Source organism: Hemitrygon akajei, chromosome 16 (genome assembly GCF_048418815.1).
Source record: "Hemitrygon akajei chromosome 16, sHemAka1.3, whole genome shotgun sequence".
NCBI classification, from domain to species: domain Eukaryota; kingdom Metazoa; phylum Chordata; class Chondrichthyes; order Myliobatiformes; family Dasyatidae; genus Hemitrygon; species Hemitrygon akajei.
Window position 1 is genome coordinate 38,545,734 of NC_133139.1, and position 576,716 is coordinate 39,122,449.

The 576,716-nt window shown below is 41.5% G+C and overlaps 3 protein-coding genes and 1 pseudogene across 5 annotated transcripts; 2 read left to right on the forward strand and 2 right to left on the reverse strand.

Moving 5' to 3' along the window:
* The first annotated feature begins 6,998 nt into the window (after positions 1–6,998).
* LOC140739644 (uncharacterized) lies at positions 6,999–56,355 on the forward strand. The gene is made up of 4 exons (XM_073068024.1): positions 6,999–7,047; positions 35,117–35,470; positions 54,064–54,165; positions 56,195–56,355. The coding sequence occupies exons 1-4, from the start codon at positions 6,999–7,001 to the stop codon at positions 56,353–56,355; spliced, it is 666 nt and encodes a 221-aa protein (XP_072924125.1).
* A 13,218-nt stretch (positions 56,356–69,573) lies between these two features.
* LOC140739992 (SH2 domain-containing adapter protein F-like) lies at positions 69,574–410,732 on the reverse strand. Of its 3 annotated transcripts, XM_073068741.1 has the most exons (8): positions 410,011–410,716; positions 409,413–409,734; positions 297,064–297,193; positions 222,569–222,784; positions 176,200–176,277; positions 171,609–171,786; positions 131,898–132,017; positions 69,574–72,663 (listed from the first exon to the last, which is right to left on the reverse strand). In XM_073068741.1, exons 1-8 carry the CDS (start codon positions 410,049–410,051, stop codon positions 72,477–72,479), a joined length of 1,272 nt encoding a protein of 423 aa, XP_072924842.1. In that variant the 5' UTR covers positions 410,052–410,716; the 3' UTR covers positions 69,574–72,476. The 3 variants fall into 3 exon arrangements, with proteins under 3 accessions (XP_072924842.1, XP_072924845.1, XP_072924843.1); XM_073068744.1 differs by lacking the exon at positions 131,898–132,017 and having other exon boundaries at positions 410,011–410,732; XM_073068742.1 differs by lacking the exon at positions 176,200–176,277 and having other exon boundaries at positions 410,011–410,711.
* A 29,876-nt stretch (positions 410,733–440,608) lies between these two features.
* Positions 440,609–475,099, reverse strand: yju2 (YJU2 splicing factor homolog). Its single transcript, XM_073068745.1, has 8 exons — positions 474,958–475,099; positions 472,968–473,068; positions 463,430–463,574; positions 455,275–455,409; positions 453,821–454,002; positions 452,084–452,207; positions 443,821–443,998; positions 440,609–441,809 (listed from the first exon to the last, which is right to left on the reverse strand). Exons 1-8 carry the CDS (start codon positions 474,979–474,981, stop codon positions 441,655–441,657), a joined length of 1,044 nt encoding a protein of 347 aa, XP_072924846.1. The 5' UTR covers positions 474,982–475,099; the 3' UTR covers positions 440,609–441,654.
* Positions 475,100–497,151: 22,052 nt separating this feature from the next.
* LOC140740368 (cathepsin K-like) lies at positions 497,152–506,003 on the forward strand (annotated as a pseudogene).
* Positions 506,004–576,716: the final 70,713 nt, after the last annotated feature.

A 576,716-nucleotide genomic window follows, 5' to 3' on the forward strand; every position in this document is an offset into this window, starting at 1 on the left:
TCACTTTGCAAATTATATCTCTTAGCAGCCAACTCCTGCCATGGGCCTATATCCTGTGGTCTTTCAGAGAGTACCGTTGATTTGCAAAGCTGTCCTTGTAACTGCAAGCTGATTTCTGATTGCAATATACATTATGAACTGAAGACTGGATCTCATTTGAATTAAATCTGATATTGTGGCGACCCACTTTCTGCTCAGGTGAACCGGCTCACAAATAGCCAGTGCGCGGGGGGAGATTTTGGTAATGCACCTCCGACGTCAGTTCCGCCCGGAGAGGGTGGGTGCTAGGGACTTAAATGCCAGCACCGCGAAGTTTGAATAAACTAGTCTCGAAATGACTTACCGACTGCATGTTGTTATTTCAGCGCTGTGTGTAGTACATCGCTACATTGGTGACCCCGACGGTCCAAACGGGATTTGGACCAAAGATGACTGACTCTTCATCTGTTCATGCAGTTTCGCTAAAACTGCTGACTTTCTGGACGCTGCGACCATGCGTGTGGTTTAGCCAAGCAGAAGCCCAGTTTCAGATTCGGCAGATATCCTCTGATTCCACAGGTTACTACCACGTGGTGAGCCCCTTGACCAGGAGACGACCGCCCAGGTTGCGGATTTCATACAGTCGCCCCCGGAAGAAGGCAAATATGAAGCATTCAAGGCGCTGCTCATTGGGACCTTTGGCCTCTCACGGCGTGAGTGGGGTGCCCGCCTGCTTCACCTGGACGGTTTGGGAGATAGACTGCCGTCAGCATTGATGAACGAGATGCTGTCCCTGGCTGACGGACACAAGCCCTGCCTCATGTTCGAGCAAGCGTTCCCGGAGCAACTGCCTGAGGACATACATCTGCTGCTGGTTGACTCAGATTTCAGCAACCCCCGGAAGGTGGCGGCCCGGGCAGACGTGCTGTGTAAAACCAAGAGGGAGAGTGTGGCGTCTGTCAGTCAGATTACCAGGACACGTGCCCAACAGCAGACCAGACCAGGCCCGGCAAGGGAGCGCACACAACACAGAGGCAGGAGTGAGGAGGCCAGTGAACAGTGGTGTTTCTACCACCAGTGGTGGGGCAAAAAAGCCCGCCGTTGTTGCCCGCCCTGCAAGGGCCAGCTGCCGCTAATGACTAAGGTGGCTGGCCACCAGGACAGCCTCTTGTACGTCTGGGACAAACAGTCCGGACGCCGCTTCTTGGTCGACACTGGAGTGGAGATCAGTGTCTTGCCCCTGACGGGGTACGACACCCGCAACAGGAAGCCAGGACCCACCCTGAGGGCCGCAAACAGCAGCACGATATGGACCTACGGCACCCGCACAGTGCAGCTGCAGTTTGGCGCCAGCCGGTTCACGTGGGACTTTACACTGGCCGCCGTGGCCCAACCACTCCTGGGGGCAGACTTTTTGCGAGCTCACAGCCTGCTGATCGACTTGCAAGGGAAAAGACTGGTACATGCCGAGACTTTCCAGACGTTCTCCCTGGGTGAAGCCAAGTTGCCGGCCCCACACCTGGACTCCATCACGCTGTCGGACAACGAATTCACCAGAATCCTGGCGGATTTTCCATTGTTTCTGGCACTGCAGTTCACAGCAGCCATGCCCAGACATGGGGTACAGCACCACATTCCGACCCAGGGACCACCCCTCTATGCCCGCGCACGAAGGCTCCCCCCGGAAAAGCTCTGCTTGGCGAAGGAGGAGTTCAAGAGGATGGAGGAATTGGGGATCGTACGGAGGTCCGACAGCCCATGGGCCTCCCCCCTGCAAATGGTGCCCAAAGCAGCCGGGGGTTGGAGACCATGCAGCGACTACCGCAGACTGAATGAGGCTATCACTCCAGACCGCTACCCCGTGCCGCACATACAGGACTTTGCAGCAAACCTGCATGGGGCAAGAATATTTTCCAAAGTAGACCTCGTCCAGGGATACCATCAAATCCCGGTGCACCCTGAAGACATCCCCAAAACGGCACTTATCACCCCGTTCGGCCTGTTCGAGTTCCTCCGAATGCTGTTCGGCCTGAAGAATGCCACACAGATGTTCCAGCGGCTAATGGATGTGGTGGGATGCAACCTGGACTTTGCGTTCATCTATTTGGACGACATCCTTATAGCCAGCAGTTGTCGTCAGGAGCATCTGTCCCACTTCCGCCAGTTCTACTCCCGCCTGAGTGATTTCGGCCTCATGATCAACCCGGCCAAGTGCCAGTTCGGTCTCAATACCATCGACTTCCTGGGCCACAGGATTACCGAAGACGGGGCAACACCTCTGCCCGCCAAGGTAGACGCGATCCGCCACTTTGCCCGGCCCAACACGGTCAAAGGCCTGCAGGAGTTCGTTGGTTTGTTGAACTTCTACCACCGTTTCCTCCCCTCAGCAGCCCGTATCATGTGCCCTTTGTACACCCTGATGTCGGGTAAAGGCAAGGACATTACTTGGGACGAGGAGGCCGCGGCCGCTTTTGTTAAAGCCAAGGAAGCCTTGGCAGATGCCGCGATGCTGGTGCACTCCAGAACGGACATTCCGACCGCCCTCACGGTGGACGCATCCGACACAGCAGTCGGTGGGGTGCTGGAGCAACTCATCGAGGGGCGCTGGCAACCCCTGGCATTCTTCAGCAAGCACCTACGACCACCCAAACTCAAGTACAGTGCTTTTGACCAGGAGCTGTTGGCACTGTATCTGGCAATCCGGCATTTCAGGTACTTCTTAGAAGGCAGGCCGTTCGCCGCGTTCACGGACCACAAACCATTGACCTTTGAGTTCATGAAGGTGTCTGATCCCTGGTCGGCTCGCCAGCAGCGACATCTGTCCTACATCTCCGAGTACACGGCAGACATCCAGCATGTCTCAGGGAAGGACAACATCATGGCGGACACACTCTCCAGACCAGCTGTCCAGGCCCTGTCCCTGGGGGTGGACTATGCAGCACTGGCGGAGGCGTAGCAGGCAGACGACGAGATGTCCAGCTACAGGACTGCAGTCTCGGGTTTGCAGTAGCAGGACTTTCTCGTAGGCCCAGGTGATAGGACCCTCCTGTGCGACGTCGCTACTGGCCAACCTCGCCCCATCGTCCCGGCAGCCTGGAGGCGGCGAGTTTTCGACTCTATACACGGTTTGGCGCACCCATCTATCAGGACAACCGTCCGGCTGGTCTCCAGCAAGTTTGCGTGGCACGGACTTCGCAAGCAGGTCAGTGAATGGGCCAGAACGTGCGCGCAGTGCCAAACAGCCAAGGTGCAGCGGCACACTAAAGCCCCGCTGCAACAGTTCGAACCCACCCACCGGAGGTTCGACCACATTCATGTGGATATCGTGGGCCCCCTACCAGTGTCCCGAGGAGCGCGGTACCTCCTAACTATGGTAGACCGGTTCACGAGGTGGCCAGAGGCGGTCCCGCTCACCGACACATCTGCCGATTCCTGCGCCCGAGCACTGATTGCAATCTGGGTAGCATGCTTCGGGGTACCGGCCCACATTACCTCCGACAGAGGCGCCCAGTTCACCTCCAGCCTGTGGTCGGCTGTGGCCAGCCTGTTGGGAACGCAGCTACACCACACAACTGCCTACCACCCACAGTCGAACGGACTAGTGGAACGCTTCCACCGTCACTTGAAGTCAGCTCTCATGGCCCGCCTGAGAGGACCTAACTGGGTGGACGAGCTTCCCTGGGTCCTGCTTGGAATTAAAACAGCACCCAAAGAGGATCTGCACGCCTCGTCGGCCGAGTTGGTGTACGACGCACCCCTGGCCATCCCGGGAGAGTTCATACCAGCCCCAAGGGGGCAAGAGGAAGAACCCGTAGCAGTCCTGGACAGGCTACGCGAAAGGCTCGGCAACCTGGCCCCCGTACCAACTTCACGGCACGGACGGACCCCGACCCATGTACCCAAAGACCTGCAAAACTGTAAGTTTGTGTTTGTATGAAGGGGCAGACACCGGGCACCGCTACAGCGGCCGTACGAGGGGCCGTTCAAGGTGATCAACAACAACGGGTCCACGCACGTTCTGGACATTGGGGGGAAAGAGGAGGTTTTCACGGTGGACCGACTCAAACCAGCCCATATGGACTTGACGCAGCCGGTTGAGGTTCAGGCAGAGGCAGACCTCCCAAACAGAGGCTGATCCAGACTGTGGACATTGGGGGGTGTATCGATGGTTCTGGGGGGGCGGGGGGTTATGTGGCGACCCACTTTCTGTGCAGGCGAACCAGTTCACAAATAGCCAGCACGTGGGGGGAGACTTTGGTAATGCACCTCTGACATCATTTCCACCCGGAGAGGGCGGGTGCTAGGGATTAAATGCCAGCGCCGCGAAGTTTGAATAAACTAGTCTCGAAACGACTTACCGACTGCGTGTCGTTATTTCAGCACTGTGTGTAGCACATCACTACAATATATTCACATAATTCCATAATTCTTCAATAATACTTAACTAGGAACTCTATTTCCTCAATGGATTTTAGTATAGTACAAAAAGCACAAGTAGTGCGTGTGAAGATTTGTGTCCTGACATTAAACATCAGTTTTTCATTCTGTGGCAGTCCTCCATAACCATCTGCATTTATCTACCATGGCTAATTACTGCAACTATACCCGACCTGAGCTTCGAACCTGTTCTCCCTTCTTTTCCCTTTGCTCCTGTGCCCCCACCCTTCTCCACTGCCCAATAGGAGCAGGAGTAGCACATACTTCCTCTGTCATTCAGTTCGTTGGTGGGCATTCTAATCTTTGGCTTCAGCCTCATATTCCCCCCCTCCCCTCCACAAACCCTGATTCCTACAATCTGTCTATCTCAGCATCGAAGTCGCTCAGTGATTCAGCGTCTATAACACCTTTAGGACCCAAATGCTGTGGAATTTTGCAGCGATGGTCTTTGAAAGGAAACTTGTTGGTCTGTTGGTTTGCTGCACGTTGCCAGCGTGAGCACCAATGCTGACCACTTAGAAGTGACTCGCATCAACAGTATGAGTCATAGAATCATGCAGCACAGAAAAAGGCCTTTTGGCCCACGTTGTCGATGCCAGCCATCAAGTACACCAATCCCATTTGCCAGTGCTTAGTTAGTAGCCTTTAGTGACTTGGTAGTTCGAATGCTTGCTCAGATGAGGGACCCTTATACTGTATCACTGTAAGAAACCAGGAGGGTGGAAATGGAGTCTAGGATCACTTGATAATCATGGACACTTGCAATCTAATTGCCAGTGCATGTCAAATATATTTCACTGGAGTTTGTCTTCTGGAGTGCATTACTTCGCTGCTTTACTGGGGTTCCATTAATTTGTCTCATGTTTCCTCAGAGTTTTGATGATTCAAAGTCTTTCATTTTGTTTCAAGTGCTTGCCTTAGCTTTTTGTCATTTGTTTGTATCTGTTGATTCCTGTGTAGACATTTTTGAAGATATCCAAACAGCAGTAAAACTTTAAAACAGCCGTGTATATGCCGAAAACATCGTTCCATTTGAGTTTTAACCTTCTTTAGTCACTTTTTCTAAGAGACAAGTACTGATCTGCAACTAAGGTGCTGTTCATTCTCATATACCATATAGTTTATCGGTTTCAATATCTAAAAAAATTCCACTGCCAGGGTTTAAGACTGACCAAACTCCACACTAATGTCATTTTGTAGTTTGCTATAGGTAATTTAACTTTAAATTGGAAAATATTCCTCTGTGCAACCTACTTTCACAAATGACTTTCCGACAGTCAGAACTGTGTGAGTTCAACCCCTGTAGATTAACACTAAGTGATGAACTCTAATATAGATGTTTTATTGTCCACAACAGCAGCAAAACTGCATGGATTGTCTCACCGTAACAACCAATGAAAAACTTACTCCTCGCTCTGAATTGTGCTTCTATCTGTCTCTGCATTCACATTGGCAGGGTAATACTATGTGCTCCTTCTTCAGACATGCATAGAACTTTTTAAAGCAGGGTGGATAATGGGGGTAGCAGTTTCCCAGAATTTGGAGAGTTCAATATTCATGTCATTGGGTTATGGCCTACCCAGGCAGAATATGAAATGCTGTTCCTCTTAGTATTTAGAGTCATCCTGGCTGTGGAGGAGGCTGAGGACAGACATATTGACATGGGAATGGGGAGGGGAATTAAAATGGCTGTCAATTGAGACTCTAGAGACCCATGGTAGACAGAACGCTGCTGTTCAGCAAAGCAGTTGCCCAGTGGTCTGCTTTTCAGATGCTTTTTATGCTGAATATCTTAGACCAGATTTTATTGTTCCTTAAACCATATGCAAACCTATCTCGTGGTGTGAAATTACGATAATATCTTCAAATATGCAGTACTTAGTATGTACTTCAGTGTGATGATATAATAAGCCACCGTTTCTATTTTCATATACATAGATGTACAACAATTTGAGTTTTGGAAAATGAGAAATGATTAATTTCTGGGAAGAATTAAGATGATACATGCAGATGTAGTGGCTCATACTCATTCAGTTCGAGTTTAGGCTGAGGAGAAACTATTAGTCAGTGTTATAAATCTTTGGAATTCTGTATAACATACAGCTACAGTTGCTCATGCACTCAAAATCATTTGAGGCTGAGGTCTAAAGTAAACTTGTACGCAAAGGGAACAAGAGAAGGGTGATTTAGGGTTAGCCATTGTCTTATGTAATAGAAGATCAATCTTGAAGGACCTAAGGTGTTTCACTTTCTTACCTCAGTCAGCTTGAACCTTGCTTTGTTTCATTTGCTACAGCGGGACACAGCAGACTGAACATTTGCAATAAAGTACATGCATTCGAAGTGATGAACCTCAGCTGCAAACAATTAACTTTACGTGTGAATGCTGCCAGATATTTCAGTAGAACATTGTGGTAGGAAAAGGAAACTGTGATACATCCAACGTGTCAGAAAAGGGTAACTTCTTTCAGAAGCTGATGTTGTCTGATGGAATGCAGTATAATAAACTCAGGCAATGATAAAGAAAACAACTTTTGAATTTATTTTTGGGGAGGGTTATTAACAAAAAGAAAACAACCTCGATGGATTTATTCAGCAAGATATTCACCTTACAGATTTTGCTGGTTGCAGGTAAGTCCATCAATAAATGTAAGGCATCAAGCAATTTACTTGGAGTAGGCAGGATGACCAATAGATCTCTAGATAATCTTTCATATGTGATTGCATTTCGTTCAATTGCTCCAACTGTTTATATTATCATGCAAATATAGGTGGATGAAAATATCTTGTTGAACAAGAATCACAGAATCCTGAAATTAAAATGATACAGATAAATACTGTGAAGTTCCACTTAATTATGAGTAGATTGTTATTATAGTTTGTTCTACTAACAGTCCATATCAGGAGGTTTAGAGTTCATTTTTAATAAAGCCTAGTTCTCAGAATGACTGTAAGCAGTTACTAAAACTGCTGTTGATTATACATTAATTTTTCATGGAGTTAAATAATTTCTGCTTTACACAAACACCAGACCTTCAGGTTAATCCAAAATGACTCTGAAACAAGACAAACAGAGGCATTTGTATCACTTAGTTTGTACGTTAAATGGCAATCAATCCAGTAGATGATATGCTTAGTTTTAAAAAGAGCTTTAGGATATTAGGTCAACTGGACACTTTTGAAGGTTACCTTATCTTAAATGCTTAAAGATCTAGAATTTTGTGTAACTTAAGTAATTAGATTTCTAGTTTTGAAAGAAGGATAGGTACAAGCAAGTAATCCAGAAAGACTAGTAAACAGGTTCCTTCACAAGTCTTGGACTGATAAATGCAATGTTAATACATTGTCAAACTATTGATTTGTTTTACTAATCATGACCTTTCCTTTAAACATTACCATTTTAGCACCATTATAGGGATTGACACAAGTGTGTAAGTCCTCACATAGAGACCTCTTTTGGCTCTGATTATAAACTTGCCGAATACAAACGGTTGCCACCAGGTCACCATAACTCAGTGATAGAAATGTTAGATCTTCTATTAAGTATGTTTAAAGACATTTTTGAGGTATTTGAGTCCTGAATACCTTACTACATTATGCATTTGTGGACATGGAAACATAAAAAGTGTTTACGACTTGATTCTGCTCTGTCTTTCAACACAAGAATGGCTAAACCTCTTTCTCAATGCCATTTTCAATCTCTTTTCCCATATTCATTGAAACTCTAACCACGTTCTTAAATGCACTCAGAATTAACTTCTAGTTCCATTACTAGCACAAACAAATTGGCTCTATCATGTGCAATAAGTCAAAGCTGAAGTTTAATCCAAAATGACACCACACTAAGACTCACCTCAGCACTGAACCGATTCTGCAGCTGTGGCCTGGAACCATTGGAACTCCGTGGCTGTGGATTCACTTTGGGGACTCTATGGTTCATGTTCTGTGTGTTATTTGTTTACTTTTAATTGTTTGCATGATTTGTTCTTTTTTTTTGCACATTGGGTGTTTGACGGTCGTTGTTGGGTGGTGTTTTTTAATGGCTCCTATTGTGTTCCTTTGTTTTGCGGCTGTCTGCGAGAAGACAAATCTCAAGTTTGTAAATAGTATACGTACTTCGGTGATAAACGTACTTTGAACTTTGACAAAGTGAGTATGCAACAAATCTGGCTTTAAACAATGCTTAGAAGATTTATTAAGTCAACCGGGCACCTCTGAAGGTTACTGCTTGATCCTGTGAAAATGTACAACCTGAGATATTCACACAAAGCTTACCAAGATTCATATATTAACTGTTCATGGCAACGTTTGAATACAAATTATATGTAATATTTTCAACTTCTTACTCTCCATGAAGTCTGCAGAAAATTAGTCACCTACATTTAATTGTCCAGTTTACCAGATTTACCTGGCTGAATTGCTTCAACATACTCTCTGCCCCTTGCAGTATCTACTATTCTCTCTCTTTTGTTCCTGTCTCTCCCACTTGCATTATGTAGACACATTTTCTCTGCTTCCCATGCATTCCCTCTCACTTCTTCTTACATATGCTTTTCTCAGTGCTCGTCCACTGTACACACAGATCCTTCTTGTAATACAACACCATTGCCTTTCTTTAGAGGCACTTGGGCCGATCGCCACAAATAGGAGGATATGAAAGTTGCCTCTAGGCAGACAGTGCCTCCTCTGTTGCGAAATAAAGATGAATTAAGGCAATTAATATACAAAGGGTGTCAGAGTGGAAAGATTATAATTGTATGTGATATGAAGAGAGGATAGATAATAGAAGTAACAGATGACTGGAAAGTGATAATCATGTCTGTAGAAAGCATTATCTTGAATGGTTACTCAGATGGGTATCAATAATGTACTTCATTGCAAGATTTTTCAAAATAACTTTTGTCCTGGTCATTAGTACTTTATTATTCAAATAAAAATATGCTTACCATAGTAGATTCTTCTGATTAAATGGATGTAAAAATATTGTAAAATTAAATAATTCTTAGTTCTGGTAATATCGGTAAGAATAGTGAACTACCTATCAGTTACATTGATATATATTGCAGCATGTGTTTTGACCACTGTTAACCTGATCAGTGATCAAAACACATGCTGGAATATATTACCGATGAAGGATTTCATAAGAGACAGATGGAAATAATAGTATGACCAGACTCCTTCTGTACAGTTTTGAAGGAAAATTTATGTTGGACAAATATATGTGTTTTTTTGAAGATTTAACTATCAAGGTAGATGATGGGAAGACTGGTGATATGTTGGAAGGATCAATAATTCACTGAGCTTGGAGAATAAAATGGGATTAACGTGGATTATGTAGATTTTAGGTGGGGAGAGTTTGATGGTCAGCATATACATGATGGGCCAAAGCACCTGTCTCCATGATACATGACATTCTGACTCTTTATGATTTTTGATCTTTGGTAATGATTCACATTGGAGGGACCAGGTGTACAATGTTCGGACCCGAAATTAAAAACAAATGCTGTGGGAACCAGAAAATGAAATAAGTCTATAATGGGACAAAGACAATTAAAAAATGGACAAGAAGGAAGTGATTGGTGTATAAATTGAGAAGTTGTTATTTGTTTTGGTAAGAAAAATAATAAAATAATTTTAAATAGTGAGAAACTGTGAAGTGTTAAACTTCAGAGGAATTATGGATATCATCTTACAGAAGACACAAAGTTAGCGCTGATACAGAAAGCATTTAAAAAGGCAAGTGGGTTGGAGTACATTGGGAGGGATTTTTAATGTGATTATATAGCCTTTTATTCTTCATATTCAAGAAAGTATTAACTGTGATATTATTGAATAGTTAGTTGAAAAGCTAAAATGAAAATATACAATATTCCTGCTTTGGTTTCCTCTCTGGAATCTCAGCATTAGGACTGAGTACCTAATCATGATTGACTTCATCGCAGTACTGAAAAGTCATGATTACTTAGTTTTAAAGAAAATGTTAAATGGATGCCATTACTCAGTCTGGATTCATACGAAGGTTTTATGTTATTTATCAGAGAAATGTAGAAAGCTTTCCTAATTTATAATTTTGAAAGAAAGGCCATTACCAACCTTTACATTCCCTGTTTCTTATAAATTTACTAGTGCCTTTGAACGTTGCTGGTGTAGCAATCATCTCTAGAATAATTGATGGTTTCTTAATGTAATTCTCCTCAATTATATTATGCATCAACCTTTTTTCAATAACTTGCACTTCTTAAAAAATCATAAAATACTGCACCTACATTTGCGTATCTTATGCTGAGCTCAAGTGGTCTACAAGAAAATTCTTTGAAGAATTTTCCTACAAAGAAGTGTACCTACAAATTTTCACTGGCATCTCTCTCACCACTAACCAGCTTGGTGGTCACAGCAACAGACACAATTTTTAATGCAAACTGAATCTTTTCCTCTCACTGTGCTGTGAAGCTTATGAAAATATAAAATCTGAAATATAAAGTGGGAAATCTGAAATATCATGAGAAAATGCTGGAAACAATCAGCAGCGCAGGCAGCAACAGTGAAAAGAGTCACAGAGTTTATTTTCCGTTTTGAAGATGCTTCATAAGGACTTGGAAAGAGACATGAAAGTTAGTAGTAAGTTGCAGTGAAGTTGGGGGTAGGGTGGTTGAACAGGACAAATAGAATAACCCCGATAGGGTGAGACCAAGAACACCATTGTGACAAACTGTTGATGATGTTTTCTGGTTGATAGCTTAATGAGAAAAATTTAAAATAAGATATACACAAACAAAAGAATGTAAAAGCTTTGAAATGTGTTGAAACAGATTAACTCCTGCCTGAGATGTGACTTGCAGCCTCTCCAATTTACTCACCATCACAACAGGTCAACAGTAGATGTTATTTCATTGGGTCTTCACTCAGTCGTGAAACAACTGGACAGCGAAGATGCATATATCAGGATGCTCTTCATTGTCTATAGCTCGGCATTCAATACTATCACCCCTTAAAAACTACTCAATAAGCTTCAAGATCTGGACCCCAATATCTCCTTGTGCAACTGGATCCTTGATTTCCTCACTTGTAGACTCCAGTCAGTTTGGATTGGCAAGAACATCTCCTCCACAATCTCCATCAGCCCTGATGCACCATAAGGCTGTGTGCTTAGCCCCCTGCTCTAATCACTTTATCATTATGACTGTGAGGCTAAGCACGGGTCCAATGCCACATTTAACTCTGCTGGTGACACCACTGTTGTTGGTGGTGATGAATCAGCATATAGGAGGGAGATTTGAAAATATGGCAGAATGGTGCCACAGTAACACCAATTTCTCACTGAATGTCAGCAGCACCAAGGAGGAACATCACTGACCTCAGGAGGAGGAAAGTGGAGGTCTATGAGCCAGTCCCTATTGGGAGATTAGAAGTGGAGATGGTCAGCAACTTTAAATTCTTCAGTGTTATCATTTCAGAGGATCTGTCCTGGGTCCAGCATGTAAATGCCATTGCAAAGAAAGCATGGCAACTCCTCTACTTTCTTAGAAGTTTCTGAAGATTTGACATGCCATTTAAAATGTTGTTAAACTTCTATAGATGTGTGGTGGACAGTATATTGACTGGTTACATCATGGCCTGGTATGCAAACACCAATGACCTTGATGGAGAAGCCAATAAACAGTAGTGAATATGGCTCAGTCTATCATGGGTAAAGACCCCCCCCCCCACCATTAAGAACATCTACATGAAGTGCTGTCACAGAAAAGCGGCATCTATTATTAAAGCCTCCCAGCATCCAGGACATGCTCACTTCTCATTGCTACCATCAGGAAGAAGGTACAGGAACTTCAGGACCTGCACCACCAGGTTCAGGAACAGTTATTACTCCTGAACCATCAGACTCTTGAACCAGAGGGGAGAACTTCACTCAACTTCACTCGCTCCATCACGGAATTGTTCCCATAAACTTTGGACTAATTTTCAAGGACTCTTAATCTTATGTTCTTGGTATTTATTGCTTATTTATTTATCTATCTACCTTTCTATTTATTTATTTACTTATTTGTTATTATCATTTCATCCCCCCCCCCCAGCTTTTTGTACTGTTTGTTATTTTTTTGCACATTGGCCGTTTGTCCATGCGGTTGGGTGAGGTCTTCCATTGATTCTATTGTGTTTCTTGTATTTACTGTGATTTCCCACAAGAAAATGGATCTCAGATTTGTACATGGTGACATACTGTATATGTACTTTAATAATAAATTTACTTTGAACCTTGAAATACAGAACTGTAGGAAATACCAAACAGGTCGGGCAGTGCTTGAGGAGAGAAAAATATGGAGCCAGTTTTCTAGACAGATGAACTGCAGCAGAAATTACCAGTTCTAATACAAAGAGAAGAATGATTATGTCTGAAAGTTCACTCAGGTACGTTTGTGATGAGAGCATGTGTTGAGACAGGGGTTTAGGCATTATCATATTGAATACTGGAACAAGCTTAGTGGGCCAAATAAAAATTATTTTCTGTGTTTTCTGTGATGGAAAGGTTTTAAGTTCTCATTGAAATTTGTGCTTGAATTATTTATTCACCTGCACTCAGTCAAAATCTTGGAACTCCCTAATAGCATTGTTGATTAATTAATGGACATCATTAGTCCACACCTCGAGGATTACAAAAGTTTAAGAAGGTAGCCCACCAACTTCTTCTCAAGAGCAACTAGGGATAGGCAATTAAATGCTGACTCAGCCTAAAAAACTCACATACCTTGAATGTATAGTACATTTTATTTGACATGCTTGAGGTAGCTTTTCCTGGTAACAGGTCTTTTGAGCCAATGGTGCTCCATTGTGGGCTTGATGTTGGACTTTCCACCAATACCCATGCTATTTGTCTGTACACCACACTGACAGCTGCTCCATCACACTAATACTAACTATTAGTAATCACTAAAACGCTTTTCCATTTCTGGAAGCACCCTCCATCAATGGAACTACTTTACATACTCAATCAAATGTTTTATCTTAAGTATAGTGTATAATAATGAAGATTGGATAAACTCGTTAGTTCATTCACATGATTTATCTAATAGCACGTGGTCTGGGAATACACCAAAATCACAGTGCCAAACGATTTCTGTAGAACAGCAATATAACACTGAGTGCCTCCCCAGACCAAATGTTACAGGTCCAAACTCATAGCTTTCTGGTCTGCAATGACATTGGGTTGAAATAGTTTTGTAATTTATTCGTTACTTCATCTGTTATGACATTGATTGCTTTATGAGGCACAAGCAAGTCTGCAAACATTGCACGTTTCTACCAAAAGAATGAGACATTATTTATAGAGTTTGTCTTCATATTGGTTGTTTGTCCATCTGTGAATTCCCACGCTACAATGGGCAGTTTCAGTGAGAACTTGAGCTCAACTTGAGCTTGAACTTCAATGGGCCTGCGGTTAATCGCTGCTTGACATCCTCTTATGGATCTGACTTGCTGGTGGTGTTGAAAAATCCAGGGATTGTGATGGAAGTGTTAACCGAAAGGTATGGTGTCAGGTCAGAGTGTTCCTTGATTAGTCCGTGGGAAGCTTTTCTAGCTTTGGCAAAAGTGCCCCAAAGACAGTGAGAGGATTTTGCAAAGTTTAATGGATTACATCTTGTTTTTACCTAACCTGGTGCATAGGTCAATCTTTGCTGGAACCACCACTGTTCCTTATTTTCATGAACATTTTGGATGCAATACTGCAGTAAATTTGTTTCCAAGTGCTCTTGATACCAAACTACCTACAATAGTTTTATTGCTAATCAAGTCAAGCCATTGCTTGATAGTTTACATCTGGTTTAGATGAGGATAATTGGAGATACACGGTGGCATAGATGCAGTTTTGCTGTCTCACAGCTCAAGTTCAATCCTGACCTGCAGATTTTCTTTCTGCTTGGAGTTTGCATGTTCTCCCCATGGCCTGTGCAGTGTTTCATCTGGGTGCTCTTGTTTGCTCCTACATGTCCAAGGCATGCTAATGGGTAAGTTAACTGGACACTACAAATTGTCATCGATATGAAAGTGCATGGTAGAAACTGAAATGGATTTAACGTAAATGGACATTCGATGGTTGGCATTGTTAGAAGATTTTGTTTCAGTGCTGTATGACTTTCTAACTGACAGCCCAGCAGTTAGAGACTGAGTAAGTGAGCAGAATAAACATAAAAAAATATTGCTAACCTGTATAATCCAGCATATCAAAAGATGAACTGGCTGATATGCTTATTCTGTGACACTACTGAATTAGCTAATGATTAAGCTGGAAGAGATCCGGGGCCTCATACAGTATTAACATATTTAGAATGAGATGAAGACAAAGGTGAGATCTTTAAAGTCAGTGTTTTGATTAAACAGAAGATCACTAAACACAGGGGTGATGGTTGAACAGAACATGGTGCATTTTAGAAATGGGTGGCAAACATTTGGGTAACTTCAAATTTACAGGCAATAGAACAAGAGTCTAGCTAGGAGTACAATGGTTCAGAATTAATGAAATAGGTTGAGTTAGGGGTAGAGTTGGGTGAGATTGCTAAGGAAATAGGTGGCCTTCGTAACTGCCTGATGTGATTCTGTGCTCAACTTGGGGGTCAAAAATGACACCAACTTGGCAAAGAGCCAAGTCAGTTGATACCAAGGAGAGAAAGTGCCTATGAAACGGAATTTGTGAAAATGATAGCGAAAACTCCCTCTGAGTAGGGAATGAGAAATCCCTTTCTGATTTGTTGTAGAAAGTAACTTCAATGAAACTCTACTTCTGAAACAGAGAACATTGCTTAGTTATTTCATGGTTAGTAAGAGCATTGCAGATGGATTTGTTTCCACTAATGTTCTACCTAATACCAAAAATGTGCAGTGAATGGTAACTAATGATATTATTTCTGCGAAAAATAATTGCCTTGAAATTGGACGGTGCAGCATCTGTTTTCCTTGCAAACCATTGAGAGAGAAGTGTCACGCAAGGCTTGTATTGTGCATCTTTTTGATTGTTCTTCCAATCCCAATCAAGGTCTGACATGTATGCCAATGAAGAATCTTTCTTGAGGTTTGTGGTAATGATGTTGTGGCCATGTTTCTCAGGCAGAAGGCTATTAAACTTCCAGCAAGGGCATTGTTGGTGGCTTCTATAGAATGTGATAATTGACATTTTTTTAAACTTTCCTGTATGTGGAGTTAGAAAGAGCCTCTGCCATCAATAGCTTAACACTCTGTCTTCACTTTGTTGCTGCGGTTCTAATTTTACTGATGTGAACCGTGGTTTAAACAAAATGAGCTGTACAGCAACTGGTATGTGACCTCCAGTAATAACTGCAGATGTGTGGGTGGAAAGTATACGAGACTTTTGATATGGGCTTAAACAATGAAAATCCCCTCCACCAAAAAGTCTGAGCACCCTCGTGAACCGGGGGGGGGGGGGGGGGACGCAGCGAGATGACAATGATCCGTTTCAGTTACCTGCACCTTATCATTAAGATCACAGTTACATATTTCGGTAATGCAAATACTCAAGTGTGTTCTGGTAACCTGTATGCACAGTACTTACCTTCCAGTGCTTTCTGTTGTTGAATAGCTATTCAGTCAGGTGATCGAAGTTCTGATTGCTTATATAAAAATAATATATAATTGAGAATACCAGGAACCTGTCACAATAATGAAAATGAAACATCTCAGATAATTAAAAAACACTGCAACAATTTATTTGATCTGAAGGCTTGCTAAGTATCTGGAAAAACTGGAGTCATATCTCTCCATTGATCCAAGTTAGAGATCTTAATAAGTTTTATTACAATTAGTGAAGTGGATGACAAGTGCTGTTCATCTGCGTGCAACCACCTAAAGGTCCCTTCCATTTGAAATCCATAGACACTTTTCTCCTTCTGACCCACATCCCTGCTTCAGCTCCCTCCTTGCTGGTTGCAGTTGAACAAGATAGCACAAGGTAGACAAAGACAACAGATTGTGTAACTTAAAATACTACACCTCCCCAAAACCTCAGAATAAATTATAGCCACTTATCAATATAGAACATAACACTTACCCATTTCTGCGCCGAAGCAGTCTCTTCAAGTTCAGAACCAGTTCGGGAGATTTTTCTGCACACTAATGAAAATTTTCCCCAACCAACAAAATACAATCATGAATGTCCACTTTAGATGTCAAGTTTCTCTGGTGCTTTCCATTGCTGCAGAAGGTATCTTCAGTTCAGGGCTAACAGAAGCCAGTGAGGCAGTATCATGTTAAGTCTTTTGTGCAAGAGCCGAGTTTCTGTGGCATTGGAACTCATGAGGGTAAGAGATGGCCCACATGAGCAAATAGATCTCTCACTTATTGTGCATGGGCTAAAGGTCCCGTTTACTTGACAACCTCACTAGAAATCCATAGGAACTTGGGATGTCTGGAATCCCAGGCCAACAACCACTCCCTGGGACAGAACATCTGGAGTTTAGAAAAGTGGAGGACATATGATTCCTCAACAGGGACAACCTGATGTTCACATTTAAGAAAAAAGTCACCTGGTGTTCTTTTGGTTACAGAATAAAAATTCTGTCAACTTTTGGGAAGGAGCAGACAAGGACTTTTTTTCCCCCTTTTTTTATCTGAAGATTTGTACAGCCACTCAGCTTCACCATCAATTTGAAGGTGAAATTATGGGGATAAAATATTTATTTATTTTAATGTAGAGATACAATGTAGAAAAGGTCCTTCTGGCCCAACGAGCCACACCACCCAACAAACCACCTATTTAACACTAGCCAAATTACAGGACAATTTACCCCCACCAATTAACCTACTAACTGGTAATTCTTTGTACTGTGGGAGGAAACTGGATAACCAGGAGGAAACCTTTGCACTTTTGGGAAGGACATACAAAGTGCTTACAGGGGGCACTAGAGTTGAACTCCAAACTTTGGAACGCCCCCCAGTTATAATAATTTTGCGCTAACTGTTACGTTACCATGGAGCCTCATGGTATGTTGTGGAGTCTATTTCATTCAAGAAAGATCTCAAATTCATGTGCAACAAACTGAGAAAGCATGCTCTCTTGATAAACCAGTTGTGGTCATTTGTGTGAAAAGTGGTTGTAGAGTTATAGAACTACTGTCATCCTGTCCAAATCTTTTATCTGTGGTAGTCCCATTTGCCTGCATCTGGACTATATTGCTGTAAACCTTTCTAACCATGCATCAGTTTTAACATCTTTTAAGCATTGCAATTGTATCTGTCACTACAGAGTCCTCCGGCAATGTCCAATCGTCTTGATTGGATGTCAATCACAACCACCAATTGTTGCCTATTTCAGAGAGAGTCTCTTTGGTAGGTTACAGGGAGTCATGGCTAAGACTGAAGTTACAGCACAGGGAAGTCTGATTTTGAGCAGACTCACTGACTCACAGAATTTGTGTCTTGATTCAGTGTTGGCCACTAGAGGTCAGCCTCAGTCCAAGGTCTTCATGCAAGAAACACCAGGGGGACAAATTTAAGCCCCTCAGCAGCCACTCCCTGAACAGTGGAGATATAATGAGTTTGGAACCCTAAAAAATGCAGCCTTTGTCTGTGAATGCCTAGTCCCTTTTATTAAAGAATGGACACAGTTATTATCTCTCTCAGGAAATTGGGCCAAACCATTAGGTTTAAGTCAAAGACATTTGAAAGCAAATGAGCTCAACATGTTTTGTTTGCAATATTGCTTGATGACATAGATAAGTCCTCAATAAGTGATACTTGAAATATAGCCCAATTGTTATCACTTCCTGTGGGCTTTTTGCATATTAGTTGCACCTAATAATGTCTGTACTCTATTTCACAAATTGTTGACCAAAAAGATAAAGATCAAGCTACGTGTTCCCACAGATTCAAGGACTATTATTGGTGACCTTGGTTGAAGCATAGTCGAGAGAGGTTTGTGACCTGTCAGCAAGCTGAATTTTTAACTAGACTAATATTTGTGAAGTTTCTTGACTGAAGACTTCTTCAATGTCTGTGTAACTTTATTGGGATTTTATCGAAATACTGGAACTAAAAGCCAGCTTGTGACTCATCAGATAATTGCACTGACTCCATAGGGAGAGGCATCACAAACAGACTTTAGAGGGTTCTCTGCAAATTTCTACAGACGTACAGAGGAGAGCGTCCAGACTGGTTATATTTCTGCCCGGTATGGAGGCTCCAGGTTGCAAGACTGGAAGAGGCTGCAGAGGGTTGTAGACTCAGCCATCTCCAACACAGGCACAACCCTCCCCACCATCAAGGGCACCTTCACAAGGCAATGCCTCCGGAAGATGGCATCCATCATTCAGGGCCCCCTCTCTATTTGGGGCATGTCATCTTATCATTATGACCATTGGGGAGAAGGTACAAGAGTCTGAAGATCCTCACATGGCATTTTAGCTACAGCTTCTTCCACTCCACCAGAGATTTCTGAATGGACCATGAACACATCTTCACCACCACCAGTTCAGAATCACTGGAGGGGGTTGGATTATCAGTGTATGAGTATAACAGAAGATGCTCATGTGCTCTAATACTCAGTGGCCATATTTTAGGTACCTCCTATATCTAATAAAGTGGCCACCAAGTGTGTGTTTGTGGTGTTCTGCTATCGTAGCCTATCCACTTCAAGGATCGACATGTTGTGTGTCCGGAGATGCTCTTCTGCACACCATTGTTGTGATGCGTGGTTATTTGAATTACTGTCACCTTCCTGACATGGCATATGACCAAGGAATGAATGATTACCTTCCTGTCATCTTGAACCAGTCTGGCCATTTTCCTCTGACCTCTTTCATTAACAAGGTGTTTTCATCCACACAACTGCTGCTCACTGGACTTTTTTTTTCATGCTATTCTCTGTAAACTGTAGGCTGTTGTGCATGAAAATCCCAGGAATCAGCAGTTTCTGAAATACTCAAACCACCCTGTCTGGCACCAACAATTGTTTCATGTTCCAAGTCACTTAGATCAACATTGCTTCCCTATTCTGATGTTTGGTCTGAACAACAACTGTCTGTATGCTTTTTTCCATACTTTTTTCCATAGATGCTGCCTGGCCTGCTGAGTTCCTCCAGCATTTTGTGTGTGTTGCTTGGATTCCCAGCATCTGCAGACTTTCTCTTGTTTGTGTCTGTATGCTTTTATGCATTGAGTTGCTGCCACATGATTGGCTGATTAGATATTTGCAGGTGTACCTAATAAAATGGACACTGGGTTTTTTATGTCCAACGGGAAATATTGGAAAGATATTGGAAAAATATATATTTATTTGTATTTGGCATTGTCTGTCTTTCTAACTTTGCTACGATGCTGTGTTCTCTTCCTGTGTGAGCAATTCAGTTTTTCTGTGGCTTGGATGTTACACTCTCAGATGTTATCTCAAAACATCCTTCCTCTGTTAGCTGCACCTGCAGTCCAGCTGAGAGAAGGTTTGAGTTATGGTTGATATGTAGGTGAACAGCTCTCGAAATGTGCTATCCACAAATCACTAAACTTCATGAACAAACTACTCGAGCTCCAACTCCCAGAGTTGAGTTCCTGCAGCTGATGACACTTCCTGTACTAGCAACTCTCCAACAGAAACTGGACCAAAAGGTCATGACCCACAGCCCACAAAATTAAATTATGATAAAATGACGGCTACATTACATTGAAAATAGTGAATTTAGGTATGGCAACAAGCATCCTTCCCCTGAATATTGCTTTCATTTTAAGAATACAATTTAAAATCAGAACCTAACAGATGTCAATGCTAATTGGTGTCTGCAGAGTCTAAAGCTTCTGTGAACTGGGAGTCATAGCTCACAGACCCTCTGATCTGTGGACACAGTGATGCTGTTGATTAAGTGGAGTCTCCTTTGGAGATGCTGTTGTTGATTAAGGGGAGTCACCTTGGGAGACCCCCTCCCAGCTCATTTCCCACAAGTGAGACCCTCTCCCGAACCAATAAGAAAATAGAGCATAGAACAGTGCATTGAAGGAACAGATCCTTTTCCCCAAGATACGGTGTATGTATCGGCCAAGTTGAACTGATCCCTTCTACCTGCACATGATCCATATCCCTCCATGTTCACATGCCTGTCTAAACCCCTCTTAAATGTGTCTACCACGCCTACTTCCAGCACTTCCAAGTGCCTGTGTAAACAAAACTTTATCTCCTTTAAACTTTCTTCACCTCACCTTAAAGTTATGTCCTCTAGTATTTGATATTTCTAGCCTAGGAAAAAAGACTATCCATCTTATCTATGCTTCTCATAATTTTATAGTATATCCTCCTCTCAGGTTTTCCCTCATTCCCCAGTCTTTTCCTTTTATCCAGGAAGCATTCTGATAAACTTCTGCACTCTCACCAAAGCTTTCACATCCTTCCTGTAATGGGGAGGCCAGAACTACAAGCAATACCCCAAATGCGGCCTAACCAAAAATAGTTATAGTTACAAAACAGCTTCATAACTTTTATACTCTGGTCCCCATCTGATAAATAAGTATGCCATATACCTAATCTACCTGTGTTGTCACTTTCAGGGAACAATGGACTTGGATCCCAAGATCCCTCTGTATGTCAGATTAGGTTGTTCTATTAACTGTGTATATTCCCCTTACATTTTAACCCTCAGAGTACTGTACACACTCAATCCTGTTCAGATTAAACTTGATCTCCACCTATTCTCTCTCATCATCAACCCACAGACTGCCATATCTTTAAAAGCAAAGGTTGGTTTTCGAGAGTTGTGGCTGCTGTTTCTGTAAAATGTGCAGGTTGGGGTTTAGATGTCATAAAGTGGAGTAGAGCAAACTTTATTATCTTGATGAAAGATTGTTGATAAAGAACAGTTTCAGCCTGAAACATTGACTGTTCATCTCCTTCCATAGATGCTGCCTGACCTGCTGATTTCCTCCCACAGTTTTTTGCATGTTGTATTAATCTTTTAAAGCAATTTTTCACTTATTTCTGGAGAGTCCTGATTTGGCAACAGTGCCAAATGTAACACATACTTCGAACTCTGAAAATGCCCAAAGCACAATTTCTGAGTCATAGTCTGTTAACTTTCCAGGACAGTGCAAATTGTCAGTCTTCAATTAAAAAGAAAGCTTGCAATTATAGAATAGCTTTCATGACCTATGGGAGTCCTAATGAGATTTACATTTAGTAATTCCTTAATTCATTGTTGGTGCCATGACAACCAGTTGGCACTCAGCTTTCTGGGTTAAGTCATTTGGCAGTAGCTGACCTCAGAGACCCTTGAAACTAACTTGCTTTTATTAATCCAGCAAAGATAAATTATAACCTCTATGTAAGTAGTAACCTGGGAGTTAACTAACGACAACTGGACAAGTCCTACTTTTGGAGTGTGATTCAGTCACAGAATGGAGTTACTGATTTGTAGAAAGCAATTATGCAGCCTGTAGCGGATTATTCAGATTATCATTTCATTTGCTCTACTCTCTATTTTATTTCCTGGAGATTTTCAATTGTTTTCACTTCACATACTTATCCAACTGCCTTTAGGAAATTGCTTCTGAATTTACTGTGATCACCCTTTCAGGCAATGTAACGCAGCTTGCAACAACTGTAAGAAACCCTTGCGTCAACTGTGTTTCTACTGTCTATTATATTAAATCCACTTCCTTTGCATAACATCATTGAGAAAAGCTCTCAATTTTTAAAGCCATGAGGTAATAAATACTTCAAATTTAAAATTTTCCTAAAACTTGTGGTTAATTTCTAACAGAGATAGTCACTAATGTTGTCTGGTAATGAACTGTAAATGTCAAGCAATGATCATCTCCAACAAGAACAAATCTCCCGCGATCAATGACGATTTGCTTCCATTAAAGAAAAGAGTGAAAGTTAACCATGTACATACAGTACATAGAGTGGCTGCATATCTGTATGTAGCAGGACTTGACAGGGCAAGGTTAAAATCAAAGTTCCCCTCATGGATCTTAACATGCAAGTGGTGCACACAAACACTCCTACTAACATTGAAAGCACAGATGCATCCTAACCACACAAAACCAGAGGCAAACTCCTATTCTAACCATACACATGCACACGCGAGCACAGGGACACAAATCCAGACACTCATTACTCCTCCTCAATGGATCCCACCCTCTCCATCCACGCTCTCTTGCTCTTCTTTTATACCACTTCAAATTCCCAAAATTCCTCTCCCACCATTCACCTTTCTCCCTCACTTCACACCCCCCACCTCACTACTCTCCACTAAGATCTTCCCTCTGATGATTTTTAGAAATTAAAGCTGTATTTCTTGGTCACATGTGCACAGAAAAGGAACTCGGAGAGCAAGAAAGTGCGCTAAGCTTAGTTCTAAGCCAGGACCGAGTTCAGAGAACAGAACACAGGGAACCTCACCTGATTGAGACACAAGTTAGAGGATCATTGAGATTATGTTTATGTTTAAAGGTTTCTTTTTGTTCAGATACATTCTGCATGTGGCATCTTGTGGAGGTTTTGAATTTTTGACAGAGGTTGAAAGATTGAAAGGGGAAAGGTAAACAGAAAATCCATGCTGCTGAGAAAAAAAGTTGTGTTTGACCAATTAATAATTGTCACAGCACTTTGAAAATACTGGCAGAAATAGAACAAAATTACCCAGTATCAGGGTCGCCCTGACTGGTTAAAATAAAGTAGGGTAAACTCTGCTGAAGATTAAGATGTTATTATTGAATAAACATAACTCCTAAGTTCTTACTATGTAGAAGGAGGCATTTGCCAACACAGATGCCTTGTGCAGGAAGGCACAGAGTTGACTGTACTTCCTAAGAAGGTTGGCGTCATTCAATGTCTGTAGTGAGATGCTGAAGATGTTCTATAGGTCAGTTGTGGAGAGCGCCCTCTTCTTTGTGGTGGCGTGTTGGGGAGGCAGCATTAAGAAGAGGGACGCCTCACGTCTTAATAAGCTGGTAAGGAAGGCGGGCTCTGTCGTGGGCAAAGTACTGGAGGGTTTAACATCGGTAGCTGAGCGAAGGGCGCTGAGTAGGCTACGGTCAATTATGGATAACTCTGAACATCCTCTACATAGCACCATCCAGAGACAGAGAAGCAGTTTCAGCGACAGGTTACTATCGATGCAATGCTCCTCAGACAGGATGAAGAGGTCAATACTCCCCAATGCCATTAGGCTTTACAATTCTACCGCCAGGACTTAAGAACTTTTTAAAAGCTATTATTAATGCTTTTTGAGATAGTGATTTAGATGCATATCATATTTTTTTTACTGAGTTAAGTATTGTATGTAATTAGTTTTGCTACAACAAGTGTATGGGACATTGGAAAAAAAGTTGAATTTCCCCATGGGGATGAATAAAGTATCTATCTATCTATCTATCTATCTATCTATTTGGCTTACCAAGTCTTTGTTGGCAATCTCAATCCTACATTAATTTTTCTCTGTGACCTATTCTTCTCAATAGGAGAATAGGTTACAGGGAGAATTCTGTAGGTGAACGTGCTGCTTGACTTATCACTGGTAGTGGTGAACAGTAGGTGGTCTGTAACAATCTTCATCTCAAGGGAGTGAGTCTCCCTTTGCTTACTTTTCTCAGAAGCAGATGTCTTTCTGTAAGTCGGCTGCACATTACATTTTTGGGAGTGTCAGGTGGAGAAACAGAACCACTTCAGAGGGCTGCTTATACACAGTTTTTGTAGATACCAAAAACTTAAAAACATACACATGCATGACTAGACTTGAGGACAGCTTCTATCCACTGTTATAAAACTCTTATCAGACCTTCTGTACATTGGAGACAGACTCAGCCTTCCAATCTACCTTGTCATGGCTATTGCACCTTCTTCTCTACCTACATTGCATTTCCTCCATCAATGAAATTGTATTCTTCATTTCATTACTGTTTTTCCCTTGTGCTACCACAAGGTTCCTGTATTTTTGACATGACTTGTATGGATTATTCACAATACTAAGTTTACTCCCTATCTCGGTACATGTGACCATAATAAACTAATACTGTCAATTTAATAAGATACCAATATATTAAGGTTCAAATTGAAAGCTACAAGAATAAACAAAGCACTGGACAAGCGGGAATCAGGAGTAAAAATCAGATGAAGGGTCTAGACCCGAAACAGTTACTTAATTTCTCTCCATAAACACTGCTCAAGTTCCTTCAGCAAGTTTTTATCATATAAAGCTATAACTACAGGAGTTTTTGAAGTATCTTTGTTTCTGTTCAAATTGCTAGCAAACAATATCAAGTTATCGATCAATGTTTTCCTTATTTAAGAAGCAGGGAATAAGGACATGTGGTTTTACACACGTGATAACATTAGTAATATGAGATTATTTTTGACCTTTATCATTTCACAGTAGCATAGTGGTCAACACAGTACTTTACAGTACCAGTGACCTGGGTTCATTTCCCGCCGCTGTCAGTAAGGAGTTTGTGACTCTGTGGGTTTCCTCTGGATCCTCCAGTTTCCTTCTACAGTCCAAACACATACTGGCTGATAGCTTAATTGGTCATTGTCAATTGTCCTGTGGTTAGGACAGGGCTAACTCGGGTGGCACGGCTGGAAGGGCCCACTCTGCGCTGTATCTCAATAAATAAATAAACAAATAAGTAAGTAATTTTCTAGCAGTGTAGCATAAATCCACAACAGATGTACAATGGTGCAGATAGAAGAGGAGCTGCTTTGCAATGCCAGTGAGCTGAATTCTGTGCTGACCACCAGAGATTTCTGTGTGGAGTTTGCAGCTTCTCTCTGTGATCCGGGTGATACAGTTACTCCACATCCCTAACATGTGTGGGTCGATAGGTTAGTTGGACACTGTAGATTGCCCCTAATGTATAGTGAGTGGTAGAATCTGGGAGCAGTTGATGGCAAAGTTGGGAGAATAATATACAATTTACGCTTTCTGAATGTGGGCAATTGAATTTAGAAGAAGGTTGATTAAAAAAAGGTTTGAGACCATTGAATTTGCACAAAGATATTGCTAGATTAACTGACTAACATCAAGTGCTCTAGTTTCTAATAAACCTTCAGGTTCAAAATGATTGGGGATCTTTGATAACAATTTAAACAGGAAACAGCATAAATTATACTCCTGGATTCACTATTGGACTCAAATAGAAGAATTCTCCTTGCCTTTGTAACTCTCTCTCTCCACCCCACGGAATGTCCAACAACAGCATCATTACCATGTCCAGTGCTGTACAACAGAGGGCCTTCAAAACCCTCCCAGGGACCCAGTATAATTGTCCAAATTGGGAAGAAGATCTGCAGGGAACTTTTGTCAATGCTATTTTTCATTCTTTAGTTCTCTCCACGTGTACAATTTCCCATTGGCTCATCCATCAACTGAGGCTTCAACCAATGGCAGTGCCCAGTGAATGGTGCTCCAATTCTTTTCGCCTTGACAGATAGTTTAAGGGACCTTATTCAGAGCTCCATGCACCAATGTGAGTGCTGGCTAGTCCTACAATACTATATTTTATGCTGGAAAAATGTACTTTTAAAGCAAATGGGAATTTATCAGCATGTAGATGTTACATGATCACCAAAAGGTATAAAACAGAAAAGCCTGTTCACTCACTGAGGTTCACACAAGCAAGGAATTTCTTTGCACCATGGAATAAATGACAATAAACTAATCAGAATCTAAGACTGAATCTGATCTTACTGATGTCACTTCTGATATCGCAAGCTGACTTTTATCACAATTAGTTTATTGTAAGGTGTGCTGAACTCTTATGTGGTATAAGGCTGCTAAATTTCATAAACAAAATGTTACCTTTTTTAGGCATGTTTGTCATCAACTGTAAAGGAGACAACCTTTGGAACTTACTCATTATCTGTCCCTTTCTGCTCAGAGAACGATATCATGGACAAAATATGTACGCTATGCACCATTGCTCTGGGTATTTCTACTAGAGTGTATACCAATTATATAAGAACTTTATTAGTATCAATCAGTATTGCAGTGGAGTAAAGGAACTTACAGAGGCATAAGAAAGGAGTTGGCCAGAATTGATTGGAAAAGAACACTGGCAGGGATGAGGGCAGAGCAGCAATGGCTGGAATTTCTGGAAACAATTTGGAAGGCACAGGATATATATATCCCAAAGAGGAAGAAGAATTCTAAAGGCAAGATGACATAACCATGGTTAACAAGGGAAGTCAAAGCCAACATAAAAGCCAAAGAGAGGGCATATGATTGAGCAAAAATTAGTAGGAAGTTGGGGGATTGGGAAGCTTTTAAATACCAACAGAAAGCAAAGAGGATACCAAAAGTTCCTTCAGCTACATAAAATGTAAGGGAGAGGCGAAAGTAGATATTGGACCAATGGAAAATGATGCTGGAGAAGTAGCAATGGGGGCAAGGAAATAGCGGATGAACTGAATAAATATTTTGTATCAGTCTTCGCTGTGGAATACACTGGTAGTATGGTGGAAGTTCCGGGTGTCAGAGGTCATGAAATGCGTGAAGTTACCTTTACTAGAGAGAAGGTTCTCGGGAAAGAGAAAGGTCTGAAGGTCAGTAAGTCACCTGGATCAGATGATGTACACCCCAAGTTTCTGAAACAGGAAGTTGAAGAGATTGTGGAGGTACTAGTAATGATATTTCAAGAATCATTAAATTCTTGAACGATTCCAGAAGGCTGGAAAATTGCAAATGTCACTCCACTCTTCAAGAAGGGAGAGAGGCTGAAGAAAGGAAGCTATAGGCCAGTTAGTCTGACTTCAGTTGTTGGGAAGATGTTGGAGTCAATTATTACAGATAAGTTCTCAGGGTACCTGGAGGCACATGACAAAATAAGCCATAGACATCATGATTTCCTCAAGGGAAAATCTTTCCTGACAAACCTGTTGGAATTCTTTGAAGAAATAACACGCAGGATAAACAATGGAGGATCAGTTGATGTTGTGCACTTGGATTTTCAGAAGGCCTTTGACAAGATGCCATACATAAGGCTGACTAACAAGCTATGAGCCCATGGTATTAAAGGAAAGATTCTTGCATGAATAAAGCAGTGGATGATTGGCAGGAGGCAAAGAGTGGGAATAAAGGGAGCCTTTTCTGGTTGACTGTTGGTAGCTAGTGGTGTTCCACAAGCATCTGTCAACGATTTGAATGGCGGAATTAATGGCTTTGTTGCAAAGTTTGCAGATGATATGAAGGTGGGTGGAGGGGCAGGTAGTTTTGAGGAAATAGAGAAGCTACAGATGGACTTACACAGATTAGGAGAATGAGAAAAGAACTGGTAGATGGAATATAGTGTTGGGAAGTGTATGATCCAGAACTTTGGTAGAAGAAATGAAAGTGTTGACTATTTTTCAAGTGAGGAAAAAAGTACAAAAATCAGACGTGCAAGGGGATTTAGGAGTCCTTGTGCAGGATGCCCTAAAGGCTGATTTGCAGGTTGAGTCTGTGTTGAGGGAGGCAAATGTGATATCAACATTTATTTCAAGAGGATTAGAATGTAAAAGCAAGGATGTAATATTGAGACTTTATAAAGCACTGGTGAAGCCTCACTTGCAGTATTGTGAGCAAGTTTGGGCCCCTTATCTTAGAAAGGATGTGCTGAAGCTGGAGAGGGTTGAAAGGAAGTTCACAAAAATGATCCTAGGATTAAGCGGCTTGTCGTGTGAAGAACATTTAATGGGTTTGGGCCTGTATTCACTGGAATTTAGAAGAACGAGGGGTGACATAATTGAAACTTATTAAATGGTGAAAGGCCTTAATAGAGTGGATGTGAAAAGCATGTTCCCTATGGTGTGAGTGTCTAAGACTAGAAGCCACAGCATCAAAAGAGAGTGGCGTACTTTTAGAATGGAGTCGAGGAAGAATTTCTTTAGCCGGGGGAGGGTGAATCTGTGGAATTCATTGCCACAGACGGATGTGTAAGTCAAGTTTTTATGTTTATTTAAGTCAGAGGTTGATAGATTCTTGATTGGTCAGGGCATGAAGAGATATAGAGAAAAGGAAGGAGATTGGGGCTGAGAGGCAAAATGGATCAGCCATGATGAAATAGTGGAGGATACTCATTTGTTCAAATGTCCTAATTCTGCTCCTATATCATATGGTCTTATGATCTTTATTTGTCAACTATAGAGTTGCATTCTATGACAGCCATTGAGCATTAGAGGGATCAAATTGAAAACAGTGGTTACAGTAAATCTGTGAAAACAGGGGGAAACTATCAGAAAATATGGAGGCATTTTCTTCTTCTTAAAAAAAGAGAAGGTTGAGGAAATCACAAGAAATCGAAGAGTTGTAAAGGTTTGGCATACATTAGACTATTATATCTGTGGGTGCGACTGAAAGTACTTAATCCAAGTACATCCATCAGGAAATTCAGGGGAAACTGTAGCAGAGAGGAGTTGGAATGTTGAAGCTGTCATCACATGTAGTTACTGAACTGGATATGATAAATGCATTTTAAAATTAGTGAGATAGACATGGAGAATAGGAAAGAAAAAAGCATAATGTTATTAGAGTTAAGAGAAATAAGGAGGGTAAAGGAGGGTATGAAAGACCAGATGGGCTGATTGTCTTGATTATGCTGGAAATTCATTTTGCCTAGAAATTGAATGTTACCCATTGTTTATGCACTAAATTGGGGCATTAATGTAGACTGTTGAAACTGGCCACAAGGACACCAATGACAGTTGTACAAGAGTTAAAAGAGGACCTGTGTGGTTCTTGACTGGGTCAGGTTCAATAGGACACAGCTTCCAGGAAATTGTTTTGCACTGATATGCGAAAGATCATGTCAGGTTGTGTGCGCCCTAACACCCAGTGTCACTGGATGCTGAGGTTCTATATCTGTTGCATACAATCATTCTGGCCAGACTACCACAGAACATTCCTTTTGTTTGGACTGTGCAGTGTGGTGTCCCTCCTGGAACAAATTGTGCATAAGAATATCTTTCTGTACAGAATGCAAAATGCCCCCCAAACCTGACAGGAGAAAGCGATGAGCGGGTGATTTGTATGTCTAAATTACACGGCAGCAAATGTTACCAGCAGAACTTAGAAACAAATAATAAAATCTTGCTTGCCTGGAAGTGGAAAAGGCCATCCCCGTCAGATCCTTCAGGCAGACCCGTGGTGTCAGTGTTCGAGATGGTCGTGGTTGAGACTGTCATCCCTTTCCTTCCAGAGTGTACTTCGGTTAAGAAGGTCTGAAAAGTGATGCCGTGGACTTTGTTAAGGTTCATCCTGAGCAGTCACATAAAACAGGGCCCTGTGCTGTATGGGCTGTTCCCAGGGGTGCACACAGAGGCAAGCTGTTGGTGGAAGACGAACAGCTTGGTGGAGGTTGCCTTGTGGTCTGCCTGCAGTTCACTGCTCTTCCTGCACAGGGAGCTGTCTGTGACAAAATGCTGCAGATGGCTGCATCCCAAGGTCGAGGACTGACTGCAGAACAACGCACTGAAGTGCAGTGCAGCTAATGAAAAGACTCTGTAAGGACAGGCCTTCTCATTACTGCATAGTGAGGGGCTTGGAGCCCTTATAAATAAAACCTTTGACTGTTTGCTTTTTGAAATGATGTAAAGAAAACATTGCTGGTATAATGTGGTTAGCAACATGCTGTGACATATGGTGTTATCTTGTGGAAATTTTTATGAATGAAGTATATTTTAGGTAAAAATAAATCATTCCTTAAAGGCACCCTTTAAGGGTGGTCAGACTATGACCGCTAAGGAGAAGAGAAACAAAAGATTCTACAGATGCTGGAAATCTTGAGCAACACACACACAAATGCTGAAGGAACTCGATAACGATGGGGATGAATAAACATTTGACATTTCAGGTCTGATGAAGGGTCTTGGCTTGAAACATAGACTGTTCAATTCATTCCACATTTTCTCCAAAAGTTATGGGACCCCCAGCCTGAAGGGACATCCTGAGCACCAAGGTATCTGGAGACCACTCACAGATGCTGGAAAGTGAACATAGCAGGAGATGTTTCCTCAGGTCTGAGTGAATTCCCAGTCTTACAGATTGTGCTACCTCCACTGGATACAAGTCAGTGGGAAGCCATTTCAGCGACTGATCAATGAATATGGTCTTTCAAAAAAAAAAAGGGGTGTGTGTGTGTGTGTGTGTGTGTGTGTGTGTGTGTGTGTGTGTGTGTGTGTGTGTGTGTGTGTGTGTGTGTGTGTGTGTGTGTGTGTGTGTGTGTGTGTGTGTGTGTGTGTGTACGCGCACGTCCTTTGGGTCACTAGTAGTGAAAGTTGCTGGTGTTAATGTTTGGAGTGTACAGAGCATCATTTTGTCAGGATTGGTAACAATGACAATGGTTTAGAAGGCTCCTTATGAAAGATATCAGCCTATCAGTGTATGTCTTTTTTGCCTGTGGAGTTAAAGCTCTATATTAACATAAAATGAGGCTGATAGGGTTCTGGTGGAATGCACCCCACTGCAGATGCCTGCTCCCTTCCTTCTGTTCCTCTTGCTCCTGCAGTTTCACATCCTTCATCTCATGACCCCTAACTTCTCTTCCTCTGACAAGTCACTGTCTTTGGATTGTGGAGTGTTGTGTACTTAATATTTCAGAAATACTTAAGTAATATTGTAAATATATTGTTTGATTAAACACCCTTATCTGTTTAATACTTCATTATGGGTTATTTGTAAAAGCATGTGAATGGCATGTGCAGTTACACCATCATGTCATATGTGCACATCTTGCTTAAAGTAAAAACGAAGTACACATGTTTATCTCCTGGCTCCTTGCTTTTTTTGGCAGTTAGTTTTTATGCTTTGCAGTTACAAAACATAACTGTGGTGACACGGTATTTTCTAAAATGAAAAAACCTGTTGAAGTGCAGCGAGACATTTGAGTCAACCAAGACATGGTTGCATTAAAAAAAAAAGCGCTGTACATTTTAATTCTTCTGAAAAGCATGCGTTCTTCCGAAGGGAAGATATGATTAAGTTTAAAAAAGGCAGAAATTGGAAGAATTCACAGGTTCATAAACGGTGAGTACTGGGTGATAATAATGATTAAAAAGAGATCAGAAATGACTGGCTACATTGAAAAGATTTGAATGTTTGATTACACAATGGATAACTGGGTTTTGTATAGTGAAAGGATTGTGCAGTATTCTAAAGCGAGTGAAGCAAGTACCAATTTTGCTGTCCATTAGGTTGGCATACAGTTTGCTTTGGAGTTTGACTGCTCCAAACAAGCTAGCTGAAATTAGCTGATATTATGAAAGTAATACATTTGAACTAAAACCATTGCTGGTTGCCGAATGCTTTAGATTTCATAAGCAGAATTAAAAGGAAGCGGAGTCCATTTTAGAGTATGTGGCTAAATTGAAGAGATTGCCTGAGCATTGTCAGTACAATGATGGGCTCAAGGATGCACTGAGGGATGGTTTAGTTTGTGGTAATTTGCAAGGAAGCATTCAACAATATCTCCAAACTGAAGCACAGCTTACATTGAAAAGAACAGTTGAAATTGCTGTATCAATGGAAACCACAATTAGAGACACAAACAAATGGCAGTCAGGAATGAAAGTGAACGTGAACAAAATTGCAACATCTAAACAGACACTGGCCTGGCCAAACAAATTGTGTTACTGTTGTGACAGGGACTCATATACACCAGACAAATGTAGGTTTAAAGGTGAAACTTGCCAAAAATGCAATGAAGTAGGTCATATACGAAGAGCATGTCATGTAGCCAAAAATAAATGGGCTGCAAATGAAAGAGATAAAGATAAAAGGCCAAGCTGCAGCTTTCAAAAACATCACTAATCTGCATGCCATTGATGAAAAATCTGATAATGATGAATGTGATACAGATGTGGCTAGCCTTGAGATTTATAATGTGAAAACTAACAACATACGAGCAATATGGCTTACATCAGAAGTGAACAGCAAATTAATTAAAATGGATTTGAACACTGTTTTGGCTGTTTCAGTCATTCCACAAATATATTAAACTGAAGCCTGCAGATATCCAACTAAGACATTTCACTGGAGAAAAGGTAACTCCTGTGGGAATGACATCCATAACAGTGAAATACAAGAACCAGCAAGCCACACTGTGGTAAAACCGGAGGGCTAGCGTTGTGGGGTTGTAAGTGGCTAAGACAGCTACAACTTGAATGGAGATCCATTCACAATTTGCATGCTACATCCCCTGAAATAGAGACAACTGAAAGTGAATTAAGAAAGGTACTGGATGATGCCAAAACGGTCTCAGTACAGAGGGCAACCTCTGTGCCTCTGGTTGGAAAGCATATTGGTCCAAGGAAGGACCATGCTGCTCAGAGGAATCATGGAAATGACAAAAGCAGTGATCTGACGACTACAGGTTTTGTAAGTAACATATCTAAGAAAGCCTTTGATATGATTGAGTTAAATTCTTCTCTGATCTTGGCAATCATGATCTCCTTGTATAGTGATGAAACATTTGCAAATGGATTGCCAAGATTGGAGATCAACTCAAACCAAATATCAACCTCCCGAGCTACACATTTTCCGAGTTATTTCTAAGCGTCTGATATGTTAATCAGACAGTTACTTACAGAATGTGGCTTGGTTTTAAGCTGGAAGAGAATTCAAGGAGCTTCAGAAAAGTTGCAAACATTCAGATTTTGCAAGTATAAAGAACCAGAATCCACTCTGTGTGCATTAAGGTTATTGCATGAACTTCAAGTGGGAGACAAAAAGCTGCTTCTAAAATAGATGCAAAGACCAAAGCCCAGCTGATGAATGCAAGGGCAAAAAGAAAGAAATCAACGGAGATATGAAAACAGGATTCGTCAAATGATGTTGTGGATGAGGAAACCAAGAGGAGAGATCAGATTATAAAGGGAGCAATAGAAGGATTAATAAGAGAATACTCCAGTGAGCTAAATGGACCTTCCCAAGATCAGTATGCACAAAATAGAAGAAGAAAAAGGAAGGGGAAGAAAGGTGCTAAGAACTGTCAGAACCACTTCCTGTAGTCTCAGAGTCAACTCCTACAACCTGGAGGAGGCCCTGGAACCTGAGATTGCTTTCACAGCCACAAGTCTCATCTGCCACGCAGAGTGACCTCTGTTGACAGGAAGGATGTTACCCCACAAGAGTAATGAATCTTCCACAGCGATTAAATCTTGAGGACCGATTGGGACAATTTAAAATCTACTATGCTATTGATGTCCGTACAGTATTTGTATTATGTAGTATATGTTGTGCATATAAGTCGGGATTCATTCTTTATTAAGTTGGAATTTATAACATAGCAGGGAGGAGTGTTGTGTAATATTGTACATGTATTGTTTGTTCATTCTTGTTTATTTAAATACTTCATTACGTGCTATATTTAAAAGCACAGGAATGGTATACGTCATTACACCACCACGTTATACGTGCGCTCCTTGCCCAAAATAAAAGCGAAGTACACATGTTTAATTCCCAGCTGCTTTTTTTTCTTGCAATTTTTAAAAATGTTTTGGAGTTACGAAACATAACAGTGGAGCAGTACACTAGATGAAGTCTCTGTATCTGCTGAGTGAGTTGTAGGGTAATTCCCTGACTGATACAAGTATATGACTTTTTTTCAGAGAACCAGTGAGTTCCCCATTATATTTCTGGCACCTGGCAGCAGATTGGGGTCAGAAGCTAGCGAAGTAGAAGTGGAGGGTATTTTTGTGTATCTGAGGATTCATCCTTCTGGAAAGTGCTAACTGCAAAAGCATGTAACAGTTGTGACTGTTGGAGGATGAAGGTATCAAGTGCCCTTCCAGGATACGCAGCACTGACCAATTGTGTTGTCTGAACATCAGGGGGCATTGAGGCACAGCAGGTAGAACCACTGCCTCACCATGCCAATGACCTGGGTTCAATCCTGACCTTTAGTGCTGTGTAAAGTTTGTATATTTGGCCTGTGAGTACATGGGAGACCTTCAGTGTTCCAGTTTCCTCCCATGTTCCAAAGAAATGCAGGTTTGTGGGTTAATTACCCACTGATAATTGGCCATATTGTGTATATGGTGGCATGACATTCACCTCTGGGCCCAAAAGCATGTATTAAGGTATTTCTGCTGCAATTCATGTATCTCAGTGATGACAGCATTGGAAAACTTGAAGCTGTTCATCAAAAGAGGTCCACAGGGCTATGATCTCTCCAGTTCATTTCCTTCTTATCTTAAAATTCTCAATCTATCTTGAGGGCCTGTTACTTTCATAAATGAAGTACCTTCATGGGAGAGTTGCCAGTGGGGGTCTGTTGAACGTATGTGCTAGCACCATAGGCAGCAGCACACTCTGTGGACCCTGGAAGGCTAGCACTGGTCTAGATCTAGTCCTTAAGTTGCCCAGTGAAGTGTTTGCTGGGTGTCTCTTTATGTAATGCTGAAAGAAGTATACAGTAAAACTCTGACAACTGACCATCAGAATTGGCTTTACTGCCATTGACATGTCATGAAATTTGTTGCTTTCTGGCAGTAGTACAGTGTGGGCATAACAAATCACTATCGGCTAATAAATAAATAGATACATAAATAAACAAACAATTGAATAAATAACTAGTGCGACAGAGAAATACTGAGGTAATTTTCATGGGTTCAGAGACCGTTTAGGTTGAGGGGAAGATGTTGGATGAATCATCAAAACAATGAGGTGTCGGGACTGCAGCCCAACAAACTGTTCGATGACATAAGTGGGAAAATTTTTAACTTATGCACATTTATTCCTTTCAGCTGGAAATGAGTGGAACCTGACAGTAACACAATCTCCATCACACCTCAATGCAGTGGAAGGAGACACAGTTACCCTCATGTGTCATATTGTGAGCAGCGGCTTAGACACAAGAATAGAATGGTATAAAATATGGCAGAAGGCAAAGACATCACTGCTCACCTCCAAATGGAATGTGACCAACTATTACTCTTTAGCTGAAAGAATGGAACATACTTTCAATGAAACATCGAGTTTACTGACTATCTTTAATGTGACACTAAATGATACTGGGCAATATATCTGTGAAGCAAGCATTGAGGTTCCACCACCTGTGTTTACAAAATCTGGCAATGGGTCTTATCTGCAAGTACAAGGTATGTATTCATGAATAAATAAATTTATTTCAGCTGAATACCATTCAATCAATTTGACTGTATGCAAACATTGAATTGGAAAGACCAATTGGTGCTTGAGAGTCCATATTAGATGCAGTACTGTGTTCAAGACACAGGCACCTTGTACTTTAATGTAACCCCCTGGGAGAGATGCATAACATACAGTCAGAATCAAGTTTAGTATCACTGGCATATGTTGTGAAATTTGTTGTTTCGCAGCAGCAGTACTTTGCTATATATTATATAAAAACTATAAATTCAAATAAGAAATATTTTGTAAAAATTAAATTAAATAGGTAAAAGGAGAGCAAAAATAAATAGTGAGGCAGTGTACGTGGGTTCATTGTCCATTCAGAAATCTAATGGTGGAGGGAAAGAAGCTGTCACTGAAACATTGAATGTGTGTCTTCAGGCTCTTGTACCTCCTCCTTGATGATATGAATGAGAAGAGGCTTGTCCTGAGAGTCCTTTATGATGGATACAGCCTTACTGAGGCATCACTTTTTGAAGGGTCCATGATGCTGGGGAGGACAGTGGCCAAGATGGAGCTGGTTAAGTTTACAGCTTTCTCCAACTTTTTTCAATCCTGTGCAGTGGCCCATCTATACCAGGCAAACATTTAAAATGCTCGCCCTGTTACATCTGTAGAAATTTATAGGAGTCTTTGGTGTTGTACCAGGTCTCCTCAAAGTCCTAATGATGTACAGCCACAGTCGGCTTTCTTTGTAATTGCATCAATATGTTGGGCCTAGGATTGATCTTTAGAGATGTTGACATTCAGGAACTTGAAACTGCTCACCCTTTCTACTTCTATTTCTCAATGAGGTCGTGTATGTTCCCTAGACTTCCCCTCCCTGAAGTCCACTATCAATTCTTTAGTCTTACTGATGTTGAGTACAAGGTTGTTGCTGTGACAGCACTCAACCAATTGATCTGTCTCACTGAGCTGTGGCTCTTTGTCACCATCTCAAGTTCTGCCACCAGTATTTGTGTTATTGGAAAATGCACAGATGGAGTTGCCTAACCACACAGTCGTTGGTTTAGAATGAGCAGAAAAGTGGGCTAAGCGTGCATTCTTGAGGTGCGCCAGTGTTGATTGTCAGCAAGGAGCAGTTGTTATTTCTGATCCAATTGCAGAGGAAGCTACAGAGACCCAGGTTTTATACCTTGTTGATTAGAACTGAGGGTATGATTGTGTTGAATGCTGAGCTGTAGTCAATAAACAGCAGCCTAACCTAGGTATTGCTATTGTCCAGGTTATCCAAGGCTGAGTGGAAAGCCAATGAAATTGAATCTATTGTGGTGATAGGCAAGCTGCACCAGGTCCAGGTCCTTGCTTAGGCAGAAGTTGATTTTGGTCATGACCAACCTCTGAAAGCACTCATCACAGTAGGTGTGATCGTTGATCAATTGGTGATCATAGTTGAAGCAGATCACCCTGCTCTTCCTGGCCACTGGTATGATTATCACACTTTTAAAGCAGATGGGAACCCCTGACTACAGCAGTGAGAGATTGAGGATGTCCTTGAATATTCCTGCCAATTGGTTGGCACAGATTTTCAGTGCCCTACCAGATACACCATCAAGGCCTGAAGCTCTGCGAGGGTTCACTTTCTTGAAAGATGTTCTGATGTTGGCATCCAAGCCAGAGATCACAGGGTCACCAAATAGCACAGGGATATGCACAGATGCAGCTTTATTCTCCCTTTCAAAGTGTGCATAAAGGGCAATGAGCTTATCTGGGAGTGAAGCATCACAACCATTCATGGTGTCAGGTTTTGCCTTGTGGGAAGTAATGGCCTCCAGACCCTGCCAGAGCTAATGTCCATCCAATTCTGCCTCTAACTTCAATCAGACTAGTTTTTTAGTCCTTAAAATAGCCTTCTGTAGGTCTCACCTGGACTTCTTGTATAGTCCTCGATCACCAGTCTTGAATGCCACAGAATAGCCCTCAGCAGACTATGAGCTTCCTGGTTCATCCATGGGTTTTGGTTTGGGTATTTCCAGTATGTTCCTGAAAGGACACACCCACCCACATAAGTCTCAATGAATTTGGTGACAACTGTGGCATATTCATTCAGACTTGATGATGAATTCCTGAATATTGTCCAGTTCCCCAGATCAAAGCCTCCTGTGACCATAACATCTTGGTCCTCACCACCAGTGCTGCGGGTTTTCGCCTCTGCCTGTATCCTGGGAGTAGAAGTACAGCTAGGTAATCGGACTTTCCAAAATGTGGGTGTGGGATTCCATGATAAGCATTCTTAATGCTGGTATAACAGTGGTCAAGTGTGTTGGCTCCTCTGGCTCCACAGGTGATGTTGTTGGTAGTTGTTTAGAGGTTTCTCCAAGTTGGCCTGGTTGAAGTCCCCTGCAATGATAGGGAAAGCATCTGGGTATCACGTTCTATAACAGACACAAGAATTAGGATCATCATCAGCTTATACTCACTGGAATTTAGAAGACTGAGGGGGGATCTTATTGAAAAGTATAAAATTCTAAAGGGATTGGACAGGCTAGATGCAAGAAGATTGTTCCCGATGTTGGGGAAGTCCAGAACGAGGGGTCACAGTTTAAGGATAAAGGGGAAGCCTTTTAGGACCGAGATGAGGAGAAACTTCTTCTCACAGAGAGTGGTGAATCTGTGGAATTCTCTGCCACAGGAAACAGTTGAGGCCAATTCATTGGCTATATTTTTAGAGGGAGTTAGATATGGCCCTTGTGGCTAAAGGGATCAGGCGGTATGGAGAGAAAGCAGGTATAGGGTTCTGAGTTGGATGATCAGCCATGATCATACTGAATGGTGGTGCAGGCTCGAAGGGCTGAATGGCCTACTCCTATTTTCTGTGTTTCTATGTTTCTATCACTCAACCCATCCTCCATATCAGATGTTAACCTTAATTCTACATTCCTGTCAGCGCTTGGCAAGCTTTCACTCCTTCCTTATGAAATATCTTCTTACTTCCATCTTAAAAATATCCAAATAGCCATCTTCTACTGCCCCTTGAGAATATGTGGTTCTCAGAGGGGGAAAATATTGCCTCTTTACTGTCTTGAATGGATGATCTCTTATTTTTTAATTAGTGATCTCTAGTTCTAGATTCACGCTAACAGGGAACATCCTCTCCACATTTGCATAAGCAGAATCACTTTGGATCTTTCAATCAAGTTCCCCCTCACTCTCCTAAACATGAGTGAACACACGCCTAGCCTGTCAACCCGTTCAGTTCAAGTGTGTTTAGTAAGCCATTAAACTGTTTCTGACATTTACATCCTTCTCCTAATAAGGAAGCTAATAATGAACATTGTTCTCCAGATGAGGTCTCACTAATGCCCTACATAACCTCCTTACTTCTGCGCTCAATTCCCCTTGCAATAAAAAACAACTATCAGTTAGTTTTTCTGATTGCTTGCTACATCACACCTGCATACCAGGTTTATATGAATCCTGCGCTCATACACATCTTAAAGTTCTGCAAGCTCTCACTATCAGACGTTTTAATATTGTATTTTTTCCAGTTAAGTTCAATTTTACATTTTCCCATATTAAATTCCAAAGGCCAGATCTTGACCTATTTATATATATATATATATATATATATATATATTTGTATCCTCTTTATAGCATTTTAAAATTTTACTTTCCTTCTTCGCTTTGTGTCAAATTTAGACACAGTGGCACAGTAGTAGTTAGCTAAATGCTATTACAGCTCAGGTCATCAGAGCTGGGCGTTCAATCCCAGTGTCCTCAGTGTCTACCTTCTCTCCATGGAAGGCATGAGCTTCCTCTGGCTGCTCTGGTTTCGTCCCACAGTCCAAAATCATACCAGCTAGTAGGTTAATTGGTCATTGTAAATTGTCCTGTGATTAGCTGCTGGCTGGTGCAGCTCAAAGGGCTGGAAGGGCTTATTCTGCACTATATCTCTAAATAAATAAATATATTTATCTCACCACATATTTAATTTGTAAAACTGAAGGGGGAACGCATTTAGAAAATTCCAATCCCATCCTGTTGGGGATTGAAACTAATGCAGTAGATCACTTTGATCCTTGCTTATGATATTATAGGCAACATGGACCTTTCAGGACCAGTGAGCTGCTATACTCTCACGTGAAAGAAGGTGTCAATGTTGTTAGTAGAAACTAAGAACAGTTCCATTATTCTCTCCTGAAAGAACTTACTCTTTTTAATGTACTTTTCCACTGAAATTTGTTACATTGGAAAAGTCTTTCTTGAATATTTAAAGTTTAATTAATTACTAATAAATATAATTACTAATAAATTTTTATTATTCCAGATACCTCAGAGGATTCAGAATCAAATGGTATGTATCTTTTCCTGGGACATTTATCCTGTAACTTGAACACTTCTAATTGTGTGAGGATTCATTCCATATTGTATAGAATCGATACACAAATAAGCCTGTTGTGATTGAGGTCAGAAAGAACTAGTCAGAAGTAATCAAATTTTTTGAAAAGCGATTTAAGAGGACAACTTCACAGCTGGCACAGTAGTGGCACAATAATGTAGTGGGTTAGCGCAATGCTATGCAGTAAAAGCGACCAGGGTTCAATTGCCACCACTGTCTGTTAAGTATTTTGTACATTCTTGATTGAAGCACAGTGATGACATTGCTCTTTGCTTACCTTAGTCCACATTCTAAGAAAGAAGATAGATGCTGTTAAAAAAGTGGTATTAATTTAGTTCTAGGTTACTACTTTGATACCACAGTTTTTAGATTGTTTGAGAATTTTTAGTTCACAGCCCTATTGGCCAAGCATTTATTATTTTTCTTTGTTCTGAACAGTTCTTAATAAAATTCAGTGAATTCCCTGTCAGTGTCTCTCCCTCTGCACTGAACTCCTGTCGGCAAGACTTGACCACCAAAATGGACCCAGCAGAGAGTGAACAGTTGAAATTGGCCCTGAATTTTGTTTGTCAGGTGGGGGGAAAGTAGGTTGACAGTAATGGCTCCAGTAGTGCGACAACTACTCTCAGAGAGGCAAGACCAGTCCGAGCTGGAAGAACAGGTGTCACCACTCACAACAGTTCAGCAATTCACAATGGATAGCCTGAATCAGGTGGCAGCCATTATTGCTCTCACTGCCACTATTCAGCAGCTCTCTGCCTGGATAGCCCCACTTCCAGCACTGGCACCTCTCCAAACCTCCTTTATTGCAGTTTCATCAACCTCGGTCCCTAATGCCCCAATTCCCTTGGCTACTTCCAGGCCTGAACCGAGCATTCCTCCACCAGACAGATACTCTGGTGAATCTGATGGCTGCAGAAACTTTATTACCCCATGTTAGCTGAATTTCCAAGCCCAGGCAGTCTGGTTCATTGATGATGTACATTTACTGGCTTACAGGGTGAATCTCTTAGACGCCCCCTCCCACTCTTCCTGTTCAACATCCTACAAGAACAGAAATGATAATGATATCAGAAATGATCTGGAAAGTGTGGATTGGGACAGGCTGTTTTCTGGCAAAGGTGTAAATGGAGGAGGCCTTCAAAAGTCATATTTTAAGAATAAAAACTTTGTATGCGCCTGTCAGAGTAAGTGTAAGGAACCTTGGTTTTCGAGATATTGAGGCCTTGGTTAAGAAAAAAAAGGAGATGCACAGCAGGTATAGGCAGGTAGGAACAAATGGGGTGCTTATGGAGTACAAGAAATGCAAGAGAACAATTAAGAAAGAAATCAGGAGGGATAAAGGAAGGCATGAAGTTGTCCTAGCAGACAAGATGAAGGAGAATTCCAAAGGGATTCTATGCTAAGAGCAAAAGGATTGCAAGGGACAAAACTGGTCCTCTGGAAGATCAGAATGGTAATCCATGCGTGGAGTCAAAAGACATGGGAGAGATCACCTGTGAATGTGTTGGGGTCATCTACTATGTCTGGTGCTCCCAGTGTGGCCTACTTACATCGGTGAGATCCGAAGTAGATTGGGAGATCTCTTCGCCAAACACCTACGCTCAGTCCACCAGACTGAGGATTGTCAGTCCACCAGGGATTGTCTACTGAGTCTCTGTGGGTGGAAGTTAGAATCAGGAAGGGGTCAATAACTCTACTGAGTGTTCTTTATAGACCACCCAATAGTAACAGGGACATCGAGGAGTCGATAGGGATACAGATTCTGGAATGGTATAATAATAACAGAATTGTTATGATGGGGGATTTTAATTTCCCCAATATTGATTGGCATCTCCCTAGAACAAGGGGTTTAGATGGGGTGGAGTTTGTTAGGTGTGTTCAGGAAGGTTTCCTGACACAATACGTAGATAAGCCTACAAGAGGAGAGGAGATTTGGTATTGGGAAATGAACCTGGTCAGGTGTCAGGTCTCTCAGTGGGAGAGCATTTTGGGGATACAGGCAGTCCCCTGGTTACGGACGTCTGACTTACGGACAACTCGTATTTACGAACGGACTGTCATAAAGTCTATTATATTAAAAATTTGAAAACATCGCATGGCTTCAGCGGTTTGTCGGCTCCAGGAGGGAGAACACCGTTCGCCATTTTAAGTCAGATCACGTTGCCGTTAACACTGTGTTGAGTGTGTAACTTTGTATTTGGCTTAAAATTTTCTCTTATTTACCCTTGTAACCATGCCTCCAAAGCGTAAATCCGATGCAAGTGCTGGTGATGCATCAAAGAAAAGGAAAATGGTCACGAGTGGAAATAATAAAGCGATCTGAAAGAGGTGAAACACCATCGGTCATTGGAAAAGCATCAGGCTACAGTTGGTCAACGATTGGAACAATTTTAATGGAGCATGTGAAAGGCCCTGCCCTGATGAAAGCTACAATTATTACTAAGCAATGCAGTGGTTTAATTATTGAAATGGAAAGGCTATTGATAACTTGGTTAGACGATCAAAATCAGTGTAATATGCCTATTAGCTTTACTTTAGTGCAAGAAAAGGCTCAAAGCCTTTTCAATGATTTAAAAGCTGCACGTGCAGCAAGTGAAGGTGATTGTGATGAAGAATTTGTTGCAAGTAAGGGTTGGTTCAATTGTTTCAAAGTGAGGGCAAATTTACAAAATATTAAAGTGCAAGGTGAAGCAGGGAGTGCCAATGTAAGTATTGCGAGTGATTTTCCTGAAATGTTGAAAAAATTATTGAGGAGGGAGGTTATTTGCCAGACCAAATATTTAATGTAGACGAGACTGGCTTACTTTGGAAAAAATGCCTGGAAGGACCTACATTTCAAAAGTGGAAAAAAGTGCACCAGGGCATAAGGCATCGAAGGATAGGCTAACATTATTGCTTGGGGGTAACGCATCCGGGGATTTCAAGCTCAAGCCTTTGCTTGTGTATTGCTCCCTAAATCCGAGGGTACTTCGCTGTATCATTAAGGCATCTGTTCCCGTTATTTGGAACATTTGACTAACTGATGCTAAATAAGAACTGTATGTACCTGTTCTGACTTACCTACAAATTCGACTTAATGACAGACTTGGGAACGGATCTCATTCATAACCCAGGGACTGCCTGTAGTGATCACAATTCTATCTCCTTTACCATAGCATTGGAGAGGGATAGGAACAGACAAGCTGGGAAAGTGTTTAATTGGAGTAAGGGGAAATATGAAGATATCAGGCAGGAACTTGGAAGCATAAATTGGGAACAGATCGTCTCAGGGAAATGTACCGAAGAAATGTGGCAAATATTCAGGGGATATTTGCATGGCGTTCTGCACAGTTACGTTCCAATGAGACAATGAAAGGATGGTAGAGTACAGGAGCCATGGTGTACAAAGGCAGTTGAAAATCTAGTCAAAAATAAAAGAAAAGCTTATGAAAGGTTCAAAAATCTAGGTAATGATAGAGATCTAGAAAATTATAAGGTTAGCAGGAAGAAGCTTAAGAATGAAATTAGGAGAGTCAGAAGGGGCCATGAGAAGGCCTTGGCGAGCAGGATTAAGGAAAACCCCAAGGCATTCTACAAGTATGTGAAGAGCAAGAGGATAAGATGTGAGAGAATAGGACCAATCAAGTGTGACAGTGGAAAGAGTGTATGGAACCAGAAGAGGTAGCGGAGGTACCTAATGAATACTTTGCTTCAGTATTCATTACGGAAAAGGATCTTAGCGATTGTAGGGATGACTTGCAGTGGACTGAAAAGCTTGAGCTTGTGGATATTAAGGAAGAGAATGTCCTGGAGCTTTTGGAAAGCATCAAGTTGGATAAGTCACTGGGACCGGAGGAGATATACCCCAGGCTACTGTGGGAAGTGAGGGAGGAGTTTGCTGAGCCTCTAGCAATGACCTTTGCATCATCATTGGGGATGGGAGAGGTTCCGGAGGATTGGAGGGTTGCAAATGTTGTTCCCTCATTCAAAAAAGGGAGTAGAGATAGTCTAGGAAATTACCATATACCAGTGAGTCTTACTTCAGTGGTTGGTAAGTTGATGGAGAAGATCCTGAGAGGCAGGATTTCTGAACATTTGGAGAGGTATGATATGATTAGGAATAGTCAGCATGGCTTTTTCAAAGGCAGATCATGCCTTTTGAGCCTGATTCAATTTTTTGAGGATGTGACTAAACACATTGATGAAGGTAGAGCTGTAGATGTAGTGTATATGGATTTCAGCAAGGCATTTGATAAGATACCCCATGGAAGGCTTATTGAGAAAGTAAGGAGGCATGGGATCCAAGGAGAGCTTGCTTTGTGGATCCGGAATTGGCTTGCTCACAGAAGTCAAAGAATGGCTGTAGACAGGTCATATTCTGCATGGAGGTCAGTTACCAGTGGTGTGCCTCAGGGATCTGTTCTGGGACCCCCTTCTCTTTGTGATTTTTATAAACGAGGAAGTGGGAGGATGGGTTAATAAATTTGCTGATGACACAAAGGTTGGGGATGTTGTGGATAGTGTGGAGGGCTGTCAGAGGTTACAGTAGGTCATTGATAGGATGCAAAACTGGGCTGTGAAGTGGCAGATGGAGTTCAACCCAGATAAGTGTGAGGTCGTTCATTTTGGTAGGTCAAGTATGATGGTAGAATATAGTATTAATAGTAAGACTCATGGCAGTGTGGAGGATCAGAGGGATCTTGAGTCCATAGGACACTCAAAGCTGCTGCACAGGTTGACTGTGTGGATAAGAAGGCATATGGTGTATTGGCCTTCATCAACCGTGGGATTGATTTCAAGAGCTGAGAGGTAATGTTACAGCTATATTGGACAATGGTCGGACCCCACGGAGTACTGTACTCAATTCAGCTCAGCTCACTACAGGAAGGATGTGGAAACCATAGAAAGAGTTCAGAGGAGATTTACAAGGAGGTTGCCTGGATTGGCAAGCTTGTCTTATGAAAATAGGTTGAGTGAACTCGGCCTTTTCTCCTTGGAGTGGTGGAGGAAGAGAGGGGACCTGATAGAGGTATATAAGGTGATGAGAAGCATTGATTGTGTAGATAGTCAGAGGCTTTTTCCCAGGGCTGAAATGACTAACATGAGAGGACACAGTTTTAAGGTGTTTGGAAGTAGGTACAGAAGAGGTGTCAGGGGTAAGTTTTTTTACGTAGAGAGTACTGAGTGCGTAGAATGGGCAGCCGGCAACGGTGATGGAAGCAGATACAGTAGTGTCTTTTAAGAGACTCCTGGATTGGTACATGGAGCTTTGAAAAATAGTGGGCCATGGGCAGACTGTGGTAGTTTCTAAAGTAAGTACATGTTCGGCACAGCATTGTGGGCAAAGAGCCTGTATTGTGTTGTAGGTTTTTCCTGTGTTTCTAACGCTTTATATTCCATCTGGGTAGCCTCCAATCTGATTGCATGGACATCAATTTCTTGAACTTCTGGTAATGGCCACCCCACTCTCCTTCACCATTCCCCATCCCCTTTCCCTCCCTCACCTTATCTCATTACCTGCCCACCACCTCCCTCTGGTGCTCCTCCCCCTTTTCCTTCTTCTATGGCCTTCTGTTCTCTTCTGTTAGATATTCCCTTCTCCAGCCCTAATCACCAATCAACTTCCCGGCTCCTTACTTCAGCCCTCTCGCTTCAGGTTTCACCTTTCACCTTGTGTTTCTTTCTCCCCTCCCCCCACCTTTAAAATCTACTCCTCAGCTATTTTTTCTCCAGTCCTGCTGAAGAGTCTCGGCCCGAAATGTTGGATGTACTCCTTTCCATAGAAGCTGCCTGGCCTGCTGAGTTCCTCCAGCATTTTGTTTTTGTTGCTTGTGTAATACCCTGGGAAAGGTTTCACTGTTAACGTAATGGTCTTTCTACAGAAACAGTGTTTGGGTGATGGTTAGAGATAAAGGGTGCTTTGGAATGTGAGCCATCCAATGAGGGGCATGTGTTTTTGTGTTGTGTGCCTGACACTGGTGTGAGCTGCAGATTTTCACTAGTTTGAGATCTTAAAATTTTTTTGCATTCATATTTACTCAGGAGATGGACACAGAGTCTATGAAAGTGAGGCAAAGTGGCATCAACTTAACTGAACCTAATACAGATTACAGAGGAGGAGGGTTTTTGTTGTCCTGAGGCAAATCAGAGTGGATAAATCCCCAGGGCATAACAAGGTAGTCCCTTGGATCCTACGGGAGGCAAGTGCAGAAATTGCTGGGACCCTAGCAGAGATACTTAAATCATCCATAGCGCCAAAAGAGGTACCAAAGGATTGGACGATAGCCAGTGTTGTTCTGCTGTTGTGGGAAAGTTATTGGAAGGTATTCTAAGAGACTGGATATATAATTATTTGGATAGACATGGATTGCTTAAGGATAGTCAGCATGACAGATCATATCTAACCAAATTTATAGAGTTTTTTGAAGAAGTTACTTGGAAAGTTGATGAAGGCAAAGCAGTGGATGTTGTCTACATAGACTTTGGTAATGCATTTGACAAGGTCCCACATGGGAGGTTTGTCAAGAAGCTTCAGTACTTTGCATTCAAGATGGGGTATTAAATTGGATTAGACATCGGTTTTGTGGGAGAAGCCAGAGGGTGGTAGTAGATGGTTGCCTTTTTGTCTGGAAGCCTGTGACTAGTGGAATGCTGTAGGAATCTGTGCAGGGTCCATTGGGTCCATTATGTTGTTTGTCAACTTAATCAACAATCTAGATGATGATGTGGTTAACTGGATCAGCCAATTTGCAGATGACACCAAGACTCGGGGTATGGTAGACTGCGAGGAAGGCTATCATGGCTTGCAGAAGGATCTGACAAAATAGGCTGAAAAATGGTAGCCGGAATTTAATGCAGACAATTGTGGGTATTGCTCATCGGTAGGACCAGCCAAGGTAGGTCTTACACAGTGAATTGTACTCACTGAGGAGTGTGGTAGAACAAAGAGATTTGGCAATAGAGCTTTTGGCACATTGGCCTTCATAAATGAGAGTCTTGAGTATAGGAGTTGGGATGTTATGTAGAAGTTATATAAGTTGTTGTGTAAGAGACCTAATTTGGTGTATTGTGTGTAGTTTTGATCACCTACCTACAGGAATGATGTAAATAAGGTTGAAGGAGTACAGAGAAAATTTACAAGACTGCCGCTGGATCTGGAGGACCTGAGTTAAAAGGAATTGAATAGGATAGAACTTGATTCCTCAGAACATAGAAGATTGAGAGAGATTTGGTAGAGGTATACAAAATTATGAGTGGTATATATAGGGTAAATGCAAGCTGGCTTTTCCACTGAGGTTAAGTGTGATGACAACTAGAGGTCATGGGTTAAGGGTGAAAGGTGAAAAGTTTAAGTGGAACATGAGGGGAAACGTTTTCACTCAGAGGGTCATGGGAGTGTGGAATGAGCTGTTGGAGAAGTGGTGCACGCAAGCTCCATTTCAATATTTATCTTCTTCGGCTGTCCAACGATTTTGATGTTGACTGAGGCCTGGGCAAGGTTGTATGGAATACCGGCAGTTGCCCAGGCTGCAAGTCTCCCCAAGTCTCCACCGATGTTGACCAAGGGAAGGGCCTAGGCCAATACAGCTTGGCACTGGTGCCGTCACAGAGCAATGTGTGGTTAAGTGCCTTGGTCAAGAACACAACACGCTGCCTCAGCTGAGGCTGGAACTAGCAACCTTCAGATCACTAGACCAACGCCTTAGCCACTTGGCCACGTGCCAACACAATGTTTAACATTTCAATGTTTAAGAGAAGTTTAGGTAGGTACATGGATGGTAGGAGTATGGAGGGCTATGGTCCTGGTGCAGGTCGATGGGAGTAGGCATCGTCCAGATGGGCCGAAGGGCCTATTTCTGTACTGTTCTCTTCTAAGATTCTATGACTCTATAACAAGGTCCTCTTGCAGCTCAGCCTTTTCGGCAATTTGTTGTTGAGTTCAAGAGAGTGTTTGACCTTCCAGTGCAGGGTCAGGAGACTCCCTGCTGCCTCCTGGACCTGCACCAAGTGAGGGGGTCAGTGAGAGACTATGCAGTAAAAGTCCAAACTCTTGCAGTTAATACAGGGTGGAACAAGAGATTTGTCATCGCTGCTTTCCAGTGTGGGCTGAGCACAGAGGTCCAGCATGAGATTGCAGTACATAATGAACAGGACAGCCTAGAAGACCTGATAAATCTGGCTATTTGAATAGACAACCTGGCAGCTGAATGGCAGAGGTAGAGAAAGCCCTGAACCTCTGTGACTCATCAGATCACCACTTGTCTTCTTCTTTCTCTCATCACCCAGTACACATTCCTCAGAGGAGCCCATGCAGGTGGGAGGTCTGCACCTATCTCAGGAAGAGTGAGATTGGTGCAGAAGAACAGGTTGCAGCCTCTACTGTGGCTCTCTGGGGCACCCAGTAAGTGAACAGAGCTGTCAGTAAGAAGGGGAGTTCTGACAGGTCGATTCTCCCCGCAAGCACCTTCCACTAGTTAGGTAATGCTCCCTGCTTCCCAGTTGTGGTGGTCCCAAACCCCGAACATCTGTCATTTATTGACTCCAAGGCAGCCAGGAACCTCATGGATATCTCTCAGACTCAAAGATGGAGAGTTCCCTCTCAACAATTGAGAGAGAATATTGACATTCAGGTTCTGGATGGTTGGCCTATCGGCATTGGCAAGATCCATCTTCCCACAGTGCCCATTCCAACTTGTGCTGAAGGGCAACCACAGGGAACAGCTTTCCTTCTATTTTGTTGATTTGCCTGAACTAACTCTGGTGCTTGGCCTTCCCTGGCTATCTTGACACAACCCACTGTTCAATTGGTCTCTAAAGGGGCTCCAAGAGTGGGGGCTGGCATGCCTGTCTACTTATCTGGTACAGCTCAGTCTTTTGTCCACATATTCCTTCCTGAGCCAACTGCTAAGCAAAAAAAAAAATCCAGTGAGCAGCTATTCCCAGGTTGTTGGGCAACTTTCACTTCTGGCCCACAAGTGGGACTGGACAACCAATCACTTGACAAATCATGGTAATGATGGAAATGTTCAAGTCTTGCTTGGACCATTTCAGTCTGTCATTTCCCTTGCCTGGTTCTGAACATTGACTCAGGAATGCATCAGTAGATATTGTCCTGGAAGTTTACCTAAACACGATCCCATTACAACAACTGTTCCAGCAAATGCAAAACTCCACAAAACACTCTTACTTTCTTCTAGCATTGGGTGAAAGATGCCTCAGTTTCAGAGTTTCTGCAGCTGATACAAGCTCTATATTGCAAACCCCTCCAGTGAGAACTGGACTGAAAGTCTGCCTATGCTAACTTCACTCCATCTGTGTTCATCCTAAATATTTCTCAAAAACTGTTGCTTTTCTGTAATTGATGGCACAGTTTCAGGGCTTTATTTGAACTGTACTCCATGGTTTTACACTAATGAACTCTTCAGATAAATAATAAAGGATCCATTGTAACAGTTAGCCTCAAGTTAATCTCATTTACCTTGGAAGAAAGGTTTTCCCTGAAGCTTCTGCTATTTCATGAAAGTTAAATTATTTGCTGAAACTTCCTCTTAATCTTATGAATAACTGTTCTGCCATGAGCAAACCAGCTAACCTATTAGGAAGGTGTCAATCTTTAGATTATGATCTGGGCCTGCACTGTCTCAAACACCAGTTTGAAGCATTGTCTATTCTTAGATTGCTTTCAGACTCCATAGGGGAACTCAAAACTGATTCTCCATTGATTCAATCTCTGATCCAATGCAGAATGGCTTGAAATCTCAATGTGTACCTGGTTTCGCTGAACTCTAAGCTTTTACAGATCTGTGAAATGTCGGTTGTAAAAATGCTGCTTTGTCAAAAGAATAGCAAGTTAATTAATGCAAGATGAGTTATTGAAATGTACTTCTAAGGGACTGGATGTTTAAGTATTTCGACTGATTAGGGAAAGTAAACATGGTTTTGTGTGTTGTAGGTCATGTTCAACCAATCTAATAGAGTTTTTAGAAGATGTTACCAGGAAAGTTGATGAAGGCAAGACTGTGGATGTTGTCTACATGGACTTAGCAAGGTCTTTGACAAGGTCCCATTTGGGAGGTTTGTCAAGAAGGTTCAGTCACGTGGCATTCAGGATGAGGTAGTAACTTGGGTTGGGCATTGGCTTTGCAGCAGAAGCCAAAGATTAGTAGTAGGTGGTTGCCTCACTGACTGGAGGCCTGTAACTAGTAGTGTGCCACAGGGATCTGTTCTGGAACCCCTTTTCTTCATGATTTTTATGAATGACCTGGATGGAGAAGTGGAAGGATGGGTTAGTAAATTTGCTGATGACACAAGGGTTGGGGATGTTGTGGATAGTGTGGAGGGATGTCAGAGGTGACAGCGGGACATCAATAAGATGCAAAACTGGGCTGAGAAGTGGCATATGATCTGGGCCTGCACTGTCTCAAACACCAATTTGAAGCATTGTCTATTCTTAGATCACTTTCAGACCCCTTAGGGGAACTGAAAACTGATTCAACCAAGATAAGTGTGAGGTAGGTCAAGTATGATGGCAGAATATAGTATTAATGCTAAGACTCTTGGCAGTGTGGAGGATCAGAGGGATCTTGGAGTCCGAGTCCACAGGACCCTCAAAGCTGCTGTGCAGATTGACTGTGTGGTTAAGAAGGCATACAATGTATTGGCCTTCATCAACCGTGGAAATGAGTTCAAGAGCCGAGAGGTAATGTTACTATATAGGATCCTGGTAAGACCCCACTTGGAGTACTGTCCTCAGTTCTGGTCGCCTCACTACAGGAAGGATGTGGAAACCATAGAAAGGATGCAGAGGAGATTTACAAGGATCTTGCCTGGATTGGGGAGCATGCCTTATGAGAATAGGTTGAGTGAATTTGGCCTTTTCTCCTTGGAGTGCTGGAGGATGAGAGGTGACCTGATAGAGGTGTATAAGATGATGAGAGGCATTGATTGTGTGGAAAGTCAGAGGCTTTTTCCCTGGGCTGAAATGACTAACATGAGAGGACACAGTTTTAGGGTGCTTGGAAGTAGGTACGGAGGAGATGTCAGGGGTAATTATTTTACGCAGAGAGTGGTGAGTGTGTGGAATGGGCTGCTGGCAATGGTGGTAGAGGAAACTATGATAGGGTCTTTTAAAAGACTCTTGGATAGGTACATGGAGCTTAGAAAAATATAGAGGGCTATGGGTAACCCATGGTAGTTTCTAAAGTAAGTACATGTTCAGCAGAGCCTGAATCGTGTTGTAGGTTTTTCTATGTTTCTAACACTCTACTATCTGGGTAGCCTCCAACCTGATATCATGGACATCAATTTCTTGAAAATGCATGTCAAAAGGGCAATGTTATGATAGTCATGAGGGTAGACAGGGAATATCAGATTGGTGCTTATTTTGGATCCCAAGAACAAAAATTTGTAGAATACTTACAAGATGGCTTTTTAGAGCAGTTTGTGATTGAGCCCGCCGGGAGATCAGCTCTTCTGGATTGGGTGTTGTGCAATGAAACAGAATTGATTAGTCAGCTTAAGGTAAAGGAATCCTTAGAAGGCAGTAATCAGGTAGAATTCATTTTGCCATTTGAGAGGGAGAAACTAAAGTCAAATGTATCAGTATTACAGTGGAGTAGAGGAAACAACAGAGGCATGAGAGAGGACTTGGCCAAAGTTGATTGGAAGGGACACCAACAGGGATGACAGCAAGCAGCAAGGACTGGAGTTTTTGGAGCAAATTCAGAAGGTACAGGATAGATACATCCTGAAGAAGAAGTATTCTAAAGGCAGGGTGACACAACTGTGAGCGACAAGGGGAGTCAAAGCCAACATAAAAGACAAAGAGAGGGCATATAATAGAGCAAACATTACGGGGAAGTTAGAGGATTGGGAAGCTTTTAAAAACCAGCAGAGGCAACTAAAAGAGCCATTAGGATGGAAGAAATGAAATATGAAGGTAAGCCAGCCAATAATATCAAACAGGATACCAGAATTTTTTTTTCAGATATATGAAGGATAAAAGAGAGGCAAGAGTAGATATCAGAAAATGATGCTGGAGTGGTAGTAGGGAACAAGGAAATGGCAGATGAACTGAATAAGTATTTTGCATCAGTTTCCACTGTAGAAGACACAGTATGCTGGAAATTCGAGAGTTCAAGGGGCAGATGTTGCTATTACTAAGGAGAAGGTGCTTGACAGATGAAAAAGTCTGAAGGAAGACACTATAAGCCACTTGTACCAGATGGACTATGCCCCAGGGTTCTGAAAGAGGTAGCTGAAGAGATTGTGGAGGCATTAACAATGATCTTTAAAGAATCACTAGATTCTGGTATGGTTCTGGAGGACTGGAAATTTGAAAATGATACTCTACTCTTCAAGAAGGTGGGGGGAGGCAGAAGAAAGGATATTATAGACCAGTTAGCCTGACTTCAGTGGTTAGGAAGTTGCTAGAGTCAATTGTTCAGGATGATGTTTCAGGGTACTTGGAGGCACATGATAAAATAGGCCAAAGTCTGCATGGTTTCTTTAAGGAAAAATCTTGCCTGAAAAAATCTGTTGGAATTCTTTGACAAGATTAGAAGCAGGATAGACAAAGGAGAAGCGGTGGATGTGGTGTACTTGGATTTTCAGAAGGCCTTTTACAAGATGCTGAAAATGAGCCTGCTTAGTAAGATAAGAGCTCATGGTATTACAGGAAAGATACTAGCATGTGTAGTGCACTGGCTGAGTGTTAGGAGGCAAAGAGTGGGGATAAATGGAGCTTTCTCTGATTGGCTGCCAGTTATAGTAGGTGTTCCGCAGGGGTCTGTGTTGTGACCACTTTTTTATGTTGTACGTCAATTATTTGGATGATATGATTGACGGCTTTGTGGCTAAGTATGTGGACAATACGAAGATAGGTGAAGGGGCAAGTAGTATTGAGGAAGCAGGGAGAATGCAGAAGGACTTAGACAGATTAGGAGAATGGGCAAAATAAGTGGCAAATGGAATACAGTGTCGGGAAGTGTTTGGTCATGTACATTGTTGGAAGGAATAAAAGTGTAGACTGTTTTCTAAATGGAGAGAAGATTCAAAAATGCAAGGTGAAAAGAGACTTGGGAGTCCTTGTGCAGCATTTCTTAAAGATTAACTTGCAATTTGAGTCATTGGTGAAGAAGTCAAATGTTGTGTTAGCATTCATTTTGAGAAGGCTAGAATATAAAAACAATTGTGAGCAGTTTTGGGCCCCTTATCTAATGGATATGAAGATGATTCCTGGAATGAAAGGCTTATCATATGAGGAGCACTTGTTGGCTTTGTACTCACTGGAATTTAGAGAAATAGTGGGGTGGGGGGGGGGGGGGGGACAGAATCTCATTGAATCCTATTGAACATTGAAAGTCTCAGAGAGAGGGGATGTAGAGTGGATGTTTCCTATAGTGGGTGAGTCTACGACCAGAGATCTAATTAGAACAGGGGTGAGAAGTAATATCTTCAGCCAAAGGGTTGTGAATTTGTGGAATTCATTGCCACAAGTGACTGTGGAGACCAGGTCATTGGCTGTATTTAAGGTTGATAGATTCTAGATGTGTTAGAGCATGAAAGGCTATGGGGAGAAGGCAGGAGAGCGGGGTTGAGAAGGAAATAGATCAGGCAGAATCAAGTAGCGGAGCAGACTTGTGGATCAAATGGCCTGATTTTGCTCCTATGTCTTATGGTCTGATGGTCTATATCTTCCGTAAATGTTTCCTTTATGCATCTTTAACCATGAAGGACAAAATTATTCATTGTCCAATTTCCCTTCTGCTCAGAATTCAGCACGGACACAGCAGCTGCATTCTTTGATAATCAGGATTATATCAGGAATCCTAATCAAGATGTCTTAATAATTTTGGTATGTTTAGGTCTCATGATTAACGAAGTCTGAATTTTTTTCATAACCAACAACTAAATAATGGAAGTAGATATTGTGGTTCCGTTTCATTGATTTTGACTTGATTGTTGGAAAGTAGAACTAGGAGCCAATGCTTTAGCACCTGAATAAAGATGCTGAAAAACAACCAATTTCTTTCCAATGTGGTCCAGGCTCATGCTGAACAATGACAGGTGTACCCCTGCAGTAATATATATCGATATGAGTTTGTGGCCTGGGATAAATCTGTGTTTCTTACAATTTATTATCATGTAACTGTCTGTAAGGACACTAATAACTTCAGTGCCAATGGTGGCATAGAATAATACCTCTGTTCTTTTAAGCAGGTGTCGCAATGTGGATCTTGAGTGGCTTGTTATCAATTATTGGATTGCTGATGGCAGTTTACAGTCTGTTTTTGATCAAAAGATTCATGTGTCGCAAAAAAGGTAAGGAATTCCTGGGGTAAGTTAAAACAGAAGTACTCCAAACATACTGATGATTGGAATAAAATGTCAGTACTGAAGTGTTGAGGTGGAGATGGTTGAGAGCTTCGAGTTCCTCGGTATAAATATCACCAGTAGCTTATCCTGATCTGATCATGCAGATATTATGGCCAGCAAAACACAGCAGCATCTATACTTTCTCACAGGTCCCTGTTGACATTCACCAATGTATCAATAGAAAGCATCCTATTCTGATGAAATGTCTTAGCCCCAAACATCCACTGTTTATTCCTCTCCATAGATGCTGCCTGACCTGCTGAGTTCCTCCAGCATTTTGTGTGTGTATTCAGCATCTGCATGATCTCTTAAATTTAAGAAAAATGCAGAGATGTGCAGACACAGCTCAGTCCAACATGAAAATCAGATACCTCTACATTGACTCATCCGCACATACTGTCGTCTCAGGAAAGCAGCCAACTTAATCAAAGACCCCTCCCTTTCTGGTCATTCTCCCTCCTCCCCCTTTCCATCAGGCAGAAGATACAAAAGCTCCAGGCTCTAAGGAAGCTTCTAAACTGCTGTTACAAGATTCTTGAACAGACCGCTTGTCCGATAATCCCTTTATCTCTCTTCTACCTCATTATGGTCCTTGCACCTTATTTATCTACGTTGACTGCACTTCCTCTGTAACTCACACTATCTTCTGCATTCTGTTATTGCTTTCCTCTTCGCACAATGTTTGAAATGATCTGTATAGATATCACACAAAAGCAACATTTTTCATGGTACTTTGGTATATGTGATAATATTAAAGCAATTACTTAGTAATTTGACAGGGAAAGGTGGTATCAGTGCTGACAGAAAGCAGAGAGAAGATTTGTTTGCTGCTGATAATCCTTGTAAGGGTGTTACAGGGAAAAGGGAAATACAGTTAGGTTGGGAGTGGGACGATACGATATCCGTAATCAAAAAGGGAACAAAGTAGATATGGGTAATTGCAGAATCATTTCTCCCAATTTTATTCTGAATGACTTCAAAGAGATCATTCAAGAATCATTATGATACAATCAGAGAGACCACTCAGCCATTATGCTTTGCCTATTAAGTAACTCTCCTATTAACCTTATACCTTACTGAATCTGCTTACTTGAAATTTTCACTTAATTTATTCACCCAATTCCATTTAAAAGTAATTATCGAATCTGCTTCCATCACCTCTTTACAGCCATTGCACTCATCAGCAAAACTATCTCGAATGTATTTAGGAAACAATTAGCTGCTACAATATGAGGACCACAGAATATTTATGATGGAAGAATTATTCTGATCTAAATTGTCTTCCTCATTTTAATTATTTTGAGATCTAGTGATTACCATAAAAAGTGAAGTTACTGATTCGTACTATAAAAGTGACTCACATTTTCGAAGGTGCAACATGAGCAGCTAAAGGGGAACTTTGAGAGGCTCTTCTACAGGCCAGTGTAGGTTAGAGAAATGTTCATTACATATAACCGTGGGTTTTCCAGGCTGCACTATCCACAGTGAGACTTTGTACCTGAGGTAAAAATTTCACACCTACTGCCCTATAAAAAGTGACTTAAAGATGTTGAGTGACTGCTCCATCATTAGAGATGTTGGTACTCAGATCAAGCATTGGGTGGTTATTCCATCAAACCGTTCAAATGGCTGTAAACAGCCCATTGGAGATGCTTCTGGTCAGTATAAATGAATTGATAATCCTTCCTTGCCTTTGGATTTCACATCCAGTTTTGAATTCTGGCAGTTCTCATTTGTCCCTCTGAACTCCTTTCCCTCATTCTCTTTCCCTGTCCTTTTGTTCCCTATGTATTGGAATTATATCATAAATACATCACTTCTCAACTTACTGTATTTTCTGATAAAACTGTGGAAACCCTTTGACCTGAAATGATAAATCTGTTGCCCTCTCCACAGATGCTGAAATGCCTGCATGTCTTTCTGTTTTTCTCTTCTGTTGGGATCAGAATTATCTGCATCTTTCTTTTTTTGACAGAGGATCCTATGTACGTCAATGTGCAATTTAGAAATAAAGCAGGGAAAAACAGCTGGCTCACAGAACAACCAAACACAAGATATGTAGCCTCAGGCAGATGTGGATATCCTAAAACCACTACATCTAAGTCGCTGCACAGACTGGAAAGAGACCTGAAATGAAATAAGTCTGAATGTCCATAGATAACGTAATCTGAGATACACAAAATACTGGGAAACAGCATCTTTTGATGCAGTGGATGACAACTTGAACACCCATCTGGAGTCACAAGAGATGGCAGATACTGGAAAGTGGAGCAACACACAAGACCCCAGAGGGATTCCCTGGATCACGTAGCCTCTTTGGAGAAAAATGGACAGTTGATACTTCAGATCCAGACCCTTCATCTGTACTGCCTGATGTGTGAATAATGTGGTGTTGTGTGCCTATGGTGAGGTCTGTGATATAGGGTTAGAGCTGTGGGCAGAGATGAAGACTCTTCTCGTGCCACTGAGAGAGATAGAGAAGGTACGGTGATGTTTACCCTATGCCTGCGTTCTTCTGTGATTACTGTCAAGATTGTAATCATCAGGTTTCCTGTTCCTTATTGTGATTGTTTATCTGAGAACCATTGTATCTTTTGTTTCAAACTGCCTGTAAAGGAGCTGTTCTTTGGGAGGTACATCCTCCATTCTGTACTCGAAAATTATATCAAATAATGTAATTAATGTGAACTCGCTCAAGAAGCTGTTGGATTCTGTCCAGCCAGCCTGGGCTGCCTTTGATTGCTGCCTAATACCTCCTGAAGGAGAGAGCTTGTGAATTCATACCAGGATTGGGCTCAGTTGTGATATTTATTGAGATAGAGCACAGAATATTTCCTTTTTGCTCTTCAAGCTGTACCACCCTGCATCCCTCGACTTAACCATAGCCTAATCACAGGACAGCTTACCTTGACTGTGGGAGGAAACTGGAGCACCTGAAGAAAACACACGCATTCCATGGGGAGAACGTACTGACTCCTTCCAGATGATGTCAGAATTGAACTCTGAACTCCGACATCCTGAGCAATAGTAGTGTTGCTCCAATCGTTATGTCATTATGGTGCCCACAGTCAAATATCCCAAGGAGTATAGTTGATGTAATATTTCTCTACCATCTTCAGCAGTCAATGAGATTGAGTCTGATCCTTGTCCTTTGGATCTATTTCCCTCGCCCACCAAATGGCCTGATTTACTTGTTGTCAAAGCCACTGTCTCGACTCTCATCTTGCTGTTGTCCAAATCCACGAGGATTGTGGAGACCTGGACAGAATCTGTAGTTGAAATAATCCTTTAAGGTACTCCTGTTTTGCCCAATTTAAAGTGGCCAATTAGCCCACTATCATGTATGTCTTTGTGATGTGGAAAGAGACAAGAGCACTTGGAGGAAACCCCTGTGGACACATGGAGAACGTGCCAACTCCACACAGACAGCACTGGATGTCAGGACTGGTCCCAGGGCGCTGGGGCTGTGAGGTACCAGATTCCCAATCTGCGTCACCATCTCTGTCAATGTTCTTATAATTATTGTGAAAATAACTTATTATGACATCACTGAGCAAAAGGTTCAAGTTAAAGGTGCTTTCACAGAAGGATATAGATCTGACATTTTTATCAGCTCCACCTAACCTTTGTTGAACAAATGTCAGTATTATCGGATAATATGCAAAAAATTTCTATTGGTGTTCCAGTCAATAAGTTGCTTCAAAATGCAACACAGAGTGTTCTGTGATCCTGCTCCATGCACTGGCTATTACATCTGCCTTCTAGTAATACAATACCCTTCTAAAGTAATACAGTAGATGTGAATGTAAGGAGATGAAGTAATACAGTAGATGTGAATGTAAAGATATGAGCAATTTTTTTCTACTGTTATTAATGAGATTTAACTTTTCATATGTGTGTATTGAATGCTCGCAGGAGTTGAACTGCCATCTGCCAGCAGCAGGGGGTGCTAAGGTGCCATACAAAACAAGATTACTTGTCCATCAACAGAGGCAAGGAGATTCTGCAAATACTAACAAACTTGAGCAACACATATAAAATGAGAGGAACACAGCAGATCAGGCTGCATCAATGGAGAGGCGTAAACATTTGACATTTCAGGCTGAGTCCACCTCAAGTTCCTCCAGCATTTTATTTGTGTCATTTGTCCTGCTGGAAAAGATAAAGAAAGACATCTATTTCCCTCAATTTCATAGCATTAGGACAGACGGTGTGCTCATTACTGTGGCGCAGGAAACAAGTAGGCAAAATGATTAGATATATCAATTAGATATATCAATTGAGGATAAACATTATACAGACATTGGATAGGTACATCGATGGTAGGGGTATGGAGGACTATGGTCCTGGTGCAGGTCAATAGGAATAGGCAGGTTAAATGGTTTGGCAAGACTAGATGGGCTGAAGGGCCTGTTTTTGTGCAGTACTTTTCAATGAATCTATGACATCATGGTTACAAGCCATGTAAAAACAGTTCAGATTGACTTAATAATTTAAAAAAAATTATTTTAAAGAAGTATATTTATGTAAATACATTTAACTGATAATTAATCACAATATATGGGAAAAATGCTTACCTCAGCCCTCTTTTCATCCATGCCTTAGCTGGCATGGTGATGGGCCAGATATGAAGTCCATCCAACTCTTCACTCAACCATGACTGACCTCCCCTTTGGTGGCGGTGCGGTGGCAGGTCAGGTGCCCTGGCACATCTTACCCTCCAGTCCATTCTAGATTTCCATGATGTGATGTGTTGGCATGGAAGTCAGAAATATGCTGACCTGTGAGTGCTCTCTCTGCGATAATTAGCTGAAGAGGCAAAGAAGCGTGATGCCTCCACAATTGACACAACATCAGTGCAATGTGTATCAATGAAAAGACTTATTGCAGGAAGATACTCAAAGGCTCTTTGATAACACTTCCCAAACTCATGGTCCCTAACTGATAGAAGAGCAAGTTACAGGAACTGGTAAATCTAAATCATGCATATTCCCCAACTTGAAGCATATTTACATTTCCATAAGATATAGGAGCAGAATTAGGCCATTTGACCCATTGAGTCTGCTCCTCTCTTTCACCATGGCAAGAATTTTCCTCTTGGCGCCAATCACCTGCCTTCTTCCCATATTCCTTCAAGCTCTGACCAATCAAGAATTGGCACTTGAAAATCTGGAAAATCCTATCTAAAGTGATGATACTTCACTACAGAAAACAAGTGGCTCAAGGAAGTTTCTCATGACCAGTCAGAATAGGCCATTCCTATAACCAATGATATGGTAAAAAAACAATAGTGTATTTTGAGAGTGGAACATCACCACCCAAAGGCACCACTCACTCCATGTGACACACTATCCTGACTTGGAATTACATGCTGGTTCTCAATTCTGTAAAGTTTGATCTAATAGCATCATGAGGACACCTTAAGTAGAAGAACTGCTGTGATTCAAGCACCTTGCCAGCTTCTCAGGCGCTTTGGGCATGGACTGTATATACTGGTCCTGTTGGCTATATGCAAATCTTGAAAAAAAACTCTATAAATAAATTGTTAGAGAGCTCTGGAGAAGTGAGCAGTGAAAAGATCAGCATTCGGTGATGGGCGAAGTGAACAAGTGGTGGCATGTTCTCAGATATTTGGGAGCAGGCATGGTGCTTGATATGAAATACAAGAAAATGCATCCAGTTGTGTCTTCACTACTTTGGGTCAGCCAAGGAATGACTGGGCATTTGGAGGGCAATATCAAAGAAGGGAATGCAATGAGCAAAATAAAAAGATAGCTGTGTACTTATATAGTGCCTTTTAAAATAATCTGGACTCCCCAAAGGGAAATATCTGACACTATACAGAATAAATCAGATCAGGTTAAAAAAAAGATTTTGTGGACTTGGCTGTATAGGTTTTTATAATGAGACGTCATTGAATCCAGATTCATTCTTCATGTTATGTGATTGCAGAGCTGCAAGTGGACTTTGTTTTAAACCAAACATTCATCCTGAGACTGAAGTTTAATTCCTGCAGGAATAGAGAGAGCCTAATTGCACACAGCAGTTTTCATCCAAGGAGGGGGTGGGTTTCACTAATGACTGGGAGAGTTGGAGAATGCTAATCTCAGTCTGATTACCTCTCCCTGTGACTCAACCAACATGGCAGAGACGAAATAGATCCCAAAGCACACATTTACATTTGTGTACTTGTATCAAAAGTAAGGAGTTCTCTGATCTTATTTTGAATGAGGTCAGCAAAACAGTGGAGAGATAATTAGAACATCTAACAGAAAGAAAGGGAATGCTTGTAATCATGCAGCATTTTAATGTCCCAAAGCACTTTGCAGGTACTTCAATTAATTATTTTTGAAGTGGAGCGATAGTGTTCAAGCGAAGAAAGAAAACGACGGGCCAATATGACACAAACATCAATGAGATAACTCACCAGCTAATCCGACTGTAGTTGTTTTAGCTAAGGGATAAAGATTATTCATGGACTCTCGGGAGATCTTTATTTTTCTACTTTGAAGTAATGCACTAGGATCTTATGCATCCAGCTGACAAATGGCAGTCATGACATACACCATTGACAATTAGGACTCCTCCATTGCAGAGAAGTACCAGCACAGGTCAAAGGTCAAGGTGCTGTGCCCATTTTGGGGAGATTTCCTTTCTCTGCAACATTACTGCCAACACTCTCATTCTCCCCCATTTCCCATTTCTGCACTCACAAACTATAAACTTTGAGTAGGACTACAGTATGGCATGGATCTCTGCTCCTGAGAGCGTTGGAGGACACACAATTTGTTTCTTTCAATGTAGAGGAGGTGAAATATCTGTGAGCTTGAGGAATTGAGGGTTATGTGTAACTGGAGAAGAGTAATGGAGGCCTGGGGGAGATCAACTATGATCACATAGGGCAGGCATGAGAGGCCCGGTGGCCTACTCCTGCTCCTGTTTTCCTGTGTTCTTGGGCTTATGATTGTTAAATACACAGTATTATGTTCCGCTAGCTTGGAAACATTTGGGTTGCTGAACCTCAGACTGGAAGTGAGGGCTGCTGCTGAGAATAGATCACATGCACTGCAACCTCTGGGCTCAGGGTGACATTCTGATATGAAAAAGCATTGAGTTAATATGTAAATGAGCCGGGACCGTTTGAAGTTCCCAAGTTTGATGACCCAGTCAGTGCTGAATTCAACCACTGGCCGTGTTGTGTGTCAGCTACAGAATCCACTTACTGACAAGAAACATGAACCGCAGACAGAGGGAAATGCCGTCACCTGGAGGCTCGCTCGCCTCTGAGTCATCAGGTGTCCCAGTGAGTAAAGCCATTGCCTGAGAAATGCCAGAGAACATGGTTCAATCATGACTTTGGGTGCATGTGTGGAGTCTGCACATGCTCAGTGTGGGTGTCCCAAAGAAATGTGGATTGGTAGGTTAATTGGCCACTGCAAATTGCCTAGAGTGGGGAAATTAATGAAATGATAATTTGAATCTGGATAATAAAGGAATTAATGTAATTGGGTAGCTAATAGTCAGCAAAGACTTGTTGGCTGAAGGGCTGGTTTCTATGCTGTATCTGTGCTGTACTGTTCTATGTTCTATGTTTAGTGATCCATTTAATTGCTAATTTAATTAGTTTGGCACAACAATGTGAGCTGAAGAGCCTGTTCCTGTGCTGTACTGTTCTATGTTCTATCTGCTGATGAGCCTCTGACTCTATCTTGATGTAGAATTATATTACAATTCCTTCTTCGTCACTGGGTGGAGCACCATCACTTGGAGGACTGCAGCAGTTCAAGAAGACTGTTCAGCAGTGCCTTCACAAGAGAATTACAATCAAAGCTGTCCATGCCAATCACCCCCACAAGCCCTTGAAAAAATGCTACGTTACTGATCTAGCATTGACAAAAGATGGAATTAACCAAGGCTTCCGCTCCCAGTCATAGCTCACTAATCGGTTGTATAATGTGCTGGCTTGCACTCTGGAATGGCTGAGCAAGCTGCTCAGGCACATTATTACCGCTGCATTGAAGCAGATGGAGAATAAAACTGGATGCACGGTTTGTTTGGCACTGACTTTAGCACTAAATTCAGACATGGACCAATGAGTTGAATTCTAGTAGCATGATGAGAGGATTGTCTTTCACATCAAAGTTTATGTACTTGAATGTGGAATCAAGGAGTCCTAGTAAAACTGAAGTCAATGGAGATCGATGGAAAATGCCCCAGTGGTTGGAGTCATATCTTGCACAATGGAAGATGGTTCTGTCTGTTATGATCCAGGATATCAATGCAGGACTTCATAGATAATACTTCTGGCCATTTGGAACAGGTGCCAACCAGGACAAGCTAGGTACACCCAATGATTGGGCCAGTGAATTCAATGTGTAGTCAACTCCAAGGTTTGGTAGCCTGAAGCCAAGGTTGTCGATTGTCTCTATTTGGATTCTTTGCTGACATTAGAGTTTTCATATGGATGTGATATCTTTATCTACGACCAGTCAGTACACAAAGCTTCTTGCCGGGGTTTTCATTCAATTGATGCCTGGGTGCCCACAGTGGAATTGCTTCAGTACTTTTGGTTGAAGTGTTTGTGGAATCACTATTCTATCTCCAAACATTAGGCAGGAGTCCACACTTGAGAATGATATACGACATCAGTAAACTGGTAGAAGATCTTCCTCAACCGTGACTGGCCATCTATCACCGAGATAACTGGAGAATCACTTGAAGTAGTAGATCTACAACTGTTTCTGCTCTGATCTTGTCAACTGTGATCAGAAAACCTTCCACAGCATCCCTTACATCCCGGCGGACGTTGGAATCCACTGCATGTTTGTTTTCAGAAACCTGCTGATTCATAAGTCTGGAGAGGACATCTGCCTGACCAAGTTCCTGGTTGTTTTGTACTTGATTTCAAAATCATAGGCCAATACCATTGTTGCCCACCCTTATAAATGGTTAGCTGTATACATTAGGATGTTGTCCAAAGATGGACAACAGTGGCTTGTGATCAGTAGGGAGAGTGAAACATCTGCTATAAAGCATCTTGCAGAATTTTTTCGCAGCAAAGATGATTTCCAAGACTTCCTTTTCGATTTGTCAATTGTTCCTTTCTGCCACTGTCAGTGATCTAGCTGCATGCATGACAGCTTTTTTTGGAACCATTAAAGAAGATACGGGATATGACAGCTCCTATCTCATAGTTGGATGCATCTTCCACGGCAACAATTGGCAACTCAGGATTGAAGTGCATTAAGAGAAGGTCAGATGACAGCAAATTCTTTACCTGATCTAAACCCCCTCGATATCGTTTGGACGATTTCCACGTAGCATCCTTGTTGAGCAGAGCATTGAATGGCTCCCTCAGCCGCTGCATTGCTGGGGGAAATGTTGAATAATGACTAATCATGTTAAAAAATAATCATAAAGTGCTGACTTCCGATGGTGGGGGCAACTTTTAGACAGCAGTGATGCTTTTGAAATTTGATGATGACCGTGCTCATCTATGATGTATCTCAGATTCTTGATTGCATTTTTCTGCCTGAAGCTGCAATCCAAAGTCTTGTAGTCTGTTCAAAACCTGGTCGAAGTAAGCGGTACCACCATCATGGATGGTGCCCATAAGCAACTGGAAAATTGAAGGAGTTGCCTTTACACTGAAAGGCAGACAGAGGAAGGAAAATGTGTTGTAATGGTGAGAAGCTCCAGTGAATTTTCCACCACTTCTGCTTGGAGGTAGGCTTCAGTCAAGTCCAACTTTGCAAAGTAGCAATCACTGTTCAATGTTACAAAAAGATCTGCTGGTACCGGTAATGGGTACTTGTGTGTCTCCAGAGCTGCAATGAGGCCAATTGAAAACTCTGCACACAGCCTCACTGTATCATTGGCTTTCTTGATAATGATTATTGGAGCTGCTTGTTGTAGGCAATCTAGCTCTGGCTCCATGATTTGTAAGGCAGCAAACGGTACCAATCTTTGGCACAGAACTCTGTTTTTGTCTCTGGATGGAGTTGGAGTTCTGCTTGCAGTTTGGTGCAGTAACCTAACCCTTCTTGAAACACTGCTGCATAACGCTGTTGCAGGAGCTGTTGTATGGCCTCACATACTGATGGTGGTATGGAGTCGACTGACATGATCTGAACAGCCAATGTCATCATACAGATCTCATCCAGAGAAATGTTCCAGAGATCAAGCTTGCTCAGACTGTCAATGCCAAGGATGTTCAGATCTAGCTGGTCTGTTAGGTAATACACACTGTTCAGCTTCACTATGCAGTGCAGTTCACCAGTCACCTGGAGGGTTCCACCCAATGCACTGCAGGTGGAGTAATGGCTAGATATGACTGGAGGGGGCCCCAAGTGTCCACCATGTGTGTTTGCAAGTAATGGTGATGTCTGACGCAGTATCAAGTTATAGCTTCACCAACTGATTGCTGACAAATATGTTGACGTACCTTCTCCTGGGGGTGAAGTCAACTGTAAATGTTACATTTAAATTCCTTGTAGACTTTGAGGGATTTGGAAACTTCTTGTTCTTCTGTTTCACTGGCCTAGAATACAGTGAAGGATGGAAAACCCTTCTTTGTGACCACGGTGTTGGCATTTGTTTCAAAGGTGCTTCTTGTATTGGCAGTTTCTTGTATGATTTCATGTACCACAGTTCCAGAAAGCTGTGCTTGGCTGCTTGGAGACCTGCTAAGTGTTGACGTCAGGGCATTGGAAATCCATTGACATGGTTCTGTTCCACTAGGTTGGAATCGTGTTTCAAGTTGATCAAACACTGACTTCCTTGGGTGACAGCTTGTAAAGCCATATCAGGGTCTTGCTCCAGTCTGGCTAGGAGCCATTTGCAAATGTCTACCTCACTAAGTGCCTGAAGTCAGCAAATAAAATTCAGATATTTGCACTGTGATTCAGTCATGTTACCCAGCTTGAATTTTTCACATTCATGACTGACGACACTGGCATATGTGATGAAGTCACTGGTGTCATGTTTAATGGGTTTTAGGCAATGGCAGTGAACACTGAAGAGAGATGACTGTTCTCCAAAAATACCTGTTAGCTGTCAGACTGTTTCCCCAAATGCAGGTCACGCGGGTTGTTAGGCAGAATTAAGTTGAAATAACCAAAAGATCATAAGACATAGGAGCAGAATGAGGCCATTTGGCCCATCAAGTCTGTTCCGCCATTTCATCACGGCTGATCCATTTCCCTCTCAGCCCAAATCTCCTGCCTTCTCATTGTACCCTTCACACCTTACTATCAACCTCCATCTTAAATACACCCAATTATCTGGCCACCTGTGCCAACAAATTCCACTGATTAACTGCCCTCTGGCTAAAAAAGTTCCTTTGAATCTAAATGGATGTCCTCTGGTCCTAGACTCCCCCACCATAGAAAACATCTTCTCCACATCTCCTCTATCTAGGCCTTTCAACATTTGATAGGTTTTAATGAGATCCCCCATTCTTCTAAATTCCAGTGTGTAAAGGCCCAGAGCTATCAATCGCTCTTCATATGATAAGACTTTCATTTCCAGAATCATTCTTGTGAACGTCCCCTGAACCTTCTCCAACATCAGCGCATCGTTTCTTAATTAAGGGGCCCAAAACTGCTCATAACACCCCAAGCAAGACCTCACCAGTGCCTTACAAAGCCTCAGCATTACATCCTTGCTTTTATAGTCCTACTGAAAAGAATGCTAACATTGCATTTGCCTTCCTCGCCACAAACTCAACCTGCAAATTAACGTTTATGGAATCCTGCCTAAGGACTCCCAAGTTCCTTCTCCCCTTAGGTTTTTGAATTTTCTCCCCATTTAGAAAATAGTCTGTGCTTTTAGCCTTTCTATCAAAGTGAATGACCATATACTTCCTAACACTGTATTCCATTTGTGTTTTCATTGCCCATTCTCCTAATATGTCTAAGTCCTTCCGCAGCCTCCCTGCTTCCTCAATACTACCTGTCCCTCCACCTACCTTCATATTGTCTGCATACTTAGCAACAAAGCCATCGATTACATCATCCAAATCATTGACATACAACATTAAAAAAGTGGTTCCAACACAGATCCCTGTGGACCACCATCAGTCACTGGCAGCCAATCAGAAAAGGCTCCCTTTATTCCCACTCTTTGCCACCTGACAACCAGCCAATGCTCTATACATGCTAGTATCTTTCCTGTAGTATCATTCCAGAATCTAGTGGTTCTTGAAAGGTCGTTACTAATGCCTCCACAAGCTCTTCAGTTACCTCTTTGAGAACCCTGGTGTGTAGGCCATCTGGTCCATGTGATTTATCTATCATTGAACCCTTCTGTTCCTCAACTACTAATAGCAACAGCACTCAGTTCGGCCCCTGACACTCTTGAACCTCCAGCATACCACTAGTATCTTCTAGAGTGAAGATTGATGTAAAATACTCATTCAGTTCATCTGACATTTCCTTTCTCCCCATTACTACCTCTCCAGCATCATTTTCCAGTGGTCCAGTATCTATTCTCATCTCTCTTTTACTCTTCATATATCTGAAAAAGTGTGGTATGCTGTTTTTTTATTGTTGGCTAGCTTACCTTCATACTTCATCTCCCCCCCCCCCCCCCCATGGCTTTTATTAGTTGCTTTCAGTTGTTCTTTAAATTTTCCTAACCTTTTAACTTTACACTAATTTTTGCTCTATTATCTGCCCTATCTTTTGCTGTTATGCTGGATTTGACTTCCCTTGTCAGCCATGGTTGCATCATCCTGCCTTAGCAATACTTCTCTTGCTTTGGAATGCATCCATTTTGCACCTTCTGAATTGCCCCTGGAATCTCCAGCCATTGCTGTTCTGCCATCATCCCTACTAGTGTCCTCGTCCAATCAACTTTGGCCAGCTCCTCTTTCATGCATCTGATTTCATTTACTCCTCTGTAATACTGTTATATCTGACTTTAGCTTCTCCCTCTCAAATTTCGAGGTTATTCTATCATATTATGATCACAAACTCCTAAAGTTTCCTTTACCTTAAGCTCCCTAATCAAATCCGGTTCATTACTCAACACTCAATCTGGAATAGTGGGCTCAAACACAAGGAGCTCGAAAGAGCCATCTTGTAGGCATTCTACAAATTTTCTTTCTTGGAATCCAGCACCAAAATGATTTTCCTAATTTAAATGCATATTGAAATCCCCCTTAACTAATGTAACATCCTTTTCACGTGCCTTTTCTAACTCCCATTGTAATTTGTAGTCCACATCCTCGTGACTGTTTGGAGGTCTGTACATAACTCCCATCAGTTTTTTACCTTAGCAGTTTCTTACCTCTATCAGCATGAGTCTACATCTTCTGATCCTATGACACTTCTTTCTCAGGATTTGATTTCATTTCTTATCAACAAAGCATTGCCACCCTCTCTCCCTACCTGCCTGTCTTTTCAATACAGCATGTACCCTTGGATGTTAAATTTCCAGCTATAATTTTCTTTTAGCCTTGATTCAGTGATGCCCAGGACATAACTGTGGTGCAATATCATCTCTTTTATTCCATATACTGCATGCATTCAAATATAACAGCCTCAGTCCTTTATCTGTAACCCTTATTGATCTTGTCCCCCTTTTACACTGCAACTCATCCTATTGACTGCAATTTTGCCCTATGATCTGGCTGTCCTTCCTAGCAGTCTCACTATGCACTGCCTCTGCTTGTAAACCAACAGCCCTATCCCCAGCTCTATCACTCTGGTTCCCATCCCACTGTCAACTTAATTTGAACCATCCCCAACAATTCTAGCAAACCTGCCTGTGGGATATTGGTCCCCCTTGGGGTCAGGTGTAACCCATTCCTTTTGCACAGGTTATACCTTCCCCAGAAGAGATCCCAATGATCCAGAAACCCGAAACCCTGCTCCCTAACACCAGTTTTGTAGTCACACATTCATCTGCCAAATCATCCTATTCTTATTCTCACTAGTGCACAGCACAGGCAGCAATCCAGAGATTACTACCCTGCAGGTCGTACGTTTCAGCTTTCTATCTAGCTCCCTAAATTCCCCCTTCAGGGCCTCCCCACCTTTCCCACCTATGTCATTGGTGCCAATCTGTACTAAGAATTCCGGCTGCTCACCCTCCCTTTAAGAATGTTGTGCACCTGATCTGAGATGTCTCTGACCCTGGCACCTGGGAGGCAATATCCAGGTGACTCTACTGCATCCACAGAATCTCATGTCTTCTCCTCCAACTGTGGAATCCCCTACCACTACTGCAGTCCTTTTCTCCTTTCTTCTTTTCTGAGCCATAGTGCCAGAAACTTGGTTGCTGTGGCTCCCCCCACCCCAGTAAGTCGCCCCCCTCAACAGTATCTAAAACGGTATACTTGCTACTTTCTACTGGCTGCCCATTTCCCTCCCTTCTCCCGACAGTCATCCATTTTCCTGCCTTCTGCAACTTAGGGGTGACTACCTCCCTTTAGCTCCTATCTGTCATCTCCTCAGTTTCCCGTATGAGCCAAAGGTCATCGAGCTGCAGCTCCACTACCGTAACATATTTCTGAGGAGCTGTAGCTTGGTGCACTTGGTGCAAATGTGGTTATCTGGGAGGCTGGAAGTCTCCCAGAATTCCCACATCTTGGACAAAAAACACAACACAGCCCATGGAGCCATTCTCACTGCTCTATGTACTGACAGACAAAGAATGAAGACAAAAATAACTGACCAGCTATGTACTTTGCCCAAGCCTGATGAGCCAAAGCCTCTCCACTCTAACACTGGTCCACTCACACAATGGCCACTCTACTTGTCCGGGCTTTATTTTTATTTGCCCTTGCTAATGTGTGAGGCACCCTGCTCTGATTCACTGTGACTGCACTACTGAAGAAAGCTGAATTTCTGGGAAAGCTCCCTTATTTAAATCTCTCGCTGCCCGACTGGCGTGAGGCCTCCTGCACCGATTTAGCTGTGATTGTCCTGGTGGAGAAAGCACATGTTCAGCAGTACCCGATTTTCAGAGCAAAGTGCACGTCTTCTATGAGTCGCCTTTACTGGCAAACTCAACCGGGAATGTATCTTCCTAGCATTTAAACCATGATTCATATGTAATTCCCAAAGCAGCATCAAACTGGAAATCGGTAATTGATGCGACAATTGACTCACATGAGTTCTGTTCAGTGCTTGGCATCAATGTCGCTGGGCTCAGTGATAACCTGCTGGTCAGTGTTTCAGTTAACTTCAATTGGGCTGCCTCAAATTGAGCTTGCTGTTGTAGAATTGCATGCAAGTCTTCTGCTGAAATTGGTATGTTGATATAATATAGCACCTCGTCGCCAAGTTATTGTGTTCAGTCACCTATAACTATTGATTAGACTGGAAGCCAGCAGATAGGACAAAGCTGGAACTCAAAATACTCCTTTATTCAGTAAAACCACGCAACTACAATTATCAAAACTCAACTGTACATGCCAAATCATGACTATTTACCCAAGAACATTCAAGGTGTTGTTCAGAACAATGACCAGTTAGTGAAATTCAGCCTAGGATTGGTTGTTTTGGCTTGCCGTAACATTGATAACTACCAATTAACATTCACGCTAACAAAAAAAAACACAAAGACCATTTCCAAAACAGGAGTGTCTATTCACCAACCCTTGACATTCAACAATATCATTATTGCCAGTCCCCTACCATCAATATTCTGGGGTGACCCCTGACCGAAATATCATTTCTTTCACCCACATAAATGCTATGGATCCAAGCACAGGTGAAAGGCTGGGTACCCAGCATGCACCCTGACACCCGACAGCCTTTACTCAAATCAGAGCTGTGATGGAAAACTTTTCTGGACAGTTTCGGCTTTAACCACCCTCAAGAAAATCAATACCATTCAGCCTACTTGATTAGCAGCCCAATTGTCACCCTAAACACCCATTCCTTCTATCAGCTACATACAGTGACCACGCCTCAATGTGCTCAGCATTTGATCATCTGAGACCCTCCAACAGCACTTCCCAAAGCTATAATCAGGAGCATTATCAGAAGGGAACACCACAAGCAGCTGGGTCCTCTCCAGTTAGCATACTGTGCTGATTTGGAAATACACTGAGTTCCTTTATTTTTGTTGGATCTGTATTGCTGACCTCCTCCTGCCCCTGTGGCCAGTGGCACACAGGCAACACATGCACCAGAAGGATTGCTCATGGCCACGGTCTCTAGGGAAAATAGGGATGGGCAATGAATGCTGGCCTTGCCAGTGATGTAGATCCCGAGAAATAAATAGCAAGCAATGAAGGAGAATAGTCCCAGGGTCAGCAGCAGTGTGAGACCTGTCTGCTTTGGCAATTGAGGTGTGACATCCTGGTGAGGTAGTAGCAGATAAGTAGTGGCCTTGGAACCAAAAGCCTGAAAAGGTGCAATTCTGATATGAGAATCTGAAAATACATATAATTACATTGCCAACGTTTGTTCTTTCATGGCAATATTGTGTACAAAGCCCAGACAAATAATTGTGTAATTATTCTGTTGTGACACCAGTACCGCCAAGTCATGCTTATTGCAATTACAAGTTGCTCATTTATCACTGCACTGTCAGTGACAGTTTTCTGCTTTATGGCTGTGTTGAAATGAGATGGCGACCATAATGATGAAAATATCAAAACAGGAAGGGAAGAATGAGAAAAGGGAGAAGAGGAGGGGGAAGGAGGACATGAGAAGGAAGGCAGGGCAGGAGAGGAGAAGGGAGGTGCATGGGGAAAGGTTCTGGGTAAGAGTAGCGAGGTGTTTGAGGGAAAGAAAGGAGAGGGAATGGAACAGGGAGAAGGGAGAGAGGAGAGAGAAGGGAGGAGAAGTGGGGTAGAGAGAGTATGTAAAATTAATGGGTGTGGAGAGTGGACTATGTTCAGTGCAGGGAAGGAGAATGAGAGAGGACAGAGAAGGAGGAGGGGAGAGTGAGAAGGGAGTGGGGGAGACGAAAGGGAATACAGTGAGAGGCAGGTCGACCTAGAAGTCGGGGACACTGATTGATCCTCACCACGTGAAAAGATTTGGGATGTTTCACGTCAGATGTTGGAAGGAATAAAATCCCAGGCAGAGTGAAACAAAGGATGCAGGAAGAAGGGAGGTAGCAATAGGATCTGAGGGGAATAGAAACATTCAGAAATGGATATGACAGTCAATCGAGGAAGAAATATAGTTGAGCAGATGAGAAGGAGAGAAGAGGCCTGAAGAAGACATGCAGATCGAGATCAAGATCAATTGCAAAGGAGAGAAAAAAATACAGGAAATACTTTGGATTTCCAGCACCTGTTTAGGAAATATCATTATTTCATGTCCCTTATGACTGGGGATAGGCTAAATTGATGATGTTGCTAACAAGGTATCTTAATTCACAACCTCAGCACCCACTTCTCTTGGTAACTGAGAACAGTCTCACTACTCATTCTCCCTCTGGGTCTTTGCTCCAACTTCTCATTGGTGAATTATGCAATCAGACATTTCTTCCAAGCATATTTTATAAAAATTTTAGATATTTACAGAAAATATTATTGAAAATAGAAAACGCACATTACAGGGAACTTCCTGAAGACATTCCATGCCATTGCACCTCCCCCTCACAGTAGCAGATGGTAACAAAGCTGCATGGTGTAGAACTGGTCACACAGACCCAGCATAAGCTACTTTAGATCCACAGTCACTCCGAACATTGGCATGAGGTGGGGGAAGGACACAATGATTGACTAATGGCCAGGAGTGTGATGGGAGGAATGTTGATCATGGATACCCCGCTCCACATTGCTAGCTACGGATTCCCACCTCCAGTGCCAAGTGCTTGTGCACTGGATGCTGAGTGAAGTCATAATTGGGCTTTTGCTGGTCCCCGGTGATGAAACAACCAGCCAACAATGACTTGGCCTCTTGTGTGAAGTCGTGGAGGATGGCTGGGGCAGCCAGTAGCATTATATTCAGGAAGGGGAAGAAGCAGGGTTACCACAGGAGAAATAAAAGACATTACTTAAATTCCCAGTAAATGAGTGACTGAATCCTTACAAGTGAGTTCAGCAACATTCAAGATCCAATTCACCACAATCTTTGAAACAAATGGTAGGGAAATGAGATGTTCAATACTCTTGACCTGCAATTATTTCACAGGCTGGAAATGAAGCTCTAGAGTCTTGCATTCAGAGGAGCTACAACCTTTGTAACATAACCCGTCAAGATGAAATTCTTGCTGTATGTCCATCTCTTTTCCCGCGGAATGCTTTGCACTTTACTGCTGTCTTTGGACAGCTGCCTGGGCTCCACTCACAGCGTTTGCACAGTCACAGGAAAGAGCAGGGAGAGGTGCTCAGCCCCTTTAATTGGCAGCTTGTGGCTTGTGTAGTGGTTTATGACCTCTGGAACACTGTCAAATGGTGGACTGTTCTGGCCGAGAATGTACTTGGAGTCTTTTGTTCTGCTGAACTTCATGTGCATGTATCCTTGGCTGCTTCTGCATGCAGAAAGAAAGAGAACAAATAAGAGGGGCTGAAATTCACTCGACCTGGGAGAGATTTTGTGCTTTACAAGCTGAACTTCAATCTAAGGGGTGTTAAGCAGAGATATTACTGATATTAATTCACGTTCATTAAAGTGCTCTTTGAATCCTGACTAATTTCACCTGGGTATATTACAGAATAGAATTTTCTTGTATATGAACAGCCAGCATGTTTGACCAGAAATGTTTTTGGTCATTTGAATCAGTGAGGGAAGCTGTTCAGCATGGAATGGACACACTCAAAAACCAAATCAATGGATCAAGGTAGCCAGGTAAACTTCACGTCTCAGGTACAGATTCTCTGGCCTCTACTTACTAAGGTTGCTTCCAACAAGCCGTGTCTACTTGCAGAGCCAGCTCACTACATTTAATAGTTTAACCCCTTCATTATCAGAGCTAAGCTAGCAGACCAGAAATAGCAGAGACCTAACCCTGCTCAACGTCAAATGTTAATTCTGATCCCCCCTCCACAGGTACTGTCCGACCTGCTGAGCATTTCCAATAATTTCTGTTCTTATTTCAGATTTTCAGCAACTGCAGGATTTTGTTTTTTGAGTTCTTAACCCCACCCGTTGCCTCCAAAGTGTTTCTGTTGACATCCAAGCAGGTAGCTCGCGAGGAGACCTGCAGTGTTTCAATGAACAGCAGACTATTCCATTTAACTTCCAGCCAGGTAAAGGAGAAATAAAACTCATCCACTGCGTACCAGTTTCAGGTTGTTCACCAGCAACATAGGAATGTTCTGTAAATTCTTCCAGAACTAGGGCTGTTTTTAATACGATGCAGGTGTTTTCTCTCTTTTGCATCTGATGTCTCCCTGTTGTAAACATGGCTTTGTTCAGTAATTGCTTTGCAGCTCTGTTTCACTAAATAGAAACTAATCCGAAATATCTCTGAAATCCCCATGAGTGCAAAAATATCATTTAGGTAGCAGAGCAATTATCATTGCTGCCTCGCAACCCTGGGGATTTGGGTTCATTCCTGACCCTGGTGTTGTCTACGTGGAGTTTCCGTCTTCTCCCTGAGTCATGCATTTCCGATAGATGCTCTGGTTTTCTCACACATTTGAAAGATATTCTAACACATTGTTTAGCTACTGTAAATGATCAATTAGTGCAGGTCCTTGGCCATCTCAGATCGCAAGACTCTGCGGCGGATAGTGAGGCCAGCTGAGAAGATCATCGCAGTCTCCCTTCCAGCCATTACATGACACGCTGCACCCGCAAAGCCAACAGCATTATGAAGGGCCCCACGCACCCCTCATACAAACTCTTCTCCCTCTTGCCATCTGGCAAAAGGTACCGAAGCATTCGGGCTCTCACGACCAGACTATGCAACAGTGTCTTCCCCCAAGCCATCAGATTCCTCAATATCCAGAGTCTAGATTGACATCTACATCATTTATTATTATATTGAAATTTGTCCTCTACTGTGCCCATTGTTTATTAATCATTAATTAATTAATTAATTAATTAATTATTGTACTGCCCTGCACTGTTTTGTGCATTTTATGTAGTCCTGTGTAGGTCTGTAGTCTAGTGTAATTTTGTGTTGCTTCATGTAGCACCAGGGTCCTGGAGGAACGTTGTTTCATTTTTACTGTGTACTGTACCAGCAGTTTATGATCGATATGACAATAAAATGCGACTTGACTTGACTTGAAATACCATTCATATATGTGTGAGAGACAGTCAGCTGTAGGGCTACAAGGAAATAAGAGTAGGGAATGGGACTGATGAAATTACTGCACTGGAAACTGAATTTGATGGGATAAATGATATTCCAACTATTGAGATGTATGTTGACTGGGAATCAAAGAGATACTGGGAGAGGCATGAATAGATGATAGTAGATGTCCACATCACCTCCTGCTTATCATCACTACTTTAAGATTCATCTAAGCTTTCTCATTCTGTCTTGTGAAGCATGATGGCAGAGCAACAGTGGATCTGGGCTTCAGTGCTTCCCAAACAAAACGTCTGCAGTGCTATGGAATTTTGTTTTCCTTTGAAAACGAAACACCCCACAGCCCCTCAATGAAAGAGGGCTATAATTGACCAGTTTCAGGGTATCAAGCATGAGAGAAAACTAGGCAATGTCTCATTACTGGGTAGTGCCATGACCTTTACTCAAAGGGCGGCACAAGGCTGAAAGTAAGGACTGGACACTGGCACATAATGCTCCGTCATCAAATTGATATTGATTTTGGTTATTTAGGCTCATGTTTCCGCAATGCCAACTTGAATAAGCTACCAGTGAGGATATATCAGCTCTAGGATGTGTTGGGGGGAGAATGGGTGGGATTCGTGCATAAGGTATTTTGGAAAAGAGGGACAAAAAGTGATAGCAATGAACAAAGCATAATTAGAAAGATAATACTTTAGGAATGGACTGGATAGAACATAGAACACAGAATAGCATACTTATAGAATTTATAATTAAATATCAAAATCAATGTCAAATTAAATTATTAATCTTTTGTAGATGGCTCAGAAGAACAGCTGAGTAGCAATCAGGGATTTGCAAGCAAATTCTAAACAAACATCCTTGACTCAATCAGCACACGGGTCACATTGCGGAAGTAGATTATGCATCTGAACAAAGACTTAATGGTTGAAAAAATAACCCTTAACATCCAAAAACTTCCAACTCTTCAAGCCCTTTGGTTTCATCTGAGTTTACTCCAAATTATCAGCTGAAATACATCTGCAACCTATTTGAGACGAGGAGAACTAAAATAAACATTTGATGGGGTTAGTCTGGGGTCATGGGGGAGGTGGGATGGTCAGCGGTGACATGAATGGGGCAGAAGTCACCATCTAATTAAAGTTACAGCAGAGATAGTATGGTTTACAAAACTTAATACATATTTTAAAGGAAAGGGGAATAAATATATGAAATATAACAATCTATGGGCATTCTTCCTTCAGAGGGTAGGTCATGGAACATAGACAGTAGACCATAATAGGACTCTGCCCCACAACGATCTGCTCTCCTTTTCAACTATTTCTCGACCAATCTAAACCTTCCCTCCTATACAGCTAGACCCTTGCACTTTTCTTTCATCCATTTATCTACCTAAAAGTCTCTTAAATGTCCCTAGTATATCAACTACCACCAGGTTTAATTATATCTACTGTATGTTCCAATAGACCACTGTGTACTGGATGGATAATTGTGGATACAAACAGATTATGGAGCAATAAAGCATGGCTGTTGTGATGCGTCTAGTGTGGTAGTGTAGTGGGTCGTGCTTGTCGCTTCCACTTTCAGCTTCCACCGCCGGCTAGCAGTCGTGTGAAAAGGAGAGCTGAATGTGTAAGTCTCTCCCCGCCAATACACAGCCTCTTCAAAAGCAAGTCTCATGTAGTGCCTCCCTGTTGGTGAGACACAGAAACTGAACTCCTTTTGGACTCAGGCTGAACTACAGACGATGGTGAGGAGGTCTGGTCCCTGCACACGTAGCATGCAGGCCCACCAGTCTGTGAACACGCCCAGGTGCTCGTGAACAAGATCCCCAGCTATGGGTGAATAGGCAGAATCATCAGCCTCAGGAAAGACAAAAGGCTATGGGAGTAAAGCCAGACAGCAAATCGGGAGTGGAGCCTCTAAGGTGGCTGGACATCATTGACCATCCTTCTGGCAGCTCCTACAGCCAAGTTGGAGCCAAACGCATTGCTTCATAAGCTTTACTTTGGGCTACACTGGTGAGGCTGAGAGAGGGATCTTAACGACTGGGGCATCTCAGGATCTCTGTACCTTCCACGCAGGCTTGTGATATCTCCTTCGAGATAGAGGGATGGCAACAACCAGAGTGTTACAACTGAAAACAGACTGTTTGCCCAATGAATCTACCATATGGCATCTAACTAGTACTCATTTGCTCTAAGTTTACACCAATTCTATTTTCATTCTCCACACATTCTCACCAACTTCCTGTGCTTGGGATGTGGGAGGAAACCCATACAGTCACAGGGAGAATGTGGAGATTCTGTGTGGGCTATGAGTGAGGTGAGGATTGAACTTGGTTGACTGGAGCTGTGAGACACCAGTTCCATTAGCTGTACCACTTTATTAGGATGGTTGGCAGATTTGGGATCCAAACCAGGAATGGAAATCATTTGATGTGATTCTTCATAGACTAATTATATATTTGATTTCCAACTTAAAATTGTCAAAAAAAATTTGGAAATTAAAATTAATATGTTTAATTGTCCAGAAACCTTCATTGGGTGTGGTTGATTTTGCTTCCTTTGTTTGTACCGAGTTGGCTGTTTCAAATTGAGGGAATTGTTGGGAACTTTATAAGCAGTTAATTTTCCAAGGGTCTTGATAGTTCTGTATCAGGCCCTGCTTAAAAGGGCAGAAATGGTTAGAGAAGCATCATTTGACAAGTCTCTACACAAAGAAATGGCCACAGATTTATTTCTGAGCTAAACAGAGAATAAATTAAATTCTCTCCTTAGTTATTTACATTCTCCTGGAATTTCAAGCTGCCAGCTAGAAACTGAATCAGTTGAACGAGTAAGTGGACGGTGGACCGTTAAAATTGAACAAAATGAAGGCACTCCAAGCTGTTCTGAGTCACTCAACTGTAACGTTCAAGGATCATACTCTTGGTATCAGTTTTCCTCAGCCAGTTTTTTTCCTAAATTGGTTTGCTATGGTTTCCAAAAAGCTATTACTCAACTGATGTGTAGCTCTATTGCTATAACAGCTTAATCATGAATTTGCTGCTTATCTAACACTTGTTAACTGTGGTCTAATAAGGGCCTTGCCAGAAGTTCTTTCAAAAGGCTACTGCGCACTGATTGAACAAAAGGGGTTCTTTCAGTCTGTTTATTTTCTATTTATAGGATATGTTAACAAGGCCAGCCTTTAATACCAGTACCTAAATACTCTTAAAGAATGCAGTAATGAACCACCTTCTTGAATCACTTCCAATTGAGGGTCCTTCAGAGGGTTTGGACCACTGATGAAGGCCATAAGACCATAAGATATAGAAGCAGAATTAGGCCTTTGGCCTATTGGGTCTGTTCCACCATTTCATAATGGCTGTTCCATTTTCCCTCTCAACCCTATTCTCCTGCCTTCTTCCTGTAACCTTTGACACTTTTAATAATCAGGAACCTATCAACCTCTGCTTTAAATATACCCAACCTCCATAGTTGTCTGTGACAATGAATTCCACAGATTCATTACCCTCTGGTGAAAGAAACTGCTCTTCATCTCTGTTCCAAAGGGACATCTCTTATCCTGAGGCTGTGCCCTCTGGACCTAGACTCTCCCACTATTAGAAACCATCCTTTCCACATCCTTAGATAGGTCTAAGATCATGAAAAACCAATTTATATTATTCCTACTTAAACCCAAGTTGTTCTCCCCACATTCCCATTAACTGCTCCACAGATTCTACCTCACACCTACACACTAGGAGCAGTTTACAGTGGCTAAGTAACCTATTAACCCAAACACTTTTAGGATGTGGGAGGAAGGAGAATGTGAACAATCCATGTAAGAAGACTAGAAATCAGGAGTTTCCAGATCATTGGTGCAGAGAGGTTTTATTAGTTGCTCCATTAGCCTGCCCCTCAGGATGATTGTTTTGTATTCAATAAAAGTAATGCCATCGAACATGAATGGCAATTATCTTAAATCTCTTTTTGTAGTCATTAATTGATTGGCACTTATATGGCACAAATGTTACTTGCTACCTCTTAGAGCATACTTGTAAATTGTCGGCAGTTTGCTGCATGCAGACACATTTTCATCTGTGGATCTGTGAGTGGTCATAGCCACTGGTTTCAAGTGGAAAGGTTATCATACGTGCCAGCAATCTATGTCTGACATAAACAGTCAGTGATCTTCTGGGCCCTGTCGCCATTTATTGAACACAATTATCGTGGGAGAAGCAGAAAGAAGAGAATTCAGGCATGTGAAAAGAATACCCATATATAGCAGAAAATAAATCAATTCTTGTATTTCTTTAACTTTTCACGTACTTACTGTGAAGGCATATTGGGGATCCTAACAGATCCACAGTTTATTTAAGAGTCCTGTGGCTCACTGCACTTTCAGTGTGATTATTTTACACATCATAGACTTTTATCCAAGGACTTGTTTTGACCTTTTATCACTTTTGTGTCTATTGCTCAGTTTTTGCTAGCTTTAGGATGTTCTGTTGTTCAAGAGAAACATCAAAGAAAACGCCTGTCTCTTCTTTCAGGTGAGTGGAAAAGATCCCATGGTTCTATTTGGAAGAGCAGAGAGCACTCAGAGTCCTGGTAAAACTTACACCCTTTAGTCACTGTCTTCTACAGATTATCTGGTCAGTAAGAGGCTAAAGTTTGTGGGTTCCTGCTGTACACATGTTGGATGCTTTTTCCTAGAGTCATAGAAAAATTTAGTGTGGAGACAGACCCTTCAGTCCATCCAGTCCAAGGACTATCAATTACCGATATTTCAATCCTTCCGTATTCTCTGTAGATTCTAAAACTCATCTACATACTAGGAGCAACTTAAAATAGCTAATAAACCTACCGACCCACATGACTTTGGACTGTGGGCGGAAACCAGAGGAGGAAACCCACGCATCACAGGGAGAGCATACAAACTGTGCAGACACAGCACCAAAGGTCAAGATTGAACTAGGGTCTCTGGTGCTCTAAGGCAGCACTACTGTGGCACCATTGCCTTAAAACAGAGACTGCAGTTAAAAAAAGACCCTCAATGAATGTACAGTGTTTTGAAATGTCCTTAAGTCACGACAGGTGCTAAATAAATTAAAATATTTCACCCAAAGTTAATGAGTATACCTAAAGACCAGAAAAACTCCAGTTTAATCATTGGCAATGCTAAACACAGATGGTTCTGTTAGGAGCATAATAAAGCTACTACTATTGCTCTTGGCAAGCTCACAGTGAACCACTGGTGCACATAGATCTCTTTTGACAATGGCAATCACTAAAATGATTGAAAGTGTGTTTCTACAGCGACCTGACTAATGACTGCCTTGTGGCAAGCAGAACTTCAAATCCACCTACAAAGGAAAGTTGTCTCGAACAGAAAGAATAGTTGTTTGGGTGTGGGACTTCAGGATTGCCAACAGCCGAGGCATCTACATTCCTGAGAAGAATAATGGTTGGGGCAGTGGCAAGTTTGATTGCAGAGTGCTAAGTCGCTTATGGAACAAAAGTAGCCTTAAAGTAGAATTATCAACTACAAATGAGCTGCAGGGAAAATTAGAAGGCTGATTCAGTTTATTGCATGTGAGTCTATTATTGAGGTTAAAATGCTTGGGTGATCCTGAGCAAGATATAGACTGTATCGGTACACACAGGCAGTCAGGCAGAATTAACAGCAAACTCTGTCACAAAGCTGACTCACTCTGCACCATAATTCAGCATGTAATTAGATTCTACACAGTTCCCTTGTGTACACTTTTAATCATTTATCCTTCAATAAAAGTAAACAAAACATCAACACCCTCCCTACTTACTTCCCTGCCTGCACTCACATCCTGATTAGATTCATGAAGTAAAGCCCATAGGGTTATTGTTTCCCCTGAGAGGTGTAGAGTTGGAAGAGGGATTTAGGATAAGGCAAGAAGTAATTGATCTGTCTAAAGTAGATGGGTTTATGGGTTGATCTGCTTTCCTCTCCTGTTTTAGCTACACCGTGTCTTCAGATTTTATAAAACCAAAAGGAGCATAGGTACCAGGGTGAATGCACACAGCCTTTTTTCCCCCAGGAGAAGAAAATCAAAAACTAGAGGGCATATGTTTGAGGTAAAGAGGTAAAGATTTATAAGGGACCTGAGGGACAACTTCTTTATGCAGAGGATGGTGTGTATATGAAACAAGCTGCCAGAGGCTGTGTGGCATGTAATTAGATAATATTTCAAATGATAACATTTCAAAGTCTCTTGGACCGGGACATGGATAGGAAAGGTTTAGAGTGATATCAGCCACACATGGGCAAGCAGACATCTGGGTTGGTGTGGATGAGTGGACTGAAGGGCTTATTTCCACGTTGTAATACTTGATTTAAGATGGAACTTTCTCGAAATTATAAATAGTATATATAATACAGGTTGGAAGCCAAGCTGGGTTAACAGAGAACTATGAAGAGCAGGGACTTTGACTCGTTTAGTTCAATTTCCTAGACTTGGTTGCTCCAAATTCCAGCATCTGCTGTCTCTTGTGTCTCCACTTTCTAAACCATTGGTTAGGTCGCAGCTGGAAAAATGTGTGCAGTTCTGGTCATCACATTATATGAAGGATGTGACTGCACCGGAGAGGCTGCAGAGGAGATTCAGCTGATGTCACCTGGGATGGCATACATCAGTTAGGAGAAGAGACTGGATAGGCTGGGCTTGTTTTCCTTGGAGCAGAGGAAGCTGAGGGAATACCTTTGGAGGTATATAAAGTTATGAGAGGCATAAATGGGGGAGTTAGTAAGGAATATTTCTCCATGGCAGAGCATATAGATTTAAAGAAAGATTATGATATTTAGACTAAGCATTTTTTCACCCAAAGGCTGTTTGCAATGTGGAACACTGCATGAGAAGGTGCTGAAGGCAGGTACTTTCACAGCACTTAGTATCTGAATGGGTACTTGAACCATTAACTCACAGTATGCTACAGACAAGGTAATGGTAGATGAGATTAGTTTAGATGGTTAGTATAGAAACTGTTGGCTGAAAGGCCTGTTTTTATGCTGTTTCATTCTATGATATACTGGAGTGCCATACATAAAGGGCAGATGGACACAGGAGGTTAATTAATGAAACCATTGATGCCAGGGCCAAGAAAGCACACCAACAGTTCCACTTCCTCAGAAGGCTAAGATAATTTTACATCCCCATTAGCTATTATTGATTTTTACAAATACATCATCGAATACATCCTATCAAGATGCCCAAGGATGCAAGAAATTGCAGAGTTGTGAATACTAACCTTTTCAACACACAAACTAGTCTCCACTCCATTAACTCTGCTGATACCTCCCGCTGCCTTGGGAAAACAGCCAACGTAATCAAGGTCCCTTCTTACTTCAGTTATTCTCTCTTATCTTCTGTCCCATCAGGCAGAAGACACAAAGGTTTGAGAAGACATACCATCAGACTATAGGACAGATTCTTTTGTGTTGTTATCCAGACCCTTGGATGCATCTGACTTACAATGAAGATGAACTCTTAATCTCCCAATCTTCCCATTCATTCACCTTGAGCTTTATTTGTCAACTTGTACTGCACTTTCTCGGTAAATACAAATCTAAATTGGTAAATTCATATGTTGTTTATTGTTCGCCCCTGCACCGAAGTACAGTGAAAAGCTTTGCTCTGCATGCCTTCCCTACAGATCACATCACCACTTCTACACTGAGGCAGTACAAGGGAAAACAATAACATTTATTGCAGAATAAAGTGTTACAGTTACGAAGCAAGTTCGGTGCAAACAGACAGTAATGTGCAAAACCATAGTGAGGTAGATTGTAGATAGATAGATAGATAGATAGATAGATAGATAGATAGATAGATAGATACTTTATTCATCCCCATGCGGAAATTCAACTTTTTTTCCAATGTCCCATACACTTGTTGTAGCAGAACTAATTACATACAATACTTAACTCAGTAAAAAAAAATATGATATGCATCTAAATCACCATCTCAAAAAGCATTAATAATAGCTTTTAAAAAGTTCTTAAGTCCTGGTGGTAGAATTGTAAAGCCTAATGGCATTGGGGAGTATTGACCTCTTCATCCTGTCTGAGGAGCATTGCATCGATAGTAACCTGTCGCTGAAACTGCTTCTCTGTCTCTGGATGGTGCTATGTAGAGGATGTTCAGAGTTATCCATAATTGACCGTAGCCTACTCAGCGCCCTTCGCTCAGCTACCGATGTTAAACTCTCCAGTACTTTGCCCACGACAGAGCCCGCCTTCCTTACCAGCTTATTAAGATGTGAGGCGTCCCTCTTCTTAATGCTTCCTCCGCAACACGCCACCACAAAGAAGAGGGCGCTCTCCACAACTGACCTATAGAACATCTTCAGCATCTCACTACAGACATTGAATGACGCCAACCTTCTTAGGAAGTACAGTCGACTCTGTGCCTTCCTGCACAAGGCATCTGTGTTGGCAGTCCAGTCTAGCTTCTCGTCTAACTGTACTCCCAGATACTTGTAGGTCTTAACCTGCTCCACACATTCTCCATTAATGATCACTGGCTCCATATGAGGCCTAGATCTCCTAAAGTCCACCACCATCTCCTTGGTCTTGGTGATATTGAGACGCAGGTAGTTTGAGTTGCACCATATCACAAAGTCCTGTATCAGTTTCCTATACTCCTCCTCCTGTCCATTCCTGACACACCCCACTATGGCCGTGTCATCAGCGAACTTCTGCACATGGCAGGACTCCGAGTTATATTGGAAGTCTGATGTGTACAGGGTGAACAGGACCGGAGAGAGTACGGTTCCCTGCGGCGCTCCTGTGCTGCTGACCACCGTGTCAGACCTACAGTCTCCCAACCGCACATACTGAGGTCTATCTGTCAAGTAGTCCACTATCCAATCCACCATGTGAGAGTCTACTCCCATCTCCGTTAGTTTGTGCCTTAAGATCTTGGGCTGGATGGTGTTAAAGGCACTAGAGAAGTCAAGGAATGTAATCCTCACAGCACAACTGACCCCCTCTAGGTGAGAGAGTGATTTGTGCAGCAAATACATGATAGCATCCTCCACTCCCACCTTCTCCTTATACGCAAACTGAAGAGGATCCTGGGCGTGCCTGGTTTGTGGCCTCAGATTCTGTATTATCAGCCGCTCCATGGTCTTCATCACGTGCGACGTCAAGGCAACAGGTCTGAAGTCATTCAACTCCTTTGGTTGTGGTTTCTTCGGTACCGGGACAATACAGGATGTTTTCCACTGTCTGGGTACTCTTCTCTGCTCCAGGCTCATGTTGAAGATGCGCTGTAGTGGTTCTCCCAGCTCAGTCGCACAGGCCCTCAGTAATCGTGGGGAAACTCCATCTGGTCCAGCCGCCTTGCTGGTACAGATCTTTCTCAGTTGACCTTCCACCTGTGCAGCCGTAATCCTGGGCGTGGGCAAGGTCTCCTGTGAGTGGCTATTTTCCTGTGAGGGAAGTAAGCCTGGTGTGGATTTCTGCGGTGAGGATGAGATTGAGCTGTCGAACCTGTTGAAGAAGTTGTTCAGCTGGTTCGCTTTCTCCACATCTCCACTTATGTTCGCCCTCCGCTTTGCACCGCATCCGGTGATGATCTTCATCCCATCCCACACCTCCTTCATGCTTTTTTTCTGCAGCTTGTTTTGTAAGGTCAAGTGTCCATTTTATCATATTAGAGAACTATTCAATAGGCTGGGACAGAAGCTGTCCTTGAATGTGGTGGGAGGCACACACAGGCTTTTGTATCTTCTGCCCAATGGGAGGTGCAGAAGAGACAATATCTAGTATGGGAGGGGTCTTTGATTATGTGGACTGCTACGTATAGACAGATTTCATGGACTAGTGGCTGGTTTGTGTAATGTGGTGCTGTATCCACAACTCTCCTGGGTTCCCTTACCAAGTAGTGAAGGTTCTGGGCAGGATGCTTTCTATGAAGTGTCAATGAGAAATTAGTGAGGGTCAAAGGGAACATGCTAAATTTCTTCAAATGTTCATTTTATTATCAAAGTATGCAGAATACAACTCTAAAATTTGTCTTCTCCAGATACCCATAAAATACAGAAAACCATAGAAGCAGTTGAAAGAAAGACATCAATCCCTCCACCCGCATGAAAAGAAAAAGAAACAAAGACTTGCAAATCCCAAACCCCACCAACTCCTTCCTCACACAAAAACTAACAGATCACCCACATGCAGAAACAACAACAGGAACACCAAATCCCAAACCCCAGCCTGCCAATCGGCAACAGGAAAGAATAGGTGAGAACACAAAATAAAACAGAACTGAAAGAGGCCAATATGGACTATGGTTAGATTGAACTACAGTCCAATCCATAAATCTCAGAATTTCAATAACATCTCTGAGAGCATCGGGACCCTACAGCCTCTCCAAGTGCAGTGTCTTGAACCAGTGGCCCTTCCGAAGGCAGCAACTCAAACTAGCGGCCCCTCCATGGGCAGCAACTCGAACCAGCAGCCTTTCTGAGAACTGCCTGCTCTCTTCCGCATTTGCCTTGATGTTTCAATCCTCCTCAATGCTTTAATTGGTGATCATGGCTCCTCGTCTCATCTCTGAGCATCTCCTCATGGTAGATCATGCTCACATTTCCCTCCTGGAGTTTTCTTGGGTCAGCAGAGTGCTAGCTCACTCGATTGAACTACAGGCTGTAAGTCACGGGCTCCAACAGTTTCAAAAACAACATTAAGATTAAAAGAATAAGTAGAAGACATAGAAAAACTGATATGATTGACTATTAGGAAGGAACTTCTTGTTCGATGGCGCCATCTTGACTAGAAGTACAAGCGTTGGTGAGTTTTCTTTGCCATGGTCTCAATGTGATTGGGCCAGGAGAGGATATTAGTGTTGTTCATTCCTAGGAACTTGAAGCTTTCAACTCTCTCTACCTCCGCACTGTCGATGTAAACACGAGCGTGTACAATGCCACCATTCAAAGGTCAAAGTTGAAAGTTCAAAGGAAATTTATTATCAAAATATATAAGGATTTGGTATAGAAGGGAGGGAGTCGGAGTCTCAAGATGGCGCTCATGGAGTAAACCGCATCTAGGCTTTGCTCCAAACCTTTTACGTTTTTTTTAACCTACAAACACCCCTTAAACTTATTTTAAAGGGGTCTAAACATATAGAATTTTTTTAAAAACTATTTGAATTACTCTCAACCCGCTGAAATGTCTAGAGCAAAAGAACCGAAACAGACGAAAGAACCGTTAACTTTAGAAGTTGTTGTGAAGTTTATAGACGCTAGATTTGATGAATTGGAGAAAAAATTACTTGGAAGATTTGCACAGTATGACAATCGTTTGAGATCACTCGAAGAAAAGTTCCTGACCTTTTCACGGGAATCAAATGAACAACAAGCAAGCATTTTGGCTCTTGAAGAAGCTGCTCGTAAGAAGGATCGTATAATCGAAAAAATGCAAGAAGAGCAAACTTCGACGACCCAACAGATGGAACGCTATAAAGCTAAAATTACTGATTTGGAAAATCGTTCTCGAAGACAAAATCTTCGGTTAATTGGAATCCCGGAAAAATTTGAAAGCGGTGATCTGACCGTTTTCTTCTCCAAATTTCTAGTGGATGTCCTGGGCGAAGATGTCCTGGATAACCCCCCATTAATCGATCGGGCTCACAGAGTCTCTAGATATCGGGCAGATTCAAATCTGAAACCACGGCACATAATTCTCAGGATCCATTATCCTCACATCAAAGAACGACTGATTCGTGCGGCTCGTAAAAAAGGTATGATAACCTATCAAAATTTTAATTTTCGCATTCTGGAGGACTATAGCCCCGAAGTACTACGGGCTAGGCTGGCTTTCAGATCGGTTATGTCGAATTTTCACCAGAAAGGCTACAAGCAAGCGTTGCTGTTTCCAGCACACCTGAGAGTCACCCTTCAAGATGGATCTTTTCGGCTGTTTAAATCGCCAGCGGATGCTCAAGGTTTCCTGGAACAATGACATTTGATCGGGCTGATCAATGTAATCTAGCCTATAGATTTGGATCTGGTATAGATTGACGTTTGGGTTCTTTTTTGATACGGTTCATATATATTTCTTATATATGATTAAAGCTCTCTTTTTTCTACCGGGTTTATTCCGATTTCATATTTTTATATATTACTAACCGATTAATGTTGAAGATGACCTATTAGGGTTATTTTTTTTTCTTTTTTTAATCGATATACGCTCTTTTTTTATATTTTTAGCATTTGAATATTAAGATTTGGAAGAATAAAATGGCGTTTCTTCTTCCCGACAGACTCCAGTGTCTGTAGCGTCATAACTGTTTTGATTTGTTCGAAAGTGTTAAACCTTCATTTATTATTTTAATTTTTTTAACCCTTTTGATAATATACATTTATAACACTAATTTTATATTTTAATTTTTCCTATATCAACCCTTTTTTTATAATGTGGGTTGTTTGTATTTTTTTTAACTTTGTTATGTCTGAGTTGCCGTCTTGAGACAAGGGGGTAATTTTAGTATTAGATCGCTCGCTTGCCTCTGTTTGGCTTTTTTCCTGGGGTTTTGAGGGTGGTGGGAGGGAGATTTTTCTTTTTTTTCTTTTTTTTGCTTGCTTTTTGCTTAGTTTTACTTCATGGGCTTATATGAAACTACTAAAATGGCTGCGGTGCTGTGACTTCCGGCTTCCCTTTGAACTTACTTTCCCCTTCCGAGTTCATGAGTTCACTTTTCTTTTAAACCTATATGTTAACTGTAATATATATTGTCAATATGGATAAGACTATTAACTTTGTTTCTTGGAATACTAATGGTTTAAATCATCCGATTAAACGGAAAAAAGTATTCAAAGTATTCCATAGAATGAATGCGAATGTTATTTTTGTACAAGAGACTCATGTTAGGAAGGTGGATAGTCAGAGGTTGTTTAGGTTTTGGAAGGGCCAACAGTATCACTCAAATTCGCAAGCCAAAGTGAGAGGTGTTTCTATTTTTATAGACTCATCAACTGCTTTTATACATCATGAAACAATTTCAGACCCGCAAGGTAGATTTTTGCTTATTACTGGGTTGCTTTTTAATCAAAAAGTTGTTTTAGTTAATGTTTATGCTCCAAATACTGACTGTCCTGAATTTTTTAAATGTTTATTTACATCCTTTCCTAATTTGAATCAATACAGATTGATAATGGGCGGGGATTTCAATTGTTGTTTAAACCCTTTGATGGATAGATCCAAACCCATTCAAACTCTTCCGAACAAATCGGCTTCTCTTATTAATTCTTTCATGATTGATTCAGCTATCTGTGAAATCTGGCGTTTTCTACACCCTAATGATAAAGAGTTCTCATACTTTTCCCATGTGCATCATAATTATTCAAGGATTGACTACTTTTTCATTGATCAGCACTTCCTTACAGATGTCATGGATTGCAAATACGACTCTATTGTTATATCTGATCATGCACCTTTGAAGTTATCTATTAAGGTGACGGATTCACATATTAGTACTAAAAGTTGGAGGTTTAATTCTGTTTTACTGCAGGACTCTGACTTTATTAACTTTATTAAACAGCAAATTGATTTGTTTTTCTCAATAAATTCCACAGTAGACATCTCTAGTGGAACTCTCTGGGATACTTTTAAGGCATATATTCGTGGACAGATTATTTCATATTCTGCCGGAGTTAGGAAACGAACTAACTCTAAAATATCAACATTAGTTGATAAAATTAAGGCAATTGATAAGATTTATGCATTGACCCCTAGTAAAGAACTTTATAAAGAAAGGGTGGAACTTCAAATGGAGCATAGTTTATTGTTAACCTCTTCGATTGAAAGTCAGTTAATTAAATCGAAAGCTCAATTTTATACATATGGAGATAAGTCTGGTAAATTACTAGCTAACCAATTGAAAATTGTTTCGGATAAGCGACAAATTACTAAGATTCGTAAACAAGATGGTACTCTGACGATTGATCACAAAGAGATAAATACAGCCTTTCAAGATTTTTATAATTCTTTATATCAATCAGAATGTACTAAAGACTCTTCTATAATGAGTGAATTTTTAAGGAAATTGAATATTCCAAAAGTAACTGCTGAGGATAGTGTAATTTTGGATACACCTATTACGGAGTCTGAAATAGAAAAGGCCATTTTTTTAATGAACTCGGGTAAAGCTTCGGGCCCAGATGGTTTTTCTGCAGAATTTTTTAAATCCTTTTCTTCTATACTTTCTCCTTGGCTTTGTAAAATTTTTAAAGATGCATTAAGTATAGGTAAACTACCACAATCTTTTTATGAAGCTTCTATTTCTTTAATTCTTAAAAAAGATAAAGATCCCACTGAATGTGCATCTTATCGGCCTATATCTTTGCTGAATATGGACTTTAAGATTTTTAGTAAAATCCTGGCTGTTAGATTAGAAAATATATTGCCTCGGATTATTTCTGAGGATCAGACTGGATTTATTAAAAATCGTTATTCATCTTTTAATATTAGAAAATTAATTAATATTGCTTATACTTCTTCATCTAAAATCCCAGAATGTGTCATCTCCTTAGATGCCGAAAAAGCATTTGATAGAGTCGAATGGTCATATTTATTTAATACTTTGCAACATTTTAATTTTAGTTCAAAATTTATATCATGGATTAAATTAATATATCAGAAACCTTTAGCTTCGGTTTTCACTAATAATCAAAGATCCCCTTTTTTTCAACTATTTCGGGGTACAAGGCAAGGTTGTCCTTTAAGCCCTTTATTATTTGACATTGCTTTGGAACCCTTGGCTATAGCTATTCGTGAATCACCCAATATTTTAGGTATTACCCGCGGGGAGACGATGTATAAGGTATCATTATATGCAGATGATTTGTTATTATATATATCTGATCCTGAAAGATCTATTCCTGCTATTTCTTCTTTGCTTGCTCAATTTAGTAACTTCTCTGGGTATAAATTGAATTTTAATAAGAGTGAACTTTTTCCATTAAATATGCATACTCCAATTTATAATCGGGTACCATATAGAATTGTTACAGACTATTTTACTTATTTAGGTATTAAAATTACTAAAAAACATAAAGATTTATTTAAAACTAATTTTTTGCCTTTAATAGATCAAATTAAGCAACTTGCTAATAGGTGGTCCCCACTATCTATGTCTTTGGTAGGTAGAATTAATGCCATTAAGATGATGATACTACCTAAATTTTTATACCTATTTCAAGCATTACCAATTTTTATTCCTAAATCTTTTTTTGATACAGTTGATTCTAAAATATCGTCGTATTTGTGGCAGAACAAAAATCCTAGGTTAGCTAAAAAATATTTACAGAAGCCTAAGAAGGAGGGCGGTTTGGCTCTACCAAACTTAAGATTTTACTATTGGGCAGTTAATATACGGTATTTGATATTTTGGACACAAGAATCGACTACAGTTGCTGGCCCACAATGGGTAAATTTGGAATGTAAATCTGTGCAAGATTTCTCATTGATTTCAATCTTAGGATCTTCACTTCCCTTTTCGTTATTTAAAATGAATAAACAGATAACTAATCCTATAGTCAAGTATACATTACGAATCTGGTTTCAATTTCGTAAATTTTTTGGTTTGAATAAGTTTATACTGTCAAGCCCTATAACAGCTAATTACTTTTTTCGACCATCTTCCATAGATCAAGCCTTTTATTTATGGAAAACAAAAGGTATAACATGTTTTCGTGATCTGTTTTTGGATGATAACATTATGTCCTTCGAACAATTATCTAATAAATATAATTTATCTAAAACCCATTTTTTTAGATATCTACAAATTAGAAATTTTTTATATAATGAACTAAAGTCTTTTTCGAAAGAATGTCCATTGGACATTACAGAAAGAATTTTAGCTCTTAATCCTTGTCAAAAGGGTCTTGTTGCTATCATTTATAATATGATTATGAATCTACAACCAGATATATCTGAAAAAATTAAGAAGGAATGGCAGGAAGAACTGCATTGCCCTATTTCTACTGAGCAATGGGAAAAAATTTTATTATTGGTAAACTCATCCTCTATATGTGCTAAACATACTCTAATACAATTTAAGGTCGTACACAGAGCTCATATGTCTAAAGATAAACTTGCTCGATTTTACTCGTATGTTAATTCAACCTGTGATAGATGTCATTCTGATATAGCTTCATTGACTCATATGTTTTGGTCCTGTCCTTGCTTACATAACTATTGGAAAGATATTTTTAATATTATTTCAAGAGTTTTAAATATTAATCTCCAACCACACCCTTTTACTGCAATTTTTGGCCTACCAATGATGGATAATAAGTGTTTATCCGCTTCATTCCAACGAATGATTGCATTTATTACACTAATGGCTAGAAGATCCATTTTACTGAATTGGAAAGAAGCCAATCCTCCAACAGTATCTCAGTGGTTTTCCCAAACTATTTCCTGTTTAAGTTTAGAAAAAATTAGAAGTGTGGTTTTCGATCCTTCAGTTAAATTTGAGGAAACTTGGAGACCATTTATCCAGCATTTTCATATGAATTATACGGTCTGATCCTGAACCTTATTGTCACTATCCTGAATTGTGTGGATGGAGGTTGGGAGTCATAGGCACTACTGTATATATATAACATTATGCGATTGCCCATGTTGGTTAGTTTTCTTTTTCTATTTAGTTGTTGTTTTTTTTTTTGTTTTGGGGGGGGTTTTTCTTAATCATTTATATTATTATATGAGTTTGAGAGATTCTATGTATGGATCAATATATATTTGAATGTTTATCAATCTATTATGTACTCTCAAATGTCTTGTAACAATATTTTTCTTCTGTTTTTTTTCAAAAAACTAATAAAAAGATTTGAAAAGAAAGAAGGGAGGGAGTCAGATTTATGGAGATTGGGCTCTCTTCCAAGGGAGGTGGAATCTGTACAGAAGAGACTGCACCTGAAGTGAAGGTGGACTAAAGTCTTAGCAGGAAGGTTTGCTGGTGCTGCACCGAGGTAGGGTGGGATGAAGGGGTGTTGCAGGGGGATGGGAACCAGAGTACCAGAATAATGTCAGGAATCAAAAGGTTGAGCCTAGTGGGTCTAATGTTCTGAGCTGTGTATATTTCAATACAGTAAGTATTTTAGGAAAGGCAGATGGGTTCAGAGCATGAATCAACACATGGAATTATGATATTGTAGTCATCAGTACGATGTAGATGCAAGAGGGGCAGAACTGGCAGCTCAATATTCCAGGCAGGGGTCCATTGTCTTAGACATGACAGAGTGGGAGGGATTAAAGGGGTAATTAAAGTCTGGATGAACTGGAGAACATGTCTAATATGGCTTTATGGGTGGAATGGAGAAATAAGAATGGTATGATCATGTTAATGGGGATATATTATAGACCCTCAACAGTCCATGGGATTTATAGGAACAGATTTGTAGCAAGATTGCAGGCTGTTGCAGGAACATAAGGTTGTTATAGTAAATAATTTTAACACTCCACATATTAACTGGGACTCCCACACCGTAAAAGGACTTTATGGGATAGAGCTAGTCAAAAGTGTTCAGGGAAGTTTCCTTAATTAGTACATAAAAGTCCCAAGGAGAGAGTGTGCAAAACTTGATCTGCTACTAGGGAATGAGACAGGGCAGGTGACAGAAGTTTGTGTAGTGGGACCCATTGCATCTAGTGATCATACTGCCATTATTTTTAAAGTAAATTGGAAAAAATAAGGCTCGTCCCAGGGTTGAGATTCTAAATTAGAGGACGGCCAATTTTGATGATATCAGATGGATCTGGCAAGTGTGGATTGGGGTAGGCTGCTTTCTGGCAAGGGTGTACTTGGTGAGAGGGAGGCCTTCAAAAGTGAAATTCTGAAAGTACAAAGTTTGTATGTGCCTGTCAGAATAAAAGGTAAAGATAACAGTTTATGGAACCTGGATTTTCAAAAGATATTGAGGATGTGGTTAAGAGATAAAAGGTGGTGCATAGCAGGTACAGACAGGTAGGAACAAATGAGGTGCTTATGAAATGCAAGAGAACACTTAAGAAAGATATCTGGATGGCTAGAAGGAAGCACAAGGTTGCCCTAGCAGAGAAGGTGATGGAGAATCCAAAGGGATTCTACAGATATGTAAAAGCAAAAGGATTGCAAGGGACAAAATTGGCCTTCTGGAAGATCAGAATGGTAATCTATACATGGAGACAAAAGAGACTGGGGAGAACTTAACTGGATTTTTTACATCTGTATGAACTCAGGAGACAGACACAGAGCCTATGGAACTGTGGCAAAGCAGCAGCAACGTCACAGACTCTACACAGTTTACAGAGGAGTAGGTGTTTGCCGTCTTGGGGCAAATTAGGTGGATAAATCCCCAGGGACTGATAAGGTGTTTAATCAGACTTTGTAGAAGACAAGTGCAGAAATTGCAGGGGCCCTTAGTGACAGAGGGGTATGGGATGATTGGAGGATAGCTAATGTAGTTCTGCAGTTCAAGAAAGGCTCTAAAAATAAACCTGGAAATTATAGGTTGGTGAGCTTGACATCAGTAGTGGTAAAGTTATTGGAAGGTATTCTAAGGGTCTGGAAGGTATTCTGTAGATATAAACTGATTAGGGATAGTCAGCATGGCTTTGTATGTGGTAGGTCCTGTATAACCAATCTTACAGAGTCTTTGAGCAAGTTATCAGGAAAGTTGATGAGCAAGGCAGTGGATGCTGTCTACATGGACTTTAGTAAGGCATGTGGCAAGGTCCCATGTGGGAAGTTGATCAAGAAGGGTCAGTCGTTCAGCATTCAGGAGAGCTAGTAGACATTGGCTTTGTGGGAGAAGCCAGAGAGCAGTAGAAGATGGTTGCCTCTCTGGCAAAAGGCCTGTGTCTTGTGGAGTGCCACAGGGATCGGGGCTGTGTCCGTTGATGTTTGGCATCTGTATCAATGATCTAGATGACAACGTGATCAACTAGATCAGCAAATTTTCAGATGACACCAAGATTGGGGGTGTAGTAGACAGCAAGGAAGGCTATCATGGCTTGCAGCAGGATCTGAACCAGCCGGAAAACTGGGCTGATAAATGGCGGATGGAATTTAATGCAGACAAGTGCAAGGTGTTGCACTTTGGTAGAACCATCCAAAGAAGGTCTTACACAGTGAAGAGTAGAACACTGAGGAATGCCGTAAAACAAAGGGATCTGTGAATACAGGTCCAAATTCATTGAAAGTGGCACCAGAAGTAGATAGGGTTGTAAAAAAGCTTCTGGCATATTGGCCTTCATAAATCAAAGTATGGAGTACAGGAGATGGGATGTTATGTTGAATTTGTATAAGGCGTCGGTGAAGAGTATTGCATGCAGCTGTGGTCACCGACCTACAGGAAAGATGTCGGTACAGAGAAAATTTACAAGGATATTGTTGGGACTGGAGGACCTGAGTTATAAGGGAAGATTGAATAAGTGAGGACTTTATTCCTTGGAACATAAATGATTGAGGTGAGATTTGATAGAGTTATACAAAATTGTGAAGGGTATAGATAGGGTAAATGCAAGCAGACTTTTTCCACTGAGATTGGGTGGGGCTATAGCTAGAGGTCATGCATTAAGGGTGAAAGATGGGAAGTTTAAGGTGAACATGAAGGGAAACTTCTTCACTCAGAGGGTAGTGAGAGTGTGGAATGAGCTGCCGACAAAAGTGGTGTACGTGAGCTCAATTTCAACATTTAAAGGAAGTTTGGATAGGTACGTGGATGGTAGGGGTATGGAGGGCTATGGTTTGAGCGCAGGTCAGTGGGAGTGGGCAGTTTAAATGGCTTGGCATGGACTGGATGGGCCAAAGGGTCTGATTCTATGCTGTTCTTTTCTATGCCTCTATGACTCTGCACTACCTTGTAGAAAGTTACAGATAAAATAAAGGCACACAATAGAATCTACAAAAACATATATAAATAAAGACTGACAGACAACCAAGGTGCAAAAGAAGACAAACTGTGCAAATAAAAAAAATATACTGAGAACATGAGTTGTACAAAAGTCCTTGAAAGTGAGTTGGTAGATTGTAGAAGTGCTCCGAGTTGAGGTGATTGAATTTATCCACACTGGTTCCGGAGCCTGACGGTTGTAGGATAATAACCATTCCTGAACCTGGTGGTGTGTGACACAAGGCTTCTGTAGCTTCTGGTAGTAGTGAGAAGAGAGCTTGATCTGGATGGTGTGGATCTTTGATGATGGCCGCTGCTTTCCGAGTAAATATATTTAATTGTGGGAGAGCTTTGCCTATGATGGACTGGGCTGTATCCAACAATTTCTGTAGTCTTTTCTGTTCCTAAGCATTGGTGTTTCCGTACTAGGCTGTGATGCAACCAGATTGGACACTCTCCACTGTACATCTATAGAAGTTTGTCAGAGTTTTCGCGATAATTCTATGTATTTTGTTTTACTACTTTGATGTACTTATGCATGGAATCATCTGCCTGGATAACTTGCAAACAGAAGTCTTTCACTCTACATCAGTACATGTGGTAATAAGAAACCAATGACCTATATCATGGTCCCTAGTAATATGTTCAACCAGACTTGGCAACCTGACTTGGAAAACCATTCTACTTGGTATTCCTTAACAATATGTTGGGAATGAAGAGTCAAAGCCCCAGCTACATTGGGAAAGCTGTCCGCAGAAGTGCCGGGTGGAAGAATGCCTATTTGGCTGGGATTGGGGATTGAGATTCTGAAAGCTTGCAGAAACTCCAATCCAAATTTACTGCTAGATCCTTCCCACCATTACTTCTGCTGTGTTCTAATGACACCGTCTGCTGCTTTCCTGAGGTGAGGCTGTTATTACAGTGCTGTTAAAGGATCAGAGAACAAATGACCATTTACTCTACTAGTTGTGGAATAGAGATGGTTGGACAAGGCACTTGAGTCACTGAAGCCCACTGCACAGCCATTCCATTCTGAGTCAAGGCAACAGGCAGATCGGCACATATGTGCGTGTTTGTATACACTTGTGTTTATGGTGTGCATGTATGCGCATGAGTGAGAGGGGTGGGAAGGGGTGAAGAATGATTAATTTAGGATCACCGGAAGGATTTAGTGTACATTATTTTAATGTGAACTGTAATCTACTTTAAAAATTCCCTTCAGGAAGGCCTGGAATTTAGATCAGCAGCAGACAGATAGAAGCTGATTAAGAGACAAGCGCTATTAGCAGCTTAATGTAATATTCATGAGCTCAGGTTTCAGAATGCTTTAATCTGTGCAACAGCAAGGGAACAGGATGCCTCCAACATTACTGCAGTACATGTGGAGGATGGTACTATAAACCTTTGTCAAAGCTTCCAATCTAATCTAAATTGAATTGATTTTCCTATAGAATATAATAGAGTATAGAGACAGATTATTTCTGTCCATTGTTTCTTCTGTATATGCATATTTCGTCACAATGCATCAGAGGCCATTTTAGACTCCTAAGACTATTGCCAGCTCACAGAACAATCCCACTACCACTAATTTTCCCCGTAATCTATTCTCCACAAATCCTACCAATCACCTACACCCCAGGTGCAACCTGTGGTTGCTACCAAGCTGCACGTCTTTGCGGCGTTGGAGAAAACTACAGCACCCGAAGGAGGCACACAGAAAGTGTGCAGACTCCACACAGACAGCATAGATGTTGATCAAACCTGGAGGCAGCAGCTCTGCTAACTGTATCGCTATGCCGCCCCGAAGGAGACATACAATCATAACTTATTTCTTTTCAGCCTACGCACAATACTGTAGATAAGACTCAAGAAAGTGCCCAGGTAACGTATTATTATATCCTTAAATTTACTCAGTGTGCTCTATAATTAATTACTTTTGAGAAGCAGCCACTTATGTAAGCAAAGGAAGCCTGACAAGTGTGATTAAATGATAATAATATCTGTTTTGACATTATGTTTTCTGGAAGGTTACAGGAGAAAGTTATTCACTCAGTGTGAAAGGAAACATGGAAACTGTGTTTTTAAGCTCTGTCGTTTATTCCATGGTATTTGGTTCTATTTTTAATACTGCTCCACAGTTTTCTCCTTTTCTTCCTGACTCCTGCTGGGGTTTCATTCTGCAGCTGGCATTCATCCTCAGCATAGGCCCGCCCCTCGTGCCTCAGCTGAAGATTGAGACCCAAGAGCAGGCTGGGTAACGTACTCCTGTGCTCATGTTCCCATAGCAGCCACATCAATATAGGTAAAAGACTGAAAAGAATGCTGCCCCTTCTCAGATGTGAAAGAAATGGAGTTCCAAAACTAGGGGAGTCTTAACCAAGACTGTCAATCCTATAGCACTGATCAACTAATAGTTTCATTTGCAAAAAAATCTTCACTTCCTTTTCTTTCATTCTTACCTTTAATAAATGTTATAATTGGGAAAAGTCTGTTTGATTGAAACATGCAGATAGCACAGTCTATGGTGGGTGACTAAGAGGATGAGTGGCATGATTGGCAGCTGGGTGACACCCTTTTCAGAAATGTATCCCCCCATTCCTGGTTTAGGAGTAGCAGATTCTATCAGTACCCCAGCCAGAGACCTGATTCTACATGTGTTACAAGGTTGAAATCTGTTCAACTTAGTTATAAATAATTGTTCAAATAATTTTTAAAAAGAGTTAAAGTAATTTATTTTTTGTGAATATCATTTCACGTTGAGAAAAGAAAAGGGATATTACTTGAAAATCATGCAAATGAGTTGAAAATTCTGAGAGTCTATTGAGCACTGAATCTGCCATCGACTTGTAAGGGCTTGCATTCAATCTTCAGCATGCAATTAATTGCTCATGCCTGCCAGAATGCCTGGGGTGGGGCAGCATATGCCGTACTCGTTCCATAAAGTGACTGATCCGTGAATATTATGTGTCTATGTTTCATTTACCATATCCCTTTTTCAGGGGTACTACACATGCAACCTCTTACCACATCCGCCCCAATCCTGGTCTCTCACCTGCTAACTACATGAAGAAAAAGAAGGAATAGAAATACCCAATACCTCATATGGCAGGCATGCATGTTTTATTACATCTTGGCTACAATAAGTAGTAAGCATTTTCATCTACTATGATCAATGTAGCCTCCACTAATCCACAGAAATATGAACTAGTGATGGATGAAGCTATTTTCTGACTGGCCATTGAAGAGTGGCAAATCTAGGTATTAGAGAGATACATGGAAGAGATGTAGAAAACATACTGATATTCATAAACATGAGGAAGTCAGCAAGCGCCGGAAGTTCAAAGCAACACACACAAAATGATGTAGGAACTCAGCAGGTCAGTCAGCGTCTATGGAAATGAATAAACGGTTGACGTTTCGGGCCGAGGCCATTCTTCAGGACTGAAAAGGAAGGAGGAGGATGCCAGATTAAAAAGGTGGGGAGAGGGGAAGGAGGATAGCTAAAAGGTGATAGGTGAGGTTGGAAAGATAAAGGGCTAGAGAAGAAAGAATCTGACCAGAGAGGAGAGTGGACCACAGGAGAAAGGGAAGGAGGATAGGACCCAAGGAGAGGTGATAGGCAGGTGAGGAAAGGTAAGAGGCCAGAGTACGGAATAAAAGAAGAGGGCAGTGAGTAGGATATTTTTAATAGAAGGAGAAATCGATATTCATGCCATCAGGTTGGAGGCTACCCAGAAGGAACATAAGGTGTTCACAACCATGTTGAGGGTGGCCTTATCTTGGCACAAGAGGAGGCCATGGACAAATATGTCAGAATGGGAATGGGAATCGGAATTAAAATGTTTGGCCACTGGTAAGTTCCACTTTTGGTGGATGGAGCAGAGGTGTTCGATGAAGCGGTCTCCCAATTTATGATGGGCCTCACCAATGAGGTGGAGGCTGCAATGCCACCAGACACAATAGGCGCAATAGCAGATTCACAGATGAAGTCTTGCCTGAACAGGAAGGGCTGTTTGGGGCCCTGAATGGAGGCGAGGGAGGAGGTGAATGGGCAGGAGCAACACTTTGGCTGCTTGTAGGGAAGGAGGACGATTAGTGGGGAGGGATGAACGGCAAGGGAATCACAGATGGAGCAATCCCTGCGGAAAGCAGAGAGAAGAGGGGAGATAAAGAATGTTTAGCACTAGAATCCCTTTGGAGATGGCGGAAAATGTGTTGGATGTGAAGGGTCACGGGGTGGTTAGGTAAGGACAAGAGGAACTATCACTGTTAAGGTGATGGGAAGATGGGGTGAGCATGGATGCTCGGGGAATGTAGGAGATGCGGGTGAAGGCAGTGTTAATAGTGGAGGAAGGGCAACCCCATTCTGTGATGAAGGAGGACATTTCTGATGTTCTGGAACGGAAAGCCACATCCTGGGAACAGATGCAGTGGAGTTGCATTTTTACAGGAGATAGGGTGGGAAGAAGTAGAGTCAAGATAATTGGTAGGTTTATAAAAGATGTCAGCTGATAGTTTGCCTCCAGAGATAGAGACAAAGAGATTGAGAAAGGGGAGGGAGGTGTCAGAAATGGAACAAGTGAATTTAAGGGCAAGATGTAAGTGGGAAGCAAAGTTGATGCAATTGACGAGCTCAGCATGGGTGCATGAAGCAGCACCAATGCCGTTGTCAATGTGGTGGAGGAAGAGTTGGGGTGCATTACCGGGAAAGGCTTGGAACATGGACTGTTCTACATAGCTGATGATGGAGCAGGCATATCTGGACATGAATATTACTTACACTCCTGGCCACTCTATTTGGTAGCTTCTGTACCTAATAAAGAGGCTACTGAGTGTATGTTTGTAGTCTTCTGCTGCTGTAGCCTATACACTTCATGGTTTGACATGTTGTGCATTCAGAGATGATCTTATGCACACCACTGTTGTAACATATTCAGATTCAGATTCAGTTTATTGTCATTTAGAAACCACAAATGCAATGCAGTTAAAAAATGAGACAACGTTCCTCCAGAATGATATCACAAAAGCACCTGACAAAACAGACTACACCAGAAAATCCACATAACGTTTGGCAATCCCCAATCCAGAGTCCGGAGAGGCTGCTGCGTATTAATAGCGTGCTACCATCTTAGCGTGTTCCCCAGAAAGGAGCTCCAATTCCACCAGACAAAACAAGACCAAAAACTAAAGCTACAAGACCTGCACAAAACCAATATACAGTAGTTATTAGAGTTTCTGACACCTTCCTGTCAGCTTGAACCATTTTGGCTGTTCTACTTTGACCTCACTCGTTAACAGGCCATTTTTGCCCACAGGACTACCAATTACTAGAATTTTTTTTTTGTTTCTCGTGTCTTTCTCTGCAAGCTCTTTAGTTTTGTGAGAAAAGGGCAGGAGATCAGCAACTTTTGAGCTGAGATACTCAAACCATCCCTTCTGGCACCAACAATCACTTGATGGTCAAAGTCACTTAGATCGCATTTCTTCCCCATTCTGGTGTTCGTTCTGAACAACAACTGAACCTCTTGACCATGCCTGCATGCTTTTAGGCATTGAGCTACTGCTACATGATTGGCTGATTAGATATTTGCATTAATTGGCAGGTGTATAGGTCTATATAATAAAGCGACTACCAAACGTGTACTATAAGGGTTAACGAATTGTGGAAAAGATCTGATGTTAAATGTCAAAACAATTAATAAGTTATGAGTTGTGCTATTGTAATTGCCCCTAATAAAATGGCAATGATTAGCATTATTTGCATGATTTAGGACAATGCCCAAGAAGAGCATAAATGGTGTACCAGGGAGAATTTATTCAAATACCCTTCAACTATACCTTCTCTACAGGAAAAGGCATGTCTGCAAGTAATCATTGTAAATATATTGTGTTTAATTATCTTTGATTTATACTTTTCATACTTTGGGGGAATTCATTTAACTCCTTTACTTTAGGACTTTCAGTAAATTCCCCCAGAATTGCACGATCCTGTACATAAAGGGGTTAAGGGTTAGAGGGAAAAGGCAGAAGAAAGTGGTTGAAAAACACATCAGCAGTGATTGAATAGCGGAGTAGCCCCAATGGACTGAATGTCATCATTCTGTTCTTATCCTATATCTTATCGTCTTATTCACTTACATCTCCTCATTTGTCTTTAAAGATGTGCTTTGATACACACAGGACACCTGAAAATAGTTGCAAGCCTGTGTCCCAAATAGATAGTTCCCCAGTAGCAAATGCTGAACATTGAATTTACCCTTGGAGGTACTGCTGTAAAGGGAGAGACATAGACGGTGGTGAACCCACATGCAGAGTAGAGTCTGGAATTAACTCAAGACTCAAATTCAAAATACGGAAGATGACACCAGTGAAATCCAAAGGCAAAATCACAAACCGTAGTACTAGAAATGTAACTCTTATGATTGAGCACTGAGTGCTCAGCATGAGGCCTTTAAGTACAGACACTCCATGAAGGAATGTGGCAGGCAATAATTGACAGCCTGTGTCTTAAAGGGACAGCAGCAGCTAACCATACCACAGGGAACTGGAGCACCAAAACTTGCTTGCCTGCCGCTGTTCATCGGGACCAAGGAAGTTGCTGAATCTTTGGCACCAATGGACCTTACTACCAGTCATGGTTCCATGGATTACAGTGAAATTGCCCGAAGCCTCAGTGCCACACCTAGCACAGTGCTGCCTCACAGCACCAGAGAGATGATTTGCTGCTGACCTCAGATGCCGTCTATGGGAAATTGACATCTTCTCTGCTTGACTGCATTGGATTCCTCTGGGTGTTCTGGCTTTCTTCGGCATCCTAAAGACATGTTGGTGGGTAGGTTAATTAGCTGCTGCAAATTGTTTCTAGTGTGTAGGTGGGTGGTAGAATTAGAGTTGTGGGTGGAAGGAGAATGATCAGGTGTGGAGAGTAACAACTGGGATTAATGTAGGATTAGTGTATCTGGTGGCTGCTGGCTAGCATGGCCTCAGAGGGCCAAAATGCCTGTCTCTGTATGTCAGTGTAGCTCTGCAACTTCTTACAGGAGCATAAAGACGTCTATGTGTGAAATTCCAGAGGTTGGGGCTCAGCAGCTGAAAACGTGGCTGTCTATGATGTTGTAGTAAAGATCATGGAACCTTACGAGGCCAGATTTGGATTACCGCTGAGATCTAAAAGGGGATTAGGATTAAATTGCACAGGTGAGGCAAATGAGGCCTGTAGCAATGCACAGTTGGGAGGTTGATTCCTCCCCTTGGTTACGACGTGTGCAGAACCTTTCGGAGCCAGTACGAAGCAGCAGGTGCAATAACCAGTGATATTGGTTGCTGCCCAGAGTCTTTCAGCATTTGTAAAACATTTGCTTAACAGTCCAACAGAGACTCCGGTACTAGAAAAATAATTTAAACATAATGATAATTTCAAAATGAAAGCGACTGCTTTACTCTGGTCATAGGGGAGCCGTTCTCAGCAGTGGCCTGGATTCGTGTCAGGTTCCCCAAGAATAAGGCTCTTCATTTCCACGCCGTGTGCCCACATGACTGAATGGGATAGCTGTGAATTCACTGCCACATTTGAAATAAGGCAACATCAGAACTTCCATACACAGTAAAACAACCTCTGTTCCTTATTCCAAGGAGATTTTAACTGCAGTACATGTTCATTCCCCTCCCCCATGAAAATCTATATCTCGCCACCTCTCCTGACACCACACGAAGATGCCAAATGTTCCCACTCTAAATGTGAGTCTATGCAGCAAATGGGCAATTTGACTGTGTGGAGAAGCCTAGTCACTATTTCTGTTTGCTTTACTTCATTGCCTTTTACATAGTGTGGTTTCTGGTGAAAATCACATAAAATAAATTCCTATTGTTCCTCTTGTAGCCACCTGCCAACATCAGCAATTGCAAAGTAAGCAAGAGTTTCGCTTCAAAGAACTCGGCCCTTATTAATGTTTTCTTTTACAGCTCCTGTCCCTTGGCTGCTTCTCCTTTCAGGTAGTAAAAACCATTGACTCTACACCCCCAGGGACATAATGTGCAATGTTGTAGTTTCAGGCCCACACTGAGCAGCCATGGGCACAGAGAAAACAAAACAGATTAAAGCTACCCCATGGATGTATTGTAAACTGAGTGTTATTCTGACTTTCTTGCACCCATGTTCAGTTTCTGGACCTATATCTAATTTCTGCCTAATCTAGACAGTAAATTAAATAGGCTTCCCTACCCCACCCAATGTTCTAAATTAAGGTGAATATTCTGCATGAATTTGTATCCCCAATCGAGTGATTTACATAACACCTTCAGGTACTTTTACTTTTCAGACTCTCAGTGCATTGCACCAACCCCTCACCAATCCCCTCTGACTAACGCAAGACCCCAAATTAATACCCGCTGCCTAATGATTTACATCTGATCCATGCTAAACTCTGTCACCATCCAGATCATCAGCTCTGCTGCCCTTCACCCCTCCCACCACTCCCCATCTCCTTCCATTTCTGATCTCACTCCACCACCATCCATGGCTGTTATCTGCTCCTAGCCAATGCTCCGTCCAATCAATTAATAGGCCAATTGCTGGAAAATGGGAGCGGTCAACATAGGCATTTTTGGTTGGGATGGATGTGTTGGTCTGAAGGGCCTGTTTTTATGCTGTACTGTCGGCCCTCCTTATCCGCGGATTCCGCATGCGCGGAGTCAACCAACCGCGGATCGGGAAAACCCGGAAGTTCTCTCTCCAGCACCCATTGTTTGAGCATGTACAGACTATTTTTTCTTGTCATTATTCCCTAAACAATACAGTATTTCAACTATTTACATAGCATTTACATTGTATTAGGTATTATAAGTAATCTAGAAATGACTTAAAAGTACAGGCAGTCCCCAGGTTATGAATGAGTTCCATTCCTGAGTTTGTCTTTAAGTCGGATTTGAGGTTGGAGCAGGTACATCCGGTATTATTTAGCGTCAGTTAGTCAAATGTTTTTCTTAGTATATAGTACATATTTTACCTATCTATGCATATAAAACACTTAAGAAACATACTTATTTCAATAATTAAACCACTGCGTTCCTTAGTAATAATTGTAAATTTCATCAGGGCGGGGCCTTCCAAATGCTCCATTAAAATTGATCCGATCGTTGACCGACTGTAGCCTAATGCTTTTCCGATGACTGATGGCGTTTCACCTCTTTCTGATCGCTTTATTACTTCCACCTTATTTTCAATCGCGATTGTGATTATTTTTGTGAACAGAAACACCGCAGATTCAGAGCTACGCTGGGTCCTAATGTCCACTGCTCTGAACATGTTAAATAAAGTCCGGGGTACCGCAGCGTCCTAGAGACTACCGCACTGATTCAGGTTAAATAAGGGACTTGAGCATCCACGATTTTTGGTACCCACGGGGGGTCTCGGAACCAATCCCCCGCGGATAAGGAGGAACGACTGTACAGCCCTATATCTGTGGGTGGCTCTTATGGCTGCCAAGCTTCAATGTATCCTCCACATTCACCTCCCTATCACATGGCAACATCACAGGTTCAGCAAGTCAGTCTAAATTTAACATCTGGTGGTACAGTTAGCTGACTAAAGTAAGTAACTGAAGTCTGTAGTGGAAGGGCCAACAACACTCTATTTGTGTTAGCTACAATGACCACCAGGTTTACCCCTATAAGCTGTTCTGTTGGCCTTGCTCACTCTTTAATATTCTGAGATTTAACAATTTTTATTAACATCGCATCATAATAAAAAAAAACAGATAATGTTAGCACTACGGAGTCTGAAAACAAGTGGAAATGAATTGGGAATAACAGGTTGCCCAGTAACTACTTGTCAGAAGGAGAACAATTCCAATTGGACCTATTCAGTACACTTCATCACATGACCACTAGTCCCTGAAATGGCCATCACTGATTCCCCAGAAAGTTTTCTCTCATACATCTGAACCCCCAACAATTGGCATGCGAGTTCTTTGTTTTCATGACTATGAAAATCCACCTATTACTTCTATTTTGTAATTTATAACCAAAAGTCCTTCAAGAAGATACAGAGCTCTGATTTAATCAGTTCTGAGCTACATCTCCAGAAATATTCCCACAATATCCTAGCAACTGAACTACAATAAGGTGGAATTCCACTCTAGGGCAATGCAGACAGTTGGTAACTGCACAACTAACGCACAACACTGCTTTGCAAATAATCCATTGTCAGTGCTGTGGCAAAATTTTAGATGCTTCTAAAACTGGCAGCAGAAGCATAAATGAAGAGCAAATGAACTAAAGATGAAAGACTCCACACACAGGTAACCCTTGGAATGAATGACTCGGGCCCAAGTATTCTTGGTTGTGAAGAATTTATAAAAGTGCAAGCTGGACATGAAAAAGATCATCAAATCTTGATCCAAAAGAGGATGGGATATAAACGAAGCCCCCAGCAACAAAATAAATAAGCAGACAACAACAAATGAAAATGAGTATGTATTGATGCTGAAACCATAAAGTAAAATGGGAGGTGTTCAAAACCAAAAATATGGTTGCAATAATGGCAGAGACCTCATCTTTAATGTAGGATCTCATTCCTCTACCTGCCACAAACACCACCATTTCTTTCATGTCATACAATTCCTAAGCTGCTTTCCTCTATTTCTGAACTCATCTTGCTCAGAATTATTGGTTTCAGACATGGGAAAGGCTGATGGCCCTGAAGGCATCCTCTTCCAAAGATCAAAACAGTAAGCATGCACAAAATAGCACTTTTGATTAAAATTGTTCCTGAAACACAAGATCCGCTTCATCAATTGCTGTCTCTTCGGGACCAGTGATCATAATATGATAGAATGTATCAGTGGAGTAGAGGGAATTACAGAGACATCAGAGTGGAGCTGGCCAAAACTGATTGGAAAGAAACACCAGCAGGGATAACAGCAGAGCAATTCAGATGGTGCAGGATAGATACTTCAGAAGAAGTATTCTAAAGGCAAGATGACACAACCTTGGCCGACAAGCAAAGACAAAGTCAACATAAAAGCCAAAGAGAGGGAAAAATAGTGGGAATATAGAGGATTAGAAGGCTTTTAAAAACAAACAGAAGGCAACTAAAAAAGTCATAAAGAAGGAAAGGATGGATTACAAAGGTAAACGAGCCAATAATATTAAAGAGGGTACAAAAAGATTCTTCAGATGTAAAATGTATATATCTGTGTATAAAGTGTGAAAAAGAGGTGAGAGTAGACATTAAACCACTGGAAAATTATGTTGCAGAGGTATCAATGGGGGATAAGGAAATGGTGACGAACTGAATGAGTACCTAGTCTTGGTCTTCACTGTGAAAGACTCTAGCAGTATGCTGGAAGTTCGAGTGTCGGGAGCAGAAGTGTGTCCAGTTGCCATTACGAGAGAGAAGGTGCTTGGTAAACTGAAAGGTCCGAAGGCAGATGTCCCATGGACCAGATAGTCTATGTCGCAGGGTTCTGAAAGAGGTGGCTGAAGAGACTGTGGAGGCATTAGTAATGATCTTTCAAGAATCAATGGATTCTGACATAGTTCCAGAGAACTGGAAAATTGCAAACATCACTCCACTCTTCAAGAAGAGAGAGAGAGGAAGAAGAAAGGAAATGATAGGCCAGTCAGCCTTACCTCAGTGATTGGCAAGATGTTGGAGTAGATTGTTAAGGATGTGATTTTGGGGTACTTGGAGGCACATGACAAAATAGGTTGTAGTCAGCATGGTTTCCTTAGGGGAAATTCTTGTCTCATAAATCTGTTTAAATGCTTTGAAGAAATAACAAACAAAATAGACAAAGGAGAATATGTGGATGTTCAGAAGGCCTTGACAAGGTGCCACCACATGAGGCTCCCTAACAAGTTAAGAGCCCATGCTCTTACAGGAAAGCTGCTAGCATGGAGAAAGCATTGGCTGATTGGCAGAAGGCTAAAAATGGGAATAAAGGTAAGTTTTATCTGTTTGGTTGCTGGTGACAAGTGGTATTCAACAGGTGTCTATGTTGGGACCACTTTATTTTACGCTATATGTTGATGATTTGGATGACAGAATTGATAGCTTTGTGGCTACATTTGCAGACAATATGTAGATAGGTGGAGGGGCAGGTAGTTTTGAGGAAGCAAAGAAGACTTAGGGAGATTCAGAAAATGGGCAAAGAATTAGCAGATGGAATACAGTGCCAGGAAGTGTATGGTCATGCACTTTGGTAGAGAAATAAAAGCCAAGACTATTTTCTAAATGGAATGAAAATTCAAAAATCTGAGATACAATGGGACTTAGGGGTTCTTATGCGAGATTCCCTAAAGGTTAATTTGCAGGTTGAGTTAGTGATCAGGAAGGCAAATGCACTGTTAGCACTGGAATATAAAAGCAAGGATGTAATGTTGAGGCTTTATAAAGCACTGGTGAAGCCTCACTCGGAGTATTGCGAGCAGTTTTGAATCCCTCACCTAAGAAAAGCTGTGCTGACACTGGAGAGGGTTCAAAGAAGGCTCACAAAAATGATTCTGGGATTTAAAGGCTTATCATATGAAGTATATTTGATGGCTTTAGGACCATGCTTACTGGAATTCAGAGGAATGAGGGAGGATCTCATTGAGACTTATTGAAAAAAGATGAGGAGTAGATTTAAAAGCCTCCCCCACCTTTTAAACCTACTCCTCATCCTTTTTTCTCCAGTCCTGCTGAAGGGTTTTGGCCCAAAATGTCAGCTGTACTTTTTCCCATAGATGCTGCCTGGCTGCTGAATTCTTCCAGTGTTCCATGTGTGTTGTCTGAATACTTGAGTGTGGGTCCCCTCCCCTATGGTAGTAAAGAGGTTTATAGGGGAACCATACGGCTACTGAGAGTGTTCTAGCCTAACAGTGTAATATTCCTTAGATACCCTCTTGGACAGGGGTCACCAACCTTTTTTGCACTGTGGACCGGTTTAATATTGACAATATTCTTGTGGACCAGCCGACGGAGTGGTGGGGGGGGGGGGGGGGGTGGGTGGTGTGAATCACGACTGGAATACAGTGATATTCGAAGGGGGTCCCTTATGTCCAGCCTATTCCGCAATTTAGTTTTCGTGGTTATCAGCACTTGCTTCTGTCCCACTTGCTCAAGTCTTTTCTGCTCAAAAAACTCTGTGGGTTTGTCTTTAAGTGCGGGGTGCTTGGACTCAAGGTACCGAAGCAGTTTTGAGGGCTTCATTGCCTGCCCGCTGCCCTGGCCAGGTGCGGCTGGTCATGGGTGGGGTGAGAGGACAAGGGCCGGAGGCGCGGTGGTTGCAGTCTGGAGTCCGCAGTCCAACCGAGCGAGGAGTGCGACAGGGCGCGCACCCGCCCGCCTTGTAAGTAGGTCAAATCTATCGGCTGAGGGATGACTTTCAATAGATCACAGCGAGGTAGCTGCTCTGCTACTTACGAAACCCTGAGCCCGAATTAGGTCGTCTGCGAATATTTTAGCACCGGGTTCTCCACGAACATTTGGTGTGCTAGACAGGTTTAGAAGCGGTGCCCATCTGTCCGCGCTCCAGGCTGTGTGAGGCGGCCGGTTACCCGAGGCCAACCAGTGATCCCTGGCGTGAGGGTATCACCGCGTGGGTTCAAGTTCAACAGTGTGCGTGACAGGGAATGAAGAAAGGTGCAGCTGACTCATATCGTTTCATATCCCCAAATCATATCGTTTCCTCGTGGCCCGGTAGCACATGCTTTGCGGCCTGGTGGTTGAGGACCAATGCTCTTGTACAGATGCCTGTGGAATCAAAGCCTAAGACGGGGGTGGGGGGGAGGGGAGAAAGCTAATAGAGGAATGAGAAGTTTCAAATAGATCCCCATTTCTTAGCAGACAAAGAGAGTGATGCAACCTCTTGCAAACACCTTCTAAGCAAGAGCTCCATTTCTATTCATCTCTGAGACAATTAGAGCCCTAGCTTGAGGTCGCTGTACAATGATCTAATTACTAATTATTATATCTATACTATGAATTAATCCTGCAATGCGTAGCAGATGGATGCTAAATGCTTCAGAATGCACATAGTTCATTCTGCCTCAAGGCAATGCTGATGAACCAGCCTATGGGATGTGCTGAAAGTGCATGCTGCCTACCAATTAATGTAACAAGGCTTGGAAATTGTATGTTAATAGATGCAGCTCGATCTTCTTGAGTGGGGAAATCGTCATATGGTCTATATTACGAACTTGAATATCAATTAAAAGTCATTGTTGTATCTCCTTATACAGTGCAAAGGGGATTGCCATCTGGTGTTCCTGCAGAAATATGGAAATGTTCAGGCAAATTCACTTCTTTTTAAATGAAAAAGAAGCATTTGCAGATGCATAATAACTGTCTGAATTGGACAGATTCTCCCTGATGGAGCAAAATATGCTCATGATTGGAATTAGGAAGTGGCCGTCAGTGTTTTAACCTCCAGCTACTCAATGCCTTACGTGATAAATTAGTGGAGTTGTCAATGTTAAACTTGACATGAGGCTGCTAAACGAGATATGGCCCCATGATATTACTGGATAGATATTAGAATGGACAGAAGATTGGCTGACTGGCAAAAGGAAAAGAGTAGGAATTAAAGGGGGCCTTTTCTGGTTAAAACTGGCATAAGCACCGGCCTGATGAGTCTAAAGGCTCGGGACAGACTTTAACTTTTCTGGTTGGCTGCCAGTGACTAATGGTGTTCCACAGGGGTCGGGTGCTGGGTTTGCTACTTTTCATGTTATATGTTAATTTCTGGATGATGGAATCGGTGCCATTGTGGCCAGGTTTACAGATGATACTAAGATAAGTGGAGGGGTAGCTAGTGTTGAGGAAGCACAGAGTCTGCAGAAGGATTTGGACAGATTAGGAGAATGGGCAAAGTGGCAGATGGAATAAATGGTCAGCATCTTGGTAGAAGGAATAAAAATGTAGACTATTTTCTACATGGTAAGAATATTCAGATAGCAGGGGTGCAAAGGGACTTGGGAGTCCTCGTTCAAGATTGTCTAAAGGTTAACTTGCTAGTTGAGTTGGTAGCATGGAAGGAAAATGCAAAATTGCTTTAATTGAGAGAGGACTAGACTATAAATACAAGGATGAAATACTGAGATTTTCTAAGGCTTTGGTCAGACAATGTTTGGAGTATTATGAACAGCTTTGGGTCCCAAATCTAAGAAAGGATATGCTGGCAATGAAGTGGGGGGAGGAAGGGTGGAATCTCAGTGAAACTTACCGAATACTGTAAGGCTTAAATAGAGTAGACATGGAGAGGATGTTTACTATAGTAAGGGAATCTAAGACCACGGGGCACAGCCTCGGAATACAAGAACAACCTTTTAGGATAGAGATGAGGAGGAGCATCTTTACCAGAGGGTGGTGAATCTGTGGAATTCATTGCCACAGATGGCTGTGAAGGCAAAGTCCTTGGGTACATTGAAAGCGGTGGTTGATAAGTTCTTGATTAGTAAGAGTGTCAAAAGTTACAGGAAGAAGCAGGAGAATGGGGTCGAGCAGGAAAATAAATCAGCCATGATCGAATGACAGAGCAGAATCGATGGGCTAAAAGGTCTAATTCTGCTCCTAAGTTATATAGTCTCATGTGAAGCAACTACATATCAATATGACTTGTAGCTCAATGGACAAAAAAAAACACTCTGACTTCTACTCAGGAAGAGGATCAGGAAGAATTACATCCCATAATAATAGCTTGCATTTATGAAGCCATTCCAACACCTTGAAGCATCCCAAGATGATTATTTAGGTGTGATCCAATAAAGATTGATATCATCGTCAACACACTCAAAATGCTGAAGGAACTCAACAACAATGGGGGGAGGGCAATAAATGATGTTCATTTCAGATAAATGTGAATTACTGCATTTGGGAATTTAAGCTAGTGGAGGATTTCACAGTGAATTGCCCTGGGGCATAACCTAGAGCAGAGGAACTAAGAGTACAAGTACGTGATTTCCCTGAATGTATTGCCATAGGTAGACAGGGGAGGTAGTCGATGAGGATGAGAGTGGAGGATGGGTGGGTGTTCAATGCCATCTTCCTGTGTTTGATTGGTCTTCCTCTCCCTCTCGCTTGCTGCTGTTGGAGTCTTGGGACCCGTGTTGTAAGGATTGATCAGCGAGGCTGTGGACTTGGTTTGGGGGACTTTGAGGTTCACGTTGCATGTGTTCCTGGATTCTCGTTACTCTTTTATTTTGCTGTTGTTGAGCACTTTGATCATAAGACCATAAGATATAGGAGCAGATTTAGGCCATTTGGCCCATCACTTCTGCTCTGTCATTTCATCATGGCTGATCCAATTTTCCTCTCAGCCCGAATCTCCTGCCTGCTCCCTGTATCCCTTCATGCCCCGACCAATCAAGAATTGATCAGGGTGGACTGGGCTGCTTTGGCAAAGAATGGCCCTGCAGCCTGCAGTGGGCTACCAGCGCAACACCAAACTAAACTGAACTAAATACTACTGGAATCCTGGTTTGATTATCGATATTTGATTGTTGACCACTCACTTTTTGCTGTTTGGCATTTGATGGTTTCTTGAACAGGTTCCATGGTGTTTCTTTGTTTCATGGTGCCTGTGGGAGGACTCATCCCTAGTTGTATTCTGTACAATAATGAATGTATTTTGAACTTTGATCTGGCATGCTGGCCTTCATCAAATAGGGCATGAGTATAGGACTTGGGACATTAGGCTGCAGATATACAAGATGTTAGTGAGGCCATACTTTAAATATTATATATAATTTTGGTTATGTTGTTACAGGAAAGACAACATTAAGCTGGAAAGAAGATTTAAGAGATTCTTGCCAGGGCTTAAAGGCCTGAATTATAAGGAGACTTTATTCCACAGGAAGGCTAAGCTTTAGAAGGCATACAAATCAGAGGACTAGGCATGCATAAGGTGAGTGCACATAGTCTTTTTCAGAGGAATGAGGAATCAAAAACTAGACGGCATAGGATTAAAGTGAGAGAAGTAAGATTTAAAAGGGGCCTGATGGGCAAGTTCTTTACACAAAGGGTAATTGCAAATGTCACTCCACTTTTTAAGAAGGGAGGGAGTCAGAAGAAAGGAAATTATAGGCCATTTAGCCTGGGCTTCAGTGTTAGGGAAGATTTATTTGTTTTTTATTTGTGGAAATACAGCATGAGAAGGCCCTTCTGGCCCTTTGAGCTGCTCCACCCAGTAAGCTGGCTTTAACTCTAGCCTAATCACCGGACAATTTACAATGACCAATTAACCTACCAGTCTCTTTGAACTGTGGGAGGAAATCAGAGCAGCCAGAGGGCACCCATGTGATCACAGGAGAACTTACAATCTTCTTACAAGCAGTAGTGGGAATGGAACTGATGCACCATCAATTACACTTGGAGACGTTAGTCAAGGTAGGCTTTTATTAGCTGGAAGAAAGCAGCGTCAGCAGCAAGAGTCCACCACACAACATCCTGGAGACTGAGGGAGGAGCAGTGCCTCCAGTTGCCTTTATACCAGGGTCTGTGGGAGGAGCCACAGGAGCAGTCAGCGGGGGGGGGGGGGGGGGCGGGCGTGTCCAGACAGGTATATGTAGTTCACCAGAGGAACCCAGGTCGCTGGGACAGTAAAGCTGCGCTGCCCCGAAATGTTGGAACCTATTAGTAAAGATAAGGTTTCAGGTTTCTTGTAGACTAAGTATGCCAAAGTCAGCATGGTTTTCGGTTTCCTTGAGGGGAAACCTTGCCTGACAAATCTGTTGGAACTCTTTAAAGAAATAACAGGTATGATGGACAAAGAAGTCAGTGGATGTTGTTTACTTGGGCTTACAGAAAGCCTTTGACAAGGTACTGCACATGAAGCTGCTTAACAAGATTAGAGCCCATGGTATTTCATGAAATATACTAACATGGGTAGAAAACTGGCTGACTGGCAGGAGACAAAGTGTGGAAATAAAGGGGGCCTATTCTGGTTGGCTGCTAATGGCAAGTGGCATTCCGCAGAGTTTGGTATTGGGGACCGCTTATTTTCACATTATACGTTAATGGTTTGGATGACAGAATTGATGGATTTGTGGCCAAGTTTGTAGATGACACAAAGATAGGCGGAGGGGCAGGTAGTGTTGAAGCATGGAGTCAGCTGAGGACTTGGACAGACTGGGGGAATGGGCAAAGAAGTGGTAATGAAATATAGTGTCGGGAAGAGTATGGTCAATCATTTTGGTAGAAGGAGTAAAGGTGTAGACTATTTTCTAAACAAGGAGAAAATTTAAACATTGGAGTTTCAAGGAGACTTGGGAGTCCTTGTGCTGGTTTCGCTGAAATTTAACTTGCAGGTTGAGTTGGTGGTAAGGAAGGCAAATGCATGTTAAAGCACCAGGTTGGAGGAACTCAGCAGGTGAGGCAGCATCCATGGAAAGGAGAACAGTCAACGGTTTGGGCCGAGACCCTTTATCAGGACTGGAGAAAAAAAAAGTCGAGGAGTCAGAGTTAGAAGGTGGGGGAGGGGAGGAAGTAACACAAGGTGATGGCTGAAACCAGGAGCGGGGTGGGGTGGGGGGGATGGAGGGAGGGTGAAGTAAAGAGCTGTGAAGTTGATTGGTGAAAGAGATAGCAGGCTGGAGAAGGGGGAATCTAATAAGAGAGTGGAAGAAAGAAAAGGGGTAAGAGCACCAGAGGGAGGTGATGGGTAGGTAAGGAGATAAGGTGAGAGGGAATAGGGAATGGTGAAATACATTTTGAGATGACTAGAATATAAGAGTAACGAAGTGATGTGGAAGCTTGGTAAGGCATTGGTCAAACTGCATTCGGAGTATTGTGAGTAGTTTTAGGCCACTTATTTAAGAAGAGATGTGCTGGCATTGGAGTAAGTCCAGAGGGGGTTCACAAGAATGATTTTAGGGATGAAAGGATTAACATATGAGGAGTGTTTGATGGCTCTGGGTCTGTTCTCTGGAATTTAGAAGAATGGGTGGGGGGGGGGTGGAATCTCATTGAAATCTATCAAATATTGAAATACCAAGATAAGAGTGGTTATGGAGAGGATGTTTCTTATTGTGATTGAGTCTAGGACCAGAGGGTACATCCTCAGAATAGAGGGATGTCCACTTAGAATAGAGATGAGGAGGAATTTCTTTGGCCAGAGGATTTTGAATCTGTTGAAGTCAGTGCCACGAATGGCTGTGGAGGCTAAGTCATTGAGTATATTTAAAGTGAAGGTTGATAGGTTCTCGATTAGTAAGGGTGTCAGTCGTTATAGGGAGCAGGCAAAAGAATGAGGTTGAAAGGGACGATAAATTAGCCATGATGGAATGGAGCACTTCAAAGAGCTGAATGGCCTAATTCTGCTCCCTTGGCCTTTGGTCTTATGGTCATGTATTTCAAAGATCCTTCAATCACCTTTGTTCATTCTTCTAAGCTACTGATATGGATTGGAAATACTGAAGCATTAATACTGATGTTAATAGTTCTCCAGTAGTTATACCCTACCACCACAAATAGTTTATTCAGACTTATTACTTCCTGCCTAATAACTAATTCTCTACTAACATATCACCTGCAAATGCATGATCCTTGATATATCAAATACAAACACACAATGTTCACTGTTTCCTTTGCTTACCCTCCTGTGCACTACTAGCTACAATCTCAAAATAATATATTTGACAATAAGTATTTCCCTTTCATCACTCAATGTTGAAACATGTTATGATTTTCTAAGTGCCACTTCACCTCATCTGTATTAATAGATTCTAGCATTTCATATCGTCAATGATAGACTATCCAATTTAGAGTTATATTTTCTCCCTTACTGCTTTCTTGAACCTTTGCTACCTTCTGATCCATGGAACCTACCTTAAAATTAAGGAATTTTGGAAGATCAGAAACAATGCATCCACTATCTCAGAATTTGCTCTTTTAAACTCCAAGGTGTAGATCCTAGAAATTTTATTATCTTGCATTGCCATTATTTTTTCCAGCTGTGATTCATTAATAAAGTTATATTTTCAATACAATGAAAAGTCACTAAACTGAAATGTTAGCTCTGTCTTTTGGTCCGCAGATGCTGATGTTTTTTTGTCACTTTCTGTTTTTATTTCATAGCTCTAGTGACCGTAGTGTTCTTTTGTTTTTACTTCGTTTTAAGTTCTTTATCATCAGAAGACACTTGGTTCCCAACTTTGCCTGAAAAAGTTTTGCATCTTTCATAGTAATGTCAGGTACTATGATGAATATTCACTTTCCAGGCCACAGGAGAGTTACTGCTAACTTACACTTTCTGGCACAGCTGCACGACCTTTCCAAAGGATCAGTGTTGTTGGTGATAAAGTTAAACTCTAATAAAGATTCTTTATTTTTCCTTAGCTTTTTTTTAAACAAGTACCAGTCATCAGTTCTTAATATAAATTGTAAGTAGCAGTCGGTTGAAGTTGGAGGCACTGCTCTGCAAAGTAAAATGACAAGGAGACTTGTCTCCATTAGTCAAATGCAAGATAAAGGGGTTGTGTCAGTTAGTACATCAAATATGGTTGCAAGCTGGGTTGTTTGTGTATTTAGGTGGTCAACCCTCACAGCGTTAATTGTGGATATTTGTGATCTTTGTTGCCAGAAGCTTTTAAGATCATTGGTGTGAGTTACTTTGTCCCAGCAAATGTATCTAAAAAACATCACACACAGATGATGTCACCTATTCGAAATTTGTATAAATATCAGAAAGACGGGGAATTTGTTAGGAATGACAAGGAGAACAACAGAAAGATGGAGTCATAGAGTGAAGAACTAAACCATTGCTTAACCTTCAGCTTCTGCAACAGATGACTCATTTGTCTGCAACTTATTGATATGTTCTTCTTGCACTTGTGCTTGGAAATCCTTTGTAGTTAGTAAATCTTTTGTAATTTGGAACATTTTTATATATTAGAAATCCTCTTTGAGTGTTAGATAATTATCTGTCTGAATTTAAATGTGTATCATTAAAAATAAAATAACTGCCCTTAAACTACTTCATTACCTGGAAGTACCTCTTCCTTGTTAGGGAGGGAGGAGGTCCATTACTCAAGACAGGGAAGTAATCTAGTCTTTGAAGAGTAGGTGAATAATGTATAATCACACTATAGTGATTGTACCCATAGATATATATTTCAGGTAGGGCTTAAGATCTTCTTTTGAGTTTAGTGCTTAGTGGACAATGAACACAAAACCACCACAGTACAAATTATTAATTTAATCTCGTTGGTATTTTCCTATTTACCATTATCGATTTTGTTGTTTCTACTTGTAAGAAGCCATGTTGAGCTCCAATGGGCAGATGTGTTCTTAGCTTTATGGAATTGTCTACACTTATAATTGGCACTGGTATATGGGCAAACAATCTTGAGAGCTGGGGTCACTGCATAGTGATTAAAGTTTTGTTTTTATTTTGTGCTTTGTGTCATTTTGTAGTAATGTTCTAAAGGGCTACCCATATAACAAGCCTGTCCACAGAGAGTGACCTTGTAATGGGCTAGAAGCAGAAGACTGGCCTCATTTTGTACTCTACCTCCCTAATGTAAGGTTACTATGATGTGGCTCTTACCACCCTGGCTAACCCAGTCCAAAACTAATACTACTAGAGACCAATTGTGGAAAGCATGTTGAACCTGGGTTTCTTTTCTATCAGACATTTACACATGGAGGTGATGGGCTGCTTTCTGTGCCAAGATGCCTAGGTGGCTCCCTATCACTCTGGCTAACAATTTACCAGGGTCATTCCCTTACTTTTTACATTGGCTGGTTTTCATGAATTAATACAAATAGCCCCATTCTGCAAATTTATAATTTACAATTGTAAAAATAAAAAATCATGCCAACAATAATTGAATTAAGTAAGTAATTAAAATAAGGTGAATGATCACAGTCTCTTTCCAGGGTAGGGGAATTTAGAGGACATGGATTTAAGGGGAAAAGGGGAAGATTTACAAATCGCTTGAGGGGCAACTTCTTCACACAGAGGGTGGTAGGTATGTATGATGTATGAATGATGAGCTGCCTGAGGAGGCTGTGGAAATAGGTACAGCCTTATTTTAAAATAAGTTTAAAAGACATTTGAACAGGTACTTGGATAGAGAAAGCCTAGAGGGATAGTGACCAAATACTAGCAAATGGACCTAGTTCAGGCAGACATTTTGTTAGTATGGACGTTGGACTGAAGTGCTTGTTTCAGTACTATACATTTCCAGATCTCATAAACTATAAAGTTGGATCTTATTTAATATTTTAATCAAGCTTAGAAATTTTGAGAGCCCACATGGTCTATTAACTCAAATCACAGGCTATCTTTCAATCCTTTTCACCTATATAAACATCCCCATTGTCATCTCTATCCCTCTATTGAGATTATAATTTACATATGACATCAAAATAAAAAGTTACTGAAGACTGGCTGACTGGCAGGAGGCAAAGAGAGGGAATAAATGGGCCTACTGGCCTTCTAGTTGGCTGCTGGTGACTACTGGTGTTGTGCAAGGGATGGAATTGGGACTATTTCTTTTCATGGTGTATGCCAACAATTTGGAGCAAGGATGTGATGTTGAGGCTTGACAAAGCGTTGGTCAGACGGTGCTTAGAGAATTTGAGCAGTTTTGGACGCCATACTTAAGAAAAGATGTGCTGGCATTGGAGAGGGTCCAGAGGAGGTTCACGAGAATGATTGTGGGAATGAAAGAGTTCATGTATGAGGAGCATTTGATGGCTCTGGACCTGTACTCACTGGAGTTTAGGAGAACGGAGGGGGTGGGGGGGCATGTCTCATTGGAATCTATCAAATATTGGAAAGCCTAGATAGTGGATGTAGAGATGGATGTAGAGAGGATGTAGTGGATGAACCTAGGACCAGAGGGTAATATCTCAGAATAGAGGAATGTCCATTTAGAACAGAGATGAGAAAGAATCGCTTTAGCCAGAGGGTGGTGAATCTGGGCGATACATTGCCAAGACATGGAGTATATTTAAAGCAGAGGTTCATAGGTTCTCACTAAGTCAGGGTGTCAAAGGTTATGGGGAGAAGGCAGAAGAATGGAGTAGAAAGGGATAATGAATCAGCCACGGTGGAATGGCATTGCAGACTCGATGGGCTGAGTGGCCTAATTCTGCTCCTATGTCTTATGGTCTCATGGTTATTTTGCACTCAAGAGCTTGTAAACACACCAATATTTGATTTGACTCCATCCCTCAGTTGCTTTGGGATTTAGACGGCATATTTGTACCAATTCTGCCAGTGATCCCAAGTATCGAATTTACTAGGCAACAAAGGGAGGATGAAAGGAATTAGAAGCGGTAAATGTTGTAGATACTGAGCACATTGGGTAGCATCTCTGGGGAAAGAAATAGCACCAATGTTTTAGTTTGATGATCTTTCACTAGAACAGAGAGAAAATTGAAATTAACCTTGTTTGAAGTTGCAGAGAAATGTGTGTATGTGGGATGGTGGGGTGGTGGAGCTGTGACAGGATGAAGACATTGTGACAGTATTAGGTTTGCTCTCCATGATGTTCTGAACTCAGACAAAGGTCTTAGTCCCTATTCAATATAGATAGCTATCGGTACCCTCACGAAAGGCATGTTGTACTGTAGCCGTCTACACCCCAACGGCTACAGTGGTGCTATAAAGTTTGTGAACCCTGAAGAACTGTCTCTATTTCTGCATAAATATGATCTAAAATGTGATCAAATCTTCATGTAAGTCCTAAAACTAGATAAAGAGAGCCCAATCAAATAAATAACAGAACAAACATTATACTTGTTCATTTATTTATTGAGAAAAATGATCGAATATTACATGCATTTGTTGGAAAATATGTGAACCTTTGCTTTCTCACTTGTACAGCAATAACTTCAACCAAACATTTCCAGTTCTGCACATCAGCTGGAGAAAGTTTAGACCATTCCTCCTTACAAAACTGCTTCAATTCTGCAATGTTGGTGGGCTTCCTTGCATGAACTGCTTTGTTCAGGTCCTTCCACAATATTTCTACAGGATTAAGGTTAGGGTTTTGACTCAACCATTCCAAAACACAAATTTTCTTCTTTTTAAACCATTCTGTTGTTGAATTACTCTTGTCTTTTGGATCATTGTCTTGTTTCATTATTCAACTTCCATTATGCTTTGGGTGACGGACTGCTACCCTGACATTCTCCTGTAAAATGTCTTGATACAATTTTGATTTCATTACTCCCTCAATGATTGCAAGCTGTCCAGGCCCTGAGGCAGCAAAGCAGCCCCAAACCACGATACTCCTTCCACCGTGCTTCACAGTTGGGATGAGGTTTTGGTGTTGGTGTGCAGTGCCTTTTTCACTCCAAACATAGCAATGTGCATTTCTGCCAAAAAGTCAACTTTTGTCTCCTCTGTCCACAGAACATTGTGGAACATCCAGGTGTTCTTTTGCAAACTTGAAATGTGCAGCAAATGTTTTTTTTGGAGAGCAGTGGTTTCCTACATGGTGTCCTTCCATGAACACCATTCTTGTTCAGTGTTTTTCTTATAGTGGAGACATGAACAGAGACTTTAGCAAATTCTGGAGACTTCTGCAGATCTTTTGCTGTTACCCTTGGGTTCTTTTTCACCTCCTTCAGCATTGCACATTGTGCTCTTTGCAGGGCACCCACTCCTAGGGAGAGTAGTAACAGTACTGAGTTTTCTCCATTTGTAGACAATTTCTCTTTCTGTGGACACTCCAGTCTTTAGAAATATTTTTGTAGCCTTTTCCAGCTTCATGCATCTCCACAATTCTTCTTCTAACGTCCTCTGAAAGTTGTTTTGATCGAGGTATAGTGCTCATAAACAGACATTTTTGTGAAGAGCAGGCTCTGGCAGTAATTTGACTTTGTGTGTCTTTTTTATAGGGCAGGGCACCTCTACATCCCACACCTCCAATCTCATCTCATTGATTGGAACACATGGCTCCAAATAGCTTTTGTCGAAGGCATTACCCCAGAGGTTCACATACTTTTTCCCACAAATACATGTAATATTGGATAAGTTTTCTCAATAAATAAATGAACTAGTATAATGCTTTTTGTGTTACTTTACTAAGTGGTTTCTAGCACCACTGTATATATCCCTGTTTACTCTCCACAGTGAGTTTAGTTGCCAATACCCACTCTTTGAGTGGTGGGTCCCCTTTCACTATCAAGGAGGGGATACTTCCAGGTAGCAAAGCAGTTTAAACACATTTCATTTAATTTTAGTGATACATGTTTAAATTTAGATAAAATTCTTAAAACACATTTAGTATGTGTGTTTGTGTGTGATGCTTTAATACTCACAGAGAATTTCATTCTTATAAAAGATTTCCAAAGTACAAAGCATTTCTGAAACACAAAAGCTTTTCAAATCATAGGTACAATTCCTAAAAGCTATAAAGCTATCAAAGAATTGCAGATGAATGAGTTGGTCTGTTGCCAAAATCGAAGAAAAAGACTGGATTCTAGTTACCCTGTCTTTCTGTCATTCTTGTTATCATTCCTTGACCATCCCTAACAGGATTGACAGCTCTCTAACATTTATACTGCTTTATTCTCCACTACTTGGTGACTTCATTCATACATGTGATATTTTTCAGATACTTCTGCTGGGAAATTCACACAGATGGTCAAAAAGCTTCTTGCGACAGAGTTCCCAGACACCCAAAATTAATGCTGTGTGGGCTGACTCTCTGAGTACACAAATCTCTGAACTATTGATAGCGAAAACAGTTCAATCTCAGTTTGATACTGTTAATCAAAATCGGCTAGTTCTAATACAAGCTGGAAAGTTGAAAATATTGAATTCATTGCTACATTCTGAAGGTTACAACATGCCCAGGTGGAAGATGACATGCTGTTTCTTGGGCTTACTTTGGGCCTCACTGGAACAGGCCAAAGCGCCAGGGGTCAGTGCGGGAGGGAGATAGAGAATCAAAAAGGGGAAAACTGGATGCTTCATTTTGTCATCAAATAACCTTGGGACAGCTCAAGATTTTTTACAGTCACCTAATTAAACTGCAGACAGAAAAGGATGAGGCTGAATTATACAGGTTGTAAACAAATGGAACCATCAACATTTAGTCATTTAAACTATGAATCTAAGACTTACTGACAGATTTGACAGATCAAATCTGTCAGTTAGTTTCACTGCTAATGATGGAGTCCAGTGTTTGCTGGGCCTACCCAGCTTTACACTCGGGAATTGACACTTGGATCATAAGAAACCTCATGAATTTTAATGGCGATTGGATTCAGTAAGAATAGGAAGCAAAGAAGAAAATTACTATTTTTTAAAATTTATGTGGCTTCATTTGAATGGCTGTGTCATAAAGGTCTATGTCCAATAGACATAAGAGCCTGTAGGTGGGGGAATCTGGAGCAACAAACAATTCACTCAAGGAATTTGGTGGGTGGAGCAGCAACTGGGGGGGGGGGGAGGGAAGAATTGTTGATGTTTCAGGTCAAAAATCTGCGGGAGGATTGGCACCGTGTTTTGACCAGAAAAGCTGACAATACCTTGAGATTGTAGGTAGAAGGTTATGCACTGTGTAGCAGGGAAGGGTTCGATTAATTTTGGAATAGGTTAAAAGGTCGGCACAACACCACGGGCCAAAAGGCCTGTATTGTGCTGTACAGTTCTATGTTCTCAGATTGTTTGTTGTTTAACATTTACTGTGTTTTAGATGAATAACAGGAATCTTAAATAAATCAATTAAATTAGAATCATAATATCATATAGCACAGAAACAGGTTCTTCCATCTACTGTGTCTACAGCAGCGATAATATATCTATCTATTCTAATACCATTACCAGGCATTTGGCATTCAAAATCTTGGCATTTCATCTTCACCCTTTTTAAGTGTACTTGTCTCTACCACAACTTCAGGCAATATATTCCTCTCCAGAAGAAAAATTTTCTTCCCAAGCAACCTTCAAATCTCTGACTGCTTACCTTAAATCAATGCCCCGATCACAAACTCTAAAGAACTAGACAGATGAAGCAACATAGCGGATGTTCCCAAAGGCTGGTGAGCCCAGAATCAGCAGTCACAGCCACAGAACCATGAGAAATTCCTTTTAGAACCAAAATCAGGGGAAATTTCTTAATTGAGAAGGTAGTGAAGGCTGTGGAGGTCTCCATTTCGGAAAGCAATGGAGGCCAAGTAATTAAGCAAGTCATTAAGTGTTCAGGGAAGAGGTAGATATATTTTTGATGACTTCTCTGTTTTTGGCCTCTGACATTGTTCCATTAATGCTGAGGGGATCAAGGTGTATGTGTAGAAGACAGGAACAGAGCACTGAGGTTAATCATCAACCATCAAGTGCTGAGTAGTGATACACACCCAAAAGGCTAAATGGCCTGCATCTATTTTCTATGATTTTAAATACTACTGTCTTCTTAATTATTTTAAAAAGTACTAATATTTGGATTTTAATGGTTTTTTAAATATTTCTGAATGTCAGAGACTTTTAAAAGGTGGTAAGTCAGTGACTGCTTTGAGACCGATCAAAGTGGTTGGGGGTTGTTTCAGGGATGAAGCTCTGAATTATGGCCAATGGAGGCCTTGTGGTTGTAGGGAAGTCACTGCTGGACCTAGGACACAGCAGGCCAGTGAGCTCGGTCCTCTGCAACCTGCCACATTAGACGCAGCCATGAAGGAATCACAGGTGACAGTTCCGGTGTAGCACAGCCACACCCATTGCATAGAGGATGGATAAGGGATGACAAAAATATCTGAACATCCTTGGTGGCTGCTGAACCGAATAATGATTACCTCATATGGTTCCCTGGAACTGGTTCAAGGTAAGGCTGGGTATTCCACAGTTCTAACCATTCAATACCTTTAAATGTCTAGCTCCAGTGTATGTCTCAGGCTGAGAATTTGTTCAAACCTAATAGCTATCTTCACCCACAGTAAACATACAGAACCCATATAAACTCTGGCAAGCAGAGCCTTCCCACAGAACCACAAGGATATTAAAATGTATCAGAACAAGGATCTGAAGGAGTAGTGATTCCCGTGGCCTCCTTTAATACAGGGTTACCTAATCCTTTCAGCAGTGTACCTGTCTGTGTGTCTCAGCGCACAGTCTTTTCTCTACATTCGATAATCCCATTACTTCAGCTTGTTTTTTTTTCTGTGAATGCTCTCATTAGGACTGCAAGAGCATTGAAAGCAAATGTTAGAATGTCGTTAGACACCAAGAAGGGCAAACGGAATAGCTCCCCAAGGCTGGAGGATAAAGTCAGATTGCTTTAGGTTCCCGGATCACACGGGAGTGAAAACACTAAAATAATGAGTAACTATTTCACATGGGTTCCCTCAGAGTTAAATTAAGCTGAGCACGCATATTCCACAGCACTGTGCATTTGGAAGTTCTTGGATTTGGATATCTGGGTGATGACTTTAAAACATTGGCAATACAGAGGAAAAGACTCTTGGACCAGAAGTTGTCCAAAATGAAAAACAAAAATCAATTCAACTTTTAATTGCTGAGGACAAAAGGATGGGCAAGTTCTACAACCATTGACTGGGGGTCTGGGATGAGGAGATTGTAACCAGGAGGACGAAACCTCTTGAAGAATGTGCAGCCAGAACTGGCAGTCAGGTTACGTGCCAGCACTCACTGACTGGACTCGATCGTAAAAGTTTCTCCCACTGGAGACCACTTGTGGTGAGGTTAGTATCCAGAGAAGAGAATGAGAAAAACATAGAAGCTCCCAGGATAGTGATTGAACCAGGAATTTTGGTCTGGATACCAAATGAATGATATCATTCAATGGGGCAATTATGTTCTTTTCTGTCTTCCAAGATAATTATGAGTTTGGTTTAACATCGCCAATGAAAGAGAGAACCCCCAACAATGCTACCAAAGAGCGGTGGATCTGCGGAATTCTCTGCCCAATGAAGCAGTGGAGGCTACCTCAGTAAATATATTATCAGACAAGATTGGATAAATTTTTGCATAGTAGGGGAATTAAAGACTATGGGGAAAAGGCAGGTAGGTGGAGATGAATCCGTAGTTAGATCAGGCATGATCTTGTTGAAAGGCGGAGCACGCTCGAAGGGCCGGATGGCTGAGTCCTGCCCCTATTTCTTATATTCTGCTGCCCCCTCCAGAAATCCGAACTCCTGAATATGATGCAGAACAGCAATTTGAACCGATTTATCTGTAGTCTGTAGTCATGCTTTTATGTAACTGGACAATAGCCTTCTTTTACCCTTATCACTCATTGCAACACCTAAAGATTGTAAAACAGGAAATGCGATTTCTTTACTTATTATGGATTATGGCAAAGCTTGTGCACTGGATTCCTGTTCATAAATACAGCCCCTCTACTGAAATGACTGGACACTTGATCCGCATAGACAGATACCAAAAATCCCTTTAGCGACCTTGCCTACACAGTCCTTTACTCACATATAAACTTAGACAATGAAACTTCCATCTGAGTTTGAATCGGTGATATTACACATTTGCACATCTTGCGGGGGTCACTAGATGGTGATCAGGAGCAGCAATCCTGGCAGATTAAGCCAAATATACTCAGACCAAAGGTAGTATAGATATCAATTAACGTAGAAAAGAATGGGAATCAATGCTTACATCAGCATAGTCAAATGTACATAAGGTATGAGAAGTCATAATAATGAGAGACTGAAATATTTTTGAAAAGGTTAATGATTAAAACTGACTTGGTAGATATAACACAATGATTTGTCTTTTTGTTCTTTTGTGACCTCTAAAATTCTTTTCAAAATTGGCCCACAGGAGAGGCGTGGCTAATGTGGAAACAGTAAGCCCAGTGACACATTAAAAACATGAATCTGAATAATTTAGAATTCGTCCTTAACTGAAACAAGAGCTTCAGTGCTGATGGATACCTTAATAGCTGTGTTTGGAAATGAGTTTGACATTCTCCGGAGAGGCCACAGAACAAAACAGAAGAGCAGAACGACGGAACCATGCATTTAAAACCATGCACCAGAGCCCCGTTACAGATAAAACCAATTACTTTAGAGGGGGCTTTGTGCTTAGAAGCAGACAATCTTGCCAATTGTGCAGTTTACTCATGTTAAATAAATGCAATGGCAGAAAGACGCCACTGTCGTGCATGGAAGGCTGCTGCAGTATAGTTCTTGGATAATCTACTCTAATTAGTCAGGATTAGGAGATTCATTTTCAAATGAGTACAAACTGTAATTGTGCACTGAGGTATAGTCAGGAAGCTGGATAAGACCAGGACGCTGTGATGTAATGAACCTGAGATCCAGTTTATGTCACTCCTGCTATACATTTTTCACTTTAATTGGAAATGCAGAGTGTTTTTAAGAGGTTCAAAACCTCATCAGCAATGATTCTCCAGTACGGTGGTGGGGAAGCATTAATGCTTGCATCTTTCAGATCGCATATTAAAATGGAGTTTTATCAGCCTGTCCAAGCAGTTTACTGGACTTTTAAATATCTCATGATACTTGTGAATGCCTTGAAGCACTTAGAGTTGATTGATCTTGCATGGATGTATATTTGTCCTTCTTTACAGCTTCCCTGTTTTTATTTCTGGCATGTGCAGATATTTTCTTTGTGGGGACAGTAACTGTACCTCTGATTTCATTGGGAACTAGGCCCTGAAATCTTGCGGGGCACTTACAGTTCTTCATGCCTATTGATGTGCCAGAGTAACGATTCTGGAGAATCCCACAGATTGTGCAGCAGAAGGGAGTGAGAGGAGAGCTGCACAAGGGCTTCATATGACTGTCAGCTTGGCTCAGTTCACACTCCTCCTGTCTCAGAGTTAGAGGCTGTGAGTTCAAGACCCTCCCTAGAAATCGGAACAACTGGTGAGGATGGCCCTTCCAGAACAATTGAAGTCTTATATTTTGATAAAACGTCTAAACAAAGCGACTGCTCTCTCTGTTCAGGATAACGGTGGTCATTTTGCTCCACTTGAAGGTGTGGTCCATGTGGTGTGCTCCAAATCAATATTCTTCTTACACTTGGAATCTTCTGTGTTTGGCTGAAATTCTTCAACCTACGGGGTCCATTCTGGCACGAGTGGTGCCAGTGGCAACAGTAGGCTATGGGAGGAAAGTGGGGGAGGTAGTGGTGAACCGCGTAGTGCAATATACATCGTAGATTCTGACAGGACAAAACAAGCCCCTTGATCCACCTATTTACATCAGCCCTACATTAATTCTATTTTATTCTGCCCACTTGCCCATCAATTTCTCACAGATTCTACCACTCACTAACAGTGAAATTTAGCGATCGATTAACCTAGCAACTTGCATGTCTTTGGGATGTGGGAGGAAGCCTGAACTCTCAGAGGAAGCTCATGCAGGCACAGGGAGAGCATGCAAATTCCACACATTCAGCACCATGCTTTGGGCTGGCTAGGATGAACGGGATGGCCAATTAACATTGAGATGCGGTGCTCTCGGTCACACAGCGGACGCTGCTGATTGCAGACGACCGCTGGGATCTGCGATGGCTGCTTCGAGTCTGGCTCGACTGGCTTGGATCCTATGGTCTCTCTTGTCACCCCCCGGAGCTGCTGCCTCCCTTCTCTTTGTTTGGCTCCATGGCTCACTGTAGCACTGAGGCAAGATCCACGGCTGGTCACCAGCTTTGGAACTTGTGACCACAGAGCAATCTCTTGGCTGGGGGAGAGCGGTGCATGGTTAAAAGTGTAGGGAGAGAGCAGCTTACATTGCATCAAACATCATGTGATGAGAGAGACTCTAGGATTCAATGGTCTGTTTTTAATTTCCAGAATATTTTTTATTCTTAATAGTATACACAGGAAACACAATACAATCAGTACATGTCTTCCTTAATAATCATATCGGCAAACCAGTACATACACTTACAAAGTACCAGTTCCACCAATGTTTCTTTTTATCCAACACACTCAGAAGTGTTTGAGAGATCACTACACAAGACCCAGTCCCTCAGTGTCTATTGGCCAGCAGGACCATAGACTGTGGCTCTTCCCCATCTGCCAACAAATGGTGCAAATACTTTCAGTTCTCAGCAGTGAGCCTGCACTGACCACGCTGGCCAGGGTGTTGCTCTCAACCCTGCATCTCAGTACTGGGTGACAGCAGTGCATCCCACAGTCTGTCCAAGCCAGCCCTCACAGGAAGCCTCTTGCCGTCGCTTTTGTGGGTCATCTAAGTTGAACCACACACCGCAAGATCACGCCAGCTGCTCCATTGTTGAGGGAGCACCCGCAGAGGACTGAGCTCTCAATCACTTTCTCAGCACGGGGGGCAGGAGCACCCTCAGCAACTCATCCCTCCACGCAGGCTGTTATAATGACTCCTACTAGCACAGACTCCAATACCACTCTTGTTCCTGAGAACACACCCTGAGCCCTAAGCAAGGTACCAGTGGAATTTAAATCAACATGGCACAGAGAGCAGATAGCAAGCTGGAATTAACGGAAATCTCTCCCAGTAAGGTGGACTAATGCAGAATTGTGGTGGACGAGGTCAGGGTTTGAAATGAGGGCATGGAGCAAAAGATTCTGTGAGAGGTAACGCAAACACGAGGAAATCTGCAGATGCTGGAAATTCAAGTAACGCTCACAAAAAGTACAGTACTTCTTCCTATAGATGCTGCCTGGCCTGCTGCGTTCCACCACCTTTTTGTCTATGAGGGATAAGTTTATTTTCCCACAGGGAGTGTTTGGCACCTGGGACATGCTGCTGGAGGAGGTGGTGGTATCAGATACCACTACTATGTGTAAGAGGTGCTTAGATGCTTAAAATAGGCAAGGAATAGAAGGATGTGGAACTAAATGGGATTAATGCCAATGCATTAAAGAAAAAAGTCATCATGGACATTGTGGGCTGAAGGGTCTAGCTATGTGCTGTACAACTCTAAAACTCTGGACGTAATATCTTCATCTGCAAAGCTCCCCTCCCGGGTTACTGGGACACTGGGGCACGTGAGCATTGTCAACTTTAAGGGAAATCTAGAAGACTCTTAATGCTCCGGAGGGGGCTGAACTATCAGCCTTCTACTATCACAGGAAAGTCTGTATGTCAAATGACAGATTGTTCAAACGCACCCCTCCCCACTGCCACCCCAGCTCGGAAATTTTGTTTGTAGGTAATGGTGATCGCAAAGCGGTGAATGGGCCTGTTGTTCGGGCGCACTTCAGCAACCTGACAGACAGTTAAATGCCATGTTTGCAGAGTTACTTATAAACTGGCCCTCAGGACATGGAAAGTTGGATTTTTTCCATGTGCTGAATCTGAATGACAGAGTCCAGAAGGCTGTCTAAAGTGAACTCTGTAAATACAGCAATCTCTGGCATTTAGCCAATATTATTTCTAGATGTCCTGGTCTGTTGGATTCACCCATAGAAATACTAAATAAGCCAGTCCAAACTATTTCTCAGCCTCAGTACAAGCACAATGCACACCTACAGTGAATGTTTCTTTTCCAAATGGCAAGATAATGACTCAATTGAATATATTTACTCTGTACAAAATAAGATGTGAGAATATTTTGATTTTTAGATGCCGAGAATTTCATCCCTGGCAAGGAAAGCTAAACACACACAGCACACTGACAGCACTTTCTACTCTGCTTCTGAAATTCAAATGCAACTGAGTTTCTGAGGCAGAGTAGAATGCTTTTTATTGCTGTGTAGAATATTGTGCGCTACCAGACTGGTTTGAGGCACAAGCCTTTCCATTTCATTTTGCTGACATTTAATCACCCTTATTTGCCATCTCTTCTTCTCTCTGCCGCTGCTATTTTTACCTGAATGTGTTTCTCATTATAATCTGTTCATCCTTCATATCTGCTGTTTCTGACAATAGGTCATCAACCTGAAACTGTAACCCTACTTCCTCTCTGCACAGATTCAACATCGCCCGCTGAGTGTCTCCAGCATAGTCAGTTTTATGGGGCTGGTTCTGATTCTTTCTGAGCCTCAGCCAGCTGAAGCTCACCTTGGGAAATTCGAACAATACTCCATTTTACGGCTATTGATTGAAGCTATTTACATTACAGCCGGTGTAGACAGGTACTAATGCTTCAGGAGAAATATATCTAAAAATTTACATGCATCCAGAAATCTAAAGCATTAAATATTTTAAACCTTTCACAGTGATATGTTAAACTCTAGAAAGACAAACTGGAAAAAAATAACGATGGATCTTTTGTGTTTTAGGATAGGCTGCCAATTGTTACTGATCTCCATGTTGCTGTGAGTGCTGGTCAGAGTTTTTAGAAAATTCGTGTTTAAGTATTTTGGCATTAAGGATGAGGCCAAACTTTAGTAATCCTTCTCTGAACTAAGCACACCGCTAGGCTATTCATAAGACCGGATGGTTTGCAGGCAGCCTCAGTCAAGAGATGCAGGGTAAGTATTTGAACTTGATTCAGAATAAAAAAACACCCTGATTGAGTTTTCACCAACTGCTTTGTGAGACACCTGACTGGTCCTGATTCTCTCTGCCGGTCTGCTTTAGTGCAAAAATAAAACAGGAACAAAATTGCTTTAGTACATTGTATACAGGAACCCTTCAATAATTGTTTGCCTGTTCATAAAATTGCTAACGTATAAATGACATATTTGCATTTTTTGTGAAGAAGCTGTTCTAGATTTCTTCCAGCTAGTGTCCACAGCCTGAGCAGCTTGTGCCCAGATCACCTAATGTGGCTCTCACACCTGAACTGCCTTATCCCCTTGTCTGCATTTTCCCCGAAGCATTCAGGTGCAAGGGTGGCAACACGTCAATATATTCCCAATAACTAGCAGCATGTGCCAAATTCATCAGCAAACTGCTGATACACAGAGGGCTTTGACAATTGTTGCAGACATGTTTTGCTGGCAGAAGGAGTTGCCCACATTGATGGTCCCTCATTATTCTTGTGCCGCAAAACTACCCTGTCACATTAAGTCAAAAAGATGGATGGTTTTGGCCCTGATGTATTGACAGGGAGTCCTACTTCTGCTGGCACTGTGCACTGCTGCTAGTCTTCCAGAATGAAGCATAAATCTCTCTGACACCGTCTGTGTTGAGCCCAGAAGTGAAACTTGTGTTTCCCATATGCAGATTACACCTGTGATCTGTTCACACAGTATCCTGCTTGTGGCAACTTCTCATCGAACAGCTGTTTCTGAAAACAGAAAACAACCAAACTTCTTGGAATACCTTCAACCAGTTTCCAGTGCTGGCTGCCAAGGCATTCAAAGTCAGTGCTCCTTGACAACCAGCCGTCACCTGGCCTCACCTGGCAACCACACACTCTCCTTTCTCTATCTGACATTTGAAATAAATGAATTAAACAACAGAATGACGTTAGTTCTGATTTTACAGAAATTACAAAAATGTAAGTAGAAAGCAGGAGGTACAGGTACCTACACTATAAGCATTGCAGCAAGAAAAAGATGTTGCTTATATGTTGTCAAATTTATGAGCAGGCAGGCAAGTGTTAAAGGGGCTCCGTAAGTGTGTTAAAGCAGATCCCAGTCACTTTTTTTGGTTCACTATGGAGGAGCTGTCGACTGCAACAGGGCTCAATCAGGTGAACTGAAACAAGTTTAGTGAAAACCTAATTAAGTATCACGAGGGTAGTTTTTATTCTGAATTAGGTCCAAATCCTGCCCTGCATCTCTGGACTGAGGCTGCCTGCAGAGTGCGCAGCTGCTGCAGTGTCGGTGTGTTGGCCATTGGGAGGTGATGCAGAAGTTAAAGAATTCTCTCTAAGGTAGTGATAGCACAAGATACCGCTGAGATAAGGAAAACCGGAAGGTGGGGGGTGGGGGGGGGGTGGGGCTGCAGAAGGAAAAGTGGTCTTCTTTGTGTCTGGGCAAATTATACTGGTCCAATTGACCCCAACGCTGTGCCTGTCATAAAGCCTCTGGGTCTCTGAAAGGTCTGGGCTTATCAAGGTGCTAGGGAATGCAACATCCCGCACAGTACAGAGATTCTGTGATTTCTGATGGTGAACTTGTGAATAAAAGCAGAGCTCAGAGAAAACGAATCGGGCAGAAGCTGTGAGCAAGACAGTTAATGTCCCTGTGGGGACCGTTCAGCTCCTTATTTAAACGGGAGCGAGAAATGTAGGTTGCAGATCGCTACTTTGAACAGCAATTTTCTGGCCTCTGCAGACCAGATGACTTTAGATACAAGTCTGATACCGGACGGGCTTCGGCGGTGTTAAGGTGAACTGTGCCTGAGCCAATTTCTCAATGGCTGCTAATCACACTGGAAATAATCATCTGCACAACCTGAAGTGCAAAGCAGGCCTTATGTGCATTAAAAAATGCACGTAAATCAGTCCAATTTCCAAGCATGGGAACCCAATTCAATCCACTGAATCATATTTGGTGGCTGCTATTGACAGTTAGAGCAATTACTGATTCAGATTGCCATTTTATCACTATTCAGGGTCTATTGAGCCTCTCTTAATTTGCCAATAACACCCACTTTAATGGGATGGGGACATGCTGATTACACTGCTGCTATGAGCAACTACGTTGATCTCCTTATCAGATGATAACATGCACTACATGTCAGAAAGGGCATCCGTTTTGTTAACAGTTTCCACAGCAACGCGGATGGCAGGGATCCTTATGGTTCAAAGACGGACTGTCATGTGTGGCAGAATATCAGGCTGAGCTCATCAGGGAGATGACAGGTTTGCAACCAGTGAAGCAGAAGCATAAAAGAAAGAGATGGGGTCACCGAGGGAATCCATAATAGAAACCTTGCCTTCACTTGGAACGGTGCCAATAAAGACGCCCAGCAGTCCCGGACAGACCGACCTGCTGCCATCGTGCAGGCTCACAGTTAAATCTGCCTTTAAGCTGAACACATTTTTTTCCCATTCATTCATGGGACATGGATGTGACCAGAGTGTCCAGCAATTTTGCCTGTTCTTAATTACCCTTGGACAGGAGAGTTTGCTAGGCCACTTCTGGAGGCAACCACATTACTGTGGGACTGGAGTCGCAGTTTGCTAAGGATACTAGGCTTGCTCTTTAGGCTCTTTAAGCCACTATGAATTGCATGATCTCTTTATTCCTGATTTATTTAACTGAGCTAAGTTCCACGTCTCCCATTCAGGGAATTGAATAATGAAGGTAGCCCCGGTGTTGTTGGTACAGTAACATTTAATCCTTAAATAATGCAGAGGGTTCTATGAATATGATCAGGTAACAAAGGATTACGTTATATCAGAAGCAGTGGAACCAGCACCTAGACGGAATGGAACTGAGGAGGAGTAGAGCTCAGAGGAAACAGTAAGGAGAACAGAGAAAATAGGTGGAGGCAACTGGGGGGGGGGGGGGGTAAGAGGAGGATGGAGAGAATAGGACAAGGACAGAGTAAAATGAGAGGGGGAGAAGAAGTAATGGTAGGGGAGTAGGGTGTGAAAGAGGACAAGAAGAGAACAAAAGAAGCTGTTAGAAAGAGAGAAGTGGGAGAGGGCTTGGAGTTAGGTAAAGGAGGAGTACTGGGAACGTGGGGATGGGAAGGGGAAGGGTAAAAGCTCTCGTCATGGAGTGAGTTACTCAACTTGATTACTTCTTCGCGCGGATATGCAAACAGCAGTCCTGAGAAGATGCATTTAGGAAAGTCCCTGCCCCAAACGGCAGGAGCCCAGGGCTCACCTGAGTGACAGGGAGTAGTCATTCCGGCTGGTCTCGCTATTCCGCACCAAGTAACTACACTCCTTACACCGCATCAGCAAGTTCTCTGCGTCCGCCCGGCTGATGGCACCATGGTACCACCTGATAGAGAAAGGGAAAAATAGACAGTGAGACTGAGGGCGCGAGCGAGAGAGGGGCAATTCGAAGTGAGAAAGAACAAGAAGCTGACTGTGAGACGCAACAGGAGCAGGGTGCGAGTGACACTGAACACACGCGAGCGAGCAACAGCGCTGCAGAAGGTGAGAGGCACAGTGAGTTTCATACAGTGAATATAATTTTCCTCCTTGCCTTTACAGTCAAGAAGCCCAGGACAAACAGTTCTTGCCATCCATCTGTCGTGGTTGTGAAAAATTGTGCGGAAACTATTTCTGCATCCAGATTAAGGTTTATCCCACAACCAACAGCAGTAAATTCAAATAAACTGATCATATATCTTACTTTAATTTTCTGTGTGAAATTTGGCTGCGGCGTTACACACATCAACCCCCCTTACAACTGGGTTGGAAGATATACAGCAGCTACATGGGGTGTTGGGATGGGGGAGGGGTAATTTCTGTGGTAGTTTTGTGCAGAAAGCCTTGTGTGATAGAACAGGTTTTATACACCTCACAAAGATGGGTGGGACTGCATACCACCAAACCACTTAATGGGAAACCTAGATGGAGGGCAATGAATGAATGGAACTACTCAGCACCAGATCTGTCGGTAGGTTAATCTGACACTGTAAACTGCCCCGAATGTAACGAAGCAGTAGAATCCAGAGGGTAATTGTTAGGAATGTGGAAAAAATAACATGAGGTTAGTGTAACTGAACGCTTGTTGGTCAGTGCTGACAGACTGAACTGGTGGACATTTTCTGTGCTGGCTGGGTCTCTCTGAGATTGGATAAAGTTGGGTCTCCTTTCATTAACTTCAAAGTAATCCTTGGTTCTCTGCACAAGGTTGTGGTTGGGTGGTGGTGTGTGGGTCATGGGGGTTGGTTGGGGTTGTGGTGTGTGGGTCATGGGGGTTGGTTGGGTGGTGGTGTGTGGGACATGGGGGTTGGTTGGGGTTGTGGTGTGTGGGTCATGGGGGTTGGTTGGGGGGGTGGTGTGTGGGTCATGGGGGTTGGTTGGGGGGGTGGTGTGTGGGTCATGGGGGTTGGTTGGCGGGGTGCTTAGTGTGACAGAGTTAAGAATACCAGTGCAGGAATGAGTAAGAAAGTTAAGAGACTTGCTTTGAGGTGCTTCTGTTTTTCTGTTTCAGAAATCCCGCATCTGCTGCCTTTTGTTTTTCAATAGTTTCAATCAGGAAAATAAATCTTTTAATCACACATTGTAGAGAAAAAAAACATGGATTCATAGAGTTATACAGCACAGAAACAGGCCCTTCGTCCGAACTCATCCATGTTCCATTTGTCTGAGTTTGGCCCATATCCAACCATTCCCTATTCATGCACCTGTCACATTGTTTTAAAGTGCTACAGTTGCACCAGCCTCAACCAGCTCCTCTGGCCGTTAGTTAATATATACTCCATCCTCTGTGTGAAAACTTGTCCCTCAGATCCCCTTTAAACCTTTCCCCTCTCACCTAAAGAATGCCATCTAGTTTTAGACTCTCTCCTAAGAAAAAGACTATTAACTTTATTTATGCCCCTTATTATTTTAGAAACCCTTACAATGTCACCGCAGAGTCTCCCTCTCTTCAGGGAAAAACACGTCCCACCTTATCCAATCTTTCCTTTTAACTCAAGCCCTCAAGTCCTGGCAACAACCCTGCTGATTTTTCAGCACCTTCTGTAACTTAATCACATCCTTCTTGTAAGTGGTGACCAGAGTTGTACACAATAGTCCAAGTGCGGTCTAACCAACACATTGTAGCTCAAACAGCTGATTGAATTTCTAGGTAAATACACGTTCTTATTTTCTCTTATCTCTTTATATCACAGGAGGCAATATGGGCAATCAAGTCTATTCCAGCTCTCAGTAAAATCTCAATAGTCTCTCTTATTTCTCTCTAACTCACTCACTTTCTTACAGCCCATCATCTCCACCCTAATTCCTCCCACCAGCCTCTGAAGGGTAGTGAAACATAACTAATTAATCTACTAGCTTCCATGGGTTTGGGATGTAGGAGGAAACTGGAACAACCAGAGGAAATCCATATGTTCACAGGGAGAATCGGCAAACTTTCCACAACTCCGGAGGTTAGGATGGAACTGGAGTTGCTGAAGCTCTGAAGCAGCAGCATTACCTGATTGCAAGTTGGTTCCTGACACAGAGACATCTTCAAAGAAAATTATTTTTAAAAACCTTTTTTAATGATACAATAGGGGTTCAATTCTATTGGATATTGTTCAACTCCAGGTCGAGGATACACCCAAACAATGCTCTTTCATTGCAATCCTGCAGGCAAATTATAATTATTATTGAACCACTATTAATCTAACCGTCTTTAAGAGCTCTTACTTAATGAGGTGAAGCATTCCATAGTGCTTCACCATAGTGTCATGAGCCAGTGGACGTTTGGAGAGACGTGCGCCAACTTTCTTTGGTACCATCCTGGAGGGTTTCACTATATAATGTATTGCATCAGATGTCCTTCTGCCACAGGTGAGGTTCCAGAACACTTAAGGATGTTCCTTTATTTACAAGGGGCAGCCGGGATAAGCCAGGTAATCACAGGCCAGTGAGCCTTAGTGTCAGTGGTGGTGAAATTATTGTGCAAAATTTTAAGTACAGGATTTATGTTTGTTTGGAAGGCAGAAACTGATTAGGGATAGACAAGATGACTTTTATGGGGGTTGTTCTTATTAATTTGATTGAGGCTTTTGACAAGGTAGCAAAGAAGATTGGTGAAGTCAGGGCAGTAGGTGCTGCCTGTAAAGACTTTAGCAAGCCTCTTAACAAAGTCTTGCATGGTAGGGTGTTCTGAAGGTTAACACACGAGGCAAGAAGGCAATTGGATGATAGGAGGCTTGGTGATAGGAGGCACATTTTCCGGATTGGAAATCTGTGATTAGTGCTGTACCACAGATATTGATGCAGGAACGATTGTTGTTTGTGATATACACATACAGTGGCCAGTTTATTAGGTACCTTCTGTATCTAATAAAGTGGCCACTGAGAGTACGGTCATGGTCTTCTGCTGCTGTAGCCTGTCCACTTCAAGGCTCGATGTATTGTGCACTCGGAGATATTCTTCTGCACACCACTGTTGTAACGTGTAGTTATTTGAATTACAGTCGCCTTCCTGTCAGCCTGAATCAGTCTGATCATTCTCCTCTGACCTTTCTCATTAACAAGGTACTTCTGCCCATGGAACTGCCGTCCGCCAGATGTGTTTTTATTTCTCGCAAAATTCTCTGTAAATCCTAGAGACTGCTGTGCATGAAAATCCCAGATGATCAACAGTTTCTAAGATACTCAAACCGTCCTGTCAGGCACCAACAATCATTCCATGGTCAACTGAACCTCTTGACCATTTTTGCATTTTTTTTTGGGTTGAGCTGGCTGATTAGATATTTGCTTGACGAATCAGGTATGCAGGTGTACCTAATAAAGCGGCCATTAAGTGTATATCAATCCCATCTGCCTGCACTATGACAGTATCATTCTCTGCCTTGCATTTATAAATGTCTGTCTAAATGCTTCTGAACCAAAGCAATTGTATCTGATTCCTCTGTTCATCTCCTCTGGCAGCATGTATTAGATGCTAGACACTCTGTGTGAGAACCTTACATTTTAGATCCTATTTTTAACTCCTACCTTTCACCTCAATGTAGCAACTAAAACTGCACATGGTACTACCAGGGCAGCTTAACTGTGTTTGTAAAATTTCAATAATGCATCCCAATTCTTATACCCTCAGATCCAACCTATGACGGCAAGTGTGCCTTATGTCTCTTCACCTTCCTGTCAACCTGTTTTGCCACCTTCAGTGAACAATGGATTTGAATCCCAAGCTCCCTCTGTTCATCAATATTCCTTGGGGCTTATCACTTACTGTATATGCCTGATCCCTAACTGACTTCCCAGAATCCGGAGGCCCTCATGTCTCCTGTTTGCACAGGCCTCTAATTCTGAGACCCACCAAACTTGTGGGGAATCACTAATCTGGTGGAGTCACCAGCCCTCGCCCTCACTGGTCTTCATCCACTGCTCTCGCCAACCCAACAGCCGTCCTTGGGGATCACTGGCCTTCGACTGTGGAGCACGGAATGAAGGCCTAGCCACCAGACTGATCACTAACTGCCCCTCATCCCTGTGCACTGCTCCCTCTAAGCTGCGCAGTTGTCTATAGCCTTTGTGTCGCTCAGCTGAAATAAAAACAGACAAGACAAAGTTTACGAAACGTGAAAGATTTTCTTTGTTGTACTGTATTTCACTATACCCTTCAATTGATAAATAAAATCAAGTGATTCTTCTCAATTTTATTCTAAATATTCATAGTATGCTTATTACAAAAAAAAACTTTTAAAGTGCCGCACAGTTTTCAGGCCATGTAAAAATTACCTTTTCAGAGCAATGGTTGGTCTGTGTGGCTGTAAAAAAATCAAGGGAATGTTGTACCAGTCCCTTATCTCCCCACCCTGTCCCTAAAACTGTTTGTACAAACCTAAAAAACAGCTAAGTTTGAGCTACAACCTTGATGAATATTGCTGCTCATGCCATCCAGATGGAAGGATACATTCAGTGGCCACTTTATTAGTTACACCTGTACGCCTGCATGTGGCAGCAACTCAATAAATTAAAGCATGAAGACAACAGAATCAGAATCAGGTTTATTATCACCGGCATGTGATATGAAATTTGTTAATTTAGCAGTAGCAGTTCAATGCAATACATAATCTAGCAGAGAAAAGAAATAAATAAAATAAAAATAATAATAATAATAAATAAGTACATCAATTACGCTATACGTACATTGAATAGATTTTTTTTAAATGTGCAAAAACAGAAATACTGTATATTTAAAAAAAGTGAGGTAGTGTCCAAAGATTCAATGTCCATTTAACAATTGGATGACAGAGGGGAAAAAGCTGTTCCTGAATTGCTGAGTGTGTGCCTTCAGGCTTCTGTACCTCCTACCTGATGGTAACGGTGAGAAAAGGGCGTGCCCTGGGTGCTGGAAGTCCTTAATAATTGAAGCTGCCTTTCTGAGACACCACTCCTTGAAGCTTTCCTGGGCACTTTGTAGGCTAGTGCACAAGATGGAGCTGACTAGATTTACAACCTTCTGCAGCTTCTTTCGGTCCTGTGCAGTAGCCCCTCCAAACCAGACAGTGATGCAGCCTGTCAGAATGCTCTCCATGGTACATCTACAGAAGTTTTTGAGTGTACTTGTTGACATACCAAATCTCTTCAAACTCCTAATAAAGTCTTGACTTCTTTATAACTACATCGATATGTTGGGATCCTCAGAGATCTTGACAGCCAGGAACTTGAAACTGCTCACTCTCTCCACTTCTGATCCCTCTATGAGGGTTGGTATGTGTTCCTTCGTCTTACCATTCCTAAAGTCCACAATCAGCTCTTTCATCTTACTGACGTTGACTGCCAAGTTTGTGCTGCGGCACCACTCCACTAGTTGGCATATCTCACTCCTGTACGCCCTCTTGTCACCACCTGAGATTCTACCAACAATGGTTGCATTGTCAGCAAATTTATAGATGGCATTTGAGCTGTGTTAACTTAGTGGCTGTACAATGCAATACATAAGTATAGAAAAAAAATCAATTACAGTAAATAATACAGTGCTTATAAATAGTATTCACCTCCTTTGGAAATTTTCCTGTTTTATTGTTTTACAACATTGAATCACAGTGGATTTTATTTGGCTTTTTTGACATTGATCAACAAAAAAATACTCTTTCGTGACCTAAATTAATTACAAATATAAAAACCAAAATAATTGACTGCATCAGTATTTATCCCCTTTAATATGATGCACCAAATCATCGCTGGCGCAGCTAATTGGTTTTGGAAGTCACATAATTAGTTAAATGGGGATCAGGAGGCCTGTGTGCAGTCAAGGTGTTTCAATTAGATTGATGTAAAAATACACTTGTATCTGGAAGGTCCATCTGCTGGAAGGTCAGTATCCTGGCAAAAACTACACCCTGAAGACAAAAAGCACCCCATGCAACTTTGCAAAATAAGGTTATTGAAAAGCACAAGTCAGGAGATGGATATAAGAACATTTCCAAGTCGCTGAATATCCTTTGGAGTATAGTTAAGTTAATCATAAAGAAATGGAAAGAATATGGCACAGCTGTAAATCTGCCTAGATGTCCTCAAAAACTGAGTGGTTGTGCAAGGGGGACTTGTGACTGAGGCCGCCAAGAAATCTCAGCTAGAGTTTGCCAGAAGGCATGTGGGAGACACTGAGCTCAGCTGGAAGAAGGTTCGATGGTCTGATGAATCCAAAATTGAGCTTTTTGACATTAAGACTAAACACTATGTTTGGTGTAAACCAAACACTGCACATGATCAAAAACACTCCATTCCTACCGTGGCTGCATCATGCTTCACTGCAGCAGGCCCTGGAAGGCTTATGAAGGTACAGGGGAAAATGAATGCAGCAAAATACAAGGAAATCCTGCAGGAAAACCTGATGCAGTCTGGAAGAAAACTGCGACTTGGAAGAAGATTTGTTTTCCAGCAAGACAATTAACCCCCAAGCATAAAGCCAAAACTACACAGTAGTGATTTAAAAACAACAAACTTAATGTCCTGGAGTGGCCAAGTCAGAGTCCAGACCTCAATTCAATTGAGAATTTGTGGCTGGACTTGAAATGGCTGTTTACTCACGATCCCCGTGCAATCTGACAGAGCTTGAGCAGTTCTGCAAAAAAAGAATGGGGAAAAATTGCAGTGTCCGGATGTGCAAAGCTGATAGAGACCTATTCACACAGACACAAAGCTGCAATTGCTGCCAAAGATGCATCTACTAAAGACTGATTTGAAGGAGGTGAATACTTATGCAATCAATTATTTTGTGTTTTATGTTTGTAATTAAATTAGATCACTTAGTAGAGATCTGTTTTCACTTTGATACAAAAGAGTCCTTTTCTGTTGATCAGTGCCGAAAAAGCCAAATTAAATCCACTGTGATTTGATGTTGTAAGACAATAAAACATGGAAACTTCCTAGGGAGGTGAATACTTTTGATAGGCACTGAGTATGTATATTAAATAGATAAATCAAAAATAGTGCAAAAACAGAAAGAAAAAGTGAGGTAACGTTCATGGGTTCAATGTCCATTTAGGAATCGGATGGCAGAGGGGAAGAAGCTGTTCCTGAATCACTGAGTATGTGCCTTCAGGCTTCTGTACCTCCTTCCTGATGGTATCAATGAGAACAGGGCATGACCTGGGTGATGAGGGTCCTTTATAATGGACACTGCCTTTCTGAGACACCGCTTGAAGATAACTTGAATACTAGAGGTTATACCCAAGACGGAACTCACTAATTTTTTCAAATTTCTGTAGCTTCTTATGAATCTGTACAGTATCTCACCTCCCTATACCACCACCCCCATACCAGACAGTATTGCAGCCTGTCAGACTGCTGTCCACGGTATATCTGGAGAAGGTTTCGAGTGTTTTAGGTGACAAACCAAATTTCCTCAAACTTCTAATGAAACATAGCCACTATATTGTATTTATTATTGCTGCATCAATATACTAGGACCAGGTTAGATCCTCAGAGATACTGACACCCAGGAACTTGAAACTGCTCACTCGCTCCACTTCTGATCCATCTATGAGGATTGGTTCATGTTCCCTCGACTTGACATGGTCAAGAGTTTCAGTTGTTGTTCAGGTTGGGAAAGCAATGTGATCTAAGTGACTTTGACTGTGGAATCATTGTTGGTGCCAGTTATGGTGATTTGAGTATCTCAGAAACTGCTGATCTCCTTGGATTTTCACACACAACATTCTCAAGAGTTTATAGAGAATGGCATGAGAAAAAAAACATCCAGTGAATGGCGGTTCTGTGGGCTAAAACACATTATTAATGAGGGATTTCAGAGGAGAATGGGCAGATTGGTTCATGCTGGCAGGAAGGAGACAGTAACTCAAAGAAGCATGTGTTACAACAATGTGTGCAGAAGAGCATCTCTGAATGCACATCACATTTGAACCTTGAAATGTATGGGGTTTAGCAGCAGAAGGCCACAAACATGCACTCTGTGGCCACTTACTGGTTACAGGATGTATCTAATAAAGTGACCCCTGAATGTACAGTACCTATAAAAAATACTCCCCCCCACCCTACCCCATGGGAAGTTTTCATGTTTTATTGTTTTACAACCATGAATCACAGTGGAAAAAATTGGCTTTTATAATACTGATCAACAGAAAAGGACTCTTTTGTGTCAAAGTGAAAACCCATCACTACAAAGTGATCTAAATTAATTACAAATACAAAACACAAAATAAATGATTGCATAAGTATTCACCCCTACAAGTCAGTATTTAGTTGATGCACCTTTGGCAGCAATTGCAGCCTTGAGCCTGTGTGGATAGGTCTCTATCAGCTTTGCACATCTGCACACTGCAGTTTGTCCCCATTCTTTTTCACAAAACCGCTCAAGCTCTGTCTGATTGCATGGGGATCGTAAGTGAACAGCCCTTTTCAAGTCCAGCCACAAATTCTCAATTGGATTGAGGTCTGGACTCTGACTTGGCCACTCCAGGACATTAATTTTGTTGTTTTTTAAGCCATTCCTGTGCAGCTTTGGCTTTATGTTTGGGGTCATTGTCTTGCTGGAAAACAAATCTTCTCCCAAGTCACAGTTCTCTTGCAGACTGCATCGGGTTTTCTTCCAGGATTTCCCTGTATTTTGCTGCATTCAGTTTACCTTCTACCTTCACAAGCCTTCCAGGGCCTGCTACAGTGAATCATCATCCCCACAGCATGACACAGCCACCACCATGCTTCATAGTGGGGATGATGTGTTTTCGCTGCTGTGTGGTGTTTGGCTTACGTCAAATGTAGCATTTGATCTGATGGTCAAAAAGCTCATTTTTGGTTTCATCAGACCATGGAAACTGTTTTCAGCTGACTTCAGCGTCTTCCACGTGCCCGCAGGCAACCTCTAGCCGAGATTCCATGTGAGTGTTTTTCAACAGTGGCTTTCTCTTTGCCACTCTCCCATAAAGCTGTGTCTGGAGGAGCACACGGGCTATGTATGCGCAGTCTCTCCCATCTCAGTCACTGAAGCTTGTAACTCTTCCAGAGCTGTCGCAGATCTCTTGGTGGCCTCCCTCACTAGTCTCTTCTTGCACGGTCACTCAGTTATTTGTAACGGCCTGCTCTAGGCAGATTTACAGCTGTGCAGTATTCTTTCATTTCTTGATGATTGACTTAACTGTACTCCAAGAGATATTCAGTGTCTTGAAAATTTTCATACATCCATCTCCTGACTTCTGCTTTTCAACAACATTTTCGTGGAGCTGCTTTAAATGTTCTTTTGTCTTCATGGTGTAGTTTCTGCCAGGATACTGACTCACCAGCAGCTGGGCCTTCCAGATAAAACACAAAATATTGTATTTTTACTATAATAAATTGAAACATCTTGACTGCTCACAGGTGATCTCCATTGAACTAATTATGTCAATGGAGAGTGAGTTTGTAAAGCTAGTGGGAGCAAAGCATGTTGGGAATGGCGAGGGTGGTGCACTGTGGGAGGCGGTAGAGAAGGAATGCCATTGGTGGGAGTGGCATGGTTGTAGACACACCCAGCCCTGAGTCAACAGGCAAGGTCATTTGATTCCAAACAATTGCCTTATTGATCATTACAGAATGTCTCTCTGGTACTTCCTGCTCCTTCTGCTCTCTCCTTCTCCCTTTCCCAACCATGGTTCAGAGTTCACAATAGAGACCCATATCAGCATCAGGTTTATCATCACTCACAAACTATGTCACAAAATTTATTTTTGCGGCAGCAGTACAGTGCAATGCATAAAATTGCGACAGTACTGTGCAAACATCTATATATATGTGCCTAAGACCTTTGCACAGTACTAAATATCCCTCCATAGATGCCGCCTGATCTGCTGAGATCCCCCAGCATATTGTGTGCGTGTTGCTGAAAATTTCCAGCATTGGCAGAATCTGTATCAGCATGTACTGTATAGTTGAGTATGTTTTTGTGCCAACATTTACCCTTAAAAATGCAGTCTATCTACTTATCAATACGGTAGTACAGCTTTCAAAAGATGGGATCTAATACGTCTGTTAGCAGGTTCCAAATATATTCCACATGCAAGATCGCTTTAATTAGCAAATCAGTCAGAAGCAGCTAACAGTGATTAATGAACCTGTCTGTACTTCTGGGTTGTCAGCACGATACAGAGAACTAAATTAATTAACCAACATTTTCATAGAATGAAGAGATGGTGCCTGGGCTCAATGTAGTCTAAAGTCCTGACCTTGATTTCAAATTCCAGTGGCCCAATTGTGAGTGCAGGCTTCAAGTCCATAATCCAGCCTCTTGGGACAAAAAACATACTGGATTTTGGATTTAAAAAAAAAGATTTTGTATAATACATTGCAGAATTTTTAAAAAACAGAATTTTTTGTACTTACCAATTCAACAACCCTCTAAGCTTCCATTCTGTAGGCTATTTATGGGGGAGCCTGCCAGCTAATTGGACATAATTGCCAGATCAAAAGTGAGGACATTACAGAGGTGACAGAGGCCAAGAGGCTTAAGCCAGGCCTGGTGGTGTCAAGGGTGGTTTAGGTAGACAAAGTATGGAAACAATGCAGCACTGGGAAACAAGGTGCCAAAGCCTTTTCCAAAGTCAGGAATAAATCCTAGCACAACTGTCCTGGTATTTGGAGAATAAACCTGAATTTCATCAGAAAATTGAAAATGTAAACATTTTAATTAAAATCCAGTTTTTGTCCATATACACACACACGCACACACTATCTGTATTCTATACTGACCTATCACCCTAATCCTAAAACGTTTAAACCAATGACTACATTGAAACTGGGGAGGGGGGGGGGGGGAGAAAAAAGGATTTGCCAGAAAGTGAGCTACCCAGTCCCACCAAAAGACAGCTGCCTATCTTAGAGAGACAGGAAGAGTTTCAGTGTGGCCCACATTCAAATGTGCAAGTCAGGCCATTTAGCTGAGAAAGGTATTTTTCTATGAGGAATGTTGAAAGACTAATGGGAAACATTAAACATGTTAAGGATTAGCTTTATTTGTCACATATACATCGAAACATACAGTGAAATACATCACTTCTATCAAATCGAATCAATGAGGATTATGCTGGGGCCGTGTTTCCGGCACCAGCATAGCTTGCTCACTGCTGACTAACCCGAGCCATATGTCTTTGGAATGTGGGAGGAAACCAGAGTACCCAGAGGAAACATATGTGGTCGCAGGGATGACGTACAAACACCTTACAGACAGCAGGGGTGTGGGGTGGGGAGCGTTGAAATCAGATCTTACAGCAGGTGCTGCAACAGAGTTATGCTGCCCTATGATTGAAAGTGTTAACACCAGTTTTCACCAGTTCAGAGACATGAAGCCAGAGGCACAGAAAGCTGAGAGTCTCTGAAAGTTGAATATTGCAATTGGACATATTTTAAAATGTCGCCTTAAAACCTTGTTCACTTTATGCTTGCATTTGGTATCAGAAAGGGAAAATGGCAAAATGTTAATTTATTTCCCAATACTCTAAATTCCAGATCAAAATTCCCACCTGTTCATTTCTTTCCATAGATGCTGGCTGACCCACTGAATTCCTCCAGCATTTTGCCTGTTGCTCTAAAAACCCATGCTTTTCTTCCTTATTCTTTTTATGCTCTTACATTCCTGAGTTTTCTATGTCACATATTGAGAGTGAACACTTATTGTTAAGTTCTGTAACCCCAAAATATAAACTAATTGAAAGCAAAAGGCAGGAGTCTGAAATGTGAGTCTAACTTTATTTTTTACTTTACGTGAGGTGTGCACATATCACATGGTGGTGCGATGACGTATGCCATTTACGTACTTTTATATAAAACCCGCAATGCATTATTTAAACAAACTAGAATTTGAACTAGAATATATCCAATGATATATTTACTGAAATATTACATACGCAACACCCCTCCCTGCTTAGATATAAACTCAAAGCAATATAGAATGAATCTCATACAAATAGCATAACTTTTCTAGTTTGTGTGCCTTGAACTTGGGAAGGTGCATTTAATTCACTGATGTATTCTCCTATTAATCCTTCTTTGTTTCCCGTATGATCTGATCTCCCCTCTTGGTTTCCTCATCCCCAACATCATCTGTTGAACCCTCTGTTTTCATGCCTCCATTGACTTCTTTCTTTTTGACCATCTATTCATCCAGCTGGGCTTTGGTCTTTACGCCTATTTTACAAGCAGCTTTTTGTCTCCCACTTGAAGTTCATGTAATAACCTTAATGCTCGCAGAGTAGCTTCTGGTTCTTTATACTCTCTAAAGCCAGATGCTTGAAACTTGCATGAAGCTCTATGAACTCTCTTCCAGTTTAAAACCTAGGCACATTTCACAAGTAACTGCCTGATTAACGTATCAGAAGCTTTCTCAGAAATGTTGCCTACAAAAACAGCTGTAATCAGATCACTGTTTTAGTCATTTTCACGATTCCTCGGAGCAGCATGGCACTTCCTTGGTCCAATATGCCTTCCAACCAGAGGCGTGGAGGTTGCCACCAACACCTGTTTGCCCTCTTTTGGGCAATGGTTCATGGTGTATGGCATGGAGACAGTTTTGGCATAATCTAGTATCTTTTTAAATTCGCTTTTAATTGACTCTATTAAAGGGCATGCAAATAGTGGATGGATCTCCAATCAAGTTGTAGATGTCTCAGCCACCTCACATCCCCACCATGCTGGCCCTCCTACTTTTAACCACAAATATGCCCAATATGACTTTCTTACTGGTATAAATGTCATTCCCCCAGTATCTGCAGGTTTTAGTTCAGTATATTTGAAATGCCATTCAGACTCATTTTGTGGAATGACTGGAACAGCCAAGCCAGTGTCCAATTCTATTTTAATTAATTTGGTGTTCTCCTCCATTGTAAGCATATTGCTTGTCTATTGTTAGTTTTCACATTTTAAATCTCAAGGCTACCAGGTCCTGTGTCACTCTCCCCATTATCAAATTTTTCGCCAATAGCAGGCAGATTTTTTGAAACTTGACTTTTTAGCATTTTAGCTTTTTCACTTCTCTGTACAGTCCATTTATTTTTTGTCTACCTAACATGGTCTTTGTATGTGTCCTACCATGTTGCATTTTCTGCAAGTTTCCCCTTTAAACCTGCATTGGTGTGGTGAATGTGAGCCCCTGCCACAATGGTAATGCAATTGTTTGGGTAGGCCTGTTTCTGTTTAGATATTACAACTTTTTTCATTCCTGACTGCAACTCAGTTGTACCTCTGCCTGCAGTTTCCATTGTAACAGTGACTTCAGCTGCACTTTGAAATATAAGTCCTGCCTCAGTTAGGAGCTGTTTTTGAATGCTTTCTTGTAGGAGTCCACAAACTAAATGATCTCTCAGTTCATCATTAAGCCCATTACTGATCCGACAATGCCCAGACAATCTCTTCAATTCAGCCACGTATGCTGCGATGGAATCCCCTCTCGTTTGATTCCACTTCCGTAATCATCAACAATGGTTTCACTTCTAAGTGTTCCTGCATCACTTTCATCATCTCACCAAAGCTCGTTATGGCTGATTTGATTGGAGCAGTCAAATTTCAAAGCCAACTGCATGCTTCTCCACCCAAATGCACTCAGCAAGATTGGCACTCATTTCTCATTGGTTATTTCATTTGCTTCAAAATACTGATCAATTAGCTCAGTATAATTGAGTCAATTAGCTGCTGAGCAATCAAATGTGTCAATCTTTCTGATGTAGCTAGCCATTTCTGATCTTCTTGAATGACTGCTATCAGCCAATACTAACTGCTGATGAACCTGTGAATGCTTCCACTTTCTGTTGCTTTTATAACGTAATCGTGTCTTTCCTTCTGAAGAGCATGTGCTGTGCTGCTCTTTTTGACGCAACCATTTCTTTCTTTTTACATGAACGTCTTGCTGCATTTACCAGGTAGGTAGTTGTCTTGTGTTCATTTACAACTCCCTTGTCACCACTGTTAAGCTTTGTAATTCCAAAACATTAAACTAATTGAAAGGAAAAGATGGGAGTCCGAAATGTGAATCAAACTTCATCTTCTACTTTAAGTGCAGCGTGCACGTATCATGGGCGCCTTGATGAAGTATGCCATTTCCGTTCTTTTTACATATGACCCACAATGCATTATTTAAACAAACAAGAATGCTTAATCAATGGTAATATTACACAAATATTACTGAAATATTAAATACACAACACTTATTACTAACATCAGCAAGCAGAGTGTTCTCAGACTCATTTGCAGTGGTTGCCATATACCAACTCATAATTACCACAAACCCTTCATCATTCTCATACCAACATGGATCCTTTTTCTATTGCCTTGTTGGAAAGCAGCACTCAACAAGTACCAGTGACCGCGTGCAGCAGAGGACATAGCAAGCAAAAAAACATTTTTGTGCACAGTAAGGAGACAGCTTTACAGATTACATGGCTGGAGGCAGATGAAAGAAAGGGAGCAGGGAAGGGGGAGGGGAGCAGCTCAGGGCTTGCAATGTACTTTATTCTTTTATTTGTCGCTTATTCACTCGCTCACTTATTCATCCATTGAACCACAGGCATACAATGACCTGCAGCAGCACAAAACACAATACAAGCTGTGTTTGAATTGATCTTCCACTGGGAGCATTGTGACATTGTGTTCTTCTCATCCCATAAGTCTCCATTAAAAGGTAACACCAGAAGGCAAAGCATGATCTGCGTTACATCAGGCCAATTGCTCTTAAAATGGCAAGCCACCCACTCCTCATGATCTGTGGGAGGAAGCACAGTGTACCAGCAACTACAAGGGGTTTAGGAGTTGCAACCTTTTGAAATTAATCAGAACCAGATTTATTACCCTCTCATATCACTCTCAATACATTGTTTTGTGACAGCAGTACAGTGCAGAAGCATAAAAATCTATAAGTTACAAAAATACATGAATAGTGCAAAAATAATGAGGTGTTGGTCATGGGTTTACGGACCATTCAGTAATCTAATGTTTGATAGAAAGAAGCCATTCCTAAGTTACCTAGTGTGGGTCTTTAGGTTCCTGTATCTCTTCCCTAATGGAGGTAACAAGAAGAGGGCATGTCCCAGATGGGGGATGCCACTTTCCTGAAGGATCACCCTTTGAATATTTTGTCCCCATAATGGAGCTGGCTGAGTTTGTAACCCTCTGCAGCCTCTTGTGATCTTGGGTGTTGGAGGCTCCATACTGGTCTGTGATGCTCTCTACCGTACATCTATATTAATTTATAAGAGCGTTTGGTGACATATCAAGTCTCCTCAAACTCTTAAACAAGTAGGCATGCCTCCAACCCGTTCAAAGTGTTGGGATACAGAGCTAGCAAAGTCCATCTAAAAGTACAGTTTGCTTCTTCAGTTTCAGCAGTAGAATAGAGTGAGCAAAGCAGTTGGTGACCGCAGTACCACGACACACAAGTGTAAGTATTGAATGATTATCTGTCCAATGGCAAACTGCATTGGAGAGTTTAGTCATTTTGCCATAGGACAGCATTAAATTGAACTCCACGTTTACACAGGATCACACATTGTCTACAGACACGAACTCCAAACCCCTCTTCACTCTACATCAATACCAACATCAACCAAATACCTTTCAGGGCATTGCCAGAACTATTTCGCTTCACTTAAACACCCACAAAAACTCAAAATACCAGATGGGCCTGGGGGGTCATTTACAACCAATATTGAGTTAGAGGAGGAATGCTTCTAACCTTGGACATACACATTTGGTAGTCATTTAACAGTTTTTTCCCCTATTTATTTCAGCTTTAGGTTTTGGCAGCTTGCCGTGTACAAATTACTGTTGCCTTTCTTACATTATAACAGCAGTTGTCTTCGGAACACTGAGAAAAGAAACCCAGAACCATGTCTGTAGTTTCATTTCCAGGGTACCAGGATCTGTCCTGCCTCTTCACTTTTCTGAGGCACATTAGCATAAATGGAGAGCACTGTACCTTTTGGGAATACTGAGTTGGCAACTCTGGAGAACTGTTGCACTTCCTAACTGCTAACATTGATGTGAGAAAGGCTATACAATGAGGAAAAGGTTCCTGCTTGTGGGATCTTGATATGGAGATAATAATCGCTATGTTTATCTTATTTATCTGTAGTCCATTAACTTTCTTTAGTGTAAACTCACCTAGATACTAATCCTCCTGTCAAGCAATACCTGTACTAACAATTCAGTGACACTATTCTCCCACTGTAGCCAACATTTCTTCCTCAAACATGCTCACAAATAAATGAGCTAGCCATTAATTACATTGACATTGGTGGAGTTTAGCCACGTTCAAAATGACTGAAATATTTGCTGAGAATGTCAAAGATAACTCAGCAGACATAAAATTTCTTCTCAGACGAACAACATTTACATTGCTCCCACTTGAAATGTAACCCCTTTGCAAGAATATAATTTTAAAGAAAGTCCTAAAATTCCATATCCCCACCGATAAGTGTAACCTCGTTGTAATTACAGAAGCATTCTCTGATCACCTGGAATGTATTCAAAATTGTGACATTGTGAGGTAAAACTTAACAGCTGAAATTCTGTTTGCTCAGGCCAGATGAAGGAGGGCTGCACATGTGAAACTTATCGGTGGATCAAAGTGGAATTAACGGGGTCATACCTTAAATGTAAGAGCTGTCAGCCATGAGTTAGGAAAAGACAATCTGATTAATCACAATAATTATGTCTCATTGAATTATCACCAGATTGATCCTGGGTAATCATGAGTACATGTAGGGTTCAGTCCATAGCAAAGAGAGGAAGTGAAAAAGGGGAGTGTATCAGTTATTGCACAGTCATCCATCAACCTTTACTAAAGGCATTCCTTCACAGAATAAGGAGTTCTGGCCATTTGGTAATAAACCTTGTCAGGTTCCAGTCAAGTAGTCCTGGTCAAGATGGCACCTGTGTAAAACGCTCCTTCGGTCGTCATCTTCTGGATAGATCATGAAACTATACGTTTCATTTCTTTTATCTCTTTTACGTTTGTTTTTCACCTTGGTTGTCATTCTGGAACTGTTGGAGCCTGTAAATTGTCGTTTGAGATCGTTTGGGTGTTCGTGCCCTGTAGTTTTCAAGAGGATTCTGGGGGGCAGAGGCAGCATGCGGGAACCTCATGGTGGGCAGGCTGGGGAATGGGGCGATGTTTGACTCTATTTTGCTGATTAAAGCAACCAGGGAGATTGAAACAGGGAGGTGAATGCAGAATTTTGGAGATCATTTGGGTGCTTCAGTGCCCTGCAGTTTCTGAGAGGATTCTGGAAGACAGAGGCATGTGCACGAACCCCTGGTGGGTAGGCTGCGGGACAGAGTGATGTTTGACTCCAATTTGCTGGTTAAAGCTTCTATTCTGTGCTGATCAAAGTGACAAGGGAGATTGAAACATTGAGCGACTGCAGAGGTTGAGTGCCGGCTGCTTGCCTTTTGACCGCTGAGGATTACTCTGCTGTGCTACTGGAGATGGGGAGAGCCTGCCACTGTGCCCAGGGAGCGTTGCCCAGGTTTTCTGTGTTTTGGATGTGGACTTGGCCTATAGACTTTTGTTCAGTCTTACGGAGTTTCAAATTCTGTGTTTTTTTACTCGATCTTTCTAATTTTTTGTGCAGTGAGGGGGAATTTGGGGGTTGATGGTTGTGTTGCCTTTCATTTCTTTCTTGGTTTCATGGCTACCCAGAGAAGAAGAATTTCAAAGTTGTATACTTTAATAATAAATGAACCTTTGAAGCTTTGATTTCTGCATACAAGATGAAAACTCAATTACTGATGTGTTGTGAACACGGGAACCCACCAGTCCTCTAGTGACTAACACTGGAAGGATTATTTCACTGATTCTGCAAAGAATAATTGGAACGAAGGTCTCTCATATGCTGAATTCCATCACTAGACCAGCTCCAAAGCCATTGTACACCTGTTAACCCTAGGAAAGTTCTGCAGGGCTAGGATGCTGAGCCACTTGCTTTGTGGCTGCTGGAAGGGGAAGTCAAAATAAGCCTGTGGAAGTGGTGGTTAGCATCAGACACCATATTGTCTGTGCTAATACTGCCAACTTCTGGGTGGATAGCAGAGGTCTATCTTGGCTTTTGGGAGATACTTATAAATATAAGGTGTTGCTTAAGCGCATATCCTTTATTAAGAGAACAAAAGGAAAATATTTCTATACCACTTCAAAACTAGAAACTTGTGGTACATAGACTTGCTAGTGTCAATCACTTGTGAGAAAAGTGTCCTCATGCAGAGAGGATGGTCAGAAGAGGAAATGTTTAGTAAATAGGCATCATTGCATTTGTTGGCTGAGGATTCTGATTTCTCTGTTTGTTACAAAACTGCATGAACAAGGAATAAATTGGCAATTGTCAACATTAACTAGAGGCTTCAAAAGGTTATCTAGATTCTCAGCAGTGCCCAGTGTTAGATGTCTTTTACTCTGGCAGGTAAAGGTTGCGACAATATACAGGCAGACTTTGTATTTTACTTGAACGGGCTGGTTTTACAACACATGCAGGTTTCACTTACGTAGATTACATAGAAGTGGCTCCACTCATGAGAAGAGGAGCATCGGCACAGACAGTGAACCTGAACAGTGAACACTGAGTACCAGACTTACAAACCTGGAATACTTCACTTTCAACAACAGCCGAAGAGCAGCAGGTGAGAATGTCATCGTCACTCAGAGGGTAGCACTTACGTTTAACAAGACCATAAGAAATAGGAGCAGGACTAGGCCATCTAGCCCATTGTGGCTGATCTGGCCATGGACTCCATGCTGCCTACTTGCTTCTTCCCCATAGCACATTATTCCTTTGCTATGGAAACATTTATCCATATCTTAAATATATTTAATGAGTTGGTCTCTCCTGCTTCCCTGGGCAGAAAATTCCACAAGTTCACTGGGAAAAGCAGTTTCTCTTCACCTCTGTCCTAAATATATTCGCCTGAACCTTAAGGTTATGTCCCCTAGTTCTAATCTCACTTACCAGTGTAAACAACTTTCCTGCCTTTATCTTATCTATCCCTTTCATAACTGTATAAGTTTCTATAAAATCCCCTCTCAGTCTTCTGAATTCCAGCTAGTATAGTCTCGGGTGACTCAATCTTTCGTCACAGGCGAACAGTCTCTCCTAACAGGAATCAACCTGATGAACCTTCTCTGCCCTGTCTCCAGTCGGAAAGCGACAGACTGAATCTCCATTTCTGAGAGATAATCATTGCCTCTGAGATGTTGCATATATTAATCATCCGCTTTAGCTTATGTAGAAGATTACATGGTACTAGTTGAAAGGGACTCTCCTCGCTAATATTGTTCTTTCAACTAAATTTACTGTGGCCATTCATTTCATTTGAAAAGCATTAAGTTCGATAAGTCACAGGACCAGATGAGATATACCCCAGGCTGAGCCTCTGGCAATAATCTTTGTGTTATCAATAGGGATGAGAGAAGTACTGAAGGATTGGAGGGTTGCAAATGTTGTTCCCTTGTTCAAGAAAGGAAGTAGAGATAACCCAGGAAATTATAGACCAGTGAGTCTGACATCAGTGGCGGGCAAGTCCTGAGAGGTAGGTTTTATGAGCATTTGGAGAAACGTAATCTGATTAGTGATAGTCAGCGTGGCTTTGTCAAGGGCAGGTCGTGCCTTATGAGCCTGATTGAATTCTTTGAAGATGTAACAAAACACATTGATGAAGGCAGAGCAGTGGATGTAGTGTATATGGATTTTAATAAGGCGTTTGATAAGGCTCCCCATGCAAGACTCCTTCAGAAAGTAAGGAACCATGGGATCAAAGGAGACCTTGCTTAGTGGATCCAGAACTGGCTTGCCGACAGAAGGCAAAGGGTGGCTGTCGATGGTTTGTATTCTGCATGGAGGTTGGTGACCAGTGGTGTTCTGCAGGGATCTGTTCTGGGACCCCTCCTCTTTGTGATTTACAAATGACCTGGATGAAGAAGTAGAAGGGTGGGTTAGTAAGTCTGGAGGGTTGTCAGAGGTAACAGTGGGACATTGATAGGATGCAGAATTGGGCTGAGAAGTGGCAGATGGACTTCAACCCAGGTAAGTGTGAAGTGGTTCATTTTGGTAGGTCCAATTTGAAGACAGAATATAATATAATAGTAAGACTCTTGGCAGTGTGGAGGATCTGAGAGATCTTGGGGTCCGTCTCGGCACACAAAGCTGCTGCGCAGGTTGACAGTGTTGTTAAGAAGGTGTATCGTGTGTTAGCATTCATCAGTTTTGGGATTGAGTTGAAGAGCCGTCAGGTAATGTTATATAAGACCTGGTCTGACCCCACTTGGAGTACTGTGTTCAGATCTGGTCACCTCACCACAGGAAGGATATGGACACAATAGAGAGAGTGCAGAGGAGATATACAAGTATGTTGCCTGGACTGGAGGGCACATCTTATGAGAATAGGTTGAATGTACTTGGCTTTTTATCCTTGGAGGGACGGAAGATAAGAGGTGACCTGATCGAGGTGCATAAGGGGCCTTGATCTTGTGGATAGCCAGAGGCTTTTCCCAGGGCTGAAATGGCTAACACGAGGGAGCGTAGTTTTAAGGAGCTTGGAAATAGGTACCGAGAGGATGTCAGGGAATGGTAGGTGCATTCCTGCCAGTGACGGTGGTGGAAGTGGACACAATAGGGTCTTTTAAGAACCTCTTAAATAGGTACATGGAGCTTAGAAAAAATAGAGGGCTATACACTAGGGAAATTCTAGGCAAGCTCTAGAGTAGGTTACATGGTCAGCACAATATTGTGGGCTGAAGGGCCTGTAATGTGCTGTAGATTTCTATGTTCTATGTTTTATGTTCATTGCTTCTCGTACAAAGCAGCCATTGATCTTCTCCTGTGAAGCAGACATTGTGAGGTGCCACTCAAAAGGCCGATGAGGTGCTGCATTAATCAAATCCCATTTTATCTTTTCAAAGGATAAGCCCTTTCCACTCTCTTAGTCCAGCCAATTAGGGCTGAACTTGCTCATCGCAGAGGTTCCGGTCTAACTCGGAACTGATCGGCACCTTCAAGGCAGCACTAGAGCTATCACTGGTAACTGTGGGTCAGTATAGCTGTCAACGGAGGCTTAGTAAGGTCCCATAAACATAGTTTAAATAAGCAGCCAATTAATTGGCTTTGGATGGCATCAAAGAGTTGGTAGAGAGTTGCAGACTCAGTCATTTCCACGACAAGCTGAAGCTTCCTCTCCATTGAGGACATCCTCCAAAGGAGGAGCCTGAAGAACACAGCATCCATCGTTAAGGAGCCTCACCATAGAGGACCTGCCTCTCCTTATCACTACCAGCAGGCAGGAGGTGCAGAAGCCTGAGGACCCACACTAATCATTTTAGGAACAGCTTCTTATTCCTCCACCATCAGATTTCCAAACGGTCCATGAACCCACGAACACTACCTCAATATTCATCTTATGCACTACTTAATCACTAATTATTACAATTTACAGCAATTTTATGTTTTGCACTGTACTGCTGTCACACACATAAAAAAAACAACTTTCATGACAAACACTCAATGGCCTCTTTATTAATCTCCTATACCTAATAAAGTGGCCACTGAGTGTATTTTCCTGGTCATCTGCTGCTGTAGCCCATTCACCTCAAGGCTGTTCTGCATTCAGGGATGCTCATTTGTACACCACTGTGGTAAAACATGTTTATTTAAGTTACTGTCACCTTCCTGTCACTGTTGACCAGTCTGGCCACTCTCCTCCGACCTCTCTCATTAACAAGATATTTTTGACCAGTGGATTTTTCTTTTTGTTTTTCACACCATTCTCTTTGAACTCTGGAGACTGTTGTGCATGAAAATCCCAGAAGATCAGTAGTTTCAAAAACACTCAAACCACCACATCTGTCTCTAACAAACATTTCATGGTTAAAGTCACTTAGATCATATTTCTTCCCCATTCTGATATTTGGTTTGAGCAACAGAGCCTTTCGATCATGTCTGCATGTTTTTATGCATTGAGTTGCGGCCACATGAATGGTTGATTAAGTATTCGCTTGAATGAGCAGGTAAGCAGGTGTACCTAATAAATTAGCCACTGTGTATATCAGTGGCAATAAACTTGATTCTGATTTAATTGTGGAACAAAGGAGCTAAAAGAGGAGCGGCCTCATCTTGGCCTTGGGAGTTCTTCTGCCTGTGATCCATTGAACTATTACATTAGGCCTGAAAGTTGAACAAAGGATGCAGGAAGAAGGTAATCATGGAATAATGCTGGCCAGGATTTCAGTACCACATTCAAATCAAATAAAATCAAGTTTAATTATCATAATCATACATGGATACAGTTGAACGAGACAGCATTCCTCTGGGACCTAGGTGTATAACATACATACAAAATAGTGAGAGAGAGAGAAAAAACTCACATATTGTTATGCAAGGCAACACATGTACAGTGCAGGTCCCTGAGGGACGTGAAAATTGATAGTACAGTTCCTGGCAAACCAGCCTGTTATTCCACTGACGAACATTGGAGGACAGCAATGACAGGAGAGGCCAACTCCCAAATGAGCATGGGCTCCACGCTACCCCACCTCCAGCATCTTCTCACCTGGACTGCAGCAGCAGGCAAGCCCATGGCTTGAGGCCTGGTCCTTTCTACAACTGAGGCCATGGTGCTGCCTCATCACCTCTCTTTCCACTGAAGAAGAGAAACAGGCCTGCAGCATCTTATATTATCAATGGTCTTGTGATTGCAAGAGAAATGCCCAAGACAATCACTCACAGTTACGTTGTATGTTGCTTTTGTGCACCAACTCTGACACCATATTGGAAGTGCAGTTAAATGCCACATCAGAAAAGAAGAGTTTAGAAAAACATGGGAACCAAATAGCTCAGTAAATTTTACAGTGTGATGAGCTGGCTGACCTTAAACAGGAAATCATGACTGTTACTAATTGATACGTATTGGGGAAGGGGTTAATAATAAATCAGCTGGGTCGCTGCTATTTATTGTCATGTTATCATACAGTATCTGAATGGATCTGGATGGATAAAGATGAGCGAATAAAGAAATTGTGTTAAGAGTTAAGCCTACGTAGTTAAATCCAGTGACAAAATGGGAAGCTGCAAGAAGAATTTTATTTAGTGAGCTACAGCATGGAATAGTCCATTCTAGCCCAATTAGCCTAACAAACAGTGCATCTTTGGACTGTGGGAGGAAACCCATGCGGTCACGTGGAGAATATACTAACTCCTTACAAGCAGTGGCAGGAATGGGATCCAGGTCACCTGTGCTGTAAAGCGTGCTAACCATGACGCCAGCATGCAGGTCAATTAGAGATGGCAGGAAAATTGGGCATCAAATGGGTCAGGAAAAAAAATGACATGGAACATCAGGAAACAAATTACCCCTGCCCTTTATACATAAGGAACAGCCCCTTTAAAAAGTACAAATGCAATGTCCTTTTGTATATAACTGAAACATATTTATTCTGCATGTGTAGTTACACTTTTAATATAAAACTTTATGTCACTCACTAAAATTAATACTTTACAACATAAATCCTTTTCCCTCACAAGAAACCACGTAGTCCCATTCCACAGACTTTTTAGGTCAAAAAGGAAGAAAAAAAGTAAGTTTTACATTCCTGTCTTGGACAGATTCCATTTTATCAATGACCATGAACTCAGATCGTGGCCATGAAAATTCAGCAACTAACAGTTGTTATTTTTTGGGCTTTATCTAATCTGCCTTCCTGAAATTATCTTCAAAATACATTTTCCTAAAAACCTCAAAAAGATGCAGAAAAGTAGATAAAAGGAGCCATTATTTTCTCTGATTTGAGGTGAGGTGGAAGCAGATAGAATCTGAATGAGACAAATGGGCCCATAAACTTGAGAGTTGGGCCACTGAAGAGAGAAATAAAACCACTTCTTACAAAAGCTAAAAGCAATTTAGAACTGCTTCCCCAAAAGCCCAAGTATTCTCATCAATCAAAGGTTTCAGTATCACCATCATTATGATCCCAGTATGTAAATGTATTAATGGATTGGGGATTTAGGTAGGTAAATTAAAAAGGGATACAGATCAGTGATAGACTAATTAAATACAGGAACAGTCTTGAGGGGCTGAATTCTACTGATTCTATATTCCTATACTTCATTATTGCACTCTTTTAAAACTTGTCTAAAAGCAGATCACTTTCATTATTCCCTACACCTCCCCCAATATATTTTGCATTTCCTTTCTTAGCATTCACCTCAATCTTCTCAAAATTTCTCCATAGTATTTACATGTGTGGGTGATGCTGGAAAATACTGGGGAAGCAGTGTTTCAGGAGATGCAGGCACTATGGGGAATACCTTCCCTGTACTTGGTGCTTTTAGTAATCTCAGACTTTTAAGGTGGCTCTTATTGTCCAGTAAGAAGCTGGCACGTTTACATCGAACAACTAGTACTTACTCTTTAACCTGTGTGTAAGTTTTAACACCTAGAAAGGGTGTGTACAAATGCACAAGTCACAAACTAATGCACAGTTGAGTGGAGCCCATAAGGCCACGGTGTGGCCGAGGGGTAAGCACAGGCAATTTATAAAGAGACAAGATAAAGATTAGTTTTATTCATCACACGTGCATTGAAACATCGACACATACAGTGAAATGCATTGTTTGCGTCGATGACCAACACAGTTCGAAAATGTTCTGGAGGCAGCCTTCAAGAGTTGTCATGCTTCCGATGCCCACAATTTACTAACACTAATCTATGTATCTTTGGAATGGAAACCCATGTGGTCACGGGGAGAACGTACACACTCCCTACAGACAGCAGGAGGAATTGAACCTCAATTGCAGGTGCTATAAAGCGTTAAGCTATCATGCCACATCAAATATATTTTGATTTAATCAAATTGCTTTAAATATATCTGTTTTCAGTTTCATTATATATTTTATTAAAACTTGATGAATTTCAGAACTATGTAACAGCATGATGAATTTTCAATAGTTTTGAATTCTGATTGTCACAAACATTTAATGGCTTCAGCAGTTTTGACAAGTGGAAGAGTGGCTTAGCCAAATATCAAAGCAACTCGATGGGTGGAGACTTGCTACCTATGATCAGAAATCTCAGACTTGCCAGTGGTTGCAGCACGTTTCCTGCAGTTACCCTGTCCACAAATAGTGGGTTCACTGAAAAGGCAACTGATGAGCCCCACTGCAGTGGTTATGGTACAATTCTGGCAGCATGATTAAAGGCAAAGGCAGCAGTGTTCTGGTGTGCACGCTCCTTCAAGAGTCTGCCAAGAAGTCTTTGTTTCTGCATTATTTACAGCTAGTGAGAAACCGAAGCAAGAAACGGAACAGAAAGCAGTCTCCAAAGATATTGCTTACATTTGAACCAGGCATCGTAAAGCAGTTTAGCATTAACTTATGCTTCTGCTAGATGAACACAACTGTTAATATTGTAATCATCTTAAACATTTCATTCTTGTATTCTATATTCTGTCACTGATAGCGTCATCATTCAATATACTCCAGTGACAAGGTTCTCGGATTCCTTAAATTCATGAACTTTTCTCCAATCATCAAAATGCAATGAACAATAGCATGGCCTTGGGATTGTGACAACAATCTTACATTCTATGTTGTTTGATCTTACCACCTTGTATGAGCCTCTGATGCACAGCTAAAGTCTTTCAGAGTACAGATAGGTAGGCATTCTAAATGAAGCCCATCACAAACCAAAAGCCTTGCATATGCTACACAAAGCACAGAACTAAACATTTTGGCCTTGGAATGTGTATGTGTGGCACTTTTTTTAACCACACTGTGCAGATGGAAACCTCCTTCTGGAGTGGAAAACAACAGAGAATGCTTTCCAGACTCAGTTTTTGAAAACTCACCTGTGCACCTCAGGTCATCAATCATGATTGTGTTGATGATTGTAATTTCCACCTTAGACTTTCATGGAACAAGATAGTCATCTGTGCAATGTTCCTCCAGAGCACTGTTTGGACTATTAGGTCATGTTGTTCTCAGGTGTGCCTATTGTTAGGTGGTCTTACACCAAACATAGTTTTACAGGGCTGAGATCCGAGTAGGATTGTCACAACCTCTTTCAGATGGATTCCATTATTTTGCCCCTCTTCTACTCTTTACATTCCATTCCATGGTACTTACTTTTCCTGATGTTCTATTCAACATCAATGTTGACACCAAACCTCAACTCTGTGTCTTCAGTACTATAATTCCAAGCAAATTCAACACCAAACTTCAGTCCCTGGGAATAAAAACCTCCTTCTGCAACAAGATCCTTGATTTCATGATCAACAGACCACAATCAGTAGGAATGGGCCAGGATTATTCTCAACACTGATGTCCCACCAAGGTTGTCCCTACTCCCTGTATACTGATGACTGTGTGCTGATGTTCTAGTCTAACACTATCTACAAGTTTGTAGGTGATACCACTCTAATAAGCCATATCTCAAGTAACGATGAGTCAGAGTACAGGAAGGAGATAGAGTTTAGTAACATGGTGTCACGATAATGACCTTTTCCTCAATGTCAGCAAACAAAAGAACTAGACATTGAGTTCAAAAGCACATACTCCTGTCTACATCTACGGTCTGGAGGTTGAAAGGATTTAGATTTTGAATGCCTAGGAGTGAACATTAACAATAGCCTGTTCTAGTCTAACAGCATTGACACCATAGCCAATACAGTTTGCCAATGCCTCACCTTCCTCGAGGCAAATAAATTTGGCATATCGCTGTCAATTCTTACCAATTTTCATCAATTACCATAGTAAGCATCCCATCTAAATGCATAATGGCCTGATATTGCACCTACTCCACTAGTTATCTATGAATTACAAAAATCCGGAGCTGGAGTCCCTACATTGAGTTCCTGTGGCTCTGCTGGTGCCAAACTGTATCGGTCTCTGCCATTCCTTTGGGTTCGTCAGATGTGTGGAGAGGGGGAGCTTGCTGCATGGGCAACAGCTTGCTCTCCATATCGTACTGCCCTGGCTTGCTAATCTACACAGCTAGGACGCAACATCCATGGTTGACCACGTCTGACGATTCTTGGTAAAGAAAAAGCAGATGATCTTCCAAGGAGGATGTCTGCTATCTGCATCTACACACAAAACACTGGAGGAACTCAGCATGTCCAGATTCCAGCATCTACCATCTCGAGGGTGCCGGTCCTGCTGATTTCCTCCACTGTTCTGTGGATTGCTCCAGGTTCCAGATTGTTTGTGATATGCAGTCCCTTACTGCCTAACTTGCTTTGTTCTTCCATAACTTTTGTGTGTTGCTTCACATTCCAGCATCTGCAGACTCTTGTGTTACCATCTTTACCGAGTCTGATCTATATCTGATTCCAGACCCACAATAGCATTTTTAACTCCGAAATGCACTCCAATATGACCTAGCAGGTCATGCAGTTCTAATATGACCGGCAGACTAAAATTGAAGGTCTGCAGTGATTCAAGAAAGCCACTCAACAACATTTTCTCAAGGGTATATTAAATTAGATTTATTAATCATATGTGCATTGAAGCATAGTGTGAGATCTGTCATTTGCCTTAACTACCAACACAATTTGAGGATGTGCTGGGGGCAGCCCACAAGTGTTACCACATACTTCAGCAGCAACCTAGCACCAAACATACAATAAGGAACAACAGCAAAGCAAACCCCTTCCGCACACCACTCACACATACAGAAAAGGATCCGACTGCAGGGTAAGCCTGTGACCTTCAGACTGTGTCTCTGGGTTCACAGACATCAGGTCTCCAACCTGTGGAGGATCTTCAGCCTTCGGACTTCAACCTCAGCACTTGCCAACCTCAGGCTCTCACCTCCAAGCTTTCATCTCTGGATTCAGCAACCTCTGGGCTTTACCCCGCCAAACATGGGCCTCTGATCTAAAGAACTGCCGACCCTGGCTTCCAACCCTGGACCTCGCTGATCTCAGATTTTCGACTTCAGGGATCACCAGCCCTTGTTCTCAGGACCTTGGACCTCCATCACTGAGGATCTCTGGCCTTGACAGATGCTCCAACCTGAACTCTGACCTCCTTTTCATAATTCTTCATTTACTGTCCTCAAACTGCCCCTGCCCCTAATCTGACCCATATCTTCTCACATTGTCTCCAAAAAAGCATTCTTATGAAAATAATTCCTAAGTGATGAAATTGGAGAGGGTTCAAAGGAGGTTCAGGAAAATGATTCCTAGATTAAATGGCTTGTCATATGAAAAGCACTTGATGGCTCTGGGCCTGTATTCACTGGAATTTAGAAGAATGAGGGGTGACCTAATTGAAACCTATCGAATCATGAAAGGCCTTGACAAAGTGGATGGGGAGAGGATATTTCCTATGGAGGAAGTGTCTAAGACCAGAAGACACAGCCTGAAAATAGAGGGGTGTACTTTTAGAACAGAGATGAGAGGTTTCATTAGCCAGAGAGTGGTGAATCTGTGGAATTATTTGCCACAGGGAGTTGTGGAGGCCAAGTCTTTATGTATATTTAGGGCAGTGGTTGATAGATTTTTGATTGGTCATGAAGGGATATTGGGGTGAAGGCAGGAGATTGGGGCTGAGAGGAAAAATGGATCAGCCATGATGAAATAGCAGAGCAGACTTGATGGGCCAAATGGCCTAATTCTGCTCCTATATTTTATGGTCTACAACTAAATCTGAGCCACAAACCCAACTGGCATTGCAGTTTCGCATCATCTTGATTTACTGTAGAGCAATAAGGCATTTATATAGCAAGACAACAATAAGAGCAATAGCCATAAATTGCTGGCCTTAGCATCAGAGCTTACATCTTGGAACATGAAATAAGAAGAAAACTTTTAACCCACACTATTGTTTAGAAATTTGAAGTTACATTTCCTATTGCATGGAAACATTATAAAATGGGTTCCCCTGAAAACATTACAAAATTGTTCCCAAATGTGAGTCACAATAGTTCCTACCAAACATGGACCTGATGGATCCTGACATGTATGGTTCTTCATGGAAACAATCATAATTTATTACAGCTACTTTTCATCAGGCATGCGTCAGTTCTCCCAGGCACATTACCCCTGGCAGCCTGACTTCAGCTCCACATGTTACGGTCAACATGAGGGAGAAGGAGACAGGGAGGGATGTGGAGAAAGCACCCACTGGAGTGATCCTGAACGTGACGTTTGCTTGGAAAAGAATCCATGCACATCAAACAACAACCTTCATGACATATAGAGGTGACCTCTGTGAACTCTAAATACAGCCTTGTGATATTCACATGCATATTTGCTCAGACAAGTATACTTTAAGATGCAAACATGAACGTGTACAAATAAAGACACATGTGATATGAGTGTATAATACAACAATTATTTTCTTTGTATCCTCCAATGAGGCATTAAATGGTAGGAAAAGAAGGAAACCATGAGACGAGAGGGATAGTTCTCAAAAAAGACACCTTATCAGGAGATTGGTATCCTCCTTATGGGTGGATGGACCATTGCAGGATCCATTCATTGAATCTGTCTGCAAACACTATCACCAAAAAGTACTTCTCTGCTGGTTTGAGTGAGGTCTGTGCAGTTTGAGGAGTTTACAAGCCATCTCCAGTGAATTTGGCAGCGTTCAGTTTTAAGATGAAAAAATTGCCTCACTGTCTAATGATGCATGGGGCCTTTTGAGACTGCCAAAGGACTTATGTTTTCAGGACCCTGAGGGTCAAGTTTGGAAGGATTGAGTTGTGCATGGCACAAAAAATGAGAAGCTTGAGAGGGCATATGATGATGGGAAATGTATGCAAAAGTATGGATTCCAACCAGAAGCATCCAATTTTATGATAGACATCATTTCACCCAAATGATTCCTAATGTGATTTATACCTGTTGTATAAGTTTTGGATCAATATGACTGACAAAAATTTGCGCAGTGCAGTTTAGTTTCTGGACAATGCACAGTTGAATCAATGCAACCAAGGATAAGCAGTAACCTTCTCTACATTCACAAGAATAAAGCTGCTTAAAAATAATTAGGCTGCTTTGGCCTTTTTTCAAACTGTTGATTTCAAACAATTATTAAGACAGATCATTAAGACACTGCTTTCTAACTAGTCAATAGAAAGCACTCTTAAACCCAGATACAAACACTTTATATCTTGTAGGTGAAAGGTTAATAGTTGATCATTTGATAGGGCATGAGAAAAGTAGCAAGTGAAATCTAAGAAATTCAAGATTTTTTAATGAAGGTTTTAAATATTAAGACCAGATTAAGGAGAGAATAATGCCTCTTTTTAGAACATGTACTTGAAGGCAGAAGACATGGGTAAGGTTCTTAATTAATACTTTTGGGTGGTTTCATAAAACAGAATGTTTTGTCAATATTGTAGTTACAGAGGCAGCTTGTAAAATATTGGAAGGAATACACACAAAATAAAAATATTGGGAGATGTTGCATCTTTGAAGTGGATAAATTGCCAAGTCTGGATTAATGTATCTCTGGCTGCTTGTTAACAGAAGCAAGAAAGCAAACTGCAGAGTCTCTGAGTGATTAGGCCCTACTCAATGGCCTGTAAATACATAAGCTGCCCCGTTGCAAAGGGTGCAAAGGAGATGATTAAGTAAATCCAGAGCTGGGCTCAGTCAGGGTGTTTGCTGGGATCAAATCAGGGCACTGGTCAGTTTGAATTGAATTGACTTTATTTCTTACATCCTTCACATACGTGCAGAGTAAAAATCTTCGTTATATCTCCGTCTAAACGTGCAATCATAGTAATTTATAATAATTTACAATAAATAGAATAGTCAATGTAACACAGAAATACACTCAAATCAATGTGAGTTAATCAGTCTGATTAACCAGGCTGTAAGAGTTGCATTGGAGCCATGGTTGTGGTTGGATTGGGGTCTTTGACAGAGATTGAGGGTTAGATTTGGGAATCAGTTGAGATGTCACGTGAACAAAGTTAGGGAATACTGGATAAAATGGGGGCCATCGAGGTGTAAGTAAGCTTTTGGGAAGATGGTAGGGGGTGGGTTGTGCGTAGTCAGACGGAGACTGGCTAACTCAGTAGGTGGTCAGTGAGTGAATAAGGAGTTGTTGAGTCAGAATCTAGAATTAGAATTAGTTCATTATTGTCAAGATACAGTGAAAAACGTGACTTGCATACTGTTCATACAAATCATTACACACATTGTTATTGAGGTCGAACAAGGTAAAACAATAACAATGCAGAATAAAGTGCAACAGCTATAGTGAAACTGTACCATAGGTTAACAATAAAGTGCAAGATCATAACAAGGTAGATTGTGAAGTGAAAAGTTCAGCTTATAATACTAGGAAACCGTTCAATAGCCTTATTACAGTGGTGTAAAAGCTGTCCTTGAGCCTGATGGTTTTTGTATCTTCAGAAGAGAGAATGACTGGGGTAAGTGGGGTCTTTGATTATGTAGGTTGCTTCACTGAGGCAGTGTCATGTATACGCAGCCCTGGAAAAGTATCAGCAACAACAGAACACACCTGGAGTCTGGTTTTGCTGTTAACAAAACACTATTTCATTAGTAACTACGTCATATAGTAACTTAAACCAGGTAAATCAAAAGTTAACGGTGTTACGCATATATAGGTGTAAATATATAAATCCCCAAACTTCTTCAAGCTCAGGTGGTAAGTGATACAGTCTTACGATGGTGTGTCAGAAAAGCTCAGTTCAAATGCACAGGTTAATTAATGCGAGATGTTTGTAATCCAAAGGTGAATGTTGTGAGAAGGCAATTACATTGATTTTCCACAGAGTCCATGACAGCAATACAAAATAACAATAGCAGCAGGTTTTATCACCGAAGTTGTTCCACTCCACACATATCAACGAATATCCTTTCAACACAAGTGGTACCACACCCAAATTCAGCTACGGGACATCTCAATGTGGTGGCCACAGGATGCTCAAACAGAATCCACGTATGGATTATCACCAACAGTAGCTTATCACAAAGGGGACCATCTTCAAGGGAATCACCACCAGGCAAGGGTCGACACACCGGTAGATTCCACAAGGTTACCCGAATCACACACAATGTAATATCCACTTATAACCATATAACAACTACAGCATGGAAACAGGCCATCTCGGCCCATCTAGTCCGTGCCGAATGCTTACTCTCATCTAGTCCCACTGACCCGCACTCAGCCCATAACCCTCCATTCCTTTCCTGTCCATATACCTATCCAATTTTACTTTAAATGACAATACTGAACCTGCCTCTACCACTTCTACTGGAAGCTCGTTCCACACAGCTACCACTCTCTGAGTAAAGAAATTCCCCCTCATGTTACCCTTGAACTTTTGCCCCCTAACTCTCAACACATGTCCTCTTGTTTGAATCTCCCCTACTCTCAATGGAAAAAGCCTATCCATGTCAACTCTATCTATCCCCCTCATAATTTTAAATACCTCTATCAAGTCCCCCCTCAACCTTCTACGCTCCAAAGAATAAAGACCCAGCTTGTTCAATCTTTCCCTGTAACTTAGGTGCTGAAACCCAGGTAACATTCTAGTAAATCTTCTCTGTACTCTCTCTATTTTGTTGACATCTTTCCTATAATTCGGTGACCAGAACTGTACACAATACTCCAAATTCGGCCTTACCAATACCTTGTACAATTTTAACATTACATCCCAACTCCTATGCTCAATGCTCTGATTTACAAATGTTTGTACAAAGGCCAACATACCAAAAGTTTTCTTCACCACCCTATCCACATGAGATTCGATCTTCAGGGAAATATGCACTATTATTCCTAGATCATTCTGCAATGCCCTACCATTTACCATGTATGTCCTATTTGGATTATTCCTACCAAAATGTAGCACCTCACACTTATCAGCATTAAACTCCATCTGCCGTCGTTCAGCCCACTCTTCTAACTGGCCTAAATCTCTCTGCAAACTTTGAAAACCTACTTCATTATCCACAAGGCCACCTACCTTAGTATCATCCAGTTCCACAACATACAAAATAACTCCAACAGTGATCTGCCACATGCGTGCCTTTCTTCAGTGAACTACTACACCCAGACAAAGGGTAAACACACACGTGGTATTCACAAAGGTTTTCCCCTCACCAGAGAACCCACTCCTGTGGATTAGCTAAGCGACAATCACACTTTTGTATTCAAATGGAAACAAACTCACCCTCATGGGCTAATTAGAGACAGAATCCAAACAGTGATCTCTTTGTCACTAGGTTTCTTCTGTTTCAAACCTTTCTCTCCTCTCTTCTCTCTGCAAACTTCTTCTAGTTGCAAAACCTTGTGAGAGTCATTTATCAATACTCTGGATCGATCTCAACTCACCCCTTTTGGGCTACTGAAAGTTCAAACCAGGGACCGACTCACTGGTGTCTTTCATTGACCAAAAGCATCTGGACTCTAAGCTGTGTGTGTCTGTATGTCCTTGTATATTCAAAACAAGCCACAAGAAACCATAAACATTCATTGTCCATCAAGTAACTCCACCTCTCTCTCTCTCAGGAGCAGCTGAAACAGTGTTCAAAAGTCAGTCTCATTCTCCTGGTGTTTTAAAGTGACAGTGCACAGAAAAAATGAACCCTAGGCAGCAAGATAGAGTCTATAGAGGGGAGGCTGGTTTCCATGATGTTCAGAGCTGTGTCTATGAGTCTCTGCAGTTTCATGGATATATAACTATACAACTCATATATAAGTCGTAGGAGCAATATATATATATATATATACACTGTATATATACACACACAACTCGTAAGCTGTTTCTAGCACATCCCAAGGTTGTGCTGGTTGTTAATGCAAATGATGCATTTCAGTGTATGTGTTGATATCCATGTGATTAGTGAATGAATCTGAACTTAACCACCAGGCCACCAATTCTCCTTCTGCATGATGCAAGTGATGGATTTGGAATTTTACACCAACTTGTCAGTTTATGGTATGATTTTTCCCTCACATAATCTTTGATCTATTACATTACTATCTGTAAGTTGTTGTGGCAAATTTGAACCAATAATTTCTGCTTGTAAACTCACTGAAAGGTTGAGTGTCTTTTACAGTTGAGGAGAAGCTGAAGAATTAGCCTCTAAACCTCTCAATTTTCAGATCTTTGTGCAATGATTGAGTCAGTGCAGAACAATAGATCAGAAACCTCTGCTTTTATGGTGCTTATATGTTCTGTTGAACCAGCATAACTCAAAATGTGGTTGGTAACGAAGGCATTCTTTGATTACTTCCAATACTATTATTGAACTACATTGTCCATGGAGTTTTCAAGAAACAGAATTTGATTTGCTACTTTGTCTTTATTAACATTGCAGATAACATATACATATTATGCAAAGTTCGCTTTAACTTAATATCATTACCTCAGTTTAAATTAATTTGCAATTTCACCAAGATTAAATAAAATTTCTCATAATATGATACTGCACTTCACCTTTATTATTTTCTCAAAAGATAATTGATCTTGCACATTTTTAAGGAAGCAAATTAACTCTGAAGATTTTATTATATATCACCACTATCCTGTCATAATTTTCTTATTGTAACCTTGCTCAGACCCTGTCAATTTTGATCCACTATTCTCTAATCCTGGGCTCCCTGCTCCAAGTTAATAATATGCTTACTACTCCTTTATCTGCACCTTTTGTATTATGTTACACTGCAGTCACAGTGAAGCAGTGCATCAGTGTGAAATTTTGCTTCTCAAATCACCCTAATAGGGGGTTAGTGTATCTGGAGGCTCATTTAACAAAGATGTGCTTTTAAAAAAAAACCTCTTCAAGTCAATTGTTGTGAAGTGCATATGCATGGTAATGGCTTCATCCTGCTCACACATCAATTCCAATCAACCAGAGTGACCAAATTGCCTCAAATTTAAAGCATCAATCTTTATTTTCTCTACGTGTGTCAACTGCTGTTCTCAAAACCTATTTCTTCAGATTCCTAACTCTTTCACAAAGTTGCTTTTATTTATCATCATGGACTCTACAGTGAAATGGATTACATACATGGAAGTATGCTTTTATAATCCTCTGGAAGGGTGAATCAAATCAAAACGGATTCGATCAGATTTTCTGTTTATCTTGTCAGGGTGCAGTACTTACTCTACTGGAATAACAATCCAGGGGTCCTGGGATGAAATTTCACTAAAACAGGTTATGAACTTGAGCTTGGCTTGTAGCTCATCCACTCTAAACATTCATTCGCTCCCCCATTAGTGTTTTGAGGTACATTGATGTAATCTAGGAGACATAACAGGCTTCTCTGACAGCACTTTCCAATCTCTAGTTATTCCAAGCACAGGAACACCACTACCTGTCGGTGTTCCTTAAGGGACAGCTAACTAGAGCAAATACAACCCTTCATTCATTCATGCTTGGCCTAAATATTGAAACAATCAATAGCAATCATAGACCGGTAATAATTGTGTGATAATCAATACTGCAAATGGACAGAAGGATTTGTGTACTATCACCAGAATGACCATGATAGTTGTGGGCTTCAATTTCTTCACTGTTCCCTTACAGAAAAGGTTACAAGCCATCACTATCTGATGAGCTGCCCACTGTACTTGATCAGAAATGAATGCTTTCAGGTCTGATATGGCAAATCGAATGTGCAGAAATGTGAGAAGATGCAGAGAGTTGTGGATTCACCCCAATAAATCATGGGTACTCTGGTCGTATCTACAGGAGGTGCTGTCTCAAGAAGGCAACAAAATCAAAAATCCCCACCATCCAGGCCATGCCATCTTCTTACACTTCCAATGGGCAGAAGGCACAGAAGTCTGAAGTCCTACACCACTAGGTTCAAGAACAGCTACTTCCCTTCAACCATTCAATTCATGGACCAACTCTACTCACTACCTCTATATAGTAACTGTTTTGATCACCCTATAAAATGGGCATTTTTTTTTGCTCTAATTGTGTTCCTTCTTGTCAAGATAGCATATTATTAATGTTCAATTTATGTTTTTCTTGTGAATACTGCTTACCCGGTGCTATGTGGCTGTGATGCTGCTGTATGTAAATTTATCATTGTGCCTGGGCATTTGGTAATAAACTCCACTTTGAATTTTGAACTATGTAACATATTCTCCTCATAATTTTGTGGACAATTATGAATCCCTTTGCGCCCCCCCCCCCAGATTCTAACACTCACCAGGGCAATTAATAACAGACCACTAACTTACTGACCCACATATCATTGGGTTGTCAGAAGGAACTGCAGCATGGACTGCAGACTTACGCGGTTATTAGGGCAAATGTGCATACAGGAAGTCAGAACTGAACTCGTGTCACTGGTGCTGTGAGCAGCAGCCCTACTATCTGCATCCAACCCTTTCCACTTCAATTGTCATCAATTAAATTTTTATGAGCAGGAAAATTCAACCAAGCGACACAAGGAACAAAGTGTTGTGAATCCTGGATATGCTTTGCTGCTTTGTCTAGACCGAGAACTATGCAGGCTAGGAAAGTTTCACCGTGCAAACCGTGCTGATGGAGGAGATTGCTGCGGAGTTTCACTCATGTGTGCATGTGTGTTGTGTATGCGCATGGCAGGAGGCTGCCCCACTAAGCTTTAAAACTGTTCAAAGAAATGTTACTATGTGATCACTAATACTAAAAGGGGATTATCTTCCTTTCCACAGGCAAAGAAGATTAAAGTAGAATGCAGCAAGGATTTGCTTTGACATTTTCATTGCTATTGGAGCCACATTCTCATTAAAAGCTACAGCCTAGAAATTCTATCGTGCAGTCTGAAATATCTCTGCACTGAAAAATGGATTTTTTTTGTAAAAAAATATTCTGATAGCTCCTTTCCAGATTTTTTTCACCAAATCCCCCGTGTCAGTGATCTGTGGAGTCTGCTGGGCATATGCCTTGATGTCAAGATTTGTGCAACACTTATTCTCATGGCACTTGCATCAGACTGTACCACACAAAGAAGCCCTTGGACAGTGAGGTAGGTCTGAATTTGAAGTGTAGGGTTCAGGAGCTTCACATACAGTTCTGTCCCTACCCCAGAGGCACCCACTATCTTCCCAGTTTATTCCTCCTATAGTGCATTTAATCATGTGCAATCCCTCTTCTCCCTCACCCCCACAATCATCACATATGCCTCATCAGGCACTCATGTCAATTGACAGGATCCCAACAGGTTCCCGGACCATCTCACAGCGACTCTTTCATCAGCAGATTCAAACCACCCTGACTGAATGCTACCCAAACTCTATCCAAACTGTCATCCTGCTACACCCTGGATCACTTTCTGAGTAAATTGCCCCCAACTTTCCTCAGTTGCCTTTCTCAGCTCTCTGCCTGATCAACTCCCCCAATCCAAAACTCTCTTGCTGATTGCTGCCTCCCCAAATTCTCTCTCTGACTCACTCTATCCAACTCTTCCCAACACTTCTGACTTTAGCCCCTATTGACTTGCCCAACTCTCTCCCTAAACAACCACTTCCAACTCTTGACCCACCTTATCCTCACAACTCAGCCTCTAACTGAATGATGACACCTCCAACCCTTCCAACAACCAATTCCTCTCCCAACACTCTGCCTGACTGACTACCCTTCAACTGTGCTCCTAACAAATTGCCCCAATTTTCCCTATGACTGACCTCTCCAGATTTCTCCCTCACCGACTGCCTCCAACTCTCACTCCAGCCTCTCTAGCTCTACTTTCATCATCCCCTTCTGATGTTCTCCTCTTCACTTCATCTCTCTTCCTTACTCCCTATCTGTGGAGGAAATGCCATTGTACTTCCCCGTGTATTGCCTAATTAAGACCATCAGAACACAAGAAATGGGAGCAGAATTAGGCCTTTCAGCCCATTGAGTCTGTTCCACCATTCCATCGTGACTGATTTATTATTCCACTCTACCTCATTCTCCTGCCTTCTCCTTACGACTAGTCAAGAACATATCAACCTCACTTTAATTATACCGAATGACTTGGCCTCACAGCTGTATGTGGGAATGAATTCCACAGATTCACCACAAACTGGCCAAAGAAATCCCTCCTCACCTCTGTTACAGGTGGACATCCCTCTATTCTGAGGCTATGCCCACTGGTCCTAAACTCTCCCACTATAGGAAACATCCTCTCCACATCCACTCTATTTAGGCCCTTCAATATTTGATAGACTTCAATGAGAACCCCTTCATTCTTCTAAACTTGTGCGAGCACAGGCCCAGAGCCATCAAACATTCCTCATATGTTAACCCTTTCATTCCTGGAATCATTCTCAGGAATCAATCTCTGGAATCAATCTCCAGGCTAACTGTCCTATTTTTCTACCTCTTTTTCTCAAAGAGTGGAGGTCATTTACAATTTTCCAGTCCTCCAGAGCCATTCCAGAATCTAGCGATTCTCGAAAGATCACTACTATTGCCTCCACCATCTTATCAGTTACCTCTTTCAGAACCCTGAGATGTTGTCCACCTTGTCCAAGTGACTTATCTACATTGAGACCTTTCAGCTTCTCAAGCACCTTCTCCTTAGTAATAGCAATTACATTCACTTCTGCCCACTGACACTCGAATTTCTGGAATATTGCTAGTGTCTTCTACTGTGAAGACTGATGCAAAGTACTTATTAAGTTTGTCGCCATTTCTTTGTGCCTCATTACTACTCTCCAGCCTAATTTTCCAGCGGCCCAATATCCACTCTCGCCTCTTTTTAATCTTTATATATCTGAAAAAGCTTTTAATATTCTCTTTTATATTATTGGCTAGCTTACCTTCCTATTTCATCTTTTCTCTCCTTATGACTTTTAAGTTCCCTTTTGTTGGTTTTTAATAGCTTCCCAATCCTCTAACTTCCCTACTAATTTTTGCTATATTTTTGCTTTTATGCTATCTTGGACTTCCTTTGTCAGTCATGGTTTCCTCATGCTCCCTTTAGAATACTTCTTCAATATTTTATTACACAAACATTGGACCTTAGAAATGATTGAGTATCATTGCCTGAAAGCCTGGACTGAGTGCCAAGTACAAGCCTCATAGTGCCAGTTCAATGCTCCTTGCAATTTCCAGGTCAAGCACTTCTCCTAAAGTGAAGGGAGCAATAAACTGAAAGAGCTGGCACCCCCCTCGGTACTAATGGCACAGAATTCAGCTCAGCTAGCCTTAATAGCCACGGTCCCCACGTTGCTTTACACAACTTATTTGATTATTATTTTCTATTTCTTTCCTCTGCACTTCATTGTTTCACTCTCCCTAAAGTTGCTTCACCACTTCTTGGCGTAGCGAACTGTATATTCTTACCGCTCTTTGGGTAACTGCAAACACCTGTCCTAAATTTCTAGTTTGGATTGGCATCATGTTCCTGTGCTGTACTATTCTATGTCCTATGATTTATTGGTGACATTTCCTGTGTATATATATGACATATGTTTCTGTGTATAAATGCTGTCTCCCCAACTGGTCTGACTCCAGTAGATTGGACGATTTCATACTTACACTTGTTTCTCCAGTGGGAGGGCGGGATCTACTCTCTCAGGTAAGGTGGAGCAGTGCTCTGGAGTCTGTGTCTTGCTGTATTTCGATCCTCCAGCCAGGGGACTGAGCTGCTTCTGTTGCCTCAGTCGATCTTTGGCAGAAGGAGAAGACCGGTCCCAATCACAGCCATCAAACTGAACTGTAAAAACACAGAGTAATACCTCAGTTATGAAGTCTAAAAACTAGGCCACTTGACCAATAATGTCTTTACTGATTCTTTGAAAAAGCCATCCATTAGTCCGATGCTCCTTTTATAAGCTAAAACTGGAACATCCTGAGGAAACCCAAACAGTCACAGGGAAACTGTGCGAACTCCACATAGACAGTGTCTGAGGTCATGAATGAACCTGTGTCACAGGAGTTGTGAGGCGGTGACGTTATTAGCTATGCTTCTGTTGTTGGGGTGAGTGCAGTTTCCTCTACACATTAGTGTTTGTTCTGCTGTTGAAAGTAGAGGAAGGACACGTCTCACTGGAGGAGGTAAAGTATGAGTCTCCTATGCAGTCTTCTCCATTTGGAAACTGAGGCAACCTCATTCTTCACGATACTCCTGGCAGTGAGGAATATGAGAAGTGAGAAGTACACTAAACTCCAGATTGACTAATGTGCCAAATTGGAATGGAGTCAACTGAACCAGTGAGTCAACTGAAATTTCACAACTAAGAGATTCTTACAGAGGAACTCAAGAACATGTTGGACCACTGGCTCAAGAAATTAATGGTATTAGATTAGTAGAAGGCTCTAACATCGGCAATCAGGAATTCATAATTTGCGTCATCAAATGGAAGCCTCATTATGGCTTACCCACATTTATCTGATCTGCCAAGAGTTTCCAGCGCTCTCTGATTTTGACCCTGTGGTTCAAACAAAGAGGACAGGTTTTTATAGATCAAAGTCTACTTCACAAGTTCCAGTTACGTCATCTTCAATTTTGGCCATTTTAATTGCTACTGAAATGGCTTCCTGAGGCTGCTCAGTCAGTGATGAGCATCAGGAGCCAGGCAGAGGACTGCTGAAGCAGAACTGACAACAAAGTGACCATGCTTAGCAGCTACCCGGACCTCATTAACAACCAATGTCATAGGACCTCTTGCATTCTAGGTCAACGTGGTGAACTTTCATATCAGCAGCGCTGTATGGTCGCACACAGCTGCCTCTGAGTAGTTTCTACAGCAACTTTTAGCAGCAGACAAAGACCACTGTAGGACAGATAAGATTTATTCCTAGTCTGCTGAAATGTAATTGGAGTACTGAGTGCAGTTCTGGCTGTCACACTATAGGAAAGATGTGTTGGTGCTGGAGAAAATGCATAGCAGATTCACCAGGATTCTGCCAGGATTGGGGGACTTTAGTCATGGGGAGAGAATGGATAGGCTGGCTTGCTGTCCCTGGAGCGAAGGAGGCTGATGGGTGACCTCAGAGATTACAAGAGGCTTAGATAAGGTAGATGATCAAACAATCTTTTCAATGGTAGGATTATCAAAGACATGAGAACATGTGTTCAACATGAAAGGAATGAATCCTAAAGGGGATGTAAGGGGAGTTTTGAATTGAGTGACTGGTATCTAGAAGGTGCTTCCAGAGGAGATGGTAGAAACAGATACAACTACAATGTTTTTGAGGCCTTTATAGAAGCACTTGAATAGGCAAAGCATAGAAGAATACAGTGTTGACTTATGTAGGCAAAAGGGAATCATGTAGATCGGCAAAAAGTGTGCATGGATGAGGAGGAGTGAGGGAACTATTTCTGAGCTGGGATACTACTTCTGAGTAGGAACAATGGAAAGAGGATCCTGTGGATAGCACTTTGTCTACAGAGGGAGTGAGCAGATAAAACATCCTTTTATGCAGTGGATTGTGGTCTCACAAAGCATGTTGCCTCCCAACTGTGCAGAATTCTCTCCCTAAACCTCACCCCTTTTCTGCTCCTATACATCTCCTTGCTGCCTCTCACTGTGCCTGTACTTTCTGCCCTCATTGCATGTGTTTCATGTTCTCCCTTTCTCATTCTGCAATGGATTTGAAACATTGCATGCTTGTTTAACGGTGCAGACCGAACAGGAGGGAGCAATTGATAATATGCTAATTGATTCAAACCAAACAAGCCCAACCCCTACCCTACTCGAGACTTGATGCCTTTCCCTATAAATTCCAGCCTTTAAATACCCTGGCAAACTTTTCTGTGTTCAATCATAGATGAATTATAGAATGGTCACAGTATGGAAAGAGGCTCTTAATCCCCTTTGTGTCATGCTGGCTTTCTATGAGATCAACTCATTAATTCCACCTCCTGTCTTTTCACTGTAGCCTTGGCAATTTTCCCCCAACATATATTTGTTCAATTCCTTCTTGAAGGCCACATTCCAGTGTAAAAAGTTTTTCTTCGTGTCATTCTTAATTCTTTTTCCCTTTACTTTATACCTGAGACTTTCAATGCTCAGCTCCCCTAACAACCAAAACATTCATCTGCTATCCACTCTGTCCAGTCTGCTCATCAATATATACATTTCTGTTAGATCTCTCTTCAGCCTTTTTCCCCTAAAATACTGCCTCGAACTCTCCAGTCTATCTCTGTAACTATAGCCCCTTATTGCAGGTACTATCCTCTACATTCCCTTTAAAGCCTATCCTCCCCTTTAATATGAGGTGCTATGTAAATGCAAGCTTCTGTTTTCTGCTCTCATCTGGTATTTTTCAGGATATTTCCTCTCGGGTGTAAACACATTGAAGGTTGTGTTATTACGTGTGTACATAATGAAGAACTGCAATTCCCAGTGTGCGATGCGGGCGGTTCACCCAGAAGTGGAAGTGACATTGGTGAGCTGGTCACACACACTCAGGTCGAGCTGAAGCCATGAGTGGGTCACATGAGATTCTGTGGAGCTCGAGTCATTACTAGAGAGTACTATAAATAAATAAAGAGTTAGCATTTTTACCCACATTGTATATCTTCATTGAGAACAAATTTAACAGAGGGTGTTGGCAAATTGATTCATTGTGTGGAGCCTCATAACTAAATCCAATCTTGGCCCATCTGGAACCTCTGGAGAGTGATCAGCAGTTAACTCACTGTAGACAACGATCACTAACAAACCAACAATGAAAATGAACTTGTGAGCCTTACACTTAGATGGGAAAGTGATTTCCATTCCATTGGTCTAACACTGGTACACTAAAGGACTCAAAAGCATGTATCAACATACAGCACTGACAATCAAGATCACAGCCATGGACTATCGCAGCTGCTGTTGTTTTCAACAAGAAGGTGATTTATTTGGCAAATATTTTTTCCTATTTCAATTCATTCACAGAAAAGGGATCTGTTGGAAACTCCAAGCTTTCAGTTGAATCTCTTCCTGCATCAGCTGTGAAAGAGTGACATGGCTTTCTGGATGAGGCCACAATGACAATACACAGGATCCACAAGCTGCCATTTCGTAGTCCCATCCTCTATACTCTGGCTTTGGAGGCTGTCAGAGTATATAAAGATGCACCACCTCCATATTCTACTGTAGTTGGTTAAAAAGAGAATTAAAAACATGCAAAACTGCAGTACCAGCTGTGAAGCACAGTGGTCTGATTTGCTTTGTTGATGCCCCTCGGTTCAAGATACAGTGATGGTCCATTTTGTAAACCAGCTCATCAGCTGCACCCCTAAACCCAGGTCAGGTCATACTGTAAGATCATCCACAGGAGGAGCAATATTAGCATACTGGTGGACAGCTGCACAAAGGTAGACTTGAGGCCCACTACCCTTCAAGTAGTATGCACCAGAGAAGGAAGAAACCTACAGGCTGGAACAGGCCAGTGGAGATAGTTTCTTCTTGGCTGTCCTCCTGAACTGCTCAGCAGGTGACCATAGGAAGTTCTGGCTATGGTGTTAAGCAGACTGTGTCCTTGTAAATCTAACGCTCAGTTTTGGAAGACAAATGGGAATGCAAATAAAAGGAAACTGGAAACTTAGCATCTATGAAAAAAATGGGAAGAAATTGTAAAGTCGCAGTCGCCAAACTAAGCTGGATTTTTCACCTCAGCAAATGAAGTTCATCATGAGTTTTCTGGAGAAGAAATTTGACCACTGTTTGCATGGGCCAAACATGTTTTACACAATGTACTGTGCTTCAGAAAATCACTGTCAATGCCTTCAAAGAAGTTGAATTTCTACCATAGTATTTGTATTTTAGTAAACAGGTGAAATTACTTTGATTCTTAAACCATTTTGTTCTGACAGTTCAAAGACTTGATGGGTTAAATGGCCTCTTTATTTAATTCCATTAATCAAGTAAATGAAACACATCTGGGGTTCTTCCTTCATTACAGCTGAGGGAAAACTCTGCCCATGGCCTGCCAAGCATTGCACTGTAAATTAATATTGAAATAAGAATAATTGGTATAATATATAACTGCAATATAATTCTAAATTCTGGGAACAGGCAATTCACGGTGGGGAGGATCAGGAACAGGAAGGGCAAAGGATGACGGGGTGTGAGGCGATTCCATGCAAGCAAGCTGGTGCAGAGTGGGGGATGGGATAAGCAAAGCAAGCAATCACCTTCATCGCTCACTGAGTCATCCTCTAGCTGTCCCACAGGAGGGGGCCAAGGGAGCTCTTTAATTTCCTTAATCTCTACTGCAATGGTGATCATGGACAGGTTGGAGAATAACAAGGGGGAGAAAAGGTGGGAGAAAAAGGACAGAAAGAGCTGAGAAAGGTCAAACAGCACACCCTTCTGATCTCTCCATTCAGAGATGATCTTTAAATCTTGCCCAGCGTTTATGCATTAAAATGACAATTATAGACAATGACACCCTTTAACCCCAGCAGACTTCCCGTATCCCACCATTGCCACGACCAGACCGGTTTGCTCAGCTGCCGTGTGTTCACAGCTTCATTTGTCAGCATGGTCCAGTGCACTGGGCGGGAGGGAAAGGGAAATCACAGGATCATTCAATCCTGAATTGCTCTTAGGCACAGCATCCAGACTACAGGTAAAGTAATAGGCAGCCTGGAATCCCTCCTGGCGAACCCGACATGAATGAGCTCTTAATTAAAAGCAGAGAGTTCATTTCCACAGGCTTTCCCCCTCAATCAGTTTCAGAAACCCCGGAGGAGCGGACTGTTTGGTGTGAAGATACTGCAGGAGGGCTAACTTTGGAAATCCCAGCCCCAGAGTTACAGCAAGATGTTCAATAAATATTTTTTTCCTAGAAGCCTTCAGAGCGGATAAAGCATAACCAGAGACCTGGATCAGAACTTAACTCTGCACCTCAGTTTGTAATTAATTTGCTTGAAGATTAATAAGATCCAATATAAGTTAAAATCTTCCTTTTACTGTTTACATTCTAAGTTTGAGACTTCATATCAAAACAGAAATAATAAAAGTAATTGCATTTATAGAAAAATTTTATAGACGTTATATATCCTAAAGGATTTTTACATTCAACTAATGTTGCTGATGCACCATCAATAACTCACGCCGAGACTTAGGAAGTGAGATATCGGCTTTTATTGACTGAAGAACAACACTACATCCTGGGGAAAATGAGGGAGAGCAGCAGGCCACAGTCGCCTTTATACAGGGGTCTGTGGGAGGAGCCACAGGGGTAGTCAGCAGGGTCTTGGGAGGAGCCACAGGAGCAGTCAGACAGGTATATCTAGTTCACCACAGTTGCGTGAAGTGAAATGGAAGAATGCAGCACGCTTTCTACACTGTCTTTCTGTAACTAGTCCCCTAGCACAAATGCTCCCAAGCGTTTTCTTGTTATACTTGGTTAAAAACTTCAAAGAGCAAAAACATGTTCTTTTAAAATTAAAATGTCAATCAAACTACCACTTCCAAGTTCCTGGAATTGTCAGGGAAGTTAGAATATTTGACTAAGGCACAAAATGTCTATTCCATTGTATCTCTGGAGCTCTATTTAATTGTATTGTGGCAATCTTTCTTATCTTTACTGAGCTGAAATCAAAACACAAGGCCTGCCACCTCCTGTTTAAATTTATCCTTTTACAGGACTTCAAAAACTATGGAATGGTCACACATCCCGAGTTCCTTCTGAAAATGTGTACGAATAGAAATTCAATTACTTTAGGTTTCACGTCACCATGAGTATTTTGTGATGCAGTAGCTGATGCCAGTCACCATCAGTTCTCCATTTGCAGCTTTCCTGGGGAATGTGAACTATGTTGTCCTGGCAGCAATCATTGCTGGGCATTCCCAGGACAACCTGTTCTTCACAACGTGGGATGGATCTACCAGGGCAACTTCCCAAGTTACCTTGCTACCTTCTGGTGGCTACTCAGCAATCTCTCTGCATTTCACCCTCCTAGACTCCATCTCCAGAACCTATGCCATAAGTGGGGGCATTGAGACTGGACCCAAATAGAGGACACAGACAGTGAAGTACTAGGAACAGGACGGGACAAAACTAAAGGATGGGACAGGTCGCAGACTAGGCTAGGGAAGCAGGACCAGGACGAGGGACTGGGATCATGGAGCCTGGGGTGGACTCCAAGCCCAAGGCTTCAGCCTGGGGTTCTTGGAGCTCGAGGCTTGGATAACTCAGAGGCTGGAGCTTGGAGGCAGACTAGGAACTGTACATCAACACAGAGCCAGGACTTACCCTTCGACAAGCCGGGACTCATCTTTAACAAGACACTAACATGAGACTGGACAGTACATAGACATAGAGCTGGGACTTATCCTTCAACAAGCCGGGACTCAACTTTCACTCCACACCAAGGTGGGACAGGACCATCCATTGGGTAACAGCAGAATGGCCTGACTTACCCAACAAAGGCAAAGACAAGACAAGACAGATTCCCCCCCCCCCCCAGGGTAACAGCAGAACAGCCTGACTTACCCCACAGAGGTGAGCACAGGACAAGACAGATCATCCCACAGGGCAATGGCAGAACAGCCTGACTCACCCCACGGGGCAAGGACAGGAAGAGACAAACACCAAAGAACAACAGACAGTTCCATCTCTGCATCACGGTTGCTCCAAGTCACAGTTACGGCCAGCAACCTTGACTGGCTACAGAAACAACCGGATCCCTGCCTGCCACCCAGCTGGCCCGGGAAACTGCAATGGCAGCTCCGACTACTGACAGCAAGGCTCCAAGAAGCAATGGTTCTCCATCCCAGCCTAAAGATGGCAAGTGGCCATACTAGCCTTCCACCAGCCATTTGCTCCCAGGAAAGCTTGACAAGACAACCCCCACCCCAACCACATTCAATCCCAGGGCCACTTATATTCCCAGCCCCCAAGATGAACATCAGGTACGTATGTTTAAGTCCAATCGAAACAAGAGACAGTCGGAGGACCCGGAGACTGGAGTCTGTGGACTGGACCGTGAACCGGAATGCGGACTTCGGACCGGACCATGACAACCTAGCTCCCTGATCTCCAACCTTCTGAGCCTGCAATCTCCCCAAGCTCATCTATGACACTTCATTCTTCTGCCTTTGCAGCCCCTAATTTACTGGCCAGCGTGGCTTAATACCAACTCTGCTCTATCCTTGTCATTGGCTGGGTAGCAGTGCTCATCACCCACCTAAACGTGACACGACAAAAGTCTTCCCAATGTCTCTGTAACTCCATGATAAACATACAACAGCATTAGTACACTAGGTCTTTGAGGAGATTCGGCATGTCATCAAAGGCTCGTGCAAACTTCGACAGATAGAAGAATGGTGGAGAGAATTCTGACCAGTTGTATCAGAGTCTGGTATAGAGTTTCCAATGCACAGGATCACAAGTGGCTACAGACGGCTTTAGACTTAGCTCCGTCATGGAAACAACAAATTCGAAGACAATAGACAGTAGGTGCAGGAGTAGGCCCTTCGGCCCTTCTAGCCAGCACCACCATTCACTGTGATCATGGCTGATCATACACAATCAGTACCCCGTTCCTGCCCTCTCCCCATATCCCTTGACCCCGCTATCTATACGAGCTCTATCTAACTCTCTCTTGAATGCATCCAGAGACTTGGCCTCCACTGCCTTCTGGGGCAGAGCATTCCACATACCCACCACTCTCTGGGTGAAAAAGTTTTTCCGCATCACTGTTCTAAATGGCCTACCCCTTATTCTTAAACTGTGGCCTCTAGTTCTGGACTCACCCATCAGTGGGAACATGCTTCCTGCCTCCAGCATGTCCAATCCCTTAATAATCTTATATGTTTCAATCAGATCCCCTCTCATCCTTCTAAATTCCAGTGTATACAAGCCCAGTCGCTCCAATCTTTCAACATATGACAGTCCCGCCATTCCGGGAATTAACCTTGTGAACCTACGCTGCACTCCCTCAATAGCAAGAATGTCCTTCCTCAAATTTGGAGACCAAAACTGCACACAATACTCCAGGTGGGGTCTCACCAGGGCCCTGTACAGCTGCAGAAGGACCTCTTTACTCCTATACTCAATTCCTCTTGTTATAAAGGCCAGCATGCCATTAGCTTTCTTCACTGCCTGCTGTACCTGCATGCTTGATTTCATTGACTGATGTACAAGACATCTTGAAGGGGCAGTGCAAGTTGGCTGTATCCATCACTAAGGACTGTGACCACCAGGATCATGCTCTCTCCTTGCTGCTAGCATCAGGAGGAGGTACAGGGGAATGAAGACCCATACTTCCCCTCCACCATCAGATTTCTGCATGGTCCACTAGCATGTCTCTAGCCCTCTAGTCTCTAGCAACACTAGCCCATTACTCATTGTCTATTTATCTATCTATGTATTAAGTAATTTATAATAATGTTATGTCTTTACTCCATACTACTGTTGCAAAACAACAGATTTCACATCATATAAGACACTGATAATAAGCCTGATCCTGACTGTGAACATGAGAATGCAATATCTTTGAAATCAATCTGGATACGTTGGAGCCGTTCCAAAAGCAGTTGACATTGAAGTGGTTGTGGGGGTAGGTCTGGTAGAGGAAGGGGTCAGCTTATGTTGGGAGCTGAAAGAGCCACATGGCTTACTGAGTGCCTGCCAAAGTCAGCTTTACAGGAATGTTGTAACTTGATGCCAGCATTCTAATGTATATGGAGAGTAGAGGACAGAGGGATTTCCTGACCTGCTGCAATACTACTCTTTCTCGTGTCCTACATTTGCCCGGAGGCTGCATTTATTGGTTGAAAAAAAAGAGTATCAATGCTTGCTGGGTCAGGTGTTTCCAGCAAATGTTGTGTCTTTGAATCAGTTAAGACTGAGACTAATATGCTATTTACTTAAGGAATAATAGTCCAGTTGCTGACAGGCTAGACAGTCAAGGGCAAATGTTAAAGTTTGGCTTATTCATCAAGCAACCTGCTTTGTGTTGGTTAAGCAGGCAGATTAATGCACTGCAAAAGCACACATCATGGACATGTACACCCAGATATACATATATATGTCTATAGTGAACAATTGCATACATGTGAGTGTGCTCAGACATTTATGTGTATGAGGGGTGATTGATAAGTTTGTGGCCTAAGGTAGACGGAGTCAATTTTAGAAAACCTAACACATTTATTTTTCAACATAATCCCCTCCTACATTTACACACTTAGTCCAGAGGTCATGGAGCATACAGATTTTGGACCTCCAGAAAGTGTCCACAGCAGGGGTGAGTGATAAGTTTGTGAAGTTCGTGGCCTAAGGTAGAAGGAGCTGAGTTATTAACTTCAAGCTTTCTGCATAATCGCTCAAAGAGTTGACCTGCATGTGCATGTAACGAGAGCTGTATAACTCATCTCCTTCCACCTTAGGCCATGAACTTATCAATACCCCATCTGTGGACACTTTCTAGAGGTCCAAGATCTGTATGCTCCATGACCTCTGGACTAAGTGTGTAAATATAGGAGGGGACTATGTTGAAAAATAGATGTGCTAGGTTTTCTAAAATTGACTCCTTCTACCTTAGGCCATGAACTTATCAATCACCCCTCGTATATACGTATGTCAATGTGTGCATATGTGATTGTGCATTGTGTGTACGTGTGTGTTCTTCAAGATTTCTGCACAGGTGCATAGTTGTATGTATATCCACGCCAATGACGATGCTACACAGATTATTTTGAGTCAATCACAGTGCATCACGTCTTTTTGACTTTAAATCATATGTCAATTTGAGTGCAATGTGCTAGCTAGGATGTTTGATTAGCCAAGTTCATAATATTCAAGTCTTCAGACTGATTTCTGTGTGATTATAGACACAAGTGAGCTCTTCAGCTTTTCTGTTTCTTCCTCAAACGAATCAACTCTAATCTCTGCACGAGGTTCACAACTTCACATTCAGTACATACTGTGAATCTTTGAAATTCTCTGGCTTGGAGGGACATGGGGGGAAATTATTATGTTTCTGAACACTGAGGGAAGAGGGAGAGTGCGGGAAAATGTTGCTATGGTAGAAGATCAGTTGTCATCTTGCTGGAGAGCTCTAGTGCCAAGCTCCTGCTCCTGTTTCTATTTTTCTTATAACTGATGCAATTCCTAACGAGAAGAGTAAACATACCCACTTTCACCACGTCACAAAACAGAAATGAAAACCCTGCATGTGGGGGTGTGAGCTTCCAGTGTCTCTCAACGCCAGGAATAATTAGTCGTGACAGATGTGGAGGGAAGAAGGTGGGCTGGTAGGGTGAGGTGTGGTCTTAAATCATCAATGGGTTTACTGTGTGCTAATGTATGGCGAGATTAAGGGTTAAAAATCTGTCCAAATCAATCTGGGATTTAGGTTCTCACGGGTCAACATTTTAACTATATATTTAATATATCTGTCACTCGTCATGAGAAATGCTTTTTGGACTTTTATCCCATATCTGGCCCATTTATCTTTTTAATAACAATCTATTGAAGGAACAAGTGTCTCAAGCAGCATGTGTGGGGGTGAAAGGAATTGTTGAAAATTTTTAGTTTGGACCCCTTCATCAGTCCTTCTTGCAGATTGCTTGCTGCTCCAGATTCTAACATCTGCAGTCTCTTGCTTGCCTAGATACATCTGTGCTTGGCTCCTATTAATGTGGTTTGGGATACTTCATTATGGCCGAGGTGCTATTTAAACAGAAGTTGTTGGTTTTCTAGTGTCTCATGAATGTTTACGTGCAACAGGCCTGCTGCCTTCTTTCCCCAAACTCAGACTTTGTTTGGAGGCACTGCTGATTTAATTCTCCGCATAATGGGTGCAATCCCTCATTGCTAAGAGCAGCTGCTGACAACGTTAGAGAAGAAACAGAACATCATTGCAGTGTGTCACCACAGTTTCATTACGTTAAAGTGCCAGATTGTAATTTACAGGCCTACCTTTCCTGCCGGCGCTGCACATATTACAATAATTGCAGGCTGTTCATCATATCCCAAGGCTACTTTTTAGTGTGAAAAAAAGCGATTTACCCCCTATTAAAATGCATAACTTTACAAATCATGTTAACGGGTTGTGTTCTTTTCTTCCTCATTTTCACACTGTATGTGATAAGAATGCAAATTCAGAATTGGTCTGACATCCCTTTTCATTTACCTCAGTCTAACACAGACTAAAATATTAGTCTATGAGAATATTTCAAGGAAGGTGGCCCCTTGGGTATTAACTGGTACTGGCAGGCAGTGCAGAACGAACACTTCCCTCTACAGCTCCATTTCATCAAGAATTATGGGAATTCGAAACTGTCATATTAGTCCTAAATAATAATTACGTATTGCAAACTCCTTGGCTGTTCATTTCATTTCATTGTCCTTGGAAGGAACAGAGCAACAGGTGCAAGCCACTGAGCTACAGCATGTCTCCAATTACCTATCTTGATTCTACATCCCTTAACACTTTTATCTTGCCAACATATGTCAGTAGCTTGTATTTCTTTCCATATCATCTCTACTTCCCCTGCGTTTAAGTGTACTTGCACTTTTGATTTTATACTAGAGGCCAGAAGATTGCCCTATGTAATTCCAGATAAAGGTATTAGGGCTATGGGGAAATGGCACAGAAGAGGAGTTAAAGCCTGGGGTAGATCAGGCATCATTTCATTGAATGGTGGGACAGGTTTGAGGGCTGAATGGCCTATTTTCTGGTGTTCTTATCTCAGCTTTTATAACAAGCTTGCCCTGACTTAGGTGATCAAAGCCAAGGTGCCACAATTAGCTTCAGCTCCGTTGTATAAAGTGCGATAGTCGTGCAATACTTCAGTAAAACTACAAAATGAACATGTGAAATAATTTCTGATATATTGTTTTACCAGATGGTACATTATATATAAGTTTAATGCCTTCAATAAAGACAGATCCGTTGATAGCTCTATTTCAGTTAATTGTCGTTTTCATGCAGCAACACTAATGAGTCTACAGACACTACACTAGTGAAGAGTCTGTGATGTTGCTTCAGGGAGAAGCAGAGCAGAGATCCTGCATGAAGAAAGTAAAGGTTGGGGCTTTTTCAGTGGAGGTGTCAACATGATGGACATAAGGGTGAACATGAGAGATGTAACTGGACACTATCATTTCCTGTACATATGGAGAGAGTTCAGAACTTCCTGAGGGCAAATAGCATCTTTAAGAAATCTGGGCATGATACACAGCAGAAGGCAGTGTCATACATGAGAAGTGAATAGTGGTAATGTTGCTGTTGTATGGCCATGGGCGTGTGAGACATCAGTGAGTCTGCTATTGCCACAAACTTTCAAAGTAGTTGATGTGGTGAAGAGCTTTAAGAGACATTCTAATCCAGTGCAGTCAGAAATGTGAGAGTTGCATTAAGAACCAGAAGTGATTATTCTTGGATATGAGGTCCAGCTGGAGGTATTCCACACCTATTTCAATTGGTTGTAGCAGATCTCTTAGAATGTGGACTGGCAGATGAGAAAATCCAGGAAAAATTATTTGATATGGTCGATTTAACATTTGAAGGAACGAGTAACTGGGTAATTGGATTATTATTGTCACATGTCTGGGGATATCGACTCTAGAGGAAAGCTTTTTTTTCACATGCAATCCAGGCAGATTATTCCATACTTGAGTATATTCAGGGAGCTCAAAAGAGAAGTAAAACAGAATGCAGAAGTATGACACAAGGGACTGCAGATGGTGGAACCCCAAGCAACATAAGAGACACTTGAAGAACTGAGTGGGTCAGGCAGTATCTATGAAGAGAAACGGACAGGGTTGAGATCCTTCATTTGGACTGGCCACAGACCACGTTGAATATCTTTCTTTTATCTCTATTTTAAATGGCTTAAAAATTGAAGTAATTGTGCTCAGCACAGAATTCCAAGGGAACAAGAAATCATGATGGCAATGTGATTCATCATCCTCCTGACTGAATCAAGTGGGCTTGCACGTAGGTTACATCAGTTCAAAAGGCGGACAGGCTGGAAGTCTTGTAGCTGCAAAAGATGGGAGTGTTATCATGGATGTTAAGTATATGAGTCGCCTGTCCAAATTGATCTGGAACCAGCAGATATGTTGCATGAAGTTACGAGTCCCTGAGGAAGGTCACCAGCAATTCACATTGTGGTGCTATTGAGTTCACTGTTCACAAAGCCCTAAACTGAAAAAAGGAGATTTCAAGTCCTATCCAATACAGTTGTCTACGGGTACGCTCACCATAGGGAGGTTATGCGTTGTGAGACTACAGATTGGGGGTGCAACATGGTGGTGGAAGAGTATTGATATCCCCAGAATTGTGATTGTAATATAAATGGACATCATCAGCAGAAAATATACCCTCCATATGCAGGGCAAATATTGAATCCTTCGAATCTTGAGGCTATGTCCCCTAGTTCTAGTCTCACCCACTAGTGGAAACAACTTTCTTGCATTTATCTTATCTATCTCATCCATAATTTAAAATATTTGTATAACATCCCCTCTCATTCTCCTGAATTTCAGTGAGCGTAGTCCCAGGGGACTTAATCTCTCCTCATAGGCTAACTAAATCCCTCATCTCTGGAATCAACCTGCTGAATCTCCTCTGCAGCACCTCCAAAGCCAGTATGTCTTTCTTCAAGTAAGGAGACCAGGACTACACACAGTGCTCCAAATGCAGCCTCACTAGTACGCTGTCAGCCAATAAGTGGATCAATAAGTGAAGCTAGTTATGCTTCATGACATTGGGATATAAAACCAGAAAGTGTCAGTTACAGAATGGTTTGTAAAAACCACCAAGAGATCAAGAAACATTTTGCAAAACAAAGTAGAGGAAAACTGACAGTCTCACACTCTTGGGACTTTGGTAATGTTGAACCAATTGATATCCAGGCTCTTGGATGTTAACTAACATGTTAACTAATTAATTAATTCCTTAACATTATAAGTGTTACAGTGCAGTGTTGCAGTTAGTGCGACACTGTTACAGCTCGGGTCAGAGTTCAGGGTTCAATCCCAGCATCTTCTGTAGGTTCTCTGTGGAATGTATGGGTTTTCTTCGGGTCCTCTGGTTTCTTCCCACAGTCCAAAGTTGTACCCATCACGAGGTGGGGACAAGGGTGTTGGGAGAGGACCCACATGCAGGACACAAACATGTCTTTCTTAGGTTCAATAAAATAGCGTTTATTACTCGCTACACAGAAAATCGGAAAATCAAGGAGGACAAAGAGGAACACAAACCGCGGACCTGGGACTTGGAAACAGGGAACTGAGATCGCCGCGGCCATGACTTGGACAGTGGGAACATGCACCGCCGCGGACCTTGGACTTGGACAATGAGAACATGGACAGCTGCGGACCTTGGACTTGGACAATGGGAACACGCACCGCCGCGGACCTTGAACAAGGAGACTAGGTCCTTGATTCACCACCACCAGAAACGTGGACACCATGGATCGCCACAGCCAGAAACGTGGACACCAAAACACAGGACAAGGAACATTGAGCCAGGACTCTTCTTCAGATCAGGCATCGAGCCGGGACTCTTCTTCAAGGGGACAGACGCGGACACAGGGCATGAACATCAAGTTGGAACTCCGCCTTCAACTCAGGCACCGAGCTGGGACTCTTCTTCGAGGGGTAGACTCGGACAATGGGCATGAATGTCGAGCCAGGACTCCGCCTTCAACTCATCCCTGGCAGATTGACCTTGCCCGGACCCACTCTGGCGAAGGAAGACTGGAAGGGCATATTCCACGCTGAATCTCTAAATAAATGGATGTTTTTAAATTAACTGCTTTTTATGATGTTACACAAATCTTCTAGAGAACCAGGTACATTTAACAGGAATGCAGGGAAGTGGGTCTTAGTGATTGTGAACTGGGAACCCAGTGAGAAGCAAGAGTGGTAGGAACTGTGACCTCAGTTAGTGGAGAGGGAGAACGGGATTCAATGCTCCATTAAATAAGGAATGCCATAGCCAGGGAGCGCAGGAACAAGGACCCTGGTGGGTGGGAAGTGACTGTAGTAAAAATCACCCAATGAAACAGATGATGAATTGTTGAGATTTCTGAATTGTGACGTGGTTAATTATTGGAGTTTTACTGTAACAAGCTGGTCAGAGAATAGGATGAACAACACCAGATGGAAAGGCACTTTGAGACCAGGACCCGAGTCAAATAAACATCACTTGGACAGCAATTTGGCTCATTCAGAACAACTGTTCACAAATCCCAAAGGTGGGCAGTTTAGAGGAAGAATCTGTAATCTGTTTGAACAGCATGGTTCACAAGAGCTTGTGGACAACCTTAACCCAGTTACAAGGGTCTACAAACAAGGTGAGAATCAAGATGCTCAGCTTAAGCTGCGGTAGTGAAGTAATATTGATTGAATCTGGCAAGAACAATGCGGACAGAGACAAGACAATGAGAATTAGAGAGTCATGGATACAACAAAACAGAAAAAGGCCCTTTGGGCCACCTTGTCAGTGCCAAGCTATTATTCTGCCTAGTCCGATTGACCTGCGCTTGGACCATAGCCGTTCAAATCCCTCCCATCCATGTATTTAATATACTTCAAAACGCTCTTAAATGTTGAAATCGAACCTGCATCCATCAATACTGCTGTTCTAAACTCGCAGTTTCCCCTTTCTGGAGAAGAACTGTGTCTGCAGTGTTCTAGTTCTTTACGGAAGTGCTGAGTTGCTTGAACAAAAGCAGACTGAGTTGGATACAGATGATTGTATTGTAGTGAGGAGGCAGGTTGAAAACTCTTAAGAAACAACGTGATATGTTACAGTTGCTTTCGGTTTAGTAATATTGGCAAGATACAGTGTAGACAGAGTGTGGCACGATAAACTGGGGATAATCATGCTGAACAGAAAGGCTTGGAGACAACTTAGAAAGAGAAAATCAGAAGAAGTGACTTTGTACTTTCAAAGAGGACAGCAGCTAGAAGGAACAGAATGGTCTGGTGACTGCAGAAACCAGACATGGAGTTAGAATGCAATACAATGTGAAAGTAGGGGCTTTCAGATAGACAGCCTTGACAGTGATGGCCGTGACTCAATAGTTGACGAGAATGCTGACAGGAACTGAGGACCTGAGCTGTAGGGAGAGGTTGGGCAGGCTAGATTTAATTCCTTAGAGAGTAGAGGACTGACACTATAAAGTGGTGAAAAAGATCCTGAGGGGCATAGATAGGGTGAACGCACACAGTCATTTTCCCAGGCAAAGGGAAGCAAAAATTAGAGGGCGTAGGTTTGAAGAGACAAGAGGAAAGATTTAAAAGAGACCTGAGAGGTAACTTCCTCATGTAGAAGGTGATTGAGCATATAGAATGAATTGCTAGAGGAAGTGGTTAAGGCAGGTACAATAACAGTATGTTAAAAACACTTGGGCAAGTACATGGATATAGGAAGTTTAGAGGGCTAAAGATTGAAGGTGGAAAATGAGACTAACTTAGATGGGCATCCTTGTTGACATGGACCAGTTGGGCCAAAAGGCCCGTCTCTGTCTTGTATTAATCAATGGCTGGAACTCCAAGTAACAAAAATCGAGTTTGTGGTATCTAATAATGTGCCAGCAGAATGCATAATTATAACTGCTGTTGTAATTCCCAAGAACTATTAGCCTACGTAAGGTTTTACGTGAACAGTTTGTTGTTTAGAATACTGTATTTGTCTTAAAATGTATTCATAGTTATGAAGCAAACTATTTTAAATTAACAGTTGCAGAAGATGTGAAACTTGACAAAGCTAACCTGGAGAATTGATCTACTGGAAAAATGAACGCCTGCAGTGTATTTGCCAGTGAAGAACTTAACTGATGGAATATAAAGAGACTAATTGAATTTATTATCGAAATTTAAAAATGCGCATCTCTATAAATAGCTATTTGCATAATTTTATGTGTGCAGTTACTGATGATTTGCATAGGTTTATTACTTTAACTCAAAGAAGAATGTATACAAGTGTTCGTACAGTCTGCCCTCCTTATCCATGGGTTCCTCATTTGAAGATTCAACCAACCGCGGATCGGGAAAATCCGGAAGTTCTCTCTCCAGCTTTTGTTGTTTGTGCATGTACAGACTTTTTTTCTTGTCATTGTTCCCTAAACAATACAATATAACAACTATTTACATAGCATTTATTTTGTATTAGGTATTATAAGTAAGTCAGTACAGGTATTATTTAGCATCAGTTGGTCAAACGTTTGTCTTAGTATATACTATATATATTTTACCTTTCTATGCTTATAAAACACTTAAGAAATGTATGTATTTCAATAATTAAACCACTGTGTTGCTTAGTAATAATTGTAGCTTTCATCGGGGTAGGGCATTTCACATGCTCCAGTATTCTCAGTTTATCCTTTAAAATTGTTCCAATCGTTGACTGACTGTAGCCTTACGCTTTTCCAAAGACTGATGGCATTTCACCTCTTTCTGATCACTTTATTATTTCCACTTTATTTTCAATCCTGATCGTTTTCTGTCAACGGAACAGAAACACTGTGGGTTCAGCAGCAGCTGGGGGCAGCGGGTCCCAAGCTCCGCCAGGTCCTAAAGTCCACCGCACTGAGACAGGTTAAATAAGGGACTTGAGCATCTGCATTTTTTGGTATCCACGGGGGTCCCGGAACCAATCCCCTGTGGATAAGGAGAGCCAACTGTATACCTTTAAGAAATATGTAGTATGACTTTTGATACACTGTTGTTCCATTGGTGAGAGTTTTCTATCTTCAGTAAAGGATATCTGGTTGAAAGATCTATCTCTGTTATTTGCCTTAGCAATTGGCCCCTACTGCGGAATGCAAATGAACAACGTTAAATGTAGGCAGGTTCATGAAGTCTTGTATGGACAGTCTCTAGCTACAGTGCATGGAAAGCTGGTTCCCATTTTCAGGAGCAAGAAAATGCAGGTCACTTTGTGCAAGAGGAAGTCTTAGAGGGAAGGGAAGAAGTGCAGGCATTTTTGATCTCTATAGTTATTAAGTAAAGGCTTTGATTACAAAAAAAAGTTGCTAGTGTGTATGTAAATAGAAAAAGTATTGGAAATACTCAGCAAATCAGGCAGCAGTTGTGGACAGAAAAAAAAACCGGTGTTTCAGATCAATTAATAATAGTTTAATCAATCTGAAAGATTAACTCTTTGGCTGACACAATGGTGCTCCTAGCAAATCACCTGCCACATAGTGATAGAGACCTGGGTTCATTCTGATTTTGGGTACTGTCTGTATGGAATTTGACTGTCTTCCCTGTGATCCTAATGGCTTACCTCCAATCCCTAAGAAGTGTAGGTTGGTAGATTAATTGGCCTAGTTCAGTGGTAGAATCTGGGGAAGTCTATGAGAATGTGGGGTGAATAAATGTAGGATTAGAGTAAATGAGTGGATGAATTAAGGGTCAGACTCAGTGAGCCTTTTCCCATGCTCTACCACCCGATGACTCTGTTCCACTCTGCAAAATTACTAACCCAGGTGACTGACAGCACTCAACCCATTTTGATGCAGGGTCTCGACGCAAATCATTGATCATCCCTTTGCTTCCACAGACGCTGCTTGACCTATTGAGTTACTCCACCAATTTGCTTTTTGCTACTCAGTACTTCTCAAATCCATTCCCTTTCCAATGAGAAGGAAAAGTGTAGCAGTTACTTGGGAACCCCAAGTTCTATTCTATTCCAAGTTACACAATCTGAAAATGTACATCTGCTCTTTCATTATCATTGGGTCTAAGTCCTGGAATTGCATCCACAACCGCACTAATGGACCACCTTCATCAAAAGGACTGTGATGGGTCAAGTAAGTGGATTACCCAAGGATGACTGGATATGGGCAGGTGTTGCCAATATCAAAAATGAATACAGAATGATGATGACTGATCTGCTGACCATTTTTAGCAATATTATATTTCAGATTTCCAGTATCTGCATTACTTTCCTTTAATACCAGCATTATAAAAATATTAACTTGTCATTTTAGCCAAGGTAATAACAGGTTAATTTTTCACTAAAGTAGTTCGAAGAATTACAAACCAAAAGGTTAAGGTTTTGAACGAAAATCTTCCAAGTTATCAGTTGACAGCCTGTGATCTTGAAAATTAAATATAAGCCTAGAAACTGAGAGATAGCATTACTCCACGTTAGATGTAGTTTTCAATGATTATAGTGTTCAACTTCAGTTTGACCCAATAGAATCACTACCTTACACAGGGGGAATATATTGTACAAGTGGAATGAAGATGTGCCACAGTAGGAGTACAGGGGAGTTTCTTTATGCTATAATAGAGATGAAATCTTTTTGTTAAACTAATACATTAGATTTTCTGATGAAAGGTCTTTGACCTGAAATAGTAACCATTTATCTTCCTATTAATGTTACATGACCTGCTGAGTGTCTTATTTTCTGCTTTTTTTGTATTTTTTGATTTTCTGCATCTGCAGTTTTTTTGTTGTTGAGTTTTTAATGTATTTTGGGCTTCATTACCATCCAATTATATTTGTGCTCTTTCAATGACTGCACAAGCAGAAAGAACAAATAGGCTCAGATCCTCCTGGTACTTGTGCATCAGTACTAGTGGGATCATACATAAACAGTTTCTTCTCATTTGCAATATCATTTGAAATGTTGTGTGCAGGCAGCCCGTGGGCAAGGATCTGACATCTCACCTGAATGGCAGCTCTTAATGGACTTGTACAGTGCGTGTTGGGGGCATGAAGGCAAAGGCTGTATTTGAGAAAGATAAAACTATCAAAGCCGTGCTGTGGGGAGCCTTCACATCATAATCTGATCCTTGTCTTCATTTGGTATCCATGTGCAGGTGAATAGGATTAGATTAAATTGGTATCATTGTCATCACAAACATTGTGAACTGAAGGGTATATTCCTGTGCTGTAGTGCTCTAATCACCAGAGCTGACAGAGAATGTGAGTTCAGATTTATTGTTCTTCCTTAACCCAGGGTCAGTGCTAATGAATGTTGGGATCCTGGAATAAGAGTTTCAAGTTGGAAGCATTTGCTAGCCAAGAGCTCAAGGCAAAGTTAGTTCTTATATGATCCCTGTCAAGACCTCTATAGATCCCAATGCTCTTGGCAGGTAATTATATCCTTAGCTGTGCACATTCGAGTTGTAATTAATGTAGTGGCCATCTTTTCCCACAAATAGTAACCGGTAATGGACAAGTAATTTGATTTTAGTTTAAGGTATAAATACAGATCAAATCCCACTTCCTTAAGATCCTTTCTATCAAGTCTAAAGCATAGACAAGACCTCCGCTAAACATGAAAATCATAAGAACTGCAGAAAATGGAAATCTGAAATAAAATATTGCCTGATATGCTGATTTTCTTTCTGCATCTTCTGTCTTTGTCTCAGTTAAGCATCTTGTCTGAAAGGGTGGCACCTGTCACACAATATTGCTGTGGAATTGCAGTTTATGTATTTTTTGCCCAAATTCCTGGAATAAGATTTGAACTTGCAGCTTTCTGTCTGAGACACTGAAATGGTTAAAACAACTCTATCCAATAGAGCAATGAAGTTTATGAACCTTGGGCAGTGCGAAGAGTGGATGATAATCACAGAAATGTTGACTATATTGCACAGCGTTCAGTAAGATTAGACTCATAGTTGCAACATTGCTTAAATCGTTTTGCAAAGGAGACCAGCAGAGCGCTTCCCTGATGGCCGTGCTAATGTGGCTGAATAGTTGGACTGTGTATGCTCAACAGTCACTGATCCAATCCAGGTCCATGGGGTAAATTCAGATTTGGATAATGTAACAATAAGGAGGAAACAAGGCATGTTTCTGGTTGCCAAGTATCATTCAGTGTACGTGTGCATTCATGTGAGGGGATGCAAGGTGAGGATCGATTGTACGATGGTTGCTGGCCCTCTGGTGCTGCTCCTTATCAAGGTTGAGTTACTAACAAAACATTCGTTACTGAAGACAGTAAATTCCCAGTTAACAGCAATATGTGCTACAATAATACATGGAGATTCACGTCTCATGGCACACTTGCTTCTTAAAGGCACAGTAACTTGATGTGAGGCCACATGCAGTTGAGAAGCCTATTATTGAGAATTGTACAAGGGGAAAGAGTAGATCCTGAATTAGTAAAACTATGATTATAGGAACTAGGAGTGAAAGGAGAACTACTTAAAATAAAAATAAAAATGCCTCTATCACATGTTCTGAAGGAGCTCAATACACTGCACAAAATAAAGGCTTAAAGTTCAGACTAAAACTTAGTTGTGCATTTTGAGGAATTATCCATCACAGTTTGTTAATTCCTTATGTATTGGCCAATCAGTCAATGTTAGGATCTAGGTAAAATACTATATAACTGACAAATAGCAGGGACTATTGGTGCCACTTTGAAGTCGGATATAAGCATCTGAAACAACCAAAAGCCAGCCACCCTTCCTTGACCTTCAATAGTTCCACCAGTAACCTTCTAGAGGTCACCATTGACTGAAAGCTAACTAGATCAAGTACATTAACAGTGAATCCATATATAAGGTACTCCATGATGAGTTACCACTCCAGCCCCTCGAGGAATGTAATGGTCTGTGAACCACTGCCTAGATGAGGACAACATAGTCTAGTTCAGTGTTCTAGTTGTGAAACTCATTCCCCAGCCAGTCAGACTAATACATGGCAGCTGCAGTGTGTGTGATCTACAGGATCAATACAACAATTCTGTTAATATACTTTGAGAGTATCTCGGTAAGAACACCAACACTTACTACTCACACACAAACTTGACCTAGACAAATCTAATTTCTCATTCATCATTACGGGGTGTGTAGTGGCCAACTTTTCCTATGAATAGTAACCGGTAATGGACAGGTAATTTGATTTTAGGTTAAGGTATAAAAACAGACAAATCCCACTTCATGTTCCTTTAAGATCCTTTCTATCAAGTCTAAAGCATAGACAATTTCTCTTTCTAGTGCAAATGTGGTGTGGGTTGTGGCTCAGTGGGAGCAGAAACTTATGGTTAAATTTCCATTTCAGTGACAAGTGCAAAACCTTAGCTGGCATATCAGTGTAAAAATAGTGAATTCTTCACTGGCATTTCCTCTGCTTTAAGGAAGACTTGTATTCACTCACTGTAGTTTTATGTACTGCTGAATCCATAAACTTTACTGTAGTGAAGCCAAGAACTGATTAACAGGATGAGTTGTTGGGCAGTGTGGAAGATACTGTGTTTCTTCTACCACTCTTTCTGACTTTCTCTATGCTCCCAACAAAGAAAGTCCAAGTTCTCAGAATCTTTCTGAATGTTTCCTTTCCCTTACAATCAATTACAGGTCAGGGATTTCTATAAGTTGGTGAGGATGTTACATTTTTTCAAGGAGCCTTTGAGGACATTGAAACACCATTCTCCTAGTATCTCTTGTCAAGATGGAGTTTGGATTGAAGTGCTGTTTCAGAGTCTGGTGTTGGGCATGTGAACAATATTGATTTGAGGTGGCTAAGTTTGATCAGAACATTAATGCTGGGGACAATGGCCTGGGTGAAAATACTAACATTTATTTGTTTATCCTAGCAATGGATTTAGAGGACTTTGTGGAGATGTATGAATTTTAACTCTCCAGTGGTCTGCTACAGGTAGACCGTACCAGGTTGTAGTCCACCTGGTTGTATTCCAACTGGTTGCTTCATAGCCTAGTATGGAGCCTCCAATGCACAGGATCACAAGCAGAGGGTTGCAGTCTCAGGCTAGTTCCATCATGGTAAGAACACTGCCACCATTGAGGAGATCTTCAAAAGATGGTGCTCAAGAAGATGACATACATCGTTAAGGACCTTCACCATCTGGGACATGCTCTCATCTCATTACTACATTCGGGGGGAGGGACAAAGCCTAAAGACCCACACAAAACAATTCAGGAACATCTTCCCCTCCGTTACCAGATTTCTAAAAGGTCAATGAACCCATGAACACCTTGTTATTCCTCTTTTGTCACCACTTATTTATTTTGAAATTTATTGTAACTTTGTCTTTGCACTATACTAATGCAACCAAACAACAGCATGTCATTTAAGACAGTAATATTAAATGTGACTAATTTCAAGAGTGCAAGCATTACCTCTCCCCGATAAATCATGAGTTTTGATTCTTGACCTTCAAACATACCCAGATGGTCACTGACTGTGCTAGAATATGAGAGGCAATGGTGTATTTTCCCTGTCTTGGCAGAGACATGACTCTGGAGCTAGGGACAGTGGTCCATGTTTGCCATTTTCATAGGCATTGTGGTCCAGTGGGGGCAGTTTGGAAAAGAACTTAGTTTTACACTGGTGTAGTGTAAGGCTATAAGTGTCTTGCAAATGAGATGTAAAACAAAGGCTTCTCTATTCTCTGACACCCCACCTCCCCCCGGGCTATTTGCTACATCAAGCATACAACATAAAGGTGAAGTTTTTACTCCTTTTTGTAAGAAAAGAAGAAAGTCAGGTAGAAATCAACAGCTCTGACACACAGGTGAAAATCTGCGGCCAAAGTTCTTCCATTCTGCTTCAAGGAAGCAATCCCATCAAAGCGCCACTCTGTTCAGATAATTATCAGAACCACAGTATAACAGCTTGGTTCTGACAGGTCCATGATGAATTGCTCCGGTGTCTGACAGCATGTTCCAGGGAAGTGTCAGGATAAAAGGATTGGATCCAAATTTAGTGCATTACTAAGAGTAGCTGACTGTGCTTCGGTCTGAGCTAACACTGAGAGACAGTTTCGAATAATGATATTTGTAATATACTGGGGGACTGCTTCTAGTCTCAATTTTGTCCTTCAGCCTGTCTAATATGACTCACCGCTGAGTCAGAATTTTGTGGGTTCAAGCCCTTTTCCAGCACAAAATGCTGATTGCCAATTTACTGCTGTACCAAGGGGGTGGTGTATTATCATGAGAGGTTAAATCACAAAAACATGTCTTGCAGCTTGTGTGATTGTAAAAGATTGCCTAATATTTCCTGATTATCAGATAGCTGATACACTATCTGATTTCTTCCTCAAGCAACACTGCCTACACAAGGTAGCATGGACATCAATTCTTTTAAAAGAGATTCTGTGCATTGTTTTAGTACAAGTATCCTGGGATTGTGTTAAGTGTTTATATATTTCAACTTTGCACTGAGTCACGGCAATGTCTCTATGTCCACGAAGTACCTTCCTACTTTTCTTAATGGAGCTGACTCCCTTATTCATTTCTTGCTGTAATTGAACGAGGCATCTCAGATGAGCCTGGCCCATCATCACCTGACATCCATCTAAACACATGCACTGGTCACCTTGTCTCTGTCCATCCTGAGCACTTGCTGATCTATGGGCCATTTGCAGGAATAAACACAGAGATGACCATCAAGTGGCAGTGAAAATCATCAACTCGCTGTGAAAGATGCTCCTTGCCCCACCCAAAACTTGTTGGTCTTCAATCACAGCAAGATGTGTGAGAAGGAATGCTGCCAATTGGCACATCGGTACACGGTGAATGAGGAACTGAAGCATGGTGCAACCGATGCGAAGGCTGTGTGGAAGAACCACAAATTGGGCTCTTCCCACTATTGGACATGGAGGAGCTGAGCTGGGTGGGGAAGCTCCTCAAACAATAAAAGAGTGTATCACTTCAGGGAGCCAAACAGGCGGCAATGGAGCTATGTTAAAAAATAAATGTGGTAACACTAAAGAATGTATTGACTCAATGACCCTAAGAATATAAAGAGTTTTGCACTGTTTTTTTTTCTATTTCTGTGTGTACTGTGTGTGTGTGTGTGTGTGTGTGTGTGTGTGTGTGTGTGTGTGTGTGTGTGTGTGTGTGTGTGTGTGTGTGTGTGTGTGTGTGTGTGTGTGTGTGTGTGTGTATATATATATAAAATCAATAAAGTTCATTTCTGAAATAAGGAAACTTTCACCTGGTATCTTTGATTAACAATGAGGAACTATTTGAATTTTCACCTCACTTTCCTACTCAAAGGATATTAAAACAAACTGTATGGTCCCCATCTCTACTTGGGGTGTCAGCAATGCAGGGTTTGATTTCCGCCAGGTGCATTGACAGATTCTCGACCCTGATGCCTTAGCGTTACAGGGATATACAGCATGGAAACAGGCCCTCAGTCCACCTTCAAACACCCAGTTACTGGCATCCTACACTAATTACATGTTTTCTTTCCACATTCTTACACAGTAGGGACAATGACCAGTGAACACTTGCCTACCAACTCACATAACTTACAGATGTAGGAGGAAACTGGAGCACCCAGAGGAAACCCATATACCCACAGGGAGAACAGACAAATTTCAGACAACAAGCACGCAGGATTAGGATTAGATCCAGGTCTCTGGAGTCGTGAGGGAGAAACACCACTGCTGTGTCACTGTGCCATCCTCAGTCCTACAGGAATTAAAAGATTTTTCTCTGCAGAGTAATATAAGAAAAAATTATGGGACATAAGTTCATTTATTTTAAACCTAACACTTTTTCCGTGATATCAGTTGTATATGAAGTTGGAAAAGTAGACAACGTAGTATTCAGAAAGTTTGTAAGTGTTTAAAAAAATGGGATCTGGGCAAATTATATTTATTAAACAACTGTTCAAAAGACATGAAAGTTATCCAAAAATAAGTCACAAAAACATATTATGCCCTTCATTTTCCATATCAAAAAGGCTTGATCCATAACAGAGGGTTGGAAAAAAAATTAGATATAATCAGGCTTGATAGGATAAATTTATTCAAACCAAAAAATTTATGAAACTGAAACCATATTTGTAGTGTCTATTTAATTACTGGATTAGCCATTTGTTTGTTCAGTTTAGAAAGAGCAAAGGGAAGTGAAGTCCCTTTTAATCTGCCCCTTAATTATCGGACATAGGCATTTGACTAGAGTTTAATAATTGGCCACTTGGGAAAGTCTATTAACTTTCCAACTGGCGTGGGAAGGTAGGATACCATAAAGAAGGGCCTTTTGGATATGGGAGGGATCGGAAGCAGAGTTGAACAGCAAACACCTCAGGAATATGCTGGTCTACAGACGGTAGCCCCGACTCCTACCCTAGCTAAACCAATGACTACCAGACTGTGAAATCTCTTAGCACGTGTAGGTCATTAACATACAGGGCAATGAAATCATCAATGATGCCATTTATGAGGCTTCGTATATTTTATCAGGCTATAATTACAATCTTCCCTCTCCTTCCAGACAAAAGAAGGCCAGACTAACTGTGGCAAATCAGACTGAACAGTTAAAGGGAAATGAGGTAGATTTCTTAGAGAAATGAATGGGAGATTCTACTGATAGAGTTAGAAACAATTCAGAGGATGAACGCCCTAATGGCCACAAATATCTGCACAGAGTGGACAAGCCAAGTGGCTTGTTTGTGCTCTTGACCATGTAAGGGCAGATGGCATTAAGCAGCTGTCAGCAAAGATTGGCAGCTGCCAGTCCTAGCCTAATGAATGGTCTCAGACTGTAGAGAACATTAGCTAGGTGGTAACTGCCAGCCTCCTCTGCAAATGCCACACATCTGTGGCTTTCAACAGGAAGAGGAGTGACAGGGAACACTGTCGTGCCTGCAGATGTAGCATCAGTTTCACTGCAGACAGCAACAGACCCGTCAAATCACAGTGGGCTCCATTAAACATAATCTATTGCTGGCAGATGTGGCTATTCGGGATTGACGATAACCACACAGCTTTGAGGGTGGTCGCCACTACAGCCACTGGATGTGTAAATGGAGCTGGGTTCAGCACAGGAACGTTGCTGTGGCAACAGTTTCACAAACAAAAAAAAAAGAGGCATAATACTTGAGACTTATTCCATCAATCATGAGGAGTATGTGATCATATCACGGGTAGCTTTAGTAGAACTAAACTTACACACTGGGAAGCAAAATGGAATAAAGCTTCTGACATAGCCTGGAGACTAAACTGACTGCCAGGCTGTGGTACTGAAAGGCATAGATTAGAAGGCTCAGGTTTGATGCAGTTTCTACTAAGCTGGGGCTTGTGCAGCTACAAGTAACTTCAAAGCCATGGCTAGGAAGAAGAAGAGAATTCATTAGTGAGAGCTCAGGCTTTTAGCAATTCTGCCGGGGTTCCTGAGGTAAAATCTGTGTAAATATGATAGATATGTGGGGTGCAAAAGTCTAAAATTTTGATCATGAATGGAAAATAATAATGCATACAATATATACTTCCAGAGAAAGTAAAAGAATGGTTGGAATGGAGCTTAAGGAATGGTAGGTGTGAGTAGCACTGACATTTGTAAAGGAAAAATGGATAAGGAAGAATGGGAAAGTACATTTAGTAGCAATTCTGCCACCTAATAAACTGATCACTGAGTGCATATTGGTGGTCTTCTACTGCGGTAGCCCGTACATTTCATGATTTGACATGTTGTGCGATCAGAGATGCCATATTGTGCACCAATGCTGTAATGTGTTGTTATCTGAGTTACTGTCGCCTTCCTGTCAGCTTGAACCAGCCCAACCGTTCTCTTCTGATCTCACTCATCAGCAAGGCACTTTCACACACAGAACTGGGACTCGCTGGATTTTTTGTAATTGTCACACCAACTCTTCCAACTCTAGGACTGTTGAGTGTGAAAATCCCAGGAGAACAGCAGTTTCTCAGATACTCAAACCACCCGTTTGGCACCAGCAATCATTCCACAGACCACATTCCTTCTGCATTCTGATGCTTGGTCTGAGCAGTGACTGAACCTCTTGATCGTGCTTGCATGCTTTCATGCATTGAGTTGCTGCCACATGACTGGATGATTGGAGATTTGCATTAACGAGCGGGTATACAGATGTACCCAAGGAAATGGTCACTGAGTGTATGCTAATTGGACATGATAAGATACCAAGTAAATTGAAATATAAGCAGAAGAAGGCTATTTGGCCCCTCATGCTAGTTTTGATGATGAAATTAAATCACAGGTCATCTTCTACCTTGATGCCGCTTTTCTGAGCTATCCTGTATCTCTCGTCCCTTGAGGAGGCCGGTTGGGAGGAGACTTGATTTACAAGTAATTTTACAGCAGAGACCAGGATCAGACTAAATGATATTGTTACCATCCCTTTTCCATCCCTTCTTACTCTCTGCCTCTACGAATCCTGTTGCCCCCAGTTCAAGCACGGGCATCAAGGCTGCTCTTCATCCATGGAGAATGGAGAAGTGGACGAGTTACCAAGGAGGGGCAGAGTCCATGGAAACGGCAAGAGCCAAAGAAGACAAGGTGGGTGGGAGAGGGCAAGGGATGAAGCAATTGAGAGTTAGCTTAATGTAAAATATGGGAAGTCACAATCCCAAATCCCAGATGGAGAACACAGGGTTGAAGTAGAAATTTCATTTTCCATGAACTAATCCTCAATCCTTTGACAGTGAAACTCTAACCAGGCGTTTTGCCTTCAGAATGGAAGTGGGTAATTTTGTCAGACAGCGGAGACTCACAGTTCATAAATAATTCAGTCCAGCAAAGTGCAAACCCATGTCAAATTAATAATAAATCACAGGCAAGACACAGACAACAGCTTCTGCCCTCTCTGTTACCATAATCCTTTTAAGAATTACCAATTTCGTCAGGGGTCAACTATTTCTTTTTGTCCACTGACAGACATTATCTGCACTTGTGCATTTACTGTGGAGAGCCATTATGTTATTTCTCTAGGCCTGGGTGAGCTAAATTGATGAAACTAATTAAAATGGCTCAGTACTACAGGCCATAAGGCGCCTGCCTCTAACCAGATGTTTGGGAGATCAAATCCCAAGGATTGCCTGTCACATCAGCCCACCCGCCAGTGTTAGGAATCAGTTTGTTCAGCTCCCCACTGGGAGGACAGATGAACTGTCGTCACCACAGTGAGAGATTTAGTCAGCGTGGGTGTGGTGAGGAGAGGGGGGGAAGGGAACTGACACGTTGTCCATTAAGAGCAAGTTCATTTTAGCTTTTCCTAATCACCAACTGCACTCTTCAATGCTTCCGTTGCAATTGCTGAGTATACACCGGGGAGCTAATTTACTGGGAACCTCTTGTTGGTGTGAAAAACCATTGGTGATTTGGAAACTAAACTGCAGCAGTGGCACCTGTTTTGCCAAGGTGAGCAAATGTCCAAATCCTCATCAGCTTCCGTCTCGCACAGCAATGGCGGATCCTAGACAACTGTAGCTCCCTGTAGGGAGGTGAGTTACCTTTCCAAATATGTGGTTCTGGGCAATGTCTATTTCCATTCATGTAATCCCACTGAATTCCCAACAACCCTGGGTATTCTACCACTGTAAATTCCATCACCTTTGATTTGGTAAAACCTATTTCCATAAAATTTGATGAGGTACTTTTTCCCAACCATTCCCAACATAGCGGACTGCACCCCTTCTCTAGTCCAGTTATACAGGATCAAACACAAATTATTTGGTCATCCCCTGTAGTCTGTAAAATGACCCCTCCTCCTTCTCATTACAGAGAATCATGGGGAGCTATTTCCGTTTTTATCAATAATGTGTGAACTGTAAACAGGGTAGATTTCTGACCCGACTCGAAATGTCAACTACCCATTTCTCTCCATTGATTCTTTACTTTATTCCAAATAGTTCCCAATTATAAAGCATCGCTCAGATGCACATTGCACGCATGAATCTAGGAACCTGAGAAACAAATGCATCGGTCCCACGTAAGGCAAGGGTTCCACACTGAGGTAAAGAGAATAAATATTGCTTTAATGATCCTAAATTATAAACCACTCTCCCACTTACCATTGTTTCTGTATGGAATTGTGCAATAAAAAAGGAAAGCTATTATTTGTAGCCCTATCTCATCGGCTGTCAAATACCTCAAAAACATATCAGAAAAAGAAAGTTTATAAAATAAACAGCACTATCCTGCAGACGCACATATCTAAGTCCACTAACTATTCCCAAAAGACTAACTCACAATCATTAGGTAGATTTTTTTTTGCGCTTTGTAATGATATTCAGCAGGAACAGATGACAGATTATTCTATAACAGTGTCATAGAATAATACAACATGGAAACAGGATCTTCAGCCCAATCTGACCATGTTGACCAATCTGCCATAGTTTCTTCAAATTTCAAACTACATTTATTATCTAAATATGTACACAATAAACAACTTGAGATCCAACTACTCACAGGCAGCCACCGAACAGAGAACCTCATAAGAACTCATTAAAAAAGCCACCAAAGACCTAAAGTGCAGAGAGAGAAAAAAAAACAAATTGTGAGAACAATAAAAGTGAGTCCATGGACACGAAGCCTGGAGCAGCCGGAGCAGGCCACAGCCCCAGCCTCGGTTCAGTGCAGAGCCAGCCCAAGCCACGCCTCTTGTTCCAATACCTTGCCTTTTCAATCCATCTGACCAGGAGTTTAAATCATCCAAACATCGGGTTGTTCTTCGCAATAGGACTCAGCCCTTTTGCTTCGATATGCTCTGGGCCCAAACCCCGCCTCCAGGTTTCCACCTGTACCCAACCTTTCCAAGTTGGCCTGGGGTTTTGATAGATGAAGCCCCATTCTCTGTTTAGGTGGTGGACCTCGAAACTGCCTCTCCTCTACATCACATGCCTCGACCTTGCCTCAGCCTCACCCTGACTTTGCCTATTACATGCCTTGATGTCTCCAATTCACCTCTTACCCACATTCACACGCTACGACCCTTGACTTAGCCTCACATTTGCTCACCTCTTCATTGCTTGAGGTGATTGTTTACCATAAATTTCAGGAGAAAAGTGTTATTAATAAAATATTTAATTATACTCTTTGCTTTGTTCACCACTAGTAAACAGTTGCTGGGCTTCACTAGCACCATCTTAAACTGGGTCTTTCAGGATAGTGTTCAGGATCTCATCCAAAAAGCAGCACCCCTGGCAAACCAGTTCTGGTTGTTAATTCTTTGGATTGTCTGCCTGGACTGTACACTTGGGACCCAATCTAGACCTACAATCTCACTAATAATACTGCCAGTAGAGCAAAACTGAATTTTATTGAAATCCTCTCAGCCACATTGATACATCTGTACCAATGTGAGGAATCTTAAGAGTGTGAAGCTTTTGTAGTATTTTGACTTCTACCATCATTGCCTTTGCAGAATTATTGCTTGTAATGTACTAGATTTTATCTGACTAACTGCAGGATGAAAGTTGGTCAGGAATGAATAAACTAAAAAAGGTTGCCGCCTAAGTTGGTGTATTTACTTGGAAAGGCCATGCTTCACTGTCTGCACTGCTCACTCTGCCAGGCTGTTTGATGATGTGTAATGTGGAGTCGTTATCCGGTCCTAATACTATCCTTCTTGGCAAACTCCTTAAATTCTGCATTTGTGAAAGCAGACTGCATCATATCGGCTCTCTAGTCAGTCGAGTTCTTCTTTTGCCTTTGAAACCACCACATATGGGACTGGGTGGCCTCGCAAAACTTCAGCCAGCAGTTCTCCTTAATTTGGACCTTTCCGCCAGACCACAGTATTGACCTGAAGCGCCATCTTTGAAAAACCCGCAAGTGCTTTTGTCATAGAGAATTCGATGCAGAACTCCTCCAATAAACAAATGGTTTGTTTTTAATCCGATTTTCAGCCCTGACCATATGCTTAGATAATTGAAACAGGTCCCTCTGGTGAGCCACTTCTGCCATAATGATACCGGGCACATCCACACTGTCTCCAGTGCAGCTGTGGAATACCAAGTTCAGCGGTCATAGTCTCGGAAGATTGTGTGAGGATAATTCACTTACCAAGGTGGTGGCAGACCTTGCATCCAGTGATTGTCCACTGTGAGTGCAACCAAGTAAAGGAGGCTGGTTTCGTGAGTTTGAAAAATAATGCCAGCTTTTAGCTCCGGTCGTCTCCTTGCGTGGAATTGATGACAGAATTCTGCCATTTTCTAACGGCAAGTTGCTTAGTGAAGGACACCATCTCGAAGTGCCCTAGAACCGGCAGGCTATCTTTTGATGCTTGTAATCGGGACCATTGGGCATGACTTCCCCACAGCGATGGCATCTTTAGGGGAGGCTTATGTGATCTCTGTGGAGACTGCAGGTTGCAGGTCGGTATTCGTTGATGAACATTGACATTTTTGGGTGGGGATTCTTGCTCCAGTACTGCCTGAATCAGTGGTGATGGGAGAGGCTGAATCTGCGTAAGGCCTCTGTTGACTGCCTCCCAGTGGCGGGCTTTAGTGCATCCTTTGTCCCAGGACAAACCATGCTTTTCAAACAGTAGGATCTCCTGTGTCCTCTCTTCTTAGACTCCAATGATCAACTCTTGGATAAGCATTGTTTCTTTGAATTTGCTCAGGAGAACATCTTTGCACTTGTATTCCTGTGCTTCTAGGGTCAGTCTTGTGACATCCTCATTTACGTTCTTGGCGGGGGTCTGGCACAACTGTAAAAACCTGAAGTGTACTGTAGAGACATTGTCCAAAGCCTCAAAATCATCCCTCAGTTCAGATTAGATCTGTAGGTGCAGATCATCAAAGTGTTTCTGTCCAGCTTCTCCCAAGTGCATGTGAAGGAGCTTAAGTTTCGTTACTTCCTCCAGCTTTGTTGCTGGTGTTAAAATTGGTTGGAGTTCAATGTAGTCTGGGAAGGTTTTTTCCATTTCAGCCAGGTTTCAGAGGCAGTTTTGCCACACGGCAACCCAAAACGGATTGGGTGGTTGCAGTGGAGAGACCATTCTTGTTTTGATCCCCATCGCCAAAATGTTACACATACATGAAGCAAGAATGACAACGGAGTGGTGTGATTAAATAATTTTACTGAGTTATGTTAGTAAAGGTACACGCTGGGAAAGTTACAGTGTGTGAGCTACAAACTGAGCCTGACCAGACAAAAACATGAGTGCACTCGAAAGCCTGTGCAAAAGGGAGAGAGAGCCCTCTGCGCTGACGAGGGCCAAGCAATTTACCCCATGGTAGATCAGCCGCATGCACACTTGCAATACTGTTGCAATCGTTCTGATACAGAACAGGGAGTAGATTTGTGGGCTGAGGACTCAGCCTTGTGGGGCACCACCATATTCTATGTGGACTACTGGTCTACTGTATGTCCATACCTAAAGCACAGGCAGCTCCATGCTTTGGGATCAGACACAAAGTATAACACCGGAAGAACATGTTTCCATCTACACGTCTCCTCCACACCAGGATCACTGAAAGAATCCCTGATGTTTCAGCCAACTGCAGCAGAGTTATCAAACCTGACTGCATTACCACATGACCTTTTCCTGTTCAGTGTTCACACACTTACCATTGGTTACCCAAGAGGACCATACTTACAATGTATTGCTGTCCCAAGTGATCTCTATGAGGGATATGGGCAGGCAAGTGGGATTAGGACAGGTTGCGCTGAAGAGCGTGATCCATGCCGTTTGACTTTCTGACTCAAATGAGATGACTTCCTATCAGGTAACTTTGCCACTGGCTCAGGAGTTTATACTTTTTTCCTGTGACTGCATAAGTTTCCTCCAGATGCTCTAGGTTTCCTTCCACTTTGCAAGGACATACGGGTTAGCAGGTTAAATGTTCATATGGGTGTAATTGGGCAGAGTGGGCTCATTCAGCCAGAAGGCACTATTATCTCTAAATTAATAAATAAAAATAAACTCTTGACTGCCTCTCCTCCAGGTTTCCTGTAATTGTGTACCTTAGAAACAGAGATAGTGAATAAAATTTAAAGACAACAATTTTTACTTGCCAACTTCTCTCTCTGTTTACTTTGTACAGCAGTATCAGGATAAATCTTTCATTCGAGGAGACTGGGAGATTGCTGACATCATCTTTCCTTCAGGAGGAAGAGGGGCTGTGAATATGGAGGTGGGGATAGTTGGGAGAAAAGTATTTTGGTGAACGTAAAATGGCTCTCTTGTGAGCTCTGCAAAAAGCCAAGATTTGGTGCTAATGCCTTCTACAAACAAATAGGCTCCCTATGTAAGGCTTCACAGCTGCGGAGAAGTAATTACATGACACAGAACTGCATCCAATACCCTTCAGGAGGACAGAAAATCGAAGGAAATAAAGCAAGAAGAATCTTATTTTTTGTTGAGAGCTTTCAATAACTGCAAAGGGAACACAGATCACTGTGAAACTAAATAAATGAAGACAGTTGAATAAAATATTTTATGGATATTGAGACAGCTTAGAAGTCAATGGATGCAGAAATACACAGCTTTAAAAAAAAGATATGTGGATTGAATTTAAAAACAAAGAGAATGAAAAGAAGATAGAGCAGCACAAAGCTTAAGTAGGTTATCTGGGAAGCATCAGTGAGAGAGAGGCCCATTTATCTTGCTGGCTGGCTGTCCGCTCCCAGATTGGACTGTTATAATTCCATTGTTCAGATAGTGTCAGTTGTGTGGCAAAGCTCAGCCTGAGGTAACCTTTCATTCTGTCCTTATCCGTTATCTGTTGTTGCTGTAATGAACACATCAGCTGATAGGAAAGTCTGGTAGCCTGGTAAAAAATCTCATGTTATGATTGTTTTTGTTCTATTCAACCAGCGCTAGATCCTGAACAGAAAATGTCTGATTTCGAAGAAATGGAATGTTTTCATTCCTAGGGCTTAAGTAATAATTAATGAAGAGATGATTTCACTGTGGGGAAACTGGCATTGACTGAGCATCAATCTGAACTGGACTAGCCATTTATTTCGGACCTTCTTTGTCTTTGAATATCAGTTTCAAATGTCGTCGTTGACTTGTTAAACAGAACCTATATTTTTTCTGTGCTTGGTAGGATAAGAATCAAAAACTTCCATTTGAATCTCCAAAACTTCAACATTTATTGTGTCATCCAGACTAAGAGGTTATGACATATTTCGCCATGGAAGTCATTGCTTCTGACCCCAATACTATCCCCAGTGCCACTTAAGAACTCAAGGACTACATCAGCATTTACTGTATGAGCTTTAGAGGTATAAAGATTGCTTTCTCTGGAGCACAGGAGGAGGAAGTATACAAAATTGATGTAACACACATAAAATGCTGGAGGAACTCAGAAGGTCAGGCAGCATCTATGGAGAGGAGTAAAGAGTTGACATTTTGGCCCGAGACCCTTCATCTGTGTTTTGAGCGTGTTACTCTGGATTTCCAGCATCTGCAGAATGCCTTGTGTTTAGAAAAAAACTATGACAGGCATAGGCAGGATAGATAGAGTTAAAATTTCAATTATACCAGATTGGAATTGTCAATTACTCAAGGGCACAGATTTAAGGTGAGAGGTAGAAAGTTTAAAGGAGATTTATGAGGTAGTGTTTTTTTTTACACAGTATGTTAGGTGTTTGAAACATGCTGCAAGGGGTGGTGGTGGAAACGGATATGATAGGAACATTTTTCAACTAATTTCACAACAGATGTCACTGATAATAAACCTGATTCTGATTTAAGGAGAGTTTAGAGAGATGCATGAACAGGCAGGCTAGAGATGGATATAGATCATGTACAGTCAGATAGGATTAGTCTAATCTGGCATCATGGTCAGCTCAGCACAGACACCATAGGTCAAAAGACTTGTTGCTGTGCTGAATATGGCTCAGTGTTCTATGTTAAGAATGGAGATGCCATCCTGCAATTATAGAGGAGGGCACAGATCTCTGCTGTCTAATAAATCATGAGGTTTGTGCCAGGATTGAGATCTGGATCTTCAAGCATTCTTTTCTTCCATCGATGCTGGTGCATCAAGGGTGGTAGTGTAGTCACCTTTAACATCTTGCAAAGTTGCCCTGGTTTCATTGAACAAGTCAATGACGGGTTGCAACAGGGACTTCAACCAATTGCACCTGACTTGTATGGTTCAGGCAAGTTTGATTCTGGGGCCGTGTTGCCAGAGGTTGTACAGTTTCCCATTAGTTCTGAAGACTAGCTTCTCATCTGTGGGAGGTTTGTTGGAAATGAGCTGCAACAGCATGGCAAGACGAATTGAGTAAAATGCTAGAGACACAGGAGAGACTACATCACATGATACCATGTGTAGCCGTTGTATAAAGTGGTGTAATGGGGAGAACTAATCTCCTGCTTTGTGAAGGTGGATTTTCTCAAGGATAGCCCCTATAGAAGAATGAATGGTTCTCTTTGAAAACTATCGAATATTGAAAAGCCTAGATAGAGTGGATGCGGAAAGGATGCTTCCTATCATGGGTGAGTCTAGGACAAGATGGCGCAGCCTCAGAATAGAATAACATCCCATTCAAATGGAGAGAAGGAGGAATTCTTTTAGCCGGAAGGTGATATATCTATGGAATTCATTGGCACAGTCAACTGGAGAGGTGAAGTCATTGGGTATCTTTAAAGTGGAGGTTAGTAAGTTCTAGATTAGTAAGGGTGTCAAAGGTTATGGGGAGAAGGCAGGAGAATGTGGTCAAGAAGGGTAACAAAACAGAGCAGACTTGATGGGCCAAATAGCCTACTTCTACTATATCCTCCAGATGCTGGAAATCTGAGTCAACACACACACACACAACATGCTGGAGGAATTCAGTTGGTCAGGCAACCTCTGTGGATGGAGAAAAATGAACATAGAAACATAGAAATCTACATCACATTACAGGGCCTTCGGCTCACAATATTGTGCTGACCACGTAACCTACTCTAGAAACTGCCTAGAATTTCTCTCACATAGCTCTCTTTCTAAGTTCCATCTACCTATCTAAGAGTCTCTTAAAAGAACCTATTGTATCTGATTGAACAGTTGGCGTTTTGGGCCGAGACTCTTCCTCAGGTCCTGATGACTGATGAATGTCGGCTGTTCATTTCCCTCCATAGACGCTGCCTGATTTGCTGAGTTCCTCCAGCATTTTGTGTGTTGAGTAAATGTCAGGGCAGCAGAATAGCCTCATTTTACACCACCCTTCACAGAAGTTGGATCCATTGTAGACCCATGAGTTAGTATCATAAATTGCATACTGTTAAAAAGCAGTAACAAAATGGAAATGAATTTCTGTGGATGGCTGAATTTGAGCAGAATGATTTATTTATTGAGATACAGCGCAGAATATCCTTTGAGCTGTGCTGGTCAGAAACCCACTATTTAACCCTAACCTCATCACAGGACAATTTACGATGACCAATTAACCTACCAACTGGTACACCTTTGGACTGTGGAAGGAAACTGGAGCACCCGGAGAAAACCCGTGCAGTCACGGGGAGAGCATGCAAACTCCTTACAGACAGCGGTGGGAATTGAACCCGGGTCGCTAGTACTGTAAAGCGTTGCTATCACCACTACGCTACCGTGCTGCATTTTACCATTGCTCAGATTGGAAAAACTGCAAATTTATTGAGTTGAGACATAAAACTGTGTAGTGATTGGTGCTGCTTTCCGTCCATCTTGGGAATTGTCCTGCGGTGAAGATCACATCAAGTGCCTCTAGATGGACAGAGTCCGCATTTGAGGAGCAACACCTTGGCTACTGAGAGCAGCTGCTTAAGGAGGACACTGGTGATACCCGTACCTGTGGTAGATACTGCGGGGCAGGAGTGAGGAGTGTGTATATTTAGACCTGTCATTTTGAAGGTAGTCTCACTGGTAGAGTTTCTGACGTCCCTGGTACATCTTTCTCTTCTCAAATGTGCACAAAGAAATTGTGGATTCATAATTCAATTTCTTCACGCTATAGTTTTAGGATTTCAATGGAGATACCGCCTGCTCTTGAGGACATCTTGGCTACTTGACTCTCAGACACAGTGGCAATGTTGATCCATTGAGTGTTTGAGGGATAGAGTCAAGCATAATTACAAGGACAGGTTAATGGACTCCAAGGTGGGTATTGGCTGTCTACCTGTCCCTGATAAGTTAACTCTCCTTCTCAGTGGAGTGAGATTTTAGGTGATTGGAGCAGTGATGATTTTTACAGCATTGGAGAATCCATGAAAATGTGGCTGTTAGAGAGTCTTTGGGCTTCCAGCACTCCTTCCATCCTCCATCTGTTCTCTTCTCACGATAATATCAGACACTGGTGAGACCGCATTTGAACTACTGTGTATAAATTTGGTCTCTCTAGCCAATGAAAGACGCAGGGTGTGTGAGGAAGATTCACTGACTTGATTCCTGGGATGATGGTCTTGTCACATGAATCGAGGTGAAGCATACTGAGCCTATAATCTCTGGAGTTTAGAAGATTGGGAAGCATCTTCATTGAAAAATAACAAAAATCTTTTAGAGACTGACAGAGAAGTTGAGAGAATGTTCAGAACCTGAGGTCCCAGTGTCAAAGTGGGCCACTGAGAACAGACGTAAGAAGAAATTACGTCTACCAGAGGATATCTAAGAGGGCTGTGGAGGTTTAGTGCTGAATATAAATGGAGATTGAAAGATTTTAGATCAACAGTGAATCAAGGAATAAGGGATCAGAACATTAAATGGTACTGAGGTAAAACATCAACTGTTGAGCAAGCGTGAGGAGCTGAACATGCTCCTGCTTCTGGTTCTTATATCCACATGTACGTGCTTTGCAGCAGAGGATGTTGTCTGGACTGGAGGGCCTCAGCTACAGGGAGAGATCGGATGGGTTGGGCTTGTATTCCCCGGAGTGAACTAGCTCAAAGGTGATCTGACAAATGTATATAAAATCAAAAGAGGCACAGGTAGTCAGAAACTTTTTCCCAAGGTTTAAGCGAGAGGAAGGATTTGACAAGGGAATCTCGTTTTATACACTTGATGCCTAGAACTTGCTGCCAGAAGAAGTGGTGGAGTCAGACTCAATCTCTACATGTTTAATGAACATTTAGACAGGCACTTGAATATGCAAGGCAGGGAAAGAGACGGAGTAATGCAGGCAATAGAATCAGTGTAATTAGCCAAAAAGTGAGGATGGATGGGGTGGGTGGGCTTAACGGCCTACTTCTGTGCTGTACAATTCCTTGACTCCTGGAAGAAAGAACAGTAGTTAACTTTCCCTCTCCTATCTCATTCCCACCACTCCGAGGAGGTGCTGGGGCCAGCAGGTGACCCTGAGTTACGACCTCATCTTCATCATTGGGGACCCGAGTCACCCCAACCACAAACTATTCCAGCTGCGACCATCTGAGAAACGGAACCACAACACAAAAGTCAGGACCAACAGGCTCTGGGTCAGCTTCTTCCACCAGGCCATCAGACCAGTTAATTCATGCTGATATTTCTGTTACGTTGACTGTCCTGTCGTACATACTATTTACTATAAATTACTACAAATTGCACATTGCGCATTTAGACGGAGACGTAACGTAAGGATTTTTACTCCTCATGTATATGAAGGTTGTAAGTAATAAAGTCAATTCAATTCAATCAGAGAACAGAGAGCCAGCTTGAGACTTTGTATTAGAATAGATAGCTCATTTATACATTGCACCTGTGGGTGAGCTTTGTCTTTAGCTTATAAACTGGGTAGATGACGCATTTTCCCTTCCCCCTCCTACTTTCAAATCTCTTACTATCTTTCCTTTCAGTTAGTCCTGACGAAGGGTCTCAGCCCGAAATGTCGACAGCGCTTCTCCCTATAGATGCTGCCTGGCCTGCTGTGTTCCACCAGCATTTTGTGTGTGTTGCTTGAATTTCCAGCATCTGCAGATTTCCTTGTAGATGATAAATGGATTGTTTATTTACTCAGAACTGCAGTAATGGATTACTGAAGGGGGAAGAAAGCACATAAATATCTTTTCCTCCATGCTCTTTGGAGGCTGATTGTGTATGTGTGCTGGACCTTCAATGATCAGAAAGATCCTAAATTTCCTACATTCCTTTCCTCTTGTGTATCGCTGGTTGGTACCTTACAGCTGTGTTTGTGACCCTCATACAATGAATTCAGACAGCGTCCTGTTTCTGATCACTGTCCAGTGCTACAAAGCAAGATTTCACAGAGGTGCACCTGGTCGGGCTGTTACTTCATGGCGCCAGTAACCGGGGCTCAATCTTGACCTCAGGTGCAGTCTATGTGGAGTTTGCACACACATCTGCAGCACCCCCTCCCCGTGGCTGTGTGGGTCCTCTGGGTGGTCTAGTTTGCTCCCACATTCTATATAGTACATGCATAGGTTGACAGGGTAATTGGCCACTGTAATAGTTTCTGCTATTGTACAGCCAGATGGTAAATCGGAAGGAATTTCAAGGGAATACAGGGAGAATAACTTAATATCGAAAATGGTACATTACAGCATAGTACAGACCCTTTGGCCCCATATGTTGTGCTGACCTTTTAGCCCACTCTAAAATCAATCCAAGAGGGGAAATTAGTGGGGGAATGGGATTAAACTGTGAGCAGACACACTTGATGGGTTGAAAGACTTCTTTGTCTGCCCTACAGAGTTATGGAATTGTTAGCCCTTCATACCAGGTTCTGAAAGGAGGCCTACTGGAGCGGAAAAAAGAAATCGTCATCCTGGAGACCATTCAAAGTTAAAGCAGGATTGTTGCTCCAGGGATGTGGATCTGAATCGGTAAAAGGCGAGTTGAGAAGTCACACTCAAAATGCTGGAGAAACTGAACGAGTCAAGTGGCATCTGTGGAGGGCAATGGACAGTTGGTGCTTCAGGCCGAGACTGTTCATCTGAATTGAGAAATACAAAGCAGAGAGCCAATATAAAGAGGTGGAAAGAGGGTCAGAGCAAGAGCAGGCAAGCGATACTTGGATCCAGATGAGGAGTGGTGATAGGCAGACTAAAGAGGACATTGCGAATAGTGACAGAAGCTGGCAGATGGAAGTGACAAAGGGCGGAAGATGATAGAATCTGATAGGAGAGGAGATTGGGGCATGGAATCAAGAGAGGGGGGTGTAAAGGGCAGATGGGAACAATGAGGCAGAGGAAGCAGTAGGAGGAATCTGTGGGTGAAGGGCAGTGGAAGGAGGAGGCGAAAGTGGAAGATGGGGGGCTAGGGCTAGTGTAGGAAGAACTGGGTAGATCAGTGAAGAATGAAAAAAAAGGACAGACAGGGAGCAGGTTCATTTTCTTCAGCCATATGTCATCTCCACCTATCATTTCCCAGCTTGTCTTCACTCTCCACTCCTCCATCTGCCTTACACCCCTCTTTACCAGGATCCATCTATCGCTTGCTAGCTCTTTTTCCAGCAAACTCCAATTCTCTTGTTCAACCCAGATGAAAGGTCCAGAGACAAAATATCAACTGTCCATTTCAGTCCAAAAGTGCTGCCTGACCCACTGAGTTCCTCCAGCCTCTTGTGTGTTGCTCCCCACTCTAGCATCTGGGTCTCATGTCTCAAAACTGATTCAGAGTTAATTACCACATGTACATCGAAACAAAGTGAAATGTGTTGTTTGTGTTGACAACCAACACAGCTACCAATGTGCTGGGGGCTGCCTGCAATTGAGATGTAATATCAGAATTAAGACTTGGACAGTGTTAATAAGTTGGGAAGTGGCAGAATAAGTTGCTGTGATACCTGAGCCAATCCATGCTGTGATAGGAGAAATGGCCTTTGGGAAAAGGAGAGATTGGACAAGTGAGACTATTTCAGACCTGGCTGCAATGCCTCCTGTGGTCTGACTAGTAGTTGGAGAGCATGTGTTTAACTGCACCCCAAATGAATCAGCATTCCCTGACGAGGAAGGTGTGTGGCGGCAATTTAAAATTTCTCTTTCCTCTCCCTTGTCAGGGGAATCCTTTATTTGGTGATGAAAGTAACAAAACAATTAAATATGACACTCAATCGCACAGTCATTCATTCAGACCCTGAATGGCAGCATGGCATTTTCTGAAGCACAAGAGAAGAGGTTAACAACTGTGAGCAGGATGGCCTGGGAGTACCACAGCACAGGGCAGAGTCACCACTCGAAAGAATCGGAAATGCGGTGGGTAAATTAATGGAGCAATAATGATATGTCACCCTCTTGAGTTTTAAACGTCTGTTGGATGAAGGGAATACCGAGAGCAGAGCTGAGGAATCCCACTGTTTTGAAATATAGGGAACAAGTTAATTAGTGCTGGAGATGGTGTGATGAGTCTTGATTGGAGCACAGTAGTGAACCAAAGAATAAAAGATCCCTTGTGGCCATGCTTAGTTCGGTCCTTCACCCCCACATCATTTCTCTGCATTTGGCTGCCGGCGTGCCGATTCATGTCAGAGAGGTTTTGAATTATTGATCTGTTTTTGCTCAGGTTGTCTCGGGGGTCTGGCAGTGCTCAAAACCCCGCCCACTGCCACTCCCCACTTACACTGTGCCCTGCCAACATGAAGACAGGCTGCAAAGAGAGAACTGCTTCATTCGTGGTGTTCATTTGTTGACTAAATGAATGTGACTACAAGCAAATCTTGATGAATAGAAAATCCTTGTACTTTACACCCTGTCTGGCAGCCAATGTAGTGCCTCAGAAGTGTAACTGCTGCTGAACTGTAAGGAATGCTGCAGCCAGATGAGCACAGAAAGATCCCACAAAGTGATGTGATAATCCCTTCATATTGTTTGTTAGCAGTAATATTGAGGAATAAATATTAGAAGTTTGTGCAATCTTTCGATAAATCGGTGCAGGAAATGTGGGGAGATCCATTTCTAGGTGTCATGCCTCTTTCCTCTGGAAGTCCTCATTATCTTTCTTCACTTTCCAAAGGACCTTGAAAAGCCTCCTCCTCCTTTGCTGTATTTCTGGTTTGAGTTCCTTTTTTCCTGCTCACTTCCTTTGCTGCTGACTGTAAAGCCTTGTTCTTATATTTACCTGTGACATAGAATGTGACTATTCTGCTCACTGAGTCTATGCCAGCCCTCAGAGCAATGCCATCACTGATTTGCATGTAATCTACTATCACTCTGTTAGATACCATTCCCCTCGATTCACCTTGCTCACTGGCGGTAATTTACATTGGCCCACTAACCAATCATCCAGCATGTCCTTGGAATGTGGAAAGAAACTGGAGCAGCTGGGGAAAATCGATAGTCACGGGAGAACATCCAGATTTTTACTCCTCATGGATATGAAGGATGTAAGAAATAATGTCAATTCAATTCAATCTGAATCAGGATTGAAAAGTCACTGAAGCTGTGCTTCATCAGCACTAATTGCTGCATCACTGTGTGCTACTCAGTGGAAAAGAATTATGTGTGTGACAAGCATGTTGGGATAATTTCCATCTCCATAGAACTCCTCAGTCTGGTACCCTTGCTCAGTTTCCAGTTCAACATTGAAGGGACTGTTGGAAGTGACATCCTTTGAATGTCTCTTTAAACCATAAGACATCAGAATTAAGCCATTTGGTCCATCGAGTGCCCCTCCATCCCAACATGGCTGACTTATTATCACTCTCAACCCCATTTTCTTGCCTTCTCCTCTAACTTTTGACACCTTTAGTAATCAAAAACCTATCAACCCTTCTTTAAATATACCCAATGAAATCACCTCCACAGCTGTCCATGACAATGAATTCTAGACCCCTGACTAAATAAATTCCTGCGTGTCTCTGCTCTATACGGACAACCTTCTATTCTAAGGCCGTGCCCTCTGATCCTAGATTCCCCCCACTATAGGAAATGTTGTCTCCACTATCACTCTATCAAGGCATCTCAATATTCAATGGGATCCCCCACCCTCATTCTTCTAAACTCCAGTAAGTACAGGCCCATAGTCATCAAATGCTCCCCAGGCATTAACCCTTTCATTCCCAGGATCATGCTTAGAAACCTCCTCTGGACCCTCTTCAATGCCAGCACATCCTCTCTTAGATAAGGGGCCCAAAACTGTTCACAATACTCTGAGTGTGATCTGACCAATCAGCTACCTCCTTGATCGCCTCTACTGGAAGGTACAAAAGGACTATGGTACTAGCTCACATACTAACCAACATTCTTACCTCAGACAACATGGGAGAAGATAATTACGTTGATACACATGTATCCTGTGTTCACGTGCATACAATCTGCACTTCAATATTCTGTTAGTTCCATCGTGATATGATACAATGACTCACCATCTGAGAAGCAATAAATTGCTGCTCTTCATAAATGTACAAAGAAGAACACAAGAAAATAGCAGCAACAGTAGGCCACTTAGCCCCTCAACATTTTCTAGCCCAGGACACAACTCTTTGTGCCAGATAATTAATAACATCAGTTCTCCAATTTTTCAGATAAGATATCTACCTCCTCTTTTGGTCCCTCCAGCAACCTAGCCTCTGCAATGTTCCAGTACAGAGAATACTTGAGATATGCTTGCCTTTGAGAGGTAATTCCTTGGCACCTCACTTCTGAATGAAGAAGAAGATGGAATATTGGTTTAAGCTAAATCAGGAGGTCAGGACCAAAGGGGAAATAACGTAAAGTCAATCTAATTAAGCATGAGCCTCATCCCTCAGCGAACAACAGACATGTAGGGAATTCAAACAAAAAGGGTGGGAAGACTGAAAGCGTGAGGGATTGTAGCATTTTCTCATTTCCTTTTGTTACTTCATGTTGTGTCTCCACAAACTCTGCCAAGCATCTGGATGTTTCTGCAGCCCCCGAGGAGAAGGACTGAACAAAGCTGCATGATGCTATGGGAGAACCAGGGGAAAAGTGGGTGAGGTGTGATGGGAAAATTTAGCATGCTTGAATTTGGTTTCAATGGGGACGTTTCGAGAGACGGAGGACAGGCGTTGATGGGGGATCTTGTAGGAATTCTGATGTGGCAGTTTGGACACTGGAGCTGGATCTGACACACTGACTGAGCTTATTACACGCACTTTCATAAACCATTGCAATTCCATCAAATTCCAACATAAAATAAGAATCTGACAGGTCAATTAACCCAGTCTGTACCACTGTACATTGAAACACATACTGACAAAGAGCGCAGAGCTTAGCATTCCAAGCTGTAAGTGAAAGGGGAAAGCAGCAAGACACTGCAATCGACACAAAATAGAGTTCAATTAATCTGTTACACTAAACATTCTCTGATCCCAGATAACTCCTAATCTTTTAGAATAATTTTGTTTTAATCTGCATGAAGCATTAAAATAATAAGAGTGCTTTTCAGAATCCATGGGGCACAGTCAGGTCAGACTCATAAATAAATTAACCATGGCATTGATTTCCATTACTGTGGATGAAAGAGCTCATTTAATAATTCACAAGAGATCTGATATGGAGCAATAACTCTTTTCCTTCACAAAAAAAGTTTTGTTTTAAATGCATTATGGTATCGAGTGTTAGGGAAACAGCAACCAGCCTCCCCCACTGACTATGGGGATAAGATCTTTCAGGTGCTGGCAGTACTCCAGTACTTGACCCAGGCATCATTCTTCACACATGCATTTTGACAGCTAACTCTGATAGTAGAGGTAGCAGCTATTCGAGCAAGAGGGCCCTCACAGCACAGTTCAATCTTCGACCCAATCCAAAGCTCAGGTATTTTCTTTCAGGAAGGCAACTGAATATCAATCAGAGGATTCTGCTGCATCTAATCCCCTCCCCCAACCAAGGCTGAGAATGACAATATAGGCCCCCTTGATTAAGACAGATTATATACAAGATAAGCATAAAACCAGGGACTGAGCCAATTACCACCCAAAGAAGCATTACTAGACTAAGCCAATATCATAATTAACCAATGCTGTGGTTGAGTTTACTTGATCTATATCATCAGGCAATTTCACAAGATATGTCAGTGGTAATAAACCTGATTCTGATTCAATGTAGTTTAATGATCATCCGTCTGAAGTCACATGTACTGATCACATCAGCCACCAGTTTCTAGGTTTGCTGAAAAGTGCAAACTTACCAGCTAACTTTGCTCCAGTCCTTTTCAAAGCATTAATGTTGCCCTGGTAGGAAGCCAGAATGGACATGATGGGCAGAATAGCCTCTTTCTGATTCTATAAAATGGAAGGTGATACTAGGAGACCACCACATAATGAAGAACTCAAACATGTGCTTAGAGATTGGGGGATGGGAGTGGAAAAATGGGAAGAGTGCATCAGGTTTATGTTACATGCTCAGGCAATTTAAACCTCACATTTCATGGCCCTACACTGCTTCCTGTAAATGCAATTAAATTAAATTTCTGACAGAGGAGAGTCAGCTGTCTCGCTGTTGCCTGTAGTTCTTTAATATGAAAGAGCACCTAAAGGGTTAATACATTAGGGATGAGAGAAGGCCACAGCTGCTTGGAGAAGCAATTTATCTTTAGAGGGAGCAGCCTAGAATATATCTTCAATTGAGATGCCATTTCCAGCGATTAGGCCTCATTGGTTTTTCCATGACTCCCCTTCTTGTTATTACAAAGAAAGTGAGCCCTCCCCCCTCTCAGTTCCTTAAGTGAGAGGGGACCCCCAGGAGAAAATGTTCAGTACAGAAACTTTCCATTACACTTAACTATCGTGGGCTACTTTGTTTACATTTTCATAAACTCCTAGTAGATCTCATTCGACTGGGAGATCGGCCCCACCAACACCGTTCAACTTGCACTTGAATGGATTGACAAAGCCTTTGTTTTTAACATCTTGTCTGATGTAAAATGACTCTGACACTGCAGTGCACCCATAGCACGCCACTGAGCACGTGCAAGCGTTCTCAAGTGAAGCTCCAGCCTGCAGCCTTCTAACCGAAGAACAACCAATCGAGTCAAAGTGACAGTTGACAAGAGGTAAAAAGCCTGCCTTTTCCTTAGGTAAAAAGGCATTAAGAACAAGATTCACTCCAATGGATGAGGACTTCACTGCAAAATCAGGAATACACAGATTTAATTCCCAGTCTACATCATCCCGGCCAGGATGGGCAATTGTCCCTTTGCATGACTTCAGTTTGCACTACTATACTTGCACTATTCCGCTACCTTGTGCACTTCACTGTATTTATATTTACTGTTTGCTTTATGAGCTTCATGAGGGTAAGGAATTTCATTGCACTCTGTTGTACATAACAATAAACAAATCAGAATCTGAATCAGCCTCAGTGTATCAGGAGTATGGAGAGACAAGAAACTTGGGCTGCCTAATCACTATTTTTTTTGCTCGTTTTTAGAATCTCTCAGCACTGTCAAGGCCAGAATTTATTCCCATAGCTAACTGTCCTTGAACTGAGTGGCTCAGAACATTATAGCACAATACAGGTCCTTCGGCCACGGTGTTGTGCTGACCTTATAACGTACTCTATGATCAATCTAAATCTTCCCTTCTACACAGCCCTCCATTTTTCTTTTCTTTTTGTAATTTATTTTTTTATTGAAGTTCATCATCAAACAAACATTTCCATAAGATGTATTTCAGACATTGGCCCTCCATTTTTCTATCATCCATGTGCTCATCTAAACGTGCCTTAAATGTCCCTGATGTAGCTGCCCCTGGAAGTGTGTTCCACATAATTACCACTCTCTGTGTAAAAAACTCACCCCCCCCCATACTTCCCTTCAATCACCTTAAGATTATGCCCTCTTGTATTAACCACTTCCACTGTGGAAGAAAAAGTCTCTGGCTATCTATTCAATCTGTGCCTCTTACCATCTCTCATCCTCCTCCTCCTTTCCAAAAAGAAAAGTCTTAGCTCGTACAATCTATCCTCATAAGACATGTTCTCTAATCCAGGCAGCGTCTTGGCAAATCTCCTCTGCACCCTCTATAAAGCTTCCACATTTGGCCCATAATGAGGTGACCAGAACAGAACACAATATCGGAATCAGAGTCAGATTCAGGTTTATTATCACCAGCATGATAATGTCGCCTTACATGTTCTGTCTCTTCTGTATCTTGCAAAGTCTTTACACGCAGATATTCAGTGACAACATTTGCAGTTGTCATGATAAGTTCTGGTCGCCTCACTACAGGAAATGATTTAGAAACCATAGAAAGGGTGCAGAGGAGATTTACAAGGATATTGCCTGGATTGGGGAGCATGCCTTATGAGAATAGGTTGAGTGAACCATATAACCATAGAACAATTACAGCACGGAAACAGGCTATCTCGGCCCCTCTAGTCCGTGCTGAATGCTTACTCTCACAACTTGGTTGTGAACTCAGCCTTTTCTCCCTGGAGTGATGGAGAATGAAAGGTGACCTGATAGAGGCGTATAAGGTAATGAGAGGCATTGATCATGTGAATAGCCACAGGCTTTTTCCCAGGGCTGAAATGGCTAAGTTGAGAGGGCACAGTTTTAAGGTGCTTGGGAGTAGGTACAGAGGAGATACCAGGGGTAAGTTTTTTTACGCAGAGTGGTGAGTGCGTGGAATGGGCTGCTGGCGACGGTGGTGGAGGTGGCTACGATAGGGTCTGGACAGGGGTACATGGGGCTTAGAAAAATAGAGGGCTATGAGTAACCCTAGATAATTTCTAAGGTAAGGACATGTTCGGCGCAGCTTTGTGGGCTGAAGGGCCTGTGCTGTAGGTTTTCTATATTTCTATGTGACATGAAGTTTGTTAACTTAACAGCAGCAGTTCAATGCAGTGCATAATATAGAAGAAAAAAAAGTAATAATACATAACTAAGTAAATCAATTACAGTATACATATATTGAATAGATGAAATAACGAGCAAAAAACAGAAATACTGTATATTAAAAAAAGTGAGCTAGTGTCCAAGGGTTCAATATCCATTTAGGAATTGGATGGCAGAGGGGAAGAAGCTGTTCCTGAATCGCTGAGTGTGTGCCTTCAGGTTTCTGTATCTCCTACCTGATGGTAACAGGGAGAAAAGGGCATGCCCTGGGTGCTGGAGGTCCTTAATAATAGACACTGCCTTTCTGAGACACTGCTTCCTAAAGATGTCCTGGGTACTTTGCAGGCTAGTACTCATGGTGGCGTTGATTAGATTTACAACCTTGTACAGCCACTTTTGGTCCTGTGCAGTAGCCCCTTCTCCCCGCCCCCATACTAGACAGTGATGCAGCCTGTTCGAATGCTCTCCACGGTACATTGAAACAAGTTTTTGTGTTTATTTGTTGACATACCAAATCTCTTCAAACTCCTAATGAAGTATAGCCACTGTCTTGCCTTCTTTATAACTACATCGATATGTTGGGACCAGGTTAGATCCTCAGTGATCTTGACACCCAGGAACTTGAAACTGCTCACTCTCTCCACTTCTGATCCCTCCATGAGGATTGGTATGTGTTCCTTCATCTTACCCTTCCTGAAGTCCACAATCAACTCTTTCGTCTTACTAATGTTGAGTGCCAGGTTGTTGCCGCGGCACCACTCTAACCAGAGTTTTATAGAGTTGCAACATTACCTCACAGCTCTTGAACTCTATCCATGACTAAACAAGGCCAACACACCATACGCCTTCTTTACACCCTATCAACTTGCGCAGCAACTATGCACGTGGATCTCGAGATCTCTCAGTTCCTCCACACTGCTAAGAATCCTACCATTAACCCTGTATTCCGTCTTCAAATTTGACCTTCCAATTTGAATCAATTCATACATTTCCGGGTTGAACTGCATCTGCCACTTCTCAGCCCAGTCAATGTCCCATTGTAACCTACGTCAATCTTCTACACTATCCACAACACCACCAACCTTGGTAGGTCATTTCAGAGGAAAGAGCTGTGGAATCATATGCAGGGCTCACCCAGTAAGGATGGCAGGGTTTGTCCTCAGTAAAAATAAGCTAGTGAATCTAATGGACTTTTATGCCAATCCAACAGTATTGAGGTCTTGTGAACAGTAGCTAGTTATATTTTATAATCTGACTTGATTAATCAAGGCCTGTGGTAAGAGTCTGATAGGAACTACTGTATCACAAATGTTCCCCAATTTACGTACATAGTATTTGTGTGGATAACACAAGGAGACTAGATTGTGTGGGACATAACACCTGTCACACTCACTGCTGAGATTTAGGAATGGCAAACAGCTGCTTTGGAAAAGCATCAGTTGGCAGCTGCCATCTGTGTGGGGCCATAAACCCTGGTTGACTTGGTGCCAGCGACAGAGGGGTGGGAGACAGATTGGTTTTACTGAAAACCTGTCTGTGCTTTGCTCACTCATTCTATACAGGGAAAGTCATCAGACTGTATGAAACATGAGCGTCAGACACCAATCTGAACGGTTCCCAGAGAGGCATGCATCAGCACTCCCGCCATCAACTGCAAATATTTCACATAAAGATGAAAGAGCCACAGTCAGCATACAAAACTGTGAGGTCACGTTGCCTTTATTTTGTGGGGTAGTCAAGCAGGCAAGGATCTCTCTCTGCAGTACACTGATATCAGTCCGTAGAACAGATACCAGCAGGCAGACACCATTCTGTACAGTGCATGATCAGGCAGCCAAAAATCTGTGTGATACATACAGTAAGTGTGCGGGTATCAGCCTCCATTATACATGGGCAGGAACATATTTGATTATATGATACAGGCAGGCAGATATTAGTCTGGATAGTATTATTTTGTATGACGCATGGGAAAGCAGGTATCATTCTGGTGAGGTGTTTGGTCAGGGAAACAGCAACATATTCAGTTCATGGGAAGACAGACATTCGGCTGCATCATACATGGACTGGTAGGATTCGGATGGATGTATTGCTGGTATTTTGGATGGTCCATGGCAGACTGATATCAGCCTCTACAGTGCACAGATAAGTAGTTATCAGAGATTTAAAAGGGTAGGCAGGAATCATTGATGGTGTGTAAAAGCTTACACCTTACGAAGATCCCACCTTGCATAAATGTACCTGCAAATGCTTTTGAGATGTGGTCCTTCTTCCACTCCCAGGGCTGGTCATACTCGTCAGCAGGCCGCTCGTCGTCTTGAGGGAGGCGGCTCTCTCGCACCTTCTTACCAGCTGCATTCTCTGCATCCGACTCCGTCTCATTCTCCTGAGGCTCATAGGGAGTGTCGTAGAGTTGGAGACCCTTCCTGTGTTTCTTTTCTCCTTTTCTCTGGAATTCTGTGAAAGGAAGAAAACGTTAATGGCCCTGTGTGGAGGTCACTTTGATATGCACATTATCATGCAATAGTCACTGTGCATTGCTTAGTTGCACAATGGCAGGCCCAGTGGAATGCTTTGAGCCATCTCAATGTGAACAAACAAATTCAAGTTGTTATATACATGGGGCTTTTCATTACATGAAGGTATACATTGGTTACATTGATGTCATTAAGTAAGAAAGAGTATAGAGGAGCTTGAAAAAAACGTGGCTGGGACTCGAGGGAATACTTTATAGAGAGAGACTGAGCAGGGTGGGACTGTCCTCATTGGAGCCCAGGAGAATAAAAGCTGATCTTATAAAAATGTATAAGATCATAAGTGGCTTTGATAGGGTCCATGTGCACATAAGAGGTTTAGATAGGGTCCATGTGCACAGACTTTTTTCCCAGAGTTGGGAAATCAAGAACCAAAGGGTATAGGTTTAGGATGAGAGGGGAGAAATTGAAATAGGAACCTGAGTGGCAACTTTTCCATCTAGTGGGTGGAATGTGCTACCAGAAGAAATGGCTGAGGCAAGTCCATTAACAACACCTAAAAGATGCTTGGACATGAGCACGGGTAGGAAGTGTTTATGGGATATTGGACTAGCTTAAATGGGAATCTTGGTCAGTATAGACGAGTTGGGGTGGAGGGCCTGTTTTGGTGCTCTTTTTCTTCACTGTTCTTCCAAATAATATTCAAGTAACAATAACAAAATGATTCATCTTAACTGAGTTCTAGAACTGACATGAGTGTATACCATCATCCCAGTGCCACAACACTCAGTCCTCCTGCTGGGTACTGTACAGATTGTATAGCTATGTGTATATCCATGGTTCAGATGAACACTATGTTAGTTAGTGATGAAAAACACAGAATGGAATGGGGTTTGGTTGACATGCCCATCACTATTCAGAGGAGAGAAGGTCATTTTGCTACATTATGATGGGGGGGGGGGAGAAAGGGGAAAGGGGAGAGAGAGAGAGAGAGAGAGAGTGTGTGTGTGTGTGTGTGTGTCTATTTGGCTGAGATGCTTCTTGAAGGGACTTCACTAAAGATTTTATGACCGCTTTCTCACAGAAATGTATTGGAAAAATGTTTTGGAGGCTTTAACAATCAGAAGGATGGGTAACTATTTCACACAGTGCATTGGACTCAGAGGCCCTGTGCTGTTCTCTGCTCTTCCTTTAACACTACACCCTCACCCTGGCTGGATTGACAAACAACACATCCACTCCTAGACTTTACGATCATTCTCAAATTTGCAGAACTATGTGACACCTGATTTTCCTTGCCTCCTGACACTATCCAAACCTGACTGAGACTGTAGCAAGGAGGACAAATACAATGTTAGCATTCATTTTGGGAGGACTAGAACATAAAAGCAAGGATGCAATGCTGAGACTTTATAAGGCATTGATCACACTGCACTTGGAGTATTGTGAGCAGTTTTGGACCCATAATGTGCCGGCATTAGAGAGGGTCCAGCGGAGATTTTTGAGAACGATATGTAGAATGAAAAGGCTAGTATATGAGGAGTGTTTGATGGCTCTGGGCCTGTTACTCACTGGAGTTTAGAAGAATGAAGGAGAACATTGAAACCTACTAAACCTAGTTGCAAGGTCTAGATAGAGTGGACATGGAGAGAATTTTCTAATAGGGGGAAGTCTACAACCAGAGGGAACAGGCTTAGAATACAACTATGCCTCTATAGAACAGATACAAGGAGGAATTTCTTTAGCCAGAGGTCGGTGAATCTATGGAATTCATTGTCATGGATGGCTGTGGTGGCCAAGTCACTGCATATATTTGAAGTGGAGGGTGATATGTTCTTGATTGGTAAGGGCATCAAAGGTTACAGGGAGAAGGCTTGGGAACAAGGCTAAGATGGAAAATAAATCAGCCCTGATCATGATCAAATGATGGACCAGATTCCATCGGCCGATGGCTTAATTCTGCTCCTATATCTTTGGGCCTTATGGTTACTTAGGCGGCACTGTTCTTTTGCCTTATCAAGTATTCTCCCATTGTCTTGCCTGAGTCCATTACTGAGGTTTGTCAGCTAAAGGATACAGAGGTGGCACAGTGGCTCAGCAAACAGAGCGGGTGTCTTACAGCTCCGAAGACACAGTTTCAATCCTGACCTCTGGGGTCTCTGCACATTCTCCCTCTGGCATTCTATACATGTGATAGCTGATGTGGTTATAGTCTACTAGTCCCACTAGCTAGTTCACTCTGGGGAATCAGGGTGGAAGTGATGGGGATGTGGGAGAGAATGGAAAATTCTGATAGAATTGTTGAGAGGTTGCACAGACTCGATGGGCTGAATCACCTCCTTCTGAGTTGTGAGAAAATATGGAAATAAAGGATCTTTCATAACTGGATGGGGTGAAAATAAAATGAACACGATCTTGTAAATACTTTTTTCCTGTAGTCTAACTTTTCAGAATTCTTAACAGCCTAACAAAACTATTTGGTGATAAACCATTTGTGATATTTCCTTCAGGGGACAGTTGAATTGGTGTTAACCTGCTGTGGTAGGAATGTTGATTGCCCAGGCAATGAGATCTATTAAAAGATTTATTCACACATTTTGGAAATGAACTGCCTGTGACACTATTTAGTGATCCACATCAGGCATGTCCCAGTTTCAATCCTGAGCAGTGTGAGTGCTGGAATTTGTCTAATATTATGGATATTAAGAGAAGTGTACCATAAAGTTTATATTTTCAAAATCTCCTGAAATAATGCCACATCCAATTGCAGGAATTTCTGGGTCATGCCCAACAGAAAGAAGCATTTGGGATGGCGCTGAGGACCTTGAGCCACGCATTTCAATCAGACACATGTGTAGTGTCAGAGGTAGGAGGAGGATACTACGTTCTGAACCATCCATGTGCTTGCATCTCTCTCTCCACAAGTGACAAAATCTGCAGGTAACACACTGACTACTTCAGCCACCCGAGAGCCCATGGAAATGGAGAGGTGACCAGGCATCCTCAGTTCTAATTCTAAGCATTCCCTGTGAATGCAGGGTGAAATTAGTATTAAATATAGCTACAAAGTATCCCATGATTAAATAACTTGCTAGCAGTATATCATAACTACTTGTAGAGCTCCCACATCACAGCTCCAGGGAACTGGTGTCAAGGGATATAGAGGAAGCTTGACCCAAAAGCAGAGCAGAGGAGTCAATTTTATCCATAAATGATGCTTTACTAATAAACTGCAAAATAACAAGCCATGTGGGGCCACAAAATAAGAGAGAACAAATACTCAACATGACAAAGCAACAAAGTAACTGAAGGCTAGGAGCAACTAGTTAAGGGTGGCTGGTCAATGAGTGAATAAAGATTGTGGATGCGAGCTGGGTTTAAATAGGCTGCAGGTGATGAGTCAGAAATGAGTGGCAGGTGACTCTTGTTAGCTTGGGTGGAGAATGGGAGGTGCCTGCCAGTGTAGGCCTGATCACTGGGACCAATTCTGACCTCTGGTGTGGAGTTGGCATGTTTTCTTTGTGACCACGAGAGATGCTGGGTATTCCGGTTTCCTTCCACACCCTAAAGATGTGTAGGTTAGTATGTTAAATGGCCACTGTAAATTGCCCCTAGAGCACAGGTGAGAGGTTAACTCTGGGAGATATTGTTGGGAACATAGGGAAAATATAAATAGGATTATTGGTAGATTAATATAAATGGTACATGATGGCTAGTATGGACCCATTAGGCCAAATGGCCTGTTTCCATGCTGCATGACTCTAAAAATTTATGATTTACATGAAGATGAAGATCCTAGAGGTGAACAAACCAAGGAAGAAGACCTGTAAATGGCAATGAAAGAATCAGCTGATAAGGTGTCTAACCAAAGGCATCAAAGGGTTAAGTCCAAACTCAGCCACAATGCCTGACAGTTTCATTGTTTTCTGGCAGTCTGCCCACATCAGTCATGATTCTCATCATTGTTGTCTTATTTCCATGCTGCAGGCTGCTTGACACCATTCCCCATGGTCCCCTAATCACCATGGAAACATAAATATGCCAATCAGTCGCTTTGCCACCTCAAGGTGAAGGGCAGCCATTGTGGACTCCGGCTGAATGTGGCTTCTTTCAACTCCTAGTCCAAAGAGTGTGTCCTATACCGACATTAGCAAGGACATGGCAAGGAGAATAGAATTAAAGTTAGAAGGAATGATTGCTTTATTTTTCAGACTCTTATTGTGCTCAGGTCTTTGTTCATGCAACAGATCTAACAGTGGAACACTGAATACCTGAAAGATCTTTTTGGCTAACAAAGCATAGAAGGCCAATGAATTCCTTAACTGGAGGGGTTGCAGCTGAAGAACCCTGTAGCACACAGGGTCCAAAGGATCATGACATTTGAACAAACATATATAACATTTTCATTATGTGTTCTGCCATCATGGAAAATAGGTGGTTCACCAGTCCAGTTTGTGGATTTTGGGCTGGGACTCAAAAGGTGAGAGGAAGGCCCCAGTGGAGAAGGGATAAAGGGAGAGTTGGGGCAGATGCACAGTCAGGATGCTGAGGTATCTTTTTGATAGACCAGGAAAAAGGTTTAGAATTGTGTTTCAGTAGTTTGCTCTGTTGGGAACCTTAGTCTATGGACTCTGCAATCACTTTATTTTTTAACTGAAATCCTATTGGGAAACACTGAGAAAGGCCTCGTATGAAGTAGAATTTCTAGGCTGAGTGTTCTAACCTCTGCAAGGTCCCACACAAACCTCTAGAACACAATATGCACTCTGTCCTTTAATTGATTAAGGAGAGATTGGACACCAAGGCATATAATAGTGCCCAGAATTTTTATTGACCATCTGGACTATGTTTTCTAATTACAAAACTGACTACCATTGAACATTTTCTCACTCTTTATAAAGTAGTTTATGAATTCCTGAAGTTGTGAAGATGCAAGTAAAGAAAGTGTTGTTTTTCTTTTTATAGGACCTCAGTTCAACACTTCATTTGGAAGAACAATATCCCCAACAGTCTATTCCAAATGTTCTCCTTGAAAATCACTCGGGGTGGATTTCAACCCACTACCTTCTCATTCTGAGGTGCAATTCAAGATCAGAATCAGAATTATTTTATTGCCAGTATATGAAACATATGTACCAGAATTGATTGTGGTTTGTTGCCAAGCATAAAGCATGAGACAAAACTATATCAGACAACACAATAGCAACCAACAGTTTACAAGACAAGAGTGCAAACAGCCATGAGCAATCAACAATTGGCAAAAATGTCAATAATCAAACTTAAGTGTATGTGAAAGTGTGAACAGGCTCAATAATTGTCAAAAGAACAAAGAGAGCAGGAAAGACCAGTTAATGAATGTTGTGCAGGGACAATTAAGGCTAATTTATACTTGTGCATCGCATCTACGCCGTAGGTACTGCGTACCCTACACTGTACCTATGCCGTAGGGTGACGTGCATCTCCCCAAAAAATTAACTCGCGTGTCGCGGCAACGCAGACCACAACAACTGTGATTGTTCCGTTTGGTAGCATCGCATTTCTGGTTGCTTCTTCTCCGCCATGTCTGTACACTGATGCGAAACAGGTGAACCAAATCGTCAAATCTACCTGCCGACATGTGAAAATGTTTGAAATGCATTTCCTCATCCATGTCTCTCACGAAGAAACTCAACACAGTGGCATAGAAACCTCACCGCCAACTAGTGTTTTGGCGCACACCAATGTATGGTCGCTATGCCGTAGAGCGATGCAAAAGTGAAAATCAGGGCTACAGTGTAGGCTGCGGCATAGCCCATATGCACAAGTATAAATCAGCCTTTTAGGGTATTACACCTAGATGGGTTTTGCTGAGAAGCTAGATAGCTACAGGAAAGAATCTTTGAAAATGACATACATTCCTGGTGGTGATAGTGTCTCCCTGATGGCAATTTGGTGAATATGTGACTGCTAAAGTGGGTGGGGTCAGTTGTAATTTTTCCAGCTCTTTTCTTTGTTCTGGTGATGAACAGGTCTTTTAATGTCAGCAGCTGACAGCCAATGATCTTCTCCACTAACTGGATCACTTGCTGCAACCTGGCCTTGGAGAGGGAGGAGGCGGAGGGAAACTAAATGGTGATAGAAGGAGTCACAACACTCTCAGTAATGTCTGAGTAGAAATTCATCACAATATGCTATGCCCTGAGATGTTAAGGAAGAACAATCTTTGCTGGACTTTCCTAGTGATGAGCGTAACTTGCTTGTTCCACTTCAATGTACTGGTAATGGTAGTCACCAGCAATTGAATGAGTCGACCAAAGTCAAAGCCTGACCATTAATTTCCGGGAAGGCAGGTAGGTAGGGAGTTGTCAACAGAAGTCAATCCTCATTTTCACTGTCCTGATAGCATTAGACTCCAAGTTGTTATGAGCACACCATGCTGCAAGACAGTCTACTTCTCTTTGATAGCAGGTCACATCATTATTAGGGATGAGACCGACTATATCATCTGTTAACTTTAGGAATTTAATGGATTTGGTTGTGTGAGTACAATCATTTGTATAAAGTGAGAGCAGGAGGGGTGTAACAACACCTCCCTGGGAAGAGCCTGTGCTTACAGACATTGGATTGGATAAGTAGACTCCAGCCTTACATAATGCTTCCTTCCTGTCAGGAAGTTTGTGATCCAATTACAGATATGGTAGGGTACAGCTAGCTGGGTTAGCTTGTTGTGAGGTAGGCCAACATCAGACATTCAGAGGTTTTCATAACTATTGAAGTTGGAGTGACTAGCCTATAACCATTACATCCAATGATCTTGTCTTTCCTGGGAACTGGAATGATGTTACAATGTTAAAATAGTCCGGAACTCTGCAGATTCTCCAGTATGGCTTGAAGAAAAATGCTCAACCAAATTATCTTGGTTCAATTCTTTTTGCATTGCAAAATGGACAAGTAAAAGTAAAGCAATTGGCATGATTGGGTATGAGGTGTTAAATATCTCAGTGAAGACAGATGCTAGCTGTTCCACACAGTGCCTTAGAGTACCAGGTGAAACATCATCAGGGACTTCAATCTCCCTAATGTTCTGTTTTCCAAATAGTTTGCAAACATCTTCTAGTTTCACGGAAAATATAGGGTGGGATGGTGGGAGCAGGGCAAAAAGGACAGGAGGCTGAAAAAGGTGAATGGGGCTGGGGTGAAGGGGATTATAGTGACATCAGAATAGTTGCAAAAGGGGAGGGGAAGAGCTCAGCTTATCAGATCAGAGGAAGTGAGAAGAGAAGACATAGATGTCAATTGTGTTTATCAAACCAGCAATAAAACTCATTGAGCTGATTGGCCAAGGTAGGGAAGGGGGAGACTTGGGAATGCTTCTGTTTGAAAGTTGGTAAAACTTTGCAGGGAACTCCAGACTGCCTGGCTATTGTTGAAGTCTCTCTCTCTAGACAATCTTTGTAAGCAGCTTTCGCAAAGCTACGGCATATTCCTCTGTTTCCAGATCTGTAGGTATGAATCTATGCAGATCTGAGAGCCCTTGATGAACCTCGGCTTGTTGTTGTTATACCCCACAATGATCTTTTTTGGAAGACACATGACTGTTTTCTGCAGGACCGTTGCCAGCTTCTTGTCAACATGGGTGGTGCATCTTCATCTTTCTATGTATTTAAGAGTAGACCTTTATGGGGAGTAAGACATTCCCAAATTATACCTAACATCCCCAAAGTAAACATCAGGATAAATATTTCATTACTGAGTAAGTGTATACAAAAAGCTGTAATCAAAAACACCAACTGTGCAGTTAAATAGCACCTTTCACAACTTCAGGAATTCACAAATCACTTTCCAAACTGAGAACATTTTGAAGTGTAGTCATAATCAATCTGCTGGAGGAACTCAGTTGGTCCAGGTGTAAGGTTTCAACCTGAAACATCAACAATTCCTTCCCCACCCCACCTCACTCCACCCCCACCACAGATGCTGCTCAACCCACTGAGTTCCTCCAGCAGATTGCTTGTTGCTCCAGATTCCAGCATCTGTGGTCCCTTGTGTCTCCATTAAAGTGTAGACATTTCCCTAATATAGGAAGTGAACTACTGTGAGCACGAAAAATCCAAGGCACCATTTGTTACCTTGCTGTCAAACTCCCCTTAATCAATTACAGGACAAAATGAATCTCTGTTCTAGAGGTCCCATATACATTAGAATGAAGGATGAGAAATCATGCCTCAGGCACAACATTTCTTCCCACTGTTGCAAGATCAGTAAAATCCACAATTTTATTTCAAGTTCCCCTGCAGCTGCCACACTGGTGTTTGTAGATCCAATGGCGGTCAGTGTATAAATATAGGTTACTTCATGGATGTTGGTCCAAGGAAATGTGATTTAACCAACACCAATCCCATATATAGGCACTGAGCAATGCAAGTCTGAAACCTTCTCTTCCTGGATATGGTATGTGAATGATCCCAAACAGCAGTTAGTGAACTTCCATAAGTTTGATCAATCATAGACTTTTGACAGAAGAAACAAAAACACAAAAGCTTGTGGTTTATTATAAACTACAGTTCCTTCACTAATGATCCAACAAACACATTGTAAAGATAATATTGAAATGAAATACTAACAAAGGATATTCTCAAGAGATTCTGCGGATGCTGGAAATCTTGAGCAACACATTCAAAATGCTGGAGGAATTCAGCAAATCAAGCAATGAAGTCCTGAACTCAGCCTGAAATGATGACTGTTTATTTCTCTCCATAGATGCTGTTTGACTTGCTGAGTTCCTGAAGCATCTAGTGTGGGTTAAAACAGTGGCTAGGGAAAGATTAGGTCCTCTTATAGACCATCAGAACCACCGATGTGCAGAGCTGCAGGAGACTTTTAATGTCTATTTCTTCTCAGATAATATAATGGATGCCAAAAAAAGAGATTAATAAGTACAGTAATGAGATCTGGGGAGGTATGCATATTTCGAGGAAGGAGGTATTTACAGTCTTGAAGCACATTAAGGTGGTAAAATTCCTAGGGCCTGGCTGTGGACCCAGAGCTTATGGGTGGCCAGGGAAGAAAATGCAGAAGCTCTTGTAGAGGTATTTGCTTTGTCAGTCACCACTGATGAAGTTCTATAACACTGGAAGTTGGTTAATGGTGCTCCAGGTTAACAAGGACAAGTAGACAGAGTGGTGAAGAAGGTGTTTAGCATGCTGGCCTTCATTAGTCAGGGCACTGAGTTTAGGAGTGGGGACATTATGCTGCAATTATATAACTGATTCCTGGACCACACTTGGAACTTTTTTGATAGTTTTGGTCACTCTGTTACAGGAAAGTAATTGTCCATCTGTAAAGGAGGCAGAAAAAGATTCACGAGGGTGCAGACTGGACTAGAGAACCTGAGTTATAGGAAAAGGTAACTCAGTATGCTGGGTCGTAATTCCTTGGAGTGTAGGAAAATGAGAAGTGACCTCATAGAAGTTTATAAAATCATGAGGGGAATGGATAAGGTGGACAATTGTAGTTTCTCCACAGGGTTGGGAAGTCCAAAACTAGAGGGCGCAGATATAAGCTAAGAGGAGAGAGATTTTATAGACACCTGAGAAATAACTTCACTACATAGAGTGCAGTGAGTACCTGGAATGAGCTGCCAGAGGAAGTGGTCGAGACGAGTACAATTGCAACATTTAAGAGGCACTGGGATAGGGTAGATGGAGGGCAAGGGCTTGGAGGGCAATGGGCCAAAAGTGGGTAACTGGAACTAGCATGGCGGATGCTGCGAGCAGATTGGACCAGATGGGTTGAAGGGCGTATTTCCATTTGGTATTATTCTATGACTCTAATTTACTCAAAGATTTGCCATCTTTGGAATTACCTTCCACAGAATTCTAAACTGGAGGAAGCCTCCTTCCTGCCTATCCTGACTGTGTCCACTATTTGAAAAGACTTATTTAATCTGTTCCATCCCCTTACTCTTCCCCCAGGATCCTGAAAAGTATTTCCTTGTCTAAGTAAACATTGAATCAGTTCCCACTATCTTTTAATGGAAAAGTTTCACAATATCAATGGGACTGTTGCTCTATTGTGTAGTCTTCATTTACTTTCAGCCTTTCTGTTGAAAAGTATCCTTTTTCACTAGGATAAATTTACTGATAACATCTGCTGAAAATGAAACTTCACTCTGCAGGAAACTGCAAATGAGTGGTGTTCAGATGTGGCCTGCAGGCAGCCTTTGTTGCAGGTAGGTAAAGCTCAATCCTGAGATAACACTGTCAATTTATCATTTGTTAACAGGTCATATTTATATACAAGTTTTACCTGTGTCCCTCCATGGCTTTAAGAATGGATACTTTCAGAAAGAAAGTGTTTCGGGTATTGTTTCTCTATGTAGTAAGCAGAGTTGCCAGATGGCAGCAAATTACCAGTTTGTATTCCACTATTTATCTCTTGAACTTAGATTGAGCACTCATATTGGGTGGGCGGTTCTTTGTTCCAGAACCTCTCCTGATTGAGTGGACTTACTTCGATGGAAGCACTACGTTAGTGCATGACAATGATTATTAATCTCTAGTATAAAAAGTTTGATTGTAAAGGTTTGTTTCCTTACAGAGTCTTGCCATCCCCTCTTTCAAGATTGAAGTTTATTTATCCTTTACATTGAAATGTACTGTGAATTATGTCCTTTGAATTAACAACTAACACACCTGAGGGTGTGCTGGTGTGGTGAATAATCAATATCTAGGGCCTATGTTATGCTAGGGCCTATGTTATCCTATGTTATGCTATGTTATCAGCTTTCTAAAATAGCAGCTGATACTGGTAGAAATCAAAGAATTGTCTTTGAGTAAGTTAATCTTCCAACCAATATTCTTTGTTCAGCTTCTTCTTGTAAACAGGATCCATTTTTCGGTTCATAACATAGAAACATAGAAAATAGGTGCAGGAGTAGGCCATTCAGCCCTTCGAGCCTGCACCACCATTCAGTATGATCATGGCTGATCATCCAACTCAGAACCCTGTACCTGCTTTCTCTCCATACCCCCTGATCCCTTTAGCCACAAGGGCCATATCTAACTTCCTCTTAAATATAGCCAATGAACCAGCCTCAACTGTTTCCTGTGGCAGAGAATTCCACAGATTCACCACTCTTTGTGTGAAGAAGTTTTTTCTCATCTTGGTCCTAAAAGGCTTCCCCTTTATCCTTAAACTGTGACCCCTCATTCTGGACTTCCCCAACATCAGAAACAATCTTCCTGCATCTAGCCTGTCCAATCCCTTTAGAATTTTATACGTTTCAATACGATCCCCCTTCAATCTTCTAAATTCCAGTGAGTATAAGCCTAGTCAATCCAGTCTTTCTCCATATGAAAGTCCTGCCATCCCAGGAATCAATCTGGTGAACCTTCTCTGTACTCACTCTATGGCAAGAATGTCTTTCCTCAGATTAGGGGACCAAAACTGCACACAATATTCTCGGTGCGGTCTCACCAAGGCCTTGTACAACTGCAGCAGAACCTCCCTGCTCCTGTACTCAAATCCTTTTGCTATGAATGCCAACATACCATTTGCCTTTTTCACCGCCTGCTGTACCTGCATGCCCACCTTCAATGACTGGTGTCCAATGACACCCAGGTCTCGTTGCATCTCCCCTTTTCCTAATTGGCCACCATTCAGATAATAATCTGTTTTCCTGTTCTTGCAACCAAAGTGGATAACCTCACATTTATCCACATTAAATTGCATCTGCCATGAATTTGCCCACTCACCTAACCTATCCAAGTCACCCCGCATCCTCTGAGCATCCTCCTCACAACTAACACCGCCGCCCAGCTTCGTGTCATCCGCAAACTTGGAGATGCTGCATTTAATTCCCTTGTCTAAATCATTAATATATATTGTAAACAACTGGGGTCCCAGCACTGAGCCTTGCAGTACCCCACTAGTCACTGCCTGCCATTCTGAAAAGGTCCCATTTACTCCCACTCTTTGCTTCCTGTCTGCCAACCAATTCTCTATCCACATCAATACCATACCCCCAATACCATGTGCTTTAAGTTTGCACACTAATCTCCTGTGTGGGACCTTGTCAAAAGCCTTTTGAAAATCCAAATATACCACATCCACTGGCTCTCCCCTATCCACTCTACTAGTTACATCTTCAAAACATTCTATAGGATTCGTCAGACATGATTTTCCTTTCACAAATCCATGCTGACTTTGTCCGATGATTTCACCTCTCTCCAAATGTGCTGTTATCACATCTTTGATAACCGACTCCAACATTTTCCCCACCACTGATGTCAGACTAACCGGTCTATAATTCTATATAAATGACAAGCAATAATCAGCCTGAAGTTAAAAAAGCAGCTTTGCAAATAAACAGCACTGTCTGTAGAGCACAGGATGCTGGGCCACAGCACCTGGGCTGACTGCTCAAGAGATGCAATGTAAGGAAATGGGACTTGTGTTAATTGTCCTGTTTCAAACCAGACAATGCTGGCCAAGTTATTTAGTTCAAGGAGGCTGCAGACCAGATTACTACTATCACTTAGCACATCAAATATCTATCTATTTATAGTTGGAAGGTCTGTGTACTCAGAGTCAGCTTGACAGCATTAATTGTGGGAAGCTGGGAATTCTGGTTCCAGAAGCTTTTTGACCACAAGTGTAAAAAGGTATCTGAAACAATATCACAGGAGTGTGAAGTCACCCAAATGGCATAAAAACAGTATAAATTTAAGAGAGCAGTCAGGCTTGTTAGGAATGGTCAAGGAATACCAAGAAGAAGGACAGAAAGACAGGGTGAATAGAATCTATTCCTGTGCCTTTGATTTCTGCGATAGGTGATTCATTTGTTTCAAACTCATTGATTTGTCTTTTTAGCTTATAGGAATTGTACCTGTGTTTTGGAAATGCTTTGTGTTTTAAAATTTGTTTGTAATTTAAAAGCCTTTTATATGATAGAATTCCTCTGTAAGTTTTAAATATGTTTTAAGAAGTTTGTCTGTATTTAAATGTGTGTCATCATAAATAAATTAACTGTGTTTAAATGACTTTTTTAGCTGGAAGGATCTCTTCCTTGGCAGGGAGAGCATACCCTCCACTGAAATAATGGGTAATGGCAGCAAAACGCGCTGTGGAGGATAAACAGGAAAATGAACGAGGCTTTGAAGATTAGGTAGCTACAGTAGAACCACTCTTAGTGTGGGTACACCAGAGCTATTTATATCAGACAGGGCTTAAGATCTTGGTTTGAGTTTAGAACTTCACGATCTGCAAACCCAATACCATCACACTGGGGGCAGCTTGCAAGTGTCACCACATATTCCAGCAACAGCACAGCATCTCTGCAATGCTTGACAAAACAACACAAAACACAACAAAAAAGAAAACAGCAAACAAACAAAACAATAACAGTAAAACAAGCTCCATTCCTCCCTCCCACCCACACACATTCACAGTCCCTAACCCCAGGACAGGCCATCTTCTAGCCACAATTGTATATATCATAGCAGCCATCAAGTGGTTAAATAGTCAGCCTCCTTAAATAGTGATGTCTTATTTATTGGTTACATGTCAGTTTCAGAGTAACTTCCTCTATTCATCCACAGCAAACTGGCACGTAGTCCTGCAGATGATATTTTTGCAGCCAAATTTTAAAAACAGATATCACAATACAAGGTGCCTTCTAACAGCTAAAATGAAATGTTGCCATTAATGAATAATGAAATGATGGTTGTGTCGGAGGATAGGGAATTCCCCTAAGGAGCGAAGCAGCTAGGTAGGCTGATAAAGACCATGACTGTTGGAAGCATGCTCTGTATTCAAGAGAGTGTGGACACCCTCCTGGACCACAAACATATACTCCTGGCAAAAATTTGCCTGGAACATTATTATATGTGAAGAATCTTTGAATGCCTACACTTTGAAGCAAGCACTTTAATTACTTCTGTGGGTTGAAGGAAAGCTAAATGAAAAAATTATCACCTTAAATAAGAGAAAATCTGCAGATGCTGGAAATCCAAGCAACACACACAAAATGCTGAAGAGCCTCGGCCCAAAACATCGACTGTTTACTCTTTTCCATAAACACTGCCAGGCCTGCTGAGCTCCTCCAGCATTTTGCGTGTATCTTTGGTGATAACCCTCATGCAGCAGAAGCAGCAGGCTGGAATAACCTTTAGGTTAGGAAGCTGAGAGTGTCTGTGACCTTGACCTCTGCAGACAAAATAGACAAAGCAAACCTGTGCAGCTGTATCTGAGCTCATAGGTCTCTGTGAGGTCAAAGACTGCAGCTCAAGTACAGTCGCTTTAAGTAGAACAGCTTCAGAGGAAACATGGCTGGTTCTTTCATGAGTAAATAAGAACTTGCTTTTAAGGTCAAAGATCAAATTGGGGATTCAATTTACATATGTGTTGAAATCTTTTGGTGAGCTTTATTGAAAAATATATCCTGGGACAAATGCCACCCAAGGCGTCTCTGAATGAATGTCTTAAGATTACTACAACCTAATCACTGCTGTATTTCCCAGTTTACCACCCACTGCAGCCTCAGGGAGATCACTCAAACTCTGTATTCTAAGATAAACTTCAGTATCGTTCCTTCAGTCCACAGGAGCAAGCATAGTGTCTTCATCAAATGTAGGCATCTAGACAGGCACAAGATTGGCCCATAATTGTTTTACTTAGGGTTATGCTGATTTCCAAATGGATTGCACCATGTTGTAGAAAGAACATTCTAGGCCTTATTTTGAGTACCGGAGAGTTCCATAGCCAAGCCATGGGGGAGCTCTTGGAGACAAGAGCTCAGATCTCTTGACTGGACAATGCGGTCAAAGCAGTTGGTCATAATGACTTTACCAGACACATCTAAATAAAGGGACTTCCTTAGTTTGTTGCCATGTAAGTGCAGAATAATTTCCCTGATTATTTCTGGCTTCTATCCTGTTTTCCATTGGGAATAATCTCTTGCTGTTGTCCATTGCGAAAGCAGAAAAATTAGAAGTCCAGCTTGTTGTTTTTTTCAGAACCTTGAAATGAATGAGCATCATCCCCTTGAATCACAAAACACAGCAGTCACGCAAGCCACTTTCATTGTCCGCGAGCACGCATTTGCAATGGCAGTCCTGTCTGACCTTCCTATGTATAGTGTGTATTTAAGACTGCAGTTAATGGGACATAAGAGCAGTGGGAAAGGACAGATTCATTGGGAAGTTAACAAGGAATAGAGGATACAGTAATGAAAAGACTCTCATCTATTTTTCTCAAACCCAAATAATTGCCCAAGACAGTAGGTCTTACCAATGCAGTGCTCCATATTAATCATGTTCTCTTGGAGGAAAATCAGATTTAGAGTTCTATGCCAAACTCCTACCACATAAGCACTACCATGTCTCTCCATCCTTTTACTCCATACAACTTCCACAGAATTACATACCAGTATCGAGGGGATGAATGGCCTGCCTCACCATCAGAAGATTTAGTGATATTGCTGCATCTTTGGGGATTAGCGTCCTCAGCACAAGCTGGAAATGGACCAGGAGTGTCTGCTGAGTGGTTCAAGAGCATCCTGCTGTTTTCAACCAAGGCACCCTTACACCATAAGCGCAGCTTGTATTCAGGACGTGACCCTCTGCACCAACCTTTCACTCCCATTTTGTGGCCTCAGACACAGCAGCTGGGCTTGTAGGATAGAACCAATTGTCCTCACTACTACTAGGAGTGCCATGCACTTTCAATCCTGACCAATGTCTGGTGAACTCACTGCTAGAAATAGAAGCAGCAGTGCTGGAAGTGCTTATCTGGTCAGACAGCGTCTGTGAAGAAAGAATCCGAGTTAACCTTTCTTTAGCTTTGTTTTTCTCTCTCCGCAGTGGATACCTAACCTGCTGAGTATTTCCAGAATTTCTGTTTTTATTTCAGATATCCAGCATCTGCACTATTTGTTACAGGAAGTCATCATTTGTGAACAAAAGCAAAATCTGAAGCAGGGAATCCTCAACAACTGGAATATTCCCATCACATTTAAGTTAATGAATAATGGACAAGCTATCAGAACAGAATAATGTCTGTTCAACTTTAACTCAGGGACTGCACTAATCATGACAGGCTTCTACAGCCAGTGGTGGGACAATCAGTAGGAATATAATCCAGAGGGTAACTTTACTAAGGAGCCATAGTCACAGAGAAGGTTTCAATGTCACAACTCTATGCTATTAACCTTGAGAAAATCTCCTCATCTGGGGTCAGAAGTGGGAGAGGTGCATTGACTTTCAAGAAAATCCCACTCAATATTGCCGACTGGGAGAGTCTGGATTCAGCGCTGGGGTGGAATTGGCAGGGACAGACCTATATTCCTGCCTCTATATACAGGCCTGCAGATATGCATGTCCAATTCCGATAAGTGCTGGCAGAGGAGCCTATCCAAGAGTGGTCAATATCTGACCCTGGCTGGAAACAGATGCTCTGCTAGGATCTTGTGTGCATCACTGCCAACCATCAGCTATTATAACAGGATGTTAAATAATGATTACAGAGATGGCGGCTGATGTTAAAGTATTGCTTCTAGTCAAACCTGGTACTGACAGGAGCACTCAGGAGACGGGTAATGATGCTTCATATATTATTGTGCTGTCTGGCAACATCCATTATCCTTGGCAATGTTTTCAGCTCAAATGGAATGCAATCAGTGGAAATAAAATTAAACTAAGCACCAACCCTTGAAAGTGCTCTTGTTTTGAAAAGAAAATTGAATAAAGTTTCGCATCAGTTCTGTTTGTGAAAATATGGTTGGACAGATTCAGTTTGCAACATCCTTCATTTTGGTGAAGCCATTTGTCTTTCTGACGTTCCCCAATTTGGAATCTAAAAGAAAATACAGCTGGAAGGAGGAGAGTATCCTGGGGTCAGGCTTTTCCCCTCCTCTCTGAGTATTTACTGAAATATAATGAGATCAATAACTTGGTGCTCATTTAATTTACCAGTGAACGTCTGGACCTCAAATGTAAGGAAGGCATTGGATTCTGATCCTCATTTGCACCGATGTCCATAATACTAGAACTACAATTGACTTTGGTGCCTTTGAATTAGGAGCAGAAAATCTCAGTGGATTATCTGTTCATAGTCACTAAGCCATGCTCACTTCCATCCATCCCATCCTAAAGTGTGAGAACATCAAGCAAGTCTTGTTTAGTCTGAGCCTCAATTCAAGCACAGTTATTTCCTCACTGTTGGTAAAGAAAAATAATTTAAAAACTACATTTGCTGGAAATCTGAAACTATGAAAAATGCTAGAAATACTTGGCACGTCAGACTACATTTGTGGAGGGATGCTGCCCGTATCTGAGACTCTTCGTCAAAATGGCAAAAGTGAGAAAGGTTGCTGGAAATAACTTTCACAAGTCCAAAAAAGTCTGCTTCATTTTCCACTGATGCTGCATGACCTGCTGAGTATTTCCAGCATTTTCTGTTTTTATTTCCTCAGTCAGGAGTCATTTGTGAGAGTGGTCAGAACATTGAAGAATGAATTAAAACTATTCAGGTATGGGTGGGGAATTGGTTGTGATACCACACAAATGCATTAGAGTTCTGCTCAGATAATTGATATTTCTAACATCATGATGGAAAGTTACTTCTTTCTCTCTTCCACTGATGACCAAGAAATCATTCCTTTGAGTTTCAGCAGATGTTATTCTTTAATTTTTAATCTTTAAATCTGACGAGACAGGAACTCATATACCCTTCTAATCTGACTATGAGTGACTTTATGTGTATTGAAAATCTCATTTTATTATCTGCTGCCGGTGTCTTCAGGGCATTTGTTAAGTAGTTTAATGTCAGAAGGGATTTGCAGTGTGGCTACCCAATGCATCTTTGACTATATCTGACTGCAGTGTTCATGTGGTGTCTTGTCTCCATGGAGAAGTCCAATGCTGCAACCAAGCTGAACTTTTCTCCCTCCAGGCTGTGTTTACACAGTGTCTTGGCTGCCATCTTGATAAAGCTGCTTCATATTCTACTTCAATATGATTTCCTGTCTACCAGCACCACTGGAGGAATTTGCCATTTCGAGAGCAGCCTTAATATTGTTACACGTCCTTTCAAAAACCAGAAAGTGGTTTAAAAACCAAACTAGCATTTTATGCAGGTTTTTATTGTCTTGAGGCACAAGGTCTACTTGTCTGCCCTGAAACAGTATGCGTCCGTGTCATACTGATTGTTCAGAGTGTTGAGATTTATGTCAAAATCCTTCAGCGCACACATATCCTGATTTGCTATTCTGGTTCAGCCCTCTGCAAACTTGGCTCACTTGCTAACAAACTATGAGGCAGCAAACACCTTCAAGCTGATGAGTGCATCATCTTAAAAATAAAGATGCATGCATAAACCATCAAGTTCAAACCAAACAATCTGGGACCTAAACAAAATAATAAATAAAAATGAAATAAAGCTACTTTTTCCAGATTCAACATAAATAAGTTATCTCTGCTACCATCACAATTTGCAGAAATATTATAAAGGTATTCAGAGGAGCAAAGAAAATGCTAAAAGCTTTGACTAGTTGCAAGAAGATCCTCTTGCACCAAAAAGTCACTTGGAGATAAGGCAATTGGTTAAAATGGACACATTACTTGAAAGAAGATAATCAAGATAGCAAATATTCACAATAATCAGGAGACACTAGAGACTGCAGATGTTGGAATCTGGAGCAACAAATAAGATGTTGGAACTCATGTGTCAGGTAGTATCTGTGGAGGAAAGTTTTAGGTCCAGAAGAAAGACCTTGACTTAATGCATTGACTGTCCATTTCCCTCCACAGATGGTGCCTGATGCTGAGTTCTCCAGGAATTTGTTTGTTGTTCTTAATAACAAATTGTTCTAATATTTAATGTGGAAAGTTAGAGTGGAATGCCTTCCTCAAATACAAATGATCCAGATGACTTAATTATAAATGAGATATGTAAGTGAGAAGAACGTCCTGTAATTATGGATGGACTATAAGTGTTGTGCACACGTTCCTTAAGTGGAAAAAATCTAAGCAAACTGGCAAAGACAATAAATCACCATGAACAGATTGTAATTAGGCAATCGGGCAGAATATTAGACAATAGAGCTGGTCTTCCGCTGAGATCCTCCCACATCTTCACCAGATGTGCCCATTCCTGAGCCTGCAGCTGGGATCTGTCCGCTGAGCTCATTAAAATGAATGGAAGTAATTAGTGTTTATGCTTTTCAGTCATCTAACTTTTACAAAAAATGGTTTTTTTTATAAATCAAGTGCTGAGTGATGTGGATGAGGAAATCTAATACAATTGAGACTGTCGGGGGTCAGAAGTAAATGTAGTTGCTATTACTATGGAGAAGGTGTGCAGGAAGCTGAAATTTCTGAAAGTAGATGAGTCACCTGGACCAGATGGATTACACCCTAGGGTTCTGAAAGAAGTTGCAGAAGAGATTGTGGAAGCATTGCTAATGATCTTCCAAGAATCATTAGATTCTGGATTGGTTCTGGGGGACTGGAAAATTGCAAATAGCACTCCACACTTTAAGAAAGGTGTGGTGAACTACATATACCTGTCTGGACTGCTCCTGTGGCTCCTCCCACAGACCCCTGTATAAAGGCGATTGAGGCCTGTGCCCGGCCTCATTCTCCAGGATGTAGTATTGTTCATTCTTCCAGTCAATAAAAGCCGATATCTCGCTTCTTACGTCTCAGAGTGAGTTATTGATGGTGCATCAAAAGGAGAGAGTAAAAAAAAATTATAGGCCAGTTACTGACTTCAGTGGTTGGGAAGATGTTGAAGTCCATTATTAAGGACGAGGTTTTGGTGTACTTGGAGCCTCACGATAAAGTAGGCCAAATTCAGCATGGTTTCCTTAAGGGGACATCTTGCTTGACAAATCTGTTGGAATTCTTTGAGGAAATAACAGGCAGGATAGACAAAAGATAGTTACTTGGATTTTCACAAGGCCTTTGAAAAGTTGCCTCACGTGAAGCTGCTTAACAAGAGCCCATTGTATTACAAGAAAGGCACTAACATGGATTGACGATTAGGGAAGTAGTGTAAGGAGAAGTGCATAGTGTAGGAATGTATATGGTTATAAGACCATAAGTACATAAGATATGGGAGCAGAATTGGGCCACTTGGCCATCGAGTCTGCTCCGCCATTCCAGCATGGCTGATTTATTTTCCCTCTCAAACCCATCCTCCTTCATTCTTCCTATAACCTTTGATGCCCTGACTAACCAAGGACCTCTCAAACTCTGCTTTAAATATACTCAATAACTCGGCCTCCACAGCCATCTGTGACATGAACTTATGGCTAAAGAAATTTCTTCTCATCTTTGTTCTAAATAGATGTCCATGTCCCTCTATTCTGAGGCTGTGTCCTTTGGTCCTTGACTCATCCATGATAGGAAACGTCCTCTCCACATCCACTCTGTCTAGACCTTCACTACGACTCCGCCACTGCTCACCCCGACCATTTCTCGCACGCGTCTCTGCCTCCATCACCACTCACCCTGACCACTTCTCGCACGCATCTCTGCCTCCATCACCACTCACCCTGACCACTTCTCGCACGCATCTCTGCCTCCATCACCACTCACCCCGACCACTTCTCGCACGCATCTCTGCCTCCATCACCACTCACCCCGACCACTTCTCGCATGCATCTCTGCCTCCATCACCACTCACCCTGACCACTTCTCGCACGCATCTCTGCCTCCATCACCACTCACCCCGACCATTTCTCGCACGCATCTCTGCCTCCATCACCACTCACCCCGACCACTTCTCGCACGCATCTCTGCCTCCATCACCACTCACCCCGACCACTTCTCGCACGCATCTCTGCCTCCATCACCACTCACCCTGACCATTTCTCGCATGCATCTCTGCCTCCATCACCACTCACCCCGACCATTTCTCGCATGCATCTCTGCCTCCATCACCACTCACCCCGACCATTTCTCGCACGCATCTCTGCCTCCATCACCACTCACCCCGACCATTTCTCGCATGCATCTCTGCCTCCATCACCACTCACCCCGACCATTTCTCGCATGCATCTCTGCCTCCATCACCACTCACCCTGACCATTTCTCGCATGCATCTCTGCCTCCATCACCACTCACCCCGACCATTTCTCGCATGCATCTCTGCCTCCATCACCACTCACCCTGACCACTTCTCGCACGCATCTCTGCCTCCATCACCACTCACCCCGACCATTTCTCGCATGCATCTCTGCCTCCATCACCACTCACCCTGACCACTTCTCGCACGCATCTCTGCCTCCATCACCACTCACCCCGACCATTTCTCGCATGCATTCCTGCCTCCTTCACCGCTTGCCTCTCAATTGTTAGTGTTGATTGCTATCAATAAATTGTTAACAATAAGGTATTTAGTAGTTTTCTTTGCTTAGTTTTTTTTTGCCACCAAAAAGTAGCTACTAGGCATCATCAGTACCATCTTAAACTGGAATTTGTTGACATATGCTGTGAAAAGAAGCTGTCCCAATACCAACCCCTGTGGAACACCGCTTGTCAATGGCAGCCAAACAGAATAGGTTCCTTTTATGCCGACTCTTTGCCTCCTGCTAGTCAGTAAATCTTCTATCCATACTAGTATCTTTCCTGTAATACTATGGGTTCTTATCTTGTTTAGCAGCATAATGTGTCAAAGGCCTTCTGAAAATCCAAGTAAACAACATGCACTGATTCCCCTTTGTCTTTCCTGCCTGTAATTTCCTCAAAGAATTCCAGTTGTTTTGTCAGGCAAGGTTTCCCCTTCAAGAAACCAAGCAGACTTTGACCTGCTTTATCATGTGCCTCCAAGTGGTCTCCAACATTGCAAATGAGATGAAGCGAGGCGTTTTATGTTTAATGAAACCTGTAACAAATTTTATTGAACTCCAAAACCTACACACAAAAGTGTACTAAAACTCTTTATGTAATAACATCATCACATCAGACCAGCCTCTTAAAGTGAAACCCCAGCTCAATGTTGATGGTTGTGAATTATGTATATTTCTCCCTATTATGTTAATCTACACAAGTACCTGAAACCTTGTCTTTAATAATGGACTCCAACATCTTCCCAGCCACTGAAGAAAGGCTAAATGGCCTCTAATTTCCTTTTATCTGCCTCCCTCTTAAGGAGTGGAGTAACATTTGCAATTTTCCAGTCCTCAGGAACCAGTCAAGAATCTGGTGATTCTTGTAAGATCATTACCATTGCTTCCGCATACTACTTCGTGGTCTTAATACAAATGTATTCAGTTTTGCTTTGGCAGTCAGTAAGCCTGTGGCAGCACCCCTCAGGCTCTCAATGCCATTCTGTGAGTGTAGTCAGCTCATTGTAATATGACAGGTCCTGGGCTGCACTGCTCAATTGTTAATACTGTGTCTGGGACCATACAGGGAACGAAAATGCTGCTCAGAGACAGTCACCCAGTGACTGAAGAACAGGAAATCTGCCCCATTAATTATGAAGATGTCCCTTAGTACTGGAATGACACCTCTAAATTGGAAGCAATCTTTCACGATCGTGATATGTTACAAATCAGAATATGAAATCATAGATTCACTTGACAAGCTGTATAGTACATGAATCTCTTGTTAAGTAATTATGTAAAATATGTGGTCAAAAGCTGTGGTCCCCCTTTCCTTATGCTGATTTTTCAGAAGCCAGAAACTAGCACAGCACTCCCGATGCATGGTGTGTAGTTTGTGTGGTGCAGGGCAGAAATGGAATCATTTGGAGGATGGGGAGAATATGCCAACCACAATGAAAAGATTTTAAAAGAGAATATACAAACTCCTTACAGACAGTGACGGGAATCGAACCCTGATCTTACAGCTGGCGTTGTAAAGCCATTGCACTAATAGCTAAAGCTACCTTACCACCTAAATGCTTAGCCTACTGTAAATGATGTCCAGAGTAATCTGGAATACTTCTGATATATTGAAGGATTATTAATTTTAAATAAGAAAATTATTAAAACTATTCCATTAAAATGTTCAATACCAGTTGAAAGTGAATTACGAAAACAAATTAAAATTGATTGAGCAAATTCTGCCAGATGTGGGGAACTGCATAGCTTCACCCTCTTTTACTAACCCACATGAGGCGCCCAGCCTTGGAAGACATACTGGCAAATTATTGCAAACATCTGCTTGTAACTTGAGGACTTCAATTCTCTACACAGAAACAAAATTCCTCTATCTGAAATTGGTGTCATGGGTAAGTATGATGCCTACAAGAATGTTCAAATTGACATCACATTTGTAACCAAGAATATTAAAAAATTAAATGGAAGTGCTTGGAGAGGCTGAAAGAAGGACTAACAGCCATCATTATGAAGCTAAACACACAATTTTTAACAGGTAAAAGTTTACTAACGAATCATAGATAGTCATGGAAAGGCAGTGGGCATGGCAAAAGTCTTAATGCATTTGCATCCATTTTCACAAGGGAAGTGATTCGGTGAAGATGTTACAGGAAATCTGATAATCAATAAAGAAAATATACAGAAATGAATAGCATGGCTTATTGGTGTAAGGTCATGTGGATTTGGACAGAATAAGCCCTAAGTTACTGAAAGAAGCATCCTTTAAATCATTCTTAGCGCCAGGTGAGATGCCAGAGGATTGGAGGATAGTTAATGTTGTCCACTGTTTAAGAAAGGCTCTAAGAATAAGAAAATTATTGGCCAGTGAGCCTGACATCAATAGTGGGAAGTTATTGGAAGGTATTCTAAGGGACTGGATATATAAATATTTGGATTAGGGATAGTCAGCATGGCTGTGTGCATATAGGCCATGTCTAACCAATCTCAGAGATTTTTGAGGATGTTATCAGGAATGTTGATTAAGGCAAGGCAGTGGACATTGACTATATGGACTTCAGCAAAGCGTTCGACAAGGTCCATGGGAAGTTGCTCAAGAAGATGAGGTTGCAGATTGGATTAGACATTAGTTTTGCAGGAGAAGCCAGAGAGTGGTAGTAGCTGGTTGACTCTCTGATTGGAGGCCTGTAATTAGTAGAGTGCCGCAGGGATCAATGCTGGGTTTATTGTTGCTTGTCATCTATATCAATATCTGTTTGATAGTGTGGTTAACTCGATCAGCAAATTTGCCAATGACACCAAGAGTGGGAGTATACTGGACAGTGAGGAAGACTATCAAAGCTTGCTGCAGGATCTGGACCAGCTGGAAAAATGAGCTGAAAAATAGCAGATGGAATTTAATGTTGACAAGTGTAAGATATTTCGCTTTGGGAGGATTAAGCAGGTAGGTCTTACACAGTGAGTGGTGGGGCACTGAGCATTGCAGTAGAACAAAGTGATCTGGGAATACAGATCCATAACTCATTGAAAGTGAAGTCACAGGTAGTGAGGGTAATAAAGAAAGCTCTGGCACATTGGCCTTCATAGATCAAAGTTGAGTACAGGAGTACAGGAGTTGGGATGTTATACTGAATTTGTATAAGACATTGGTGAGACCTAATTTGGAGTATTGAGCGCAGTTTCAGTCACCTGCCTATGAGAAAGATGTAAATAAGATTGAAAGAATACAGAGAAAATTTACAAGGATGTTGCCGGGACTGGAGGACCTGAGTTATAAGGGAAGGTTGAATAGGCTAGGACTTTATTCTGTAGAAGACTGAGGGGAGATTTGATAGAGGTCTGCAAAGTTATGAGGGATATGTTGTAGACAGGGTAACTGCTAGCAGGCTTTTTCCATTGAAGTTGGGTGAGACTAAAACTAGAGGTCATGAGTCAAGGGTGAAAGGTGAAATGTTTAAGAGAAGCATCGGGGAAACTTCTTCACTCAGAGGGTGGTGAGAGAATGGAGCCAGCTGCTAACATAATTGGTGGATGGAATTTCAATTTCAATGTTAAAGAGAAGTTTGGATAGGTACATGGATGGGAGGGGTATGGAAGAATATGGAGGGTTATGGTCTGAGTGCAGGTTGATGGGACCAGGCGGTTTAAATGGTTTGGCATGGACTAGATGGGCTGAAGGGTCTGTTTCTTTGTTACAATTTTCTATGAATCTAAGCAAGGTAGAGATGGGAGGAGTTCAGTCATAATCTTTCAATTGTGTTTGGATAAAGCAGTGTGCCAGTCGAGTGGAGAGGTGCTAAGGTTACTTTGTGACTGAAGAAAGAGGAGAGGGATAATATAGAAAACCATTGGCCAGGGAGCCTGAAATCAAGGAAGTTTGTAATACAGCACTGAAACAGAGGCTCATCCATACCAACTATGCCGACCTGAACTAGTCTTATTTGCAATTGTGTGCACAATCCCAAAATTAATGGGCAAACTCAACTTTCCATTATGCTTTGGAGAACCTAAGTGCTAGGGATATAGCTCAAAGTTCAAAGGTCCAAAGTAAAATTTATTGTCAGTGTACATACACGTCACCACATACAACCCTGGGATTCTTTTTCCAGCGGGCATACTCAGCATATCTATAGATTAACTTTGAACAGGACCAATGAAAGAGCAAGAGCATAGAAAACACCAAACTGTGCAAATACAAATATATAATAAATTACAATAAATAATGAGAGCATGAAATAAGAAGATAAGGAGTCCTTATCCATTTGTTCGAAGAACATCTCAATAGATGAGTGCAGTTGTCCTCTTTTGTTCGGGAGCCTGATGGCTGAGCGGTGGTAACTGTTCTTGAACCTGGTGGTGCAAGTCCTGAGGCTCTTGTATAATATAGTACCATCTGAGAGAACTGAACAGTTGTGTAACAGGAGTAGAGAGAGAGGGGAAGGGAGAGGAGGAGAGTCATGTCTCTGATCTGTGGTTTCTGATTCTCTATAGAGCTAACTGAACAGTACTATCATAAAACAGAAACCCCCTGTGCTTATGTTTTGTTCTCAAAAGCATGTAGAGATGTGGATATAGAGGGATTGGTTACATACATTGGGCTTGGCTTGGTTCCAACAGCAAAAAGAAGGCTCTGGGAAATTTAAAACATTTTCTCATTCAAAATACACCCTTTTGTAATCACTCATAGTATTTTTATTACTAGGAATGTAACTTAAAATTGTGATTTAAAATTAACATTAAAATTGAAATAGCAGCTGTAGCAGGAAAGAGTAAACACACTAAGGTGAAGAGCAGATGGGGAGTAGATAAACAATGTTAGATCAAGGGCAAACCAATGGTTCCTACTGGTTGTGACAAGGGGATGTCACCTTAAAAGTGGGACCTCAGACATTTCAGTCAGGCGTAATGGACTGGTATTTGCAAACAGGGACTTTTAGGTGGTTCACTGAGGCAATGGATCAGCAGTCAGGGAGAGGGGAACTAGTCTCACAACATAAGACAACTCCTGTTAGACCACTGGGAAAAGTCTGCAGGCAGGAGGAGGGTGAGCTGACTATTCGTGGGAGCTCGTTTCTTATCTCAGTGGTAGATATATTACTAATTAATTGAGAGTGGTACGCTTGTGACAAGGAGGATGAGAAAGTCAGGAAAGGCATCTTACTTCTCTCACACACACACACACACACACACACGCACATGCACACAAGCTACTACTGTGCAGTATATTGAGTATATTGGTGTTAACCTTTCTGTTGCCTTGCAGAACAAAGCTGAATAAAACTATGGGTTCCTGCGGCTAATGCACAAAAAGACTACAGGTGTCCCCCGTTTTTCGAACGTTCGCTTTACGAGAACTCGCTGTTACGAAAAACCTACATTAGTACCTGTTTTTGCTAACCAAAGAGGATTTTCACTTTTACGAAAAAAAGATGCCCGCTTTATACGTGTGTTTACCCCAAGAAAGACTACAATAACCATGAAGCCTTGTGCGGGCAGTTGTTTGCACATGTGTGTACATGTGTATGTGTGTACATGTGTATGTATGTATGTCCGTGCATAGGCGTGTACGTGCACATGCGTGTATGTCCCAATTTTTTTTCTCCAAATCGATTTTGGCTCACTGTCTTCCCAATATTGATAAGTGAAACTACATCGTACCTACAATATTTCTACTTTATATGGGGTGTATATTTATCACGTCATTCCTGCTTTTACTTTATGTCAGTGTTATTTTAGGTTTTATGTGTTATTTGGTATGATTTGGTAGGTTATTTTTTTGGGTCTGGGAATGCTGAAAAATTTTTCCCATATAAATTAACGGTAATTGCTTCTTCGCTTTACGCCATTTTGGTTTACAAACGGTTTCATAGGAACGCTCTACCTTTGGATTGTGGGGGAACCTGTAATCTAGCTGGAGAGGTAACAGGGTAATGGAGAGGGTGGAGTTATTATTGAGTCTGTAACCCTCTGCTCAGTACGTACTCACTGCAGGTGTGCAACTAGCTAACCTGTGCTTCTAGATGTCTCCTCCTCTCGTCGAGTTATACAAGTCCTTCAGCCCAACTTGTCCATGCTGACCAGGATGTCTTTCTGAGCTAGTTTCATTTGGCCGTATCTCTCTTGAAGCATGGAATTGCTTGGCCTTGCCATCACTATTAGCGTATCTGTTTTACATCTTTCACTGCAGACCCGCTTGATGTCTTTCTTAAGACCTGCAAAAAGTGCCACAGAGTAGGAGGGAAGCTCTTCTCCAACCCTCATAGAGGCTTAGTCAGAGCAAGAGTTCCCATTGCTATTGAGCAGTTGGTGCTACCGCTAATGCATCAGGTGTCAACGTCTGTTAAATATTAAACTGCGGCCATCCAGACTATAATGATATGTGCAGCAGGGGTGAGGGGGGAAGGCCTCCAAAAGATGGAACACTGAACGATCCGATCATCACTAACCGTTAGCTGTTATTTCAAGTTACTGTTTGGCTCCTTAAGGTTGTCATAGCCATTAGTAGTAGCAGGGATAAGCCTTCTCTACCTATTAAGTGCTCCCAATGGCATGTGCCTCAAATATCTCTGACAACAAAGTACAGCTCCTGGCCTTCATGTGTGGCTTAGCTATTAAATCCGGCGGAACCATTTCTAGTGACAGGAGAAGGGGCAAAGGCAGGTTATTGGCTTCTGGCAGATAGGGCTTGTTAGCCATGGTTGGCAGCTCATCTTGGAGATGGAAAACTCTGATCTCAAACCTCCGCTGGCTTGTGGCTATACCCGCTCACAGGGAAGGCTTTGAGAGTAAACTCGGGAGGAAAAATCTGGAGCTGGAATCCCTAAGGCAGTCCTACATTGAGTTCTACGCTGACTGGCAACTCTTGCGAGGCTGCTGGTGCCAATCTGTATCAGACTCTGCTGTTCCTTTGGATTTGTCGGCTGCACGGAGAGAGGGAGCCTGCAACATGGGCAACAGCTCACTCTCCATATCGTACTGCCCTGGCCTGTGTATCAGATAGACAGCAGGGACGCAACGTCCATGGTCAACTCCAACCAATGGAGGGCCTCACTGTTTGACCGCAGCCATATGATGGGTGTGAGCTTGCCTGTTTTAGATTGGAAATAATGTTCCACTCCAGATAAATTCTGCTTCTGTACCTGTGTGGTGCTTTTATAGAGGGAAAGTAACCTTAATCAAACACAAACACGCAGATTTCAAGGTGCCATGACATGACTGTATAGCACAGGGGACACCAAAGGAAAAAGTGGCTGAACAGTGCTTTAATCAGATCAACTGCTTTGAAAGGGACAGAGCAAAAAGACGCTTCCCTCTTAGGTATTGCACAAGATTTCTTAATCAAAACCGGAGAAGTCTAAAGTGGCCAATATGTGAAAACTGACACCATGTATGTATGCTCCCCAAGCCAAGATTGTGTATGTGCTTGCCCGTAACACACAGAATCTCTAGGTACAGCATAGCAGCTCTGCAAATCACACTTTAACACCTTTTCAAAATTAGCAAACACAAGTATTGGAATTTGCCCTTAGAGCACACAAAATTGTTGTGCAACTTAGTCATGTTTCTAACCTACTAGACATAAATGTCTGTCCCTCCATATAGTATAGTTTATGGATTTAATTGGGCGCATGCACTTGATGTTTCATGTAGCTGGTGGCAATCCCAGCTCAAACCTGGCAGATTTGTGAAGGCTGTTTGGCAGGAAAAAAAAGTTAAGAAATAAACATATCTTTATTTTCATTGGCTTTGATGAATCTGGCAGGTATATGGGAAATGTTGCCAGCAGTTTAAGAGTCCTTTGCTGCAGGAGCCGAGCTGCCAACACTCGACTGACACCAAATATCAAAATAGCTTGTACTTATTTTGGATCCTACACACACAATCCCATAGGGTTTATCTTCTCTTCCTTTCAAACGATGGCATCATTGGAAGCCCAAGGGCTTTAGGTTTCAGTGTTATTTCTGAATCTATCTGTCATCTCACCAGGTAATTTGCATTCTAATTTCCTGAAGCTAGTGGAATTGCTTAACGTTCTTCAGTGAAGATTATTCTGGAGAACCAATATGATATTTTACATCCTTTATACATACACAGTTTGCAGAAGTAACTAATCCTCCATTATTTCTACATTCTACAGGGTTTATGTAAACAGAAATATTTATTCAGAGATCCCACAAAATGTCATAAATCAGAATTTCCTGGCATTCTCTTTAAGTAATATCAAAGTAATATCAACCCTCATTTAATTTCTTTGGTTCAGGAAGCAGACTCCACATTTCCTCAGCTCCATTACTTTGTTTGTGTTACGAACAATATAAACTCACTGGTGCAAAACTAATCAGAAGCATTGGCTTAGCTGAAGAAACACCTGATCTCTTTAGATTAAAATTATGGGCTGCACAGCAGGATATCTGCCATGCAGGAAATGCAATCAGAAGCACTGGCATGGAATATTTTTTTCTATTCTGAACAAATGCCTCCTTTCTAATTTAAAATTCAGTTGTCTGATAGCCAAGTAAGTTGGCGTATAATGAATGTGAAACTGAGCCAAAGAGACCCAGATAATTCTGGGTTTGATCCTAAACTTAATTCCAGATTTGTGTAGAGTTTGATCCTCAATTCCATCAGCAAATTTGAAGTCAATGATTTGGAAAGTGCCCTTATTTTCATTTAGCATGGCATAGAACAGCACTATTTTAACCAGATTCCTGTTCTTTCTAAATGAGAAGGAGAAATTGACATTCATGCTATCAAGTTGGAGGCTACCCAGATGGTGGCTTCCAGCCTAAGGGTGGCCTCATTGTGGCACAAGAGGGGGTACGACATATTGGATAGGGAATGGGAATCAGAATTAAAATGTTGGGCCACCAGGAATTTCAGCTTTTGACGGATGGAGCGGAGGTACTCGATGAAGCAGTATCCAATTTACGACAGGCCTCAGCAGCGTAGGGGAGGCTGCATCGGGAGCACCAGACACAATAGCTCACTGCAGCAGATCCACAGGTGAAGTGTTGCTTCACCTGGATGGACTGGTTGGGGCCCTGATTGGAAGTGAGGGAGGAGGAGAATGGACAGGTGTGGAGATGAGTTTTCTCAGATTTGTAGAACTGAAGGCTGTGCATTCAGTACATTGGAGGAGAAACCTTTCCTTTCTAAGTAGGGAACAAGGATTTCAGGAATGTAGTGTTTATTCGATGTGTTTCCATTCACCACATACATAACGAAAGTGTGTATGTATCACACTAGGTTAGTTCGCAGGATACCTGGTACCATTACTCTCTTGCTGTGACAAATATTGACAGGCGTTAGAGAAATGATTGCTGTTGATATGAATGAAATTGTAACTAGTGTTATTTTGTGGGCCAGTGTGGAGTAAAGGAAGGGTGGACTTTGGCAGTAATTGGCTGAGGAGAGGACGCTTCCCACTCCATAATATTTATATTGCCAAAAAAGTCTGTTCATAGAGAGTCATTAGTTCCTTCTCACGGTACTGATTCTGGAAATGACTCTGTTAATCTAATAAAACACAAGCAGAACTCCATGAGGAAATGATCAAGGCAAGCAGCAGGGTCGTAAAGAAAGAACTCTTCAATTAATTGGATTCAAATAAAAAGCATTTTATAAAAACTTAGGAAGAGTTAGTTTCAAAGAGGGAATGGGAGGGAGGGAGAATAAGTACGAGGCAAACTATTTTGAACTCGCAACATTGGCTCTCTCAAAGGTTAAAGTGCATACTGAGTTGGTAGCAATACAAACTCTGCCCAGCTATGTCTCCCTGGATTACCAGGACCAACAAATTAATATTAATGCCAGCTGAGCAGTAATGGGTTTTGCAGGCAATCAGAAACACAGAGCAAACCCTGCCTCATCCTACTGAAGGCTGACCTACCTTACTTGATCTACATTCTTGTAGCCCACCTCCATTCTGCAATTTTACAGCTTCACCTTGCACCTTGCTCAAGTGGTCAAGTACCTTCAGGAGAAGGCCTTGTCTATATGAGTGCTGGGAAGTGTCAGAGACAGGACAAAAATACCATAACTTTCACCTTCTGTCCTACACTCCCACAGAAGCCTCCAAAGTATGAATGCTTTTGGATCATGAGATTATGGATTTGATCACTGAGAAGGACAATTCAGTGGCCTGTGGATATGTTCCACTAAGGCTGGCCATGAGCTGTTGGTTACCCACCCTCTTAGGAATTGAGGCCCAGTCTATTGATGCAGTCTTTGCAGGAAAAGAGAACAGCGTCACACAGAATGCTGGGAAATACTGATGTTTGTAAAGGATTTCTACATCATTTCTGACTTGGTGAAAGGTATTTCCTAAATCAAAATCAGGTTTCTAGTCACTGACATACACTCAGTGGCCACTTTATTAGGTATGCTTGTCAATGTAAATATTTAATCAGCCAATCATGTGGCATCAATACAATGTATAAAAACAAGCAAGTACGGTCAAGAAGTTCAGTTGTTGTTCAGACCAAATATCAGAATGTGGAAGAAATGTGAGCTAGAGTGACTTTGACCATAGAATGATTGTTACTGAATGTTAATGCCAGATGGGGTGATTTGAGAAAACATCCAGTGAGCAGCAGTTCTGTGATTAAAAACACTTTGTGGATGAGAGAGGTTAGAGGATACTGGATCAAGCTGACTGGAAGGCAACAGTAACACAAATAGCCACAGTGGTGTGCAGAAGTGCATCTCATATATTGAACCTTGAAGTGGATGGGCTACAGCAGCCAAGGCTACAAACGTACATTCAGTGGCCACTTTATTAGTACCTAATGAAGTGGCCACTGAACACAAGTCATGAAATTTGTAGCTTTGTGGTAGCAGTACAGCGCAAGACATAAAAAATTTACTGCAAGTTACAACAAGTAAATGAAGAAAATAGTGAGAAAGAGGAGTAGTGAAGTAGTGTTCATGAACCGCTCAGAAATCTGATTGCAGAGGGGAAGAAACAATTCCTAAAGCATTGAGTGTGAGTCTTCAGGCTCCTGTACCTCCTTCCTGAGGTAATAAGAAGAACACAGCATGTCCCAGATGGTGAAGATCCTTGATGGAAGCTGTTCTGCAATCTGCTGTGTAAATTCCAGGTCCAGGGATAAAACAGAATAATGCACTAACTTCCTTAACTTAAAGATAATTCAAGGAAGCCAGTTTCTGAAACTGTGGTGCTTCACATTAGGCAGCATATCTGTAGAGGGCTGAAAGGCAGGAGGCAGAGAGTGAGAATAAAAGGGGCCTTTTCTGGTTGACTACCAGTAACTAGTGGTGTTCCTCAGTGGTCAGTATTGGGACTGCTACTTTTCACGTTGTTAGTCAATGACTTAGATAGTGGAATTGATGGCTTTATGGCAAAGTTTGCGGATGATATTAAGGTAGGTGGAGTGGTAGGTAGTGCTGAGGAAATAATGTGATTGCATCAGGAATTAGACAAATTGGAATAATGGGCAAAAAGTGGCAGATGGAATACAGTTTTGGGAAAAGTAAGATGATGCATTTTGGTAGAAACAAAAGTGCAGATTATTATCCAAATGGGGAGAAGGTTCAAACATCAGAGGTGCAAATGGACTTCGGACTCCCAGAAGGTTAATTCATAGGTTGAGTCTGTGGTAAAGAAGGCAAATGCAATGTTGGCATTTATTTCAACAGAATATAAAAACAAGGAGATAATGCTGAGGCTTTTAAGACATTTATCAGGCTGCCCTTGGTGTATTGTCAACAGTTTTGTGCCCCTTATCTTAGAAAGGATGTATTGTCAATGGAGAGAGACCAGAGGAGGCTCACGAGAATGATTCTGGAAATGAAGGGGTTAACACATGAGGAGCATTTGGCAGCTTTGGGCCTGTACTCACTGGAATTTAGATGAATGTGTGGGAATCTCATTAGAACCTACCGAATGTTGAAAGGACTAGATAAGGTAGGTGTAGAGAGGATGTTTACTCTGGTGGGGGTATCCAGAACTAGAGGGCACAACCTCAAAATTGAGGGGTCAACATTTTAGAACAGAAGTAAAGAGGAAATTTTTTAGCCAAAGAGTGGTGAATCTATGGAATGCTCTGCCACAGAATGTGGTAGAAGCCAAGTCCATAGGTATATTCAAAGCAGAAGTTGATAGATTTCTGATTGGTCAAGTCATCAATGGATATGGTGAGAGGGAAGGTGTATGGGCTTGAATGGGATACAGGATCAGCCAGGATGAAATGGCGGAGTGGACTCGATGGGCCGAATGGCTTAATTCCTCTCCTATGTCTTATGGATACAGGGCGAAGACAGGAGATTGGGGCTGAGAGGGAGAATGGGATAGCCATGATGAAATGGCAGAGCAAACTCAATGGGCCAAATGGCCTAATTATGCTCCTATATCTTATGGTCTAATGGTTGTTTGTTAGTGTCTAGTATAATCTGTATTGCCTTGTGAAACAACAGTTGACCTTTTTTGACTATTTGTTGCTTTGAATTTCGTTTTCTCAGTGGTGTAATCTATTTTATTGTTTACTGATTGTGCCTGGTTTTCCCACACAGTGGCTGAATTGAATTATTAAGAACTCTACAATCATAGCTTATCGAATTCAAATGAAAGCAATTTATTCAAATTGAGTACTTCCTGTGTGTGATGTAGGATGAGCTATTTTCATTGACCACATCTGGGCAGAGAGAAGGAATCGAAGAACCATTAGCTTTCTTTAGTGTGGAAGTATTTGACTAAATGTCCAAGGGCTCCAAATAGAATTGGACTTGTGCCAATCATTCATTACCCAGTTAAGACTCTCAAGGGTTGGTTCCAAAATGAATTATTTGAATTGTTCACTCTAGTTTCAGAAGATGGTGATCTTTAGATCTTTAGACCAGCCAAGTTTTATCTGGGGAGCCCTGTTTTATGTGAAGCAGGATTTACAAGTCTTGCTGGCTTCAGAATGCCTTGATTTCTTAAATTACTTTCTATGTCTTCCCTGGCATTGCCAGAACGTTTTAAAATCACAGCTGTTGTTACCATTTGGGAGTGTTGGCATATTACTTTCTCCTTTCATTTTTGGAATGTGATACAAAGTATTGTGCAGGCCTTAAAAACTGCCACCCCCTCCCTTACCTCTCACTTCTCTCTTATGGACTTAAAGATACTGATAACAGTATTTATTTAACTCCAATTTTGGTTACCTCACTGCACTTCATGTGGATTGATGCCAAATGTTATTTGCAATCCTCCTAAAAAGCACCTTGGGAGATATTAATATAGACTTAGGGGTGAATATTGTTGGCAAATACTCAATTGCTCTATATGGAATTAAATTGTTTTTTAATTGGGATGCCTCTAACATCACATAACACAGCACAGAAAGAGGCTATGTGACCTTCAACACGTTGCCAGCCCTTCGAAAGATCTGTCAATTATTCCCTTTCTTCTTTCTCCTCTCTATTTGTGCCCCAAATTGTTTCCACCACATTTACAGAGCAGAATGCTTCACAGGTAGGTAGAGTGGTGAAAAAGGTGTTAAGCATGCTGACCTTCATCAGTTAGAGAAAGAAATACAAGAACCGGGGCTTTTTAGAGATATAGTACAGTAACAGGCCCTTCCAGCCCAAGAAACAGGCATCAAAGTGTGTGGAGATGACTGGAAGAATTGGATCATCCCATGATTGAATTGCCATGCAGACTCGATGGGCCGAAAGGCCTACTTCTGCTCCAATATCATATGGTCTTATGGAAACCCATGCCGCCCAATTATTCCCATGTGACCAGTTAACCTACTAACCCGTAAGTCTTTGGGTTGTGGGAGGAAACTGGAGCACCCGGAGGATGCCCACGCAGTCATGGGGAGAACATACAAACAGTGATGAACTGAACCTGGATCACCGGTGGTGTAACAGTTCCACACTGACTGCTATGCCATTATGTTCAGTTCTACATTGTTGTTGAGGCCACACTTGGAGCACTGTGTACAGTTTTAGACACCCTGTTGTGGGATGGATTTGGTTAAACTGGAGGGGGTACCGAGGAGATTTGTGGGGATGTTGCCAAGACTGGGGTGAGGGGTGGATTGTGGGGAGAGATTGGTCAGGCTAGGACTATGTTCCTTGGAGCGTAGGAGAGTGAGGAGCACCCTTATAGAAATGTTCCGGATTCTGAATGGTAACAGGCTTTTCCTTGTGTACAGGAAACGATATTAAATAATCTTTAATTAAGCAACACACACAAAATGCTGGAGGAACTCAGCAGGCTAGGAATCATCTACGGAAAAAAGTACAGTCAATGTTTCAGGCCACAAGTCCACGGTGCAGGACTGGAGAAAAAAGAGCTGAGAAGATTTAAAAGGTGGGGGGGGGGGGGGGTGGTGGAGAGAGAAACACCAAGTGATGGGTGAAATCTGGAGGGGGAGGATTGAGGTAAAGAGCTGGGAAGTTGATTGGTGAAAGAGACAGAAGGCCATGGAAGAAAGAAAGAGGGAGGCAATCGGTGGGCAAGGAGGTAAGGTGAGAGAGGAAAAGGGGATGGGAAATGATGAAGGAGGGGGGCATTACTGGAAGTTTGAGAAATCGATGTTCATGACATCAGGTTGGAGGCTACCCAAACAGAATACAAGGTGTTATTCCTCCAACCTAAGTGTGGCCTCATCACCACAGTGGAGGAGGCCATGCATGGACATATCAGAATGGGAATGGGAAGTGGAATTAAAATGAGTGGCCACTGGGAGATCCCACTTACTCTGGAGCGTAGATGGTCGGCGAAGCAGTCTCCCAATCTATGTCAGGTCTAACCAATATACAGGAGGCCACACTGGGAGCACCGAACACAGTAAGTGAGCTCAACAGACTCACAGTTGCCTCCCTCTGGCGCTCTTCCCCCTTTTTCTTTCTTCCATGTCCTTCTGTCTTTATCACCAATCAACTTCCCAGCTCTTTACTTCACCCCTGCCCCTCCAGATTTCACCCATCACTTGGTGTTTCTCTCTCCACCCCCCACCCCCCCACCTTCTAAATCTACTCAGCTTTTTTTGCTCCAGTCCTGCACCGTGGACTTGTGGCCTGAAACATCGACTGTACTTTTTTCCGTAGATGTTTCCTAGCCTGCTGAGTTCCTCCAGCATTTTGAGTGTGTTGCTTAATTAAAGACTATTTAATGTCGTTTCCTGCACACAAGAAGGAAAAGCCTGTTACCATTCACATGCTCCTTGCAATCCGAAACGTTTCTATAAAGGTACTCCTCACTCTCCTACGCTCCAAGGAACATAGTCCTAGCCTGACCAACCTCTCCCCACAACTCCCCCCTCACCCCAGTCTTGGCAACATCCCCACAAATCTCCTCTGCACCCCCTCCAGTTTAACCAAATCCATCCCACAACAGGGTGTCTAAAACTGTACACAGTGCTCCAAGTGTGGCCTCGACAACAATGTATAATAGGTTTCAGCTATAACCTTGTGTTTTCTCTCTCCCCTTCCCCCACACTTTAAATCTACTTCTCAGCTACCTTACTCTAGTCCTGCTGAAGTATTTCGGCCTGAAACATCGACTGTACTTTTTTCCATAGATGCTGCCTGTCCTGCTGAGTTCCTCCAGCATTTTGTGCATCTTGCTTGGATTTCCAGCGTCTGCAGATGTTATCTTGTTGGCGCTTTAATTAAGCAATCTTGAATGATAGGGGAGATCAAACCTGGTTGGCATGGATTTGGGAAGAGAAGGGAAAGATTTGTCGGGGACCTGAGCAGTAACTTCGTCATGCAGGGAATGCCGCTGTGTGGGCTGGGCTGCCAGTGGAGGTGGCTGAGGTGGGGATGATAGCACCTCTGAGATGGATGGGTACATGGAGGGGTGGCACTTGAAGGAGTGTTTGCCAAATGCAGGAAACTGGAACAAGTCAGGAGGACAACATGTGCCATGGACTGGTTGGGCAACAGGTCCCGTATCTATGCTGTATTGCTCTCCGACTCCATGCAACATCAAGATATTCTCACCAGTTGAGTAATTATTTTCTGCTTCTCACCTCTAGCTAATTAACTCCTCCGGCAGTGAAAGCATTATATTTTTTCCACTCTAACAAAGCCTATCAGAATTCCAAAAAGACAAATTGTTGCCCTCCACTCCTATTAAATCTCCACTTAACATCTCTGCCCCAAGGAAAAGCTCCTCCCAAAAGCAGCATTCAAAGAGGCACGTAGAGTTGTGCACTCAGTGACAATCTGAGCTCCCTTTGCAAGGTCATAATTTGATGCAGATATATTAAATAAAATCATAAACTCCAAACAATAAGTGGATTTGACTTGTATAACTTTCTCTGCTTCATTCAGCTCCACAAAGCCACCGTTCTCAACGACAAAGTTGGGACAATGAATGTTCATTTCAAATTTGGCATTTACTCACTGGTTTCACTGCAGATTTTCCTAGGGTATAACCTTGTTCAACCAGTAAAAAGAAAGCAGTGCAGTCCTTCAAAACGCGACCTAACTGACAACGGTGTAATGCTTAATATCTAGGTTAAGCAGTGAAATATTCGCAACTGAACAGTTCTTTAAACCAAACACCACTGTGCAGGCTGCTTGCTCATTGATTTCAGTTAAAATCTTCTGACAACCAGCAATTAATTTTGCTGCACCTCTCAATGTGAAGCAGTTTCACTGAAATTAAGTTTTATGTATTATTTAGAATGGAGGCTGTGATTCTGGTGTACTCGCAATATAGCTGCCGCTTACTTGGTAGAAGAGACACATTTTAACACCTCAATTAATTGCTTAAAGACTTGCTTAAAACTGCATAATATTGTTCATTATGATGTAACGAGGCATGTTTCCCCCATCTGCTGAGCTCTGGGGGAGGGGAAAAGATGTCAGCAATTTACCCAAATGTCCACAGATGAGTATTTAGCATGGTATTTGAACTGTCCTCACACACATCTGTTTTGCAACTGTGGATGGTGGCGGGGGGTGGGTCAATTGATCAAGATCAATGAGCCTGACTGCCTCTGCCTGGCCTCAGTTTTGGGACCAATTATTCACTTAACTGTTCGTTCAACAACAGCATGAACTCTAGGCTGGACCTTTCCAGATAACTTTTATACTATTAAACCGCAGGGATTAGCAGGAACATTTTTAATGATGTAAACAAAAACTTGGCCTGGTTCAAAATGAAAAGAACAAACTAAAATTTATTTTTATCTTCTTCTTAGGCAATATCTTGGGGTCAAGAATATCTTTCTTCCAGTTCATTTCAGGGAGACACAGATTGCAGATGCTGGAGGAACTCAGAGGGTTCAGCAGCATTTGCGGGAGGAAAATAATTGTTCACATTTTGGGGCAAAACCCTGTATCAGGACCAGTTCAGTTCTGTGGGTTTTAAGATGGCTGAACACTTCCAGGTAGGATCTGCATATTTTACCACAGAAGGGGCATCTTCATTAATACAGGAAGATGCCAGTCAGCAGGATATCACTGCAGGAATTTTTCTGGGCAACAACCTTCTTCTCGTAACTCAATGAACCCCCATCCACTGTAAGGTCAGAAATCTGTATGTACATGTGCTCTCAGAAAGCAAAGCAGTTCACATCCACATGCAGCAAGACCTGGACAATATTCTGGTAACAATTACCAGATGGCTCCTTAGCATAAGTGCGACCATAGTGAGAGAATACTTGATTATGATGGAGAGACACTGAATTCTGACACTAGGGTCTTAAATCTAAGCAAAGGGAGCTACAATGGTAAGAGGTGAAACCTAGACCATAAGACCATAAGATATAGGAGCAGAAGTAGGCCATTCGGCCCATTGAGTCCGTTCTGCCATTCAATCATGGCTGATCCAATACTTCCAGTCATCCCCACTCCCCTGCCTTCACCCCATACCCTTTGATGCCCTAGTTAATCAAGAACCTATCTATCTCTGCCTTAAATACACCCAATGACTTGGCCTCCACAGCCACTCGTGGCACCAAATTCCACATATTTACCACCCTCTTACTAAAGTAGTTTCTCCGCATTTCTGTTCTAAATGGACGTCCTTCAATCCTAAAGTCATGCCCTCGTCTCCTAGACTCCCATACCATGGGAAATAACTTGGCCATATCTAATCTGTTCCGGCCTTTTAATATTCAAAATGTTTCGAAGAGCTGCCAGACGTGAATCTTCTCTGAACCTTCTCCAATGTCAGTATATCCTTTCTAAATTAAGGAGCCCAAAACTGCACACAATTCTCCACGTGTGGTCTCATGAGTGTCTAATAGAGACTCAACATCACATCCCTTCTCTTATATTCTATACCTCTAGAAATGCATGCCAAAATTGCATTCACCTTCTTCACCACCGACTCAACCTGGAAGTTAACTTTTAGAGTATCCTGCACAAGAACTCCCAAGTCCCTTTGCATCTCTGCATTTCTAGCTAAGAGAGATTTGGAAATCTTAGTTCTGGGACTGAACAATGTTACCTATGGGACTGATGGTGAATCAGCAATGGCAAACATTTTAGGAAAGCATGGATGATCCACGTTTGATCATTGCTGTCTAGCACAAAAGGAAATCAGGAAGAGTGGCTCAACAGTGCATAACAGAAAAATTAAGGAATAGTATTAGGTCCAAGGAGAAGATGTACAATTTGACCTGTTGCGCAGCCAACATGAGGAGTGGGAACAGTTTAGAACTCAGCATATAAGGAGCAAGGGATTAATTAAAGTGGGGAACATGGAGTACGAGAAGCAGCTCGCAGGGAGCATAAAAACAGACTACAATTTTCTACAGAGTTACGACGAGAAAAAAAAATCAGTGAAAATAAATGTGGGCTCCCTACAGTAGGGAGCAGGAGAATTTGTAATGGGCAACAAATACTTTGGTTTGATCTACAGGAAGGAGGCACAAATATCCTCCCAGATTTGTTAGGAACTGAGGATCTAGTGAGACTGAAGAAATGAAGAAAATGGTGTTGAAAAATTTTATAGGATTGAAGGTCAATAAATCCCCACGGCCTGATAGCTGGCATTTCAGAGTACTTAAAGAAAAGGCCTTGAAATATAGATGCATCAGCGGACATTTTATATAATTTTTCTGGATGAGTTCCTATGGATTGGAGGGTTCCTAGTGTAATTTTACTTCTTTTTAAAAAGCAGAAAGGAAGTAGTGTATTACAGACCAGTTAACCTCTTGTCAATATCGGAAAAATGCAAGAATCCATTATTAAAAATGTAAGAATAGTGCACTTGGAAAAACAATGACAGAATCAATCAAAGGCCAACAGGATCCAAACATAAAAGATTAGTGTGACAAATTAAAGTGGGAGTTGGAGTAACGTGGCTAGAGAACTGATTGACATGCAGAAAACAAAGAGCAGGAATAAACTAGTCAGTTTGTGAGTTGTATGCAGTGATTACCAAGGTACTGTGGGTTCAGTGCTTAAGAGTCCAGCTATTTATGACATAAAGTAATAATTTAGATGAGGGCATTAAATACAATACCTACAGTACCTCCATATTTGCTGACAATACAAGGCTGGGTGAAGTGTGAGCTGTGGGGGTCCGCAGTGAACTGGACAGTTGACTGACTAAGTATATGGTAAATGCTGTATAAAGCCGATAAGACAATAAGACCATAAGACCTAGAAGCAGAATTCAGCCATTCAGACAATTGAGTCTGTTCTGCCATTCAATCACGGCTGATTTATTAACCCTCTCTACCTCATTCTTCTGCCTTTTCCCCATAACCTTTGATACCCTGAATAATGAAGAACCTATAAACTTCCACTTTAAATACGTAAACCCAATGACTTGGTCTCCATAGCCAATTGTTAACCCTTTTATTCCTGGAATCCTTCTCACAAAACTCCTGTAGACGCTTTCCAAAGGCAGCACATCCTTTCTTAGATAAGGCGCCCAAAACTGCTCATAATATACAAAGTGCGGTCTGACCTATCCCTTAAAAAATCCTTTTATAGTCAAGTCCTCTTGAAATGAATGCTAACAAACATTGCACTTGCCTTTCTTACCACAGACTCAACCTGCAGGTTAACCTTTAGGGAAACTTGCAAAATTATTCTCAAGTCCCTTTGATTTTTTAATTCTCTCCCCTTTACGAAATAATCTATGCTTCCTACGAAAGTATTACCACACACTTCCCTACACTATATTCCATCTGCCACTTCTCTGCCTATTCTTCCAATCTGTTGAAGTCTAACTGCAGACACCCTGCTTCCACTACACTACCTACCCCTCCTCTTATATTTGTATCATCTACAAACTTGACCACAAAGCCGTCAATTCTGTCATCCAAGCAACACACACAACATGCTGGAGGAACTTAGCAGGCCAGGCAGCATCTATGGAGACATTTTGGCCTGAGACCCTTCATCAGGACTGGAAAAAAAGATCCAAATCATTGACATATAACGTAAAAAAAAAGTGGTTCCAACACTGACCTCTGCAGAACACCACTAATCACTGGCAGTCAACCAGAAAAGGCTCCCTTTATTCACACTCTTTGCCTCCTGCAATCAGCCAATATTCTATTCTTGCTAGTATCTTTCCTGTGATACCATCAGCTCGTGTTAAGCAGCATCATATGCAGCAACTTGTCAAAGCCCTTCTGAAAATCCATGTAAACAACATCCGCTGACTCTCCTTTTTTTTATCCTGCTTATTATTTCCACAAATAATTCTAGCAGATTGTTAAGGAAGATTTACACTTGAAACCATGCTGACTTTGACCTCTTTTATCATGTGCCTCCAAGTACCCAAAACATCACCCTTATATTGGACTCCAGCATCTTCCCAACCACTGAAGACAGGCTAACAGGCCTACAATTTTCATTCTTTTGCCTCCTAAGTGTGGAGCGACATTTGCAATTTTTCAGTCATCCAGAACCATTCCAGAACCTAGTGATTCTTTAAAGATCATTACTAATGCGTGCACAATCTCTTCAACTACTTCTTTCAGAACCCTGGAGTATAGTCCTTCTGGTCCAGGTGACTTATCTACTTTCAGATCTTTTAGCTTCCCAAGCACCTTCTCCTTAGCAATAGCAACTAAACTCACTTATGCCCCCTGACACACTCTCAAAATTCCAGCACACTGCTAATGTCTTCCACAGTGAAAAGGAATGCAAAATACATATTAAATTCATCTGCCATTTCTTTGTTCCCCCATTACTACCTCGTCAATGTCATCTTCCATTGATCCAATATTTACTCTTGCCTCTCTTTTACTTTTTATATATCTAAACATATTTTTGATATCCTCTTTGATATTATTGGCTAGCTAACCCTCCTTATGGCTTTTTAAGTTACCTTCTGTTAGCTTTTAGCAGTTTTCCAATTCTCTAACTTCCCACTAATTTTCATTATATTATATGTCCTATCATTTGCTCTTATGCTGTCTTTAACCTCCGCTGCCAGCCACTTTTGCCTCATCCTCCCTTTCAAGTATTTCTTCAGTTTCGGGATGTATCCTGTGCTTTCTGAATTGCTCCCAGAAACTCCAGCCATTGTTGTTCTGCCATCATCCCTACTAGTGTCCCTTCCAATCAACTTTGGCCAGCTCATCACAGATACGATGTAATTCCCTTTACTCCATTGTCATACTGATACACCTGACTTCAGCTTCTCCTTCTCAAACTGCAGGGCGAATTCTATCAGATTGTGAACACTGTCTCCAAAGGTTTCCTTTATTTTAAGCTCCATAATCAAATCTAGTTCATTGCACAACACCCAATTCAGAATTGCCTTTCCCATAGTAGGTGCTTTAAAGGGAACACCCCATAAGTAATTCTACAAATTCACTCTCTTGCAAAACAGCACCAACCTGATTTGCCTAATCTACCTGCGTATTGAAAACCCCAATGATGATTGTAACATTGCAATTTTTACATGCCTTTTCAATCTGCCATTGTAATTTGTACCCCACATCCAGTCTACTGTTTAGAGTGCTGTGAGTTCTATCGGGATCTTTTTACCCTTGCAGTTTCTTAACTTTACCCATGGGGATTTTACATCTTCTGATGCTATATCATCTCTTACTAAGGATTTGATTTCATTTTTTTACCAACAGAACCACCCCACCCCACCCCACTCTGCCTACCTATCTATCCTTTTGATACAATGTGTATCCTTGAATGTTATGCTCCTAATTGTGATCTTCTTTCAGGCATGACTCAGTGATGCCCAGAGCGTCATACCTGCCAATCTCTAACTGTGCTGCAAGATCATTTACACAATTTCGTATTCTGCATGCATTAAAATACAAGACCTTCAGTCTTGCATATATCACCCTTTTTGATCTGTGCTCATGTTACACTTCAACCCATCCTGCTGACTGCAATTTTGCCTTCTCACTGCCCGTCCTTCCTCACATTCGCACTGCATGCTACTTGTTTACCAACTAGCCCGTCCTCAGCTTTATCACTACGGTTCCCATCCCCCTGCCAAATTGGTTAAAATGCTCACAACAGCTCTAGCAAACTTACTCACAAGGATATTGTACCCCCTTGGGTTTGTGTGTAACCCATCCTTTTTGTACAGAACATACCTTAACCTGAAGAGATCCCAATGATCCAGAAATCTGAAACCCTGCCCCCTGCACCAATTCCTCAGCCATGCTTTGATCTGCCAAAGGACCTTATTCTTACCCTCACTGGTGCATGGCACAGGCAGAAATCCAAAGATTACTACCCTGGAGGTCCTGCTTTTCAACTTTCTACCTAATTCCCTATATTCTATCTTCTGCATCTCCTCTCTTTTTCCTCATGTCATTGGTACCAGTATGTATCAAGGCTTCCAGCTGTCTACCCCTCCCCTTTAGAATGCTGTGAACTCAGTCTGAGATAACCCAGACCCTAGCACCTGGGAGGCAACAAGGGTACTTACTCTGCACTGGCTACCTATTCCCTTTCCCTCTCCTGACAGTCTCCAGTAGCTCCCTCCTGAGATTTCGGGGTGACCTCCTGGTAGCTCTTATCTATCACGTCCTCATTCCAGAGGTCATCGAGCTGCAGCTCCAGTTCACAATGTAAGGTCACCACTTTGGAGGCAAAAACAGGAAGGTAGATTATTACTTGAATGGGTGAAAGATTAAAAAAGAGAGGTGCAACAAGACTTGGGAATCCTTGTACACTAGGTCATGAAAGTGAACATGCAGATGCAGCTGGTGATTAAGGAGGCAAATGGCTCAGTTGTTAGATTTGATTTCAGGAGAAGGGCTATCTTTCTGCACTTGTACATATGAAACCATATCCTGTGTGCAGTGTGTATCTTTGGTTCCCTTATCTGAGGATAACTGTTGTTGCTATGTAGGAAATGTGGCAAAGGTTTACCAGAGTGACCCCCAAAAAAAGCAGAACTGATGCATGAAAACCAACTAGGAGAATTTGGTTTATATTTTGCAGTTCAGGAGAATGAGGGGACCTCAATGGAACTGACAAAATCTTGATGGCACAGGACAGGCTGGGTACAGGAAAGATGTTCCCAAAGGTTGGGGAGATCACAACTAAAGGTCACAGCCTAAGGAATTGGAAAAAGCCATTTTGGACAGAGATGATGAGAAACTTTTCACCTAAAGACCCTACCACAGAAGGAAGCTAAGTACATAACTTCATCAATTCAAAAAGGAGTTAGAAGTAGATTGAAAGATTAAAGAGATCAAGGGATACAGATTAAAAGCAGGAACAGAGTATTAGATTTAGGTAATCAGTCACAATTACATTGGATGGTAGGATAGGTTTCAAAGGCTAAATGGCCTCCTTCAACTCCTATTTTCTATGTTTCAAAGTGATGTAGTACCACCAGCTTGTGCTAATCACCAGTTCTGACAAGGCTATCTTCCAGCCTTCCTTTGTCTTTCAAGATATTCCTCTGGACGATTCTCCCAACAAAGACATCTTGTGTGTGTCTCCATTGGTCAGGTACCCATTTGAACCGAATATAGTGGCCCACAAAAGCACTGCGGCCACAAGTGCATATCAGAAATAGGGTCACTACAGCAAGTGACCTATTTCCTGTATCCCAAAGCCTTAGCACCAAATGAACATGAATATGTACTACCTGTCTGAATTTGTGTAGTTCTATAACACACAAGAAATTCAACACAATGTAGAGCAAAGGAAACAATTTGATTGACATTCCAAACAGAGCTCCTTCCACCATGTGTACACTGTGACTGCACAGCCAGACTTCTGTGACAACATCTCACCAATTTGCAACTACCACTTAAAAGGTCAGCACAAACAGCACCACCTGCATGTTCTCCACCTTGTGTACATAAGTTGGGATGTCTCGTTACAGCTGTGTAAGATGTTGGTGAGACTGCACCTGCAAAATTGCTTGTCGTTCTGGCTGCCATACGATAGGAAGGATACAATTAAGCTAGAGAGGGTGTAGAAAAGATTAACAAGGATGTTGCCAGGACTGGAGGGCTTGAGTAATGAGGAAAAATTGCTTAGATTGCCACTGTTTTCCCTGGAGTGAAGTAGGCTAAGGATAACCACAGAGGCGTTCTATAAAATCGTAAGAGATATAGGTAATCGCCTCAGTCTTCTTTCCAGGTAGGAGATTCTAAAACTACAGGGTGTAAAGGTTTAAAGGTGAGAGGGAAAACTTTAAAGGGATGTGAGAGACAATATTTTTTACACAGAAGCTGGTGGATATGTGAAACGAACTGCCAGATGAAACTGTAATGGCAAGTACAATTGAAACATTTCAAAAACATTTGGACAAGTACATAGGTAGGAAATGTTGAGTGGAATATGGGTCAAATGCAGAACAACGGGACAAGCGGTCAGGAAGACGCCTTGGTTAACATTGACAAGTTGGATTGAAAGGCCTACTTCCATGCTGTATAACCTTTTGACCATACTGACTTTGAAATAAATGAATGTTATGCTTTTGAATTCATTGTTACCGGGTTAATTTCCTGGAGCTCTTTACCTTGCGGCACAGCGGGAATGCCCTTATCACAAGGACTGCAGTGGTTAAAGAAGGCCAACCACCTTAGCCTTCTCCAGAGATGGGCAAAATCTAGACTGATTTTCTATGATACCCACTTCCCATGAGGTTATAAATAAAACTGAAGCACTGCCAGAACTGCTTAGTCTTAAAAGAGCAGATTAAGCTTCAGGCAAGTCCAATTTAATTTGAGTAGAAATATATGATACCAGGGGAAATGAGCCAATAATCAGTGCTTGCAATGGAGAAGTGAAATGAAGTGGATCCATTTGAGTTAATAAGGAGTACATATCAGCAAAGGGTGAAGTGGAAAAGTACCTAATCAAGCACAGTGTTTACAAAAACATGGAGGTAAATACATGCAGCTAATCCAGGCTGTGGTTTTATTAAATGCAGCAAACTGCCAGAAATTCAATCACATAGCACTATACTGTATATTTATGCATCCAACCATGTAATTTCTATGCACGATAAATGACAAAGGAAGACTGATATCACCTTGTAGTGACATTTGTCTGTCTTCTAATTGACAACCAGGTACTCAAATTACAGCGAGACTCATTGGCTGGTGATAAACAACCTCAACAGACTTCTTCCTTGCCTAGTCTAAGGTCATTTGAAGCCTGCTGTATGCCATCAATCCCACCTGGCTCTTGGGCACAGTCTGGGGAACAAATTGAGGCTTTTCTAAAGGTCATTAATGTAACATTTTAAAATAGAAAAGGATAGCGTCATCCTAGAGATATATTGCATTGTAATACAAATTGCAGTGGGGTCCCAAAGCACGTGCAAGGATGGACACAGCCGGCCCTTGCAGGAGCTCTCACCAAGTGTACAAAGACTGGAATTCCATACAGCCCAGTTGAAGCTTAAAAAATCCAACTGGCTTCTTGTTTAACTGAAGGAAACAATTTTTATTTTACTGGACTGATTACCTACTGATAGCGGAAAGCAGATTCTTCTCCTGTTATCAAAGTTTGCAAGGAGCAGTAGGCCAGGTCTTTGGTCCACTGTGCCAGGGGCTCCAGTCACAAATGGTTCAGGGCTTGCCTCCTGCAGATGGGCTCCTTTTATTTTCAGATGTTAAAGGCTTTTATTTAGTGCCAGAACAATGGCCACAATCCAGTTTATGAAACTACAGCTACATACAAGTAAGGTAACCATCCTGGCTACCAAAAGAGGATAGAACCAATTGGAATGGGAAGAACAGACAACAATGTATTAGTTCCAGAGTTCCAGGGTTTGGAGGATGGAGGAGGTTGCCTCCTGCTTCCCTATGAAGCAACCTTTCCACTTTCTGCCCACCAACCAGTTGTACCCTGACACCCAGGGCTTTGTTTGCAAAAGAAATTGTAGGTGTGACACAAGAGAGTCTGCAGAGGCTAGAAATCTGAAGTGCACCATAAAAGATAAAAGACGAAGGAACTCAGCAAGTCAGGCAGCATCTATGGAGGGAAACAGACAGTCAATGTTTCGGGCTGAGACCCTTCATCAGGACTTGAAAGAAAGAGGGGATATAGGCAGTATTAAAAGAGGGGAGAACTGGTATATCACCAAAGGTTCTTGCAAATGCCTATAAATGTACTGTGGAGAGAGTTCTGACTGGTTGCATCACAGTCTGGTATGGAGTCGCCAACGTACAGGAGTGAAAAGAGCTGCAGAGGGTTGTAAACTCAGTCAGTTGCATCATGGGCACTAGTCTCTCCACTATTGAGGACATCTTCAAACATTGATGCCTCAGGAAGATGGCATATACCATTAAGGACCTTCACCATCCAGAGCATGCCCTTTTCTCATTACCATTATCAAGGAGAGGGTATAGGAATCTGAAAACACACATTCAGTGTTTTAAGAACAGTTTCTTCCTCTTCAACACCAGAATTCTAAATAGTCTATGATCCCATGGACACTACGTATATATAAATTATAACTTATTGTAAATTTTATGCATGATGTGTACTTCTGCCATAAAACAGCAAATTTCATGACATACTAAATGACAGTGAAAATAAACCTGATTCTGATCCTCAGTATCTGTATGTGGAGCAAGAGCTGGCCGGTGATAGGTAGATCCAGGTGAAGGGGGGGTGTTGATAGTCATGTGAGGATGGGGAGAGTGAGAATGATGTAAGAAGCTGGTTATAGGTACAAGTAACAAAGGGCTGAAGAAGATAGAATCTGAAAGGAGAGGAGAGTGCACCATGAGGTGAGGAATGGAACCAGAGGGAGGAATGTGTGGGCAATGGGCAAATCAAGAGGGTTGGGAAGGAAAACGAGAAAGAGGTGATGGAGCCAATGGGTTAACAAGAAAAAAAGAGGAATGGAGAAAGTTGTTACCTAATCGATGAGAAATCAATGTTTATGCCATCAGTTTGGAGACTGCCACACAGAATGAGGTACTGTTCCTGTAGTCTGCAGCCAGTCTCAACTTGGCAGAAGAGGCTGTGGTCAGACATGTCAGTTTGGGAATGGGAAGTAGAATTAAAATTGTTGCCACTGGAAGATCCAGGCAGTTAAGGCAGATGGAGCAAAGGTACTCAGTATAGTAATTCCTCCAATCTGCGTCAGGTCTCACTGACTATAGGAGACCTCACAAGAGCACAGGATATAATAAATGACACCAATGGATTCACAAGCGAAGTACTGCCCCGTAGGATGGTTTAGGGTCCTCAGCGATGTTGAGGGAAGAGGTGTAGGGGCAAGCGTAACACAGTGCATTTGCAGAGATAAATGCCTGGAAGGAGATCAGTGAGGAGGAACGAGCGGTAAAGTGAGTTTGTGGCTTTGCGTAAAGTGCAGCATATGCTAAGCGCTCCCAGATCTCTGAATTAAATCCCATGTTATATGAATGGAAATTGGCCTTAGTGAGAAGAGTAAATAATCAGCCAGTTGCTCTCTCATTCTTGTCCTCTACAATCTGCTGCTGGAATGATTGAGTGCATGAGCATCAAAAGGGTCTGGCTTTGGGTCCAAATAGTAAGAATGGGCATGAGTGATCTTTTGGACACAGGTCCCCATGGCATTATTCGTGAGAGTAACTCCCCAATTAACAAAGTAGAGACTGAAAGGGAGAATAAAGGGTCAAGTAGGTGGGAAGTAGAATAAAGAAAAAATGTTCTTATCTAAACCAAACCCGAGTTTCTTATATAGTTGTGGTAGCTTTATTGTTAAATGCCCAAGGGCTTTGTTAGCTAATGGATAGAAGACATTTCCAACTTCACAATACCGAATACAATGAACATGTTCCAGATGTCAGATTGAAATAATGCTACCTGGAAAGGTCTGGCAGTACTCAAAGGGTTAAGTGCCTTGGGACAGCATAAATCTCTGTACAATAAGTTAATGCAATCCTTTCACCAAGCTCAGAGCTGGTAAATGAACAGCAACTGGATTCATTTTACTGTGCATTGTGATTGAGAGGAATCTAATTACTGTATCTTTTACACAACAGATTTTACTACCGTGAAACAGTTTCAGAATTCAAATTAATGCCCAAGCATAGATCTCAATACCCCATAGACCTGTTATGTAGCATAAAATGGACTTTGAACATGTGTTACAGGCTTCTGAGCAAGGTACTGAATGTAAAACCCCAGCAAGGATTTAATAATTGGCTTGATATGTTGATGGACCCTCTCTGAGGGATACCCTGAACTTCTTCATGCATGTTACTGCAGGCATAACAGTAACACCCTTATCTCAGCATTGGAAGGTAGTTGGATTCAAGTCTCACTTCAAAAAAACTAGGCTATGTCAGAGGTGTGCTTTCAGCAAGGTGCCACACTGAAGTCATTAATGCCTCCTCAAGTAGATGGAAAAGATTCTCGGGCACTATTTTATACAGCAGGGAGGCCACTGGACACTGGCTTGCTGGTCCATATTGAACTGTCAATTTATGACACTGAAACAAATTGATCTAAATATAAAATGGGCCATTACAGGCAGGTGAAATAGAAGTTCAACAGTGAACCATCGCTATTTTAATTCTTGGCCCCCTGTTGCAAACACAGCACTTAAACACCAGTACTGTGCAGGTGAATCTCTTTTTACGACTTGTACAGCATAACATATGAGGAGAGTCAAGGGTCCAAAGCCTGGTACAAGGGATGGATGGAGTAGCTAAGGAGCTAAACAGACTAGGCCTTGTTGACATCCTGAGTGGAACAGGTTAGCCAGAAGATCAGGTACTGAGTATGATGTGGTTTGTGGTTCACAATCAGAAGATTGGTCTGGGCAAGGGATGCTTTGAAGGCAGCACTTGAAGGATAGAAGATACCTATGGGATTTAGCCCTGTGGAGTCCCAGCTAGGCACTGCAGAAAACAACACAGGTAACTAAAAATGTCTAAAGTTGATCACTCCAGGGAAAACATGGCTAATTTCTACACCTGCATTCAAAATGGCGTACTGTTTCTATAAATCAATCATTGAAACTGATTCACATGCACCATAAAAGATTGAATTTCTGAATTAATGCAAAGAAGACCCACGGTTGTTGCATTGCGCTCTATTTCATACTGGATTGATAGGCATTGCTATAAACCTGAGCTTCTGGGACAATTTATTTGATGGAGCTTGTGCACCAGTCAGCTGTTGTGTTTGCTATATTACAAGAGCCAATATACCTAAGTACTTTAAAAGCATCCCACTGGTTGTAAAGCCCTTCAGAATATCTCAAAAGGATGAAAAATATATTATTTAAATGGATATTTTCTTTTCTAGATTTAATGCAGCATATCATTGAGGATGGGACATTTTTGATACTGAAATACCACTTTAGAGAGGTGAATATTTAATTGGGGAAGAGGTGGGACATTGGTATGGGATGTGAACTTCTCTACAAAGGTATACACTCAGACAAAATACAGCCCCTGTTCATCCACATATGTGGAATTGCCCAAATGAGGATATTGAGTTAAAGTCAGAGAAGCTTTACAGCAATAAACTAAATCAAATCTGTTCCTGATGCTCAACAGTAATGATTCTCTCAACCATTGCAACAAAGTATGTTTGCTTTATTTTTGGTTTAGTTATGCAGTGCTTCTCAATTACCATGATTGCTTGGCAAAATCAAGTATATTTTGGGTTATTAAAAATAATGCAGTTACATCGGCATTGTTTTTTTAATATAATAAACTACATGTAAATTGGTAACTACAATAATTCTTGCAAAATTAGGGATACCAGCCACTGCCAGTATTTTCACTATTCTGGAGTAAACACAATCTGCTGGATTTAGCACTCTACTAGATGCTGATTCCTTCCTCCCCACCATCACATCCACTACCACCCCTCTCCCCACCATCCCAGACACTGCTTAACCCACTGAGTTCTTCCTGCAATTTCTTTTTATTGCTCCAGATTCCAGCATCTGCAATCTGGTGTGTCTTCTTTCTGCTATTCTGCCTTTGTTCCTCTAGTTACCCAGAACACATCCCTGACTGACACATTACCTTACCGCATGCCTGGTCCCACATAGTCCTGTCACAGTAAGGTATTTATTTGAAAATGAATCTTCCTGGGCCGTACCTTTGTACCTTTACTTTGGTATCTCACCCCCGCCCCCCGCCCCAACCCCACCACCAGGGACCTGTCCTTAATCCCTTCCCAACTCTTACCTATTCTCCCTTGGCCCCATAATCTGAAAATGCAGTATCAGTTTAAATACGTTGACATCCAGCTCTAAGTTTTGGCCACTTCCCCTCTCCTAAATTTTCAAATTGTTTGCCTCATGTTACCCAGTCACATCATAGTTGTGTTCTCCAAGTTACAGGGTCACATTTTTGACTCACAGATTAGTCATTAATCCCCGCACAATATCTGCTTTTACAAAACATGGTTGACATTGTAAAACAGTCTTATTGGTGTAAAATGCAAAAATAATTTTGATCAAGGTCATTGACTTTTAATGTTTATCATTAAGTGATGAAAAATTTATGCCCCGTTATTACTGCAAGTGCGCTTCAAAATATTACCTTCTGCTTATTTGCCCTAACATTGCAATATTTGAGAGAAATATTACAGTGGGAGGGATTGAGCACACACATCATTGATTTTGTGATTGAATTTAGCATCACACATTTTAAGTAAAGTGGTAATTGAAATCACAAGAAAGCCCAGCTGAGAAATTGGAATTGTCAAAGAATGACTGATGTTTATCTAAGATATCTAGCGAAAACAAGACGCCAAGGTGCTGTAGAACTTGGAAAGTCTCCTGTAAATAGCTAAGAAAAAAATGGAGTTGGAATCAGAGGCAGCACAAGAGCACTGGATGTCATCCAGCAAAAACATCCCATTGATCAAAGTGAGCAGTGGAAAGCATGGCGCTGAAAGGGGGCAGCCGTCTATTAGAGGAGAAATGGCAAATCAATAAATACTCTCCTCCAATTTATAGCTGGTTTAAAAATAAAGCTGACTGCTTCACATTACAGATCACTCAAGGACGAGCGAAATTCGCAAAGCACCACGCAATCCATCAGCTGAGCATTCCTCTTGAAATGGAGACAGTCATAAGGCCGTGATGCAAGTTCACCTTCCACTTTGGACAGGTTGAAGGAGAAAAATAAACAAGAAGCAAGCTAATATGTGCAGAGTGCTGGTGAACTTGATTTTACAGGAGATTGAAGGATGAGCCAGCAGGGAATGCACTGCAATAGTTAAGTTAAAGCGTAATAACAAGATGGAAAAAGGTGTCAAAAGAAGAATTGAGCCAGGAGCTGAGTTGTGTAATGGTTTAGTATAGAATAGCAGCATTCTTAGCGTAGGCGCAGCTACCCAGATATCCCTGCAAGTGAATCAGCGCCAAGTACTGCAAGCAATTACAATGGCAAAAAATGTTGCCCTTATTGCAAATGTGTTTAAATACAGATGTATCTAATTATATCAGATCTAGGTAAATATTGTTATGAATTTACTCTCCCTGCTAAAGGAAGAATATACTTGCCTCGAAGAAAGTATAGTAAAAATTCTCCAGTGGGCTTTCGGGGGATGGTGAGCATGCCTTCTGTGAAAGATTACTCTCTCAAGGTTTGAAGACTGAAAAGTGACCTCAATAAAACATGCAAAATATGGAAAGGTTGATATCAAGGTTGGTCTAGGACAAGGGAAATACAGAGTCAGTCATTCAGAGCAAAGACGAGAAGCACATTTCCTCCTACAAAGAGGGCAGCATATGTTTGAAATTCTCTACCCGAAAGGTGTTAGTCCTACACAGGCAGGCACATCCCAGTTTCCACCCAGCTAGCAGCAGTCACCTGCGACTCATTTCCAACTTATCACCTACTGCCCACTCAAAGCCAGTTTTCAGCCTCAGTCCTTGTTCGGTCATCAAAGCAGCCAGTCGCTCCCAGCCTTGTTGTGTTTAGTTTTTGTTCTCTCTTGTTTTGTGGCCTCTTGAGGCTTGCTATTTTGTATTTCATTAATAAAATATTGTTTATTTCTAATTAGTCTCCACTGCTCTGTTTTTGATTCAAGTCTCCTCTAAGTTACTTGAGTGAATCTCGATTGACCCAGCAGAGTTTGCTTGCCTTGACTTCAGAACATGATCCAGAAGCAGCAGGAAACCGTTGACCATCTGCTCACCACTCTCAACCAACTGCCGTTCTCAAAACAGCAACCCTGTACCTGCCAACCTTCTCCCTTGCAGCCCTAGATACCGGTGCATGAACACTTCAACAGATCCCCAACCTGATCCTGCAACTTCCTGTCGCAGTGTCTCTCTGAATTTTACAGACTGAGCCAAGATTGCCTTCACCATCTCACACCTGACTGGGTGAGCTCTGACCAGGGTTGTCGCTAACTGGGACAAACAGATCCCGACTTGGTACAGATAGGAGGATTTCCCCGCTGAATTGCACCTGGTTTTAGACCATCTGGGAGGTGGAATGGTCTGTTGCTGCTGACCACGCTTTTGAGGAGGTCAAAAGATGCTTCACCACTGTTCCCATTCTCTGTCATCCAAACCCCTCCAGAACTTTTGTGGTTGAGGTGGACACATCTGACGCAGGCACCGGGGATATCTTTTCCAGGTGAGAAGAGGACGGGAAGACACACCCTTGTGCTGCCTTCTCGTGCAAGTTAAACTCTATACAGCGCCATTATAGATTTGGAGACAAGAAGCTACTCACATTAAATGGACTTTGGAGGAATGGCGATATTGGCTGATAGGAAAGACAGAGACCTTCCCCTGATCTGGACTGACCACCAGAATCTCATGTCTATAATCAGATCTGCCAGGCCCTACGGCAAGAGCCTGCTCTGGCCGACACATCTGCCAACTGCAGATGGTTTGCACTCTGAGGTAATCAACTGAGCCTAGTCCTTACCCCTCTCTGATCATCCAGGTGCATGACCAACTTTGAAATTTCTGTGACATTGGTCCTCATGGTGAACCATGATCACAGATGTATGCCAGTTCAGTGTTGCCTGCCCTCCACGTGCTCAGTCCAGTTCCTCCAACCAGTGGACCTCTGAGCTCCTGGTCGGGGCTATTAGACCCTCTCATCTGTGGTTCCACATCACCATGGATTTCATCATGGTTTTAGAACTTTCAATGAGGCCAAGGTGATTATGGTAGCGGTTCAAAGTTCAAAGGATATTTATTATCAAAAATATGGATGCTATTAACAACCTTGAGATTTGTCTCCTTACCAGTAGCCACAGAACAAAGAAACCCAATAGAACCCATTTAAAACAAAAAGACCATTAAACACACAATGTGCAAAGATAAGCAAGTCCTGCAAACAATAAAAGTAAGCAAATAACTTCCAATATTAAAGTGAGTTCACAGCCATGAAGCCAGTCCCAGCCAGTCCACGAGCCCATTAGATGCAGGCCACAGTCTCAGTTCAGCTCAGAGTATACTTCACGGAGCAGCAAGCTGAACACCTGCCTGTCTCTTGTCTCCGGCCCTGAGACGCTGACCTTTTCAATCTGGCCTGGCAGTTAAATCAGCCAAACCTCGGGTTTCTCCAAGATTCTCCAAGGTGTCCCACTTCATTGCCCTCCTCAAACTTGCATCAGCCGTTGAGATGGCAGGCCTGCTTCTCCAATATGTAGTTTGTCTCCACGGATTCCCTCAGCACATTTTGTCTTTCGCTTCTGGCAAGCCTTCTGCTCTCTCCTCCATAGTCAGTGAGTTTTCCCTCCTCCTATAGACCAACAGTCACTCAGATAGAGCTGATCAGCAAGTGGAGAAATTTCTGCGATGCTTCACCACCTCCAATCCTTCCACATGGAGGAAGTATTTGCTCTGAGCTAAACTGTCCCATGATCTACTCTCCTCCTCTACCACAGAGAGGTATGTCACTCTTTGAAGTGCTTCGTGGCTACTAACAACTGTTGTTCCCCACAGAGAAGCCAGTGGTGGAGGTCGTGTCTGGCAGGGCCCTGGTTCACTACTGTCACAATGCTTGGAGGACAGAGTTCCATCTCAGCTGCCATCTGTGCCTACGGCTGCCAGGGCAAATGCTGGAAGCACTCAGCCAGACTACTCCAGCATGGGGACTGTGTCTGGCTGTCCACCCGAGATCTGCTCCTGAGCGTCGACTCCCAGAAGCTCTCACCCTGGTTCAAAATAAGATTACCCATTGAATCAATCCAGTCACTTACCGTCTCCAGCTGCCACCATCCCTCGGGATCACAACATTCCCCATATGTCCTGCCTAGAGCTCATTTTTCATGGTCCACTCAGCATAGCTGAGCCTGCACCTCCGAAACCTAAGATGGTGGAAGGTGTTCCAATGTACTTGGTTCATCAGTTGATGGATATACATCTTCGTGGGATGAGGTCTGCAGTACCTGGTTGGCTGGGAAGGGTACAGATTGGAGGAGACATCTTGAGTGCCATGCAGTCTTATCTTTGATCCATTGTTCATCGAGGAGTTCCGCTGGACCCAGCCAGATCATTCTGGGCTGTCGGGTGCTGGCTGTAGGAGGGAGAGTCCTGTCAGACCTGCACAGGCAGGTAGGCGAGTTAGTCTCCACCCAGCCATCAGAGTCAGAATCAGGTTTAATATCACGGGTATATGTCATGAAGTTTGTTAATTTAGTGGCAGCAGTATAAAGCAATACATAATGATACAAAGAAAAAATAAGTAAATCGATTACTATATATGTATATTAAAAACAGTGCAAAACAGAAATAATATAAAAACCCCCCAAAAAAAGGAGGTAGTGTTCATAGGTTCAATGTCCATTTAGGAGTTGGATGGCAGAGGGAATGAAGCTGTTCCTGAATCATTGAGTGTTTGTCTTCAGGCTTCTGTACCTCCTTCCTAATTGAAACAATGAGAAGTGGGTATGGCCTGGGTGATCATAGTCTATACTAATTGGCGCTGCCTTTCTGAGGTAGCACCCCATGAATATGTCTTGGATAATATGGAGGCTAGTACCCAAGATGGAGCTGTCCAATTTTACAACTTTCTGCAGCTTCTTTCGATCCTGTGCAGGAGCCCACCCCCTGCCCCCAGAGCTGACAGCGATGCAGCCGTCAAGATGCTCTCCAAGGTACATTTGTAGAAGTTTGAGTGTTTTAGGTGACAAACCAAATTTTCTCAAAACTCCTAATAAAATTTAGTTATTGTCTTGTCTTCTTTATAGCTGCATTGATATGTTGGGACCAGGTTAGATCCTCAAAGATCTCGACACCCAGGAACTTGAAATTGCTCACTCACTCCATTCTGATTCCTCTATGAGAATTGGTTTGTGTTCCATTTTCTTACCCTTCCTGAAGTCTACAATTAGCTGTTTGGTCTTACTAATGTTGAGTGCAATGTTGTTTCTGTGACACCACTCAACTTGAGGATATATCTCACTCCTGAATACCCTCTCATCTCCACCTGAGACTATGCCAACAATGGTTGTATCATCAGCAAGTTTACAGATGGTGTCTGAGCCATACCTAGCCACACACTCATGGGTATAGAGAGAATAGAGCAGTAGGCTAAGCACACATCCCTGCAGTGCACCAGTATTGACTGTCAGCAAGGAGGAGATAATTAGTATATACAATTCATTATTAATGACTATAAATTGCACATTTACACTGAGATGTAACAGAAATATTTTTACTTCTCATATACATGAAGGATGTAAGTAATAAATTCAATTCAATTCAATTCCCAATCCACACAGGTTGTGTTCTTTCTGTTAGGAAGTCAAGAATCCAATTACAGAGGGAGGTACAGAGACCCAGGTTCTGTAGCCTGTTGATCAGGACTGTGGGAATGATGGTGCTAAATGCTGAGCTATAGTCAACAAACAGCATCTTGACATAGATGTGCGTATTGTCCAGGTGATCTCAGGCCCTGTGAAGAGCCATTGAGATTGCACCTATTGTGTGATAGGCAAATTGTAGTGGGTCCAGATGCTTGCTGAGGCATGAGTTGATTTTAGCCATGACCAACCTCTCCGAGCATTTCATCACCATAGGTACTGGACAATAGTCGTTAAGGCCGCTCACATTAAGGAGTCACCTGCCACTCGTTTCCAACTCATCACCTGCAGCCTATTTAAACCCAACTCTCATGCACAATTTTTCTTCACCCATCAACTAGTTTTCCCTAGCCTTCAGTTACCTTGTTGCTTGTAGTGTCTAGTATCTGTTCTTTCTTATTTTGTGGCCCCTTGTGGATTGTTATTTTGCAGTTTATTTTTACAATATCATTTACTGCTGAATCGTCTCCTTTGCTCTGTTTTTAGCTCAAGTCTCCTCTACATTTCCTGACAAAAGGACTGTAAAAAACAGTCACTGAGTGTACTCAAGGCAGAGATTGAAAACTGGTTGCACAGTGACAGCAGTTAGTACTAATACCTCATAATTCCAATAAGATAGATCAACCAGATATCAGAATAGACTAACTGTGCAGAGTTTGCACTTTTTCTCTGTGACCACATGGATTTCCTTTAGTACCTCTGGTTTCCACTCACATCACAAAGGCACACTAAGCAGTGGGTTAATTAGCTGCTATAAGTTACCTCCAGTGTAGGTCAAGAGGAGAATCAGGGAGAAATGAATGGGCATCCAGGAGTGAATTAAAAGGGAAATACACTGGGGCATAGGATTAATGTGATTAATCTGAAAAGTGACATAGGCTGAAATGGACTGAATGGCCTCATTCCATGTCGTATGGAAACATGGATAAAGCCTACAGAAAAATGAAAATGAGGTGAAAGGTCAACTAGGATTTTACTGAAGAGTGGAGCTGAATAAGCTAAACAAGGACTTTAATACAGCAGCCCCTCCACTCTGCCTCTTTTTAAACATTCTTATGGTATGTCCTCTCTTGCTTCTGTTTCCAAGTCAACTTCATGTTAGAATTGATCTTAAAAATTGTAACATAAAATATTTCTGAAACATCAATAGGACCCCCTGGACTTCACTACGGAATGTGTCATAAAATGTCTCATCTCAAACTATGACAATTTTTTTCCTGCAATTCTACACTAGCAATTTCATTCTCCATTTGATTACTTGCAAACTGCTCATACATTTTAAAGTGATTTTTTTTAATTTCAGAATCAAGTTAGTGAATAAATTGCTCATGATGACAGAGTGCACAAGAAAGCCTTTTTTCTAATCAATGCAGAACTCTATTTCTATTCAAAATCAAAGTAATAAAATTATATTACATGTTGCAGAGGGAAACTTGTTAAATTCAAAATCTCCCTTCATGGACCATCAAAGTCCCTTTTAAAATAGACTTGGGTTTGAGAATTTGAATTAATTACATCTTCTGCACATGATTGGATATTAAACATGAGAGAAACTCAGCTTCACAGCTGGAGATCAATAAAGGAAGGATCATTAGAATGAAAACCAATAGGATTTAGCTGATGGAGAGCTAATTTTACTCTCTTCATATTTTGCCCTCTTCTCATTTGAAGTTATTGATTCTTTACTGGGAGCTATATACTCTCCATATGGATCCATGGGTAATTTCACTTTCTTTAACCTGGGGCATGCAGTTTAATTGTAACCAGTGTCTTGGTGAGAGGTGGAACATGGACATCCTAGATTTTGTGGCTTAGAGGAGATTTGTCTGAGGAACATAGCATCCTTCTGGCAAATTCACAAAGTGCCCTTTAATTTACGTCTTGATTCTCTCTCTTAACAGATTTGTGGCAACCCAATTAGGATGATTTATTAATTTCAAAATGGTAATAAAAGTGTAAATTGAAGAATCACGTTGGAGCCCATTTGTGCTTTCTCGGAGAAAGCTGACAATTAGTCACACTCTCTGCTCCTTTGTGTTACAGATTTTACTTTTCCTTTTCAAGTAGGTTAGCTAATTTCCATTAGAAAATTGACTGAAAGAACTTCCACTAGCTTTCAGAGAGTGGGTTCCAGATCCAGATATTTGCCCTTATCAATCCTACAAGTGCTTGCTTAAGTAGCAACAGCACTCATGTGAGCATACAAGTTTTGGGAATAGGGCTAATGATTCATGCATGACATGCTCGTATATATGAACCAGGGATGAGGTAAATGTCAGAGTTCCTTTGTGTGCCTATCACCTACAGAACTGGTTGTCTATACCGTAAAGTGCAGGGAGAGAATTCAGCCTGCCTGCTGTCAGCTATACTGCTGTAATGTCACAGCAGTAATTGATTGTGGTCTGTGAAAGGGAAAAAGTATAAGATGTGGGGGGAAGGGAGAGACGAGAGAGAGTGACGTGACAATCTGTATCTTGTTATACACATAGAGGTGACTCTGCTCAGCATTTAATGGCACTAGTACAACTGCACAATAATGTGCCATTCGTAGTCATGATGGGATTAGATGACAGTTATGGCGTTCTCGGACAAGACAAATGTACATTTATAATTATAAAAGAGCAGGTGTCCGCCTGTATTCTGTGAAGTATATAGCAAGGCTGCAGACTCTAGCTTAGGTTAACAGATAAAATCTGATTCATTTTAAATGAGGGAAGACAAACATAATCATCAAACCCTCTTTCCATCTTTCTCCAAAACAACCATCCATGAATTCCTTAAATCCAGCAACAGCCTGTAATTATATAATGATTTTAATAGAGCAAAGCATCACCAGATGTTTCGTAGAGCATAATAAAAAATATGGGAAATTGGGATTTAGCAGGAGATAGTAAATAGTCTGAATATTGGTCAAAGGCAGACTTTAAGGGCAACAATTAAAGAAACCATATTTGTATCTCCTGTTAAGATACTGGTTATAGCCAGTGTGTTAATTTAATGTAATGTTTTATTAAAGAAAATAACTTAGAGAAATATGAATAATTTCCCTTTCGTCCCGCTGTTACTGACTAAAAAGGCAGATGCTGTTCTACAGAAGACAGACTTTCTGGATTTCTCCTTAAATACTTGGAATTAATATAGGGAGTAGATGGTCACATGCTACTTAATATCAATAGACCACATTTGCTATTGGAAGAGAGTAGTAGAGGCAAAGGTTTTTTGGAGGATGGGAATGGGGGTGGGGGATGGAATTTCATGACTCAGGGCAGTGACAGCTGAAAGCCCAGCAAACAGTGGTAGATTGATCAATTCTGAGGTATATCAAATGACCAGAATTAGAGTAGCACAATAATCTTATAATTAAGGGTTTGGGGAGATTTCACTGATAGGGAGGAATGAGATCATGAGATCATGGAGGGCTTTAAACAGGGGCAACTTTTCAGAATTTTTGCACTTTAAAGGAGCAAATACACAAGTGATACAGTTCAGAGAGTGCATTCCGAAGACTGAAATTTGCTGTTATCGATCGTACAAGCCATGTTAAAATAGCAATGGCTGGTCCAGCCACTTAATGCAGGCATACAATTTTCAAGTATCAAAATTCAGATAAATCCAAAATTATCTAGAGTAGGACGGATGATGATCCACATGATGAGTCGGCTCTTGAAGTAGCACAGATGAGGATTTCAACAGTAGATCTGTTGAGACAGACACATACTTGTGCAAAACTATGGTGATATAAATAGGCAGTCTTAGAAATGGCACGGATATGTGATCCAAATTACACAAGCTATCTGTGGCTTGTTTTAGTTTCAGACCAATGCCTGAGAGAGTGTTGAGGAATAGAGTTGGTGATGGAATCCATCTCCAGAGGCACTGCGCCTCATTGCCTGAGTTACAGGACACTGGAAAAGCAAAACGACAATTTAAAAGTGGTTGAGAGGCCAGAGGAGAATATTGCCATAAACTATATCTATGGCAACACATATAAAATGCTAGAGGAACACGGCAGGTCAAACATCTACGGAAAGGAATAAACAGTTGACGTTTCGGGCTAAGTCCCTTCATAAGGACCCTCCATGATTCAAGACAGGTTGAGAGGGACTATCATCAAATTGTATAGGATGTTATTATCAGCTTTGAAAAGGACTGTTTCAATATCGTGGTAGGACAAAACATAACTGCAGAGATGCAATGAAAGAGTTTCAATAATTGGCCATTAAATAAGAATTTAGATGAAAGGAGGGTGATTAATCCACCATAGATCACCTTGTAGTAAAGGCTTTGTTTAGCAACACTGAATTCCATTTTAACTGCACTGAAAAATCACTCAATTGCTCTAACTATTGCTATGATACCCTGATCTCCTTAAAGTTGTACATGGCCTGCATCCTACCATCGAAGGAGAAGGCACTAACAGCTACTGAAATGATGATTTAAAAACTCTACCTACCCACATATAAAATTAACAACTGTAAAGAGTACTTTGAGGGCTATTTATAAACAGTTTGAATATCATTATTTTAATTCAGTTTCAGCATTTTAACTTAAGTTCCAATTAATGTGTAGAAAAAAAATTGACCATCTTTCTACTGAAGAACCCAATATTCAAGGTTCAAAGTACGCTTATTATCAAAGAATATATAAATTATACAGTCTGCTATAATGAGTCAACTGTGGAAGTGATGACCCCACCCCCTCCTGTTAGAATGTTTGACATAACTTACTTTCTTTAATTGTTTCTTACTTCTTTTCTAATATTTGTATATCTGTGCACTTGTAATGCTACTGTGACAGTGTACTTTCCTATGGGATCAATAACGTATCAATCCATCTACCTTACAGGTCTCTACAAAGCAAGAAGCCCAAAAGAACCCAATTAAAGAAAAAAATACCAAAAAGACCAACACCTGATGTGCAAGAGAAAGAAAAACAAAACACAAATCATGCAAACAACTGAAGCGAACAACACTTTGAACCAAATTGAATCCTCAGGTCCAAATCCCAGAGCATCCCGGAATAGGCCTAAAGCCTCACTTATCAGTTCATCATATTAGTGGGCATGGACCAAGCAGCTGGGGCAGTCTTCAGAGCCTCAGCACCATAGAGAGAGGAGTGACCATCATGGAGAGCAAGCAAAATTGGCTCTCACCTCGGATCTCAACACCCTGTCTTTTCAGTCTATCTGGGCCAGCGTTTAAATTGACCAAACAACAGAACAGCGAAAGGTTCCAGTGCGCTGGAGAGGGGAGTGACCATCATGGAAAGCAAGCAAAATCGGCTCTTGCCTCTGATCTGGGCCAGCATTTAAATTGTCTAAACAGCGGAATGTACCTCGCACTAGGACCCACCTACTGTCAAGGGCTCCGGGCCCAGGCTACGCTGCCTAGTGACTTGCTCCAAGGCCGGATTTTGCTGCCTAGCCCGATGCTGCTCTCAAACTCTTCAAGTCAACTTGGCGCCCAGAACGATCCAACTTCGCACCCGAGCCAGTTGTACGGGCATCGAAGCATATCTGTCCCTACTTCTTCTCTCTGAATGATTTGATTCTGAAACACACCATCTCGGCTCATCCCCTGAACTCATTTCACCATTGCTCACCCCCTCACTGCTTGCAGAGATAATTTAACACAATTTACCTCAGAAAAGGTGTTTTTAGTGATGTTTTCAGTCGAATTTCCTGCTTTTTAACTACCAGTGAGCTGTTGCACTCATTAGGTAGCACCATCTGAACTGGAAGTTGATAAGAGTTCCCTCTTATCAAATCGTTAATCACCCTTGGTGTGTTACACAGTGAGAAAACATATTTCCTGGATAAATGCACTGAGATAATTCCCACACAAATATAACATTCAGGTGCATTACATTGGATGACTGCATTGGTGATGCCTCATGCACCCATGGTGAGCTCTTCAATTTCAGCAACCTTGCCTCCAACTTCCATCTTGCCTTTAAATTCACCTTTCTCATCTTGACTCCATCTCCGGAATCAAACTGTCTACTGATATCTTTTATAAACCTACTGACTCTCACAGCTACCTTGACTATTCTTCTTCCCACCCATCACATACAAAAATGCCATTCCCTTTTCTCAGTTCCTTTGTCTCTGCCGCATCTGTTCTAAGTGATGTCCTTCCCAGAACATCAGAGATGTCCTCCTTTTTCAAAGAATGGGGTTTCCCTTACTCCACCATTAAGGCTGTCCTCACCTGCATCTCCTCAATTTCCCAGCCATCTGCCCTCACCATATCTTCCAACCACCTTAAACGTTCCTCTTGTCCTTATCTACCTCCCTATGAGCCTCCACATCCAATGGGATCCTAACACCAAATACATCTTCATCTCCCCTCCCCCCACCCTACCCCTCTGCTTTCTGCAGGGATCACTCTCTCAGTGATTTCCTTGTTCATCTCCCTCCTGGTACTTATCCCTAAAAGTGGGAAAAATGCTACACTTCTACATTTAACACATCTCTCAATTCCATTCAGGGCCCAAAACAGTCCTTCCAGATGAGGCAACAACTCACCTGAAAGTCTGTTTGGGTCGTCTTCTGCATCCCATGATCCTGATGTGGCCTCATCTACATCGCTGAGACCTATCATAAATTGGGGAAACACTTCAAGAACACCTTCGCTCCATCCTCAACAAGCAGAATTTCCTGATGGCCAACCAGCTTAATTCCAATTCCCATTCTCATTCCACCTTTACTGCCACAATGAGGCCACTCTCAGGTTGGAGAGCAACAGCTCATATTCTCTCAGGGTAGCCACCAACTTCTCTAACTTACAGTAATTTCTTTCTCATCCCTCTTTTACTATTCTGGCAAATCTCTTAACTCTTCTTCTGTTCTGTAATCTCTTAACTGTTCTCCTCACCTTCCTTTTACCTCCCTGTGGGGGCCCTCGGACTTCCCCTTGTCTCAAAGTCCACTCTCCTCTCCCATCAGATACCTTCTTCTTCACCCCTTTATCTTTTACATCTTTTCTCTTCATACCCCCCTCCCCCACTCACCTGGCTTCATTCATCATGTTCTAGTTTGTGCTCCTTCCCCTTCCCTCACCTTATTCTGGACTCTTCCTCCTTCATTTCCAGCCCTGATGAAGGGTCTCGGCCCAAAATGTTGTCTTTATTCCTTTCCATAGATGTTACCTGACCTGCTGAGTTCCTCCAGCATTTTGCGTGTGTTATAATGTACAGGTGTAAAAGCAAAAGTTAGTTAGCTGACAACACAAAGATATTTGAGAGGGCATGCTTCAATAAGGATATTTGAACTCGACTAGGAACATATTGGTAGGCTGAAAAAGATGGGCAAAAGCTTGGCAAATGGACATTAAAGTGAGGAATGTGAGGTCATGCAATTCTGTAAGAGAAATCTAAAGGCAAACTTTTTTATATAAATGTGGAGAGATTGCAAATTAATAGAGTACAGAGGGATCTAGATGTTCCTGTGCATGAATCTTAAAATGCCTTGCAGCTAGGAGTTAGCAAAGGAAAAGACATATTGGCCTTTATTGAAAAAGGGTTGGAATTTCAAAAACAAAAAAAAAATTGTTATAATTGTGCAGAGTTTTGGTAAGGCCACACATGGAGTTCTGTGTACAATTTCGGTCCTCTGATTGAAAAAAGGATAAACTAGTACTGGAGGCAATCCAGAACAAATTCACTAAGCTAATTCCTATTTTGAGAGGTTTGACCTGACACAAACATCTAAAGTTCTTTTATCCATATTAAAGAGGCTACGTAGTTACAAGATAATGAAACAGTCAATTAAATTAAGTTGCGCCACAATTTCTTCTCACAAAGAGCGATAAATCTCTGGAAATCTCTAGTTCAGCAGATTGTCGAAGCTTGACCATGGGGAGGAACAGATAAAATATTGAAATAAAGGATTGATGGTATGTGGAAAACTAGCACAAAAAAGGAGATGAGGTCTAGGACAAATCACCCATGATCATATAGAATCTTGGGCAGGATGGAGGGGTCCGGTGGTCTTTTCCTATTCTTATTTTCTTGTGTTTTAGTGGGAGAATTAAGAACTAGTCAGCATAGATATAATTCTGCCTCCAAAGCAAGTCATACATTTTCTTTTTGTCATCATATTATTTATTATTAATTTCTTTATTCACATTAATAATGAACACTGCCTACATTAACTGGTCACAGTGAAATTAACTTTACCCTCTAGTGTTTACATGAGTCCTATTCATTATAAATTTGGACAGGCACACTTATAATGAAAAAGAAAGTGACAGGAATCCTATTCATATGTATTATTCCTTTTAAAATATTATAGACAGAAGCAGAGCAACTCACAAAATAATAAGACAGAAAGGAATGAATACCATCTATGTCATGAGAAACAAAAATAGTGGAATCAATGTCTATGTTGGATAAATGAAGCCAGCAACATAATGACATAATATAATAAGAAATATTCATATGTATTATGTACATTCCTATTAAAGAACAGGGGCAGAATTCATTCACATATGTTACCTCTGTAATATACAGCCGTATATTGTGACAAAAGATAGTGTGCACCCCTTCAGAAAAAGATGATAGTGTGTACACTCTTACTGTAATAGTGACAGTAAATATTCTATAATGTTGCAAGATCCAAAGCAGAGTCCTGTAAAATACAGAGACAATACACATTATTGTAATATAATATACAAGGCAGCTACTCCTAAGTATACAAAGGAGATAGAAATTAGAAGTATCCCCTTGTGCCTGCTCCACATTTGAGGTCATGGATTATCCTAACCTGAGCTCCGTTTTATTACACTATCCTCACATCACTCAATTTCCTTAACATCTAGAAATCCATCAATCTCCATTGTATGAGCTCATTAAATGAGCCTACATGGCCACCCGGAGAAGAGAATTCCTGACATTCACCATCTCTGGGTGAAATTTCTGATCATCTCTGTCTCAAATATACAGTCCCTTAATCTGAGAATGTCACGTCTGGCTCTAGTTGCTGGGACTTCCTCTCATTCTTCTCAACTCTGGAGAATACAGGCCAATCTACTCACTCTCCCTCATGCAACAAACCTGTCATCCCAGAGTATTTCTGGTGAACTTGTGTTGCACTCTCTAGATAGCAAGTATATATTTTCTTAGAAAAGACAAGAACTGAAACACGAGGCATACACGCTGCTGTAGTACAATTCAAAGAAGCATACAGCCTTTAATGCAACAGAGCAAATACACACTCCTATAACATGTCAAGAGGTAGTACATACACCTATAAAAGGCAGTACACACCTACTGTAAGTTATATAACATAATCAGAATGCTCCCCATTTGTAGCTATAGAGAGTATGTAAAGGACCAGGAGTAAGTATACACTGGCAAAATCAGTGTAAGGAGACCCACAGGAGTTGCAACCTGCCTGTGGTTCTGAGCTTTTCTCCAGAAACCACACATATTTTTTCAGTACCCTGGGTTGTTAAGCCTCTGTCTTTGATGCAGGATGGTTAGTCAATAGAAGATGAAAAGTACCCTGCTGGCCAGCTCCTTTCAACAGGTTAATCAAACTCATTATGAAAGTGTAGTACATTTATGACTAGTCTTTACTGAACTCCCAATGACAGTGATGGTATAATTGAATAAAACATTTGACAGCTTAAACCGAACTTTGGTGTCAGGATGGCAATTGATGATCCAGTTTCTTCATTAATTGCCGAGATATTAAAGTGTAATATATTTCTAGAAACAGTTCCTTGAAATTTGGAAGTTTGGATGATTGCCGAGCTTGGCAAAATGTTCGCAGATGCTTCGGCTCCAATTAAGAAGCCATCATCTGAGCAAGTTGCCTCCTCAGAAGGCTAGCTTATATACTCCTCCGGCGTCCGAGTGGATATTGATTAGCAATTGTGATCTGGTTGGCTGGTTCAAAACACTGTGAACAGTTTAGCAGTAGAAGATTCTGATTGGCTCGCCTCAAGGGAGGTCCACTGGGAGTGTTTGCTTTGCTGTCCAGATCCTGAGACGACTGGCGATTTGTTGATTGTTGACGTTGTTGTTTCTCTTTTTCCCATAATGGTTCATATACCAGATCTATGTCGACGTGTTTGTTGATGGGTCCTTCGGTAGAGAACCACACTTCCAGAAATTCTCAATCTTTTCTTGTTCTTGCCTGAGGCCAGACCCTGGCTGTCATGCAGTTGAAATGGTGCCCTTCTTCATCTTCATGAGCTGATACTAGCGAGAGTGGCTCCTGCCTTCTGCTCGCAAGCTGACGCTTGTGTAGCCAGACAATAGTTTTCTTCCTGTTTGACCAATATAGTACTTGTCGCAGTCACTAGATTGGCTTTGTAGATAACATTTCTTCTATCAGTCACATTTTGTTGCTTGTTCAGTTTCCTTGAAATCTGAGTAATCAGCCAGACAGGACCACGGTTCAATACCCGATTCAAAACACATTTGGGACCATTGTTCCTGGGTATACCATCGTAGGCCAAGATGTCAAACTCTGAAGTGGAACTTCACCACCACCAAACTTCTAATTCAGAGGTTAAGAGTACTATCCTAGAGTCAAAGTGATATTAACATCGACCCTCACATTTTAAGAGAAAGATAACTTGCCAATTTCTTGGATTGCACATGTGATGAGAACATTTAAGAGTTATAAAAGTGAGTGTACAGCCTGAATCCCAACTAAATGCAATATAAATAGTGTTAAAGTGGGAGTGTGCATGTTTGGAGAAGGGGTGCTGCTTTATGTCCCTCATACATGGATCAACTATGCTTAAGACTGTAAGTACTTAAAATGTTGTTCTGTGCTTTAAAAAGAATGATTATAACAGACTGAAATGCATCAGATCGAGAGAACTATTGTGTCTCTACAGGACCATAGATAGACTTTTAATTAATGTGTGATGGGTTCCAGGCAAGGAAATGGCCGCAGAATTTAAGGAAAAACTGAAAGTCCTGGAGAAAGCAAGCAACTGAATAATGACAAAGAGAATGGAATAGGAAAAAAACAGAGAGTTTAATGGTAATAGTGCAGCAGTAAACAAAATTAATTCAAGGAAAATAGACTAGGAGTTAAAATTGATTATGTTGTTTCAGAATGCATTGAGCGTTTATAATCAAGCAGGTGGATTAATGGCACAAATAGAGACAAATGTGCTTAATGTAATAGAACTGACAAGGACACAGTTCCATCGTGACAAAGTTTGAGAAATTACTTTTCCATGGTTCTTGATTCTTGGAGGAAAAGACAAAACAAGATACAGTTTGGAGATAGGGTTTGGGGGGGGGAGGGTAGTCAGGAATGGCACTAATATCTGAGGACAGCACAAGATCAGTGGTGAAGGATGATCTTTTCCTTGAGTAAGTATAATTAGTAAACTTTGGGGGTTGGTGAGAAACTAGTAACTACAGGTGCAGAGACATTGCAGTTTTGTGAAACACGGGAAGCAAACATATAAGTGCATCAAGTATTTCAGATGATTAATCATTAATGTACAAAAGTATCACAATTAGGTTTATTATCCCTGACAATATGCCGGAAAATTTGGTGTTTTGTGGCAGCAGTGCAGTGCAAGACATAACAATTACTGTAAGTCACAAAAATAAACAAATAAATAAATAGTGCGAACGAGGAGTAGCGAGGTGGTGTTCATGGACTGCTCAGAAATCTGATGGCAGAGGAGAAGAAGCTGTTCTTAAAATACTGAGTGTGGGTTTTCAGCTTCCTCTATCTCCTCCCCGATGGTAACGATGAGAAGAAGGCATGTCCCAGATACTGAAGGTCCTTAATCATGGAAGCCACCTTCTTGAGCCATTGCCTATTGAAAATGTCCTGGATGGTGGGGACAGTTGGAGTACAAAGGATTCAGGAAGTCTTGCTGAGGAGTTCAGAACTCTAGTCAATGCTCACCAGGAGTAGACAACTTAAGCAATTTTGAAAATACTGTGCTGTTCACATTAGTTCAGCTGGCTACTTCCTAGAAGGAGAGGATTGAGCTATGAAATGATTGAATTAAATCGGCCCATACCTAGTGGAGATTTGATGGGAGAGCCACACAGATAATATAGCTACTGCCTCACAACCGCAGAGATCCAGGTTCAATCCTGACATCCAGTGCTGTCTGCGTAATGTCTGCATGTTCTCCTTCTGATTGTGCGTGCATCCATGGGTACTTCAGTTTCCTCTCTCATCCCAAAGGCATGATGATTGGTAGGTTAACTGGCTACTGTAATTTTTTTCCAGTGTGTAGATGACTATTAGAAGTTGGGAGGATTAGAGGGAAATGTGGGGAGAATAAAATTAGATTAATGTAAATTAGTGTTTAATGGATGGTACGGACACTATAAGCAGAAAGACATGTTTCCAATCTGCAGAACTTCATGAACTTTAAAAAGGTTATCTCATACATGATTCTGAAAGGGAATGAGAGAGCAGATGCCTTGAGGCTACACAGTACAGGGCAATTGGGGGCACAGTCTCTGAACAAGGGGCTTCCCAATTACAATAAAATAAAAAGAAATTTACTTCAGCAGATGACTTGAAAGAATTTACCTCAGAGGGCTGTGGGGCTCAGTGACACATTATCCATTTCATCCGTGAATAGATTTTTGGCCACCAAGGCAATCAAAGGATACACAAGATCAGTCTTGACCTAAATCAGTGACAGGGTAATCTTCAGGAGTACATGACTTACTCTTATTGTTCTTATATCAGAGGCAAAGTAGTTACTTTGGACACTGACTTTCTTCTGCAGGTCCATAGTAATCCAGTGTTGGACTTTATTTAGTACAGTTATTTTAATATTTGTCTGTATCCCAATTCATGCTTGTAGGGGGGCATTTTATTTTAATGCCCCAGGTTTAATTCTTCATTTAGTGACAGTAATTGACCTATTTTGAATGTAGAAGATAACAAGCGGCAGATTTTCCAGTAGTTTGGAGACTGCTTGGAGTCAGTGATTGGTGGTATGTATTTCCAGGAGTCATTAAAAAACAATTAAGTCCCCAGTTAAAAGGTAAGCGGACAGCCAGCAATACCATCTGTCAGATCGCAGTGCTCAACACGACCAGGGTTTAATACAACTTAAATTGATCTTAATATACTGGTACAATAATACAAATCAATCCTGCATAATCCACTCGAAATGAGTTGAGAAGTTCAGAAAGCCCTATAATACACCAATCCATTACTGTACAACAACAAGGGACATGGCCACGCGTACATGGTGAGCAATGAAGTTACGTTCTCTTCTGAACGGCATATGCTTTCAGACATTTTAACCTTGAAGATTATGGTCCGTAATGATTTCCACATTGCCACAAAAACCAAATCCAATGGTTTTGATTATGCTTGAACCTGAGCGCTTGAGCTGTAACAGAGAGCTTCTGATTGAAATATGTGTACGTTGTGATGGAAAATACTTTGCTCTTTCTTTTTATCATGACAGAACTTATTCAACATCTTTCACTGGGTCATTTAATAGTTGCTACTGAAACAAAGATTACAGGGTCAATGAACAATAATCAAGTTAATTGCAAAGGACAGGAGATAGGATGATGGAAACAGAGGCAGCAGGAAGGTAGGTTTCAAATTTAAGAATCCAATACAGATAGAAGAATGGTAAGCAGCTTTGGGGTCCTGTGGATTAATTCATGGGAGAGCTGACTTCTCTCCTGGCTTCTTTCAATTCAAACTGGCTCCAATTAACCTATTAAAATCTACATTTAATTGAAAGAAAATCTTGTGTAGTTCATGTGCCTGTCTTCTCATTTGAAAACGGAATACTTAATAGGAAGTGCCTGAGATTGTATTGACAGCTTTGCATGGAGATAATTCTAAAATTTAAAGCAGAAATATTAGCAATTCTCAGCAGATCTAGCGGCATTGATCTGAAACATTAACTCCATATCTCTTTGCTTATATTTTTGGGATGTAGCAATTGCTGGAAATACCAGCATTTATTACCCATCCTTAATTGCCCTTGTGGTGCTGATGGTGGCGAACCACTTCCTTCAGCAAGTGTGGTGCTTCTGGTCAATGTGCACCCGTAATACCATTGCCCAGACAGTTCCAAGAATTGGACTCAGCAATGAAGGAAATGTAAACCGTCATGAAGTCAGGATTTTGCAAAATTGAAAGGGAACATGGCATTTGTCCTTCGGGGTGAACGTCATGATTTGGGAGGTCCATCAGAGTAGCCTAGATGAATGGTACTGGGCACGGGTTCCCAACCTTTTTTATACCATGGACAAATACAATTAAGCAGTGGGTCTGTGGATCCCAGTTTGGGAACCCCTGTGGTAGAGGTAATAGGTGATTAGGGTAGTGGATGGGGTGCTAATCAGACTAGCTGATTTGAACTGAGAGGTGTCAGGTTTCTCATTCTGAAGGAGCTGCACTCTCCAAGCATGTGAACAACATTCTCTCATGCTGCTGTTTGCCTTTTGTAGATGGTTTCAGGGTATTAGAAGGCAAGCCACTCACAGCAGGAGTCAATCTTCGTGCAAAAATGTTGATATTGTGACACCTACATATGCAAATATCATTGAATGTTAAGGAAGCCATTTTGAATACATCTCCGTGTGTCGTCTGGGACTTTTTGTATGAGATATGAGTTACCTTATATGCTGAGAAGTTGCAGATAGAACTGATTATTGTGCATTCAGCACACTACCCCTCTTTTGTCCTCATGATGGAAAGAAGGTAATTGTTGAGCTAATTTGTCCTTGGACACTGCGATGGTCCATAATACTTCAGTTTTCTTCTGTCAAATTTGGTCTCTCTTTCTCTCAGATTTCTGCCAGACCTGCTAAATGTTTAACAATTCATTTCTTGTTTTGGATTTCCAAAATCTGTTAATACTTGATTTTGGAATTCAGATTTGTAATATTTCCTTGGTGATATCAAATGAAAAATATTTTGGAAACCATGTGCATTTTAAAAAGCTGATTACCTTGCCTTATATTTTGCAGAGTTTAGCTCCATAATACAGATTTCCATTGTTATAAAGGGAAAGGAAATCAGAATTCCAAGTGCCAAGACACTCCCCAACTCTTAGCACACACTTCAAGCTGCTTTGACGTACCTGATCAACCATTAATTACAGAATTGAACAAAAAACCTCAAGCTTAGCAGACTATTGAGAAAGAAGTCAATATAAGTTCTAAGTGTCAATATGATCTGCAGAATCTTTTTTCAGTGCTGAACCTGCCAAATACAATGATACTCACAGAAAGCATAGCCTCTGCATATCTACAGATACAGAGGACAGTACAGCAGAGAGATCATTTATCTGTGCTAGTTCATTGTAAAATCTTCTCAATAATTCCTGCTCTTCTTTTAACTCCCCAAAGCTCTTCATTATGTTTGCTTTTCAAATAAATGTCCAATTCATTTTTAAGGTACAATTGAAACTGCAGTTCAAAGCACATTACATCATAACAATTCAGTTTTAAAAGATTCAGATCACGTCCCCAGTTATTTTGCCAACTACCTTAAATCTCTGTTCTCTGGATAATGGTAATGCACTGAAAAGACTATCTACAAGTTTTATTGCAGGTGCATGTGTTGAATGAGTTTTGCATTGAGGCACTTATGTCTCCTTCAGTTGTTGTGTATGACTGATTAGACACAGCATCTTTTCAGAATAATATGATTCTGTGGATCCAGACTTGAGGAAAGCTTCAGGAAGTGGGTAGTGTTTATGGAGAAAGCCTGAATGGTAATTACTGGTTTGTTAAGGCAAATGTGACTATCGTAAGGCAGGGCAAAAGGAAGACCAGGATTGTGCGTTGGGGTTCAGGGGAGGTGGGAAACTGAATGACTAGGCTTTGAATAAGACCTTGGTGGGTTGGGAGGAAGGAATATTGACCAATGATTGGGAAATGGAAGCAGAATCCTAACAAAGCATTGGATTGGGTGTGGCTGGATTCAGGACTGCAGCCAAAAAATGGGTGCTGATGACAAAGTTAGTACTGAGGTGGGAAGAAGTTGGAGTTAAAGTTAGAGATCAATACCTCCATTAGGGTGATGGGGATGATGTACCATAGTGGGTCTGCACTGGTCCTTGGTGGGGGTCAGGGTTGCAGGAAGTATTGATGTGGCATGGATCAGGATCACCAGCATGGAAGGTAAAGAAATTCTAGGTGGTGGTATCAGCTCTTTGTTGTTTTGAGGAGACCCATTTGTCTCAAGAGTGACCAATGGTGGTCAATCCAGGTTTTCCCAAACTAAGCTTAACATGAGAAAAACCCTCATGGCTTGTGACAGGGAGAAAGGGTGACTTAAGCCTGATCAGATTTCTGGGACTTTTATGAAATGGTCATCTTTACAAAAGATTTTCAGTGGCATAACACAAAGGCAAACCTTGTATTTTGTGGCTGAGTTTCCAGAATCCTTCATTTCATCATTTAGAAATCCTCCATTGAACCACCCATTACCTTGGAGGCAGAAAAGACTGCAGATGTTTGAATCTAGACCAATAAGTAAGATGCTGGAGGAGCTCAGTGATTTGACAACACCTATTGAAGGAAATAGGCAACTGGAGCAGCATGCAAGGTGAAAGGTCTCACCCAGAATATCGACTGTCCACTTCCTTCCATTGATTCTTCCTGATTTGAGGAGTTCCATAACCATCTTACTTCACATACTGTATCTTACCTGATCTACAGAAAATAGCTTCGCCTTCTCTCTCTGAAGTGCACCCAGCAAGTAATGTGAAGCTTCGAACCTCTATTAGTCCTAGATCTACCAATCAATTGCAACTCACTGCACTTAATACTAAACAATCCTCATTCTTGTCTGTTCTTTTGCCAGGTATCATAAATAGACTCACCTGCTATAACTCTCTGGGCTTCATAAGGTTCCATGTAGCCATTGTTCTCAATGAGCTCTTTGTCAATGGTGTCTCCTCTGGAATCGTGCTTGATATCGAAAGGGTCTGAATAATCATCATCAGGCAGCGTCTAGATTTAAAATAAAACAGATTTTTTGATTAGCTAAGATGTTGAACATTGATGTTGTTTGTCAAATTTCCCCATACTCTTCTTGAGAGCTTGATGTACACCTTATCTTTGTGGGCATTTTACAAGGAATAATCCAGACAATGAGTATCAACAAATTATTGACATATGCTGGCGCCTCACTCTCATCTCGATCCACGTCGAACCCAGGACATAAATGAAGCTTTTCTTCGCACAGATTATGGAGACCTGCTGGTGCTTGCTATCTTAGTTAGATAGAATATACAATCAGGATTATGGAATTTTCCTCCTGCTTTATTTGTTTTTGTGGTTGGTCCTTAAGTCATTTGAAGTCGAAAACCTTAGAGTTACCTAGCAGCACACACAAAATGCTAGAGGAACTCAGCAGGCCAGGCAACATCTATGGATAATAATATACAGTCGATATTTTGGGCTGAGACCCTTCATCGGGACGAATGTCTTGGCAGGAATCGATAACTGGAATGAGTTCCACACTAAGTCTTAACTAACTTTTTATAAGATGGAGATACATTCAACCAAAAGTGCCTTAACTAACTTTCATTCTCCTTTAGCTAGGGTACATGGATACCTGGGTATGTTTGAGTAAATAGTGCTCGAATGCAAAGACTTAGCGTGATAAGTAGGAGCTGACTTTGGGAGAAGCAATCATACTTTGACTAGGATTATACTGGACCAGAATTAGCTATTGATTTATCAATTGTAGGCTTTGTGTTAAACAGTTACAAAATAGATGAGTTTAGTTTATATAGTGATTTCTTACTTCACATCCTATATATCCATCAGCTCAGCGTACCTCTGGAACCTCACCCAGCAGAGACTATGTTTTAGTTTGTGTTGTGAATGTTAGAACATTATACAATCTGGGCAAGAAATTCAGTCCAGTGCAGTTTCATATTAGAGGCCCTTCCCAGGTGATGAACACCTGACATGTATAGCCTGTATATACAAAAGAGAGATGAGTGTTTGGAAAACAGAGCTGCACATATCTTCTGCCTCCCGGCCACATTTCCAGCTCACAATCTATCCCAGTTGCAGAAATACAATCCTACTGTAACCTAGAGACATCTGCACTCTGCATGTGTCCTGATCAATGAACCAGATTTCTCAGAGTCTCCACTTCTATTCCATGCGCTATATGGTTCCAGTTTACATCCTCTCCACTGCAAAGGCTGTCCAGTTTTACCAAGTTTTCCACTTGCCTTCATGCTTCCTCAAACCCTGATCACATTCTTATTAGACTCCATTTCTTCAAATTCTCTACTTGATATTGTCCAATGTTCAGATCATGCAAAGTTTTTCTGCTCAAATTGTATACTTCAGAAAATCCTCTTCATACATCACCTAATCCTTGGGTCCTCAGTTGTTAAATGCATCAAAATTAAAACTGCTTAATTAGTCAATACCTTTCCCTTCTCTAGCTCTGTAATTTCGTAACTCCGAATCCGAATCACTGTGCCTCTAACATTCTCTCTAATGTGCATCTCCCTCTCCCTACACAACATTAGTTCTGGCCCTGCTTTCAAAAGTGGAATTCTTGCTCTCTGGAAATATCTCCTCAAAGTCCCTCTGCCATTTTGCTTTCATGCTGCTCTTTAAAATCCATTTATTTAACTAGGCTTTCAATCAAGCATCCTAATGTCTTCTTACTTGACTCCGTGTCTACTTCAATCTAATCACTCTTTTTGAGAAGTCCCCTTGAATGTTTCTCCCACTAAATATGTTATGTAACCAAGCTTTGATGGGACAGGGAGTGAGTCATCCTCTGCTAAGAGGCTGCCAGACTAATGAATTGGGATTTTATATAAGTGAATTAAATCTCCATTAGGCTATTAATAAGGGTTTGATATCCATTATATTTTGAAACTTTTCACACAACAAATTCCACATTTAATTCATTTTCTTAAATTTTATAATATTCAAAATGTTAATTATCTTTATCGAGTGAAGAATTTTTAAGGATTGCTTTTGTAAGTCCACTCCAATATTTCTCCCCTCCTGAAGATTCCAATGGAAGTAAAAATAAAAGCAGAAACACCCTGCAGTCAGTCAGCATCTGTAGAAAGAGAAACAGAGGTAACATTTTGTGTCAAAGACTCTTCATCAGGACAGTGGAGAGTTGGTTGGATGCTGCAGAGATACCAGGAGGCCGATAGAATTAGACTCCTTCAGTACTCTTTGACCAGAAATGTTAACTCTGTTTCTGTTTCCACAGATGCTTTCTAAGCTGCTGAGTATTTCTAGAATTTTCTGTCTTTATTTCAGATTGTCAGCATCTGAGGTGCTCGACTTTCCTTTAGCTGATACTGGAGTTCCATTTCATTGCTAACTTATGGGTTCTGAAAACTGACCGGTTATTTTTCAAATATCCCTCCACACTTACAAACTCACCAGCTGGCAGGAAATTAATAGGATTAGAATCATTAGTTTAACATTTGTTCTCTGCAATAGGAGGGGAGGGGAATATTGCATAGGTTATAAAGTCATCAACTGTTAAAAGAACACATAGCGAAGCATGCAAATTGAACCAAATCAGAGATTCAGTTTCATTAATTGTATGCAATAAGTGAAGTAATTCTAACCAAAATAATTAATGTTATTCTCTTTAAATTCAAGTGCAAAGTGGTCAGTTTTACCAAATCACTAGCATCACCACTTTGTCAAATCTCCGCAGATTCATGATGAAGCTGGAATCTCCCAACCGTATGATACACTGACCAATACTTCTACAAATGAGACAATGAGGAGTTAGTTCTAACAGAAGTTGTTTATAAGTAATCCTCGATGGGTCAATATATCCACAAAAAAAAAAAATCAGAGAGGTTTCAATACATTGGGTAGATAAACAATTACCAGTGTCGAGTCAGCTTATTATATTCCTGACACTAATTTCTAATACCCATTTTTGTTAGGAAGATGCATGGGTCTTTTGTGATGACCACAAAGCAATCCAGTTGGCAGGTCTACACAGACAGGCACCTTCCAGTGTCCATGCAGCTAAGAGGAGCCACCTGCCCCCCGTTTTCCTCCACAACCCTTGTTCATCCATTGAACCAGCCAGCCTCAATCAGTTGTTCCTAGTCTTCAGTTACCTTATCATGTTAAATACCTGTTCTCTCTTGTTTTGTGACCCCTCGTGGTTTATTGTTTTGCAGTTTATCAGTAAAATAGCACTTACAACTAAATTGACCCTGTTGCTCTGTTTTTGAGACAACCCTCCTCTCCATTTCCCGACAGGAAGAGTGAACCAATGATTGACCGAGCAGAGTACACTTGCCTATAGGAAGTCAGCCATCAACTGAAGCACACGACCTCGAAGCAGCAGGAAACCATTGGCCATCTGCTTGGCCCTCTCAAGCAAGTCTCCGTCTCAATACAGCAACCCTGCTCCAATTGACCTCCTCACTTGGAGTCCCAGATTCCAACGCCTGAACGCTTTGACAGATACCCAACCCATTGCCGCAACTTTGAGCTCCAGCCATCTCTGTATTCTACGGACTGAATCAAAACTCGCCTGTCTGTGTGAGCTCTGACCTGCATCAGTGCCCAATGTATTGAAACTGGGACTAACTGGGACAATAAAACCAGTTGCAATAAATTTGAGGAATTCACTGCTGAGGTGCGCTGGGCTTACGATGATCAGGGAAGTGGAAGAGGGCAGCAGATCGGATACTTTGCCTGCACCAAGGTTCGTGCTCAGTTTGGATTATACTGTGGAATTCAGGACCCTCGCAACGGATAGTAGCTGGAATGCAGAACTGCTGCCGTCCTATTACCATTATGGCCTCTTGGAGGGCTGTAAAGATGAGCAATCTACCCAGGAGATGTCCACCAATCTCAAACACACATCACTCTGGCCCTTTAAGTTGACAAGTGTCTTATGGAACGACCTGCTAGATCATCAGGTAGAACCTCATCATCAATGCCTCCAGAACACACACAGGTAGGGGCAGATCCCTTGAACCCCCCAAGATGCGAGCATTGGTGGAGATACAACTTTTGCGCTTATTGGAGAGCTGCCGAGCACTCACGGATCAAATGCCCACTGCATCCAGGAAAATGGCACCACCAGGTAGAAATGAAGGCCCTTCAACCTGGTAAGCTCCCTCTTGTTCCAGCACCATATCGCAACTCATTGCCCTGTCCACCACGCCCCAATGGTTTTACGCACATAGAAGGTTCTGGTGGATTCCGGCACAGCAAGCAACATTTTGAACTGACTTTGTGAGTGCAGCTTGGACCCTGTTCCCAGCTGGTGCCGATTTATTCTGTCAAAAAGAATGTGGATTTTGGCCCAGCATCAACTACCGTGGACTCAACAAAATCACTGAATCACCATTAAGAACTGCCTCCCTCTCCCCTTAATGGATAGCACATTCCAAACACTCCGCCAAGCCTGGATTTTCACCAATCTGGATCTGAAGAGTGTGTACAACCTGATCTGCATCTGCCAGGGGGATGAGTGGAAGATGGCATTCATATCACCCACTGGCCTCGGTGAATACTTGGTGATGCCTTTTGGATTTTACAACAGTCCAGCCATTTTCCAAGCCTTCGTCAAAGAGATCCTCTGTGACAGACTACACAGCTATGTGTTTTTCTACCTTAATGATATCTTCATCTTCTCCAAGAAACCCCAAAACCATGTCCTCACATCCCTTCATTCCTTCAGCACCTGCTTGAAAACCAACTGTATGGCAAGTGAGAAAAATGCCAGTTCCACACCTCAGTCATTTTGCTTCCTGGGTTACTTCCATATTCCCCAAAGCATACCATGGACCCAGAGAAAGTGTGCACAGTCGTTGAATGTCCCCAACAATACTGCCTAAAATGACCAGAGTACTTCTTGAGCTTCCCCAGCTTCTACCGCCGTTTCATCAGGAACCACAGCCAAATCACTGTTCCTCAAAGATAACCTCATCTACTGCATGCACCACACTTTCAAGGAGCTCAAGAGATGCTTCACTATTCTCTGTCACCCAAACCCCTCCATACCTTTTCTGGGTGCTGTGGCCATCTTCTCCCAGTGAAGACTGGACAGGAAGACACATCCTTGTGACTTCATCTCATGCAAATTCAACTGCACACAGTTACGTTATGCAGTAGGAGACAGGGAGTGACTTGTCATTAAATGGGTCTTGGAGGAATAGATAAATCAAGCCTTTCCTGATCTGGACTGACCACCAGAACCTCATATCCATACAACAGACCTGCCAATTCAGCCCACTTCAGACTCGCTTGGCTCCTTTCTTTGAACAATTCAACTTCATCTCCTACAGACACATTCCAACAACTCTAAGGCAGATGCCCTGTCAGGACAGTTTGTCCCAGCAGAAATGGAGATCAACTCTCTGCCCATCATTCCATCATAGAACCTTGCCCCAATCATCTGGGATCTTGAGAACCAAATCTGCCAAGCCCTATAACATATTCCTGTTCCCGCCAACAGGTCTGACAACCGCACTTATGTGCTAGCGGCCATGTATTCTGAGGCACTCTAGTGGGTCCACTCCTCACCCCTGTCTGGCTATGCAGGCGCACAATGAACTCTAGATTTTCTGTGGTGCTGGCTCTGGTGGCCCACCATGATCACTGATGTACGTCAGTTCGTCGCTCCAGCCCATTGCATTTCCTCCAATCAGTGGCCCTCTGGGCTCCTGTGGTCACATTGCTATGGATTTCATCACACGTTTTCCACCTTCTGATAGGGCCATGGTGATCACGATAGTGGTAAAGTGATTCTGCAAGATGGCCCACTTAATTGTTTTCCCTATACTTCTGTCAGCTGCTGGTTCTCTTGTACAGATTCCCCCTGGGCACTGTCGGACCAAAGCCCACAATTCATCTCCTGCCTCTGGTGAGCCTTCTGCTCCCTCCTCACCACCCCAATGAGTTTGTTCTCTAGCTGTCACCTGCAAACCACGGTCAAGCCAGAAAGAGAAACTCAGCAAGTAGAGAAGTTTCTGTGATGTCTCACCACCTCTAACCCTTCCACATGGATGAAGTATCTGCTTCGGGCTGAGCTGTCCCCCAATCTACACACCTCCTCTGCCACAGGTACGTCATTCTTTTAAGTGCTTCATGGCTACCAAACCCCGTGGTTCCCCGCAGAGCAGCCAACAGTGAAGGTCCTATCCACCAGAGCCCTGGTTCTCTGATGCCAAAATGCTTGGACGAGGACATAGAGGACCATCCTAGCTGCCAGCCATACCTTCTGCCACCAGGCTAATCACTGTCTGTGTCCAGCCAGACTACTCCAGCCTGGGGACCATGTCCCACTGTCCACCCGAGATCTGCCCCTGTGCTCCAACTCCTACAAACCCTCACTCCAATTCATTGATCCCCTTAAGATTACCCTTGCATCAACCCACTTACCTTCCACGTGTCCTGCCTCAAGACCATTGTCCTTGGACCACTCCACCCATCAGTGCCTGCAAAAATGATCCAGTGTACCCAGTCTGCTGGTTGATGGATTGACATCGTTGTAGATGGGGTCTTCAGTACCTGGTCTACTGGGAAGTGTATGGCCCAGAGGAGAGGTCTTGGTTGCCAGCTGGTTTCATCAGGGATCTATTTTCCATCAAGGAGTTCCTCCAGACCCATCTGAGCCATCGATTGCCAGCCATAGGATTGGAGGGTTGGAGACCGGAGTTCTGTTAGGCTTGCAAGGTCAGGCGTCTCCCAGTCTCCACCCAGCTAACAGCAATCACCTGCCACTCATTTCCAACTCATCACCTGCAGCCTATTTAAATCTGTTTAAGCTCTCATCCACAATCCTTGTTCACTCATAGAATCATCCAGCTGCTCTTAGCCTTCAATAACCTCATGTTATTATCAGCTGTCACTTGTTTTGCGGCCCCTCATGGCTCGTTACTTTGCAGTTTATGAGTGAAATATCATTTACTGCTAAATTGACTCCGCTGGTCTGCCTTTGGGTCAAGCCTCCTCTACATTTCCTGATGCCTGCTGGATTTGCTGAGCTGGGCTGTTGGTGAGATCTGTGGTTGAAACTGCCAATGTAACACAACCCTTACCCTGTACTTACACAGCAGCTGATAAAATAAGAGGACAGTTCGGGTATTTCACGGTTGAAGGGTCTTCATTATAATAGGGCTGTGGCGACCCACTTCCCAGTGCACTCGAACCAGCTCACAAAGTGGCGCGCGCTGGCATTGAGGCAGGTCCCAAAGAGGGCGCCAAGTCTGCTTCACCAGCAAGGGGAAAAGCCTGCACGCGGGATGGGACTGTGAATATGGCATTTCCCGCCCGGGGAGGGCGGGATCAGGAAGGCTTTAAAGTGAGGCCGCGAAGTTTGAATAAATCTCTTTTTGCAACTGCAGCTCACTGACTCTGTGTCGTTATTGCAGCGCTGCGTGTAGCACACCGCTACTGGGCTGTGTATTCCCACACTTGCTCAACATGAACAGTCCAGCCCTCAGAACAAACACAAAGTGAAGGATTATCTATTTGCGATGTCAGCCTGTCAGATATCCTCACATTCAATGAACACGAACATATTGTAACTAATGTTTGCTTCAACAAAGCCCCACAGCAACTGGCCATCTCTCACCTTCTGTCGATAGTTCACAAGCATCTTACATGAGGAAGCTCTCACCTTCCTTTTGCTTTCAGCATGAAAAGCACACATACAATAAGTACTACATCACTACATTAATTTGACTCTGGGAGTCAAATTAATGTAGTGATGTAGTACTTATTGTATGTGTGCTCTGGGAGTCAAATTAATAAAAAATTAAATGAAATGGCTTTCCTCTTTGCTCCTTGCCAACTTTTCTTAAATAAATAAATGATTCCAAAAAGTATATACAAGAAATACAAATCAGTACCCAGCTTTGTTTACATTCAAGTATATAGTTTTGTGAAGCCAGTACATTCATAGGATCGTCACTTAGTATATTCTATGTACAAAATACCAGTGCCCCTTTGATGCTTGAGGGGATATTACACAGGGTGCAGCCCCTCCGTGTCCAGTGGTGACAGAACTGCAGTCCTTCCCCACAAAACCTTTGTGTTGGCAGCACCAAGCTTCAATACCTCCTGAAGACTGCAATGTGCCAGGTGGCTGCATTCACTATTGGACATCTCCTTGCACTGGAAGACCAACAGATTTCAGGCAGACCAATATGCACCTTTCATTGACCTTGCTCCTGCACTTGATGCTTTGTCTCAGTATGTGTTCCTGGGAACAGCCATTAATTAAAGGGAGTCCTCTGTTACTCAGCTCCTCAGCATGAACCTTGACAAGCAAGAACCATTCCTCCTGACAATTCTCACAGCTGAATCCTGGCTGAATCCTGTGTCTAAAGCCAGTGTGTCTTAAAGCGAAGATGAACAAACAGTAGCAAATCTTAGCATTTTGTCTCCCTAGTGTAGTAAATGATGCAGTTAAGAGAACTCCCTTCTCCCAGTCAAATGACTGTGGGTTCAAGCCTCACTTCGGAGACTCAAGGCTCAGATTTAAAATTCACTACTGATAACTACCAATGGAATTAAACTCACTAGAATTTTTCTGCTGATGCTGGAAATCAGTTACATAGAGAGCAATGCTAGCAGTAAGTGGTGAAGGGCGGGGGAGGGAGGGAAAGGTGTGCTTAGTGGTAGGATCACATTGCAGATGGTGGAAGTTACGGAGAATAATGTGCTGGATGCAGAGACTCGTGAGGTAGTAGGTAAAGACAAGGGGAATACTATCCCTGCAAAGGTGGCGGGAATATGGGGTGAGGGCAGATTTGTGGGAAATGCAACAGGTGCAGGTGAGGGCAACATCGATGTTAGTGAAAGGGAAGCCGTGTTTTTTGAAGGAGGACATATCAGATGTTCTGAATAGAAAGACTCATCCTGAAAACAAATGTGGTGAAGATGGAGGAACTGAAAAAAGGGAATAGCATTTTTGCAAGTGGCAGGGTACACAGAGATATAGTCAAGATGCCTGTGAAAGGCAGTAGATTTATAAAATATACCAGTAGATAACACTGGATAGCAAATATGTTGCTTCCTAAATACTTTTCAGTGTATCTTATGGATTTTGGGTTGCTGATCATGAAAATTACCATGCAATTTCCCTATCATGGACCACATTTTAAAGTCACCTGTATTTGTTATTTCAACTCATAATTCAAGCCAACTGAAATGTTGCCCACAATGCAAGCTGAAAAGTTTTCTATTTTGTCCAGGCATGCTTAAGCTCAGCAGATGCTGCATGGCAGGACAGGTCTTAGAAAGGGTATAAAAGCATTACGCGCACACACACTGTTCTACATGCACATCCGTTTGCAATCACGTTAATATGCATACTCTACGCACATAGCATATTGTGTGTACTTATTAAAATGAATTAATTATATTTTCAGGAGTATTTGTGATAGCAAAATGTCTGGCCAATGTTGCAACTGCCGTAATACTTTCTGTTACATTTGTCGTGAGTATGCACTTAAATCTCAAAGACAGAGCACGAGACTACTCTAATTAAGAAAGCCTATGAGCTCCACTTTGAGTGTAAAATTGGTGACTGAGACAAAACCTGGACTTCTCACAGTCCTGACGAAGGGTCTCGGCCCGAAATGTCGACAGTGCTTCTCCCTATAGATGCTGCCTGGCCTGCTGTGTTCCACCAGCATTTTGTGTGTGTTGTTGTTTGAATTTCCAGCATCTGCAGATTTCCTCGTGTTTGACTTCTCACATTTGTTGCGCAACAGGCACTATCGATCTTCGAGTTTGGCGCAGAGGTACTCGGAAGTCAACACCAATTGCTGTCCCGATGTTACGGTGAGAGTAGAAGGATCATGTAACAGACAGCTACTTTTACCTGACCAAAGTGTCTTGTTTCTCTGCTTAAACAAGAAAACCATTCAATACCCCAAAGTCCCTTCAGCCATGAGATAGTTGCTGCATGACAATAGTCTTTGAGCACCAAAGCCGCCAGAGATGTGGAATCTAGAGGAGGCAGACAAAGATGCTGTGATGCATGAGCCAGGAATGGAAAATGACACAGATACTGATACATCTTTTGAACCCTTTATGTTGAGTGAGCCTCATCTGATAATTCAATCTGTTAACTGACTAGTGAGAGACTTCGGTTTGTCAAAGGCAAAAGCAAAATTACTGGGTTCAAGGCTGCAAGGATGGAACCTGTGGTCAGCAGGCACAAAAAATTTCCATGAAGGATTTCAATACTCGAGGCAGATGTTTCCCAGAATAACTGACGCCAAAATTAAGGAAGGCATTTTTCTTGTTCCACAAATCAAACAGGTCATCAATGACAGGCAATTTAAAAAACTTCTAATGTGGACTGGAGAAAATCACATGGAAGTCATTCAAAGATGTTGAAAAATTTCTTGGCAACTACAGAGCACCAAATTACATGCAGCTGGTTGACAACATGCTTCGAGCATACAAAACCATGAAGTGCAACATGTCATAAAAGGTTCATTTTCTGCATTCCCATTTAGACTTCATCCCTGCAAATCTTGGCACTGTCAGTGATGAGCATGGTGACAGGTTCCACCAGGACATTGAGGTCATTGAGAAATGGTATCAGGGCAAATGGAATCCATCAATGCTGGCTAATTATTGTTGGACGCAAGTGAGAAGACTCAGACACTAAGTACAAACGAAAATCATCAAAAAATTTTTAAATTAGTTGAACTATTGCTAAGCATCAGCACCGTAAAGCAATTAAATGCATTATATTCCATAAAAGTTAATTTCTTGTTTCTCCAAGTTACTACATGATACAAGTAGTCTGAATTTATGTTTGAGTTCAACTTCAAGCGGTCTATCATAACCAAAAAATAATTACAAGGAAACAAAATTGAAAAAAATTGTTGACTGGTGTAACCTGTCCCCAATTAAAGGGGAGAGAGGTGTTGGAGATGGACCAAGTAATTCTGAGGACAAGATGGAACTGGAATGCAAAGCTGATGAAATTGACGAGCTCGGCATGGGTGTAGGAAGCAGCTACAATGCAGAGCTTGATGTGTCAAGGTCAGAACTTAAATCCTTCAGTACTGCATTCTAGAAGCACATAGCACTGATACAGGGAGAAAGTTACGTCTTACAAACAAAACTGAAGGCTGTCTCAGATGCTGTACTATAATTCTATTTATTTAGAGATACAGCACGTAATAGGCCCTTTCGGCCCAATGATCCCGCACTGCGGAATTGCACCCCTGTGACCAATTAACCTGCTGACCTGTCATCTTGGGAATGTAGGAGGAAACCCACACAATCATAGTGAGAACGTACAAACTCCTTACAGAGAGTGGCGGATTTGAATCCAGGCAGCTGGCGCTGTAATGGAATTATGCTGACCTCTATGCTACCATGCTTCAAAGAGAATTGCCATACTTATTATTCAGTTGAACCAATAAATTATCCCTCAATCTACATTTATAAACAAACTATCTGGTCATTATCGTAGTGCTGTTTGTGGGATCTTGTTAGAGACATAATAGTTGCCATTTTTCCAACATCCAGTTATTGATTAAACAGCTTAATTGGGATGCAAAGTACTTTGCAATCTCCTCAGCTCAAGAATAAATGGAACTCTTTTTATTACTTCTCAACTCTATGGGGACTGCAATTATAAACCTGAAATATGATCCACTGACGTGGGGTCTTCTTGATAAGAAATTAGCCTTCAAGTGCATGTTACTGATGCCGCGTTGTCGCAGATCCCAGGAGTGCACAGCCACTTTGCAGGAGCTGCCTGTGCTCTACAGACATCTGCCGTGCAAATGAAAGCAGAGATGGGTGTGAGGGAATGGAAACAAAAAAAAGCTTAACAGTCTCACTTCCAGTTGCAGCTATGCCAGATGAGACAAAGGTTGATGACACAAAAGTTGGGGGTGTGGTGGATAGTGTGGAGGGCTGTCAGATGTTACAGCAGGACATTGATAGGATGCAAAACTGGGCTGGGAAGTGGCAGATGGAGTTCAACCCAGATGTGAGGTGGTTCATTTTGGTAGGTCAAATATGATGGCTGAATATAGTATTAATGGTAAGACTCTTGGCAGTGTGGAGGATCAGAGGGACCTTGGCATCTGAGTCCACAGGACACTCAAAGCTGCTGCGCAGGTTGACTGTGTGGTTAGGAAGGCATAGGAAGGAAGGTTGGCCTTCATCAATCATGGAATTGAGTTTAGGAGCTGAGAGGTAATGTTGCAGTTATATAGAACCCTGGTCAGACCCCACTTGGAGTACTGTGCTCAGTTCTGGTCGACTCACTACAGGAAGGATGTGGAAACCATAGAAAGGGTACAGAGGAGATTTACAAGGATATTGCCTGGATTGGGGGACATGCCTTATGTGAATAGGTTCAGTGAACTCAGCTTTTCTCCTTGGAGCGATGGAGGATGAGGGGTGACCTGGTAGAGGTGTACAAGATGATGAGAGACATTGATCGTGTAGATTGTCAGAAGCTTTTTCCCAGGGCTGAAATGGCTAGCATGAGAGAGCACAGTATTAAGGTGCTTGGAAGTAGGTACAGAGGAGATGTCAGGGCTAAGTTTTTTACTCAGAGTGTGGTGATTGCGTGGAATGGGCTGCTGGCGATGGTGGTGGAGGTGGAAATGATAGGGTCTTTTAAGAGACTCCTGGATAGGTACATGGAGCTTAGAAAAATGTGAGACTGTGGGTAACCCCAGGTAATTTATAAGGTACGGACATGTTTGGCACAGCATTTTGGGCCAAAGGGCCTGTATTGTGCTGTAAGCTTTCTATGTTTCTGTGAAGAGTGGGCCAAGCTGACGCAACTAACGTTGCAGGTGTTACAACCAGCCATTGAAAAGTACAAAGGCACCTCAGATTTGCATCAATGGGATATTAAACAGAGGTCCTGTCCTACCATCTTGGCTATTCAGGGAGAGGTTAAAGATTCCATAATACTACGATCAGAGGGCCTCCCCAGTGTCCTGCCGAAACCCTCCTCTCAAACAATCCAAGCATTAAAAAACAGAATCAATAGGCAATTACTTCAAAGGACATTTTTCTGGGATCTTACATGCTTCTGAATGGTGCTCATATTTGTTAGAGAGCACTCATTTAACACAAAACTTTGTTCCAGATCACTGGTGAAGGAATTAGACTTGGAACATAAAGAAAGTGGGGATGAGAACAGAGAAAAAAAAAATCACAAACCATTGTGGGAAAAGGTGGTTGCCTGTTGATGATTATAGAAATAAATTAAAATGCCAAGAGAAAACACAGTTGCAGACTGAAATCTATTACTAGGCATCTTTAATTGGCAACAAAAGCAAACTGTTTTCTGTGCGTGAAAAACATATGAAATAAGAAAGAAAAATTAAGCTGAATTTTAACGGCTTGTACGTAACCAGGTGACTGTTGAATATCATTTTTTATTGTTAAAGTGCATTTATAAATTCACCCTGGTGATGTTAATGTAGCTGCCTGTGTCTTTAAGAGAAAATGGTAACATTGACATCGTTATGCACAGGTGAAGCAGAATGAAGAGTTGCCATGTTCTGGAGAGAACAATGTTCAAGTGCTTTTCCCAGGTTTGGTGAGGAAAGGTGAATAATATTTGAAAATGTCCATGTAAATTTGTTTATTCTTGTTTGTAAATATTATGTAATTTGACATGTTTTACATGTGGATGCTTTAGATTTGTGTGAGTAAATTTATCAGCGCTGGATTGCATAGTTGTGCAAATTTCCTTATCGGCCTGGTAGTGTGAGCGAGGAGAACTCGATTCAAGGTCGAGCCTATATGTGTTCGGAAGTTAAGCACGTGTGTGCCAAGCATTTCTTATGACAATTTCTATCATCGATGCAGTATGGTGGCATTGTTCTTTATATATGACTGCTTTTACATTTTCCAAGTGGTCAATCCTATTAAGCTAACCACGTTAACAAAGTAGCATCAATATTTACTGCTGGCGTTCAAATGGCTCTGGTCAGAAACAACAAGAATGTTTATTTAGCAGGGTGGATGGCATTAGATGCAGTAGCTTCCACTGCTGATATAACAGACGCAATTGTATCCAACCTATCATTGGGGTTGTGATGGGATCATCTACAATGCCAGCTTTATATCCTACAATCCATTAGTCTACATTAAGGTTGCTGTAGGATTGTGCTGGGTAACAGGAGGAAATGTGCATTCCACCCTGTGGTAGGAGAAAGAGTGCTAACATCTCAGAGTGAAGAACCTTGGTCAGAAGAACTTATCCCATTTTTTCCCCTTGTATTTGCATCAATTTCTTTCTGCCTCTCCACACCCCTTAACAACCAGCAAGTCCGTTAGGAAGCTGGAAGAATCCATGCGGTCACAGGAAATTGTGCAGCACACAAGGCTGGGATCGAATCCGGGTTGCTGGGCCTCAAAGGAGGCAGCACTAACCTGGGTGCCACAGTTTTGCCCACCACAGCACTCCCCATTTCCCTAGTGTTATTCCAGACTGGCATTATCAGTTTACTCTCACATATTTATGGTCATGATCCTGATCACTGCCTCACTACACACATGTCCGCGATGGAAAACAACCGCCTCACAAAACCAGGAAGCTGGGTTCCATTCAGCTCTCTGGTGCAGTTTGCACATTCCTCCCACAAATGTATGGAATTTTCCCATCAAGTGCCCTAGTCTCTTTTAAGTCCCAAAGACATCTAGGTTAGTAAGTTACTCGTCCACTGTAAATTGCTCTTAGTGCGCAGATGCATTAGAATCTGGGGGGAGCTGATGGGAATGTGGGGCAATAAAATTGGAGTATACAGGATTTGTATAAAGGGATATTTGCTGGTTGGCACAGAAGTGGGCTGTTCTCTGCTGTACTACTCTCTGACAGGATAATGCCAGTGCTCCCCATAGTTAAATGCTGCCTTGGTTCCAAGAGTGAAATTGGGGACTGGTAGAAAGCACTGAAGTATCATTAGCACCTATGCAAAGGCATTTCAATCTTCAGGAAAAAAAGAGAAGAAGCAGCTTTAAATCTCTCAGCATTTCATCTGTTAAAATGCTTTTCACAGAACCATGCAGAATCATCAGTTCCTTGTAGTATAATCCCTGGGGCATGTTCACATGTGTTACTAAATCACAAAGGACACTGGCATGGAAAATTACCCTCAGGAGACAAGGCAGACAGAGAGATTTAAATTTGACTTGGTATTACAACTGTCTCCAGGAATGAAGCGAGAAAAGAGCATAAGGGCAGAGGAAAGGTACCTTAGCTGTTGCAGCTTAGTACAGGACACAGACTATAGATTTGTTGCATTTTACTCTGCACAAAGTGGGTGAATAGTGAAACGGGTACAATTCGTAATCTTCCCAGTTCCCACTGACAACTACTATGGTGATGTTAATTTGCAAGCAAACTGAAACTAATCCACATCAACAAGCAGAACCATCCTGATGTGTTCCAGGTGTGACTGACACCACTGGAAAGTTTTTCCCTGATTAGTATTGACTTCGGGTTTACTGGAGCTCCATAAAAGTCTTTTCTACCTGCTACCTTTGTAAATTATACTCTTTCCTCAGGGACTAGGAATGCTTCATGGAGTCCATTTTGTTCCACATTTGAAGAAGCTGACAGTTGGGCTTTGATATCAACCCCTTCCGGTGAAGATGGTGCCAGTGAACAACAATTGGGCAACATCTTGCAGATAGCCAATCTCTTCAATTATTTCACTTTCTCTACGTCTTCTGCTTGTTCTTTTTGTTTTATGTTACAAAAACTGTTGGAACCTGTGATGTGCAGTTCAGAATGCGATCGAATGTTCTAGCGCTCTGCTGTGTTCGACCGAGAACATGAGCTGCCTCGTGAAGAAGTCCAGAGACAGTGTCCTGAAGAGGACCTAAAACACAAGGTGATGCCATTCCGAAGCGTCAAGGAAGAATGAAGCATCGAGGTGAATGCGGAGGAGGTAAACGGCTCTCAACAGAGTCGGTGGGGGGGGGGGGGGGTCCAGTGACAGTCGTTGATACCTGGGTTGGGAACGTTTGGACCCGGCATGATAGTCGCTCTTCGTGGAAGGACTGAGATCGTGTGGTCCCTCTCCTTCAATGGTGACAGGAGGATGTTTTCAATATTCTGAGATCTATGTGATTATTCAACTGCACTTTATGTTGGCCTCCTTCAGCTTCTGTGTTCTCTTTCTTGTGGCCGGTTAGCGGGTGGGTGATGTGTTACTTTTTGTGCGAGGGAAGAGTTGGGGATATGGGGTCTGATGTTCTTGTTGGTGTTTTTCTGTGTGGACGATCTGTTGGTATTTTGTGTGAGAGAGGGGTTGGGGGGGTTTTGATGCTATGGTTGCTGTTCTTTTCTGTGAGGGAAGGGTTGGGGGCTTGATATTGTTGCTGCCTTATTGTAGGGTGGCGGTAGAGGTTTGATGTTATCGCTATTTTTTGCGAGAGAGGGGTTGGGATTTTTGATGTATTGTTTTCCCATGTGGGCGGCCTGTGAGTTCTTTGTGCGAGGGAGGGGTGGGGGTGTTTTGGGTTTGTAGGTTTTTTTCATGCTGGGGGTGGGAATTGACGTCTCTTCTTTCAGCAACTCCCATGGTTTCTCTGTATTTCATGGCTATCTGAAGAAGACAGATATCAGAGTTCTATTGTACATATATTGATAATAAAATGAACCTTTGAAACTTTGAGCCTCAGTCAGCATTACCTGAATTCTACTTGTCAATAATGGACATTGTCTAAGCTGGATGTAGTGTCCAATACAGCAAAAACATCTCAAATAGCATCACTAGGTGTTTGAGAGAAAACATCAACCACACACAACAAGCTAAGATACTTTCCCACTACATCACAGTCAGGAGGAGGGTCCTGATTATTTATTCAAAGTTCAAAGTAAATTTATTATCACATATATATCGCCATATACAGTAAATCCAAGGACCAGAATCACAGAAGGACCATGCCCAACAGGATGGACAACCAACCAATATGTAAAAGAATACAAACTGTGCAATTACAAAAGAGAAAAAAATACTAATATATAAATATCAAGAACATGAGATGAAACATCCTTGACAGTAGGCTGTGGGGACAGTTCAGTAATGGGGCAAGTGAAACTGAGTGAAGTTATCCCCTCTGGTTCAAGAGCCTGATGGTTGAGGGGATAGTAACTGTTCCTGAATCTGGTGGTGTAGGTCCTGAGGCTCCCGTACCTTCTGCCTGATAGCAGCAGCAGCAAGAAGAGAGGGTTTTGAGGATCACGGATGCTGCTTTCCTGCAATGGCATTCCATGTAGATATACTCCGTGTTGGGAAGGGTCATGATGGACTAGGCCTTATCCTCTACTTGTAGGATTTTCTGTTCAAGGGCATTGGTGTTTCTATTCCTATTACAACATGTCGGTCCAAACTAACTTTGTGCTGCAAGTGAGGAAATCAAGGATCTAATTGAACAAGGAGGTATTAAGACCAAGGTCTTGAAGCTTATTGATTTAGCGTTGAGAAGCTGTAGTGTTGAATGCCGAGTTGTAGTCAATAAAGAGCATCCTGTTGTATGCATCTTTGCTGTCCACATGTTCCAGGGTTGAGTGAAGTGCTAATGAAATGGCATCAGCTGTGAGCCTATAGTGCTTAGGCAAATCACTTCTTGGGCAGGATTTGGTATGTTTCATCACCAACCTCTCATCCCAGTGGATGTAAGTGCTACTGGACGGTAGTCATTGAAACAGATTACCATGTTCTTCTTAGACACCAGTACAAATGTAGCTTTCTAGAAGCAGGTGGGAACCTCAGATTGCCAAAAAGAGAGTTTAAATATATCGGTCAACACTCCAGCTAGTTGATCAGCACGTCTTTAGTACTTGGTCAAGTACCCAGTCTCGGCCAGATGCTTTCTATAGCTTCAACCATCTAAAGGTTGATCTCACATCAGCCTCAGAGATTGAAATCACAGGGGCATCGGGAGCTGTGGAAGTTTGTGAAGTTTTCTCCAGGTTTTGACAGTCAAAGCAAGCATGGAAGGCATTGCACTCATCTGGGATTGAGCCTTGTTGTCACCTATGTCACTTGATTTCACTTTGTAAGAGGAAATAGCATTCAAATCCTGCCACAGTCATTAAGCATTCTTCAGTGATTCAAATTTGGTCCAGATTGCCACTTCGCACATGAGATGACTTTCTGGAGACCATACCTGGACTTTTTGTATCTTACTTGGTTCCTAGACCTGAATGTCACTGACCTGGGCCTTGACTGATTGTGAATCTCATGGTTCATTGAGGGCTACTGGTTAGGTAAGACTCTGAATGATTTTGCATGGAAACATTTGCCTACGACTGTTTTTATAAAGTCTGTGACAACCGTGGAGCACTCATTCAGATCCTCTGATGAGTACACGAACATGGCCCAGACCACCAACTTGAAGCAATCCCATGTCCCCTCCTCTGCCTCCTGCGACCATCTCTTTGTTGTCCTTATCTCCTGAGTCTTGCTCTTTAGCCTCTGCCTGTATGCAGGTGGAAGGAGAGCCAACTGATTAAATTTCCTGAAATGTGGTCTAGGCATGGAATGGTAAGCATTCTTAATCGTAGGACAGCAGTGGTCGAGTGTTATGGGACCCTTAGTGCTGCAGGTTATATGCTGATTATAATTGGGCACAGATTTCTTCAAACAAGTCTGATTTCATAAGTGTTTGAAGAGATTTGGTTTGTGAAATAAAATACTTGAAAGCTTCAACAGATGTACTGTGGAGAGCATTCTGACTGGCTGCATCACTATATGGTATGGGGAGGGCTACTGCACAGGATCGAAGTAAGCTGCAGAGAGAGTACTAGCTTCCATAGTACGCATGACATCTTCGAGGTGTGATGCCTCAGAAGAGTGGCTTCCATCATCAAGGCCACCACCACTGAGGACATTACCATCAAGAAGGAGGTACAAATTCAGTGTTTCAGGAACAGCTTCTTCCCCTCTCCCATTCGATTTCTAAATGGACATTGAATTCATGAACACTACCTCACTACTTTTTTAAAAAAAATCTGTTTTTGCACTATTTATCCTGATTTAACTCTTTAATATACATACTGTAATTAGCTTTTTTCTACATTTATCATGTGTTGCATTGCACTGCAGCTGCAAAGTTAACAAATTTCACGACAAATGCCGATGATATTATACCTGATTCTGACTGAAGTCCCCGACTATAATTTGAAATATGTTAGGGCGGGCTGATTCTTGTATGATGTTGGCAATTTTCTTGAGTGCCTGATTAACGTTGGCTTCTGACAGTACGTAAACTGCAGTCAAGATCATGGATGAGAACTCTCTTGATAAGTGGAACGGTAATTGTTAGACCTTCCAGGTCAGAGAACAAGTGTGCAACAAAACCACCATATCTGAGCACCATGAAGAGTTTTATCATGAAACACAGATCTCTACCTTTTGCCTTCTCCGAATCAGCAGTTTGGATCCTCCAGTGTATCGAGAAGCTTCCTGGTCTTACCAACATCTGGAGTAAACAATGTCTCCGTGAAACACAGAACACAGCAATTCCTCATTTCCATCTGATACAACAATCCTGCTTTTAGGTCCTCAATCTTGTTCTCTAATAAGTGTACATTTGATAACAAGATGCTGTGTAGAGGAACTTACATTGCTTGGTGTTTCAATCTGGCTCCTCCCCTTCCTTACTCCCTCTCTTCTGGCCATGGTGATGTACCTTCATCTGCTTAGGGGTGCTGTACCTACATGCTTGAGAGTTAAATCAGCTGAGTCCTTTTGAAGATCCTGAAATCACTAGGTCATTGAGATGGTTCAAATGTACGTTGCTTAAAGGAAATTACAGGCTGCAGATTGCAGTGAGAGTAATTCAGAAGAGGTATATTTAGAAGTTTTGTAAGCAGCCTGCAACATCTCGCCATGGTTCACTGGTGCCATCTTGGTCGACTCATTCCTCGTGCCAGCCCAATTAAGATCAGGTCAGTGTGGTTTACTGCCTTTTGATGTGACTTATTGTACCAACAGAAAAGATCTGAGTTCCTTAAAGCAGCATTTATTGTCGGTAACTCTGTGGAACCTCCTCAGGAGAATTGTTGGATAGAACCAACTGCAAGAACAAGCGGGTTTACTGCCACAGTACTCATCTGTACTCCTCTGTATACTAGTGTCTCAGAGGACTGGGTGTAGCAATGGAGCCAGCATTCATGCAGAGCTAAACTTAAAATGACATTTCTTGAAATAATAGGTTTCTCCTCTGAACATCCTCTGAATGAACCAGAATGATGAAGATGGGTTAAGTAAACCCATGATAGGGCGCAAAAAAAATTGCAATTGCTGAAAATCCTAAACACAAATATTCTTCAGTCTGAAACATCGACTTTTGTTTCGCATTGCACAGTTGCAGCCTAATGTGCTGAGTGCTTCTACCAACTTTTGTTTTTGCCATGGTGGGGAGAATGGTCAGATGGCGGAAGCAGTAGGTGTGTTCAGGTCAGCGCTAAACTGAACAGTCAATGGAAAGAGAAACAGAGTTGGCATTTCAGGTCAGAGGTCCTTTATGTCACTGTGCTGATCTGAAACTTCTGTTTCTTGTTCCACAGATGCTGTCCGACCTGCAGAGTATTTCTAGCATTTTCTGTTTTTAATTCTGATCACCAACATCTGTATTTTTTATGACAGAAATTTAGACCACATAGGACCTCCAAGGGTCTGTTAACAAAAAACTAAAGGAACCCCATGGCTCTATAATTCTGACTGTATCAAGATCTGAAATATTGACTCTTCCACAGACATTGCCCAACCTGCTGATATTTTCCAGCATTTGCTGTTGTTGAAGTTCAAATATCTGTGGCTTTGACACTGAGCAGACGATATTCCATAACAGTCAACTCCAGTCCTGCTCAGGTTGAGGTGTGCTATGTTATACAGTACTCTGCATAGAGGGTTCATAGTACATGTACAGGCATTCAAAAGGCTTGTACAGTATTTAGGATGATCATAATAGGTTGCAAGTGACAGCTGTTGTTTGAGCTTTGTATATACCATTGAGGTATACTGGTGTTCACTATCCCCAACAATAAACTGTTACTCAAACACGAGGAAATCTGCAGATGCTGGAAATTCAAGCAACACACTCAAAATACTGGTGGAACGTGTCCTGACGAAGGGTTTCGGCCCTAGGTGTCGACTGCACTTCTTCCTATAGATGCTACCTGGCCTGCTACGTTCCATCAGCATTTTGTGAACGAACTGTTACTATAACTTATGGACACACTTTCACGGAATCTTCTTTTCATGTTCCTTGTATTTATTGCTTATTTATTAATTATTATTATTTTGTTTGTTTTCTTTTCTTTTTATGTTTGCAGAGTTTGTTGTCTTTTACACATTTGTCTGTCATTGCAAGCTGTTTTGTCATTGATTCTATTGTGTTACTTTGTACGTATTTTGTGAATGCCTGCAAGAAAATGAATCCGTAGTATATGGTAACATGTGCATACTCTGATAATAAATTTACTTTGAACTTTAATAATGTTTCTTTTTGGAGTTGGGTTGAATTTGGTTTTGAAGGCAAAGTTAAATAAAGATCAAGCATTGCCAGTAAAACCTTAAATCCAATTCAACAGAAAATCAAAATCGTTCTCCTCATTCAACAAATTATTATTTGCTGTAATTTCAAAATTCGTTTTAATAGCCACAGAGAGTAACAATTCTTTCTTCAATCACTGGCATTTTATTAAGATACAAAGAAGCTGACTTGAACTAACGTCTTCAAATGTAAGCTCACAATTAGCATGACAAAAGGCCCTACGCATACATTAGCATTTGAATAGCTCAGTTGAGTTAATACATTAATCTTGCTTCCCTTGTTCTCAACCTTCCTATTTTACATACCTGCAGCATGGAGACCATTTACTTTCAATTAATGATTAAACTTTTGCAATTGTGTTTTGGTTCCTGTTCTTAAGATCTACAAATCACCTGAAGGCTTTTATATTGTGGATGAAAGAATGCTGTACAGACAGAAAATTGCCTCTAATTAGTGATAATAGTGGCCTGCTTTGCTTTTACCCATTTTGAACCTGGTGGTGTTGTGCCTCAGCCCCAATAACTGAGGGCCTGCTTTAGTTCCTTATCCCAGCTGCCTTGCTGGAAAGAGGGTATTTCTTTTAAAATAAGATTATATCAAAAACACAAGAGAATCTGGAAATCCGAAGTAACACTCAAAATGCTGGAGGAACTCAGCAGGCCAGGCAGCATCTATGGAAAAGAGTAAACAGCCGAGTCCTGAAGCGTTGACTGTTTACTCTTTTCCATATGTTATATCAAAGCTCTGTTCTATCTGCCAGTCTGGGTGGAATGTGGAAATTATCACCTGCAGGAGTACTGGAAGCAAGAACATTCTTTGGCCAACGTTTCTCCCTTAAACAAACTGCCCAGTAAGTGGTAGTTGGTAATTCCCTCATTTGTCATCTGTGTGACTTACTGCCTGCTTACTTACTACTGAATTGCCTGTATAACAATGCCGACTGCACTTCAAAAGCCGTTAATTCACTACAAACCTGGTACTTTCATGACATCAAAAGGTGATCCTTAATAGGAGTTCCAGCTCCTCTTTATGCAGCAACTTACAATTATTCCTTTGAAGTACAGCAGTTAATACACTGAAGAACATGATGACCAATCTGCACTAGCAACATTTCTTCACAATAAAGTGAATTACCTGTTAACTTACTTTTAAAGAAATACTATTATTGTCATACAGTGCAGAAGCATGCCCCTTGGCCACAATGCCTGTGCCAGCCATCCAAGTACACATTATCCAAAGTGGTCAGCAGGATTCTACTTCTCAGACAAAGGAACTGCTATTTGGTGGTATTTTACATACAAGGAGTTAGAGAGTTGTACAGCACAAAAAACAGGCCCTTCACAGCAACTTGTCCATGCCTATTCAAATACTTCAAATTCAAATACTTCTTAAATGTCACAATCTTACCCACTTCTATCACTTCCTCAGGCAGATCATTCTATGTACAGATCACTCATTGTGTGAAATATTTACTCTTAAGGTTCTTTTAAAATATTTCCCTTCTTACTTTAAACATATGCCCTCAAGTTTTGGACTCGTCCACTATATCCTGTCACCAACCACATCTAAATTACTCAAACATGAGGAAATCTGCAGATGCTGGAAATTCAAGCAACACACACAAAATGCTGGTGGAACATAGCAGGCCGAGCAGCATCTATAGGAAGAAGCACTGTCGACGTTTTGGGCTGAGACCCTTCGTCAGGACTAACTGAAAGAAAAGATAGTAAGAGATTTGAAAGTAGGAGGGGGAGGGAGAAATCCAAAATGATAGGAGAAGACAGGAGTGGGTGGGGTGAAGCTAAGAGCTGGAAAGATGATTGGCAAAAGGGTTACAGAGCTGGAGAAGGGAGAGGATCATGGGACGGGAGGCCTAGGGAGAAAGAAAGTGGGAGGGGAGCACCAGAGGGAGATGGAGAACAGGCAAAGAGTGATGGGCAGAGAGAGAAAAAAAGGAGGGGTGGAATAAATAAATAAGGGATGGGGTAAGAAGGGGAGGAGGGGCATTAAGGGAAGTTTGAGAAATCAATGTTCATGCCATCAGGTTGGAGGCTACCCTAACGGAGTATAAGGTGTTGTTCCTCCAACCTGAGTGTGGCTTCATCTTGACAGTAGAGGAGGCCATGGATAGACATATCAGAATGGGAATGGGACGTGGAATTAAAATGTGTGGAATAAACTGGGAAATCCTGCTTTCTCTGGCGGACAGAGAAAGGTGATACTTCACCTGTGAGTCGGCTGGTGTGGTATACTGCGTCCAATGCTCCCGGTGTGGCCTTTTATATATTGGTGAGACCTGATGCAGACTGGGAGACCATTTCGCTGAACACCTATGCTCAATCCAAGTCCTTTAGTTGTAGTAACACACTCTGAGATTATTCCTTCAGCCTTTTCAGTTTAAAGAGATCCTCCCTAAAGCAGGGTGACTGGAACGGTATGCAATACTCCAAATATGGTCTTATCGAAGAAGACATCTTAGGCTGTCTCTCAGGACTGAGGATGGCTTACATCCAGTTCAGCTTTGTGGGTTCTGAGGTGGCTGATGAGGCCAATGTGGGAACCACAAGCTCCTCCACAGGTGACTGATAGGGTGGGCAGGTGAGTAGTTTGGGAAGTGGTATGGTACTTTCTACCATTTACGAGTAGCCTCTTTGTGCATCCAATTCATGGCCTCAAGGTTCACAGTACCATCGCTCTGAGCAGTCATGGACCAGATGTTCTCTCATGGAAATGTTGTATTTCTTCAAAGAAGCTTTGAGTAGATCCTTGAATCTTTTCCACTGTCAGTGTGATCATCTCCCCCCCCCCCCCGATTCCAGTATCCTGCAGACCCTTGTGTCCTCAGTCCTTCTAGTCTGCCCTTCTTAGTTACTGCTCTTGGCCAAGTAATTCCAGAATGAATTTTACAAGTCTTATTCATGCCTTTCCAGTTTTTTTGTATAAAGAGAATGGGTTAATTGTCTTGGATCTAGCCTTTACCTAAGCTTGCCACCTGTAGTATCCACCTTTGCTAAACTGTTCCAGATAAGAAAATTTTTGAGCTGACCCTCCATTCCCAAGTGTTCTTCCCTCTGTGTCTGGGGATCGGCTTGGGAGCTTCTGGTGAAGTATCTTCGCCCTGGAACACGCCAGACTTTTGTCACTTGTCCAAAACCTTTTACTATTCCAAATGTTTCGAGTCAATAGACTTATAAATACTTTACGTTAGCTTAAAAGCCAAAAAATATAAAAATAAAAATAAAAATAAACTTAATTAAAAACAGTTTAAAGTATTGTTTGAGGGGGAATTCCAGAACGTTGTGCCCAAAAGACTACAGACATGACCACCGATGGAGAGTGGAAGAAGAGAAGGCAAGGGAAAAAAGTAAAATTTAACACAAAGAAAGTAAATAATTCTTTTTCAAAGGTCAGCATACTTCGTTTGTCTCTGGCTCCATGATTGATACAAATTGCTTCCATTTCCAATGCTAATCGAGTCTGTGCTCCTCGATTGGACTCAGTTGCAAGTCAATGGGTAACAGGAAGTAAGTTCAGTGTGCCAAATCAGATCACTGGTTTATCTCTATCTTCGCAAAGGAAGCACCAGGTAACATATTAACTGGCACAATGTCCAGAAAAAAAATCTTCCTGCTTTATCTCAGGCAAGGTACAGAGAGCTTTTGGCATTTTCTGTGCTGTTCCGATTCCCAACGAAAGACCATTGTGGAAATGATTCCCCTACATAAACACTTTCTCAAAGTTCAAAGTAAACTTATTATTAAAGTACATATATGTCACCATATACAACCCACAGACTCATTTTCTTGTGGGCATTCATGGTAAATACAAGAAACCCAAAAGAATCAATGAAAGACCACATCCAACAGGATGGACAAACAACCAATGTGCAAAAAACAACAAACTGTGCAAGTTCAAACAGAAAGAGAATAAGATAATACTAATAAAGAAATGCACGTTAAATCTCAAGAACCTGCGATGAAGAGTCCTTGAAAGTGAGTCCGCAGGTTGGGAGATGGTCAAATTCAAGAGAATTAACTTTTCAACAATGTGGTCCCAGTTTTAAGTTAGTGATTCCAAGATTCAAACAGAGTACCTTGAGTATTGTTTGGAGAGGTTACACACCAACCAGCAATGACACCTTTCAAACCTCATTTGCTCACACTGATAAAAACATATTGCTGAAGGCCATCAACAGTAAGGCCAAATCCAAAGGGAATGGCTACACACTGCCTGCAACACAGATGATTAACCCTACCAAAGATAAGCAGACAGCCCTTTGAAATGTCCATAGTTCATCACTCAAGCTCCTGAAATCTCTGCTCTCCCTTCCCTTCCTCCATTTCCACCAGTGGTTGACTTGGCTTTTGTCATTTGGGCTCAAAACTCTGGAACTCCCACTTTCTCCTCTCCACCCTTCCGTTACCTGAATCTACCTTTTTGCTTAATACATTAGCCGCCTCCTTGAATATCTCTTTCTTAGGCTCGCCGTCAATTTCTCTCTGTTCTGTGAAGACTATTATAACATTTATTGTTACTGTAAAAAGGCATTATATAGATTTAAGCTATTGTTAAAGGTTACTGATATCACCAGGCTTTCACTGCTTTGCAGTAGTAACCCTTTCCTCTGTGCAGTTTTTGAGTGTATGTAGGATCTGTTCTGGGAGACTAATGTCCATCTTGCGGGTGTCATTTTTTTCAAGAATGATTAGCAGCAGAAACACTGGGTGATTTCCTTTCCCTCACTCAGGGTCTGAGGACTCTGCAGGACCGCAAAAGCCATGCTAGCAAATATTGACATTAGAGGCAGCGACTAAGTGCAGCTCAAAGTTCTAGTTAGCAATTCACTAAACTATTAACTCTAGATGATGCAGAAGCTAAGATAATTACTTGCATTAGATATTGCAGTAGTGAAGAAACAGAGGAAATAAAGGCTGGACTAACACCTCAAGCCTGATCTTCATAGGATTATGGCTGATCTTGTACATCACAGCCAACTTCATGCCTTCTTCCCAAATGCCTTAATTCTCTAACACCCAGAAATCTAACAATCTCTTCTTTGAGCCTTCACTGTAAGAGAAAATCAGCCCTAAATCATCTATCTCTTTGAAACTGTAACCCTTTTAACTCCTCATCTACAGGAAACATCACCCCTCCCTCCTTGTATCCAGCCATCTGAGCATTGTAATGTTTGTGTATCAACAATCAATCAACTGGAGGAACTCATCGGGTTGAGTAGCATCCATGGAGAGAATGGAATTGTCAATATTTCAGATCTCAAGACTGAAACATTGACAAATCTTTTCCCCCCATAGCTGCTCTTCGATTCACTGAGCTCCTTCAGCATATTGTTTGTTCATACAGATTGCAGCATCTGCAAGCATTTTAGATGTTTGATTGTGAGAGCCTCCCTGAAGTCCATACACAGTCTAAGACATTTTCCCTCATCCCTCCCTTAGATGGTCATACTCCAATTTTGAGATTGCTTCTAGGACAATATGCTCTAAATGTTTATTTGAGCTGAAATTCTTCAGCAGCCAAAGTGGGATGTGGAATCACGGCTCCAGATCAAGGGTCCAGAAATCTGTCTGTGAGCCTAGTTTCTTTGAGAAGGAAGTTGTTAATCTAATGGACTGTGGCAGTAAATGAGAAAATCCAGATCTGTCATCACTATGAAATATTCCAATATTAAGTCAAAGTATAAGTATCTCTTTTCAACTGGGTTATTACACAAGGCCCATGGAAGGAACAATACAGGAAGCAAAGGTGGAGTTCACAGTAATGGCAAAATAGGGAGTTCAGATCTATCAACTTGATGGGTTAAGCAGTTCTTCCTCTTGTCTCTAATAACTGTTGTGCTCACTGATATTTTCCTGATCAGTTGGCATCAAACTGAAGCATTGAGACGTGACAGTGCAGCCATTAGCAACACGATGATATGATGATGTAGCAGACATTGCAGTCACATTTGATGAGCTGTCAACAGGAGGAGGCTGAAGTCATGTCATTTTTCTGTCAGTTTGATAAGAAACAAAGATTAAGTAGCCAATATGTACTGCCAGTTTTCAGGATCAAGCCAATTGTCACTGCAATTTGGATGATCCCCAACTCCTCACACATACTCCTAACATAGCAAAGAACAGCAAAGTCTGGTTTCCATTTTAATTTTCATTTTTCCCACTTATTTCTCTCCTTGTTACATAACTAACAAGATTCCATTGCAACCGTGGTAGAACTAATCCAACTACAGAGCGAAAGATCAAGACAGAGGACGGAGAGAAGGTGAGAGAAAGGGGGATTGGGGAGACTGAGATAATGAGTGGAGTGAGAAGGGCAAGGCTGATGGAGGGTTTGAAGGATGGAGCTTGCAAAGGCAATGGGACTGACATGGATAAGTTCACTCACCTCAACTCTGAATTGATTCCACAACCTACGGACTCACTTTAAAGAGCTCTACGACTCAAGTTCTTAGCATTTTACATTATTATTAAAAATAATTTTATTATCTTATATTTGCACAATTTGTCTCCTTTGCACAGTGAGTATTTGTCAGTTGTAGTTTATGTATAGTTTTCATAATGCAGTTGCATTTCTTTATTTTCTTGTAAATGCCTGTGATAAATTAATTTTTTTTAAATTTTTTTTTATTGTTTTCAAATAGTTACAGATTAAATGTGTATGAAAAAAAATGTGTTACCCAGCCCCCCTCCCCTTAACCCCTCCCCACTAACATCCCTATTAAAAAAAATAAGAAAGAAAGAAAGAAAGAAAAAGAGGAATGCCTGGATATTGGATGCTCCATGCTCCATGGAGTTCGTAATAACTTTAGTATATATATTTATTTCTTTCCCCAAGTAACCAATTATTTCATCTTCGGAGCACGTATATATTTAATCCTGTCTTTTGTAAGTAAGGGCGCCAAATTTTCAAAAATGTGTCATATTTATCTCTTAAATTATAAGTAATTTTTTCAAGTGAAATACAGCCATAAATTTCGTTCTTCCGACGATCTATACTTAGATATGTATCCGATTTCCAAGTCACTGCAATAGCTTTTTTGGCTACTGCCAATGCAATTTTTATAAATTCTTTCTGATATTTATTCAATTTGGGTATCGGTTTTATCCCTTCAATATTACCTAGTAAAAGTAATATTGGGTTGTGTGGAAGTTGTATTCCAATAATTTGTTCCAGTAAAACTCTTAAATTTGTCCAAAAAGGTTGAATTTTAGAGCAAGACCAAGTAGAATGTAAAAAAGTACCAATTTCTTGGTTACATCGGAAACACTGATCAGATAAATTTGGGTTTAATTAATTTATTTTTTGTGGTGTAATATATAGTTGATGTAAAAAATTGTATTGCACTAATCTTAATCGAACGTTTATTGCATTTGTCATACTCTCAAGACATAGTCTTGACCAGTTTTTTTCTTCAATTTTGATATTCAAATCACTTTCCCATTTTTGTCTTGACTTATGGACTCCTTGTTTAATTGCCTGTTTTTGAATCAAATTATACATACAAGAGATAAATTTTTTAATCTTTCCTTTTTGAATTAAAGTTTCTATTTCATTGGGTTTCGGTAGTAACATTGTTTGATCTAACTTTTCTCTTAAATAAGCCCTTAGTTGAAAGTAACAAAAAAGAGTGTTGTTTGATACTTTATATTTATTCTTTAATTGATCAAATGACATTAATATACCTCCTTCAAAACAATCTCCTATATATCTAATCCCTTTTTGAAACCAATTATATAAAAGTTGATTATCCATTGTAAAAGGAATAAGTCTATTTTGAATTAAAGATCTCTTTGCTAATAAGGATTTCTTTGTCTCATCGTCAACATTTATCTTATTCCATAAATCAATCAAATGTTTTAATATAGGAGATTCTTTCTTTTCCCGTATCCATTTAGATTCCCATTTATATATAAAGTCTTCCGGTATGTTTTCTCCTATTTTATCTAGTTCTATTCTGATCCATGCCGGTTTGTCTTTCTCAAAAAAAGATGCAATAAATCTAAGTTGATTTGCTTTATAATAATTCTTAAAATTTGGAAGTTGTAACCCTCCTAGCTCAAATTTCCATGTCAATTTTTTCAACGATATTCTTGACATCTTACCTTTCCAAAGAAACTTCCTCACATATTTATTCAGCTCTTGAAAAAACTTCTGGGGTAATTGTATTGGTAGTGATTAAAATAAGTATTGTAATCTAGGGAATATATTCATTTTTATGGTATTTACTCTACCTACTAATGTTATTGGTAATACCATCCATTTATCAAGATCTTCTTGAATTTTTTTCAATAGTGGTAAATAATTTAATTTGTATATGTTCTTTATATCATTATCGACTCTTATACCTAAATATTTTATACCATTTGCCGGCCATCTAAATTGGGTTATTGATCGACATTGATTATAGTCTCCTTTAGTAAGAGGTAAAATTTCACTTATAAATTAATTTTGAAGTAGTATATGGTGACATATAAATACCTTGATAATACACTTTCTCTGATTGTGACAAGAGCTGGCTTGTCATCAGTAGTGAGGAGAAGGAAAGTTGGGGTAGGAATGCTGCAGTAAAGGAATTAAGTTTGGTGGTATGGGTGGTGAAGTCGTATCACAGATCTGACGGCCAGATTGTATGCTCCAGATAATATAATCCAAGGATATCATCCAATGTTACCCAGAGAAAATAGGGGAAATGGACATGTAGGTCAACGCTAATCAGGCTTTCCAGTTGGATTATGCTGAGTACATTTAAAACAGTCTAGTGCTGGCCGGTCAGGGATCAGTTAACCCAGCAAGGATCAAATCTGCTCTATTAGATCAGTGCTATGCCATAGAAAGCAGGGGAATACTTGGGATAATCAATTTGAGACAAGAAATAAGAGAGGTGCAAGACTGGTAACAAAAGAAAACAGAAGGCAAGCAAAAGGGTAAGAGAAAAGTAAATGCAAAGAACGTTTGAGCTAATCAAGCTCTTGGTATGACACTTGATGTTTCATATCCAGTTAACTACTTTGCAAAAAGTCTTTGTTAAGAAGGTAAGCATTTTATATTTTGAATAATGCATGTTTGTTACTTTGATCTCTGGCTGCCAATGAAATCTCAAACACTGAACCTTCACAGTTGTGCACTAGCGCGGACTCCACAGTAGAATAGCTTTCATTTTGATGACTCCTTTAGGTTCCAGCATATGCATTCGACTTCAATTACGCTGGATGAACAGTCCAATCATCTGCCATCTGCTCTTCTTCCTGCACCTTACTCTGGACCTACCTCTAGCAAGTTGGCTGTTTTCAATACTCTCGCTTGCTTTGACTGAACAGTAGTGAGCCTGGTTGATCAGTGTGCATTCTGTCCGTACTACCTGACCAAGGTAACCTGAACATGCTGGTACTTCTTTTATGCACCTGACAGAATCTCAATGCAAGCCATGATCAAAATACTTGCTCCTACAACCAGCATCAAGTTGTGCTTGGTGTGGAAATAAATAGAAAACAATAAAGCATTTGCTTTTATACCTGACGAGGCAGCGGTGGACTAATTCTAAACAAACTGAGACAAACGCTGGTAATACTCACTCTCATCCCAAACATGAACTGATGTGCATTTTCTCCTCATTCCTTGCTAAAGAGGCAGTTCCCCTCCCCACCCCCATCCCAAGCAAAAGTGTGGAGCTGATGATCTATCAATTCTGTACTGACACCTCAGCCTAACAAGGTGTAAACCCAGGATGTTGGACTATGCTAGGCACTGCAAGCAAATGCAATTGCCTTCACACACGAGAGCATCCCACAGAAAGGAGGCTGGATAGTAGTTGAGGAAGGCTCCCCAATGCCCTTTGATAACCCTTGCATCAAATTTAAGTCTGACTGAAGTTAATGCTGCATTTTACAACACATGGTTATCACAAAACGCTTCTAGAATGAACAAAGTACACTCACGTGCTGTCACCGTATTCAACCTGTGTACAGCATAACCTCACAGACAGTATTAAAGAGAATCTGATGAGAAATGGGGATAAGTATTCACTAGGGCAGTTGTGCTAACTCTGCTGTCCGTCTTCAGCAGTGACATGTATCTGAAAGGCAGGACCGACATCACTGTAACACTCTCTCAGCACCAGATTGGTGTGTCAGCTGAATATTGACTCAAAGAAAGTGAAGCTCACCTTCTGACCCGTTTTGTACTCAGCCCAGGAAGCTGAGAATACACAGAGTACATCTCATGGAATTGGGGATACATCATTTTGTACGTCTCGACCTCAGCAGCTGAAGAATTCACCAAAGCGCCAATGACAGAAGCTGTCACTAGAACTTTGGACAGGAATTTCTCTTTTCCCCAAGGCTCACTGGATCTCATTGCACACACAAGGCATCAGAGTGATTTCCACCCATTTGATTAGGCACAACAGTGGCAATGAGCTGTACATCAGTGCCGACTCCCACGGTGACTTCAATCAGAGCCTCGGTCCCAAACAGCTCAGCAGCAATGCAAGATCTATGACCAAATCTCTCAGGAAGCAATCTCTCAAGTCATATTTCACAGTTATGTCAGGGAACTGCATCCAAGAGTAGGTGGAGAGACAATTTGCTTGGAATGAGATTTTTGATCAATAGGTGAAAGAAATAAATTGGGGAAAGGACTAAAGTCACTAGCCTAGTGGCTCAGAACACACCCCAGGGAGGGGATTCAATTCAGGATAGGTTTTCCACTGCTATTACATTGCTTGGAAACTCCAGGAATTATAGGTTAATCATAGAGGCCTGGATTTCACTGCCACTCTGGTCACCATTCATAATCACTTTTTGTCCCAAGAGCTACATCAGCCAAACCCTAAGTCTGACCTTACATAACCAGGTGGTCCCAAAGTCAAACAATGAGGCCGAGCAGCAGCAGAGCCTCATGTGATGAAATAGAGTGACACAAGTGGACCAGGACAAGACGCTCCCCCTGAACTGTTAGACAACTTCATGCCCTGCTTTGCTGACTTACAAACCTTCTGGCATTTTTAATAATATTTTCTCAATTTCAGATATTTATAAACATTTGAAAACTATTAAATATGTTCAAAAAGTTGACACATAATTTTGATAACTTCAAACAAACTTAAATATTTGACAAGAAATAGAAATTTATGATTTTTATCTTCCTTCCCTTCAGCCTGACAAATCCTATTTGAAATAGATGGTTCAAGACCCTGTGACAGTCCCTCCTGCTTGGTGCCAAATCCCAGTAAACCCAGCTTCACCAACAGAGTGGAACAACATTAAGGCTTAGTCAGGAAGTGGCCACCTGAGCTGTACTGCTCCCATGTCACTGAGAGACATGAATCTTACAGCAGCATACAGAAACTGCTGCCATTTGCCACTTAAATCCGGGATGTTGCTTGATTCTAAACTATGCAGCTAACCCTATGGCTTCTCAGCTAGAAATGCTACCTATATCTGTCACCATCATGAATGTCCTCTGCAGGTCAGTTCACCCATCACTAAAGCCTGAGTCTCCCCTTTGTAATCAAATGTAATTCATCGGGTTAGGGGCTAAAAGAAGAACCATTGCTCACCCAATCTAACTCATTGTGGTATTTGCACTTCATAAATCTATCTGCCTTTTCTATGTAGCTGCAACACTATATTGCTTTCTTTTTAATAGCTTGATGTAACTAAGTATGACATGATCTGTCTAGACGGCACAAAGGCAAAACCTTTCCACTATCTCAGTAGGGGTGACAATAGTAAACCAATACAACAGGGAAACAGGCCCATTGGCCCAATGGCTCCATGCTGACCATATTGCCTACCTGAGCTGGTCTTATTTGCCTATGTTGCAGATTCAGGTTTATTATCACTGACATCTTGTGTTATTTTGTGGCAGCAGTACAGTGAAGACATACAAATATACTAAGGAACAGTGAGATCATGGACCATTCAGAAATCTGATGGTGGAGAAGTTACACTTAAAGTATTAGAAACATTGAAAACCTACAGCACAATACAGGCCCTCCAGCTCACAATGCTGTGCTGAACACGTACTTACTTTAGAAATTACCTAGGGTTACCCATAGTCCTTTATTTTTCTAAGCTCCATGTACCTATCCAGAAGTCTATGAAAAGACCCTATCGTAGCTGCCTCCACCACTGTCGCTGGCAGCCCATTCCACGCATTCACCATCCTCTGCGTTTTAAAAAAAACATACCCCTGACATCTCCTCTGTACCTACTTCCAAGCACATTAGAACTTTTCCCTCTCGAGTTAGCCATTTCAGACCTGGGAAAAAGCCTCTGACTATCCACACAATCAATGTCTCTCATCATCTTTCACACCTCTTTCAGGTCACCTCTCAACCTCTGCCACTCCAAGGAGAAAAGGCCAAGTTCACTCAACCTACTCTCATATGGCATGCTCCCCAATCCATGCAACATTCTTGTAAATCTCCTCTGCATCCTTTCTATAGTTTCCACATCCTTCCTGTAGTGAAGTGACCAGAACTGAGCACAGTACTCCAAGTGGGGTCTGACTGGGGTCCTACATAGCTGTAACATTACCTCTCGGCTCTTGAGCTCATTCCCACAGTTGATGAAGGCCAATGCACTGTATGCTTTTTTAACCAGAGTCAAACTGTGCGGCAGCTTTGAGTGTCCTATGGACTCGGACACCAAGATCCTTCTGATCACCCACATTGCCAAGAGTCTTACTATTAATACTATATTCTGCCATCATATTTGACTTACCAAAATGAACCACCTCACACTTCCCTGGGTTGAAATCCATCTGTCACTTCTCAGGCCAGTTTTGGATCTTATCAATGTCCCACTGTAAACTCTGACAGCCCTCCACACTATCCATAAAACCCCCAACCTTTGTGTCATCAGCATATTTACTAACCCATCCCTCCACTTCCTCATCCAGGTAATTTATAAAAATCACAAAGAGAAGGGGTCACAGAACAGATCCCTGAGACACACCACTGGTCACCAACCTCCATTGCAGAATATGACCCGACTACAACCACTCTTTGTCTTATGTGGGCAAGCCAATTCTGGATCCACAAAGCAAGGTCCCCTTGGATCCCATGCCTCCTTACTTTCTCAATAAGCCTTGCATGAGGTACCTTATCAAATGCCTTGCTGAAATCCATATACACCACATCTACTGCTCTACCTTCATCAATGTGTTTAGTCACATCCTCAAAATATTCAGTGAGGCTCATAAGGCATGACCTGCCTTTGACAAAGCCATGCTGACTATTCCTAATCATATTATGCCTCTTCAAATGTAAATAAACGCTGCCTCTCAGAATTTTTTCCATCAATGTACCAACAATTGAAGTAAGACTCACTGGTCTATAATTTCCTGGGCTATCTCTACTCCCCTTCTTGGATAAGGGAATAACATCTGCAACCCTCCAATCCTCCAGAGCCTCTCCTGTCCCCATTGATGATGCAAAGATCATTGCCAAAGGCTGATCAAATTCCTCCCTCACCTCCCACTGTTGCCTGGGGTACATCTCATTTGGTCCCGGAGACATATCCAACTTGATGCATTCCAAAAGCTCCAGCACATCCTCTTTCTTAGTGTCTATATGCTCAAGCTTTTCAATCAGCTGTAAGTCATCCCTACAATCACTAAGATCCTTTTTCATAGTGAATACTGAAGCAAAGTATTCATTAAGAATCTTAGCCTCCGGTTCCATACCTTTTCCACTGTCACACTTGATCGGTCCTATTTTCTCACGTCTTATCCTCTTGCTCTTCACATACTTGTAGAATGCCTTGGGGTTTTCCCTAATCCTGCCCACCAAGGCCTTCTCATGGCCCTTCTGGCTCTCCTAATTTCATTCTGAAGCTCCTTCCTGCTAGCCTTATTTTGAAAGCTTGTCTTTTCTTCTGGAGTAGATTTTCAACAGCCTTTGAGTGTGAGCCGTCAGACTCCTGCCCCTCCTCCCAATGGTAGTAATGGGAAATGTGTATTTTGCCTCTGTCCCTTTAAACCCTACCTATGTACCTGTCCAAATGTCTTTTAAATATTGTAATTGTACCTGCCTCTGGCAGCTAGGTCCACATACCCATCACTCTCTGGGTGAAGAAGTTGCCTCATGGGTCCCCTTGAAATCTTTCCCTTCCTCAGCTTAAATCTAGGCTCTCTGCTCAAAAGTGGGAACGGACTGTAACTCAGGATTTTTTTCAGCTTGTACCATTCCTTGGCCTTCTCAAATACCCTGCTGTCCATCTCCTTGTCTACACTGCTTGTAGCAGATGCACTGTTAAATCCAGAATTCAAAAATCTGAAAACCTCCAAAATGCAAACTTGTTTTGGGTGATGACATGACGTCACAAATGGAAAATTCCACAAGGTACTGCAAAGGTTTCCAGACGATGTGCAGGTCTTTGCACACCATACAGTTCTGAAAATTGACTTCACATATGTAATGAATACTGCACAAAGTGAAAAATGAAGATCTTGTGATGTACTGAAAGAGTGGACTCATCAGCACTGGAGTGAATGTAAGCTGCTGAGAGGTAGGCTGATCATGAAGCAAGTGAAGATCTATCATGACAAATTGAAAATAGAAGATAATGGTAAATATTCAGTAGGTTTAAGAAAAGGCACGGCATTAAATTTTTAAAGATTTGTGATGTTAAAGTGTCTGCTGATCATGAAGCAGCAGAGAAGTTCATTGATGAGTTCGCCAAGATTGTCGCTGATGAAAATCTAACACGCTGAATGGCTGCATCAGTACATATGAAGGATGAGCAAATGGATGACAAAGACCATTTACCAGTAGCACATAAATTCAGAGGCAGGAATGATGGTGATGTCCAACAGCCCACTGACTGATGGTTAAATTATACACTGTCTCATGCACAAAGTTACTAAAATATAAAGTTACATACACGATATACAGTATATATTATCTGTATATGTAATATAAACGGATTTAGTATTTAGACTTGGGTCCCATCCCCAAGCTGTCTCATTATATAGATGCAAATATTCCAAAATCCAAAAAATCTGAAATCAGAAACACTTCCGGCTAGAAATATTTTTGAAAAGGGGTGCACAACTTGTACAACGTTTAATTGTGGAACTTGTCAGGTAATGTCATCATCTAGTTGTCATGGCACCTTATTGTCTGTCTACACTGTACTTCCTCTTTATCTGTAACACTGTTCAGGTATTACTTTTCCACTGTACTGCCTCAGTGCACTGAAGTGATGAAATGATTTTTATGGATGGCGTACAAACCAAAGTTTTTCCGCTGTACTTCGGTGCATATGACATTGATAAACCAATTTATCACTTTAGTGCTCTCGCTGCAGAGTTAACATGCAATAGAGAAACACTACCATTTGTTCTTTGTGGCCACTGATGTTTGTCCCTCGTGTGTAAATGAGCAGTCCAACTGATGGGAATGTGGGGAGAAAATTGGTTGGGGAATAAAATCTGCTCTGTGAGCCAGTGCAGATTCAATTGGTCAAATGACCTCCTCCTATGTCATTAGTAAATTGGAAATTATCTTCCCGGCTATTTGTTCAAATTAAATTAAACTCTAGTATCTTGCAGGGTGAACGTGAGGAGATGGTGGGGCTGCTGTTAGAAATGCTGTTGAATGAAACTATGACATTTAAATGCTATGCCTGAATCTGAACAGTGAACTCTGTGTGACACCTCCCAATTACAGTAACACGTGAACATACAATGAGACTGGGCTGTGAGATTCAGTTAGGACAGTACACAATGGAGGAAATAAAGTGCTTGAGCCTCCAAATTTCTAGCAGTAACCTGTCCCCTGAATGTAGAAGGAATGGTTTATTTATTTTGGTACAAAGGAGGCTATTTGGCCTTTCTGATCCTTGCTTGCTCCCAGCAAAACAATTCCATTCGTCTCTTTCCCATATCCCTGCAAAGTGTCCTTTGTCAACACCTCTTTGTTTCTTTCATTGCTTATTACTTATATGAATGGTAGGCAGTTAACTGAAGAATCTGTTATGTTTTATAACTCCAAAACTAATCAAAAGAAAAACACGGGAGCCTAGGAGAAAACTCATGTACTTTTATCAAGGCATGTACTTAGGATGCGGTGCATGCATAATAATGTATGTTATTTACATATTTTGTACATATAATCCATAATGAATTGTGTAAACAACAAAGCAATGCTTAATCAAACAATATATTTACAATATTACTCAAAATTACTGAAATATTAAAAACACAACACCCATCCCTGCTTAGCTATAAAACCCAAATCAATATAGAATGCATCTCAGCTATATACGCAGTATACTATATAACTATTATAGAAACATCCACAGCATAATACATTTTAAATTGTCCCATTCAGGCCTAAAGATAATTGCTGCAGAGGATTTCTTAATTTCTGTTGTGGGATGATGTCTTTCTAGACTAGAAGTTGGGTGGCGGGGGGGGGGGGGGGGGCGCAGAGGATCACTATTCTTATCAGGTGAGACCTGCATCTGTCAAACAGTCTCAGGTTCTGGGGTATCCTCTGTGGTGGTTTTAGCAGTTAACTCTGGGAATGCAGGAAGTGGTTCGGCCCTGGACACCTTTCTTCTCCAACAATGGACTCTGCTCTCCTCAACTGATCGTTGTGTTGTCTCCATAGAGTCATAGAAAAAACCAGCACAGAAAGAGACCCTTCATCCCATCTAGTCCATGTCAAATTATTTAAACAGCCTACCCTCATCAACCTGCACCCGGACCATAGCCCTCAATACCCCTACCATCCATGAACCCATCCAAACTTCTCTTAAAGATTGAAATCGAGTTTGCATGCACCACTTGCACTGGATGCTCATTCCATGCTCTCACAATCCTCTGAGTGAAGAAGTTTCTCCTCGTGTTACTGTTAAACTTTTCACCTTTAATCTTGACCTCGAACTGTAGTCTCACCCAACCTCAGTGGAAAAACCCTGCTTGCCTTTACCCTATCTATACGCCTCATAATTTTGTATACCTCTTCAAACCTCCCCTTAATCTTCTATGTTCCAAGGAATAAAGTCCTAACCTACTCAATCTTTCCTTATAACTCAGGTCCTCCAGTCTCGGCAACATCCTTTCTCGTTCTGTATTTTCTCTCTTTTCTTTCAACCTTACTTACATCTTTCCAGTAGGTAGGTGACCAAAACTGCATAAAATACTCCACATTAAGCCTCATCAATGTCTTATACAACTTCAACATAACATCCCATCTCCTGTACTCAATACTTTGATTTATGAAGGCCAACGTGGAAAAAGCTTTCTTTATGGTCTTATCTACCTGTGAAACCACTTTCAATGAATTATGGACCTGTATTCCCAGAGTCCCTTGTTCTACCACACTCCTCAGTGCCCTAACCTTCACTGTGTAATATCTACCCTAGTTGGTCCTACCAAAGTGCAAAACCTCACACTTATCTGCATTAAATTCCATCTGTCATTTATCAGGCCATTTTTCCAGTTGGTCCAGATCCTGCGGCAAGCTCTGCTAGTATTTCTCACTGTCTGCTACATCCCCAGTCTTAGTGTCAACTGCAATTTTGATGATCCTGTTAACTACATTATCATCCAGCTCATCAATATATATTATGACCAACAACACACCCTTCACTGATCCCTGCGGCACTCCACTCCAGTCAAAGAGGCAACCATCTACTACCACTCTCTGGCTTCTCCCACAAAGCCAATGTCTAATCAAATTTACTACCTCATCTGGAATGCCAAGTGACTCAATCTTCTTGAATAACTTCTCATGCAGGACCTTGTCAAGTGCCTTGCTAAAGTCCATGCAGACAACATTCACTGCCTTGACTTCATCACCTTTCCTGGTAACTTCCTTGAAAAACTCTATAAGATTGGTTTGACACAACTTCCAATGCCTCCTTGTTTGAGGACCCCTCAATTTGTCTCAGCTGCTTGTCTTACATACTCCTTCTGAGACTGGTTTTGAGGAGATCCAAGCGTGAGCGCATGAGACGACCCAGCATTGCTGGTGAGCTGTTGGCTAAGGAGCGTGTTGCTTTGCGATATGCGAAGAGGAAACTGGCCAGCTTCCAATGCAGTGTTAGTGTAGTGTGCTCTTTTGACATTGCTCCTCTTGGCATCTTTTGGATGCGTTGGTATCTTGAACAGTGCATGCAGGCTGTTTGATCTGCTGTTCTATCCCAGGCTACTAGACAAAGCTTCAAGCCAATGCTTTCATCTTGACCATGCCTAGACAACTGGCATGTAGCTCCTCCAACACTTTAGCTCTCAGCTGGGATGGTACAACAACTCTCAATCCCCACATAAGGGCAATTTCATCCTGGTGCTGGTAAAAATAGGGGAATTGGAATTCCTGCTGCACATTCCCACCATTTTGTGTGGTTATTTTGACCTGAGACAGTGTGGGTTCTTTTCTGGTTTCCCTTTGGATCATCTCTGCTTTCAATTTGCATTAGGGAGAATACATCAAGAGGAGTGTCCTCTTTTGTAAATTTTTCAGGTTAGTTCATTTTCCAAGCATAAATGGGACAACCCAGAAGCATTTCCATGGTTAGTTGTCCTCTTGAATTTGATCTTGTAATTGTGTTCACCAAGAAACAGAGGCCATCTCGGCATTTGTTTTACTGCTGTTAGTGGAACACCCTTCTGTGGATAGAAAATGGACTCTAGTGGTTGATGATCAGTAACTAGTATAAACTCTCTCCCACCCAAATACTGTTCATAACACTTTACACCGCAAACTAGACTCATGTCCTCTTTGTCAATCTGTGTGTAATTTTTCTCTGTAACAATAAAGGAACATGATGCAAATGCTATGGTAATGTACTTCCATCACTCATAACATGCGACATGACTGCCCCTATACCATAAGGTAATACATCACAGGCAAGCTTCACTGGACGATTTGGATCATAAGTACAATGTCTGATGTCACCATTTTGTTTATATTTTGGAAAGCCATCTCACACTGCTTTATCAATTGCCATTTTTTCCCAGTCTGTAGCAATGAGTTCAAGGGGTGCAGCACAGTAACTAAGTTTGGCAGAAACCTGTTATAGTATTTGACAAATCATTAAAAGGACCACTGGTGTGACATAATCCTTTGACACTGGGTTGACTTTTCTCAGCACACTTGTGTAAACCTAGTGCATCAATGGCGTGACCACAGTAAGTGATGTTTGGTTTATAGAATTCACATTTGTTTCATTGTGTTCAGAACCCATAAACTTCTAATCATTTTAACACTGTCTTGAGATTTTGGAGATGTTTCCTATCATCCTCACTGGTAATAATGATGCCATCCAGCACTGACTATCTGGACAGCTTGGAGCACCTGGTCCGTAACTTTCTGCCAGAGTGCAGATGCAGATGCTCCTCCAAAAATAAGCCTATTATAGTGATAATGCCCTTTGTAAGTATTTATGGTGAGAAACTCTTTGGACTCTTCCATTTCCATCTGTGGGTAGGTCTCAGCTGAAGTGTTTTCCTCCAGAAAGGTTTGCAAAGTGATCTTCTATTGTGGGCAGAGGGTATTAATATACTTCCAGTACTGGGTTGATGGTGATCACCACAGACCCTGACAGATTCTTCTTGACTGCTGGGACCACTGGCATTGTCCATGGGCTCACTCAATCTTGGAAAGAACTCCTTCAGCCTCAATGCCATCCAGCTCACTAGCTACATTATCACAGATCGTATAAGGCATGGGCAGGCTTTGTAAAACTCAGGCATTTTAATTTAACACTATTTTATACAATGACATGTTTGAGTTTTCCACAGCCATCTTTGAACACTGCTGTGGCATCATCAAGTACTTAGCTTAATTTGCTTTCAGTTGACTCTATTGCAGGGAATGTGCATGCAAATGGTGGATGGACCTTCAATTAAGTTGTAGTTGTCTCGGCAACTCATGCTCTCACGATGCTGACCCTCCTGTTTTCACCTACATGCAAGCTCAATGTGGCTTGTTGGTTGCTGTATTTCATTGCTGTTATGAACGCTATTCCCACAGGAATGATCTTTTCTCCATTATAAGTTCTTAGTTGGATATCTGCATGCTTCAGTTCTGTACCTTTGAAATGCCATATAAACTCCTTTTGTGGAATGACTGCAACAGCCGTGCCAGCATCCAATTCCATTTAATTCATTTCTTAGATTCTCTTAGTATCTTTCCTTTCAGTTAGTCCTGACGAAGGGTCTTGGCCCGAAACATCGACAGTGCTTCTCCCTATAGATGCTGCCTGGCCTGCTGCGTTCCACCAGCATTTTGTGTGTGTTGTTTGAATTTCCAGCATCTGCAGATTTCCTCGTGTTTGCTCTTTTAATTCATTTCTTCATTCACTTCTGGTGTAAGTCATATTGCTTCTTTCTTGTTATTTTTCGCATTGAAGGTCTCAAGGCTACTCAGTGCTGTTTCACTTCCATCATTCTCAGATTTTTCATCAACCACATACAAATTAGTGCTCTTTTGAAACGGCAACTTGACTTTTTATCTACATGTACAAACAAGCTGGATGAACTCAGCAGGTTGTGCAGCATCCGTTGAAATGAGCAGTCAACATTTCGGGCTGAGACCCTTCGTCGGGACTGAAGAAGGAGGGGGCAGGGGCCCTATAAAGAAGGTGGGGGGAGGGTGGAACGTGCCAGGTGAAAAACCAATCAGAGGAAAGATCAGGGGGTGGGGGAGGGGAAGCAGGGAGGGTATAGGCAGGAGAGGTGAAGCCAACAGACTCCCTCTCTCTTTCACCATCCCACTTTCACTCTGCCTCCTCTTCTAGCTGCCTATCACCTCTCTCATGATTCTGCCTTCTTCTACTACCCATAGTGTTTTCCCCTTACATTCCTTCTTCACCTCTCCTGCCTATACCCTCCCTGCTTCCCCTCCCCCACCCCTTGATTTTCCTCTGATTGGTTTTCCACCCTCTCCCCACCTTCTTTATAGGGCCCCTGCCCCCTCCTTCTTTAGTCCTGACGAAGGGTCTCGGCCCGAAATGTTGACTGCTCCTTTCAATGGATGCTGCCAGACCTGCTGAGTTCATCCAGCCTGTTTGTACATGTTGATTTGACCACAGCATCTGCAGTGTGCTTTGTGTTTACTTTGTGTTTGTGACTTTTTATATCTTTTTTCTCTTCCCTGGGCAGTCATTTTTGTCTGCTGACATGCTCTTTGTATGTGTCTTATCTTGTTACATTATCTGCAAGTTTCACATCCAAACCTGCATTGGTCTGATGTATGTGAGCCCCTGCCAACAGTTTGTTCAGCCAGGCCAGTTTCTGTTTACTCAGTGCCATTTTGTTCCTGCTCAATTTCATTCCTGACAGCAATCCAATTGCATCTCTGTCTGCTGTTTCCATTGATACAATGATTTCAACTGCTCTTTTAAATATGAGTTGTGCTTCAGCTAGGAGGCATTTTTGTAAGATTCCACAAACTGAATGATCTCTTTAAGCCTGTCACTGAACTGACAATGCTCGGACAATCTCTTCAATTCAGGTTCATCTGCTGAAATGGACTCCTCTTCCTTTTGATTCCACATATGAAACCTAAAGTGTTCTGCAATCAACAATAGCTTCTGTTCTAAATGTCCCTGCATTACTTTCACAAGATCAGTCAAGCTCATTTCGGCTGGTTTAGTTGGAGCAGTTTAACTTCTTGGCAAACTGTATGCCTTTCCAGCTACAGCACTCAGTACTCAGGCACTTGCTTTTCATTGGCTCTTTCAGTTGCTTCAAAATACTGCTCAATCCATTTAGTATACAACACTTGGGGTGTAATCAAACTTATCTATCCTTCCCACGTAGCCAACCTTTTCTGCTTTTTTTAAAATGATTTATTATCATCACCTGGTCCTCACTGCTTGTGAACACACAAATTTTGTCTGTTTTCTGCCTTTTTTAAACTCAATGTTCTTGTGTTTCTGAAGAAAAAAAACTGCTGTGCTGAAAGTCGAAAACTCGAAAGTCTCTCCCTTTCCCTTGTGAAGAAACAAATATGTTGCACTTTAATAGGTTGGTAGTTCTCTCAAGTTCATTTTAAAACTATCTCGTTGCCACTGTTATGTTTTTTAACTGCAAAATTAACTGAAAGAAAAACACAGGGAGCCTGAGAGATAAATCATGAACATTTCATTTTTTCTTTTAGTAAAGCAAGCACTTATGACATGGTGGCATAATGACATATGCCATTCATGTATAGTACTTCATACATATAACCCATAATTAATTATTAAACAAAGAATATATTAAACAATCAAACAATATATTTACAATACACCCTATCCTCGTTATATGCGACTTCAGACTATGCAGATTCGCAGTTATGCGAGGAACCTATTTCTACCAATGTCTCCTTATATGCATCCAAAACTCACAGTTATGCGAGGAGCATCGCTTTCCTGCCAATACAAGTCAGGTGCGTGCGCCTCACAATCTCACTCCTGCCACTCTCACATTGGTTTTGGCAAGGTGTGGATGTGCGATCTTGCCCTCTTAAACTTTTGTTGGTTTTACCTACGGTGCAGTGATTTTGTGCTTGAAATATTTAACTATGCCTCCTAAGCATTCGATGTCATGTCCTGGGCCATCAGCCAAGCGGCAGAGAACCACTTTAACACTTGAAAAAAAGTTGGAAATTATAAACAGCGCGGCATCAGGTAAAGGTAACACAGCTCTGGGATGCTACTGCCGGGAACAGAATCTTGCCTTTAAAGTTCTTTTGTTGCTTGACAATGCGTCAGCCCAGCCTAAACATTTGGGCAGCATTCATCGTAATATAACAGTGCGTTTCCTGCCGCCGAACACAACATCGCTGATTCAACCACTCAACCAATGTGTGATCTACATTCAAGGCGTATTTTTTTTACGGTGAACTAACTCTCAGATGCTGCAAGCAACAGATGATTTTGAAAATCCCGTGAGTTTACCAACGGTGAGGGATTGGTGGAAGTCAGAACACTTGGCACAAATGGTGATGGACATGGACCCAAGTTTAGAACGGAGTCAGCATTTCAGTCATTCCCTGCTGTCAACCCTTCTTCCCTACAAGCAAATATATGCTGAAAAACAAAATGCTGCCAAGCAAAAAACCCTCACCACTTTTTTAAAACAGTGTCATCTCCTGCTGCCATTCTGTGAGTCTTCCTTCACCTCTTGCTGTGCTCGATATCCACCTTATCCATGTAAAGCTGCCCAACACCACAACAACCACTCATCTCCCAGAGTGAACGCACCTGCCACTGTTGGTGAGTACTGTACGCCCTAGTATGTTAACTTTCTATGATTTATTACATTGAATATTACCCTAAATTGATGAAATATAACACAAATGTTGCCTTGTGGTATTGCTTTTGTGTCGTATTGGTATAAAAATATGAATAAATTACAGATAAAACATATTTAGGAAGCCGTCTGGAACACATCCCTATTTTCTCCATTTAAATAATTATTCACATTATGCGCCGACTGCGAGGAACGTATCCCCCGCATATAACGAGGATAGGGTGTATTATTGAAATATTAAATACACACAGAACCCATGCATCTTTAGGATGTATGTGGAAGCTGGCACACTTGGGGTAAAGCCATACGGTCACAGGAAGACGGAACAAAGTCCCCAACCCACCCCCTTCTGGTTTCACCTATTACCTGGTGGTTCTTCCTCCCCTTCCCCCACTTTCTTACTCCGATTCCTCATCTTTTCTCCAGTCCTGATGAAGGGTCTCGGCCTGAAATGTCAACTGTACTCTTTTCCATTGATGCTGCCTGGCCTGCTGGGTTCCTCCAGCATTTTGTGTTATGTTGCTTGGATTTCCAGCATCTGTAGATTTTCTCTTGTTTGCAAAGGTCCATAGAGGAAGCATCCAGTGATAGGAACAAAGCCGGGTGTCTGTATCTATGAGGCAGCAGCACTAACTGCTGCACCATGACAAATTTACACTGTGTGTGGCACATAAAGTAGAGCAGATCAATGTAGGCATTGGTCACACAAAGAGAGAGAATTGTATCATATCAAGATGTCAACAAATGAGACCCGGGAGAATTCATTAAATGCACTGCAAGCCGTAGAAATGAAATAATTGACTGTTACAAGTTTTTTTTTATACTTGCAACCTGGAGCAGGAAGAATGCTCCTTAATAGAGCCAGACTGTTACTGAAGAGCACAGTTGCACAGATTTGAAGGATTCACTCATCAGGTATCAATTACTGTTGTAATCCGGGAGTTCAGCCTGAGGGAATGGCTACTGCGAGAGGAAGAGTTATGTCTAGAAAAGTGTATACAGACCTGAAATGCCAGAGAGCTGTCCAAATCCAGGCTGGAAATATTAACTGGCTAACAGCGGGGTGTACGTGTAGTGAAGCACAAAACAAAGGCAGGACAGGGAAAGTACTGGCATGGCTCCTTAAATATTGTAAATAGTCTGGATGGCAGCATGGGAAGTTCAAAGAGAATTGCCTTGTCTATAAGTAAAATTTTTGTGATGTGGTTTGGAAAATCCAATCCAGTTCACGCAGTTAGGAGATGCTACCTAGGTCTCATTTTTCATTTTAAAAATCTCCTTCTGTTATTCGAAGTATCAGGCTATCTTCCAGCTTTTTGATGACAGGAGACGCAGTTCACTGTTATTACTCATGTTGATGATCTAAATCAGGAATCCTGTCCCAAGATCACTTCAAAGTGGGAAAGGAGAGTGATGCACCATCAATAACTCTCAGAGACAGGAAGTGAACGATAGGCTTTTATTAGCAGCAAAACGGAGCACGACATCTCGGAGACTGAGGGAGGAGCAGTGCCCCAATCGTCTTTATACAGGGGTCTGTGGGAGGAGCCACAGGAGCAGTCAGCAGAGGGGCGTGTCCAGACAGGTATACATAGTTTAACACATTCACCCCCCCTTTGTTTTAAAAGAGAGTCCCCACGGGGCGAAGTTTCTTACAAGTATATTTACAGGTCAAGTCTATCAGGTGGTCGAATCTGTCGCTGCGATCTACGTAGCACCGGTGGTGATTGCACCGGTGACGGTGGTTGTGCTGGCTCTGGCCTGATTTGAGGTGCCAGCCCATTAGGCATCAGTAATCCCTCATGCGTGTGCGTGGCGCTCGGTATGGGAGTGTCGTGAGGAGTCTGTATAGGGCTTGGCGTGCGCGGTGTCTCGTGGGTACGGGGTTCATAGTCACCGTGGAGTGTTTGGGGTAGGAGTCTGGTGCTCCTGCGGGCACCAGGTTGCGGACTGAGACCGTGTCCTCCCGCCCATCAGGTAAGACCACGTAGGCATACTGGGGGTTCGCATGAAGTAGGTGAACACTCTCGACCATCGGGGAGTATTTATTGCTCCTTGCATGTTTCCGGAGCAGCACTGGCCCTGGGGACGTCAGCCAAACCGGTAGGGTGGTCCCAGTGGCGGACTTCCTGGGAAAAGAAAAGAGTCACTCATGAGGGGTGGCATTGGTGGATGTGCATAACAGGGAGCGGATGGAGTGGAGTGCCTCGGGGAGGACCTCCTGCCAGCGAGAGACCGGCAATCCCTTTGACCTAAGGGCTAAGAGTGTGGCCTTCCACACTGTGGCATTCTCCCTCTCCACCTGTCCATTCCCCCGGGGATTATAGCTTGTGGTCCTACTAGTAGCAATACCCCTAGCCAGCAGGTATTGGCGCAGCTCGTCACTCATAAACGAGGACCCTCTATCACTGTGGATATAGCAGGGATATCCGAACAGAGTGAAGAGCTGGCGCAGGGCTTTTATGATGGACATGGCAGTGGTATCAGGGCAGGGGATGGCAAAGGGGAACCGCGAGAACTCGTTGATTATGTTAAGAAAGTAAACATTGCAGTCGGTGGAGGGAAGGGGACCCTCAAAGTCAACACTCAGTCGCTCAAAGGGGCGGGTGACCTTGATAAGTTGTGTCTTTTCAGGATGGTAGAAGTGCGGTTTGCACTCAGCACAGACTTGGCAGTCCCTGGTCATCGTCCTGATTTCCTCAAGGGAGTAAGGCAGGTTCCGGGCTTTCACGAAATGGTAAAGCCGGGTGACCCCCGGGTGGCATAGATCTGCATGGAGGGCGTATAGCCGGTCGAGCTGCGCGCTGGCACACACTCCCCGGGATAGGGCATCAGGGGGCTCATTGAGTCTGCCAGGGCGGTACAGGATGTCATAGTTGTAGGTGGAGAGTTCTATTCTCCACCTCAAAATTTTATCATTTTTGATTTTGCCCCACTGTTGGTTGCTAAACATGAACGCAACTGAGCGCTGGTCGGTCAGCAAGGTGAACCTTTTGCCGGCGAGATAGTGCCTCCAGTGCCTAATAGCTTCCACTATGGCCTGGGCTTCTTTCTCCACCGCGGAGTGCCGCATTTCAGGGCCTTGAAGGGTACGAGAGAAGAATGCTACCGGCCTTCCTGCCTGATTGAGGGTAGCAGCCAGCGCGAAGTCGGAGGCGTCACTCTCTACTTGGAAGGGAATGGTCTCATCCACCGCATGCATCGTTGCTTTGGCAATGTTCCCTTTAATGTGGCTGAAGGCCTCACGGGCCTCGGCTGAGAGGGGAAATGTGGTGGACTTGACCAGGGAGCGGGCCTTGTCTGCGTAGTGAGGGACCCATTGGGCGTAATAGGAAAATAAGCCCAGCCACCATTTGAGGGCTCTGAGGGTGGTGAGAAGAGGGAGTTCCAACAGGGGGCGCATACGGTCGGGGTCAGGGCCAATGACTCCGTTCTCCACGACATACCCAAGGATAGCAAGTCGGGCGGTTCCGAACACACACTTGTCCCTGTTATAGGTAAGGTTAAGAGCTTTGGCCGCTTGGAAAAATCGTTGGAGGTTGGAGTCGTGATCCTGCCAGTCATGACCGCAGATGGTGATGTTATCCAGATATGGGAACATGGCCTTCAGTTGGCACTGGTCCACCATCCGGTCCATTTCCCTCTGGAAGACAGAGACACCATTCGTGACACCGAAGGGGACGCGCAGGAAGTGATAGAGCCTGCTGCCTGCTTCGAAGGCGGTGTAGGGGCGGTCCTCTGGGCGGATGGGGAGCTGATGGTAAGCGGATTTCAGGTCTGTGGTCGAGTACACCTTGTACTGAGCTATCTGATTGACCATATCCGCAATGCGGGGTAGGGGGTAAGCGTCAAGCTGCGTGAACCTATTGATGGTCTGGCTATTAGTCCACGACCATCCTATTTTTCTGCCCAGTCTGAACAATGACCACCTGGGCCCTCCAAAGACTCGTCCTTGGCTCAATGATCTCCTCCCTGAGCAGCTGCTGCACCTCCGACTGAATGAAGGCCCTGTCCCCCGCGCTGTACCTCCTGCTTTTAGTTGCCACAGGTTTACAGTCGGGGGTCAGGTTGGCGAACAGCGGTGGGGGAGGGATCTTGAAGGTGGAGAGGCTGCAAGTGGTGTCAGTAGCGCGGCTGTTGGCATGGTGTTGGGTGGGATGTGCGGGTCGGTGTGTGTGTGTGGTAGCGGGGTATATGACAAAGTTCCACAAAACTGAGGATTTCTGACAGTGATTGGTGGGAGGGGCCCGTCATACTCCATTGTCACACTTTTCAGGGGGCTCTGGAAGTCCAGCCCCAATAGCACAGGGGCACACAGTTGAAGCATGACCAGTAACGCAAAGTCCCGATATTCTGTGCCCTGCACCACCAATATCGCTACACAACCCCCCCGGATGTCTGTGGAATGTGATCCAGAAGCCATGGTGACCTTCTGGCTTACCGGCTGTGTCACTAGTCTGCAGCGTTGCACCGTATCTGGGTGAATAAAACTCAGTGCTGCCTGTGTCAAACAGGCAGCTAGTCCTGTGCTCCTCCACCAGGGTGTCCATCATTGACCTTGCGAGCTGGTATGGAGTGCTTTGGTTGAAGGTCACAGAGGCCAGAGTTGCATCGCCGTCTTGGTGCCCGGTAAGCACCCGGGGGTCGGAGGTGGGGCAAGATGGCGGCGACCAAGATGGCTGCCCCCATGCCTCGCATGCGATGGGCAGGCAAGATGGCGGCGACCAAGATGGCGACCCCCATGCCTCACACGCAGCGCTGCTCGACCCCGCTCGTGGTTTGGACTTACAGGCCTTGGCGAAGTGGCCCTTCTTGCCGCAGCTGGAGCGGGTAGCTTCTCAGGCCGGGCAGTGTTGTCGGGGGTGCTTTTCGAGTCTGCAGAAGTAACACTGTGCGGTCTTGCGACTGGCAGCAGCCATGGTTGACTCGCTGGTGGGTTGCAGGGACTTCACGGACTCGTGACTGGCAACAGCCGAGGTTGATTCGCTGGTGGGTTGTGGGGTCTGCAGCGTCCACGGGACCGGCAGGTGATCGCGCGCCTGGACAGCGTCAGCATCGTGCAGAGCGGCCTCCAGCGTGTCGGCCAGCTCGATCGCTGAATGTAAGGTAAGATCGGCGTGTTCCAGCAGCCGCTGGCGCATGTACACTGACCTGATCCCCGTAATGAAGGCGTCTCTTACCAGGAGCTCCACATGCTGTTCCGCCGTCAGTCCCCTGCAGTCGCAGGCCTGCATGAGTGTCTGTAGGGCCCGGATAAACTCAGCGCTCGACTCTCCGGCCCGCTGCCGCCATGTCGCTAAGCGATGTCTTGCATAGACAGTGTTCACCGGCCACCGGTATTGTCTTTTGAGGGCATCCATCACACCCTGGTAGTCTGTTTGGTCTCTGATCATGGAGTAGATCCTTGCACTGACTCTGGAGAGGAGAACCCTGCACATTGTGGCAGGGTCGGTCACATGCATCTCCTCCAGGTACGATTCGAAGCATGCTAGCCAGAGTTCGAAAACGTCACCAGCTTTCTGGGATTGAGGGTCGAGATCCAATCTGTCTGGTCGTAAAATGCTCTCCAAGTTTTAAAATTGCTGCTAATAAAATTGATGCACCATCAATAACTCTCGGAGACAGGAGGTGAACGATAGGCTTTTATTAGCAGCAAAAGGGAGCACAGCATCTTGGAGACTGAGGGGGGAGCAGTGCCTCCAATCGCCTTTATACAGGGGTCTGTGGGAGGAGCCACAGGAGCAGTCAGCAGGGGGGCCTGTCCAGACAGGTATACATGGTTTACCACAGAGAGCTTGGGATGGTATTGAGAATCGTGTGTACATCTCAAGTACACAGAAACAAAAAATAAGTGATCAGTGTAAACAACAGGAGTCCAAAACGTCACAAGCTATCTACTGGTCCTTCCCAGCAGGATGCTTCTACCAATTAGTGCAAGTGTCTGCAGGCCCCACAGTACCAACCTTAAAACCCACAAAATATAGTAAATGCAAGTCTTCCTCAATCTGAAAGGAATCCCTATAAAATATTAATTCCAGTCTTTTAAGCACTACTTCCATACTTGATTTGAGTTCAAATCCTTCAAAACCATTTAGCTTTCTCCAATTAATTAATAATTATTTTTTTCCAAATTCCAAAATCAGATATTCCAACTCATACTCCTGAACACCAAGACTTTTTCCTAACTGCTCACAATGTCTTTGCTTCTTTGTCTCACTATTTGTAGTGTATTTTTGTCAACCATCACTGCACTCTTTCCACATAGTTTTATTTTCTACAAGATCACTTAAAATGCACTTCTTTGATCAAGTTTTTTGACATGCAAAGGAGTTCTCTCTCAATCTCTCTCTCTTTCACACACCTTGGGCCAACTTTCCTAGCCTAAGATTTTCCTTGTGACTCATGCCAAAATACACAAAGCAAACACTGGCTGCCATTATGTCCAAATGTAAGAAACAACAAAAATAAGCAATTAGCAGAAGTAATTGAGGTAATGAACATACATCTTCTATTAAGTCTAAATTTATCTTTGTCATGCAATGAAAGTTTCAGCCAATAAATCATGTCTGCACTTTAAGAAGGACTTTGTTATGGGAGTGTTTCTCAGCACATATAGGAAACTCGCATTCTGTCTTTTGCAGGGGAAGGGAGAGCCTTCACACTATACAGCAGAGGTTCTTGGCAGATACAATACTGCAATGCTGCACCTGAATACATTTAGAAATGACACTGTTTATCTTGGATAAGACTCCAAGACATCAATTTCCTTGCACCACAATTATACTGAAACTTTTCCCAAAGAATAGTAGAGCTTTTAATGTAAGTTGTTATTGCATCAATGATCAAAGTACTGTGCATCCTATGTAACACTCACTTTGCTCACAATCTAATGTCCCAAAACTTAAAATCTACATTGTCTTTGAAGAGGGGAGTCAACCTATCAAGAGCAAAACACACAAAATGTTGGGGGAATTCAGCAGGTCAGGCAAAATCTATGGAAATGGATAAACAGTCAACACTTCAGTCCGAGACCTTTCATCAGTTTACCTGTACAAGTGTCTTCTAAAGGTTGCTACTGTACCTGCTTCAATAGCCTGGCAGTGCTAAAAGTGAACAGCCAAAAATGAGTAGTGGCTGTGGATCAGTGGACAGGCACAATGAATGACTGCCTAACCTTGAGTTTCAGCCATTCCAGATGGTCTAGTCCCCAATTTAATTTAACAAGACCACGTGGCATACACATCATTACTGCCCCCTCTGCATACAGACTGCTTTTAACAAGTAAAGTGTTAAAGCCCCCAGAATGGAGAGCCACACTGCCTGATTCTCCTGAATAGTTTCACCATGGAAACATAGTCCCACTTCATTGAAATTGAAATGAAAGGTTATTATGCTTTCAGCTTCTAGTAATTATAGGGAACTTAAGATAACCATCCTGCTTTTTAATTACCAAGGACAGTCCTGAACACACAGCTTTTCTTAAAATACAAAGACAGCCAAGGACTTATAAATCTATTGATACAAAGGTGGTTCGATCCACACATGTCAGACATCACAAAGGATCAGCTGCTCAGATTAGTTAACCCTTTGTACATTTGGTCTCTCGTTTACAGTTATTATCTTTAGTATTGCCCGTATACTTATCCGCATTGGATAAATAAAGTTTCTTTCCTCATCAGCTAACAACCTGCTGGCAAGCGTGTGGGACACAACAACATGAACTTAACAAACTTAACATGGATCTGGAGGTGAAAAGGATTTAAGGTAATGCCTTGCAGTAAAGAACAGGCACATTTCATTGTGCATTGCAATGTGCCAAGGAGAAAGTGAAGCCCAGTGCAGTCATTGCAAAGACTTTGTTGGGAAAGATCACAGTCTGAGGTCTTACCACAACTGGACGGAAGCTGGATTCTTGTAATAGCTTCCCAAAAACTTCATGGGTGTATTGTTAAAAGAGGGCATGACTGGTCTTGCTGCTGTGCAAAAGTATGCACTTGGTTGGATAACACATTTAATGCATTGATTTGATGTCATATTAAATTATAAAGAAAAACTTATACTAATTGTATTCAATTTCCTGTATAGTACACTTTTTTATGAATATACTTTTGAAATAAAAAAATGTAAAGAAGCTAGAAGTTATTTATCTAGAGCAGGAGGCCCCAACCTGGGGTCTGCTGACTTCTTGATTAATGGTAAGGGTCCATGGCATAAAATGGTTGGGAATCTCTGATCTAGAGTATTCCTTGGATAGTCTTTGATGACTGAGGTGACTCATTTTGGGTCAGAGAATCTCTGGCCCATGATCACTGCGAAGTGGGAAAGGAGAGCTTGGGATTGAGAATCTGAAGTACATGTGCACAGAAACAAAAATGAGTGATCAGTGTAAACATCAAGAGTACAAAGCTTCACAAGCGTTCTACTGGTCCTTCCCAACAGGATATCCCTGTCCAATCGGTGTAATTGAAGCACGCACTGCTATGTTCAGCAGAAATGGCAAGTAGATGATTCATTGCTTCCTTCTGAAATAAACGTCAAAGAGGCCAGTCACCAAACTAATGAATGAGTGGCACAGATACTGTATATGCAATAGCACTGCTTCCGATACCATCTTTAGGGAGCGGTGTCTCAGAAAGGCAGCATCCATTATTATGGACCTCCAGCACCCAGGGCATGCCCTTTTCTCACTGTTACCATCAGGTAGGAGATACAGAAGCCTGAAGGCACACACTCGGCGATTCAGGAACAGCTTCTTCCCCTCTGCCATCCGATCCGATGGACATTGAAGCTTTGGACACTGCCTCACTTTTTTTAATATACAGCATTTCTGTTTTTGCACATTTTATTTAATCTATTCAATATCTGCAATTGATTTACTTGTTTATTTACTATTACATTTTATTTTTTATTATCTTTTTTTTCTCCGCTAGATTATGTATTGCATTGTGTTGCTGCGTGGCCAAGTGGTTAAGGCATTGGTCTAGTGATCTGAAGGTCGTTAGTTCAAGCCTCAGCTGAGGCAGCGTGTTGCGTCGTTGAGCAAGACACTTAAGCACACATTGCTCTGCGACAGCACCGGTGCCAAGCTTTATCGACCTACTGCCCTTTCCTTGGACAACATCAGTGGCATGGAGAGGGGAGACCTGCGGCATGGGCAACTGCCGGTCTTCATACAACCCTGCCCAGGCCTCAGTCAACATCGAAATCAATGGACAGCCAAAGAAGAGGATTGCATTGAACTGCTGCTGCTAAGTTAACAAATTTCACATCACATGCCGGTGATAATAAACCTGATACTGATTCTAATTCTGACTTCTCAGCTGTAGCACTTCAGCATCATAAGCCAAGCTGTTCTAGTACAATTACAACACTAGCACCTACTCAGCAATATGGTAAACTGCCTGTGTATGCCCTGTACACTCAAACCAAGACAAATCCAATCCATCTATTCAATCAGTCCATCCTCAACAGCAGGAGACTGGTGTAAAGCATTAATAACAGGTCAACGTTGTCATTTTAGACAGACTTTCAGGATCAAGGATGACTGAGATCTACTACAGTTCTGTGGGTTCTGAGGTCAATGATGAGGCCAGTTTCGGAACTGCGGTTTCATTGCTCCAGTTTCATTGTCACTGGATCCTAATTGTGAAATTCCTTCCCCAACAACACCATGGAAGCACCTACAACTGGAGAACTGCATGCTTTAAGATAGGATCTCACCACCACCTTTAAGAGCAAGAAGGGCTGAACGTTAATTCTGCCTGGCTAGTGAAGCCCACATCTCAAGAATGAATTAAATTAAAGCAGTGCTGGCAGACAAAAGCAAATTGGGTCTGGCTCTAAAGTGATGACATCAGTTCTGACTGCCATTAGCTAAACTGGATGTTCCGTGCATCTATTCACTTCTATGACCCTTAGATTTAAAAGGTGTAAAGAGACAAACTTAAGGATTCAGGCAAGATGAGATATTGATTTTTTTTTCCTGAAGTAATGCATCACAAGGTGAGAGTGGATGTAAAAGCAGAAATGAAACTCCAACAGGACCATTCATTAAGAATTTTAAAGGTAGTTGTTAATGAATGGAGATTCTGTAATTAGAGCATAAGACCATGAGGCATAGAAGCAGAATTAGCACATTCAGCCCATCGAGTCTGTTCCGCCATTTCATCATGGCTGATACTGGATCCCACTTAACCCTATACAGGTTTCCCCTTCCACCTGAAGGTCGAGCGTTCCTATGAAACGGTTCATAAACCAGAATGGCGTCAAGTGAAGAAGCAATTACCATTTATTTATATGGGAAAAATTTGTGAGCGTTCCCAGACACAAAAAAAACCTACCAACTCATGCCAAATAACACATAAAACCTAAAATAACAGTAACATATAGTAAAATCTGGAATGACATGACAGCCTATATAAAGTAGAAATACTTTTCTGCAATCATTGCAGCACTGTCCACCGTAGTGAAAATCTCATGCAAGGGAAGCGCTCTCGACAGAAACACTTGACACAAACGCTCTCGGCAGAAACACTCTCTCCAGTAACCTTTAAGCTATGAAGCTGCCAAATTATACCAAATAACACATAAAAATACATAGCCTATATAAAGTAGAAATAATGTATGTACAGTGTAGTATTACTTACTGAAATTGGGAACACACCATCATCAGTGTGTTAGGCTGAGTCGTCAGAGGTTGGGGTGGTGGGAGGTAGAGGAGACTGGGGTGTCATCTGATCGTCGTCTGTTTCCATCAGGGCAGACAGGTCACCTGCTTCTATGTCTGCCTGCCTCCATGTCGAAGGTTGAGGTTCGTCGTCTGCTGTGGCTGATGTGAAAGGCTTGAACGATGACAGTATGCCTGACTGCTTAGCCTCTCGCATTTTTCTATCATAATTCCTTGTAAGCACTTAAACCATCCTGCAAATATGCCCTAAACCTACATACCCTTTCAAAATTAAAGTTGTACTTTACTGCAATCATTGTAGCGTTGTCAATCGCAGCAAAAATCTCACGCAGTGGCTTCACGTTCAGTTCCTGGAAAACTTCACTTTCGGTCTGTTTGCTACTATGTTCGGTTTCAATTGTTATCCTTTCCTCTTCCAATTGCATCAGCTCTTCATCTATCAGTTCATGGTCATGGGATGCCAAAACCTCTTCAACATCATCTTCGTCAACTTCCACAACCCAAACTCACTTTGTCCTTACTTCGTTCACCACGATCGAAATGCTTAAATATGTCCAGTTTTATGATAAGTGTAACACCCTTACAAGTTCTTTTAGGCTTTTCCGATACCTTAGAACTCACCTTGCTAATGGATGCACAAAATAAACTGAGATAAAGCACAGATGCTCACAGGCACGCGTTTAAGCAAAGGTGGCTAGAATGCAGTTCCGGGGAAGGAGATCAGCTGCTCGGGGCGCGCGTTGCCTTTTTTCATAATAGCAAAAACACCTTCTATTAGCAAAAACAGGTAACTAATGTAGGTCTTTCGTAACAGCGAGGTGTCATAAAGTGAACATTCGAAAAATGGGGGACACCTGTACACCTGCTTTCTCGCCATATCCTCTGGTGCTCTGACTGATTAGGAAACTATTAACTTCTGTCTTAAATATACCCACAGACTTGGCCTCCACTGCAGTCTGACCATTCCGCAGATTCACTATTGCCTGGCTAAAAAAATTCCTCCCTACCTCTGTTATAAGAGGTCACCCCTCAATTTTAAGGCTTTTCCCTCTAGTTCTGGATACCCCTCCCCCGTAGGAAACATCCTCCCTATCTAATCCTTTCAACATTCAGTATGCCCAAAGCTGCCAAATGCTCCCCATATTTTAACTCCTTCATTCCCATGAACCTCCTCTGGACTCTCTCCAATGACAACAGATCCTTTCTGAGATGTGGGGCCCTGGAAGGAGCAAGGTTGAACGAGGACGGTGAGATGAGTGTGGAGAGCATCACAGGGAATGATAAGAGATGACTGTATTTATACAATTGGAGTGCCACATCAGATGGTAATATGGTGATGGATATGGTCTGGGTACTTCCAATAGAGGGAGATGGCAGGAAACTGCCAACTAAGTTGGAGGTTAGTCTCAATGAGAATTCAAAGCTGCCAGACACTGAAAGTGATAGATGAAAGTGGCAAAGATACCTGAGTGAAGGTGGGTGCTGGAAGCTAAAGGTATGAGGGTTAGAACACAATTTAGAATCACACTGCAATTGATTAGCATCTCTCAGTTGCTGACACAGGCAAATTTTAGTCCTTAATTTTAGTTATACAGTGCTAATATTTCTTTTAAAAGAACAGAAGAAAGTAATAAACTGAAAGCAGTTGGGACATCTGAGATGGCAGTTGAATGAGCCCCTAGGCTGGAGAAATAAAATACATCAGGGTCCCTCCTCCAGATTGTCACCCAGCCCTAAATGGTCAGAACTGGGTTTACCGCTCATTGTTCTGGCTTCCAGGCCTTGTCTGTTTGACAAGGTCAAAGAGAGCAACGAATGCTGGTAGAAAAATATTCCAGAAAAGTAAGAGGAGCAAACAGGAATGGAAAAACAGTGGGTTAATAAGTGGATAAATAGAATTGAAGAAAACTTTTAACAGATCAACTTTGCACTGTGTGTCTACTAGAGATACTAATTCTACTACATATCGTAGTTGAAGCAATAGGCGTTACTGTTGTCAGGCTTGTATTTATAAAGCACTCTATTCCACTTTATACGCCAAGAACCATTTTGCTTCCAAACGTGCACCTTTGTTGGAATTCTGCAGGTTTGCAAAACAGGCTTCACTGTGCAGTAGCCTGACCTCTGACATGCATTCCCAACAAGAGGAGCGCCATAGCCAGTTAATGAAATCTGGTACAAGGTATCCCGCACGTGTCTCCCTCTGTTAGCTGTGTTCCCACTGTGTCAACAAGCCCATCTTTCTTACCACACCAGCAAAATCTGTTATCTGTACTGCAAAATGATGACACTTGGTTCTAGCTGTGGCATGTGAACTGTCACTCTAATGTGCTATTTTGGGACTTACTGTGAAATGTACTTTCTCTTATATTCTCTCTTCTTCCCCCTCCCTTCAGGCAGAAGGTACAAAAGCCTGAGAGCACACATTACCAGGCTCAAGGGCTGCTTTTGTCCTGCCTTCAGACCTCGTATGATAAACGGACTCATAACCTTATAATCTACCTCATCACGGCCTTGCACCTCATTGTCCACCTGCACTGCACTTTCTCTGTGTCTGTAACACTGCATTTATACACAGAACATAGAACAGTACAGCACAGGAACAGGCCCTTCTGTACACAACGTTGTGCCAAACCAATTAAATCAGAAGTCAAATGCTTAACTAAACTAATCCCTTCTGCCTGCACAATATCCATATCCTTCCTTTTTCCTCACATTCATGTGCCTATCTAAACATCTGCCAGAAGTTTCTAATGTATCTGCCTCTTCTACCACCCCAAGCAGAGCATTACAGGCACCCACCTCTCTCTGAAAAAAGAACTGGCCTGTCACGTCTGCTTTGAAATTATCCCCTCTCACCTTAAGTGCATAACCTTTGTTATTAGACATTTCAACCATGGATAAAAGATACTGTCTGTCTACTCTATCTATGCTTCTCATAATCTTAACGTCACACACTCTGATTTTGCTTTTCCTCTCCACTAGCTTGACATACTAATTCCTGTACTACCTCAGTACAGTGAAAAAATAAATCAATTATCAAGGTACAATTCTGGATCCTTTCTCCAAATATAAAGTGAAGAGACTGAAACACAGCCAACAATGCCCATGAATACAAGAGTAATTGATGAATGCAAACAATAAGGCAGCCGGAATTACTTTCCCTTGGAGCAGTGCTTCCCATTCCTCATCACCTCAGAGTAAGCCTCCCACTGGATCTGAGGGCTAGAATGTGACAAGGAATGTAAACCAAGGTGCAGACAGAGTGAGGTTGGGAATGTGGAATGTCAAGCGAATGAAGTCAGGATGGGATCACGAACTAGACTGCACATGAAGCATGGCTGGGACGGGAGAAAACATGCAGACCTGTCTGGGTGGGGATGTGGATCAAGATGCACACAGAACAAGGCCATGAATATAGATGGCGCCTGGTCAATACATGCAGAAGTCCGGATGAGGTTCCTGAGCAAGAATGTGGGATGGTGCATGGTGCAAAGGGCTCCAAGTATCTGATTGGAATGCAGTGGGAGACACAGCCAAAATGTACAGAGGGAGTCTGTGGAGAGGTGACCAATGGAGCCTGAACAGATGTATGGATGGATGTTCCTAGAGATGGAAGTGGCCTGCACAAAGGCCAAATTAATTTGGAGTAGGTTGCAAGGCGCTCTTGAATGATGTTAAGTGACAGGGAGAATGGCAGATCAGGAGGTCAAAGGGGAAGGCTGATGGTAATGTGTGTCTATGTCTGCGTGTATCTGTGTCTGTGTGAGAGCAATTGCATTCAATGTGTGCCAATAAGCAGTAGTAATCAATATGCTGCTTTAGCAGTTAATATGGCTCTCACCTTAAAGGTTGTTTGCCAAATTGGCTACTGTTTGAAATATAGCGACAGTCACTGGGACTCAGAGCTTGGCTGGAACGTGAAACTCACTAACATATGGAGCAAGTGAGGCAAACAGGTTCATGAGGAAGCCAGATAAGTAGACAGACAGGGATAAAATACAAGATCTGTTTTAGGCTGAGATGAATGAATGTGTGTGGAGACTCACCTAAATCATAAATATCAGCAAAGGTCAGCTGACCTAAACCATGCTACGGAGTCCACTGAAACGGGGCATATTCGCCGGAAAAAACCTCTATCACAAGAGAAAAGGTGTGGCACAGTTTTCACCTGCTCCACCCCTTGGAGGTGCTACACTTAGAAAGTTGGCCACATTGGGTCTGTGGCTGGGGAGATTGTGGATGATCTTTCCATTGGGTACGCCTGGGTATAACAACACTCAGATACAGTCTTCTCTTGTGCTGGTATTGAAAGTTTCCTAGACTTGCAGTCAGGGTGGGTGGGGGAGGAGAGGTGGGAAGGTGCAGGGGACACGCAGAACTTTGTGAACTATAACCCAAGACCCAAAAACACAAAATAAAATGAATTAGGAGGGTTTTAATATTAATGTAAATCTAAGTTGGGAACTGTGTGGATAGCAATAGCCCACCCACACTTTGCATTCATTTGATATTAAGTAAAAATCTTGAAATCGCTGATTTTTACTTATAAGTATAAAACTAATTGTCAAGAGCCCGAAACGTCGTCACTACCTCCTCCCATAGATGCTGTCTGGCCTGCTGAGTTCTGCCAACATTTTGTGTTTTTATTTATTTCCAGCATCTGCAGATTCACTTGTGTTGTAATTGTCAAGAGCATTGTTTTAAGTACAAGAATTACCTCAGAAGATTAAACACTGCACCAACTTTCTCTCTCTGGCTTTGCACTGTTAGCAAAGTGAAACTAAACCAATTGCTTTCAAACAGTTCCATCAAATAGGATTGGGGAAGATTTTATGAGAAGGCATAAGGCAAAATAACAATTAACACATTGTATCTAACAAGTCCTGCGGTGAAACCACAAACAGTACTGGAAATCTGATCCCTTGTCCTTTTTTTAGTCCTTTAATAAATTTTTCAAAAAAAGGTTGGTGTTAAACCACATCCGGAGGAGTCAGAGACCATAAAACCATAAGATATAGGGACAGGATTAGGCCTCCTGGCCCTTCAAATAACAGGGCAGACTCGATGGGCCACATAGCCTAATTCTGCTGAATAAATGAGAGATTTCTATTTACACATGTGAGATAGTTTTCAAAGCAACTAGTCACCCTTCTGTAATTGTAGACAGAGTAATAACTCAGCTGTTTCCTCCAGGCCTGCTGAAATAGATTTCACATTGTTGACCGGCTTGAAAGAATCATTATATATTTATAAAGTGTTTAGTAGCAGATTATTACTTCTGAAACATAGTTACTGTTGTAGGAAATGTGCGGCAGACAAGAAGTGTAGAGCAAGTCTCCACACAAGCAAGAGCTTTGTGAACTTGAGTCACCCAAAGAGGTGGGGAAGAGAGTGTTACAGCAGCACACCAATAGCTGTTCAGGGTGGGGACACACCAGTAAGTAGTTAAGTCATGTCAGTGGAAGTGGAAGTGTATGTTATGGACAAAAGGCCAGCAGACAAGGGCCTCAGAGAGGGGTCAACTCACAAGCTATCATTAGTGAGGAAGGGTATGAGGATGGGGATGGGGGATAGAGAAATGTTGATGTCTGACGGGGACCCTGAGTCAGGTAACATATATTACAGAGATCCCAATCCAGCACCATCAGTAAAACGAGGTTCAGAATGCCCATTGTTGGTCAAGCTCAGGATTTTTCCTTCAATGCTCCAAAAGAAGTATTGCCTTAGAAGCCATGTCATCTTATGGATTGTTTTGGAGAAGTGACTCAGAAATATATTTCACTTTGTGTAAGATAAATTTTATTTACCCAGAGCTGTTTAAAACAAATCCACAATGGCATGTAACTGAATTTCCAAAGTAACCCACATCGTTGCTTGATTAACAAGCATTACTCTGTCAGTACTAAAACTCTGCTGAAGGGACTTTGACCTGAAGCATTAAGTACATTTCACTTTCCACAGACGCTGCCTGATTTACTGATTGCTTACAGAAAATTCTGTTCTTATTTCAGATGTCCAGCATCTGCATTTTTCTTTGATTTTCAATCTGGAGAACTCTTCTGTTCATCTCTGAATAAAGAGTATCATAAGGTATTTCTAGTCACACAGAAAACTGAACACGCAGTCTTGGTCCTTGCCTTAATAACATAACTAAAAGACAGATTGAAGCTTCAATTATGATACTAGAAATTACAGACTAAGTCTTAGAATTATCAGCCCCAGATATTTACCCTTTCATCAGTGTCAACCTTGGCAACTCCTATCTGACTGTGCTGGTTAAAGGCTCCTGTCCTCACTTTTATACTCAGCTTGTTCCCAACCTATCCCACCCATTTCCTCCTGCTTGCAATACCAGTCCCCTCTAATTCCTGTTCCCTTCCAATAGAACTTAACCCCAAGCACCTTTCTGTGCACATCCTCTCTCCCTTCATTCAAAAGCTTCCTCAAGATCCTCATATTTAATCACTGCTTTGTGCTCCCCACTGCCACACACCCAACTCAACATCCATTGCACTTTCTCTTTCTACAGTACACATTATGAAATCTGAAAGCATGAGCCATGTAAGTGATTTGGACACATCACAACTCGAAAAGTGTAAACGTAAGTATGACCCCTTGAAATTCATCTTTCACCAACATAATCACAATTCAGTTGGATTTTACAGTACAGGGGAGGGGTGACAGATAATCTGTTCATCATGCCTTGTCAGCGCTCTTGGAAGAAAATTCCCAACTGTTCTTTTCTTTTCATTTGACCAATGTTAGCTCTTCCATCTTGAAGTGTACAGTGAACTAACAATGCCACAAATTGTTATCGAATTCATATAATTCCACCATTGCAGCCAGAAACCCGTTTCATGTATTGATCGTCCTCTATGTGAAGAACGATTCTTGAATCACTGGTCACACCTGGGGCCTCTTGTTAGCTTTCTTGCTTAAAAGCTTTCCACACTAAAAGCTGTTTGTTTTGATAAGTTTCTGTGAAGTACAATCACAAACAGGAGAAAATCTGCAGATGCTGAAAATCCAAGCAACACACACAAAATGCTGGAGGGAACTCTATGGAAAAGAGTACAGTCAACATTTTCCATCGAGACCTTTTATCAGGACTGGAGAAAAGAAGATGAGGGGTCAGAGTTAGAAGGTGGGAGGAGGGGAGAAAGTAACACTCTGTGTAGGTGAAACTGGGAAGGTGGGGAGGAGTGAAATAAAGAGTTGGGAAGTCGATTGGTCAAAGAAATGCAGGGATGGAGAAGAGGGAATCTGATAGGAGAATATATAAGGCCATGGAAGAAAGAAAAAGGGGAGAGGCACCAGAGGGTAGTGATGGGTAGGTAAGGAGATAAGGTGAGAGAGGGGATAGGTAATGGGGAATGATGAAGGAGGAGGGAGGCCATAGCTGGAAGTCTGAGAAATTGATTTTCATGCCATCAGGTTGGAGGCTACCCAGACAGAATATCAGGTGTTGTTCCTTCAACTTGAGTGTGGCCTCATCATGACAGTAGAGGAGGCTATGGACTGACATGTCGGAATGGGAATCGGAAGTGGAATTAAAACTGATGTCTACTGGGAGATCCCGCTTCTTCTGGTGGATGGAGCATAGGTGCTAAGTGAAGTGGTCTTCTAATCTATGTCGGTTCTCACTGATATACAGGAAGCTACACCGTGAGTACCAGATACAGTAGGTGGCCCAAAGAGACACACGGGTGAAGTTTTGCCTCACCTGGAAGGACTGTTTGGGGCCCTAAACGGTAGTGAGGGAGGAGGTGTTGGGGCAGGTGTAGCACTTGTTCTGCTTGAAAGATATGTGCCAGGAAGGAGATTAATGGGGAGGGATGAATGGACAAGGGGGTTGCAAAGGGAGTGATCCTGGCAGAAAGCAGAAAGTTGGGGCAGGGGAGGGAAAGATATGCTTGGTGGTGGGATCCCGTTGGAGGTTGTGGAGAATTATGCCCTGGACACAGAGAGTGTACTCTAGGAAGAGGACCATAATCCCCATTATCATGAATATTTCGGAGGTAACCAATGACACAGAAATTTAACTCTATCATGAATGTAAAAACTGCTTACAACCCCATTTCAACCCTGGGAGTCATGCATTCAGCAAGTTACCCCCAGCCCTCTAGCACCTCAGGGGCATATTAGCTTTTGAATGGAGTACACTCTACTTCTAGGAATGAGGGCAGGTCCAATAACACACAGGAGATTAATCCAGCCAAAGTAAAGCAGAGATTTGATTCTGACTTAATTGCTATGTTTTAATTTATTCACTTTTCATCAGCTAATGATATAACCCACTTTTGGTGCAGGTCACAACATATTTGGATCAGTGTCACAAGACCAGATACCAAGGAATCCAGAAGCCACATAGTACTGACTGCTACCTGCAGAAATGCTCATTTTGCAACAATGAAATTCTTTTAAAAGCTTCCTAAACTTTGATCAGAATTTTGTCCGATCGATATTATTTTATCAGTAAATAACTTCTAACTCCTTGTCTCCTTTTCGCACAACCAAATGATTTTGCAGTGGATACTTGTGGCTAAATTAACCACAATAATCAAAAGGTTCTTGGCCTTTCTCTGGTGAGGTGTTGAGATGGTATTGACCGGAAATGTAGAGGTTTGAACTAAAAGCAGAGCAGTGGAGATGATTTAGCACTAATGATATTTAAAATGCAAAATAACAAGCCAGAAGGCTCACAACACAAGAGAACAAATACTTAAGGCAGCAAGTAACTGAAGCCTAGGACGATGTGAATCCATCAACCAGTGAACACTGTACCCTAGACCACCTTCCACCATCCACGGTTCTGGAGGTACAAGCTTGGATGAGCTGAGTGATCCATGGACAATGGGTTTGAGGCAGGACATGTTGAAGGCAGGAGTGATCCCATTCCGACACAATGTTGTGAGGGAAACCGTGGAGGCAAACTAAATGTTGGAGAAGCAGGCCAATCATCTCAGCGGCTAATGGAAGTTTGGGGAGGGCAATGAAATGGGCCGCCCTGGAGAAACGGTCAACCAATGATCACAGTGGCCTCATTGGGAGGTGGAAAATCAGTAACAAAATCCATGGCAATGTGGAATCATGGGCATCTGGGGAGGGACTGGTAGGGGTTGCAGAAGCCCAGAGGGCCACTGGTTGGAGGAAATGGTCTGGGCAATTTGAGGGAAGGCAATGACGAACCAGCATACCTCTGTGATCATGGTAGGCCACCAGAACCGGTGTAGCAAAAAATCCAGAGCCTGCTGTGTGCCTGGATGGTTGGAGAGCGGTGAGGAGTGGGCCCACTGGAGTGACTCAGAACACACGGCCTCTGGCATGTACATGCGGTTGTCAGGTTATGTCGTTAGGAGAAGGCTTGTGCTGTAGGATCTGGTTTCCAAGCTCCCGGATGATTACAGTGAGGAAGGATGCCTTACTGATGCAGGGTTGTTGTCTCGAGACAGGGGGTTGGTTGACAGTGGCAAGCAGATGGTCAATAGTTTCCTGCTGCTTCAGAAACATGTATTCCTGTTGATAAATGACTTCCTTTACATAAGCATACTCCACAGGGTCAATTGTGGTTTCACTTATTCTGTCCGGAAATGTTAGAAGAGCCTTGACCCAAAAGCAGAGCAGTTGAGATGATTTAGTAGCAAACGGTACTTTACTAATAAACTGCAAAATAACAGGCCACAAGGGGTCACAAAACAAGAGAGGACAGATACTTAGTATGACAAAGCAACAAGGTTAACTAAAGGCTAGGAGCAACTGATTAAGCTGATTGATTTGTATAAGTGAACCAAGAGTTGAGGATGAGAGCTGGGTTTAATTAGGCTTCCGGTGGCAGATGACCTCTGTTCGCTGGGTGGAGACTGGGAAGAGTATGCACATGCAGGAATCTTTGTAGCAGGTTTCCGTTTGCATATAATTTCACTACAATGTGCCCATCTGGTGTGGGCTTCTTCCATGTTCTCCTGTTCCTTCCTGCATCTCAACGTGAGGCCTGGTGGATTGCTTGGCTTCTTTGAATCACTCTTTGTGTGGGTGAGGAAGAACCGAGGATAATGGCAGGCATATGTGATAGCCATGCCATAAGGCAAAATGGAAAAAGTCCTGTCGACAAAGTCCCGATACCAATCCATTTTTAATCTGGACCACATCCAGATGTGAATTCCAAATATATAGTCTCCATTTCACTTCACAAACTCCTGATGATTTGTGGTATTATATACTGTTCATCAGGATTAGTGCATACCAGCTGTTATGAGAAACTATTTTTTTAAAGTTGGGGGTTTTCTGTTACTTTAAGATGCTGTGTCACGTAGATAATTTAACAACATGGTAGATATATGTTTTGGCCCATTAATTCGTACAACAGAAATGTGTTCTTTTTGACACGTCCAAATGAGCTTATGCTCCACAGTCCAGTTACAAGAAAATCCAACATACTAAGCCGATGATAAGGAAGTGTCTGTAAATGAGACTGGCAAGTCTGTGAGGTACTGCCAAGCAAAAGGAAGAATTCTTCAAAGGTGAACAAATAGCAGCAAGTGTGACAGGACTAAGTGAGAGATACTTCAGCAAAGTCAGAGGCCAAAGTGAACGGCTTTAAAAGGGAAGCAAAAATTACAAATGACTCTGCTTCAGAGGAATAAACAGTGAATAGAATGGGAACAGGACCAGGAATAAATAGTGGTAAAGGCATGAACTGAAGTACATACATTAATCCCATGGTCATGAAAAAAGAACAAGGAATGCACTGAGTGTGCAGATTTATCCAAAAGGAATAAATGTTTAGAAACATGCAAACTAGGAGTGGTAGAGAATTCAGCCCTTGCAGTCAGCTCCACCATTCAATATTACCATGGCTGAATGTTCTCCACAGCACCACTTCCCCACCTCCTCCCCTTAGGCCTTGATCCTTTTAGCAATAGAATTGTACTTCCTTCTCGAATGTACTTAATGACTTCACCTGCACTACCTTTTATAGTATAGAATTTTAAATGTTCACCTGTTGCTGGGCGGAGAAACTTCTCCTGGACTCAGTTCTAATGAGCATCAATCATACATCCTTAAGTTGATTATCTTCATGAAACTTCAGGGGTTTGATTGCCTTTTAATAGGATAGTGGTGTGATCTCCATTTATTGGTCTGTGGCCTGTGTGTGCTAACTAGTACATGTAAACTGATGCTTTAAATGTGGTTATGTCCCCATTACCTTCAAACAGTGTGTCACAAGGTTAGGGATTACAATCCATCAGGCTTCAATACAATTTAGAGAATTGACTGGTATAATAAAAATATGTTCACTTTCTTGCTCCAAGTCCAACTAAGTTTGTTATATTCCACAGCAGAGGTGTGACCAAGAATGCAATGCAGCATAGTGATGACAACAATGGGATAGGTGTTTTATTGCTGAAGTGAGACTTGAGAGCCTGTGATTTAATGTGCAGCTAAGGTTGGAACCCTCTACACTGAAGTGGAAACAAAGGCATATGTTATATCAGCTCAAAGCAAAACAGCAGAAATGGGGTAGTAATCAAATCACAAACAAGAAAAAATCTGCAGATGCTGGAAATCCGAGCAGCACGCACAAAATGCTGGAAGAGCTCAGCAGGCCAGGTAGTATCTATGGAAAAAAGCACATTCGACGTTTTGGGCTGCAACCCTTTGGCAGGAGTAGAATTTACTCCTCAGCATTTTTCTCTCTCCAGTCCAGTCAAAGGGTTTTGAAACGTCGACTGCTTTTTTCCAGAAATGGGGTAGATTGGGAAACTCATTGCATGTGACAACAAGTGAACATTTACCTTGAATGACTAGATTTCAAATACAAAAACAGTGTTGAAGTTAAAGGCACAATTTCAAAAAACACAGTGCACCCATTCATGAGTGGAAGGTACATGCCTGTACAGCAAGTCCAAGTGATTTGTGCATTAACCCAGTGCACAGTAAGAATACGTATGAATAACCCAATACAATCCATAGCTTTTGGCTAAAAATTTAAATGCCCCTTGGTACTTGAATCAAGCACTAACTTCCCTTTAATTATTGTGCCTAAACAGATATGATCTTGTAACTCCTCTCAACCTTCTTTGCTCCAAGAAGAACAACTCAGGCTTCACCATCTTTACATTATGGATGAAATCCCCAATACTGGAATCACTCAAGTAAATCTCTTCTGCACCCTCACATTGACTTTTGCCTTCTTCCTAAAGTGTGGTAACTAGAATTGGATACATGGCATCTGTTGTAGCTGACCCAGTGATTTAACGTAAGGAACTTGGATTGAACAGAGTTCGATATAATTTCCCTACACTACAAATCTATTTATGAATCGAACTTCAAAATTTGAAGTTAATTATCAAAATACATACATGTTAACATAAACTAGCCTGTAGAGCAAAGAAGTGCAATAGAATCAACGAAAAACTACACACAAAGACTAACAACCAACACTTACAAAACACAAATAATAATAATAAAAAAAACAAATAGTAAAGAAATACTACTGGGAACATGCGTTGTAGAGTCCTTGAAAGTGTGTCCATAGGTTGTAGAATCAATTCACTGCTGAGGTGAGTGAAGTTACCCACTCTGGTTAAGGAGCCTGATGGTTGAAGGGTAATAACTGTTCTTGACCTTGTTGAGTAGGATCTAAGGCTCCTGTATCTGCTTCATGATGGCAGCAGTGAACAGAGAGCATGGCCTGCTCTCTTTGCTCTCTGCTTTGGTTCTGTCATTGAATGAGAGGTTGTTGTTGTAGCAACATTCAACCAGATTTTCAATCTCCCTCCTACATCTCAATTCATCACCACCTTTGATTCGGCCAACAACAGTGGTGTTGTCAGCAAATGTAAATATGTGGTTGGATCCCAGGATCTCAAATGCTTCCCAAAGTCAAATGTTACTTATAAGGTTTGATGAATCTATACAAAATACAGACTGCAGCTTGTGCAATGACTGTCGAAAGGGAACAACCAGAACAAGCTATCTCACTAGCTTAATGAAGAAGGCAGCAATTTCCTGCCTGAAATGTATGAAACCAATGTTCCCTCTAAGGTGTGTGCATGTATGCATGCACACACATATTTTGCAAAAAGGAATCTAAACTGAGCACAAAAGGTTGTCACCCTCTACCTCGTTGGCCTGTTTAAGTATATTTCATAATCATACACAATCACATTTCCTTTTCCAGTTTCTGATGCGGATGGGGTTGACAATGTGGAGCTTGTGATAATTTATCTGTAGATTTTAGAACTGGCTTATTTATACAGTTTTTATTGAAGAAATTATTGATTCGCAATGTCAAATTCCAAAGAAGCAAAAGGCGTGAAGCACAAAAGAACTGTTAGTTCATTAAAGTGGAATGGCTTAATGAAACAGTAGAAACTGCTACACCAAAAGTTCATGAGGTCAGAAGTGTGCATCTATGAAAAATATTTACGTACAATACAGAAACTGGTGTTACCTGGATGTATTGTCATGACGCAAAAGATGCTGGAGGATTTGCAAGTGGGAAGAAGTGGAATGATATTTGGAAACTTGGCATTTAAAGTGTCATTTAGCAAGCAAATCACATATGGGCGGTGTGCAAAAGCTCCAGCGAGAAAATCCTTCATTACCCACTACAGGCCTGCTATGTATGTTTTGTGAGAGTGCAGATTAATAAGAATGAAAACAATCAAACCCAGGGGAGATCAAAGTTTTTAATGTCAGTGTTTTGGTAGCTGTTAAAATGAATATCTCTATATATAAAATTCAGTGCGCGCAAGTTGTCACTGGGCAGAAAATTAAACAGCACAAGATTTTTACACACACTGGTCATTACAAATTAGAGGGAACATTGTTTGAAACTACACTGGGCAGATGGGAGGGGAATTTCATTTACCCTGCTGGAGGAGGCATGGGTAATTGATGTGAAAGGGGGGGCACAGGGAGTTTGGTGCACAGTAAATTATGATGGTTGAATCTGCGATAGTGATCATAGGAAGAATTACTGGGGGAATGAGATTGCAAAGAACATTTTTGAGCTAAAAAAAGACAGCATAGAAATAGTCCTCAAATCTCAAAGTTGATCAGGAAAAATAGATTTGATAGATTTTGACTGTTTTAGCCACTCTTTATTCAACACCATTCCAACAAAAAGAAAAAGGATTATTTATTGAAATACAGAGCAGAATAGGCCCTTCCGGCCCTTCGAGCTGCGCCACCCAGAAACTGCAGCAGATTTAACCCTAGCCTAATCACAAAACAATTTACAATGGTCCATCAACCTACCAACCATTCACTTTTGGACTGTAGGAGGAAATTGGAGAACATACGCGGTCACAGAGGGAACATACAAACTCATTACAGACAGCGACAGGAACTGAACCCAGGTTGTTGGTACTGTAAAGCATTGTGCTAACCACTATACTACTGTGGTGCTACATGTTTTGGAAGTTTTCTATAAATACCTCAGTCCATTAAAACTCTGAGACTGTTCCTTTGATACATTGCCGCACTGAACAGAAGGAAGTCATGATTGCTGTACAGGAGGTAGCTGGCAATGTACTGTTGCCAAGATAGCAGATGGCTTATGATTTAGGTCCTCCCTGAAGGAATCATAATGAACTAATACTCTAAAAGACTTAAGTATGCAGATTTTAATTAGGGAACAGCAAATGAGAAGTTTCATACTACCTTACAACAGAAGGTGACCACTTCAGCCCAACAACTCCTTGGCAGCTGACAAAGCAATCTCCTTCTACTAATTTTCCCTGTAATCCCTCGACTACTACCAGTTCTACCTCTGACCTGCACACTAAGGGTAGTTTATAATTCATAATTTGGCTACCAGCTAGCATTTCTTTCAGCCGTGGGAAGAAACCTACAGGGTGACAGGGAGATTCAGCAAAGTCCACACAGCATCAGAGGTCAGGATTGAATCCAGGTTGTGGTAATTGGAAGGTGGCAGGGCCCAGGCCTGAGAGCAAGGGATAAGCTGATGCTTGGCCATAGCTGGAGTGGATTTAGGGCCGAATTGTAGTGGCAGGGCCCATGTCCAAGAGCTAGGAATGAGCCTATGTTTGGCAGATTTAAGTGCCACAGCAGATTGTAGAGGTCGTGGTGTCAGTGCCGGAGATGAGGGACGGGCCAGTGTCCCTGCTCCGCATGGTTTACTCATCTCTGCACTGAACGGAGGCTGTGGCCTGCAACTAACTGGTTCCTGGACCAGCTGCTGCAATGAACTGGCTTTTGGTGGTTATGGAGTCACTTCAGTGAACATTAGTTCTCAGTGTTATTTGTTTACTTTTTATTGTTTGCACAATTTGTTCTTTACTTGCACATTGGTTGATGGTTTTTTCAAATGTGTTCTATTGGGTTTCTTTGTTTTGTTGCTGGTTGCAAGAAGACAAATCTTGAGTTTGTAGATAGTATACACACGATGATAATAAATGTACTTTGAACTTCGAAAGCAATTCTATTAGCTCCACCACTATACCACTCCAAAATTTAGTTCTGGCTAACAGTACAATTTTTTCACCCAGTTCTTCTCCAACACCTCTTCTGAAGACTGGGTAGCACTTTATTCTCTTGCCTGAAAATGTTGGGAGGGACTTCTTCCTGTCACCTTGATCTTGATGCCAGCTTCCTGGGGTGGGTTTGCTGTCAAAGCTTGGCAGGCTCATGGGGAAGTCACATGAAGAGAAACTAAAGAATTAGGGATGAATCTGGATCAGGTGCTTATGTGGACGGTTGTTCCCAGTACCATGTACTCACATAAGCATTGGAGCAAGTCGCCCAAACCTCAACAGATGTGGATGTAAAGTTTCTGGCAGCCAGGCAGTCTGAAACATGGACGAACAACCATTTCGAAGTCTCAGCACAGGTATTCACCATCATCCCAACATCACTGCGTCAAATTACTCGAATTCCTTCCTTAAAAGATCAGTTTTATTTGTCAAATGCACTGCAGTGTCTACATCAAATTAAATCAGCGAGGTTGTGCAGGGCAGGGTGTTGCCACACTTCCAACGCCAATTTAACATGCTCACAACTCACTAACCCTCAATGTACGTCTTTGGAATGAGGGAGGAAACTGGAGCCCCTGAAAGAAAACCGCACGAGTAAGGGGAGAACGTACAAACTCCTTATAAACAGTGGTGGGTATTGAAGCCAGTGTTACAGATGGCACTGTAATAGTGTTATCCTGCACTATTAATAGTTTGTAATAGTGTTACACTATCCTATTACAGTGCCAGCTGGTGACTGGGTTCGATACCCGCCTACACTATGCTGTATTACACTACCATGGCATAGTGTGCTATACCTGCTACCATTGTGAAATTTTCAATGGCAGATTAGATGATTCAAGGAAAAGACCTTCCGCTTAAAAGTGGAATTGAAGTTACATACTGTATTTGGCAGCATACTTTGTTGGAAGAAAACACAGTATAGAGTAATTATGCCTCAGAGCACGCCCTCTTTCCCACTTCCACTCTCCAGACAGACAGAACACGCCTTCCTTTCTCTTTAACAAGAGAAAAGTGCAGCTCCAAACACAGACTGGCTGAAACAAGTGTCCTGTGATCCACACAAATGTGAGATTTGGATTTAATTTTTAAATGCTACTGATGAGTGGGAAAGTTACAAGCAGGCATGTGTCACCAGTAATGATATGGAGCCAGAGGTGAGCTAGGCCGGCAGCATGGTAGTGCCGTGGTTAGCACAATGCTTTACAGTATCAGTGACCCAGATTCAATTTCCGTCGCTGCCTGTAAGGAGTTTGTACGTTCTCCTCGTGACCGTGCGGGTTTCCTCCGGTTTCCTTCTGCATCCCAAAGACGTACCGATTGGTAGGTTGCTTGGTCATTGTAAATTGTTCCGTCATTAGGCTAGGATTAAATCGGGGGTTGCTGGGCAACACAGAGTGAAGGGCCGGAAGGGGCAAATCCGTGATACATCTCAGTAAATAAGTAAGTAAAATAATACTGAGAGATCAAGACAATGGCATTCTAAGCATAGACCTAAATATAGGAAATTGCTCTTGATATTCAACAATAAATGGCCATCCTCTGTAATTCCTTTTTGACATTTAGTTCCATTAAATTCAACCAAAGATAAATTTCTGCTCCATAAACTTCTCTGCTTCCCTTCTGTCATTATAAATGAGCATCTATAAATATGTCCTTAATTCATAACATCATTGTTTGTAACCTAGACACATTCCTATTTACGTAAATGTTAAACAGATTATATTAATTATAACTGTTTTAAAGCAAACCAGCAGAAGGCTGAAGAAGGGAGTTCTTTTTTATTAAAGTTAGCATTGGTGTTTAATAAATTTGAAGCTTTTTAAACCTCATTTTTCAATGCCTTGGATTAAAAATAATTGTTCATTGAGATATTAAAAATAACTTAATGCTGCCCTTAATGTTGAAGTTGATGTTGCCTGCATTCTGCAGATGTGACCACACGGTATTTGACAACACAGTATGTGGCCGTGCGATTGCTGATCATGAGTCATAAAGCATTACAAGCACAGAAATAGGCCCTTCAGCCCATCTAGTCTGTGCTAACTTGTTACTCTGTCTAGTCCATTGATCCACACCTGGACCATAGCCTTCCATACCCCTCCCCTCTATGTACTTATCCAAACTTCTCTTAAATGTTACAATCAAACCCTCATCCATCATTACCACTGCCAGCTTGTTCCACACTCACGACACCCTCTGAGTGAAGAAGTTCTGGGCTCTATTAACAACATTTTAAAGTAGATACATGGCTAGGAGGAATTTAGAGGGCATGGGCCAAATGTGGGCCGATGGGACTAGCTCGCTGGACAAGTTAGGCCAAAGGTTTGGTTTCAATGCTACGTGTCCCTATTCCCCATAATTCCCTACATTCCCTCTGCACATTTCTCCGAAACACTCCCTCCATATATCCATCAATCCATCCATCACGCCCATGTTCAGTTCCAAATCTTTTTCCTCCACTGAGCCCCCATTCCTTGTCCCCACAATCATAAATCCAGCCTAATTTTGAAGACACACTTCTCCTATTAACACACCATGGGAAACTGTGTTAGGGTTCTATCAGTGACCTCGGCTCAAGCTGGATGCAGTAACAGTGTGAGATGGGGGAAACACTGGTGAGATAACTGTAAACTGCTGTCAAAGGCAACCCTTCAAGAATGAACCCCTTGGTCCAAAGCAACTTCCATTCAATCTGAAACCATCATCTCTAACTTCCTCTGAACTGGCAGTTTCTTCTTCTGACATTCTGCCTAGTTTCAGGAAAGATGCCCTTCATTTCCCAAATCTGGCAAACTTCATGCCCTCATCAGCCACTGCATTTGGCTGAACCTATTTTAAATCCCTCAATAACATCTGCACTTAAAAGTTAATATTTTGCTCCACTCTAAAGATGTCCAGCTATGACACTACCCCAGCCTGTTTTTGTGAACCTCTTAACCAGGTGGGGGAGGGACAGGAAAGAACTGTCAATGTTTCAATCCAAAACATCAACAATTCCTTCTCTCCTACAGAGGCTACTCAACATACTGAGTTCCTCCAGCAGTTTGTATGTTGCTCCAGATTTCAGAATCTACCATCTCTTGAAAATCAAGCAATGTCATTCTTTCTTTGCCATCTTTTTATGCTCCACTCTCTATAAATTCAATTCATGTAGTATTCTGCAAGTGGTGTATACAAAGGTAAGTGTACTTTTAAGAACTGAATGTACCTAGTTGATACAATTTTGCACCTGACATTCACTTTAATTGAGTGTTACTGCCTGTAAAAAAGATATTCCATTGATAGCTCTACCTTTGTCAAATACTTAAGCAATGGAAAAGCCAGTCCTGCTGAAGGGTCTCAGTGTCGACTGTACTTTTTTCCATAGGTGCTACCTGGCCTGCTGAGTTCCTTAAGTATTTCATATGTGTTGCTTGGATTTCTAGCATCTGCAGATTTTCTGTTCTTTGCGATGGAAAAGGGTCCTATTTCCAAGTACAGGCCACAATCTCTCTAGATCACCCGAGTTTACTCTGGTGTTTTGGTACTCAGGATATTCCCCAATGTCCTAGGAAGTTTAAATTCCAAATTTACAACTCTTACTCTTAAATTTTAATTCCCTCTATGCTTTCATCCCATCACATTGTCATGTGAAAAAGCTAGTTCTAATTTTAGGTCACACACACAAAATGCTGGTGGAACGCAGCAGGTCAGGCAGCATCTATAAGGAGAAGCACTGTCGACGTTTCGGGCCGAGACCCTTCATCAGGATTCTTGGCCCTAAACGTCGACAGTGCTTCTCCTTATAGATGCTGCCTGGTCTGCTGCGTTCCACCAGCATTTTGTGTGTGTTGCTTGAATTTCTGGCATCTGCAGATTTCCTTGTGTTTGCTCTCTAATTTTAGGTCTATAGTTTTGTTGGTGAACAAGTTCTAATTCAGTTCTATATTTGCAAACCTTTGCAACTTAAATATATGATTCCCCGAGATTCTATAGTCCATTGTGTGGCCCAAAGGATGGACGTGTTTGTACACTGTGAGAAAGAGCACTAGTGCAAATAGCATGTGTGTGCGAGGATGCTCTGCAAGGAAATAAGTGGTACAAGGTTGCAAACAATATTGGCATGTATTGGAGGTCTATGCATCTCTGGCTGATTGTGCCACCTGGGGCTTCCTGCAGACTAAGTCAAGTGGCCTCCTTGTAAGGCTCACACTTGAGTGAATTCATGCCATGTTATCAGCTCACCACCTTTGAAGCAATTACACTTGTAAATGTATTGAAATCTGTCACTGCCTCAGGAGAGCTGCCAGAGCTAATTTGTAAAAAGCCTGATAGCATCATCATCCATCAGGAGAAAGTGTTCAGAAACAAGCAACCCAGTAAGTATCTTCCCCACAACGCATGGATGCGCACTCTACAAAACTGGATCAGAAAGTAACATTAAGAACAAACTTAGCTCTGCTCCTCATTACATCAACTCTGAATATCCCAAGTTACTTTCACTGAGAAAATTAACCTCACGGTTTCAACCTTAGTCCTATGATAGTGTTCTTTTCTAGCTATCTTGCTGAGGTTCAAAAGTCATTCCAGAGTTAACAGCACGTAATACTTCATTGCAATGCCAAGGGACTAGTGTATACTCTGTGGAGCCAGCCTTTGGGAGACAGTAAACTGAGGTCCTGTACGTCCTAACATGGTATTATTGAAAACAACCGTGATTTATTCCTCTAATCATCAAATAAAATTACAACAAAAGCAGAAAATGTGGGAAATATTTATTTGGTCTGGCAGCATCTGTTGGAAGAGAAACAGGGTTAAAATTTTGAGTTGAAGGGAAGGAGGAAAAGGAGCTTGTAAAGCTGTGGGGAAGGTTGGGAGGCATGCATCTTTTTTTCTGCAAAACTGATGTGACCTTGAGGATGAGTTATAAACAATGTTATATGGTCATGTGAATAAGAGCAGTTATTGTAGAATTTAATAGAGTCCAGAAGGCTGCAAGGTGCTGTTCCTGAAGCTTGTTTTAGGCCTCAGTGTGACAGTCTATGAGGCCACAGAACAGCTTTCAATATTAATTCTCAATAAAAATGACTGACTAGCCCTTTATTTAATTGCTGCTGTTCAGATCATGCAATGTTCAAATTAAGTGCCGCATAACTAGCAGACAGATCACTTCAAGAACTTTATTGTCTATTGTCTAAAAATGCTTCAGAACACTAGGGAAGGGAGAAAAGTAGCATGTAAAAGCAAGCTCTTTCAAGTTCAGACATTGTTGTAATGGGAATAATTACAGGGCTGGAGCCCACAGTCAGAGATCAGTTGATTTTATTAGGTGATGTGGCTGAGGCAAGAATCTTTAATGTCCTAATGTGCTGGGATTTTTGCACGGGATCTTAATTTATTTCCTCATTAGTCCCCCTGACAATTCAGTACTGCCTCAGATTGGATAGCATGTCAGATCAAATTAGTATGGACTTTGAGTCTGAAACCTGAGGTGATAGCACTGCTAACTGAGCTAAGCTAAATGTATGTCTGTGTATATTTGGAGAGGACAAAATGACGCCAAAGTCTCTGTCAAAACAGTTGTATAGTTTATCTTCTACCAATACTATAAAGGTCAATGATCTCTTTGGCAACCACATCTAATAATTCAGCAGCTGTTTCCCTCCAGGATCATTTAACTTTGCCTGAAAAACTTTAAAAGCCTTTTCAAATGAAGCTCACATGAGCTCTCAGCTGGCATGGTCTCCACCAAGACTAAACAAAGGCTTGTTAGGTGGAATTTTCACTCAGCCTCGAATTCCCACGACACATAACCATGTGTGTATGTGGGGCATGTATTCCCCTCACAGTATACTTGCTGGAAAAGGACCTCATGCTTTACTGGCATATATGACAAATAAACTCTTCTTGGGCTTCCAGCTGGGTACAGATATGGATTTTAACCGACATTTCAATGAAAAAACACTGCCATCTTCATCAGGGATGATGCCTAGGTATGTCTAGCCCGGTGGTATTTATAAGCCCACAGTCCGTCCCTCCTGATTGGCTTAGCCATCGAAATAAAACAAGAGAAAATGAACAAAGACAAAAAGTCTCACTCTAAGAAAGAACTGGAATTCAATTGTAAACACAGTGGGACAGCAGAAACCTGATTGGATGAGGACTAAACCAATCAGGACCAATGAACAATGGGGGTATATATACCAGCAGACTAGACATGCCTAGGCATTATTGCAGAGTTTGTCAATGAAACGTTAGTTAAAATTGATACCTGTACCTGGCTGGAAGCCTGAGAAGAGTTTATTAGTATTCAATAACATGGAGTTCCACAGTTGTTGTTTTGGCTGTCATTGGGTAATTGTTACCTCAGTGTCCATACATTACTTTGGACTACTCAGTTCTGATTTGCATCACCCCCTCTCACCAGGTATCAAACTTCCAAGAAAGAGTGAGGAAAAGAGCAAATATGGATCAATGCTTCCCAGAAACTTATAGAAAATAAATCAACAAGTGAGGAAAACAGAAAGCAATGAAAATACATGGGTTAAGTAGAATGAGAAATTGTGTCAGGGCAATGACTTCTTGATGGAACATCAACCTGAAACATCTGCTAGAGGAACTCAGTGGATCGAGCTGGATCCATGGCAAGAAAGGAACTGTCACCATTTTGGATCGAGACCCTTCATCCAGTCATGACACAAAAATTCGACAATTCAGTCACTGCCCACAACCCCCCCCCCCCCGCACCAGAGATTCAGCTTGACCTACTAAATTCCATGCTTGTTGCTTCATAATCCAGGTCTACAGTCTCTTTTGTCTCCAATGCAAAACATTAATTCTCTCTTCATAGCTATGGTCTGACCTGAGTTCTTCCAGCACATTCTTTTCAGATTTCCAGAAACAGCAGTATGTTTTAATTCTAAGAGGCACTTCTCTCTGGTATCCCAGTCAGTATTTATCCTGCAATTAACATCCAGAACTAGTCCTCTGGTCATTATTACATAGCCACTTGTGGGAGCTTGCTGTGCACAAAATGGCTGCTGCATTCCTCACATTACAAAAGTGACTACACTTCAAAAAACACTTAATTGGCTGCAAAAAGGTTCAGGACATCCTGAGAGGCACACAAAACATTCTATAATTAATGCAAATCATTACTTTCTTTTTGACGAAGAGGTTTCCCATAACACAAACCTGACTATGTCGTTTAGATGTTCTTTCACCTGCTGTGCATTTCCAGCACTTAAGGAATTTTCACTTTCTTAAGTCTTTTCTTCTGCAAGATGGAAGCATATTAAATATTTTCCCCAGAGGTGTCCTAGATATTCAGTTAAAATTAATCACTTTGGCTATATCAAGCTGTTCACGGTCCCTGGCTGTTTTGAAGCAGAGGTTTATGTTCTGAGCCAACAGTGACTGATTTCAGGACTGTCAGGCTTGAAATGCCTTCATATTAAAAATGAAAATTACTAATTGTATTAGAAATAAAATAGAAGTAGTAAAAGTACAGGGCATCTTGAAGAAGATGGGTTTGCTATTTTAACTGCATCAAGACCCATGTACCTAAACAATTTTTTAAAAAACATTGCCTTTAGAAAAATGATCTCAATGAAACATACAGTATTCCTGTGGGTATAACAGGGTAGAAGTGGAATTGATGTTTCCTGAGACTGGGATGTCTAGAAGAAGTGATCTTCATCTCAAAATAAAGGGTCAGCCACTCAAGATGTTGATAAGAACAGAGTTCAAGTAGAAGATGGAGAATCTGTGGAATTCAGTGCCCAAGAGTGTTGTAGATGGGCAGCCACTGAATACATTCCAGTCACTGGCTGCTTGATATTTAGATACAATGGGAATCAAGGGTGTGGTGCAGGAAAGTGGCACTGAGGTAAAAAGATCAGGCATAAAGATCTGAATAGCCAAAACAAATACCGAAAGTCCCAAGCTTACTTGGAACATAGTTCCTCCTCTTGGTATCTTTCCTTTTATCATTTACTGGAGTTTACAACAAAAAGTTCAAAGTAAGTAAATTTATTATTGAAGTACATATATATTACCATATATAACCCTGAGGTTAATTTCCTTGTGGGCAACTGTCTGGGGCCAGACAGTCCTCCCAGCTGAGGCGACACTTCACCTGTGAGTTGGCTGGTGTGGTATACTGCGTCGGGTGCTCCCGGTGTGGCCTTTTATATATTGGTGAGACCGTTTCGCTGAACACCTACACTCTATCCACCAGAGAAAACGGGATCTCCCAGTGGCCACACATTTTAATTTCACGTCCTATTCCCATTCTGATATGTCTATCCATGGCCTCCTCTACTGTCAAGATGAAGCCACACTCAGGTTGGAGGAACAACACCTTATATACCGGCTGGGCAGCCTCCAACCTGATGGCATGAAAATTGACTTCTCTAACTTCCATTAATGCCCCCTCTCCCCTTCTTACCCCATCCCTGACATATTTAGTTGTTTGTTTTTTTTTCTCTCTCTGCCCATCACTCTGCCTGAGCTCCACCTCCCTCTGGTGCTCCCCTCCCCCTTTTTTTCTCCCTAGGCCTCCCGTCCCATGATCCTTTCCCTTCTCCAGCTCTGTATCACTTTCGCCAATCACCTTTCCAGCTCTTAGCTTCATCCCACCCCGTCCGGTCTTCTCCTATCATTTCGCATTTCCCCCTCCCCCTCCTACTTTCAAATCTCTTAGTATCTTTCCTTTCAGTTAGTCCTGACGAAGGGTCTCGGCCCGAAATGTCGACATTGCTTCTACTTATAGATGCTGCCTGGCCTGCTGTGTTCCACCAGCATTTTGTGTGTTTAATATTATGAAGGTTACTTTCAAAATTGAAGGCTGTTCTGTTTTACAAAAAAAAAGTGTTCCTTCCAATTTAATTATATTGAGATACATATCGACTGTAACGAGTTTTATGTTTGGTAGAGGGAGACAGAGATTACTTTTTTCATTTTTTTTATTTAGGTAGGTGGAGTTTATAATCGCTTCTATGCTTTTCTTGGGGCTTGTGTCGATTGATATTGACTTATTTCTGGGCTTTGTAGTTTGGGTGGGTTTATTTTTCTTCTTTTTTTATCCCCATTATGGAATCCTGGAGCATATGCAAATTATTATTATTGTTGTTCATCTCATTTTCGACTATCTTATCCTGACATGCATCTAACTACTCTTTTTAGATACAAAGTCTCATGATGATATCTAGACAGTTAAATGTTTTAGGCTGGAATGTCCGTGGTTGGAATCATCCTATTAAGTGTAAGAAAACATTTAAAATTATTAACTGATTCCAACTGATATAATCTTTGCTCAAGAGACGCATATCAGGGTATGTGATAAAAATCGATTTTTTAAATCTTGGAAGGATACCCAGTTTCATGCAAACTCTCAGAGTAAAATTAGAGGTGTTTCTATTTTTATTGATTCCAATATCCCTTTTAATCAGGAGGATATTATAGCCGATATTAATGGTAGTTTTTTGATTGTTAAAGGATTAATTTATAATAGGAAAACGGTTTTGGTTAATATTTATGGACCAATGTAGATGATCCCTCTTTTTTTAAAGCTGTCTTTGCTCTATTACCTGATTTAAATGAATAAGTGTTATTAATGGGTGGTGATTTTAATACTTGTTTAAATCCTTTAAAGGATAAGTGATCACCCAAACATCAACTCCCTAATCGTTCTGCATCACTTATTAATTCCTTTTTAACTGCTTATGGGCTAATTGAGGTATGGAGGCATATGCATCCTAGTGATAGAGAATATTCTTTTTTCTCACATATTCATAATATATATTCGAGAATTGACTATTTTATAGTTGACCCTCGACTTCTATTTAATGTTCAGAAATGTGAGTATGATGCAACTGTTATCTCTGATCATGCTCCTTTAAACCTAATATTTGAACTGAAAGATGTTGCTTCTACCAGACCATTTTGGCGTTTTCCAGAACACTTGTTACAAAGTTCAGAATTTGTTGAGTTTAATGAAACTCAGATAAAAGAGTTTTTTTTCTTTAATAATACAGGAAACATCTCAAAGTTAGTAATTTGGGATACATTAAAAGCCTATTTACATGGTCAGATTATTTTGTATATAGCTAAACTGAAGAAACAAACAAGGATAGAACTAGATAAAATCTCTAAACAAATTAAAGAATTAGATAACATTAATGCAATCTCTCCAAATGTTGTTTCATTTAAAAGAAGAGTAGAATTACAATCACAATATAGTTTATAATTAACATATCCTGTTGAAGGGTATTTGCTTAAATTGAAAAGTCAACTTTATATTTTCAGGGATAAAAATAATAAGCTCTTAGCTTCCCAATTAAGAGCAGCTAGAGCTAAAAGACAAATTTTAAAGATTCATAAAAATAATGGCGATATAGCAAGTAACCATGAAGACATTAATAATATTTTTCAAGATTTTTATTCTGATCTTTATAGATCTCAATTTCCTGCAGATTCCTCCAAAATGAAGTCTTTTTTACATAAGATTAAATTTCCTCAAATTTCTGCTGAAGATCAACAGATGTTTGATGCTCCAATTACCGAGCATGAAATTCAGAAAGCTATTTTATTAATGCAATCAGGTAAAGCTCCTCGATTTGATGGTTATTCGGTAGGATTTTACAAAAAATTTGAAAGATTACTTTCTCCGTATCTTTTGGAAATATTTCATGAATCCTTTGAGAAGGGTAGTTTACCTTCTTCCTTTTATGAAGCATCTATTTCCTTAATCCTTAAGAAAGATAAAGATCCTACTGAATGTTCATCATATAGACCTATTTCACTATTAAATGTGGATGCAAAAATTCTCTCTAAGATAATGACTAACCGTGGATAACATTTTAACTAAAATCATCTCTATGGATCAAACGGGCTTTATTAAAGGCCATTACTCTTTCTCTAATGTTTGGAGATTGATGAACATTATATATTTACCAATATCTAAGCAACCTCAATGTGTTATCTCTCTCGACGCAGAAAAGGCATTTGATAGAGTTGAGGGCCATATTTGTTTAAAGTATTAGAAAAATTTGGTTTTGGTAATAATGTTAATAGGTGGATTCAAATGATTTATAAGAACCTTATTGCTACAGTTATTACTAATAATTTTAGGTCTTCTTTTTTTCACTTTCTCATGGTACTAGACAGGGATGTCCATTAAGCCCTTTATTATTTAATCTTGTATTGGAGCCTTTGGCAATAACACTACATGAAGCTAAAAATATTCATGGTATCCCTATGAATGGAACCATGCATAAGATTTCTCTTTATGTAGATGATCTTTTGGCGTTTATTTTGAATCCTGAGGAATCAGTTCCTAATCTTTTGGAAACACTAAAAGATTTTGGTAAATTTTCAGGATGTAAACTAACTTGAATAAAAGTGAATTGTCTCCATTAAATGCCCCTGTTTTTATATATAATGATATTCCTTTTAGAATTGTTGATACTTTTAAATATTTAGGTATTATAATTACTAAAAAATATAAAGATCTTTATAAAGCTAATATAGTTCCTTTAATGGACTCCATGAAACAATTATTTTCTAGATGGAATCCACTTACTCTCTCTTTAATAGGCTGTATCCATGCTGTGAAAATAATGATTTTACCTAGATTTTTATATATTTTCCAAAATATACCTATCTTTTTAACTAAAAAATTTTTGATCAAACTGATTCTCTTATTTCTTCCTTTATTTGGAACAATAAAAGACCAAGAATTAATAAGTATCATTTACAAAAATCTAAAAAAGATGATGGTTGACTCTAAAATATCTTCCTATTTGTGGCAGAACAAAAATCCTAGATTAGGTAAAAAATATTTACAGAAGTCAAAGAAAGAGGGCGGCTTGGCTTTACCAAACCTAAGATTTTACTACTGGGCAGTTAATATACGGTATTTGATATTTTGGACACAAGAATTGACTACAGTAGCTGGCCCACAATGGGTAAATTTGGAATGTAAATCTGTGCAAGATTTCTCATTGATCTCAATCTTAGGATCTTCACTTCCTTTTTCGTTACTCAAAATTAATAAACAGATAACTAATCCCATAGTTAAGTATACATTACGAATCTGGTTTCAATTTCGTAAATCTTTTGGCTTGAATAAGTTTATACTGTCAAGTCCTATAATATCTAATTACTTCTTTCGGCCATCATCTATAGATCAGGCTTTTTTCCTATGGAAAACAAAAGGTATAAAATGTTTTCGTGACCTGTATTTGGATGATAACATTATGTCCTTTGAACAGTTATCTAACAAATACAATTTACCTAAAACCCATTTTTTTAGATACTTACAAATTAGAAATTTTTTATATAATGAATTAAAGTCTTTTTCGAAAGAATGTCCACTGGACATTACAGAGAGAATTCTAACTCTTAATCCTTATCAAAAGGGTTTAGTAGCTATCATTTACAATATGATTATGAAGATACAGCCGGATATATCAGAAAAAATTAAGAAGGAATGGCAGGAAGAATTGCATTGCCCTATATCTACTGAGCAATGGGAAAAAATTTTATTATTGGTAAACTCATCCTCTATTTGTGCTAAACATGCTCTAATACAATTCAAGGTTGTACACAGAGCCCATATGTCTAAAAATAAAATTGCTCGATTTTATTCTTATGTTAATCCAACCTGTGATAGATGTCATTCTGATATTGCTACATTGACTCATATGTTTTGGTCTTGTCCTTGTTTACAAAGCTATTGGAAGGATATTTTTAATATCATTTCAAGAGTTTTAAATATTAATCTTCAACCACATCCTTTTACTGCAATTTTTGGTCTACCTATGATAGATAATATGTGTTTATCTGCTTCTTCTCAGCGAATGATTGCATTTGCTACACTATTGGCTAGAAGATCTATTTTATTGAACTGGAAAGAAATTAATCCTCCAACTGTATTTCAGTGGCTCTCTCAAACCATTTCCTGTTTGAGTTTAGAAAAAATTAGAAGTGTGGTCTTTAACTCCTCAGTTAAATTTGAGGAAACTTGGAGACCATTTATTCAACATTTTCATGTGAGTTAAATGGTCTGATCCTGAACCTTATTGCTACCACCCTGAATTGTATAAATGGAGGTTCGGAGTCATTGGCACTACTGTGTGTACTTAACATTATACAATTGCCCATGTTAGTTTTTTTTTTATATATTGTTTTTTTTTTCTTCTTCTTTTTGGGGTTTTTTTTTGTGCTTTTTGTCTTAAATCCTTCATATTAATATTATAAGTTTGGGAGACTTTTTACATTGATAATATATAATTGATTATTAATGAATCTATTGTGTACTCTCAAATGTTTTTTGTACTTATATTTTACTTATGTTATGTTCTTAAAATCAATAAAAAGATTTAAAAAGAAAGAAAAAGATGATGGATTTGCACTTCCTAATTTAAGACTGTATTATTGGGCTGTTAACATCAGACAATTATGTTTTTGGCTATACTGGCTCGACAAGAGCCAAAAACCACTATGGATTGATCTGGAATTAAAAGCTGTTAAACAATTTCATTTAACTTCAATATTAGGAGCTTCATTTCCTCTACAACTCTCTAAAATTCCAAATTTAAATCTTTACCCTGTTATTAAATAGTCCTTACAGATTTGGTTTCAGTTTCACAATTTTTAAAATTTTAAACAATTTAAGTTGTCTAATTTTTTATAACAAAACTTTTTATTCAAACCTTCAATAACCAATCCAATTTTTCTCCTGTGGAGAAATAAAGGGATCCGTTCTTCTACAGATTTTTTCTGTGATGGTCGATTGATGACTTTTGAAGAGTTAATTAACAAATATTCTCTTGCTCATACACATTTTTTGCAATATCTTCAGGTTAGACATTTTTTACAACAATATTTATCTAAGTTTTCATATTTGCAAGAATCTAGTTTGTTGGATACCATTTTGAAGTTGAATCCTTTAGTGAGAGGTTCCATTAGCAGAATTTATAATTTACTTTTGTTATAAAAAGAGAACCTCTCACTAAAGATTAAACAAGATTGGGAGAGAGAACTTAATATGACCTTCGTTAATGAAGATTGGTTGCGAGTTTTGAAAAACGTAAGTTCTTCTTCTATATGTGCCAATCACTGTTTAATTCAGTTTAAAATTGTTCACTGTTATTATTTAACAAAGGAGAGACCTATCCTTTGCGATAGGTGTAAAACTGAAGTAGCTACTTTATCACATATGTTCTGGTCATTAAAACCTTATTAAAACCATTTTGGAAATCTTTATTTTCTACAATTTCTAAAGCTCTGAAAATTAATTTACAACCTAAAAGATTGACTGTTCTATTTGGAATAGTTCCGCATCATATTCAGGGTATTTCATCTTCAGATCAACATGTAATTGGATTTGTTACATTATTGGCAAGAAGGGCTATTTTATTAAAATGGAAAGATACCTCTGTCCCTACATTAATTGAATGGTTTTCTCAAGTAATGTTATGTCTCAGTTTGGAAAAAATTAGAAGTAGAACTTTTGATCCCCGATTCAATTTTGAGAGAAGATGAGGCTCTTTTGCCAAATATTATCATTTAATTTGAATTATTTTATATAGTTTCCTTCCAATCTTATTCTATATAAATATGAATTAGCAGTTGATGATTCTTTTTCATTATATATATAGATGATGGTAAGACGTATTGCTCCGGGGTTGATTCCTAATGGGTTCCCCCCCCCTTTTTTTTGTAGTCAGTGGGTTTTTTTTCTTAGTTTGATGGGGTTAATTTTTTTCCTTCTTTCCCTTACATCTAATTTTTTTTCATTTTTATATATTACGATCAGTTTTTATTTTCTTCAGCTTTATTAATTGTATATATATTAATTTGTTTAAGTTTTGTATCATCTTATAGATATAGAAGATTATGTACCAATAAAAAGATTCTAAAAATGAAAATGAAACAATGAAGTCTACACAATAATATTTATGTAAATCTTCAGAAAGACACAATACTAAATACCACTAGAATAGTCCAAAAGTTCCTAGCAACAGACAAATGAGCGTGCTTGGCTATGCCCGTACCTCAGGTTTTACCAGCTTGAGCTGAGATAAAAATGTTTTAAATAAATAAATAAATAAATGTTAAGAACATGAGATGAAAAGTCCTTGAAATTGAGTCCATAGGGAACAGTTCAGTGATTGGGGCGAGTGAAGTTATCTCCTCTGGTTGAGGGGCAATAACTGTTTCTGAACCTGGTGATATGGGTCCTGAGGCTCCTGTACCTTTTTCCTGCAAGAAGAGAACGTGGCCTGGATAGGCATCTGTGATGATGGATGCTGCTTTCCTGCAGCAGTGCTCTGTCTATATGTGTTCAATGGTGGGGAGGACTTTACCAGTGATGGACTGAGATGTAACAACTACTTTTTGTAGGCTTTTCTGTTTAAGGACATTGGTGTTTCCATACCAGGCCATGATGCCAACAGTCAATATAATGTCCAGCATACATCTATAGAAGTTGATCAAAATTTTTGAAGAAATGCAAAATATTTGCAACCTTCTACAAAATTAGAGGGCACAGGACAGATGCTCTGAAATGTTAACACCAAGGAATTTAAAGTTGCTGACCCTCTCCACCTCTAATCCCTCGAAAAGGACTAGCTCATGGACCTCTAGTCCCATCCTCCTGAAGTCAATAATCATCTCCTTGGTATTGCTGACATTGGGCGAGAGGTTTCTGTTGAGGAGGCACTCTGCCAGATTTTCAATCTCAGTCGAACACCAATACATTTATTCACCATCTCGGTTAGTTTCAATGCTGTCCATGACTTTGAGAATGAGTCTTTAATCAAGTCTGTCCAATTAAAAAATGCATCTGATTTTGCAAAGAAGCAATAATTTGATAAGATCCTGATTGCAACAGGATAATGGATTTTATAGGTCTCATGGGAAATCAAGTGGATGTATAAAAGATTAATTAAGGGTTAAATATTTTTCTGCACAATACATCTTGAGCTTTCAATATAGAGAGTATTGCTTTTAAATCACAGGGCAGAGATCACCATGGAGTTTAATTCCTCTATTCCCTTGGTTACAGGTCATCTAGCAGTAACCATGGCACAAGCACAAGACAGAAAATCTAACAGACATTCATTTAAAATGGATCCAAGTTTCTCTAGTGAATGTGTACTTTCAAAAACAAACAGTAAAGAGCCAGTTACCTTTTGTCAGCCGCAAACAGATGGTGAACTGCTACTGAAGGATAAGTATTCAGTTATGAATTAATGTACAGCGTTAGAACCTGTGAGATAGATCAGTCGCACCAGCCATTGGAGAGCTGGGAAGGGAGTTGGATCTAACTCAGGAAAGGCAATGGAGGAAATTCCACAGATTAAAAGTTAAAGGGACACTAAATGGTCAAAGGCTCTACCAAACTGGGTTTGGGCATAAAAGGTTCAATTAGTATCTGGGCAAGGAGATGGGATTTTGTGTATTGGTAATCATGGAACTAAAAGTCCCAAAGTAATTGTTTGGTGAACCCGCATTGATTTGGAAAGGGAAGGAGAGGGGAGGTGGGATTGAAGGACACAGAAGGGCTGCAGGGTAAAATGGCAAAATACAGTACTTTCCTTAATGGGACTCAGATTTAGGAGGAGCTCGAAAGATTTAAAAAAATCTATTGTCCAGGGAATGCTTAACTCTATCAGTCCTGGAACAGCATGAACTAATTTTAATACTAACTCTCCAGTGTTACAGCATCCCCAAAGAAACTCTCAGACAGATTTATAGAACGATACAAAACAAATTGGGAAATAATGTTCATTATATAAATGTATCCTTTTAAATATATGATTCCAAATGACCAAATTTATGGCCAATTGCTCAACAAAACTTATCTGCAAGCTATGCTAAACAATTATGTTTGATTTTACTCTGCCTTGTGTGATACCAGCTGTGTGGGGACTGGTGAAAGCCAGGATTGCACCTGTCGTCTGAAGCAAGTACTGGGGATCGGCTTGGATATAAAATTAGAACCCAAACCAAATTGAAACCGACCAAAAGAAAAGTGAAGTTAACCCAAACCTGAAAACTTGTAATCTTTTTCCAGACTACAGGCATAATGGCAGTTACATACAGTATTGTCTCTCAGTTGTTTTTTTGCACCACCTTACTTTCCCTTTTCTATTTTTTATTTATGATTTATAATTTAAATTTTATTACATTTACTATCGATTTGTACTTCAGGGAGCACGAAGCACAGAATCAAATATCACTGTGATGATTGTACGCTCTAGTATCAATTGGTTAGCGACAATAAAAGTAAAGTAATCAAATTCCCTGAAATAACTTATTAGCTGGTTTCCTGAAAACTAGCCGAAAATTTAGAAGGCCAGTGCAGCTGCAACTCTCATTGGTCAATGTAACCAGCTGAGAAAAGTTGAACAGTACAGGATGGGTCAGCACGGCAAATGGCCTTGAGGATTCCATACCAGACTTTGAGTGACCAAATGCCTTCATTCCACAAGTGAAATTTGGCTCCAGAGATGGTAGTTGTTCCCTGGCATCTCACAGATAGAACTTATTCACATTGCAGCCTGACTGGTCTAGCCTGGTAGTGATGTCATTGGCCACATGTGAAAACAAGCCTCATCCATCTGATTGGCCCTGAGACTTGGCGCTTCAGCAGTAAGTGGGTAGCCTATGACTGAAATGGCCACCGTGCATGACCAGTCTAGCAGAATTTCCAGGAAGTGATTTTACCGTGGTGTCACTGTGATTTGTTTAGTCGCAGTTTCTGGGACAAGGTTACACAGTCAGCAGTACTGCCGTGTGGATGAGATATGTAACCCAGATCCATCCATCCACGATACGTTGACTGAGCAAGCAGGCCATGACAACCTGGACAATTACTCTTTTATCTATTTATCAACTGAAAGGCGTTTCCTTTTACTTCACATTTCAGAGTGAGACTGAACAAGAAGGATCTCAGAATAATGCTTTTAAAGCTAAAGGAAGCTAGATAGGTTAATCATTCTGAAGGGCAATTAATTATTAATACACTCAGAGTCAACTCAAGCTTGGTGTAAGGGGAAATAGTTTTTGCGTTCATATAAACATCAGAGGAATTCAGCATTGAGCTACCACTTCCTTTGCTTTGTATTCACATGAATGGAATGGTGTCAGTGCCCACTTTGCCACAGACTGGAAATGGTCAAGATATAAAGCAATTGCAATTTGCTAGCAGGCCTTTGGCACAGGTCATGCAGGACTATAACCTTACTGAAATACTTGAGGCTGCTCTACTTAATTGCTGTGGATATTGTTCAGAACTCTCCACAGCAGGTGGTTTGCCTGATCGAAAATCCTTATCCTAATCAGATTAACCCTTGTGGTACTGCAAACAACACCCGCCCACCCCCCATCCTGACTCTTGTTTAACAGAAGGGGAAGAGGGTGGAAAGAAAACAAGATTAAAAATTAATAATTCAAAAGCAGAAGGTCCCTTTCCCAAGTCTCAGCTTACTTTTCAGTCCCTTCTTTCCTCTGACTTTAAAGGTAGGAACTTGCTCACTTCACTTATCTGATGGTCCTTAATGAATGGGGGGGGGGGGGGTGGAGTAGTCAAAAAATATTTTTGATAAAAGTCTTACTGAAGGATGCAAATAGCCACTAACTCCTGCCCCACTTCTGGTCAATAACTGTGCTTAGTGGAGAAGGAGCATTCAGGACTGAAGCCTATGGGGTGGCAGCACACAGCTGCACGGTGTGAAGAGAGATGAAGGGCCTCGACCCAAAAACATTTCCCTATAGCCCTGGAAGAATTGTAGACCATCTCACCACTTACCCTCATTGACCTCATTAACCACCACAGAGCTCACAAACAGAGGTGGAAGTAAATCATTCTCGATACTGATTGTGCTGGGAATAGTGGCAATAGTAACAGTACTCCAGCCTTGTTATTGACTATTGCTCCCCTTGTTCGGTTCTCACCAATAAAGGAAAGCTGGGAGACCAGTGCACTATTCTCATTTTTTAAAAACAGCAGCTGGACTGGTATTAGAACTGGAGCCATATGCAGATAGAAAAATGTGTTGGTGCCGACTGCAATATAATGGGAGATAACGGATATGAATCATAGCAAACATTCACACATCTCGGGCCAAAGGATTTATGAGCAAATACCACAACCTTCAAGAGTGTTCATCTTCATTAACACTTAACATCCCCCAGAAAAATAAGGTTCCTGATGAAGGGTCTCGGCCCGAAACGTCAACTGTGCTTCTTCCTGCAGATGCTGCCTGGCCTGCTGCGTTCCACCAGCATTCTGTGTGTGTTGAAGGTACTTTACATGTGTGTATGGCATTACTCACTTGTTTGATACACAAAGGAAAAGAGAATATTTGTATGCAGAATGATCCCAAATAACAATGATTAACTCTCTTTCTAGCTAGGTGGGATATTGGCTGGGAGAGCACAGGGAAAGCAGCACTGTGGGATTTGGTTAAGGAGAGTGGGCCTCTGAAGACATACACAGAATAGGAAGGTCAGGGCCAATCCCTCATTTTAGGGGTTCCTGGAATGCACTTTCCACTTTAATGGATGAGAAATTGTGACTACTGCATAGGGTAGTCAAATGTCTCACATACAGTATAACAAATAGCTCATTGGGCACGTAAAAAACGTATTTGATGAGGGTGGAGTAAATGGGATGTAGATGTTTTAGCATCTCTCTATATGATTCTATAATCCCTGCAATAGAATAAGACCCAACACACATTACAAACTGATGATAATGATGATACTAATAATAAATCTTACATAAAGAAAGAAAACAGACCAAGTGAAACAAGACTCACTTGATTAACCAAAACAGCAATTTGAGGCATCGGTGATGATGAACAGAGCAACTAATTGTGAATAGGTTCTAGCAAATCTACGTATGTGAGGCAATGCAGGCCAGGCTTTACATTAGGAGAAGCAATAGTGAGGCTTCTAAAGATTCCTAGTTTAACACTTTGGTGTCCACTGTTCTTGCCAAGAGAGATGCTGCAACTAAAAGATGCGGCAATGGATCAATCAAGTCTTCAGAGGGGTGAGAGATCCTCAATGTGTTTATGAACAAGAGAACCATGTTAGCAAAAGGAATGCAGTTAATTTAATGAGGCAGGGGGTATGGCTGTCAAACTTCGGTAGGAGACAAAGTTATCACCAAACCAGATCTATACGATGCAAATATTACAAGTGTGCATAACTTTAGCCATGAGAACTGATTATCCAGCCTTTTGCTAAACCAGAACACAACACTACATTCTGAAATAAGCTGGAATTTTGCTGTTCACTACATATAAAAGACTCAGAATGTGACTGTGCTTAACTCTGCTGAACTTTGAGGGTGTGGGACAGTTAAGACAGAAATAAGTAATGACACAAACTATGAAGAGAAACACTTTAAACAATTGGTCAAAGTTTATATGGTAAGACCGTCCATCAGATTCAGACACGCGATGTTGGACTGCTCACTGAAGAACATGGCACAAAAAAAATCTTGTGGTATGGACTCAGAAGTATACACACAGACCATTTAAATTGTGCAAGAGAATATCAAAGGGTTTTGTAATCAGGAGCAATTTTAGGAAGTGATTCGATGGAGACCAAAGGAAATGACACAAAAATCTTGTGAACTGAGCTGTTGTACCTTACGCAGATAAGGGGTGAATACAACACCAGTGCTAAAAGTCCCTCTTTCTCTTCAAAAAATGGCAAATCATAGGTGCTGTACATGTACAAAGCTTAAACAGATGTGTAGTACAATTGGAGACTGGAATAAACAAGATGCATGTGTTTTAATAACTTTTCGGATATTAGAATCCAGATGTAAATTACAGCCTGCAAAGGAAAGCATGCTGTGCTTTCTGTGAACATTGCCACTGGACTCCACTGGAGTCTGCAACATCGTTGTGTGGAGGTGGGACGTGCACGTCAAATGTGCTGTGCAAGGTTTTCCACCGGACTGGCTGCTCAGTACCAAAGCTGCAATTTGGAGGAAGCTTGACAGCTCCATGATGTAAAGCACTAATGCTGTAGGACTGTAAACTATCTAGAATTAAATAGATTATGTTCCTTCAAATTTGCCCTCTGTTTTGAAGCAGTAGGATTACTTAATCCAGTTTTTGGTTAATTTACAGCAGCAGCAAGCAAATTTTGTAACTTCATTGTGGGCCCAATCTACTTAATGCACTGTGCTCAGTGCTAAATGAGCCCCAGTTGATCTGGGCCTCAGGAAAAGCAGGGAATCTTCCGGGGAATTAAACTTAAGGCTCTAAGCAATGTACTGATTAATCAGGATTGTTGTGTTCCGCTACAAGAAACATGGTGAGCACCAAGACTCTGGAGAGATAAACAACCTTCTCAGTTGCTTTGATTTCTTGTAACCACCTAGCAACAACCCAGAAGGGACGGGTGTGCATGTCTCTTCTTCTCCCGATGTCTATATAAACTCACCAGCCCTTTGCTGCTGACAATCACTTCTGAATAAAAAAAATCCTGAGAGTTCAGCTTTTCATCTTCCAAGGAGAACCTGAGGCATTTAAAATTATAGCAATTCCAATGTCAGTAAAACTATTTTTCTAAGGCAGAACAGCATTCCATTAAGAAACAAACTCTTGGTACAACATTCAGTGTTTGGAAACCCATGCCATGATACAGTTGTTATCGATTCCACTTCCTGGTCAGTGCTAACTAGACAATGGGAATCATAGACCACCACACAAGCCCCAATTGCTTTAACAAATAGATGCTACAACAAAAGATTTTATTTCCCAGCCTTTCTGCTCACTGGAAAAGTTTTCTGTGATGTTGTTGCCAACCCAAGTTGTCAAATCTCTAGGATTTTCCTTGAGTCTCTGGGACTTCAGGATTCATCTGCTCAATAGCAGAGCAAAATCTGTGAGAGAATCCCTTTGGTTGTTGCCAAATACACAAGTTTTAGAGTCATAGAAACATAGAAAACCTACAGCACAATACAGGCCCTTTGGCCCACAAAGATGTGCCAAACATGTTCAAACATGCCAAACATCAAACATGTTCAAACATGTTCCCTCCACACTATCCACAACACCCCCAACCTTTGTGTCATTAGAAAATTTACTAACCCATCCCTCCACTTCCTCATCCATCATTTTTAAAAATCAGTAAGAGTAGGAATCCCAGAACAGATCCCTGAGGCACACCACTCGTCACCGGTCTCCCTGCAGAATATGACCAGAGCTGTATAACTCATCTCCTTCTACCTTAGGCCATGAACTTATCAATCATGCATCTGTGGACCACCTGGAGGTCCAAGACACTCTCTTTACATGCACGTGCAGTTCAACTCTTTGAGTGATGATGCAGAAAGTTTGAAGTTAATAACTCATCTCCTTCTATCTTAGGCCACGAACTTATCAATCAGCCCTGCTGTGGACCACTTCTGTAAAGGCATCCATGACCGCTGGACTAAGTGTGTACATGTAGGAGGGGATTATGTTGGAAAAATAAATGTGCTAGGTTTTCTAAAATTGACGCCGTCTACCTTAAGCCACGAACTTATCAATCACCCCTTGTACACTACATCTACTGCTCTACCTTCATCAATGTGTTTAATCACATCCTCAAAAAATTCAATCAGGCTCGCAGGCATGACCTGCCTTTGACAAAGCCATGCTGACTAATCATATTATGCCTCTCCAGATGTTCATAAATCCTGCCTCTCACGATCTTGTCCATCAACTTACCAATCAGTGATGTAAGACTCACTGGTCTATAAATTCCTGGGCTATCTCTACTCGCTTTCTTGAATAAGGGAACAACATCCACAACCCTCCAGTCCTCCGGAACCTCTCCCGTCCTCATTGATGATGCAAAATCATTGCCAGAGGCTCAGCAATCTCCTCCCTTGCTTCTCACGGGAGCCTGGAGTGCATCCTGTCCAGTACCGGTGACTTACCCAACTGGATGCTTTCCAAAAACTCCAGCACATCCTCTTCCTTAATATCTACATGCTCAAGCTTTTCAGTCCACTGCAAGTCATCCCTACAATCACCAAGATCCTTTTCCACAGTGAATACTGAAGCAAAGTATTCATTAAGTACCTCTGCCATCTCCTCTGGTTCCATACACACTTTTCCACTGTCACACTTGATTCATCCTATTCTCTCACATCTTATCCTCTTGCTCTTCACATACTTGTAGAATGCCTTGGGGTTTTCCCTAATCCTTCCCACCAAGGCCTTCTCATGGCCCCTTCTGGCTCTCCTAATTTCATTCTTAAGCTCCTTCCTGCAGGCCTTATAATCTTCAAGATCTCTATCATTACCTAGTTTTTTGAACCTTTCATAAGCTCTTCTTTTTCTTCTTGACTAGATTTACAACAGCCTTTGTACACCATGGTTCCTGTGCCCGACCATCCTTTCCTTTTCTCATTGGAACGTACCTACGCAGAATCCCACGCAAATATCCCCTGAAGATTTGCCACATTTCTTCCCTATGTTTCCCTAAGAACATCTGTTTCCAATTTATGCTTCCAAGTTCCTGCCTGATAGCCTCATATTTCCCCTTACTCCAATTAAACACTTTCCCAGCTTGTCTGTTCCTATCCCTCTCCAATGCTATGGTAAAGGAGATAGAATTGTGATCACTATCTCCAAAATGCTCTTCCACTGACAGACCTGACACCTAACCAGGTTCATTTCCCAATACCAGATCAAGTACAGCCTCTCCTCTTGTAGGCTATTCTACATATTGGCCAATCTCTATACCAACTAGAAAGTACCCATCACATGAATCCCATTTAACAGGACTTGATCTATAGCCTAACATGCTTTGCTCATCCAAATATTTCATAACTGCTTTCTGAGTTTTTCCCTTCAGACAGAGCAATGTAGTTAGCAACTACATTCTTGATTAAAAATTAAATCTTCCTCTGACTACCTCCTCCCCTTACACAAAACCCATGCCTCCTCATTTTAGATACCTCGGCTATTTTTTTCTTCATGATTGAATGTGTAAGATTGAAAAAAGTCTGTTGGACTTGGTGGGGAGGAAGGTATCATGTGATGGCACCTTTAGGAATACTTCCAAGCAGAGTGGACTACAACAGACTGGTATAACGATGAGTCTGCCTCATGTCTGCTTTATTCCCAGCTACTAGGCTGATTTAGATTTCAGGCAATGATGGAATCAGCTCCTCCTGTGATGTCCTCACAGTTGAATAATCCAGTAATAGTCTTAGAACAGATTATCTGTGCAGCTGTTGGCATGCGGATCAGCAGCGTCACATGATCCGTGCCACACAAAGGGATTTGAAAGCAGTCTCATCACTAGTTGAGCGTACATGGTAGAAACCACCTGGACAAGAGGTGACTTCCAGTCCACCAATCCCTTGAGTTTAACAGCTCATTTCGCATGGGTAAATGAACATATTTAATAAGATTTGGAGGTGTAAGCAAAAGCTTGGAAAGCAAGGTAGACATTTTAAGGGAGGCAGAGGGGAATCCTGAGCTCATGGAAAGGGGTGGGGGAGGGAAAGGTCCTCAAGTAAGGATGCAGCAGTCTGGGGACAGGGGCAGGATAGATAATACCTTAAAATGCACCCATATGTATTTGCGCAATGTAAAATGTCCTTGGATCTCATTTATTTCAGTGTTTGCAAGCCCAGCCCATTATTGCGAAGAGAATTAGATACAAATGACTGCTGACTTGCAACATGTGTTCTAGCCAAACGAACGTCATCAAGCAGAGGCCAGTAACTGGCCTTTGTGATATCCAGACATTACTCAAGAGTCTTGGCAGCTTGTGGTCAGGGAGCCTTGGGATCATTTTCACTTCTAACTTGACTGTTTTGGTTGGAAAAATTATCCAAGGAAATATTGAGGTTTCTTGGCCAGTCTTCAAAGAATAAACTGGAGCTGTCAGGGTAGGAAATATTCATCATAATTGAACAGACTATATACTTCCAGTCAGTTCTTAGCAGACCATAGGTCTAAGTCAAAACATTTTCCATAAAAGGGATTTTATTTTTGTACTAAATTAAATTTTGGAAAACCCTCTGGTCAATTTCCAGAATCTCTGAGTTAGCTGATTGTTAGGGCTTCTGTGGTAGGTGGATTAACTGGATCCAACCAATCATAGTCCTAGGAAATCATGCAGAGCGCAGCTCTCCGATTGTTATTCTGCAGCCTCCTCCTGGAAGCTGCATGCATGTTCACACTAGAAAAGACAAAAGCGAAGTCTAGCCCAGTTGAGCTGCCGGATTTACACATGCAAGTAATTTGAGTCCATTGTGTCTGTGGAATAAAGGAGGCAATACTCTTACTGATTCGAGCAAACAGCCTAATGTAAAGGCAGTCCCTGGGTTACGTATGAGTTCCGTTCCTGAGTCCGTCTTTAAGTCGGATTTGTACGTAAGTCGGAACAAGTACATCCGGTATTATTTAGTGTCAGCTAGTCAAATGTTTGTCTTGGTATATAGTATATATTTTACCTTTCTATGCATATAAAACACTTGAGAAACATATGTATTCCAATAATTTTAACCAACTGCATTGCTTAGTAATAATTGTAGCTTTCATTGGGGCAGGGCCTTTCACATGTTCCATTATTCTCACTTTATCCTTTACCTGTATCCTTTAAAATTGTTCCGATCGTTGACCGACTGTAGCCTAACGCTTTTCCAATGACCGATGGCATTTCACCTCTTTTCAAATGCTTTACTATTTCCACTTTATTTTCAATCATGATCGCTTCCTGTCAATGGAACAGAAACACTGCGGGTGGTGGGTCCCGACCTGCGTCGGCTCCTGAGGTCCACTGGGTCCTAAGGACCACCGCACTGAATTCCCCAGGTTCTAAACTGCACTGCACTGAGACAGGTTAAATGGGACAAGTGGGGGCTGTGCTGGGTTTGGGTATTTGATCTTCCACAATATTCCATGTGGGAATTTAAACTGGAGGTGGCAGTGTTTTTTTTTTACGAGGTCGAGTTGCGAGCTTGACATCAACTCGGCATGGATGGTACGGGAGTCACTGGATCGACATCAACCCAGCACAGGAGTGGTCTGTCACTAAATCGAACTCAGGTACCTCCATTCTCTAACCTGGTGCTGATCTGACTGTGCCATCAGCCGACTGGAACCGGGGGGGGGGGGGGGCGGGGGCGGGGTCAGGGTAAATCTTACTAAGAAAATTTTAAGCCAAATACAAAGTTACACACTCAACACAGCGTCAACAGCAACTTAAAATGACGGATGGCATCGCGATCCGACTTAAAATGGCGGACGACATTCTCCTTCCTCGGTTCGTAAGTACGAGTTGTTCGTAAGTCAGACGTTCGTAACTCGGGGACTACCTGTAGTTTGCCCACATGCAAATTGATAATAAAATGGACTAAAAGATCTAATTTGGATCCTCCTTTTAAAAAAAAAGCCTGGTACGGTAGGTGAGGCAAAGTTATGTCCTTTTGGATCTGAAGGCCACTGTAAAAAGATGACCAGTTATGTGGCAGCAGTGATTAAGTTGGATTCTGATAACTTGGTCCAGATGGTTCTAACAATGCAAAATACCCGCTGAATACTTCAAGGGATATGGATCAATTTCTGCGTCAAAGGTTATCATGGGACTGTGGTGATATGGTATTGAGATAAGTGATTAATAAAACGATAGACTATAAAACATAGAATAAGAATTAGGCCATTTGGCCCACCGTGTCTGCTCCGCAATTCAATCATGGCTGATCCTTCTTTTCCCCTCCTCAGCCCCACAGTCCAGCCTTCTGCCTGTAACCTTTGATGCCGTGTCCAATTAAGAGCCTATCGAACTCTGCCTTAAAAAACCCAACAACATGGCCTCCACAGCTGCCTGTGGTAACAAATTGCACAAATTCACCACCCTCTGGCAAAAGAAATTTCTCTGTATCTCTGTTTCAAATGGACACCCCTCTATCCTGAGGCTGTGACCTTTTGTTTTAGACTCCTCCACCATGGGAACCATACTCTCCACATCTACTCTGTCTAGGTCTTTCAACATTCAAAAGGTTTCAATGAGATCCCCCCATCCTTCACAATTCCAGTGAGTACAAGTCCTGAGCCATCAAACTTCCTCATATGATAACCCCTTCATTCCGAGAACATCCTCTGAATCCTCTCCAATGCTAGCTCAACTTTTCTTAGATAAGGATCCTAAAACTGTTCACAATACTCAAGGTGAGGCCTCACCAGTGCCTTATAAAACATTAGCATCATATCTCTACTCTTGTATTTTAGACCTCTTGAAATGAATGTTAAATCTGCAGTTACCTTCCTCACCACAGACTCAACCTGCAAGTTAACCTTTAGGGTGTTTTGCACAAGGACTTCAAAGTCCCTTTACATCTCAGATTTTGGATTTTCTCCTTATCTAGAAAATAGTCAGCACATTTATTTATTCTACTAAGTGCATGACCATGCAATTTCCAACATTGTATTTCATTTGCCACTTTCTTACCCATTTTCCTAATCTGGCTAAGTCCTTCTGCAGCATTCCTGTTTCCTCAACACTACCTGCCCCTCCACCAATTTTTGTATCATCTGCAAACTTGGCAACAAAGCCACCTATTCCATCATCTAAATCATTGATATAGAGCACACAAAGAAGTAGTCCCAACACTGACCCCCGCAGAACACCACCAGTCACTGGCAGCCAACCAGTAAAGGATCCTTTTATTCCCACTCACTGCCCTTTACCAATCAGCCAATGCTCTAACTATGTAACTTGGTAAGCATCCTCATGTGTGGCACCTTGTCAAAGGCCTTCTGAAAATCTAAATATACAACATCCACTGCACCCCTTTAATCTATCCTACTTGTAATCTCCTCCAAGAATTCCAACAGGTTTGTCAGGCAAGATTTTCTTTTAAGGAAACCATGCAGACTATGTCCTATCTTGTCCTGTGTCACCGAGTACTCCATAACCTTATCCTTAACAACTGACTCCAACATCTTCCCATCCACTGAGGTCAGACTAATTGGTCTATAATTTCCTTTCTTCTGCCTCCCTCTTTTCTTCAAGAGTGGAGTGACATTTGCAATTTTCCAGTCCTCTGGAATGATGCCGGAGTTCAATGGTTCTTAAAAGATCATTACTAATGTCTTCACAAACTCTACCACCACATCTTTCAGAACCCTAAGGTGCAGTTCATCTGGTCTGGGTGACTTATGTACCTTTAGGTCATTTAGCTTTATTGAGCACCTCCTCCCTTGTAATAATAACTTCACTCACTTCTTTTCCCTCACCACCTTCAACATCTGGCACACTGCTAATGTCTTCAACTCTGAAGACTGATGCAAAATACTCATTTAGTCCACCTGCCATTTCCTTGTCCTCCATTATTATTTCTCCAGACTCATTTTCTAGCAGTCCTATATCCACACTCATCTCTATTTTTTTATATATACACCTGAAAAATCTTTTTCTATCCACCTGTTATTGTTTGCTAGCTTGCTTCCATATTTCATCTTTTCCCTCCTAATGATTCTTTTAGTTGCTTTCTGTAGGTTTTTGAAAGCTTCCCGATGCTCTATCTTCCTGCTAATTTTTGCTTTGTTATATGCCCTCTCTTTTGTTTTTACATTAGCTTTGACTTCCCTTGTCAGCCACGATTGTTCTATTTTGCCATTTGATTATTTCTTTGTTTTTGTAAAACATCTATCCTACATCTTCCTCATTTTTCCTAAGAAACTCAAGCCATTGCTGCTCTACTGTCATCCCTGCCAGCATCTCCTTCCAATTTACTTTGGTCAACTCCTCTTTCATATCACTGTAATTTCGTTTACTCCATTGAAATACTGCTACATCAGATTTTACTTTCTCCCTATCAAATTTCAAGTTGAACTCAATCATATTGTGATCATTGCCTCCTAAGTGTCCTTTACCTTAAGCTAATTGCCTCCAGTATATTACATAGCACCCAATCCAGTATAGCTGATCCCCTAGTAGGCTCAATGAAAAACTGCTCTAAAAACCCATCTTGTAGGCATTCAACAAATTCACTCTCCTGAGATCCATTTCCAACCTGATTTCCCAATCTACCTGCATGTTAAAATCTTCCATGACCATCATAGCATTGCCTTTTTGACATGCCTTTCCTGTTTCCCATTGTAATCTGTAGTCCAGTCCCCAGCTACTGTTTGGAAGCCTGTATATAACTTCCATCAGGGTCCTTTTAACCTTGTAGTTTCTTAACTCGACCCACGAGGATTCAACATCTTCCGATCCTATGTCACATCTACCTAATGATTTGATGCCATTCTTTACCAGCAGAGCCATGCCACTCCCTCTGCCTACCTTCCTATCCCTCTGATACAACAGGTAACCTTGGACATTCAGCTCCCAACTACAACCATCCTTCAGCCAAAATACAGTGATGGCCACAACATCATACCCGACAACCTGTAAAAATGCAACAAGATCATCCACCTTATTTTCTTATACTTTGTGCATTCAGATATAACATTTGAGTACTGTACTTGAGACCCTTTATGATTCTGCATCCCTAATGATACTCACCCTGCTGGCTGCAGTTTTGTCCTGTCATCTGCCTAACCTTCCTGACAATCTGACTGCATGCTATCTTTGCTTTTTTACCTTCCATCTTATCCTGAGTCCCTTCACTCCAGTTCCCATCCCCGTGCCAAATTAGTTTAAACACTCCTCAATAGCTCTAACAAACCTGCCCGCAAGGACACTAGTCCCGATTGGGTTCAAGTGCAACACATCCCTTTTGTACAGCTAATACTTCCCCCTGAAGAGATCCTAATGATCCAAAAACCAGAAGCCCTGTCCCCCGCAACAGCTTCTCAGCAACAAATTTAACTGCCAAATCATCCTGTTTCTACTCTCACTGGCACGTGGCACAGGTAGCAATCCAGAAATTACTACACTTGAGGTCGTGCTTCTCAGCTTTCTGCCTAGGTCTCTACATTCTCTCTAGCCATGATAGACAAAAAGAGTTGAATGGCCTTCTACTGCCCTACTTTCTATACTTCTATATCACAAGGCAGTTCATAGGAACTTGATTTGGAAGGAACCATGTATTGGGTTTGCTACCCGTGAACTCAAATGAAAATCTTAAGCCCTATCCAGTATAGATACTCACTATATACTGCCGCCACCTACTCTTCAAAGGCTAGCTCTCTTCATTGTTTACCCTCCATGGTAAATTTAGCTGCCAATATCTGTTACTTGAGGAGGACATACCAAAACAGTTTAAACACAAATCCTTTAACTTTTAGTGATACACATTTAAATTTAGGTAAAATTCTTAAAACACATTTAAAACTTACAGAGGATTTCTATCTTATAAAAAGTTTCCAAATGGAAAACAATTTCTAAAACACACAGGAATTCCAAAATACAGATACAATTCCTATTAGCTGAAACGAATGAGTTGCAGATGAACGAGTCATCCATCGCAGAAATTGAAGGCAGAGAAATGGATTCTAGTCACCACATCTTTCTATCATTCTTCTCATTATTCCTTGATCATTCCTAACAAGCCTGACTGCTCTCTTACGTTTGTACTGTTTATTTTTGCTACTTGGTGACTTCACACAGATGTGATATTCTTTCAGATACATTTTTGTGGAATTCATATGTATGGTCTAAAAGCTTCTGGGGACAGAGATCCCAGAACCCAAAACTAATGCTCTGAGGGCTGACTCTCTGAATACACAAATCTCCGAAATATCGATAAATTAGCTATTTGATGTGCTAAGTGATAGTATCAGTCTTTGTGCATGTCTCTTTGAACTAAATAACTTGTCTGGTTTGATGCAGCCCCAATTAACACAACTCTATTGCCTTACACTGCATCTATTATGCAGCCAGGCCTCTGCTGTGGTCTAGCAGCCAGTGCTTACAAACAGTGCCCTTTGTTTGCAAAGCTCTCCTTCTAACTTCAGACTGATCATTGCTTGCAATTTACATTAAGAACAATGGATTGGTTCTTGTTTATGACAAGAAGCTGAGAAAGGAATATTTGATGGGAGTTTAACTTACTCAAAATCAACTCTTTGACTCCTTTGAATAGTCAGTTACTGTGTTAAAAAGCTGAGCTTGGCAAAAACTACTCCAACCCCGGACAGTGAATATCCATCACATCCAAAGGTCAAAACAGTTTAAGAAGAATATTGGATGAGGAAAAGAGGCAAATTCCGAAGAAGTAAGTCTTTTGAAAGGGCAGTCAGAATGTAAGGAAAGTGAACAGAGACATACAAATGAGTTGGCTTGGGAAGACTGCAGTTTTCTTTGAAAATTGTAGGTTTAGAGCAACTTAGCAATAGGGAGGGATAATTGCAGTGCAGAATTTCAATATGAAGAAGAAAATTTTAAAATCTAGATATTGTATTTTAGAATAAAATTCAGTGAATGCAATAGTGATAGATAAATGACATGAGTTTGCAGAAATGATGTTGGATGAGCCAAGGTTTACTGGAAAAGCCAGGAAAAGATTTAACTGCTGAATTTGGGGGATGAGGGAAGAATGGATGGGTTGAGGCAGATGTGTAGTGTTATTGAGGCCTCTGTAGCAGAGAGAATGTAGAGTCCAAATTTCAGTTCTAGGTCAGGTCCAATAGCAAGACAGTCAGTTTGGTTTATCCAAGGTAACGACCAAGAAGGTATTTGGTTTGGTGGTGAGGGAACAGAGTTCTGATGGGGGTTCAAGACAATGGGTTCAGCACTTCCACAGAAGAAAATCACCGCACATCCTGGATGTTGGAACACTCATCTGACAAAGCATTAGCAGTGGAGGATACGGACTGCAGAACATGATGTTGCTTCTTCACCCTCAAAGTGAAGACACATCACACAAGCACAATAGCATTGGGGATAAAACAAACTGCTTGCGCTGCCATTTCTCTGCCATGCCAGCTGCTATGGACTTGCTCCTTGGGGAAATTTTGCAGAACCATGTAAACATGGATTGTGGTTTACTGCAATACAGAGCTGTCGGCAGCTGTCAAAGACAGCCAGCTTGGATTGGATTCAGGGCTGAAGTCTCAAAGGTGAAAGCACAGTATGAGAATAGCCTGTGATTAATGTTCCTGAACGGATGAGTCAGGACTGCTCCAGTCCCAGAAGAAGCAATAATCCCAGTCATTCCAGTGAGAGATTTGTTCCAGAAATAGGCCAATTCTCTCGCTCAGCTTATATGTCCTCTCGTCAAGCTGTGCTTCCTTATCTTCTTTTGATAGACAAACTTCAAAACTAACTCAGCTGTCTCCGAGGAGCTGGGGCTTAGGATCTTGTGGTTTAGAGTCAGGTGCTCCTGAAGCCACAGTGTGCTTAGACACAAGCCGTCTGTCACCTAAGGTGCAGCTGAAAGACTGAGAACCAAATGTTTAGCAACAGCTGCATTGGAGAATATTTGGCATACCTTGCTCTTCCTGTTACAATGAGTCCCTTTTTGTTGGGTCTTATCAACTACCAACAGAGTGAACTGCTATTGAGTGTATAGTTTAAGCCATCTGGCATCATGTTCTCTGTTGGTGAAAACTGGTGGATGTGTGTGCTTGGATTGCATAGAATTAGCTCATTAACTGACACATGAGCAGAAAGCAGCCCCAGAGTTTAACGCTGGTCTATTCTGGTGCTTCCAGAAACTGTAGATGTACTTTGGCACCACTTAAAAACAAATAATGAGTTCTTCTGGTGTATTGCCAAACATTCCCCAATCAAACAACGTTGCCACAAACAGATTAGCTTCCCATTCAACTCTTGTCTCTTTGGAGGATGTTGTTGCTATGAGAGATTATTTGTCACATTCACTGATATAATAATACTCCTGACCTTCAAACTAAATAATTCTGTGTCAAGCACTTGGAGATATGTGATACAAGACATTATGTATATAAGGAAGCAAGAGAACAAAACTAAGCTACTTTATGCCCTAACATATATCTAAATCAGAGAATTGTGAATTCAGGTTCCACTCTAGGTTTGAACACATCATTTAGGCTGACCTTTCAGAACAGCAGCTGATATATTTTTGACGAGGAATCCCATGACAGGGAGTTTGCCTGCAGACATGAACCAACTCTCAAGAGAGATTCTCTGCTCATTTCTCACTGGTTTAAATCAAGTTTTTTTTTGTCCACTGTATCAAAATAAACTTCATGCATAAAAATAAAGAAATTGAAAGAATAAACTGTGCAAAGCTTTTTCATTCTTATATTCATACAGAATGCATTAAGTAGTGATCTATAACATTTCTTAAAAACAACCATCACTGTTGCTACTTATATGGCCCTGGTGTAGTGGTACACTCCTACAATAATGGAGGTGCTTCCTCACCCAACCTGGTCCCTCCCTGTCCAGTAGCAGAAGAACCATATACTGTTGTCCTTCCCCACGGAGCCCTTGTGTGGCTGCACAAACCTCCACTTGGAAGCACTCCTTCATGGACATCTCGATGTGCTGGCAGACCAACAGGTCTCAGGGAGACCAAAGGGTGTCCTTTACCAAGTTCATGATCTTCCAGCGGCACTTGATGTTGTCTCTGTGTGTGTCCCTGGGAGTTTGCTCTCTGTACTTCACTGACTGTAAAGCGCTTTAAGGTCATAAAGTTACTAAAGGTTCTTAAGAGCCAGTCAACCCTTCTTCTTTTTATCAGCATATAAAAACAAGTTAGTGTTTTTTATTGCAGACTTTTCCTTAGATGATATATTTCTAGCCCATTTAGTAAATATAAGCTGCCTTTCATTATTAACCAAATAAATCACTATAGGTCTGCTTAGCTAGTTCATTGGCAAGACTAACAGCGGGAGAGAGGCATGTCCTCAGTAGCTGCGCAGACCAGGACCTCATGCTGTGGCCTAGTGCTCTGGGTATCCATGTTGGACTGGAGGCTGACCCCTCCCATTGATGCTGCTCTCCAGTGTTCGCTCGGTGAGAGACAAGCCGGATTGTATTCATCTGCAGCTGCACTAGCAAATGATGATTGGGCTGCTGCATACTTCCTCTTGCAGAAACAAAGCTCCAGGACAACATACAAAGCACCATCAATCTACTGTACAACATTCAGTGACAGGGGCTATATTATTATTTTTATGACTGTATATTTACTGTGATATGTGCCTTGTGCTGCGTGTGACTGTTGCTACTGCATTTTGCATCTTGGCCCTATGCTTTGTTTGGCTGAATTCACAGATCTTCATGTTTAGTTGAATGACAATTAAAATTGAACTTGAACAGCCAACTGTAAAGATGCTAGAATAGCGATCAAACAGTCAGCACAAGAACAAACATGGATGGATATCGAAGGATTTCCTCTGGACCCAACTGTTGGATATCTCTTTCGGTAGAGGATAGATATTACATCATGACACTACCTTTCTCAGGATTTGGATACTGCCGAGAAAGTCAATACTACTTCTTGTCTGTCACTAGTTGTTCAACAAAGCTGGATGCCTGCTGGCTGCCTGATAGCCTATTTGTTCAGTGCCAGCTGTTTTGGGTCTTGCAGTCACGTATAGGTTATCCTTGCAAGAGCAACAAAGGTATTCCCTGGAAGTACATTAGAGACCCAGTTTCAGTCGCTTTCCCCACAATCAAGTTGTTAATTTAACAGTTAATTGAAATGTACTAAGCATTAAAAACAATTTGGATTTCAACTTTCATATGGAAATTAATGGAAATATTAATGTCTTACAGCGCAGACTGCAATTGCTTCCCTGGGGTTGGTGTATTTTCCGCACTGACAGTGGCATCTGTGAAAGCTGCTTTTCGCAGACGCTGCAAGAAGTGACACTGAACGTTCTGAAACTATTTCTTTTCCTGACACTCACCAAATCTGCCCTAAATGTACAGTAGACACATCATCCTCTCTGGTCTCCATGCCTTCAATTTTTTCTTTGTGGAAAAAGAGAAGTTCTGTTCAAGATGTAAAGCCTGCTCCCCACACAGAGATCCCATAGAGAGGCACAAGGTGTGAGAAAAGCTCATTACCTGATCTTTCATCCATCAGTAAAATCTCTAGTGTTCCATTTTGTTAAAACTAAATGGTTACCAATGCACCAAACTGTGCTTAATTGGTCAAGTTTTCAAAAGACTACCCTAAACACTCATATTCTTCCTAATCCTAATACATCATTACTTTCTCCATTGTCAAAAAGGATTTTATTTCACCTGTAGGACCTTTCTTCCTACAACTTATGAGATATAAAAAAAATTTCAATCTTTCTGTCGACTACACATCTTCCTCTTTCCGTCTTTCCTTCCTCACAAGAATAGAGGGACAATAAAGATCATAGTTTAAATAGCTGTATCCAAATAGATTTTATATTAATGGAACATTGGGCCTGACCAACAAATGAGAATTGGGAGATGTAGGATCACGGAAGATAACCCACAGGATGCAGTACATATATATTTTTGTAAGGTATTTGACAGTAGCATGTCAATCATAATTATGAAAGCCTCTGGGATTCAAGGGAAAGTGGATATAGCACTTGGTGAGAGAAAGTAAAGATTAATGACTGACAGCATTTGGCAGTGTGGTTGCAAGATGCTCAATAGTTGAGCTCCCTGTTTGTCGTGGTATATATAAGTACTTAAATACACGGACCACGATTAACAGGTTTGCAGATGATACCAAGCTTAGCAGGAGCTTCCCTACTCACACAGTCTTGGGTTGAAAATAAAATTCTCAAATCCCCTTTAATCTATACGACAGCTATCTTAAATATACCTCCCTAGTTTCTGCCATGCTCACAGAGTTTGGTTGTCATCATTCTTGCAGTCGAGACGTCTCACAGATTCATACACATCAATCAAATCTCAAGTCAGCCTCATCTGTTCCAGAGAAAACAACCTTTGTTTAGCCAATCTCTCCTCATAATCTAAAGTTCTCCAGTTCTACAATAGCCTTGTAAATACCCTCTGCATTCTTTGAAATTGATACCAAAATTGGAAATGCAGTGTTCAGCGAGGAAGATATAGCTTTCTGGTCAGGTGGGCCATAACATGGCAAATAGAATTTAGCCATAGAACACAGAACATAGAATAGTACAGCACAGTACAGGCCCTACGGCCGACAATGTTGTGCCGACCCTTAAGCCCTGCCTCCCATATAACCCCCTCCACACCTTAAATTCCTCCATATAATTGTCTAGTAGTCTCTTAAATTTCACTAGTGTATCTGCCTCCACCATTGACTCAGGCAGTGCATTCCACGGACCAACCACTCTCTGAGTAAAAATCCTTCCTCTAATATCCCCCTTGAACTTCCCACCCCTTACCTTAAAGCTAGTGGAGGGAATGCAAGTCAATGTATTTGTGGAAGATGAACAAAGTAAGCGTATACACAACAAGGGACAAACTACTGAAAAAAGTAAAGGAACTGGGAGATCTCAGAGTGAATTTTCTGAAGATAGGATAGGTGGAGAAGGAGGTTTAGACAGCACAAGGGATGTTGTAAGGTACAAAGTGCGAGAGCAAGGTCAGGCTAGTTAAAAGAATTCAACCTGAAATGTTACCTCTGTTTTTCTTTCAATAGATGCTAAACCCAGTGAATGTTTCCAGGATTTTTTGTTTCTTATTTCAACTTTCCAACATTTGTATTTTAGGATTTTCAATACAGAGGACAAGATTGGTCATGGCTGAGGGGGTAAGGTGCACATTTGTGCAGAAACCCCATTATATTACTAGAGATGGTGCAAAGGAGACTTAAAGGGATGTCGCAAGACTGGAAAACTTTAGTTGAGAGGAGAGATGACAAAGCTGAAGCTGCTTTCCAAGCAACAAAAGCAATTCATAGGATTAACATGTACAAAATTGATAGGGTGAATAGAAATGGCTTTGAAATCATATTAATAACGTGCAAAGAGCGATTTGAAAGAGCTTGTTTTTATTCAAAGATTAGAGAAACTGAGTAAATATTTATTTCATATGAGTGGCAGGGTTTAAAGAATACAGCTTGGACAGATTGATGTGGAAGAAACTGTTATTTCATTGAAAAGTTCAAGTTCAGGTTTAATTGTTATTCAACCATACATGAATACCCATGAATACAGTCAAACGAAACAGCATGCCTTCGAGGCCAAGGTGCACAACACAGTACCAACAGTCATACACAGCACAAGATGCATATAGCATATATAATATAATCAAACAGTCACAAACAATAAAAAACCCAAATCTATGAGTCCACAAATGTTGTCAGCACGAACAAGCCCGCAGCAGTCTGCAGATTGACACAATCCACTTGTCTTCCACCGAGAACAGCAGAGAGCAGCACCAACACCAGCTTGTTTGCCCTGCCACAACGCCTCCAGCGTCATCTCTCCAGAAAGCTGCAACAGGCAACACCACTTCACACTACAGCCATGGCCCCACAGCTCCCGTGAACCAGACTTGCAGCATTCCATACAACCAAAGTCCAACCGGGTCTTGCGATCACAAGGAAAATATGACCAGGACTATCACTCGCTGTAAGATTGCACTCCGCCTTCTCACGCTTACTCTTAACACCATTCTGCAGCGAGCAATAACATGGTCTGCACCAAATCCAGCTCCTCTACCAATGAAAAACTCACAGTACTTTAAGTTCTTAATGAGCAGCAGCGTCTTGTGATCATAAAAATGACATTAAGAAATGACAATAAAACCTTTGGTTGGCCCTGGTCCAAGTTTGCTTCCATCTTACCGGAAGGGTAAGTACTCAGAATGCTGCAAACTGAAGGAATTGGGAGCTATAATTAGATTCTTTTGGCCAGCATGTTTACAATGGGCTGAATAGTCACCATCTATATGATTCTTGTCATTGTGATAGCCATTAGGATCTGTTTTCTCTTTATGAAAGGTAGAGACCTTCCAACTTGATGGCACTTTGCACAATAAAATAACACTGCAAATCTGAACCACTGCAATAAACTTGAGAAATAAAACTCCAGGGAAGGAATCCATCTCTCATAACTTACATTAGGCACCATTTTATCCACTTCACAATCAGTATTCTGTGAAAGAGGAGAAAATGAAAGGAAATGGAATTGATAAAAGGTCTGCCCCATTTTCCAGTCTCTGTTATAAATGTAGTAATGTGTCAATAGATCATTGTGATGTTGGCACATTTTCCCCAGCTGCTATGCTTTCCCTCAATGGCCCATTTTCCTTTTGGAGCACTAAGTACTCAGCCAAGAGATGTCAGATGAAGTTCAAGTGTCAATTGCAGTGCCAAAATTTATTGGGGATTCAGGTTCGGGAAGGTCACTTGGGGTTTTCTTCAATATGACTGTCCTCTGGAAATGCAACAACGATGGGTCTGTAGCTCTCAGGTGTACACCCCATGTCACACATTAATAAACCTGACGCATAATCTACGTTCATCAGTGGAGAGACAGTCAATGCATTGGGGCAGCCAATCATGTGGGAACTGAACGCTAATATTGCCTCACCACTGCAAGTAACTCAGGCAGAGAATCACAAGTCAACTCTTTGAACCCTTCTATTTACTAGTTATAAAAATGATGAAGATGGGGGTGAAAGGCCAATTGGTAGAGGCAGGATCAATCCAATTGGCATGCAAAGGCAACGGGCTTGTAGACAACATCAGTATCAGTAGGAGGAGGTATAGATCAAAGAAATGGGACTGGAACTGCTTAGCAGTAGGGATTAGGGGATTCTGGAGAGGTGGGTAGGAAATTAGAATGGAGTGAGCCTGGATCTTTTGGTGGGGGGTGCGGTTGAGCAGGATGGATGTTTTAAATGAAACAAAGAAAAGCTTTATCGTCTCATGAGAAATGACAGGAATGAATAAAGCTTGTATAAAAAGGTACTCGGCAGTCAATTCATAGATTGAATGCAATGCCGTCATTTAACATGCTTTTGGAGGAAAGTAAAATGCAACAATACCAACTCAAGATAAGCATTTCCATAAGACTAAGTGCAGCATCCTGAAGAATTATAGGGTCAAGCAACTGAATCAAAATTGCATTCATCATCAGCTTTTCCAAGTGTGATGCCTCAATAATATTATGGCTCCAGGTAAAGACCAAGTTAAATTATACAGGATTAATAGGCTGCAACAGTTAAGTGATGTGAAAGTACTGTAAGTTGTGTTTAAAACCTCTACATAACATGTAGAAAATACAATAGGTTTCAGACAGGCAGCTGTAAGTCTGTCACTCAAGCAGGAGAAAAAGGATGTTAAACTGATAATTTGAGAACGCCCGCAGAACCTTGAAATTAAATAGTAGCCTTCCCTGGCCACAGTTACTCCTGTGGGCATTCCACAAGAAACATTCATTCCCATTCCTTCCTCCTTACAACAGCAGTCATTCCGCCTGTGGATCTTATATCCAACCTCAAATGGGATGATTTTAAGACAGTCATGTAACATGAGCATTTCAGTTAAAACATTTAATAAATTAGGTCATTGAAATCCAATTAGTTTGGTAATTATTTTGACCGTTGCATTCCTCCTCAACCCTCTTGATTGTATAGAATCATCAGGAAGGGAGGTAGTGAGGGAGTAAGGGGGCAGAGGGAGGGAGCTAGAAGGGAAGTGGGGAGTGGAGAGGGAGGAGAGTGAAAGGTGGAGAGACAAAGGCGGTGGGAGGAAGAGATGTGTTGGGGTTGGGGAAGGAGAGAGAGGGAGAGCGGAGGAAAGAGGGGAGGAGAGAGGGGAGAGAGGAGGGAGAGGGTGAGAGGGGAGGGGGTAATGGGAGGGTGTAGGGGAGAGAGGGGAGAAAAGTGGAGGGGGAGAGAGTGGGAGGGAGGAGAGTGGGGAAGAGAGGACAGTGGGGGAGAATGGTGGTGGGGAGAGAGGGGAGGGGGAAGGGTGGAGCGAGGGGGAGGTGCAGAGGGGAGGCAGAGAGAGGGTGGAGAGAGAGGGGGAGTGGGCAGAGGGGGGAGGGGAGTGGGGGAGAGGGGAGAGTGGAAAAGGGAGGGGGAAATGGGAGAGAGGGGAGGGGAGGGAGGTGGGGAGACATTGGGGAGACTCAGGGGAGTGAAGATGAAAATGACTGGTAAACGTGGGTGAGGAAGAGCAAAGGGGAAGGGAGAAAAGGGGGTGTAGGGAGATGAAGATACAGGGTGAGGATGGGTTTGAAAATGAGGGCTGAAGTCTAAGGGCGCAGACCAGGAAGAGAGTGGAATGTGGTGCTAGGGGAAGACAGGGTTGAGAAGGGAGATGGGGGAGAGAGGGAATAATGGTGGAAAGTGGAGGAAAGGGGTGGAGGGGCAGAGAAAGGGGAAGGAATGGGTATGGGGAGAAGGAAGGAAGGAAGAGGGGAAGATGGAGGAAGGGGAGGGGAAGAAGGGGAGGGGAAGAAGGGGAGGGGAATTGGGAAAAGGAAGGGCTGAGGGGGAAGTGTTACGAGGAGGGGAGAGGGAAGTTTTACAAAGAGGGGAGGAGGGGAAGCTGAGGAGAGGAAGAGGGGAAAAGGATGAATAGGGGAGGAAGAGGGGATAAAGAGAGGTAAAGAGGTACAGGTAAAGAGGTGGAAAGGAAAATAGTGGGGGAAGAAAATGGAAAAGGTATGGGGTGATAAAGAGGGCATAGATAAAGGTGGGTTTAGATAAAGGGGGTTAGAGAAAAGCTGGGTATATAAAGGAGATGTAGATAAAGTGGGGAAAGATAAAAGGATAAATAAAGGGGTAGATAAGAGGGGTAAGCAACAGGGATAAAGTGTGAAAGGGGGGAGAGGGGCAGAGGGGTGATGGGGAAGAGGGAGGGGGAATAAAGGGGGATATTAAAGGGGATACAAGAAATAGAGGGGTGAGAGACAAGGAGAGGAAAAGAGATGTGAGAAAAAGGAAGGTGAGGAAAGGTGAGGAAAGGGGGAGGGATTGGGGAGGAAAGGGGATGGGAAAGAGGAGGGAGGGAAAGGGGAAGGAATGGAGGAATGGGCTAAAATAAGGAGGGAAATGAGGTAGAGCGGGAGAAAAGCGACGATGAGCAGTGGGGAGGGAAGAGTGGGAGTGATGTTTAGAGCGGGGTGACTGACACACACCATCACGCTCGCCAATTCAAAGGGTGAAACCCATTCCACAGGCGTGTGACAGGTGCCTGACCATTGATAAAGTGCCCGGAAAATGTACCCCGGACACTTTCACTGTTCACCCTGACGTTGTCCACAAGTTTCTCTCTCACTCTCACACACAGACACACACACACACGAAGGTGACACGGGGGCAATGAGATCGTGATGGGTTTGCTGCTACTCACAGTCTCGGGTTTACCCTTGGCTTCCTCGGTACTCAGTATCTTCGGCCGGCTGCCGAGGTCGGTGCTGTCCACTTTGATGAGCCGATGTTTGGGAGACACATACTTGATGTCGGGGGAGGCTGGCTTCTGGTGCTGGGAAGGGACGGGCGGGTGCTCGTTCTCCTCGTACGGGTCTTCGAAGTCCAGGTTTCTCTGAGCTCGGTACGCTCTCAGGATCTCGCTCTCGGTGTAATCGGGCTTGGGGGGCTGAGGCGGGACCCTGCGACTCCCGAAACTCAAATAATCCTTCAGCCACCGGGCCATCGCGGGCGCCGCGGATTTGCTTTGAAGTTGACCAACACCAACAAAATTAATTTCATTGGAAACCTACTGACAGATCCCGGTCTTGCAGACCCGGGAACGCATCATTTAAAAGCCCACTATTAATTCCAAAAACAATCTAAACAGTTCTGCTAATTATTTTCCAAATCAATTGGTTCCATTTTAACTTTCAATGTTACAGTTTAGATTTTACTTTCAACAATAGGCATTCTACAGCTGTGAGGCAAACAATTAAAAGAGCCCCCTGAACAGCACGTCCACACGGAGAGTAGGTTACCTGCTCGCTGCCGCTCTTCGCAGCGATGTGAGGATTTGCATCAACCTCGGCCCTCCGTCGCGCGAATGCCTCCCACTTAAATTCAGAAAGTCAAAATGTACTGTTTCCAGACTTGTCTGAAGTGGCTAAGGGAGAGTGACGGGGCTGGCCAACTCCACGGAGCTCAATCGAATGCTTGCTCTCTCCCTCTTCCTCGCTCTCTCTCTCTCTCTCTCTCTCTCTCCCCCCCACCTTCTTCCTTTCTCTCTTTCTCGTCTCTCCCCCTCTCTCTCTGTCGCTTCAAGGTGTGAAACGTCCAGCAGCAATAACCCACGGCACAAGTCCCGCTTGCACCCCTTCCCTTAAAGGGAAAGAACGCCTGCTCCTGCAGGCAAATGGCTTTACTCGCCGACACACACAAAAAAAACTTCAGACACACGCGAGAAAGCAAAGCATTAACCGAACACCCTTTCTGTTCAAAAAAGGCGAACTCTGCAAGCACAGTTCTCTACTTCCAGTCACAATAGGGTCTCATTCTGAGGAGAGCTCGTTGATTGAAATGTTAACTGTTTGCCAGGCTCGTCCTGCGGAACATTACCAGCATTTTTTTTTCTGATTTTCTTTTCGTAACTGAATCTTTCAGCATTAAATACTCATTATCTGATGCATCACCATGAAGCTTTGGGAGAGTGTCGCTTTGTAAGCAGATGTCCCATCAAAGGACCTTGGACGCACAATCTCAGCTGGTAAATGAGTGTTGTAATGATGCAGTTTCGCAGATGGCATTAAACTGAAGCTCAGAGCCATAAGATTTCAGTTCCAATATAAAAGTAACGAGCTCACACAAAGCTATCTCTAGTGCACTTCTCCCTCAAGCAACAACAAAAATGGTTTTATACCCTACACCGAGTGGGATCTTTCCATTCACAAAATGGTTTGTCTGCAACAATAACAACTGGACTTTAGAAAAGGGACCTGTCTATTGAAATATTTTGAAATACACATCTGAAACACAGTTCATTTTATAAATTGTCATATATTATAATTAAAATTGTATTTTCAAATTCTAAGGGATTTTGCAGAGGATCGCGCAAAAGACCATCACACAGATCAGAACTGAATCTGAATATGAAAAAGATAATTGAAGCTTTCTCCTTCTTTGGTAAATTTTACAAAGATGACCATTGTCTAACATAGTTTCAGCATAATATCACTGACTCTTTACATAATTCCACAGGAACCAGACCTCGATGCATATCAGCTTGTCTAGAGTCATGTTAATGTTTAATGGATTGATTTGTGTGGGGAAGAACAGTACAGATTAATTTGTTAACTTTAGTTGATTATGTTACAATGAGTACTGGGTTTCTTTCCAATTTCTCACAAATTCTGTCTGGTCTCCCATGCATTCCCCACTTCCATTCCCTGCCATTGGCAGCCATATCTTCAGCAGTCCATGACCCTTTGATCTTCCAGCTCTCTTTGTTGTTCTCCAAAACTACAGTTTTGGCCATGTCATCTTTCCAATATCCATCAGTGCTGAATGCAAGGCATCCCTCTGTGCAGCCGCATAAAATTGAGGTTTTAGACATAAAAAGCAGAAAATAATGGAATCAGTCAGCAGGTCAAGCAGCATCTGTGGAGAGAAAAGCAGAGGCCATGACTCAGATTAAAGTTTTTGCCTTTGTTGCTGAAATGCCAACCTTATTATATAGAGAATGTCACAATGAGAGGTTTGGGGGATGCTTCGCCTTTAATCGCCTTTATGGAATTATGCAACGTTGAAGGAAGGCATTCAGCTCATTGTGACTGTGCTGAATCTTTGGACAAGGTCTCCGTACTCCCACACTACTACCTCTGACTCCACAATAATACCCCCTCAACTTCACAAAGTTTGCTTGAGTTACTTACATCACTATTTTAGGTAAAACATTCCATATCTCAATAACTTGAGTCCTAATGAAAGGTCTCATCCCAAAATGTCAACTAGTTATAGATGCTGCCTCACCTGTTGAGTTCTTCCAGCAATTTGTGTGTATGGTGCTCAAGATTTCCAGCATCTTTATAACCTGTGTTACTGATTTGCTGTGTAATGATATGTCTCCTCATCTTTCCTTTGGCAATAGCTGACTCTCCTGCCACTGGAAGCAGTTTGTCCCTATTTGCTCTGCCAGCACATCACCTACAGCCCCAGGCCAAGAACAGAAAAGCTTACTTAACTGATAGTGGGGCTGGGTCCACATCTAAGTACTGGGAATAATTATGTTACAGAAATGTGACCAACAGCAGACTTACTTTTGAGCCACAAAAACTGGTGTCAAATACCTGCCTAACTGCAGCTAATCACATTACTGGCCTCTGAAAATATGCATGCACTATTTACAACATGGAACTGCTGCTCCTCTAGTCCAGGGTCCCTTTGGTCTGTGCCCCAAAGCTCAGATCCCAGGAGACCGGCATCTGATAAAATAATGGGGGGAGCTCAGTCTTGAGTAGGATCCAATTATTCCTCATGGTTCCTACAGAAGGCTCAAATAGATTCATATAGAAGTGTTGTGCATTTTCTTATATTGGCCTATTCAGCAGCCATATTTGCTAATCACAGGAGGTGAATAATTTGTGAATCTTTTTGATGCTCTGGCAAGATGTTACTTATGGAAAGGAAGCCGGATGAGAGACAGGAAGAAAATAACCCCAATAGTGTATCTCCAGGGATGGTCAAAGACAGCATTAGTTTGAATGCAAAAGTAAAACAATGTGGACACACTGCAGCCTCAGAATTCAATATTGAATTCAACAATTTTAGATAGCCAGCTTTGCCTAGCCAATTCTGATGCAAAGTCATCTGCCTTTAACTCTTTCTCTCGCATAACAGATACTGCTTGACCTACTGAGTATTTTGTTCCCTTTGATTTCAGATTGCCAGCAGTCCCTATGTTCCAGAACTCACAGTTCCAGCTCAGAATTTTGTTCTTGATCTCTCTACTGCCCTCATTCATCTCCCCCTATTCACACTTTATCAGATAGATCACCTGCAAATAACAAGCTTTCATAATCCCTCCCTGAATGTATCAACAGCTTTCTGTCACCTGGGTAACTAGTCCCCACCCTATCACGGCCATTCCCTTTGTTAATTTGCTGTTTTCCCACTTTTCCATTTCTGATGGGTCATGGACCTCAAGCCTCAACTCTGTTTTATTCTCTCCACAGATGCTGTTAAGTCAATAGAGCACGCACAGTATTTTTGCTCTTAAAGCAAAAGGCTACTAGGAATCTGAAATAAAAAGCGTGAGAAATGTTTAGCGGGTGATGCAGCCCCAGTGAAGAGAGAAACAGAACTAATATTTCACGTGATTCATGATCATTCAATAGAACATTAAAATACTGTAGAGTCACTGAAGTACCTGCCTGAGTCAGGAAAACAATATGATCTGAGAAAGTGCCATTTCATTTCACTACTCCTCAGCTCCGTGTAATTCTCCTGACTCAAAATGCACATTATTTTCAAAAATCAGATTTCATAGCCTTTGGAATTCAGAGCAGTTGCTTCTTGCAGTTGTGTCCGCCTCTGCCACAAACCACACGAGTGCTCCCTATCCAGTTTAGAACAGCAATCTACCTAACTCTCTGTCTTCCAAGACTGTTGCCTGACCAGCTGAGTATTGCCAGCATTTTCTGGTATTAGCTTCTTCATTATTCCAAACCACATGTGGAAGGTAGGAGAATTTAATTTGATTAATTTAAAAGAACGCCTCATGTCAAGTGGGAAGCAGAGCCTTTGAAGGCTTAAACACATTAAGTTTTCAATAGGCAAAGGAAACAATTCGATTCAGGAAGGTGGGGGGGAAATTTATAAACTGGTGTTTGTTGTTTGGTGACCTCCTTGTATCAAGTGGTAGTCCTGGTTCGATAGACTATCGAACTCTGCCTTTCAGGTGTATCGTCTGAGCTGAGTTACAGAGTCCATACCATAGAGAAACAGATCCTTTGGTCCAACTGGTCAAAGCCAATCAAGCTAGTCTGATTTGCCTGTGCATGGTCCATATCTTTCTAAACCTTTCCTAACTATGTACTGGGACTTTCCAGCTGTTTTTTACTGTAAGTGTTACTGCACCAACCTCCTCTGGCAGCTCATTCCATATATGTCTCACCTGTGTAAAACAGTTTTAGCTGTCATGTTCCTATAATTTTTTTTCTCTCTCAGCTGAAATATACCCTCTAGTTCTTGAGTCCCCAGCCCTGTCAAGACGACTGTATGATTTCACTGTATCTATGTCCCTCATGATTATTTAGTTATTTATTGTGATACATCATGGAATAGGCCCTTCCGGTCCTGCAAGCTGTGCCGCCCGGCAAACCCCAGAGTTAACCCTATCCTAATCACAGGACATTTACAATGACCAATTAACCTACCGGCTGGTACATCTTTGGACTGTGGCAGGAAACCAGAACACCGGGGAAAATTCCACGCAGTCACAGGGAGAACATATTAACTCCGTAAAGATAGCGGTGGGAATTGAACCCAGGTCACTGGTACTATAAAGCTTTGTACTAGCTTCTACACTACCAAAGCTCAATCTCAGTCTCCTATGCTTCAAGTCCACTGACATCAGTTAGGGCAGGAGTAAACAGTCATGATTTACTCCAGTATTCCTAGGGGAAAAAGGGACATTTTCCAGTTCCTGAGTGTTACCCACATCTCCTTCTGGATGATTCATTTATGCAGTTGTAAAGCAGGGAGAGCAAAGCAAGGATTGATTTGAAATGAGATGCCCCCATTGATATCTGAATTTTGACTGCACTCACTTGAAGGACAGTGGGCCAACTCTCCAATGCATATTGCATTCAATATACACTGCATATAGCATGGCAGACTATCATGATTAGTTATTGAATCTCCCGCATATTCAAAGCAAAGAAGGGCTTTATTTGGTTATTTGGACCCGAAATATTTCTTTATTCACAGATGTCACCTGAATTGTTAAGTGTTTCTGATAATATTTGCTATTGTGTTGGATTTCCAGCATCTTCAGTGATTTTCATTTTGAGGGTTTCTTCTGCTCTTTGAACCAGTGTCACCTGTGATGAAGCACCCTCAGCAGAGACAGTGCCGGAGAAAGAGGCATTACAGTGGAAACAATGGACGTGAGAATGTGTCAGTTAAGTTTCCACAGTAATAAACAAAAACAAAAAGAAACAAATTTCAAACTAACTGCGGCTGTTCCTGGATACATTTTGGGCTGTGCTTGATTCTTTCACACTAATAGGCTCATGTAATGAGAACAACTGCAACTGAGAACGATGGCAACGCCTGCCTTCTATCTTGCAGGAATATTATGTAAAATTACCAACACGTCATCTGGAACCAAAACTGATTGCACGCCTGAAGGGTTTGCTGTGGAAAGCCGGAGTCGAATATACGTGGACTTGAGCAGCCAAACGCAACAGCGCCACTTGCTGGCCAGTTTAGGAACGAACGCCATGACAACCACGACTGAACCAAAACTCAAGTCAACACAAAGTGCTGAGGGAACATAGCAAGTAAGGCAGCATCTATGAAGGGGAGAAAACATTCAAGCCTTCCATAGATGCTGCCTGACTTAAGTTTCTCCAGCATTTTGTGCGCGTTGCTCAGGACTTTAGGCATCTGCAGAATCTCTTGTGCAAATATTCAAGCCTCTTGGAATTTTTTTCTAAAGCATTAGAGAAGTTTATAAAATTATGAGAGGCATAAATAGAGTAGGCGGTCAGAATCTTTTTCCCATGGCAAAAATGTCAAATATTAGAGGACATAGATTTAAGGTGAGAGGGGGAAAATAAAGGAGAGTGTGGGGCAAGTTCTTGACACAGGAAACGACAAGTGACTGAAACACGCTGACAGGGGCGGAGGAAACAGATGTGATAGAGACATTTAAAAGACTTTTAGACAGACACATGAATATGTAGTGAACGGTAGGATATGGACCATGTGTGGGCAGAAGAGACTAGTTTAATTTGACATTGCATTTGGCACAGAAGTCTTGGCCTGAAGGGCATTTCCTTTGCTTTACTGTCCTATGTACATGGGCTATTGACATTTCCTTTAATAAATGAGCATGTTAAGGATTGTATCCTTTTGTTCCATTTTTTTCCATGACAAATCACAGGAGGGACGGGAATCTGAAGACACACTCACCACTTTTGGAGCAGCTTCTTTTTCCTGCCATCGAGTTTCTCATTGGACAATGAACCCATGCACATTATTTCGCTAATTTTCTCCTTTTTGCATTTTTATATGTATTTATTATTGTAATTTATACTTTTTTATTATTATGTATTGCAATGTAGTACTGCAGCAAAACAACAAAATTCACAACATTAAACGTGGTTCTGATTCTGATTCTGATTCTACTATACCCTCTGCTCAGTTGCCTCTGCTCTTCTATTCTTTAATATCTCTACTCTCCTTGCAGGGTAGGAGAAGCAAAGAAGGAAGGTTATGATAAAGGCATCCCTTCACTCACTTCCACAATCAGTCAGTAGCTTGGTACCAAAAACTGCCCATGGTTTAAAGGACAGTGCTGAGTGGGAACCACATATAGTGAGATACCATAAGACCTTAAGATATAGGAGCAGAATTAGGTCATTTGGCCCATCAGGTCTTCTACTCCATTACATTATAGCTGATTTATTAATCCTTTCAAATCCATTCTCCTGTCTTCTCCCCATAACCTTTGATACCCTTACCTATAAAGAGCCTATCAAACTCTGCTTTAAATATACAGTGTGACTTGGCCTCCACAGCTGTTAGTGGCAATGAATTCCACAGATTCCACCACCCTCTGGGTAAAGAAATTCCTCTTCATCTCTGTTCTAAATGAACACTCTATTCTGAGGTTGTGCTCTCTGGTCCTAGACTCCCCCACTATAGGAAATATCCTCTCCACATCCACTCTATCTAGACCTTTCAATATTCAATAGGTTTCAATGAGACCCCACTCCCCACCATTCTAAACTTCAGCAAGTACAGGCCCAGAGCCATCAAATCCTCCTTATACATTAACCTTCCCTTTCCCAGAGTCATTCGTGTGAATATCCTCTAGAACATCTCCAACATCAGCATATCTTTTCTTAGATAAGGGGCTCAAAACTGCTCACAATACTCCAAGTGCAGTGTGATCAATGCCTTATAAAGTCTCAGCATTACATCCTTGCTTTTATGTTCTAGTCCTCTCAAAATAAATACTATCAGTGCACTTGCTTTCCTTACCACCAACTCAACCTGTAAGATAGCTTTTAATGAATCCTGCTTGAGGACTCCCAAAGGAGTTTTGAATATTTGAATATTTTTCCTCTTTAGAAGACAGTCCATGTCTTTATTCCTTCTACCAAAGTGCATGGTCATAACACCTCCCCACATTATATTCCATCTGCCACTTCTTTGCCCATTTTCTTAATCTGTTTAATCCCTTCTGCAGCCTCTCTGCTTCCTCAACACTACCTGCCCCTCCACCTATCTTTGTATCATCCGCAGACCTGGCATCAGGTTTATCATCCAAATAACTGACATATAACTTGAAAAGAAGTGGTCCTAACACTGACTCCTCTTTATTCCCACTCTTTGCCTTCTGTCGCTCGGCCAGTCTTCTACCCATTCTAGTACCATGGGCTGTTATCTTGTTAAGCAGCTTCACGTGCAGCACCTTGTCAAAGGCCTTCTGAAAATCCAAATAAACAACATCCACTCCTTGGTTTATCCTGCCTGTTATTTCCTCAAAGAATTCCAACAGATTTGTCAGGCAAGATTTCCCCTTAATGAAACCATGCTGACTTTGGTCTGCACTGCAATTGTGGGATGCTACTCCCTGGAACCATGCTGGGTTACACATATCAAAAGTTGCAGTTTCGTAGATGGTAAATTCACACAAGTGTTCTTCTGTGGAAAAAAAACCAGTTGAGGATTTAGATGGCAGATTACATGTTTATTGTATTGAAAAAAGTCACCTGAAAGCTTACAGAGCATGAAGAAGCTTGGGACCGATTCGGCACAAGGCACACATGCGGTGAACAGTGAGCGAAGCTAGTATCAGGCAAAGCTGACCTTGTGAGGACGTTGATTGTGGCAGATGTGGGGCTAATAGGCAAGTACTCAGACTGACGGGATGTGACTAATGCGGTCCCACAAGGATTTATGCTGGGGCATCAAACATTCACCTTATTCATAATTGACTGAGATAATAGAACAACCAACCATGTGTTCAAATGTGCTGATCACATTAAGATAGGCAGCAATGTAAACAGTGCAGATAAAAGCAATAGCTCACAAAGAATAGTATGAACAAGTAGGCCTTAATTAGACCATCCATTTTGGACGTGAATATTTTCTAAGTAGTAAAAGAATAGGCTAAAAATAGGCTAAGGTCCAAAGAGACTTGGAGGCCAAGGTACATGACCCATTAAGGTGTCACGGAAAGGGCAGCAAAGAGGACAAATAAAATGCATGCATTCAAACCTTCAAATCTGCAAAACTGGAAGAAAAATGAAGTCACACTGTAGTCATACAAAGCCCCGGGTAAACTTTTGCTGGAGCACCTGAAGTCTTCCTGGGTCCATGCCTCAGGAAGGATGTTGGCAATTTCAGGGAATTCAGTTTATATTTCCTCCAATAGGACCACAACCTTGTCGGGGTTTGAAGACTTGTGTGCCTCAATGACACGGAGAGTTATGTTGGCTGGAGTCAGAGTTTATGCTTTGGCTCTTGGTAGGGTCATCCATGCCAAACAAGTCAAAGGGTAGAGACCAGACTAAGAATAGTCCACCGGTCCTCCAGTTTAGAGGTTCAGCTCAGGGCTAACAACTCTGACCGGTAAAACAAAACTGTTACAGAAACAGCAATGGAGAATCCTTCTATATTTGAGTGCAAAGGTATTCCTGAATCTCCACCCAGAACTTGCATGACTGGCAGTAGTGAAAACCAAGCTACTGAGACGATGAAGGAGACCCTGAACACCACCAGAGATGGGAGACCTTCATTGATGCCCTAAAAGCCGGTGGCATAATAGATAATAGGAAGGATTTTATATTTACTAACCTGGTGTTTAACCAGTTATGAGCTGAGACTTCACAAATTTAGACTGAAATCTTTGGAAATTATAAAATTAAGGGTGATTTATTGAAAGATTTCTAATAGAGGAGAAGAGAAAGCCATCTATTTCTGTTAGTTAGTGAACTAAAATAATGAGATATAGACTAAGAAGAGAAATAAGGAATCAGACCAGTATCAGTGGTAAAAATTCTGAACTCTCTTCCACAAACAACAACAGCTGGGTCAATTATTAGTTTTAAAGCTGTCATGATGGATTTTTCATAACCAAAGGCATTAAGCAATTTGGGGAAAAGGAGTAAGGTCTCATTAAATGATGGAATAGCTTTGAGGGACTAATAAACCTACCCTTCATCTCATATTCCTGCATTTCTCCAATCGATATGACACTTTATCCTGTACCAAAGGAAGTCTATAATCCTTGAAAAATTGCATGTCCTCTATTTCTGCTGCTTTCTGGAAAAAGAGAGAGATGAAATTGTCTCTCTGGCAGTTTCCTATTATGTTTAACTCAACCACCATCAGCTCTGCTTTGAGGTTGAAGTTGTGGCTGCAGTCGATGGTCAATTTTAGTGGGGAATTCTTCAATGAAGCCTTTAAAAATCTCATACAATGTTTTCTACTGAAATTTAGTTAGGAGAATCTATTCTGTGAAGATTGTGGGGGGAAATGGCGTATGGTTAAGAGTCCTTCTCCATCTCCTCTCCCTCAGCTTTTCAGCAGGTATCCTGCTCTGTTTTGACTCTATTCATACTCCCAAACATGATGTATGGTGACATGACAATATATTAATATATATTAAAGCAGCCATTGTTGGAAGTGATTGGTTTGTGAAGGAGTCTTGAAGTTAGTGACAAGTTCTCAAGCATCTGCCATACTGCTCCCTGCATTCTGAAACACCTGAAATGCACACAGAACACTTAAAGATTAAAATGAGATTTATTTGTCACATGTACATTGAAGCATAAGTGAAATGTGTCATTTGCTTCAACAGACAATGCAGTTCAAGGACGCGCTGGGGCAGCTTGCAAGTATTACCATGCTTCTGGTGCCAACATAGCAGGCCCACAAAGTACTAACCCTTACTAACTTGTATGTCTTTGAAATGGTTGAGGAAACCATTTGGGCACTGGGTCTGATTGAGGGGGTCAGGGCCAGAGGAGACGGGCAGGTTGGTGTTCAGTTTTAATTTGCTTTAAGATGCTTTAATTTGCTTAAAAATGTGCAAGCATCAGGGGTACCATTTTTTGAACCTTACAGACATTTCTAAAATGGAGAAAGTGAATGTTTTTGAGACCAATGTGTGGAGAATCAGCATGTTTTTTTTACTTGTTCCTCACATGATTTAACTATACCAGCACTGGAAGTAAAGACTCATACTGAATATTGACAGCAAAGACAGAGAAGGGCCGTACTGGAGTCATGATGGAGATTGAGCTGGGTGGCAGTACTGTGGGTCATTATGATTCGGACGAGTAATTGGCTGTCATTGACATTAGAACTGGACAGCAGTTTGGCTGCAATGTATTGCTTGTGGGAGAATACTCTGTCCTCATTCATGGTATTGGCTAATTATTGGCCTCTAAAGATGATCGGGGGCATGCAGAAGGTACTGAGCCAACTTCATCAGTAGAAGGTGAGAGGAGTTGGTTTGAGAGGATGGGAGAGATGGGTGGCAGAATACATTGTACAATTCTGACTTTGAACCTTTACGTAGAATATTAAGAGGCAGAATGACTCCATCCAGTCACATGTCAATGTTTATGATCTACCCCTGACATCTTCCCTCAACTGGCTTCATTTGCATTAACCTCCACTCCCCTTTCCTCAGTATGTTTACCTAACTTCCTTTTAATGGCCTCGATTTCTGTCTGTGGTAGTAAATTCCATGTTTCTCTTATTACTCAGGGTAAAGGCAGTGGACTGTGATTTGAAGGAAGAACTTTGGCTATTTACTTCACCCTACCACTACACTGCCACACCTTCACTTAACTCAGAAGTCATTGTGACCAATTGTGCAGCTCCTTGTCTAAACAGGAAATGAACTAGAATCCTCCTAATCAATACAACCCTGTAAATCATTTAATTATTATAGTTCACAGAAGGCTTGCTGGATTGATCCCTGGGATGTTGATTTATAGAGACAATATTGAACAAATTGGACCTAAATTTAATAGAGTTTAAAAGAATGATCAACTTACTGAAACTTATAAAATTCTGAGCTGGATTGATGGTGTAGGTGCAGAAAAGATGTTTGCAGTCATGAAAAACTAGGAGGTATATGGAGCCAAGCTGCAGTCTTCACTGAGGTTGTGACTCAGACTTTGTTAATTTTGATTTGTAGGGACGGTTTTGGGGACGAAGAGGGAAGTCAGTGGTCAGGTTAGGGTTTAGTGACAGGGATATAGGGGAATTAGAGGTCATGCTGGAGTCCAGGCCACCACTGTGCATTCAAAGGCCAATAATGCAGGTGTGGGTCATCTGTAGTCGGATGTCAGGCAGGCAGATCAGTGAGGAAGAGTGGTATTGACTCACAGGTCAGTGAGGTGTTGGCATGTTCAGAGTTCAGTGGCAGGAAGCAGGAGACACGAGGGCCAGTGAACAACTAGGTACATAAGTCAGTGATACCAAAGTTCAAGGCCTAGTGCTTGGGGTCCCGCCATCAGAGTCCGAAATTCGAGGTCGTCGTCGTCGGTGAGTTCTGGAGTCGATTTTGAATATTGAAACCCGAAGGTTATTTTGAAATCCAGAAGTCTGCCGAAGTCTAGGTCTGTGAGCCCATTGGGGTGGTCGAAGCCAAACGTTTACAGATCTATGAGTCCGTTGGAGGCTGAAGGCAGACTGTCCTGGGATCGGAGGACTGTGTATGTGCGTGGATGATTGGGTGGGATGGAGGAATGATGTCGGTTTTACTGTTACTGTCTTGTTGTTTCTTGTGTTCCGTGTTGTTCTGTCAAGCACTGTGGGCATGCTGTGTCGAAACTGGAATGTGTGACAGCACTGTGGGCTGTTCCTTTCACATCATTAGTTTGCTTTGGTTGCTAATGAAACTATGCATTTCACTGTATGTTTTGATGTACATGTGATGCATAAATTAATCTGAATCTGAATAGTTTCAGAATAAGGAGTCATCCACTTAAGACAGAGGTGAGGAGAAATTTCTTCTCTTAGATGGCCATGAATAAGAAGTAGGAGAAGGATTAGGTCTTGCAGCCCATTGAAACTGATGTCGTTCAGTGAGATCATGGCAGATTTTTAACCTCAGTGTCATTTATTCTGATTCCCAGAAATCTATCGATGAACACAATGACTGACCCTCCACATGCTCCAGGGGAGGGAGTAAGTTCTCCTTATCTCAGTGATAACCAGTCTATCACTTATCCTGAAACTGCTTAGAGCTTCTCAGCTGATAAAACATCCTCCCAATGTCCGGACCTTCCTCGAATTTTGCGATTCTCTGATCACTCTACTAAATGCTACAGAATATAACCTCTTCTTTTATTTCAAAGATAAATTTTATTCACAATAAAATACAAAAAAAGAAAACTACAGTGCAAAATCCTTTTACATTCTTAGTTTCATTTGGTCAATACATTCAGTAGTGGTAACACTTTTTGAAATAACATTGCACCATTGCCACTCATGTGCCTCCCTGGGGTGATACTTTGTTGGAAGGCCTCCCCACCTGACTTCATCCCTCCCCATCCAGTAAACTGTGGTCCTTCCCCACAGAGCCTTTGCATTGGCTGTACCAAGCTTCAGTGCACCCCTCACTGAAGAATGCCATTCAGCAGTATTCTCTTATGGACATCCCATTGTACTGGAAGACCAACAAACTTCAGGTATCGTATTAAGCGTCTTTCGCTGAGTACTTGATATCTGTCTCCATTTGTGACCTGGAAACAGCTCGTAGAGAACACAGTCCCAACGTATACAAGATAACCCTACCAAATATAGAACGAGTTCAAGGAATCCCTGCTGCACTCCCCCATGGCAAATACATCCTTTCTTCATTAAGGTGACCAAACTGTACACAATGCTCCAAGAGTGGGCTTGCTAAGGTACAGCACATCTGTAATAAGGTGTCCTTACTCCATTTCAAATCTTTGAATATTTGGCCGTGCGAAAACATTAAACATCTACAAGGTTGAGGTAGTTTCTTAGTTCACATGGGAGTTGAAAATTGCAGGAATAGATCAGATATTATTGAACAGCAGAGGCAGGTTGAGGAGCATATGACCTGCTCCTGTTCCTAATTCTTGTGTTTCTCTTATCCTATTAAATCAAGAAGTTGCACAAGTTATATCTGGTAGTACCGTGTCATTGGGATTGATATTTGAGGAAATGGAGTGGGTCAGTTGAGTTTTTTTAGGACTGCTCTTGAGACAGGCAGGGAGATTTGTTTTTGAGAGAGGCAGAATAAGACTTGTGAGGGGAAAAGTAATGTAACCCCTAGTTTTGCCTCTGTATTTCTACTGAATGCGGCTACAGTGTGCTGGGTGATTTATAATATTGCCAGATTCAGTTACACTCCATAGCCCTGTTAGAAATTGGGTTGTCAGCCTGAAGATTGAAAGAGTAAATCACTTAAATCTATAACAGAGGAAAACAGAGAACGTTGTTGACATTTTTCCATTGCATTATTTCAATTTGGTTCCACTCTTCCGTCAGGTAATTTTGTAATCATTCACTTAATATGATTTTCATAAGAAAAAATGTTGGTTTAATGTGCTTTGCAAGTGTGCGACAGGCTGAAACTATAATGTTTTGTAATTTAATAAAAAATCCACGAAATCAAAATATAATCTCCAGTTGTCCTTGCCAAAATACAATATATATATAAATATACATGCATGCTCAGTTCTGGCAGAGGAGCGAAGATTGCACAAGGGAGTAGATATCTATGTCAAATGCAATAAGGATGTCATGTTGAGCCCTTCAGTATTACTGCCAGAATTTGTAATATTGCAAGAAAAGTACCATTTAAACATTTTGATTTCATCTTCCTAGCACTGCATTTTCTTTGCAGTGCGAAGAGAGATCTGATTTCATTCCAGTATCCCAAAGGAAATAAATTATGGTGGCTACAAGAAACATTTTAATCACAAGAAGAATCCATTCAATAGCAGGCTGAATTTGGCTGCTCTTTCATTTGTCATTGCATTTTATTGGCTCCCTGGGTTCACTGCCTGGGAAGATGGGGTTTGGATGAGTGGGGAATGGCTTGGCAGGGGGCATATATGGTAGGTCACTTCAGGGTGAAATTTGATCTGTTTCAAATTTTATTTTATTTTAACCTTTTCTGAAGTACTGACTGATGATTGTTTATTGACCACACTTTGTAGGAAATGTGGTCTCCTGCACATTGAAGAAAACAAATGTTAATTTGGGTGATCACTTTGCATAACACTTGTATTTATTCTGCAGTGGTGACTCCAAGCTTCCCCATTGCCTGCCACTTTAATTCCTCAACCCACTCTGACCTAATGTCCTGTGGCCCCCTGTACCATCACAGTGAGGCTCAACACAGCTTGAGGAACAGCCACTCATTTTCCCCCTCTGCATTGCAGCCTTCTGGATTTAATACTCCAATATGACAACTCCAGGTAACCTGACCTCTCAGACTGTATTAGTCATCTATTTGTGATATCAGTGCAGCAAGTCAGGCAGCATCTATGGAAAGGAATAAAGTCGACATTTTGGGTCTCAGCCCAAAACATCAACTCTTTATTCTGTTCCATATATGCTGCCTGACTTGCTGAGTTCCTCTAGCATTTTGTGAGTGTTACTCTGGATTTCCAGCATTCACAGAATCACTTGCATTTGTAGTATTAGTTCACCTTGTTCCATACAGATCTTTATCTCTGGGAGTGGATGACATGTCCAGCTAACCCTCTGTGCTTACCCTCCTGTCCTGCACCTTGCTATCCCTAGATTATTTTGTCTATGTTCCGAAGGCATTTTAAAGTATTCCAAAGGCAAGAAGACACAACCAAAGCCAACATTAAACCCAAAGAGAGGGCATATAATAGAGGAAAAATGAGTGTGAGGTTAGTGGATTGGGAAGCGTTTAAATACCAACAGAAGGCAACTAAAAAAAAAAGCCATTAAGAAGGTAAAGGTGGAATATGAAAGTAAGCTAGCCAATAATATTAAAGAGGATACCAAAAGTTTCTTCAGATACATAAAGTGTAAAAGAGGTGAGAGTGGATATTGGATCACTGAAACATAATGCTAGAGAGGTAGTAATGGGGGCAAGGAAATGGTGGACGAACTGAATAAGTATTTTGCATCAGTCTTCATTGTGGAAGACACAAGCTGTATGGTGGAAGTTCCAGGTGTCAGGGGTCATGAAATGCGTGAAGTTACCATTACTAGGAAGAAGGTTCTTGGGAAACTGAAAGGTCTGAAGTCATCTTCAGATGGTGTGCACCCCAGGGTTATGAAGGAAGTGGCTGAAGACATTGCGGAGGCATTGGGAATGATCTTTCCAGAATCCCTAGATTCTGGAATGGTTCCAGAAGACTAGAAAATTGCCAATGTCACTCCACTCCAAGAAGGGAGAGAGGCAGTAGAAAGGAAATTATAGGCCAGTTAGTCTGACCTCAGTGCTTAGGAATATGTTGGAGTCGATTATTAAGGATAAGTCTCAGGGTACTTGGAGGCACATGATAAAATAGGGCGTAGTCAGCATGGTTTCCTGAAGGGGAAATCTTGTCTGATAAACCTATTGGAATTCTTTGAGGAAATAACAAGCAGGACAGACAAAGAATTGATTGACGTTGTGTACTTGGATTTTCAGAAAGCCTTTGACGAGGTACCACATATGAGGCTGCTTAACAAGCTATGAGCCCATGGTATTACAGGAAAGATTCTAGCATGGATAAAGCAGTGGCCAATTGGCAGGAGGCAAAGAGTGGGAATAAGGGGACTCTTGTCTAGTTGGCTGTCAGTGGCTAGTGGTGTTCCACAGGGGTCTGTGTTGGGACTGATTCTTCTTACATTATATGTCAATGATTTGGATGATGGAATGATAGCTTTGTTGCAAAGTTTGCAGCTGAGATGAGGATAGGTGGAAGGGCAGGTAGTTTTGAGGAAATAGAGAGGCTACAGAAGGACAAACAAATTAAGAGAATGGGCAAAAAAGTGGTAGATGGAATACAGCTTTGGAAAGTGTATGGTCATCCACTTTGGTAGAAGAAATGAAAGGGTTGATTATTTTCTAAATGGAGTGAAAATACAAAAAAACGGTGCAAAGGGATCTGATAGTCCTTGTGCAGGATTCCCTAAAGGAAATTTGCATTTTGAGTCTGTGATGAAGAAGGCAAATGTGATGTTACCATTCATTTCAAAAGTACTGGTATATCAAAGCAAGGATGTAATGCTAAGACTTTATAAAGCACTGGTGAGGCCTCACTGGGGGCATTGAGAGAAGTTTTGGGCCCTTTATCTTTGAATGGATGTGCTGAAACTGGAGAGGGTTCAAAGGAGATTCACAAAAATGATTCCAGGATTAAACGACTTGTCATATGAAGACTGTTTGACAGCTCTGGGCCTGTATTCACTGGAATTCAGTGAATGAGGGGTCACCTAATTGAAACCTATCAAATGGTGAAAGTACCTTGATAGGGTGAATGTGAGAGAGGATGTTTCCTATGGTAGGAGAGTCTAAGACCAAAGGACACAGCTTCAGAATAGAGGGGTGTCCTTTTAGAACAGAGATGAGGAAGGATTTCTTTAGCCAGAGAGCAGTGAATCTGTGGAATTCATTGCCACAGGCAGCTGTGGAGGCCAAGTCTTCATGTATATTTAAGGCAGAGGATAGATTCTTGATTGGTCAGGTCATGAAGAAATATTGAGGGAAGGTAGGAAGTTGCGGCTGATCAGAAAAAATGGATCAGCCATGATGAAATGGTAGAGCAAACTCGATGGGCCAAATGGCCAATTCTGCTCCTATAGCTTACGGTCTTATGTTTCCCCTCTTGCACTGTTCCCATTCACATATGAACCAGATAACATTCTTCAGTTGTTCACCCGTTTTACTCCAACTGAGACATCACTCACTCCCTGCACCCTTATAAATTTATTCTGTCTCCTTTTCAATTCTAAGGTCTCCAGCCTGAAACAATAACTCTGCTTCTTTTCCCACAGATGTGGCCTGACCTACTAAGTATTTCCAGCATTTTGGTTTTGTTTGAGATTTCCACATCTGCAGTTTTTCTTTCAATTTTGCTTTAAGGACATTGATCTCCTTGGATTAACACGGTGGTGACAACTCATGGCTGTGAGGTATTTGTGGAATTCTGAGGTTGCAGATGAAATGCAGTTTTTCCTCTTGGTATTGAAATCCAGCAGGATATTCAGCAACAAAGCCATTGCTGCAGAATTTTACCTTGCTCTTAATTAAGGTTCACTTCAGAAAGAAAGACCACATAATTAGAAAGAACAGCAATATAGATTGAACCCCACCCCAACACATCTTATCTCCCACTCCAACAACAGAAATTGCACTGCGTGTGCACCACCACCTGAATGAGATAAGGTTCTTCAATGCAAAACAGGAATTAAAATTAACCCTTCCTCCAAAGTTAGATGGAAGAAAAAAATGTTAAGTGGGTTAGTAAAAACATGGAAGATAGAATATAATGTGGGGGAATTGACTTTAATAAATAGAAAAAACATTTTAAAATATATGATAGAGCAGGGAATGTTAACATTCACAGGAATTTTGCATTTGAATCATAGAAACCTAACATGGTTTAGGCTGCATCTAAAATCCGGGATTCACAACATAGAAATAGATCCCTAGGCCCATTGAATATTTGCTGACCATCATCCAACCTTTCACATTAATCCTGCATTAATTATCTCTTTTTCTCCTGATATCCCTGCCAAGAGTCCCCAGGTCCTACTCCTCATATGTATTTGGGAGGCAGTTTTATAGATGCCATCAACCTGCCAATCTGCATGTCTTTGGGATGTGGGAGGAAGTCCTCATGGTCAGGGGGAGAACCTGCGAACTTCACACAGACAGTAACCAAGAAAATGATTGATCCCAGGATTGACAGCAGCTCTACCAGTGGTGCCACTGTGCTGCTCTTCTGGAGGGCAAAGGCTGCTTAAGTCTTTTTAACAAAATGATTTTAATATAATAAAAAATACTAATTATTGAAAAATGTTGTAAAATATCTTACCCCAATTATATAGACCCTTGGGGTGAGACTGGTTCCAAAGTATTATATTTATATTTGAACTATTTACTCAATAAAGGGCTTGCAATGATAGTTCACTCAACTTTTATGGATGAGGAGATTGTCCCAAGAGGAAGTAATTCATTATCAGATCAGAAAGATGATCAAATAATCCCACAGAAAAGAACCAAAATTCCGTAAAGGCTTAATGTAACAAATGTTAGAAACATAGAAAACCTACAGCACAATGCAGGCCTTTCGGCCCACAAAGCTGTGCCAAACTTGTCCTTACCTTAGAGCTACCTAGGCTTACCCATAGCCCTCTATTTTTCTACGCTCTGTGTACCTATTTAGGAGTCTCTTAAAAGACGCTATTCTTTCTGCCTCCATCACCGCCGCCAGCAGCCTATTCCATGTACTCACCTCTTCGTAAAAAACTTACCCCTGACATCTCCTCTGTACCTACTTCCAAGCTCCTTCAAACTATGCCCTCTTGTGCTAGCCATTTCAGCCCTGGGAAAAAGCCTCTGACTATCCACATGATCAATGTCTCTCATCATCTTATACACCTCTATCAGGTCAACTCTCATCCTCCATTACTCCAAGGAAAAAAGGCCGAGTTCACTCAACCTATTCTCATAAGGCATGCTTCCCAATCCAGGCAATATCCTTGTAAATTTCCTCTGCACCCTTTCTATGGTATCCACATTCTTCCTGTAGTGAGGCAACCAGAATTGAGCACAGTACTCCAAGTGGGGTCTGACCAGGGTCCTATATAGCTGCAGCATCTTGGACCCCAAGATCCTTCTGATCCTCCACACTGCCAAGAGTCTTACCATTAATGCTATATTCTGCCATCATATTTGACCTACCAAAATGAACCATCTCACATCTGCCACTTCTCAGCTCAGTTTTGCCCGCTGTAACCTCTGACAGCCCTTCACATTATCCACAACACCCCCAACCTTTGCGTCATCAGCAAATATACTAACCCATCCCTCCACTTCCTCATCCAGGTCATTTATAAAAATCATGAAGAGTAGGGGTCCCAGAACAGAGCCCTGAGGCACACCACCGGTCACCGACCTCTATGCAGATTATGACCCGTCTACAGACACTCCTTGCCTTCTGTGGGCAAGCCAGTTCTGGATCCATAAAGCAATGTCCCCTCAGATCCCATGCCTCCTTACATTCTCAATAAGCCTTGCATGGGGTACCTTATCAAATGCCTTGTTGAAATCCATATACACTACATCTATGGCTCTACCTTCATCAATGTGTTTAGTCACATCCTCAAAAAATTCAATCAGGCTCCTAAGGCATGACCTGTCTTTGACAAAGCCATGCTGACTATTCCTAATCATATTATGTCTCTCCAAATGGTCATAAATCCTGTCTCTCAGGATCTTCTCCATAATCTACCAAGCATTGAAGTAAGACTCCTGGTCTGTAATTTCCTGGGCTGTTTCTACTCCCTTTCTTGAATAAGGGAACAACATCTGCAACCCTCCAATCCTCCAGAACATCTTCTGTCCTCATTGATGATCCAAAGGTCATCGCCAGAAGCTCAGCAATCTCCACCCTCGCTTTCCACAGTAGCCTGGGGTACATCCTGTCCAGTCCCGGTGACTTATCCAACTTGATGCTTTCCAAAAGCTCCAGCACATCCTCTTCCTTAATATCTACATGCTCAAGCTTTTCAGTCCACTGCAAGTCATCTCTACGATCACCAAGATCCTTTTCTGTACTGAATTCTGAAGCAACGTATTCATTAAGTACCTCTGCTATCTCCTCCAGTTCCATACTTTTCCACTGTCACACTTGATTGGTCCTATTCTCTCATGCCTTATCCTCTTGCTGTTCACATACTTGTAGAATGCCTTGGGATTTTCATTAATCCTATAAGCCAAAGCCTTCTCATAGCCCCTTTTGGCTCTCCTAATTTCATTTTTAAGCTCCTTCTTGCTAGCCTTATAATCTTCTAGATCTCTATCATTACCTAGTTTTTTTGAACCTTTTGTAAGCTCTTTTCTTCTTGACTAGATTTACAATAGCCCCTATATCTGTCTTTTCATCTCATTGGAACATACCTATGCAGAACCACACGCAAATATCCCTTGCACATTTGCCACATTTCTTCTGTACATTTCCCTGAGAACATCAGTTTCCAATGTATGTTTCCAAGTTCCTGCCTGATAGCCTCATATTTCCCTTTAATACAATTAAATGTTTCCCTAACCTGTCTGTTCTTATCCCTCTCCAATGGTAAAGGAGTTAGAATTGTGATCACCATCTCCAAAATGCTCTCCTACTGAGAAACCTGACCAGGTTCATTTTCCAATACCAGATCAAGTAGAGCCTCTGCTTTTGTAGGCTTATCTACATATTGTGTCAAGAAACCTTCCTGAACACACCTAACTAACTCCACCTCATCTAAACCCCTCACTCTAGGGAGATACCAATCAATATTTGGGAAATTATTTCCCATGAATGGTGAGTGCGGGATGAGGAGGGGTCACATTCTCAGAAGAACAGAACATTCGTTTAAGACTGGTGACAGCTCTTTACTCAGTCTGCCTTTACCACTGATCAAATAAATGGTAGAGCATATCAATAATGATTAATGAATATTATTGTGTTGACAGACAGAATTTTGGAGCCAGGTGTGTGTTGGAGAGTTGGTGGTTGTTGAGGGTGACAGTAATGAGGGCTTTGAATGAGGTATTCCAATTATGAAGGCATAGGTTCAAGGTAAAGAGAACAGGGAGAACCTGATAAAAAAAAGTATTTCACTGAGTGATTGAAATTTGGAACATACTACCTGAGGCATTAGATAAGGAACTGTTTCACTATGGCATATAACATTATGGGCTATCTGCTGCAGACTGGGATTAGAATAGATGGATATTCTGGTTGGTATGGACACCATTCATCAAAGGGCTTGTTTCCATTCTGTAGGAGCCCACGACTCTTAAGGCTGAGTGATTTTTTTTGGGGAATAATTTCTGCAATACCTCTAGCTACCACAAGGGGCATTCATCTATATTAGACCTGCAAGGAAATCACTCCCAGCTCTGTGTTAGCTCAGTAAGCGGCCAGTATTCAGGTAACTGCAAAGTTGTCCAAGTTAGAATGTTTGAGGGCCACTCTCACGCACCCCTGTTGTAATCTCCCCCAGTTACTCTCCCACTATTAAGCACATCTATAAAGCAGCATCCATCATTATGGACTCCACCATTCAGGCCATTCTCACTTCTCGCTGTTGCCATCAGGAAGGAAGTATAGGAGCCACAGGACCCACACCATCAGGCTCAGGACCAGTTATTTCCCTTGAACCATCAAGCTTTTGAACCAGAGGGGATAACTTCACTCAACTTCATTAACTGAACTGATTCCAAAACTATGGACTCACTTTCAAGGACTCTACAATCATGCTTTCAATATTTATTGCTTATTTATTATCATTATTTTGCTTTTTTTCTCTTTTTGTATTTAGTATGCTGTCTTTTGCACATTGCTTGCTTATCCATCTTTGTTGTATGTGGATTTTCATTGATTCAAAGTTCAAAATACATTTATTATCGATGTATAAATTATACAACCTTGAGATTTGTCTGCTTAAAAACAACCACAATACAAGAAACCTGAAAGAACCCATTTTAAAAAAAAGATCAACAAAAAAGCCACTGCACAAAGAAAAATCACATCATGTTTCTTTGTACTTAAAATTAATCCCTGAAAGCAAATGAATCTGTGAATCTCAGGTGGCACATGCTTACTTTAATAATAAATTTACTTTGAACTTTGAACTCTGTTTTATATTGTCATAGAATAATAGCATGCCTCAATGTCGCATATTCATCTTCTAGAAGAAAAAAAGATCTTTCTATCATTTTTATTGGGTACAAGCTATAGATTTGGGTGTAAATCAATCAGTTGTAGATAGGAAATAGCCTATTAGCAGTATTTCAGTTTTTTTTTGGAGAATAATGAGAGAACAAATTTGAGGTATGTCTATAAGCAGGGCATTTTGTACCAATAGGTCTGACAATGAGCACTCCTCAGCAGTATTTCTAATATCACACTTCAATGTGTCAAGAGCATTTTAAAAAGTGCATTAATTTTATGGATATTTACACACATCAGCCAATGGCAATTAATGTCTAACTGACCTTGAGATTTACTGCAATTACCCTTTGTGACTTCAAATGGATGGGTCACATTAAACCAAGGTTGGGCTTGACAGCAGAGTGATATATCACGACTGAGGTTAAGCTGCCTTTTATTATTTCTTCTGATCATTGTGTCAAGGAAACATTCTTAGTGATCCTTTATTCATCCAAAACAGATACAAACACTGCAATTGTTTTTGGAAAATAGGCAGGGAAAATTGGTTAGTGAAATCTGTAGAACATTACTGCTCATGTAACATCAGGACCTGAAACAATGAAAATGGTTTTAACATATAATCCTTATCCAGAAACAGATGGGATCAGTAATATTACACATCACCGGATGTTAATCTCCATAAAAGAGAATCATTAGATGGAGTGTTCTGCCTCACCCTATTTGCTTTTTTTACCTTTCTACATTAAAGGTGGCCATTCAGTACACCTAACCCATGCTGGCTCTCAGAGCATTTTCACTCCCTAATTATCTCTGTAAATCAATAGATTAGTTTATTATTGTGACATGTTCTGAATATAGTGACAAGCCTTTGTTTTGCATGCTATCTATTAAGATCATCTCATTATATCAGTACACTGAGGTGACAATCATAATACAAGAAATGAGTAGTTCTGCAGAAAGCAGCTTGCAGTTTAGAAAAAAAAGAATGAAAACATTAAATGTACAAAATTCTTAAGAGCTTGAAGAGTTAGTTTCAGGATCAATGTTCTCCTTTGGTTGTAATGGCAACTAGAACAGTCACAATCTCAAAATACAAGGTAAATCACACAAGACAGAAGCTTACTTGATTACCTTAAACATGAGAAAGATATTTGTCATAGTATCTCTAAATTTAGTCATTGTTATTTTCTTTCTCTTATCCTTTGAGTAGCTGGGATCATAAGGCTCCTGGAGAGACCAAATGCAGGTGGATCCAATTATCTGAAATGAATCTGTATACATCATGATAGAAGATCAAGTCAAACTATTACCTAGTAAAGAACACATGACCATTACATTCTAGGACAGAAGATTCAGATTTCCCTGGGATTATGACTCCATGTGTTCTAGGCAACATTCAAAGGTACATTTAATGTCAGAGAAATGTATACAATATACATCCTGAAATGCTTTCCACACAAGTCTGGATGGTAAGACAGTTTTTTAGAAGTATGCAGTTTTTGTTGTCCTTCAGGTGATGATACTCCCACACTGCTATTAATTGGGAAAGACGCAGCGAGGCTGCAGGAATGATTATGGAGTGTGTATTCATCTGAATGTTTTATGATTTAGAAGGATGCATCTGTATTTCCATGTTATCACTGCTTCTGCCCTCATTATGGAGTCAAAATCTAGATCCAGTAACCACCTCGACTCATTTTGAACATTTAACCCAAATCACCAGATGAATGGCACAGATGGTATAGCTGCTGACCATTGCATTTTTTACTTAATTCCAAAAAAAAAATGATCATTCTATTTTTTTACTTAAAAAACAAGATTGTAAAATATTATCATATGACTGGTGAAAATTGTGAGTTTGTTGATTAGAACTGAGGATATGATGGTATTGAACGCTGAGCTGTAATCAATAAACAACAGCCTGATGTATTCATCCCTTTGTAATTACTATGCTAAAATTCTTCAGTATTACCTTACCAACTCACTCAATTTGTGGATGTAGAAAACTGGAGGATCACCTATTTTCAATGAATTCAAAAGAATACTGTAAATACCCCCTCTCTCTATAAGGACCAACAGTATGGCAGATTTTCAACAGACCAAACCAAAATGAAAACAAAAGAGCATTCAAGACATGAGAAAATCTGCAGATGCTGGAAATCAAAGTTACACACAGAGGAAATCAGCAGGCTTGGCAGCATTTATGGAAGAGTACAATTGACCTTTTGGGCCAAGACCCTTCATCAGGACTGGTAAAGATATGAGAAGTCAAAACAAGAAAGTGGGGGGGGGGGGAGTAAGAATTACAAGGTGGTAGGTGATAGGTGAAACCAGAAGAGGGGGGAGGGGGTTAGTAAAGTGCTGGGAAGTTAATTGGTGAAAGAGATAAAGAACTGGAGAAGGGGGAATCTGATAGAAGACAAAATGAGGTTGGGAAATGGGAATGGTGAAATTCGAGAAATTGATGTTCATGCCATCAGGTTGGAGTCTAGCCAGACGGAATATAAGTTGTTGCTCCTCCAACCTGAGTGTGGCCTCATCACTGCAGCACAGGAGGCCATGGACAGACATGTCAGAATGGGAATGGCCACCTGCCCATCACCTCTCTCTGGTGCTCCTGAGGCATAAATCTAATGCTGCGAATCGGTCAGGTAACACCATCCCTACTGTTAAATATGGTGGATGTAGCATCCTACTATGAGAAACATGTGAAAATCCTGCAGATGCTGAAAGTCCAAAGCAACACACACAAAATGCTGGAGGAACTCAGCAGACCAGGCAGCATCTATGGAAAAGAGTAAACCTCAAAGTTTCAGGCCGAGACCCTGCTTCAACTGAAGAAAATTGATGTCCTTGAGTGACCCAGTCAGAGTCGTGACCTTAACCTGATCGGATATCTCTGCTGTCCACCACCATTCCCCAACTAAACTGGCACAACTTGAGCAGTTTTGCAACAAGCAATGGGCAAATATTACTCCAGCATGTTGTGCAAAGCTAATAGACTTATCCAAAACGACTACTGGCTGTAATAGCTGGAACAGGTGGTTCAACTAAGTACTGAGCAAAGGGGGATAAATACTTTTGAACTGCTAATACTTTAGTTTTTGAATTTTTAGCTTTTCATAATTTAGAATATTCCCTGTTTTGGGTGTTTTACTGTGAAGAAAGGAGCATGTGATTCACATATAAAAATTCTGTTAAATCAATCAAAATCACAGGTTGTAATACACATATATTTGAACAAAGGGTTGGCGGCTGAATATTTTATCAAGGCACTATATAAGATGTATGCCAATTATTGTACTCTGGTTTAATAAATTTTCATCAGCAAGGCATTGTTGTTTGGAATTGTATGGACTTATTTCTGTCACTAAATCAAATTTATGATTGATAACACGCTTAAAAGATGCAAGGCGCTTCCTTCACTTCTGTCACCAGGCAACAAACAGTATGTATTTACAGAGTAAAGTTGTATTTTAACAGGGTAGTCAATGTTGCATGTATACTGCACCTCCCAGACACAGTGACTCTTTGAGATGCAGCTTATACGTTCATTTGGAAAGCTTAACAACTACTTCAGAACTGCTTAAGTCAAAGTAAATGCCAGTAGATTTTTCTCATTGATCACATGTACTTCACAATTCTGCATTAAGGATAATTAAACAAATAAAAGAAGACAATAAAAAGAAAGGAGGTGTAAGCAGAGTGGCCATTGTTGGAATGATCTAGCTTTACCTCACCAGGCTTGGCAAGCAGAGGCAGAAGTTCTAAGTAAATTTCTAATGTTTTTTTCCCTTTATCTATAGTAACATAGCTAGTGCATTGTCAATGGGTTCAGAGTTAATGGTATGTTCTTTGCATGAGATGTGAGAACTCTGGGAGACCACCAGTCTTCTTGACAACTACATTTGCATGAAGTTCATCGAGCTGCAGCTCCTAAAAGACCATGTTAAGGAACTGAAACTGCAGCCTGATAACCTTTGGATCATAAGGGAGAATGAGGAGGTGATAGACAGGGAAGTAGTCACTCTTCAAGTTGCTGCTGGCAGGTATCTGGGTAACCGGCAAGAGAGGGAAAGGGAATAGGCAGCCAGTTCAGAGTATCCCTATGATTGTTCCAATCAATTCTCTTTCCGCTTTGGATACTGTGGTGGGAGATGACCTCAAGTGAGAAGCCACAGTGTTCTGGTCTCTGACACTGTCCGGTTCCGTGGTTCAGAAGGGAACGAGGAAGAAGAGAGCAGAGGTGATAGGGGACCAGACAGGAGATTCTGTGGACGTGAAAAAGAAACCTGGATGATATTTTGCCTCCCAGGTGCCAGAGTCAGGGATGTTTCAGATCACATCCACATCATTCTAAAGGGGGAGGATGAGCAGCCAGAAGTCGTGGTAAATATTGGTACCTAAACATAAGTAGGAAAAGGGAGGAGGTACTAAAGAGAGAATATAGTTAGGTAGAAAGCTGAAAAGTAGGATCTCCAAAGTAGTAATCTCTGGATTGCTTCCAATGCCATGCACCATTGAGGGTAAGAATTGGATGATTTGGCAGATGAATGCATGGCTGAAGTATTGGTGCAGGTGGCAGGGATTCAGATTTCTGGATCTTTGGGATTTCTTTTGGAGAAGGTATAACCTGTAAAAAAAGGATAGGTTACACCTGAACCTGAAGGGGACAAATATCCTTGCAAGTAGGTTTGCTAGAGCTGTTGGGGAAGGTTTAAACTAATCTGGCCGGGAGATGGGAACAGGAGTGATAGGGCTAAGGACAGGGCAGTTGGTTTACAAGCAGATGCAACATGTAGTGAAACTATGAGGAAAGAAAGCTAGATGATGGGGCAAAATTGCAATCAGTGGGATGTGTTGAATAGTAACATGGGGGCAAAATTGGAAAGAGTGATGAACACAGAACTGAAGATGTTATATTTGAATGCATGAAGTATACAGAATAAGGTAGATGATCTTCAGCACAATTAGAGATTGGCAGGTATGACATTGAAGGCATCACTGAGTCGTGGCTGAAAGATAATATTTGGGAGCTTACCATCCAAGGATACACATTGAATTGGAAGGACAGGCAAGTAGGTGGAGGAGGTGGGGTGGCTCTTTTGTAAAAGTGAAATCAAATCCCTAGAAAGAAGTGACATAGGATCTGAAGATGTGGTATCCTTGTGGGTAGAGTTAAATAATAGCAAGAGTTAAAAGACCCTCAAGGAGTTGCATACAGGCCACCAAACAGTAGCCAGGATGTGGGATACAAATTACAATGGGAGATAGAAAAGGCATGTAAAAAGGACAATGCTATAATAATGATGTGGGTTATCAATAAGCAGGTAGATTGGGAAAATCAGGTTGGTGTTGGGATCCCAAGAGAGGGGATTTATAGAATGCCTATGATATGTCTTTTTTAGAGCAGCTTGTGGTTAAGCTCACTAGGGGGAAGGCAATTCTAGATTTGGTGTTGTGTAATGAACCAGATCTAATTAGGGAGCTTAAGGTAGTGGCAGAGGCAGTGAATTCACTCTGCAATTTGAGAGGGAGAAGATAAAGTCAGATATATCAGTATTACAGTGGAGTAAGGGATGAAAGAAGGGCTGGCCAAAGTTGATTGGAAGGGGACACAAGCAGGTTTGATGGCAGAACAGCAAAGGCCTGAATTTCTGGGGGCAATTTGGAAGGTGTAGGGGTAGGTACACCCCAAAGATGAAGAATTATTCTAAAAACAGGATGACACAACCATGACTGACAAGGGAAGTCAAAGACAGTACCAAAAGGAAAAGAGAGGGCATGTCATATAGTGAAAATTAGTGGGAAGTTAGAGGATTGGGATGCTTTTAAAAACTAACATAGGGCAACTAAAATAGCCATAAGGAGAGAAAAGATGAAATATGATGGTAAGCTAGCCAATAATCTAAAAGAGAAGACTAACAGCTTTTTTCTTAAATATATAAAGAATAAATCAGACCACTGGAAAATGACTATGGAGAGGTATTAATGGGGGATAAAGAAATGGTGGATAAACTAAGGAAGTATTTGTGTCAGTTTTCATTGTGAAACACTAGCAGTATGCCAGAAATTTGAGTGTGCTGGGGCAGAAGTGAGTAGTTGCTATTACGATGGAGAAGGTGATTGGGAAGCTGAAAGATCTGAAAGTAGACAAGGCACCTGGACCAGACGGACTGAGCCCCAGTGTTCTGAAAGAGGTGGCTGAAGAGATTGTGGAGGAATTAGCTATGATCCTTCAAGAATTACTAGATTTTAGAATGGTTCTGGACTGACCAGAACATTGCAAATGCCACTCCACTCTCCAGGGAGGGAGGAAGGCAGCAGAAAGGAAATTATAGGCCAGTTAGCCTGGCATCAGTGGTTGGGAAGATGTTGCGGTCCATTATTAAAGATGAGGTTTCAGGGCACTTGCAGGCACATGATAAAATAGTCCAATGTCAGCATAGCTTCCTTCAGGGGAAACCTTGCCTGACAAATCTGTTGGCATTCTTTAAGGAAATAACAGGAAACAACAGACAAAGGAGAGCCAGTGGTTGTTGTTAACTTGGATTTTCAGAAGGCCTTTGGGAAGATGCCACACAAGGCAGTTAACAAGATAAGAAGCCTTTGTATTAAGGGACAGATACTAGTATGGCTAAATGGTAGGAGGCAATGAGTGGGAATAAAAGGGGCCTTTTCTAGTTTGCTGCCAGTGGCTCATGGTGTTCCACAGGGGTCAGTGTTGGGACTATTTCTTTCCATGCTATATGTCGATGATTTAAGTGACAGGATCGATAGCTTTGTGGTCATTTGCAAATGATAAAAAGATAGGTGGAGGGTCAGGTAGTATTGAGGAAACAGGGAGCCTGCAGAAAGACTTAGGAGATTGGGAAAATGGGCAAAGAAGTAACAGATGGAATATAGTGTGGGGAAATGTATGGTTATGCATTCACAGGTGCAAAGGGACCTGGGAGTTCTTGTGCAGGATTTCCTAAAGGTTAACTTGCAGGTTGAGTTGGTGGTAAGGAAGGCAAATGCAATGTTAAGCATTCATTCTGAGAGGACTAGAACACAAGAGCAAGGATGTAATGCTAAGGCTTTATAAGGCATTGGTCAGACCGCACTTGGGGTATTGTAAGCTGATTTGGACCTTTATCCAAGATGTGCTGGCAAAGGAGAAGGTCCAGAGGAGTTTCATGAGAATGATTCCAGGAATGAAAGGCTTAACATATGATGAGCGTTTGATGACTCTGAGCCTGTACTCACTAGAGTTTAGAAGAACGGGGGGGGGGGGGGAGGGAGGGGTGGATCTCATTGAAATCTATCGAATATTGAAAGGTCTTGATAGAGTGGTTGTGGGGATGTTTCCTGTAGTGGGTGAGTCCAGGAGCAGAGGACAGTCTCAGAAAAGAGGGCAGTCAATTTAGAACAGAGATGAGGAAAATTTCTTTAGCCAAAGAGTAGTGAACCTACGGAAGTCATTGCCACAGATGGCTATGGGGGCCAAGTCATTAAGTATATTTAAAGTGGAGGTTGATAGGTTCTTGATTAGTTGGTGCATCAAAGGTTCCACTGAGAAGGCATGAGAATGAGATTGAGAGGGATCATAAATCAGCCATGATGAAATGGCAGTGCAGACTTGATGGGCCAAATGGCTTCATTCTGTTCCTGTGTTTTATGGTCTATACATGGTGCAAATATTCAAATTAACAATTCAAGTTCCCCAACTGTAATTTCCAGAATATAGTCCATGTCTGTAACTTAACTATTAAGTAACTGCACCTACCTCTCAAAAGAACAGCTTAACCACGTTTGATATTTTTGTATTTCTCCATTTCATCCTTGACTTTCACTTCAACACTTTCAACTATTTCCTGCCTGCTTTATCTGTTCTTTTCAGGATGGGGATTTTGCATAGCACATTACAGCTGCCACAACTGCTCTTAAAGCAGAGATTAATCAGAAATTATAGTTCTCAGCAGCTGGCTTTCATTCCCTTCCCTAATCATTGCCGACCCTCTTGTTCCTGCCCCTTATTTCCTCAAATTTTCTGTTACCTCTCTTCTGCATCACTGCCCCTGAATTTCTAAAACCTCAGAATGATGAAATCAGATGCCTTATCTGCCACTTTCTCCATGAACCATACTAATATAAGACATTGGAACATCTTCTAAAGGAGGAAGTAGTTAAGATTTATTTTTTCTTTCTGTCAACTGGGGTCAAATTTTTACAATGCTTTTTAAAGTTAAAGCAGTTAACTGAAGAACTTTCCTACAGACACTGATCTCAAATATTCTCGCCTGTATCTAACTGACTGTTACTAGAGTGTGCTGGGAAAACAAACCGGCATGATGCACATACTCAGACAGCACAAGAGAAATTCAGGTTACATCACCCTTGATTAAAAGTAGGAAATCCAAATTCAGGCTTTTGGGAGAGGCTTTCATGATAACAGTGAACATTTTAAAAATATGGAAAGTATCAGCCATGCATTGAAAATGCAAAGACAGAAGAATAAATGAGAGTAAAATGTATTGTAAAAAAGATCACTAAATACTAAGATTGACAAATCCAACACTGAACAGATCTATTAAAACATTTCCTCCGGCTGTAACAGCCACTCATACATTTTAAATCAAGTACATGGCTAAAGTATTAGATTTAATAATACAGCAGAACTATTTCAATTATATCAATTCTATTTACATATTTATTACATTTACAGATCATAGAAGCAGATGATTATACTTATAAATATTATGACTCATAATTACAGAGAATCTTTTGCAGTCTGTCACAAACAATTCTTATTACAACCACTTTGCATGTTTACTTTTTGTAAACTTACACCATAATAACTTCAGGTCAAATTGTTATCTAGACTACTTTGTCCTGTAGGTAGAAACTCCCTGAGATGCAGTTTACCCATTTATTCAAAAATGTTAGAGCTTGCTTCAGAACTACATTACCAAAAATCTTACAATATCCATGACAAGTGACAAAACAGAGTACAGATGAAATTGTATTTTATTTGAAAGTATGTAGAACACTTGCAGCTTGAACTCTGGTATTGTGGATTACCAATATTAATCTGTGAGTGCTTGAGGGCGGGAATGGTGATGGGGTCAAGGTTGCTGGGGGGTGTGTAGGTCCCAAGTTCCAAATTAGGACAGGTCAGAAAGATTTTTTTTAATCAACCAGATTTTCAATCAACACTTTACGTACAGTCTCCACACCAGCAACTCAAGAACTATTTACTCTGATATAGGTCAGTTAGTTATTTAAGGAAATGGGCAAAGAGAGATAATGCACTGTTGTGAATAGATGAACAATTCTAATGGTGCTGGAACTTCTATAATATGAAGTACTTCGTCAGTCTTATTTGTACCCAAATTTGTAGAAACCAGCAATTCCAGTGAATGACAAAAAAAAAGTCAAATTATTCTGTTACTGAAGTTTCACCCCTAACAATATGGAAAAAGGAATAATCCAGTACCTCAGTGAAAAACCATAAATGAAGAATTGTTCATCTCCACTCTTGGCTTATATCAACTGTGTTTCCTAATTGCTGTGGCTTCCTTCACTGTCACTGTCTGAGTATGTGCCCAGCAGGCTCAGGGATGAATTGCTGGCTGCTGATGCCTGCTGTGCTTGCACACACTGAGCTGATATCGCTTCTGTTGCTGGCAATGTCACAGAATTCTGCTCGGCAGCACCTAAACAAAACAAAACATGAGACAAGGACAGGGTAAAATACTTTCCTGGGCTACTCAACATCTTTTGATTTTTTACTTCACTAAACTGTGAATGTTTTTGAATCTCTCCCAAGATTGGCATTCTCAACAATTTTTCACAACGCTTGTGATAAATCCTTCACAAATAGCTGAACACACTACCTAAACTGCATCTAGCACAATATGGACAGCACTGTTAAAGATGCTGCTCTTCAAGTAAAACATTAAAATGAGATGCCAACAGGATCATATGAACCTTATACTGATCCCTTTAAACTGGCCATTCAGTGGAATATTGCTATAACAAAGTACCACCTTTAACTATTAAGGGCTACTCAAAATAGTAAGGCATGAGTGCTTGATAGTGGAGTCAGAATTTGAGAGGGAGGGAAGGTTCCAGGTTCTAAGACAAGGTAGAAAGGTTTTTAAAATCAAACATGGTAGGAGTTTCAAATATGGTAACACCAGCAACTCAGGAACCATTTACGCTGATACAGGTCAGCTGGCTCTTTAAGTAAATGGGCTGAGAGATAATGCGGTGTTGTGATCAGATTCATGTCAAACATTTTAATACTCCCTGGAATATGGTAAATATAAAATAAAATACAAGTTCCTCCTTGCATGGGATAAAAATTTTCCTTATTGCTGGGGTTGATCCAAGAGTTTGTGTCTTGCTTTCTTGTGGAATCACAATATTTTACTATAAACTCTTGTATTACAGCCTAATTCAGCTTTCTTTCCTTCATTCCATACGTTTGGTTTCTAGACTAGTGTACTCCTTCATTGCTCTGAAGGGGGCGTCATTGCAGCAGTAGAGGAGGCCATGGACTGACATGTCTGGCCACACTCAGGTTGGAGCAGTAACACCTTATATTCCATCTGGCTAACTTCCACCCTAATGGCATGATCATCAATTTCTCAAACTTCAGGTATTGTCCCCCCTTCACCATTCCCTTTTCCCCCTCTCACCTTATCTCCTTATCTACCCATCACCCCCCTCTAGTGCTCCACCCCCTTCCCTTTCTTCCATGGTCTTCTGTCCTCTCCTAATCGACTTCCCAGCTCTTTATTTCACCCTTCACCCCTCCTGGTTTCACCTATCACCGGCCCAAAACATCAACTGATTACTCTTTTCCACAAATGCTGCCTGGCCTGCTGAGTTCCTCCAGCATTTTGTGTGTGTTGCTTAGATTTCCAGCATCTGCAGATTTTCTAGTGTTTGATGAAGGGTCAACCTGAAATATGAACTCTGTTGCTACCTGACCTGTCGAGTACTTCCAGCATTTTCTAGTTTATAAAAGATGGTGTTTCATATAACACATCTTACAAAATTTTAAAAAACATTACAGACTTTTAGTGTCTCTTATTAAACAGTGCCTTGGGATTGAGGATGATTTGCTTCCACTCCAGTTCTGAGGAATGAAAAATGCTTGTATGTGAATACTTTTAAGATAGAATGATCATTGCACAACAGTTATCACACAGGCTTGTCAGCATTAGATCTTAGTCCACTGCTGGAAAGCAAAACTAATTTGAATACAAATAAGGTCCCACAAATGTTGATATAGTACAGGAGAGGAAGCTGTACAGGAAGTACAGTCAGGAAAATTTCACTGCTTTTCTTCAATTAGGACCAGATCTTGAGAGGGCCAACAAGAGAGTTTAACCATCCAAACAAAACATGGTACTCTCCAAAATCTTGGGCTCAAATCTCTGGCATCTACTTGAACCCACAACATTCTAACTCTGTGTAACAACATTACCAGAAAAGGATTCCTAGTTAATCAAATTTCAAAGATCCAAAGATTGGCAGGATTGCAATTCGTAGAAGATTAGGCACACTTTGGGACTTTTATTAGCTATACTCAGTGATGAGCCCCACGATGCCTGGAGAAATAAAATGATAATTCCTTTGCTTTTAATAAAGCAGACTCAATTGAAATGAAAAGAAATAAACAGAACTGATTCCCTTTATTTTGGACACAACACTCACCAGTGCTTGTTGGGCAACCATTCTGTTTATTGGCTCCCTTCTGCAGATTTTTTGAATCTGCTTTTGGGCATTGTGCTTTCTTCATGACCAGCTGAGAGAACTGAAGCTTTCCAGTGAGCTTTCCCACACTCCTCTCCCAACTCTCCTGCTTCAGTTTCTTACTCTGATGATCAGGATTCTGTAGGAAGAGAAGTAGTTAATAAAATTGTAAAACAAGGTTTCATTTCATTTTTCAATCTTTTTTATTGATTTTCAAATAAAGAATATACAAATACAAATCGAAAGAGGAGTTTAACAAGTAGATAATATAAAAGACATATAAACAGCAATATTAAAGACAAAAAGCATATAATATCAAACTCAAATAGGTAATATATTATGCTGTTAAATATACAATGGTCAGAGAGAAATTACAACTCCTCATAGCAATCGTAAAAAAAAAGATTGGAAATTTTATTGATAGAGAAAGAAAAACCCCACTAACTAAACTAAAACAAAAAAGAAAGGAAAAAAAAAGAAAAAGAAAGATTGGGCAGTCCAAATGAGGATAAACTTAAAAAAGAAAGAGAGAGAAAAATAAACACATCCTTCCAGTCATCTCCGAACCTTCATGGACAAGGATATTCTCCAAAGAGAATAAAGAAAAATAAATAAATAAAGAAAAATTAAATCATGTGAAAATATTGAATAAAGGGTCGCCAGACTTGTTCAAAATCAAAAGATGTATCAAATGTCCGGCTTCTAATTTTCTCCAAGCTTAAACATGACATGATGGAGGAGAGCCAATAGAAAAAAGTGGGTGAGTTAGATTCTTTCCAGGGTAGCAAAATAGCTCTCCTAGCCAGTAAAGTTGAAAAAACTATCACATGTTGGGCGGAGGCAGACACTTTGCTTGCTTCCTCTGGGAAAATCCCAAAAATTGCTGTAAGTGGATTAGGTTGAACATCCATATCTGTAACTTTAGATAATATTCCAAACACATCCCTCCAAAAATTATTTAAACTTACACATGACCAAAACATATGGGTTAGAGTAGCCACTTCTGCATTACATCTATCACAAATAGGGCATATATTAGGAAAAATATGCGCCAATTTATCTTTGGACATATGTACTATCTTAAACTGAATTAAAATATGGCGTGCGCAGATAGATGAATTATTAACTAAATAATAAATTTTACTCCATTGGTTATCTGAGAGTGAACGTTGAAGTTCTACTTCCCAGGAGCATTGAACCCTATCATTAGGCGATGTGTGAGCATTCATTAACTGTTTATAAATGATAGCTATTAATCGTTTTTGAAAAGGTTTAAACTGAAAAATAACATAAGCCAAATTTGAAGAGCAGATCAAGGGGTAATTTGGTTAAAAATCACGTAAGAAATTCTTAACCTGTAAATACCTGAAAAAATGTGTATTGAAGGTATCATATTTATCCATTAACTGTGAAAAAGACATTAAACAGTCTTGTAAAAACAAATCTAAAAAAGTTTTTATTCCCTTAATTTTCCATGTTAGAAAAGCCTTATCCAAAGTTGATGGTTTAAAAAAGAAATTAGAATATTACTAGAAAGTAAAAAATCATTTAATTCAAAAAATCTACAAAATTGAAACCAAATTTTTAAAATATGTTTGACAATAGGGTTAAGAGCTTGTTTACCTATTCTGGAGAACGAAAAAGGAAGAGGAGCTCCTAATAAAGAAGCTAACGAAAACCCCATTACTGAATTTTCCTCCAGCTGTAACCATGAAGGGCAATCTTGATCGTCTATATCATAAATCCAAAAAGTAATATAGCGAATATTAATTGCCCAATAATAAAATCTAAAATTTCGTAAAGCCAGTCCTCCATCTCTTTTTTGATTTTTGCAATAAAAGTTTATTCACTCTAGAGCTTTTATTATTCCAAACATAAGACAAAATCAGAGTCTATTTTATCAAAAAATGTTTTTGGAACAAAAGAGGGAACTGCTTGAAATATATATAAAAATTTAGGTAGAATAACCATTTTTATAGCATTTATTCGACCTATCAATGACATCGACATAGGTGACCATTTGGAAAGCGCCTGTTGAGTATATTCAACTAAAGGGAAGAAATTATACCTATATAGGTCTTTAAAATTTTTTGTAATTTTGATACCAAGGTAAGTAAAATGGTTTTTGGCAATATTAAAAGGTATTTGATCATAATAATCAAAATAATTATTAATAAGAAATAATTCACTTTTATGTAAATTAAGTTTATATCCAGAAAAAGTACCAAATTCCATAAATATAGGTAACATAGAAGGAATAGGTTTCTTAGGATTTGAAATGTAAACTAATAAATCATCCGCGTATAATGAAACTTTATGTAATTTATCCCCTCTCCTAATACCCTGCACAAAATTAGAATCCCTAAGAGCAATAGCAAGTGGTTCTAAAGCCAAATTAAATAATAAAGGGCTAAGGGGACAGCCCTGATGGGTACCTCTATATAATCTAAAGTAAGCAGTCAATTTAATCTTGGAGATAAATCCTGGACCAAAATTGAACCTCTTCAAAACCTGAAATAGATAAGGCCAGTCCACCCTATCAAAGGCTTTCTCTGCATCCAAAGATACAATACATTCAGATTCTTTGGTTGAGGGGGAATAAATGATATTTAATAATCTTCAAATATTAAAATGTGAGTACCTATTTTTAATAAATCTTGTTTGATCATTTGAGATAACATTAGGCAAGATACTCTCAAGCCTATTTGCTAGAATTTTAGAGAGGATTTTAAAATCTACATTCAGTAAAGAAATAGGTCTATAGGATACACATTCCAGTGGGTCTTCCCCTTTTTTTGGAATCAATGAAATTAGTGCTTCATAAATCGTTTTAGGAAGGTTCCCAGAAGATGTAGAATCAGTGAACGTTTGATGAAGATGTGGTATAAGCATTTCGTGAAAGGTCTTATAAAATTCTACCATATAACCATCAGGTCCCGGAGCTTTACCTAGTTGCATAGAGGATATAGCCTTGGCTATCTCCTCTTGTTTAATAGGTGCATCTAACATATCAACATCTTGAATCGAAATTTGAGGTATGTTTAACCTTTGCAAAAATCTATTCATAGTGATATTACTATCAGAGAATTCAGATTTATAAAGATTAGAATAAAAGTCCATAAATATCTTTTTAATTTCATAAGGATCTAAAGTTTCTGTTCTATCTGGTCGGCGAATTTAAAAAATCTGTCTTCTGACCATCCCAGCCTTTAACTGACCCACTAAAAGTTTAGCAGATTTTTCCCCATGTATATAAAATATACTTTTAGATTTAAAAATTTGCTGTTCAATGGGAAAGGTCAGAAGTAAATCATACTGTGATTGAAGTTCGACCCTTTCTTTATATAGGTCTTCAGTAGGTTTAACTGAATACGCTTTATCTATCTGTTTAATTTTATTAATAAGCACTGACAATTCCACTTTAGTTTTCTTTCTCAAGGCTGCTGAATATGAGATTATCTGTCCCCTAAGAAAAGATTTCAAGGTGTCCCATATAACCAGATTTGACATTCCTTCAGTTGTATTAAATTCAAAAAATATAGAAATTTGCTCCTTAATAAAATTAACAAAAGCTGGATCCTGTAACAAAACGGGGTTCAATCTCCACTGTGAAATTTTCAAAAATCTATCCGGGAGCTTAAGGGTTAACTTTAAAGGTGCGTGATCTGAAAGCGCAATGATGTCATACGCACATTCAACAATGGGGTTTAACAGACGTGTATCTAAAAAAAAGTAATCAATTCAGGAATATTTGTGATGGACGTGTGAAAAAAAGGAGAAATCTTTATCATTGGGGTGTTTATATCTCTAAATATCGACAAGGCCATATTCTAATAAAAAAGTTAATACAAGCTGCCGCTTTATTAGGAAGCGACGTATTGGTTGATGACCTGACAATCGCCGGATTTAAGCAACAGTTAAAGTCACCACCCATAATCAGCTTATATTCATTGAGATTCGGTAACTCAGAAAAAAGTTTCTTAAAAATATCAGAATTATCTACATTAGGTGCGTATACACACACCAGAGCTACCTTTTGCTCACATAATAAACCAGTAACAATTAAATATCTTCCAATCAAATCAGTAGTAGTATTAAGGTGTACAAAAGGGGTTTTGGGACTAAGAAATATAGAAACGCCTCTTGTTTTACTATCCGACAGTGAGTGAAAAAGAGGCCCTTTCCAAAAGTGAAAAAGTCTATCCCCATCCTGTTTTCGTATATGATTTTCTTGTGCAAAAATATCAGCATTAAGTGTTTTTAATTTCTTAAAAATCTTTATATGCTTAGTGGGATGATTGACACTGTTCCAATTCCAAGATATTATATTAATTTTATCAACATCCATGTTTAAAATTGAGTTTAATATTATATAAAAGAAATGTTACGCAAGTACAGATTAAACCAAAAGGCGCAGGTACAACCAGAAGGAGTGATGCATTTACGAAAGAGAAATCCATCAAAAGAACTGCCCAATCAAAAAAAAACCTACTCTAATAGACCCCTCCCCCTCCCCCCGCCCGATAGATAGAAAGGAAGGAACCAATAGGCTGGTCCCATGCTAACTAATCACCTTTGACCTTGTTCTCCAACTTGCAGCTCCATATATTAAAAAAAAGCAAAAATCCCACGGAAAATAGCCATAATAAAAGGCACAAACAGAATTCAACTACTATAATGTTGTGTCTAACATTAATAAAAACATAATCAACAACGGCCATCTTAGAATCAGCTAAAGTAGCTTAAACACATATTCAAAAGAAATAAATCCGAGCAAATAATGTTACAAAGAATATTCTTTCTCTCGAAAAATAAAAATAAATGAATATATGTATATAACAGACCTAAAACTATAAGTATTGAAACAAATAAAAAAAATAAAAAAGATTAATACACAACAGGTCCTACACGGACCACTAAAGTACAATACTATAAAGGTTCCCTACAAAACAGTTATATATGTATTAATTATTAATAAGGTAAAAAAAATTAAATCGACCACGTCGCATACCAGAGAGTGAAAAGGTATAACATGTACCGTAGATGCCGGATTATAAGCTGCTACTTTTTTCCCACGCTTTGAACAGCTTTGAACACTGCAGCTTTTACTACGGTGCGGCTAATGCATGGTTTTTTTTCATGCTGCCAAAAACATTTTGCCTCGTAACAGTAGACCAATAAAATTGATGAGTAGTTCACAGAGGTCCAATGAAATTGTACGATAAATCAAGCGCACTTTCACAATTAAATTATTGTAAATCAGTCATTTGTACTCACCCTCATCAACATGGAAAACACTCGAAGAAAAGCATTGTGCTGCCTTTATGGCAGTTAATTAGTTTATAATATTTTCGCTTAGTAATTCATTTGTTAGTATTTTCTAGTTAAAGTTAGAAGTGTTTTAACTATATTTGTTTTCTGTACGACATCCCGGGATGCTATGACGTCACATCCGGTTTCGCCGCGTCTTGTGGGAAATACCGGTTTGCGATAAACGGAAAGGTGGGGGCCGAGCGCATTAGACCCGCGCGAGAACGCTGCTTTTAAGTTAAAGGCAATCAATAACTTTTCCTGGTAGGCTGCAGTATATATATTTTTTTACCAGTCGTTAGGAGATATTGGAATGTTGTTCGTGCACTGTTCAGTAAAAAAGTATACGCAACGTAATTTGTGTGTTACCGATACGTATGTATATTTAAAAGTAGCCGTGTTACAGGCACGGTTCGAAAAAAAGCATTTGCAATATGTATTTGTTTATGTTACCATACGGATTTAACTAAAAGTTAAAAAATCCTCACGTGTAATATCTTTCTGTGTAAATATCTCATATTACAACGTGGGACACCTGCGGCTTAAAATCCGGTGCGGCTTGTACAAGTACAAAATTGATTTTCTTTCTAAAATTAGAGCCTGTGGCTTTTAATCAGGTGCGCTCTGTAGTACGGAATCTACGGTACTTAACTCAAAAGCTCCATAAACAACTCATACAGCAGATACTTCAAAATTGGCTATTGAATAATCGATGTAACTTTAATATTTTATTCAGTAGGCTTAACTTTAAAGTTTTTAATATACTCCCATCCCTCCTGAGGAGGGTAGATTCTCAATGGTTGAGATTTTTCAGGAAAAATTATCAGCTTTGCTGGAAAGCGAAGGGAGGGATTTAAATCTAATTTATACATTTCACTCATAACTTCTCGATATTTCTTTCTTTCGGCAAAGATTTTGGGGGGATAATCTTCAACTATACGAATGTGTGTTGAATTAAAGTGTAATTTCCGTTTCTTTCTGGCTTCTCGAAGAATAGCTTCTTTAGTCGTATAATAATGCAAAGAAAGTACAACTGCACGAGGATATAATTCGGGTGAACGCCGAGAGAATGGAATTCTGTGAGCTCTGTCGATTAAGGGGCTAGCTTCAAGGGTCCCATTGAAAAGTGAATACAGCATACCTGAAAAGAATTTTAACAGATCGCCAGCTTCAGTATTTTCAGGCAGTCTTAGAATACACAGATTCCTCCGACGCCCTCTACTATCTAAATCAACCATTCTTTTCTTCGTTTTAGATAGTTCCGAGGTAATTTCATTGATTTTCTTTTCCATTGAAGTTATCTTCATTCCTTGATCTTTAATAGTTTGCTTGAATAAATCATGCTCGCTCTCGATTCGGGTTGTAGTCTGCTGAAGTGTTTGAAGTTGAGAATCCAAGTTTTCCAGCAAGTCTTGAATCGTAGAAATAGCTTTTTCGAGCTTCCCGTTTGAACCGGTCAGCTTATCAATTTTAATATTAAGCAATCCGAATTCCGACTTCATGTCTTGTATTGAAGAAAATATTCCCGCTAGTGTAACAGGTTCCTCCGTTTTCTTGGTTTGTTCCGTTTGCTCCATTTCGGGGAAAGTCTTGCCGCTTCTTAATTCAATACCAGTAGGACTTTTTTCTGCCATTGTAATTAAGTCGTAAAATCCTTCAGCAGAAATAATAAATCCTTCAGTAGCAGTAGTAAGTCATTAGAACTAAAAGGGATCGGTTGGTGGGATATAAAATACATTAAAAGAGAGAGAGCCGCTAGAAACGCGACCTACTCCATATGCTGCAAAGATGGAGAATCTAAAACAAGGTCTGACGTGCTTTACAACTTCTTGAAGTCAAACCAAACGAGGACTCTTCATAGCTCTTCATCAGTCCATGAGGGAAATGGTTGACACCTCTGATTCCCCATATCTAGATAATTCATCCATGGCTTCTCATTCACTCAATTATTTCATTTCTTGTTGTAAGTTCACATATAGAGTGCACAATTCACAAACGCACAGCCAGCTTGCTGGTAGGTTGCTCTTGCTATCATTCTTCCAAGTGTACGATTTGATGACAATTAAAATATTCTACCTCAACTAAATCTAATATGTTCACAGTAAAGCTTTTATCTCTTAAAAATTGCTCTAAGAGGTTAAATGGCTTAACAAATCCCCCATAGTGTAGGTAAATGGCAAAAAAATTGGAATGGAAGGGGATGGTAGGAGGAAATAAATTGCAGAGCAACAGGTTAATAACGAGAGGGATTGATGCTGATGGGATTGCTCTACTGGGAGCCAGCAAAGACCAAAAGGGCCAAATGAGATATGTTATAATAAGAAAGAAAGTGTCACAAATCTACTTGTTTAGTGTGGGGGTGATCTTCATCTTACTACAAATTGGATATGGAATCTCTGATCTTTGCGCTCAATCTTGCTCAGTGACACGCCAGGAAATTAGCATTTTCTAATCATTGTGTGCTCAGGTCACTTGCTGCAGCAAAAACACTGGATTTTCCATTTTATTTGCTTGAGTCCTGTATCATTCATCAAAAGAAATGATGGAAGCAGTAGAGTAGAAGAAGGTATAACTCTGAGGTTAGAGGACCTCATCATTTGTGTGAAGGCTGGAGAAATGGGGTACTAATCCTCAGAAGATGATAACCAAGAGGCTAGTTACAAATGGAGCAGATAAGGATATCTGTTTTAGATATGGCAGAGAACATACGTTAAATCTGGGGATGGGGGAAATATCTCATACACAAGTAATAAACAAATAGAAAGGACCTCAGTATTAGATGGCAGAAACAGGAACACTACAGGTTTCTTCTGTAGCCTCTGATTGAATGAGTTTCCGGAAATATATCTGCTTTATAACAATGCAGAGTCCAATCCTTAGCTTTCAAATACTCAAACTGACATAATTCTCCTACCTCATTGAGGATATCCGTGGGCTTGCTAGGCAGTTGTGGCTTCTGCTTACAAGATGTGTACAACTCTTCATCCGAGTCAGAGTCTTCCAGAATTCTCTTTACCTGGGCAGTTTCTAGCATAGACCTTGTGGAATTGAAACAAGTGTGAAAAATTTGGAAGAAGGGCCTATTTTTCTTGCAGGCTCTCTACACAGTAATGCATGTCTGGGAAAAGATGAGGAGTGTAGGAGAGTGCGAGGTCCCTCTTTTAATTTATAAAAATGATACATTTCTGAGCAAAGTTAAAAAATTAAGATAAAGGGGGTGCAGTTATGATAAGTTTGATCATTCTCTATTAAATATGATATATTTTGTTATTGCTGTATTAGAGGAATGCAGGGGGTGAAGCAGGGCTGTTGTCAGAGCCACAATCGAAGGAGGAAGGGTGCCAATAGTAACATTTTGCCTGGACTCACAGCTTCCAAACCAGAGAAATGTTCTAATAGTAAAATCCAAGTAATACACACAAAATGCTGGAAGAACTCAGCAGGGCATGCAGCATCTATGGGAAAAAAAGTACAGCCGACATTTCGGGCCGAGACCTTTCAGCAAGACTGGACAAAAATAGGTGAGGAATAGACTTAAAAGGTGGGGGGGGGGGGGGAGCAGGGGAGAGAAAAATACAAGGTGAAAACAAGGTAAAATATGTAGTGTTAAGGAGGGAATGATCAAACTTGTGTAATACCATGGTTAAGAGACAAGTTTATTGTATTACTACCATTATGCTGTTGGGTATTTTATTTTCTGCAGCCTTCCTGTAAAACACAGTGTGTTCTGTTAATCAAACTTTACAGCCCAGTATTTTGGTTTCTGTTAAGATAAGGAGTCATTTGATCCGCTTAGGAATGTTGTGTCAGCTGATCGGTGTTGTCTTGATAATATTATGTCCAGAGGGATGCCATGGAACATTCAAAAAGTTTTGGGGGGGGGGGGGGGAAATCAGATTTCTAGAATGTGGGTTGGTTTTGGGTCTTTTTGCAGGAGTTGAGGGAGCAGTGAGGTGTGGGGGGTGAGGTGTGGAGCAGACACAATGGAAGATGATCGTGGAACCCCGCCCGAATACTCCTGAGTTAGCCAGTTAGTTTGTAACAGACTTTCTGGGAAGTTCAAACTGTGGCTGGACCCTTTTTCTGTTAACTGTTTGTCAAAGTTGAAATATTTGTAAATATACTTCCACTTTAAGTTTATGCTGGTGTAAGTTCCATTATTTCCTTTTGAAGGATAACTTTGCATGGGACAGTATTCATATAGAATCCACTGTAACATTCATTCCCTTAACGGAGCATCCCAACTTTCCTGTTTGTGCTGAACCTGAATCATACCAACCCTAGATGTGTGTAGCTTACTGAAGAAGGCCATCTTACCGTTACCCAAACAATGCTGAGACACGTGGCTGTTAGAGATAGCTAACGAGCTTAGTTTATTTTGAGCCACCATGAAAGGGTTTACTTGGTATAAATAGAAGTATTAAACTTACTTTTATCACTGTATGTCCAATTATAATTGCTTTTAAAATCAGTCAATTCTGCTGCTGGATGCTTTCTATAAGTATATTGGAAGGAACCACTGCACTATACTCATTTTATATTACATTAACTCCACAAACACTAACTAAATTAACATTTTCTTTGTAGTTTAATGTTCTAGGTCATCATGTTTAGAGAACTGAACTATTCTCCATTCTGAAAGCTGACCTACCTCATCTCTCGCTCATCATCTTCATCCTGTTGTCGTTTTAGATCCTCATCATATTTCTGATACTCCTGTAACATGCCCTCGAAGTTCACATTGGCCTGACGCTGGTTCAGTTCCTTCAGCTCCTGCAGGTTCTCCAAGACCTCCATTTCCATCTTAGAGTCTTTTGTCCTGTTTTCTAGAACCTTAATGGTTACAAAAGGGAACCTGTGAGTACAAGAATAACTAAAGCCCTATAAAAACGAAGTTATACAAGTGTCCTTCAGCTTTGCTTATTTTCATTGTTAGGATACTGGATGGTAGCATTTGGAGTCGTTGCTTAGTGAGAGAAAATTTCAGACTCCTGCCCCTGAAGACTATTCAGTAATCTCCACAGGCACTTCATAAGTAATATCAAATGTCAGTCTTGATAATCTAGTGTTTTTCCCTTTTTCATGATGGACTAAGCTCAAAAGTGAAGAATGGTCCTAGGATCCTAGAACACACAGGAGAAAGTCTTTACCTTTGACAACATTATACATTGCTTATAAATTATACATCCATGAAAAAAGAACTCAAATATGCAATGCATATCTAAGGCTATTAATAGGAAAAACAGACGATATAAAGGTGTGCTACTGTGTTTAGATCTCAGTTAGATAATAATTAGAGCAATATTTAGTGATAGGATATTGCCTCTTGGGAAAGGGATGTGATGCTGGTTCACTAGAATGGGAATATGAGCTGAAGAACTATATACTGGAGGATGCAAAGATTAGCTCATATTCCCTTGGTGTACACAAGATGTGATTGGAGTATTATGACAGAAGAATTGATAAGGCTGTTAGAAAAAAAGTCCAGAACAAGGGGTGTGTTCCCATATATTATACAGGGATGTTATCAGAAAGAAATACCTTTTACAAAATGTGGAAATGCATAAGATTCTCCTCAGAAAACATCAAGGCTGGGTCATTAAAAATGTATATGTACATTTCCTGTTAAGCAAGGCTGCTTGGTGGAGTCCACGTGCACACCACCTATAATCTATCTAAATGACTGAATCAGTATTTGGATAGCCTGGTTGTTTTTCAAAACACAACTGGTACAAGTTGTAATTTCAATGGAAGTATATCTCTTGGTCACATCCATGTTTACTTTTTGTCTGAACAAACTGTTCTATTTCTATAAAGACCATTCTTCAGTCTCATAGCCCCAATTCCTTTCAATTCTATCGTGTCTGAATTATTTCAAAGTTTACTCGACTGAGTAAAAGTGCTGAGCCTTTATAAAGGAATTTCCCTTCCAAATCTTCATCCAAAAAATAATTGAAGAGAAAATTTTAATCGAGGCTCTGAAACCATACTAGTTCTGCCCAATAGTTAAGAGCAAGAATCTGTGAGGGTGAGATGGGTGGCGTCATCTGCAATACAAAGATCTGACGGACAGAATGTTTCTGTGCTGTTAATTATATGCAATACCTTCATTGGGTTGTTCAGTTCCTCCTCTTCCCGTTCTTTCTGAATTTGTTTCTCCTGCTCCTCCAGCAGCTTTTCTGCTTGAAAGTTCCGTGTCGCTCCATGTTCCACCACATAATCTGTCTTCTCAGGATCAGTCTATAAAATTACACATACCACAACAATGATAGTCCCAAATGAAGTACATGCTCTGGCCCAAACAGGGAAGATGTTCAAAAAATATTTTCCCAAATGCTTAAGATCATAACAAACGCATACTAAACAGTGTGTTAAAGATAAAAATAATTAACAAGCAGCTACCTGTTTGTCTGAACACAGAATATAGGATATCACTGGCTCCAGCAGACTAAGTTAATTTCACCTAGATCTGTTAATGCTCCTACAATATGTTTCTGTGCATGTGGACAATTTGCATGAATGAACACACAGGGTGGCTTGTGGGTGGAGATGCAAAGGACAGAGAATCAGCCTGCACTGACTATCATCTCCAATTTATTACACTAGCTGGAAACAATGCATATGTAGACACTCTACTATTCAGTTTTAAAGCCACCTTAGATTGTGTCATTTACAATCAAAGGAACAGTCAAATATATTTTGGCCTTTGATGAAGAGCAGCACAGTTCACAGGGGACTGAAGGAACCCTCTGCCCTTGCAATTCCACCTATACTCAGAAATAGTCAAACCAATGTTATTATGTTTGACTATCACCTTAAATATATACATGTTTTATCACCAGCTCACTGTGGTGCAGTGCATATTATTTGATGTACAATCGCAACTCACTAATATTGACTGTCAAGTCACTATATAACTGTCAGGGTGGAGATACGTCTCTACCAAAGGAAATGTAAGGTGCTCCTTCCACTAGCCTGCAGGTCACCCTTGGACAACGTGCAGACCCAGCTTAGCCCCCAGTCAGGGTCACATAAAGCCATGGGAGCAGGTGGTGGATTGTTGTATGAGGAGCTGATGCATATTGTATGTTGTGGTTATGCCACCACTGATGGCAGGCACACAATCTCTGAGCATATTGATAATGGCTGGAGTCACCTGTCTTGTAAAGACACTGCCCAGAAGTCAATGACAAATCACTTCAGTAGAAAAATTTGCCAAATACGGTCAAAAGACCATGATCACGTAGGTCATACGACACGGCACATAATAATGATGATAATAACTCTCAAGGACTACTGATCTCTTAGTATTAGGAGTTGATGAAAATAAAAAAAGAACTGCTGATGCTGCAAATTAAATTAAAAACAGAAAATATTAGAAATTCTCAGCAAGTCAAGCTGCATCTGTGGGAAGAGAAACAGAGTTAGCATTTCAGGTTAAAGACCATTTGTCAGAACTGCTTTAATTATGGGTCTCCAACTTGAAACATTAACTATTTGTCTTTTCCTCCGGATGTAGTCTGACCTGGTGAGTATTTCCATCATTTTCTTTTTTTAAGATTTTAATATTAGGAGTTGCTACTTTCAAGAGAGAATAGAAATTGGGAGGAAAATAATATTTTCTAGAATTTGAATAAGAAATTACCGTAGATTCCGGATTATAAGCCGCTACTTTTTCCCCAAATTTTGAACAGCTTTGAACTCTGCGGCCTTTAATCCAGAGCGGCTAATACATGGTTTTTTTTCATGCCGCCTCGTAAACATTTTGCCTCGTAACAGTAGACCAATAAATTTGATGAGTAGTTCACAGAGGTCCAATGAAATTGTACGATAAATCAAGCGCACTTTCACAATTAAATTATTGTAAATCAGTCATTTGTACTCACCCTCATCAACATGGAAAACACTCGAAGAAAAGCATTGTGCTGCCTTTATGGCAGTTACTTAGTTTATAATATTTTCGCTTAGTAATTCATTTGTTAGTTAAAGTTAGAATTGTTTTAACTATATTTGTTTTCTGTTCTACATCCCGGGATGCTATGACGTCACACCCGGTTTCGCCGCGTCTTGTGGGATACCGGTTTGCGATAAACGGGAAGGTGGGGGCATTACGCGAGCACATCAGACCCGAGCACATTAGCCGAGCTCATTAGACCCGATTAGACCCGATCGCGTTACGCGAGCTCATCAGACCCGAGCACATTAGACCCGATTAGACCCGATCACGTTACGCGAGCTCATCAGACCCGAGCACATTAGACCCGATTAGACCCGATCGCGTTACGCGAGCTCATCAGACCCGAGCACATTAGACCCGATTAGACCCGATCGCGTTACGCGAGCTCATCAGACCCGAGCACATCAGACCCGAGCACATTAGACCCGATTAGACCCGATCGCGTTACGCGAGCTCATCAGTCCCGAGCACATCAGACCCGAGCACATTAGACCCGATTAGACCCGATCGCGTTACGCGAGCTCATTAGACCCGAGCACATCAGACCCGAGCACATTAGACCCAATTAGACCCGATCGCGTTACGCGAGCTCATCAGACCCGAGCACATTAGACCCGATTAGACCCGATCGCGTTACGCGAGCTCATCAGACCCGAGCACATTAGACCCGATTGCGTTACGTGAGCTCATCAGACCCGAGCACATTAGACTCGATTAGACCCGATCGCGTTACGCGAGCTCATCAGACCCGAGCACATTAGACCCGATTAGACCCGATCGCGTTACGCGAGCTCATTAGACCCGAGCACATCAGACCCGAGCGAAAACGCTGCTTTTAAGTTAAAGGCGATCAATAACTTTTCCTGGTAGGCTGCAGTATATATATTTTTACCAGTCGCTAGGAGATATTGGAATGTTGTTCGTGCTGTTCAGTAAAAAAGTATATGCAACGTAATTTGTGTTACCGATACGTATGTATATTTAAAAGTAGCCGTATTACAGGCACGGTTCGAAAAAAAGCATTTGCAATATATATTTGTTTGTTACCATATGGATTTAATTAAAAGTTAAAAAATCCTCACGTGTAATATCTTTCTGTGTAAATATCTCATATTACAACGTGGGACACCTGCGGCCGAAAATCCGGTGCAGCCTAAAATCCGGTGCGGCCTGTACAAGTAAAAAATTGATTTTATTTCTAAAATTAGAGCCAGCGGCTTTTAATCAGGTGCGCTCTGTAGTCCGGAATCTACGGTAGCTTATTTCAAGGTCTTCAGCTACTTCTTAGTTCCTGGGCATGATGTCTGTGGAGTTGTAGGGCTTCTAAGCTCACAAGCAATTATTTGTAAATAGTTAGAGTACTAAACAACTAACTAAATACTATCAACAATACCTCTTCAATCACTCCCATTTGGGTAAGAAACAGAGTATGTCTCCATCTAACCTAAAAACTGTAAAAAAAATTATGACATATAAGACAGCCATCCAAGTAGCAAAAAGTTACACAGCATTTTCCAACCACCTTTACTGCTCTTCAAATACATAACCAAATGCTTCCAAAAAGTCATGAATTAAATTTTCATCCCCACTATCCTTTTAGGTAGGGAATTCCAGATTCTTACAATACCATGGGTGAGAAGCCACAAGTTTTTCAATCCTTTGCTATAGAAACAGAAAATGCTGGATACACTCAGCAGGTCAAACAGCACTGAATGAAAAAACATGACAGATCTGAACAGGGTCAAGGGATTAAATGGTTAGGTGTCAGATTTGCCAATTGTTGCCAGGATTTTGTTTTTCTTTTAAATTCTTGTCATTTACAATTTCTTTTGATATTCATTTACTTTTTGCTTCCTGTCTCTAAGCCAGTTTTGGAATCAACTTTTCACTCTATCCACTCCCCCAGCCCTACTGGTTTAACCAGCCTGCCATATGGGATGATATGAAATGCTACTTTAAAATTCAAGTAAACCACATCAAGCATATTTCCATCACCTACTCGTTTTGTTACCTAATTGAAAATTCCTAATTAGTTAGACATGACTTTCCCTTTACATATTCATTTAACCATCCTTGATTAATGTGAACCTTTCTAAATTAGTTTTTACAATGTCTCTTTGATACTCACATAATTATCCAGAACCAAAGCTAATCTAACTGGACTGTAATTACTTGGTTGATTCTTTAAACATTTATTGTATGGTATTTTAACATTATTTTAATAGCTTGGGATATCCAGGACTGGAAACATATCCCTTTCTCAAGATGCTGCACCACTCATATCTCCCTCTTTCTACCATTATCCCTTCCAATATTTCACTTGTGTATCTTATATACATCATCCCATCTTTTTGACAATAGTCACAAAATGCAGGACTTTGAATAAGTATTCAACCCCCACAACTATTTTCACATTATACTGTCTCATTTTCTTCATTTAAAATATATTGAATTAGGATTTTTAGACCTAATCTACAAAACATTGTGTACGATGTCAAATCAAAAGTATACATCCCCTTTGTAATTACCATGCCAACTATCTTCAGGTGCAACACTGCATATTATCTTACCAACTCATCTAACTTGTTGATGTAGAAAACTGGAGGATCACCTGTTTTCAGTTAATTCATAAGAATACCCCCTTCTCTCTGTAAGTTCCAACAGTATGGTAGATTTTCAACAGACCAAACCAAAATGAAGAAAATAAGAGCAATCAGGTCAGGGGGATGATAACAGAGAAGCACAAATTTGGGGAAGGGTACCAAGACCATCGCTAGGGTACTGAACATACCTCGAAGCATCGTAACAAAGTGAACAAATTATAAAACTACAGCCATATTGCCTCGGTCAGGCCACCCTTCTGAACTGAGTCACTGAACAAGAATAACACTTGTAAGAGAGGCTATTGTCATGCCAATTGTCATTCTGAGTGAACTGCAGAAGACAGTGGCTGCGATTGGAGATGATGTTCATAGCTCCAATTTCTAAAGCCTTGCACAGAAAGGGTATTTATGGAAGGTTGGCAAGGAAGAAGCCCTGGCTAAAAAAAAGCATATCCTTGCCCATAAAGACTTTGAAAGGGTCATTTAGAAGATAAAGATCCGGAAGAAGGTTTTGTGGTTGGATGAGACTAAAGTTGAACTTTTTGGCCTCAAAGTTAAGCTCGTACTTATGGTGTAAATCTAAAACTGCGCATCAGACAGGTAACAACATCCTTGTGTAAAGTATGGTGGTGGTAGCATCATGCAATGGGGATGCTTTTCAGCAGCAGGTCTGGAAATCTGGTCAGGATTGATGGGAAGATGAATGCTGCTAAATACAGAAAAATCTGCCAGTAAGCTTAAACTGAGGAGGAAGTTTGTCTTTCAGCATGACAACGACCCGAAGTACACTGCCAGAACAACCATGGAGTGAATGGCTTCAAATGAAAAAAAACAGTGTTCTTGAGTGGCCCAATCACAGTCCTGACTTTCCCCGCTTCAGATGCCTCTGGCAAGACCTCAATATTGTTGTTCGCTGCCGCTCCCCAACTAACCTGCACAGTTTGAGCAATTTTGCAAGGAGGACTGGCCAAATCTTGCTCCATCACATTGTGCAAAGCTAATAGAGACTTATCCAAAAAGTCTGTAAATAGCCGGAAAAGGTGGTTCAACTAAGTACTGAGCAAATGGGGATGAATACTTTTGAACTGCTGACAATTCAGTTTTTGAATTTTTAGTTTTTCTCACTTTATAATTTTACATTTTTTGAACTCTACAGTGAAAAAAAAGAAGCACGTGGTTCACAAATAAAAATTCTCAGTTAAATTGATCAAAATCCTTGGTTGTAGTACTCATTTGTGTGAACAAGGGCTGAATACTTTTACAAGGCACTGTATTCATTAACAGCTTCCACTGCCTCCACATACAGGTTATTTATTTGGTTTCTAGTAGCACCTATTGTTTCCTTAGTTATCCATCAGCTCTTTGTGTACTTAAAAATACATTTGTATTTTAATTGATTTTAAATACCAACATTTTTCATACTTTCTCTTTTATCATACTTCCTAAATTTCTATTTAATTTCACTCGTATGCCTTCTCCTGTATGAAGCTCTCAGAATCTGATATGAGCTTCCTTTTTTGATTTTCTTTTCCCTCCATGCATCTTACCATCCAAGAGCCTCTAGATACACCAGTTTACTTAAATGTCATCTTTCATCTTAAATGCACACACTGCTCAGAGACTGATTTATGAAGCTGCTTCCAGTTCATTTTTCATAAACTACCACAAAAATGATCTTCCATTACTAAATCAGCACTGTCCCCTAGTTGGGCTTGTTACATATAGCTAAAAAAAAATATTTATTTTATTAAGTGCAATCGTGAACAATAGCCAGATCAGAAATGCTGATCAAGTCAACTAGTTCCCAAAGAGAACTCTGATAGGCCAATCAGATGGTTCACTGCTGCTTAGCAATAGAACACAAAAAAATCATATGTACAATTATGAAACATTAAAAAATAGTAGAAATACTGGAATCATGATGATCATGATGAAGTCTGCTGGAGAGAGACATTTATACACATGCTGTCCTCCATAATTCAGAGAGATTGAAGGATAAGGTCACAGGGTGACAAAACATGACAGGAGCACTTGAAACTAAAATATAATCCATACTGGGAGAAAACAGCACCTGTACTTTCTGCACTGTTCTCCAGCTGTTTAAGGACTAAGTCCAGCCGGAACATAACTCACAAGTGCTCTTGAAAGTCAGGTATTAATCCTACCTACCAACAACCAAACATTGCCATCCTGGTCCCCTTCATGATAGCTTATGAAGAAGCATGTGACTTCCCTCCCAGAGATGATAGGTGTTTGTGCACTCGACTCTTGAAGGCTTGGACCCCATCGTCGCAGATGTTTCCAACCATAGCATCTGGAAGGCTGTTCCAAATTCTGACAGCATAGTGAAGGAAGCTTCTATCCAGTGTGTAGGTTCTCGCATCAGGCATATAAACAGCATGAGCAGGCACAGATAAACTTGATCGTGTGGTGCGCCATCTCTCGTAAGATGAAGGCAGCATGGCACGAAGGTCTGCAGGGCTGTGGCTGGTCTGCATTTTGTATAGCACAGTAGCTGCAGCAACCTGTCGTCTGTGGTGTAAGCTACTGATGGCTAGCTTCTCACGAGCTGTGGCTTCATCTACACCTATAATCCTGAGAGCCTTTCTTTGAATGGAATCAAGCTGGCTGAGGACACTCTGTGAGGCATTCATCCATGATAAACGGGCATATTCCATGATACTTCGTACCTGGGCTTTGTAAACCATGGCTATGCCCTCTTTGTCTAGTTTGGATGCTACTTTCTGCAGTGCTCCAAGCCTTTGTCCAGCCTTTGAAATAGTGGAAAGGTGTTTATCCCACACCAATTTGCTGTCAATATTAACACCAAGGATTACTAGCTCCTTCTTTGAATCCAGCTTGCAGTTCCCAAAATACAGGTCGGGGGTAGATGGATTCCTCTTCCCAGACATCACCATCGCCTTGCACTTAGTAGGCTCAAAGATGACATTCCAGTCGTCTGCCCAGGCTTTCATCCTGTCAAGATCCCTATTCAGGCCTGCTGTCATTGTATTACTCTCTCCTGCTCTAATTGGTGCAAATAGTGTGGAGTCATCAGCGTACAGGTATAGCTCGTTACTACATGCATCAACCAAGTCGTCAATAAAGATGGAAAACAGAAATGGCCCAAGTATTGAACCCTGTGCTACAGATGCATTGACGGTTGAAGAATCAGAAGCCTGACTAGAGATAACAACAAGGTAGCTCACCATCATGGACGTATCATCACCATCCATGGAGGAGGGCCTGGTGATGACATCAAATGTCAGGTTTGGTGGTTAGATTCTATCCATTGTCTGTCCCTTTTGTGGCATAAATATCACCTTCCATTTATCAGTCATGTCTGAATGTTGTCTAGGTCTAGCTGCATGCATGCATGGACTACTTCATTTGCTGAGGAATGATGAGATTATGTAAATGGAATTGACCATGAAGCAGTCGACAGCAAACATCCCTGCTCTGGACCTTACTACACAGAAAGATCTTTAATGAAGTAGATGAGTATCATTAGGCCAAAGACACTGCCCCAAGAAACACCAGCAGTTTTCTGCTGGGGCCAGGATGATTTATTTCCAATAAGCAATGCCATTTCCTACGTGCAAATTATTCTCCTTTTGAACTGATTTAGTGCAAATACAGCTTGGAGTGGGAAAAAAAACCTGTTACAAATGAAGTAAAAGTAAATTCCAAGAATATTTACCTTAAATGTGATTTCTGCCAGACACCTGGTGCACTTGATGTAGAAGCGGAAGATAGGCAGTCCCAGATACACTTCATTCTGTACGGTTTCTTTACGTGCATTGAATTTCTTGCCTTTATAAATATACTCTCCACATGTTTTACATCTGAACAACAAGAACAAAAGAAATTGACCAACTAACAAAGACAAATGGCCCATACAAGACATTCCAATACAACTGTTACGCACCACGTATCTTGTTATAGAAGTTCCATTTGTACCGGCATCCACTTTAACTTGATTGGAAACAAATAAAAAAAAAGGGTAGCTAATTCACAAAATACAATTTGAAAAATTCCCCTCTGTGTCCTTTAGACAATCAGAACTATTTCAGAGGGTGCATTAGTCATGATTTGTGAACAGGACACACAGTTCTTTGACAAGGTGGTTAATCTGCTGCAAATCTGAAACAAAAACAATAACTGCTGAAAATATTCAGCAGGTAGAGAGAAACAGTATTATCATTTCTGGTCCATCAAAACTCTGTTTTGATGAAAGATTATTGATATGAAGTACTTATTCTTCTCTCTTTCCATGGATCCTGTCTGAGCCAACTGTATTTACAGTTAAAATGATTCATGTTGTTCTTGAAGGAATGCAGTGAACTAGCACCTACGCTACAAATTGACAACCAGTGCCACAGCTCCGTCATTCTCTTGGAAAAGAGCAACTGCATGAGACTAAAAGACTGGAGATGTTGGAAGGAGAGGACTATGATCAGCATCAGGGAGGGAGAAGTGGGGAAATCAGAACTTGGGCCACACATTACCACAGCTAGTACAGCAACTGCCTCATTTTCAGTGTCCCAGGTTTATCTCTGAACTCCAGTGACATCTGGTGCTGTGTGGAGTTTGCACATTTTCTTTGTTACCACATGGGTTTCCTCCAAGTGCTTCAGTTTCGTCCTGTATGTCGGCTAGTAATTTAATTGATTACCATGGACTAGCCTTAATCTATTTGTGAGCACCAGATTAACTTTATTTGTCACATGTACATCGAAACATGTAGTGAAAAGTATTTGCATCGTAAATGTGCTGGGGCAGCCCTCAAGTATCACCATGTTTCTGTGCCACCATAGCATGCCCGTAACTTGTGCATCTTTTTGTAATGTGGGAGGAAACCAGAGCACCTGGAGAAAACTCACACAGTCACGGGGAGAATGTACAAACTTCTTTAAATTGCAGCAAGAGGCAGAGAGGGAAGAAGTAAAAGAAGCTTGGAGAAAAACTGTTTTTTAACTAATCGCGGCAAAGAGGCTAGACTGCGCAGGCGTGTGACGCAGCGCGTCAAAGGTTTAAAAAGGAAGGACGCCATATACAGTGGCCATCGTCAGAGTGGACTGAGGCAGAGTAGGTCAGCTTTGGCTCAATCTGAGGCAGAGTGGGTCAGCTTTGGCTCAATCAGGCTTCGGCGAGAACAGGCAGAGGCGAGGTTTGAATGGGGCACAACTGCGCAAGCCTGTGAAAGTCGGCCTGTGAAGCAGTGGGAGAATTTAAATAGCGAGCAGAGGCTGAGTACGAGCTTCACTCCAGGTGAGGTAAGGCCGGGTAAGCTCCTTTAATTAATCTAATTAGATTAGGAGTAGGTAATGGAGGCAGCAGTTAGGGCAGTTGAGTGCTCCGTTTGCAGTATGTGGGAAGTCAGGGTGAGCACTGTTGTCCCTAATGACTACACCTGCAAAAGGTGCATCCAGTTGCAGCTCCTAACAAACTGTGTTAAGGAACTGGAGCTGGATGAACTACGGATCATTCGGGAGGCAGAAATAGACAGGAGTTTCAGGGATATAGTCACCCCTAGGAGTCAGGAGAGGGAAGGGATATAGACAGGAAGAGCAGAGCACCCCTGTGGCCGTTCCCATCAACAATAAGTATACCATTTTGGAGACTGTTGGTGGGGATGACCTACCAGGGACAAGTTGCAGTGGTTGCGTCTCTGGCACCAAGACTGGGCCCTCAGCTCAGAAGGGAAGGAAGGAAAAGAGGAGAGCAGTAGTGATAGGGGATTCGATAGTTAGGGGGACAGATAGGGGGTTCTGTGGAAGAGATCAAGAATCCCAGATGGCCTGTTGCCTCCCTGGTGTCAGGGACCGCGATATCTCGGATCGAGTTCTCAGTATTCTCAAGAGGGAGGGTGAGCAACCGGATGCCGTGGTCATGTAGGGACCAATGACGTGGGTAAGAAGAGTGAGGAGGTCCTGAAAGGTGAGTTTAGGGAGCTAGGTGCCAAGTTAAAGGACAGGACCTCCAGGATAGCAATCTCAGGATTGCTTCCAGTGCCACGTGAGGGTGGGTTTTGAAATAGTAAGATAGTGCAGATCAACACGTGGCTGAAGACATGGTGCAGGAGGGAGGGCTTCAGATTTATAGATAATTGGGCAGTTTTCCAGGGAAGGTGGGACCTGTTCCAGTGGGACGGTTTACATCTGAACTGGAGGGGGACAAGTATTCTTGCAGGTAGGTTTGCTAGAGAGGATCCAGTGGATTTAAACTAGATATGAGGGGGGAGGGGAACCAGAGTGTAGGAACAGATGTATGGAAGAAGGAAGAAAAAGACAGTGAAGTTCTTTGTACTGTTAGAGATAAACAGAGAGTAAGAGGTGGAGAATTTCTTAAATGCATTTATTTTAATGCTAGGAGCATTGTAAGAAAGGTGGATGAGCTTAGAGCATGGATTGATACCTGGAAATATGATCTAGCTATTCGTGAAACATGGTTGCAGGAAGGGTGTGATTGGCAACTAAATATTCCTGGATTTCGTTGCTTCAGGTGTGATAGAATCGGAGGGACAAGAGGGGGAGGTGTTGTGTTGCTTGTCAGTGAAAATATTACAACGGTGCTCTGGCAGGATAGATTAGAGGGCTCGTCTAGGGAGACTATTTGGGTGGAATTGAGGAATGGGAAAGGTGTAGTAACACTTATAGGGGTGTATTATAGACCACCTAATGGGCAGCGAGAATTGGAGGAGCAAATTTGCAAGGAGATAGCAGATACTTGTAGTAAACACAGGGTTGTGATTGTGGGAGATTTTAATTTTCCACACATAGACTGGGAAGCCCATACTGTAAAAGGGATGGATGGTTTGGAGTTTGTAAAATGTGTGCAGGATAGTTTTTTGCAGCAATACATAGAGGTACCAACTAGAGAAGAGGCAGTGTTGGATCTTCTGTTAGGGAATGAAATAAGTCAGATGGTGGAGGTATGTGTTGGGAGCACTTCGGGTCCAGTGATCACAATGCCATTAGTTTCAATATAATTATGGAGAAGGATAGGACTGGACCCAGGGTTGAGATTTTTGATTGGAGAAAGGTTAACTTTGAGGAGATGCAAAAGGATTTAGAAGGAGTGGATTGGGACAATTTGTTTTATGGGAAGGATGTAATAGAGAAATGGCGGTCATTTAAAGGTGAAATTTTGAGGGTACAGAATCTTTATGTTCCTGTTAGGTTGAAAGGAAAGGTTAAAAGTTTGAGAGAGCCATGGTTTTCAAGGGATATTGGAAACTTGGTTAGGAAAAAGAAAGATATCTACAATAAATATAGGCAGCATGAAGTAAATGAGGTGCTCGAGGAATAAAAAGAATGTAAGAAGAATCTTAAGAAAGAAATAAGTAAAGCTAAAAGAAGATATGAGGTTGCTTTGGCAAGTAAGGTAAAAATAAATCTGAAGGGTTTCTACAGTTATATTAGTAGCAAAAAGATAGTGAGGGATAAAATTGGTCCCTTAGAGAATCAGAGTGGACAGCTATGTGTGGAGCCGAAAGAGATGGGGGAGATTTTGAACAATTTCTTTTCTTCGGTATTCACTACGGAGAAGGATATTGAATTGTGTATGGTAAGGGAAACTATGACGATTAAAGATGAGGAAGTACTGGCGTTTTTAAGGAATATAAAAGTGGATAAATCTCCAGATCCTGACAGGATATTCCCTAGGACCTTGAGGGACGTTAGTGTAGAAATAGCAGGGGCTCTGACAGAAATATTTCAACTGTCATTAGAAACGGGGATGGTGCTGGAGGATTGGCGTATTGCTCATGTGGTTCCATTGTTTAAAAAGGGTTCGAAGAGTAAACCTAGCAATTATAGGCCTGTCAGTTTGACGTCAGTGGTGGGTAAATTAATGGAAAGTATTCTTCGAGATGGTATCTTTAATTATCTGGATAGACAGGGTCTGATTAGGAACACTCAACATGGATTTGTGTGTGGAAGGTCACGTTTGACAAATCTTATTGAATTTTTGAAGAGGTTACGAGGAAAGTTGACGAGGGTAAAGCAGTGGATGTTGTCTATATGGACTTTAGTAAGGCCTTTGACAAGGTTCCGCACGGAAGGTTAGTTAGGAAGGTTCAATCATTAGGTATTAATATTGAAGTAGTAAAATGGATTCAACAGTGGCTGGATGGGAGATGCCAGAGAGTAGTGGTGGATAACTGTTTGTCAGGTTGGAGGCCGGTGACTAGTGGTGTGCCTCAGGGATCTGTACTGGGTCCAAGGTTGTTTGTCATATACATTAACGATTTGGATGATGGAGTGGTAAATTTGATTAGTAAGTATGCAGATGATACTAAGGTAGGTGGCGTTGTGGATAATGAAGTAGGTTTTCAAAGTTTGCAGAGAGATTTAGGCCAGCGGTGGAGCTGAACGATGGAGTGGGCTGAGCGATGGAGTTTAATGCTGATAAGTGTGAGGTGCTACATTTTGGTAGGAATAATCCAAATAAGCCATACATGGTAAATGGTAGGGCATTGAAGAATGCAGTAGAACAGTGTGATCTAGGAATAATGGTGTATAGTTCCCTGAAGATGGAATCTCATGTGGATAGGGTGGTGAAGAAAGATTTTGATATGTTGGCCATTATAAATCAGAGCATTGAGTATAGGAGTTGGGATGTAATGTTAAAATTGTACAAAGCACTGGTAAGGCCGAATTTGGAGTATTGTGTACATTTCTGGTCACCGAATTATAGGAAAGATGTCAACAAAATAGAGTACAGAGAAGATTTACTAGAATGTTACCTGGGTTTCAGCACCTAAGTTACAGGGAAAGATTGAATAAGTCTTTATTCTTTGGCGCATAGAAAGTTGAGGGGGGACTCGATAGAGGTATTTAAAATTATGAGGGGGATAAATAGAGTTGACGTGGATAGGCTTTTCCCATTGAGAGTTGGGGAGATTCAAACAAGAGGACATGAGTTGAGAGTCAGGGGAGCAAAAGTATAAGGGTATCACGAGGGGGAATTTCTTTACTCAGAGAGTGGTAGCTGTGTGGAACGAGCTTCCAGTAGAAGTGGTAGAGGCAGGTTCGGTACTGTCATTTAAAGTAAAATTGGATAGGTATATGGGCAGGAAAGGAATGGAGGGTTATGGGCTGAGTGTGGGTCAGTGGGACTAGGTGAGTGTGAGCGTTCGGCATGGACTAGAAGGGCTGAGATGGCCTGTTTCTGTGTTGTAATTGTTAGATGGTTATACGGTTCTTACAGACAGCAGTGGCAATTGAACCCTGAGTAGTGATTGTTGGTGCTGTAAAGTATTGTGCTAACCCCTACCATGCTGTCCATTAGGCAGAGTTATGGGAATGCACTGAGAGAATAAAAGTGGGAAAACTCAGCTAATGGCTTTTCTTCTTCTATCTAACACATACTAATAACTGGAGTGAAATTTTATTACAGAAAGTTCAAAAATACAATAATGAACATTAAAATAATTAAGTGGTAATTATACCATGACTTTTTGGATAACTTGCTTTTTGTTTTGATGACATTTGGTGACCTGAAGAAAGAAGCTCAGATTGCGTGCTGGGAGAGTTTCCTCTTCAGCAGAAAGTGAAAGGCAGAATCTTTGGGAACATTGAAGTATAGAGAGACCTGGGGTGCAAGCTCCCTGAAAGCTGTAAGTTCCCTCAAAGTGAAAACACAGATAGGGTATGGCAAACTTGTCTTCATCAGTTGAGCTGTTGAGTATGAAAGTCAGGAAATCACACTAAAGCTGTATAAAACGTTAATGAAACCTCATTTGGAGTATTGTGTCCAATTTTGGTCACTGAATTACAGAAAGGATGTGGAGGCCTTGGAGAGGATGCAGAAGTTGTTCACTAGGATATTGTCTGGATTAGAGATTATTAGCTATGAGGAGAGGTTGGATTATTTTCTATGAAGCATCAGAGACTGAAGGGTAGCCTGACAAAATTATGAGAGTTATAGATAGAGTAGATACTCGGAGTCTTTTTCCCAAGTGGAAATATCAAATACTTGAGAGCAGAGTTTTAAGGTGAGAAGGGCAAAGATTAAAGGAGATTTATAAAACAAGTTGTTTTTAATACTCAGAAAGTGGTTGGTGCTTTGAAAGTACTACCAAGGAAAATGGTAGCAGACATAAAAGTAACATTTAAGAGGTACTTAAGAATCCATATGAACAGACAAGGAATGGACTAATATAGACCACATACATGTAGATTGGAGTTGTTTTGATTGGTATCTTTTTCAGCACAGACACTGTGGGCCAAAGTTGTACTGTACTGTTCAACATTGTTAATACAGGGTAATGACAGTGATATGAGTGTTCAGTAGCAAAATGAGGCCGAATAAGGAAAAATGATAACATTGAAAGCACTTTATTTGAATGCATGCCGGATTCAAAACAAGATAAATGTGTTGTTGGCACAAATAGAAACAAATGGGTATAGCCTTCCAGCTATAGTAGAAATGTGGAGGCAAGTGACTAAGGCTGGGAACTTAAATTCTCAGAGGTACTTGACATTTTGAATGGATAGACAGAAAGCAAAAGGTCTGTTGATAAAGACTGAAATCACTACAGTAGTGAAAAATGATACTGGCTCAGGGGTTTGAGATATAGATTGAGCACTGCAGTGGAGAAAGAAAATGAAGGTAAGAAGTAATAAATAATCTGCTAGAGGAATTCAGTGGGCCAAGCAGTATCCGTGGGGAAACGGAATTGGCGACATTTTAGGTTGAAACCCTACATCAGGACTGAAAGTGGAGAAGGGAGATGGTCAGTATAAAGAGGAGAGGGGGAATGGTGAGAGAGGGGTCACAATGGGCCAAGGAGGAGAGAAGAATAAAGCGTAGATACAGCTAGGTGGGGGATGGTGGAAATAATATACAAGCTGCTCATTAGTAGTTAAATTTTAGGATAGGGTATAAATTAGGAAATAATGGGCAAAATAATAATGACAATAAGAAAGAATCATGATCAGACAAATTAAATTGGCAAGGCAGTCTTGAAGACATGTAGATTGAGTGCAATTGGGATGGCTTTATAAGATCAGTACATCGATGAACTGTCCAGGGAATACCCTATTTTAGAAATGGCATAGTGAAATGAAACAGGATTAATATAGCAAAGAATTCCTTAGGAAAAGTATTAGAGACAGTATGGCAGAATTTCAAGTCAATTTCAGTGTGAGAAATCTGGGGGTGAAGCTAGTGACCTCAATGTAAATCAAGGCAATTCCCATGGTATGAGGACAAACTTAGCTGAAGTAGACTGTGAAGGCTAAGATAGTAGATTGGAGGCAACAAATAGCTAAGCAGATATTTCATAAATATCATAAAGCTTATATAATAGTGAGAAAGAAAGGCTCTAGAGGATGTTCCATTTTTGACCAGCTAAGGAAATTACAGCTGATATAATATAAAAAGGCATACAATGTTGCAAAGATTAGTGTGAAGTCAACTAACTGGGGGAGCATTAGAAACTAGCAAAGGACAACTTTATAAAAATTACACAGAGAAGATAAGAGTATGAGAATAAACTAGCAAGTAATATAAAAGCTGGTATGTATTATAGTTACAGGGAAAGGCAGTAGCTGAAGTAAACATTGGCCTTATAGAACATGACACTGGAGAATAAATAATGGAAAATAAAGCAATAGCAGAATTACCAAATAATTACATTGAGTCAATCTTTGTAGTTGATGTTAAAAACTCCTCACAGATAATCAAGGGACTATGGAGAGCATGAAACTTAAAACAAACCCCATCACCATGAAGAAGTACTTGACAAACCAAAGGCTGACATATGCTCTGGACCTGATGATCTATCGCGTGGGATCTTAAGGAAGTAGCTACAGAGTTAGTGGATGGGTTTATTAGAATCTATCAAAATTCTTCAACTTCTGGACAAATTCCAGAGGATTAGAACTTGCAAGTGTCACAATATTATTCATGAAAGTAGATAGAAAGCAGAAAATTATAGGCCAATTAGTTTCAAATCTGTCCTTGGGAAAATGCTGGAATTTATCAATGAACCACAGCATAACATTTAGAAAATCGTAATACAATCAAGCAGAGTAAACACAGTTTTGTGAAATGAAACTGGTGTCTGACAAATTTGCTGAAGTTCTTCAAAGATTAAAAAACAGTGTGAATAAAGTAGAAACAGCAGAGGTGGTATATTTGGATTTCCAGCAGACCTTATTAAGATGCAACTTTACGGGATACTGGTGAGACCGCAGGAGGAGGACTGAATAATGATACTGGTCTCCATATTTAAGGAACGATGTACTCATAATTGAGACTGTGCAGAGATGACTCACTAGATTGAGTCCTGAGGTGAAGAGGTTGACACATGAAGAAAGGCTAAGCAGATTGAGCAGATACTCATTGATGAATAAAGGAGATGATCTTAGTAAAACATTGATGGGGAATTGCAGGGTGAGTACTGAGAATGTTTTGCTGTGGGGGAGATTGATTCAGTATAAAGGGATTTTCTGTTCTAGAGAGAGAGGAAAAAAATTCATTTTTCCTCAGAGGGTCACAAATCTTTGGCAATGTCCACCCCAGAGAGCTGAGGAGGCAAAAGACAACAAATAAAACAGAGGAGTTGAGGACAGGAACAGGCCCAGCAGAACATGCTGTCTGTACCAATCACAATACCAAATGAAACTAATCTTACCAGCCTGCACATAACCAAATGAATACATGAAAATATTCAAGGTGAAGCCTGACAGACATATAAACTGCAAAGAAGCCATTAAGCTCAGGAAGAATGCAGGAAAATGTGTTGAGGCCAATTGGATCAACCAAGAACCTACCGGCTGACTGGTCTACCCTGCTTCTGTTTCTGCTGTTATTCTAATAAAGCTCAAAATACAGTGAAAAATACCAAGTTCAGGAGCAATAGCTTGGTGATGCTTAACTTGGATGAGTTTAAACAACCTGTTGGTTGTAGAAGGAAAGACTAAAGGAGATGAGAAGTTCCAGAAAACATTCACATTTTCCTTGTTTCCTTCAAACATTATGTTATTTATAATGCAACACAGTAAACAAATTATATAATAAAATAATTGAGCCAAAGTTAAAAAATGAAACATATGATTAGATCAGTTCCTGACAAAAATTTTCCTGAGGGATAATATAAAGCCTTTCAACTCTCTCAGGGCACAAAAGTCAAGACTAAATCAACCTCATTATTATTGTTACAAATATTTTCAATGTAAGTACAAAATTAATTACAAACTCATCAACAGGTAGAACATTGTCCCCACCTCATGTTGAAAGGAGCCATTAACCGGACCACATACTGTCGATCCTTAGGAAGTTTGAGTTTTGGGATTTTTGATGGATCAAAATCCGGTGGGTAGTATTTCTAGGGAGAGAAAGAGGCAATATATATGGTGAACCAATCAGAAACAAAATCTCATCTGATGTACATGCTCTGATAAGCATATTGAGAAAGCAAATGTTGGAATGGAGTGACAGCATCAAGGTGAGGTACGGCAGCTGGTGATACAGCTAGCAGAACTGCTGCCTCACAGTGGCAAAGCTCTGAGTTCAACCCTGACTTCAGATGCAATCAATGCAGAGTTTACCCCTGTGCATGGGTTTCCTCCGGTACCCCAGCTTCCTTCCAAAGGTTCGTTGATTTGTAGATTAACTGGCCACTGTAAATTGCCCCTATCTTTCAAGTCAGTGGCAGAATCAGGAGGAAGTCACATGACTGTGCAGAGCATAAAAAGAGATCACTGTAAATATGAGGTTGATGCTTGATCTGAAATCAGTGGTCCAAAGTGCCTGCTTCTAGCCTGTACGTCTCTATGACTATGTCCTTTTCCTTCTATTTTGTTTTGTACGTGTCCAGGTCAAAGAAGCAGGCAGAATAAATATAATTGCAGACCTGACCCACCCTGTAAACTGCCTTTTCCAAATGCTCCCTTCAGGAAAGCACCATAGGGCTATTGAAACAAGAAGTTCATGCCATCTCAAAAGTATTCCCCTGAAGCAGTTAACCTAACCAACCATTCTAGTTAGCTCTCCCACCCCCTTCACTTATTTGAGTACATGTTTTGTAGTTTGCTTAGGGACACAGCACAGAACAGGCCCTTCTGGCTCAATGAGCTGTGCCATCCAGCAACATATCTATTTAATCATAGCCTCATCACTAGACGATTTACAATGACCAAATAACCTCTGTCTTTGGACTGGGGGGGGGGGGGGGGAATCAGAGGACATGTGATCAGGAGACGTACAAACTCCTTACAGACAGGGCAGGAATTGAACTCTGGTGCCCTGAGCTCAAATAGCATTGCACTGCTAAGCTAAAGTGGCACCCTACTTATTACTCCCGTCACTGCACTATAAACCACTTTCTTATAATGCTGTCTACATTAATATATGTTGGCATTTATGAATTTGTGCCAGTTTTATTCCATATTCATATTTTAACTTCCCAACTTTATTTTAGATCATTCTTTCTTCTTTATAATTGTTGAATGTTGTTTTTGCTGTGTGTTGTTCCCTGACCAACACACCACAGCAAATTCCTAATGCATGTGGTGAATAAAGTTGATCTTTTTACCTGTTTCGGTGATTCTAGTAATTTGGTACTGGACAATTAGTTCCAATATATGTATGTCCAGCACTGTGGACTGGATTTGAAGGGAACATTAACCCCCTGTACCCTTGTGTATGTCTTGGCATCAGAGATATTTCAGCACTGAAGATCAAACAGATAAAATACTACCAAGTGGGTACAGCTGAAGTAGTGTCCAAGGAATAACATAACAAAATGTAGATGCATTATTAGTCTCAAACAGATTTCAAGAAGCATCCCAATATTTACAAGGTCCCAATTCTGATTACCAGGCTGCGTGGAACAACATTTGATCAACAACAGCACCTCAGTGACATGTGCAGCGGGGAGTGGTTCAGTTTGAAGGCAACAGGCAGGAAGAGTTTTCGGCGAGGGGTGGAAGATTTGGGTGGGGTTTGGGGTGGATGGTTGTGGAATGCCGAGGAAAAGTTCAAGGATGCGGGGTACCTGGTGGGGAAGAGGGAAGGAGGGGAGGAGAGTGGAGTGCCGGGGTACAGGGGAGCAGTATGGTGGAGAGAGCAAAGTGGTCAGGATGAAAGGTGAAGGGGATATCTGTGGGGCGGTACAGATGGATGGGAGACCTCTATGACTGGATGCGCGAAACTTGGATCGTAATCAGGAACGGAACCCCATCTCTGGGGCTGCCACTACCCCGCCACACTCACATTTAAGACCTTCCGCTCCGACATCGTTCAGCCGTTCACAGCAGCCCGAGACCACCTCAACCAAACTTCTGGGCCTAAACACGGCCAGTTCTCCACCAGATTTGCTGGTAACGAAGTTCCGTCTTCTGTTCTGATTTTCTATTGGTTCTTTTCCAAATCAATCTAAACGTTTACCCGCCTTCTTCAGCAAATTAGATTGTAGGTGCAGGCCGCTGTTAAAAATGTCCGTCTGATAACAGGAGTTCATATTTCTGTTCCGGAACCCAGTCAATTAAAAAGAGGAAACTTGGGCCTCGATTTAAACTACTCTTTAACTCTTTAGGTTGTGGGTAAAAATTATTCGCAAATTTAGATCCAATCTGTGGATTTTTTTTGCAAATTTGAAATGGCTATCATTACCTACAAGAGCAGCATTATATCAAAAAAACGGACACATTTAAATTGGTCTCTTCCGGTGCCATTCGGGGCCTTTGGTGAGATCAATAAAGGCAAGGGGAGTTACCAGAGAATGTTTAGATGCTTGAGATACTCACACAGAAAAGTTCAAGATAGGTGTCAGGTATGGTTGCCTTTAACTGAGAAAACTGAAGAGGATACAGACATCCCACCTCTCCCGGAAGTGCCGGGAGTCTCCTGCATATTGATAGCGACTCCCTGATGCCCACAAATTATATGCAATATCCCAGAAATCGATTTTTTTGAGGGCAAGAGGGCGACAGAGAGAGTGAGTGACAGACATAGGGAGAGAGTGACAGAGACAGCATCCTGATTGGTCTCTCTTTGTGCCAAGTAGGCCCATCAGTTTTCTCTGTGGGCGGGCTTTACAGTCGACCTCTCTCTCTCTCTTTCATTGTCCATCAGTTCAGTTTAGTGCCCTGCAGTGCCATGGCAGAGTGTTCCAAAAACAGAAAATATAAAACGTACTTCACCCCAGACTACACTAAAGTGTACACTGTCTAATAGAGGCCAAAAATAATGACAGTGTTGCTCGCTGCACTGTTTGCAACAGTGACTTTTCTATTGTCCATGGTGGGTTAAATGACTGTAAAAGACATGTTGAGGTGCGTTTAACAGGTGTCATTCGTTCATTGGCATAGCTAACGTCATTTAAACTAGCTGGCTAGCTGCTAAGGAGCTACTCTACTGATGTCCTACGTGATGAGGCCAAACTCCCTGTAGACTTGCTTAATAGAATAAAAAAATGACTCCATGATTATATAATATTAGTACATATTTAATGTCATAGTTTTAGCATAAGACAATATAATAAGGATACACCTTGTGCTTTTTTTTCTTTTAGGGACCACAACATATTAGGGAGGCTAAGCGCAGAGAAGGCTGCTGAAGTATTTGTTCTTTTCAGCAGAAAACCGAAGTCTGACAGAGAAGGTCACTAGAGCTGAGGTGTACTTTACACCTTTCATCGTTGAGCATAACCTGCCATTCCAGGTGTGTAAACACACAGGCAAGCTATTCAGGAAAATGTTTCCTGATTCAGGAATAGTAAAAAACTATGCCTGCTCATCAACCAAGACAGCAGCTGTTGTGAACACGGCACTGGAACCTGAATGTTCAGAAGATCTGTACAAGTTCATCCGGACAGAAAAAAGGCCATACGGTATTATGGTTGACAAAAGCAATGATATCATGTGTGAGGAGGAATGTGCCATTTTAGCCAGGTACTCTAATGAAACACAGGATAAGGTAACAGTTGGATTTGTAGACATGCCAGTGTGCAATGATGCCAAAGCTGACAACATATTCAACTGCATTGCATCATCCATGCATGACAAAGTCCTTGAATGGTCTAATTGTGTAGGATTTAGCAGTGACAACTGCAATGTGATGATTGGCAAAAACAAGTCTGTCTTATCAAGAGAGAAAGCACAGGCCCCTCATATTTACAGCATTGGCTGTCCAAGTCACCTGGTCAACATTTGTGCCAGAACTGCTGCTAAGGAGCTCTCAATGTCACCTGAAGAACTGCTCACTGACATCTACTACTACTCTGAGAAACGTTCCAAGTGAAGAGAACACCTGAAACAGTTTCAAGAGTTCTGCAATGTTGCCCAGCAGAGAGTACAAAAGCATTGTCCTACACGCTGGCTTTCTTTAGGAGAAGGTTTGCTCCACCAATGGCCAGCCTTAATTTCATATTTTGAGTTAAAGAGTGAGAATCAGAAGTTATCTCATATTCAGAAGAGGCGTAAAGACCCCCAAATGAAAATATACCCATGCTTTCTCCATAATGTCACATAATGTTTTGACAAATTCAATTTGATTCTTCAAAACAAGGCACCTATCCTCTTCAAGTTGGATCAGAGTGTAGAAGAGATGAGTTTTTGCAGGGTGGGATATCTGAGGATACAACTCAATATCAACAAGGATTAGCAATAGATAGAATTACAATGGTCAGCAGAGAAAGAAGCAATAGTAGGCATGAACTTGTTGTTTTCAGCATGTATAGACAGAGGCTTAACTTCTTGACCTATCAAAGAAGAAGTGCTTTTGAAGCCCAAGACGATCACAGTTGATTGTGGAACTGTGCAGTTTCATTAGATTCTTAAAGTTTCACAAGACAAATACTCGATGGTTTGTTTCATAGGGAAAAGAAAATAATGAAGCTTTCACGTGCAGATAATAATTTGAGGAATTAAGGATTGGAATTCTCCTATTGTCCAGCCTCAGAGGTGTAGAGTTTTATTGATAGCAAACACACAATAGACAGAGCATCTATTAATCAATCAACAGAACTTATCAACCACAAGGAACTTCATTTAATCAGTAGACATACAACGCAAAACTTTCTGGAAATCTATGCCATATTCCCTGAAGGCAGGCATGATGCCTGCATGCTGACATGGTTCAACAACCCAGATGCTTTTTGATTTAGCATAAACTACAAAAGGCCATGAGAAGTATCTTCATCAGCCCTGACCAATGTCATTACCTATTACCTCCAAATAAAGATCATTACAACCACTGAGTAAGTTATTGTCTTCCTGAAGCTGTACTCCAGGTTCTGATCAAGTTTGGAAATGTCCTTCAGGATTCACCATTGGGTCGTAAGGATGACTATGTTGTGCAGTTTCTCAAAGTTCAAAATAAATTTCTATCAAAGTACGTATATGTCATCCTGAGATTCATTTTCTTGTGGGCATACTCAATAAATGCATAATGGAATAATGATCATAATAGAATCAACAAAAAATGTAAAGAAGCAGAAGAGTAAGAGAATAGTGAGAGGTGCTGGAGGAATTACTTGCTTAAGGCTCTTCATTCAATGATGATTCCAATGATGAAGAGAAAAGTGAAAGCAGAAGTGGACAAGTTTTCATTTTTGGCACACCAATCATTTTCTCAGAACATCTTGAAACACTGTACACAAAACAATACTTTTTAAAATTTTGCTTCTAATCTAACATAAAAATAATGGGCTGCCTCTTGTAGGACAGCCAATCACATTGTGGTTGAAGTGTCTTAAGAACATCAGAAGATTAGAAATAGGAACAGAACTAATTCATGGTATCCTGGAGTTTACTCCACCTTTTAATAGCATTACTGCCCTTCCAGATCAAATCCACTTTCTTCCTCACTCCACAAATCGCTTCAATCTTGTTTTTAAAAGTTCAGCTTGAAATATATTTTGACAGAATATCAGGATTCTCTAAGGCAAATTTTCACAAGTTACTGACCTGATTGGTTTCTCCTACAGTTAGCCTAAATAAAGCTTTTAACCCCTGACTTTCACTCTTGTGCTCCGTTAGGCAGAAGAAATAGCTTCACTATCGATTTTAAAATCCTGTCAAATAATTTATATGATTCAACAGCAACTTTAAACAATACAGCAGTTTTATAAAACAATGATCCATGGAGTGTTGACTGATGAAGTTGGACTTTGGAGAGGAAGGGACTTCAGTGAGGCAAGAGCAATGGTGCAGCTTCACAGGCTCTCCCCGGATTACAAACACCCAGCCTATGTACATATCAACAAGCATCGAGAGCCTGGTGGTATGGACTTGGCAGCAGCTGCAGGAGAACCACCTGGAAAGCTGGCTTGCAGCCCGATATCTGGGTTACAAACTGCCTGAGTTATGAACAGTTCACAGTCTGCATCAACAGAACCCTGCTGCAAATTCCACAGTATTGAAGACTTCTTCAAGGAGTGGCACCTTGGAAAGGCAGCGTCCATCATTAAGGAACCCCATCACCAGGGCATGCCCTTTTCTCACTGTTACCATCAGGAAGGAGGTACAGAAGCCTGAAGGCACACACTCAGCAATTCACGAACAGCTTCTTCCCCTCTGCCATCCAATTCCTAAATGGACATTGAACCTGTGAACACTACCTCACTTCTTAAAATATTATTTCTGTTTCTACACTATTTTTAATCTGTTTAATATATATGTATATACTTACTGTAATTGATTTACGTAATAATTTTGTTCTATATTATCATGTGTAGCATTGTACTGCTGCTACTAAGCTAACAAATTTCACGACACGTACCGGTGATAATAAACTTGATTCTGATTCTGAATTGGCAAAGACTTGTATATTTGAAGGATTAAATTGATCTATGGAAGTAGAGGAGATATATTGGAAATTAGTGTAGCAAGTGACTGCAGATTGAGAAACTTTGGTTAGGAACTGATGAGCTGGAGTAGAAGTTTCAAACACTGAGGAATCAGACTGGAGGTAGATTAGGAGATTGGCAAAGGAGAGAGAGTGTAGGGAAATGTATAGCCATACACTTTGGTAGAAGGAATAAAGTGAAGACAATTTTCTAAATGGGGAGTGAATTCAGAGATCAGATTTGCAAAGGGCATCCTAGTACAGGATTCTGTAAAGCAGGGGTTCCCAACCTGGGGTGCCCGCACACCCAGGGGGTGCGAAATGGAATTTCAGTGGGTGCGACAAAGAGTGGCTTGTGTCCTTGAGTGACGAGTCATCACTCAGCCAGCTGCCAGTGTGCCTTGAGAAGTGGTAGTAACGTTTGTCCCAAGCACACTCCAGTATCCCGCTACCCGAGTCAGTGTTGAGGATTCTCATCAGTGTTACCTGGGAAGTTACACCTCAGAGTTGAGGAGTCTCATCAATGTTGGCTAGAAGGTTACATCTCAGAGTTAAAAATCATCTCATAATGCCAAAATCTTTATACATCCCAAATCAACCATCGAGTAACGACTTTGCGTTAAAACCAAACCCGCAGACAGTAGGTAAATTATTCAATTATAAAATTTTTAAAATCCGTATTTTGATAAAAAGCAGCTGAAGTCATTCATTTGTATTTGTCTCAATGCATTAAAGAAGTTTTTGAATTTTGAAGGTTTTTTTTCTCTTAAAAGGTTTTCTTCTTGAATCGTTGATAATTTTGAATTGTGTTAGTTGAGGAGGTATCATGGTTAGCTCCAAGGACTTTGAATCATGTGATGGGAGTTCATATCTCCGGTAATAATCGGAAATAGGTGTGTAAATTCAGTAGAGAGTAGCCTAATAAGTCGCGTCGCTTCCCCGTAACATTTCCACCTGATGATTAATCTTGGCGTAACCACAGATAATATCGTAATATAATATTCAAAAGCGTATTTCTCGCGATACTTTGTTATAGGCGTGTCTGGTTGAGTAAAGCGGTCTTCCCTGACTTAGTCAGATAGTTTTTCTCATATTAGCTCATATTTTTCTCTTTACCCTTAACCCTTCATCATGCCAAAAAGAAGGAAATGGAATGATGACTATGTGTGCTTTGGTTTCACTTGCACTACAGGAAATGATGGCTTGCAAAAACCCCAGTGCATTCTTTGTAGTGTTACGAAGGATGAACAACTCTGATGGGCAGAAGGGTGCAGAGTCACCCATGCCCCCCCTTTTGGAGAATCGCAAATCGCTACTATTCCGATGCTGTTATCAAGGAAGTGAGAGAGACACAGGAAAGCTGCCAGGACAGTTGTTATTGATAACAGCTCATGAAAGTTAATGAGAGAGGCACAACTAAGGTGGAATGTCTCCTAGCTAACAAAAGGAGAGCGGAACCATTGATTACTGCTATTGTCTTTTGGGAAGGATTGTGTACTTGGTACTGTTCTATTCATTGAAACCCCTCAGGGGGCAACCAGAGTGGGCTGGTTTGATGGGTTACATCATCCCAACCTGATTGACACCTGAGACCCCGTGAGTGGGGATAAAAGTGGGGTCTGGGGGTAACACCCCTCAGACACACCAGGAGGAACGCTAGTGAGCATCAGAACCCCCATGAGACAGGGTGGGACATCAAAGACCGAACGAAGGGTCGGTACATTTTAACTCACAGTGTTTTATAGCGAGGCCGGTGGGGGCTTGTGTGTGTGTCCACCCTTGCCTGGGTGACGAGTCCACCACGGAAGAACAGTCTAGCTAAAGGACGGAGGGGTCATACGTGAATGGCCACAACAACAACGCATCGACGGATCAAGATCGTAAAGGAAAGTTGGCAAGTCAATAACTGTTACTGTTCTCTCTCTCTCTCTCTCTCCAACAATTGCAACACAGCAACCAACAACTACCGCAGCCTGCATGAACTAGACTGAACTTTATATTTCCATCTGACAATTCATTATCCCCTAGACAACGATAGAGCTTGTTTCTTATTGATTATTATTATACCCGCACTTTTAGGTTTAGTATTGATGACGTATATTATCTATATATTTGCATTGATATTATTTTTGTGTATTTTTACTAATAAATACTGTTGAAAATAGTATCACCGGGCTCCAACGGACACTTCTATCTTTGCTGGTAAGACACCCAGTTACAGGGTTCGTAACAGTAGCTTTGTTTTTTCCAACTCAAATCTGAAGCCATCCAAGCATCAAGAGCACTTCAAGAACAAGCATGGCAGAGCTGAGGTTGAAGGACATGATGTTGGGTCATTGAAAATCAAAAGAGCTTGTTTTGATTCACAAGGAACTCTTCCAAAATTAGGTTTCATTTCTGTTGAAAAACCACTACTTCTTGCTTCATACCAAGTGGCATATAAAGTGGCCAAATCCAAGAAGCCCCATACAATTGTGGAAGATCTCATCAAGCTATGTGCACTGGAAATGGTAACAATTATCCTGGGCAAAGAAGCAAGAAAAAAATTTAAACAGGTGCTCCTATCAAATAATTTCATTCACAACCGTATCAGTGATTTGAGTGAAGATATTTTGGACCAAGTCATCTCAGATGTCAGAGCTAGTCGTCTTAAAATCTCTATTCAGTTGGATGAGTCAACTGATGTCTCCAGTTGTAGTCAACTCATCACATTAGTGAGGTATGTCAATGATGGTGCTGTGAAGGAAGATTTCCTGTTTTGTAAAGATCTGAAAACAAACACAACTGCAAAGGATATGATGCAGCTGGTGAAAGACTTATTTGCCAAACATAATTTAGATATCAAAGTCATTGGTTCTGTGTGCACTGATGGGGCACCTGCAATGCTTGGAAATAAATCTGACTTTTCTGCATTGATGAAAAAGGAGATTCCAGACTTGCAAGCTACCCATTGTTTTCTTCATCGGCATGCTTTGGCATCAAAAACATTGCTTCCAAATTTGAAGAAAGTCCTTGATACTTGTGTGAAGATCATCAACTGGATCGGGGCGTGCTTTGAACCATTGCATCTTCAAATCATTTTGTGAGGATCTGGGAAGTGAGCATTCAGTTTTGCTTTTCCACACAGAAGTCCGTTAGTTGTCACAAGGACATGCTTTAACCTGCTTCTTTGAACTGCGGGAAGCAATCAAAGTTTTTCTGGAGGAGTGTGAATGTGATCTGGTTGGGGCAATGGAATCACAGGAACTTGCCCAAATGCTGGCTTACTTAGCTGACATTTTCACTAATGAATGACCTGAGTGTTCCTCTTCAAGGAAAAGGGATAAACATATTGAAGGCTTGTGAAAAGTTGAATGCCTTCAAAGAAAAGTTACATCTTTGGCATCGAAGGATGGAAAGAGGCAGTCTCTCAAATTTTCCTTCACTAGGAGAGATGGTTAATGATGCTGGATCCATAACTCCTACTGTGCGTGAAGAAATTGTGGCTCATTTGGAAATGCTGTCAGAATTGTTTGATGGATATTTTGCTGCTGGAGACCTGAAGATTTCAGAAGAATGGATCATGAATCCATATTCCTACAATTTGGAGAAAATGTCAGATGATGAAGAGCTGAAGGAAGATCTTATTGATTTGCGGACAAATCGAGCTCTTGAAATGCAATTTGAAAGCAAGACTTCGGAGGAGTTTTGGTGTGCAGCACTGGATATGTTCCCAAGACTTGGTGGAAAAGCACTCTGTGTCCTCATTCCATTTGCAAGAACATACTTGTGTGAATCTGGATTCAGTTCTGTTTTGTCAATGAAGACAAAATCTAGGAATCGCCTGAATCCACAGGCAGACCTGCGGATCGCAGTCAGCAAGAAAGTTCCACGTTTTGACAAAATCATGAATGAGAAGCAGGAGCAAAGAAGTCATTGAATTTTATGTTCACAATTGGGATTGATTTTACTGTTTACAATTTTTTCTGAATAAATTGGAATCTAATTGCTCAATTTATATTTGCATTTCATGCACTGAGTTAAAAGCTTATTTTTTTAAGTTCAGTTTGTTCACCCGCAGTATTGTATGTGGTTCAAAAATTAGAAATGAGACTTCTTCATCTTCAAATGTGATATTACTTTTGTAGGGGGTGCGAACATTAATCAAACATTTCCTAGGGGTGTGGGGCATAGAAAAGGTTGGGAACCACTGCTCTAAAGGTTAATTTGCAGGTTGAGTTAGTGGTAAGTGTGGTAAACTATGTATACCTGTCTGGACATGCCCCTCTGCTGACTGCTCCTGTGGATCCTCCCACAGACCCCTGTTTAAAGGCGATTGGAGGCACTGCTCCCCCCTCAGTCTCCAAGATGCTGTGCTCCCTTTTGCTGCTAATAAAAGCCTATCGTTCACCTCCCGTCTCCAAGAGTTATTGATGGTGCATCAATTTTATTAGCAGCAATTTTAAAACATGGAGAGCATTTTACGACCTGACAGATTGGATCTTGACCCACAATCCCAGGAAGCTGGCAACACTTTCAAACTCTGGCTAGCATGCTTCGAATCGTACCTGGAGGAGATTCATGTGACCGACTCTGCCACGATGCACAGGGTTCTCCTCTCCAGAGTCAGTGCAAGGATCTACTCCATGATCAGAGACCAAACGGACTACCAGGGTGTGATGAATACCCTCAAAAGACAATACCGGCGGCCGGTGAACACCATCTATGCAAGACATTGCGGCAGCGGGCCGGAGAGTTGAGCGCTGAGTTTATCCGGGCCCTACAGACACTCGTGCAGGCCTGCGACTGCAGGGGACTGACGGCGGAACAGCATGTGGTGCTGCTAGTAAGAGACGCCTTCATTACGGGGATCAGGTCAGTGTACGTGCGCCAGCGGCTGCTGGAACACGCCGATCTTACCTTACATTCAGCGATCAAGCTGGCCGACACGCTGGAGGCCACTCTGCACGATGCTGACACTGTCCAGGCACGTGATCTCCTGCCGGTCCCGTGGACGCTGCAGACCCCACAACCCGCCAGCCAATCGACACTGGCTGCTGCCAGTCGCGAGTCCGTGAAGTCCCTGCAACCTGCCGGTGAATTGACCGTGGCTGCTGCCAGTCGCGAGTCCGTGAAGTCCCTGCAACCTGCCGGTGAATTGACCGTGGCTGCTGCCAGTCGCAAGTCCGTGCAGTGTTACTTCTGTGGACTCGAAAAGCACCCCTGAAAACGCTGCCTGGCCCGAGAAGCGACCTGCTCCAGCTGCGGAAAAAAGGGCCACTTCGCTAAGGCCTGTAAGTCCAAACCAGGAGCGGGGTCGAGCAGCGCCGCGTGCGAGGCATGGGGGGATCGCCATCTTGGTCGCCGCCATCTTGCCTGCCCGCTGCGTGCGAGGCACGGGAGCGGCCATCTTTGTCGGCGCCACCTCACTCCGCCTCTGACTCATGGGTGCTTACCGGGCATCAAGACGGCGATTCAATTCTGACCTCCGTGACCCTTGACCAACGCGCTCCACACCAGCTCGCAAGGTCAATGATGGACATCCTGGTGGAGCGGCACAGGACTACCTGCCTGTTTGACATGGGCAGCACTGAGAGTTTTATTTGTTACGTACCCCGTAACTGGGTGTCTTACCAGCAAAGATAGAAGTGTCCGTTGGAGTCTGGTACTATTTTCAAAACAGTGTTTATTAGTAAAATATACAAATCAATATCAACAATGCAAATATACAGATAATACACGTTAGTAATACTAAACCTAAAAGTGTGGGTATAATAATAATCAATAATAAACAAGCTCTATCGTTGTCTAGGGGATAATGAATTATCATGGGAAAGTATAAAGTTCAGTTCAGTTCATGCAGGCTGAGGTAGTTGTTGGTCGATGTGCTGTAATTGTTGGAGAGAGAGAGAGAGAGAGAGAGAGCGAGCAAACAGTGACAGCTATTGTCTTGCAAACCTTCCTTTACGATACTGATCCGTCGATGTGTTGTTGTAGCCATTCAGGTATGATCCCTCTGTCCTTTAGCTAGACCGTTCTTCTATGGTGGACTCGTCACCCAGGCAGGGGTGGACACACACAAGCCCCCACCGGCCTCGCTATAAACACTGTGAGTTCAGATTGACCGATCCTTCGTTCGTTCTCCAATGCCCCACACTTTCTCGTGGGTTCCAACACTTAAACAGTGCTCACTAGTGTGTCTCTTGGTGCATCTCCTGGTGTGTCTGAGGGGTGTCTCCCCAGACCTCACTTTTATCCCTACTCACGGGGTCTCAGATGTCAATCAGTTTTGAATGGCTTAGCCCATCAAACCAGCCCACTCCGGCTGTCCACTGAGGAGTTTTAATGAACAGAATAGTACCAAGTAAACAGCCCTCTCCGGAGCCGTGAGTCTTACAGGAGTCATAATATGGTCACTCTCCCCCAGCGTTATCTCGCCCTTGTCTGAAGCAAATGTTCCAACTTGTTTTCCTCTTAATCTCTCTTTCTCTCTCATGAGCAGCCTGGCAACAGTAATGGTTTGTAATTCTCCCAGGGGAGGGGGAAACATGGGCAACTCTGTACCCTTCTGCCCATCAGAGCTGTTCATCCTTCGTAACATATTCACCCGGACACAGTGCAAAGCTGCGGACTCGTGACACGGCCGGTAAGCCAGAAGGTCACCATGGCTTCTGGATCGCATTCCACAGACATCCGGGGGGGTTGTGTAGTGACATTGGTGGTGCAGGGCACAGAATATCGGGACTTTGCACTACTGGTCATGCCTCAACTGTGTGCGCCTGTGCTATTGGGGCTGGACTTCCAGAGCCACCTGAAAAGTGTGACAATGGAGTATGACGGGCCCCTCCCACCAATCACTGTCAGAAATCCTCAGTTTTGTGGGACTTCGTCATATACCCCGCTACTGACCACACACACACACACCGACCCGCACATCCCACCCAACACCATGCCAACAGCCGCGCTACTGACAGCACTTGCAGCCTCTCCACCTTCAAGATCCCTCCCCCACCGCTGTTCGCCAACCTGACTCCCGACTATAAACCTGTGGCAACTAAAAGCAGGAGGTACAGTGCGGGGGACAGGGCCTTCATTAAGTCGGAGGTGCAGCGGCTGTTCAGGGAGGGGATCATTGAGCCAAGCCCAAGTCCTTGGAGGGCTCAGGTGGTTGTTGTTCGGACCGGGCAGAAAAATAGGATGGTCGTGGACTATAGCCAGACCATCAATAGGTTCACGCAGCTTGACGCGTACCCCCTACCCCGCATCGCAGATATGGTCAATCAGATAGCTCAGTACAAGGTGTACTCGACCATAGACCTGAAATCCGCTTACCACCAGCTCCCCATCTGCCCGGAGGACCGCCCCTACATCGCCTCCGAGGCGGGCGGCAGGCTCTATCACTTCCTGCGCGTCCCCTTCAGTGTCACGAATGGTGTCTCTGTCTACTAGAGGGAAATGAACCGGATGGTGGACCAGTGCCAACTGAAGGCCACGTTCCCATATCTGGATAACATCACCATCTGCAGTCACGACTGGCAGGATCACGACACCAACTTCCAACGATTTTTCCAAGCGGCCAAAGCTCTTAACCTTACCTATAACAGGGACAAGTGTGTGTTCGGAACCGCCCGACTCACTATCCTTGGGTATGTCGTGGAGAACGGAGTCATTGGCCCTGACCCTGACTGTATGCGCCCCCTGTTGGAACTCCCTCTTCCCACTACCCTCAGAGCCCTCAAACGGTGCCTGGGCTTCTTTTCCTATTACGCCCAATGGGTCCCTCACTATGCAGACAAAGCCCACCCCCTGGTCAAGTTCACCGCATTTCCCCTCTCAGCCGAGGCCCGCGCGGCCTTCAGCTGCATTAAAGGGGACATTGCCAAAGCAACGATGCATGCGGTGGACAAGACCATTCCCTTCCAAGTAGAGAGTGACGCCTCCGACTTCACGCTGGCTGCTACCCTCAATCAGGCAGGAAGGCTGGTAGCATTCTTCTCTCGTATCCTCCAAGGCCCTGAAATTCGGCACTCCGCGGTGGAGAAAGAAGCCTAGGCCATAGTGGAAGCTATTAGGCACTGGAGTCACTATCTCGTCGGCAAAAGGTTCACCTTGCTGACTGACCAGTGCTCAGTTGTGTTCATATTCAGCAACCAACACCGGGGCAAAATCAAAAATGATAAAATTTTGAGGTGGAGAATAGAACTCTCCAACTACAACTATGACATCCTGTACCGGCCTGGAAGGCTCAATGAGCCCCCTGATGCCCTATCCCAGGGAGCGTGTGCCAGCGCACAGCTCGACCAGCTATACACCCTCCATGCAGATCTTTGCCACCCAGGGGTCACCTGACTTTACCACTTCGTGAAAGCCCGGAACCTGCCTTACTCCCTTTGAGGAAATCAGGACGGTGACCAGGGACTGTCTAGTCTGCGCTGAGTGCAAACCGCACTTCTACCGTCCTGAAAAGGCACAACTTATCAAGGCCACCCGCCCCTTTGAGCAACTGAGTGTCGACTTTAAGGGCCCCCTTCCCTCCACCGACCACAATGTCTACTTTCTCAACATAATCAACGAGTACTCACGGTTCCCCTTTGCCATCCTCTGCCCTGATACCACTGCCACGTCCGTCATAAAAGCCCTGCGCCAGATCTTCACTCTGTTCAGATATCCCTGCTATATCCACAGTGATAGAGGGTCCTCGTTTATGAGTGATGAGCTGTGCCAGTACCTGCTGGCTAGGGGTATTGTTACTAGTAGGACCACGAGCTATAATCCCCGGGGAAATGGACAGGTGGAGAGGGAGAATGCCACTGTGTGGAAGGCCACACTCTTAGCCCTTAAGTCAAAGGGATTGCCAGTCTCTCGCTGGCAGGAGGTCCTCCCGGAGGCACTCCACTCCATCCACTTCCTGTTATGCACGTCCACCAATGCCACCCCTCATGAGCGACTCTTTTCTTTTCCCAGGAAGTCTGCCACTGGGACCACCCTACCGGCTTGGCTGACGTCCCCAGGGCCAGTGCTGCTCCGGAAACATGCGAGGAGCAATATATACTCCCCGATGGTCGAGAGTGTTCACCTATTTCATGTGAACCCCCAGTATGCCTACATGGTCTTACCTGATGGGCGGGAGGACACGGTCTCCGTCCGCGACCTAGCGCCTGCAGGAGCACCAGACCCCTACCCCGAACACTCCACGGTGACTATGAACCCCGTAACCACCGATGTATATATCCACGAGACACCGCGCACACCAAGCCCTACACAGACTCCTCACGACACTCCCATACCGGGTGCCTGGCACACGCATGAGGGATTACTGATGCCTAACGGGCTGGCACCTCAAGTCAGGCCGGAGCCAGCACAACCACCGTCACCGGTGCAATCACCACCGGTGCTACGTAGATCGCAGCAACAGACTCGACCACCTGATAGACTGAACCTGTAAATATACTTGTAAGAAACTTCGCCCCGTGGGAACTCTCTTTTAAAACAAAGTGGGGGGGGGGGGGGTGAATGTGGTAAACTATGTATACCTGTCTGGAAACGCCCCTCTGCTGACTGCTCCTGGGGCTCCTCCCACAGACCCCTGTATAAAGGTGATTGAAGGCACTGCTCCTCGCTCAGTCTCCGAGATGCCGTGCTCCCTTTTGCTGCTAATAAAAGCCTATCGTTCGCCTCCCGTCTCTGAGGGTTATTGATGGTGCATCAGTAAGGAAGACCAATTCAATGTTTGCATTCATTTTGGGAGGACTAGAAGATAAAGGAAGCTTTGGTTGGATTAAATTTGAAGTACTGTAAACAAATCTCATTTACCTGCACTCTGACAATATCCCTCTATTCCCTGCCACTTCATGTGCATGCTAAATTTCACTTAAATGTTGCTATCATACCTACTTCTATCACCTCCTTGGCAGTGTAGTCCAGCTTTCATTCCTTATGTAAAAAAACCATGTAAATCGTCCTTAAATTTTCAACCTCTCACCTTAACCATATGCTCTGTAGTTTTATTATTTTCACCCTGGGTATAAAGATTCTGACTATCACGCTGTTTATGCCTCTCATAATGTTATATACTTCTCAGGTCAGTCTCCAGTGTTTCAGAGATAATGTTCCACTTATGTCCATCTCTCCGTATAACTAATATATTCAAAACTAGGCAACATCTTGGTAAATATCTTCTGCACTCTTCCCAAAACTCCCACATCCTTCTTGTTGTGTGGTGACCAGAACTACATACAATACCCCAAATAGTTCCTCCTACCCTGGTAGGAAATAAGAACAAATAGGAAATAATGTTCATTATAGAAGAACCAGGCAATGGACATCCTTACAAGAGTGTGTTTAATCATGTCCCTTACTACTCAATGGCATTTTAATTGTCCAGTTTTCATCACCAACATATAGACCAAAATCTAACCCCACCAGTAATAGAGATATATTCAGATGAGTAGATGAATGGCCAAGTTTCTAAGGGAATTAATTCATCTGCTAACTCTCCACAACCTTTCTACCATTACCCTTCTCACTGTAAGCTGCAATGTTTACATCTACACGATATACTGTAGATGTTGGTTCATTAAGGTTGTTATAGCCAGGGGCTGGTAATGGGGACAAGTTCCCACTATGTACTAAATGCTCCCAATGACGTCTGCCTGAAATAGGCTCTGACATCCAAGTCCAGCTCCAGGCCTTCATGAGTGGCTTAGCTACTAAACCCGGTGGAACCATTTCTACTGACAGGAGAAGGGGAGGGGCAAAGGCGGGTTACCGGTGCCTTAAGACTAGTCATTTTGGGCAGATGGGGTTCATTGGCCATGGTTGGCAGCTCCAGGAGAAAGTAAACTCTGATCTCAAACCTCTGCTGCCTTGTGGCTATACCTACTCATGGGGAAAGCTTTGGGAGTAATCCCAAGGGAAAACTCTGGAGCTGGAGTCCCTGAGGCAGTTCTACATTGAGTTCAACGCTGACTGGCAACTCCTGCGATGCTTCTGGTGCCAAACTCTATCAGTCTCTGCTGTTCCTCTGGGTTTTTCCGATGGGAGGAGAGAAGGAGCTTGCTATATAGGCAACAACTTGCTCTCCATGTTGTAGTGCCCTGGCTTGCATACCTAGACAGCTGGGATGCAATATCCATGGTCAACCCAGACCAGTGGAGGCCTCATGCATGCTACTGTAGATGTACCTTCAAGAATGGTAATAGAGACGATCTTGGGAATTATGGACCAGTGGCTCTTCATCAGTGATGGGCTAACTGTTGGAGAAGATTCTTAAGGACACCATTTACAAACATTTGGAGAACCATTATCTCTTTAGGGATAGTCAACGTGGCCTTCTGAGGGGCAAGTTGTGCTTCAGGAGTATTTTGTGGCAGTAGCAAAACTAATTGATGAAGGTACAGTGGTAGACGCGATGTATATGGATTTTATTAACGCCTTTGATGACATTCCTTATGGTAGGCTTATCTATAAAGTCATGAAGCATAGATCCATGGAAAGTTGGTCGGGTTGATTCAAAACTGGCTTGCCCACAGAAGGCAGAGGATGGCAGAAGATGGAGTGTATTCTGCATGGAGACCAGTGACTAGTAGTGTTGCACATGGATATCTTCTCTTTGTGACTTTTTTTTAATAAGTGGATTAGGAAATGGAGAGAAACATCCAGCAAGATGTTGCATAGCCTCAGCAGTGGCGTTACTTTGGCTTTATACTGCTAACCAGAACACCCTAGGGAGGGGCATCTGATGTGGCTGATATTCAGAGGTTTCTCCCAACAATTCTGGGAAATCCTTGGGGTCTATCATTGTACCCCAACCAGAGTCCAATGACAGACGGAAGTAACTCGTGCACTGGCATCGGTCAATCAGCAAGTTATGGACTTACAGCATAAACCTGGGCATCAAAAGTTTAGGCTGCATTTGGAAATGCTGGCTACAGCCAACATCATTCAGCCCAATAGATGGCAAGGTCCAGTGTTCTTTGACATCCATGGCTTCAGTGACATCCAACTTAACCTGACTGCATCTCAGACTACCATAGGCTTCTTTGAAAACCTAGATTTCTATCTCAAATCAAGTAACATATTGTCCTTTGTAATGATTTCTAATCCTGCATTTATAATGTATTATACTTTGTGGTAATTGGTTTACCATTAAAGAATTACTTATGTTAGTTCGCGTTTTATATTCAAATCTGGATGAGTTTATTGATATGGTCGTATCTCTGACTCTCTCACTTATTTTTGAAAGGAACCAATACTTCTCTGTGCATCGGTCTAAGATTAGCTCCGTTTTCACACTGTCAGTAATGGTAAATCAGGCTAAATGAGGAACAATTAACTATAATTGTGGAAGTGAGTCACTTCACCTGCATAGGAAGCAGGGTAATTTCATGAAAACGTGAATTGCAGAAATTATCCAAATGAGCTGAATACTTGTTAAAGGATTAGCTCATGGGGCAGAAATATTTAATTGTAGACATTTTACTGAAGATAAGGAGAAGGCAATCTAATCTCTGGCAGAATATGCATTGATTTGCATGCTTCCTGAGCCCTAGATTGAAGAGGTATTCATGAAATAATGACTCAAAATTTTCCCATAATTTGCTATGTCAGAATTCACAGAAATGTTCTTTTACTGTCAATCCTGTTTGAAAATCTGTATTATCTGGTGTAATTGGTTTAGCAATGGATGTTTTAACATGGAGCAGATATCACAACCTGCTGTTAATTATATTTGCTTTTGTAAGCACATAGTTTAAAAGAAGATTTATAATAATATTGTCCATTTATACAGTAAAATGGCCTTTGGGTCCATGTCATTTCCCCAAGGGAAGCAATCCCAATATTCCCAATCACATTTTCTTATTTCCCTATACCTCTGAAACTTGTTCTTTCTTATACATTCCCACCAACTCCCCCCTTCAATTCTTTTTTGCCATATACCTACACCAAGAGACAAATTAGAGTTGCCAGTTCACTTGACACATCTTTTGGAAAGCAGAACACCTGGACCGTGGAGTGTTTAAGGAGAGAACATGATATCTCCACACAGTAAACACCCTGTTCAAGAGTGAAGCTATCTCCCTGGGGAACTGAGGCAGCAACCCTAATTGGTGTGCCCATAAATGGGTCTATTTTTTTTTGTCTTGCAACTTTTCAATCTCATGTCAGTTTCTGTTGCATCCATGGCAGAGAGAACATATAAGGATGGTTCAGTGCCTCGATCATTGTAATATACTGTTGTATACAGTTCTGGTTACCTACCTACAGGAGAGAGACCAATTAGCTGGAAAGAATGCAGAGAAAGGTGACAAGGACATTGCTGGGACTTGAAGTTCTGAGTTATAGGGAAAGGTTAAACAGGCCTTTATCCCTGGAGTGTAGGAGAATGAAAGGGTATCTTATAGAGGTATACAGAACTATAAGGAGTATAGATAGAGTAAGTACATGTATGCTTTTTGCTCTGAGTGTGTGAGGCTAGAATTAGGTCATAAATCTAGAATGAAAGGTGAAATGGAGAGTTTTAATCTCTCATAGGGATTTCATTGGAGATTGGATCCCTTCCTTTCCAGCAAGCAGCAATATATCAAACTATGCCTGGTATTGAGATCTCCACTGCAGCAAGAGCAGAAGCCTCCCAAAATCTATCACTGGAAACTCGGATGTCTACAGTGCAGTATATGTTTGTCACTGAGCGTCATAGGAAGTCGTTCCTGCATGTGGCCATCAAACTTTACAACTCCTCCCTCGGAGTGTCAGACACCCTGAGCCAAAAGGCTGGTCCTGGACTTATTTCCACTTGGCATAATTAGCTTCTTATTATTTAATTATTTATGGTTTTATATTGCTATATTTCTACACTATTCTTGGTTAGTGTGGCTGTAACGAAACCCAGTTTCCCTCGGGATCAATAAAGTCTGTCTGTCTGTTTGTCTGTATATGTAAGTTATATTAATATCATCAGTGTTCTGGATATCCGTGCTCTACGGGGTTTTAAGGGATTTGGGGCACTCAGACCAATTCTTCCTCTCAATAAGTTACCAGATTGCACTTTCAGAATGCTGTCATTGTGAGAGAATATGCATGATAGGTGTTCCACAGAGACACTGACCTCGTAAAAAGTAATAAATTCTGGGCGATGTTGCTGAGAAACACATTTGGATGGGAGAATTACATAACGCACGATAAGATAAGCTAAATCAGAACTTCCTGAGACCCAGGAGACTCCTGTCTGCAATACATCACTGGGTCGAGTGATTTTCACACTTGCTTATTTGTTGCTCTTTATAACCAATTGGTTTGGCATCTGTTCTTGTAAGAATTGACAATGGAGCTTTTTGACTAAACCACAAGGGTACAAACCTGACATCAGTTTGAAAAATGCCTTCATTCTCTTACATACTTCAGATGTGAAGAGTCCACACAACTATAACTAAAAGCTTTCTGTTCCTCAATGCATGCTAATGAAGTCATGAAGATCACATTTAGTGAAATGAGAAACTCATTACAAAAGATCTGGAGCACCAGAACTGTGATGAATTTCTATAGTACTAGAATCCAATAAAGAGGGGTGATGAAGCAGTTCTGCTGCAGAGGTGCTTAGAAAATATATAGGAACATAAGAAATAGATGCACGAGGAAGTTGTTCCTTCTCTTTTGCATACTTTCTCATTCAATAAGTTATGACTTGTATTGTCACCCAACACCACTTTGCTGTCCAAACGCTCAAGGAAGATGCTATCCTAGACCTCGTCTTATGCAATGAGACACGTAAAATTAACAACCTTATAGTCAGCGATCCTCTTGGAAAGAGTGATCACAGTATGTTTGAATTTCTCATACAAATGGAGAGTGCAATAGTTTGATCTAAAACCATTGATTTATGGCTAAATAAGGGAGACTACAATGGGATGAGGGAGGAGCTGGTTAGTGTAGACTGGTGGGATAGATGAGGAACAGCGGAAGAGATTTTTCACTGTCCTCAACAAAAGTTAAAAGCAAGGGCAGTAAAAGTAGGGAGAGCTAGATGTAGATAACAAAGGAAATAAATTAAGGAATTAAAATAAAAGCAGCAGACTGCTGTGCAGAGGGACTTGGGGCTGTGTGTGCATGAACTGCAAAATGTTGGCTTGCAGATACAACAGGTTATCAAGAAGGTAAATGGAATGTTCACCTTCATTGCTAGACAAATTGAATTTAAGAGCAGGAAGGTTGTGCTGCAATTGGACAGGGTACTAGTGAGGCTGTACAGCTCAGATCTCCTCACTATGAGGAGCAATTGAGTTGCTTGGGAGAATACGCACTGGAATTGAGAAGAATGAGAGAGGATTTTATAGAAACATTTAAAATTATGAAAGGATAGATAAGACAGAGGCAGGAAAGTTGTTTCCCGTATTAAGTGAAGCTAGAACTAGGGAACAGAGTCTCAGGATTTGGGGGATTAGATTTAGGATGGAGATGAGAAGAAACCGCTTTTCCCAGAGAGTAATGAATCTGTGGAATCTCTACCCAGAGAAGCAGTCGTGGCTACCGCATTAAATATATTTAAGATAAAGTTAGATTTTTATATAGCAGACAAATTAAAGGTAATAGGGAAAAGGTCAACAGATGGAGTTGAGTCCATAGGCATGATCTTAGTGAATGGTGTAGTGCGCTCGACAGGCCAGCCAATCGACTCCTGCTTCTATTTCTTATGTTCTAATGTTCTTATGTCCCTTGATTTTCTTAATATTTATACATATATTTTCTGTCTTGAGTGACTGAAATACTACAGCCATAATTTCAATTGTTTTCTATCCTTTGTGTTGGAACACAAAATCTTCTCAAATCTGTCCTATGTGGCTAATCCCTTATTATGAGACTAACAGCCTTGGTTCTGCCTATCTCAGCAAAGGGAAACATCAGATCAGCAACTACTCTGCTAAGCTCCTTAAAATAACTGCACATTTCAATGAAATCACCTCTCATTATTTTAAATTTTTGAGTCTGTAGGCCCCCTGTCATCGTTCACACTCCCAGGTTGCCATTCAAATGGATTGTTGTCATGGTAACGGTCCTGGGGCATGGGAGTACCTTGACCAAAATGCTTAGGCAATTCATTCAAAAAAGGAAATTAGATTTTCCATGGAGAAGCCATCAAACAATCACAATTTAGGTACAAAATCTTTTAAGAGTAGGTATTGACATTATGCATAATATTCTTGGCTCAATTGGCTAACTCTAGGCTTTTGATGATTGAAGCCTCAAAACAGATGTTATCTTGCCTGAAATGAAGCAAATATAATGGGGAGCCTGATGGACTTTGGGAGACAATTACCGTAGTTTATTTTGTAACTTCTAAGGGTGTATAAACCCCAGTCAAATCTCCAGCAGACAAGTGAGACTCAAGAAGGTTGAGTGGCTGAAGAAAGAGTGCAAGGTGAGAAGAATATGGTCTCTTCAATCTATTGTATTCTTGTGAATGGTCTGATGATAATGTAACCTACACTTGATCAAATGAAATAACCAAAATGCTAACTGAAGTAACCTTAGTGATTTAACAGAGCAATGAAAATCTTTCTGGGTAGAAAGGTTGTACCATAAAATTGTGCAATCTACTTTATTGGTTTGTGCGATAGAAAACTAAAGGGGTGGCACAGTGGCATAGTTAGTAGAGCTGGGGCCTCACAGCTCCCAGTGACCCAAGTTTGATCCTGACCTCCAGCACTATGTGTGTGGAGTTTGCACATTCTCCCTGTAACCATGTAGGTTTCCTCCTTGTGCCCTAGTTTTCTTCCACTGGCTAGTGCATGCTACTAGATTAATAGGTCACTGTGAATTGTGATTTTGTGAGTGGTAGAATCTTTGAGGGGGTTGCAGAGTGGAATTGATGGGAATAGTGGTGTTGGGTGATCTGTGAATAGGAGAGTTAGTAAGGGAATGGGATTGCTTTATGAGCTGGCATAAACTTGATGGACTGAGCAGCCTCCTCTGTCAAAAGGAAATATGGAAATCAATGAGGTTTAGATAATGGAGCAGGTGAATTAATAGAAAATGAATGGCTTTGTACTTTCACTTCAGCAGGTAATGTTGGAATGTCATGAATAATATGTGGTGTTTATTGCAATAGAATTAATGAGTTTACTTTCTAAGTTCAGTTATTTTGAAGATAAGTTCAGTAGAAGTCTCATCAACTGTGCTTCTCCACAAACAAATTAATAATAATCAGTGACAAACTTTCCTTTCTATTATTTGAAACAAGAAGTATAAATCTTGTTTCTTACTTTCCTGCAGAAGGAACAGATGGCTCTTTTATCTTCTGAAGCTGTGATTTCAGCTAGCCCGTGTCGACCCAACCGATTGCTATCCCTGATCAGAATAGCAACTCATGGCTATACAGCCTCTGCTCAACAGGAAGGCAGAAACTGGGAGGCTGAGGGGAACTGACCACGTTTTACACATGGAGCCTGCAGAATGGTAACAATCACCTGTTAAGTTGAAGTGCTTAAATGGAGAAGAAGCCATGGTAAGCTCACACAAAAGGAATCATTGAAACAGAGAGAGGGAGGTGCGATTATACACTTACCTCATTGCTTCACTTAAATCTTATTTCTTTTCTTCTAGCTCTTAATGATAACATGTCATTTTATACATTAATATTTCTCTATGGAGCTTTCTCTCTTTGTGACGTGTGTCCTGGCTGTTTTGTCCAAGGACTTGGCCAATCCAGTCATAAATGAGGAATGGGAAATCTGAAAGCGGAGTTATGGGAAGAGCTACTCTAGTTTGATAAGAAATACAGGCTGATATTCTACTGAAGCACTGAGATGTCATTGCATTGCTTTTGGGGTAGTTTGGGAGTTCTGCCGATTCTACATGTCTATTGTCAGCTGATGTTCTTCAGTCGGATGTAAAGAAATCCTTTTGAAGAATAAACATCTCCACTGCAGTTTAAATATTTAACACCAAGCAATAGAGGCAATTTGCCACTTGTACAATCAAATTTGTAAGACAAAAAAAAATAGCCATGTCAGCAAAGTAGCCAGTCCTGATAGGTCATCAAGGGATGAGTCTAGAGAGACCTGGAGATACATCAGAGACCTCCACCATCTAACCTGCTGATGCTTAAAGGACTGAAGAGATCTCCAAGTTAGCCAGTGAATGGCAACTTTGAATATCACCAGCCATTTTTATGTGATATTAGTGCATCCACTTGCTGTTAGCATTTTTTAAGCCACGAGAATTATGTGTTTAATATAATGTTCTTAAGGAAAGAAATGGTCATAAAGCTGTGTTCACTTCCAAGTTTATGAAGCCAGTTAATAAAGTAAGGCATTAGGTGTTATTAAGACCATAAGACCGTAAGACAGAGGAGCAGAATTAGGGCATTTGGCCCATAGAATCTGCTCCGCTATTCAATCATGGCTGATACTTTCTCCCCCTCCTCAACCCCATTCCCCGGCCTTCTCCCCATAAACTTTGATTCTATGTCCAATCAAGAACCTATCATTCTTTGCTTTAGATACACCCAACAACCTGGCCTCCACAGCTGCCTGTGGTAACAAATTCCACAAATTCACCACCCTCTGACAAAGAAATTTCTCCACATCTCTGTTTTAAATTACGCCACTCTATCTTGAGGCTGTGGCCTCTTGTACTAGATTCCCCCAGCATGGGAAATATCCTTCCATATCTACTCTACTTAGGCCTTTTAACATTCAAAAGGTTTCAATGAGATCCCCCCCCATCATCCTTCTATATTCCAGCGAGTACAGACCCAGAGTCATCAAGCATTCCTTATATGACAACCATTTCATCCCCTGAATTATCCTTGTGAACCGCCACTGGACGCTCTCCAATGCCAGCACAACTTTTCTTAGAAGAGGAACCCCAAACTGTTCACAATGCTCAAGGTGAGGCCTCACCAGTGCTTTAGAAAGCCTCAACATTATATCCCTGCTCTTGTATTCAATCCCTCTTGAAATGAATGCTAACATTGCATTTGCTTTCCTCACCACTGATTCAACCTGCAAGTTAACCTTTAGGGTGTTCTGCGCAAGGGCTCTCAAGTTCCTTTGCATCTCAGATTTTTGGATTTTCTCCTTGTTTAGAAAATAGTCTGCTCACTTCTTTCTACTACCAAAGTGCATGACCATACATCTTCCAAAATTGTATTTCATTTGCCACATTCTTGTCCATTCTCCCAATCTGTCTAAGTCCTTCTGCAGCCAACCTGTTTCCTCACCACTACCTGCCCCTCCATCAATTTTCATATCATCTGCAAACTTGGCAACAAAGCTATCCTTTCCATCATAAAACGAAGCGGTCCTCACGCTGACTCCTGTGGAACACCACTAGTCACTGGCAGCCAACCAGACAAGGATCTTTTTATTGCCACTCGCTCCCTTCTACCCATCAGTCAATGCTCTAACCATGTTAGCAAATTCCCTGTAAAACTATCGGATCTTAACTTGGTAAGCAGCCTCATGCGTGGCACCTTGTCAAAGGCCTTCTGAAAGTCCAAATATACAACATCCACTGTATTCTCTTTATCTATCCTACTTGTTATCTCCTCAAAGAATTCCAACAGTTTCGCCAGGCAAGATTGATTTTCCCTTAAGGAAACCATGCTGACTTTGTCCTCTCTTGTCCTGTGTCACAGTACTCCACAACTTCATCCTTAGCAACTGATTCCAACATCTTCCCAACCACTGAGGTCAGGCTAACTGGTCTATAATTTCCTTTCTGCTGCCTTCCTCCTTTCTTAAAGAGTGGAGTGACATTTGCAATTCTCCAGTTCTCTGGCACCATGCCAGTATCCAAAGATTTTTGATAGATCATTGCAAATGCCTCCACAATTTCTAACACCACCTTTTTCAGAACCCTAGGGTGCAGTTCAACTGGTGACTTATGTACCCTTTTTGAGCACCTTCTCCCTTGTAATAGTAACTGCACTCACTTCTCTTCCTTTATACACTACAACATCTGGCACACTGCTAGTGTCTTCCACAGTGCAGATGATGCAAAAATACTCATTTAATTCATCCGTCATCTCCTTGTCCACCATTATCATTTTTCCGATCTCAGTTTCTAGTGGTCCTATATCCACTCTAATCGCTCTTTTATTTTTTACATACTTGAAAAAGCGTTTACTATCCACTTTGATATTGTTTGCTAGCTTACTTTCATATTTCATCTTTTTCCTCCTAATGACTCTTTTAGTTGCTCTCTGTAGGTTTTTAAAAACTTCTCAATCCTCTATCTTCCCGCTAATTTTCATTGTATGCTCTCTCTTTTGCTTTTACATTAGATTTGACTTCCCTTGTCAGCCACAGTCATACTATTTGCCATTTGTGTATTTCTTTGTTTTTGTAATTCATCTATCCTGCACTTTCCTCATGTTTCCCCAGAAACTCAGGCCATTACTGCTCTGCTGTCATCCCTGTCAGCAGTCCCTTCCAGTTTACTTAGGCCAACTCCTCTCGCACCCACTGTAATTTCCTTTACTCCATTGAAATACTGCTATGTCAGACTTCACTTTCTCCCGAGATTGTACATTAGCCTTATCTCAACATACCTTGTGCAGGAAGAAGATCAGGCAGTGTGGCTGGAAAACCTGAAGAAGATCCAAGCTCACAGTATTCAGTATAGTCAAGGAATTGCTTCCTATGAAATGGAAATGAATCAGTTTGGTGATCTGGTGAATAATGTTTTTAACCAATGTCCAGGTTTCTTGCTTTGATGTAAATTATTTTCTGGATTTTGTTCCCCTGTTTTCACGCCATATTTAAGATAAGTCAATACCTCTGCTGTTCTTTCTTTCATCTTGATTTCTGGGAATATATTTGGAGACTGGTTTGTGTTTCTTGCTATATCTCCTGCTATATTTCTGCTTTAACACACACAAAATGCTGGAGGAACTCAGCAGGTCAGGAAGCACCTGTGGAAAGGAATAAACAGTTGATGTTTTGGGCCAAGACCCTTCATCAGGACTGGAAAGGAAGGGGGAAAGAAGCAAAATTAAGGAAGTGGGGGGAGGGGAATAGGTGCAATGCTGGCAAATGATAGCTTCCTCACCCACCTACATTCTCCCTCACCTATCATTCCTTTCCACAGATGCTGCCTGACCTGCAGAGTTCCGCCAGCATTTTATATGTTCTTCTCTAGTTTTCCAGCATGTCTTGTCTTTACATTCTTCTGGTTTAGTTTTTGTGGCTGGTACAACCTTATAATTTAAAGTTAATCATTAAAATTTCACCTACTATTTATATCTTTGCCTTACTAGCATTGAATATCTTGCCAATTTCTTCCTTATGAGAGTAGAAACCAAGAATTCAATAATTTCCTTTGATAGATTTTGGTCCTTTTTCAGAAATTTTATCCATTGTACATCTAAGAAGAAATATCATTGTTCTGTTATGTACAATTTTGAGATTATTGGACCAATATGAATGAGTTTTGCATAAACAAATAGATCTTGGCTTTTTATACTTTGTGGAAATAATCTTGTAATTATCATTTCTTCTAGACATCCACAGAGTTTCTTCAGTTGTTCACTAACCTGAGGTTGTACGAATTGGCAAATTACACCAATGAGGTATTATTTGATGTTGGACAAGAAGAACTGGATGAAGTTAAAGAAGTTGATGCTTTGCCCTCAAAAGTAGACTGGCGTACTAAAAACTGGGTCACACCTGTAAAGGATCAGGTACCTTTGCCTTTTCACAATGTTTGCTCCATTAAATTATGCAGAACAGTTAGTGTGTCGGAGTCAGTAGGGGCTATAGAATGATTCCTGTTAAATATTTTGTCTCTGAGGGTTTTAGCAGGCACAGGCGATTTATTGAAGAAGTTGTGCTTTATCCTTAAAAACAGACTGGCATTAAAACTTCTTTGAGTACATTCTTCTTTGATAAGGTACTGGCACTGAGATAATTATAGTATAATTAGGTGAAAAATGTTACTCCAAATTGCATAGAGGTACATTTTCATGTTAGCTATCGAACTTCAGTTTTATAACTCCATGACCTTTGGAACCTCCTAATGTCCACATTCATCTCTAACATTGTGGTTATCTAAAGATATTGAAGGAACTTCAGACACAATATAATCAGAGCTGATTGATGGGGAATTTTAGACTTTTAAATCATAGAATTACATACAGCGAAAAACATGCTGCAGTGGTCTTGAAATGTAGTAGGAGATGAACAAGACAGAAAAAGAGAGGTGAGTAGAGTGGTATAGTTATAGTGGGAATAAGGTGCTTGATTTGCAATCCAGAAGTCTGGACGAATGATGCATGGACACGTTGAATACCACCATCACACAAGAGGCATTTCAGGCAGCACTAAATTGATAACAATGTGTAATCTGGAATTTAAAAAAAAATCCTGCCCCTGAATTGCTTGAAGTGGAAGGGACCTGTCTCCCTCAGCTGCCTGGCCTGTATATTTCTCCTGGTAGTTACCTCTTATCTTCTCACTGATAAGGATGAGCATCTGTGATAGGGAAGGACAATAAATGGTCCCTTGCAAATGATGTTTTTTGAACAAATAAAAGCAAATGGATTTGGAGTCTGGGTTCTCCTAGACCAGAAGGATAATGTGGATTGCAATGTTTTGCCACGTTGATGATCTTGAGAAACTGCAGGAAGCCATAAGAGGAATCTGCTACCCACGTGTCTTCCTCTGTCACCACCGTCACCTTACACTTTTCTTTTTCTCATCTCTTCGTGTGCGGCTTCTGAGGGCTGGAGTTCTGTTGCAACAGCTGGCTGGGTGGACCAAGGCTTTTGCTTTGTCATTGTTCAATGTATTGTTTTTAAATAACTGAAAATGAATCAATTCATAGGAAAGTGAAGAGTATGAAATAAAATAATTAGATGAACAACTTTGGCGCTTCTTATCCTCATGGGAGCAATTCCTACTATTCACACCATTATAATTCAATACAAGTAATAAACTTTGACAATTTCTAACTTATCTGTTTTTCCCTCAGGGCTACTGTAATTCCTGCTATTCATTTAGTTCCATTGATGCTCTGGAAGGACAACTGGCTAAGATAAAGCAGCAACACGTGGAATTGAGTGAACAAAATATCATTGACTGTTCTGCAAATTATAAGAATTATGGCTGCAGGGGTGACTTGCCATATCGTGCCTTTGAATACGTATGTGATCACAGCATTCAGACTCGTAAATCATGCCCATACAAAGCAAAGGTACATTCAATATCTAACTGTTTCCTCTTCATGTAATTTAATGCAGCTGATGCAGCAACCTCTGGAGACGTTCCAGTTTAACAACAACATTTAACAACTTGTGTTTTCAGAAGTCAGTTAATCTTGTATGAAATCATAATCAGAAGCCACTCTAAAAAAGTTTGGAGCTGGGATGTCATTTATCCCTATAGTGGGTCAAGCACTTGATTATCACTTTCATTAAGTGGTTCTGTTTAAATTATAGTATCATTCAGTAATGTTTATTCTCTCCTTAATCCTCTGCAGTCCTGCTGATGGCGGTAAGAAGTTCTAGGAATTAGAAAGTGACAACAAAGGAACAGAGGTATATTTACAAGTCAGAAAAGGTTATAACATGGAGTAGAACTTACGAGTGTTGATATTCCTTCTCACCAGTAAACTTGTGTATTTGTTAGGTGTGTCAGTGTAGCTGAGGTGAGTAATTACAGTGTATTTTGTAGGTGGGCTACACTAAACCGTGGAGAAGTGGATGTTTAGGAGGAAGAGTTTGGGAATTTTTATGTCTGCATCCTGTGGGAGTAATAGAAATCATCAGCAAGGGTTGGACAATGAAAGAATGGAAGTTTTTGTCCAATACAATGTGAAGGATTTTTAAGTTCATTGAAATTATTATTTATCAGTTTGTTAAACATACATTTATTTTGTTTAATTACAGAAAAAACAAATGCTTATTCAAGAGCAATAAGAGTGTCACCAGAATTAAGAAATTCAGACAGTTTATGAACAATAAAGATAAAAAATTGGCTCAAATGGTTGCAGACGTTGGACCAATTTCTGTACTTGTTCATTGTTCACATAGTACCTGGAGGTTTTATAAGTCAGGTAAAGAATCTTGTAATCTTGTAATGTTCCTTCACTGTCATTCAGATCCCATTCCCCAATTATTCTTCAGAAGATGGCTAGGAAGGAGAATGGGGATGTAAAATATTTTCAGTCTGGATTTTTTATCATCATTCCACTGCCTTCTCAAATTACATTCCCTCTTTGACCAACCACTTTTACTCTGCAGCCTCTCTTTCATTCATTGAAATGGTCCTTTATTGAATGGTCCCCACTCTGACCACAAACCTTCAGCTTTCTCTTTACAAGAAGACAGATACATAAGAATACAGGAGCAGAAGATGGCCACCAACCTCCCAAGCATATCCCGCCATTCAATGAGGTCAAGGATGATCTATGCTGACCTCAACTATTCTGCTGTGCCAGTGTCCCGTAACTCTTAGTTCTCGATCTTTCAAATATTTGGCTATTTTAAATGTGGCAGAGAATTCCAGATATTTATTACGAGCCGAGAGAGGAAATTTCTGCAAATCTCGGCTTTAAATGACAGGGCAGATGGGACTAGCTTGGGCTGAAAGGCCTTTCTCCCTGCTGTAAGATGCTCTGACTCTATCTGCATTATCAAGCCCTTTTAGAGTTGTATGTGTTGGCATGTGGCCAAGTGGTTAAGGCATTCATCTAGATATCTGAAGGTCGCTAGTTCGAGCCTTGAACTAGCCTTGAACCTCTTGGCTGAGGCTGCGTGTGTGTCCTTGAGCAAGGCACTTAACCACACATTACTCTGTGACGACACTGGTGCCAAGCTGTATGGGTCCAAATGCCCTTCCCTTGGATACCATTGGTGGCATAGAGAGGAGAGACTTGCAGCTTGGGCAGCTGCCGGTCTTCCATTAAAAAAAACCTTGCCCAGGCTTGTGCCCTGGAAACTCTCCAAGGTGCAAACCCATGGTCTATTGAGACTAACGGAGGCCTACACACACTACACAGAGTCGTATATGCTAGAATAAGTTCATCATTGTTCGAAATGATGTTGGCCTTGACTGCTAATTTTTTGTGATTCAAGCACAGAAAAATGTACCTCCCTTTGAACTTCACTAATTTCCAGTCTCTCTCCAGTTGGATAACAATCAGCCTTTGTTATAAGCCTTTTCATTCTTATTGAAGTACATAACCTCACACTTCTCCAGATTAGTGATTCTGGGACAAAACAACACATGGTTGTACTCAGGCTTCACGATTTATTTGAACATGATTTGAGATATGATTTTGGAACTGTCGACATCAGCAATAATTCTGGCTGTTTTGCAGGTATCTATGACAATGTAAACTGTGACAAAAAGCATATTGTTCATTCAGTTCTCTTGGTGCGATATGTGGATCGAAACCCAAAGAGTTACTGGATTGTTAAAAACAGGTAAATAACTACTGTGGTTAAACATCTGTCAAGATGGTGCACTTCTAAATCCTGGTTATTTTATGAGAATGATACTCGTACCAAGAGCCTGGGATTTGATTTCCCAATCAAGGGTAGATTAAGATACAGAGACTTCACCTGAGTTGAAATTTTGTGGATCATATCAGAATCCATCTATTTTTCCACAGTAATCTTTACAGCATTGGGAAATATGTAACTTGTCTGCCTACTGTTTAAAGCTGTTTGACAAAATCCCTGACCTACCAGGTATCCTTTTATTCACATGAACGTTTCTTTACATGGAAATTTCTTGCCTTGTTTTGGCTCATCAGAAAGTGAAATCTGGTTCGCTGGCTGCCTCTGGTCAACTTCAGTTCAATCTCTGTCCAAATGCCAGGTAATGCTTCACCCTTGAATAGAGTCTGTCCTGTCTTGTGCTGATATGAGAGCTCACTGCATTATCCAAGCAGCTGAAACCTTTGTCCTGCCCTTTGAGGGGCAACAATCTTTGGCCTCTGTCGAATGGGCTTTCATTGGCTTACAACTGATCTATGGACAAAAGTGAAATTAAACAGAATATGCTTCAAATGCCCAACCTGTCAGGTAGCATCTGCGGAGAGAGAAATGGAGTTAACATTTCAATTCAGACTATTCTAATGGAAGGTCCTCAACATGAAACATTAACTCAGTTCCAGTATTTTGCTGAAAACTCCTAATATCTTCTGAATTAACTTATATTTTTAGTATCTGCAGGTATTGCATTGAACTATCTATGTCATATTACCTTGACATCTCTAGAATTTCAATGACCTAGCCATTCTGTCAGCATTTGCATCTAAAGTCCATTCAAGCAAATTAAAAGAAAATGCATGCTTGGCATAAATAAACAAAAAGAAATGTAGAGTTTTCACTTCCAATGTGTGTAGAGTAGACTCAGATAATTATGATTGTTCTTGTTTTTTTATACAGCTAGGGAACATCCTGGGGTGAGAATGGTTACATGAGAATTATTAAAGTCAAGAACATGTGTGGAATTAACTTTTGTGCTGCATGTCCTGAAATCTGAAGATTTTAGACTTCAATAGCAAGAATGATTATTTTTAGAGGATAAACCATCTAGAAGTTGATTGATATGAATAATAATGTTGTAGTCTTTCTTAAATCTCTGTGATGATGACTCATTTGACTTTAGATGGTAGTTGAACGTGAATCCCTGATGATCAGCATATATAGTTAAGTTACTTATTTTTCAAAACCTTGTTCACCTATTTTGTTCACGTAATAATGAATGCCTCCGTTAGCTTCTTGTGATCAATGAAGACAACTTTAATTGAATCTGATTTTTGTTGTCTACATTCGGTGAGTGAATGAGATAGCTGATGCAATAAGAGAACAAAGAAGAGTTTTAATGATTTTCATGTGAGTTGGAGGAAAACACCGCCATATATCCTAATTTACTCCCACCAACACTTCTCTAATAAGCAGTTTCCTTCAAGACCAATCTTTTTCCCACTTCAATAGCTCCCTTGGCACAAATTTTCCCCTACTTGCCAATAAATCCATCTACTCCCATCCCATCAATAAAAATGAGCACTCTCTGGAGTCTTTCCCAGGTTCCCTAATCTCCCCAACTCTTGTGTTCAAAACAGCCAACATTAACACCTCCTCAGGCCCAGTAAGCTTCTTCTCAGGAGATCCCAACTCCGACGTTCTTCACAGCCAGCAGCACCAATCCTCAGAATTCACAAATCCACGGTAAAAGGATAGATGGGAAGATTTCTAACCTAGAATATTTCCATAGATTTGTCTAAATGCTTATTTCTGTATAACTCCACGTCCATGTATAACTATGTCATTTTTACATATTTGTTTGCAGAGTGCTCTATCAGTAGCATACCAGATTCCTGTAAAAAAAAAAATTCTCAGCACTTTGGAATTATAGAATAAGAAACTGGGTTAAAATCACATCGAGTAACAACTCTTTCTATTTGCTCCTCAATAATTAAAGGAACGCTAACCAAAGTGTGTCAGCAATTGAATAGCCATTGCAAAGGGCTTGGGTGCCTGACCATTCACATCACTGAATCAAGCATTCTTCAGAAGTAATGTAATTAATTTTTCTGTCTGAAGTCCAAGAGACTGAATCATCCAACTACTTTAGTAATTGGTCTGCTGCTGGAGTAGTTGAATGCATGTACTCCAGCTGTACGTAGGCCTAGGAGAAACTGAGGGCTGGGCATGATCATAAGAGCTAGGGAAGGCTGTCGGACCTGAGAAAGAAGCCAAAGAATGCTGATAGGGTGAGGAGAAGATGGTGCTGCTGGGTCTATTATGGGAGATGCTTACTCAGATTAACCTAGTTGGGTTTGGATTCACATAAATCATAAAAAAACATGGCTCAGGAATTTGCCACTCGGTCCAATGTGCCCATACCGGCCAAAATGAACCAGATTCATCTCACTGCCCAGCTCCTGGGCCATAGTCCTGCTCTTCATAGCACTTGGAGTCTTCATCTCATACAATGTTTTGATAGGTCTCAAAATATCACTGGTGCCATACAAAAAGAGTGTTTCACACACCAATAAAATATACAATCAGTTTGTAGACAATACATTTTGAATCAATTACACAGATAGAGTTCATATGGCAGGGAAACAGGCTGATTGATTCATTGAGTTATGATTCATGCCGAACAAGATGTCCATCCAAGTTGCCAGCATTTGGACCATAACTTTCGAAGCCTTTCCAAGAAGGGTGAAGAAGAATTTCACCAGGCTCTTGTGTGGATTAGAGAATATTGGGTGTAAGGAGAGATTGGATAAACTTGGATTATTTTCTCTGCAGTGTTGAGGATTGAAGGGAGATCAGATATATGTATGTAAAATTAAGAAACACAAAGATAGTGTACAGAGTCAGTCTTTATGCTGAGGTGGAGTTGTCAAGTATTAGAGGATATTGCTTTGAAAGTTGAGGGGGGAATGAGATTTACAGGGCAAGTTTCTACACAGAGAGTAGTAGTATCTGTAAACCATGGAAGTGATGAAAGCAAATACAATAGCAATGTTAGAAAGGTATTTAGAAAGACACATAAACAAGTAGAGAGTGGATGGATACAGGCCATGTGCAGGCAGATGCACAGTTTATATTGGCATCATGGATGGAAGGACCTATTCCTGTGTTGAATTTTCTATATAAGATAATTGCAGATGTGTCAGGTGTGTTGAATTTAACATGGCCATATGAACCAAAAACGCAAGTTGTGTTTTTCCAATTGTTTCTAGATACTGAGCTAGTTATTATTGTTGTTGGACTTCTGATATTAAACGTTATGATGGGACTTGAGTTGACACTGGTGCTGCATCAAAGAAAGTTCCAGCATAGCAATAAACTGTACAATACAGTTCCCTGACAAAGCACTTTGAATCAATTACATCATGAGAAATTAAATCTATGAGAGATTTGCTATATTTGTCACATGTAAATTGAACCATTAAAACATATAGAAAACTGCTTTATTTGCATTAAATCCAATCCATGAGGGTTGTACAGGGTAGCCTGCAAATGTTACCACTCTTTCAATGCCAACATATCATACCTACAACTCACTAACCCTAACCGTACACTTTTGGGAGTGTGGGAGAAACCCAGAGCACCCAAAGGAAACCCAAGTGGCCACGGAGAGGAAACACAAACTCCTTACAAGCAACAGTGGAATTGAACACAGGTTGGAGATCATTGACACTGTAAATCAATGTGTTAACCACATATGGAACAAATGTGGAAGGCGAACTAAGATGCTTAGATTATTGAGCCTATTAGAATTAAGTATAATTTCCAACAAGGAGAAGTCCAAGTGCATTTTCTGGCGGGGGTCTTTATGTGCCATATGAGACACAAAGAGAATTGAATGAATGAATGATTTTGTTAATTTACAGGGAATGTAACTGGAAGAATTTCAAAGGGGTGTGTTTTCCAAATTTAATGTAAATTGAAAATTATTTAATGGAAAATAACAGAAAATGGGTTTTGGAGAAACAGAATGAGGCTACTTGAAATTATAGTATTACAACTTTGCCCATGGGTCCAGAGTACCATTATTTAACTCAGTTAGTGATCGGGGGATTGTGATTTGGCTCACTTCTCCAACCTAGACCACTACCAAGAGAGCAGTCCAGGCACATGAATGGGGTCAAATCACAGCTCTTGGTTCATACACAAGCAAACCTATAAGCAAAATCCTCAGTAATGTCCAGTTACAATCTAGTCTCACTGGAGATTTTTTTGCTTGAAGGGTGAACATTTCTGGTCCCCTACCCTGTGAGGTGCTGGCAGTATCTATCCTGAAGGCTCCAGTATTGAAGTGCTGCCGGCAGATCACCACTGAATGAGGAGCCCAACAGCCCTGGTAGCTAAGTACACCCAGTGGACTTAGGGAGATGCCTGAGCAGTTTGCAGTCAGTTCCAAGCCTTCTTTGTGAAGTATCCTGATGTCAGTAGAATGCCCCTTTATAATCACGTATAGCAAAAAGAAAGCCTGCTAGACACTCAGTTCTCTGAGAGGATCATGACAGGTTGTTATCTGGAGTTTCGAGTCCCAGTTTATATCAGGCGATTATATCTTGAACTGTGTGTCTGGTGATTGTGAATTTTGTTCAGAGGAGCGTAATACAAATGTTTAAATTGCCATGAGTTCACCTGGAAATAACTGCAAGCTCTATTTACCCCAAGTAAGATTGATCGTAGATCATGTCTTGGTAAAAATAAAACATACAATGCAATCCTGCCTGTTCCCCTATAAATCAGAAATCTGCCTGTCTCGACCTTGAACATATTCAGCGATTCAGCCTCCAGTGCAGATTTCCAAAAATTCTTCACCCATTGAGAGAAAAAAGCCCTTATCTGCTTCTCTGATCTTTTTTTAAATCCAGCGTGTCAGTAGAGGTTTGGATCTTCAAACACAGATCCATATTTGCAAATTGCTAATTATTTTCTCTGAGGTTGTCATGTCATATTAGTTTCACAATTCCTTCTGAATTACTTAATATTAATGCACGTGTGATGAATTCTGAAATCCGTATTTAATTTACCACAGAGTTCATTTTTCTGAAAGTGTGTAAAGAACAAAATAAGGTCATTTCAATTTACGTTGCCAGGCATTATTAGGTGGAACAACATTTTAAATCCCGCCAAATTAACATCCACTGATTCAAGGGGAGTGCAAGGCCTCTGCTGCCCTGATCCTTTCAGTACTTCTGAAGAATTAGGTTCCATTCACTGCCCTTTTGCTTCAGTATATATGTGGAGTGCCTCTCTATTACTTGCCCTGATGAAGGAGACCCTTCTTGATGGATAAGAAATATAGGCTGATAAAGAAACTACCAGTGTGTAAAGAAAAGGAAGAAATGTTTAAGAGGCATTCAGACAGGTAAATAAAGAGGGAAAGGAGAAGTAGAGACAATGTGTGCACATATGGGTTTAGTTTGGCTTGGCTCCATGGTCATCAAAGAGATTGTGGGGTGAATTTGTATTTCTGTTCTATGTTCTATCTTGATTTACCTTGTTAATTCACCTTAAACATTCTGATCTTGATGTCCACAGCTGTTCTTTCCTTTCCTTAGGGTCAAAATTCTTGAACTCATAACAGATCTGTGGGGAATCTCTTTCAACCAGAGTGTAGTGGTTCAGGAAGATGGCTCATTATCACCTTGCAAAGGGTAATTGGGGATGGGCAACAAATGCAGGCATTGTCAACTGAAGATCCTGAACGTGAAGTTAGGAGGGTGTTGCGATCTTTCTGTTTAACTCTCTGTAGTGGTTGAATGATGAAACAAAAGATAGGTTTACGTGGCAAAGCTGTTCAATGTTTGCAATCACAGAAGGGTGCCATTATGATAACTGGTGGTCAAGGATGACAGGTGATGGATGGCATAGTGACAGGAGTAGGCATTGGTTGGCTTTTGTGGGATTTTGGGATTTTTTCTCTACATCTGTGGGGGGAAATGGATTAGTGAGACTAAGATGGATTCCACTGAGTTACTTTTTGTATTTACATCAGTTATATGAAAGAAGAGAGAGTCCAAAATCAACATACATCATGCTTTGGATTATTTTAATCTGACAATCAAATCATAGATTTACATCAGGACTGCTAAAGGGTTTCAACCCAAAATGTCCAACAATTCCTTTACTTCCAAGATGTTGCTCACCTAGCTGAGTTCCTCCAGCAGACTGTTAATACTTAGTATAAATTTTGTTACATAGTCTTACTTTTATAGTTGCCCAGCCATCCTACCCCAGGGATCAACACGATGACCCTTGATTGTACTCTGTCTCTTACAGGTCTGGTTCTTGCTGGTCAGACATGTAATAATATTCCAGTCACATCAGGGTAAGTTAAAACTGCAGAATTGCATCTTTGCTCCTGGTCTAAGGGCATGTAACAAAAGCCAACATGCTGTTCAACCTCCAAATTGCTCACCACACCCGCATATTAACTCTCCTTGACAAGGACACTTCAGTCCCTCTGGATGCCTTTCATTATGTCAAGATTTAAAAAAACTCCAGCTCTCTGATTCTTCCCATCTCTGCACTTACTGTAGTGTATTTAAAGCTGTCAATTTTCATCCATGTTGGTAAGAAGAGTTTATAAATTCTGTGATACTTCTATTTAACTATCTTCCGGGGTTTAGATGAAGACACAAAAGGTAGAATGCCTGCAAACTGAGAGATCCCTGTTGAGACACTGCTGGGCTGTGAGTGGTTTAACTCAATGTTTGCAGATCCTGGAAGGTACTATAATGATAGTAATCAGACCAGACTCTATGCAGATGTGGAAAAATGTGTGCTTAGAATATGAATGAAAGAAAGGTCAATAACTAAGTAACTAGAAATCTGAAGCTTTAACTTTTGGAAAGAGAACTTAAGCTCTGTACTGCAAAAGCTTGCAAGAGCAAAGGAACAATTCTGAATGAGATTGGAGTTAGAATTGGAAGCACGTCATCTCTGGCAGGGTTTGCAGTCCATTAGAGGGAAATCTAACATCATGAATGGCCGTGCTTCGCTCCCAGATGAGCTCAATCTCTTTTATGCATGGTTTGAAAGGGAGAATAAAACTACAGCTATGAGAATTCCTGCAGCATATGGTGACCATGTGATCTCTGTCCTAGAGGCCAATGTCAGGCGGTTTTCAAGAGGATGAACTCTCCCAAGCCGACAGTCCCTGAAGGAGTACCTGGTAAGGCTCTGAAAACCTGTGTCAACCAAATGGCAGTGTGTTCAAAGACATTATCAAGCTTTCATTGCTACAGTCGGGAGTTCCCACCTGATTGTAAAGGACAACAATCATACCGGTGTGCAAGAAGACACACCGATGAGCTGCCTAAATGACTATTGAACAGTAGCATTTCACATTGGCGGTGATAAAGTGCTTTGAGGGGTTGGTTATGGCTAGAATAAACTCCTGCCTAAGCAAAGACCTGGACCCAGACCTATTTCAATTTGCCCATCACCACAGAAGGGCTGCAGTGAATACGATCTCATTGGCCTTTCATGTGACCTTAGATCACCTGGATAATAGTAATACTTACATCAGGCTGCTGTTTGTTGACTACAACTCAGTGATTAACACAATAATTCCTACAGTTCTGATCAAAAAGCTCCAAAACATGAGCTTCTGTACCTCCTTCTGCAACTGGATCCTCTACTTTCTCACCAGAGGACACAGTCTGTGTGGATTGGAAATAACATCTCCACCTCACTGACAACTAACACTGGCGCACCACAGGAATGTGTGTTTAGCCTATTGCTCTACTCTCTCTACACCTTTGAATGTGCGGTTAGGCAGAGCTCATACACTTCTATAAGTTTACTAATGACACAGCTATTGGCAGAATTTCAGAAGGTGATGAGATGTCATAAAGGAGTGAGATAGATCCCCTAGTTGTACGGTGTTGCAGCTGCTTTTTTTCAATGTCACTAAGACCAAAGAACTAATTTTGAACTTCAGAAAGGGTAAGACAAGGGAACATACACCAGTCCTTATTTGAGGGATCAGAAGTGTAACTTGTATGGTGTGGGGAAGGGGTGCTAATGCACAGAATCAAAATAAGCTGCAGAAATTTGTAAAATTAGCTAGCTCCATCATGAGCACTAGCCTCCATAATATTCAGGATGTCTTCAAGGAGCGATGCCTCAAAAAGGGTGGCATCCATCATTAAGGACACCCATTACCCAGGATGTGTCTTATTCTCATTGCTACCATCGGGAAGGAGGTACAGGATCCTGAAGGCACACATTCAATGATTCAGGGACAGCATCTTCCCCTCTGCCATCTGACTTCTGAACCCATGAACACTACCTCACTACTTAAATCTTTATTTTTCCCTACTTAATTAATTCAAACATTTTATACACTTACTTCAATTCGCAGTCTTTTTTCTATTGTTATGTATTGCATTATACAGCTGCTGTAAAGACAACAGATTTCATGACATATGCCGGTGATATTAAACCTGATTTCGATTCTGATGTGCTTTATTCTGCAAATTTTCTCTGCATAAACAAAATACTGAATCATTGAAATCTAGTGTTATTAAAATTAAGACTAATGTTGACTATAATGTTGAAATGAAAGTAGAAATAAATAAACTGTTCAGTTAATCTTATGGCTTTCCTAATAGTCACCCCTTAATGTGGATCAATGCTGCCACTTTGAGCATTTCTCAGGCAGAACATGCAGATGTGTGAAAAAAAGAAAAAGAGCCGTTACTTTGTGAGAGATTAACACAGGCATTCAGCAGGACTTATGTGTCCTTGAACAGTAACGTGCAGGAACAGCAAGCAGTTTGGAAGGCGAGCAATGTGTTGTCTATTATTGCAAGATGATTTGACTTCAAGAGGAATTGTGTTCTTTAGTTATATGGGATCCTGTTAAGACTGTATTGGGAATATTGTACACAGATGTGCTTTTTCTGTCATCACGGACTACAACGTTGACTGTTTATTCCCCCCCCCCCGTGGATGCTTCTACATGCTGAGTTCCTCCAGCATTTTGTGTGTGTTGCTCTAGACTTCCAGCATCTGCAGAATCTCTTGATTGCTATCACATTAACCCAGTTTTTATCCCTCCAAAGACACTGTTTAATCTGCAGATCTGCTAAATTCTCCTTTTGACTGCATCTCTGACCTACCTTTCACAGCTTTACGTCTCACACTAACTTCCCTCGCTCCTGACACAATATGCAGACTGGCCGACTAGGGACAGCTCATACTGGATCTGGTACAAGGCAGTGAACCACGTCAAGTGACAGATATCTCAGTGGGTGAGCAGGTGAGCATTTTGGCAACAGTAAACATAGCTCCCAGACTTCTACCATAGCCTTGGACAGGGACAGGAGCAGAAGGTGTGGGTAATTACTTAATTGGGAGAGGTCAAATTAGGATGCTATTAGGAACTTGGGAGGGTAAACTTGGGAACAGATGTACTCAGGAAAATGCACAATGGAAATATGGAGGTTCTTTTGGGAGAACTTTGATGGGGTTCTGGATATGTTCGTCCCATTGGGGCAGCAAAAGGAAACATAGTCAACAAGAGTTATGGAATAACTAGTCAGAAGGAAAAGAGAAGCATACTTAAAGTATGAAGCAAGGATCAGATAGGGCTCAAGATGGCCAGTAAAGAGATTAAGAACGGACTTAGGAGAGCTAGAAGAGGACATGAGAAGGTTTGGTGAGTAGGATTAAGAAAAATCCCAAGGCATTCTACACATATGTGGAAGCAGGAGATGGCTACAATGAGAGTAGGACCTATCAGAGTTAAAAGAGGAAACACGTGCCTGGAGATGAAGGAGGTAGGGGAGACTTCATTTCAATATTCATTAGTGAGAGGGACCTTGATGAATGTGAGGACAGGCTGATATACTGGAAGATGTCAACGGTAAGAAAGAGGATGTGCTGGTACTTTTGAAAAACATTACGATAAGTAAGTAAGAGAAAATCTACCGATGCTGGAAATCCAAGAAACACATGCAAAATTCTGGAGGAACTCAGCAGGCCAGGGAGCATCTATGGGAAAGAGTAAACAGTCAATGTTTTTGGGCTAAGACCCTTCATCAGAACATCAGGATAAATAGGTCCCGGGGCTGGATGGTATATACCCGAGGGTTACTATGGGAAGTAAGGTAAGAGATGCTGTGTCTTTAGTGAATAACTTCACAGGAGTACAGTACAGTACAGTACCACAAATGTTATTCCTTTATGCAAGAAAGGTAATAGGGATAAACCTGGAAGTTATAGACCAGTAAGTTCTACATCAGTAGTGGACAAACTATTGGAGAGAAACTTTAGAGACAAGATTTCCGAGCACTTGGAAAAACATAGTCCGATTAAGGATGATCAGCATGGCTTTCTAAGGGGTAGGTTGTGCCTCATAAGACTGATTGAATTCTTTGAGGAAGTGACTAAACAAATTGAAAAAGGTAGAACAGTGGATGTGATGTATCTGCTTTTTAGTAAGGTGTTTGACAAGCTTCTCCATGGCATGTTCATTCAGAAAGTCAGGATCCAGGGAAACTGTGTGGGACATCTGTAACCAGAATGGCAGATCAGGGTTGAGGAGGGCTAATGACTCCTCACCACCTGGACTCTGTTCATTGCTGGAAGACTCCAAAGTTGGAGTTTCATATAGGCAGGAGGCATAAGGTCGGATGATCCTCTGGGTATGTGAATCAGTGAGACTGAAGCCTGAGGCTTAACGTTTAGGGTTCCATCATCAGTAAGTCCAGATTTCGAGGCCTAGCGTTCGGTGATGTGGGTCCTGAGTTCGACACCAAGTATCGATCAGAAGCCCTGAAGTCAAGGACTGTTGGTGAATCTCTGCCAGTCCACCGGAGAATTCGAAGCCCTAACGTTTGTGAGTCCGAATCTGCTGAAGGCTAGATTCTGGCTGCCTTAGAAAGGGTGCAGAGGAGATTTACCATGATGCTGCCTGATCAGAGAACATGTCTTCTGAGGATAGGTTGCACAAGCTGGGTCTTTTCTCTTGGGGGCAGAGGAGGATGGCAGGTAACTTAATAGAGGTGAACAAGCTTCAAAGAGGGATAGATAACCAGGGACTTCTTTTTCCTAGGAAGGAAATGGCTATTACAAGGGCAATAAATTTAAGATAATTGGAGAAAAGTATAGGAGGGATATCAGACTTAGGGTTTTTACACAAAGAGTGGCATGTGCATGGATAGTGGTAGAGGTAGATAAATTAGAAATATTTAAGAGACTTAGATAGGGACATGGATGAAAGAAAAATAGAGGGCTTGGTGGGAGGGCAGAGTAGATTGATCTCAGAGTAGGTTAAAAGGTTGGCAAACATCCTGGGCTGAAGGACATCTACTATGCCACACCGTTGTAGTTACCCTATCAACCTGACGGTTTCATAAACAGCATAAGACTTTGGCAACCTGGCTGCAATTTTCAGAGATATTCTTCGTCCTGTTCATCTCACCCTCACACTTTCTGCCACTTAAACCTAACGTATTTTTTCACAAGAAGGATTTCCAACCTGAAATGTAAATCTGTTTTTCTTTCCTGAAGTGTTTAAAAATTGTACAAATTGTTTTGTTATTGTCAGATGTACCAAGGTATAATGAAAACATCTTTTCATATATTCCATAAAGACCATTTCATCACATCAGTTCACTAAGATAGAATAAGGGAAAAACAAGAACAGAATTCAGAATAAAGTGACACTGTTACAAAGAAAATGAAGTGCAGGCAGACAATAAGGTGCAATGCCGTAACAAATTAGATTGTAAGGTCAAGTCCATCATTTTGTACAGTAGCCTTATTACAGTGGTTTAGAAGCTGTCCTCGAGCTTGTTGGTGTACGCTTACAAGCTTCTGTATTTTCTACCTGGAGGAAGTGGAGTTACACAGAGTTTAACATTTGGAGGAATAAGCAAAGACAGTCTTAGTTAGAAATTCTTACATTTGTGCTTTCCCCATGGATTTGTAGTTGGAGAGGAATAGTAGTGGTAATTGCGAATAGATTAGAATTGGGGATGGAGATCTGGGAAATATCCATAAGGGTGAAGTTAAGCAGAAAGTACTGCAAATCTCAATAGGTTGGGCAGCATCTACAGAGAGGGAAACAGAGTTAATGCTTCAACTCAGGCCATTCAAATGGTAGTTCATCAATAAGAAACAATAACTTTATTTTCCTTTCTACAGATGTTGCCTGGCCAACTGAATACTCCCAGCATCTTCTGTATAATTTTGTATTTTCAGTATCATACTCCTGGTGTAAGTAAGAGTATTGGCAACTCCTTGCCGTAGAAGTCTAAAATCTTCAGATTCCAGTATACACAGCATGATAGTTAATTTCATACATGTTCTTGTCCTTAATAAGAGAAAAGGACATTCATAAATACTTGATCTCAGTGTACTCACATTCAAAGTAAACACCATATATATTTTTTCAAGTTTGTTCCTGCAACTCATGCAGTTGTTTAATTTGGCTTGATATGACACTGCATGGCTAAATTGTGAGGTGTCTGTGGATATAGTATTGGATAATCCTGGCATTGCATTGAGTTATCAATATTATATATCCATAGGTAATCCTGGAAGTATCTGAGTGGACTGGATGCAGGCATTTATGAATATTCTTTTTTTTTGTTTAGCAGGGGAACATCCTGGGATGAAAAGCAATTGATGAGAAACAAGAACGTACATATATGGAATTAGAATCAGAATCAGAATCAGGTTTATTATCACTGGCACGTGTCGTGAAATTTGCTAACTTACCAGCAGCAATTCAATGCAATACATAATATAGACGAAGAATGAATGAATGAATGAATAAATAAAAATAATATTAAATAAACAAGTAAATCAATTCCAGTATACGTATATTGAATAGATTAAAAATCGTACAAAAACAGAAATATATATTAAAAAAATGAGGTAGAGTTCATGGGTTCAATGTCCATTTAGGAATAGGATGGCAGAGAAGAAGAAGCTGTTCCTGAATCGCTGAGTATGTGCCTTCAGGCTTCTGTACCTCCTACCGGATGGTAACAGTGAGAAAAGGGCATGTCCTTAATAATTGACACTGCCTTTCCGAGACACTGCTCCTTGAAGATGTCTTGGGTACTTTGTAGGCTAGAACTCAAGATGGAACCAACTAAATTTACAACCCTTTGCAGCTTTTTTCGGTACTGAGCAGTAGCCCCCTCATACCAGACAGTGATGCAGCCTGTCAGAATGCTCTCCATGGCACATCTATAGAAGTTTTCGAGTGTATTTGTTGACATACCAAATCTCTTCAAACTCCCAATAAAGTATAGCCGCTGTCTTGCCTTCTTTGTAACTGCATCGATATGTTGGGACCAGGTTAGGTTCTCAAAGATCTTGACACCCAGGAACTTGAAACTGCTCACTCTCTCCACTTCTGACCCCTCTATGAGGATTGGTATGTGTTTCTTCGTCTTACCCTTCCTGAAGTCCACAATCAGCTCTTTTGTTTTACTGACGTTGAGCGCAAGGTTGTTGCTGCGAGACCACTCCACTTGTTTGCATATCTCACTCCTGTACGCCCTCTTGTCTCCATCTGAGATTGTCATTTACAGTAGGAAACAAAGAATAGTTAAATGGATTTATTTTGTGCAGGAGCATACTAGTGGATTAAGTGGAGGAAACCAACAGTACATTCCTCAGTGGTTAAATAGTTTTTTTATTGAGGAGACCTATTTGGTAATTCTGGAACAACTTTCAAAGTGTCCTGAAACACTTTGTTCCAATTGACTTTCAGGACTTGGTCAAAATCAAAAATAAGAAGAACATAGATGCAAAAATCTGAGATGAAAACAGAAATCTAATACTGTACAAACTCATTAGGGAAGGCAGCAAGTGAGGAAAGGAGAACTATTCAAATGCTGCCTGATCTGCTGAGATTTTCTAGCATTGTCTGCTTTATCTCATGATTATTCTGCATCATGACTATTTGTCAATTGCTAGTTTTCACAAGTAGGAATGGATGGATTTTTTAAAAACATGGTCGCCCTACTGTTAATGATGGCGCTTGCTGGTAAACTCCAATATTAAAACCTATCAAGAGTGAAAATACTGCTGCTGATTTCCATGACTAATGGTGTTGGAAACCATTGTTTTTAAAATATTTTTTATAAGACGAATTATTGTAAGACTAAAGTTGTAGTTTAATAATTTGTACTTTTACTAAAGTTGTATTTTAATCATTTGGACCTTTAACTTAAAAATACTAAAAATTCATGTGTTTTTCACAGTAGGTGGTGGTTCGTCGCCACATACTGGCGGAAAGTGGTATAGCAGCTAAACTAACAGTTTATCACCTTTCTCATTTTTCATTGGCTAAATATCAGCACATTATCCACACGAAATAATTGTGCAACCAGTGATTGTTTTAGTCTAGATAAAGAGTTTCTCGTATCTTGATTAGAAAGGTGATGGATTTTTCAGAGATGCCATCTTTTATCTTTGTCTCCTTTGGTGTTTTGTTTCACAGCTTTTTAATGAATTTGCTTTGTATTTGCATGTTTATTTGTACTTTACAATAAATGATGGTTAAGAATTAAGACTGCTTGCCATTCATGACTCCTGGAAGAACTGTAAGGATCAGAAAATAACAGTCCAGCAATGGTCTGTAACTTGAGAAATAATGTTGCTCCTTGACGATATTACTTTTGTCCTCCTTTGCATTGAAAATGACTGAAATTAGTCGTGTGATTTGCTGCAGTGTGCTCAAAGTTAGTGCCGGCCACAGTGGTCTGGTACATTCTGACTAGCAGAGTTGTCCATTGAGATTCTGCTATATTGAGGATGCTGTTATGCCAGCAGATCAAGATGAACGGTGAATCTTTTATAATTATACTCACGTCTTGAGCCATATATATGGTGAAGGGAGTTCAAAAGATGAAGAGCTAATTAATTTCAATCAAGATTTTTTATTGAAATTAGAGACATGCAAATAAATGAATAAATTTTATTGTAAATCAAAGTAATCAATTATTATTTTGAACTAGTTGAACTGTTCAAACTGGGAATTATAAACATAGTTTCATCGGACAGGAAAGAAATTTGGCCCACCATAGCCATTTGAACACACAAAAAAAGTAAGCAATTTTATCCCAGATAAAAGCTTCCAGTCCAAAGATACATGGGTCAAATCTCTCATCAAAGTGATTTGAAATGCATGGAAAGTTTCTGTCTTTACCATCTGTTCCGGCAGAATTCCAGATCCTTGTCACGCTTTTGGTGAAAATTCTTTTCATGATCCCTCTTCTAACTCTGTCACCTTTTATCTTAATTATATCTCCTCTGGGTATGGCTTCTCTGCTGAGGGAAATTGTGATTTCCTATTCTCCATCTCACCCTTCAAATTTTTATCTTCATAAAATATCCCATCAGTCTCTTGTTCACAATGTAATATCCATTAAAGATCTTGCTTCAGAAATAGTGAAAATTCCTTCTGTTCTGGCAAATATTATCAAAATTGACATGTGATAACCTTTACAAGGAGTGCATAGTGTTCTGATAATCTTATAGTCAAAAATAGAACAATAATGTTTGTTTATGGTGCATAAAATTCTTGTATTAACTGCCTGCTCTTATACTTGATCAGTATCTCTGGAGGTGAAAGAAAATAAATTGGTGAAATTATCATTTGAGACCCTGAATCACCTCAATGGTCAAAGGTCAAAGGTTCATTTATTGTCAAAGTATGCATGTGCATACAACTCTGATATTTGTCTTCTCCAGATAGCCATGGAATACAGAAAAACCATGGGTGCTGATGAAAGAAAACCCATCAACTCCACCCGGGCACAAAAAAAGAGAAAAGAAACAAAACTAGCAGATCTCAAAATCCTCCACCCCTTCCTCTATAGAAAACAGCGACAATAACAATCCTCGACTTCCTCACTCGCAGAAAAGAACAGCGAGAGTAGTATCAAAACCCCCATTCCTCCCCTTGCACACAAAAGGTTAACAGATCACCCACTTGCCAATCAGCCACAAGAAAGAAAACATTGAAAAACTGAAGGAAATCAAAACAGAGTCCCATAATCACATATATTTCAGAATATCGGAAACATGTTTTTGTCTGCATATGAGGAGAGCGGCGGCACAAACACACTTCCTCCATAAAGAGTGACCACTGACGCAGGTCTAAACGTTGCTGATCCTGAGTAGATTTTTAAAAAAAAATACAGATTTAAGTATCTGCAGCTTCTTGTGCCTCGATCTTGCAGTCTTGGTCTCAGACCATAAATAGCAAGTCCCCTGTATAACTCATAATTACTTTGCCTCCATACACTGTTGCCTTCACACACAAATAAACTAACAAGTAGAACAATATATTCCAGACGTTCTTATCCCAATGTTATGGCACCCCTTGCTGATGGTGTGTGTGTGTGTGTGGGGGGGGGGGGGTGTCAAAAAGATTGTAGGATGGATGGGAAGGATCATTGGCAGTGCAAAGATCCCATCATATGCAGCTCCCTATTAATATCTTGAAAGGGTGGAAGAGAGATCCCAATGATGCTTTTAGCAGTCCTTACAATCCTTTCTACGGTCTTGTTGTCAGATACCTTGCAATTCCAGATGCTGATGCAGCTGGTTAGGATACTCTCAATAGTGCTCCAGTAAAAATTGATTACAATGGGAGGGGGCGGTGAAGTCTCATTTTCTTTAAACTCCTAGTAAATATGACACTATGATTTCTTGACTAAAGAGGTTCTGTTGAGTGACCAGATGAGATCGTCCACTATGTGTACTCCCAGAAATTTGGGTCTCCAAGCTCTTTCTATGGAGAGCTGTTGATGTGCAGTGAGAAGTGGTCAGCCTGCACCTTCCCAATGTCCACAAGCATCTCTTAGTCCTGTCCACAAAGGGAAACAAGATGTTGTACTTGCACCATTCTACAAGCTGCTCTATTTCCTCTCTGTACGCCGTCTCATCGTCATTGTTGATGAGGCCAGCCACTGCTGTGTCATCAGTGAACTTGATGATGTGGTTTGACCTGGATCTAGCAGTACAGTCATGCACCAGCAGTGTGAACAGCAGCGGACTGAGCGCGCACAACCCAGGAAGTGGGGGGGAGGGGGGCAAGATGATGGTGTGCCCAGTCACAGTGGCCACTCCAGCTCCAACTATTGGTGTAATTGTTCATCCTTTACATCTTTCCTTCATTATCTAGGCTGGCATCCTATCTGCCTGTAATTACGTATTGAAATCTGCTAAATATTTTATTACAAATGATCATGCCATACTTTTCCACCTTAGTTTCAATAGCTGCATGTTACTCTTTCTTTCTGTAGTCAGGTACTAAATATACATTTATGGAATCATAAACATATCATCCATCTGCACGATTGCTTGTCTGATCTCTGACAGAACCTACCTTTCACTTTATTGTATTCACTTTTTGGATTAAACATCTGAAAAAGGAGAGTTTAAGTCTCAAACACAATTGAAGACTTAGGTTTATCATGTACTAAAGCATTTTAGTTCTTGTTTGCACTCAAAGATGTAGGCAAGTGTCTCAACTATTTTGCAGGGAGCAAGATGTCCCAGTGATAATAAGGAGCTGACTGATGTTTTGCTTGCTGTAAGTTCATTTAAATGCTGGAGAAAGCCTCGGAATGCTGCTGCTATCCATCTGCTCAGAGCGTCAATGGTGCGGAACTACGAATCGTTGGCATCCTTGGATAAAGTTCTCATTTTGTTAATAACACTGCAGAATCCAGTGAGATGTTATCTGAGTAAGATAGCTCATATTAACCGCAGATGCTCTGATAACAAAAGATACCTTCAGCATGTGATGCTATTGGGTTTGCTGAGCTCTAAACTGAAACGAAGACCTTCAGCACTAACAGATATAAGTAGCCATGACTACTCTCACTAAAGGGAGATTATACTGTTACTGCCCAAACTTCAAAGACTAGTTAATCTTCTGTTTATTTCCCATGATGAGTATAGTGCCAATACCCACTATTCAAGCGGTGGGTCCCCTGCAATGACTGCTTCAGGCCTGTGCAGGGCGCCAGAAAGCTTTGGGCTCTGAGGTTTTTAGAACACCTGGATTGGTTAATTATTGTTTAATAAGAGTCACTAATCGTTAAGAGTTGCTTGTGTTTTTTCTTGAGCGACTCACACTTTGTAATGCTGTCTCCTGGAGCCTTCTGTTTAAGCTTGCTCAATTTATTTTGATAGGCTCAGGGAATTTGTGTTACTTGTATTATTTAAGCAGGTGCTTGATTAGTGCTAGTCACAGGATCCTAGTTTTGAGAATATTATTTCTTGCTGTATTGCTGGATTGAGCCTTTGATGCTCTTTTAGAATTATTCTGAATAAACCCTCATGCTGTCCCTACATCGGAGTCTGTCTTTTCCTCTGCACTTGGGTTCTGATATTACCAGTGCACATTGTGATATCCCCTCTCTTTACCAAGAAGATGATCACTGCTAATAAAGTAGTTTAAAATACAGTTAATTTATTTTTAGTGATACATCTTTAAATCCAAACATTCTTAAAACATTTAAACTCACAGAGGATTTCTATCATAAGCATTTTCAAATCACAAATCATTTTTAAAACACAAAGACTTTCTTACACCGGTAGCATTTCTTAATCATAAAGGCTTTCCAAATCACAGGTAAAATTCCTATAAGCTAAAAAGGCATGCCATGGTGCAGACAAACAAGTTGCCTGTTGCAGAAACCAAAACCAGAGGAATGGATTCTAGTTCACCCTGTGTTTCTTCCACAGCTTCTTGATGTTCCTTATCCCCATTCCTAATAAGACTGAACTGTTCACTACATTTATACCCTTTTCTCCCATTTGGGCGGCTTTACACACATATGCTATCTCCTTAGATATCCTTTTAACACAAACTGTCTAAAAGCACCTTGGAGACACAGTTCCACAATTACTGTTGCAATTGCTGTGAAGCTAACTTCCTTGAGTACATAAAACCTTCCAACTATAAACACATCAGTTATCTGATGCACTGAATGACATTATCCATCTGTTCTACAAATTTCCCTGAACTAACCAACTTAGACAGCTTGTCTCTTTGAAACAAGACAAATTAAACAACCCATCATCTTATACTACACCTCTGAACAACAATACATATGCAGTGAGTAGCATCCTACTTCTCACAGTGTGTCTATACTATAAACAGATATAGTTTGCAATGCTATGTTTTTAACTTCAAGCTTGCCTTTTACTTTTCAAAACTGAAATCCAGCTCCCATTTATGACTAGAAGTTAAATAATGCATATATTTGGAAGTTAACTTGCGTCTGTTTTTGATCTTCCATCAAAATGCTGTGTTTAGAAAGCTGAGATTAGCAAACAACCAAGGGGTGAATATCCATCATGAGCACTACCCTGACATTTCAGCAAGATTGTGCATTTATGGCATAGAGGGAGTTCAAATCCATTACTCACATCTAGTAATTATTGTATCTCCCCTTCCCCAACCCTACCATCAATGATGTTAAACACTATCTACTACTGATGAAAGTAACTGTGACATGGGATATATACACAATGGTTTTCTCACACGGTATGGATTGGCTTCAAGTTCCTTGGAAAGACAAAATCATCGATTTCTTTGTCTGCAAGCCACATACAATTTGCACAACATCTAATCTTGGAAATATGTGTCACTGTTTACATTAAGCTCATTCACACACAGTCTGTTAGCAAGTTATCCATCACCTTCATCACAAGATCTAACACAAGTCAGGATGCAACTGTTCAATACCCTCAATGGCAGTACAGATTTATCAATGCACAACCTCTTAATGACTTGTCTTCCTGAAATGTCCATTGTCACAATGTTCCGACATTACCATCTACCTCTTCTGATCACCTCGATGTTTCTTTGAGCATAAACCAGGAAGCTATGAATTTCGGAGAGGGAATCTGACCAGCAGCGGTCTGAAAGTCGATGGCAGCTATTGGAGGTTCTACTATACAGCCCTTACTTGTTGTATAACATCTGTCTGAGCTGATAAGAGGATTCAAGTAAACTTAAACACAGTTTAGATAGACTGAACAAGAGGCCAACTAACTTGGCAGATGCAGTTTACCGTGCATAAATGTGAAGTTATTTGCTTTGGTAGAAGAAAAGATTGGAAAACACTGATGCACAAAGATACATTAAAAGTAAGTACTCAGTTACTGCAAGTAGTTAAGAAGGAAATTGTATTTAAGGATTAGAAAATATTTTTGTGGTATTTTGGATGTTGACACAGATATTATAAAGCATTTTGCATCAACAGCAGTATCTCTGCCCTTATAAGCAGGTCTATATCTTATCCAAGGCCAACATCTCAGGCAACAGATCTGGAAGATGTTTGGGCATTGACTTGGAGCTGGCTGTGACTCCATATTTAGAAGTCTTAACTCCAGGTTTCAAACAAAACTGGGTACAACCTCAGGATGTCCTTTGAAATCCAACACATACTTTCAGGTTTGGATAATGCTCCAAACGTCTTGTGCATTTCCACCAAATCTTATTTGCAGGCTGTTCCTCCAAAGTCCTCGCCTGACTGCTCCTTTGGTCATCCTCACCCTCTGCTGCGCATGGTGCCATTCACCCTCAAGCCTGGTGTTAGAAATACCCCTTATTTGCGTTGTCAAGTTGCACGGCTACCTGTAGGATCACATCTGCAGAGTTTGTCAGTATCCTCAGGCCTTCAGCAGGCCATTTCAGTGACAGTGTGAATCAGCTTGTTCTTTAGGATTTCAATCAATCGCTGTTTGTTCTGCATAAATACAAAATTGATCCTCATCACCACGATAGTGCAGGCTCCTTTCCTAGCTGCACACTTTGTCTCTAAAAGTACTCAGACTACTCCATGGTTCAATGATGTATTAAGATACTTTTGGTGAAAGAGGGTTTATATAGCTAGTAGTGATGGTATCATAATGTTTCTTTGTCACGATGTATGATTATGGACAACCACAAGGCTAGGTATCTATTGCTCATTTAGAGAGTGGCATATACATCTTGTAAATATTGTGAATGTGCCACACCTTTTGTGCTGGAAATCTCAAGGATGCACCACGTCTTTCCTCAACTTCAGTGTGTGCCTGGGAAGAGTAAAAAACTTCAGGTTTGCTCCAAATCTGCTGTGGCTCACCAACCTTCCTTGTGAAAGTACTGTATGCTAGAGCGTCATACAAGTGTTTGTTCCTGACGTGCCTGAATGCTTGGATGAGCATGAGAGTTCTGAGGAAGGCGTCTGAGTGTGAGAGAGTGTGAAAGTAGTGTTCAGTATGTGAGCATCAGTTGGGACAGATAGTATTCTCCAGGAGTTGCTGGCTGGAAGTGGGTGTTACAAGCTGTACAGATCCACCCATTGATTAAAGACATTAGCTGATGTGCTCAGGGACTTTGACCACATCTGTGATGTCATTAAACCTGGCCCTGTGACCAGGTCCTAGAGTATCATCTCCTAGGCAACTGTGGTCCATGACTGCTCGATACTGGGCCTGGTGACTTCTTCTCTGGTCTATATCTTGTCCACTAGTATTTAAAAGTATTTAAAGCCTTTTAAAAGTGCATTAGTCACCCCATTATCTGGCTCCCAATGAGTAGTTGCCTGGGTTGTGTCTTGAGGGAATGGGCACTCACTCTGCCTTTACTCTTGTTTGACTGTGCGTGGATTAATACAACTAAAACATTTACACCCTCTACATTCCTCTGTGATTTCCATGTGTTATTCTGCAAAATCTGCCACAGACTGGCAACTCAGAATGGTGCATACATAAAAAACATTACTTCTGTCAGCATAAATTGCTTCCACCTATGTGAAGTATTCTGAAAGTAGTCCTGTGTGCTGACATGAGCAACAGCACAGCCAGAGCTACTTAAATGTACAAATCCTTTGAAAAAAACCGATTCACAGAAAATTTCTTTATGTCAGCACTAGAATGATATGGCATGTGCAATGATATTTCAGCACAGGATTTCTAAAAACGAGCAGTTTCTGCTGTAACAATGAAGATTTTACTTGAGGAGTGCCAGTATCCTGTCCATAAAATGGAGCAATGCTGCCCCCCAGTGGCCCTGGCACCAAAACATAGAAACATAGAAAATAGTTGCAGGAATAGGCCATTCGGCCCTTTGAGCCTGCACCACCATTCAGTATGATCATGGCTGGTCATCCAACTCAGAACCCTGTACCTGCTTTCTCTCCATACCCCCTGATCCCTTTAGCCACAAGGGCCACATCTAACTTCCTCTTAAGTATAGCCAATGAACCGGCCTCAACTGTTTCCTGTGGCAGAGAATTCCACAGATTCACCACTCTCTGTGTGAAGAAGTTTTTCCTCATCTCGGTCCTAAAAGGCTTCCCCTTTATCCTTAAACTGTGACCCCTCGTTCTGGACTTCCCAAACATTGGAAACAATCTTCCTACATCTAGCCTGTCAAATCCCTTTAGAATTTTATACGTTTCAACACGATCTCCCCTCAATCTTCTAAATTCCATTGAGTATAAGCCTAGTCGATCCAGTCTTTCTTCATATGAAAGTCCTGCCATCCCAGGAATCAATCTGGTGAACCTTCTTTGTACTCCCTCTATGGCAAGAATGCCTTTTCTCAGATTAGGGGACCAAAACTGCACATAATATTCTAGGTGCGGTCTCGCCAAGGCCTTGTACAACTGCAGTAGAACCTCCCTGCTCCTGTACTCAAATCCTTTTGCTATGAATGCCAACATACCATTTGCCTTTTTCACCACCTGCTGTACCTGCATGCCCACCTTCAATGACTGGTGTACAATGACACCCAGGTCTCGTTGCATCTCCCCTTTTCCTAATCGGCCACCGTTCAGATAATAATCTGTTTTCCTGTTCTTGCAACCAAAGTGGATAACCTCACATTTATCCACATTAAATTGCATCTGCCATGAATTTGCCCACACACCTAACCTATCCAAGTCACCCTGCATCCTCTTAGCATCCTCCTCACAGCTAACACCGCCGCCCAGCTTCGTGTCATCCGCAAACTTGGAGATGCTGCATTTAATTCGCTCATCTAAATCATTAATATATATTGTAAACAACTGGGGTCCCAGCACTGAGCCTTGCGATACCCCACTAGTCACTGCCTGCCATTCTGAAAAGGTCCCGTTTCCTCCCACTCTTTGCTTCTTGTCTGCCAACCAATTCTCTATCCACATCAATACCATACCCCCAATACCGTGTGCTTTAAGTTTGCACACTAATCTCCTGTGTGGGACCTTGTCAAAAGCCTTTTGAAAATCTAAATATACCACATCCACTGGCTCTCCCCATCCACTCTACTAGTTACATCTTCAAAAAATTCTATAAGATTCGTCAGACATGATTTTCCTTTCACAAATCCATGCTGACTTTGTCCGATGCTTTCACCTCTTTCCAAATGTGCTGTTATCACATCTTTGATAACCGACTCTAGCATTTTCCCCACCACCGATGTCAGACGAACCGGTCTATAATTCCCCGGTTTCTCTCTCCCTCCTTTTTTAAAAAGTGGGGTTACATTAGCCACCCTCCAATCCTCAGGAACTAATCCAGAATCTAAGGAGTTTTGAAAAATTATCACTAATGCATCCACTATTTCTTGGGCTACTTCCTTAAGCACTCTGGGATGCAGACCATCTGGCCCTGGGGATTTATCTGCCTTTAATCCCTTCAATTTACCTAACACCACTTCCCTACTAACATGTATTTCCCTCAGTTCCTCCATCTCACTAGACCCTTGGTCCCTTACTATTTCCGGAAGATTATTTATGTCCTCCCTAGTGAAGACAGAACCAAAGTAGTTATTCTATTGGTCTGGCATGTCTTTGCTCCCTATGATCAACTCACCTGTTTCTGACTGTAAAGGACCTACATTTGTCTTGACCAATCTTTTTCTTTTCATATATCTATAAAAGCTTTTACAGTCAGTTTTTATGTTCCCTGCCAGCTTTCTCTCATAATCTTTTTTCCCTTTCCTAGTTAAGCCCTTTGTCCTCCTCTGCTGGTCTCTGAATTTCTCCCAGTCCTCAGGTGCGCTGCTTTTTTTTTGCTAATTTATATGTTTCTTCTTTGGACTTGATACTATCCTTAATTTCCCTTGTCAGTCATGGGTGTACTACCTTCCCTGGTTTATTCTTTTGCCAAATTGGGATGAACAATTGTTGTAGTTCATCCATGCGATCTTTAAATGCTTGCCATTGCATATCCACCATCAACCCTTGAAGTATCATTTGGCAGTCTATCTTAGCTAATTCACGTCTCATACCTTCAAAGTTACCCTTCTTTAAGTTCAGAACCTTTGTTTCTGAATTAACTATGTCACTCTCCATCTTAATGAAGAATTCCACCATATAATGGTCACTCTTACCCAAGGGGCCTTGCATGACAAGATTGCTAACTAACCCTTCCTCATTGCTCAATACCCAATCTAGAATCGCCTGCTTCTAGTTGGTTCCTCGACATGTTGGTTCAGAAAACCATCCCGCATACATTCCAAGAAATCCTCTTCCTCAGCACCCTTACCAATTTGGTTCACCCAATCTATATGTAGATTGAAGCCACCCATTATAACTACTGTTCCTTTATTGCACACATTTCTAATTTCCTGTTTAATGCCATCCCCAACCTCACTACTACTGTTAGGTGGCCCGTACACAACTCCCACCAGTGTTTTCTGCCCCTTAGTGTTATGCAGCTCTACCCATATCGATTCCACATCCTCCAGGCTAATGTCCTTCCTTTCTATTGCATTAATAGAAAAGTCCAAAGCAGTGAAGGAATATTCATTGAACTGCAGGAATAGTTGTTCCTCCAATACTTCGTGACATAACTGCACTGTTTTATTGTTACTGCTGCTTAGATACTGCTGATGAAAATGTTTCTGTTGAGTTGTTTTGCAGTTTGTAATATATTAGGGATAATGTAGATAATTAATGGTTAAGTTGCAGATGGTGTGATATTAATCAGAATCATATTAATCAGCTCAGACTGATAACACATCATATTTGGTGTTTTGTTGTAGCAGTATAGTGCAAAGATATAAAGTTACTATAAATTACAAAAATAAATAGTGCAAAACAAAAGAATAACGAGGTAGTGTTCATTGGTTTGTGGACCATCCAGAAAGCTGATGGTAGATGGGAAGGCACTGTTTCTGAATTGTGCGGGTCTTCAGCCCCTTCCTATAGTAGTAATGAGAAGAGGACATGTCCCAGAAGGTGAAAGTCCTTAGTGATGGATACCACTTTCTTCAGTAAATGCCTCTTAAAGATATCTTTGATGACAGGGAAGGTTATGACCATGATGGAACTGGCTGGGTCTACAAACCTTGGCAGCAAAAACTGTTAAGTTTGCTCTTTAAGTAGGGAGATAGGAAGATGCAATCTTCTGTTATTAGTGAATGTGGCTTGAAATTAGTACAGTTCCAATATAAATGTGGGAATGCCAATGAAAATTAGGCAAACCTGGAGTACAGCATTCCATGTGTCTCAGGTCCTCATCTACCCATGGTTTCCAAAGCACAGCTTTCTAGTCTTCTCATCACTCCAAATGCAACATTTTCAGTGTCATTCGTATTAAAAACAGATGGCTAGGAATTCATCCGGACTATTTTCCTAGCATTTAAATTCCATTAATCTCTGTAAAGGTGCTAAAAGTCCTGACATTTGTTCCAAAAACAGAATATACTAGTCCCTTGATGCAATGTTCAATTTTCTTCTGAACAGCTAATGCTGGAGTTGAATTCATTGCTTTGCTGTACCTTGCCTCATAGCCTGGACCTCATGAAATAGTCCTTCAAGAATCACACCAAAAATATAACCAGTGTTGTTTTAGCTATAGGGGAATGTTGGTAAGGAATGGATATTGTTTTACCACCAAAGAAGTAGAACAGAATCTTTCCAGGATGGCAGGAGAGCCCACAAAGTTTGCTGCGGAACTGTTCTTGAAGGAAAAAGACTCTTTATCCAAAAAGTGTGCAAAGCAGGAAGCTGACAGGAAGGGATTTTTTAAGGTATGGAAGCAACAATGACCACAACTTTAACTTTGACTTGAGTTTACTTGTCAGTCAAACCAAGATGATAGAATAGGGGTTAAGGGTTCAAATCGCACTATGACAAATACCCAATCTGGAATTAACAAAACTAATGAGTACATCTCGGAATTATTTGAAGATAGCAGGATTGAGGATTTACCAGAACTAAATCAAATGACTAATCAACCTAAAATATTGATGGCAGAGATGGAAAGTGTGATTTGGAGTCTAAAAGTCAGAAAGGCGGCTGGTGAAGATAAGATTTCCACTGAAATTCTGAAAACATTTGGTCCGAAGGGAAAAAATGAACCTTTTAGCGATATTAAACAACAGTTATATGACAGGAAATCTTCAAGAGGACTTTCTCAAATTGGTCTTTATTTTCTTACCAAAAAAGCAAAAGACGATAAAATGTAACAAACACAGGACGATAAGCATAAGGTCTCATAGCGTCAAGCTACTGTTGAAAATAGTGTTCGGCAGAATGGAAGGTCCAATCAGCTATGAAATTGGAGAAACGCAGTTTGGTTTTTGTAAAGGCTCAGGAACAAGGGAAGGAATATTTGCGATGAGAAACCTCATGGAGAGATGCATTGAGGCACAAAAGACCATCTACTTATGCTTTATTGACTATGAAAAGGCTTTTGATAAAGTAAGACACGAGAAAGTAATAGAGGTGCTGAACAAGTATGACCTGGGATGGGAGAATGTGCAGATAATAAGGAACTTGTATTGGAAACAGAAAGCAGCGGTCAGGGTAGAAAATGAGCTATCACCATGGGCATGTATTAAACGAGGCGTAAGGCAAGGCTGTGTTGGCTCGCCGGATTCGTTCAACCTCTACGGAGAATAGATTTTTTGGGAATGCGCCCATCAGGAGACAGATATTCCAATTGGAGGCCGGAAGGTGGATAACATCAGGTATGCAGACGACACCGCGTTGTTAGCTGACAGCAAATGTGAACTGCAAATTATGTTGAATAAAGTGAATGAGAAAAGCCTTGACTACGGACTTAAAATCAACCCTAAGAAAACAAAATCGATGGTGGTAAGCAAAACAAACAGTAAAGACTCATTCATGATGGTATCATTACAAGTGAATGGACAAGACATTGAACAGGTGCGAAAGTTTGAATATCTTGGCAGTTGTCTGATAGATGATGGGAGATGTGAAGTTGAGATCAGATGGAGAATAGGTATGGCTAAGACCCAGTTCATGAAGGTAAAAGATCTACTATGCAATAGGAAGGTAGACATCCAAAGTAGAATCTGCTTCCTCGAGTGTTACGTATGGTCTGTGCTCAGGTATGGATCAGAAACATGGACCTGAAGAAGGATGGCATGAAACGAATTAATGCTTTTGAAATATGGTGCTATCGACGAAAGTTGAAGATCAGCTGGGTAGAGAAAGTTTCAAATGAGAGGGTTTTATCTGAAGTTGATAGACCACGGACATTGCTGGAGAAGATTATGAAGTTAAAAGTTACACGGAGAGATAACATCTTGTTGGACTTGCTATATGGAAAGGTGGAGGGAAAGAAAGGAAGAGGAAGGCAAAGAACAACATGGTTGGATAACATCAAGGATTGGAGCAAGCTGGACAAGACTAGGGATGCTGTGGACAAGTTTCAGGACAGAGCGGTGTGGAGGGAAATCGTCCACCAACTGGAAATTCCAGATGTGACCTAATGATGACGATGAATGATAGCCCTGAAAACTATTGTTGATTGCTGTAAAGACCTACTTGCTTGATTTTGTACAGAGGGAGGTCTTGCTTGGTCAGGCCTAAAGGTAACTCTAAGCCAACAGCAATATGGTTGACTCTTAACTGCTCTCCAAATTGCTCAGAAAGCCATTTTGTTGTAGTAAACTGATAGAAAACCACAAGGAGAAACAAAATGGGTGAATCACTAGGAATTAACATAGGCACTGGAAGTGATAATGGCAAAAACTGCACAGTTGACCCTTCAGAGTCCTCCTCACCAGGCTTGTCCCAGGATCAGGAGCTCTGTCACTCAACACCATGGCAGAGTCATACTGAAGGAATTATACCCTACAGTCAACATGACAGCCATTAGGTTAAACATGGGCAAGAAAGCTTTCTTCTGATTATCACCTACTGCACCACATCCCCCCACCCCCGGCTGAATAATCACTAGAAATCCACGTAGAGAGCTGCTCAAAGATGACACTGAGAAAGGCAAAGGTGCAAAATGGATTCTTACTGGGGACTTCAACATCCATCTACTGGGGTTCAGTAGCAGCATTACAGATAGAACTGGCTGAGTGCTAAAAGACGTCCCTGCTGGATTAGTTCTGTGGCAGGTAGTGAAGACACTAACAAGAGGGTAAAATTGACTTGGTCCCATCCTCTCCAATCTACCTGTGGCCAATGCATCTGACCAAAACAGCCCAGTAAGAAATGACCATCTCACAGTGGAGACAAATTCCCACCTTCACAGTGAAAATATACTTCACTCTATTGTGTACCACCACCATGCGAAGTGGGACAGACTGCAAACAGATCTAGCAGCTCAGGATTGAGCATCTATGAAGCATTATGGGCCATCAGCAGTAGCAGAATTATACTTAACCATAATCTATAACCTCATGATGTGAGTAACCTGCTCTACCATTTCCACCAAACCAGATGATCAATGCTTGTTCAGTGAAGTGTGCAGGACAGCATGCCAGGGGTAACAACAAACATACATCAGAACGAGGAATCAACATGATGCAACTACAAATCTCGACTGTTTGCGTGCCAAAGAACGTAAACAAGATGCCACAGAGCTTAGAGTTGATCCATCGGCTGTGGTTCTCTCCGCTAATATGACCCACAACCAATGAATCGATTCTAAGCTCTGCGTTTCTATCACATCCTGTTGTTCAAAATCAAGTTTATGCCTTTCAGCTGTTTTCATGTATACAGCCAAATGAAGCAACGTTCCTCTCAACACAATGTGTATAACTCACACACAACACAGTCATATTACCACAAATAAATTAACAAACTATGAGATGTATTTCAGAAGATTGGCATTTAGCATAAGGTGCAGTTATAACACAAGTCAAAAAGTAATAGCATAACACTACTGGTGCTTCATGCATGATGAGACCAGGGTGGTGACAGGGAGTTCAGTGGTCTCACGGCTCAGGGGAAGAAGCTGTTTCCCATCCTAACAGTCCTTGTCCTCAAGGTACGGTGTCTCCTGCCTGATGAGAGGTGGTCATGGGATGGATGTGAGGGTATACTTGACAGTGCTAAGGGTCCTGTGTATGCAGCAATCCTGATAAACATCTCGGATGGGTGGAAGAGAGATCCCGATGATCCTCTCAGTGGTCCTGGTAATCCTTTGAAGGGACTTGCAGTCAGATGCCTTGGAATTCCTGTGCCGAACGATGATGCAGCTAGCCAGGACACTCCCAAAGCTGCTCCTGTAAAAATTGTGAATGGTGGTAGAAAATTAAACATCTCAGTGGAGGAGGAGGCTTTATAAATATCCTCAATCTTAATGATGGGGGAGCCCAGCACCAGTGCAAGAGAGAAAGATGAAACATTCACAAGAACCTTCAGTCCAAAGTGTCATGTGGCTGATCTATCTTAGCCACCTCCAATGGTCCCTGGCATGGAAGATGCCAGTCTCCAGCTAATCCAAGATATCAAGAAACAGGGAAAGACATTGGATAAACATTACTGCAATAGTACTGAAGCCCCTGCCGCCAGAACTTATCATGCTTTTTGCCAAGTTGCTCCAGTACGTCTACAATACTGTGAAAAGTTGTCCTGTCCACAAGAAGTGAGACATATCCAGCCCGGACAAATATCGTACCACTATTCTGGATCAAAAGCAAAGCAATGGAAGAGGCAATTGATAGAGCAATCCAATGGTATTTGCGAGACAGCAACCTGCTCAAAGAAGTTCAAAATCACTCAGCTCCTGAGCTCATTACAACCTTAGACTAAGCATGAATAGAAGAGCTCAACTTCAGAGATGAAGTGAGAGTAACTGTCCTTGACATTAAGGCTGCGTTTAAGTATGCCGTCAAAGAGCACTGGTTAAACTGGAGGCAACAGGAATAACAGAAAAGCACTTCTCTGTTGGAATGATATCTAAGACAATTGGAAGACACTTGTAGTGGTTGGGAGTCACATCTCTGCCACAGGGCATCTCTGCAGGAGCTTCTGAAGGCAGTGTCCTGTCCCAGCTATTCCCAGCTGCTTCATTCATGACCTTCCTTTAATTGTAAAGTTAGAAGTAGGGATGATCACTGATAATTGCACAATGTTCAGCACCCGAGATGCACCCAGCCCACAGACATTCACTCACTCCATTTCTGATGCCTATACTAGTAGGCCACATGCCATCAACTCACTAAGATCCCTTAGAAAGCACCTTCCAAACACACCTTCCCTATCATTCTGAGGGGAAAAGGCAGCAAAACCTTGGGCACACTATCACCTGGAAGTTGCTCAGAAATATATCGCCGTTTCTTCACCGGCGGTAGGTCAAAATCCTGGAATCCTCTCCTTAGCAGCATTCTGAGTACATCCACAACTTGAGGAATGTGTTAGTTCAAGAAAGTAGCTCACCATCAACCTTCATGAGGCAATTAGGGGAGGACCATTGAAAGCTGGCTCAAACTGGGAGGCTTGCATCTCCTGAGTGAATAATAAAAAGGCAGACCTCAGGGAACCAAGAGCACAAGTGCCTGTACTGCTCTCAAGACAGGGTTGCCCTCATTTTGAGAAACCTTAGTTTAGGTATATTGTCTCAGCTGAGATATGACATATATCACATTGCTTCTTATTAACTCATTGTAGAGTTAAAGGAAAGTTCAACTTGTCAAATGGAAAAATGTGAGATCTAGAAGAGGCACTTGGATAAAGTGAAGACTCCCAAAGTTAGACACTCATAGAGGACATCCTTGCCCTTACGGACTCATCTGGGCACTACCTCACCATGAGTGTCACATCTTCTAACAGAAGTCTCTGTTCTGTTCAGCCCATATTTGTTCAGATGAACATAGAGTCACATCTGATTTTGCAGGATTTCTTAGGAATTCCTAGATTATTAATTTTGAATGGAAAGCTTCTGAAATTATCTGGGACAGTGATGAATAGAGTTCAAGTTGGTATCTGTCTACTGCAGGATTTTTTTTTGGCAGAGACTCTGCTAAGGATTACAGGGAAGATGTATCTGACTCTTTCAATAACACACAGCTTGAATCTTCAATAAAGAACAGATTTCTCTGAGTGAACACCACTTGTCATGGTTCAGACTAATGTGGTTGAAATTCTTTTCAGAATCAACTTGAAGATTTTTGATGCCATTTGCATTAGCTGGACAGTAGTCTAGGTCACTGAAAAGTCCAAACCTCACCAATGACAGTAATGAACTCACTGCAATTGGTTAATGCACCTTTTACCCCAGCTTTTGGAGTGACTTCTTTTTAAGTGATGGATCTAACAATTATTACTAACCTTAGTCACAGCACCACAGGACTTTCAGGACTTTCATACTAATCTAGCACTTATTTCTCCTGAAACTGCTCATTAAAAGACTGCTCATATAAAATGTATTATTTGTCCTCACTGATATTTCTGAACTCCTGCAACTTTTAGCTCAATGTCACCTTGACAGCTTTACCCATGGTTCGGATCACTGTCACTTTCAGCGTCTGACCCTCAGGATCAGTCCGGGGGTTGCTCTACTTCTGTGGCAGCTCACAGTTTGCTATGCAATGCCGTGTTAGGGACTTCACTCAACTCCGTAATCAACAATGAAACGCATCACAGAGATCATCAAGTCTGGGCTGGATCACTACCATCCACTCACTTACTCTCCTGAATTCTCATAACTCTCCCAAGATTCTACTATTCAGAAACACAATGGGGACAACTTAGAGTGGTCAATTAACCAACCAACACACATCTTTGGAATGTGTGAAGAAATTAGACCATTCAGGAGAAACCCAAAAAGTCAAAAGGAGAACATGCAAACCTCACAAGATAGCACCAAGGTCAGGACTGAACATAAGTCACTAGAGCAATGATGTAGTTGTGCTAATGTGTACCATGTGGTTAATTGTCATTATATCTGAGGATGAGAGTTAGTGTCAATTTTAATGAAATAGGTGATACTGGGATGATGTTCCTGAATTTCTACCTGTCTTTGCTCATGATATTCATGGGCTGCAGATTGATATTAGAGAACAATCATAATGCAAAAAGTATCACTGAATTGGCCCAGGAGAGCAGGAGGACTATAGAGAACACAAAGAAAAGGAGGAATTTCTGAGCCTCTAAGTTTCTCTTTAATGCCAGAGATATGCATGGCAACACAGACAAAATGCTGAATGAGCTCAACAGACAAGCAGCACTATGGAAAAGAATAAACAGTTGATGTTTTGGGCCAAGACTGTTCTTCTGGATTGGAAAGGGAAGGAAAGGGGAAGACACCACAATCAAAAGGGTGGGGGAAGGAAGGAGGGTAGCTGGGAAGTGATAGGTGAAGCCAAGTGATGGGAAAGGCAAAGGGCTGGAGAAGAAGGAAGCTGATAGGAGAGGAGAGTGGACTATGGGAGAAAGGGAAGGAGGAGGGGGCCCACGAGGAAGTGAGAGCCAGATGAGAAGAGGTAAAAGGCCAAAGTGTGAAATAGAGAAAGAGAAGAAGGGAAGGGAATTTTATTTTACCAGAAGGAGAAATTGATATTCATACCAACAAATTGGAGGCTACGCAAACTGAATATGAGGTGTTGCTCCTTCACCCTGAGGGTGGCCTCATCCTGGCATAAGAGGAGGCCATGTCGGAATGGGAATAGCAGTCAGAATTAAAATGCTTGGCCACTGGGTAGCTCTGCTTTTAGCAGATGGAGTTGAGTTGCTCAACAACGTGGTCCCCAGTTTAGGATCGATCTCATCAATGCAGAGGAGGCTGCACTGGGAGCATCAGATACAATAGACGATCCCAGCAAATTTGCAGCTGAGGTGTTGCCTCACCTGGAGCCCTGAATGGAGGTGAGGGAGGAGCTGAATGGGCAGGTGTAGTACTTAGGCTGCTTGCAGAGAGAAGTGTCAGGAGGGAGATTAATGGGGGGGGGGGGGATGAATGGACAAGAGAATCACAGAGGAAGTGATCCCTGTAGAATACGGTGTTGTGGGGGAGGTAAAGATACGTTTGGTGGTAAGATTCCTTTGGCGATGGCGGAAGTTGCAGAGGATGATGTGTTGGATGTGGAGGCTCATGAGGAAGGACACAAGGAACTCTACCACTGTTAAGGCTGCATGAAGATGGGGTGAGCGTGGATTTTTGGGAAATGGAGCAGATGCAGATGAGCTTCAATAATGGAGGGAAGGAATCCCAGTTCTTTGAAGAAAGTGGATGTCTCAGATGTCTGGGAAAGGAAAGCCACATCCTGGAAACAGATGCAGTGGAGGTGAAGGAACTGAGAAAAGGGAATAGCATTTTAAAGGAGATAAGGTGGGAAGAGGTATAGTCAAGATAACTGTGGGAATTGGTAGGTTTATAAAGGATGTCGGTTGACAGTTTGTCTCTCGAGATGGAGACAGGGAGATCAAGAAAGGAGAGGGAGTTGTCAGAAATGGACCAAGTGAATTTAAGGGCAGCGTGGAAGCTGGAGACAAGGTTGATGAAGTTGACAAGGTTAGCATAAGTGCATGAAGCAGCACTAATGCAGTCGTCAATGCAGCAGCGGAAGGGTTGGGGAGTATTATTGGGGAAGGCTTGGAACATGGAGATATACATGATTAGATGTTGAATTGTGGGATCTCATAGCTGGAGGATGGAAGATGAAAGTGCCTATTGTTTTTGTTCTTGGAGATGGATTGGTGGGAATGCTGATAGTATTCTGCCATTGAATACTCTGCAAGTGATCATGTGGCCTTGTAATAATTTGAGTAGGAGGGCTTGGGGGCTACTTTGTGACATAGATCCTTGCTTCTCTGTGATTGGTTCCTGGTTGCTTTGTGATTTCACATGGAGACCTGTCTTAGTACTATCAGTTGATGTTGTGGGAGAAACTGAAGAGTGACAGTGTTGGCAAGTCCAGCACACATGGAAGAGTGCATAATTTAATTTTAATGTATGTGTTTCATTCAATTGCTCTGAATTAGGAGTGGAATCAAATTAAGAATAATAGCCATTTAGTAATTCTCATTAACTGTTGATCTGGAACTGAAAAGTTGCTGTTTGGTGGATTCAAGAAGCACAAGTCATTGAACCAAAACTTAAGTTTTGAAGATGAGATGAAACAGCAGGTTCCAGAGCTTGTGAAGGTGGTTAATGTTACTGAGATTTTCATTAAACCAAGATGTCCCTGAGCTCGGCCGTTGAGAGTCATCTGACAAAAGCATATTTTTGATGTGATAAACTAACTTTGGAGCAAGTTGAGTGCAACTTATTCCCTATCTACCTGGGGAAAAAATTGACAAATGTAAAGGAATTTTTTACTCTGTCGTCCTCCCTGATCTGAAATGGTGTGTGTTGGTTAACAGTTTCAAAGAAGCTAAAAGTTGCACGTGAGATGTGTCTTACTTTGGTTGAGTGTGATGCAGTTTCTGCCCTGTGAGAGGTTAATGACACAGAACTGGTTTTATTTATTACCTGAGAATTTTTGAAGAGGAAATGCAGATTTAGCTTCACACTGTACATTATTACTTCTAAAAATGGACTTTCAAATAATACTCCAGTGATTCCTCTTCCTCATATTCTGATAATCCCTGTATTTCAATTTTGAAGACCCTCCAGATTCAGGACATAGGCTGGCTTTTGACCTCAAACATAATAGTTATATCTATATTACATCCTTCCAGTATTGATGCAAACAAACTGCTATAAAGTTAGATATGGTTTTCTTGTATCTATTTTGAAATGTTGGATCTCTCACTTGAAGAAGTGGAGGGAAGTATGTATACAGGCCTGACTTTTGACTGTCTGCTTCTTTTCTAGAATTCTTGTTCATGTGGGGTTTGGTGTCTAGATTAACTGCATTACCTGGAAACCAGAAACAGGGCTATTGGCCATATCACCATGTCACAAAGATCCTACTAAGGGGTTGGGGTGGGCTTTGTGACATGGTGCTTCATGATTGGCTCGGCTTGGCTCCTTTGTGATGTCACCTGGAGACAGCTTTAAATTCCTGGTTGCACAATAACATTATAGCTAAACAATCACTCAAATCGTCTATAATAGAGGTCCAGATCCCTCTAAGCAAAGCGGAAGTCAAAAGCATTATAAAAACACGTATTGCGGAGACATGGCAGAAGCACTGGGATGAGAGTGAAAAAGGGAGACAACTGTACAAAATACAAAGGCAAGTCAGATACCAAAGAATATCAGGTGGGCATAGAAAGATAGAAGCGATCATCAGTCATTTAAGAATTGGTCACACAAGTCGTAATTACACATTATACAAAGTAGGGAAACATCCAACTGGGTTGTGTGAATACTGTAATGAACCAGAAACAGTTGAACATGTATTTATAAAATGTAAGAAGTATGAAAGAGAAAGAGTGAAGATGATAGGAGCGCTTCAGATAAACAAAAAAACTGCTGTGGGTATAGAAGACATTTTAAGTGGGAGCTCAAGAGAAATACGGACCTATATCATGAAGTATCTGAAAGACTCTGGTTTATTATATAGAATTTAGGGAATGCAATTCTTTTCATTCCTCCTGTTTATCAAACGATCCACACTCCAGTCTAGTAGGTGACGGTAACGCATCTTAAAGCTGGTTTGCCAACCGCCATAAAGCAACACAAGAAGAAACAGTGGATACTGAGTGGGAGGAAGTAGACTAGGTGAATAGCCTTAGTCAATATCAGTAGAAGTACAGGAAGGAAAATTTTTATTGAATTAGTTCAATCAACTTCCAAGTATTCTCTTTTATTCCACTGACAGATTTTGGAATTAATATTAATTTCTTTTATATTAAAACTTTTGAGAAGAGAGTAGAGGTTGTGGAAGGTGGAAAGACAGAAGACAAACCTCAGCAGACCAACTGGAAAAAGATCACTGGACTCTCAAACTTCTTAATGGACCAACATATTGAGGTTTGAAGACAGAATGTATCAGTGCACTTCAGTGGTTACAAAGGTAAGGACATTTATTGAGATTCTCATTAACATCAGGTCTTTTGTGAGGTTGGAGTCTGTGTGTTTAACTGGGTGCTGAATGACAAATGTCAAATACTTTGTCGTGACACTAGTTTAAAGTGTGAAGCCCCTAATCTCTCAGTGAATTCTGTATAGTGCAGTAAGCCCCTAACCTCTCTCTGAATACCTGATACTTGCACATAAATTTATCTTATTTAGTTTGTATTCAATGCTGAAGCTGGGCTTGATTTGATATTGTCAGTGAAGCTGTATGATGATTTTAAGTCCAGTTGATTTGAGTGGGCTCTCATTTGGAAGAGATTTACATGCACATGTGCTGTTCCTCATCATTGAGTGGTTGATGGGACTGAGAAGAGGAAGGGTTTCTCTGCCTCTAACTTGAGAAATGTTGAAGGCACCATCCTTGTGCATTTTCTAATTAATGTTCTGATTATCTCTCCTTTGGATACTACTGGTGATCCCTGGAGTTGCTGTTTTTGTATCCTCTCCTGTTTCAGAATGTAGGCTAATTTCTGAGCACAAAGTTTGTCTTTCCTTGCCTCTTAAAATTTTCTCAAAATGTCCATGTCATTGATGGTATAAGAAGAAAGAAAGGTTGTCTGAATAAATAAGGAAATGGGGGAGACTTCTTGGTACGTCACACGAGAGATGTGTATGTGAGGCACTAAAGTGTGGGAGTCACAGTTAAAAGATGGAAATGAGATTTGATGTGTGACATTTACTGGAATCTGTACTCTCTGTCCATTTTAAATCAGGAGAGCTTGGCAGGAACATGACTGACTAATACAGCCCATGGCCATGGCCAGGAAGACTATACACCAGGATGGAAATTCCATATGACCACTTAAATCCTCAACTGGGAGAGTAGGTCAGGGTGGGTGGGGAATAGAATATGTGACATTACAATTAATGACATAAATGTTTGCTGTTGTGTGATTGATCCTAGTTCCTTTGTGACATCACCATAGTCCATGTTAATAGAAATAAAAGAACAATTTAACATTAAAGTCGCAATTTTAATCCATTCTCAAATATTCCGACTGTTTTCTACATAAATATTTTAGAATTGGTAGTAGACACTTTTCTATTCAAAGGTTTTTAAAGAGAATAGTGGGTGTAGTGAATTGTTTGATCAATTCATACATTCAATTTTATTCAAAGTAAATGGGATGGAACAGTTTTCAAAGAGTGGGTAGGGGTGGTGCAGAGAAGAGGGGCTTTACTGTGAGTTTGAATGGACTGATATGCTGGGGTGAGAGGCTAACCAGATACTGATAGTTGCCGTATATTCAATAAGATGTTCGGATAACCGCTTAGCATATTGATTGTTAACTGCTGCTCATCACTGGATAGATTTGGATTTTTGTACATTACATTTAACATCTGTAGTCTTTAAGTTGGCTCTGCCTGGATAACCAATTTCATCTCTATTCGCAGTCCTTTGCCTCTGGGTGTTTCTTAGCACCGTTGAAACAAGCCTTTGATCTACACTTAACACATGCTTTAAGTTCATGATCAAGTTTGTTTAATTATTATTCAACTATACACGAATACCCATGAATACAAATGAAACAGCGTTCCTTAGGGGCCAAGGTGCAAAACACAGTACCAACAATCATACACAGCACAGGGCACATATGGCACATATGAGGTGGCAAGTAAGCATACAGTCACACACAAAAAGTATATATAAATATAGCTAACCGAAGTCCATGAGTGACATGTCCTGTAAATTGATGGTGCATGTTTGTTATTGGCAAGAACAAGCAGTTCCCAGCAGTCCACAGATGAACATATGTGGGATGACAAGTAATCTAACTTGTCATTCCACATATCAAACACTGGAGGGCAGCAGTGACTGGAATGGCTGCGCTCTACAGCCTCTGGCATCTCCTCTGCTGGAATAGATAAGCCCCCCGCTTGAGGCCTAGTCCTCACTACAATGAAGACTACGCAGCTCCCCCGCAGTCTGTCTTATAATAAACAAGGGAAATGGACTTACAGCATTTTACATTATCTATGCCCAATAGGGTCTTGTGATTGCAAACGGACATGCAAGACCATCACTTGCTGTTAGACTGCACATCACCTTTTTGTAGCAAGCAGTAACACGGTCAGACTCAAGTGCATCTCCCCCGCCAATGAGCAGCTCACTGATGGGCCAGACCTGTAACACCTGAAGATCTTAGTCCAGCATTGTCTCAGGATCATAAAAATGATGTTTAGAAAACAGAAAAATACCTTTTGTTAGCCCCCAAGAGGCCCACTGCATTTGATTGCACTGCCATCTTATCAGAACTGTATGTGTATCAGATACATTTGAGGAGAAGGTGTTCATACACTTCTGACAGCTACCCACCCAGGGATATCTCCTTTGTAAGTGCTTTATTTGGAGATTGTCACAAGGCTTTATACTTTAATTGTGCATGGTGGGCCTTGCAGTTAATACTACAATTTGGTATAATATGCCAGATAGTCATCCATTCAATGCACTATGCACATTAACGGTATGGTGAATCAGCCAGGGAAGAAGCCAGAATCAGATTAACAGAAACCAGTTCCTTTACCAAGGATATGGAAAGAAAAGGAAAAGATAATAATGATGAAATATGTCTGCAGTCAGATTTTATTTAATATATATATTTCCAGTTTAAATGAAATTTGACTGTAGGAGGAAGATGAGCAAAACAATAAATCCATTCAGGATCATTTAAGAGAGTAGGTAAATAATCAGAGTAACAAAGAAGTCAAGCAGGGAATTAGGAAAATGGGGAATAAACAAACCCATGTTAATTCCACAATTAAGCAAACCAAGAAAGAACTTGGAAAGGTCCAGCAAAAGGGAAGATTATAATGGAAAATAAATAAATACAACATGAGAAATTGAGAAAGATGATTTGAAAGAGTAATATTGAGAGAGATGTTAAGCACAAATTGAGAGCCATGGATTTAAGGAGGGGAATATAAAATGACAAACAATAACAAAAAGTTACAAAAAAATCAAGAAAAGGTGCAATTAGCTCAAAAATAGGCTTAAAATTGAGCATTAATAAGAAAGCAATTAGGAACAATGTGCAGAAAGAACAGTGCAAGTGAGAGATAACAGGAAGAAAAATAGTTATCAAAGAGAAGTAGAAAATTAGGGGATGAAAGAAAAGGATGGATAAGGCTATGGAAATGACAAAATCAATATCTCTTTTTTTTTTACTTATTCCTGGGACTTGAGCATTGTTCACAAGGCCAGAATTAATTACTAACCCCTAAATAGAAACATAGAAAACCTTCAGCACAATAGAGGCCCTTCGGCCCACAATGTACTTACTTTAAAAATTACCTCGGGTTACCCATAGCCCTCTATTTTTCTAAGCTCCATGTACCTATCCAGGAGTCTCTTAAAAGACCTTATTGTATCTGCCTCCACCACTGTCACTGGCAGCCCATTCCACGCACTCACACCTCTCTGCATAAAAAAAAACTTACCCCTGACGTCCCCTCTGTACTTACTTCTAAGCACCTTAAAACTGTACCCTCTCGTGTTAGCCATTTCAGCCCTGGAAAAAGCCTCTGACTATCCACATGATAAGTGCTTATGAGAAGACGATGGTGAGCAAAGATCACCAGTTCAGGAATGTTTGTCATTGAGCAGCTGAAGTTCAGTGCAGACCCCAACACGTCAGAATCATCTAAGTGCTGTTGGGCTAATACTGAGATCAATAATGATTCTGATGATCCTGAATATGATTTTGCTACTCCATATTAATGAGTATTTACATCTTAAGAATTAATACACTAGATCTAGTTATATGATGATAAACCTTCAATGATTTTCACCATTGTTTTATTATATGTTGGTTAGGAAATACATTATTTTGCATGATTGTAATGGTACTATGTACTCGAACATTTTCATTGCAAATTACGTTCAAACATAGAGTTTCCATGATGTTAGATCTTTACATATCTAGTTCCTATACCCAATGATATCATGGTGGATTTTCCAATCATTTTATTGACAATGGAAAGTTGAAAGGCACTGTTTTCTTTTACATGTGTGAAGCTGCAATTTCAAAATTATGACTAACCATGGGCAGCATGTTACAGACTTGCTTTGAGTACTGGATATTGGATCTCTGGAGTATAATCATCATGACACACTTCAGCCAGGCCAAAAGGATGTAATTGGTGGAGTACCCCAGGGATCAGATCTTGGTCTACTATCTCCGTTAATGATGGAAGGAACGAATCGGAGGAAGTTAATCAGACTGCAAGGTTTCCAAGTTTGCTAATGATACAAAATATGTTCAAGGGCATGTTGTGATGAGGGTGTTATCATTCTACAATGGATGTACATTCAGTGGCCACTTCATTAGTTACACCTGCTTTTTAATGCAAAGCACTATTCAGCCACTCATGTGACAGCAATTCAATGCATATGCATGCAGACATGGTTAAGAGTTTCATTTTTTTTTGTTCAGACTAGCCATCAAAATGGAGAAGAATTGAGATCTAAGCAATTTTGTCTGTTAAATGATTCTTGGTTCCAGATGGGGTGGTTTGAGTATCTCATAATCTACTGATCTCCTGGAATTTTCACACATGACAGCCTCCAGAGTTTACAGAGAAAGGCGTGAAAATTAAAAAAAAAACACCCAGAGAGTGGCAATTCTCTGGGTGAAAACACCTTATTAATGAGAGAGATTAGAAGCCAATAGCCAGACTTGTTCAAGCTGACAGGAAGGTGATAGTATCTCGAATAATGATGCATTACAACAGTGGTGTTCAGAAGAGCATCTCTGAACACACTTCACGTCAAACATTGAAGTGGATGGGCTACAACAGCAGAAGACCATGAACATGCACTCAGTGGCCGCTTTATTCAGTATAGAGTTGGTAAACTCCATTTGTCGTTTTAATCTGTGGAAGTGTGAGGTTATGCACTTTGATAAAAGGGATCATAAGATGGTTTGTTATCTAAACTGGTGACAGACTGCAAAAAATTAAAGGAATTTAGGTATTCTAGTGTGTGAATCATACATTTATGATTCATGTATACTACATTTGGCCTTCGTTGTGAGACCACACTTGGTTTTTAACCCCTTATCTACCTGTGAGCAAGCAAATCTCAATGTTCTATAATGTATACATTCTTTGATCATAAGTGTACTTGAATCTTGAAAAAGGATACAGTAGCATTGGAGGTAGTACAATGGAAATTCAGCGGGCTAATTCTTAAGATAAGTGAGTTTTCCTATTAAGATACTTTGTCTCTGCATTCCTTGGAATTTAGGAAAATGAAAGGTGTCCTTATTCAACCGTATAAAATAGATAGGTGGGTGTTGGATGTTTCATTGGTGAAAAGGTAATAAACAAGGAGACCTGGTTACAAGTGCAATATGATAGGCTTAATATTGAAAACAGTAGGTGTTTGGGGAGATTTAAGAAATCCATGCGTGGGGGATTAAGTGTTCGGACAGGTTAGGATGACAGTTAAATTGATTTTTATGTGTGATATCTAAACATATTTAATTGAGAAACTTTTCTAAATTGATTTTCATCCACTAATGCTTACAGAAAAATGTTCGATTATCAGTTGATAATATTTCATCAGAATTCAGGGGTTCAGAAAGAGTAAGGATTGTAATGACAGACAATTAAAATGCTAAGCTCTTTTCATACAGAATGAATTGTGATTTTTCAGATCAATGCCAAGTTAGAATTGCTGCTGAGTAATTTTAAAAACGTAACATCCCATTTCTTTGGAAGTACATTTTGAAAATAGAAATAAAAAAAACTACATTGATAGGCAGGGTTGGACAGTAAAGCTTTTCTTTTAAACCTTGTGTGTGCCCTAATTGTTATTTCATCTTCTGCATAAGGTGAACTAAAATCACACCTTTTAACTTTTTATTTGCCCAAAGTGGGAATTCTTTGAGTTTCAAATTAGAGTAAATCTAAATTTTTCTGAGCAATTTGTGAAGTCCACGGTGAATACTGTTTCATTCTAGCTCATTATAACAGACATTTTGTTTGCAAGGACCTAGCCAGGAACAACGGGTGAAGTGGAATTCTTATGGCTTTAAAGAACTCAATTAATGTTTCCCATTGTATATACTGTATTTTGTATTAATGGAACAACTGTTCCCTAACACTCTCACATTTGGTATGTATAGTCATTCATGAGGTTGTAAAATGACAATATTTTTATTTGCATATTATATAATGGAATGAATACACCAAAGGGAGCAAAGGGAGAAATTTTGATATTGAAACCTCTGAACAGAGACTAAAAGTACATCAAATACACCAGTCATTGGTTTTTGCTACAAATGCAACAATTGAGAAATTAATATTTTCAAGGCTCAACTTACCAAGTTTTAACACCCACCTATGGAAGATATATAGCCACAGTTTTAGTTGCACAATACATTCAAAATTTAGCTGTCAGAATCTATCTCTTTAAAGTATCAACCATATCTTCTGAATGCACATGTGCTTGAAACATTGACGAGGGTGGTGAGGCCACATATTCTTACCCACAATCATCTTTGTGTATCCTTGATCACCCCAACTTAACCCCTAACACTTTCCATGGGCTCAGACACATTCAGATGATAGATAATCAAATTCTCATTTTAAAATCAGTGAAATTAAAATTTTCTTTGTAGTCTGTTTGCTCTATACTTTCCTTAACTTCACATCCACAGACACTCCCTTTACTCAGCTGTATATTACCAGCTTAAAAACTTATCCCAATGGTAGATACATCAGACCGCTTGCTGCCTCATGTGAAAATTTTTCACTAAGTAAGCTTGTTCATCTTTCAACAACAACTTCATATTGCTTTTCTAACCTTTCTATCACAACATATAGAACACTACGGCACAGAAACAGGACTTTTGGCCCATATGTCTATGCTGGCCTGGTCTTCCACTTAGTTTCACCTACCTGCACCCAGACCATAGTACTCTATACTTCTCTCTCCCTAACTACTCTTAAATGTACAATTGAACCTATGTCTACCATTTCTGCTGACAGCTCATTCCACTCTTGAGCCATCCTCTGAGTGAAGAAGTTTCAGCTCAGATCCCCCTAAATATTTAACCTTTCTCCCTAAACCTATGATCTCTAGTTCTAGTCTCACCCAACCAGAGGGGAAAAAAGCCTGCATTGATTTACCCTATCTCTACCCCTCTGTAAGATCTTCTTTCATTCTCTTGTGTTCCTGTGAATAAAGTCCTAACCTATTCAACCAATCCCTATAACTCAGGTCCAGCAACATCCTTGTAAATCTTCTCTGCACTTTTCCAAGCTAATTGATGTCTTCCTTTAAATAGTTGAGCAGAACTGCACACAATTCAGCTCGACCAACATCTTATACAGTTTTAGCAAAACATCCCAACTCCTGTACTCAGTACCATGATTTATGAAAGCTAATGTACCAAAATCTGTCTTTACAGCCCAATCTACCTGTGATTGCTACTTTCAAGGAATTGTTGATCTGTTTTCTCAGATCTTTTTGTTCTACCACTCACCTCAGTGCCTTACCATTCACTGTGTAAGTCTCACTCTGGTTTGTCCTCTTGAAGTTCAACACCTAAGATGCATTAACTTCTCATCGTGGTTTATCAGCTGGTATAGATGATGCTGCCAGCTTTGATACCTCTTCTCGCTGACCATTATGCCCCGATACCAGTGTCATCTGCAAATTTGCTGATCCACATTGTCATCTAAATCATTAATATAGATGATAAACAACAACAGACCCAGCACTGGTCCCTGTGGCATACCAACAGTCACAAGCCTTCATTCAAACCACCTCCTACCATTCTTTGGCTTCTCCTGCTATGCCAATGTTAAACCCAATTGACTACTTCAACCTAAATGTCAAGCCACCTTCTGTGGTACTTTGTCAAAGAATTTGCCAAAGTTCATTTAGCCAATATCCTTTTCTTCATCCACCTTCTTGGTAACCTTCTGAAAATACTCTGTAACATTGGTTACAAATAACTTGTCACGCACAAAGCCACACTGACTCTCCTTAGTTAGGCTCTGTCTATCCAAAGACTTACAATCTGTCTAGAATACCTTCCAGTAATTTACCCATAGCTGATGTCAAGCTCACTAGCCTATAATTTCCTGACTTACTCCTAGAGCTTCTCTTAAACAACAGAACAACATCTATCCTCCAGTACTTCAGCCATGGCTAAGGACATTTTAAATATATCTGCTAGGCCCCCTGCTATTTCTATACTAGCCTCCCACAAGGCAACATATAACTTTCTTCATTCTTTGATGTGTACAGATGATGCATAGGTGAAATGTCTTTCACCTGCATAAATTCTAAATTCTTAATCACTTGCCGTCTGTTTGACTTTCTATTGCAGTGCCAGTTGCTTACCTGTTTTTGTTGATACAATAATCCTCTGTCACATTATTCACATAACCGAGCACTCTCGCCACATGTTTGACAACACTGGTACAATCAGGATCATCAAATATACCTGTAAGAAACCTCAGTGTAAGCATAAGATTTAAAGCCCAAGTTTCATTTATTAAAAATCACTTCACCTTGCTGCCTGTTGCATACTTTCAACGACGTATTTCTCAGCGGATCCACTCAGTACAATTATTATCAGCATCTGCTCTTTCACATCTCAATTCTAAGACCTGCACAGACCTTTCCCTGTAACTGTAGCATTATATACTGCATTTTTGTAATTCTTTTAACCTCAAAGTACATGTGTACGGAATGATCGGCCTAGGTGCCAGACAAAGAGAAATCTTTCACTGTATCTTGGTACATGTAACAATTCCAATTCCAAGTAACATTTCTATTCAGTTTTGCATAATAAATAGAATTTAAAAGTTACTTTATCTTCAGAATTTAGTTTTGTGTAGAAGAAAATCAGGTTAACATATTAATAACATTCTATCTTTTTTCTATATGCTTGATGGGAGATGGTAGAATGAAACTTGCATAACTTAGCTTGATGTTTTGGCTGGGACAAAGTAATGGATTTATGCCCTGCACATTTTGAGTATACTGATTAATATCTGGATGTATATGATTAGATTATTGTGAATTAACCCTGTGACAGATTCTGAAATATGATAAGAAAATCATAGTGAATGCCAGCATAGTAACATCTTTACCTGAGCCTTTGAAATTCAGGAAAGCAGGCGACACGTGAACAGCATCAGAAACTGGCCCATGATTTGGCATTATTTCCATTACTTCAGATTCAGTCGTCCATTTCAATTTCTCGTAACCAATAATTTTGTCAACAGGATGTGAACTATCAAATCTTTTCTGCAAATCGGATGGAAAAAATCTTTTTGTTAAAAAAATCATGTTAATTCTCAGAATCTTTTTAGTACAAGTTGAAAAGAAATGAACACTCCTGATTGTGTTGTACAAAAGTGCTGAAATTGCCCCATGCATCATCTTGATCTGTCAACATTAGTTATTCTCAATAGTAAGATCTGCAAGAATACTAAATTGACATCAGAATCCTTGGAATACAGAGGGAAATGACCACTAAGTTTCCATGCTTCATCAGTACCAAGCTTGTGTATACCCACCAGCACTAAAGCATCAGCAAGCACTCAAGTTCAAAAATTGAAATCTGGATAAAGAGCATAAATAGGAAATAACTTTCTAGTTGGGTGTTTAAGTGTGGCACAGTATACTTGCATCCAAGCAAGTCTAGAGATCAAATATAGTAAAATCATCAATATGGAGATCAGGATTTTGCCTCTGAAGACTGAACTCCTCTTTCTTGGGTCTTTGCGTCCATTGGGTATAGGTAATGGACTATACCTATATATATCTTCATCCCTCCAGTCATGTTCTTGGCTGTTGAAACCTATAAAATGCTCACTGCCCATTTGGATTAGTCAGTTTAGAAATTAACACAATGACTGTTATGACTGTGAAAGGAATTGTAGAATCCAAGAGAAAATGTGACTTCAATACAGAATTGATCATTGGAGGAGATCTACTGGTGAAATCAATTGACACATCTGATACACATAATAATGTAATAAAATTGCTGACACCCCTGGTATGGTTTCACCATGTAATTTTTTATTCAATGAGTTCCTGAACACTACTGAAGAAAAGATAAATAGACACAAAATTTTAAGCCTGAATAGCTTCCCAGACTTATAATAGACAACCACGTGAGTCTACATGGAATAGAATCATTCACTAAACTATCTATTTGAATTCCAATGTCAGAAATGTAATTGAATGCTTTGTACATCTATCCTCCATATCATCCTTTTGACTTGAGGTTTTCTGCACAGTCTATAAGATTTTGCTCACTGAGTACGGTAAATTCTTTTGTTTTCTTGAACGGTTAGTGCTTCCACAGTTGCAACTGCAGCAAAAGGCCCAGAAAGCAGCCCACCAGCCCTGATTATAAAGCAGAGACATTGAACACAGCAACAAAAACAATTTCTTTGGAACTTTTATCACTTTAACTGCAACATTTACTTTCATATTTAATTATTCTGCATCTGAGTTCCAGAAGTCGGTTCTGCAGTTTCTGCCAACCACTAAATTCTAAGCTGATCCACTTACTGCACGCCAATAGCATACTCCAGGCCTTGAAAATACTGTGCACTTCTTATCAATATCATCTTTTGTTTTACTTTGCATCAGTTTTGACTACATCAGTATTATGAAAAAGTTGCATTCCTGTGGGATAACTTGGCAGGTTTTGCATTTATTGAGTGTTTCTACTCCAAGAAATTCCCTACAATAGAATGGTTACTCTATGAAACCATAAAGATTTACTATAATGCATAGCTTGGATAATAATGCAAGCAACTGATCAATATATAAAAATTGAGCAGAACATCCAACTGCATTTATTACCTGTTCATTTCTCACTGACTCAGTGGCTAAATGTAATAAAACTTGTACATTTGCCCTTGCTAATCATGAGGGTCACACCATAATGATGTGCTGGATTGGTTATCAGGAATAATGTACAATGTAGAGGTAGTTTGTGGAGCAGGTTATGTGCACTTGTTGGAGGAAAACGGTGAGGGGAGGCAGAAGGGTGATGAGGTGAGTCAGTACCTCAGTGTGACTTCTAGCCGATAACAGGATTAAATTTATTTGAACTTAAGCAAGCAGAAAATGACTTTACAATATCAGTTCTGATTTTTACATACAAAGGAATTTTTAAAAATGCAGATGTCGGAAATCTGAAACAAAAAGGAGCACAGAGCAAACTACTTTTAAAACCCTAAAACATTAACATTAAAACATCCAGCATTTAGCTTTTCCTTTACACATCATGACTAAAGCTTTCGGAAATCTAAAGTACTGAGGAGCTATTCAGGGATTTGTGCTGAGAATGATACAGAAACCCTTCCTATTCGACAATGAAAATTGCATCCAAGAATGTGCCTGTTTAGCACAGCCTAATTTTGTTAGGTATCTGTGGATAAAACTATAGAGCATAGGTCTAAGGTAGGGGTTAGACGGGATCTCAGGGGGGACATTCATCACTCAGAGTGCTGACTACATCGCATGGTTTTCCTATAAAAGTGCACAACATTTAAGACTATTTTTTAGTCGTTAAAGACGATCGGGAAAATGCTGAAAAATGGCTGGGTGCACTTTAGCTAGCATGGACATGCTGGGCTGAATGGCCGTTTCCATGCTTCATGACTCCGAGTCTTCAAGCATATTTGACAACTCACACATTGAGACAGCAGAAAGTAAAAGGCACCCAGTCTTTTATCTTAGAAAGAAAGCCTGAATTATGCCAATCCTTCGAGTGTGAAATGCAATTGCATTGGAGAAAGTTTGCACCTTTAGTTTTGGCAATTGGTTTGCAGAATTCAGACCAAAAAAATTGCATAGTGTTCTGAACTTGCTTGGCCCATTGAAGGAAAGGTGATGTCCAAGTAAAAGCAAATATGTTGAAAGCACCAAACAAATGGATTTCATTTTTCATAATACAGCTTGTACAATTTTAAGTGCTGAGGTGCAGAATCTAAGCCCATAAACAAAACTATGGCCCTGCCAGAGAGCAGATACGGACTAGTTTACAAAGCCAATCTAGAATTATTTTTCATTATTTCCTTTTTTTTAATCCAAGGAATCTCTCATTACTTGGTACTGCAAACTGATCTTTGCAAAGGTTGTGAGGATTACTGAGAAGGTGGCAAATTAATACAGTGATGAGGGATACCAGGTGTATGATTGGACTAGAGAAAGCAAGGTAGAGCTGGACCATACAACAACTAGTTTACACAGGTAAATAGGGTGAAATGTTTTGCATAAAAGTGAACATGCATTTAATTTTTTTAGGCAGAAGTAGTAAACTGTTTGTGGAAACAGATGCGGTCTTGAGAGAGACTAGTTCATGCAGGGATGTGGATGCAATAGCAATGGTGTGGGATGGGTGGGGTCGCTAGCCAGAGTTGGTGTAGATTTATTGTGCCAAACTGTCTTGTTCAATGCCATAACAATATGTGACACTTATGGTCAAAGGCCAGTTTTGAGTATTATTTTGCTTTTTGTCTCGGTGCTTGTTTTCCATCTTTATTACTTAACTATTTTTTTGAAGCTAGACTTGATGTGAATTTGAATATTTTGGGAAGATGCAGCTGTTCATTTGCTATTTTGCCACAAGTAAAGGCATTTCAAAATGTTCTTAGTCATGGAATCACAGAATTCCACAGTGGAGATGGAGGCTGCTCTGCTAACTCCAGCAGTGAGGACCAAGAAGGCATGGAGCAGCAAGGCACAGGGTGCTTACAGAATTGCTTTGAATCAGTAGACTGGCCTGTGTTCAGGGATTCATCTTTGAATCTGGATGAGTATGCCGCAGTTGTAATGGACTTCATTAAAATCTGTGTGGATGAGTGTGTGCCTACGAAAACTTACTGTACATTCCCAAAGCAAAAGCTGTGGATGAACCTGGAGATTCATAGTCTGCAGAGGGCTAGATCTGTGCCATTTAAGTCTGGCGACTTAGGACTGTGCAAGAAAACCAGATATGGCTTACGGAGGGCTATTTTAAGAGCTAAGAAACAATTTCAAGAAAGGTTGGAGGATGCACACCATCTTTGACAGGGTTTGCAGAACATTACTTTCTACAGAACAAAACCTAATAGCATGAATGTCAGCAATGCTACACTACCCGGTGAGCTCAATGTCCTTTATGGTCGCTTTGAAAGAGAGAATAAAACCACAGCTATGAGGATCCCTGTAGCATCTAATGACCCAGTGATCTGTGTCTTGGAGGCTGACATCAGGCTGTCTTTCAGGAGGCTGAGTCCTCGTAAGGTGACACGCCCCAATGGAGAGCCTGGAAGCACTTTGAAAACCTGTGCTAACCAACTGGCAGAGGTGTTCAAAGACATTTTCCATCTCTCTTTGCTATGGCCAGAGGTTCGCACCTGCTTCAAAAGGTCAACAACCAGTGCCCCAGAAGAGCAGTGTGAACTGCCTTAATGGCTATCATCCAGTGGCACTCACATCTACAATGTTGAAATGCTTTGAGAGGTGGTCATTGGAGAATCAATACGTGTCTCAGCAAGCACCTAGACCCTCTGCAATTTGCCTATCGCCACAATGTGTCTATGGCAGACATGATCTGAATGGCTGCTCACATGGCCTTGGGTCACCTGGACAGTACAAATACCTATGTCAGGATGCCGTTTATTGACTATAGCTCAGCAGTTCAGTTCCATCATTCCTACACTCCTGATCAACAAGTTACAGAACCTGAGCCACTGTCCCTCCCTCTGCAACTGGATCCTTGACCTCCTAACCGGAAGACCACAATCAGTGCAAATCGGAAAAAACTCTCCACCTCATTGACAATCAACACTGGTGCACCACAGGGATGTGTGCTTAGCCACTTCCTCTACTCTCTCTGCACACATAATTGTGTGGTTAGGCATACCTCAAATACCATCTGTCATTTGCTGATAGTGCAGCCATTGTTGGCAGAGTCTCAGATGGTGGCAAGAGGGTGTACAGGAGCAAGATATACCAGGTAGTTGAGTGGTGTCATAGGACACTCAAAGCTGCTGCACAGGTTTACTCTGTGGTTAAGAAGGCATACAGTTCATTGGCCTTCATCAGTCGTGGGATTGAGTTTAAGAGCCGAGAGGTAATGTTGCAGCTATATAGAACCCTGGTCAGACCTCACTCGGAGTACTGTGCTCAATTCTGGACAGGACACCTCACTACAGGAAGGACATAGAAACCATAGAAAGGGTGCAGAGGAGATTTACAAGGATGTTGCCTGGATTGGGGGGCATACCTTATGAGAATACATTGAGTGAACTCAGCCTTTTCTCCTTGAAGTGATAGAGGATGAGAGGTGACCTGATAGAGGTGTACAAGATGATGAGAGGCATTGATAGTGTGGATATCCCAGGGCTGATATAGCTAGCACAAGAGAGCATGGTTTTAAGGTGCTTGGAAGTAGGTACAGAGGAGATACCAGGGGTAAGTTTTTTTATGCAGAGAGTGCGTGGAATGGGCTGCCAGCAGCGGTGGTGAAGGCGGAAATGATATGGTCTTTTAATAGACTCCTGGATAGGTACATGGAGCTTAGTAAAATAGAGGGCTGTGAGTTAACACGAGGAAATCCGCAGATGCTGGAAATTCAAACAACACACACAAAATGCTGGTGGAACACAGCAGGCCAGGCAACATCTATAGGGAGAAGCACTTCCTGACGAAGGGTCTTGGCCCGAAACGTCGACAGTGCTTCTCCTTATAGATGCTGCCTGGCCTGCTGTGTTCCACCAGCATTTTGTGTGGGCTGTGAGTAAGCCTAGGTAATTTCTAATGTAAGGACATGTTCGGCACAGCTTTGTGGGCTGAAGGGTCTGTATTGTGCTGTAGGTTCTCTATGTTTCTAACAAGCTTTCACTCAAAAACAGCAAAATCAAAAAGCTGATTGTGGACTTCAGAAAGAGTAAGACGAGAGAAGACAAACCAATCCTCAGGGATCAGTAGTGAAGAGAGTGAGCAATTTTGAGTCAATATCTCTGTGGACCTAACCTGGTCACAACATATTGATGCAGCTATAAAGACAGCAGCTATATTCCACTAGGAGTGTGAGGAGGTTTGGTTTGTCACCTAAAACAATTAGTCACATAGTAATTTGAATAAAACATCCTGCTGCATTTGATTGTGGGACACATTGCTGTCTGGCATCCTTGAATTTATTTTTATAGGTATTGTTGGATAGTTAGTCAAAGCAGGAAGCTGGAGAGCATTCTGACTGGCTCCATCACTGTCTGGTGTGGGGTTGCAACTGCACAAAGTAAGTTGCAGAAATTTGTAAAATTAGTCATCTTCAGCACGGGTACTAGACTCCATAGTATCCAAGGCATCTTCAAGGAGAGGTGCCTCAGGAAGGCGGTGTCATCATCAATGACCCCCACCACCCAGCACTTGCCCTCTTGTCATAATTACCATCAGGAAAGAGCTACAGAAACCTGAAGCCACACACTGATTCAGGAACAGCTTTTTTCCCTCTGCCATCCAATTTCTAAATGGGCACTGAACCCATGAACACTACCTCATTACTTTTTATTTCTGTTTTTACACTTATTACTTAACTATTGCATATACATATACTTAATGCAATTCAATTTTTCCATATTTATCATGTACTGTATTGCATTGTACTGCTGCTGCAAAGATAACACATTTCCCGACATATGTCAGTGATATTATAATTGATTCTAATTCTTTGAAAGGGCGACACAGTTAACACTTTTCTCAGATCTTTCCCTGTATCTCAGCAGCATTTTTCTTTGTATATTTAGCTACATTTTGAAAAACAGTATTGAATTGATGACATTATCCTTTTGGGCAATGCATTCCACATCAAAATATCTTTCCATATAAAATAAAATCAACCAGATACCCAATTAGATCCTTTAAGATGTTATTGTGAACACTATGGTTGGAGCCAAATTTGGAATCAAGGGTGATGGAAGGGTGATTAAATGAGCCAAGTTCACATCCAGTGGGACATTTAGCAATTACAGGATTAGATTTATCTGAACACAGGCAAACAAATGACGGACTTTCTGCATCTGTTGGATTTTTACATACAGAGAAATTTAACTAAAAAAACTCTGCATATATTGGAAATCTGAGCCAAATGTAGAAGAGAACACAGGAATTTTAGAAACCTGAAAAATTATCTGTTAATCTGTCCACAACTGATGCCTGATCTGCCATGTGTTTCCAGCATTTTGCTTTTATGCTGCATGTTACAACTAAAACTATTTGAGAGTCCAATGTACTGGGAGGGGGGCTGTTTTGAGATTTATGTAGAAAACAATACAGGTGATATGATACAAATGATAGCAGAATGTGCAAGCAGTTTAGGGAAATGTGCAAGCAGTATTGTTAGTGGGTGTTTGTGGATAAAATTAAAGAATATAGATTTAGGGTAAGGGGTTACAGGGAATTTTAGTGGGAAATTTTTCAGCCGAAAATGATGAACACTTGTTATGGATGCACTTCCTGGAAGAATCAGAACCGCGGGCAAAATTTGAAATGTGTGTAGATATGTACTTGATTCTTTGGACTGTTAAGGACTGCAGAACAAAAGCTAGAAGATGGGATTAGTATGGCTGGTTACCCATTGGTTGTGCAGACATGGTGGGCTGAGTGGCCTTTTCCCCAGGTGCATGACTCTATGACTATTTGGGCATATTTGCCAGTTCACACATTGAGACAAATGAGATAGTAAAAAGTAAGAGTCACCTGGTCTTTCATCTTAGTGGGGGTGGGGGTGGGGGGAGCCCAAATCATGAGAATTCTTCACTGGTGAAATTGTATTGAACTCATGCAGGTCAGATTTTGAGGAAAAATTGCTCTTGCTTTGGGAATTGGTTCGCCAACCACTGACCAAAGATTCACTCGATGTTCTGAAATGACTCTTCCTGCTGAGGGAAAGGTGATGCAGTGTTACTTATTGCTTACATCCATTAGGTAGAAACAAAAATCTCTAGATGATAGGTGGAAATCGTAAAGGGTTGAAGAAGAATGAATCTGATAGGAGGAGAGTGGAGCATGGGAGAAAGGGAAGGAAGAGGGGGACCGGGGCAGTGATATGCAGGTGAAAAGCAGAGATGAAAGGGGAGCCATATTGGGGAATGGAAGAAGAGGGAAAAGAGAGAGAGAAAGAATACCAAACATTAGAGAAATCGATATTCTTATGATATGGCTTCCTCAGTTTAATGTGTTGGGTTAGATAAACTAATTGTGTAGGCAAAACAGTGACCATGATTGAGACCTGATGCAGGCTGGTTTACTAAACAAATCAAAGATTATATCACATTATTTCCAATGATAAAACCGAAGAAATCTCATCAAACACATCAAATAGCAATGTAAATTGATCTTTGAGAATGCTGTGCAGGTTGAATAGGGTTGTAGGAAAGATTTCAAAGTACATTTATTATCAATGTATGCAGTATACAACCCTGAGATTTGTAAGAAAGGTTGCACTAATGAGAGATACCATATTTACAAATGGAATGAAGGAAGAAAAGTTGAAATGATCATTTGATAGAGGTGTATCAGAGTAGGACTATTTTAGACAGTCAATAGGGCAAATCCATTTGAATAGAAGCATAGTTTGTGGATCAGGTAACATGGGTATAAAATTTTGGACTAAAAGCATGCTGAGGAATGTGACAAGTATATTTTTTATGCTGATTGATCTTGCTGTCTGTGGAGAATCAATCACATTCTTCAAGAGGTCATTGACAACTTTGGAAATGTGAGAAGAGAGGCATTTGCGTTATCTGATCATTAAAAACCACAGGACAAAAGCTGGAAGATGGGATTGGATTGTCTGGGTGCCCGTTGCTTTGTGTGGACATGGTGGGCTGATTTTTTTTCCGAAGCTATGATTCTCTGAACATATTAGACAGTTCAAGCTTTGAGACAAATGAAATTTTAAGAATGAATTGAGAGAGTGGAAAGTAAGAGGCATCTGGTCTTTCATCCCAGAGGAATTGTCAAAATTGTGTGAATCTTTCATCTGTGGAATGGTGTTGAATTCTTGCAGGAAAGATTCAGAGAAAAAAATGCTCCTCTTGCTTTGATAATTCTTTTTTTTGCCAAACTCTGACCAAAGAATTGCTCAATGTTTTGAAATTCATTTTCCTGCTGAGGGAAAAGTGATGCATCATTAATTATTGCTTACATCCATAAAGTAGAGGCAAATATTTCTAAAATACTAAGCAAATGGATCTCATGCCTCCTGACAGAGCTACCTCAGTTTAACATTGTTGATTTTGACAATCTAAGATCATAAGCAAAATATTCACCCTATCTGATTCAGGCTAGTTTGTTAAGCAAATGTAAGATTTTCCATTATTTCCAGTTTTAAACCCAAGAATTATTAAATTAAACTGCGCTATAAATTGATCTTTGTGAAGACTGTACAGTTTGTGTAAGGGTGCAAGAAATAAAACTATGCGAATGCTTGCACATACGAGTGATGACAGATATATGATTGGGGTGGAACACAAAATTGTTGAGCAGACATTTGATAGAGGTGTATCAGACCATGACTATCTTGGACGTGCAAGTAACACAAAGCTGTTTGCATGGAAGGGCAGTTTCTGGATCAGGAAACGTGGATTTAGAATGTTGAACTGAAAGGTAAGGGAATGTGAGGACAATATTTTTATGCAGATTGATCTCACTTCCTATGGAGGAGCTGGAAACAGAAGTAACCACATCCCTCAAGAAGATATTGGATATGGTCTTGATAACATTTGAAAAGTGAGCAGAATAGCACTTGCATCACCTGGTCAGTCGGAACAAAACACGGAACGAGATTAGTATGGCTGGAATTCCATTGCTATGCCTGAACGTAGTGGGCTGAATGACCTATTTCAATGCCATTCTGTGACTGAGAATACTTGACAGTTCACGCATTGAGACAAGTGATACATTGAAAAGTAAGAGGGATCTTGGAAATGAAGCTCAGATTGTGCAAATCCTTCATCTGCAGATGGCACTGATCTCATTCAGACCAGATTCAGAGACAAATTGCTCCTTTTGCTTTGGCAATTTGTTTGCCAAAACACTTACTAAAGAATTGTTCAGTACTCTGAGATTGCTTTACCTGCTGAGGGAAAGGTGATACAGCATTAATTATTGCTTACGTCCGTTATGTAAAAGCAACTATCTCCAAAGGACTAAGCAAGCTTAAAGGACAAACAGAGCTTTGACCAGCAACCAGTCCGGACATTAGAAGTTTTGGGAGGAGGAATTTCAATCAGGTCCACTGCTCGAGTAGAAAAGGCAGCAGCGGGTTTCTACAGCAAAAAAGAGAGCTTTTATCAGTGACCAGTCAGTACTTGGGATTGATTAGCAAGAGCAGATTAAAGGAAGGAAGGGGAAAGCGCAGCAGCCCTCGAACGAGTAGACAGTCAGAGTGGTGATCTTGAGGCTTTAGCTCTTTGAGGCTTCAGTCAGAGAAAGAAAAGAAAAGCTCTAGGTCATTTTTTTTCCTTTCCCTTCTTTATATCTGATTGGCTAGGCAGGATAGCTGACTGCTCCTCTTGCAGGATGTGGGAAGGCAGGGAAACCTCCAGTCTCAATGAATACAACTATGAGAAGTGCATCCAGGAGTTGAAGCTGGAACTGGATGAACACTGGGTCGTTTGGGAGGGTGAGGGGGTGATAGATAGGACATAGAGAGTTACACCCAAGGTGCAGGACATAGGAAACTGGGTGACAGTCAATGAGGGAAAAGGTGTGAATGAGCCAGTGCAGAGTACCCCTGTGGCCATCCCCCTCAACAATAGGTATATCAGTTTGGATATTGTTGGGGGGGGAGGGGGGAAGGGTAACCTAAAAGAGGAAAGTCACAGTGGTCAGGGTCTGCCTTTGTGACTCAGAAGGGGAGGTGTGGGTGGTGAGGGAGAAGAAACGCACTGTGGTGATAGGGGATTTGTTAGTTAGTGGAACAGTTTGGAGGTTCTGTGGGTGAGAACGAGAATCTCGGGTGATATGCTGCCAGATGGTACCGGGTTCCAGGATATCTCAGATCGAGTCCTCAGCATTCTTAAGTGAACTGCCAGAAGTCGTAGTCCACGTAGGTAACATGTCATCATGGGTAGGATAAGTGATGAGGTTCTGCAAAGTGAGTTTAGGGAGTTAGGTGCTAAGTTAAAGGCAGGACCTTCAGGGTTGTGATCTCAGGACTGCTACCCATGCCACGTGCTAGTGAAACCAGAAGTAGGAAGATTATACAGTTTAACGTGGCAAAGGAGTTGGTGTAGGAGGGAGGGCATAAGATTTTTGAATCACTGGGATCTCTTCCATGGAAGTTGGGACCTGTACAGCAGGGACGGTTTGCACCTGAACTGGAGGGGTACGAATTTCCTAATGGGAAGTTTTGTTAATGCTGTATGGTGAGGTTTAAGCTAGAGTTGCAGGGAGATGGGAACCAGAGTGCCAGAACAGTTAGTGGAGATGTTCTGGAGGCAGATGTTGGTAAGACCTCAAACAAAGTTTGAAATGAAAAGGTTGAGTATGGTGTGACTAGTATCCTGAGCCAAATATATTTCAATGCAAGAAGTATCAAAAGGGAGACAAAACCAGAAAAGGTAATTACAGGACCGACGGTGTTATATTTGAATGTGTGCAGTATACCGAATAAGGTAGATGAACTTGCAGCACATTTGCAGATTGGCAAGTATGATATTGTAGACATCACTGAATCATGCCTGAAAGAAGATTATAGCGGGAAGCTTAATGTATTGAAAGGACAGGCAGGAAAGCAGAGGGGGTGCTGTTGCACTGTTGGTAAAAAAAAATCAAATCTTTAGAAAGAGGTGACATAGGGTCGGAAGCTGTTGAATTATTGTGGATGGAGTTCAGGTACTGCAAAAATAACCTGATGTGAGTTGTATACAGACTGCAACCCTGCCCCCCAAACAGTATTAAGGATGGCCTAAAAATTACAATGGGAGATTGAAAATGCATGTCAAAAGGGTAAAGTTATAATACTCATGGGGGATTTCAATATGCAGGTAGATTGGGCAATTAGGTTGATACTGGATTCCTGAAGGAGGAATTTCTAGAGAGCCTATGAGATGGCTTTTTAAAGCAGCTCATGGTTGAGCCACCAGGAGATCAGATCATCTGGATTGGGTGTTGTGCAATAAACCAGAATTGATGATAGAACTTAGGGTAAAAGAACCCTTAGGGGAAAGTGATCATAATATGATCAAATTCACTCTGGAATTTGAGAAGGAGAAGTTAAAGTCAGAAGATTCAGTATTACAGTGGAGTACAGGGAATTACAGAGGCACAAGAAAGGAGTTGGCCAGAACTGATTGGAGAAGAACACCGGCAGGGATGAAGGGAGAGCAGCAATGCTCTGAGCGACAGAGCAGAATTTCTGGAAGCAATTCAGAAGGCACAAGATATATATAGCCAAAAGAGGAAGACATATTCTAAAGGCAAAATGACAGAACCGTGGCTAACAAGAGAAGTTAAATTCACCATAAAAGCCAAAGGGAGGGCACATAATAGAGCAAAAATTAGTGGAATATTAGACAATTGAGAAGCTTTTAAAAACTAACAGAAAGCAACCAAAAAAGTCATTCAGGAGGTAAAGATGGAATATGAAAGTAAGCTAGCCAATAATTTTGAAGAGGTTATCAAAAATTTCTTCAGATACATGAAGAGTAAAAGAGAGGCGAGTGTGGATATCAGACCAGTGGAAAACGATGCTGGAGAGGAAGTAATAGGGGACAAGGAAATGGCAGATGATCTGAATAAGTATTTTGCATCAGTCTTCCGTGTGGAACACACTGGCCACATGCTGGAAGTTCCATGTCGGGGTCATGAAGTGTGTGAAGTTACCATAACTAAAGAGTAGGTTCTTGAGAAACTGAAATGTCCGAAGATAGATAAGTCACCTGAACTAGATGGTGTACACCCCAAGGTTCTGAAAGATGTGGCTGAAGAGATCGCGAAGACATAAGTAATGATCTTTCAAGAATCACTAGATTCTTGACTAGACAAGAGGTTCTGTGGTCGCGACAGAGACTCCCGGATGGTTCGTTGCCTCCAGGGTAGCAGGAATTATGACATTGTATCCATTAGTAAAACTTGGCTACAGGAGGGGCAGGACTGGCAGCTTAATGTTCCAGGGTTCCGATGTTTCAGACATGATAGAGGCAGAGGGATGAAGGGTGGTGGGGGGGGGGGGGTGGCATTGCTAGTCAGGGAAAATGTTACAGCAGTGCTCAGTCAGGACAGATTAGAGGGTTTGTCTACCAAGGCCACATGGGTGGAGCTGAGAAACAGGAAAAGTGTGACCACATTAATGGGGTTGTATTATGGACCACCCAATAGTCAGGGAGAATTGGAGGAGCAAATCTACAGAGAGATAGAACACAGCTGCAGGAAACATAAAGTAGTGATAGTAGGGGATTTTAATTTTCCACGTATTGATTGGGACTCCCATACTGTTAAAGGTCTAGACGGGTTAGAGTTTGTAAAATGTGTTCAGGAAAGTTTTCTAAATCAATATCTAGAGGTACTGACTAGAGAGGGTGCAATATTAGATCTCCTATTAGGAAACGAATTAGGACAAGTGACGGAAGTGTGTGTAGGGGAACACTTTGGTTCCAGTGATCATAATACTATTAGTTTCAACTTGATCATGGATAAAGATAGATCTGGTCCTCGGGTTGAGGTTCTAAACTGGAAAAAGGCCAAATTTGAAGAAATGAGAAAGGATCTAAAAAGCATGGATCGGGACAGGTTGTTCTCTGGCAAGGATGTCGTTGGTAAGTGGAAGGCCTTCAAAGCAGAAATTTTGAGAGTGCAGAGTTTGTATGTTCCTGTCAGGATTAAAGGCAAAGTGAATAAGAATAAGGAACCTTGGTTCTCTAGGGATATTGGAACACTGATAAAGAAGAGGAAAGAGATGTGTGACATGTATAGGAAAGTAAGGTACTTGAGGAGCATATAAAGTGCAAAAAAGTACTTGAGAAAGAAATCAGGAGGGCTAAAAGAAGACATGAGGTTGCTTTGGCTGTCAAGGTGATGTTATGGTTGAGTCCGAAGTCCATTTCAGTTCTTGATCTGGTCTGCAGACTCCGGACTCCGGGTCCTTCGACCGTCCCTCGTTTCACCTCAAACTCAAATAGTCACACTTGAGGATCATCTTAGCTTGGTTGGGCTCAAGGAGATGCACCTGATGCCTATCGGTTGTCTGTGAATATAAGGGGCTCTGGGATAGAGTATAGTTGGGGGGTCGTCCTGTCCGTCCCGGCTTGGAGTACCACCGTTAACGACGAGTTCTGTGAGTGAGTTATGGACTGCGCTGCTCCGTAGCCCACCCGAGTCTTCCGGCCGCAGTGAGTCTTGAAGTCACCCTGGACCGAGCTCCCTTCCTATCCCCTGCCTCCGTCGGGTAAGCCAGGCTGGATTGCCGTTGCCCAGCAGAGGGCTCTGCCCCTTCCTATCCCTTGCCTCCATCGGTTAAGCCAGGCCAGACTGCCGTTGCCCGGTGGGGGACTCTGCCCCTTCCTATCCTTCACCTCCGACAGGTTGTGCCCCGCGACTTGCCCAGGACCCCCACATCCTGCCTGGGAGGAAAGGGCCCTGCCTAATATTTCTGCCGCCCGCCAGGGGGCAATCCTCCCAGCATTCCTAGTCCCAAGTACCCATCCTCAGGCCAAGCCTCTAGACTCCAGCCTCAAGCCAAGCCTCAAGACCCCAGCCTCAAGCCAAGCCTCGAGACCCCAGCCTCAAGCCAAGCCTCGAGAACCCAGCCTCAAGCCAAGCCTTGAGACCTCAGCCTCAAGCCAAGCCTCGAGACCCCAGCCTCAAGCCAAGCCTCAAGACCCCGGCCTCAAGACCTCAGCCTCAAGCAAGCCTTTAGATCCCAGCCTCAAGCCAAGCCTCGAGAACCCAGCCTCAAGCCAAGCCTTGAGACCTCAGCCTCAAGCCAAGCCTCGAGACCCCAGCCTCAAGCCAAGCCTCAAGACCCCGGCCTCAAGACCTCAGCCTCAAGCAAGCCTTTAGATCCCAGCCTCAAGCCAAGCCTCGAGACCCCGGCCTCAAGCCAAGCCTCGAGACCCCGGCCTCAAGCCAAGCCTCGAGACCCTGGCCTCTAGCCAAGCCTCGAGACCCCGGCCTCAAGCCAAGCCTCAAGACCCCGGCCTCAAGCCAAGCCTCAAGCAAGCCTTTAGACCCCAGCCTCAAGCCAAGCCTCGAGACCCCGGCCTCAAGCCAAGCCTCAAGACCCCGGCCTCAAGACCTCAGCCTCAAGCAAGCCTTTAGACCCCAGCCTCAAGCCAAGCCTCGAGACCCCGGCCTCAAGCCAAGCCTCGAGACCCCGGCCTCTAGCCAAGCCTCGAGACCCCGGCCTCAAGCCAAGCCTCAAGACTCAAGCCTCTAGACCCCAGCCTCTAGCCAAGCCTCGAGACCCCAGCCTCTAGCCAAGCCTCGAGGCCACCTTGGACCCCAAGATCTCTCTGAGCTCCACGGTCATCTCTGAGCACCACGGTCTCCACGAATGCCACGGTCTCCACACCTTGTCCTATCCTTTAGCTTGTCCCGTCTGGTCCCCAGCACTTCAGTGCCTGTGTCCTGCATTTGGGTCCAGTCTCATGTCCCCTTATGACAGGTGAAGGATAATCCAAAGAGCTTCTACAGGTATATTAAGTGCAAAAGGATAGTAAGGGATAAAATTGGTCTTCTTGAAGATCAGAGTGGTCGGCTATGTATGGAACCAAAAGAAATGGGGGAGATCTTAACTGTTTTTTTTTGCATCTGTATTTACTAAGGAAACTGGCATGGAGTCATTGGAAATAAGGCAAATAAGTAGTGAGGTCATGGAATCTATACAGATTCAAGAGGAGGAGGTGCTTGCTATCTTGAGGCAAATCAGAGTAGATAAATCCCCAGGACCTGACAGGGTATTCCCTCGGACCTTGAAGGAGACTATTGTTGAAATTGCAGGGGCCCTGGCAGATATATTTAAAATGTTGGTATCTATGGGTGAGGTACCGGAGGATTAGGGTATAGCTCATGTTGTTCCGTTGTTTAAAAAAGGCTCTAAAAGTAATCCAGGAAATTATATTTGACGTCGGTAGTAGGTAAATTATTGGAAGGAGTACTAAGTGATAGGATCTACAAGTATTTAGATAGACAGGGACTTATTAGGGAGAGTCAACATGGCTTTGTGCATGGTAGGTCATGTTTAACAAATCTATTAGAGTTTTTTGAGAAGATTGCAAGGAAAGTGGATGAAGGGAAGGCAGTGGATATTGTCTACATGGACTTCAGTAAGGCCTTTGACAAGGTCCTGCATGGGAGGTTAGTTAGGAAGATTCAGTCACTAGGTATACATGGTGAGTTAGTAAATTGGATTAGACATTGGCTCAATGGGAGAAGTCAGAGAGTGGTAGTGGAGGATTGCTTCTCTAACTGGAGGCCTGTGACTAGTGGTGTGCCACAAGGATCAGTGCTGGTTCCATTGTTATTTGTCATCTATATCAATGATCTGGATGATAATGTAGTAAATTGGATCAGCAGATTTGCTGATGATACAAAGATTGGAGGTGTAGTGGACAGTGAAGAATGTTTTCAAAGCTTGCAGAGGGATCTGGACCAGCTGGAAAAATGGGCTGCAAAATGGCAGATGGAGTTTAATACAGACAAGTGTGAGGTATTGCACTTTGGAAGGAAAAACCAAGGCAGAACATACAAGGTAAATGGTAGGGCACTGAGGAGTGCAGTAGAACAGTGGGATCTGGGAATAAAGATACAAAATTCCCTAAAAGTGGCATCTCAGGTAGATAGGGTGGTAAAGAGAGCTTTTGGTACATTGGCCTTTATAAGTCAAAGTATTGAGTATAAGAGTTGGAATGTTTTGGTGAGGTTGTATAAGGCATTGGTGAGTCCGAATTTGAAATATTGTGTGCAGTTTTGGTCACCAAATTACAGGAAGGATATTAATAAGGTTGAAAGAGTGCAGAGAATGTTTACAAGGATGTTGCTGGGATTTGAGAAACTGAGTTACAGAGAAAGGTTGAATAGGTTAGGACTTTATTCCCTGGAGCGTAGAAGAATGAGGGGAGACTTGATAGAGGTATATAAAATTATGATGGGTATAGATAGAGTGAATGCAAGCAGGCTTTTTCCACTGAGGCTAGGGGAGAAAAAAACCAGAGGACATGGGTTAAGGGTGAAAGGGGAAGAGTTTAAAAGGTACATGGGGGGGGGGGCTTCTTCACACAGAGTGGTGGAAGTGTGTAATGAGCTGCCAGATGAAGTGGTAAATGTGGGCTCACTTTTAACATTTAAGAAAAACTTGGATGGATACATGGATGAGAGGTGTATGGAGGGATATAGGCCAGGTGCAGGTCAGTGGGACTAGGCAGAAAAATGGTTCAGCACAGCCAAGGGGGGCCAAAAGGCCTGTTTCTGTGCTGTAATGTTCTATCGTTCTATGGAATGGTTCTGGAAGACTGGAAAACTGCAAATGTGATTCCACTCTTCTAGAAAGGAGAGAGGCTGAGGTAAGAAAACTATAAGCCAGTTAGTCAGACCTCAGTGGTTGGGGAGATGTTGGAGTTGATTGCTACGAATGAGGCTTCAGGGTACTTGGAGGAACATAATCAAATAGGCCTGAGTCAGCATGGTTTCCTCAAGGGAAAATCTTGCCTGACAAACCTGTTGTAATTCTTTGAAGAAATAGCAAACAGGATAGACAAAGAAAAATTGGTTGATGTTGTGTACTTGGATTTTCAGAATGCCTTTGACAAGGTACCACACATGAAGCTGATTAATAAACTATGAATCCATGGTATTACAGGAAAGATTCTAGCATAGATGAAGCAGTGGCTGATTGGCAGGCGGGAAAGAGTGGGAATAAAGGGAGCCATCCTTTTCTGGTTGGCTTCCAGTGACTAGTGGTGTTCTACAGGAGTGTGTGTTGGGACCGATTCTTTTTATGTTATATGTGAATAATTTCAATGATGGAATTGATGGCTTTGTTGCAAAGTTTGCAGATGACATGAATACAGGTGGAGAGACAGGTTAGTTTTGAGGAAGTAGAGAGGCTACAGAAAGTCGGATCAGGAGACTGAGCAAAGAAGTGGCAGATGGAATACAGCGTCATGAAGTGTGTGGTTGTGCACTTTGGAAGAAGAAATTAACAGGTTGACTATTTTCAAAATGGAGAGAAAATACAAAAAAACTGAGATGCAAAGAGTCTTGGGAGTCCTCGTGCAGGATTCCCTAATTTGCAGTTGGAGTCGGTGGTGAGGAAGGCAAATGCAATCTTACCATTCATTTCATCAGGACTAGAATATAAAAGCAAGGATGTAATGTTGAGAATTTATAAAGCACTGATGAGGACTCACCTGGAGCATTATGAAAAGTTTAGGGACTCTTATCTTTGAAGGGATGTGCTGAAACTGGAGAGGGTTCAAAGGAAATTCACGAAAATGATTCCAGGATTGAATAGCTTGTCAGATGAAGAGCGTTTGAGGGCTCTGGGCATATATTCACTGGAATTCAGAAGAATGAGGGCATGACCCCATTGAAACCTATCGAACGGTGAAAGGCCTCGATAGAATGGATGTAGAGAGGATGTTTCCTATGGTGTGAGAGTCTAATACCAGAAGGCACAGGTTCAGAATAGAGAAGTGTCCTTTTAGAATGGAAGTGAGGAGGAATTTCTATAGGTAGAAAGTATTGAGTCTGTGGAATTCTTTGCCACAGGCTGATGTGGAAGCCATCTTTATGTATACAGTATTTAATGCAGAGGCTGTTTGATTCTTGATTGGCCAGGGCATGAAGAGAAATGGGGAAAAGGCAGGAGATTGGGGCTGAGTGGGAACTTGGATCAGCCATGTTGAAATGGCACAGCAGACTCAATGGGCCAAATGACCAAATTCTGCTCCTATATCTTAAGGTAAGTGGATCTAATTTCTTATGATTGAGCTTGTTCTGTTTAAGATTACTGGGTTTGAAAATCTAAGATTATAGTCAATATAGTGACCCTCACTGAGAGCTGATATGGGCTAATTTACTCAGCATTTAATTTCCATTATTCCCAGTTTTTAACTGAAGCATTCTCTCATTAAACAGTACTATAACTTGATCTTTGTTCTCCCCACTCTGAGCACATCTACACTGCGTGCTTTCTCAAGAAAGCAGCATCCATCATCGGGGATCCCCAACTTCCAGGTCATGCTCTCTTCTTGGTTTTTCCATTAGGAAGAAGTTGCAGGAGCCTCAGGACTCACACCACCAGGTTCAGGAACAGTTATTATCCTCAACTCATTGGGGTCTTAAAATGGATAACTTCGCCCAACTTCACTTGTTCCATCACTGAAATGTTGCTACACCTATGAACTTACTTTTAAGGACTCTTCACCTCATGTTCTCAATATTTATTGCTTGTCTGCCTGTCTATCTACACAGTTTGTTATCTTTCACACACTGGTTGTACACCCAACTGGTGTGGTCCTTCATTGATTCTATTATGATGATTAGACTTATTGAGTTTTCCCACAAGAAAATAAATCACAGGGTTGTAGATGTTGATATATATATTTCTTTGATAATAAATTTACTTTGAACTTTGAGAAGTCTGTTCTAGTTTTAAAGTGGGTGCAGAAAAGATTTATGATATTATTGCAGTGTTGAGTGCATGCAACACTCATATGAATGGACTGGAGAAGGAAAAGTTGTGCAGAGATCTGATAGAGGTCTATCAGACCATGACTGCTTTAGAACGGCAAATAAATAAAATTGTTTGCATAAAAGGACAGTTTAAGAATCTGCGAACATGGATTTTAAATTTTGGATAAAGGAATATAATGACAATATTTTTAATGCAGATGGAGTTCACTATTTGTGGAGAAGTAGGAATCAATCAGTTTCTTGAAGAGGAAATTTGATATGGATTTAAGTAAAATAGTATATGCACGCATGGGGGAACATGCTTACCCTTGTGACCACATGGATTTAGTGTGCCAAAGTACAGGCTTCACTGGCATCAGAATTCAGCAATTGTTATGGTCAAAGGACAGTTTCAATATCTATTTCCCTTCTTTATCTTGAGCAAAAATTGGTCACATGTTTTCCACATTAATTATTTAAATGCAGTGATGTCTGGACACTGGATTTGACATGAACTTGAACATTTTGGGAAGATGCAGCTATTTATCATCAATTTTACCTGGAGGCATTTGAAAATATTCTTAGTAATGGAATCGTGGAATCCCTCAGTGGAGATGGAGGCTATTATGTTCATTGTGCCTCTGCCAGCTCTTTGAAACAGTTATCCAGTTATCAACTTTCCCTATTCTTTCCCAGCAAAATATTTCTCGTATATTCACTTATGTTTAGAAAGTTACCACTGAATTGTTGGCAGCATCCTTTTGGCCAATGCATTCCACATTAAGATATCCTTCCATGTAGAACAATATCTTCCATGTTCACTATTGGATCCTTCTGGATGTTTCAGTGAACGCTGTGGTTAAAGACAAATTGTGAATCAAGGATGAAGGCTGAGTAAATGGGCCAAGTCCTCATCCAGATTTACTTTAAGAAGATTATAGAATTAGATTTATCCAAACTCAGGCAAGCAAAGAATTGACTTTTCTGCATCTGCTCAGAATTTTACATACACTAAAATAAAAAAAAAACCAAACAACACACACTAAATGCTGGAGGAACTCAGCAGGCTGGGCAGCATTTATAGAAAAAAGTACAGTTGATGTTTTGGGCCAAAACCCTTTGGCAGGACTGGAGAAAAAAAAACAGAGGAGTAGATTTAAAAGGTGGGGCGAGGGGAGAGAGAAACACAAGGTGACAGGTGAAACCTGAAGGGGGAGGGATGAAGGAAAGAGCTGGGAAGTTGATTGGTAAGAGACAGAAGGCCATGGAAGAAAGGAAGAGCAGAGGAACACCAGAAGGAGGCAATGGGCAGCCAAGGAGGCAAGGTGTGAGAAGGAAAAGGGGATGGGAAACGGTGAAGGAGAGGGATGGTAGGGGGCGTTATCAGAGGTTTGAGCAAGTGACGTTCATGCAATCAGGTTGGAGGCTACCCAGATGGAATATAAGATGTTGTTCCTCCAACCTAAGCATGGCCTCATCACAACAGTTGAGGAGGCAATGGATAGTCGTATTGGAATGGGAAGTGGAATTAAAATGGGTGGCTACTGGGAGATCCCACTTCTTCTGGTGGACAGAGCGTAGGTGCTTGGCCAAGCGGTCTCTCAATCTATCGTCGGGTCTCACCAATATACGGGAGGCCACACCAGGAGCACCGCACACAGTATATGACCCCAACAGACTCTCAGTTGCCTCACCTGGAAGGACCGTTTGGGGCCCTGAATGGTAGTGAGCAAGGAAGTGCAGGGGCAGATGTAGCACTTGTTCCGCTTGCAAGGATAAGTGCCAGGAGGGAGATCAGTGGGGAGGGACGAATGGACAAGGGAGTCATGTAGGGAGCGATCCCTGTGGAAAGCAGGAAGTGGGGGGGGGAGGGAAAGATGTGCTTGGTGGTGGGATCCTTGTCCTCACCTACCACCCCACCAGCTTTTGTGTCCAGTACATAATTCTCCGCAACTTCTGCCATCTCCAACAGGATCCCTCCACCAAGCACATCTTTACCTCCTCCCCCATTTTCTGCTTTTCACAGTGATGCACCATCAATAACTCTCGGAGATGGGAGGTGAACGATAGGCTTTTATTAGCTGCAAGAGACCACGATTAGCAGCAAGAGTCCACCACACAACATCCTGGAGACTGAGGGAGGAGCAGTGCCTCCAATCACCTTTATACCGGGGTCTGTGGGAGGAGCCACAGGAGCAGTCAGCAGAGGGGCATGTCCAGACAGGTATATGTAGTTCACCACACACGGGGTTGCTCCCTACACATCTCCCTTGTCCATTTGTCCCTCCCTACTGATTTCCCTCCTGGCACTTATCCTTGCAAGTGGAACGAGTGCTACACCTGCCCCTACACCTCCTCCCTCACTACCACTCAGAGCCCCAAAGTGTCCTTCCAGGTGAGGTGACACTTCACTCTGAGCCTGTTGGAGTCATTTACTGTGTTCTGTGCTCCCAGTGTGACTTCCTGTATATCAATGAGGCACAACGTAGATTGAGAGATCGCTTTGCAGAGCACCTATGCCCTGTCCACCAGAATAAGTGGGATCTCTCAGTGGCCAACCATTTTAACTCCACTTTCCATTTCTACTCAGATATGACCATCCATGGCCTCCTCCACTATCGGTGGAGGAACAACGTCTTGTACTGTATTCTGTTTGGGTAGTCTTTAACCTGATGGCATGAACATAGACTTCTCAAACTTCCAGTACTGTCTCCCTCCCTCCCTCATCTACTTCACCATTCCCCATTTCCTTTTCCCTCTCTCACCTCCTCTCCTTGCCTGTCCATCGTCTCCCTCTGGTGCTCCTCCCACCTTTTCTTTCTTCTATGGCCTTCTGTCACTTTTACCAATTTACTTTCCAGCTCTTTACTTCATCCCTCCCCCTTCAGGTTTCACCTATCACCTTATGTTCTCTCTCCCATCCCCCCACCTTTTAAATCTACTCATCAGCATTTTTCTTCCAGTTCTGCCGAAGGGTTTCAACCCGAAACATCGACTGTAGTTTTTTTCCATAGGCACTGCCTGGCCTGCTGACTTCCTCCAGCACTTTGTGTTGTGTTGCTTGGACTTCCAGCATCTGCAGATTGCCTCTTGTTTGTGTTTTTTAAACAAAAAACAAACTGCAGCTTTTGGAAATCTGAAACAAAAAGCAGAGCAGCAGATTAATTTTGAAATCCTGAAACATGAACTGTTTATCCATCTGTAGATGATGCCTGACATGTTGCGTGCATCCAGCATTGTGCTTTTTCTTTACAACTAAAACTATCTGAGTGCTAAGTACTCAGGAGTTTGCAGATTTCTGCTGAGAACGATGCCTAACCTCCTCTCTCAACTTTCATTAGTGACATTTGCATCCTAATAGGAGTTTAGCACAGATTATTATTGTTGGGAGTTAGAGAGTAAAGGTAGAGGGCATAGTTTTATGCTAAGAGGTTGCAGGGGATCTGTGAGGAACCAGCTGCACCCAGATAGTGGTGAATACTTGGAACATTCATCTTGTAAGTGTGGATGAAGCAGAATTGCTGATAAATTTTGAAAAGTGTGAGTAGATGGGCTCTTGAATCACCAGCTCATTGATGTTTTCCAATAAAAGCTGGAAGGTGGGATTACTATGGCTAGCGTGAACATAGTGAGCTGAATGACCTGTTGCAATTCTGCATGACTCTGAGCATATTGGACAGATCACCTACTGAGACAAATCAGACAAATGAAAAGTAAAGAGGCACCTCGTCATTCACCTTGGAAAAAATGCCGAAGTCATGTAAATCCTTTATCTGTGGAATGGTATTGAACTCATGCAGGCCAGATTCAGAGAAAAAATTGCCCCTCTTCCTTTGGCAGTTGGTTTTCAAAGTCTTGACCAAAGCATTGCTTGACTTGCTAAGGAAAAATAAGGCAGCATTAAGTTATTGCTTATGTCCACAAAGTAGAAGCAAATCTCTAAAGGATCAAGTAACTAGATTTCATTTTTCATAATTGAGATTGTTCAGTTTAATGTTGCTGGGTTTGACAATCTAAGATCATAGACAAACCAGTGACCCTGATTGAGAGCGGATACTAAGCAAAACGAGCAAACACGAGGAAATCTGCAGATGCTGGAAATTCAAACAACACATACCAAATGCTGGTGGAACACAGCAGGCCAGGCAGCATCTATAGGAGAAGCACTGTTGCTGTTTTGGGCCGAGACCCTTCCACTGTCGACGTCTCGGCCCAAAACGTCAACAGTGCTTCTCCTTATAGATGCTGCCTGGCCTGCTGTGTTCCACCAGCATTTTGTGTGTGTTGTAACTAAGCAAAACAATATTTTTTTTGGGGATTATTTCTAGTTTTTAAACAAGGAGTCCCTCATTAAATTGTTCTGTAAATTGATCATCGTGAAGCCTATTCAGGCTGTAAAGTGGGTGCAGAAAAGAATAATTGCAGTGTTGAGGGATACCAGATATAAACTTGATAGTAGACTGAGAAATGAAAATGAACAGACACTTGCTGGAGGTGTATCAGTCCATGATGACTTTAGATAGGTAATTATGGTAATTCTGTCTGCATGGAGGGACAGTTTGTAGAGCAGGAACATGGATTTGAAAATTTGGACTAAAAGAATAGTGTGGAACATGAGGACAATAATTAAGTACAGATTGAGTTCACAGTCCTTGGAGGAGTTATAAACAGAATCAATTAGTTTCTTCAAGATGAAATTGGATATGGTGTTGAAAAGAAGAGTTTATGCAGGGATGTAGGAGCAACAGCAAGGGTATAGGATGGGTATGCATTTTCTTCCTGTAGCTAGAATAGATTCATTCTACCAAACTGCCTTTGGAATGCTCTTTTTTGGTTTTGTTTACTTTTCTTTCTTGGTCTTAGACAGAAATTTGTCACTTGCCTTTCATCTAACTTATTTAAATAAAATATTTTCTAGACATTAGATTTGACAGGAACTTGAACACTAGGAAGATGCAACTTTTTATTATCTAACTCACATAAAGGACTTTTAAAAATGTTCTTGGTCATGCAGATTTGGAAGCCGTCTGTTCGTTGTGTCTCTGTCAGCTATTAGAAGGAGCTTAACACCTTTCCCCATTCTTTCCCTGAACCCCAACATTTCTCATGCATACTCAGCTACATTTAGAAACTTAATATTCCATTGTGAGCATCATCCTTTTGGCCAATGCATTCTGCATTAAGATAACCTTCCATGTAAAATAAAATCTTCCACATTCCCAATTTGAATTTTTAGTAAACACTATGTTTAGAGACCAATTGTAGACTACTAAGTGTAGACGAAGGGTGATTAAACGAGCCATGTGTTATTTATTTATTTAGAGATGCAGTGCAGAATAGCCCCTTCGAGCTGTGCTGTCCAACATCCTCCGATTTAACCCTAACCTAAGCACAGGATGATTTACGATGACCAATTAACCCACTAGCCGGTAGGTCTTTGAACTGTGGGAGGAACCAGAGCACCCAGAGAAAACCCACGCATTCCACAGGGAGAGCGTACAAGCTCCTTACGGATGACGCTGGGATTGAACTCCTAACTCTGATGCCCCGAGCTGTAATAACATGGCACTAACTGCCATGCTACAGTGGCGCTCGCACTAAACTCTCATCTAGTGAGTGCTTTGCTAGATTACAGGATTAGTTTTATCTGAATTCAGGCAAGAAAATAATAGACCTTGTTGTATCTACTCAGATTTAAAAAAACTATAGCTCTTGGAAATCTGAATCAGTAGAACAGAGCAGACTATTTTTCAAAGCCTGAAAATCATCCGTGACTGATGCGTGACCTGCTGAGTTTTTCCAGCATTTGGCTTTTATGTTACAAATCACAACTACAAGTAAAACTACTGCAGAACTGTTCAGAGATTTCTAACAAGAATGATAAAAAAAAACTCATCACTTGCTTCTCAATAATGCCAATTGCATTCTAATAGAAAGTGACAGCTGTATAGCAAAAAGTAAAATTTTCAGTTCTCTGTGGGTAAAACTAGACAGCATTGATTTTTAGAGGGGGGTCTAAGGGGAATCCTTCTCACACAGAGTGGTGAATACTTGGAATGCTCTTCTAAGTGGAGGAAGCAGGATTGCTGACAGCGTTTGAAACAATAGTAGACACTCAGCTGAAACGCATGCTCAGTGAAGGCGATGGGGCAAAATCTGGAAGATAGGATTTATATGGCTGGTTATTCATTGCTTGGTGTGTACGTGGAATTTCCAAGCTAAGTGACTCTATGATTCTTTTGGGCATATTTGCAGTTCACACATTGGGAGAGAACCTGATAAGCAACGGGTCATTCATCTTGGAAAGAAGGCTCAAATTACGTGAATCCTTCACCAGCAGAATGGTATTGAATTCATGCAAGCAAGATGCAGAGAAAATTGCAGCTCTGGCTTTGGCAATTCATTTGCAAAACCATGACCAAAGAATTTCTTGATGTTCAGAAATTGCTCTTCATGCTGAAGGAAAAGTGATACAGCATTAATTATGTCCATAAAGTAGAAGCACATACCTCCAAAGGATCACATAGATGAACCTCATTCCTTGTGACTGAGCTTCTTCAGTTCAATCCAATGTCTCCTCTTCAGCAGAATGTATGGCCTGTACAAAAAGAATGTGTTACACCTGAACTCAAGGGGGACCAATATCCTTGTAGGCAGGTTTGCTAGAGCAGGGATTGGTGTTGGGTTTGCTTCTTTTCAGTTTACATGTCAATGATTTGAATGACGGAATTGATGGCTTTGTGTCCAGATTTATGGATGACATGAAGAGAAGTGGAAGAACAGGTAGTGTTGAGGAAGCAGGGAGTCTGCAGAAGGAATTAGACACATTATGAGATTGAGCAAAGAAGTGACAGATGGAAT

Bases quoted from the DNA above. Each gene is read 5' to 3' on its own strand.
- LOC140739644 (XM_073068024.1), top strand. From the start codon at position 6,999: ATGGATTTATTCAGCAAGATATTCACCTTACAGATTTTGCTGGTTGCA. The intron at 7,048-35,116 runs GTAAGTCCATCA...TATTCCTTTCAG, and splicing joins ACAGATTTTGCTGGTTGCAG to CTGGAAATGAGTGGAACCTG. The intron at 54,166-56,194 runs GTAAGGAATTCC...TTTTTTTGACAG, and splicing joins ATTCATGTGTCGCAAAAAAG to AGGATCCTATGTACGTCAAT.
- LOC140739992 (XM_073068741.1), bottom strand. From the start codon at position 410,051: ATGCAAATCCTCACATCGCTGCGAAGAGCGGCAGCGAGCAG. The intron at 409,735-410,010 runs GTAACCTACTCT...TCAACTTCAAAG, and splicing joins CGAAGAGCGGCAGCGAGCAG to CAAATCCGCGGCGCCCGCGA. The intron at 176,278-222,568 runs GTACATTTATGC...TCACCATTGCAG, and splicing joins CATCTCAAAAGCATTTGCAG to TAGAGATTAAGGAAATTAAA.
- yju2 (XM_073068745.1), bottom strand. From the start codon at position 474,981: ATGTCGGAGCGGAAGGTCTTAAAT. The intron at 452,208-453,820 runs GTAGGTCAGCTT...CAATTCCACAAG, and splicing joins GATGATGAGCGAGAGATGAG to GTCTATGCTAGAAACTGCCC. The intron at 443,999-452,083 runs GTAGGAGAATTA...CTCTTCCTACAG, and splicing joins CCACGGATATCCTCAATGAG to AATCCTGATCATCAGAGTAA.